At 45.7% G+C, this 576,716-nt stretch overlaps 1 protein-coding gene and 4 long non-coding RNA genes across 12 annotated transcripts; 3 read left to right on the forward strand and 2 right to left on the reverse strand.

The window, feature by feature from the left end:
• The first annotated feature begins 130,717 nt into the window (after positions 1–130,717).
• Positions 130,718–154,225, forward strand: LOC121057538. 2 transcript variants are annotated; one of them, XR_005813829.1, is made up of 3 exons: positions 130,718–130,839; positions 130,940–131,085; positions 142,557–145,549. It is a non-coding gene; the product is annotated as an uncharacterized LOC121057538 (long non-coding RNA). The 2 variants fall into 2 exon arrangements; XR_005813828.1 differs by lacking the exon at positions 142,557–145,549 and adding an exon at positions 149,820–154,225 and having other exon boundaries at positions 130,719–130,839.
• Positions 154,226–178,934: 24,709 nt separating this feature from the next.
• LOC121057509 lies at positions 178,935–191,522 on the forward strand. Its single transcript, XR_005813819.1, has 3 exons — positions 178,935–181,074; positions 182,001–182,162; positions 182,378–191,522. It is a non-coding gene; the product is annotated as an uncharacterized LOC121057509 (long non-coding RNA).
• A 30,324-nt stretch (positions 191,523–221,846) lies between these two features.
• LOC121057479 lies at positions 221,847–366,037 on the forward strand. Of its 5 annotated transcripts, XR_005813806.1 has the most exons (7): positions 245,813–246,556; positions 247,472–247,749; positions 257,563–257,663; positions 354,060–354,789; positions 356,473–356,603; positions 363,761–364,764; positions 365,140–366,037. It is a non-coding gene; the product is annotated as an uncharacterized LOC121057479 (long non-coding RNA). The 5 variants fall into 5 exon arrangements; XR_005813803.1 differs by lacking the exons at positions 245,813–246,556; positions 363,761–364,764; positions 365,140–366,037 and adding exons at positions 221,847–222,489; positions 357,600–359,577; XR_005813804.1 differs by having other exon boundaries at positions 363,761–366,037.
• Positions 366,038–392,240: 26,203 nt separating this feature from the next.
• Positions 392,241–477,936, reverse strand: BRINP1 (BMP/retinoic acid inducible neural specific 1). 2 transcript variants are annotated; one of them, XM_040531827.1, is made up of 8 exons: positions 477,472–477,936; positions 449,220–449,487; positions 418,744–418,934; positions 413,442–413,611; positions 412,040–412,145; positions 405,192–405,428; positions 399,581–399,803; positions 392,241–393,604 (listed from the first exon to the last, which is right to left on the reverse strand). In XM_040531827.1, exons 2-8 carry the CDS (start codon positions 449,435–449,437, stop codon positions 392,464–392,466), a joined length of 2,286 nt encoding a protein of 761 aa, XP_040387761.1. In that variant the 5' UTR covers positions 449,438–449,487; positions 477,472–477,936; the 3' UTR covers positions 392,241–392,463. The 2 variants fall into 2 exon arrangements, with proteins under 2 accessions (XP_040387761.1, XP_040387762.1); XM_040531828.1 differs by lacking the exons at positions 449,220–449,487; positions 477,472–477,936 and adding exons at positions 420,057–420,129; positions 426,164–426,382.
• A 60,751-nt stretch (positions 477,937–538,687) lies between these two features.
• LOC121057551 lies at positions 538,688–546,516 on the reverse strand. Of its 2 annotated transcripts, none has more exons than XR_005813838.1 (4): positions 544,841–546,516; positions 544,716–544,762; positions 540,204–542,635; positions 538,688–538,870 (listed from the first exon to the last, which is right to left on the reverse strand). It is a non-coding gene; the product is annotated as an uncharacterized LOC121057551 (long non-coding RNA). The 2 variants fall into 2 exon arrangements; XR_005813837.1 differs by having other exon boundaries at positions 538,688–539,503.
• Positions 546,517–576,716: the final 30,200 nt, after the last annotated feature.

Consider the following 576,716-nt stretch of genomic DNA (forward strand, 5'->3'; position numbering starts at 1 on the left):
TGAGCAATGCACAGCTTCTTACTCAACTATTTTAAACTCTCACACCGAGCATTAGCTCCTAACTTTTCACCAATGTCACTGGGAAATTACAACCTAAATGCAGTGACGCTGACCCCTAGAAACTGAGCGGCAGACCCCCCCATGCCCTGTGCTGATGAGCTGATCCCAGCCCTCTGGTCTGTGAAGCACTTAAATGCCATTTCTCAGCTCCCCAAGAGGCTCTGCAGAGCCGAGCCCCCCTCACTGCTCCTAGCAGGAGCACTGAGTGACGTACACCTGAACGGCAGCCCATGACCCAAATACCTGCTATAAAATTAGTCCCTCGCCTGCTGCTTATCATCCCGTGCCGCCGGCGGTGGAAGGAAGGGATTTTGTTTTAAGCAGAAGGGTATTTTCATCTCTGGCATCGTTGCGCTGACCTCACCGGAGCTGGAGCTGCTCGGAGCCCGGCGTGGCGTGTGCTGCTTTGAAGCTGACGCTGCTCCCAGCCCTCCTCCTGCCTGCGCAGCCTGCGTCCCCAGCGAGGGCTCCTCCAGCATATGCTGCTACCCAGCGTGAGGCTCGCACGCTGTAATTATTTGAAGCTGTCTCCTCCAATCCATAGTTTTACATTGTTCTGTCTTTATTTTGCTTCCAAGGGCCTACTTCCTCCCTTTTTTTTGTTTTGTTTTGTTTTCTCGAAAAATTGGGTGTGTACAACGAGTTGATCTCATCCCTAGGCTGCATTTGAAGGATATTGTCTATTTTCAGAATCCTCAGCTGTGTTTACGCTCCGGGCTCCAAACCCCTCTCTCCCTTTGAAAAGAGGGAGCGAATCCTCCCTTTGCCTCCCGCCCTGCAGAGCCACTGGCTCAGGGATGCGTGGTTCTAAATAACTGTTAACCTCCCCAAAATGTGGGTCAGGCTACTTCAGTGTCACCTCTTTCCTGCGCCCCTTTTCAGTGTTTGTGCCCGTGACAAACATGCCTGGCCACTGCTGTTGGGCACACCGGTTCACCAGAAGAAGGGAGGTGCTCTGTGGACCACAGAAAATAAAAAACAAAATAATAAATAAATAAATAAAACCCAAAAAAACGGGCTGATTGTGGCCACCCAAAAATCTTCAGGCCAACAGCCGAAGGCCTGGGCAGCCTCACTGAAACAGGAGCTCTGCGACCCTTCCTGGCAGACCACACATAGGGAAGCTGTAGGTTCCCCTGTGTGATTCAAAGTGTGAGATAAATCGTTCCAGGATACCTGATGCTGTTTTTTCAAAGATGGTGGTCTGTGGAAAAGGCCCTGGGTTTGGATAACTAGCAGCTGCCTTTCATGGATCCAATTTCTGTTTCCCAGACCTGGGTAGTTTAGTTGCTGTTCTCCTTCCCTGGTGAAAAGCATGCGCCGTCCCTGCCCATACCAAGGGGCGGCAACAAGGGTGCCCATTTGGTTCAATGTTCTGTCTCTCCAAGCACATTTAAAGGTGGGTCCCAGTGGCTCTGAGGGTGCCTGGTCCCTTGGGTGACTGGAGATTTGGGGCATTGCTACTGTTTTCCATCAGACTCTCACCTGCACCAGCCCCACGTGAAGGATCTGAATCCCTTGGGACCACATAGGAGCAACCCTGGGCCGCCTGGTTGTGTGCTGGAGGTTAAACCAACCCTCGGCCATCCACCTGGGTGGATTTCAGATCAGACAGTTAACCAGCAGCCCCAGAGGTCACCAGGAGCAAGGTGACTTCCCCTGTGCCCTCTGGGACAGCTGCAGGCCCTGCAGCACACCCTTTCCCCGCATCCCCTGGTGCCCAGGTCCCGCAGCGCCCTGCGGATGACAGGCAGCCGTCAGCGCTCACAGGGAGTCTCAGCCCCTCGCATTAATTCTCTCTCACATCTCGAGAGGAGTGTGACAGCAGCAAACCCTCTGAGTGAATCCTAGCCCTATATTAATTCGCTCCCAGGTCCAGCTCTCTGATCTGCTGTCATCTGAAAGTGATACTAATGCCAGGTTTCCATATCCAGCATCCCGCTGTGCCTCCCGCTGCAGTCAGAATCATGCTGGGAGAGATCAGCTCCGCTTGAGAAGGGTAAACCAAGTGCTTGATTTCAAACAGCATCAAATAAGTCAAGAGAGAATGTGCGGCGGGGGAGGGAGGGAGTGAAGGAACGAACGGTCAGGAACACGTTCCCTTGAAAGGGGTGAGTGGAGAAGAGCGCAGATGGGCTTATTTCTCCCTCTGATCTCTGTCCATCTTTGCTGCTCACCCCCCACCACTTTATTCCTCCAGGTTGTCCCAGTTCTCTCTTGCAAGACTGATTTTCTTGCCCACTTGAACCTAACCAGGCTCTTCGCGCTCCGAAGACAATCTGACGACCCTGACACATATTTCAGCCCTGCTCTGAGGGACGAGGATGCTGCTTGCTGCAAAGCTTCGTGAGCTATCAGCAGCTGGGCCGGCTTCGTGCTCAGCTGCCCACAAGGCTGCAAGGCTCGGAGCTTGCCAAGGAGATGTAAGGTCCTGTTGGCCATCAGCGTAACGGGCAGCGGGCAGGCTGGGGTGGGCTGCCCAGCTCTCTTCCCTGCTGACAGCCTCTGACAACCAACCCCACACCGGTCCCCCTCTTCACCATGTCCTGCCCATCCAGGCAAGGGGGAGGAAGGTGAATTCTGATTTAATTTGGCACTTCCAAGGAAAAGAATGAAGATACTTCAACACAGGCATCATCTTCCGTTCAGCGAGCTGCCTGAGCATTTTACCGGCTAGCAGTGCTGTAAAACTTCTGTGAAGGTCAGTAAAAATTACTTAAGAAATCCAAGAAAAAAAAACAATCACAACAGGAACAGTCACTTCTAAAAAGAGCAGAAAAGAGCCTTCAATGGATTCAGAATGATTTGTGATAATGCCTGCTTTGGGCTGCTTTTTTCTTCCTTTGGTTGGTTGGTTTTCTTGTTTTTCTCCCCATGTGTTTTATTTATTCTGTATCTGAGACACCTTCAGAAACCTAATTTCCAGAGATCTTGTTTTCCCAGCACTTTTGGAGAATCAAACTTTTGAAGGGGTCTCAGATTGGGAAATGTTGGAGTAATAACCTCCAAACCCTCTTGTCACCTCTGACAGTGCTAGCTGCTGGTGTCCGATGCTCTCCTCTGCGAGGGTGAAGCACTGAGACAGGAGCAGGACCCACGGTCCCAAAAAGACTCAAATAGAGCCTGAAGATCTCTGTTGGATGGACCTTGAATGCCTCCCAGCTCTTGCTCTGTCCCGATCACTGCCACCAGTGGAAGCAGAGCTGGATGTGAGCGCTCCTCACCTGCAGCGGTGCCAGCCCCAAGACCTCAGCAGAAGCCGTCGGAGGAAGGATAGGTGCAGGGAGAGGCACTGATGTTAGGTTCTGTACTGTGCTCATGGCATGTGGATGCTCTACATCCACCCATCTTTCTGGGAAAAATGGGAACCTGCAGGACAGGGGCAATAAAAAACATAGAGCAGATAATATCTCACATCTCCAGAGCCACTTCTGATGTCTACCTTGCCCGAGATCTCAATTTCTCAGGTGCTGGGGGCTTGAGTCTGCTGGCACCCACACTAAGCAGTCCCTTACTTCTGGAAGAAACCTCCCGAAAGCCTCCCCAGAGGCACGCTGCAGAGCAGGAGCCATCTGTCCCCACCCCAGCCCATGTTTATGGCAGCGTGTCTCTCTCCCTTGGCTGCTGCCTTATGCTGTGCCACTTCATTTGCCCTGATGTTCCTTTTTCTAAATGGTAGGAAATCAGTACTTACCGAGTGCTGGCCCAGAATTTATTTGACTTTAATTTCCCTTTATGACCCCGTTTGCTAATCTCTATTGCACAGATAAAGAGAGGTAACCCAGGCACCATTACCTGTGATGTGGAGAATTTTCTGCAGTTCAATTATAATCTCTTTTTTTCCCCTTGAGCAATAAAAATCTCTCTGTCTTCCTCTCTTTCTGTTCTTTTAAACTCGTTCTCATAATTCTCCCTCTCCCACTCTCAAGATGAGGTTAGGTACTTTTGTGATGTCTTTTTGGCCGCCGTGTTTGTGGAAGTCAAAGCAGTTAGTGCTGGAGCAGAAGGTTCAGTGACGTGCACGCGTTGTTTAATGCGGTGCTGGGAAATGTGCAGAGGTGCGGTGCAGGTGAGACATAAGCACCGAAAAGAATAGATTAGCACATGGAAAGGACTCAGAGTTTTTCACAGACATCTCTTTCTGGATTGTTTTCAACCTTTGTTTCTCTAGAAATGCCAGCTTGTTGAGTAGCAAAGATATTGCTGAATCGATGATTTAATTTGACTTCTTTTTCCTGTTGCCTTTAGAGGCATTTTAAGGAAGGCATCTGGTCATGCCGCCCCTTTGAAAGGCCGTACTCATTTGTCTGCAACTTTTTGGAAAGGTGAGTAATTCTCAATGCATTTTTCTTAGGCACCACTTACCCTGGCAAGGAGATCTTTCATGTATGCTTGTGACCTTTAGGACAGCAGGAGCCTCAATATATCTTCAGTGCATGTGTTGTCTTTGTCATGTGGTGATTATTTGCAAGGGTGAAACAACTTTCATTTTGAAGGAAAAATAATCTATTTCTTCTCTGATTTTTCCTTCTTTTAACTCTTTTATTGAGCAGTTTGCGTTGTTGTTGTTGTTGTTCTTCATGTAACAATTTAATCTGACAAGTTTAAACTGAAAAGGGTAGAAAATGAACAGTAAGTTGGACTTTTGTGTAATGGTGAAGCTGGCTTTAAAAAGTACATCAGAATGACAGAGTCCTGGCTGGTTGATTTTATTAATAATAACGGTCACTGTTAAAACAGATCATCATTACTTGGAGATGCTAAGTAGGCTTTGTCAGAGCCCAAACCTCCCAAGTCTGTATTTATAAAGAGAAGGCCCCTGGCCATTAGCGGAGGCTATTAAGAGTGTTTGCACCTCGACTAAATCTGGCAAGAAATAGTTGAATGGTGAAGGGGATAAAACCATGTCCCCGGACCCAAGCCAAGCCTACAAGAAGTGGATTTGAGGTGTGGTTGGTGCGTGCCTCAGTTCCATGTTGCAGGTCTGAGCCAACAGGCAGTGTTTACATGAGTCCAGCGTTATGGAAATTCGGTGTGATTCCAAAAAGTCCTGTCGGTTATGTAGGAAGACAGGCTGTGGCTGAGCTTCCTTCTTCTAGTAAGATGAAATGATTTAGCCCTAAGCCATCCCTAATGAAAAACCATCTGAGGGCAGTTTGAGACAGATGCCCTGAGACTGACCACTCATAGAGACTAGGCTGTTTTTATTTTCCCATGGATATGGCTAGAAATAAAATCCCTGTGTATTTCACTGACTTTTGTACAAGCCTACTTCATAAAGCAGCAATTTTTTAGCATAGACAACACAGAGATCCACACACTGATCCCCATCCTCAGGCATTTCATCCAACTTCATTGTAGGATTAACTTTTTTGCCATAAGATTGGCCTATAACATCTACTCTTCAGTGCGATGGTGAGATTTTCTCAGCAAAAGCAGCAAAACAATGACCTGCTGTGTATTCTCTGGGTATTTTAATGATCCCATCTCCATATCTGTTACAATTTACAATACAGCAGGGCTCTGACTGGCATATGGTTGTCAGCCGAGAGAAAACCGTGCGACTAGGAAGCAGATCAATGTTGACATTGTGGAGGAACCTCTGGAAAGAATTAATCGAGCCTAACCTTTGCATACCCTCCCAGTATGGATTTTCATTAGATGTGGTGCTGTTGCCACACAGAGAAAGTCCAAAGTGCTCTCCTCAAGGTCAGCCCACTGGGGCTGGTGAGCACTACATAGACTGTGGGCTCCTTTGGGCAGAGACCTTGGCTGTCTCAGGGCTGCAGTAGCGTGCTCTAGTGGAGCTGTGGCATCTCAGCAGGGTACTATAGCATCTAGCCTTGGCATGAAAGTTGAAAAAAGCCTTTGAATGGCTATGTGGGGAGAGAAGGGTTTGGATTTGAACTTGTGAATAAATTTCTAGGAAATTAAGCATGGTTAACATCCAATCTGATATCAAATTTAGTAGCAGTAGACGATCAGTACCTATTCTCCCTGATAAAGCACAGCAGGATGGGACTTTTTGTTCAGGAGAGTCTCTAAACGTATGCAATGGAGGTATTCTTTTGATCGGGTGATAAAGGAACCATCAAGCCCTGGTTCAACCTTAGTTCAGGTCCATTGGGTGGACTTGTACTCTAGTAGCTCACCTGAGCTGAGGTCTGGGTTGCCTTCATTTCATCAGTTGGCTAACTCAAGCTAGCCATGCTGTCTCGTGGCTTGTCACCATTTATTTTGACTGGTAGCACAGAGATATGCAAAGGCACAGTATGTCTACAGCTCCATTGCTCCTAAAGGTAAAATCAAGCCCTTCATTAGTATTTGCTATTAGTTGTTAGTTGCAATCAGACATAATTATCTGTCCACAGTGAAGCACAGAGCAGTCATATTCCTTAGACGGAACTTAAAGCACTCTAATAGGAAAATGCAAGATGCATCATATTTCACATATGTTGTATTTTAAGACAATGCCAGAATAGGCATCATGGGCTTGGGATCTAAGCAGTAATCTTATTAATTAATAAAACTGAAGCTATCTAGTAAACAGATTCTGAATTTGTAATACATAATTAGTCATCACAACAATTTCTTAATGGGCTATTAAGTGACTTAGGGTGGAATTCTCAGCAGCTGACATGTAAGTATCTAAAACAAAAAACTCTCTTTTCCAAATAAATAATGGTCTAATTAATATTGAAAAGAACAGCCTGCTTTCGCTGTTTCTTGTGTCTTTAAGAACAGAACAGGCTTATAAAGTAGAAACCTATCCAGCATATGCTGATTGCTGCCAGAAACCAATTTTTCAAGAACTGTCATTGAGAGTCATTAATTATCTGCAGGTCCCATTCGCTCTGAATCAACGACAAACTTTGTGAGATCTTGGATGGCTTTAATTAATGCCTGAATATGAGATGTAATATGCTTCTTGTTTGAACAATTATTGTCCTAGCACAACCCTTGAGTTGAAGGATTCTGGGGAAAATAAAAATAAATGGGATGCTGCAAACCTCTGAGCGGAACACACCTGGGGAGGACCATGTGAGTCAGAGCAGGCTCTCATGATGCTACCCTGATCCTACACTTGGAAATGTGTGTTTGGAAAAGCTGCTGCGACTGCACATATCTCTTCACAACATGAAGGCCTGCCGAGGAAATGTTGCAGTTGTGTAAGGACAGCAGATCATTTCTCTCTTAGATGAGTTGATACTGAGATGTAATGCATATTTTTTTAAAACTAATTAGACAAGAAGCTTACACTTCCATTTCAAATTTAATCAAGATGTTTGGAGTTTTTTCCCCCTTTTTAATTCAACACAAGCTCCTTCCTTCCTTCCTTCCTTCCTTCCTTCCTTCCTTCCTTCCTTCCTTCCTTCCTTCCTTCCTTCCAATTTTTCACTGACATAGCTGAAAACCAACTGACAACCAGAAAATCCAAGTACGACCGAGCAAAATAATTTCACCATAGAGGCTGAATAAAATGTCCTTCCAAACAGATCTCTCGGTGGCTTTTTTATGTTCACAGCTCTGTCCTAATACAGCTACCAGGCCTCCAGATGGGAGACAGATTATTTCTGGCCAGTTCAAGCGGATATAACGGAATTTGGGTCTTCCATGTCACTGGCTGTAACTGGTGGGGTTTCTTATCTCTCTTGAATGAGGCATACAATGCTGTTCCAAGCAGAATTTCTTCTGTATTTAATAGGCACAGGCTGCACAGTGGAATGGGCAGCAAACACTGAGCAGGGCTTAACATTTGGAGAGGCAGATCAGGAGGCTGTTGAGTCCTTCAGAGTCGTGCTTTGTACCAACACAGCTATTTTGGTCAGAGAAACAGTTGTTTTTTGATTCACATAGTTCCTTTGCTTTCCCAGTGATGTCAGTAAAGGTGTGTGGGTGTTTGCCTTTAATTTCACAAGGAACACTTTTACTCATGATTTCACTCAAAAGTGTAATATCATCCTGCTCCAGCAGGATCTCGGATCCTGTTTAACTTTCAGAACTTGTCTTGAGCTGCTACATTTTCATGAATATACTGGCACCATTTGAATGCTCACGAATAAGGGATAACATGACTATGCATGGCAGACGAGTCAAAAACCTAGAGTTTTTGCTTATGATAATTTTTTTAGTTACTATTTTTGCACCCAGCCAGCTGTTGATCTTGCTAATGTGCAGCTTAGCAGCCAAGCTTTGTTCCCTCTTGGTTAATGAACTATGCAAGAAATCATGGGCCAGTGGCTGGCTTTAAAGCTAATAGTGATGGTCCATAAAGAAGAAATAGCCCAGACCACTAGATCTGGAGACCTAGCAGTGCTGTTGTCAAGGATGATGGGAAGAAAAAGTGATTGAACACACTTACTCCTCCTTTAGTGTACTTATATTTCTTGGACACGTGCAGAAGTTAAATCTTAAGATATGTTGCACATGCTGTGGGATTATCAAGGCTTTGTGGCCTGGTAAAATATACCAGTCTTCACCCAGGAGACCTTGCAACCCATTAGAGGTCACTTGCCTCAAGCAACAAGGCATAGGCACAGGCACAAGGAGATGTCTAGATGTCTCCGTGCTCCCTTGGAGGTGGCCCTCAACCATGGAGTTTGGTTAACAAATCCTCAGGTCCAAGAAAGGGCTATTAGATTTGGGAACCACCTCACCTTCTAATAGCTTGGAGAACAGGCAGAGTGAGCTGCCCTCAGTCCTGCACGCAAACGTGCCCCCATGGAAGGGCCTATGAGTGTCAATGCGAGCACATCTCTCTGCTGCTTGGGGTGCTGGTGAGAGGGGGAGGCTGGACACATGTCCGACAGTGTCATTTCCACCGGCAGGGAGCTACAGCCTTCAGCAGCCGGTGGTTTGCTGCCAGCAGACTGCCTCATTCTCATTCAAGAGCTGAAACCGAGCTTGCTGCCAACTCACTCTAATTGCTGGGGCTTCAGGAAGAGCTGCCTTTTCCCCTGAAGCCCCTTCTCAAACATGTTAGCCCTCTGCTTTGTGGAGCCATCTCTCTCTATCCTCCATCTCTTGCTTCTTTTGTTGGCTTTGGGATTTCTCGCAGACCCTCCGCTCCCCCTTCCAAGCACCTCTTGGTTATTAAAATGCAGCTCAGGATAGTTCACTTTGCCTGGTACATTATCATTCCTCGTTAGAGACCCCTCCAGGGCCTGTGATATGCCTGCACCGACTTTATAATTACAAAGTCAATTTCTAAACAGACATTTGCAAATAAGTCAATTTAAATACCGAGATTTGCAAACAATAATTAAGCAGTAGCTTCTTTTTTAATATCTATATATATAATTAATGCCCATGGGCTTTTCATTTTACCTTGCGACTGTGTAGTTTGCAATTGTTTTTTGAGCTAAAGCCTTCTCAGAAAGCAAATCAAATCGCTGATGGGTTTTAAAGCTGTTTAAGGAAATGCCCTACCTCATCCCACCCCAGCCCCACAAGCCACTTCTTATGCAATTTCCCGTCCACCTAACAGATGCTGAGAAGCTATGTCAGATGCCTCACACCAGAGCAGCTGAGCTGGAAGGCTTTCCCCTCCAACATAAGGTCGGCAACCTGATCTGCCAGGAACTATCCCAAACCACAGCAAACTGAGGAATACCTCATTAAAGAAGCTGGGCCATAAAGATAGTCTGCAAGGGAAAAAGCACTCTGGAGGGGGAGGTGAACATAGTCTACCCCAGGTTTCCTCCAAGGATGTGCAGCGAGAGGGCTCATACCATGAGTAGAGTGTTAAGAGAGGCACATATGTGCCTGATCCCAGCATGGGCCCAAAATAAGGAGGATATCTCTCCTTTTCTTTGAGACAGGTCTTCATGTTATCCCATGTCCTCCCATCACAGTCTGCCAAAGCTCATTTTCTACTTCTCCCCTTCTCTCCCTGAAGCCCTGGGCAGGACGTCCATGGCCTCCAGCCTGGGGTCTCCAAAGCACTGGCAGCACCATGGAAAGGAGGCTTTGGGACTCTGGGAAGGTGAGGCACAAGGAGATGAACCTGGACATAGAAGGCTGCATTTCTTGATAGGATGCTCCTTGATCTTCACCCTGTTGGCTCTGCCCTGTTCAGATGCTCTGTGTAATGGCTGCAGAGAAAAACACTTGTTAACCCCAGGGCCATTCCCACCTCTCTAGAGAAAGCCGACCCATCCTTCTGGCTTACTCTTCCCTCCAAATCTCCAAGTGTTTTTTAATCAATACAATGACCACAATAAGATCTTAACTCCTCCTATCTGGCCCTCACTGATTTCTTTTTTGCATGATGTTGTCACATCTGTGGACAGAGCTTCCCCCAGCATGCAAAAACCATGGACTGGAGGCCCCATTACAGTCATGAGCAACTCAGATTTTTCACAGCACTGCCCATTCCTGGCCACCCTTCTAAGCCTCTTTTCTCTCATATTATCTGACCCCCATTGCCTTCAGCTTTCTTTTCCCACAGATTATTTCTCATGCCCTGGCTTTCCTGCTTTTCTTCCAGTCCTCACAACGGCAGCTTTTTGCTTGGCCATTCCTCCAGCCCGCTTGACCCTACATGGTGGCTTGCTTTCTGGCTCAGGGGTCACCTACACCCCTTGGCAGGTGGGCCCGTGATGGATGTGTGGTCGGCACGCCATGCATCCCCCAGGAGGTTTTGAGAACAAATCTCCACAGGGCCTTGCCTAGAAAGTAATAGGAAAAAGGTTAAGTGCAAAGAGTTTGGTGCCCTCATGTTGTGGTGCATTAAAGATGGGCTGTTCTTTCCTGGTTTGCACTCGTGCTTAGTAATTTCAAAGGGCTGACTCATTATTTTATGTTGGTTTCACATTTTTGAGCATGCTCATGTCTTAGCTCATCAGACTTTAGCCAGCTGGAGCCAAAAATATCCCTGGCATAATCATTTTGTTCATCCAAACCCAAAACCTCATTTCCCGATCCAAATAGACATTCACGATCAGCGCATTTGAAGGGAGCATAGCCCTCAATATCATCTTGAGTGACATTGCTGAAAGGAGACTTCCTTGAGCCCTGGCATCCTGCATCCAACTGCTATAAATATGAGCAACAATTATACAACCCTTCTTTTCCCTTTTTATGGGTGTGTGAGGACAATAACTTAAAGCGCTTGCTGCTATTCAGCACAAAAACAAATAACAGAACAACTCTGGCTGTGATGCATTTCAATGGCATAACTTAGACATGCCACTGTTATATTAAGTTATAAATATCTATCACTTGACAATGCCAATGCTTTTCGGCAGGGATAGGAGTATTAAAAAAAAAAAAAAAAAAAAAAAAAGCCCAAACCCTGAATTGTGGTTGCTATAGCAATTAACAATGGGCGTCCTTCTTCAGGAGCCAGAGATGCTGACGCAGCTAAAACAAATGTTTGTGTATGGCCGTGGCACGGACGGTGACAGATTAGGGAGTGCTGGCCTTGAGCCTCAGTGTAATCCAATTCTAAATAAATCATAAATCTAAGTGCAGACTGGCAGGCTGGAGGGAATACCAATGTGAGGAGGGTGGTGGCAAGGCAGTTTCAGTTTCTGTTGGGGGAAGAGGTGGCAGAAGCTGGATGGCTGCGAAAATCCAGATGGAGAGGTTTCTGGTCTGGATTTCTGGGCAAAACAGCCACAACTTCTTGCTGGTCCCCCATGGGATGGATTCCCATCTGTAGCAGCCCCTGTGTCCTCTAAGCATCTTTGTTTCAAGGATGAATATAAGCATTAAAGCTAAAGGAAGGAGAAAAGATGTGAAGGGAGTTCATAGCTTCTTTCCAATCACCAGATGTGGCCTGTATACACCATCACCTTCCACCTTAGCCCAATCTACTCTGTTACCAGACGCTTTGGGGGGTCATCTGGTTCCAGGCCCAAATAAAATCATGGCAAGGTCCCCATGGGAGCCTTGCTGTCATATGACATGGGCAAGCCCACATACCCTGGGATTACTGTTGGGCTAAAGACAAACCTCTGCCTTGTGTAAAATAAAACAAGCAAAAGACTAACAATGGTCTGGTTTCTTCTAGCCTCCCTGACACATGGATTCAGCCTTGATATGGAGTGAAAAATGAAAATGAGGACAGTTCAGTCAACAGCATGTCTCAGAAATTAATGAGCCCCGTTGCCTTCAACACCTGATAATTACATCTTTCAATTAAATGAACTCTCTCCCTGTCCAAGTTCTTATAAATTAACTCAAAGTGATGCATCTTTGTGGGCTGCCAAAGCTTCCTTATGCCAAAACCTGTGCAAGCTTCCAGGTCCTTGCATTGATGGAGTCCTAGACTCATACATATTTGAAGGATTTAGTTGGGATGGCGTCCCAACTCCTAGGTTACTATCAGGAGCAGAGTCCATGGCCCTGAGTTCAGCACGTTTTTCTACCTGTGAAATGAGGGAGAAAAAAAGCCTGGAAGAACCCAGGCAGTCTGCTGCCAGCATGGGAATCCCATGTAGAGATGTTTCTGAAGTCCTGGACTTTGCTTGGGCTTCTCAGTGCTAAATATAGGCTTCCCTTGACTCCAGTCATGGCTTTCATATGACGGTTTAGAGATTAGAGCCTTCAGCAAGGTGGTGGAGTGATTGGCTCTGTTTTCTGGGGGAATTCACACCATTATAGGCAATTGTTTGCAGTAAAAGGCACTTTCTAGGGAGAAGAAATACCTGTCACTGTACTAAGGCCCATTACCATATTTTGCACTAAGTGATCTTAGGGTAAAATAGGCAAAGCTGCTGGAGCAATGATTGGAAAAGAGGACTTGCACATCCTCATGGCATTGTAAACTCTCATTCTTCCTGGCTTCAGCTCCAGTGGGAGAGATTGAGTCCATTTTCACCCCAGCACTGCTCCCAGCCCTGAGCTCAAGAATGGGGGAATAGCCACTGTGTCTTGTGGTCAATCTGGTCTCACGGATAAAATTTTAAAATGCAAAAGTATTTTTTAAAAGGGCAAAAACAAGTTTTAGTATGCTAAGGGGTCCTGAGAATAGCTGAAGGTAGGTGTGCTTGTGCCCAACACAGGATGGATTCTTTTTTTCTTTTCCTTTCTTTTTTTTTTTTTTTTCAACTCTTTGATGCAGAGATGTTGGCAGATCTGATGATCCTCTGGGGCCATCCGGCAGTGACTGGAAGTGTTAGGAGCCCAACTCCTAAAAATAAATTAGGTGGAGCATGGACAACTTGGTCTTCTTGTGTCTCTAGTGAAGAAGCCTGAGGGACCAAGAGCTCAGATCTTCTGCCACTGACCTGTGGCTACACACCATGGGACTCACGGGAACTACACCAAATGCCTGCGGCTCTGTCCTTCTTGGAGAGGGGCTGAGCGCTTAGGGATGCACTGAGAAATGTGCTCAATTTCCTGACAAGATCACGTGTTCAGAGGTAGGGAAGACAGATGACTTTATGTCTCCTCCTCCTCCATTCAAATGAGCCTTGAGATATTTCTAAGGCCCTCCGAACTCTCCTGTTTCATTTCCTTCAGCCTGGAGAAAATCCATGCGTAAAATGTGGGCTTCAGTTTGCTGTACATGCAAGCCTTAGTCAGACAGAGAGGAGATGCTGAGAGTAGGAAGAAGGGGTGCAGACAGAAATGCCTCTGCACCGGGGTGAATGGTACAAAACCAGACAACTGCTTCATTTTGTTTCTATTCTCCCCTTCCTTTAAGTAACCAAGTGCAACCAATGCAGCTTAAAGCTGGGTTTTTATAAGCTTGCAATAAATCCAGCCAGCTTTTCTAAAGCACAGCAGGCAGCTGATGCAATCACATAATTCAGCCCAAACCCATCGGACAATGGCTAGAAACGCTGAGGATATATTTTCCTCTTAAACCCACACAAGCATGTATTCCCACTTGCGCAAATGTGCGCCATTTCAATTAAGGCAATTAGCAGTGACCAAGGGCAACTGCAAAGCTCCAATTAAACCAGCCCAAAGGCTAACATGATCTACGGTGTCATGGAGCAGGTTGGAACATGCATCCCCGACAGCCGCTATCTGCCAGATTAAAGGGTTTGTAAACTCTCTGTTGTCCCCTCCCAGACCTCCTACAATCTCTTCTCCTTCACTAAGCCCAAATGCTAATCTCCAGTCTTTGTATCTCCTCATTAATTTACCCCTTGTAAGGGGCCTCAGGGGAAAATTGAAGCTTTTTTTTTTCCTGTCTTTCTGTCCCTTTTAGAGTGTAGCTTGCAGCTACAGTGCCCTATTCCCCTTCATCTCTTAAGGGATAGCCTGGGAGCGTGATTTAGGCTTCAGTGACCTTTTTCTAACACTGACTGGTGCTGGACTGTGTGTTTGCTCTTTGCGTTAGTGGGCTGTGATAGAGAGGAATGGAAACACGCTGCAGAAGAGCAGCAAGGGAGGAAACTGCTTCTCTGCTCAGGCATGGTGATTTCCTGCTAGGATGATTTGGGATGGCCCTTATTTTGGGGAAGGGGCTGCCTCAAGCCCTCCCACAGAGATGCCTGGTCACTTGGGGGAAGAAAGACGTCTGTCTGAGACATCTGCTCTGATTTCTACACCCAAGCAGAGTGGGAAGCTCCTTGGCTTGGAGACAGGCCTGAGCTTGGGGTTGTTTTGCGATTGAGATAGTGGTTTAGACCCAGCTAGAAAATACTCAAGATGTATGTACAGTTGAGCTAGACCATTTGCTGTTGACATTCAGAATGGAGGAGGATTTCTAGCAATGGTGTCTGTGCTCTGCCTGTGACTAATATGCTATTCCACAGTCTCAGTCCTTGTAGGCTTTAGATTAGGCAAGGCTCTTCCAGCTCTTTCTCAGTGCCTTGACCTGTACATTTGGACACCATCTCATCCATTCTTGGTAGGTGGCAGCTCTGAACCACTCCAGAAAAGACATTGCTTGCAGTCTACAAACTACTTTTTATTGGCATGTGTTATTAACAGGACACTGCATCAAACCAGGGGCAGAGACTGGCACAGATTGACTCTTTCAGACTGAGATTGGAGTGAGATTGGGGAAGGAGGGACAGTTAATGACAGGGAAACTTTCTGAGGATGGGGAAAGACTGTCCCAGGGGCACTAATGCCTGCACCTGAATCTTGCAGTCAGTGTTTAAGCCCTGGCAGAGGCAGGTAATGGGGTGCAGTGATTAGCCTCTGGCAGCTGTTCAGTGGCCTAAGCTAAATGCTCAGGTCAGATCCTGAGACGGTCTCACTCGGTTCCTAGCAGACTCCTACTTATACAGCAAAAACCACTAGTACAGTTAGTGCTAATTGGTGCCTTCGTTAGCAGTTGTTGCTGAAAAGCCACTTGTTGAATAGGCCCAAAGGTTGAACTCTTTTCCTTAAAGGTGAGTGCTCCAATTAAGGGTTGACAGGCAGGTGGGGTAAGCTACTTGCTGCCTGCTTGGAGAACATGTAGAAATTTCAGGGTTAGAGCCCAGAAACCTTCCATGCATTCTCTTAAAAAGAACATCCTTCAGTTTGAATATGGTTGTGAAGAGAGAAAATCAGAAGATGTATTTGATATAGAAAAATGCCTTTATTATGTTTTTCTGTGGCTCTTGCACCTTTTGGCCATGTTAAGTTTTTCCTTACTGTTTTAGGTTTTCTTCCATGTTAGCACCGAAGCTAAACCCCATGAAATCCCTTGGGTTTGAAACAGCTCAATAAAAGTGGTTGTGACATGGCCACAGGCCTTGAATTAGCAGCTGATCCAACAAAGAAAAGAGGTGAAACAGAGTTTCACGTGGAAGGTGGAAGGGTTGTTCCTACAGAAATGTTTTGATTTGCAACAACATCAATAATAACAGTAATAATATCGTCGACAAATGCAGCTATCCCTGATCAAAAAAATGGGGATTGGTGCAAGAGCCACACAGGTGCAGCATAATGAGAGTAGTAAAGCCATCCCAGTCTCCAGATGGGGCTGGTCCCAACAACAAAACCACCACTGGGAAAAGCAAACGCCCACAAATACACGTGCGCTGGCTGCAGGGATCAGGAGCAGCCCATGGGTCACTTTGTTCTGCAACAAGTGGCTGCCTGCAGAGATGATGCTCTGACCTGGGGACAGTTTATCTCAGCCTGAACCAGGAGCCTCCTCTCACACGTCTGATCTAGACTGCCACTCCAGAGGAGCTCATTAAATTGAGCCTAACAGATCTTCTTCTTCCTTTACGTACTTGATTACTTTTCTCCCCCTGCACAGAACGAGTTAAAAGTCCTTCATTCCTCATCCATTCTTCCTATTAGAATCTTATCTCATTCCAGTCCTCACCCTCCTCTCACACACTCCTCCTTTCCTCACACACAACTACTTGCTCCCTCCAGGAAGCCAGCTAATTATTTCCTGAATGCCCCCAGTGTTATTTTGCCTTGAGAACCTCTCCTGCTGGGACTTCTCACTCGCTTATGATTCTCTGTGTGACAAAAGGTTTCTCAGTTTAGCTTTGAATGGGTATTTCTTTAATTTCTACATTTAGTCCTTTCGCCTCATCATCTGCACTTGGACTGAGAATAGAAACTTCACTTGACATTATCTAAACCATTATCAATTAAATCCCTTCTTAACTGCCTTTTTTTTTTCCCTAAGCTCTGTAAGTTTTTTTTCTTTTTCCTCTCTTTCCTCATTCCTGCATACCTTTCAGTAGAAGATAAAGCCCTTTGCCCTTCTGAATTAACTTTGCAAACATAAAACTTTTTTTCTTGTTGTTGTTTTTTTTGTTGTTTGTTTCTTTTAGTTTAATACCACTGCAGCGATTCAAGAAGAACACAGGATCCTGGCTTATTTCACACCTGAAAGCCAGTGCATCTTCTTGGATCCTGTGCAGACGTCGGTATGCTGGCTGTGTATAACAGGTTCTCCAGCAGGGCAGGGAGACGACTGCTGCTGAGTCAGCAGCAGAATGGCACTGGTCACAGATGAGTTTGGGACCCATGGCTTTATGTGACCTACAGAGACAAGGAGACTGTACAGTCTGCAAAGAGGCAAAAAATAACCCACAAACCAACATTGCTATGGTCCTTCGTACAGAGAAATCAAAGCAGAGACTTGTCCAGGCCACTGCTCTGGAGCAGAGTTTTAAACCCAGCTTTAGGAATGATAACACAGGAGCTTACCCAAATATTTCCATGTTATTATTTATATTATGTTATTATATTACCCAAATATTTCCATTACACTTCACATAGTCCCTGGGGTCCAGTGACTGCAACGAGAAGGTATGAGAAGGTAACAAAGAAAAGTAAAGGTATCTCCAGCATGCTTCCGTTCTTTTCCAATAACCTGCACCTCCACTGCAGTAATGACAACACTATTTTTCTCCACAGATAGAACAGAATAAGAGGTTTGCAATCTGAGCAGGACAGAATATGATCCACTGTAGTGAGCAAGCCTTTGATGGGGTAGTATGCACATGACGTTGCACTACAGCTCTGCCATAGCACATCCCAGCTCACGGTGAAGGTCTCCAGCTCACAGCAAAGAGCTGGTGTGGGTGGAGGAACTCCAGAGCTAATGGAGTGGGTGATTAATGTGGTAAATGCCTCTAGCAAGGTGACTCAAAGGGGAAATGGGGGTGAAACAGTGACACAAATACATGGAAGCTGGGATTTATTAAGTTTCAGGATTCTTTCCCCCCCACTGGAACAGAACCAATGCAGAATTATAGTCCTGTGAGTCAAAGGCATATAGGTCACCTCCTTTTGACCCACACATACTTGTCACAACTGGAAGCATGCCAAGTTAAAAGCATAAGCTGCTGGAATTTAACCTAATCACCATAATTCTGCAACAGTTCATAAACTATCAAACATACTCACACAGGGGGTTAAAAAGTATCAGGAATTTATGACTTGGCACATTTTTTAATAAGAACTTTACAGATCCAAAGGATTGGAGAAAATGCAGGTAAGGAGCTGAAATCCAAACCTGAAGCTCTCTGAAAGTTTGTCTTTTCGAGGTTGCACAAGAAGAAACATTAATTGGTTGCTGTTTCACCTCTTTTCTTTGTTGGATCAGCTGTTAATTCAAGGCCTGTGGCCATGTCATAACCACTTTTATTGAGCTGTTTCAAACCCAAGTCCCAGTGAACCTTTTTGTCATTCAAGCAATGAAGGAGACTTCCTCCCAGCTCTGCAAAGGCTGTGCAACTTAGCCTCAGAGCACCCTGAAATCTATCAGCGCTAATTAGGGCCTACTTAAAGGATCCCAGGCTGCCATTACTGGTTTGAAATGCAGAGTGGCATGTGAAAGCCCTTATGCATGGCTCCTGACAGGAGCAAAAGCAAGCAACAGGCCCTGCTGTGACCTCCATTTACAAGACTCATTTACTGCACTGAAGGCATCAACTTCTTGGAAATCAAATGGACAAATTAGTTTTGAACCCCTACCAGTTAAGATGGACTTCTCACTGGGACAGTGCTCCCTCCTGGCTGGCTAAATGTTTCCTTAATCTTTGTGTCTGTGGAGTTTCTCCAGGGAGGTTGGGTAGAGGAGCGTGCTGCTGGGAGCAGGAGGCAGCGCACGGCAGGCAGCTCTCCAGCTGCCCCTGCTCTCTGACACTAGGTGGGTACCAGCTGCCATGTAACTAAAACTGACGTCACGATTTCCAACTAATATTACCCGTTTTCCCTTAAATAAAGGCAGAATCCTGTGCTCTGCCCCATTATCGTGCTGCCTTTTTCACCGTGATAAGAGAGCTCTGTCCAGTGATACTTTAAGTGATGTGCCCCACGTCTCCTCCCATGAATCATGCTAATCTTGATAACAATTCTCTCTTTGGGGGAAAAAAGGGTCTTTAATTCATCTTTGTTCTTGGTTCTATTAGACATCAAGACCATCTGTCTATTTTCAGTTAAGTCTACCCGAATTCCCTGTGCAGTGGGCATGGAATCTCCTGAGGATCCTTCTCTCCTGAAGTTCAGCCTAGCCAAAATTGTTCCCATGTAGGCCAGCTATTGGAAAATGTGGGTTGAGAATTGGGAGCCTTAGCAAACAAAAATGACAGCATCTTGCCCAAGAATAATAACGTCTAATTTGTCACCCATGGGATCCCTCAGTCCTTATGGCAGAAATGCCAGAGAAATGCTTCCTCGTCGCAATCTGCCCCACTGCCACTGCTTTCCCTCTGCATTCCTCTCTTAATCTTCCTGAGACCCAAGTGCCTTTTTCAATATGAGATATTTCTATTTCCCATTCCGCTGGCATATGGATCTGTGAGCCTTCTCAAGCCTTTCAAGGAGAATCTGAATTTATTGAACTCTTCTGTCTCCTCACTGGGCTGTATCTGAAAGCCAGCATTAGAGGCCCATCCTCTGAGGTTTCTCTCTGTCTCCCGATGCAGTGCCAATAGGGAGAAGCACCAAATGCATTAAACCATTTAGTGCAGCTCAGCCTTTCCCTTGTTTACCAATGTCTGGCCAATTCCATGTCTGCTTGACAAATAAGTGAGCTTTTAGTTTAAGTAAAGGCAGCTTAATATAGCCATACCTGACCAGGAAGGGAATATGTGAACCAGGTGTGTCAAGAGGAGCCAAAAGCTGAAAGATAAGCAGAGATGATACTTTTCCTCATTGAAACCTTGGTGTGAATGTTTGAGATACTGTCTTTACTTTCCACAACTTCCGTAATCCAGCACGGGCCGCCAATGGTGGCAGTGGCTTCATGTGGTCATGGTCACAGCTAGGGCTCCCTGTACCAGACCAGATGCTGTGCAAGATGCCCTAAAAAGAATGGAAATAAACCTGCTCAAATATGACAAATATTCATTAAAAATTGCTCTTTATTTTGTATATTGTTTCCCCTAACTATTTGTTTTGGAGGGATTTAAAATCTTCATGTGTTGATATTGATAAGGAAGGGTTAGTTTGGTACTCATTATATTTACTCCTTGTGTTAGTATTTATTGAGTGAGTGACAAAGTACACTTGCTAATTTTCTTTTATATTTAAAAACATCTACTGCTTGGTAGAGTACTTCTGAGTCATGAAACGACAGGGAGAGCCCAGGCCCTGGAGGTATTGCTAAGGAGACAGCCGGATTCATGATGGGACCTGGTAGGGAACAAACCGAGGAGCTGAGGCATGAAACCCACCTCCTCATACACGCTCACAGTCCTCTCTAGGTCCCTGTGATGTTCTGTGGGGCCTATGTACCTAAATAAAAAGCAGATCCTTTGTGGTTCTGGATGAAGACAAGAAGGAGAAGCCACAGCAGAAGTAGGAAATGGAGGCAGATGATGACCATGATGGACAGCTGCCACAACTAGCCAACAATTCTTCCTCTGGTTCACACGGTGGGAAATGGATGTTTCCTGGCTACGAGGGTGGCACAAAGTGGGCAGCACCAGTGCAAGGTGCTTTGAAGCAATGCTTCCAGTGAAGCTCAGGGATAGGGACATTTTTCTGGTGCATGAGAAGGAATTGTCCTTCACTGCCTGCTCTGTCCATAGTTAGAGGTGGAGATAATCAATTTAGGGGATGTTTCCAAACCTTGCTAACGTCTGGGTTCAGATCTAAATCAGATCACCATTCCTGCCCTATTTAACATCCCTAGAGGGGATCTTCTCCTCCACTTAGCACGGTACTCTTCTGCTGAGCACCTGGCCAGGTGAGCAAGCAGCCCATCATGGACCTTTCCTTCTCAACTTGCTGGTTGGGGACACCCTGAGAAAGGGCAGAGCTTGTGCTGAGAGGACACTCCCGAGCCAAATCCCACCTGGGTGCCAGCAGGGTGGGCACAGGGGTCCAGATGGGTGACATGAAGCAGACAAGGTCACTGTCAGACTGAGCACAGCCTCCTCAGCAGCACTCTGATGTCTTCTTTTTGGCTGTTGGCAGGAGTGACCTGGAGGGTGGAAAAGTTGTTTCTGAGGTGGTACACAGGACAGAAAGAGCATGGGTTTTGGAGGAGAAGACCCGTGCCACTGAAATTCACTGCAAGAGAGCTGACGAGATGAATTGGTTTCATACCCATGAATAACACCTCTGTAAGGACTGCCAGATGCTTTCTGCAAACCCTGCTGACATGGCAGGGAGGTTAGGGGATGCAACTCCCCCAGCTGCTGCTGTTCCCAGCCCTGTTCCCAAAATTTGGGACCCCCATCTCTTCCAGCCCTGCCCGTGCGGCAGCAGGAGCCGCGTGGCTGCATGCACGTGGTAGGATTCATTGCACCAAACAGCTTGCTCTGTTGAGTGCACAAGATGAATTATGACACAGGCCCCAAAGAGCCTCTCACAAGCTGTCCCCTCCTATATCGAGACCTGGCCTAAGCCAGGAGGGAGCAGGAGGGAAGCAGATGGCAGCCTGGCAGAGTGATTAAAGCCCAAGATATCTGTTTTAATGAATTGCCCACCCAGCAGATTAAATATTGCAATAGTCAGTCCTATTCTACGCCATCAGTAATCTCAGCCTTATTTACGACATAGGGGAAATGCTGTGCCTTTCCCTCTGCTGTGTGTTGTCACTGCAGGCAGAAATACAAGTTGGGATGGAAAAGAGACCTGTGGGTCTTATCTGCTGCTCAGAAAAGAGTGAGTGGGTGCCACCGCTCAGGTGAACCACCTTGCAGGAGTGTTCGGTAAAGGAAACGGGCAATAGCTGATCTTCTGGCTCATGGAGATTTCCAGATATATATGTGTCCTCTGCAGATTTAAACCTGAAGACAAGTTCAATTTCTATTCACTTTTTTTCCTACTTTTACATCTCTCTTGTTCCCCTCTTCGCTCCCATCCCATTTAAATACCTCCAGCTGTCCCTTTCTGTGTGAGAGGTGATTTGGGATCTCAAAGTCAAATCTCTCTACACTGTCCTGCTTCTTCCTCTCTCCTTTGCTCCTTACGGGGACATTGACAGAGGAGCTGATTTGGATTTGCTCTGTTAACAGGACTCCTGTCAGTTTATTTTACATACCTAGACAGGCTTAACAAGCACATCGGGAGCTGGTGCCAAACCCCACAACGTTCCTCACCTGTAGAGCAGAGGCTGTGCCATGACAGCAGCGCTTTCTGTGCCTCACTTCTGTTGCTATCGGGTTCCCAGCGGTGGGGATGGCAGCCGCCTCTTCCCAGTCCCTTGCAGGATGCTGGAGAGGAGATGAATGTGCTGGTTTCATCAGCAGAGATGAACAAATCCTCCTGGTGCTTGGTTTCTTTTGGGCTTGGGTTAAGGAAAGCAGTTACCTGCGTCCATCAGCCCTGCGGAGCTCCTGCTGGGGTAGGTGCTGGTTGTGCAGAGGGGCGTGTGTCCTCAACAGGGTCTTGGGGTTTGGGGTGAGGAGTCCCAGAGACACAGGAACCACCAAGTCCTGGTTTCCTGGAGATTCCCTGGCTTGGGTGTCTCATAAAGCTCGAGCTCCAGCTGTAGCTTTCAGGAGTCTCAACAGGGTGCTGCTCACGAGGAATCCCTGAGCCAGAAATCTGGGGAAAAACCTTACTCTGGGGCACTTTGCTGGCAGAGCTCAGGGTCTAAACACAGAAGTCTCTGAGACTGGAGTGAAAAAATAGAGACAGGATTTTCATCTGGGATTTCCTAGCGAGACATACATACTAAGCTCCATGCAGCTTGTAGGGATCTGGCCCCTCTCGGTGAGCACATCGGGATTTCCAGCTGCCCACAGCTCCACTGGCATGACAGCATCTCTACCCCCATCTCTACCACCTAGCACAACAGCTACCCAGCCTCACCAACTGCTTGGTTCCTCCTAGATAAAGCTTTGAGGTGGAAAAAAGAGGACACGTCCAATGAAGCCTGGGTAAAAAGAAAGCTGTGTGTAGCTCTGAGCTGCTGAACACCCCTCTGGGTGAGACCCAGAGCAGAGTGGCCGAGAGCCTTTCTGCACATACCCATTACTGTGATGCTGTACTGAGGCTGTCTGAGTAGCGAAAGCCCCTTGACCTGTAAATAATGACAATTTGAATGCTTGGTTTTGGTTTGATGTTACAGAAACGAAAACAAAATAACTCAAAAAAATAAATAAAAATTCAAAGTTTTTCAAAATTTCTCATAAATTTTCAAACTTTCTCATTAAAATGATAATGGCAAAAGAAAATAGAGAGGAGAGGCCTCCCCTTCATTAACCACATCACCTTAGCAGTTTGGGCAGAGACAGATTTCTGTCCCTGCTCTACTGCTGGGGAGCCCAAGTTTGCGTTCCCCACCTCTGCGCCAGGGCAGGCAGGGAGAGGCGGCCACGGGGGTGGATGTGCCTGTGCCCCCGGGGTGCTGCCCCTGCTCTCTGAATCCTGTGCTGGCAAGGGAAAGAATAAATCATAGCAGGCGGGCAGAAAAATTCAAAGGAGAGGCCACACAGACACATCCTTCCCTGGGGAGGCTCATTTTTAGAATGGACCAACCCTCCCAACAAAATGTTTGTCAAACCCAATGCCTTTCTTCAAAAACTCCAGGTGCCAACAAAAGCGTTGGGAGGTTTTCTTGGCTGGGAGCAAGCACAGAGAGCTTAGTTGGTTGTTTGGAGGCCAGCTGTGCTGTTTTTCCATTCATTCATAGCTGCTGCGAACAGCGAGGCCAGTTGGTGAATACGGGAGGAACTAGTGCCTGGGTCCATTCCCTGCACCTCAGCTGCATGTCTGGGGAAAGCTTGGGAACGTTTCCATGCTGTGGTTATTTATACTTGCCACCCCTGGGTTCTGAACTTTTGTGTGCGTTGGTAATAATATCCCATTACTAAACTGTAATTTATGTGTGCATCGTTTGCATTATTGAACAGCTGTTAGCCTCTCTAAACTGCTTGCCTGCCATATTGCATAGATAATAATATCTAATCCATATTAATTATAAATACACAAATTGTCTCCTAAATAAGGCAAAGTTTTGTGAGCAATACAAACCAATGGGTGCCAAGAAATGTTAGTGTTACGCCTGACACCTCATCCTCTGGCTGTCATGTCATGAATAAAGAAGAGCCCCCAGCACAAGTTAAGGATGGCATCTGAGCTTTAATAGCCTGCAGCCACTGCCATAAACCCTCTGGCTATGATTTCCTCACATCTCACAAGCTAAACTGCACTGGGTCAATAAGAAACCTCTACAGAGGAATTGCTCCAGGAAGTGGGACTGCAATTATTTTTCACTACCTGGTGGTTGTCGGCGGCAGATCCACGCTGGACTAACCCCACCTGGTGGTGCTGATGGGGTCTGGCTGACCTGTTTGGGAAGAAAACGCTGATTTCCACCCTATTTTTGGTTTGAGGCCCCCTAAAGCTTTGCCTGCTGGAGGTGGAAGTCTGACATAAGCCCTTGCAGTTGGCTTGCTTTCTTCCGTTGGCTCGCTTTCCTCCGTCGACTTTCTCAGACCTCTCAAAAAAATAAAAAAAGGCCATGGATGCCCAAGCTAGCATGATCTAAGCTGAAAATTTCTGGTATAAAACAGAAAATCCGCTTGCAGTCATTGTGTGGCCATCCCTTCCCTCACAGCTTTTTATGGAGGAATTAGCTGTCGCTCCTCTTATTTCCCAGTTTGAGTCCTTCCTGTCTGCTCCCCGTCTGCCCCTCGTAATTTCGGGTGTGCACTGTATAACAGAGCATCAAAATTTTCCCTTGGTCCTTTCCAGAGGTGGCTGCATTTCAGTGTGATGCCTCAAAAAAAATTGCAGGGCAGCTTCTGCTCCTTTTGGGTAGTGTGTCTGGGAGAGTATCCGGAAAGCAAAAGCAACATAAATGGCAAATTTCTCAGCTTTTTCTGCAGTGTTATAGAGATAATATAAGGACTCTAAACTGCTTGTCCTCCAGGCATATCAGTATAAATGTCAGTGAGATCCTATCTGTGGTTAGACCAGTATGCTTATAAAGTATCCAGCACAAATGTGACTCCGACTGGAAAAACAACTTCATCACAATAATATTTAAGCTGGGGGTAGCAATTTTTGTTTTCATGATGGCTAAAAATGACCAGGTTTGCCCTTCCCCCTGGCAAATTATGATGTCTTTTTCTTAACAGCATTGATTTCCTTTAACATTTCAACCAAAAAAAAAAAAAAAAAAAAAAAAGTGTAATTTCTTGAGAGCCAAGGCACTGAAAGACCCTAATTGTTTGCAATACAGATGATCACAGGACTCTGGGAACATTGTTACAGATTTCATTGCATTATAGATGCCTTTCTTAAAGATTGCAAGAGGAAGATTATCTAGCAGAAAGAAGCCATCACAGATATTTAGAAAATGTTTAAGAACTACACAGTTTAGCGAGACTCATATTAAAGAACCCCAGCGCACGGCTGCTCTGTAGGTACGAATATTAGCAATATAAAGCAACCTCAGTTTCTCAAGGAAATCATAAAGATGGGGATAGTAATTTCAAATTAGCTTAGAGGCAGATGCAGGCTGTGGTAAGTCTAGAGTTTAAAAACACTCTCATGAAAATTTGTAGTTAAAAGTTCCTACTCTTCCCCCCACTTTGGACACACAGTTCAAGATACATACCAGGACTGATTTGGGAATGAGAAATTACAGAGGGAGGTGGTGTTTGTGCCTCTGAGAGCTCATTCTGAAATGGTACTTTGTCTCTCCTCTGTTCCCCTTATACCAAAAACACCCATGGAAAAGCTCAGCAGAGCTGTTCCTGGCCAGCAGAAATGCCTCTCTGGAGAGCCTGGAGCCTGAGCTGGGGCTGCAGAGGTGCACACAGCAGGGATGCTGCGTGCTGAACTGGAGTAGGAAAATTATGGGGCAAGCTAGGGATTCATTAGCTCAGATGGAAACCTACAGCTGGGACTCGGAAAATCAGAGCAGGAGGATCACTAAGAAATACGTGGCAGTGAGCATACCAACCCTGGAAAGATGAGTGAGGTACATCTGGTGCTGGTTCCTACTCTGCGTGGTGCAATAATGTCAAGAAGGAGACACATCCTCATGTTTTGTCTGAAAACATCCTGATTGTCTCTGTTTTTTTCAAAGGTGTGTGCATGACAAGACAGGAAGTGCAAAACAAGAGACGGGTGGTGACCGTGTTAGGCGTTTCTGTTGTATTTTTCACCCAAAAAAGCAGTTTGACTCCTGCCTGCCTTGTCTAAGGGCCAGTAGAGGGAGACAAGCCTCTGAGCTTAATTTGTGCGTGCTTGCTGCTCTCCAACAAGTTCTTAGGTCTTTTTTTTTTTTTTTTTTTTTTCCCTCTCTCTCTTCTGCATTACTATTATTTGGTTTGAAATATTGTTTTTATGAAAAATAGCTATAAATGACCCTCACCTTGCAGTTACAGGGAAGATTAGATTAAAAATGCTGCAGGGAGATTCAGGTGAGTGAACACATGGCAACAATCCTCTAGAGGCAATAACACAAGCAGCAAATTGGCCCAGGTAGGGGCTGCAAATGCTGCGCAGCGCCCATTTTCCTAGGTGAGGGAGTCTCTCCACCACCACTCGCATCCATTCTGGTTTGCCAGAAGTCTGGGTTTGATGGGCAAAGTGCATGCATCAGGTTTCTCAGGATTTGGTGCAAATCTGCAAATTAGATCTGTAAGATCCCATTTTTTTCCTGGCTCACAGCAGCTACAGCATAGTTGGTGCAAGAAGGGGGTGCTGTGGAGGGGCACGTCCCTGCAATAAACCTGCCAGGAGCTGGGCAGTAACTACAAGTCTGGGGAGGGCGTGGGGTGGGATGGGATGGGATGTCCTGGCCCTATTTCATTCCAAGCACAGGTACCAGTATTTTCCCCTCCTGCCTTTTTGTGCTCAGGAAGAAGTGGTGCACTGAGGGGTGTGTGTGAATATTGTGTGGGTTTTGCAGTGTGCATGGATGAAGTGCATTTCCCCGTACGGAAGTCACTTGTCTGCAAGGACGGGGACAGGGTGAGAGGCAGCAGCCTGTACAAGTTCTCATAGCAAATACCATGGTGGGGGGAGAGTTTTAGTGCAGCAATGGTGAGAAGACTGACCTTGCTTGTGGGCTGGGACGTGCCAAAGACGGTACATGAGGGCTGGCTGTGTGTATGGGGGCGCAGGGAGATGGGGATGTGTGCCTTCAGGCTGAAAGTGAGCTCTGCGGGGTCCAGGCAGTGCTAAAAGCAGCGAGTCCTATATACATGGGCTCTGGGTCCTGCAGAGGGAAGGTGCTTTGCAGCATGTCCCTGCGTGTGGACGGGCTGCAGAATGCTTGCTAATGCTCAGCATGCCCAAAGGGGCCACCTCGTAGCATTGCTGATGCTTGCAGGTGCAGGCAGCTGGAAGCCTCTGGGTGCATGCAGAGGGGCATCTGCTGAGCATCCATGCACGCCCTCCTGTTTGCTCAGGTGAAGCTGCTTCAGCGCACGTGACGGTGGCATCCACAGGCAGCCGTGTGCGTGCGTGTGTGCATGTCAAGTCCCTTTGAGCTTCTTTCTGGGCGCTCACGTGAGCTGGGAAGTAGCAGCTCCCAGTCTGGGTATCACACATGGATTTTGACTGTGCTGCCTCCAAGCCCTCAGCAGAAATTTGAGCAGATAAGGCTGGGTAGCGGTTGGGAGTCCAGCACAACCCGGGGACAACAAAGGATGAAAGGAGCCAAGCAAATGAAACAAGCTGTTTTGAAGTCCTTGCAGAAACAGCCCTTCGCTATATTTCGTGAAACTCACGACTCCATCAGAACAAAACTGCCATCACTGGAGGGAAAAGAGAAGAAGATGCCCTGAATGAGAAAAATCCAGGGAACGGCGCAGAGTGGGAAAGCAGGGTGGAGAAGATGGCATGTTGCAGGAGTTCTGTGCCTGTCACCCACCTCCCAGGAGAGGTGTGGGGTGGTGGTTGGCACCCCCTGGTCTCTGCCCCCCTGCAGGAGCTCTGGGACTCTTGCCAGAAGCAGGGCCTGCAGCAGGCAGAAGGATAAGAGCTTGGCTTGGCTGCTTTTAAGGGTGCAAATCTGGTGAGAGGAACCTGAGCAAATGCCTGCTTCGCCTTTATCACCTCTTCAGGGGTGTTTGCGTAGCAGCCTCAAGGTTTCTGCTACCTTTGAGCACTGTATTATCAATTACCCTAATTAGAGGTTTGAACCTGCCTGGCACCAAATATTTTTCACTCGTTTTTAACCCTTTCCTTGCCAGGTTCCAGACCCTTTTCTCTAAAACAAAGCAAAACACAAACACGCACACAAGGAAAAGCCAGCAGGGTGAATGCCAGTTTGATCAGTGGCTGGCTGCAGACTCTGAAGGTTTTTCTCCACCAGTGCCTGCACAGAGGGGACCTGTGTTTGCATGGGCAGCATCAAGCACGAGGGAGGTGCTCAGGCCCTCACCTTGTGGACTTAATCACTTCTGTGCCCGAGTGCCAAGCAAAGTCTTGGCAGCCTGCTCCCCTCCTCGTAGCACGCAGCGCCTCACCTGCTAGGTGTCACTCTGTGTGCGAGCCGCAGGATGAGCTAGAAGTAGCACTGATAAGCAGGTAAGCGAAAGCCTGAATTTGTTTTCCATAAGCGTTGCAGACAGCCAGCTTCAATCACGCCAGTGTTTGTGGAGAGCTAAAACAAAAGGGGCAGCACCATTGTCAAAGGAAGCTCGTTTCAAAACGGCTAATAACGACAATCAGACTTCCAATTTGCGTATCGCCTTTCCGGGAGCACTTATCATCGTAGCATCTTGCCACCTCCCACCCGTTAATGGGTTTGTCTGTGCAAGCCCACAGTGATGGAAGGATTTAGCATCCTCCCAGCAGATGGGAAGGAGGCGAGGCGGCACCACGCATCGCCACGGCACCGGGGCAGCAAGAGCAGACCCGGGAGCCCTGACCCAACAGCACGACGTAGGGCTTCTCACTGCTTTCCAGGCCAAAGGCTGCTCAGCCAAAGCACAACTGCTTTGCTGCCTCTCCTCAGCTGCAAACAGGAGCAAAAATGCACCCGTGATAAGCTTATAGAAATGCACAGCGAGTATGTGTTTGTGTGCAGGCGGATGTGTTTGTGAGCGTGTTTGCTTCTGTGTGTACGCATTTGGAGAGGCTGATGAAGATTACTCTGGAGCATTGGGTTGTTTGCTCTGCTCTAGGTTGTAATCATGTTTTCTGCACTTTCGGAGGCCCCCAGCTGTTTATCGTGACCCTCCTGGGGTTGTGACGTCCCCACAGAGAAACCTGATCCTGAGCGAGGCTGTCCTACCAACCAGGGCTGAACGAGCGACTTTCAACTCAAAATTCAGAGCTTTTTTAACACTTCCTTGAGATATTTGAGGCTTCTGATAGGTTGGCCTAAAGACGAGCCGTATATGTTGCAGAGCAAAGTCTATATTTAGGCCCCAGCATCTCGGGAAGCTGCTGGTATTTGCCGTGCTGCTGTTGTCTTGGGTATGCGTGATGCAGCCCAGGAAAGACACACAGACCTCTGAAAATATCTGTTCAGGAAGAGGTTTTCCACAGAAGCTATAAAACATTCATAACACCTCCATTGTGCTGTAAATCCTTAGCAGGAGTTGATAACATTGCATGAATTTTTAATGTAACATTTATAAATGGTTATTAAAACTATCCTTAAAGTAAAGTGTCAGTTTATTTTTAATTAACTGTTGGCTATTTAAGCTCCCGATGGCCCCGGGGCAGATCAACAGTCTAACAAGTTAATATCCCTGATTAACCCTTCAGTTGCTGCCTCCTTACTTGTGGAGGATGAGGTTGCATACACAGGATCAACAACAGGAAAAATGGTTATTTCTCACTCACAGGAGAGAAATGTCAAGATTTTGTGGGATGGGCTTCCTGGCTTCCTTAGTGTCTAGTTTAAGATGTTTTAGAAGTTGTGGAGGGAGTTATTTCCTGAATATCCACCTGCACTTAAATAGTGGAGTTTGGTGATTCTTTCTCGAAAGAAAAAAAAAAAAAAAAAAAAAAGTATGACATTGGTGAGAAGAAATTTCCATTGAAGCCAATGAGCTTGGATCAGGAGACAACACTTCAAATCACACCAAAAGAGATTTCAGGCAGCCTACGTAAGCAGGGCAGCAGCACTGTGATTTGTGAGTACAGGCTTTGCTGCAAATGCTCCAATTGACTGTGTGATTTAAAAATTGGCATTGTGAAATCTGTAACTGTTTATTTAGCAAAATATGCTCTTTCGTAGGTTTCATCCTCACCAGCCTTGAAGAAGAGTGGGATTAAAAATCAAACTGATGTTGATTTCTAATTAATACATATTATATATTTTTTTAGCTGACAATTTTTTAAGGTTTCAAATTAAATTATTTTTCAGCATGCTGCATACATTTTGCATTTGTTGTTGTCATTGAAATTAGACATGGGGGGCGAGAGATTTTACTGACATTATCTTTCCTATAATCTGTACTTGTTGATGTTATCCATCAGAAGGCTCCTGTAGCTGTTCTTTGAAAATGAAGGTCAAGCCAGCACACCCCTACAAAGCGGTTTGGTTTCAGTGAATTATTCCATCCAAAAAAGGTTCAATTCATAATATCTCAGTCTTGCTCGTGTTAGGAGGAGACTCTACAAAAAGGACTGGCCAAAGAGAAAAGTGGGAGCTGGAGCTGCACCCCAGAAGCTGAGACTGTGGAGGGGGCTCCTCAAATTGGGGGAGACTTCTCAAATTGAGGGAGACTTCTCAACTTGGAGGAGACTCATCGTGTTGCAATATTCTGGTTATTCATGCAGTGATCATTTTCAGTCCAAGTCTGCCACACGGAGACATTTGTAGTGGCAATAAATCAGATACCAGAAGATGTTAGTGTTTGGCTGGTGGAGTTCAGGTCGTGCTCCGGAATAGTGACGTTCCAGTGCATTTCCTTGTGTCTGTGTTTGTCCATCTGAGTTATACCCGGGGCTCTTTGGGGCAAAAAGCCAAAGTCCTTTTCTAGCTGGGAATTCATGAAGCTGCACTTTGCATTGCTAGTGTCCCTACAGTCAACAGCAAAAGGTCGGCTCTCCCAGACAGCAATTCAGAGCTTGTTTCTCCTGAATTTAGCAAGACCTGCACCTGGACTGCAGCAGGGTTAGGTCCCAAAAACATGCGGACATCACATGCATGGGCTCAGCCTCCACCCAGAGAGGCCGCGCTCTCCCTTCAGCCCCCGGTTTCATTGCACATCACATCCCCCTGCCCATTGCTGCTCTTTGCCATCACCACCACCAACCACCTCTGCCCTGTTGACTGAAGTCCCCTGAGCAAGTAATCCTTATTTAAAGTTATATTTTATTTTCCCCTCCAGATGCTTTTTTTTCCCCTCCTTTCCCAGATGATCAGCCCATGCATGGGGAAAGCATGAGCTTCAGCTTGTCCGAGCATGCAGAGCAACAAGGCATCCAGGCAGCAATGACAGAGGCGGCGATACCCGTCAGTAAATGCCGCGCACCGCAGCAGAGCTTCCTAGGGATTAAAGGAGTCTTGGAAATGTCATTGCCCTGACCAAATGAGATAATTTGTATCTTCTGTCACCGGAATCAAATACTATTTTTTTCTTTTTGTAATTAACTTGCGACTGTGGGAAGGTGGGAGCATGGGGGTTGGGAAGGGAATTTTATGGGTAATCCAGCTGCAGTATGGAAATGATGGTTGGGTAATTGTGCTCTCTAAATGAACTTGACTCTATGGTTGGTGTCAGGTTTTGTTAAGTGCCCTGGGCCAATGGAGACTAATTAGGAATGCATTAAATATTAAAGCTCTCTGACACTGGGGCATTGACGGTGACAGAAGAAAAGAAATCCCGTAACCTAATCTGCACCCAACAGGAGTAATTTATGTTCCCTTCTTTTAACAAAGAAAAATCCAATTATTTAGCCTGCTGGAAAAAAAAAAAAAAAAAAAGTATTTAAAGGAAAAGTTAATTTAGAGGGGGAAAAAGTATATATGGAAAAATAATACAGATGCTGTCAACAGAGGGTGTGAGTGGCAGTCCCCCTGCAGTTCTGGATTTGCTGATGGCTTTCATTTACAACCAGGGCCTGGGAGAGTATTGCCCTGAATCCCTGCTCACCATCACAGCAGCGGAGGGCAGGAGGGGAAGGTTGTGCCCTCCCTGCCCTGGGGCTCAGGCCGGCTGGGTACAAGGGGAGGGCAGCAGGGGGTGCCAGTGGCCGTGTGGAGAGGATTTGGGGTGTTTGTGCCTGGGTGAGGAGGATTTGGGGTGCTGGCATGTTGTCCCCATGCTGTAAGAAAGTGTACGTGCTGTAAGAAAGCATACATGCTGTAACGTGGGCATCTTCCAGAGGGCACTTCTATGGTGAGGCACGTACAGAGCGCACAGAAATTCCAGCAATTAAACTTTTTTCCCATCTCTCTACAAGAAAGCGTCCCTAAGAGCTCCACCTCCACACTTTGCTGTATCTACCAGTTTCCAGGGCAATTTTGTCTGACCTTTAGTTAAATGTCCTGCTCTACCAGGCAGCTCATTTCTGCTGGCCTGTCTACTTATGCAATCTAATCAAATCCAGAATGGAATATAATCAGCCTCATCTTGTAACAGCGACTTGCACAAATATCCATCTCCCTGTCTGCCGTCCTGTCTATACGTCTATCTAATCTCATCTGCCGGCCTGATCCTGTAGCTGGTATTTAGCAGTTGCCTGCCATTGCCGCAGTGACATTTGGAAGGACCGGCTGGTCGGAAACCCCAGTACCTGCATCCTGGGTTCAGCACGGGGTTGGAAAGAGAAAGGTGGCCACGGCTGTGCTGCCTGACCTGAGGCTGCAGCCCCACAGCATGCTCAAGACGTGTTACTTGTGGCACTTGGGGACATGCTTTAGTGGGTAATATTGATGGTAGGAGGATGGTTGGACCAGACAACCTTGGAGGTCTTTTCCAACCTTAATTATTCTGCACGTGCATGCCCACAGACACACCTGGTGCCACCCTCTGGTCTTGTCTTCTTCCCCATGTCCAACCAAAATAAAAATAAAAATTTCCCCCGGTTTATGAGATTACCAGAAAACCATTCTATAAGGGAACTTGGTTGCCACGGGTTACCAGATGCTCATCTGCCACCGGTGCTAACTGCAGACATTATGGGGAGAGGCGAAAGGAGAGGCTGTGGTGGCCGTGCTCACCAGAGTGTTGCCTGCCTGGGCAACCCATGCTGGTGTACACATAATAGCAAGGTGTGCTTTCCCTGGGGGGAGCCGGGAACCAACTTTTCCAGGGACCGGAGTTACTTGTGCTGAGGTGAAGGGAGCCACTGGGCTTGGGAGCCTGTTAGCAGCATCTCTCTGCACGGCCAGGGCTGGCAGCAGGCTGGCACCAAACTCAAAGCTGTGCTGAGACTTCCTTTGCTCCAGGAGATTGGGGAGAGGCAGGTGCAGTACCCGAGGTGCCCAGGGAAAGGATTTCTGGGTTTCTGTTTTGGTGGTGGAATTACTCTGAAAGGGTCAGGGCATATGGAAAGGGCAAACAGCATGGATGATGCTTCCAGGTGGCAGTGGAGAAGAGAAGGGAACCTCACAGAGAGGTTTTCTGGGAAGAGGAACAGCAGGAGCTGTAAAGAAACCCAGCCTTGTCAGCACAGGGAAGGAGAAGGGGAGGACTCAGAGAAAAAGGGATCACCTGGGGCTTTGCGATAGGCAAATACTCAATGCCTTCACACCTTTCATTTGAGCATCTTTTAATGGTTTGCTATCCAAACAGCCTCCATGTCCTCAGGGTATCCCTGATGCTGAGCTGTGTCCCTCTCCTCCGGGCTGCTCTCCTTGCCCCCGGGAGCCGGTCAGCATCGCAGAGCTATGGACTGCTCCTTGCTCCCCTCATTGCTGTTACAAATCGACTCCTCTGTCCCTGCCTTCCGTGCTGTGGGTCCCCAGGTCGCTCTTTTCTTCCTGATCTATCCCCGCCCTGGGAATCTCTGGGCCCCTTGGTCCTGCTGCAGTCTCAGTCTCTCCATCAGCACAGAGAGTACTTTGCTACTACAATAATGAGAGAAAAAGAAGCTAAAAACAATACTTTACATTTCAAATAACTCCTGACACATCCCTTGTCTTTTTCTAACAGAATGACAAGTGACTTTATCTTGAAAGGGAAGGCAGCCTCCTAGAGCTGTCTACATTGTCAAAAAAAATAATTTGTAAATTCTCTGATTACCTCTGTCACTGTTAGAGTTTTCCATCCTTTTTCATTTTCCTCTCCCGTTAAAGTCCCTTTATGTGACATTTCCCAAAGTGCTGCACTTACTTTGAATGTTTTCAGCCCAAAGAAAACTCCCTCTCATCTGAAGGTAGGAAGAAAAAAATTCATTCTGCCCAGAATGTATTAACACACTGCTTTTTCTCTCTCTCTGGTCCCTGTGTCTGAATCTTACATAGGATGTGAATTTAAAAAATAACTAGGTCTTTATGACTTTTTTTAAAAAAAAAAAAAAAAAAAAGAATGTTAATGAGAGAGAAAGACAGACAGAGGCCCTGGAAGGAGGATTTGTTCAGTACAAGAATAACTAAAATATTTACTAATGAGAGGCAGAAGAGAAAGTAATTTAAAAGATTTAAAATAGTTGTGGGGTTTTTTTTATTCATGCTGGTTTCTGTTTTCATTACATATTTCAATATTTGCCTACCTTTCCAGCAAAAGATTTACCTCAAGTGCATACAAATTATCTGGCATTTGGCTAAGGACAATATGTCTAATTATGGCTCTAAAGACCTGAAATATTTTTGACTTGAGCTAAAAGTCAAACTCAAAAAAAAAAAAAGGTGTAAAATTAATAATCCTTTTAAAATTCACTCCCATGATCATTTTTGCACAGAATAACTCAATGCAAAAGATTAAAACAATGGGAATGTGAGAGAGGGAAACAAGGGAAAGAGAGAAACACGGATTGTCCCGTGTTACACCCTGGCTCTAAGCAGAGTAACCTCCACCCCATGCCAACAATGAGCCTCAGACCCTGGCCATATGAAATAACTATTTACCTTCACAACTTTTTCTTCTTCTAAGCTTCTTCTCATCCTGAATAACTAATGAAACTAAGTTGATTTTCCCCCAGGGTGAGGAGGAGGAGGAGGATAAGCAGGGCTCATGCACTCTGACACTCGGTCCATGGTGTGCAGGGCAGCAGGATCCACCGTGGGGCAGGTGCTGAGCGCAGGTGGGCTCGTCTGGCTAAGACAGGAGGTATCACCAAATGAAAAGCAGATGGCTCCAGTCACCAGTTATTTATGTCTATAATCAGCCACAGGCTGTGATCTGAGACCTTGAAGAAATGGGTGATTGCTACGAAATCCCTTGCACCCTGGGGCTGGGCTACAGCAGCTGCCTTTGGCTCCTGAAGGACCTGCGGCGTACTCAAGAAATGTCTCAGGCACTTCTCTCCCACTCACGGAGCCAGTACGAACATCAAGGACAGTTTAGTCCTGTTATGTGGGAAAGCATTCAAGTCTGAGATAAATTCAACCCTGTTATCCTCTCGTGTGGCTTTTTCCCCATCACCTTATTTCTCCTCTGGTTATTTCCTCAGCTTGCCCTCTTCTGATCTCACTACTTCCTCTTCTTTTATTTTTTAATTTTTTTTTCCATTTCTTCTCCTTCCCTTTCCTTACATTACATCTTGTCAGAGCCACGCTCAGCCTGCTTTTAAGCTGGGTTAACATGATCAAGAGCAGCAAGGGCTCACTGCGCCGCAGCAGCTGCGGGAGCCGGACCGCGCACGTAATGCCGGGTGTGTGCAGTGCAGCAGGCTGCTGCTTTGGCAGCACGACGTGCCTAACTGCAGTGCCTCTTATCTGGCCTCCCAGAGCCCTATCGCTAAGCCTATCTGTCCTCAGAGGTAGGATCAACAGAGCAGACGGGAATATTTTATTTCCTGCTGGAAGTGTCAGGTAGGATAGATATTTGCCAGACCACCTAGGCATGTCTAGTCTATTTTTTTTATTATTTTTTAATGATAGCTGCTAAACTAATATTGTTAGTAAATGCAGGCCTGCAAGGATCTTGGTAAGTAAATGAGTTGCTAGATCTGTTAAAAAGATGCCAAAAGCACCTCGTGTCAATTCTTTTTAATGACACAGTATTACTAAAAAACAGCAAGAGTAAAGATAAAAAACTCTAGAATGGTTTCATCTACACAAAACTTGTGCTTTTCACTTTAAAAATGGTACATTATTTTTGTTTGAATAGCTCCAGACAGACAAATATAAGGATTCATGTTTCAGCTATTTAACAACAACCCCCAAAACCCATACAAACCCAGAAACGCTCAAGCCTAAACCTGAAGAAAATTATCTGCCTCGATGGGAAAGAATCTAATGAAATCCAATCAAATCTCAGCTGGAAGAACACAGAACGGTGGCTTTGGGCATAAATCAGAAATGGAATTAATTTTGTGCTTTATTACATGTCTTAAAAATAAAAAGAGGGCACCCTACGCCTGGGAGTGCTGAATGGATTGAAGTGATGTCCACAGACAGCCAGCTCCGGCATTCAGATGTACAGATGGGTTCGAAATCAGTACGTGCCCTCCTGGCGGAAGAAATGCCTGCAACAGCACTGATGATAGTGATTTTTTTTGTCTTTTCTTTTGTCTTTACCATAACACACAGCACGGGAAGGAGATGCATAAGGGACCAGGTGAGAAGGGCGATAGGGAAGGGGATGTTTTGGGTATCCCTGGGGCCACTGAGTGCTGTGAAGATGAGGAGGAGCATTTTGGTAGGCACAGCTGAGAAACAGAAGTTTCACAACTCAGAGCAATCCCAGAACGGGTCAGACTTTTTATACGTGGACTTCTGGTGGAGACACCAAAAACTCTGCAAAGTCAGGGATGGAGCCTGGGCACAGTTAAAATTTCCTGCTGGTTTTCATTAGTCAGAACTGTCTCTGTGCTTTGTTTGTTCTCAAACTAAACGGCGATGATCCCTTCTTTGTACCTGCCCAAAATTGCTCTAAACGTCACTTGTATGAGCCCACTGAGATCGATATGGGGGAAAAGAGTCCCACTCTAATTCCTGTTTTTGCTGGCTCCTCACTTTGTGTGACCATAAAAGGAAGAACAGAGTTAAAATTGGAATTTCTACCCCAGGTTTTTATCTCAGCTTGCAATGAAAATTTTAATTAGGCATTTATTATGGGCAAGAAGGTGTAAAATAAAATGTTCCAAAATGAAAGAATGCTTTATTCTGGGCATTTCCATTGCAATTATTTCCAAATAGGGAAAAAAAATCAAAATATTTTGCTTTGATATGATGAATTTCCCTGAACTTTTCCAGATCATTTTAGTATTAAACACCTGTTTGTCCTCAGTGCTACATTCCTTGCGGGAGTTGTAGCAGAGCCAGCGCATTGCAAAAATGAGGATAAAAGAATTCCAAAGAGCACATTCAAAAATATCCTGCAGCCCTGTAATGAGCCTGGTGCACCATGACTCAGAAGTGCAAGAGGAATTCCTCTCTGGAGAGCCTAGCTGATAAAGGAGGAGTGTCCAGCTCACAACTGTTATGCGTCAGTGTTTAGTGTTTCATAAGTGAACTAGGTTTAGTATTTTGCTCCATTGTTTTCAAGGAAAAGATTTAGGAAATTACAATGTTTGAGCTGTGTTCCTCTTTTAATCGGTCTTATTCTGGCAAAAGTTATGTATTTCACATTGATTTTTAGAATAAACAAACAAACCAGCAAATGCAAAATTCCTCTGTAAGAAACTGCATTTTCCATTGTGTATTGTCAAATCTTCCCAAAGGAAAGCGCCTGAGTAACTCAATAACACATAAAGAACTGAAGGTAAAGAAAAAGAAGCAAAGCCTGAACGCTATTTGGCCAGAGCCCAGAATTAGGGGAGGATTATAAAGAGGAACATGGGGTGATGCAAACCCTCTTAAGCAAGGCCTAATGACTGAGGAATGACACGAAATGCAGAGGGTGTAGAGGAAGCCCTGGGATAAGCGGCACTGAAGGTGGCTGGGCTGGGGCTGGGGATGCTCCTGCTGGGCAGCTTCCGATTGTTATATTATTATTTGAGATTATTATTATATTAAATGGGGTTTAATATCCCCATTGCAACACATTGCCACATGGGGCAGAGACTAAGGACCATGCTCAGGCACATGTGTTCTCACTTCCCTCCTGCCTTTGAATTCTCCACATTTTTTATTTTAAATTAATTTTACGAGACAACAAAAAGATGCTGCCTTAGCTTTGTCCTTGTGAATGGCAGATCTTTCCTTGATTGAAGAAATATTTTTATAGCCTAAATGTGGAGGTTAAAGTAATTTTTTGTCAGGTAAAATACGTAGCAGTGGCCCACAGTCGATCTCCCCCTGTACCCTGCCCTCTGGCGGTGCCCTGCATCTCTCCCTGCTCTCACCTGCCCAGCAGGCCACAGCTGCTCTCTGACCACCTCACCAGCTCCAAGACAACCTCTTGGGGCAATGTTCCCACGAGCAGGTCCTGCAAACCCTACTGCCATGGGGTATCTCCAGTCCCAGCCCCAAAGCACTCCAAAACAAAAAGGCAAAGCTAGGAAAGGGAACAGCTGTGGTCTCGCCATTTGTAGGCAAGGGACAGAAGCACAAAGAGATTATTGACTGCAAATAAAGCTTTGCTCCCTGACCATGCATGGACAGAAGTCCTGGGCTGCAGAAGGACTCTGCTCTTGTGGGATGAGATGTGAAGGAAGAGGCCAATGTGTCACCAATGTGATGTAACCGCCACGGAGCTGGAGCCCTCCAAATTGCTTCGGGCAAGATCCGAAGTCGTGACATCAGCCTCGTCACCTGCTTAGTCCGAGGCAGAGCAGGTGGAGGTAAGACCAAGGTCGTCACTTATCTCAGCAAGGAAGCGCTAAGCTGAGCTGCACAGACGTGTAACCCCGCTCTGCCTTTCTGCCAGCCTCTGATAGGCAAATCTTCCTGCTAAAGCTAACGTGTCAGTGGCATGGAGGAACACTGTTATCTTCTTATCAGGAGATAAGATGACAACCACAAATACATTGGCCTGAAAGACTCTGCTATCACCGGGGGTGAACACCAATGTGCTTCACAAATAATCTAATTTAGGTGAATAACAGAGGATTGAGTGTGGGAGGTAAAACTCAAAGCTCAGGTGTGAACAGGACAGAAATTTCGTACACAGATGCAGCACTGGAACAGCAAAAACATGCAAACCTTTTTCTCTATACTCACATCTGATGTGACAGAGACAGGGAGTGCCTAGGTCAGCACGCAGGTCCCTGTGCAATACATTAATCATAAATGGGGCATTAGTATTCAAAGTCCCCAGATCTCCCTGGAACACACAAACCCATCTCTCCTGCCATGGGTGGCTTGTTTCACCACATAATCCACACGTTCCCTGCTATAGTCACAGCAGGCATAACTTCCGCAGGGACTTTTCAGTGTCAACATATTTTGGACTGTGATTTCTCTGAGACAGAGAGTTTTCTTTTTTCTGTCTTTGTGTATCTCCAGGTAGGCGCTGGGGGGGGCTTTTAGAAGCACCACGTAATGAGTAACTGCAGTCAGTCACTCCTCCATCCCTCCCTCTCCCTGGAGCATTCAGTGTCCTTGTGCCTCTACCCAGACACATTGAAAAGAACAATTTTTCTTGTGACAAGTAAGGCAAGAAGTGTGAGTTTGTGTCTGACAGGTTCAGGGAGAAGCTCGCAATGAGGCAATTAGACAAGGAAAGTGCTGATTAGAAGCACTGTCACCCATAGCAAGGCAAGAAACAAATTTTAAGTAGCAGGAGGAAATGGGAGGGGGGGGATGAAAAATAGAGAAAGTGAAGCATTCAATAAAGCAGCAAGTTGCAATAAAAAGTTTTGTGACTGACAAGGTTTGATCTTAGGCTCGAGGGTTGGCCTCATCCAACCTGGTCCTGAACACCTCCAGAGATGGGGCATCCAAGGCCTCTCTGGGCAACCTGTGCCAGTGCCTCACCACCCTCTGAGGGAAGAATTTCCTCCTAACCTTTCATCTAAATCTCCCCTCTTTTATTTTAAAACCATTCCCCCTTGTCCTGTCATTATCTGATTGAGCAAAGAGTCCTTGTCCCCTTCGAGTACTGAAAGGCTGCAATGAGGTCCCCCAGAGCTCTGTAGGCCAAACAGCCCCAGCTCTCTCAGCCTGTCTTTGTAGGACAGTTGCTCCAGCCCCTTGATCATCTTCGTGGCTTCCTCTGAACCTGCTCTAACAGTCCCACACCCTTCTTGTGCTGGGGGCCCCACACCTTGACTCAGTTCTCCAAGTGAGGCCTCACGAGGGGGACAATCCCCTCCCTCCCCTGCTGCCCACCCCTCTGGTGACGCAGCCCATTTGTTTGAAAATCACAAAAAAAGGTGCTTTGTTCAAAGCCACTCCATGTCTACTGGGCTGCCCTGGGTGGGCAGAAGGAAGGCCGTGTCCCCCCTGTCCCCGAAGCCATCAGTGCACTGCAAGAAATCAGCGGAGGGCAGAGATTCGCCGCCAAGGGAGGGCAGGCTGCTGGAGCATGCAGGTGGCCCTGCTCCAGACGTGCTCATTTCCAGGAGGGCTTTTCAAAAGTGTTCCTGCACACCCTGTAATTCACCCTGAGCTGATGAACGGGGAGGGAGGGAAGGAAATAGCACAGACCGAGCCCGCACCGAATCGCTCTTTTTAAAACATGTATTCTCCACTTTAGTCTTTCCGGTGATTTTATGCAGCATCAAATGGCTATAACGTGAGCTCCAGCGAGTGTCCAAAGGACTGTGGGCCACCCAGATCAGATGTATGTATAACTGGCTCTGCCTCATAGAGTGGTGACAACAGGCAGTAAAATGTTAACAACAACACAGTAATAATAACATTATAAAATGCATTCATCTCCAGGACTATCACAGGGCTGGAGAGCCTGCCTACAGCAGATTTCAGCAGCAGCTTGCTCCAGGCGCAGGGCTCTCCAAGCTCCCTGGAAGGAGGTGCCTGGGAAAGCGGCTGCTGCATGGGGCTGGTGACCTGTGGTGGGACATAAAGCAACCCGCCAGGGAAAAGGCACTATGCAGACCAGGTAGAAGGAAATACAGCATTTAACTTGCTGTACATTGCACAGCTTTTTGTGCTTTTGTTATGAAATGTCCCCAGCTGTTGCTAACTACACACACCAAGCTGAAGGCACGCCACCCAAAACTGACCATTACGGGGGAGCCCAGGGCTTGTGGAGATGCCCAAGCAGCAAACAGCAACACGTGGCTGCTGTTTGAGGACAGGAAGGGAGAAAGTGCTCTGCCTCTTATGGAATTAAGGTGAACGGACTGTAATTACCCAAATATTTATGGGTTCTCTTTATTGTATGAGTCACTGAGGACTTCTGAGGGGGCAGACAATTTCCATTTCGTTTAGGGCAGAAATATCCCTGGAGACCAGGCTGATCTATGGAGCTGCCATATCAAACCCTCCTAGGAAAGGAAAAAAAAAGATAATGCATTTATTAGTCAGCTCACATTGGGCTGTTCTGTGTAGAAAAGGAAAGAACTCAACTGAAAAATGCTTTTGAAACCACAATTCCATAAGCATCTGTCTCATTTCAAGTACGGCTGGGGCCTTTCTGTCTCCTGAAAGGGAAGGAGAGGGTGAATTCAAATGATCTGCAGCACCGGAGTGCTGAAGGGGAGAAAAAGTCATTTCCAAGCAGCACAGCATCCCTGCAGACAGTGACCAGGCAGGAATAAGCTCCTCCAGGAGCCGCGCGTTCCCCAGCGCCCAGGTCCCTCCCCTGACGCGTTGTGCGGCCACCCCTCTACTCTCCCTGCGGCTGAGATCACAGCTGCGTGGCACAACCAGAGGAGAAACATCATCAGTCTTGGCCATTGGCAAAATGGAGAAAGACGGGGGAAGGAGGAAGTGGGTAAGCGGCGTTAGTCCCCATCAACCTCCTGCTGTGCTCCCCGTAACTGCCAGGTTTCTGCAGGACTCCCCGACCCATACGGGGCTGAGGAGCTCTGGGGGGTCCCGGTGTTGGCAGGGCAGGAGGAGGTTGGGCACAGGGGCTGGAAATGCTTCTTCCCACACTGCCATCCCTCCCCAGCCCCTGGCATGACAGGCACAAGGTGAGAGGTGCTGACCCCAGCATGCAGCAGGGCTCTGGGCATCACAGCTCCCTGGTCTGTAAGCCGATGAAGGAGGCAGTCATGAAGGATGCAGAGAGCAGGCAGGAGCAGGGGTGGAAACCACCCTGAACATTCATCTTGGCCCTTGGGGGTCACCTTGGGGTCACCGCAACAGCCTGGAGGCCTTGGCCAACACAGAGCTCTCCGACCTGCCTCTGCTGACAGTGGAGCATCCCCAGGCCAACGCAGGGACTGCTGAGGCTGGAAGAGGAGAGGATGGCACCCACAGTGCCAGCACAGCCCTGCGGGGTGGGCACCGGAGGCTGGTGGCGCTGAATCTGAGGATCAACATGAGAGGGAAATGGAGAATAAAGAGCAGTAAATGAGCTGGATTAGAGGAGCTGTTTTACATAGCCCTTCATTTAATCCTTTGCTTTCCTTTCATTGTTTAATTGGTTTAGCTCTTGTACTTTTAATGCTGCAGGCAGAGAGAGCCAACCTCCTCTTTTCCTTCCCTTTTTGTGCCTTTCCTTTCCTCTCTTTGCATCACACGATCAAATCCCATTTCTCTCTTTCTCCCTCCATTTCTGTCCCTATCCCTTGTTCTCCTTCTCTCCTCCAGCTTCTTTCTCTCTCTCTTCAGGCCCCTTATTACTCAAGCAGCTTTTGTTAACGCTGTCGACTGCATCAGCGTGTAAGTGAAATTGTACTGTAAGTGAAGTTAAAAGTATTTCTATGGTGGGATATTTAATCATTTGAATCCTTGATAGGAGCAGCTCTTTTTATTTTCACTAGCTATAAATCCAGGCTCTATCTAATCTCTGATCTCGACGAGGAGAGAATTAACCAACTGAGTGTGTGACTAGAAAGGAGAAGGCTGGAGAGAAGGGACCACTTTATCTGAGCGTGGAGTGGAGCAGCATAGGAATAAGGCAAGGAGCCATTCCCGGCTCCCTGCCATTCTTCTCTTTGCCTTTCCCCAAATCTTGCTTTGTTCCCCCTCCCCAGACACTCCAGCAGATTGAAAATGCCTTTTTCCATTTGCAGCCCTTTCTTTTCCCCCTCCTGCGATTAGCCCAGCCTGTGACGCAGGCCGGAGATTTGTTTCAGGCCACCGAGCTCAGGCTCCAGAGCCAGGAACCTCAGCTCGCCTCCAGCTGGCCCCAGGTGTGGATAGTAGCTGTGGGCTAACACTACTTCAAGGAAACCACAGCCAGTTTGGGATCTCGAGGTGGCCTTCCCTAGTCTGCTACAGGAGCAGGCTGTAAGAATGGAGCCACTTCTTCCTCTCCTTATCACCCCGGTCTGCTTAGGGCAGGTAAGAGCCTCACACACTGCCATTGCTCCAGACCACAGTGCCAAGTGCCTTTCTGCAAGCTTGCTGCCAAGATCCCTCTTCTCTGTGCTGCTACAAGTTAAGTCTTTGTCATGTGAAGCACCGGGTGAAGGTACCAGACTCAAATCGAAGCATCATTCCTCCTTCAGCCTCGTTTCACATCCAAGCACATAGGACGTAGACAGCCCTGCGGCTTATTCCCTTCTCCATGGTTCTGCTGCTTGCAGCCAGCCCCTCTCCATCAGCTCAGGAGTATAATAGAGAGCTGATCCAAAGTGTTTGGGCTGATTTGGGACTTGTGTTTTTCCTCTCAGAATAGGCTGATTTGGTGAAAGCGAATCATTCTGCTGAGATGAGTTAATTGAGATGAGGCCCCTGACAGATCGTAGTCATCTATGGAAACTTTCCTGCTAGGTTACAGGGAGAGAGGAAAATGAGAGATCTGTAAGCGAGGGAGCCTGCTTGGAAGGAGTGGAGCTCACTGCCAAGACTGTGTGGAGATCTGGTGGAAGAACAGAGAGTTTCCTTCCAGATAGTGCTGAGACAGGGCCACCAGGAGAAGGTGTCAGCCACCAGTGCAGATCAAGGCAGGGACGAGTCCGTGGGGATCAGGCTGAGAAGCCGCTATTGGTTTTCCATACGTTGCTTAACTCTTGCCAACATTTTAAGCCCTTCCTAAACCCCACAGCCCCAGAGCCCTAGGCAGGGAGCTGCAGTCTGATTACACAGAGCATATTGGTATTAATATTTACCTTGAGCATTTGTCTGAAGGATGAAAAGTGCTACAGGCACTTTACATCGGGGATGCAGCTCCTTGCAAGAAACAGCCAGGCTACTTCTTCCACTTCCCATGTATCAGCTCTTCTTCTTTATTCCTGTGGCCTGCTTGTTTGCAAAGTCACCACAGGAAATAGGACTTGCCAAAGAAACAGAGCAACTTCACTGACTGGAGGGTCAGGTCCTCCCCCCTCCTGGCTTTCAGGAGGTGCTAGGAGCTGTGCACGCTGCCGGGCAGTGCTCTGCGAAAGTGGGCGATCCATCACTGTCAGCAAGCGGCGGGGGAGGAAGCAAGGGGGATGCCGAGTTTGCACAGAGTACTCATTGCACAGTGAGATTCACACAGCTGTTCTGCTCCCAATGTAAATACGGACAGCCCCATTCATCACTGGCCTTACTTCCTCAGCACACGTCCAGGGGAGAGGGATGATTTAGTGCCTGCAGCTGGAATGAGCACTATGTTTCTCTAAAACAGCAGCATTTAAAAACCGGGAATGTTTTGCATGTGTGTTTCGTGATGCTGGGGAGAAGGGAGGAGGTGATGTCTGGAGCTGTGAGCTGCAGAAGAGGTGAGGTTTCACAGGGCATCGTTAGCCTTCTCTCCTCTCACACCCTGCGTTCAGGGGGATCTGCACGATGGTGGCACTGGGGGTCTTTGCTCACGGAGCAGGGCAGGACAGGTGAGATGAACCAGGAGAACCTAAAGGTGCAACCTCAATCATGGGAGGGTCCTTCATGCCCGAGGAGTGAGAGACAAGGTCCCACAAAGTGAGCTGGGTGAGCAATGGTGGACACACACCTTCATCACCAGCCTTGCAGACTTGCCCTCTGGTTTCTCCCTGTCAATGAAGCACCGCTGGGCTCCACCTCAGTCATGGGGTTTCATTTTCCTTTGAGAGCAGAGATGTCATCGCCCTGAGATGGGAACAGGGAACCTGGTTAAGGCGTAGACAGGGTCTGCGTGTCGGCTGCAGGGAGCAGGGAGCTCAGTGCTGGGTGGAGGTGGTGCAGGGATGGTGGACACCTTCCTTGGGTGATAGAGAAGGGCCACCCGAGAAGCTGTCACCACAGAGCTGTGTCCTCTGAGCTCCAAGAAGCTGGAAATGCTGGGGCCTGACTCCATGGGGTTCTTGGATAGGAACCTAGGAAGGCTTTTCTCCATCTCCAGGCTTCTCCTGTCCCTTGTCACCTCACCAGAGAGTCAGCCAGGTGGCTGCAGCCTCCCGACCGACCATGTCCTATAACCACGAACAGCAGATGGAGGGAAGGGGAAAGGGGCAGCCCTTATCTCCCCCTCCAGCAGCTCAGACGTACACCTGCCATACCTGGCCAGCAGTGCTGCGGCTCGCCGTCCCTGCCGACGCCTGGCTTTCACTTTTGTCCATCTTGCAGGCATGCTTCCGTGCCAGGTGTGTGGTTTGCTCAGTCTGTGCTAATTACGCCCTTGACATATGCAGCAGAACTGCTTGTGTCTATAACAGCACGGAGGTGAAGGAGGTTAATTAACTCGGAGGAAGGAAGCTGAGTGTCCCTACATAACACCCCCTTCCATATGCATTAGTTTTGAAGCCTGAAGACACTGTTTAACCAAACACAGCCCACGACTTACTAACTTTCTTGTTTCCTCCCTCTCTTCCCCGTGTTACCAATGCTGCGGAGATGGATGGGGCTGAAGCTAATGAAAAGCTCGCAGGAACAACTGCCTCTCCTGGGAAGATACAGCCTCACTAACGAGTGATCAGCCTTTTCCCACATGGTGCAGGCACCAGGCTGCAGAGATCAATGCCCTGGCACGCTCATCTGGCTGCTTCGGCTGGCGGTGACCCTGACTGCACCCCCTGTGACGGGAATTGCTGCACGAGGCCCCTGTCCCTCAACTTCAGCCTGGGTTCCTCCTCTCCACTGCTCCCAGCCTGTCTCAGCATCCTCTAGTGTCATCCTTTCGCCTGTGCCTCTCGCAGACCTCCCACATTCTCTGTGGAGCTGCTGGCATGGAGCAAGCCCGTCCCCGCAGGCGATCACAGTGCAGAGCCGCTGCCCACCCCAGCCCCAGCACACTGCGGGCAGCTTTCAACAGCGGAGTCCTTCCCAGATATACATCACTTAGGGGATTCCCACAGCCAAACGGGACCTGATGGGGTACAAAAAAACCTCAGCTGCATCTCAGAGGCATCATCTCTGCCCTGTGGTGCGCTCACAGGCATAAACATAACATGGAGCAAGCCGCGCATGAATTTCTTGGAGACTCCATCCAAGAAGTGGCATGGCCTGGCAGAGTGGCGACTGCCTGGCAGGCAGGCCCCTGACTTGTTTTCTGCTAACAAATGACCTTGAAGGACTCGCTGTCCTTCTTCCTCCTCGCCCCTCTCCACACCCCCCCCCCCCAGCACACCTTATCTATTACGGTTGTAAATCCTTTGCAGCCAGCCCGCTGTCTCTCTGTTTGCACAGCACCTTGTGCAGCGGGTCTTACAGGTGCTGCTGGAATATCAACAGCAATACAGCTTTAATTATAAACCCTGCCGGGAGATGGACAGCACAAGCATAGAGGTTTGTGTCTCAATCAAGAGACTCCACAGGGGCCACCTTCTTGGTCCAGCCCTGTTTTAGTATCTCTATCGGGCGGCTGGTAAGAGAGGCAAGTTATGCTCTTCTCCTTCCGCTGTCAGTAATTATAGGTCTCCCAGGAAAACCGGCCTTGGAGTGGAGATTTTATAAAGGTTTTAAAAGATTTTATTTGGTTCCTGTGCAATTATTAGTTTAACAAGGCACTTTGCTCACCTTCTGCACTAGAACTGTTATTGATCACACTGCAAAAGGAAAACCTAGCAAAAATTTATATAGAGAGAAGCACACTGTCTTTCCCTATATCAATAATAGATACACCAGCATAGATTTATATATAGTCACTGAAAACACCTTGAATGTGTGCACAGATATGCCTAGCTGTATATATATGTGCACGTATACACACGTCCCATGGGTGGGAGAAGCTAATAGGTATCGATAACACAGATGTGTCTGTTCTCTCGCGATGTATTCATCGTATTCACTGACGGCAATGGAGTAACATGGTCTGAGAGTCTGGGATCAAAGGTACCTGCAGCCACCAGACAGGCCCTGTCTGAATCAACAGGTATTGCTGATTTTGGTCCTGTTCGTAGTTTCAGCCACCTCTGCCCCCCTCAAAAAAAGGCTCGAGTGACACAGAATGGGGTTAGGTCTGGAGCCCTGCAGAATGGAAGACTCACCTTTGTGGCCAGAGGCTGTTGTGAGCCCAGGAGCAGGGAGCAGAAAGCAGTGCTGCAGAGATTCAAAGGGTGAGGTGTCTGAAATCTTCCAGTGACAAGTGTCACGCACAGAAATTATTAGTATTCCTTTTCATTTGCAAATTTTGCTGCAGCTCGTGATCTGGAATTTGATCAGAAAGCATTTTGGAGCAAGGGTTTGGCTCAAGCCATCGGGATCATGAAAACAACTGTAAACATCTGACCCCCTTCTAAAACCCTCCTCGCCCTAGCTGCAAGGTCCTGCTCTGATTCCCTAACCTGGGCTGTCCCTTTCGTGTGTCCCCATCCAGCAAGAGCCTGCCTGGTGCTCCCAGCGCCGTCTCTTTCCCCTCTGGATGGCAGCCTGGTACCAGCAGCCCGTCTCAAAGGCTCTGACTCATGGCTACGCCAAGCACCTGCGTGGCAAAGGCAGGAGGGGAAAAAGCAACTTCGGAAGGAAAAGATAAAACTGCCGCTTGCTGATGCTAAACTAGCTCCATTTGCAGAACAGCAGGACTGGGTCCAGGTAGGCTACATTAGACCTTTATCACATGAAAACCGGAGCAATGGAGAGATGGGAGAGATGAAATACTACCAAATGCTGTCTGCCAAAGCCGTGCTGTCCCCTGCCGACCCTGGGATGTGCTTGTGCAGAGCAGGGAAGGGAAGGGAGGGCAGTGGCCCCCTCCCCAGGCTGATCTCCCTCTCTGCGTGCCCCCAGGAGGTGCTCAGGAGGCACAGGCTGGTGCCTTCTGCACCTCCTCAGCCCCGCTGCAGTCCCAAGACCAGACAAAAGCAGGTGAAATGCCGTGCGGTCTCAGCAAATATAGACAAAAACACAGAATGGACAACAACAGGTTGGAGTCCCTGGTACCCTGATACACAGACAAACTCCTGAGATATATGAAATTAAAGTCGATGGCCTCGACCTGAATACATGCTGATATCATTGCCTGAGTCCAGAGGCTTCCCCGTGCCAGGATCACAAAGCACATACTCATCTCTCCCCTGCGGGGCTGGACCAGTCGTTCCTGCCCTAATCCAGTTAGCAGCAAGGAGCATTTGTGGTGCGCACACAGCTCACGAGGCCCTGGGGGAACCCATCACCAATCACCGATAACCCGATAACCACCAGCTCGTTCAGCAGCAGACAGGTTTGCTTTCAACCAACTGCAGATGAGCCGAGAGGAAAGCTTTTTGCCCTCACATTTACATTACTGTAAGATTTCCCCCCCAGCTCTGCCGCCCAGCTTTGCTCCACGGGATGTTGGTCAGGATGCACGGGCACACAGCATATTTTTTTTAGGAGCAGTGCAGGAGACCTTACAAATTTGTGGCACTGTTGGGCTGAAACCTGCAGCCAGACTTGTCTGCACAGACCTAGCAACGCCTCACGAGAGGTGTGGATGGAGGCAGCCCCTTGCCCAGCAAACCCATTCCCAGAGGCTGAGAATTTAGGATTTATGCTAGGATTTTTCCTTGTACCCCAGCGCCTTCCCCTCCCTGCTCTTGCACACCTCTCCTGCAGCAAATGACTCAGTCTGTTTACAGAGCAGGAAAACTAATAGAAAGCAGGCAGAATTCGAGCCTCTCTGGGACTGCTTTACACACTGACAAAATCATTCTTTCCTCCCCGCGTTAAATATTCATGGCACTCAGATTTTTAGATACAAAGGTACATTTTGTTTCTAAACGTGTTGATCCAGAATAGGCTGCTCAGCGCTGGAGTTGTCTTTCCCACCCACTTTCAGAGAGAAAGAAAAAAATAGGGTGTGTGCCCCGAAAGTAATACAGTCTGACTTCATTTCGATCATGTCTCTTTTGGGGGTTGTTTTGATGGGGGAGCAATTTTGCCGTGATATTTATGGCCTGAACTGCTATTTGTACAACATTGGGCTTTTGTGTACACGTGAGTGTGTGCCCCTTGTACAAATAACATGTCAACATCTCCATGCTTCCCAGCCTGTAGTTAAACCCATAAAACAAGATGCTTTAACAAAAGCCCCATATATTGCTGCTATTCTGAATATTTGTAAGTTTGAGACAATATTTACATAGACTGTTAAGGCTAAGCTCCTGGGCCCACTGACAGATCACAGGCAGCTGAAAGCACAATGCGTGTGCTGCAGTTTAGTACTACGCAGGGAAAGGAAAAAAAAATGCCAAAAATACAAGCCAGATAAAAACGAGCAGACTTATGTATTAACAGACACATAAAGCAAACAGCAGAGAATCAAGTGGAAAATCATTTTGTACAAAGCAGTGCTGGAAGAGAACTGGATTTGGACAGGAGCACTTTGGAGCATTTTGGAAGTGGGGCATCATCTATGCCCATATCTCTGCCTTCTTATTGCAAGCCGAAAGCTAGATTTTTCAAAGACCTAAACTCCAGCTTTGAGACATGATCAATTTTTCCTTCATGAATATGTCAATAAATATATATATATATCAGAAATTTGGTTTTCTGCTAAAATTTTGTGTTGATTTTGCTGTTGTTTAAAAGCCCACCAATGTTACAAGTTTATGCCGGTTTCATTCTCTGGAATTGATCTGTGCATACACAGTGGGCAAACTGAGATATTGCAAAAACCTGGATAAAATGTCCATCACTCCCCTCCTCCTTTTGAAGAAGAGAATACAGCTGTGTCTTGGGAAAGCTGCTGGTACCACAGTAGGGCAAGCCACATGTGAGACCACCTCTGTTCTTGTCTCCCCCATCCCTCCAATGCTTCGCATATACTGGACCAGGGTGGCATGAGGGCTAGGAGATAATTTCCTGTGCTGACAAAAACCTAGGAGAATCCTCCCCTCCTTGCTTCTTGCAGACAGCCGTGGGGCTGAGCAGAGGGGATGGTCCATGCGAGGAAGGGCGGTCACCAAAATGCCAAAATGACAATGCCAGGAGGCTGGGGTGGCATCACCAAGTCCCTCATGCAGAGATGGAGCAGGGGGCACCTCCTCAGCCACCCCCGTGCCACTCCAAAATCTCATCTCTCCTCTGTCTCCCTTACTCTTGCACGGGTTTTGGCCTTTCTGCTAACTCTTTTGAGCATCTTTCTTTCTTCTTTCTTTCTTTCTTTCTTTCTTTCTTTCTTTCTTTCTTTCTTTCTTTCTTTCTTTCTTTTTCTCTTTTTCTTTCTTTTTCTTTCTTTTTTTCTTTCTCTTTCTTTCTTTCTTTCTTTCTTTCTTTCTTTCTTTCTTTCTTTCTTTCTCTTTCTTTCTTTCTCTTCCTTCCTTCCTTCCTTCCTTCCCTCCTTCCCTCCTTCCTTTCTTTTTTTTTGTTTCAGTGGGTTTCTGAAACTCAGTTCACACTCAATGTATGAAAGTGGGAGGAAGGATGTGGCTTCGGGGTCTGGAAACAGGAATGAAGTGGGAACGGATGTCAGCCCGAACGCCTTCAGAACCAGGCTGACCAGGAGCTGGGTCCGAACAAAACATTTCAGGAGGGGTAGCTTGGTGGTGTCAGAGTCTCAAATATCTACTGTCCACTGGGGAAGATCCACTGAATTGCAGTGCTAGATCAGCGGGGTATAAAAGGTCGTCATGATCCACACCACAGAAACCACAATCAAATTAGCACTAATTGTAAATTGCAGCTGAGAGACCAAAGACTGAATGGGCCATGAAGACTGTGCTCCACGTTCTCCTCGGGGCTCTCAAATCAGTACTAAAATCACTTACATTAAAAAGAGAATAACTGTTCTCTCCAAGTTCTTACATATTTTAAAATCCGTGAGTCAGTCGTATCACACCCCCATGCAGGGAACAGTGTTTCATCAATATTATGCATTTGCAGTGTGGTGGAAAGCCCCAGTCTGAAGGCTCACTGAAGTAGATGCCGTACAAAGTCATGATTTCTTTCAAAATAAGCTCACAACCCACACGTACAACCAATTGTACCACACATCAGCAATGTTTCTTTTTTTTTTTTTTTTCCCCTCATGGTTTCCATCAAATTTGGTTTAAAGCTAAATGTCCCCAATGTGCAAGGCTACAAAAAGAGTTCCCCAGCTTCCAGTACACCTGACCTCCTTTTCATAGTCCCCAAGGTTATAAAAGGAGGGAATGACCCCTATTAAAGACAGCCCATTCCAGAGACAAAAGACTTCTGAGGACAAAGCCATTTGGTTTAAGCTGGTTTCCTGCTCAATATAGTCCACACCATTTCAGTGGGTTATTTACTGTCAGTAAACCATTACCCAGAGTTTGAGGCCTTTGTCTCCCGCTGTGATTTTCAGTTGTGCATCCCCTCAGTGAAAGACACTGTGAGCATTTCCTTTCAGTGGGTTGCCACCACTGGCAAAAAAAAAAAAAAAAAAAAAAAAAAAAGAAAAGAAGAAAAAAAAAGAAAAAAAAAGTGGATATCATTTCTGCTTTGAGTTTCTCTGGCTTTATCTCCTATCTCTTTGTCCTTTCTGCACCTTTTCCCGAGACAACAAAGGGGCTGGCCACTTACCAGTCTGGATTTGTACCCTAAGACAATGCCCACACACCAAAATCTACAATTTCATTTTCTTCATGATTCAGATTGTCTTGTAGGAGACTAAATCCCCTCTAATGTGTGCAGCTTCCATGGCCCTCAACCCAGGCTATCTTGTCTACCTTTTCTCTACCACCCACTCATCTCAAAGCTCAGGAAATGTTTCCCTTTTCCTCTCTTCCCTGCCCTGATAAGGGCAGGTCCTGCACCACCACCACACTCATGCCTCCTGTGAATACTCTGCTGGTGTCCGCATGTTCTGGAACCTCCTTTTGTATACTAATGTGAAAGCTGCTAAGCTCCAAGTTATCCTCACGAACATCATTGATGGGTCCATTTCCAGGGGGAAAGCAGTAGATCTATTCAAACTTACAGAGATAGCACTGAAACTGGCTTCTGGACGAGGCAGGTTTCACCGTAAGAGGGAGCAGAGACAAAATGAACTCATTACTGCTTTCACCCAGTGCCAGGTATTAAAAGAATTTAACTGTTTTAGTGCAATTGGCCTTCTCCGTTATGTATACAGCCTCCATGATGGACGAGTTGTTAAAAAATAAATACAGAAGTAATGATGGTAGCAATCACAGAAAGCAATTTTCAGATATAATAAAGAGTCTCCTGGATGTGTACAGCCTGTGCTACACTATTGATTTCTTCCTTTCTTTATTGCACTTCACTCCTCTCAGTTCACCGGAGCCCCAACCCTAGTGCTGCTAGCCTGCCCGCCAACAGCTCTGACGAGCAGCCATGAATTATTAACATGCGGGAGCCCTTTAATTGGATGAGCTGCAATTAATAATTCATTGGAGGTGCTTGCAGAGAGAAGGAGGGAGGGAAAGTGGGGGAGAGGCTGTGGCTGAGAATTGGGCCCACAGCATGGGAGCAAGTGGGAAACAGAGACGTTGAGGCTGGAGCCCCTGGAACAACCGCTGTGTGCCTGCTTGGAAAAAGACCGAGGTGCAGCTCAGGGAATGGCAGGAGAACACGAGAGGCCTGTGGAAATGTGACCCACATTTGCAGATGGTGTTCCCAGCTTGAGAAATGTGTGGCGTCGTGCCTACAGCTAGTGACGTGAGGACCCACAGCAGCGTGGGGCACTCCGCAACGAGCCTGCCTCCCTCCCGTGTCCCAGGGCTCTTTGAAGCAACCCTGGTGTCTCGTCCCAGTTTTGATTTCCCTCCCTGTGAAGGATCCAGGAGCAGAGAGGAGCAGGCACGTGGGAGCGAAGCTGCTGGGCTCATCACACCACCAGACTCACGGCTTTCAGGACTCCAACAACAAATTAATACTACTCTGCTGCGCACAGCTTTGCTGGCTTCCAGCTGACAGGCAAGGCTGCAGACCATTAATGTTAATTAATATTTACATTACAGTTGTGCCTGGAAGGCTCAGTCAGATTCAGGTCCCTATTGTGTAACACGTCCTATAAACATATGGAGGATCAGGTGCCCTCTCGTGTTACTCAGTACACAAGCACATACAAAGACACATTGCCCTGCCTAGAAAGAACCTTATTTTTTTTTCTTTTCATAACTTGTATTTTTATAGCTTCAGTAAAAAAGCCTGGATAGCTATTAAAAGAAAAAAAATGAAGAAAAGAAAATAGGAAAAGCAAAGCAAGATTTAGTGCTTGTAGAAGTTGCAGGAATGACAATGTCATACCAGTTTCTTTGCCATGTCCTTAATGTGTGGATAAAACAGGCATAACAGTCCTGGCACACAAAGACCCTTCCTGGATGAAGGCACGAGCACATTATTGGGTCATTTACCTCCTTCCACACTACACATTGCCAAATTTCTCATAATTGTCCCTGCTCTGACCCAAGAAACAGAAGGCGTGTGACTGAAACTTGTCTTTCAGAAAGACCTCCTACGCCTTCTTGATTTCAATATGCCAAAAGACCATAAGACCTGTCACATCGTTCATGGGGAACGAGACTCTTTGCCCTCTGCAAGTCATTAACACCCTGTGCGTGCCTGAGCAGGGAGACATGACTTTGAGGAAAGCACACACACAAATTTGTCCCACTTTTCCCATGTTGCTGAAGTGGGAACAATCAGTGTCAACAGTGGCCACTTTCACAGAATCTCAGAATCCCAGAATGGTTTGAGTTGGAAGGGACCTTCAAAGAGCATGCAGTTCCAACCGCCCTGCCATGGCCAGGGACACCTTCCACCAGATCATGTTGCTCTGCTCAACACTCTGATACTTGCCTTTCCTCACCAAAAAAAAAAGGCAAAGCTGGTTTGTGGAGTCAATTTTCTCTCCAGAAATACACTTGGGACTTCTTTCCTCAGCTTTCGCCACGCCACTATTGCTTCATCCAATCTGTGCATCTTCCACCTTCTCTCTTGTGTCTTTAATTAACCTATATTGTACTTCCAAGCACAGGCTCAAAGCCAGAGTAATAAGTAATTTGCATAGTCTTGTGAGTATAGATATGCTCTAAATCTCAAAACTCCTTCTTCTCCTGACTTCCTCTGTGAAATAAAGGTAAGCGTGGCAACATCTGCATTCTGGCTCAGCTGCTTCCATTAGCAAGTTGGGCAGGTGGGGCCAGGCTTTCACCCTCTCCAATCTGCTACGGGGATGTAACAAGGCTTTGATTCACTGAAGGGCTCGTTCTTCAATGAAAAATACCTGAAAGTTAGTGCATCTACTAGGAGCCTTAAAGATAAACAGGGCCTTAAATCCTTTGCCGAGCTAAAACATAAACAAATGCATGGCCCTGCCAGGCTCTAAGGATCAGGTCTGGCAGAGAGGTTCAAGGGAGATTAGTTCTTATCTGTCTCAAACGGGCTAAGTAATAATACAGCTCTTATATTATACGCTGCTCCCAAGGGTAGGCCAGCCAATATTACATGAATACAAGACATGAGAAATGCCTTGCTCTTTCATTGCCTCTGATTTTCATACTCCTTCAAATATCACTGCATCAAAAGATATTCTCATTTTATTTGTCCTAGAATTACTGATCATACAGATTAACAATTTGGATGGAAGGGATCCATGCTTTTTAAAGTTTCCCAATTCTGTGATTTTTTTTGAAGGTTTAATCCCACAAACTCTACCGTAAGGAAACCTGACCAAAGATTGGAACAAGAGGCTGAGAATAAGGAATCTGAGACTGATTTTTCTTATTGAAGGAGTTCAATCTCCATGTGTCTCAGTTTCCCCAGTTGTTCAAGTGCCATAAGAAAGTCAGCTCCCATCTTCACAGTGGGAGTCTGAGCCTTAATGAAGAGGATCCACGCTCTGCAAATGAGAGGCGCGATACGGCCACTTGGAGCATTAATGCTGTTATAGGAGCACTGGAGGGACCTGTTCAGAACTGAGCATCAGCTTTAAAAGAGAGAGGTGGAATCTCTTTGCAGGCTAACAGCTGACCTTTTAATGTTACATCTGCACAGTTTGATACAGAGCAAATGTGTTGATCATTTAATATGGTAAACATGGAAAGAGTTTGGTAGAAAATGATGTTCTCTTAGCTGTGACCCAGTGCTTATTTCCCCTGTTTGACTAAGTCCCTTTCTTTTTAGCAGCAAGCAGGCTCAGGCTATGCAAGGCTGGTTTAAGGATTCCCCTGAGCTAAAAGTATGGCCACACAAACACTTTCTCCAGTGTAAAAGCTAATTAAAAAATTCTTGCCCCTGGCTGCCCTTGTGTTGCAGCTCTTCACCCCCTCACCTGTACATTTATCTGGGGGTTATGCTGCAAACCACTTCACAGAAATGATCCATGCTTAAAAACCACCACACACCTGCCACTCAGATCCTGCTTGGTCATTTCAGGAAATAAACCCTTTTTAATAAGGACTCTGGCAATGCACAGCATGGGCCTAAATAGTACCATGCTCTGCGCTTGTCTAGAGTCCTGCTCACCCCTTGTTCTGCTCCTGGTTGGAAGTTTGCTCAGACAAAGGAGATCTCCTTGATATGCTCATGTACAGAAAGGGAGCGTGCCTCCAGAAGGAAATTACAGGCAGCTCATGGAAGAAGAAGATCTGCAGGCATCTGCAAATGAACAGCAGGAGATGAATGCCCCAGGAGTGCCTCTGCTCTGTGGGGTGATGTGCAATCTATTACAGAGATTTCAGTCATGGACACTTTTCCCATGCGTGTTGATGTTACTCAATAGCTTATGGCTATGAGGGATGCACTGGGCAATAAAAGATGGAGTTTTCCTCTCAGTGACAGTGTACAGGATCTATTCCTGCTATCATAAGATAGGAGCTATAATGAATGGGCCTGGCTTGGCTGATCCATCACTGGACAGAGTGTGACACTGGCTCTGGGGCAGCAGTCAGTCTAACGCAGGTGAGCTCGCATGGCTCTGGGCCCTGCTGCTGCCTCTTAGGACAGGCCTCATCAGTTACGCTCAGCTTATGAGTGGGAGATTTCCAGGACTGTTCGAAGCTGAGGCAAATTGTCCTTGAGACAAGAGCTGCAGTCCCTGAATTGCAAGTTCAAGGGGACAGACCTGAAGTGCAGGCTTGCACAAAGCTGTCATTTTTGTAAGCAGACCAAAGCCTTAGCTTGGACTGCCATGAAATCACATCAGCTCTTGCAGCAAATGAAGGGATTTCATCTCTTCTGCATTCTTGTCTCTGTGGAGCACCATCTCCTGGAGCCAGATGCTATGGAGTTGGGTGGGTGGGTGGATGGATGGAAGGATGGATGGAAGGATGGATGGACGGACGGACAGATGGATGGATGGATGGATGGATGGATGGAGCAATTCGTCCTGAAAGTAGACCTTAGAACCATTTCTGCACAAATAAACCCATAAACTCAGGGTGACCAAGTAACTCAGAACCGAAGAGGATGTTGCTTCATGCCATGAGCCTCCTTTCCATTTATAACATCCACAGTACCTCTGTGTTTCTTATAGCTAGCGTTATCTAAGCAGGGCATGAAGAAAGGTGCAGCAATTAGCAGAGAGAGAGAAAGACACAAAGAAAGAGGGTATAACCTTCCAAATAGATGCCTTTCTCTCAGAAACTATAGACATCAGTAGAGAAATGAGACCATGGGAGAGGTGTCCCACCCCCTTGTAAAGGACAGCAGGAAACAAGATTACAGCAGTCCCCAAAGCAGCTTTAACTGAGCTAAGCCAAGTGGAACAAATCCTTTAAGCAAAACCATTTGTCTCTGCTTTGATCTAGAAGTCCCCTTATCTAAGGTCCAACTAGCTTGGTTCTCATCCCAGGAGACTACTTCCGAAGGGAAGCAAAGTGTTCCCCAAACGCTTCCTCAAAATGAAGAGGGAGTTGCACACATGCATGCATATGAGGAAGAAGTTTCAGCAGCTCATCGTAATGCTGAATATGGAAGAGGAAAAAAAAAAAAAAGAAAAAAGAAAAATAATTCCATCCAGTGACGCTTCTGCATCAGGAACAGAGTTCATTTCTCTTCGGCCCTGGGGAGTGGAATGTATTCTGCTCACACAGGCCACTTCAGCATCTTTTTTTTTTTTTTTTTTTTTTTTATCTTTCCAACATAGAGAACAAATTTAACAATGAGATTCCATTTCTGTTTCCTACATGTGGAATAATTAAATTTGCATCTCACTCTATAGTTGGATCTGCTGTTTGAAGAGGAATGTATCAATTGGACATGAGCCCAATGCGTTCTGCTCTGCAAATAAGGCAGTTTGCAAAAAAACAAGGCATAATCTCTCACCCAGGCAATAATCACAGGGAAATCATCCCTCACTGACAGCTCTCTTCAGGGCTTGATTCATATTCTTGCTGGTGAAGGAGCAGGAGGGAGGGGGTGTAAAGAGAGCAGACTTTTGGCATCTCCTTGTGGCAAACTTCATCCAAAAAGATGTGGGTTCCAGATATGGGACCGAATGTTACTGCTTCAGTTATTGGTGGCAGAGCTCTCTGCTTCTCTGCAGGCAGGTTTCACAACAAGAAATTGCACACCCGCTGGCATAAGACCTTTCCAAAGCTCCTTGAAACCATGGGAAACATTTCCAATGACTTCGATCAGGTTTGCATGAGGCCATTGGAGATAGATTTTCCGTAGAACTACAGGTCTTGTTTTTAGGGGTTTGTTACCTGCGAAAAGACTCGGTGCTCAGCACTGCATGTGCTAAATCGTTCAGAAAAATCCGTCCTTGACAGCATCAATTCTCTGGACAAATATCCCTCACTTCCCATGAGCATCAAGTCTGTCTAGATAGCTTTCAAGAAACAGTCTTTGTGTCATTTCCTTCCTTCCCTGCAAGTAGTGCAATTCCTCCTTTGCCTTCTCCACACCAGGCATCTTCCCTCTGGTATTTTCCGCCTGTGACGTTTACTTCAGCCATTTTCAGAAACTGATACCCCTTTTGAGTCCATTCTTTTGTCTAGGAGGAGGGAAAGAAAATGTCAGAGAGCAGGAACAGAAGACAGAAACTGTTGAAAAAAATTTGGATCTGGCATGGCTGGAAATGAATAGAAGTTTAATTCATTCAATCAGAGAGTCAAACTGCACCTGCCCTGGTTCATCTAAAACTCTTCAGATTAAATACCTTATTCTAAGTGGAAATTAATTGAGTTTGTCGAATGGTTCCTACTGCATTAAACACACTCTAGGTCAGGAAAAGAACAGAAATAAAGACAATAACAATTTTTTATAATTGAAAGGCTTTTAGTGGAGCTGGCTAAAGCTTTTGATTTTTCTCTCTCTAATACCCTTCTGTATAAGCCTCCATTTGAAAAGCATCTCACTGGAGAAAGCTTTGATTTGATTGTCCCAGGGGGCACTGACAGGCAGCCACAGTGGTCTCCTTTGCGGCACAGCTCAGCCAGCCCAGCGTAGTGCGTTACTCGTCTGCCAAGTGGGGTTCCTCTCTGAGGGTAAAGGTCTGTGTTTCTCCAAACAGAGCCGTGCCATATAAAAGGATAATGATCTTCCATCCCACCCTCTGTTGCTGGTCATGGACCATGGGGGAGGTCCTTCAGATCAGACAGCTCAGCTGCTTACAGGAGCATGCCTATCCCTTTTGGGGTTAGCAAGAATTTCCTCTTTGGTTCTTTAATCAAATATATATATATACATATGTATATATATATATGTATATGTATATATATAAGATATATATATATCTTATTTAAAGTAACCTGGCTGTTTAGATTGGCAGAACACGGTCACAGAGGGCTCGTGAGAGCAGCTCAGCTGCTAGGTCACTGACTCCAGTAGACTCCATAGGCAGACACCGGCAGGCTGCTGGGGCAATAACCACGGCACGGCTGGGTCCCCAACAAGATTCCTGCTCAAAACCTGCTCAGTGCCACCATGGACACCTCTGGGTGTATGGGGGCAACATGAACGTTGCATTGGTTCTGCACGTACAAAGTCAGTGAAAAATAATTGCCATGAGTCTCCAGCTGGAGTCTCATCTCTCGCTTCCTCCCTCACGTGCTCTTGCACACTTCTTCTTCCCTCTCCTTCCCTCTCCCCTGCTCTCTCCCCCTCTTTCCTATGCATACCTGAGCTGAATCTAATGAAGATGCATAAAAAATGTTTCCATTCCGTGAAATGCAATCCATCAACACACAGTTCATATATATTGTGCAGAAATGAATCCATTTCAGGCAGGAAGGTTGATAAATCAATTTAAGTGGAAGATTTTTGACAGTTTAATTCAAATTAAGTCCACTTTGTTCAATTAGAGGGTAGCTGGAGGGATGGTGGCAGGAAACAAACAGGATTGCTAGAACAAAAACTGCATTTTTTTCTCAGGCTGAAGCCATCTGTGGACCATTTTTCTTAAAGCAGGGATAGAAAGATACTAATTAACACACAATCAGTGACCAGTGAATTAGTTGTTTTTAAAGTCCAATCCTTATTTTGCACAACATCCCTGCCTACCTTTGAGCTGCAACAGCACTAGAAATAGCTTAAGATGAACAGCAAGGAGGAGATAGAAGAGGTGGTCAAGGTCTTTCTGCACTTAGGGCTGATGCTTGCTGCAAGGTCCCAGCAGTTCTGCTGTGGGTGTCAAAACCCAGCATTTCCTGGACAGATTTGGCAAGGATCTCAGAATAACTGCAGAAAAATGAACTATGAAAAAGCCCCCTCCCCAGTGTTAGACCACACCACGTGTCTAAGAGACACATTCCCGTGGGTCAAACTTTGATGCAGCTTTTGTTTGGCTCACAGGCAGAGCTGGGACAGACGACCACCGGTGAGTGCCAGCTCTTTAATTGCCCACACAGATTCTCCCTGCATTGCCACAGACGAGCATGCAACCACAGTTTGTTTGGATATTCAGTCTGTTCTTTGGTATGTTCCTGAAATCACTGACTTGCACACAAAAGAGATGCTTGCTGACAGCTTGGATCTGTGAGTTAAAGCCGGTGAAACGTGGACTTTCAGCTAATGGGATTAAATTCAGCCAACTTACCTGTTCTGTTCTGGGAAACTTGGTGAGTCAATTCTGAATTCCCAGTGATCTGGGTTAAGAGAGATGTCGAATCCCAGATGTTTTAACACCTGAGAGAGCTGTGTTTTACTGATTACTGAGCAATACATTTAAAAAGTGAATTACAGAGCTGGAAAGCAGCATCTGCTTTTTCACTTTCTAACATATTTTCTCAGCCAAACGGAGGTTTTCAAGTTCATGGTGCAAAATGTAACTGAACTTCATCCAACTTTTCAGATTCACTAATGCTTTCCACATTTGGATTGGCAAAAACCTCCCAATTTTTTTATTTTATTTTATTTTTTTTTAGCAGTTTTGCAAAACTAAGTTCTTGTCACTGACAGATGGAAAAACAAAGACTTTCACAATTAGAAGGATAAAGTAATCTGTGGGATTTGGGCAAGTTTTTCTTCTACTGTCTTGCTCAGAGACGGGGAGCAGCAAAGAAATGATGTTTTTCCTTTTTCTCCTGATAGACAGATCTCTTCAAAAAACGGGAATCCTTTGTGCAGGTAGCAGAAGTTGAGTCCACAAAAAAACACACCTAGCACCAGATAAAATTTACAAATCTGTTTACTGAGGAACTGAGTAGATGCTTTAGGAGATACGAAGGAACTTCAGTTCTTTGTTACTTGCTGACTGGTGCTTGACTACTCCAGGCCTCCAAGAAGCAAAGCTTTCATTAGGCATCTACAAGAACAAGGGAAGCTAGTTGTGGAGGTGAAGATTTTAGTACAAAACTACAGCAGCAAGATGTTTTCCCTGGACAAGCTCTGCCCTGTGAAACTGGTGAGTTTAACAAAGCCCATCGGTGCCTCTGAGTGTTGGATGGCAATTCTGTGTAATCTGCCTCTACCAGCTGCCAAGGGAACAAGAGCAGGGGAAAACACGAGGATGTCCAAATTGTCTGTAGTGAAGCATTTTTCCCCACTATTTTTTTTTTTTCAAAAAAGGGATTGTTTGCAAAATAGACCCTGTTTTCACTGGAACTGTTTTTATTTTTCTTGTCTGTTTGTGTGCGGAGGGAAAATAGGTGATCAAAGCATGGCAATTTAAACCATTTCCCAGAAGGCAGAATAAACAAACAACTGCTTACGTGAATCCTTGGTAAGGAGCTGCTTTAAGAAATTAAACTATGTTGTCAGATGGGAAGCTGGCTTGGTAGATGGACAGTCAGGTGGGATGGCTGAGAGTTAGTGGATAAAAGAGAACATGAAAAGGAGCGGTGAGACTTCTGGCATGTGGGCAAAGTCATTATTTCCCCGTACACAGCCCCTGCAGAGCATGGAAGGTGAGGTGCTGAGTGCCTGCTGAAGTGGTTCCAGTGAGGGTTACAAATCACTGGCTGCCATGTACAGGTCAGAGGGCTTCCCTCCTCACCCCCTGGAGGGGAGCCAGAATTTGGAGATTCAGCTTCACTTCCAAACCTCTGCAGTCTGTCCCCAGCCTGGATTTGCTACGCCCTTTCCAAATGAATTTATGGCCCTATAAATGGTGAATCATTGTGTATAATAAAGAGCAGAACAGATTTGACTGGTATCCAATTTAATAATTACTCGGGTAACTCAATCATTTTCAGATATGTGGTTTCAGTGTCTGCAGACCCCGAAGACCTGCTCGGAGCATTCGACAGGCAGCGCTTTTCCCTGCTCTGTTGCTAAACCAGTCCTGCACAGATCTGCACACACCTCAAAACTTCGGAAAGAGTTTGTTCAGGTTTGGAGTGTTTGTGTGAGCCTGGACTTGGAGAAAGATGTACAAAGGCCTTGTACCTGTGGTTCCCTGTGTTTGAACCCTCTTCTCTGGCCAATTATAAGAAAGGCATGCTGCTGTGCTCTGATAAATGATTCATTTAAAACCTCCAATTGGTAAAGTCTGAAACCAAGCAGCCTATCTCGCAGGCTTTTTAAGGTCCGCAGTATTTCTTGATGGCACTGAAAATAGCTCTCCTCTAGTTTGTATTCTTACATGAGATTTAACAAGGCTACGTATAGCTATGGATCCACAGTGTTTGCAGAAGCAAAGCAAGATTCAATGTTTTTTCTTTACCCTGTCTCCAAGATGAACAGCATTCACATCCCACTAGAGTATCCTCCCTGGCCCACATGGGTTGTCCATTCAGTAGACAGGGAAGCTCCAACTCAGCTACAAAGCTGACTTCAGGCTGAGCAAGCAAAGTGGATGATTAGATCCAAAGCACTGTCTTTTCAGAAGTCTTCCTGCCCTAGAATAAAATAGAGCATCCTGAGGACTCTGTAAATCAAATTCAAGGGTGCAGTGCACTACGCAGGACTCTGGGCATTAGGAAACAGCCTTCACATCCTCTAACCTCAGAACAGCTCAGGCTGCTGTAAACTCATTGTAAAACTCACCTCATCTCCCAGGGCCTGGCAGAAGTGACAGCTGCCCATGAGCCAGCCCCGTCACCTGCGTGCGAGCACCCCTCGCACCTGCACGACAATTTGCAGTGCAAATTCCAGTTTCTCATCACGGGACTGCCGAAATTTGTTCTGCCTTGAAATTCATCACGCAAGCTATTAGCCTCAGGATGAGGCTGGGGACTTGGTTATTCGCAGCAGTTCACAGCCTGCCCAAGGGCATCGCCTGAGAAGGGCAATCTCCCCTTTGAAGGCTTGCTTTGCCGGTGCAGAATTCACACCTGCGCTGTGGTCTCTGCCACTGAACAATGGTTATTTAAATACTCATTTTTTTCCCAACAAGCTGACAGAGGTTAAAAAGTGAGTCACTGAAAACAAATGGGCCACCATTCTTTTGCAGCATCAAGTTTAAACTAAATACACTCTGCAGATTTGGGGTGAATATATCCTGATTCTCAGTCTAAAAGACGGTGGGTCTCTAGGCTGATTTGACACGAAGTTATTTCTGTGACTCATGGTGCCAAATAGCAGCCATCTCAAAATTTAGCCTTAGGTACCAGCCCTCCCAGCTCCCAGTGCTTCCTCTTACAGTCAGAGAATGCTGCCAGTATCCCTATAACTCACCCCTTTCCTTTTTTTAAGCACATACATTATCAGTCCTTATTATATCATGTGTGCTAATATTTTAGGTGAATAAATTTCAAGGAAGAGTTCTTTTTTTTTCTCGAAAATGTTGTTTTCTGTATTTATCTGTGTGGTCTATTGAGGACGAGTACGTGATGAATGACCAAGCGTTTCTTATCTGCGCATGGATCTTTCTGTTGGAAGAATGAACTACGTGATAGTAGTATCTACTATCTATTGTGAATACAATCCAAGAATGCTGTTTTATATCCGTGTATTAAATCTCTGATCTTTAGTATCCATAAATTTTAATAAAAATGAAATCAGAGGGAAAAGAACTATGGCCTACTAGTAGTACATGATATGTTTAACTAAGCATCGGGAAGGTTTTTTTAGTACATAGACTTAAATTCTCTGCTAGATCTGTGTAAAGCACACGCATAACTTAAAACATTTGAGTAATAGCATTGCAGCCAGCCTTCTGAGCCACTGAAAAAACATTTGAAGTCCTTCTGCCATGAACTTCTGTGAAGCCCAAGGACACTGGGAGTTGCCTGCTTATGCATGCATAATCACTCCGAATTCAGGGCAGATTTTGCATCCATAAGGACAGGTTTAGCAAACAAATTGTGTCATTAGCACCAAAGAGAACCTTGGATGGTCAGAGCTTCCAGGGGCATTACTTGATTTCTGTGGTGTTTTGGGACAGCTGAGGATGCAGCTCAAGCCTTTAGGACCAATTTGTATGGTGGTCTGCACGGTGAGAAGTATTTTTGTTAGCTTTGCATCACAGGAGAAACCCATTGGCTTTCAAAGCAACACCACATGTGTGTGCAGTATAAATCAAGGTAGGCAAGTGGGTTATCAGAACATGCACTGAGCTATTTCACCTTGTCAAAGATACATTGGACACCTGTAGGGCGAGGCTTGGTGGGAGGCAGTGATGGCAGAGGTGGGGAGAGGTGGCTTTCCATAGGGAATATTTTTCACAGTGTAAGGACTTTTGAGAAAATTAATGTGAAACATTAAAAATGTTCCTTTGTAAAAGGAAATCCATTTTTTAGGCAAAATGAGACACTTCAGGTGGTGTGGCAGTGTTGAGTAATGCACATTGGAGATATTTAACTTCATCTCATGCCTCACTATTCCCCTGGGGCACCCATTAATCAGCGTTACTAGGCAGTTTGTCATGTCCTTTTGCTTAAATAATATCCATACCAAAATACAAGTAATGTATGCACCTGGAAGACAGTGGGAGATCTGCCTGTGTCAGGACAGAAGGATCTGTACTAGAGGGCATGGGAAAGCTGAAGGACTCCAGTTGTCTTCATGGGCTTTGAACAGGTACTGCAGCAGATCGAGTTTGCATGTGTATCAAAATGGGTAAACCTACTAACCACCCATGTTGAAGTAGGATCTTTCTCAACAATAAAGCCATAAATTAACTCGATGGAAGATGTGACCACAGCCTGCACACATTGCATTGCCATGGAGTGCCAGCCTCAACTTTTTGTTGGATGAAGAGGGATTTTGGGTGCATGAAGTGGCAGCTCTGGCAGCCACGTAGAACAACAACAATACTCTCCCTGCCACCCCATTTGGCCAGAACAGCCATGAGGGGACCGCTTGTGGGCAGGTGATTATTTGGGCTTGTGGCTTTCGAGGCTGAGAGCTGCTGATGAGAGCATGGACTCGCCCTACAGTGCCCTGAGGAGTTTGAGAGATGGATGTGAGCCTGCTGAAAGCCCAAATAGTCGCATGACCCACTAGCAACCGAAAAGGCACCTTTGATTTTACTGGGCACGAACTCATATGCTACCCAAACTAATGCATTTCATCTGGGATACAGAAAGCAATACTCTGCTTGTAATGATCACCTGCAATCACCCCTTGAAGCTGGCACTGGGTAATTTCCCATAGCTGAGGACCTGCGAGGGCTCCTGTCCCATCTGCCTGGCTCCTCTGGAGATCCCAGCTAGCCAAAACAAAGACCCAGAAGATCTTTTCCCTGCTACCTTTCTTGCTTGTCAGATTTGGGTTTAAACTGGGTGCCTTAAGGTTAAATCACTGCAGGCCCTAATCAAACCAGTAAATCACCTAATTCCCTGCCTCCCCCAGCCAAAAGTTTTCTCTGACTTGTTAAGCAAAATACAGACAGCACGGCCTGCCATTCCTGCAGAACTTGCTGGCCTTCTGACGTCTGAAATAACTGGCAGACCTGTCAAAAATGACCTTCTTTCAACAACAACTCTCTCTTTTTTATTCCCCCCCCCCCCACAGGTAGGGGGTGGGGAGGTTGGAAAACTGTAAAGATCAAGTCACAGCTGCATGCGGTACCTAATTAAACAAGTGTAAGAAAGCAGAGAAAGGTCAGGTTGTCAAAAATCATTGCTGTATCTTTACTGGATTGTATTTAGAGACTGATAGCAGCAAAGAAAATAACTCAATAACGTGAATGAGACTGGAATAACAAACTGACTCCAGGCGCAGGCTAGTTTTGAAACACAAAGGACCAAGGCTTCCCAATTTATGTATATATATATATGTGGATGGATATCTATGTGTGTATCTACACACAGGAGACACAAATCCAGGGGAAACAAGCCCTGGAAATGAAAAATGTTTGCAAAGAGTAAATTAAACAGATGACATTAACATGGGGAAGGAGATAGAACAGGAGAAGTTCAAACAGGAAACGTGGCAGAAATTAGAGGCTGGAAACACACAGGCAGAAGGAGATAAAAGGAGAAGGAACTGAGAAAATAAATTAAGGACTGGATAGGAAGGGGAAATATGAAAAAAAAAAAAAGAAAAAAAACCTCCCCAGAAAATGCAATCACAAAGGAGGACGTGGCCAGTACTGAGAGGAGGGAGCGGATTCAAGCTGGGACTGAGGGTGCTGCCATCGCCGGCAGTGTCTGGGAGGTGCCCGTGCCTGGCCCAGCAGCTCCCCTCTCACAGAATCACAGAATCACTAAGGTTGGAAAAGCCCTCCAAGATCACCTGGTCCAACCATCCCCCTACCACCAATGTCACCCACTAAGCCATGTCCCTAAGCACCATGTCCAACCTTTCCTTGAACACCCCCAGGGACGGTGACTCCACCACCTCCCTGGGCAACTGTCCCAATGCCTGACCGCTCTTTCTGAGAAGAAACGTCTCCTCATTTCCAACCTGAACCTCCCCTGGCACAACCTGAGGCCATTCCCTCTGGTCCTATCACTGGTTACCTGTGAGAAGAGGCCGACCCCCCAGCTCCCCACACCTTCCTTTCAGGTAGCTGTAGAGAGCAATAAGGTCTTCCGGCTCCCGAGGCCTGTAGGACACACACCTGTTTCACCTGGGCTTTGTGGGCACTGGGGAGTGTCTGGAGACACCACCCCATGCAGAGAAGACCCATGGCATCCCCACCTTTCCTGCAGACCCTGCTGTGCAGGGTGAGGCAGGATGTGGGGAGGCCTCTGCTCACAGTGCGCTGCCCCTCATCTGGGCAGCCTCCATCTGGAGGATCATGGCTCCAGGAGGAGACTGGTAGGAAGGGAGAAGGGAACAAGAACATCTTCTGCTCACGTATGAGGAAGAAAAAGCCAAACAAGACTCTCACTACTCAATCTTTTGGTGCTGTGGTTCGATGGCGGCCTAAACAAGATAACAAAACCAGAGGGGCAGTGGGTGCTGTGTGTTGTTAAACGCATCTCTTCATTTGCTCTGTAAAGCATGGGCTCCAGCCGTCTACTCCTGCCAGCTACATCTGCCTTCCTGTGACACCATTTACATTTTCTATACAGCCTGCCATGATAGCACATGTAGGCAGGAAGAAGGTGGTGCAGGGGAGGAGAAGAAGGTTTATCTCTTTTTGATAGCTAAGAATTTTTCCTCCTCTATTCCCCCACAAGCAACCTGGAAAAAGATACATGCGGTGTCTTGCATTTAACAAATCGACAATGCATTTAAATAGCATACCACTGCAAGTATAATTGCAATTTGTTGTAATTTCTCCCCCAAGTTCCACCCCGACACAGTTGATTTATTTTGCAAATCAGTGCATCTGGAGCGTGTGCTGTGTCACATTACGGGCCTTTGATACAGAACCTTTGTTTTATAACAGGGAAAATAATTAGCTTTCGGACAAGCTTGAGCTGTGATGTCAGAAGCTATCCATGGCTGCTGAAAAAAGTTATTAGTGCTGATCTAATGAAGGCTCCCTGGCAAAGCTCTGCCTCTTTACTAATTTGTCTCTCTGGGATTTTAGCAAAAATTAAAACAATGAGGTAAGTGTAAAAAAAAAAACAAAACATTTTAATATATATTAAAAAGATTTGTATTTGTATAGCATAAACCTCAGTAACATTGCTGCTAAGATCTACAGACAGCTGAGAAATAAACAAAACAAAAGGCATTGCTTCGTTCCAGTATAAACAACACTTTCCTCTGAGCAGAGAGAAACATTTGGGCATTTTTTTTAATTAACTTTTTTTCCTCCTCCTTCTGCCCCCCTCCTTGAATTTCACAGCGCTCATTGGCAAGCCTGGCAATTATCAATTATTAGTGGTGTCAGCTTTCCTCCCAATGTCGTCAGCAGAGCCCTCCTTCAGTGTCACTTGTGCTGGGGGATGGATCCTTTCCTGCTTGTCTCTGGCTGACACCAGGGGTAACTTCACTAAGTCGAAGCTGTTGCTCCCCGACAAAGGGAGAACCAGCCCAGGGAGAATCAGACCCTGTCTCCTCCGCTGCAATGCCAAATCCCTAAAGCGATTGTACGGCACGATGGTAAACATTATGGGAAGATATGGAGTGGGATGAATTAAAAGCGCCTGCCTGGATCTACGGAGGGTTTGATTTCACCCAGGAGGAATGAATGAACGCAGATCGCTCCGAGTTTTGAATGTCCGAGGCATAATCTAATTTCTCAATGTAGTCAACCAGTTGAAATTTGCAAAATATGGACTCTACTGGGAATCTGGCGGAGCTGTGTCTGATTAGCATGTGCAACTGTTCAGTGGCAGGTTTTTGTGAGCATTTAGTCTCTGCTTTAAACAGAATCATCACCAGCTGGTTATTTTTTACTGTTATTAGGTTAGAAAATAGCACTGAGGTATACAACAGTAATCATGAAGCTGTGATGCCAGGGAAAAAATAATCACGTTAAATTGACCTTCATGAATAAAGAGTGAGGTTCCATTTCGTCTCATTTCTGTTCATTTTAAAACCAGCATTAGCTTTTCTGGCACATAATTTTTCATTGTTTGCCGAGCATGGCTCGATTAGAATGATTCACTGTCTTTAATATTAGTGATTATGGTCCATTTCAATTACACAATGTGTTATAGTTTGTTGTATTACTCTCCTGTCATCCCTCTGTTCTGACTTCCTTTGGGGGAGGCAAAAAGAGAGAAAGGCTTAGATGCTGAAAGCAGGAGCTGGGGAGATGACCCCCCTTTTGTAAACAGAATCCCAGCGGACACCAGCACCGTCTGCTGCCTGTGCATAACATTTAAATGAAGAGTTTCAAACCCAGATTAAGTTGCATTTTCCATCCCACCACTTGAGATTCTGCCTGTTGGTCGCCAATCTGTCTTTTCTGTGTATTTAAATAGAGAAAGCAAGCAAGTCAATGAATCCAGCGTGCTCTAGGCGTACAGTTTGGATTAAGGTCGGATTTAGGAGATTTATACAAGTGACAGATTAAGGGTTGTTCCGTTATGATGTGGCTGTCTGTTGAACCATGGAGTTCAGAGCAGATCGTGTTCTGCGACAGCATGTTAGGACATCACAGCTCCAGCAGAAGCAGCCAGCTCTTTGCCCAATTAAACCAGCAAGGATTTGGTTTCACTGAAGCAGAGGTCTCTGCTGCCTGCCTCACTAGGATGGTGGCTCCTCACAGGAGGTGCGTGAGGAACTGCAATGGGACAAAAAACCTAACAGGAAAGGGTTCATACAAGGACTGACTGGTGTTTCTGTGGTGCCCTACCCCATGCTGCTCCACTGTCACTGAATGTTGGGCAACCCATGGGCTGCTCCAGCTTGCCCCATCCAGCTATTCCCAGCGTCCAGATTCAGAGTGCTTCCTGAGCTTTTGCAAAATGGAGCTGGGGTGCAAAGAGAATTGGTTTGTACATAAATATAGCTTGGGCTTTCAGAAGTGCTTTTAACCTGGGCTTGACTATCAAACTTCCTGAAATATGGGGTGATGTATGAACACAGGATTTGGCAGAGCCACCATTCATGCATTTTAGCAGCAGAGCTTCAACAGTAGGCAGAACTCGACGCTGGAGTAGCTGCAAAAATGTCAGAAGAGAACAGCAGATAACTGACCTGCATTGTTAGGTGTTCCTCTGCGCTCTAGGAGTCACCAATCTCCTAAGGCCTGAAGCATGAGGTGTATCTGTAGATACAGTTCAGAACCTTCTTCATGAAAAGGTGGAATTATCCCTCTACTCTGTCATCATTCCTTAGCTATAGGCGTATTTCCAGTCAAAGCCACAACTGGGCCCTCCATGAGATTAAATCAGTGAGGCTTCACTGAAACTGGTAACTGCAGAAAAGGAATAAGACTTGGCTTCCTTTTCAGGGGGCAGAATCTGCTGCATTTAAAACATCATTACAGAGTACATCTTAGTCATTCAAGCATGAGAATTTGAATGACAGGAAAGCATGCCCTCTTCATATAACATCCCTCTTTCACCTTTGGATTTGGTTCCACTTTCTCACTTGCCAAGGAAATTGCATATGTGTGGAGGAAAGGAGGAAGGGATTTGACACATTTAATGGACATTTATAAGGGCTGCAAAGCATGTATTATAGTAGTAAACGAATTAACTAATTATAGGTGACCATTAAATTGTGGCTGCACTCAGAGGAGAAACCCTGTTAAATTAGTTCAGTTTTATTCCACTGATTTGCAATCTTGACCAAACTGTGTTCCCAGGCCTGCTGATGTAAATCCAGAGCAATTGCTCTGATGTGGTGAAGTCTACTTGTTCGTTGGGGTAACCCAATCTGGGCACCTCCATGTCCTCAGATCCCAAATGCTTCCTTCCCCAGTGACAACAAGCAGACGTTCTCCTAGCACCACGTGCCTGATGAAGTCGTGGGCAGAGCTGGAGACAGTCTGCCTTTTTAATCAACAACAAAGTTATCAGTTAGGTTCTAGCTGTAAAAGCTTAATTACTGAGGATGATGAAAGAGGCCCAGTTCGATGAGCACATTCCAGATGGAGAGTGCAGTTCTAGACCTAAGGGGAAAAACAATGATACTTTTAGCTTGGAAAATGAGTCCAAAGACTAATTAGGAGGAGCTCCTGGCATCGAGTGGCTTTGGTAGCTTTCCTTAGATATCACAGTTCTTTACTACAAGTGATTGTACCTCATCCAGAGGGGAGATCTAAAACTGCTAAAAATTAGAAAGAGAGATGAAATTGATTCTCTGTGGGTTGTTAGGAAGGTTTCAATCTGGAACTACTAGGACGAAAACAGTGAGTTTCTCTACTGCTGGAGCCATAGAAAGAATTAAACGCACTGACACATAAGTCACTAGCCTCTGAGACAGAGGAGCCGTACCAGGGAGCACCAATTCCTACTTCACTCTTATGGGTTGCAGACAACATCAAAAGCTGTGGGAAAGGAATAACATGGTCGTGTTATGGAAATGAAGTAGGGATTTGGGAAGGGAAGGGAAGGGAAGGGAAGGGAAGGGAAGGGAAGGGAAGGGAAGGGAAGGGAAGGGAAGGGAAGGGAAGGGAAGGGAAGGGAAGGGAAGGGAAGGGAAGGGAAGGGAAGGGAAGGGAAGGGAAGGGAAGGGAAGGGAAGGGAAGGGAAGGGAAGGGAAGGGAAGGGAAGGGAAGGGAAGGGAAGGGAAGGGAAGGGAAGGGAGGTATTCTATTTTAAGAACCACTTTTCCTTTGGAGCTTTGCTCATGTTTGCATCCAGTCTGGCAGAGCCTTACTCCTGCAGGTAGTCCCTTGGTGCAGCCCTCACAATGTAAGTGTCTGGGCTTAGCTACACCACTGCTTCTCCACCGAGAACAAAACAAAATGAGATGATGTAGACATTATAGAAGCACATTCTAAGAAACTAATAATAATTTTAAAAATCTGTAAAGAACAGTATGGCCTGAATGCAAACAGGAAGAACACGCTTTTATGTGAGACAGAGTTTGTGAACAGCACAGAGAAATGAAAAGAGATGGAGAGGTTATGAATGGGAATTAATAAACGTTGGTTTCAAATAAGTCCTTCAGTTCAGTAGCAGAAAAGACAAACCTATGGTTCTGACTAGAAACATCTTGCTATGGTCCTGTCTATGGCCAAATCCTGGTAGAGCATATGGAGTCATTTCAATGGGAATGACACGGGTGCTATTGATGAGAGTGTTGTGCACGATTAGGAGAAATGCCTCTGATGTCAACAGAGGGATACGTGTCTGCCGTAACGCTATGAAGTCATTTTCTTGGAGCAGGGGTGCCTCTTCAGAAGCAAAAATGAATTGGGGATCATTTAGGGGAGGGAAATGCCCACCGTCTCTGATTTAAATCTATTTTCGTCTTGTGAAAAATATCTTAATTTTCACTTATATTCCATGCCTGTAGCTAAGGGCCATTAAAACTAATAAAAGTAAATCATTTGTGACAGATCTTAGAAAACAGTTTCTGCAATGCACCGCACTCTCAAATGCTCATTAGAAATAGTGGTTTTCTTTTCGGAAGAATGCTTGCTGAATGCTTAAAACGTGTTGCTTCCAACTTTTGACAACTAGCACAGGCTACAAGAAGCTTTGAAGCAAATGTTTGACATAAAAAAGATGGTCTGATGCTATATCAAATAAGATTGGGGAGGAACCATCAAAGCAGAAAGCATTAGGATGAAATGCAGTTGGAGAAAAGAAAATCAACACACTCATTTCTGATTTTACATTTTCTGGCATCAGTATAAACAACTGATTTGCATTTGCTGAGGACACTAGATTCAATTCTTAACAAATTAGCATTAAACAGAGCCTCCTCCCCCAAATCCTTTATGACAGCATAGGTCAAGGCCAGAAAAAAATTGTTATTTACACGGCGCTGGTTCCTAGGAAGGAAAGTGAGTGTTGGGATGGCACCTGTTTTCCTCCTCCAGCCTCCGTCTTGACTGAAACACAGAAAGACGCCTTTATAACACAGTCCTGTGGTCTGTTCAGAACAAAATCCTTGCCGGAAACCAGCACAGGTTGAAAAAGCCACACAACATACTGTAAAATAACAAGTATGTCAAGTATCTTGTTTGGCTTAACTCCTTAGAGGGTTAGTGAAATAAATGTTTCATTTGTTTTACATGGTATTTTTGTTAAATATGCTTTGAAGTATCTTGTACATTGATCTAACTAGAGCATTGTGATCTTAACCTCTAGAACAGAGGTGAGTGACTGTCAATAAAAACTGGATTACCTGGAATACCCGTGTTATGTGAGCAAGATTTCACCTAGTATTTCTGCTAAAGGGACAGTCAGCTTGGTGGAATAAAGAAATGTGAAAACCAGGTCCTGTCCAAACATTTCTTCAGATAGAGAGGCATAAGCACAGGGTTCACAGCTGTAATGTTCAGGCGGGCGCTCCCTGGGGAGGTGCTCATCAGCCACTCATTTCTGGCACTAACTTGCTCAAACACTGCAACACTTGGACGTGGCTCAGGAGAAGAGCTCCAGATGGTCATTTGTGTAGCCAATGTGCTAACATTTTAAAGGAGGGTTTCGAGTTGGCTCCTAAATGTGGGATCACGCGAAATGGGCACTAGGATCATAACCAAAAAAAGTTACAAGAACATGCAAGAACAGTCTCATGTAAAGGCAGGGGAAAGGGTTCTATTTACTGACCTAGTCAGACAGAGACATAGCCTTGTACAATTGCAATTGCAAATGAATTTACCTTGTATTTTAAGCAACAGCTATTCCTCTTTGGCTATACTCTGCACAAAGCAAGCTAACACAGCCAAGCACCTTAGAAGTCTTGCATCTCATGTTTCCTATCCATATTTTATTCCTTCAGCCTCCCCTTTGGCCCGCAGTCTCTCTCCATCGCTCGATCAGTTTTCATGGTCATTCAAGTCGTAGGGGTGATTTGTTCAGGTAAAATGGAAAATTGAAATGGAACGGGTGCTGGATACAACATCATCCGCTTTTTCTATTTTGTCAAAGTGCTGTGGCTGTTCATTTTTTCATGGTCATGAGTTGAAATAAATTAAACTTCCCAGAGGCGAAACTTCTCTAAGATCAAATTGGAATATATTGATTAGGCTCTTTGAGGGCTGATGGATTGGACTCTCATGCTTTATAAACACATTTACCAACACGCTCTCAGAAACAGTTGCTTAGCACTGGGCAAACTGATCGTGTTTATTTAAAACCGTGACAGTGGCGTACACCTGTAGCCCTCATTCTGGCCAATAAAGTCTCACTTCCTGATTGATGGAGACAAGTTGAGCTGTCTGGCTGCCTGACTCCTAGGACTGGTCCCAAAGGTTGCTGGGCTGATGGAGTCCAGCATAATGCATCAATGTCAGTAAAACAACTTATCATGTCATTGAGAAGATCTGATCAGCAAGCACCCAGGAGAGAGGATGAAAGTGGTAAACTGGAAGAATTTTTGAGTGCTTATGATGGCAAAGGGGACAGGGAGTCCCAGAACAAGAGAGTTTTGAAAGAGCATATATACTAATAGCTTTAGAAGCATGACACTACAGATGAATGAATGCAGTTACTGGCCAAAAATGTCCGGCTACAAGCATCCCAGAAAGCAAAGCTTGGATGTAACTCACTCATACGAATAGCTGGGAATTGAATCATGGATTCCACATGATCAGAGAGAAATGCAGAGCTGAGGGTTACGTCTCATCAGCCAGGTCCAAGTCATGAACAATGCACAATCCAGAATGACCCCAGCCTGCCTTTCATTTTCCAGTCTCGATCTGCAGCTGTGATTTTGGAAGTGTCTTTGGAATAAGAAATCTAAGAAAAACATAAGGAGAGGTTGGCAGTGAAGGACAATGATACGGAGGTAAGAACTGTGAACTGGAACTTCACCAGATGGAGATGAGGAATTAGACAGTGGATCTGTGGAGTCAGCGTCAGAAAGTCTAATAGTGTAAGGGGAATTAGTTTTCTAGTTTCTTTTGAGAAAAAAAAAAAAAAAAAGCAGGCTTTTTAACAAAATACAATCCAATGTTATATCAAAAAGTAGTAAGAAGAATCAAAGCAGAAACCTTTAAATGAAAGGTTGCATCTTGCTCCCATCACTTTGTAAAGGTATCTGTAGCATTTCCAATCTCAGTTACTAGTCAGAATCAGAAAGTGTGGGTGGCACTTGAGCATTTTTCTTCCAGTCTCTCATTGAATCTGCATGGATTAGACCATGTGGGATGCCAACCTGCTCAGGCATATCTCGGTGACATCTAACAGGCTGTTTCATGCCATAGCCCAGAGCAGCGTGGGAGAGAGCGTTAAGGGAACATAAGTCAAAGAGCAGAATTTTGCCTTCAGGTTTCTGCCGACAAACAACTTGACAGGGTGTGTGCTTTCCAACTTGGAATAAGCAACCACTCCGGGGAGACAGTGACGTACATAATTTCCCTCAGTTCATATTGCGTAACAAGCCAGATTTGTAGTCTGCTGGGTACACGTCAGCTACCAGCCAGGGCACAGATATACTTTACAAGTGCACACAGAGCTGTTCTCTGAGTTATCAAGGCACAAGGAGTCAATGTGGAAGAGTTTCAGTAGGTCAGCATCTTCTACGCAGCCTAATAGGGTGTTCTTTACTGTATTATGGTCTGAAGTGCTTCATTTCAGTCTAGCTTAAAATGACTCAAAGCCATACATTTTTCACCAACTGTCTTCAGAGACTGTCTCCCTAAATCATACATTTTGCTCTTTAAAGTTTGCACCATCCTCCTTTGAGCCTGTTCCCCAGGCTAATAGCTTCGGAGACAACTTCTCAGCCTAACAGACTTTGCTCTTTTATTCCCATCAGTTGGCCTAAATTTTGCCTTCGCTTAATTCAACCCAATTATTTCCAGTGATACCCACTGGAGGACCCTTAACATTTTCTTTTTCCTTTATGGTGCTTTAGCTCTTAAAAGGCTTGCAGACATTTGTCCTAATGGAGAGCAGATAGAGAGTTATCTGACATGTCGGGGAGGAGAGGTTGCTCTGTTCTGATTCCGTTACAGCAGGAAACATGCTGGATATCAAAGTGAAATTTATGTAATGTATTCCTGCACTGTTCACAATACAGCATCATGTTTTATGCAAGCAAAAGGAGCGTGAGGAGAGAGTGGAAGAAAACCCCATTTAACTGGCAGTGAAATGCCAATAAAACAACAAATGGGGAAACTGGCAGGAGATAAACCTTTGTTTTTATGGGTAGATTCCTCAGCTGCTATCATGAGTGGAAGGCCACTGAGCACAATTGAGGGTGGTGAGGAAGAAGAGTGATGCTGGGAGGGAGCAAAGGCTCCAGGATGGATGTGCTTTCTGCACACAGTCCAGAGCTGCACAAGGATCTGACCCCAAGCTGTACGGCTGGTGCGGGGACAGGGGCCAGAAGGGTCCTTGGCATCACACAGCTGGCTGTCAAGCACAAAGGTACAGCTCCCACCCATGAAGAGCTCTCAGCAATGACCTGGGCGAGATTCAGAAGAGGCCATATGAGATGGAGAAATCTATATAAACGCTGTCTAAGGTTCTCTAAATTGCCTGATGTGGCATTCAGTTGTGGCACTTTGGTTCTTGCATTTCTGGTCACAGGCATAGACTGGAAGCAGGACAATGACTGTAAAAACAGAACAGAATACTCTTTAGACTCCAAGCTGTATTTCTCACCTTCCTGCAGCTCTCCTTTTATCCTGCCCAATAATTACGTGGTCATCAGAAAGAGAAAATTCACGTACTTTCAACAGAAGCCAGGGTTCATTTTCTGTGTGCCCAAATGGCCACCTCCATGTCTAAAAGAAGACAGAAGCGTTTACCCTTCTGGAAAGTGACACGGTTTGGGGGGAGCCTGGGGTTTCAGTTGCGTCATTGATTTCCGAGCAACCTATGATCAGCGGTGACAAAGTAATAGGATGAAGCAACAGATACAAAGATATCAAGCACCGGAGGACAAGAGAGATGATACTCACAGTCACAGGGAGATGTTTGATTTGTTCTTTTGGGTTGACAGATCACTTGCTGTTCCTCACATATTCAGTCTACTGGGACAACCACGTGTTGGTTCTGTCTGTTAAAAGGCTGTTAATCTGATGGTCTAAATACTAATATTCTCTTAAATCAAACCCTTGTGAAGTTTTTGCTTTGATGCAGGAGTTTAAAGAATGAGGAAAAACTTCCCAGGGTGAGAAGGTGACTCAGTTTAGGGAACCTGCCATGAGATCTAATTCCTTTTATTATTTTTTGTTGGTGAAAGAAATATACACACACATACACACATATAAATAAGTGAACAGACTTTCAGAGACAAAAGAACATTTCCATTTTGCAGCAATGATCACAATGTAAAAAGGCTCCATTGCCATGGAAACGGCCCTAAGCCTCATCATATCTAATGGTGATTTTCCAAAGAAGTCCTTGAAACATCTTTTGTTTCTTGCTTTGAAGTCAGAAGAAATGGTTGAGTGCCAAGAAGAGGGCTATCAGCTCCAGATCTCCAATCACAGGCCTGGTCTCAGCTCTGCAGGCAACTCTCCTGCTTCGCACGCTGCAGAAGACTCACTTAAAATAATTGCAATGCACAAGTTATCGGGGGAGAGGAAAGCAAGGGGAAAACAGGAAGAAATATATACATATATATCTAAAAGGCAGGTGGCTTATGGAGAAAAAAAATATCTCAACAAGTGGCAAACACTAGATTTCCATTCCCCAGACAGGAGCCTCCACGGAGGGCTGTTACATTAGCACACAGAGCAGCTGAGCAGTGAGCAGGTACCGGCTTTCCATGCTGAGCCCACTTTTCCTTCATGGCAGGGACGCTTACAATGCCGTCGCAGCAGCTTTGGTGTGCCTGATTTAGGAGTTAATGACCTAATTAGGAGCGCTGGAGAGGGGGGAAAGGGAGGAGGGAAGGAAAAGGAGCCACCACGGCGTCCGTTGAAGAGCTTTGCCACTGCTAATGGAGTTTCTTGCTGTTTACAGAGGGACTCTCCAAGGGATTTGAGCAAATGTTTCACTACTTGCATTAAAAGCTGATGGTGGTTGCAACCACTCTGTCAGGTTAAACAAGCAGCTTGCCAGGGAAGGAGGAAACTCTTTTAGTTACTTGCCCGCTCCCCGTTTCTATCTCCCAACCCCTGGTCATGTCCCAGGTAACCTGGATGACAACGCAATTAAACACAGAGCTCTCATCAATGTGATGAGATATCCCCAGGTGCTGCATGTACTGAAATAACTGAAATCTTGGGCAACAGAAACAGCTCAGTGACTGAGAATTGGGTGCCATGAGCCCAACTTTATAGGCTCTGTAGAAGTGGCAGACAACCACTGTAAAGTGACTTAAACTCTGCATCCACTTTGTGTAAAAAGCAACTTCTTAGGCTGCGGTGCCTGAGAGAGCTGGGCCAGTGCCTCTTAGCCATGACCTCCAGGTACACTGCTTCAGGGCTGGGCAAGGAATTTGTTTTCTGTGGCTTCATCACCTCTCCTCTGCTAAGCTGAGTTTGCCATCGAAGGAGTTGGCTGAGAAGTGGACGTCCTTTCCAGACAAAAGTGCCCCAAGACCATCAGCTCCCCTAATCAACACCGTCATCCTGCTTGGCTTCAGCTGGCTTTGATCCCACTGACCTGGAGGTGGAAGACTTTTTGTTTCATTACCAGCTCCACGAGACCCCCAGGTGTCTCCCCCATCTTCCAAGGCTGTGTGCTTTGCACTTTTTCATTGCTAAAATAGTGATCTGTTCCTTTTCTCACCTGTTCCCTTATCATGGTTTATTTCCTTGTGAAAATTAATCTTTCCTTAGACATTCAAGTGCAAAGGATCCTGACCTGAGACGGTTGTCACTAATAACTTCTTCTAACCAGCTCTCTGTAACGTGAGAGATATTTCTTCTTTTAATTTTATTTTCCTTCTCCTTCTCTTTTTTTTTTTTTTTTTTTCCTAAGGGAGGGAAATTCTCTGCAGCAAGACCAGCCCTTACAGACATATGAGTTTATATATTAAAATGTATATATCTATAGAAAATAGGTATACAAAGTTTTTGTTTGTTTGTTTTAAGAAGTTATAACATCCTTAAATCCAAATATTCAATGTACCTATGTTGCTTAGAAAAGTGCAAGAGAACTTTATCCATTAAATAAATTCCAGTCACCTACTCTTGGCTCAGAACCACAAAGATTTTGTCGTCCAAGAAATGAGGACTTCAAATCCAAGAGCCAGCACTTTAATTGCAAGTTTACAGGGAACAAATGATAACAATAATAGTAATACAGAAATAAAAGATGGCAAGGTGCAAAGCAATAGGGACCCTGCTGACAATTCCCAGGATGCTTTCCTTTCAAGAAATAAACAGATGCATGATACACCCATATGAAAGTGTTTGCAGAAAACACCATTTTTCATTAGCTGAACAGGAACATCCTTCACCTGGGACTTGGGAGAAGGTTTTTGCTCTGCTTCCATCCTTGAGATACAATCTCGCATGTACTGTTCTGAAGTCTTCAAACGCTTGGCAGGCAGTCCCAGCCCTTTCACTTCACAGGGAGAACAAGACTGTTTGCCAAGAAAAGGATTCAGAACTGGATAAACATTAAACAAATACTTTAGGGAGCTTTATTTTTTTTTTTTTGGTGATACATCTTTAAATTTTGCATTTGAGGTTTCTGCAGAAGATTAAGCTTTTGATGTGCTTGCCCCTTCTTTCCCCTCTCCTTCCTCCTCCTCCTCCCCGATATCTCAGGTGACAGCTGTGAGCCAGGAAGGCAGGATCACCTTGACGAGAGAGTTACAGGAGGTTTCGGCACCCCAAAGACTTCCCTTGGAGCAGAAGGTTAGTCCCCATGGGTTTTCATCAAATCATAAAGGTTGGAAAAGACCTTCAAGATCATCTAGTCCAACCATCCCCCTACCACCAATATTGCCCACTATAATATATATAATATATATACCAAATACTTCAAGTATACTTCAAATACTTCAATATATATACTAAATGCTTCAGTACCTTTGAGTGACCCCTACTCCCAGCAGGATAGAGCTACTACCCCCAGTCTTCCAGCAGCAGCTCAAATCTGCTGTTTTGCCTCAGCACGGGCAAGGATTGAGGGGACAAAAGAAAGCTGAGCCTTGCATTGACCCACGGGCAATGCTGAAGCATCCTACCAGCTCAGCCCCGCTCTTTTTCCAGAAGCATATCAAACTGTGTAATGTCAAAACACCGAAGTGCCCTAATGAAGGCATTTGCTCTGTCTCCTCTCCGACTGCTCACAGCTCCCTGTCTCTGGAAGTATGTATCCGCCTCGCCCAGGCCCATGCCTACTGCACCTCTTGTTCATCCATCCCAACTGCCAGCTCCTGAGCCTGCATGAGGCACATCAGTGGCAGGGGCTGAGTCTCTGCACGAAGCAGTTCAGGACACACACCATTGCGCAATATGACCCAGCACCACTTCCTACACACACCCTGTGCCTCCATTATGAACCTCTCGTTCCAGCTCTTGCCCTACAGTGAGAGGGAAAGAGAAGGGCAAACTTTCTTAAATAATGGGTAGGAGTACACACATAGACGACTGGTGGAGTGCTGAGGACATAGGGGCACAGCTTGGGATGGGGAGAGGAACAAATCCCATTAGTGCCTTAGGCTGGAGCAGGCTGCATGGTTCAGCAGGGAGAGGAGGCAAAGACAGACCTGCACAGTTCTTAGCCAGTACAGAAGTCATCCTCAATCAGGGGCAGAAAAAGCATGACTAGCTTTCTGTAACTAGTATAAAACAGAGATAAAATAATAATAATAATAACAGTAATAATTACAATAAAGTGCTGTTGGACAGAAGCAGATTCAGGTGTGGGGAGTATTCCTGAGGGAAGCAAGATGAAATAATCATCTGTTTCCTAATTTGCCTATTTGTTTCTTTGCCCCAGCATCAAATTTCAATTAGTTGGGTGGGAAGTTAGCTACCAAATATTTGTCCCTAGGTTTTGTGTGACAAAGTTGGACAGGGGAGGGATAGGAAAACAATTGGTTGCTGAGGGACAGGAGCAATTACTTATTAGACATCAGAGACTCCACACTGGTTCCCAAACACAAGAAACAAATCCACAGGAAGCCCAGCCTTTTAAATATTTATTATTCTAGGTCCGAAGCTTTTCCTCATTTCTAACGCTGCCCCTCATTTCCTGAGATGGAGGAGGTTGTGCTTGATTATGGGGGATAATCTGGGACCTCTTACCAGCCATGTCCAGAAAAGCACGGCTACCTGTGGGCTGTTTGCTATTCACATCACATTTGCAAAAAGCCCAGACAACAGTAGGGGGAAGATGGACATGAATAGAGAGTATGGGAAAGGGGGGAAATAGAAGTATTAATGTATTTTCAGCTGTTGGGATTTTTTGTAGATGTTCTGTTCTCTCTCACCTTGATGTCTCATTTCACCTGCTTGCTGCCACAGGCGATTGGACAGCGTGGTTGTGCTCCGCAGGAAACAACGACCAAGAAATTACAATAACAAAGTACGTCAGCAGCTTCCAGGCTCTGATCAGCTGTAGGATCTTTGGCAGCTGCTAGCACTCTCATCTACACAGGGGGAAGGAGATGGTGCACAAAGGTGGCTCCTCTTACTGCCCTTGGCCAGGGACAGAGATAGAAACCATCAATAGCTAGGCTTGTTTACCTTGAGATGTACCCAATCTGTTTCAATTTTTAAAGCTTCCTATGTTCTTTGTCTGAGAACAAAGCAGGAGGAGTGTGCTGCATGCGAGCTGCTCTGCAGGTGTTTAAGTTGGAAGGGAACTGGGGCTTCTGGAGCCCAGCTGAAGATGTGAGAGGCCTTACATGCCTGGTTCTGGAGATCAGCTGCTCGTGAAGACAGCAGCGTCTTGACATTCACACTCCTGCTTCACTCAGGAAAACAAGCTAGTGCCCTTCTGCAGACAAAGCTCTGACTCCTGCAAGGGCTGGGACACCCAAACCAGGTCCTGCTACGGTGAATCAGCGGAGCTCCAGGGGGTAATCAGGTCCTGTCTAATTACATGTTACACACCTGCCTCCTCCTTCTTTTATTTTTGAATTTTTCTGTTCTGAGAAATGGGAGCTGAATAAGCTAGGGTCTATCCCAGCCCTTCATCTTCTCCCTTGTCATTGCGGTGATAAAGGTTTTCTGCATCAGCTGTCTTAAACTTCACAAGTGATGGAGCAATGCTCCCTCCCTCCATGGGAGCCCAGCCTTTGCTCAGTCATTTTCTCTTTCCCTCCCCTCACTGTGGTGGAATAGCGTTATGACTGAAACACATCCCTTCCACCTCTGCTTTGATTTCCTGATACAATCAACCCCTTAATAACCATTATTAGGAAGGGAGACATCACATTGAAGACCGTGGATTTCTGGTGCATGAGAAGCTGGTCTTACCAGACTGGACTGCTTCTGTGATTTCTAACCGGTGTCTTTTCCACTGTCTTTAAACCCTTGGTCTTTCCTAAGGGGGGCCGACTTCCAAGCTACAGACACATCAATCTCTAGAGATAACTCCGTGCTGTTGGGCAGCAGAGCATCTTCTGGCTGGGAGCCACCACAAATGCTCAGGCCTTTAGCATCTCCTGGCACCAATTCCTCATCTGGACATGCAGAAGCTTTCTAGGTGCAGCTAGAAGACCAAGCTGACTTGCCATTTACCTGTCTTACTTGGAAAAAAAAATATATATAAAAAAGGAGAGAGAAAATAAAATCAAAGGGAGACCAAAATGAGTAGAGGTGTTAATGCTGCCACAAGCACATGCCCCCTCCCAGAGGGCTCTGGAGCCTGCCCACCCCCATGACACCAAGGGTCTGCGTTAGAAGATTGGAACCTGGGACTGAGTTTTGATTTCAGAAGTGTCTTACAGTGACAGCAGGAATGCCTCTAATCACTCATTTGAGCTCTTTAAGATACCTCTGTAGAGATGGTTTAGAAGAAGGACCCTTATAATGAACAGGAAGCTACATCCCACTGGGGCAAACTGACACAGTTAGTATCACGCGGAGGATCACATCTCAGATAGGTTGGTTTTGATCTCTGTAGGAAGTTTGTAAAATCAAACCCACAGGAACCATGATTCATCTGCAAAGGCAAAATGAACATCTCTGTTACCTAACATAAGATCTGAACTAACTCCCATTGGGAATCTTTCTGTTGCTTTTGATGGAGCTCTGTCATTCAGCATTGTATTAATTCAGAAATGGTGCTCTCTGGGACCAATCCCGCTGCGTCATTTCCAATGTCAATTCAGGTACAAGAGAACAACATCTTGACACCCTGATCTGCACAGGAAGAAAGGGACTGGGTTTGTGTATTTTCACAACATCACAAACCTTCCCAGGGCTCACTCAGGTAAACAGAAAGACTCCTCTTCATGCCAATGGGCTCCGAGTCAAGCTCTAAGGATGCATTCAATCATACTTGAGACTGGCTGTCTAGAACCTGGTCAGCTTAAAAACCAGGTGACCAGCTGAGATCCTATAAAAGCAGCTGCAAAGGAGAGGCATTTCTGGGATGATTCTGATCTTCCTTAAACACTTTCCTCCAGGTGCAACAAACTTCTTAGCTCTCTCTACTGGTGGCAAGAAGAGTTTAACTGTCTCAGACTAAGTACCTAACTTTTAGATGGGCTAAATCTGATTAGATCAATCCCACCTAAATTGTTATATGTGGCCCTTGACAGTACAGCAGAAAGCCCATCGACATCCATAGAGATCTTTGACAGGAGAACTAATAAATGCAGAACTCGATCCTTTATTATTTCTTCTCTTTAGAAAGAATACTGCTATTTCTGCAGGTCTAACCACAGCCTAATTTTAATAAGACATGCTAATGTGTTATGACTTCTGGGAGCTCTAGAGCGAACCCATGTTGATAACAGGCTTAGCCTCAGAAATGATAAATCACAAGGGGGAGAAGAGATATGAAAATTCTTTTCAGCCTTTGCAAATGAAAAGAAGATGTGATTGTAAAATATGTTTGGGATGTATGAATGGGGTTCCTATAATCAATCATTGCAAATAAACCATTTTACTTAGCAGCCGTTTGAAAGCAGACAATCAGGGTAGGTATATGCTTTCTCCTTGTAAAAGTGCTTATGGAGTCTTATATCTGAATTTATCTATCTTAGATATTTTAAACAAACCCTCATTTTTATAGCATCTGAGTCCCTGGCAGACTTTAGAGAGGCTTTAGGCGTAACACCCAAACCAAAAAGTCATGGTAGTTACAGTTCACTGATTGAGCAAACAGACCTGTTCGAAAGCAAGCAGGACATGAAGAGCAGAACAACACCAATAAACCCCAGTGCTCCTCCATCCTTGCTAGCATCCCAGCCACAGGAGCAGCTTCTGTGGCTCCCTAGATGGCTTTTCTTATCCTCATAAACTACATTTAATGTCCTACTTATGGATGGTTTTTGAGAGGAAATTCTTCAATGTGGCAAACTTCTCCTAATATTGTAGGGTGGATATTGGCATTTTACTTTGAGTTAATGTCTCCTAGTAAATAAGTAGCTAAGCAGAACAACCCCAACAACAACAAGAACAGATAACATTAATTCTATACTCCCTGAAACACAAGGAGTGCTTCTCCCTGCCCCAGTGACAAGGCAGCAGCTGTCATACCTGTGATTGATTCCTGATGTTTGACAAACCCAACCATGGCTCTTCCATAGTGGAGAACCCATGGCCTCCCCAGACAGCCCACCCTGGCCTGTCCCAATGCTTCCTATGAGAACAGCATTCCCTCATGGGAACGTTGGGATTTTAGCCACCCCTTGAGAACACAGAGAGTAGCATATACCCTGCCTTTCTGCAGCAGCCTTACATACATGCAACAGTTATGCCATGCTGCACTCCCTTCCTCTTCTGGAAGACCACGAGGCACAGCATGCTCAGTCTTTCCTTACCAGCTGGATTTCAGCAGACCTCTAACAACTCTCATTGCTCCGGTCCAGATTGTCTCCAACCAAGACACCCTTCTTGGAGGCAGACAGTGCTCAGGCTGAGGTCTCGACACAGCTAACTGCAGCAGAGGATAGTTCTACACATCTCTGCAGCCATGTGTTTCCTTATGTAGCCTGATACAACATTTGGAGGGTCTTGTTCACCTTCAGACAGACAGTGGCCCCCTCAGCCCTGCCTGGGGAACTTCCGTTTCACTAATTTTTCCCCATGTACTTGTGCACTTGACTATTGCAGCTCTGACCGCTGCACTTTTCCCTGCTGACCTGCAGTATGTCCTGCTCAGACCTATTTCTCTCTTGTCAAACTCACTTAAAATTCCCATTCTGTGCTTTGATGCATTGCAAACATTACAGATATCCGGGTACACCACGTCTTTACCCGCAAACCCTGTTGTCCCACCATAAAGGGAAATTAGATTGACTTTCAAATGATTTGCACATGCCAAGTCCATGATGGATGTTACTGATTTCCCTGTTTGCTTTTAAGTGATTTTGAAATGTTTATTTGACTCAATGTGTCCCTTGGAAAGGGAACCAGGACTGCCTGTACAAGGAGTTATCATTTCTAGGGTCCTGAGTGCATTCCCCGGGTGCTGGTCAGGGGAAGCAGTGTGCAGGACTGCTTTGGCAGGATGGGCAGAGAGGCTTGACCAGGTAAATGCACCGCAAAGTGGTGCCTAGTGCTACCTCAGGGATAAACCATGCTTGTGCTTCTACTAATTAATGCACTGTCGCTTTGTGTTGTTGTTTTTTCTCCACCTGTGGTGTGTCATCTCAGCACATTTCAGCTTTAGATTCAATACACGGGTATGAACGATAAACAGTTGAACAGAATCAGGCCCAAGATGCTCATTGATGGGAAAAGCTGCCACAGTTCCCTTGTATTTTATGAAGTGCTGACAAAAACATTCATCCCTCATTGTTCTGCACAGCTCAGTTTCCCTTTTTCTTCTTTTATTGTTCATTAACGGCTCAAGCACTTGCTTTTGGTATATATAATACAGACATATTTAAGGAAAACATGTATGTATATTCCTTACAATTCCTGCCATGCATAGTCATGTGATGAAGGCTCACCACAGTCATATTTATTTTGTGCCAAGGAGTCTTTGTTCATCTACAGGTATTTGTCTGGAAAGCTCTCACAGTCATTTTGTAGAGTGTCTGTGTTTTTCCTCTGCACTTTCTCTCCCTGAGGTATCATCAGTTTCAGGCAAGCTTCAGTCTTCTTTATTTGCTTTTAAGTCCTGGGCAGAATCTGTAAGAGCCTGGAAAATTCACTCATGCTGAGGTAGGGTCACTCTAAAGTTTGTGCTTTTTGACAGAAGCTCCCCACAACCCATGGGTGAGCGTGGATGCAGCAGCACTACCTGGGCATGATTTCAGCCACTCTGACATTAACCCACATTTTGGAGCACCTCTGTTGATTGCAAGGTGTAAAACGACGCTGTTCAAGTGCACGTGCCGCTTCACACCCGATAACCTCACACTTCACAGCCCTGCTCCCAGGCTATTACATCTGCTGTGTTTGTTCACATTTAGCATGATCCCTACACTCAGCCACACGTCAGGAACACGAAGACATTTGAAGACAGGCAGCTACTGCTGTTCACAGACACCCTAGGCCTGGCCCTGCCCTTCCCTGAGGCAGCCATGTTCATTGCACCAGCCGAAAGGAGGACCCAGGTAGCTCCACAAGGTGCTGCTGCTGAGTCCAATTTCCTCCCACAAACAATTCTGGAGATGACTTTTTCTACCCAGGTGTCACCTGGTGTATCCCCGGGCCCGGCGATGTGGGCACAAGAGGCCGGAGGGCCTGCTCCGCTACGTGCTGCAGGCCACCCGCTGCCCCACAGGGCCTGCTGCACAACAGCGAGGGCCTCAACTCCCACTTCGCAAACACAGACATTGCCACATGCCATCTAGATATTCCCTAGCTGCAAAGCATATGTAAACCCAGCCCTGTGAATTACACGAAACAGGCCAGAATTTGATCACAAAACCTGATTAAAGAGGATGCATGAAAGAAGAGCATATGTTGTACGCAAACAGGAAAAGTAGCTTCCTGTTCAGTCCTAATGCTGAAGAGAGATTGCTGTTTGACATCTCTGCAGTCTCCTCCTTTCTTTCGTGCCACAAAAAGGGAAATATAGATACATCCTGGAGATACTTATTATTTTTCAAAAGGAATCAAAGCTTTCCTAGGTTTCACGTCCCACCAGAATGGTCTCCAAATTAGCAGAGCACAACAGGAGAATCATCAATGAAACAGAAGGTTGGCAAATTTAAAACTGGTGTGATTTGCATCTATACAAAGGCACGTGGATCTTGGTGCCAAAGAAGTGAGTGAGCAAGATTCAGATAAGAAACAGAGATTAGTGGGAACAGGAAAAGCTCTTCTGCAGCCGGTCCTCCCCACAGTCTTCAAAGAGACTCATTCAGGAGCACAAACCAGCTTCTCACTAGCAGGGAGCTGTGAGAATCCCTCCCTGGGGTGGCTTCTTCCATAAACAGCTCTACGAGTTTGCCACCTGCCTCCTCCTGCTGAGGTCCCTCAGCCCCTGGTCTTGGTGTGAAGTCCAGAGGAAGGATGCTGCAACACCCTGACATGAGCAGGGCTCTGTTTTGCCATGCGTGCTCCATGTGTCTCTTCCTCCCTAGCTCTGAGAGCTCAGAATCCTCCTCCTCAGCAGAAATCTCAGCAAGCAAGCTCCAGATCAGACTGATGCTCTGATACAGACGTTAGACTTGCTTTGTTTGCAGATCCTGGCCCCTTCCTTTTTTCCTAAGAAGTGAGGCCGACTCCTTCCCTGGCGGGATCACAGAAACCCTCCCCTTTGCCAGGTCGGAGCTCACCCCTGCGGTGGGTGGCAGGGCTCACGTCTTCCCTGTGCTCCAGCTCGCCGGTGCTGCACAGACCGGAGCTGAAAAGCACCGCGGGGGGCCCGGCCACGCACTGCAGAGGCTGTGGCTGCACGCTTTATAGAGCAAAGTTACTGCGTGGAGGCAGTTCCTCCCAACAGCTTCAGATTAGGGTCAGGCTTATCTTACATCTCCTTCTCTTTCACTCCTAAGGCTGTGCTTGCTGTAGTAGAAAGCCCTTTCTCGCTGCCCTCTCGCTATGACATGGAGATGCTGATCCCCCTTGGCTGCAGCTCTTCTGCCGGCTCTCTGCACCAAGTCCTGAGCTGCCAGGGGAACTCGGCAGCTCTGGGGGGATGTCAGAAAGGTGGCGAGGTGGCAGCTGGCACCACTTGGAGACCTTCTGGTTGTTTAGCTTATGTCAGGTGTGACAAGACACGAGTGTGACATGGCACAACCAAGCCAGGAGTGGCAAAAGAGAGGAGAACACGTACTGCCTTCCTTCCCTTAGGTTGTACAGTTATGTAAAAGTTTCCTGGACTCAGTTACAAATTCAGGCACCAGTTTTAAAGGACTGCAGAGCATTCACTGACATTCTCCATGGAAAGTGTGAAGGGTAAAGCTCCAATGCCTTCCCTATCTGTGAATTTTTTCCACATTTACACTAATAACTTAATCTATCTGCTGTATTTACAAGGCATCTATCACCTCCATATCTAAGTGCTGCTACTAAATTACCCATCGTACAAGGCAAGTGCAGAGACAAATTGAGTACCGGATCCCCAGCAAACAGTCTACGGTGTGCACTGAGCTGTTTCAGGTTTTATTTCACCGTGCACGTCACTGGCAAGCATTAGGAGCAGCAATAGGAGGGGAGCTGGAGCTGGAGCCGGGAGGGAGCTGCTGCCCCGGAGCTGGCACCTAGCTCCTTCGGCCATCCCATGCCCTACTGCCAGCTGCATCTCCCATAACCTGCTGCATTTGGAGCACCTCAGGACAGGGAGAGAAACATCTCACTGCTTGAAGTCACTTATTTCTCCACAAATAATGCAAATCTCAAGGTTACATTCATCTTGTTCCCCAAGTTATATCACAGCAGGAAAGTGGTTGTTTCCATGTGAGCGCATGTGTGCTTGCATGTGAAACTTGCATCAGCTTTGCTTTGACAGCACTAGCTAGAGCTTGCCCGGCCCTTTTTCCAAATACTAAGATAACGAACAGGTGGAAAACCAGAACTCATTCCAGACCTTAACACAAAATCTAGCTCCTCAGGAGGAAAGCTGTGGGGAAAGCTGCGCCTTGGGAACAGTCTCCAGGGTTTCTTTGTCAGCTCTTGTCCCACTGCAGCATGAGTGCCATAGTCTCCAGCAGGGATGAGATTTTTTTTTTTTTTTAAATGTTCTTGGCTGCACAGTGTAAGTTTTTTCAGGAAGCCATTCCTAGGGGACGAAGCCCAGCTCTGGGTCTGCTTCTAAGCTTTGCTTCAGGACTCCTTACAGGCGAACCATAATGGAAGAAGTCTATATTGGATATCACCAACACCACTATTTTGGTCACGTTCCCAGGACTAGGTCAGATCTGCAACCTGTCAAATGGATGATGAAGAAACTGATGCACACAGGAGCTGTGCATCTGCAGCCAGGCTAGATGCAATGCCCCTTCAAGGCAATGTGCTTTGCTCATACTGACTGGCCACTTGTGTGGTATTTCTGGACACCACCTGCAGCCAAAGTATCAGAAATCTGTAATTTTGATAGCCTGTAAGATTTTCAAAGTGTGTGGGGACTTTTTGGGGAAAGGGAATACATCAGAGTTAAAGTAATACTACTAAGCTACTGAAAAGCTAGTAAAAGCTACTGCCCTGCTCAGTATACCCAGCAGAACAAAGGGGAAGGATGGCTTGATTTTTATATTTTAAATAAATAAATCTTTCCGATCCTTCAGGCAGAGTCTACAGTTCTGAAATGTATTGTGAGCTGTTGTTTTACTGTAAATATCCTTTGGTATATTAAATCATATATCACTATCCCATGTAGCTAATTTCCATTCACATTGACACTGGTGGGCAATATCCTCATGTCCTTATGTTCCATAAAGCACCCAAGCAGCATCCCTCAGTCATGCCTCATTTGCATACTTCCAGATGCTCTGGGTGAGCATCTTAGTGAAAGAGAGGAAGATGAAATATTTACTTTTTGTTTTAACATGCCAGTAGTGAAAAAGATATTGATGTGGTGAGGATAGGACATTAAAATCAAAATTATGTTGGGAATAAAAAGCAAGGCATAAATTAGCACTGTTTGCTTCATCTATGCTTTAAGAGAGTTAGCATTACTCCAGCACCATATAACATGCCAAGGATATTTGGGGGAATCTGCAGCACTGTATTTCAAGAAAGCATTTGAGCCAAGATGACATTACTAAAGGCCACAGCAGAATTAATAAATGGTCACCAAAAAGCCTTTGCCAAGGGCTGGCTATGAAGATGCCATGTAAGAAAGTGGAGAGGAAAGGAGAAAAGCAGTTCCTGACATTCTGTCAAGAAGAAAGAATAAAGACCAGGAGGAGAAGAAATGTGATTCAGGCTTCTCTTCTGGTGACATCTTTTAGCTGCTCATTTTCCCTGTAACACACTTGCTATTTGCATTGTTTCCATGGGATACATCCCACTGTCTTGCAGACCTTGAACTTGGCTTGACACAAAGATGCTTAGGGCTTTGGGTTGTCTGCATCCATCCTAAATTGTAAACTGGAGGGGATTATCCACATTCTTGGTTAATCATTCGGTCCAATTGAACAAGGTTTTAGCACATAAGGCAGCAATAATACCAGAGGAGGTAATGACACTCTCTGTCTTCCAGCTACAGTGTTTTAACCATGGTCTAAATCAGCTGCCACCAAGGGCATCATCCTTACTTAATTCTGAGAAACACCGGGACACAGAAAGAAATCTCTTGTGTCATCAAATCCAGTTCTCTGCCATCTCAGGCAATCACACATATAACCCTGATCTGCAACACATCAAACACCAACTTATAGGCAGCCTGATTTCTGTCCCCTTTCCATTATTTGAAGAGTTACTCCACTTATAATACTTCCTTAGTGTTTGGTCCACCTGTGACATTTTATATCCAAGAACTACTGTGCTAGTAATGTTGCTTAACCTAAATAGCTTTTCACTCTCCTGTATTTTTATACCTTTCCCACTTTATTCTGAGAATGCAATCGCATTTACTTTCTGGTTCACTGAATTCCCTCAATCCTCAGTCCCTAGGAGGAAACATAACAGACATAAGTGAAAAAGTAATTTTTATTTTTATTTTAAAAACATACATGTCTCCACGGGGGAGACTGAGAAGTCTCTACTTCATGGTTCTCCTTTCAAGATAATGAAGGTGATGTACTGCCAAGGAGGGATAAGGATGCGTGCTGGTTCATAGGAGGGCTTTGTACAGACCACACACGCATACAGAAAAAAAAAACTGTCCATGCCCAAACCTCAACATACAATAGTGAGAAATAGAGAATCAGTGAAAAAAAAAATCAAACAATTCATGAACCATACGATGGCATGGCAACATTCATGCTTAGTATGGCAGGCAGAGGAACAAGCCCTGATCGAAGAGCACTTATTTCTACAGATGCACTCTGAAGGTAAAGAGCGGGCTACTGAAGTTAATGGACCTACTCATACATGTAAAGACTACTGGATGAAACTATCAATTTTCTATAGGTCACTGGGACCAGACACAGATTCAGAAGGAATGAGACAGCAAAGAAGTAGAGCTATTAGCACAAAGCCTGTCACTTTTTTCATTAAAATCAGAACTCATGCCAGAGGGCTGAAAAGTGGCCAGTGCTGTATCCATCTTTAAATACAGGTGTGAAAGGAGATGAAGGAATTACAGGCTGGCAAGCCTGACTTCAATTGCAGAAAAGATAAGAGAAAAAAAGCCATTGAAGACAGAGTTACAATGCCTCCAGATGCTTGGGACAAACCAGCATGGAGGCTGTCACGGTAAATCACTGTGCTTCTCCATTTATTTTAATGCATTTCCAAATGTTAACAAAAATAATGGATACCTCTGAAGAAGCAGAGGTGATTTATTTAGGTTTTCAAAAGATTTTTTGAGAAAAGCCCTCACAAGGAGCTATTAAGGAAAGCTTAGTGGGTTACGTTGAGGTGAGAGGTAAAAGTTCTTTCATGGATTGAAAACAAGCTATGACATAAAAATCAAAGAGCTGTAATAAAAAGTCCAATTCTCAGCATGGAAAGAGGTTAATAGTGGGAGGTGCTCCAGGGACTACTCCTAGGACAAGCATTGTTAGAGATATGTATTAAGAGGGGTGATGTAGCGAAAAAGGGCAGCATTTGTTCAAAGAACAAAATTTCCTCCCTCCCCCTGCTTTTTCTTAGGTTACTTGGGTCTGGAGAAGATGACAAGAAAATTAATTTAAGACAGACCTCAGAGAAGAATGTAATGACGGCAAATAAAATCCTGCTGAGGCCATTGCAAGCGTAACACGCTTTGGGAAGAACAACTGAAACTATTCATATACAAATGAATCGTATCCTCTAGGGGACAAAAAAAGATGTAGGCTACTGTGGAGAGCTCAGTGTAAGATATGCGTTCAATGCACAGTGGTCATCAAAGACCTGAATGAAATGTAAAGCTGTTTCAAGAGATATTATATTTCCTGCCTTGTTTTCTAACATCAGCTGCATGTTTTTGCCCTGGAAAACATGACCATTTGGGAGCAGTAAGTTAAGGAAAACATTGCAGGAACAGAAAGGGAGCAAAGGATGTAAGCAGAAAGAATGAGGAACACTGCTGGTAAGGGAGGCTTGTTTGTCATACGGAGGAGAGGTGTCCGTACCAGTGTGTCACCAGCTTGTGGGGTGTCCAGGTGGTAGCAGTGCAAGAGGAGGAAAAGGAAAGCAGTGAGCAGTGGTGGTCTTTCTATTAGTTTTTATTTATTTTGTGTATGCTGAAGCAAATGGGCCAAAATCCATTGAACTGTGTGTGAGAACCTGGAGCTCAGCAGCCACGACTAAAAGATACACAGGTCAATCAGCTGTTCTGTTTGCTCTTTTCAGCCTTAAATGGAGAAAAGGTCACTTCAGCAAATTAAGAAGAAAACAGAGCAAATAAAAGGAAACAGTTTCTCTCTTTAAACATAAGTAACCTGTGCCATTTCTAGCTGCTTGTTTGCTTTGAGGCAAATAACAACACCACTCCTGAATTTCTCTGTGGAAGGCAGCATGGGCAGCAATGACAATGCTAAACCTCAGAAGAGTGCTTAAATAAAATCATTTCTCGTGTTCGTTCTGTACCCATAGCATGGAAATAGGACCATATTTTCCTTAGACAGGACACTACTAAGTCTGAAGCATTAACATTTTACGCTGTCTAGATTCGGATGAGTGGAGTCTGCTCAAGGACGCTGATAAACATCTGATCTCTCCCCAAAGGGACTCCTACTGATGAAGCTGGGGCAAGCGTGAGGAGAGGTGTAAGGGTTACCAATCCATCATACTGAGGCAGAATCAGTCCTCGGTATTTATTCCATAAGCCTCAGACAACCTCTGATTACTGAAACGTGGCTGCCCAGAGGGCAGACAAGGCCCCTCTAAGGCATGGAGACACAGGCTGTGCCTTCCAGGCCGGACCAGGCGGCTGGGACCAGGTGATGTGGGGCCTGGTCCGACAACGCCACCCATACGTGCCTGGCGTCCTGTAGGCCTCCAGACACTTCCCAACAACTTAAAGCAACCCCAGGTTATGAAATAAAAGGCTAGCAGCTAGAGACAACTCCAGGAAAAAGCCAAATAGGATTGGCACCTCCCTGGGTCCTTGCAATAGCATGGAAATTGGGAAGGAAGCTGCTCAGGTGAGCTGAAGAAATGCAGCACACTGAGCACTGCTGTACATAGCCAAAACTGGGCTGGAGCAGTGGCCTGAGACCCACATAGCCCCACCAGTTGCTAATTATGATCCGAGCTTCCCCTATACTCTTCAGAACATCACCTTACCATTAGATATTATCACGAGGGATATCCATCCACCACAGAGCTCTTTTTACGTGAGCTATTAGAATTAACTTATCAGGCAAGTGATTTAAGAACTTCTTTCTACAGCTGTAGGAGATGCTGGCACGTCAGGTGCCCAATGCAGTTAGAAATCAGGTCTAGGAGATTTTTTCCTATTTTTAAAATGTTTCTTTGCTGAAAGCTTCCAAGCTTATGCTGGAGGAAGCACAGATCAATTAACCCGATTCTGATCTCACATTGACTCATACAGGTATGAGGAGAGGATTACACGTACAAAAAGCTATCAGAATCAGGCCCAATATATGAAATATGCATCAGTTACCATGGCAAACTCGCTCGTGTTTATCACATGCTCTGTCAGGGCATAGTATATTGATTGTAGATACTAGTGCAAAATTATAACTAATATAATATATAATATATAATATAACTTGCTAAAATTATAAACACACAGGAGTGCCTATTTATTTTTTCTATTTGTGGGAGGGATGAACATCCATCTGAATTGTCACGTGCGCAGGGCTGATGGGATACAGCCCTCTGCTCGAACAAATGGGTGCTGCTTTGTGACTCATATCAAAACCTGGCCCAGGGGATTGTCACTTGATTCTGCTGTGGCAGGGATGTATCTGTGTCATCTCAAATGCTGTCAGCTGAGTTCCAGGTGACAGCCTGTTCTCTCCAGCATCAGATGCCAGAGATAATGAAAACCTTAGCCAAAATTCGGGATTGTAACAGGAGTTACAATAAAGTGAGGCACTGATCTCCACATGATGCCATTCCATGAAGTTATCTCAGTCCTAGGAGAACCCCGAACACAAACCAGGCTTGGGCTGAACACAGAAATGCATCTGCAGGCATCTACTCTTGGATGCAGCTTGCCAGAAGTCAGACACATCCCATGGGCACAGATTAAGGCACTATTGGCACCTCATTTGGTGGAGTGTCTCCCTGTGAAAAAATGTTGACTGGGATGCCCATAGGAAAGAGGTGATGCCAAATGCCTCATCAGACATAGCTGCCCAGGGGCTGGTCATGTTGCACAACCTTTCTCCATGGGCTTCTACCACCTCCTTTTGTCCCCCAGAGTCTCAGTCTGCTGTAGGAAAAGTCTAAGAGCTCTGCTTGGCAGGATGATCCGTGCCTGACAGCTGCTATCAAAGTCAGGCATTTCTTGTATTTTCTTGCGTGTAGGGGGAGAGGAAAGAATCAGCAGGGAAATGTCAGCAGCTTTGCTTATGTTAGCTGTTATCTCACCATGATAAGCAAGTGGACTGGGGGGTAAAAAACCTCTCATTTTCAAAGTTAACATCCTTGTCTCTTTCCCATAGCCCCCTCTCCTGTGAGCTCCTTGCTGTCAGAGTTTGACACAGTCCTTTCTGCAAGCAGCAGAGGCGGCTCCTCCTGAGGGCAGCATCTTCCTTGAGGGTACACACTGTGCCGTGGGCAGGGGCTCCGGAGCTCTCTGAAGGATGCTCTGAAGGGCATCTCACTGTCCACAGAAGGTAGGAGCACAGTGTGCCTCAGGATGTGTTAGCTAAATTTGAAGTGCTGTTAAATGAGGTCCCAATGTGGTTTTACCTTAAGATCCAATATTGGATATTCTTTCCCAGCCGCTGTGATGCAACCTTTGACTCTGAAGGACAGTTTCTTTAATTCCTCCTTCTCAAACTTGCTGTCTTTGTTCCCCATCTCCACCTCTGCTATAGCCTGTGATCATTCCCTGGGCACCACCAGGCTCCAATTCACGCTTTCAGCAGGAAAATTGTGCAAGAGAGTCATCAGGACACCGTTACCTGCCTTTTAGAGATGAACGGTAGATGAATTTCTGCACATTTGTAGCCTGGATCAGAAAAAATTCCTCTCTCTTCAACTACTTCTACTAAAATCCTGGAGCTTTTTACAAATATTAAAGGTTGGATTCCTAGCCCCTTAGTCATGATGAGTAATACTTTATTCAACGTGATTGCACTCAAGTCGATGGGATTACTCATGAAAGAAATGCTACTGACTGTAAGTGTAGATATCCCAATACAATTTATTAATTTTGCTTTACAGCATCTTTGTGAGGCTTAACAGATGGGAATATTGACATTAGAAGTTCATGTGATTGGCTCAAGGTCAGAAAGTGACAGCACTGGGAACTTCGCCAAAGCCTTGATTTTCTTTTCTCTCGTTTCAGTCATGAGATCAAAGATTTAAAATATAGAAACCAGCAGCACCAGCAACTCAGGAACTCTTCAGTTTGCAAAAAGGAGCTGTCAGCTTGAAGCAGCAGCTCCTCACATGGTAGCACAGACAACCGATCAGAGGATGTGGAGGAAGTGGAGAGAAGATATATATACTGAGGAATTGGGAAGAGGCAGAAAACCAAGTCAAGTGCTCATTTTTTCCTCTTTTTTCAATGCCAATGTTTGAAAAAAGACTGGTCTCATGCTTGGGACAGTGGTCAGGGTACTGCATTTTTTGTTTCCTTGCTTAAAAACTCTGTTTTAGAGCAAATGTTAATTTTTAAAAGCCTATGAAGGGACTGAGGATAGAATCCTCTTTGCTCTTATCAGGAGACATCACTCTCTTACATTCGACCCTTTTAGACTGAAAAGCAACTCCTTGAAGGGCCAAACCCTGTTTGAGTCTGTTTGGGCTATCTTCCTATTGTAGAGATCTGCGCAAGTCTGACTCCCTTACAATCATGCACAGACTCTTCCTAAGATATCTTTTGGTTCAAGAAGGCATCGCGTTCTCATGCTCACTCCTCCCTCATCTCTCACCTTTCCTTCTTCATTTCTTGCTTCTAACAGGATAAAAATCTAATCTCTCAAACAGCACATTTCATTCCGGCCCTTGAAGGCTTTCTGCACACCACTGACACTCCAGCCGTCACTCGCATTCTGCAGTGTCTACATCCTAAATGTTTTTGAAACTCTGTGGCACCTCCTCAAACGCAGACGCTTCTGGGGGAAGCAGCCAAACAATTAGCACCACTTTTCTAACGACCAATTTGTAGATGATGAGGCAAAGCAAACAGAGTAGGGATGGTATCCATGAGCCTTCGCTGGAGCCATGACTGCAGGATTTGCCCCTAGCTGAATTTCCTCTTCACTTCTGATTCACCAGTCATCTGGTAAGACCTTCATCCTCCCTGGCAAGACTGGAAGATCCTCTGCTTCCACCTTGTGCCAGGCTTTCCGCTTGCCTCCGGTCACACGAGGGCCAGGTTGTCACTTCACTAAGCGGCAGCGAACAGAAGGACCTGAATGTAGCTCAAAAAAATCCTCAATCTGGCATTAATCACCTGCTTGGAGCTGCCGGCAGGCAGTGACATTTTCCGAGTGGCACACAACCAGACATCTGCTGAATGATCCAGCAGCTCGATCCAAGGGGAGGCGGCTGCCGCCTTGTCTCCTCCCTGTAGGAAAGGAAAGGTCATGGCAGTCCCAGGGAAGTAGGGCTTGCATCGGAAAAGAAAGGTTATCCGTGGAGTCAGAGTCCCTGGGCAGCGAGGGGTCATTTGCTGGGGAGCCCGGTGCAGCTGCGTGCACCCCTTGCAGCGCGTGGATGCTGATCAATGTCACCTCTGAAGTTGTTGCAAGAATCAGATTGAAATAAAGAAATTAAGAAGGATGAATAGCCTCCCTATAGGAAGGGGATGGGGGAAATAATTGATTCTGGCGTCACTGAGACTATTGCACTTATGAGACTATTCAGGACAGCTTCAGCTGCTGCTTACCACAGGCTGGGGAGAAAAATTGCCCAGAGCAGGTAACTCCGTTCCTGTGCTGCTTGCAATGGAGTCTGGAATGACCTCCCCACTGTACTGTCAAATGCAAAATATGAATCTAATCGAACCATGGATCTGAGCCAGCACAGTAATTTACCTGTTTGTGAAGCTGCACAGCAAAATACATTTCTCTGAAATATAACACTGATCAAAAAATAAAATAAGAATAGGCAGACAGATTTTCTATTGGAAAATGCTGATTTATTGAAACCAAAATGTTTAATAGGGATATATTGATTTCTTAAAAAAAAAGTTGAGGACTTTCACTAAAAGATACAAGATGCAATGCGGGACAGAACAAGAAGCCAGATTTAACTCCTTAGTCTCATTTAAGGTGATCTTGAAGAAAAATATCTAAGTCACAGCTTTGAAGGAGGTTTGAAAATGCTAGTTTTTCATTTCCAAATTCATATTACTGCATTGCACTTGCACACTGGCAAACTCGTGATCACAGCAACATTTAGCACTTCTGTAGTGTCTTCAGCTGAAGACCTGGCAGGCTTCTTCCCCCAGGAAAAACCCACAACAATCTTCCTTGTCAATCTGCTAATTGGAAAACCTCCTCAGATTTGCTGCACCTCTGAGAAACCCCTATAACCTGACTTTTTTTTTTTTTATTTCAGCAGCTTTTCAGACATGAACTTGAGTCTTCATCATTTTAAATGAGCATCCTACTTAGCCAGATGCCCATCCCAAAATGCCGTTCTGCTTTCCTCTGTCTTTTTAGCACCTCTCACTAATTTATGAAGCTTCCTGGTGTGCCATGTGCGTGTCAGGGTGTTCACGCACTGCAGGACAACACTACAAAAGCTGTTTGCCAGACTGCCGTTCCTTTGGAGGTGTTGGTGCTGGGCAGGATCCTTAAGGCACGAAGTCCTCCCATCCTTGGGTTTTTCCCAAAGTACAGTATCTCTGCTGACCTGGAACCCCTTGCTAAAGATGACTGTTTCCTGCTGGCTCCTGTTTTCATATCATCCAGTCTTAGTTTTGATTTTTTTGGGGGACACTCTTGTTGATTATTTTTTTAATCACTTTCAGATACAGATAAAGATCACGCCAAATGTCAGCCTTAGCCAAAGAAAACCTTTTTATTGGCAGGGTTTGTGGGTTTCTATCACTCCTGCTCTGTTGAACTGATCAGATTAGATACGATAGGGCCAAGATTTCTCTTGGCTGTAGTACTTCCAAATCATTCAGTGCACCGCTGGGGAAGGACGCGTAAGGAGACAGGATACAGAGCATGCCAAATGAAAGCTGCTGCCTCTAGAATGGCCTGAGATGGCTTTAATGAAAAGCAGCAATGTCCCACGGGCTGGATGCAACCCTAACAATCTCTAGAAAAGGCTTTTGTATGTACAGCATACATACCTTCCTCAAGGGGCTTTGCAAAAAGTAGAGTATGCTATAGTACAGGTAAAGGGGGGTTCTTCATGTGTAGCCGCCTTCAAGGGGCAGAAGAGGGATGGATAGCTGATGTGACACTGCATCAGGCACTTGGGCACAAAAAGAGGAGTGACGAGTGTCTTTATCCACTGCAAATTGCATGAGGAGTTTGGGGACCCAGAAGGTTATTATGCAAGTTAAAATATGGCTGGTGCAACAGCATTACCAGTGCCTGTTCTTGGGAGCAGAGAGAGAGTATCTTTAGTAGTTGAGTTGGTCAGGACTTTGGTTTTCTCTCTCATTCCACAAAGGGCAAATGGACAGACAGGTGACATTTAAAACAAGAGGAGCCACAAACACATGACTATGCAACCTCATATTCCCATCCATAGAAGTATATGAATAAATAAGTACATATATTTATATATATATTATATATATATATATGAATCAGAGAGGTGAAAACCTTGGATAGATTTCAGACTCTTGGCTGCTTTCCAGCAACACTTTAGAAATACAGTACTAAATTTACATCGGTTTCAGTAATGCAAGTCTAGAATTTCCCCCTGGAGATCCCATCTGCTCCTCACTTACATGAATCCCCCAAACTGGGGAACAGCAGGGCAGACATCATATTAAATCACTGGTTTTATCATACCCATTCAGTTTTTCCCTGGGTCTGATGATCTGCCAGGGCAGAGTGCTGCATCATTTGCCTCATCAAAATGTACAACGTGGCCTGCAGTAATCCAGGCAGCAGTGAGGTGCTAGGCTCAGCGGCTGGCTGCTGAAGGATGCAACCCCTGTAAACACTTAAATGCTGAATTCCTGGGAGATGACATATCGGGATCTGTCTGTGATAGCTGGGGATTAGCAAATTCGCTAACTGCAGTATCTGGGAACAGGAGTGGATGTTGCTCAGAACTTTTCACTGAAGTTTTATGGAGTGAGAATGAACACATGAAAAAGAAGAAAAAGTCAGGCTTGCCCCATGGGCAGCCTGTCAGAGCAACCAGAGACACAGAGGAGGCTGAGATGAGAGGTGTTATATGAGGCTAAGTTTACTGGGCTGCCTTCATGCCCCAAATTGTTGCTTGCAGACCCTTTCTAAAGAATTATATAGTTTTTTTTTCCTGACTATTCCAAGGGATCGCAAAACACCATATGAACACAAGCTGCATTTAAGCTGCCATTAAACCGCTGCTTAGATGGCACTGAGCACAGCTGAGAGCAAAGGGGAAAGGGTCAGAAAAGGGAAAATCATTCTGGTGAACGAATCCTGGGCCTGGTGAGGAGACCGCAGAAGGGCAGGGCACAGAAACCACCAACTTTCCCCTGCACCCAAACCTGCCCACTGAAACAAGGAGGTTGGAAAGCACAGGAATATCTCCTAAAACCCTCTTCAAAAAGCCCTTTTAATTCAGCAGAAGGCTAGAGGAAGGTCAGACGACAGAGGACATTTGCATGAACAATCCCTTCCCTGGGCTCAAGGGGGCATTTGTGATCTACAGCAGCTCGGAAGGCAGCGGCTGTACCTGGACACTGCTCGCCCTGCCTCTCCCTGCCAGCCTGAAGAGAAGGAATTTATCCTCGGGGCGAGGACTCCCATGAGGACAAGAGGACACCAATCCCTCCCCGTGGGTGCCCTCAGCTCCCCAGTTTTGTAGCTCAAAAGCCCTGAAAGGCTTGCAAACAGCTGCCCTGCTATGCTGGTAGCAAGCAGTGCCACATGCTCCCAGATTTTCTCTCTTTGCTAGTTTGAGTCCTCATTTCATCCGAGAGCCCATCCCGGGGGTCAGTGTGTGGCAGGACCGTGGCTGGCAGCCTCCTTGCACAACATCTGGGGGTTTTGTTCCTAGTACAGGTTGTTGGACACTTGGCCCTGGGGTTGGGCCGGCCCCATAGGGCCAGCAGGGCCTTCTCCGTGCAGCAGCACTGAGGGACATGGGGCCAACGCTGCCCTAGAGGACTTAGAGCGTGCTCTTCAAGATGCTCTTCTTTTTTGGGTTGAACCATATCCCCAAGTGCAGCCCACCTCAGGAGCCTGACCATGGTGGCAAAGCTTTCAGGCAGCTCTTGCTCCTGTATGAATTGTATGAATCCCACATGGCCCCGCTCGGCCTTTGCAGAGGGATGGGAAGGCAGGAGAGCGGCAGCCGAGTGGCAATGGCACAGCTGAAAGAAGGGCCGGGCACAAGGTGCAGGCATCCTCCATGCTCCTGGCAGGATCTGTACGCCAGCACAGAAACGTACATCAGCTCCCTGCCCAGGCTGACACCAAATTTTGGCCCAGTAGCTTTCCTGTTCAAAGACATCCATCACATCAGTGCCACCACAGCCGTTCGTGGACCTACTCATCTCTGCAGCACAGGTAAATGTCACAAATACACCCATTTTACAGGCAGAGGGCTGAGGCATAGAGAGCAACAGCAATACACACAAGGTCTGGGGCAAAACAGGGATTTAAATCCATGTGAAAGTCATAGACATTATCCCAGCTCCTAATTTTACATCTTCCCTTTCCCACCCCAGAAGGTAATACAAATCCTGCCCCCCTGAACGGAGCAGTCACCGCACACCAGCAGTTACTACCAATGCTGTGCCACAGAAAGGGGAGCCAAGACAGGCAGCCTGCATGCCATATAAATCACAGAAATGGAGGAATTGATCACAGAAATCCTGGCAGCCAGTTCCCACCTTCAATTGTGGTAACACACTTCTGTACAATTATTTCTCTGTGTATGCAAACATATTTCCCTTGTCACATCCGTTAGTAAAATCCATAACATTGCCTGAAATAATCCAAAGACACAATAATTAGAAATATAATGTTGTAAGAGGTGATGTATAGGAAGAGCACAGAGTGCGTACACGTGAGTCCAGCTCTGCTCCCTGTCCTACCACATGTTGATGCCTGACCTTGAGCAAGTTGCTTAACTTCCCTGTGCCTTCAATAAAACCTGTCTCGTAAAACCTGGATAATGGCATTAAACTTATCTACATCAGATGAAGGTTTTGATGCTTAATCAATAAAGATTTGTAAAAAGCTTTGAGCTCCTCTAAAGAAAAGGGATGTCCACAAACTGTTTGAGCAGTGGCTGGCAGATGGCAGGAGGTGCGTGCTGCTCTGCTGAGATCTTGCTGGAGCGGGGCCAGGTGCTGAGCCATGCCAGAGGAGGGACAGCCACGCTCATGCCATGGGACAGGACAGGACAGGACAGCACGTCTAGGTTATAGAGGCCTCAGATGGAACTGGCCGTCAAGCTGCAAGCGTGAGCCTTACATCAGGCAAGGGCTTCTACTTCTGACAGTGTTTGGATCAGCGGCATCTAATTGCAGAGACTCCAAAGAGGGTTTTATTTCTGAATTCACAGTTCACCCCTTCTTTCCTTGCCTTTGCCCCCTCAAGCTGTGGCAATTTGCTGCTGTCTAGTAGGGTGGAAAGAATTATTTCTTTAGCATTATTATAAACCATCAAAGCTTGACGCAGTGCCGGGTGATCAATATAATACAATGTACATAAGAATGTGTAATATTATGTTTACCCAAGCACATTCTAAGAGCTATTCCTAACTTCTTAACTTTGAAAGTAACAAGAAACTGAAGAAATTGAAGCATTTGCAGATCTCAAATCTAAGCAGAAAAAAACTTGTGTGCAGAGGGGAAAAAAGTCTATTCTTATGGTGTTTCTTGTCTGATCAGAATTAGGAGATGTCAGGGGAGATATCAACCTGCTGAGAGCTATTTCAACTCATTCTGAGATACTCTGCTGAATTTATACACAGACAGATTCTGATAAGATAATCTGAATTAAAGTTAATCTTCCAAACCGTCCTTTGAGATGCACATCACCTGTATCTGCATGTCTTTCCTGGTGAGGCCACGGTCACCGGTCAGTTGTCTCCCTTGGGCTGATCTTCAGCCCTGTCCCCTCAGAGCTCCAGCCCTTTCAGGCCAAGAACGATTTTCTTCTGCAGTATTTAACTCCAGTATTTTCTTGGAGGTATAGGAAATAGGCAGGTGATGTCCTTTCATTCTTCAAACAAATGAGTCCTAGGTCTGCGTAACCTTCCTGACAGCAGCCAAGTAAGCTCTGCACACTTTAATTCCCAAAGATGAGCTGGGGATTCACATGTTACTTACTGAGGTATTACATGGAATTTTAATAGGCCTTTAACAGTACTCCTGTGAGTTCAACAGCTGATCCAAACAAGATCTCCGTTCCAAGGCCTAATCCCATTATAGCCTAAAAGGATCTCCTTCAGAGAAATTGTTTTGTCTTCCGGCAGTGCCGAAGAGAAAGAGGAAGAAAGAGATGGATAGAAAGAAAAGAATGAAAGACAAGCTTAAAGAAGAAGTTATCTGAAAAGAGAAAAGTGATGCTAACTCAAGTAGAGAATTCTAACAAAAAAAGTATACAGCTTTTTTTTCTGACTAGTTAGAACTTCATGTCAAAATCCCCTCAGCTTAACAATCACTAGAACTAAGTGAATAATTTAAAAGGAATAATTTATTCAGAGAACGTGGCATACTGATGCATATTCACATATTGTCTGAAGAGATCACAAAGTTCTCCAAATCTCATATGTTATTCAGATCTATTTGCCAGTTCCTTCAGCTGACAATTCTTTGCTTCCAGATACTTTAAGACTTAACCCATGAAAGGAAATAATTGATTCCAGGCACAGTCTGGTTTTCTTTTGTTTGTATACAAAACTCCAGAAATAAATCATTATTTCAATAACCACTCAAGTGATGCCACTGTACAGCTATGAGTTTCTCACAAGTACCCTTATCCAGAGGTTAAATATCTGAGGTCTGAGAGAGTACATGCATGCAGTTAACTTGCCCACATGCTTTTCAAGTCACTGGCCCCTATTTGTTGAGCCCTATAGAAATGAACAGAGCAACCCCATTTTCACCCTTAAAGCTCCCAGATCCAGCCAAGGATTTGGACAAAATCTGTAACAGGTGATTAAAGATGGCACAAGCGTAAATATGCATTAGGAGATAGCAAGGAGCAGGCAGGAGTGATCTGTGCTAATGTGCGTTGTTTCTTTGTGGTTCTTAGCCAACCTGATGAAGCCAGTGTGGCATCAGGGCAACCATTCAGAGCTGATGAACATATGCCTTTCCCACACTTCCGAGAGCTGAGGAGCCAGGAGCTTTGCTCTGATGATCAGGCCAGTTGTCCAGTAAGCAGTCCAGACAACTTAGGCGTAACAATGTCTTCTTGTAATGAAAATGAAGACATTTCATTAAAGAGAAAGGATTAGAACAGCAATAATAGGCCTGAACCCTTAGGAAAAGTCTTGGATCTGGATACAAATTCACATATGGCTCAGGTCTGGTCTGTAAGTGATGCACAGCACCTCTCGCATTTGCTGCTCTCATTGCTCCCCTCCTCGCCTGCACTACCACAAATAAGCAAATGGCATCCATGGCCGAGCCTGCCTTCCTGGGTGATGCAGCTCCAGCGCATCAGAGCTGGCGTTTCTGTGGCATTTAAGACTAGTGAAACGTACAGGTCACAGGCTGAAAACTATTAAGAAACAATTTGCTTCTACTGTTCTGTTTGGGGCCTTCCCTGTGTGGCCCTTCATCAGTGCTATTCACCGAGTGAGCACACTTCACCTCCTGTGGGGCGGAGGTAATTATCCCTGGAGAATTAGACCCTCAATCACTGCTCTGGAGACACCTGGTGGGTCTAAAATACATATATATATATCAGCCACATCAGTAATTGCAGATGTATTTCTCACAGAATCCTTCTCCCCTGCTTTTTTGCCCTCCCTGCAATATGTTTCAATTTCATAGAGTTCACTAAATTAGCACTTACGGAAGTATTTCCATTTTTTTCTGCATCATGGCCAATTGCCTTCAGAGCCCTTCTTCATGTGGGTTGCTGAGCATCAATTGCATTAGCCCTGTGGGGAAATATTCCACAAGAGTGCATATGCCCAAAGTACAGAGCAGAACAGCCCTTCCCTTTCATTTTTCTTCTCGTTGTCCGCATCCCAGGTCCGTGAAGTCTCACAGATCATCTCACATGAGTGCCACCTTCTGCTGCTTCCCTCTCCACAGACACAACCCCCCCTCCACAGGCTTCTACTTCATGCGTCTGCAAGGCAGCACCAGGACCTTGCAATTCATGGTGAGATGCTCTAAGTGTGTCTGCTTGCCTTCAGCTGGCATCTACCAAACTGGGATGCAAGAGCTGCAAGAAGCAGGAGATGCTCTGAAATGGCAGTGAAGGATGAGACTCAAACACGTCATGCTCAGGAAAGTCCTGCTGGAAAGCACATTCCCTGCCTACAGCCTCAGAGTATGGTCCCATAATCAAAACCCCTTCAGGGATCATTCCATACATCCGTATCTCATGTATATGAGATTTCTTGGCTTTCCAGGTTAAACCATTCATCAATCAGTGGCTGAAGGCTCAGCCTTAATAGGGCAATAGCCAAAGTTTGTGCATTTGTCCAGATTTCTGTCTACAGCAGGAACACTGCAAAACCATCCAAATGGACCTCGCTACGGTGATTTTGTTCCCTATATTCCTGGCCAAAAATAATCTGAGAAGTTCACTGATGTCACACGAGAGGTATGATTTTCTTTTGCGGGGAGGAGAGGAAGAGAAGGTGAGAGATTCAGGAGCCTGTCAATTGAGTAACAGATGGACTTTTCATTAAGAGGAGCTCCAAAACCTAATGAAATCAACCAGAGCCTTTTTACTGGCTTTGGTGGACTTTGGAGGAGGCCCTAATTTAGGCACCTAGCTGCGGGGATACAATTACAGCCCTTGATCTCAGTGGTGGATGTTAACAAGCACTTCTGTCACTTGCAGGCGCTGACAGAAAGTTGGGCATCATTTCTGAGTCGATTTTAGCTCTGAGATTGGCTTGAGCTTTGAACTCCAGCCTCGGGGCGATGCATACAGATAATGGATTTCCCTTCATCTGATATATAGATATTGCTGCTCATTTACTAGCTGCTGTGGTATTTGGTTGCTGCAGTGTCCAACCATAATGTTTACAGATTGCAGCTGGTGCTGAACATGACCAAAAAGACCCTGTCTAGGCTGTTGGTAGTGTTACTATGATCTGTAGGCTTTATTTTGTTTTGCTGGAGCTAAAACCAGTTGTAAAACTAGCCTGGCTTCCTAAATAACCACATTTAAATATAACTGAATTTAAGAAAGTGCAGAAAAAGCTCCATCATTGTCATACTGCTCCCACTGGCATTTCTGAACAAAAATGGATTTACACTTTAGGTTCTGAAATTGTAGCTTATAACACCAAAATATCAATAATATAAAAGACAAACAAACAAGCAAAAAAAAATAAAAAGAAAAGGGTATGAAGTTTAACACTGATGTGAAATGCAAAATATCATACATCTTGATCAACAAAAAGCTGTCTCCTCACCTGCTGCAGATTTTTTGCTCACGGTAATGGTTGAAATTTTGAATTTTCAATTTCCAATATTTTTTCTTTAAAAGAATTTCCTAGAAATAGGAATACAATTTCTGTGCTATCCTAATTCAGATATTACTTGACCTTTTCCTGCCCTCACATCCTGAAGCCTTGAAGTAAAATTCTGTTAGAACAAGAATTGCCACTCTGGAGATGAAGATGGCCATCTGAATGGCTAGAGAAGAAAAGCAACAGAAGAAGGAGGCTGAAAATAGACTGAGATGTCCCTGCTGCTGTAAGCAAACAATGTGCTTTGTTAGAAGCATGCAATTGTGTAATGTTTTCATAAAAGCCACAGCCTTCATAGGCTTGAGACTTGATTTCTTCTGACTTGCAGGAAGACTGGAAAACAAAGCAAAACCAAAAACCTGCCACACCACAGCAACACAGTAATTGGGTAGTGCAAAATACTGTTTGAAAATAAAATCAGCAATAGCGACAGAAAGGAGGAAGTCATCCTTAGTCCCTCCTGTTCAGCCATCCACTGAAAAGAGAGAGGAAAATAAAACCTAACAACAGCAACAACAACAACAAAACCACACAATAAAATATCCCCAATCTGCCAACACATTCCACTAAGCATAATTTCTTGCCTGAAGTTAACACAAGATGGATATTCAGTGTGTGTCATCACCTCCTCATCAGCCCGTCCTCTGTCTGGCATAATATCTCAGGGCCTAGGGACCAGGAGTGACACGTCCCAACAGTTGTTGTATTGATTTTAATTCTAAGTTGAGCTCTCCGTTACATACCTGTTTCTACTGTAATATTAATTACAAAGTCTCCCTCTGCTCTGGGCCCGCTATGTCGTTTGTTACAAGAATGCAGCCACGCAAGTGACTGTTGCCTCAAATCCATTTTTCATTAACACGAGTGACCAGTCCTATGTTAAGCATCTCTGGGTGCTGGATGACATTTGTTAAACACTGCCTGGTAGATCGTAAATCACTGTAGTGTTAAAAGAATTCCTCTGCTGAGCAGCAGGGAGCTAATCTGTGTCTGCAGGTTTTTAATTGAGTAAAACAAATGATGATGAAACCCTCTTTAGATGCACTTGAGCCCTTTCCATTGGATTAAAAGGAGCTGAAACCTTTCCCTTTGGGACCACGTGCTGGCTAGTGCGGGAGGGTGAGAGCAGCTACAAGGGGGCATGTTGCAATAATCCTCTCTCTTTCCATCACCTCTGCCTGTTCAAAGGAGCAGCAGATGGTTAGGGATTGAGTAGGAACAAAACCAAGGAACTTAACAGACATCTCTGAGGAGACAGTCCTCACGGGCACTGAGCTCTGGCACAACCCACCTGGTGGATCCCTTTCATGCTCTGAGAGTCCTTGTCCCCATAGCTCTGAGCTCCCTAAGGAGGTACGGTCGTTGTTCTTTCTGAAGTATTATGTGATAGCCGTGTGTAAGGGCTTTCATGTTAGTAATTAAAAAGCTGTGCCTATACCAGACTGCATCATTGCCCAGAAAATGAAGAACTAGAGGAGCACTGTAAGTGTCCAGCAGAACAAACACCCAGGAGAACAGGGACACTGAGGTCCTCCTGTGTCTTTGGATGGTCAGCCTGGATCCTTGCACAAATCCCCCACACCACACATTTCTCTGGCCCAGTTTATGCTCAGATTGAAACTTTTCGTGCCCTGCTGTAGATACAAGCAGGCATTTGCACACAGACCTGAGGTGGGGTTGGGGGCAGAGAAGGGGGGTGAAGGAAGCAAGCCTCAGTCCACATTGTGGGTGGGCAACCCTAGAGCCCTTTTCTCCTGCACGAGTTTGGTGTGTTATAGGTTCAGCTGGGATTTCTAGGCATCCTGAACTCAAACTGTCCTTACACCATGCTGATGCACCACCCTAGAAGTGGCATGTCTACAGTACAGGAGCATGCGAGCCTGAGCCCTCTCTCTTGCCTGTCTTCAGAACACCCTTGCAGATATGGCCAGAACAGGAGCAAGAAAGACTGGCAGACCAGAGATTCCTCAGATGGAGATGAGGAGCCTACGAAGTAGTTGTGCCTGTAGGTATATGCTGAAAGAGGAGAATTTAGAGAAGGGGAAATTGCTGAAGAGTTGTAAAGGCTGTAGGAGGACAAGGTTTAGGGGAGGAGACGTAGGCAGAGCTTGGCTTCAAGGGATGAAGCCCTTACTTGGGAACAACTTAACCAAGCAGATTGTTCTGTCCTAAAATTTCAAGATGATATGCAAAGCAGAAATTAAAATTACATCCCTCTCTGTCATTATGCGTTCCCAGAGTCACTGTGTTACTAGTCGTAACATGGCCTGAAAGACTCCAACTCCCTCAAAGTCAGATAAAAAATCATTGAGGCCAACAGGCAAAAATATCTTTGATGCACTGGGAGAAACAGAAGAAAATGAGTTAGATCTCTCAAACACTATCAATTATTAAGCTGACTAGACATTAAACTTGTTAGTTGGTAGGCCAGGGAGGCTATCATCACCACATCAACTTAGATGATGGTCCAGTCCCTGGGAAGAGGAATTGATGGAATAAACTCAGAACTGGGATTTTAGAAAGCAGTGTAGGTGCAATTCCCTGTTGTGTGTAACACAATATAAGCATAACCCATTGGAGGGTGTAGCCCATGATCTGAGTTCATTTAGTTCCGCACTGAGACTTAGGTCCACGTGTTAGCGCTGGATGAACTGTGACAGGGCTAGAGAAGGTGTTGGGGGAATTCAGAGTCCCTAGGATCCCATTCCTGCTTTGTCCTTCCATTTTCAGTGTTGAATTCACTCTGGTCTTGAGCCTCCACCCAAGGATCCTGGAGGTACATGTTTCTTCCCCTTCTTATTTTGTCATTTTCCATCTGATCAGTACTGATTGCTTTTCTCTCCTGTGCTTCTTGTTATGGTGCTCTCTGATTTACCTCCTTGTGTGCTAGCTCATCAGTGATGCCATCAGCAGGTCATCAGCACCAGTGGTGAGGATACAGCTGGCATTTAACTTGTGCTCAATGGGAGGAAACTCTTCCCACCTTTTCTGCACATCCAGGGCTCTCATTGCTTTTAGATCCCTCTGAGATCTCAAACATACAAGGAAAGCAGAAGGTGGTTTTCAAGAAGTTATAACCCATGTAATTGGTAAAAGCCCCATCCTCCACTCTGAAAGGAGATACTCATGGTAATGAAGTCAAATACTAGTCACATTTGCTAGATTTTTCTCTAGGGATGTTGCATCTGCATAATATACAGCAGGAGGTCCTAAAAAAACCAAACCAAAACAAAAAAAAAAACCTGTTTGGCTTTCTAAATATCTTGTTGTTATAAATGTGGACTGGAATAATCCCACATGGGGAACCCCGAGCATATTTCCCAACTGGATAAGATAAAGTTTTAAGGCAGGAAATTATGATGGTAGGTTGTTGTTTTATTTTAAGCCTCAAATTCCATGCTCAGAGATGTGTAGCACAGCTCCTTTTTATGATATAATTAATCATCATTCCATTCAATGTAGTAAGAGGATCTAATGGGATATATTGTCCCATTTTAATGATAAGCACGTCAGATAACATAAATAGGTCAATTGACGTAATTGCAGTAAATACAGAAAAAAACCCTCAATATTTCAAGATGAATTATGTAATTTACATAATTACGTCTAAAAATGGCATGTCACCATTAAGTGTGCTCATCTAGCCCTACCCTCTGCTTTCCTCCTTCCCGTTTGGCAGGAACGCGTTGCTAGACATTGTCATACGTGACTGGAAATCTCTCCAGGTTCTCTGCCTTTGTCAGAGACGTTTAATGTTGTTCAGACGAGAGCGTTCGCTTGACTCGCGGGGCGTGGGGAGGCAGCAGCCTCCCAAGCCGAGCTCTCGGTCGTCCTGCATTGCCTCTGAGGTCCATGCACAGGCAGAGGCTGTCCGAAGCACGATGGTGGCATAAGTTAGAGGATGGTAATCAGGGATGGCACCAGACCCAGCCCCTCCCAGGCAGTGTAGTGCTAATGTGCAAGAACTGGATCTCCTTAAAGTACCTGAAACAGCAAAGCGCTTGCAACATTTCATTTGTCCAAGTCGTGTCGTTTATGCTGATGGGGGATGAACGAAGGTGATGCCAGGGAGGCTCAGAGAAGCCTTTTAGCCTCTGGCTGAGCCCTGCGGTGGGACTCACTGTCTTCTCCAGCAAGTGCACTCATGGCAGCCCTGGGCATGGGAGTCCCCTTTCAGAGGGCAAAAGTTTCTGCAGGAAAAATACCGCAGTCATGTTGAAACATTAATTTGCTGTAAAGGAAAAAAAAAAAGTCAAAATGACTGATCCCAAGGTGCTCAGCAGAAAAGATTTCATCAGGTCCACTTCTTGCTGAGAGGCACGGCGTTCAGGCAGCCTCTCAAGCAACCCCACAAGCATGGGGTGCTTCCAGCCTGGTTTCCCCAGCCCCATTTGCTCCTTCCTGCTGCTGCTGTGTGATGTGCAGCTGGTTGCAGACCCCAGATTCCCCACAGGAAAGAGGCAAAACCTGCCCCAGACTTCAGTGGTTCTCATCTCCATCCAGATGAATTTGTCTCATACGGGAGAGGGAGAAAAAGGGCAGTGAGTGTCTCCAGGTCTGCTTTATTTGGACAAAAATAAGAGGCTCTTCCTCCAAGGTATCCCAGACTTCAGTTATACAAAAAGGATTGCCCCTGCAAATGTATTTTAGCTCAAGTACATCCTTGCATTCAAAAACCCAGGTTTTGTCTCATGGGAGACTCTAACAGGGAAAAGGGTAGGACTATTACATGTATAAGAATGAGGACAACAGGACCCAGATCTCAGCCTGTTTGGAGAATTAGTGGGGTGCAGGGGGAGAACACATCTGAACTGTGTTTAAAGTTTAGGCAGACAGGCTGACACAGCTTTATTCTTGCAGCATGTACAGCTGAAGTCTTGTTAGGGGGGAGAAGGGGTAAATGAACCCAGCAGCCATCCCCGCTCCTGTGCTGTTCCTTTTCACTTCCCCTTTCTCCTGACAGTCCCTGGGCTTGTCCTTGCTCAGTTAGCTGTGCAGAGAAAGCCATTTTCATTGCCCCTGTACATTTTACCAGCCACGTCTGAAAATCAGGCGAGAGAACTCCAGCTGCTGAAGTGCACAATTTGCTCTTAGCTACAGTCCAGTAATTGAAAACTGTCATTCTGCGGGAAAATGGCAATGCCGTGCAGGAGCAGGAGCAGGCTGGAGTTTGTCACACTGCATCTTGAGATTTTGTAACTAGTTTCGGCTGAACTTTTCCCCCTCTGGGCTCTGATAGCTTGCCTGCTATTTACCAGCCCCTAGGAGAATTGCTTTAGCTATTTTGCGATTGAAATACTTCAGCGGTTGTTGTGTTTGTTTACACTTCTTGTTCCAGGGCCAAAGCAGGGAGAGAGGGAGATGAAACTGGAATTGAAGTTGGTATTCGGGCCAGTTCAGGATTGCCACAGCCTTCATCCTGTGTTTCTACATACACGATAGTGGGACACTGGAGGGAGCAACCAGTTACAATAGTTATGTTACAGTCACCTTGGTTTTCTGGTTGGTGACAAAGGTTGTTTAACCACCCCAGGGATGCAGAGCACCCGGGCAGTGCAATGACACCAGGCAATGGGAGGGATGTGACATGGGTCCAGCACTTCTGTGGCCAAACAGCTCCATACTCCTTGCTTAACCACTTCCTGCACTGGAGAGTGAGGAAATGCATCTTCACCAGCAAAAAACACAACTCCCCCTTTTTCCTTGCTCTTCTGGGACCAGAAGGTCTGACGTCTGATTATTTTTTCCTGGTTTCCCTTCAACAAGACATTTTGCTAAAATTTCTTTCTCTGCTTCAAGGCAGAATCTATAGAATATGTTGTGATGATGGTGGGAACGAGAACGGTGGCTATATCTGAGTGGCAAGTCCTCATGCAGCATTTAAAGTTGTATGCTTCCTTTAGCCACCACTGCTAGCCCTGACCTGGGAGAAGAGACTTCACCAGACCTTCCCTCTAGCTGGTATGGTCATTCTTAGACTCTTACGACCTTACTCCTGTGAACTTCTAGGATCCATGAAGACCCTGTCTGACCCAGGAGGTGTCCTAATGTACTGCTTCTTTTGAGGGACCTTTAATTCTCAAAAATAATTGCTTTCTCCATGAGCTCTCTGCATTCTTAAAGATGTTGTTTTTGATAAATCTTCAAGACCATCCTACCACAACACTTGTGTCTTTTTGTGCACTTTATCTTAAGTGGGCAACCACAGTGCTCTTCACTCGGAGTCGGGTATGTCGTGAGAAGAGTTTGGGTACAGCGGCTGGATTACACCACGAATTCCAGAGCACATCGACTTAAACAAAAAGTCACATTCTTCTGCCTTATAGATACCATCTTGTAAAATACACTACACAACAGTGTCCACACATTGGAAATTACTAATTCCAGAGATGAAGCATCTTTTTTTTTTTTTACTTTTTTTTTTTACTTTTTTTTTTTTAAGGAGTTGATTTATGTTGTCTGGAATTTCCCTGTACAGCAAAGTTTGACTTTGATAACTTATTTTATTCAAAGCGGGAAAAAAAAAGATGAACAATTTTTGAGCGGAAGCATCTTTCCCACCTTCAAAGATAAGTAGCCACCTGTCTGGATAACTGCCAAGCTATGGCAGCAAATGCCAGGTGATGTCTGTTCAATTCCACGCAACGCTCACGATAATGTCATTTTTCCTGGTTGAAGTATTGATCACAATTGGCATTTCTTACAACTTTTCTTCCTTTTTGTGATTAAAAAGCAGAAATTCACCTGATCCAGATTTTTGCACACATTTTTTTAGAAGTCTAGAAAATAAGTGGATGAATAATTTTATCTCCTGTATTTTTCTGAAGCTGGCTCAGCCGTTGTTTATGATAACATCATGCTTTTTAGTCAAATACTGTGGCTGGTCACCTCTGTCATAAGAATTTGTCTCAGTCCTAAATTGCATGGCAAATATTTTAAGTGAATAATGAATAGTCAATATTGACCTTCTGGGATCTCTTCTCACATGAATACTCATTGCGTTCTCCACAGCCACAGCCTGTCCATAGTGGGGCTGCCCGTTAGGCTCAAAACCCCTTTGAGAGAGCACCATCTGCCCTGCGTCTGGCAGAAGCACCCTTGCAAAACACACAGAAGCAACCCAAAAAGCCCCCCGAAACACGAGATGAACAGGCTGCAGAACTGGTGGACCAGAAGCATTACTGTGTCACCTTGAAAATGTATATTTTTTTGTCCTAAAAAAGAGGGAAACCCTTTTTAACCTCAGATATTTATACTAACGGGAAGTGTTTAGCTAGTTGTGCAAAAGGGACTGGCTTTAGAAGGACCTTATGTCTTGCTAAATGGTAATCTGTTTATATCAGAGCTGCTCACGACAGGTTTGCAGGTCTTGTTTAAGTTTTGTTGCAGTTGGAGAATGTACCCTCCTGCATAAGCCAAGCACATACCAAAGAGGACTGAAGAAAGGGCTTCAAATCTACCAGGTCCTCCCCATAACTCACCCCAGAGCCTGGCTGAAGGCAACTGCTGGGGTATGTTAGATGACTTTGGGCTGAAACTCTCCCCTATGATCCCCTCAGCACCTTTTGTGGAGAGAGAGGAAGAAGGAAACTGGTGATGTGTCCCCATTTAAGACACCAAGGTTAGATACAAAGAAAAGGGTAAGCCAGGAACATAAGCCCCATGTACACATGCTACTCAAGCCCCTACAATTTGCCTGATAATTACCATTAGCACATCCAAGCTGAAGCTTCTGGCCTGCAGAAGGAACAGATCCCAACTATGTGGTGCCTGGGGCTGTGCAAGGCTGGGAGCCCCGACCAGTCAGTGGTGTGGCTTTGGCTTTACCAAAAACATTCCTTCCAGGCCAGCTGTATCAAACCTGGGCTGCTGCAATTCCTTGTGTTTTTTCCCTGTCCTCAGCAACTGTTTTCTCCTTGCCTTAGTCAAAATATGCATCTCAAAGCAGACTTGTGGTAGATGGGATGAGGACAAACAGGTTGTCTTCTGAAGTGTCATTCACCGTGGAGGAGAGATGTGGCTGGCTGATGTACAATGGCTCTTCTCTGGTGATAGAAGAAAAAGCCTTTGCCAGCTTGCTCTGCAAGGATCCGGGAGAAGTGGCTTTGTGTAGCACTACACTTTTAAAAACTCCCTGTTTTGAGAATTAAAGGGGTCCCTGGCTGCCTTCTACACTTCTGCCTTCTCAACCCCCCAAATCTTCCTACCACGGGTAAAGATTACTCGTGCTCCTGCAGTTGCTGTCTGCATGCAGGTGAGTGCTTTTGTTTCTCTGTACACTTCCTTTCCTGCCAGCCTGAAGCGACCCTTTTGTCCTCCGGTGGGATAGGAAGTAAATTTCATAATTAGGGGAAGGAGGCGAGACAAAGAGAAAGGCCCCTCAGAGGAACAGAAGGTGATGCATTGAGACAGATGCCTTTTTTGATGCTGTTTGTTAAACACTCTGCTGCTTCCCTTTGTTCAATTCCCCAGCCCGCCTGTGCGCTCCCAACATCTGCACAGCCCAGGAAGGCAGCCTCGTTGCAGAGATAAAGAGGAACAGACTCCATGGGCTCACCCCTCACCATCCCATCCTGAGCTGATGCAAACTCCCAGCACACCTCTCTCCTTCCTCATTATCTCATGCAACCCATAGTCAGATAGAGACTCCCAAAATTGTGCTAGACAGCTCCCTATCTTACAAGACCCTCTCCTTTCAGTCTTGGGCTTTTCAGCTGCTGCCTTCAGAAGTTATAGCTCTGTATATTTCCATCCATGCGTGTCTCTTTTCAAGCTCTACTTCCTTTAACTCTGAGCAATTCCAGTGCCTCTTGCTGTCCCTGCACAATCGGCAGCACCACAGCAGATGAAGCTGCTCGCAGCTGAAGCAGAGGTGCTGGGGAAGGTGCAAGCAGCTGCCTCTGCCCTTTCTGTCCTCCTCCTTCCAGCTTTGGGGAGCACTGAGGAAAATAGCCATTGTGGCTGGCATTGAGGCAGATGGCAGTACTAAAACTAAGAGCATTAATTACTACTATTATTTTTAGCAGGAACATATTGCTAGCAGCATGACTCAGAGCTGTCCAAGCCCCTGCAAGAGGCTGAGCGCTCAGAGCTGAGCAGGAGGTAGCTGGCAAGAGCAGGGGAGAAGGCAGCGGCTGCTCCTCCAAAACTTTGGGACACCATCATTGATTTAGGCTGCACCCCCAAAGAATTTCAGGGAATGGATACACACAAGATCTGAATTTGAAATGGGAAAGCTCTCGTATTTCCACTGTTAGAAGCCAAAGTTTGGGCGGGATCACGCTATTGCTTTCATTGGCACGTTTCCGTGGGCATCGGCAATGTTCCTTTAGATGTACAGCTTTGGTGCTGTAAGTGGGAGACAAATCAGCCCATGTATTTTAATCTCTAACATTTTATTGGCTTCATAAAGCATGGTATGAGGTGCTGTATGAACAAGAAGCGAGCAACAGCCTTGGCTTAAAGGATTTACAACCCAAAAGATAAGACAAGAGTTGGAAGGAAAGGGAATACTTTTCGTTTTATAGCTTGGGAGCTGAAATAGGCTGGGCATGGTTCAAAGACACTTGTGTGGCTCCTAATGACAGGAAACATGGAAATCAAATGCAATTGGTGTGCTCATAATATATACATGCAATTGGAAAGGTCATAAAGAGTCAACAGCAGAGCTGGTAACTGCAAGTAGACCACTACTGCATTGATTTAAGCACAAGGTTAACCTCACTGTTAAAGCCCATGATCCAGCAAAATATCTGAGGTGAGATCTAAACATGGGCTTAAAGCAAACACTTGTTCAAGTGTCTTTCTAAATAGAGATGGATTTAAACCTATTGTCAAAGATAAGTGCGTTCTTCAAGGGTCTGCTAAATTGAGACAGACTCGGAGTCAAAAAGAGGAGTTAAAGAAAATACTTGTCAAATATATTATTCTGAGAATTCTGTGTTCACACATTAATTCATTTATTAATGACTCGTGGGGAAAAAAGAAAAAAATCACCAGATAAGTTATTTAACAAAACCCCACAAATTCAGCATGTAACACATTCATCAGAATCTATTCAAGCAGCTTCAATGCTTGGACAAAACCCTGTTTTTTCATCTAATTTCCCAGGCAGGAAGACTGCCAAAAAGTGCAAATGATGCTGTAAGAATGAAGAGAAGCTTTTCAGCGGCCAAATACCTAAATGATGTTTACATGGACACTTAGCATCTCACTCCCTAAAAGACACATTCCTATGTGTCGTTTGGACACAGGATTTATTTTTTTTTAATGCTTATTTTGGTGTTGGGGGGAGATGGGGCATATTTGTTCACAGGACCGAGCATATCACACTGGATTCATTAAAAAGGGATGGATTGGAGGCAGCAGCTCCACTGTGCTGAGCTATTGAAAGTGAAATGGGATAATTGCCACAGTTACAACTAGACTGATCAAGCTGAGAGAAACAAGTTTCAAATTGTACCAATCAGCCCTAATCCGAAGGAGTTATTAACACAGCTCTACCCTGGTGAGTCCGCATCTGTTAACTTGAGATAATGATTTATATCACCCTTTATGAAAGTTCCAATTTATCCTAATTCAATAAGAGAAAGCCAGCAAGCTTGGAGGGAGCTGCAGACAAGGATTCAGTGCGAGTCCCCTCAGCTGCTCTCCTCCACTGGAGGAAGCCATGGGAACAAAGGGAGAAAGAAATACAGAGTTTGAGTAGGTTTTTAAAAAAATACTCTCAGGGGTTGTACAGATGTAGGCCAGCGTGATGATGTGGCCTTCCGAACACTTGAATAAGACCAGCAGTGAGGACGGGGTATGGGAAGGGCAGCTGATGCCTCCACCTGGACAGAAGCAGCACTTCTGAATGCCTGGACAAGGGAAGTCTTGTTGGGTCCTTTAAAATTGGACACAGAAGCATACAGCTTCAAAGGCTGGGGGCTCACCCTACATTAACAGTATAGGCATTACATATAATTACATTAAAATATGCATTAACATGCGTATTTTCGTGGACACAACATTGCTTAGACCATTGCGGAAGACCTACCTGGGATGTTCCTAGAACAGCATCAAGGCCAGAAGTTAAGCACGTTAGAAGTTATTCCCTTGTAATTGTACATGGCATTTTCCGGGTTTTCAGCATACAGGGACATGTAGCCCCAGCTATCATAAAGAGCTCTGGCTCTTTCACAAAATTCTTATTATAGAGCAATTCAGAGCTGCCACAATGAGACTGTCTGTATTATAGAAGTCAAATGTCACAACTAGCTCACGTCCCTTACTGCCTATACACTACACCTCGACTGATCCCTCGGGAGTTAAAGGGTGTATAGCTGTAGGACACAACATTTTCAGTCTCCTTGGGGTCCTGCGCTAAGTGAGCTAAAGTATCAAGATTTCTGCATATTGTTCTTCTCCTGAGGGGAAGCTTTATGTTATTTGCTGTGTTTGCACAGTTCTAGTATCTGCAATGTTTGCTTGGTTTTCTTTTTCTCAAACACATTTGTTCCAGTTGCATTTCTGACCTATTTTACCGTTTTTCTGTGAACAGTTACTGAGTGATAGTTTTTGCCTGTTTCAAGAATGTTCCGAGAAAGTGAAGATGAGGAAAGCACTTCAGTGACTAATTTGCAAGGGTTCACAGGCCAAAAAAGAAATTTCTTTGTTTCTTTTTCAGAATACCTTAGCATTTGATTACCTTTCTCCTATTCCTAAAACTTTTGGCTATCCAATCAGCAAAAAACAAGCAAACAATCCACCTGAAAACTGAAATGCCCAGTGATGCTCTGTAAGGAGTGACTGTGGCATAGCTGGGTACAGAAAATTGCTTTCAAACAGGCTGGAAAAATGACTTATGCTTCTGAAGTGTTTAATGAACAGTTTTTTGATGAGACACTCCTGATGCCCATTTACAGGCCAATCCCAAAGAGATCCTGTCACCTCCCTTCCACAAAAGATGTCTGTCATGAGTTCATGTGTATGCTCCAGATCTAGGTTTTCTTACACTGCTTCAGCAGCAATAGCATCTGCCTTGAACCACGCTGGGGTCACTGCCCTGACACCATGTGCATTCATTAGGTGCTGAATGGGGACCACGTTGCCTTTCTGGTGTAATAAGTCTGCAGTACTAACATGTCTTAGCAGCCAGCTGAAATAATGCCCGAAGACTATTTCCCACCACAGTCAAAACCAAGTCTTTCTTTTTTGTTAGGGACTTTAAACAGTATTTAAGTGAGTCTTCAACTGCCATTGCTGCTTACCCTATTTGTGTCAGGCTATTTGCGAGCACGATATGCTACCCAATGCTGACACCTCTTAAACACATATGTGGAGTCATTTCTGGATTCTATCTGAACCTGAATTTCTGCCAAATTCCACATTGTATAGCCTGTAAAATAGGATGGCAAAGCTTCAACAAAAGAAAAAAAAATGAATGCAGCAAGGAAAAGGGAAAGGGAAAGGAGTCACTGTCAAATGTTAATGACACGTTTCTTGCAATGTGAATGAGATGAAGATTGGGTTGGGTCAGGCAGGGAGGAGGGAGGCGTGCACAGCTCCGAGCGTAGCTGAATTTGTAGAGGTACAAGTTGAAAGGAAAAGAGTGAAAAAAAATCTCATGTTCCAGCTGAAAGAATACAGGAAAGTTATTTGCTCCAACACCAGTTTCTACTCAGGACAAAAATAGCATCCTGAAGGGTCTTTAGGCTGCTGGAACAGGGATCTAAATCCCTGGGCTGTCCTGTCCAAACCAGGACGGATTGCTCCCAAGCAGAAGGGGTTGTGATGCATAGCCAGGACACTCCGCTGGCATTTCTCATCTGCTGTACAAATACTCAGGTCATGCAAATCAGGGAATTGTGGAGTTGGATTCCCTTCCTTTTGTCACATTGATTCATTTGTTACCTGGGGTCATTAGTTCTTCCATATGGAGATACGTTACTACCAGGAATTTCCAAAGCCCAGTCAAATGCTTCATACGAGATGTCCATATAGCAAAACTGGTATTGAGACCTCGTGCTGCACAGTCTTACAGAGTTCACAGTGGGTAAAATGTATTCCTCTTTCTCAATACACAATTTGCAGGGCACACTGAGTTTTCTATTGATCACAATGAATTAATCCATGGACAAACTAAAAAACTCCCACAGTATATTAAGTACTCATCTGCTGTGCAAAGGCAGACGATTTCTTACCCGCTACCATGAGTAAGTGTACAGTTTGCTTAATTGCCAAGCAATTCCTTAAAAGCACAGCTTGCATTTGCTCTGCCATAACTACTTGGCTGGTTGATAGGACTCTGAAATCAACAATGTTATCCCCACAAGTCTCATTTAATTACCCAAAGACCTGTTTTATCTGGAAAAAGTCCAGCAAGGTCCCACTGGGACAGAAATCTGACCTAAGTCCTGCGACAAACCCACTGAACCAAAGAGCTCCTGCACCTTTAGGGAGTGAGGACCCACAGTGACCCCAAAGCTGCTAACCACGGCCAGGGCACACCTGATTTACCTGTGCGTAGACAGTCCTTAATGAGAGCTAACTCTGGAAGAGATGAGGGAACCCAGAGTTCTGACGCTGCAATTTACCAAACCTCACACGAAGCCTCGTTGAATAAGAAAGATGAGTCTGTGCTGCTTGTGGAAGCAGCTGTTCCCAAGCAAACGGCAGGCAGGATCTGCGGGGCTGCTGGAGGTGGCCACGCCGGTGGCATGGAGCCTATCCCCCTGCGCAGGTGGGGCTGAACGTGCTTCTTCCCAGCTCAGTGTGTGCCAGATGTCACAAGTGTTAGACATTCAATCTGTAACAATAAGGGAGATGTAAAAACAGTAACTATTAAATATTTATCAAGATTATCTGTTTGACCTTTATTTTTACAACTATTTGCATGCTAGCAAGGAGCTGCAGAGGCTGGCTGCGAAGGGGAAGCTGGGGAAGCAGCTGTGCCTGGCACCACATTTTAGCTCTCACTTCCTATCTTTCTATCCTCCTCCTCCTCTCACCTTCCCTCCTTCCTCTGGAGGTGTTGGGAATAAGCCCATGAGCCGGATAAAAGCCTGAAATGGCTACTGTGGTTGGCACAAAGCAGATGGCAGCAGGAAGCCTAAGGGAGATTTCATTATTACTACTGGATTTAGCCAAAGCACGTCTCAAGTTTTCCAACAAGGAGCCACTTTCCAAACTCTCTGCATCTTAAGGAGGCAGCACAAAAGCTGAGCAGGACTGAGGAAAGATTCACCCCCTCCCAGTTTCACATTTCCTTTTTATTCTTTCTTCCTCAGGAGGCACTGGAGTGAGCTTTTGCCATGTAGATAGCATCCTTCTTGCATTCTTACCCCTCAAACCCTTCCCAAGTCAGAAGTGAACTTCTCTCTCCAGGGTGCGAGATAAAAATAAGAGAGAGCAAGAAGGAGGGGGAAAAAAAAAGATTTCAATTGACCCTCAGTTTCTGTTTGACCGTCACAGCTAATTGAATTGCCTTCAGTCAGTGCCAGACTTTGATGGCTGCCTTAAGAATAGGGCTGGCAGAGTAACAGAGGATGACAGCTGCTTTCTGCAGCTGGTTCCAAACCAAGGAGCAGGTCAACGAGCATGGATGAACTGGGGCTTGCAAGCAAACACGGACATGCGTACTCCTCTCCACAACATGGGCTGAGCAATGGGATAAATTGTCATCTCTCTCTCTCTTTTTCCAGTTCAACATAAAATATCTGGACAAATGTCACTGCTTTATAGTGGGTGATGAGGTTTTGTGTACTTTTTTTTCTTTCTTCCCTTCCTATTATTTCCCTAAGCCCATTTTTCTGCCCAGTGGTTGGGATGGAATCAGTAATCGAAAAGCAGCACTGCTGAAATCAATTGAAAAAGTCATTAAGCAGCTGTGGTGTAAAAAAGCCTTCCCTGCACTGAACTCTGGAGCTGGCCCCATTCATTCACGTCTCCTCCCCAGCTTACTCTGCTGGTGCTGGCTGCCCAGTTGGGATGCTGTATCCTGAAGATCCATTGGCTGCAGCCAGGCATGGAGGAACCAGTCACCTGTTAAATTTAGATTTCTTGAATCTGCCAGCAGCCTGACACATTGATAAACAGCCGCGATTTTTAGCAAAGGTTGGGAACGCTCACTCACTCGCTGTTAATTGCCTTGTGGTACTGAACCATAAAACCTGCAGTGACTCAAGCCCGAGCAAGCTCCCAGCAATGCAGGCAGAGGGGACCAACCATACCGAGATCAAGGTCCCTCCATCACTCTCTGGACCACGGGCCAGTTGATCGCTCTCAGAATAAAACCTCCTGGATTTACGACCGGCCCAGCCGCTGTGTCAGTAAGAACTAGAAGCTACGGCCACCAGGCTGTCACCGGCAGAGATGGACCTCCCAGCAAGCAGCCACCCCGTGCCGTGATTCATTGTGGCAGGGGGCAAAGGCGCCTCACGCACAGGGTGCACTTGCAGTTCTACGTGATTAAAAAGGAGAGCACAGAGATATGCTCAGTGAGCTGAGCAGGGTCGGATGCTTCAAGAACTCCTTGCTCAGGCATCTTAAAAGTGACAGCGTTTGTACCAGCTCAGGGGGGTAACAAATTAAGTAAAGTAGCACTGGTGGCTGGATTTCTTAGAAGAAAATGTCCAGCCCTGGAAAAACCTGATCTGAACTCTGGCCCTGAATACTGAGAAATCAGACTGGTATTTTTGGAAATCTGGCCATAGATATTTTAATAGGTTATGTGAAGACTATAAAGCAGAATAAAGTGGCCTGTAATACGATGATCAAATACTTTTTGAGAAACAAAAGCATAAAATACGGCCAATAGTGATATCCAAAGGTGGAGGGCGACTTACTGTGCCAGAGAAATATATCATTGTTTTTTCGTCCAATAAGTATTTGTTCCTAGCTTACATGAGAAAAAGCAAAACCAAAAACAATATTTACTCTTAAAGGAGACAGCTTCCTTTTTGTTTTATTTATTTATTTATTTATTTATTTATGGTATGTACCACAGATTATTTCTGATGGAGCTAGTCTAATCCTCAGATGGAAGAAATTAGCATGACAATCAAGTGACTTCTCTAAAAATAGAGCAATTATCAGGAGAAAAATAAGGTCAAAATGTATTTACCACTAATTCAAAATTGTAGTGAGCCACTGAACAAGTGATTTGCTATAACATGGAAATGTCCTGGGGGTATGAGTTGAGAAGCAGAGCTATACATGTCGCTGCTTGCAATTTTATAAAGTGGAAGTAGTTGGAAATGTTGTCTTTTGTGGCTGCAGGAAGAAGGCCAGCTATTTTTCTGGCATGCAGATGATACATCTTTTTAAACTTTACAACTCAAAAGGTACCCTGCTCATCAGGTGATAATTAATTAATGAGAGGATAGAGACTGGACAACACAGAAGATAAGAATATAAAGTGAAGGGTCTTACTTTCCTATTCCTGCCTAAGCACTTGTTACTTTTATTGTCACAAGTATAATGTGCTGGATGGACTTCGGTCTCATCTGATGACAACACTAATACCCCTCACTAACATGTCCACCAGTGTAAAAGTGCAAGTGACAAGAGCCATGTTTCACTTACTCCCCATAACACTATCATTTTTCACCATTCAGGAACTAACTACACAGTTGTTCATTCCATTGGGACTTCCTGCTAATTGGAATAGGTCTGTGTTCAGAGCACATTTCTTTCCTGACAGGCATTTAAAAAGTTTAAGCAGAACCCATGTTTATGCCCATGCATACAGACATTAACATTTAAGCTGATAAGCAAGAAGAATCCAGGGTCAGGCAGAAAACTTGCTGCTTCCCCAGAGAGTGAGAAGTGGTCTTGTGCAAGAGACAGTGACTTTCTGGAGATGCCCTGAAAGCTTCTATGAAGTTTCAGCAGTGGATGGTATCTGGGAAAGACTTACGGTTATGACTGGGGTGTGTGTGGGGCCAGGCAGAACCTTTTCCTGAAGAAACAGATTAATCGTCCCTGCTACACCTCATCTTGACACTGGGTTACTTATGGTACAAGACACCCAATCCAGTGCTGTAAATGCACGCCTTTGTCCATCCCATGTGCCTGCGTGGCTTTTGTGAGCCTCCAGGTGGTGCACAGGTCCTCACGGCCACCATTGGTGTCTGGCTGGGCTCTGCCTTCACGCTCAGGACAGGCAGTCTGTGGTTCCACCACGGTGCTCACGCAGGGGATGGCACTTCATCTCCTCTCTGCCCTCCCTGTCACCGTGCCAGGTCAGAGACTGTGCAGAGCCCCTGTAATTAAACCGGATAAATAAAGTCACATTGCTCATAATTACTGTGGACAATTTTGTGTAATTAGATGTTAAGTGTGGTATCCACTCTCCTTTATGGCCCTAGATAAATACCTGCACCTTGACTTAGAAGTCTGATAGGAAATATAACTGCTTTGTTGCTCTCTGTGTAATTAACTACCATTAAAGCCACTAATTAGATCGTAAGTTTTAAATAAGATGCCCTAATTATCTTTGGTACACAGTGAATTGATTTGCTGGGGCAAAGCCTTCCAAAACGAAAAAATACCTTTTGGCAGTTCTGAGGGTTATTTCTGTTGGATTACGTCTCTGTGTCGCAGTCTGCAGGAGCACATGTTAAAGGTGCACCACGCACTTGCCAGAGGAGATGTCACTTTGGTGCCTATGACGCCGAAGGACGCAGAAGAGGAGCAGATGTCCCCAGAACATGGTCCCTACAAATAGCTCTGAGTGCGTGCACACTTCAAGGAAGTTGTTACTTCCTGAAAGAAACCTGATTTTGTTGTGATGAAGGACATGCTCTAAGCATCTAAACATTGTCATTGTTCCCATTTTACAGAAATAAGGGAAAGGTTTCAAGCAGTGGCCTCAAGGACGTAGAAGTTATGGTACCACATCAACTGTCATTTTCCAAACACACAATGAGGCTGGGAAAGGAGCAAGCTGAATACTGTACAGGCAATCTGCAGCTACACCTTGATATTAGCAAAGCGATTTGTTTCTACTTCATTGTCATTTGTTTCGGGCAGTTTTCTGTGACTTTCCCAGCCAGCAAGCACTTTAATCTCCTGGGCTGTGGAAGCAGAGAATACGGTGTGCACAAAGAGAATATAATCTAGCGAACACCCACATCTGAAACCCGATTATAAAAAACTGGTGGCCAATTGCAGAACAAATATGCCATATGGTTTGGCATTCAAAGCTATCTGACTTTGCATTTCATGAGCTTCTGATGTTTGAGCAAAGGTGAGCCAAAGCCAAGGCAATTCTCAGGGCAAAGACCTGCACAGAGATTTCATGGTGTAAATATAAGATATGGAATCAAAGAATATTCTCAGAGCTTTTCATCCATTTTAATTGGAAGAAAAATGTATGCTAGGCTGGCACTTCAGTGTTAGCTCAAGGTTATAGGTTCAGGACTATACTGGATTTTGATGAATTCCAACTGCAAAAAAAAAATCAGAGAAAGCTGAAGAATAAGGCTAAAAAGGCATGGAAGGGCAGAACCAAGCAGGAGGGATCAGCAAAGACCCAGACAGAAAAAAAAAACATCTTTCCTGTAGCCCATTTTCTCTTTTCCCCAGGGTCAGGTGAAGCTGGAAGCTCCTCGGGGTTGGCCTGAGTCTGGGCGGAATGGAGCTGCTCTGCGAACAACCATGTGGCAGTAGAGTCTTTACTAGAAACTAAGATATAGAGACAACTGCAAATTGTTTCATTATTTTGTGGTTGTAATACTAACTCTCTGCTTGGACACAGGTGATAAGAGAAGAAATACACTTTGATACAAGCAGTTTCTCTATGGCAGAAAAGCAGCGTGCTGTTAAGCCCTTGTCCTACACGCTCAACAGGGCAGCTGAGGGGCTGGATTTTTCTGAAATCCCTGAAGTGAGCCCAGCCTTTCTCGACCTCTGTCCTCTGACCCCTTCCCAAAAGTTCTTACCCTCCCTCAGTGAGTCTTGGATGAGAAATGATCCTTTGTTCTCCGAAAACCCTGGAAGCCACTTTCCCTTCTCATCACATTTCAGAAGAACTAAACTCCATTATTTACAGGGCTTGTGTAACACGAGATTTTGTTCCTGTCAAAGCTCAAAGTTTCCTTGACTAAGTGAAATACTAGTTTATTTTCCCCTCATCTGACATACCATTTGATGCCTTCGCAGGTTTGATGCACTGTTGATATATCTGAAACTTAAGGCTTTGAAAGATGATTGAGGAAAGTGGAAGTATTTTAATAGAAATCAGTCCTTCACTCCTAGCTTTCACAGATTTGCACATGCTGGTGTTGGACTTCTTTGGATCTTATACGCTTATATCAAATTAAAAGGAGATTTTTTGTTTGTTTGTTTTTGTTTTTGTTCTGTTTTCTTCTCTTTCTGAGAGGCCAGGGTATTAATTGCCAAGCACAGCACCTAGGTTGTAATTCAGTGTTTTACTCCTGCAAATACCTTAGGCTCCCAGGAACATTTTGAAAGGTCAAAGGGAATTTTAAGCAGTCCCCTTCCTCTGTTGCTGCATCCAAATACACAAAAAATGAGAAACAATCACTAGATAAAGATACTTAGCCATGTCCCAAAGACAAGACACACAGCACATTGTGCTATTTTCGGGGTGGTGGGCAAGCCATAGTTTTCCTTGCTGCCACTGACATGGAGATAATTCTGCTGAGTACAGATGTCTAGGACAGTGCTGATCTTGTACCCTTAGGGCAGCTCCAATAAAAGCCAAAAAAAACCCAACAGTCTAGCCCATTCCACTGCAGAACAGCCTTCCTCACCATTCCTTGTTTTACTTAACGTTCAAGTCTTTAAAATAAAAAATAACCCTTGTTCCCTGGCCATTCTTTCCTCTCAGCTGCCCTGCTCCTTTTTTTCCTTTCCCTCCTGCTCTCCTCCTTCTGCAGGCTTCGGCTGCAAACCAAGTGGGACTTTGGCAGGCAACCTGCTGTGTGTGATGCACGGCTCCAGGTGCTTCTGGACCTGCTGCACTTCAGGTGAGTGAGAGGAGGTAAGGAGGTATGGAGACATCACCATGACTGCTGCAGCAAGGCTGCAGCTCCAGCTACAAGCACCGCGAAGTTAAGTGCGATTGCAGACTAGATAGACTTGTCTGTTCTGCAATAGCACTGACATGGTTGTATGCACTAATGTCTTTCTGATCTCCGCTGAATTTAAGGGAAGACTGCCTTCCTCTTGCTTCCTGTCCCCAGTAACAAAGCAGTGGCCTTGGCTCACTTTGAGGAGAGCAAGCATCCGTGCCTCTCCTCGTACCTGTTGGCTGAGCACAGAACAAAGTACAAGCAAGAGAAACACAGAGTGGAAAGTTGTGTGCAGGCTGCAAGACTGCTCTCCTTTGTGGTAGGATCTGAAGTTATTTGTTACACCTTTAATTCCTAGATGAATCGAGAGAAAAAATAGTCCTATGTTCTTATCCTCTGGTGCCACGGTATTGTGCAACCCCAGCAGCTTAATCTCTTTCATACGGAACCAAAATAATGTGAGTGATAATGTTGTGTTCATGAATAACCAACAGGTAGCTGTACCAAAGCACACAAGACAATGGGAACAATTATGGCCCCTTCTTCATGACTCACTGCAGGAACCTACTGCCGCTAAAGAAAAACCTTTTGACACCCTCTCCCAGTCTGTTCCCACACATGTTCCTCTTAGAATTTCAATATAAGATTAAATTTGAAATGTGTAATTAATTGGCTAAAAAAATCCCTTCGTCTACAATAAACACCTGCAAGCCCTCACTGGGTGCACCTTTTCTGCAAAGGTTCCAATAGCTCCTCTGCCTTTGACTTTGGGACAGGTTTTTAAGGCCCAATTAAGTAGATATTTTTCCAATATCCCTACGTGTTAATAAAAGGCACCACATTATCAGTGCACTGTTTGGATGGGATATTCAGTGAGACTGACTCCTACAGGGAGAGAAATCAGGAAGCAGCCTCAGAAATCCATTTGAACTTTCGGGAAACTATTTAATAAAGCATATTCTTAAAATAGCCAGGGCACATCTTCACTGGAAACAACTTGCAACACAAAGTTAAGCCTCCATCTCTTAAATAAAGCTTAATCTTTCACAATTTGAAATGTACCACTTTGCAAGATTTCTATACAAAACCAATCGCTTAATTTTCATTGCAAATAAGATGAAAATCAGAACAAAGGAGTCGGTTCCTTGGGAAACCACATAGAGCAAAACTCTGAGTTTGATGCAGACTTACCCCTGGCCCCAGGAGTCACAACGCTGTACATCCATAAGCCATCTGCAGCTGCGGGGCCAGGCTTCAGTCACTAGCTCCCACCTTCCGTTCCTAACCTGTCCTAGCCACATCCGTGCTGGCTGCACCTTCTGGGGTCTAAACTAATCCCTTCCAAGTTTAGTTAAAAGACTCCCATCGAGCTCAGATAGGTATCAGACCAAGCTTCATTGACTCCTGCTGGCGGAGAGGCAATCACTCAGCAGGAAAGAAGGGAGGTGATCCTTGCATGTGCAGTTTATAACTCTCTAAGGGATACGGACAGCAATTACACATGGTCCAGCCTGGTGCAAGCCTGGGCAGTGAACCCACCACCAATTGCTCGTGTCTGAATATCCTTGAGCAATTTCTCCTGTGCTATTAAACATACAGCTTCCCTACTGCCCAAGGTAGATAAGGATGTAGATTTTGCCTCCAGCATGCCCTGTTGTTAGACGGTCTGTCAGCTCCAGAGCACTCCCGCTCACTGGAGCGGCCCATGTAATTATAAAGGAAGGGTAATTGAAATAAGGAGAAAGCAACACTTGAAAAGGAAGCAAATGATTCAGAACATGCAGAGCCATCCACCCACATCAGCAGGGTCAGGAGGTCTATCAAGCTTGGAAGCAGAAATGCTTTTGTCTGGAAGGGAAGAAAAAGAAACCCTAATAGGATATATTTATAATCTTAAGTACTGGAACTTCTTGTTTTCTTTTTTCTTAAAGCAATCCCTCTCACACTGCAAGACAAGAAGCAACAAATATATTCAAAAGAGGGACAACCTTTGCTAGCAGTTGACAGCCACTGTTGGCCAAAATGTGAGACGAAGACAGGGGGTCTCAAGAGGTCTGCCTCTGCCCAGCACTCCTGCTTTTTAAATAGAAACTGAATCCCACTCTTGCTCCCTCTCTAAAAGCCTGGCCAAGAAGATACCATTCCTTCTGTCTCAGCCTTAACAAGCAAGAACTTACGACCAAACCTATTCCTTCGGGATTTGCAAGCCAGGTGTTTCAACTCCAGTGCCTTGATTTCTGGGCCAGGCCTGCAGACTAAGCAAGAGCCTCAGAAGCTGTAAATTGACATTGCTCCATCGACTTCAGCAGCATTAAAACCATTTGCACTAGCAGATGATCTGGTCCGCTGTTTTATATACCCATTTTTTCCCCTCAGTTGCTTTTTTAGTCTCACCCATGCCAAAAATATTGAAATTTCCTAGTCTCTCTCTGAAAGATTTGAGAACACCAACCCTCGACACTACAACCAGGGACACGAAGTGGAGAGATGCAGGTTACAGAAAAGATTCATGGCAATTCAGGACGCAGCAACCTTCCAGGTCCCCGTGACACATACTTCCTAAACACCAGCACAGTCTTACACTAACCAGTTTCATTGAGAAAGTGGCTGAATATTGTATTTGCATTTTCTGAACCTTTTAGTGTTGGCCTGTTATTAGTGGGAAGGAGTAAGAAGCTGTAGATTTACCAGAACCAGCTCTGAGCCTCCTTCCCTTCACGTTCATGGGTAGGAGCGACGCCAGGCTTCCATCCATCCCCTCAGAGCTCAGGAGACAAAGTCCAAAGGCACCAGCAAACTCCTCGAAGACCAAGCCATAGACTATGACTTGTGGAGGAAAAATAAACTTCTGTGTAGCTTTTAATGGCTCAATTCAGACACTTTGTTCCTGTCAGAGGCTTCTTGGGTGTCCCTGAGCATGCCTGCCTGTCCATGCTTTGGAGAGCGTTCCTCTGGGGCAGCTTCCCAAACCCACAGGTAAATATTTTTCTCAGATAATGCTGCCAGTAAGCACTAGCTTACAGACACGTTAGTAAGCATTTTCCATGCTTTGTGAAGCACTTTGTGCATTCCAGAAGACTCCCAGCAGCCCAATCGCACCTTTTACATAGTCAAATGCTTTCCACTTTTAAGAAGATCTGAAGCAACGCTTTATTTTCTAACTCACTTCAGCAGTTTTAAACACAACTTGTCACAGCCCGAATTATTTTCTAATTTTTTTTTTTTTTTTAAGCAGCTTGACAGACCTCTGGGGAATTTTACCCTCAAGTTAAGGTTATTTATCCTTACGAGGAAGAGAGAAAACCAGGGAAAACGTTTAAGCCCACTATTTTCTGAAGGCCCCGGCCTGGCCCCGCCCGGCCGCGGCTCCTCCGCCCCTCAACGCGGCCGGGCCGGGCCGAGGCCATGGGGCCGCGCAGGTAGGGAGCGGTTGGGTTCGGGCTTTGTCGGTCTGTTTTTGTTACTTTATGTGTGAATTTTAAGTATTTAGGGTGTTCTTCTCTCTGAAGGGTGAATTTTAAGGTTTTCTTGAAGTTCTTCATCGGGGGTTGGACCCGATGATCTCTTGGGGTCCCTTCCAACCCCTACAATTCTGTGATTCTCTCTGTGCCTTGTGTGTATCTTTTTAAAGAGAGTTAAGCAGGGTGTTTTTACGCTTGTTTCGTTTCCACTACAGGCTTTTTTTAATAAGGTTTTAGTCTGGAGCTGAGAGGAATTTCATACAGCTCTTGCTTCTCAAGCCTGAAAAAATCCGGGATTCCCTAGAAGCAGACAGGAAGGAGCAGGCTACCTGGAAAAAACAGTTTGTGGTGGAAAAAAATCATTAATAGCTTAGATCTGGGAGGGCTGATTAAGAAGCTCACCCTGACAAAAGCAGCACCCCTTTATGACCAAGAGCCAGCAGCCGGGCCGAGGCAGCGCAGGTGTTGGGTGCCTGAGCAGTCCTGGCCTTAGTTAGCACAGGAGGCTTGGCCCGGAGTGAGTTTGTCCCAAGAGCACACGCCTGGCTTTGTTGAGGAGTGATTTTCCTTGTCTCTTCCCAAAACAGTTTGTAAGGGGGGTCTGCAACCCCTGGGTGAAGGGGTTGGTGCCTTGGTGTGCTCTCACTATGGTCACTAAAGCTTCGTTCTGACCAATCTTAAATTGTACCTGTGTTGTTACAGCTTGGAGTCCTGGTACTCCGTGACACATTCACATATCTAGATACATGCCTTGCTCTTTATGGAGCTCTAATGGATATGTGGAGATGAGCAGGGATTGGGGAGACGTCTGCAACAGTTCAGCTACATCAGGGACTTTCCATCTCAGTACAAAGCCCAGGTCTAGCAGAGGCTGCTGCCCTTCCTAGCACTTGGGATACTTTTACTATTGTCTGTGCTTCCTATGGGTTATTGACTTGTGGACCCCAAACACTTCCTTGGGGTGGTGATAACTTCAAAGAGTAGGGCCTCCTCCCTTGGAGGCATCTGGCAGTCTGCTTCCAGCAGAAGTGCAGTTGGGTGTGTGACTCCAGCGATGTACTTCAGTGCTGTGGCTTATTAATTATTTCTTGGGGCTCTTCAAGAAAGGTCAAGATTGTTTTGAGATGGATGGCATGCAAAGTCCCTGCCCCAAAGAGCTGATGTTTGAGAAAACTCTCTCAAAACTGTAATGAAGAGAGGAGGCGGCTGAGGCACAATCTAGCCAAATTATATTGATAATATGTAGTAATTATATAGCACTTCACATGATCAGAGCACTTTACAAACATTAACTAATTTACAGCATTTACTGAAAACAGATGTGCTTTTTTTTTTTTTTTTTCCTGTGGAAAAAGAGAAACACTGAGCTGCTTGGCAGTAGAGAGCAGTGGTCAGGTTGCAGTCCCGAATTTGTGAGGAAGCTGGGAAGTGGTGCAGGGCTGCATGGATCTTCCAGAGGTTTTGCAACCGTTTGCACCTCTTGTAGTAGTCAAGCCATGTCAAAACCAAGAAGTGCCTTGGTAGTTTCTAAATCTGATGGGTAATTTTATTCTGCCAGGTGAATTTTTAATGTCCAACAAGGGCATGGACTGCATGTGAAGGCCTGGAACCTGCTCTGTTGTTTCCATCACTGACCTCTGATACCACCTGGAGCAAGACAGCTGATGGTAGCAGCGACCTGTCTCCTGCACAGTGACCAAAAAGGTATGCTTGCCTTGGTAGGCCTAAGGCTATGTTCAGACTTTTCAATCTTGCTTTGCATTCCTTCTTGTCTTTCTGTTTAATGTCCTCTGAATATCTGTCTAGCCTTACATGCTTGTAACACCACCAGTTCATCTCACATGGTGCCTTCTTTTAAGCACCATGCAGCTATAAATTGTTGCATTATGCTACGTGTTCTTTAGAGGCACACTTATTGTACTTATATAACTTATGTAACTTATATAACTTTGACCTTTCTGTAGCTGTGTCTTGTTTGGCCACCAAAACAAGTAGTTTCCATCGTGAATTGTGTACAGCTGCTTAGAAAGTACTAGAATAGTGCCTGCGGGACAGGGGTGCACAAATGTCTGAAATTCCTGTGATAATTTCCTTTTCCCCTTCCCGTGACCAGCCACTGGTTTCCCTTGCCTCCTAGTTGTTTTGTGGCAGGGTAATTAAAAAAAGATGTTTACTTGTCTGAGTATTTTGCTATCAACAGCATATATATTAACCTTATAAATTAGCCTTTCATGTGGTACTGTATCAAAAGGCTCTTGAAGTCCAACTAAATTATGCTTTACTTCTCGACCCTGTCCCTTGTCATTGTCACCACCTCAAAGAAATTAATCAAGTTTGTTAGGCATGACCTCCTTTTAGTAAATCCAGGATGACTCTTAAACAATCTGTACTTGCCAGGTGTACTCCAACATTGTCCCTGGGCAGTGACTGCTGACTTCTGCACAAGCAGAGAGAATATAAAACTGTGCTTGGGAAGTGGAGGTGGAGGGAGGGGTGAATCTTGTGGGACTGCAAAGCGGGATCTGACTGAGGCTGAGGGGTGTATTGGGGCGCGAGGGGAATCCTTGCAATACCACAGGTAGGAACGGAGGAGTGTAAAAGTCACAAAAGCCTGTGGATGCTTCATCAACATTGCAGCCTGGCATTGAATGGAAAGAGCAGAGCAGGGAAGAAAGCAGCAGGGCGGGTTTGATGCTCCAGGGCTGGGCTGTGCCACAGAGCACTGGAGGGAGGTGGCGGAGCCTAAGGCTTTCTGCAATGCTGCAGTGCCAAACCAGAACCCATGAGCAGGGATCTGAGAGACCAGGGAAGGCAGTGAGCTGCTGCAGTGCAGGGCTGGGTGGCAGAGCAGTGCAGGCTGCAGTGCTGCAGCGTGGGAGAGAATGGGGAAAACGAGCTGGAAAAAATGGGTTTCTGGTACTGCTGCAGTGCAGAGGAGTTGTGCAGAGACGGGGGAGGGAATGCAGGGAGCTTCGTGTAATGATGCAGTGCAGAGCAAGGAAGAGGGAAAGCTGGGCTGCAGATCCTAGAGCTCAGGTAGGATTTGGGGAAGGAGCACGGACTGTCTGGATGCTATCGTGCAGTGGCACAGCAGCTCTGGACATTCACTCACCTCTACCATTCAGAGCAGGAGGGAGGCAATATTTATTTAGGGCAGGCTCAAAAAATCTTAAAGGATTGAAAAAAATTAAGTTTATAACATTAATGACTGCTTTCTTTGAGCTTTTTTTTCCTCACTGAGATTATGAAGTTCGATTCGAGGTGGCTCTCATGTCATCATATGGCTCCAGGAGCTGGGGCTTAAGGGAAAGGAAAAGATGGGAACTGCAGATCCGAGCTTAGGGGGCAGAGTCGCTGCCATCTTTCATGCTTTTCACTTGTATTGCAGGTTTTGCTCAAGGAGCGTTTTTTTGCTTACATTTGCTTTCACCCACTCTTGCATGAGTTTCTTCTGTGTGGTGATATAATGGATTTCCTGTGCAAAGAAATGCCTGCAGTGTTGTTACAGAAACACATGAGGCCCGTCTTTCCAAGGAGATTCTTTCTCCAATTAAATGCATATTTCTGTTGTGCTTGTTATGTGCACGTTGGTGCTCATCGTGCTTGTGAGGAATTGCAGCAGATCCTGCAGTAAGCCTCGATGAAGTCAGGAGAGAGTAATTATTCTTTTTCATTTGGTTTCTGTTTCTCTTCAAGTCTCCACAGTTTTTCCTGCTTTAAAGACTAATGGGTTAGAAATTTCAGGTTTGGAGAGGAGGGCTGTACTTGAGGGACGTGAACAGATGAAGCACAAAATACTTGCATCTTCGTATAGCACTTGTCACAAATCAAGAAATTCACTGTAAAAATGCTGAGGTTTGGAAGTTACTTTTCATTTTAAATTTAGAAGAAAAATGAGAACTGTCTTCAAAATATTGCATGAGAGATGAGCGTGAGGATATCTGGATGTGCAGGGGACAGCAGCTCCGCTGAGGATGCGGAAAGATGAGAACTGCTGATGGAGCTGGGACTGTGGGCACCATTTCTGGACTAGCATATGAATACGTAGCACTGAAAGGGCATCCCAATAGCTGGCAGCCCATCCTAGAAATCCCAGCCTGCACTTGAATCGCTCCACAAAATTTTCAGTGGAAGTGCCTAGCCTTCCTCAGTATATTTCTGGAAATGCAAAGGATTTTTTTCCTTAATTCCGTTGCTTTAAGTTCTAGATTACAGTATGCTAATGGCTGAGCTGCTTTCATTAACACAGATGGAGCTTGAGTAACATCCTCAGAAGCAAGCCCACAAAGCTGCCTGAGAGCAGGGCTGCGTAGCCAGCTGGGAAAAGTGCTGCTGTTTGCTGTCATCTCCTTGATATCACCCCGGCACTGTTATTAGGCCCCGGTACGGTGTCCTAGACTGTAGGAGGGGGGGATACTCCTTCACAGCTACCAGGCTGTGCCTCAACTAATTACAAAGGACATTTTTACAACAGGTTGTAGTTTGAAATCACTGTCATCTTGCTCATCCCCTCCCAGAAGGGAGACAAAATGCAAGAGGAAACGCTTAGCTGATTATCTGGTTGGGTCTGGAAAAAGCAAGAAGGTTGATCTTTTGGTTGGTTGTTCACTGGTTTAAACATTACCTAGCTCTTTGAGCTGCTCAGCTGCCTGCCTTCCTCATTCTTTCCTCACCAGGATTAACAGATAAGAAGATGGAGTATTCAGTGAAAAGTGAGAGGTTTTGTTAGTATATCTGTTCATCTATCAAAGTCCAGACTGCAGCCTTTTGTAAATCGACTCTGCTACTCTTCTTCTTTCATAAATTACTCTAAAAAATACAGACAAAAGGCTGCCAACTGTGTTAGTTCCTGGAAAAATCCTTCTTCTGTTTAATATACAACTCTTGATAGACATTTAAAAGTGAGATGCAGCCATGCCTGAATGTCTGCATGTGTACCAAAGTGCCACATCACACTGCAGAATTTCAACACCCCAAGCGATGACTTTGCTGCGGAGTGCTTCGTTCCAGTTCCACTTTTTTCCAAAGGGAGCCTGTTTCAGGTTTTGGGCTCGAGCTGTGGTCAGCCCTTCGGGGACAGGGCTCGTCCCTCACCCACGCTGGTTGTATCATCTGGGCTGGCCTTGGTACCCAGAGCAGCTCTCCCCCAAGTCTCTTCAACTTGGGCACAGGAGATGTGCAAGCCTGCTGCCATGTCCGCAGCCCTTTCTTTATATCCATAGTGTACGAATTTTACTATAAAGACCAAGATCCTCTATTCCTTTTCATAATTATCTATTGCCATTTCCTATGTCTTAGGAGTTCTACAGAAGAGGATAAAGCACCCATCTCCTATTCCTAATGCCATTCAAGCTGCTGCAAAGTCGTGTTGCATGAAACCAGGTTGTGGCCACTGCACTGGAGCTGTGGCTTTGCTGGCCCGCTTAAGGCTGTTTGAAGTGTGGTGACGGGCAGCTCAGCCGGTGGTTTGTATGGCAAACCCAGGAGCAGCTGTTGGTCGGAGTCTGGAGGTTCAGTGGTGAAAGTCACTCAGCCTGCATGTGAACCATTTTAACCTCTAAAATATGAGTCAGCCTTGCGATATCATTTCATGGGAGTGCTTTCCTGATATTTCCTCTCCACTTCTTCCCACATACTAAGCCACCACTGCTGTCAAGCCATCCACAGGGAGATCAGAGTACTGAGCAGCACTTTTCTGAAAGAGGTGGTGACTCACACCTTGAAAACTGACGTTTTTGTTGGAATTTGAGGTTTTAACTTCAAGCCACTATTTCTGTTTTGCCTTTCTCTGCCAAATATGTTCTTTCATACCTAGTATTTTTCTATTGTGCTTCTGCGTCACCTCTTAGTCTTTCAGTTTAACATATTAAGTGTCTTTAATTGCTCTGAAAATAGTCCTTTAGCTGAGTGCTATGATCCCTTTGACTTCTTCAGTTGCTACTGGGCATTTTAACAGGATGCCAGCGTCTGTCTGTGGCAAAGCACCAGGCGTCTGTGATACAAGGCTGAAAACCTCTGAGGGCAGGAGTGAACAGACACAAAAGGCCAAGCAAAACATTTTAAATTCTTCATTTCTAAGGACACATGGAGTACAGGAGACAACTAGAGGGAGGCAGAAATAAACATTCTTGGTGCAAACACTTCATACTTCTGTAGTACCTGGTAGGGCTGGTCCTAGGACACCAGTTTGAGCAAGTCTTACTGTGCTGTATGTGAAAGCAGTGCCGTCAGTTGACACTGATAGAGATTAATTTAGGGCATTTTGAAAACGAGGGGTGGTAGCAGAACCTGAGCCATACCTGTGCCATCTGGAACAGCAACTTCCAGGCTCCCAGGCACCTGCTTCCCAAGCACGGGCTCTTGAGCTGTGGGGGGACCTTGCCATGTTTGCTTGTCTTGCCTCACCCACGGGGTACAACCCTGCACAGATCCCCTCCTGAGCCTCTGGAAAGGAGGCAGCAGGGCTCACAGCCCTGATTTGTTCTGATTTGGAACAGCAGAGAAAGGGGAGAAAAACAAAAACAGGTAAAAGGGTAATATCAAGGTGGCCAAGGGAGTAGAAAGTAGGTAGTAAAAGGCAACAGATAGGAAGAGAAAATTCAAAGCAGCATCTTTTGCCTATAGGATGATAGCTTGAGGGAGCTGAGTGTTTGTTCCCTTGATTTTACTTTTCTTAGAAACCACTGTTTTGGAGAAAAAATATATCTAATTTGCAGTAGATGGCCAAGAAGCAAGATTGGTGTTAGCACTGACTGAAGAGCTGGCGACTGCCTGACACCAAACTCTTGCAGCTCTACTCGCGAACAGCTCATGAACAGACTGAGATTTTCCTCCTCACCAAGTAGTTTTCTCCTTCAGGGCCTGTCCCTGCACTTGAAGCCAGGGAACTGCAGCCACGGCTGCCCAGGCTGCTTGCTGCGAGCCTCCCCCGCCGTCACTTTGCGAGCTCGGTGCCCTCAATCACACTGTGCCACTTCGCCCCGCCGCCGCTGAGGAATGACGTCTGCCCGGGCTGGATTTTGTCACGAATCTTGATTGTATTTTATGCTCCAGCGCATTCTGTTTACAAGGGCAAAACCCTCTTCTCTTGGCACTTCACACCAGGCAGCCTTCCCTTACACAAATGGGTTTTCCAACAGGAATAAACAGGGATGCAAAGTCAAAGTTGTTTTTCTGTGCAAGGGTCCCTGGAATGAAAGTAAAGGTTTTTTTCCTTATTCAGTTGGAGCAGGGTGACAGACTGGGGGAACTGAAAATGTTTGTCACAGGTTTGCAGCACCTTTCCTTTCACTTAGCGCAGAAGAAACTGTGAAGGTGAGCATCGGAGTGGGGAATTCATCTGTGTTAGCAGTGAGGGAGATTCATGCCTTTTTTTGACTTGTCATGAAGTTTGCAAAGTTGCTTATGTCGGCTTTGGTTTCATTGTCAGATGACTTAGTTCCAGTTGAGCTCTTCCATTTAAGCTGTTAAACAAATGAAAAGCAAAATTGTCACTTTTAAATAGAGTCCGCACATAATCACATTTTGAAATGGTCCTCTGTGGTACGAGCAGAAGTTGTGTGCATTATAATATTGAATTTTAAATAATATATTACACAAAATAGCTTCCAATTTGATTTGGGGGGATATATTTTCATGAATTATTGAGTGTTTGATTATTGTAGAAAGCCTGTGCTGTTATGCACTGAAACTGTCACTCTCCCAGGCCTATGATATATGAGTTTGGTTATCAATATTTAAAGTTACGGTCAGCCTGTGTGCGTGGCTGCTGATACTGGAGACACGGACTAATCAGTAGTAATGTATATGTGCCTCCTGTCTCTTGTTTGCCCGGCAGAGCTGGAGCAAATTGAGTGTAGAAGATTCCCAGGTGATTTGTGGACGGCTTTTGTCATTCTGAGCAGAAGCCCCCGTGCCACCTCTGCATAGAAATAAGGGGAAGAAAAGTTTGTTGCGCTTCCAGGAGCGGCGGCGTGCGGAGCCTGGCAGGCAGCAGATCTGAGGCTCCCTTCTGCCGTGATAAGGGCCAGGCGGTTTGCAGATAGGAGTATTTAATGTAATAAAGATAAATTGGTGAGTGAGGGAGGAGAGCCTGAGCACTGCGAGTAAGCATCTGCTGGCTACCAAAGCTCTCTGAGTAGCTGCACATGAGCTCAAGCCTTCTGCATGTCTGAATCTCAGACCTTGGAGACTTCTGCTCAAGGAGGATGTGGACTAGGAATTATAATTCCTTTTTTTAAGAAAAAACAGCCCCCCCCACACCCCCAGCCACAGGGGGAAGCAGCCTGTGTGCACAGGTTTCGGTGTGCCCCCGGTCAGTGGGTTGGGTGCAGAATACTCTCCGTGCACTTCTCTTTGCACAGTGCTTTAAAGCAGCAGTGAACAAGTTAATCCTCTTGCTTAAAATGCAGGGAAGCAATGCCCAGTGCAGAGTGACCTCTGCCTCTTCTTCTAGATGGTGTGGAAATGATGATTGCACACGGGTTAATTAGAGCAGGCCCAAATTGCCTGGATCTGGCAGGGCTGCTGCAGGATAAATTTGCCCCCAGAAGTTTGCGGCGTTGCGCTGTGAGTGCAGGCATGAGCACCGCCATAAAAGAAGCACTGTTGCAGCTAATGTGCTGACTTGTGCTTGGCTAATTGAGGCTGAATGTGCCAGTGGGTAACAACAAAGCGGGCTACACAAATGTGCTAGCTGTCACTCCGTGCAGTCCCTTTACAAATTGCAGGGCACCGTGGGTTTGGCTACCTGCTTCCCAGATGGGATGCTTAACGTGAATTCGGTGACTGGGCTGAGATCTGAGGTCAGCAGAGAGCCACAATAATGCCATTGCTGTAGTGCTGCATAAAACTGGTTCACGTATTTCCAAAAGGAAGGGTGGAGATAGGAAGAGGCTGCAAGGACTTCCAAACAGAAGTGTTTACTAGGATAAGAAGGGAGCTGTTTCCTAAAACAGGAGACAACTCCCGTGCTATGGAGCAGAGGAAGCCAAAACCGATCCCTTTCTTGCCCTTGTATTGTTCATGTGTTCAGGAGCTGTGCATTAATCATCATCAGCTGTATACTGCAGCACACAAATCCCCATCCCAAGACCTGCATGTCCTTGATGAACTGTTAAATATAGCCTAATCAAAAAGGCAGGCTCCAGTAATTACTGACGACGTTGCACCTTGGCAGCCACTGGAAGTTACCAAAGACGTCATAAACCCCATGGAAATCACAACTGCAGTTTTCCCCCCCTGCGCCCCCGGAGCCTTTTTCTGCCCTGGAGGGACAGAAGCTGCCTTTCGTGAGTACTTCATGGTGCTGACTTTCTCATTCGTGCTGTGCTGCCATGAAATAACTTCACCAGGGCCTTGGACAGTGCCTGAGCTGGCAGCTGGTCCTAAAGCTGAGCCCCGTCCTGCATCCTTGCAGTGCTGAGGACTTTGCAAGCAGTTAGGGGCTTGTGAGTGTTTACCAGTAACTTGAATTCGAGCTGTGCAAATAAGAAATTGCAATTCTTATTTACTGCTTCCTTTCTGCAAGTCTCATCTCTCCTGGCCCCGCTCCCTTGGAGAGGGAAGTATCAGCTGGTGGAGCTGTAAAAGCTTTCTCCTTTCTGCTGACTCGGCGCCGCTCCCCAGAGATGTCTTCCCTCCACTCCTGCCTGCAGAGGAGTTCACAGGAGTTAAACATGTTGCAGATTGGGAGCTTTAATGAATCAGAAAAGCTCGGCGTGGAGGGAAGAAGGATTCTCAGAGTATGCTATGCTTTTTCTTCTCCATAAATTGCACACCTTCCTAGGCCAGATCCCTCCCTCACCTTCCCCCTCCTCCCGTACAGGATGGATTTATTCTGCGGCTGGGGTCAATGCTGCTGGCATTTATTTGGGCGATTTGCATAAGCCTGCAGTAAGTGGGGAAGCTGACAGGGAGCTGTTCCTTTCTCTTGCTCTTCCTCTAACAATTCGGCTCGGAGTCGTGCTTGGCCTTTGTGGCTGGCAGCTTTCCCGCTGACGGGCCGTAATAACACGCGCACAGGTTCCATACTTAAATATTCACAGAAGGTGAATAACTGTAACAGCCTGCCTTGCACTGTGTTTGGTGACTTGTCACGAAGAGCCTTGCTGACCTGGGATGTTTCAGAGACCCAGGAGGGGTGAGGATGCTCTGAGACTTTGGTTCCTATTAACTGGGGGCTCAGCAGAGGCCAGGTTGTGTCCCTGGGTGACTAGCAGAGACGCAGTAAAACCTGGCAATTCTTGGTTCCCTTCCTCATTCCTTATCTTCACGAAGGTTTAAAACAAGCCCACCTGCGTGTACTGACTTTGCTCTCGATCGAGCCCTGCAGAAACTACAAGACATTGCTACCTATTATCCTGACTGTAGGGAAATGTAGGATTTACCTCTTGAATGCCTGTGAGATCGGACCTGTCTCTGGTTCCTACATGAGTTTTGGAACAGTTTTTTTTCTCTGCTTCGTTACAAGGGTTGTCACTCATGCCTGAACACAGTGTCAAATTCATCCCTGTCACTTCAGCTGTGCCTGGCCTCTGCTGCTGGACAGTTTGCCTTGAGCAAATCAGCAGCATATGTTAGGGGATGTTTTTCTCCCGCATTGCTCTAAATATTTTAAAGAAATGTCTCTCCCTGCTGTAGCTCCCTAGGCAGCGATGGAACTACTGGGGCTGGTAAAGTTTCTTTCAAGGATGTTGGAGCAGAATCTTGCGTCGTGGAGTCCTGTGCAAGGCCAGCTGGGGCCTCCTGGAGCATCAGACTCCTTTGGCTCTCTTCATCAGAAACAACTAGGTTAAAAGGGCATCCAGTAATGTCTCGTGGAAGAAGACTTCGTAGTCATATCAGAAGGATAAACCCACTAGGGATTCGAATGCATCCACACGCTGCCCGGTAATGTGCTGATGCTGCTGGATGTTCTGCTTTGTCTTGGAGGATGGAGGGACTCGGGCAGTGACTTTCTGCAAATAATGTCTTCTAGTATTGTTCTCATTGCTCATGTGCATTCAGCTTACTCAGACCTGTATCTATAAATATTTTAGCCCTGTTACTCTTGCCTGGGTTCATTAAGCACTTAAAGGCTTGTAACTGAAGCAGCAGAGATGGAAACAGAGGCCCCCATGCTCTACAAAGCACCAGAACTTACTTCTGCACTGCACCGCAGCACTGATAAAGTGTTTGTCTGGGTGTGGAAATGGCAGTGGTTGAGGACTGTTTAGGACATCTTAACTCTCTTTCTGTGTTTTAATAGATCTTGCTTTAGTGAACAATTTCGTGCTGCCCTAAGAGGATTTTCTGCTGTTTCTCTTGACTTATCTGACATATGCGCAACCTTAACTACAGCTTAACAAAGGCTTTTGGGCTGTCTGGCTGGGTACCCAGCTCTGTTCTCTTTCTGCACATGATAGCTCTACAGAGATTTAAACATAGACGTATCGGACATGTAGTAATGATCAGGGACCATTTCCTAGCAATTAAAGGGGAGAGCTGAAAGCATGCGACTTTTCCTCCAGGCTGTTAACCACAGCTGCCCTTCAGCTCTTTGGGAAGCAGCTGGGGTTGGTGCTGGTGCTATTTTAACACAGCTGCAAAGGACAGACCTGTTAAAACTATTGCAATAAATACCTTTATCTCCCCAAATGTTTTTTCTTTGTGTGTGGGAGTATGGAATGATGTTCTCTTATGTAGGCTAAGGCACAGGTATTATTATGGACCCACCCTGGTGGAGATGGTCTGGAGGATGAGACTTGCTGGATAAGTCATTCTGGTCACTTTGTGTAAGGTTATCTCACAACAGGAAGAGAGTAATTCCTTTTCTATGCTCACTGCTGTACTGATTCACAAAGAGAAAATGACAATCCTCCCCCAAAGATCTTGGCTTCCATATTAGAAGAAAAGGATATCGAGGAGGCAGAACACAATGCTCAGCATAAACACTTCAGCAGCTCACATTTAGTTCTATTTAAGAACTGAGTATTTTTTTCTTGACCTGTTTTCTGGTATTTCCAGTGTGTTGTCATTCTGGATGTCTGTGGTTGCGGGGCTGGATATCACTGTAGGTGTATGATATGGGTAAGTATTTAAGAGCCAGAACTTTCCAAGGAGATCATACACCATCAGTGAGGGCACTTGCTGCAGGTTACACGGTCTCCTAAGGTGACAGGGATTTTGGAGGACTTAATAATTTTACCTGCAGTAGATTCAGATCTTTTGAAAATGACATATGAAAACTAAAAGGTGAGTGTTCTCTTTGCTGCACAGGCGCAAGGATCTTGACAGCCTGTAAAATTAAGCAGCAAAATAAGTTAATTATTCTAGGAGAGCCTGCGTTTTGTGGACCTTTGGAAGGTAATGTGGTGCTGAGGTGTGGTGGGGTGAGAAAAGGAAGAACAGGTGAAACTAGTGAGCACAGCTTCCACGTGCAGAAGCCCCAGAGATGGAACATTGCCTCTGCTTTCTGGGACCCGAGGAATCTGTCCCTGGTGGTCTGTTTAGTGGCTCACTGGTGGTGCTTCTAACGGATGGAAAACTCTAGGGATAAAGCTCAGCTGTACGCCCCAGCTGTTGCACAGATCACATGGGATCTTCTCCAGTGAAGAATCTCCTGGGGAGCTTCCTCTTGGCACTGGATCCATCCTCCAACTCTGAGAGATCAGGAGCCTGCCTGAGCAGAGACGGTACTGATGGCACGAAGTGAGGAGAGCTTATTCACTGGGAAAGTGCTGACTGTGCTATCAATCAACTCTCATACAAGCCTTGAGTTATTAATAAAAAGCCTGGTAATCTAACACCTGCTCTCAATCTTCCTTTCTGAGGGCATAAAAAGCCACAAGATCAGCCTCAGCAGTTTTGTGCATCTTCAGGACTTGTTAAATCTCTCTCACTTCCTTTAACCCACTTCCTGAAATCTTAAGCATCGATGCTTTATGCTCTGGCTTGTAAATGAAGCCTGTTATTATCATTGAGATAGTGTTTTTATGGCATAAATAATGAGCTGAAACAGGGGAAGAGGCGTCGTGTGGAATTACTGCCTGAACTGAGATGGAAATAATCAATATGTCCTCACTTACAAATCTCATCTGCATGTTGACTCCATCTCCCTGGCTGTCTCACTACCAATTCATTGCGCAGGAGGCCCAATAAAACATGCCTGTGTCATTGATCTGTTTTATTCATAGCTGGAGATAGAAATGCATCATTCAAAATTAATGGAAGGGCTTCTACTTACTGCCCGACCCAGACTGAAGTAGCCTGCGACGCGGCACGGTTGGGAGATGGAGGTGAGATTGCAGCAAGCAGCAGCATGTTCAGATCCGTCATGAGATGGGTGGGCTTCGGGGTTAACCTCTGGTGTCTGGGACCTGTGCTGTGTTGGGCCATGTCATATATGTGGTAGGGCAGAAGAGAAAAGAGTGCGTTACTTCATCGCGGCTGGAGACGTCTGAGAAATTAATGGAGCTGGTGGCTTGTTTAAGGCGTTCATGGGGAAAAATGGATTTGTGGCGTTTGGTCACACAAATGAGCATGGGTATGGAATGTGGTAGTGTTCATCACGTTGCACAAGCTGCTTCAGGTTATCTGCTTTATGAACAAACGGAAAAAGCAGTGTTGAATGCCCTAATCTAGGGAGAGAAACCGCATTATCCTTCCACATGTGCAGCTCCTCAGCCTGATGGAAGGTTCTTGCCCTGTTTCTGTATGAACACCTGGAGCAAGTCCAGTCGTCTGTCTGTTGTGGGTAATAAAAGCTGAAGAGGAGTGTGAAAAAGATCATGTGCTCGGGACAGCCGACTGATCCTGGCAACAAACCTTGTCTGGAGACTTCAGAGGAACTCTTCTGTTGTTGTCGCAAGTCTGTGGAAGAGGAAGTGTCTGATACGAAGTTCATCGGGATGAAAAGAATTATTTGAGATTTGTCTCCAATTGTCACTTAAATGGAATAAAGAGAAAAAACGAAGCCAGTTTTCCATCCCTTACCCAGTCAAAGTGACAGATCAACCTGCAGCACTGCTGCTTGTTCTCTTCAGGTTCTCTGGCAAAGAAATTGCTAATTATTTGCTGAGGAGAAAATATTCCTTAGAAAGCACTTTTCTTTTCCAGATATCTCATTTGTGACCTAGTTAATGCTTGCCTATTGATCTTGGAGGTGAAAAGCAAAGCAAAGAATCTATTGGAGCAGCTGCCTCTGAGGGGAAGGAAGTTTGGCTGGTAAAGCATGGCTCTAGAAGAGTTTCAGTCCTGTTGGCTTTGCCATCCCTTTTTCTGCTTTCGGCTCTAGCCAACGTGCTGGATCCCAGAGAATGTTTTTACCATGAAAATCCAGTATTTATACAGAGAAATAGTCCTGCCGTGTGCGATCTTCATCCTTTGCAGCTACTTTTGAGGCATTGCAAACCTGAGTCTGCCCAGAGAAAATATTTTTACAAATGGAGTAAAGGAAAAAAAAAAAAGATCAAGAAAATGACCAAGGAAAAGCCAGTTATCTCTTAATGAGTTGGGTGCTGGAAAGCGTTCAAATTACTCTTCCATCTCAGAGAACGAGACCTGAAAATGGTACTTGGCGCTAGAGGCTTAGGGCAGATTTATGGGGCTTAGCTGGCTGCCAGCAAGCTGTCATGGAGTAAAGTCTAATTGCATCTGCAAATGATGTAGCCCATGGATGAGCACCAGGAGGACCCAGGTTCTTCGCTCCCAGCCTGATGCCCAGCCTGACCTGCCACCACGGAGCTGCTCCAGGGCTCAGATTTACTGTGGCTCGCTGTAGAGAGCTAAGCCAAACCCGCTGTTTTATTGGAAAATCTCCATTCAGACACAAATTGAGTTCAATAATTGCTCAGCCAACAGTGTTTTTCTTGAACTTGGTACATCTCGTACATGTGCAGAGTATTTTAAGAGTTTCTTTCCAGCATTTGTCTTACCGGGAGTCAAAGCACCGGACTACATAGCAGTACATCTTAAGCTAGACTAAAACAGGTGCTGCAGTTCAGCTGGTTTCACGGAGGGCTTTGGATCCTGAGCTGATAAAACATGTTGGTACCCAGACAAGTTCTCGTTTCGTAGTTTTAAAAACTTTCTGGCTTAAAGTCATGCTCAAGCCTTGCCTACTTTGATCTCTGCCTCACTTTCAAATAAAATTAAAGCCAGGAAATGAGCACCAGCGCTGAAGACAGATTTTCCCAGTCTTTTCTCCATGAGATCTCAAACGCAGCAACGTAAGAGAAAGTTACAGTGGAAAGGACAATAACTGTTAATCACAAAGGTGTGTTTTTCTGTCTTTAGTTTAGTGCTTTTTGGAGCAAATCAGTGCCTGGGGTAGCCCCTCACTGCCCCTGCTCCCTGCAGAGGGCATGGTGTCCAGTAAGGCGGTGAGGATGCGTGTCGAGGGAAGGTTCCTCCTCTCACATGTTTGATATTGGTGCAAGTCTGAGAGGAAGGACAGACAAATTGGAAGTCTTGCCTCTTGGGCTTTTTTCAGCAATTTTCACTGCCGTTCCCTTATTGTGATTAAATTAATCTGTCCCCCAGAATGTGGCTCACTACCACCGGTGCCTGTATCAAACACCAAGCGTGCATTGGGGTTTCAGAGGAGGTGGCAGCAGAGGTGAGTTGGGGGGTTGAGGCCTGAGCCTGCCTCCCAAGGCTGGCTGTGGTTCCCGTTTGGCACACAGCCTGCTCCCTACCACAGCCCCGCCGGATCTGCTTTAGTCCCAGACTATTTTGTAGCAGCCGCAGCTCTTGAAGCAGTAAATTCTACCTCTTTTGTTGAGGTTACAATTAGTCAAGTGTAGAGTCTGAATTTCAGCCGATCCCGTATTGAGTTTTACAACTTCCAAGCTTTGCATATTTGGAAAAATGAAGGTTGGCAGGCAATAATGTAAGATACTTGTTTGGACAGAGTAATTAATCCTGTGTATTTAAGCATTCCTATTATGAACCAGCGTGAAGAAATAACTTTGAAAGCCAATCCTTTTGAATCGCTTCCTACTTTCCCTTGAGTTCATTTTTAGTATTAAGAAAACTGCCTTTTATAACCATTCTCACACTGGAAAACATCAGGTGGGGTTGTATAGATATTTTAAGTATAATCCTTTGGGTTGTATTTTGCTTCCATGAAGCTATCACAACCCCTGTAAATGTCAGTGGAAATTAGGCATTTATATTAATGGAGGCTCCCCCCTCCCCTCTTGATTCTTAAAGGTGGTATTTTTGCATTGCATCAGTGAGTCAAGGCTGAATTTCATCAGCATTTCCTCTGAAGGAGGTTTTGCTTGTTTGAGAGATCTGCTGGCAAGCAGCAATTGTTTACAGGGGCTCTTTAGAATCTAATTTACAATGAAACAAATTCAAATAATATGCAAAAGTAAAATTAAAAAGTGTATCAATTAACATACAAAAGTAGAACTACAACACACGTTCAGCTTAACAACTCCTTGGAGGGTACAGCAGCCCATGGAAGGGAAACAATGCTAAGCATGCAAAGCGAACAGCTCCTTGGGGGGTAAGGAATGGGAAAATAAACTCAGGGTTCCTATTAGAGAACCAAAGCAAACAAGATTGGAGAGAACTTTGTGGGTGAGGGGCAGAGCCAGCCTCGCAGTCTTTTGAAAGCATCCTGTGCCTTGCCTGAACAAGGGCTTGCTTTTGAATTGCTCCATCAGGGTCGGATGGGCAGAATGCGGCGTCTGGGGTTTTTATGGGGATTAGCGTCGGGTTAGCAGCTGCAAACCACAGCTGAGTGCAGGTCCCATTGTGCTTGGTGCCATACGTCCCCAAAGGAATGATGAGTGCCGTGATCTGCAGATTTTATACACTTTTTCCCAGCATGGGTAAGGAGATGTTGCCCCACTGGACAGCGTAAGGAAGATGCAGCGACTCGCCCTGGCACAGACTCACCTCCCCAGGTCTTGCACTAGCAGCTGTCACTCACCTAAACCATGCCTTGCCGTGGTGCACACAACACAAATACCGCGTTCTTTTGCAACCCCGTAACAGTAGGAGGAGTCTCCTGGTCCAGGTGTGTTCCCTGAGGAAGCACGGAGGTGTCAGCTGTGACCATTGCTGCACGGAGGTGATGTGAGGGGCTGGAGGGGGCACCCTGGAAGGGGTGAGGACTGCAGTCGGTGCCTGACTGCAGGCTGTGAAGTGTCATCGTGGCGTGAATCCAGCTGCCTGCACCGTCCTATTCCAGGATGGACTGAATCCCCCGCCGAGGTGCTTCAGCCAATGAATGGAAAGGCAGCCGCTGAACTCGGGGATTACAAGCATGGGAGCACAGGGGTTGGCTCTGCAAATTTGTGGGGGGGAAAGAAAAGGGGAAGAAGTTCTCTGCTGTGCAGCCGAGCCCCAGAGGAAGTGCACCAGGGCCTCTCTGAATGCTAAGCGGGAGATTAAGCACTTCCCTGAAGCAGAGCCGAAGTCATTTCTGTAGGCAAGGATTGTGGCCGTATTTGTAGCTCTATGCAATAGATAAATGCAGTCATGTTTTCTCTCAAATCCAGTTCAACAGATTTTAAAATTGTTGTTTTCTTGGTATTGTACTAGAAATGTTGCTATCTTGAAAGGTCTCCTATGCCAGATGCCAGCAGTGGTGTCACTATAGAATGTATGTATTATACGCAACTCGAGTCACGTCACTATAGGATGTACCTATTATACACGCAACTTTAATCGCCACTGCCTGAGGTTAAGATTTAAACTGCACTCGGGTTCTCTGCAGCTCTGTCATGGTCTCAGAGCCGGGGTGGGCCAGGTCAGCACTGAGGAGTGGGACCCGGAGGGGGCTGCAGGCAGGTGGAAGGGGAAGCTGCTGCTTTTTCCCCTCGGGTGGTGCTTGCTGACTGCAAGGAGCCGGGACAGCAAGGACCGGCCGTGTCCAGCAACCTCAGCAGGGAATTCCCTTTGTGCTAACCGCTGCCCAGCCCTCCTTCTTCTCTGCCTTGGCAGCCCCTCCACGGACCACTTTGGGTGATTGATGATCCAATATGCTTTTTTTTAAGGCTGCAGGAGTGCCATACTCCATGTCAGATTTCAGCTTGGGCTATTGGTTTTATTCATTCTCCCACTTCGACGAGTATTTCACCTCAAATCACACTTCCCTTCCCTGTTTTGCTGTGCGATGTGGCTGGAACAGGAACGGGCTCCTTGTTTTACTCACAGGTGCCTGCAATTCTCTGAATGCCTGAAGTGGCCTTTTATATCTAAAAGGTTTGCAGTGGGCTTTAGGATCTGTCTGGTGGAGAGGCACTGCGTATAATGCCTTGTTATTAATATTGCTCATCATGCTGAAATAGTTACCTTTTCCAGATGAATCATCCCTGCTAGAGCATTATTCAGTGTATTGAAACTACCAGAAAGTAGTGTTTTTCTAGGAGTAATATTCCCTCAGCACATTAGTTAGTAAATGTCACACACAAATTGCTCATGATTTCCCTTAGATCAAAGGCATGTTTCAAAATAGGTACAATATGATTTTTGCCTTCAAAAGAGAATGTGAGAGTCATCGTGAGATATGTCCTATGGAAGAAGCTGTCTGGGATAAATCAGATTATTATGAGGGATGTGTAAAAGGAAGGACAGTTTCTGTTTGAGATCCCGCGTGTAGTCCCTGCTCTTGAAAGATGAAATATTTCGCTCCGGTGTCTGGTACTTGAAGGGCAGAGCGAGTGCTGCGATTGCAGCCATTCCTGATAGCGACACAGGGAAGGTGCTCTGCCCTCCATACCCAGCCACGCATGCCAACGCAGAACCGATTACACTGCCGTCTTTATCTTTGGTTCCTTCCTCCTACCCCATCAACAAGCAGCACTAATTACGTGCCCCACTATGTTGTGGTGTGCAACTGGAATGGGCGAGGGGAGAACTGGGGCTTTAATAGTGGGAGTGGAGCTGGGTGCTGCTGTGTCGGTGCTACAGCTGAGGATTTTCTGCAAATATTAGAGATGGTTCCAGCTATGTAAAATCCTGGGACACTTCAACACGTGGGTAGGAAAGGAAAAAATAAAAGCCCACCTGGGATCTTGAGCCGAGCTCCCAGAACTCTGCACTTATGGCAACGTTAGCTAGTCAGAAAGGGTTTGGTGCATTTCACAGGTTGAAAACTGGCGTATAAAATTTCCGTGGGTGATGGGACCTGGCACGGGATGCAGGGTAGCACCTGGAAGCAGGAAGACCGGTCCACCACCAGTTCCTCTGATGCTTGCCATGGACGTGAAGCTTGGCATTTCCAAAGTTTGGGGTCATCGCTGCCGTAGCTGGGTCTACAGAGCACGGCTCTGCTCCAGCGTGGCAGTGTATGTCCTTCTGTACAACAGCACTGCAAAGAGGTAATTCAGTCATCACTGGGGCTTCACAGGTGGAGCAGTGTGTGGGTTCAAATGAAGACTTGTTCAAGGTTGCAGAGTGAAGGCGAGGCAGAGTGAAATGGAGCCAGCAGTCTGAGACCCCGCTCAGCTCCCTGCTCCCGCAGCAGAAATCGTCTTCCCACACAGGTCCTCAAGTTATTAGCAGCTGTTTCCAAACTGAAAGCTGCTTTCAGAAATTGGAGCATAAAAATAAGCTTTCTTCCTCTCCTACAGCCTAACAAAAACCTTCTCAGATAGAGGGGAATGGAGGATTAGGGAAAGCAAAATATTCCTTTTTATTTAATCCTGTAGCAAAAATGCATCCCTCTTAAAACCACCCAACAAACGGAAAACCTGTGCTGCTATAGATCTTGTTACTGAAAAGGAGTCTATCCAAGCAATCTGTCCGCCTGCCTTTCTTGCTGTGTTGGTACTTTTCTGAAACTGTTGAGTCTGCATTTTTAGTCCTCCACGCACTCTATATCCAGAGTAAATGATGCCAGACTCCATCAGCTATCTGGACATCTTTCCCACACCATTTTCAGTCTTGGCTGGGGGGGAGAAGAAGGGGAAGCTGTCTGCTTCGTTCTAAACACTGAAACAATGCCTTACAGGAAAGCCGTGGACATCATCCCAATTTCATGTATGTGGGATGGGGGAGGCACAGCTTTGTCGCTGAGATTGCCTGCAGGATTCTTCCCTCGTGCTTACGTTTATGCTGCCAGGATTATTTACCAGCCCAAAATGAGCACAGAGACTTCATCTGAAAGCCTGGCAGGCAGGAAGCAAGCTTGGTTGCTTTGCCCTCGTCTTTGGGTCCTTCCACACTCCTCTTCCCCTTCCTGATGGCTTTGCTTTAATTGTGAAGTCCTGATCATGGAAGCTATTTGTAGCATCTCTTTTTATTTAATAGAAGAGAAAGTAACTCAAGTCCGATCAGGGCCTTGGAGGTGTGACTGTGTTAAAAATGGTAACCAGGTGCCGATTAGGCAGGTCGTATAAACCAGGATGTCTTCTCTCTCTGGAGGGTGTTCTCTAACCATGACAGCAAATTAGAGGCCCTAAAAACAACTGTCTTTATAAAGTCACTTGATTTCTCAGCAGGTAGAAGGAGAGGGTGAAGTGCTGTGCGCTACGTGAAGTGTTATTGAAGTGCTGGGTGTCAATAATCAAGCCATGTTCCCCTACCACCATCCCATCCCTACAGCTCCTCACCGTCTGATCGGCTCTGACTGCCCGAGACCCTGGGCTACCAGAAACCCTGCGATACGTCGTTGCAGCTTCCAGAGAGAAGACCCTGATCTTTTACTGAAAAGAGAGAAGATACTGGGCTTTCCTTTATCTTAAACAACTTCAGAAAAAGTTGATTTCCTTGGAGGATTCCCTTGTGCCATTCTCCGAGCACAGCGTGCTTTTATCAGAAGCAGAGCCTGTTTGTCCGTGTCACCTTAACATTTAGTTCGTACTCTGCTGATATCAATTAAGGAGGGAATTCATAAAGGTCAGTTAGTGGCCTATTATTCACACAGCCCCAGAAGTTATGGAATCACGGGTAACTCCCAGGTAGAGCAGCTTGTTTCCTAGCTCACATTGTAGCTGTTTGGGCTTTGAACTCGACTGCTTTCAGTGCAGTCCCTGGGACTTCAGCCAGGGTGGGTTCAGTTTCAGCTTCCAGTGCAAGATCCCCTGATGGCATCCTCGTGGAAATGAAGACCATGTTCCCGTTCCCTTTCACTCTGGCAAATGTTACCTGTGCTGTCTCAGGTCTCTTATGTATAAATCTAAATAAAATAGAAATAGTCAAATAATACTTTTCTGCCTGCTAGTGGGCAGGTGGCCCAATCTTAAGGAGATTAAAGGCTTTCAGCCCTCTTTAGGAACAGCTTTTTCGTTCTATTTTTAGAGATGGAGACTGTCTCTGTCTATACCCACCTGGAGAATTGTCCTTTACCCGACGTATGTAAATAACAGCCAGCCTTACTGTGAAAACAGAACAAAGCTTCCCAAGTCCTGCATGACTGGGACGTGCCCGCGGCGCTGGCAGAGCCCTGTGGCAGGGTGTTTGTGGTGGCAGGGGGTGGCAGGGTGCTGGACGCGGTGCTCAGCGCATCCGTCAGCTGCACGTCCCAGCAGGTGGGCAGCCCTCGGAGCCGTTCCTCCTGCATTCGGCTCACGCCACATCGCTGTCTGGGAGTCCCTCATTTAGCGATTTATGGGCCGTGTCAGCGTAATTTAGTGTCTTAATACTGCTGGTCAAGGACCATCAACGTCTTCTAAACCTCCGTCGTCCTTGGTAGGGAAGGGAAGCAGAACCCGCTCGGAGGCAGCTCTCTGGGCAGCTGAGGGACAGCTGCGTTGGAGGCAGAGGCAGTGTACATCCTTGGAGATGGAATTATTTCTCTGCTGAAAAAAAAAAAATTGACTTAAACAGCATTAAAACAAGCAGGGGGGGAGGATGTTCATTGAAACAGCCACCTCGTGGGGCTCTGCTGTTCCCCGAAGGCTGCAGCAGCTGTGCCCAGGTAGTGCAGGGTAAGCGGGTGAGCAGGTGGCAGATCTTGAGCAAGGCTGGCCTCGAGCTTGCTCGCTGGCCTCAGAGCTTGCTCACTGTCTTCAGAGTCTGCTCGCTGTCCTTAGAGTTTGCTTTCCGTCCAGCCACCCCGGCTGGACAATCATTTCCATACTCAAGGGCGGACAGAAATGAAAGCCGAAGTGCTTTCAGCAGCGTCTGCACTTTGGGGGGTAAATCTGCACGTTTTTACACCTTCATGGTTTTTAAACCCTGCTTTCAAGGCGAAAAAGTCATGAGCAATGCCAGCTTTTTCAATCATCCGTGAAGAAGTCTTTCACAACTCGCCCTAGCCTAGCCTGGTTCACAAGGTATAGCAATGAAAAAATGTTTTGCAATGATTCAAAGGTCTGCTTACCGGGAATGGTGTCAGAGGTGTCCTACTGCTGGTACCAATGGAGAAAATAAGGAATAGTGCAAAAATCTCCATGTAAAATAGTAGCTTAAAAAATAGTAGCTTAAGTGGTAGGGGATAGGTGATTATTGTAAGAAAAAGGTAAGGGTGAACATAATGGATTGGGGTTTACTGGTGTGTGCCTTCTCTGGAGTATCTCAGGGAGAAATGGCGCTATATTCTTCCTGAAAGATTTGTGAGGAGCCTTATGCCTGTTTTTGTTCCCAGAAGGAGGCGTGCGGGTCCCTGGAGGCGGAGGTTGGTGCTGCTGCACTTGGCTCTCGAGCCCTCCAGCCCGTGCTGTTGAGGAATCGCAGCTGCCCGTGGGGCTGTCGCCCCTCTCGGCGTGTTATGCCGTGTTTGTCTAAATGTTTGTTCTCTGCTGAGATGCTAGGAGGGTTTTGCACAGGGTGCAGCACAGGGAACGTTCACGTGCGATTGCTCTTAGTCACTTCCAATAACAAACACGATTAGGAGTGTCATTATTTCCAGCAGCAGCGTTCTCCTGAGGAACCTTTTCCTGCCTGCTCGTCCCGCCCGGTCCCCCCCGGCTCGTAGAAGAGTCCTGTGCACACTTTCAGGGAAGTTTCCTCCTGTTGAGCCTCGCTCCTCTTCTGCTGTTTTCTTGCAGCGAGTGCAGGCCAAGGACACCTCGGGAGGCCATTTGTTTTGCAACTGGTCTTTTCACATTGGGGGGACAAGGAGAAAAAATACAGCTCTGGCTTTGAAATTCCCCGTGCAGTAAGAGCAAGGCTTTGCTGTCCTTTTTTTTTTTTTTTTTTTTTCAATAAGAAAATCTCAAGGAAAGGGGTGAGGAGTGTTTTATCTTGCTGATAGGAGAATATTAAAAACACAGGAGGATGCTGTGAGGACGTGTAACCTTCACTGCTCCGAACCAAAGAGAGGCAGTAGATAAAGTGCCAGTGCCTTTGTCCTAGCACTGCTCCTGTTTACTCTGCCGTGCAAGTCTGGGGAGGTGTTTAATGACTTTTCACATCACCATGGGGACACTGAGACAAGAGAAACATTCATTTCCAGGTTTCTCTTCCTCCCCTTTTTTCCCCACTCCTCTGCCTCGCTCGGATACTCCTCTGTGGAGCCCAGCTGCCCTCGTTCACGTGTGACACTTCTGTTGTAATCGCTGTGGGTTTGCGGGAGGCAGCATCCGTGGGGCAGCGTGCAGGTAGCTGTGGGAGGCTTGGCTCCTCTGGGAGGGAAGGAAAGGCTTCAGCTGGTGACACCACAGCACAGGTGGGCACGAGACATAGAGCAGCACATCCCCAGTTCCCCAGGACTTCTCCAGCCTCGCTCTCCTCGCCAGCACGAGCAGCTCGGCGTTGAGCAGTTCTCCAGGATTTATAACGCGGGAGCGCTGCGTGAGTCACCAGCGCTGGGGGCCGCACTTGCAGACCTCTCGGTCTAAATCCAAGAGCTGCTACAGCCGGAGGTAAAAGGCCACTTCTGTGCGACGAAGGGAGCAGGAGAGCCATAAACCACCCCACGGCGTCCGTGCCCCCTGGAGCAGTGCGGAGGTGGCTCTGCCCCATGGCCGTGGGCGCTGCCCACCCAAGCCGTGCTGGGGCGTGGAGACAAATCCTGCTTGCAAAGGTGGCCAGCAGCAATCTGTAGCCTGTAAGGTGCACGGATGCTACGTAATTCTGGCTTCTGGCTTCTGCCAGCGTCCCTGTGTTTAAAGGTGATGTTGAGGGGTGGGAAGCGAGCAGCCCCTCTGCTCTTGTCGCAGAGGTTTCCCTCGGTACGGCTCATGGCTGCTCCTGCACGCCAAGGCCAGCAACGCTTCCTTCTCTAGGCACTGCCTCCTGAGTCCTGGCTTCAAACCGCTGCCCACAGAGTGGGTCCAGCAGGCACCTGCCTGCAGCCTGCTTCTGTGCAACAGGGCTTTCTGGGGGTGTAAAAACAGTGAATGTGTCTGTTGGAGCGAAGTGTGTATACCCGTCTGCACCCACGTGCAAGGCTCAGTCTGGATGTCTGCACGATAAGCAGAGCACAAGACATTGCAGACGCCTGTGCAGAGCAAGCAGGGCTTTGGTTCGAAACAAGGCTGGGGGAAAACAAGAAACGAGCTTTCTGTCGTCCTCACCCCCAAAATGTTGAGGTTTGGAGCTTTCCTTTCCTTCTAATGCAGTGATGGTGATCAGCTTTGTGGGGCAATGTGAACTCCACCTGCTAACTGCCCAGCGGTGAACCATCCCCACAGCAAGTATTAAGTTACGGGGAAGTTCCTCGAGGATCCACATCCCATGGGGCATCTGCTCATGGAAGTATCAGTATCGCCAGCCTGCATTATAGCAGTTGCGTTGTAAAGCTGAAGCTAATGAAGCTAGACCTGACCGTATCAACTTTTAATTAGAGTTCAGGCCGTGGCCAGTATTAGAGATAGTGGAAGACACCAAAAACATCTTGAGAAAATGCTATGTGTTCCAAAAAGTATGATTTTGTCAAAACCAAAATATTTTGCTGGAAGGAGTCAGTTTCAATGATAGTTCCAGCTGGGAATAGCTGAAACAAATCATTTAGATTTTGTTTTGATACCACTTTGCTATTTTGATAAAATAAAAAGTGCCAACTGTATTTATTATGACAGTTCACACTGTAATAGATACAAATGTCTGTGGCCAGTGTTTCATAATATATTCTGCTTTGATGTAACCAAAATGGGCCATTTCCCCATTAAAATGTAGTGTTGCAACACAATTGAAATAAAATATTTTAAGCAACAAATCATCTCTAAAAATTTAATTCAATGAGAAATGTAAAAATCTCAACTTTTTTTTCCAGAGTTACAGGAAGACAGTTTTCTATATAATTCATTCTCCCACCCAAGTAATTTTGATTCAGAGAAAGAGGTGAGAAATAACCTACTTGACAATTCTGAAATAACTTATTCAACAGATTAGAAACTGTTGGAACTTGTCCTTCTGCAAAATTAAGTGATAGGATCAGGCCACGTCTGTGCATGTGAACACGGCAATGAATGCCTGTGTTATCACTTATGGTATTTGACACTGGGATCAGCCCCCTCCCGTGCTAAATATTGCACATTCCCCCAACTCCGGATCTCAGTAGACAAGGAGGATGAAACATACAGCTGCGCAGCCAGCCGTGGTCGTGTTTGTGACGTGCTCTGAGATGCCTTCGCCAACGTGGGCTTGCAGTCGCAGGTAGCACCAGCAGGGAGGGGAAAGCTGGCGTCGAAAACCAGTGCTGACGTCGAAAAAACGAGCTTCGTGGGGGTGCTGGCAGTGAATCCTTAGCCCTTCCAGCAGGTAGCAGCTGTGTGCAGGGTGCTGTGGTGCCCCGCGGTCTCGTTAGCTTTGTGGCAGAACACAAATTGTCCTCGCCTCACCCCCATCCTCCTTCGGCGTCGCAGCCGCCCCCTTGCACCCGCAGTCAGAGGCTGCAGCTCCCTGAGACAGAGCCGGGTTTGTGAGCTGATTTCCGAAACTATTGAGGGCTGTGCTTATTTTAAATGTTCTGATTATTATTTATGGCAGGATGGCGACAAAGAAAGTTTCAAACCCTTTTCAAAGAGTCACCTCGATGCACGGCAGACTACAAAGGTTTCCTAGGCAAGGAGAGGACGGCAGCACTCCCTGCCTTTGTGTGAGCACAAATTCCCCATGTGTGTCCGCTCTCTGAGCTGCTGTTATTCCAACACAAGTCTCTTCTGTCAAGTACTTCACTTGAAAGACCCCGAGTCAAAACATGAGTTATTTATGCGTACACAAAAATTAATCCTCGAATGATTAGCTGAAGGATGCATCTGTCCCGCAAGTAATTGTCAGGAGTAGTTTAATAACGAGAAGCAAAGTCAGGAGAAAATTCGGCTCTTATATATTCTGTTAGAGAATGTAGCTGCTAGTAATGAAATAATAATTAATTCACTGAGTTATACATTTGCTTTATTTATGGATGTACTCTTTACTTATACATATTTTTATTACTTAATATTTAAAATGCACTAAGGGCATGTAAGACGCAGTAGCAGCGCCCTGTGCTGCTCGAATCCTGCGCCGCGACGCCGTGGAAAAACACCAGCAGCTCGCTTTGCAGCAGGGGTCGGGTCCCTGAGCCCTAGTGCCTGCTCCTCAGCAGCCTGGGAGCTCTCTGGGTGGGGATGGTGGGGAAGTTTTGGATCCTCTGGGCATCAGGGGAGGGCCAGAATAGGGCCCAACGCGAGGCTGCGAGGCTGGGCTGAGGATGCCGCATCCTTCCTGTACCGCTGCCAGTCCTGAGCGTGTGAAAATCGTGGTGTAAGGCATCAAAATCGCCGGCTGTACTAAAGCAAATAGCAGCATATGGAGGAGTCCTTTTATTTGGCACCCTTGTTTCTGACAGTTTTGGAGCCACATTTTTAAGCTTTCTTTTCCCCTCTCATTGAAGCACGGAGGATTAGAAACTTGCTGTTAGTATTTTTACAATAGAGATAGGCAGACAATCCTTGATTTCCAAGCACTTTGGCTTAAAAATCCCAGGTTATCACAAATGGTGCGGCACAATGAGATCTTTCAGCCTTGTCCTTCGCTCACATTTGCTTGTAGACGTACCCAAGTGTGTTTGTACAAGTAAGGGATTTGCTTAAGCAGACGTTGAGGTGAAAAAAGGAGGTACAAATCTATCTGCAAAAACGGCTGGGAAAACAGATTCCTGTTTTTTTTTTTGTTTGTTTTTTGTTTTATTCCCCCCAGAGGTTTACAGCCTCATCACTGCATGAAAATGGAAGCGTGAGGCCAGCGCCTGGAAGCACTGCTGGGTGAGGCAGAGATGTGCGCTGAGCAGCGGTGCCTCCTGGCACATCACCTCGCTCTGCAGATGAGACAAGGAGGTGCCGTGTTCCTCCTCACCGCATCCCTTCTCTCCTTCTCTTTCCTTCCACTTTTGGAGACCTGGTTCACATCCATTTAGTCTTGGATGTAGTCTTGGCAGGGTAAGCCGGTGAGTTACAATTTACTTGCTGCTAGGCAGAAAGTCACTTAGGGCGGAGAAGAGCAGGAGCCTGGGGTTTGGAGCCCCAGGTCACCTTGAGATCCAGCGGTGTATGAAAAGCCATGCAGCTGGCACGTGGACCAAAGACAATCCAGTGCTGGCAAGCTCAGAATTTCTCGAGAACAGCTCAGTTTGGGATAGGGAAGGGAACCACAAGCGGGATGATCAATTTTCTTCCCTTTTCTTTAGCATCCCATTCAGTCTTTCTTTTTCCTTTTAATAACAAAAATGCTGTTTCAGCTGCTTCTTCTAAAAACACCTGCAGGCTTTTTTTGTTTTTTTGTCAGACTTCCTTTCAAAAATCTGTTTAATTTTGAAATAATTTCCTTTGGAAAATCATCCAGCTAACAGGATTGTAGGGGGAAAAAATAAAGCAATAGCAATGACGTTTTCTTTGCAAACTCTTTTTAAGCACAGATACACCAAGAAATGTCAGAAAAAATTTCTGGAAAAAATGGCTTAAGCAACTTTTAGTCCATGGGGTAGGGAAAAACTGTCGTTCTCTGCAGCTTCTGCCAGCGGGCTTCCCGGTGCGGGTGGCTGAGGCACTGCGGCGCCTCAGGTCTGCTTTCCTATGGCTGTGATTCTTGCAGGGATGTTACCAGAGAGAAACCTTCCCAACCCAAGCAGAGCATCACGCCGCTGCCTTGAGTGCATTACGGGTTTATTTTCACTTCCCTCTGAAGTGTCGGATAGAGGCCGTTGCCCGAGGCAGGAAGCAGCGTGCCACCGACCTCACCCAGCGCTGCAAATCCTGCGAGCCGGCCGCACAGCTGTTCTCTGGCTGGGGAATCGCATCGAATTGCTCCTAACCTTCTCCTTTATTTTTATTGGGTTTAGATGAACACGAGGTAGGTGTGTTAGGAGATGGCTGCCGGCAGTGGCTGTGGCCATGGATGGAGAAGGGATCCTTTGCCCGTCCTGCCCGCGCTGAGCATCGCACCCGTCGCCTCCGCTGCGTGCTATTTATCATCGGCTTCAGGAGGGAAAGAAACAACCCCCCACCCCTGTGCCATGCTAACGTCGTGAGCTGTGTTGTCTCCCATTCCCATCTCATGCTATTTATTAGCCTGAATATTTGCAGAGCGTTTGGTAACCTGGGCAGAACGCATTGATCTTGGTGCTTGCTGCCAAGAGGAGGTGGGAAGAGGGAGAAGCAGCGGGGGAGAGGCATCGACTGGCCGGTGCTGGTGACTCAGCTGGAACTGCTTGGCAAGGCTGTTTACGTGCTCGGGAGAGGCAATTGCAAAGCACGTTTGAAAATGAAATTTGCAGGAGGGCTTCCTTTCAGCCTGGCAGAACTGTCGCTGTGTTGATTGTCGTGGGTTTTGTGTTGTAGCTTTTGCAAATCTGTCTCGTCTCGAAATAGTCCAAAAGGTTTATTTCACCTCCCGCTCCAGCCAGAAGGGGTCTGAATATTTGTGCGTGTGTGTATGTTTTTATCTCCAGCCCTGCAGCGGTCTCAAAAGCTAAGCGACTACTAAACACAAATGCTTAAAAGGTGGTTGTATTTTTATTTTTTTTTTAATGCTCCTCTGGTTGAAAAAATGAAAAAGGAAAAGGTAAGTGGGAACAAAACAGAATAGAAGAAAACTGTTCCATTTAGAAAGCAAAGAGAAAATGTAACAAAATAGGATGTTTAAAATGAAATGCCCCAAAACAGCTCCCCCGCAGACAGAAGTGTCTAAACTGTAAGTCCCTTTTCTTGTCCTTCTCTTTGTTTCTTTTCTTTCCCTTTTGAAGATGCGCAGTTTGTAGCTGACAGATTGATGCTCCATTGTGCTATTTCCATGGTGGCAGAAGCACGTAAGGGTCGCTTTCCATACCCCCGTAAAGGCTCTTTCTGCAGCCAGAGCTCTATCCAGAGGGTGATCTGCAAACAGGCTGGCTGCAGCCCTGCGAGAAGAGGCGTCGCCACTGCAGTGCTCCCCTAAAACGTCTGGCAGGCCTCCTCAGTGCCTTGTGCACATTGGGGTTTGTGCTGCTGCTTCGAAAAAGCCTCTGCAGTTCTTGAGCTTAGTTTTTATCAGCTCGGGTAAGCCTTGTGTGCTGGGGAAGGGACAGCATCGAACACCTCCGGGGGATTTTGTCGCCCTGGTGCTCTGTCGCAGGGCGGCAGGGCTGAGCCCCGTCTGGTGGCTGTCTGCAGGCAGGCGGGCTGGTAGCTGGGGCCTGTGCAGAGCAGGGTGCCTCCAGCAGCGTGGGCTTTTCTCTCTGGGTTAGGGCATCCTACAAACGCCGCAGAAACCCTTTGCCATCAGAGTGTTTTCCACCCACTGTAGGGAAATCCCTCTGAGACCGCTTTGGATGGTCTCGGAGCGCTACGGCTCTTCTGCATTGCCAAGTGACCAGATGGCACTGGAGAATCAGGCCTTAAAATATTAGTCAGAAAGCCCGTCTCCTCCTCCCCTTCAATTCCGTATTCGGCTGCTGGCGCGGGGACGAGTCCACGTTCCCAGAGCTGGGTGTTTGTCAGCGTCCTCGCCGCTCGCCCATCCACCCGCAGCCACCCCCACCTCCGAGCAAGCTGCTCAGACTGCAGATGTGATGTCTTTAGCCAGCCAGTCCCCATTACTAAGGGATTTGTATTCAAGAGGGGTTAGATTATGTATTTGTATTGCTTTTCTTTTTTTTTTTTTCTTTAGCGTACCTTGTATTTAATTTGGCAGAAAGCTCTGTTGTAGCTGCTTTACCTTTACTACATTATTATTCAATTGTATTTCCCTTGATGAAAAACCTGGCAGTCTGTTGCTCGGTGACAGATGTGCTAGCTTTGGTTGAATCACCACCACTAGGCTTATTATCAGTTTTACTAATGTTTGCTGTTTTACACTGTAACAGGTAGGGCGATTCATTCAGTCAAGACAAACACACAGACACACATATGCAGACACCGATTTAGATACCCAGTCACACGCGCGCACACACAGAGGTGAATCAGCCTAAACCAATCCTTACTTCATGCGTTTCTTAGCCGGAATATTTCTGGATCCTCTGCCTCTGTGTCCCTTCCTTGCTGAGCAGACACCCATGAGTAAGAATCCCTCGGTAGTGGGGCAGGGCTGCGGGATGTCTGCTGTAATTTTGGTCACCAGGACAAAAATCCTCACTAACCACCAACAGCCCTGACTTAGTGGTTAGGTCACGTACGGGTGAGATTAATGAGATGCTTCTTCAGTTAGTTCAGGTTGCAGGAATTCATATTGTTCGATCCACAAGCCCTGAATTTGCTTTTTACCGGTGACTCGGCGCACCTGCTGCACCCAGGGAGCTCTCCGGTTCTCCCACGTGCAGCAGGGATTTGTGCCTGCTTAAGTTAACTGCGTGGGCTAAGCTCAGAGTGAACCCGAGCCTGTCTCAGCAGCTCACGCTCCCCGTGCCCCCGCAAGGAGGATGCTGTGTGCCACGGTCTCTGGGGAGAGCGATCCACGTGCTGCCTCTGTGTGGAGCCCGACCAAAGGTCCAGGCGTTGTCATCACCGGTGAGACAGGAGCGTGGGCTGCAGGTTTTCCTTCCCCAGGGACAAACCCCATTCTTCCATCCCATAATGAGAACTCCACGTAACATCATCTGCTGTCCTACACCTTTACAATGCCCCCAGTGCCTCACAGATTCAAGGCTTCTGGCTGCTGGGGAGCTCACCGCCAGGCAGTGGGCTTCTCCCTGCAGGAGCGGAACGCGGTGGCTCTGGGACAAGGATCACTCCAGACGCTTCAGGAATTGCCATCTGTGTCGCAAGGCAATGCGGTGCTCCGGGGAGCTGCTTTATTCATCGCGATTTTCTCAGCTCCCAGTGTCAGGGAGCCTGAAGTGTTTGCCGATTTAATTCTCTGCATCCACGCGCTGAAAACTCCGGGGGTTGCTCTGAATTATGTAAATCCCTGGAGGCTGCGAAAGTGGGCCAGGAGCCTCCCGGCAGCGGGTTTGCCCGTGGCCCGATGCCCTCCCAACCCCGCTGTCCCCCAGTGTTCGAGGAGCAATTGGCCATGTGGTGGAGCATAGCAGTGGGGAGAAAGGGTTTAAAGTGAGAAAACTTTGGGTTCATATTTAGTGTGATTTTAAGGCGTGAGATGAAGCAGTTTATATACAAACTGCTCGGTCTCTTTAATTAAAACTCACAGGGACTAGTTGTAAAATAATGAATGTCTCACTCTCCAGTATTGAAACTTTGTCTAATGAATTCTTTGCCTTGTCTGCCTGTGTTTCCATCAGACATCCTGTATTCATTCACAAGGTGTTCCTCTTAATGAAAACAAGGTCATTCTTTCAGCATTTGATGGCCAAGAAAGGAGGAGATGATAGAACTGCAGCCTTACAGAGTGTGTTATTTTTTCCTCCTTCCCTAATTGCAAAGAACTTCCATTGATGTCGACAGCACTTCTGCCTGAATAGTAGAGGAGAATAGGTGCCAGATAGGACCACAGGACAAATTGGAGTTCAGTCCAGATATTCAGTTCCTTATATCGATTTTCCACTTTTGTGTGTCACTGCCTTATGGGACAATAATACCGGTTCATAAGGAGGAAGCATTTGTTCTTTTCTGCTTACAGGCTGATGTCTAATTCTTATTAGTAAGTAATATTGATGTTGCATACAGAGACTAAATTTGAGATCTGAACCTTGCAGCGCTGCACTCTCTGCAGAAACATAATAGGAGAAGGCGCTTGCCCTGACAAATGCACCAGCCACGGAGAGGACAAAGAGTGCAAGAAGGAAAGTTTGACAGAATTCCCTTACAGACAGCAAGCTGAGGAAGAAAGACAACGTTTTTTTCCATGCCCAGGCAGGGGCCGTGGCAGGAGCAGACCTTACCGCCGGTGCCCTGTGCCCCACTTCCCACTGTGGCATTGCCCGGTCTCTCGCCATCTATTTGGCCTCCTGTGAAGCTCTGGGGGATTCTGCTCTGCTGAGCGCCCTGCCAGTGGCCACAGCACCGCCTGGAGCCCTCCCGTCAAGTGCTGGGTGACCGTTCCCTCTCCGAGCTGCTCCCGGGTTGCTGCAGAGTGCTGCTCTCGCTTTCCCTCCGCCAGGCACTGCCCCAGAGCAGCTTCCCACCAAGGGAGCTGAGCTCGTGCGATGCTGGCCAGCGTGGCAGAGGTGGGTTAGGGACAGGCTGCACGTGCGGGCGTGCTGAGGTCACTCCATGTAATTTAGCAAAGAGCCACTCATTAAGAGCAGTCCAGAAAGTCGTAGCTGTGCTCTCTGATCATCTGGAGCTGAGCTACCAGAGCGCGATCCCGCAGCGGCAGCCTCAGATCCGTGAGTTCTCCTGCTGCCTTTTCCTAAATAGGCAGGTCTGCCTCTCTCTTTTGGCCTGCTGGTGGGTGCCCATGGCTTCATTCCTATTTCACAGGGATCCTGTGGTTGGAAAAGATTGTTATTTGACATAAATTGGTGTAGTTCCCTGATCTGGTCCTAGGAGAGCTGACCTGCACTGCAAGGTTTTTCCCAAAAACAACCTGGCAAGTAACTTTGAACAACACATGATAGGAGGGGGAGAAACATCACAGCGCTCACAGAAAGCCGGCAAATAATACCAATGGAATGGCAAAGTCACAAAATCATTGCTTTTGAATTATTTTATTATGGTAAAAATACACTTTTTGTATTGCTGCAGCACCTGTGGTAAGCCCCAACGTGTCGCCCCGCCGGCTGCGATGAGCCTGGGAGCCAGCGTGCCTGGATGGTGGTGTCAATGCCACGAGGGATGCATTAGGCTTCGGCTCCTAGTGACATCCACCTTCTGGGACACTAAGCCAATTTACCAAACTCCAAAGAAATTTCAGTCATAAAAGTAGAGATGGCTTGCTGAGCAGAGACTGGGGAAGGATTAAAGACATTTGCATTAATAAATAGAGATGTTATCATGGAGAATTAATGTTCTTTGACACACATCTTGGCAGCATTAGGAGATGCTAGGTACTGTGCCTCGTTATCTCTCAGAGGTTAAGGGGTCAGCCTGGGACAAGGGGAAGTGATTTATGTGGTACCTTTGTCAGAGATATGAAAATATGTATGAAATAAGACTCGCGGAGCCCAGTAGTAAAAACCTCCCGGGGTCCCGAGGCCTCACATTGCGCTGGGTTCCCTGTCCCTGCTGCATGTCATTCAAGCACTTGCTTCCTCCACTACGTCCTCTCTCTCTCTCTGTGTCTCACCCTTTTTATATCTCGTGTTATGGTTGTTCCTTCCCCTTCTAATGTCTGATAGGCAAATGTTATTCGAAGGGATGGTTAATCCAGGAGGCCAGGGAGGATTCCTCCGTTGGAAAATGCCCCCCCCCCCCCCCCCCCCTTCTCTCACTCCTTAGGAGATACTGGCTGGGGAGGTGACATTTAGCTGGAAAGGACAAGTGAAGAGATCAGGGGAAATTTGATGAACATTGAATGGCTCAGGTATTAATTAAACCATCAAGGACAAATGAATGGATACGCAGTTCTCTTCTGCACGGGCACGAATTGAGAGTCGTGCAGGTGCACATCGCGGGGAGAGCTCAGCCCAGACGCTCTGCTACCTCTGGGCATCACTAGCACAGGAACCTGCCGTCACCAGTGGCCAGCCCGGGCACGGTGGGGAACTCCCCGCCCTCTGTGTGAGCACGGTGATGTGGTGATGTCTGCACTTCTGCGATGAAACGGGGTGTCGCCTGGTGGACCTGCTGGCAGAGCGGAGGAAGGACTCCAAGCATCGTTCAGAATCTCTCAGGGACCGTGGTAGCAGCCAGGTCCCTAACGCCGTGTGCACAATAGTACCGTGCAAGATGCCTAATGCACTCTGATCCCGTATTCTCTCTGATTCCTAGAAAGGGAGCCCTTCCAGGCAGCAGCGAGGAGCCAGGCGCACACAGGTGACTCCCGCCGCCGCCTGCAGCTGAGCATCGCCGGCTGCCAAGCAGAACAGCTTTGCCAGATGCCGCTTTCCTGAGCACACTGACAATGCCTTCGAGCACTTGTTAGAAGGGGTTTTCTGATTGCTTTTGGTTGCCGTGCCTCTCCTCTGATCTCATTCAGGAGCGTTTCAGAGACACAGGAGCGTTTCAGAGACACACAGGAGCATGGCTCCTGTGAAGCAGGCACTATTCGTCGCTGGCTGGCTGTGACGCAGCAAAGTCATGGGACAAGGAGGAAAGTTAGCAGTGAGTGGCAGGTGCACAATGGATCAAAGAGGAATGATGAGGGTGGCACTGAAGGCTCCAGTTAAGAAAAGGTTGCAGATCAACATTTCTGACAGTAAATTCATCTTGGAGTCGTCGATAAGGGACGTGAAACTGCCTTCCTCGTTGAGAATGGCTTCTGGCCAGGAGGAGCAAAATATGATTTTAATTCCTGTTTTAATATCGCAGGAAAAAAATAAAAAGGACTTTATAAAACTTGTATCTCTAAGAAAATGAAGCTTACTTGAGAGCACTGCCTGGCTTTATGCTTCTCCTGATTATCATTTGAAAGTGTCCCATTTAAAAACAAAATCACAGGAAGACGGAGCCTTAAAAGCTATTGATTTTTACATATTTTCTATAAAGAATCAAGTGGATAGCAGCAAGAGGTCTAAACGAGAGAGAATCTCTCGATGGAGGGGCTAAGTCTTAGCTCAGATCCAGAGAAGCCGTAGGAAGGAGAGGAAAAAGAAACGGTTCTCATCACCTCCCTGGCGGTGGGACTGCTGGTGCCACGGAGCTTTCCCTGCAGCGCGTGCGGCTGCGGGTGGCCCTTGGGGGAACGTCCCCATAATCTCCACCTCTCTGCTCAGGAGACCCCAGCACAGCACGGGCCCATCGCAATCTCTTCCTTCTCTGCATCACAGCAGGAAGCCGCGATGAACCTCAAGCACCACCAACAGGAATGAAGCATTTAATTCTTTTACGTTCTGTGGGAATTGGGCCTGGACTGCGTCATCTGCTTTGAAACCTTCCCGTCTTTTCCCACCTCCACAGTCCTAACCTGTCAATATCTTCTGTTGTTTAGAATCAGGATGACAGGGAGAGTTAAAAATAAATTAATTGGAGTGAAAGGAAAACGGGCAGAAAGATCTTTGCACCTTTTTATATTATTTTCTATTTTCTTTCGCTACTTTTCCCCTACACTTGAAGGGAAGTAAAATGATTTTGACTAAAAACACGTGAACTTTTCGTTTTTAAAAACATCATTGCCTGTGATCACATCCCATTCAGTGGTATTCGCCTGTCAAAAGGTGGTTTTGAGAAGTTGCTGCCCAGCCTTGTAAAAGTTATCATTTGTTTAGAGCCTGGTCTGGGTCTGTCTTGAGCCTTATTTATGGTCATCTTGATTTTCTAAACTGAACGCTGTCAAGTTCAGTGTTTGTTGCAGACAGGGAAGAAAAAAGATCATAAAGGACAATAAGAATGGAGACTATTATAAAATAAGAAAAGCAGAAGCAATACACGGGATTGTATAGGAGGCAGGAGACAAAAGAATATAGCAGAAGGTTTTGTTGTAATATAAAGGATGTTTTCAAGTCATTTGGGCCAGCCCCTTCCATATACCTGTGTGTGTGTGGAGGTTGGGATCTTTTTGGTTAGGGTACCTGTGCAATGCAGTTCATAGGAGGCAGAAAATTTGGTGCTGGAGTGAAGGAAGCTACACACCATATACCTGCTGCTTTCAGCACAACCGGGCAGGAATGAGCCCCAGATAGTACAGACGTGCGTAATAAGCACCCTGCAGCACCTGAGCTGGCAGAAAAGCATGTGACCCCAAAAGAGGGGGCGTTTGAGGACTTCAGTTTTGTGTACCTGGTGAAGGGGAGGCAGTTTGACCAGCTGGAGCACTCTGAGCTCTTTTTCTCCAGTTTGGGCTCCCCTACCTGGTGTGCTGTGTGGTGGGAGCAGTCTGGGGGGCACAGGGTAACCCCACCGTGGCGATCCGGTATGGGAGTGCGGGGTTTGGGAAGGCAAAAATGGGCCTGACAAGAAACTGCAAGGCTGTTTGCAGAGCTGCTGGGAATATTTAGCACCTTCAGGAGTTCAGAACTTCTTTTAACATTGTTTTTTGTCTGCTAGTTTATATATGATGAGCTTGTGCCAAGGACCCAATTACGAGCTTTTTCTCTTCCCTCTTTCTTCTCCACCTCTTCCTCCAACCATAATCAGGGACACCTGGAAACAATAAAGAGTTGTTTGTTTGCTTCGTCCTTCTCCCCCTTATTTTCTTGTATATTTGATGTTGTGAAAGCAAGGCTGTTAGAGATCCATTAAGCGGTGTTTGTAACGGAAGGGAGGTATTCTGTCTGGTTTGAGGAAGATAAGGCACATAAATCGAACTCGCCCTACATCTAAACATTTCTGCAAATAGCTGAGAAGGAGGCAGACGTGTAGTCTCTTTTCGTACGTGCTGCATGCTCCATCTTGCCACCTCTGGAAGCCAGAAGAAGTTGAGAATTGGGGCTCAGTGCCTCCTCCTGATGTCTGGAGACCTGGAGACCATGGTGCTGCAAGGACTTAGCACCAGGTCAGCACAAAGGGAGCAACAGCAGGCTTCTGCTCTCAGCACTTTTACTTTGCCTATACCTGTCTTGGAAGCATGCAAGAAACCAGCTTGATCACAGACATCTCTCTAGGATGTCCATGCTATTTTCTCTCTTTCACATATTCAGGATATTTTCCCCCAAGGTGTATTGCAGAGGTTCTGCTAACAATGCATTTCACAGTTCACAGGGGAAGGTGCGTGGAGGCTCTTTCCTAGAAAGCAGTCTGTTTTATCCTGGCTCCCTTGGCTCTTTCCTCCCAGTGAACTTGATGTGGATTAGGAAGACTCTCAGCTGTGTCCACTGCAAGGAGAATGTGTAAACTAAAACTCCTGGAATGAACAGCAGTGAGAATATTTATTCTCGCTCTTGTTCCAATATCCAGGAACAAAACCCAGGTCAAAAATTGCCCCCTGCTTTTGAAGGAGTGGCTGAAATGTGTGCAACAGCCCTTGACAGGCAGCATCTTCAGGATCTGAGCTCAGAGCTGAGCCCCCAGGTAGATGAATCAGTCCCCTGGTAAATGATGAATAGTCCTGGATTTCATCTGTACTGGAAGGAGCTTGTAGGTAGCTAACAGGGCACAGCCTCACAGAGTAATCGAAAAGTATTTCTCTTTGGGCTGCTGGTAAAATTGTGTGAGGAATCCGTTACTATTGGGTGGGCGGTCAGGTTTAACCCTAAATTATTTGGGGACTCCATGACCAGCCTTCATGGGAAGCAGGGCTGCAGCTGGGGCAATGCATTCAGCTTTGCCCAGGGTTTTTCTCCGGCTCCCACTCCCTGCTGCTGCGAGGGTCGTGCTGCTGAGCATCTCCCTGAAGGTTATTCTCTGTTCCTCTCATAAAATACCTTCCCTCGTGGACTTTTATGGCCCTGATCTGGTCCCCCTGAGTGACAGGCTGAAGCCGCAGCGTCGTGGGGACCCCACCTTGCCAAGCGATCTGCTTTATTATTGGGTGGTAAAAGATGTGTGTGTGTGTGGGGGGGGTCAGGATTTTAAAGAAATATCTTAACAGAAGCATAGAGAGTTTGGAAAGCCAAAACAGCCCATTAATTCTTTCCCAAAGACAGTTTAATACCAATTAGGAGATAAACATGAGGTGTATTTCCTGGCATGGACACGCAGGCTTGGCTGGGGAGACAGGGAGTGACATGAGACTCAGGAGTCCATTCTCCTTCGGGGTGTAATTTCTTAATATATTAAAAACAAAAGACAGAGAATGTTAACGATGATTTAAAAAACGCTGCTAATAACTCCCTGGGGTCAAAGGATCTGGAAGCACGCAGCTATTGCTGCCTGAGCCAGACCTTAAAGCCCTGGTCTCTGCGGCTGGGCTGTGCTGCCCATATTTTAACAACAGATTCTGGCAGTTTCACCCCCCGAGCCTTACAGAAACCTGCTGTCCCGGGGGAGCGTGTCCCTGCAGAAGGTTTATATTTAATTTGTTCCTCTGCTTAAACAGAAACTCTTTTTCATAGACATTTGCTAGGCAACAACACCGCACTTTTCTCCAGAACATTTGTGCTAGGCCTGGTTGAAAAACTTTAAAATCCTGTGAAGTGTCACATTATGCTGCTGTTCCACGGCGCAGGGATGTGAAAAATCAAAATTAAATGTTACATAACATTTTGAAAATGTGGAGCAAAACCGAGGAAAGTTCCAAACATTGTGTTCGCAGGAAATTTTCGCTGGGTTTGTGATCGTGGAATTGGTCTTGTGCTTTTATTTCTGATACCGCATGACAATTTTTTGAAGAAGTTTCTCCCAAACTGGGGGATGCGGTCTGTGTGTTTACTTCACACTGCCCTCCAGCTTTCAATACCAGCTCTAAATTCTCACCCTGCTGCTTCCAAATCCATATCATATGGATATGAGCAATTTTCATTTCACAAGAATTTTGCCTGCTGTTTTAGGATCCGTCTCTCTTAACATCATCTCTGCTAGCGTGATGCTGCTGAGCTGAGGACTGGGTGAAGTGGCACAGTTTTAAACCAGATCTGTCATTCTGATGCAGCGTGGTCCATTTTAACGCTCACATGAAACTTTTTTTTTATTTTATTTATAGATTAGTCATATCCGCCAGAGAAAAGATACTCTCCAAGAACCTATGAGCTGGAGAGAAATATTATAATACAAAATTGGGGTTTTATACTTGGTGGATAACATAAGTCGAGGAAGGAGGTAACTGTTAGACACCCCCTGTGGAATATGTCCTATTAAAAAGTTGTTCTGGACGAGACCTGCCTTCTGGAAATACAGCCACGTGCACTTAGAGGGTGCTGGAGAGATGGAGGTGCTCAGAGTGCCTCGGGCCTGAGCCTTTGGCTCAGATGCTGCCCTTCTCGGGGTGGTGGTCCCGCTCTGCTGGCTCCCACGGGAATCCTAGGTCAGCCTGAGCAGGGGGGCTTTGTCCTGAAGTTGTTCCCTCTAAGAGGAACTGAGCAGGGTAGGCACACGTCAGCAGGTGCCCTGCTTCGTGTCTCCTCTTCTCTGAGCGCCTTGCTGGAAGGGGCAGGGTTACGTAGCCCAACAAGGTGCGACGAACGCCCAGCAGCTGCTCTTCTCCAACATGAAGGTTATTAATGGGCGTAATCCATCAAGGCAGGGACTTGAGGAAATGAGACTGCAGAAATGCACCGTTAGGACTTGTGAACAGCTCAGTTGGCTGTTGACAGGGCTGAGGAGTCTTAATAAGAGGGTTTGGGAAAAAAAAAAAAAAAGCCTTTATGAGGAATTAATTTCCTGTCTCCATTATAAAGTACTGGGATGTTCATTTAGCATGCAGTAGGTGGGTGTTGAGATTAGAGCTGAGGAGGAAATGGATGTCGGAATGTGCTAAATCTTCCTCAGCACCAGGGCGAGAAGCCCTGGGAACATGCTGATGATTCTTCATTTGGACCAACCCTAACGAGGTGGGGGTTGGGACCCGATGAGCTTAAGGTCCCTTCCAACCCAGACCGTTCTGTGATTCTGTCTTCCCCGAAGCAGGAGGCCAGCGGTTCCCATTAAAACCCTTTCTTCCTGTGTTCCAAGCCTTAAAAAATAGATGTAAAGGACATCAAGGCCCAGAACGAGAGACGCACTGATGAAAAAAACTTTAAAGAAGTCTTTACAAAGCCCTCCTTAGTACTTTGCTATTCACTGCTATGTATTTATAGCCTCATTTACGCTCTTTTTTGCATCAGATCCATTTAGTGTTCAGTGGGAAAACGGAGGGGATGTGTGGACGTTGGAGGACTTCACATCTGCAGCCCCTGGAGCACTGAAACGCAGCTCTGCAAATCTGAGACCGTGGGTCGATCTGATCTAGCGACCTTAGTGCAAAAACCTTACTCTAGGTCTAATCTTAAATAGAAGCGTCATTGTTTTCCTCAGTCAAAAAGAAAACAAGTCTCGGGGCAGCTGATAGGCAAGCTTAGTATTTTCGTTACTTTCTGGGTGCTGGAAGAAGCCCAAGCCCACCCAAGTGGGGTGTGAAAACCAGGAAAAAGACAACCCAGAGCTGCACTTGATCTTTCTGTGGCTTGCCATCACACAGCCTTTCACACCCCCTGAGTCACACTCCCTTTTTTGAATAAAACAGTATGCCGGGCTCACGCTCTGCGTGAAGACAAGTGTCACCTTCCACGAGTACGGGGATGGTGCTTTCAGAGCTCTCGCAGTTCGAGCTGACTGGATGCTTAGCACTTGGCAAAACACTCCCCTCCCTGCGTTTTCTGACAGCGCTCCTTTCTGCTTTGCCTTTCTGGGGGAAGAATCGCATTCCCAACAACTTGAATGTCATGCTGCTGCCTCGGACTGTCTTGTCTGTTGCTAGTATTCACCCAGTGGGAGACATCAGATATTCAGGGTGAAAGCCCTTTGGAGCAGAGCGCGTTTGTTGCAGGGTGCCTTCAGCCAGCAGCGGGAGCAGTCCCAGGTCAGAGCTGCCAGCCCAGCAGAAGAGAATCAAGGACCGGCACCCTCACTGCTGCGTAACATCTTGTCGCCATCAAAGCCCCGTCGCTCACATCTCATGCAGTACATGCGCTCTCTCTTGTTCTCTCCTCACAAAGAAAGCATTGTGTTTGGTGTGATAATGTAACTTAAGGTCATATTTTGCCTTCAGCCATCAGCGTGTGCAAATGCTGTATGACTAATGAGGCAGCCTCAAATGACTATCCTGCGCTGTTTTCCTACAAGCTACTTTGTTGTGTTTGCAATCCCTCCTGACAGGTGGTGAAGAGCTGTCTTTCCCCTGGGCTTCTGACTTGAGCTGAAATCCAACAGCAGTGCAGGTTCCTGGCCATGAGGGACTTCTCTCCCCTCCTCTTCCGAAGATGTGCTAAAAGGAAAATCTGCCTTTCGATTTGCCTTTCTTGCTTTCCATTTGTTTTCGGTCTCTTTTCGTTTCCTTAAGGGACTCTTTGGCCAGCTCAGGGAAGCTGTGTTCTTTTGGGGATGTCAGATGGTGGCTCGGCCAATTCCCATGCCAGGAAAGAGAGGGACAAAGAGATGTGGTGCAAACGGCACAGCAGCAGGATTAGTGCTCGGCCACAGCACCGAGAGATGCGAGAAGGTCCCCCTCCCTCGCCCTTTCTTTCATGGGCAGAAATGACTCAGCTTGACACCACCGAAAGCTTTCAGACAGGCTAGGTTTAAAAATGATAGATGATAGCATGCAACTCATCAATGACTCAGCTTGTCAGCGTTCATCACTCGGACTCTGACCCTTCCTCCTCACCTCCCAGGCCTGCCCTGTTTTCTAGCTATCAACAGGGTGCCCTGGATCTTTGCCAAGGACTAAAGGGGCAATGTTTTCAGACATTGTGCGTGCCTTTGGAGGCCCAGCTCTAACAAAGATGCTTTTAAAAAGGACCTGCTTTTCAGGAAGCATTGAGTGTCTTCTGATCTGAAAAAAAGCAGGTTTCATTAAGGATGTCCAGACTGGGCATCTTCAAAAAATGAAAGCTAAGTAAAAAAAACCCTGACTCCTGACTCAGCTTCCTTTGGTGGTGTTATGAATTAATTCTGTCTTTCTCACTCAATTTTGTCATCTGTTTGTTTATACTATTCCAGGAAAAGTACCCAAAGGAGCTGCATGGGACATTTCAAACAGACTTCTTAAGGGAGAAGTCCCTCCTGGGTTACACTACTGCTTCTGGTTTGTGGCAGGTAGACTTTTGCTTTCTCCTGTTACAGCAGTTTGCAAACTTTCTTTCTCAGCCAGGCTTGTATTTCCACAGCTCTCCCTCCCTGACATCCAGATCCATGTTTCTGCTTTGCTGTGAACTAGAAAAAGAAAATAGAGTTGATATGATTTTGTTTTGATCGGACGCCTGCCCCTTTCTCCTCATCTCTTTATTTTTTTTACATGTTGAAGGGGATCCATCAAGATAATTTCCTGTTATTAGGTTTGAAGTGTTTTGAATTTGAAATGCGTTTTCACTTAGAAAGAATTGATGCCTAGAACTTGTAATGTGTTAGCAGTTCCGTGTAGTGCCTGACAGCCCAAACTGCATTACAGGTAGCTAATCCCAGTTGCTGAGCTCCATTAAAGACGAGATCATATCTGGTAATACAGCCATCCCGTTTGGGTCATTGTGCTGATGTGAGGAGCAGAGCTGCCTGGAGAAAGATTAGTATGTGAGGGGACATCTTTATTCTATTTTAAACTGGAAAAATGTATGGGAGATACACTAGTCATGATTGATTAGAGATATGAAAGGGATTTTATGAGCCTTCTTGCGTACTCTGTGTTTCTCATTCTGTTTGTCAGAGCTCAGCGTTTGATAAATAAATAAATACATAAATCCAAACCTTGAGGATAATAGCAAAGGCAGACTCATCGCTGTTCCTCTTAGTGCAGTATTTTTTGTTATAATGGGCTAAGGACTGGGTGTCTTGGGAATCAGTTCGCAGCTCTGATCTGCTACACGGTTCAGGGCCACCTTTCCCCTCATCTCTTCAGGATCATAAGCACAACGTGGCAGTGGCTTCCTTGTCCTCGTACAGGCAGCCCAGTCCCGCCTGGCTTCTCTACGTGCAGCCCAAGCAATCTCCCCATCCCCACCTACGGGACTTCAGAGCCACGTGCCGCTTTGCCAAGTAGAGGTTGGTACCTCGGTTCCCACTGCCAGCTACTCTGGGGCCATCGTAAGCCTCCAGTCTCCTTATCTTCCTTCTCCTTACGCTATCAGTAATACCCAGGGCTGGAGCCCCTCTGCACCTACAATACCACTTCCCTTCTTCGTTTTTCTGCATGTCGAGTGGTTTCTGTGTGCTCTGCTGAGTTCATAGGACTCCCTTATCTAGGCAGAAGCACAAACGGTGCCATCCCTGGCTCTGCAGCCACATCACCCCCACTGCCATGGCTGCTCATGGCTGGGGCTGTGCTCTGACAGCACAATGTATTCCTTGGCAAGCTCGGAAAGGAAACGGTCTTAAAAAAAAAAAATCACATTAAGCATGGCATGTGTTTCATGCTCCTTTAGCATCTTATCCTGCTACAGAGTGTTGTAATTCCCCTGGCTGCTTTTGAATTTCGTGTCACACTTTTAAATGGGGTTTGATACATTCTCTACATGCTCTGTCAGTAGAGTTCTGCCAATAACTGGGGAAGCAACTGCCGGCTGCGCTGCCTCGTGTGCTCGAGCGCACGGATGTCACAGCTGTAGGGACCTGCAGCCTGGGAAGAAGCCGTCTTCCTACCGCTGGAGCCGTGGAGGCACTTCTCAGCAAGGCAGGGGTTTTGTTATCTGAGTGTATTATTCTGTTTTAAAGTTTTAAAGCAAATAAATCAGAGCTACTTGTAGTGGTGTTAAAGATTCCCACCGTTAATTAGGTAGAATTATCCTGAACTTGGAGGAGGTTTGACTTTGAAAGTTCACTCAAAGGAACGTTGAGGAGTGCCTTCCACGGAGACTCAGAAACCTGTGCCGTCCTTAAACCAAGACTAATTTTAGCTGTTGTAGCTGTGCTAGGAAACAAGAGATAATAATGGCATAATGGCAGACACCAACCTTTGAAAAACCTGAATTAATGAGTGGTAGCTGACAGCTGGGACCAATAGCAGGGATCTCGAGGAAAAGGTGGGAGGGAGAGGACTGAAAAGTGCTTAACCACGGAGAAAGTTGAGGGTAATACAGACCTGGTGGAAAAGTAATTATGTTTATTGACCTTCTCTTCCTCCTGAAAACAGAGCTATTTCTGACTGCTGTCTAACAGCACTCTCATTCACTCTCTTTGTGTTCCCAAGGATATTCCCCGTTTATAAATGTGCCCGACGTGCCCGTGCCTTGTCTCTGATTGTCCGTGGTCGTGTTGAACAGGTGTGAGGGAGGCCGAATGCAGCTCCTCCTGGTGCTGAAGCGTGTGTTGGATTTGAAGACGAGGTGTAAGGGCTGGATTTCAGAGCAGGCTTTCAGGCGTGCCGTGGTTCTTTAAGCCAAGAAACCACCACCAGAAACGGCTTGCCAGAAAGCCAGCAGATGCGATTCCAAAGAGAAAGGAAAAGGAATTTTTGAATTGTGAAGTTTTTGTTTAGTCATACCCGTTCTTCAGGGCAGCGTTACAGCTGCAGATGCAGTTTAGATACTTCGAGGTGTTTGCAAAGATTAATTAGCTGCCTAAATGGGAACTGAACTCTGATGAAAGTCTGGCCCTTGCGGGCACTGAGCCTCGGGCTTGGTATGCTTTTGAAAAATCTCACCCCGGAGGACTCAGCGGATGCACTTTCCTGACCTGAGCTCATGCATTAGAGAAGAAGCGTAGAGTTATTTCAGTACTTCCAGGAGTTCAGGCACATTCCTCAAAGCGAACAACCTCACACTTTCCTCGTTGTCTACGAAGTGGCTAAAATCCCCCGAGAGTGCCTTTTTGGAGAAAGTTCATACGAGGTAGCAAGTCTGGATAGCAGCAGGCTGCCTGGACAGGGACATGTACTAGTAAGTACAGCTACGCAGTGGGAGCCCAGGCTGCGACATCTTTGTTTTACTGATGCCCCCCGTGTGCTCCTGCCCAGTTTCCCTCCCCGCCTTGCTCCCCTGCTTCTCCTTTGCCAGAGCCCTGCTTTTAGGCTGCCTGCTGACTTGGTGCATTTTGCAAACTTGCAATTTCACGCCGCATTTGTTGCCTTGGCAACATAAAAGGGAAGTTCAAAGTAGGGGGGGGGGGGGAAGTTAAAAATAAAAAACAACCCCAAACCCTCTTAAATCAGCCCCTTGTTTTGTGTTGCCCACGCACCACTGGACGTGCGGGTACGTTGGCAGCCGAGTTGTAAGGAGCCTTTAAACGCTCCCAGGTGCTGCGGAGACATCACTGGGGATCCAAACCTCTTTCCCTCCTCTCTTCAAGCTGCTTTCACCCATCCCTCTCTTAGAGGGTGGCCAAGAGCCCGGTGCCTGCGGAGGCGTCCCCAGCCGTACCCTCATGTCTCACGGCAGCTTTTGCAGCGAGCCCTGCTCTCCTTGCAACGTGCTCTCGGTGGCAGCGCTCCTTTACCTTCACCTCTCTTGCCAGCAGCAGCCCCGTTGGCGAGGATGATGGAGCACGGGCTGAAGCTTGCTCACGTCCCTCCACCCTTCCTCTTCCCAGGCGCTGTGGCTAAAGGAGCAGCAGCCCTTAAATGAAAACTTTACGGCGAGGCGCTGCTGACACTTTTTCATTATGAAGATACATGGGGTGGCTGGTAGCTAATGAATGTCAGTGCTCAAAAGGATAATCTCTGCTTCTCTCTGATACAGTTTAACATCGTATTTCCCTAATTTGAGGCTGATTTAGTCACTGGGGTATTTGGATGCCTCTTCTATGGTGCCGATAGTTAATTAAACAGATGTTGCAGAGGGAATCATTAATTTTAGTGCTGCAGATGGGAGCGGAATGACTTTGCGAAGTTAATGTTTCAGCAAAACAATAGGCTTCTGTCATCAGTTGGTATAAACCAAGTAAATTAAGAGAACAAGTAGAGTAAAGGAGATAGCTTTGAAAGAATATCAATTATTCATTTCAGAATTATACTTTTTCCCCCCATAAATCATCATGGGAGGAGAGGAGGAGAAAATCTGTAAAATCCGGGAAGAGGGCAAGAGAGGAGTCCCTGAGACAGCAGCTTGGAGGAGAGTTCGACGCTGCTCCCACCCTCGCTCAAGCGCAGCAGGGCTCCGGTAGGACTGCAGGGAGCCAGCATTGCCTTGGAACCACAGTGCCACTTCGGGCAAGTCCAGGAAAAATTTCCCAGAGCACCTAAGTCATGTCTGTAGAGACAGGTGTGGTTTTCCATGCTTTAAAAGCAGGTGGGCACAAACAGATTGATTTTTTTTTTTTTGGAGGCTGATGATTTTTTCATTCCAGGCTGGGTGTCCTATGCCTGTCGCCAAGTTTTCCTAGATTTTTGTATTTATAAAAGCACCTGCATGCGGTGACAGTTTTCTAAGGGGAAGCTGGTGTGTTTGAGACCTTCAGAAACTTCAAGACTTATCAGTGTAATAAGCTTGTAAACACTCATGGAAAAAAAATGCTGTAGGGTTGCATCTATGCATCAGATGTGGCCACTGAGTCTATGGCTAGAGGAGGAAGAACTTCAAAAATTAAAGTTTTTTTTTCAAGTTTGCTGGCATTAAATGTCACTAATTTCTATGGAATAAAGGCTCTCGTATATTAAACTTCAAACAACAAAGGGAAGAGCCAACTGCTTCTGAACCATAAACCTGTGCAGTGACAGAAGAGGATCGGGGAAACAAATGAAGTCCATCTATCTGTTAGAGTGAAAGCACTTGGTGTCTTGGTTCAGTGCCTCGTAATATGGAAATTGTGTTTCTTTTTAGGACAGATGAGTCATTTGACCACTCAGACAGCTATGTGAACACATCTATGTCCATTTATATTATCTTTCTCTTTCTCATATGCGCATGTTTCTTCCCTATTACCAGCTACTACTTTCTCCAAAAACAATAATCAGTGGTTATTCTCATTTATTTGATAAGGCCAAACAATTTCAGTGCCCAGAAAGTAATTATGAATTTGGCAGTTCCGATTAATAAATCTTTTATGAAGCATGCTCCATTTTGTCCATAAACAGCATCTTCCAGAGATTCATTGAAAATGTGAAGTAGGATAGACAGAGAGAAAAAGAAAGGCAAAGTGGAAAAATGCATTCTTCCAGGCAATAAAGCCCTGCTCTCAGTCGTACACGCGTACGGTGAATTTCACCACTGGATTTATTTCTGTAGCACTCATTCTGTGCACACCATTTCATTTTAATGGCTACTGTTTGCGTTTCACTCTTCCTGGCTTCACGATGCCTCACGCTAAGTTAGCTCCAGCCTCACAATCAAAACATTCTGCATTATTTTTAGGAGCTAATTTGTATCCTCAGGCTTGCTGAAGCATGGCGTTGTACGGCTTGGAGGCCTTGTCTTATGTTACAGCTGAGCTAGGACTTGCATCAAACACATGCTAAGCTTGTCAAACACCGACTGCTTTCAGTTGTCTGGAAAGAGGTACCGCTATGCTTTGAGAAAGCATCGAGTATCCCAGCTAGCTGCCGGGCCGCCAGCCTCCTCTTGGTCCTCTGCTCTTTCTGCCAGCCCCATGCAGAGGTTTCAGATGCTATAGGGTTTCTCAGGTGGGGCTGTTGATCTTTTTAGCGGCCTTGCAGAGAAATCTCCGTGCTATAGACTTCTGCAATAGCCCTGAAGTCATTCATAATCAAAGGGAATAAATTCAGTGTATCCCAACGTGTCCTGTTGTAACACATGAAAAAGACTGTGTTGTTTTTTCTTTTTGCCTGACAAACCTTGAAAGTGAGCATACCGAGAATGCAGAATCCCAAGACCTGTCTGCTGTTGCAGTGCATTACACTGGATTGAAGGAGTTTGGCTTCTTCCTTTAGGAAACACAATTCTCATTAAAAGCATGAAATTGAGCTCCTTGGAGACCTGAGCTTCAGTCTGCAGAACGGTCTGAACACAAGTCTGTAGCAATGCCAGCTTCTTGCTGTGTGGGGTTGTGTTTCAGCAGTACGCGATGGGGATTTGCTGCTTCCATCGGGTTGCTGGGCTTGCTGGGTTGCTCTCTGGTGTCCCTCCAGTGCCAGCTCCCTGGTTTGGCGTTCCCAGCACCGAAGTCTCCAGAGGTCAGGATCCAAGCTGTGAGGGTGCCCTTCTTCCCCTCTCCCCCAGAACAGGGCACCAGCACCCGTCAAGCAATAGATTTTGGACCTTAATTAAGGAACGAGGTGTCTCAAAGGGGCCAGATCTCACCGGAGCTGTGGGTAAGGATGCTCCTAGTGTGTTCTGTCAGGGGCCTCTCTCCCTGCCTCCAGTCCTGGAGAGCAGAAACTCCTGGGGGTTATAAAGATGCTCAGGCACATGGATGCCTCCAAAGTGGGGGAGCATCTTCTCCTGACCCGGCCCTCTGGGATGATGTCCCCGTGCCTCTTTGGGGCAAGCTCCCTTGGGGCCACCAGGAGTGTCTGGGGCACGGGCCCTGTCCTCGTCAGGGAGCGCCAGCATCCCGTGCGATTCCTCTTCTCCGCACGGCATCACCTGCCACCGGCGTCTGCCTCTGCAAGAGGTAATTGATTCCCTTCCCTTTCCGAGCCCTAATTAAAAATGCACCGTATTAAACTTGAATGCATTGGAAACAATTAGCTTCCTCTTTTGTCTCCTCATTTGAGTCGGCAACGCGAGGCAGCCAGGTGTCACGTTCAACAAATCTCCATCAAGTGATTGCTGTGGAAGGAAATGAAGTTTGAAGAACTCCTCTGCTGCTCCTGCCGCTCCGGTCTGACCTCGGCGCGCTCTCAGCTTATCTCCATGGAGATGCTCATTTCGCAGATCGGCTCCATCTTCTGCCAGCCGCCGCGTCACGTGGAGCCGGGGCCTAGGCGGGGAAGTGAGGCTGTTTCAAGGGTTTGATGCTGTTCTTTTCAGCACGACAACACTTTAAAATGGACAGCGGGATCGGGTGCTCCTTCAGGAAGCACGTGTTTCAGCCGCTCTGGCCTCCCGTGGTTAGCTGAGGGCCCAAAATGGGAGAGCTGGAGCTCGAAGCTTCTCTGGCTTATCTGTGCCGTGTTGCTGTGTGGCTGCCAAGTGCTGGAGTGGCCCTCGTGTCTCCGAGGTCAGGTTTCGAGAAGCCTAATCATGTCCGTGCTCATGCCAGAACTGGAAGAGAGGGGTGTGGATGCTGTCCTACCCCAGAGGAATGAGGCCGGGCTGTGGGCAGAAGGGAGCACCAGAGGCTCTGCCCTGCTGCTGCTGGGCCTTGGGGTACAGTTCCCCCTCCCTGAGTAGAGCTGGTGGTGATGTGTAGAGTAAAACTGATGTGTGGGGCAGGGGAGAAGTGGAAATGGTAATACAGCATAGTACTCTGGCAGTACCCTTCTCTCTGGATTGTTTAGGCCTCATCGCAATGGCACGTGGATGACTTCCCATCTTTGATTTGGGGTAGGAGATCCTTCAGGTTCTTTGGGCCTTGTTCATTGTGATGATCTATGATTCTAACATCTATGATTCTATGATGTGAGGGGAGAATAGATCCAGGCTGATGCCCCAGTCAGTGTTTCGGGGCAAAAGAGGCTTGCGCCCTCACCGAGGAGGAGAAGCATCGGTAGGATGGTGCTCAGTAATCGTGCTGGTCGGGAAATTTTCAACAAACCATTTTTCATCAGAAAATGCTGATTCTTTGAAACAGGCTTTCTGTGAAGAAAAAAAAAAAAAAGGGCAATTTTTCCTCATTTTAGCAACTCTAAATATTGCGGCAGCTTTGAGTGAAAAAAAAGAAACCGAGAAAAGCCCCGCTTGAAAGTTGTTTGGTTTGTTTTCCTTGTTTCAAATTGCAACTTCATCATGATGAAAAACGACAGGAAATCAAAATGAACGTTGGAAAGCTGAAAGGGAACTTTAAAGACGGACCTGAAAACAAAATCCACCTGTATGGATAGAGGCATTTTTCCCCCTGTTTGTTCCTCCCATATTAATCCCTTTATGCCTAGAGAGAGGAGACGGACCCCGCAAGAGGCAGAGAAGGTCCTCAGCCCCGATGAGCCACGGGGGCCTGCAGCAGGCAGTGGTGGCCAGTGACAAGTCACAGCCTCTCCTGACCTGGGAGCTCAGGGACAGAAGCCAGCTGAGGACCAAACCCTTCCCAGGGGCTGATGGAGGAGCTGGGGGAGGCAGCAGCATCTCGCTCGGCTGCAGCGCGCAGGTAGGAGCAGGGAGGAGGCGACGCCTGAGCCTTTGCCCATGTTTCTGCTGAGTTGAAATGCCGGCTCGAGCAGGAGCCGAGGCTCTGCCCGGTGCCAGATCGCTCACCAGCCAGATGGCGCCTTCTGAAGCTCTTCCACCTTCATCCAGGCTTCAAGGGATGCGGGGAAGGTGTTTGCAGGCAAGTGTCTCTCCCTTTTTTCTTCAGTGAGTTCACAGCCTTGTGGGCAGGTTTGTGCTGGTGTAAGTTCAGAGCAGAGCATGATCCGAGCTCAGTTTCTCCTTTCTGTTGGAGAGCAAGTCTGAGTATTGACGTGAGACCGCCTGCTTCGTGCAGGAACCTCTGTCCTTTTCCCAGCACCTCTTCCGCTGCCTTCCGCCTCGCATCGGGCATCCTGCAGGGAGCCAAAGCACTGCCTCACCTCTCCATCAGTCCTGCGCAGTTGTTGGGGGAAGAAACGAGGAACTGCTTTTGTTTCTGCAAATTACTTTGGAGAGGGATTTGTTGGTATTATTATTACTCTTTTTTATTATTATTATTTTGAGACTTATGGAAAGTGAGACTTTTATTTGAGACTCGTGGTAGGCTGGTGTTGGAAACGTGCACAGCAAGGGTGAAAACTGCATTTGCCATGCAATATGCCTGCGTCGGCCTTTGGTGGAACTAGGACAACACAGAGTAGTAAAACAAAAAGCAGAACGTGTCCAAAGCTTCAGGTTATGTAAGGAATTAACTGGTGAGGGAGGGATGGAGCAAAATGCCCATGCCACAAACCTCGAGCTCGGAGAGCAGACGGGGTTTGTGCCCGGGCGTTGCTGTTCCCCCTTCCCAGCCAGGTGAGCACAGAGCTCGGAGGGGGACGGGGTGCGTGCATGGATGGCTGGGTTGTGCCACGCGTGCTTGTGTGTCCGTAGGGCTGCCACACCTGGCTGAGCTGGAGACATCGGCTTCTTTGAGCAGTACCCAGGCTGTGAGCCGGAGCGGAGCCAGCTCTCAGTCCATCGCCAGGAACAGCTCTTCCCGCTCAGTGTGATGGGTGCCCGCAGGGATCGCCGAGAAGGGTGAAAACGTGTTGGGGAGGGAATAGAGAGAGGAGAGAGGTGGGGGAGAGGCAGTTAAGGAGAGGGAGAGGACTGAGTGAGAAGCAGAAGGAGAATGCTCGAGGAGGCAGAGAGATGCGGAAAGGCAGCTCCGGCACGGAAGGAGAAGCACTGGCTGGAGAACCAGCGGAGGGGACAAGCCAGCGCTTGTTAAAGGTCTTTTTGCCTCTTTGTAGGGGTGATAATTTGGAAGATAAGAGCCTGGCAGCAAAGCCTGTCTGGATGAGAGTGGGAACGTGTCTTCCTTCCCCTTTAAAGAGCAGAGGGAGCCACAAAGCAACCATATGGATTTGCAGCAGGGTTTGCCAACAGCTTCTGCTTTTTTGAGGGCCAGATCCAATAAAGGACGTAGTTAGGCACAGTTTTGCCTTCCTTTCAAGCACCTGAAGTAAAGTACATGCATTAGGAGGTGGATCTAAAATCTCAGTGCTAAAACAGGAAACCTGGGATGAATGCTAAAACCCATGCATTTCTGATCAAGTTTGTAGAAAGTCCCAAGACCGCTCCCGAGGGGCTTTTCTTCCAAGAACTGCACAAGGTTCCTTCCTTTCGTCTGAAGGTGTTATCGCCGTGGTGTGCGTGAGGCCACCTCCCCAGTGGAAATGTGCTCCAAGGTAATGTGCTCTCCTTGCTCCCTGCTGCAGGTGTGCAGGGGGCTGGGGCTCCAGTGAGCCTCGCAAGGACTGGATTTCTCGGAGTCATGCAGGGAAAGTAGGTTGTGGATTCAGGTCCGTGCCCCATGTGCCACTTACTCGCTTTATGTTAGGTGGGTGTTGAGGTGAAGACCACATTGTTCCACTGGCGGAGGGGAAGGGAGTCCCACTTTCCAGCTCCCCACTACCTGGTGCAGTGCTGTTGCCAGAGCCGTGAGGAATTCGCAATTATTTCACAGAAGCTGCACCGAAACGAAGAGGACCGTGTGATCCATTTATCAGAACTGCTCCCAGTTCCTACCTTAAGTGAGAGGGGAGTCAATTAACAAACGAAAACAGAGTAGTACCAAAGCACACTCTCCATTTAGAGTGTCACAGGACGTCAGTAAGGCTCGTAGTGGCACCAGGAGCCTTGTTTTCCCAGATGCGGCTTCGGAGATTGTAGGAGAAAGTAACACCAGCCAGAATTCCAGCTCAGAAAATGGTCCCTCATCTTCCTGGGGAGATCTGTCTGCTTTTATAGCTCCATCACCAACATTTTCTAGTTCCGTGGATTTGTCTACCCAACATATGTGATGGAAAGAAATATTAGCTTTACAAATCGGGATAAAAATGACACATGCTGAAAGCCAAAGCTGGTTAATGAGAGAGGATTTTCAAAATGTCACTCATCCCATTTCCCACGTTTAGGTTGTTTCCAAGAGCTGCTGTCTCTTTCTTTCCCTGAAAAGTCCATTTTCAACTAAACTTTCTCCAATCTACTTCTAACCGAATAATAATTAGTTTGTGAATTAAATTAATTTAATTTGTTAGTCAAATTACAACTCAGCAAAAAGGAAACCACAAACGTATTTATAACTTATTTTGTCTTTATTATTGCTAACAAGGTTTGAGGAGGAATGATCTCCTGACAAAGCCGTTCAGAAGGCAGACACGATCGCAGGCTGTAACGCCATGGAAAGGGCACAGCAGAAAAGTCAAACGTGTCTTCGGGGAGACAGAGCAAAATCCTACTGGAATTAAAGAGAAATATAGCCAGCCTTGCAATGGTATTGATGATTATTCATCACATTTGCTTTAAAGCAGTAGATCTGAAAGTTAGTGGTTTTTTTTAAGATGCTGGTGTTCAGAGAAACTGTGCAAATATGGGGGGAAAAAAAAGCTTTTTCGGGGGAAGAGCTGCCAGCTGGGGTCCCAGAATAGTGAAGTTTTATTTGCAGTGCAGGGATTTCTCAGCCACGTGCTCTCCCCTGTCCTTCCGTAGAGAGGCGGCGTGGGTGATGGCACCTGCTGAATGGCACAGAGTCACAAACCTGCTGGCCTGAGCACATCAGGCTCTGAGATGCCTCCTACACCGACCTGGCTGCAGGGAGGAATAGGAACAGCCTGAGGGCTTCCCCGCCACCCCTCCGAGAAGCACCAACACCCCTCAGGGCATCCGTCTGCTGCCTCAGTGCGAAGCAGAGCCAAGAAACGGAACAAAATCGGAACGGAAATCAAGGAAATCAGGCCGCCAGCCTCCCCTTCGAGGGAATCTGAACCTCTGCAGAGCTGCGAGCCGCGGGCCGTTTGCCTGATGAAATGACCAGTGGTTATTGCTGCCTTCGTGGCCATGGGAGCTTGGCCCCTGCCAGCTTTGGGGGCAGGGACGGGAAGGTTTTGGGAGCGTGGAAGGGCTCAGTGGGTCTGTAGGAGGGCTGGGGTCAGAGGGGGACAGGCGTTAGCTCCCCCAGAGCAGCCCCTTCTCGGGCACCCGTCTCCTTTTTCTCCTTGTTCCCTCTGACTCACGCTCTGCCATCCCGGCTCTGCCAGCTCTTCAGCAGCCTCATCTTTTTCCAGTCTCAGCTCTTGCCTACTAATGTGTTCCAGGCACAGAAATTTCATTAAGGCTGCGCTGATGTCCATGGGCTTCAGCCCCAGACTTCGTCATTACGTGGCTTTTATTTCAGCCCGCACACAGATCACCCTCTGGTCCGAGGTGGCGGGAGGAGGTAGGCAAAGCAGAAAAAGAAGCAAACAGCCCACCCCTTCCATCCGTCCCGGGCTGCCATCAAGCAGCCATCCCTGTCCTAATGAAAACAGATGCACAGAGATAAAAACGAAGCAATAAAGACCACGTTTCACTGGTGCTGTGACAGTGCTTAACCCTGCCAGAGACGAGAGGGATGGGCTCAGGACTGCTGCCCTGGAAATGCTGCTCCTCCTCGGGGCTCCCAGCTGGCTTCCCTCGCTGCCTTCACCCCGGGCGCTGACCCCAATGGTTCATTTAATTGGAGGCATTTGGAAACCGAGTTCTCTCGTTTAGCTCTGTGGAAGGTTTTAATGTGGGGATTATTTAGCCATTAGCTCAGGCTCTCGGTTTTTCCGGATTAGGATTCCAACAAGCTACTTGCCTGATTATCCTCAGTGACATGGACGGGCCTGAGCGGCAGAGCTCGGAGCTGGAGCCAGATGTATTTCTCATTTGGGGATGTGGCTGAAGGTTTTTTTTTCCCATCCTGGCCTTTGTTCAGACCCCTGGCACCGAAAAGCAATCTGTAATACCCATCAGCATCCTCATCCTCCTAGAAAAGAGAGCTCAGAAAGCGAGTCTGCACTGCCTGGATACAGCGAGGAGAGGGTTTTATGTTCCCTCAGTGACAGAAAAATCCTTGCAGACATCTGGTAAGAATCCTAAAGTTTCAGGTGAATCTGCAGTTCATGTCCTGTAGTGACATCAAATGTGTCTGCAAACTTCTTCCTAGCTGTAGTCTGAGAACAAACTTTCCTCCCTTTCCCAGCGAGCCTGCCCTGCATCATTAATTCAGGCGAGGACGCTGCTGGCTTGCAGGGGTTGTGGCTCTGCTGGGCACAGCTCTGCTACTTGGGGCTGGAGCGGAAAGAGAAGCCTCCGAGACAAGGGCAGGTCAGTCCCTACCCCAGAGAGTCCAGGGAACGTGGATGCTGGGAAAGCAGAAACTCCATGTATCGTTCCTTCTTGGGTGGAAGCTCCTATCTGCTCCCAGGAAAGCTGCCGTTGATATCCACAGACTCACTTGGAAGACTTCGGGAAAGACTCTTTATATTTTCTCTCTGTTTTGTTACTGCTGTTCTGAATTTAAATCCAATTACGCTTATGGAAGCAGTCCAGGGCAAAAAGCTCTTTTCCTTCTAGCAGAAGGAGATCTGCTCCGGCATCAGGTGTCTTCAGCTGAGCCCGCAGAGCTCTGAGGATCACTGCGTGGAGGGCCACGGGTGGCAGGGGGCATCTGATTCAGAGCTAATCGGGGCAGCTTGCAGCAGAAGGAGCATCCGTCATCCTTTCCTTACCCTGGGCCACTGCTTGATGGGTCAGTCAGATCCAAACACTTTCAGAGGACTTTTTTTTGTAGGATTTCTTTTGATGCAATTTCTTTTCCTCTAAACGACTTCCATTTAGAAAGGAAATTTGTAAAACTGAAGCAAGTCCTGTAGGTTAGTAACAGAAACAAAACTCATTTTTCCTCCGAGAAGACATACATTTGGCAATCCATGCAGCTCATCTGCGAGAGACAGAAGCTTCCTAAACATCCAGCCCCAAATTCCTCCAAAGCTCAGGCAGCCTTCAACCAGAGAGCTCATTTTGTTCCTCGTTAGTACAATCCGAGCTGCATTTGCTCTGATGTTCGACCCCTTGGTGCTGGTGGGTGTCAGCTGCATGCGGTCCGCGGGGAGCTGCGGTCCTGCTGCGGGCGGGTGGCCCTGAGGTCCTCGTCCCGTTGTGTCACCAGAGGGTGGCCGTGAGGATGAGGGCATTTGCTGGCTGCTGCTGGCTCTGGCTTTGCTCTGGGTGAGCCCTTTAAATGCAGTAGCAATGAGCCTCTGCTGTCAGGCTGGAGGGACGCACCGGGACTGCACCGCCTGCAGCCACCGTGTCTTGCAGGGGGCAGAGGACGGCTCTCTCCTATCGGAGAACCCAGCGAAGAGCAAAACAAATAATCTCCTCTTGCCTTTTTCCAGCCAAAAGGCTTTTGCCAATTACAACTTGATATCCAGGCCAGTTTAATATCTGATATTTAGAGTGTATTATCTGATCATGTGAGCTGAGCTCGTGGTTTTCTGTCCCATCGGCTGGGGCCACACCCGGAGGACGGACGGAGCATCGCAGGTGGTGGGGAGGCGATGCCAGAGCTGGGCATGCACAGCAGAGGTCCCTTCTCTGTCCAGCAGGTCTGGGGAACAGCAACTACAGCCCTCAGGCCGTTCCAGTGCCTGGTGCCTGTCACTTAAATGATGCTTGACCTTTTACTGTAGTCCTTATTTTATGGTCCTGCTCCCTGCAGGGCCCGCGGGGCTCCATCCCCACACAGGACGGCTTTCCTCTGTCCAACCCCATCACGGTTTTGCCCATCTGATGCTTCTTTGCCGGCGTCAGCTGTTGTCTGCACGCATAGGCCGTGTTAGCATTGATTCTTCCAGCTGCCAAAGCAGAACAAGGCTTCTGCTTGAGATGTTTCCCCTTCGTGGAGCTCCCTTTTCACGGACCTTTAGCAGAGGAGGAGGAGAGGGGATGGGGGAGAGAGGGAGGAAGAGAAGAGGAGGAGGCCGAGTGGTGCGTGCAGCTGATGGGGAGGTGTCAGACAGGCGCTCCTGAGCACTGCCTGATGTGACCTACTTCAGTCGTCCTGGGAGAGGTATTTGTCTTGCAACAGCTCTTTTTGGAGCAAAACAGACTATGATCTCAAGGAGCCGCGGGGTATGAGCCAGGTTTCCAGCGGTGGCTCTGTCCCTACTCCATGCTCCGCAGGGAGGGGAGCGCCTGAAGGCCTGTCCTGGTCTGGTGTCCCTGCGGCACCGCTCAGTGCCAGGTGGGGACCCGTGGGGACACGGGAAGCAAAGCGAGGGAAAGGTACTGCAGGGTGCTGGTGTTCTCCTGAGCTGCACGTCCTGCCTGGGCTGGCTTTCTGCTGGGACTCTGCATGGTGGCCAGCTGGGAGGTAAGCTGGCTGGGGGCAGAGGCAGCACAGGACCAGGAGGGCCCGGCCTTTACGGGTACAGGTACTGCTCCGTGAGGGTCATTAAAGCCTCAGTCATTAGGCTGTGTGTGCATAAAGGGCTCATCTGCATAGGTCTGCCTAGTGGCCTCGAATCTTTTCGCAGGCTGAGAACCAGCTCAGACCCCCGGGTTCTCTGGATCTTTTTGTGCTTCAAGCTGAGGAGCCCGAGCGCTCTCCAGACCTGGGCTCAACGACATTTTAGTAAGGTTTTCTCCCCTTCCCTCCAAACACAAGGAGGGGAAAGCGTTTTTCCCTTACCCACAGTTTTGGGGAGACGTGAAGACCAGCCAGGGTCACAGGGTTTGTATTTTAGAGGGGAACCCTGCAGGACTGCACAACCCAAGCAAGCACCTGGCTGCTCCTCGCTCAGACGAAGCCTTGGGACCTGCACCCAGCAGGACACACACCCCTCCGGCTGCCGAGTCATTTTGTAGTGCCCTTGGCCAGAGATTTGTCTTCGCCTGTTAGTATTTTACCTAATGGTTTGTTACCCTTCTTCCTTCCTCTCTCTCTTTCCCTTTTTTTTCCTCCTTTCCCGGAGCATTTCGATGTGCTTTCTGAATATAGCTACATGAAGCAAATGGCGATACCAGACTGATAAATTAGTGCTGCGTTAGACCCTTGTATTAGCTCAGGCTAGTGATTTAGCCCGGTGCAGGAGCTGCTTGCGTTCGCTGTGTTCATGCACCAAGAGCCAGCAGCTCTCGCAGCGAGCTGACACGTGTGGGCAGTGCCCTTCGCGCCCGGCCCCCGGCGGCACACCGCCGTCGCTTCCTATTTGTCTAACCCCAGGGCACGCCGGGTGAGCTGGTGCAGGCGAAACCTTTTAAGAGGGGAAAGAATGGGAAATGAAATATTTACTTTTTGTTTTTACTTGCTTGCGGTGGAAGGATATTGATGCGGCGTAGATGGAGCATTAAAATCAGAATTATGCCGGGGAAGAAAAAAAAAAGCCAGGCATAAATTAGCGGCGTTTGCTTCCTCTGTGGTTTAAGAGTTAGCATTACGCCAGCACCATATAACATGCCGGAGATGTGTTTGGGGAGCTGCCGGGCCATAAATCACGGGGAGCATTTAAAACGACAAGAAGAAAGGCCACCTCGAGATGGATGGGTGTCCGGAGCGGGGATGTCCGAGGGTGACCATAAACAAGGCAGGAGACGAGGCGGCCGGAGCGGGAGGGGAGTGGGAGCCGGGGGCTGAGGTCAGAGCCGACCGCTCGTGGGACGTGTTGGGGGGAAGCTGGCCTGCAGACGGAGGGGTTGAGAGAAGTACGGGCTGGGGGATGACAACCCTGCTTCCCACACCTCTGGATTTCTAAATTACTTTTGTGTTTTTCCCCCTGTGAAACAGCAAAATGTTGTAGTATTCATTTTCCGCTAAAAAGGTCAAGTTTTCGATTCTGCTTTCTCCTCCTGATAAGAACTAGTCAGAAAACCCCAGACCTTGTGTACTTCCTGCAGGATATCTTCATCACGTCTGAGGTGCCCGTACAAAATCGTTGCCTAACATGCACGTTGCCAAAAACGCTCAGTGCTGAAGTTCCTTGCCTCCTGTTTCCTCCTGTTGAAGCATAATGACAATCTGTGATCCTAACCACGGCTGAATTCACCCCGAGGAGGAGAGGTGCCTTTTCCTCACCCTGACCTGCCCCCGTCCTCCGCCTGAAGATGCTGCCACGACTCTGAGCACTGCAGGACCCCGAGGGCTTGGTTCAAGGAGCCCTGTTGACTTTACAGGGATTATTTTAGGGAACAATGGTGTGAAACCACTCTCGGCTCTCCGTCCCCTGGAAATCACAGTTCAAATGTGCCTGCAGTCAGGGGAGAAAGTTGTCGTGCGGCGGCGGCTCTCACCGGTGCTGCAGCTGCCACGCAAGGTTAGTGATTTTTTTGGCACGGTCACCAAGCGTGTTCTCACACTTCCAGTAACAAGGAAACAACAAGGGCATTCGCTCTTTGGAGAAGTGCTTCAGTGGTGCTCTTCACAAAGAGGACCTGAAAAAGAGTGCGATTCGAGTCAGGTTTGGGATCGATACCCAGCCCTGGGGTCAGGCTGGAGTAATGCTGGGGATGGATGGAGAAGGCAGGAGAAGCAGCGAGGGGAAGGACTGGGAGGGCAGCCGTGGATGGCTCTTCGGAGGAAAAGCAGGGCTCCTTGGCAGGGCTGTGAGGGCTCGTTGGGGGGTGCATGATGCAGGCTCGGGATGGAGACAGCCCGCGTTACTACAGACTGCAAGGAAGCGTGATCCTGGTGGCCTGGAGTCTCTCAAACCCCAGCCCTTGGCTTTGAGGGTCTGCCTCCCTCAGAAACGCCAGCCCCCTGCGGAAGAGGCAGGCTGTAAGCAGCTCCAAAACCGGGGCTGTCAGCACAGGGAAGCCACTTTAGCAAGGGATCTGTGAGATCTCCAGAGGGCCCTGCCTCTCTGCGGAGAGGAAGGCAGAAACTGCTTGCGAGGGTGATTAATTCATCAGCAAAACATTAATTATCCCAGTGACTCCATTCATTAACCTCTGAAGTGAGAGGAACTGGCCCCTCTCCATCTCCAGAGAAATTTAGCCCCTTCCTGCTTCAGTGCTGGAGTTTCAGGTGCAGAAAATTAGGTCGGGTACAGGAACCTGTTAAAAATGGGGCCATGTGGGGAGCCACCATCCTGCAAGCAGAATCAAACACAAGGCCGAAATCTTGCAGACACCAGTGCACCATTGTGTCAGCAGGACTTCTGACTTACCCAGACAGGTAGGTCTGAACAGCACGCTTACAGCACAGTTGTTCCCTTAGAAAAACTGTGCTTGAGATTCCCCAGCTCTGTGCAACCCAGAAAATATCCTGCCAGTTGGCCAACAGAATCCATGGCTACGTCCCACTGGGATTGCAGATAATCTGCTCTGTAAGAGTTGGTCTGAAGAGAGATAGGCTTAGGCATGTATGTAAATATTTCTTTGGCAAAGAACTTCAGTACAAAAACAGTTCATGTGTGTGGCGTGATCCTGAAGCTGCCCCTGTGTTTGTAAAAGCCTGCATCTGTTAGATAAAAATAGCGATGAAGCTTGGAAAAGGATGGAAGCTGCTCTTCTTCAAAGAGGCGGTGGTTCTGTGCCTGCTCCTGACGCTGGCTGGCTTTCAGCTCGCCCTGCTCCCTCCCTGGGCCTCGGTTTTCTTCCATGCAAGCTGCTCTACCATCTATTAATTAGAAGTGCTGCATGAGAGCTGAAAAATAACATTATTTCTGGGATGCAGCACACCTCTGCCCCAGGGAGACATAATGACTGCATCTGAAGAGCCATGTGCTGGTGAAATTAAACTTCGTGATCTGCTCGAGTCAGGAACGAATGCAGTTTACAGCTTGCAGCTCAGCAGTGCATTTTCAGTTGGAGTTAACGCTTCAGACCTCAGTTTCCTCTTAGCTGTGTGTACCTATATGTAGGTATATGAGCCTTTCTCTTCATGTGTTGGGTGCCAGCATCCCCCCTAACTCCATCCTACCCTGTGTGCTGGATCGCTGTCGAGTTCCCGGAGTATGACTGATCTCTCCTAAGTGCTGGATCCTGAACTGGATCCGTCCTGGTTTCAAGATCCTTTCCAGAAGCCCTAGCGAAGCCATTCCAGACTTCGATAATTTCATTTTTAAAAAGCTTTCAATTTCTTTTGACAGGCCTGGAGTGTTTAAAGATGGCAAAGTGAAGGAGATAAATAGATTATTGATCGGACAGGCTTGTAATTCCTTAGTGAATTGGATTTAGCTCCTTCACTGAGATCGGGTCTCTGCCATAAATCTCCCAAGGAATCAATAAGATGGAGAGCGCCTGGTGAGGAGCCCTGCTGCTTGTTTCCATGGCCACAGGTAGGGGCTGGGAGCAAGCCTCCCACCAGCGGGGGGGGGCAGGAACCTGGAGCCACGCGTCTCCGCCGAGCTGACCTTGGCAAATGGTTGTTCCGATGGCACCGAAGTGCTGATGGCATCAGGAACTGCGGTGCGGGGCTGCAGAGGCATCGCCCACAGGGCCTGTGTTTGTCACACCGCGGTAACGCCGCCTGCCATCGGCGCTGTAACGAGTTACCCTGGCGTCAAGCAGCAGCTGTGCTGCAGAGGCTGCAGGTACACGACCTGGCTTCCAGGTGCCTCTGCGCCAGGATGGATTGCTGCCAGCAGGTGCAGGTGCTGCCGTCCGTGCCATGTCCCCTCCAGGCTCCGAGGCACGGCGGCCGGGTGCTCGAGTCCCACCCGCCTCCAACCTGGGGGCAGCTCCAGAGCCTTCCCTGCTGGGCTGGGCAAGGGCTCGGACCGTGGTTGGAAAGGCAGAGGGAGCTGCCAGCAGCGAGGATGCCAAAAAGCCCAAACTTCTGTGAACTCCCTCATGTAGCTCACAGTGCCAGGGCATAAAACGAGCTGCAGCCTTTTCGGTTTGCCTCAAGGGTCTGCGCGCCTGGCACCGGCACGGGGTCTGCGGCTGCTGAGAGCTGTGTGCCAGCCAGTGCTTCACCCTCGGGGACAGCAAGAGGGTTAGGGCTCAGAGCCCATTGTCCGCAAAAGGCTTCGTGGTCTGTTGGCTTGAAATGATTGTAGGTTTGGGGCTGGAAGTTTGTGGATATCTGGGTTGAGAACACATGAAGTCCTATATGGTGTGCTCCTGCGATGGTGTGCAGGTCAGTGTCATTCCCCATCCTCCCCCAAATCGGTACATTCAGAGCAGAGAGACAACAACGACTTCCCCAAAATTATTCATGAGCAAACCTGTCGTCACATTTAATAGATGAATGAAATCAATGCTCATTTATATAAATGCCATCAGAACACGCAAAATATCCACCTTCCAGACAGCATTTTGTCCCAGGCAGGTGTCCCTTCTCCCTCGAGTCCTCATCAGCCCCTCTGTCCTTGCACAGCTGAGCTCTTTGGGCTGTCTGTGGCTTTTCCCAGAAGTTCAGCCACTTTGCAGAGCCCCCCGGAGCCTCGGGCCTCAGCAGAGCGGGCTGGAGGTCTTCCAAAGCCGGGCTGAGTTGGGAGAGCTCCAGTACTCCGTGTTTCCAACCGAGCTGGCAAGAGACAAAATAGCTTTTTTCACTCTATTTCATTCTCCTTCTGGTTCTGGCTGTACCCCAAAAGGCAGAGAGGCAATGAAAGGGATAGGAGGAGGAAATCAGCCGGGTCTTTCCGCTCTTGAAGGAAGAACCTGTGGTCCTCGAGTTTGGATCTGGTATGGGGAGCGTGTAAGGGATGTCTGCCCACCTTGCTCACGTGTTGTAACTAAGAGGCATTTTATTTAGAGCCAGTAAAAAAATAAATGTTGGTTTCCTATCTGCCATAGGAAACAAATATAGAATCTGTCTTTTTTTCTGGTTTCAAGGAAAAAAATCCAAAAATCTGTCATCGGGAGCATTTAGGGGGTTGAGTGGCGGGGTCCTGCTGGGACAAAAGCGTGCTGCAGCTTAGGCTGGGCCTTGAATCGGTTGGGATTTCAGAAGGAGAGCAGTCTGGGAAGAGATTTCTAGGAGAACAGCTCTGTTTGCAAACTTCTTATCTAGTCAGAAAAGCCACAACTGATGAATCACATTTCCTATCAAGAAGACTTTCCAAAAACATAAGCTACTCAAGCAAACCTCATCTCGTCTGACCGTTCCCAGAAGCAAGCGATGCAGAAGAGCCCGAGCTACCTATAGCTGCAGATCCAAGCCCTGTCCAAATTTCTCCTTGTGTACAAATCACAGAGCTGTTGCGTGGCGTGATCCAGGCAGTCGTTGCTTCCAGCTCTTTTAGCTCACCCGGCGGAAAGCCGTGTTTGCATCTCTGGCGTTGCAGCCCCGTGGCGGGGCACAGCCAGGCTCAGCCGGATTACAAACGCCCTCTGCTCTGGGTGGAGCAGCTGAGCTGACCTCCGGATCTGAGGGGCTCCCGCTTGGAGCTAGTCAGGGGTTAGACTGTTATCAGGGGCTTGAGAAAGCCCTTTCCCAGCCCAGATTCCCCTATCAGCAGTACCAGGATGCAGAGGGAGCGCAGCGGAGGCTGCTTGAGGAGGCTGGAGCCCACCAGAAGCCAAGGGGGGGAGTTTGAGGGGAGCCAGCTGGGACCTTCTGCTTGCTCCCAGCAAGTGACTGAGATGCTGTGAAGCAGGGATGAAGGTCCCTCTGGGGCTGCCTATGGTGGCACAAAGTGGGCACTGAGCGGTGTAAATGGGACCCACTCTGCCCAGCCCTTTTGGAAAGGGGTAACCAAAGGGGCCAGGTGGCACCGAACCGTGGCCACCAGGGGCTCTGTGCGGCCTCCTCGGCTCCAATGTCAGCCTGACGTTAGCTCCAGGACCTTGTGCTCGGACGTGGCTGTGGTGGGTGTCCCTCCTGGCTGATCAAAGAGGTGGGAACACGGAGCGTGCTGCCTTGCTTGGCAGGGGGTGGCAGGAAGCGATGCAAGACCCTCTGTGCTCCCAGCAGTGCTTTGTGTGCTGAGCCGCTCTCCAGTGAGCGGGATTGCTGCCAGCTTGGCTTCCTCTCCCCAGAATAATGGGATAAACCATCCCCAGCGCCCCATCTGAACCTGTGCTCCACCAGATCCCACCTATAAGCCCCCCGATGCCGTTCCTCGATGCAGAAGCCAACACAAACGCATCCCTCGCTGACGGGGCCGGCTTCCAGCCCGGCTCCCCCTCTGTCCCTCGCCTCGTTTACATATCTTCATTTGTCAAGCATCGGCTGAACATTTCGTAGGCTGCCTTCTCCCTTGCCCTCCAGAGCTACGAAAAGGTCACCCGTCTAACAGGGAGAGGCGCTGGAAATAAACTCGTGTGTTTTCTCCCTACTCAAACATCAGATGTGACACGGGGAGATGAACCAGCTGCCAGGAACCCGCCTGGCGTGCACGGTGCTGCGCCGCGGTCTGTCCGGGCTCTGTCTGTCTGCCACAGATCATTAGCTCCTCCTGTTTCAAGGCTGCTCCTCTTGGTGCTGCCTTGATGCCGTGGGTGCATTATTTCTCCTCGGAAGCATCGATGTGTGCGTGCGTATGGAAAATCTCAAAGACGATGCAAGCAGATGTCCGGCTCCCAGACTTACCTTGGCCATCCATTCCCACAGGTGTGTAAGGACAAGAGGGCTCACAAGGTCTGCTCCTTCCCTTGGAAGCTCGGGACGTGCTGAGCTGTGACAATGCCTGGGGAGACACCCCCGTGACACGGAGTAGCAGCTCCCCGCCTGCGGCGAGGGAAGCGCGCCCAGCCTGAGCCGTTATCTTGGTGCGCGCTGTCGCAGCTCCGGGGACTCTGACCTTGCTTTGAAAGGTATTTAATGTCTACAAGGAAGATACAGTCAAAACAATTCTCTTTCACCAAAGTGAAGCACGGCAGAGAAAGGAATGAGGGGAAGGAGTGGGAGCGGGCTGGCAGTGTTTCGGCTGCGCTGAGGAGCAGCTCAGTCCCGCGGTGCGGTGGCCCCGGGAGCCCTGTTCTGGATGCTGGACTCGAACCACGTCTGAGGATGGCGTGGCCTTCACAAGGACATCCCGTTTACTGTTTTCGTAGCTCCGATTTGGCGTTGGAACAAAGCCTTTGCAGCAGCTACAGCAGCGCCCCTTCCAGCGCAGCCCACCCAGGTAGCTTAGAGAAGAAACAGAACAAGGGAAAGATGGGAGAGAGGAAGCCCCAGGCTTGAGACACAGCGAGCAGCTGTCCAAAGATACCTGAAGCTTCCTTACAATGGTCTCCCTAAGACTGATCCATCCCTGTCTTTGCAATGGAGCCCTGATGTCTTGAGCTTGATTCCTCTTCTGTGCCCGAACACGGCTGCACGTGGAACAGCTTCTTCCATCTGAGCCCCCTTCTCTTTGTCTTGTCCCAGTGAGCAACACAGTGAAATCTCATCCATGCCCATGGTTCTCGGATGGTGCCACAATACCTGGTCACGATACAGCCACGTGCTTTAAATACCGTGTCCTGAGGCAGGTGGCATGTGCTAATAAGTGGATTTAATTCTTTGTTACTGGCTCAGCCAGAAATCCTAGGTTGTAGGACTGCAACCTACCCCTAGGGTGTAGCATTGCCAAAGAGGGATTCGGGATCATGTGCAACTGCACGTAACCCTTCCATGCTGCTGCTGGTGGCAGTTGTGGCTACTCAGAAATGCAGATCGCAGATGTCCCCAAGGCACACTTCACCCAAGAGGAAAATTTCAGTTTTTTTAACATGTTTTTATCCCCAAATTGAGTTGAAATATATGAACTTACACAAAATGTGAAACTCTGCAAAATGTCCACTTCCACTAATCAAAAGGAAGGATCTCAAGCCCCTCAGTAGGGTGGAACAACTGCGTTATGGATGTTCAGAACTTGCCCTTGAAAAAATAATGTAAAATATTCTGTTCTTTTTTTTTCTTTTTTCTTTTTTTCTTTTTTTTATTTAAAATAAAGATACATTAAATGCAACGTTTTCTGGAAGAGGAGGAGCATTTGAAGATACATATCTTGTGGTAGACAGTGAATCTGATTGGAACTGGAGAACTCGAAGGGGAAACTGAGGCATGGCTGAAGCCACACGGTGTGCTCACGGGCACAGGAGAGTCCCTTCAGAGCCACGGCCGAAATTCCTGAGGACGTAACTCCTGGAGCTGCTCTCTGTTGCCTGGAACACGCCACGTAGAAGCTTTCGTATCTGATGCCTTACATAAGACCTTTATCCGAGCGGGATTTGCTTTCCAGGCTGTGAGAAGAATTCCAGATTTTTAACGGCTCCGCAGTGACCTGAGTCCTGTCGGCTTTTCCTGGAGCTCTCTGATTGCTTGGCCCACCCTGAGCAGCCTGCACGAAGCACCCTGCGGGGACGCCCTCAGGCACTGACTCGAGGGGGAGCTGTTTGCCTGTAAACGGGGAGAAGACCCATCCTGTAAACGGGGAGAGGACCCGTCCTTTTCAGGCCCTGGGGAATCACCGCACCGGGGTTATGCTCAGTCCTGCGCACAGGTTACACACAGATGTCTGCCCCATCTGTGTGGTTCCTGGGCTTGCCCTGCTGGTCACAGAGGTTCACAGAGCCACCTGAAGATGGAAGGAGTTTGGCAGTGAGCCCCGCATCGCTTTCCCAAAGATAATTCAGATTAAGGAGCAAGGGGAGAATCGGGGCTACCTGGAGACCCCGTGATGGCCACGTGAGCTCCTCAAACAGCGATGCAGACCTAGGCAGATGCACCAGGAGGACATCGGCCTTCCCAGACCCACTTTTCATCTGTTAACAGAGGCCCTGGAGATGGCTGGAAGGTGCGATCCCTCCTCCCTCCGTCCTGGTGCAGCCATGACCCATCTGACTGCAATCCAGGGCCGAGGTGTGGGGATTCCCACCCTCGCTCAGCCCCGGAGCAGTTTCATCTGCCCGAAATAGAGCAGGGCTGAGAGGGAAAAGGGAACAGGAACAAAGCTCCTCCCGCGCTGCGGGGCCAGCGGGGTCGATGGAGAAGAAGCTGAGGGTGAAATCAATTAATTCATTCATTACGGAGCTGCTGCGGTCGCAGAGATATTTCAATTGTGCTTGCTGGGAGGTCCTCATGAGAGAGATGTCTCATTTCCATCGCGGTCCCCAAGGGTAGGTCACAGTCATTCCTGCCGAGGGCGGGGTAGGACAGATATGCTGGGGAGAACGTACCTTCCTGTACCTGGACTGGCAGCAGGTGGAATGAAATCGGAGCCCGCTTCCACCAAGAGAGATGAGGGGCAGAAAAACCCAAAGAGCTGGGGAGGGGGAGGCGACTGCTATTTTCAAGGCTTGCAGAATGAGCAAGTGAGGCTGGAAGTGGGCTTCCTGTGGGCAGAAACGTTTGTCATCGTGCACCTCTCTCTGGGAATGGCTCTGAGATGGCTCGGTACCCGCAGTGTAGCCTTTCAAGCCCCTTCATTAGGACTCCAGCAGAACCCCTGTGCCCTTCTGCCCAGCCTCATCCCGGGGGGCTGCCCGGCATGGAGCTGCTCTCATGTCCGTGCCCACCCCGTGGGCTCCCTGTGCCTCCCACCCGTTCTCTGCCTGGTCTTGTGAGTGAAGTTCAATGCGTCTGCATAGAAATCCAGGGCATTTTAAAAGGACTGCAGAGGTCTGCTCACTTAACAGCTCTTGTTGCAGGATGCAGGACTGTTTTCTTGTACCTTTGTGCCTCAAACTGGAGAGCGGGATGCTGGTTGCTTAATCGTGGTGGTGATTTCAAACCTTTTGCTCCTTACAGGGAGATTTTCAAGAGTCCTACAATCAGGATCTCCAAATCTTCTGAAGATACAGCCATTTATTGCAGGACTCGGCTGGGTAATGTTTCAGGGAAAAAATGTCATCCTGTCTGAATACACCATGTTAGCAAGAGAGGAAATGTGCCTATCGACAGATGAATGGACAAAGAGAAAATGTGCCTATCGACAGATGAATGGACAAAGAGAGCCTGCAATTCTTGAGAAATAACTGGGACTTTTCAATCATTTCTATCTACCTGACAGCAAAGTTCACCTGTGAAGCAAGGGCAGAGTCAAAACAGCTACAGCATAATTTGAAAAACACTGAATTGAACGGGGCTGTGGAATAAAAGCGCCGAAGTGCTGATGCATCTGGTACATCCCTTCTCTGTATCGATGACACAGATTGCACCAACAGTCCTGGGCTGGGCTGAGACCCCAGGAGGAGCACCGTGTCGCAGGAGGAACAGACTGAAATTTGTCGAAGTTTCAGGGACAGCAAAGGGGCAGAGCTGTAAATGCATTTCCCTTCTCGTCTCTGCAAGCAGAGATCATTCTTAAAATGGAACAGACTTCCTTGATTTTGAGAAAAGAACAATGTACGGAAACCTTTTTTTATAGTTCTGTGTGAAAAATACGAGATGCCAGCATGATGTGAAACTTTGTTAGGAGCTTATTTAGGGAGGAGTAGTCAGAACTACAAAGATATTGGTCCACTGAGGGTGGATGCCTGTAGATGTCGGTGACTGACTGTTCCCTAAGAGCATCGTGGTCCCATTTCATACGGGCATGTGCTGGGGGTGGTGCATGAGCCATGCCCGGAAAATTCCTTGGGCTTCCCAATTGTGAGAAGAAGAAAGGGGATAAAGATGTAGCAGGGCCTGTCAAAAACTGAAAGTTTTGTGTTTCCATGTCCCATATTCCATGCTTTTTTTTTTCTTTGCTTTTTTTTTCGAAGCTCTGATACATATATAGATATATAAAGATTTTTTTTTCTTCCATCCCCATTTTCAGTACGCAGCCAGGAACCACAAGTGCCAGAAATACTTCTGAGGGATGTCTGCATAACAATTGTCCAGTTCCCCAGCCCTTAATGGCTTCTGGTGGGACTTGTGCGTCCCTCTCTGTCTGCCATGCTCCAAACCAGACACAGCAAATGACAGTGACAGAAAGCTGAGATTTCGTGCCCCAAACAAACCCTTTGTTATGGAAGAGACCGAAGGGGGGGATTTTTTACTGTTTTAAAATCTTCTTCAGTTTCAAGATCTTTTATTCTTAATGTAACTACTTCTATCCTTAAAATAACTACTTCTCAGTGACAGAAGAAAGGACATCAAAAGTACGACACGCAGCTGACTTTAGGACTGAACTGAATAACTCTTTAATGACATGTGTCTTTACATAAAGATCCCAGATGGCCGCTTGTGGAGTCCACCAAATCAACAGTGTTCAGCAAGACAACTACAAGTGAGGAAAAAAAAAATCAAAAATGGAAGAAAAAAAACATCATTTGAAGTTCTCTCTGGCTCGTTTGCCTCAGCTCTTCAGACATGGGTGTCCCCACAGGCAAAAGCAGAGCACGTTTGCCCCTTCGGACATCTGCCTGCTCAAGAAAATGCTTCTAAGCGTGGTCTGCTGCCTCAACCCAGGTCATCACTGGTCCTGAGCATGGTTAGCCTCTTGATTTTCCATACACAGAAGAAAGCAACAACAGCAAACAGTTAACAAGTGGACCCAAGGAGCAGAGGGCTGCTCCTCTGTTACCCCATTCCCAGCCCTCTGGGTGCTCCCCATGTCCTGCTGCCGGGTCTGCGCCAGGAACAAGAGGGGGCTGCCTCTGAAAGCCTCCAGCCCACACGGATTTAAGCAAAGCTTTGGATTGCTGGTGGGGATCAGTGTAAACGGGGTGATTCCATGGGGCAGCACAGTCAGATCCCACCTCCTTCCTTGTAGTTTTTATTTTCTGCAAGAAAAACGAAATCCCCAAAGCTTGCCTGCTCCTTTCAGGAGGGGCGTTCTTGCTCTGCTTAAGTGAACTCCGATGTTGCCGGACTCAGGAGGGAAAAAAACTAAATTAACCCAGAAAGGCCTTCTGCTGCCAGTGTGCTGATACATTTCTTAAGGGAGGGAGGCACAAAAGGACTTATTTTCTTTGTTCCTGCTGCAAGGTTTAATCCCTCTTTCCTGGTGGGATTCTGCTGTGCCCTGAAACCCAGACCGAGGTTTGTGACACCCCAGTGCCGTGCTGTCCCTGCTTTGTGTGGCTGCGGGATGTAAGCTACAGGAATGTGCAACCTTCCTCGTGCTCTTTACTCCCACTTTTAGCTTCGCTGATCCTTTATCTGCTCCTCTCTTCACTTCTTTGTATCTTTTCATGGATTTGATTGCAAAGTGGAGCTGAACCACTGCCCTGGCTGTGGGCACAGCCCCTTCCCCACATGGGAGCGTGGCTGGAGTCTACCAAGGCAGCTCCGTACCCTCTGGCTGCCAACCGGGACCCAGCAGTGCCGGCCAGTCCCTGCAGCAAATGGCCAAACTGGGGGGCAGGAAGCCTGTCAGCGCCGAGGTGGGACTGCAGGGAAACGAGTGGGTCACGGGAGAAAATCCAGGCAAGCGAAGGAGGGCAGGAGGAAAGAAAGGAAGACTTTTCCTAAGCATTTAAGACAGTTTCTCGTACCCATTTAGGAGTAGGAGCAATGGCAAGGCAGGGCGTTGGCAATGCAACTGCTTGCCATGGGTGATGCTTGCGGCATGTCCCATGGAAATCCTGCATTTCTACCTGCTTTTATTATCTGGGCTCTGGTTTGTCCTGCTGAATGTCTGCTGCGGGTTAGGTGTTGCCAGAGCGGTGTAGGATGAAGCGAAGTAGAGCGTGCACCCCCTGCACCTTGGAGATCGCTCTCATGTTCTATGCATTATGAAAAAAAAATCACCTGTGACAAAAATAGCATGAGGTGATGTCACTTACAATTATCATAATGCATCTGGAAAGAAAAACCATTGGGGATACGAGGTGATCTTCAATCTGACACTTCTTTTCTGAATCCCAGATTTAGTAATTGTAACCGGCTTCTACCAGAGTAAGGAGGACAGGGTTGGGGTTTGCAGAGGTCTTCTGCTCCGCAGAGTGCGTGCATATTCAGGAGGGGAATGCGGGGAACAGTGCACAGTTAGGTGCCCATTCCTTGTCCCCCATCCCGTACAGGTTTCTGCACAGGTTCGTGCAGTGTCGGGGCTGCAGCCTGCCCTCCTCAAGCTGGAAAGAGGAAGCAGCCACAGAAAAGATGCAGCCTCGGTGCCACCCCCCTTAATGCTACCCAAATTGAACGGAAGGACTCGCAGAAATGAGGACAGGAGATCCAGGCAATTTGTATCCATCCTTGTGCTGATAACATCGCCGCTTCCGTAAGATGGTAGCATTTCGGTGCTAAGAAATGACCTGCGCTGGGAGCTGTGCAGCATCTTTCCGTACAGACTGGCTGGGGCCATTCCAATTGAGGATAATAAACGATAGAGGGAACAATATAAGCGGTGCTATAAATAATAATGCTGCAATTCCACTGATGGCTTATGGTGGCATTATAAATGATCGGAGCAAAGTCAGGAGGTCTCTTCACACCACCAGAGCCTCATGCTGGAATTATAGATCTAATTTAAGTGCATTTTGGGGGTAAATTATTTATTAAAGTGTAAAGCTTATGGAGATAAATGTTCAAGTAGTCAGGCTCCTGGACTAGGTGAGCGTTCCTGGTCCTAATAATTACAGGTAGAATTTGCCCCTGGGCAAAAGGGCTAGATCAAGTTTTTAGCAACATTTTAGATATCCAGGAGCCCTGGAGGACACTTCTCGGCACGGGGGTGCAATCTCTAGCCTTGCAATGAAATGGCTTCCTCGTACAGGCGATCAATTCTGAACACCAATTGCTCATACATCCCTTTTATTCATTAGGCTGGAGTTAGGAGACCGGAGCAGGGAGAAGCATTTCTCAGGCTGGTGAAAAACCATAGATATACTGGGTGTGTTGTCTTACAAATGTGGTTTTAAGTCTTTCTGCATTATAGCCCCAAAATGGAGTCCTGGGGCTGGTGTTTTCATCTCTTGCTGTGTTTCATTCTAATTTTAGTCAGAACTTAGCACTTTCACCAAACTAGGTAAGCAACCACAGGACCATGGTGAAATTCTCTCTGCCACTGCCTTCTTCAGTGACCTCAGGCAAGTCACTTAGGTCTAAATCTCAAAAAAAAATAGAGAGAGACAGAATATATCAGGATATTTCAGGCTCTATCTAACCAGCAAGCTGTAGATGGCCACAGGGACCTCTCTACGCCTGGCTGGCTAGTTTGGGAGCCTGTACATGGCCAGAGCATAGAGCCCAAAGGACCAAGGTGGGGGAGGCATTACCAGCTGCAGCCTGGAGCCTGCCTTTAGGATGGGAAGCGGAGAAGGACCGAGCTCATGTTCTCTCTTAGTCTTCTGTAACATAAAAATTGTCCATGGAGCAGGAGTCTCAAGACTGCCTTGCTCCACTGGGCTGCAGTAAGGATAAATACATTAAGATGAGGTATTAAGATACAGTGGTAATTAGGAGCCATATAAGTAACTTAGATATAGAATGAAGCTACTAATAATGCATGAATGCAAAGCCTTAAGAGGTTTGCTTCATATAAAGCACCCAGCCATTCGGTGGCTTAGCTCAATTCTCCGAAGCTGCAAATTCAGGCTGAAAATCTTATGAGGATATGCTCTTTCAGGGAGATTTTTTTTTTCCTTGTCATACTTAAAATATTGCTGAGGCCAACTTTTTGTCTATAGGCAGTGTTTTTTCCATAGCTTCCAGCCAGACTAGAAAATGTTGAAAGGCAGGGGAAATGTATTTAGGGAAAAAAAAAAAAAAAGTAAAACCTGAACTTAGAGGGGGGAAGATGCTGATTAAGAGAGGGTAGCTAATGGTCAAAGCAGGGAGATGAAGATGGAATCAGTATTCCTGCCACTAATTCACTGTGTAACCTTGTGTCTGTCACTGAGCTTTTTTTTTTTGTACTCTGTTTTCCTCGTCAGTAAAATGAGTATTATAATAGTTACCTTCCTGATAAGGGTTTCAGTTAATCAATTTCTAAAGCCCTTAAGTACAGAGAGACACAAGATATCTTATCAACAAAGTTCAGCATTTATCTGTGCCTGGATATTCTCTGAACTGCGCTGTCTGTAACTGAATAGGAGCTGATCTATATAAACCACAGAAATTCCTATCGACTTTGATGAATAAACACTATTTCTTGCAAATAATACCCATGTGTTTTTTGTCACAGGCAGAATTTGCTTCTTAAAAATGTGTTTGAAAAGCAAATTTAAAGGGTTTCAGGTGAGTTGGTAGAATTAAACTCCCCTGATGACTGAATTGCTTGCATAGTTTGCCTGTGCTGTTCTTTGTAGCAACTCGAGTCAGTCTTTCTGCCGCTGGTGGTAGCAGCAGACAGCAAAAGCACTACATTTATTTTTGCTCAAAATTCTGAATTTTAGCCAAGGAAAAAAGGAGAAGGAAATAATGAACTTTTGACAGGCATTTTTCAAACAATAGAATAATAAATCATGGTCTGGGAATGAAGATCCTTTCTTACAAGAGACGACTAAGGAGCTTAGGTTTTTTAGCCAAGCAAAACTGAAGACTGAAAAAGAGGAGGGGATTGTTGCATATAAGCAGATTGGGGCATAACAGCGGGGAAGGAAAGGAGCTATTAAATCTAAAGGACAATGCTGAAACAAGAATAGATGGGTATAAACAGACCATTAATAAATGCAGCCTGGTAATTAGAAGAGTGTGTCTAAATATCCTAAGAGCTGGATTACAAATAGCCTTTCCTGGGGAGCAGGCAGTTGAAGGAGCCCACCCAGATGGAAGGTAGAGCCCCACGTGGCAGCCGGTTGCCTTGGGGAGAGGCATGGACCCAAATCCAGCTCCCTTCCTGTTTCTTGCTTGGGCAAGTCAACTGACTTCAGCATTTCATCCTGTGTACCCCATCTCCAGGAGAAGGGAGAAGATAATCTCCTTTCTCTAAAGTGCCTTTCTACATTTATCATGGCTGGATTTTACATTGAGGAGCTAGCTATCACATCACCATTACATCACATACATCTTTCTTCTATTCCACCCTTTGCTCCACAGCCAAGTGCTTTTATTGTCTTCCATCACTTCTCTGCAGTTACTGCCCCATCCTTATTCCTTCCCCTGCCTTGTACCCCCAAACCATTTCAGACCTGCCATTTGTTAAGTAACGCAGCTGCAGCTGGTGGTTACAAGCCACAGCTTGTGATGCAGTTTGTATTTAAAATGTGCTTCTTTCCTTTCTTACCCTGCACACTTTGGGCTGCGGTGGTTTGCACTGCAACAGCTCTCAGCCTGCTGGAGTCCCAACAGCTCGACACTTGAATAATTGAAGTGATTTGCATTCCCCAAAGTGCATCTGAACAGATTTATTACAAGTGTTTGTGACCTGTTCTTCTAAAGCACTTCTCTGACGTCTGTTCTTCATTGGGGTTCGCCACCTAAGTTGGTTCAGCGTGGTGATAGGAAGGTAAGTGCTATTTCTTGAAGCCCATCTTGGGAGCCAAGCCACTTAGGGTAGGCTGGTATCAGGGTCTCGGTGTTCATTTGGGCAGATGAATATGCAGGGACAACTGAAAAAAAAATCACCACCATCAACAACAACAAAAAACAACACTAAACAAATCAAAACACTTGAGAAAACAAATTCTAATTCTTCCTCCAGGGTTCCTGGTCCCTCTAAGAAGTCTGCTGTGCTACTTCATGAACTGTTGCCCACTGGTACGTTAACACCTTGCATTTATTTAGCTCTTTTTCCTCTGCCTGCTCTATTTTGGCTCATCCCTTTGGACACACAAACCATCCTCTTCCTCCTTGGACCACTCTGGTCTCCCAGAAGAGGGTGTCCCTTTCTCCTGCTCTGTGCCAGGTTGCTTTATTTCATGTAGCTGTCCTCTGCTCTCCTTCGCACCCAAGCTGAGTCCTCCTGTGGATGTCTGACCAGCCTCACCTGGCCTTGAGCATGCAAGGTTTGCTCTGTTGCTGGAGAATCCTAAATCTTGTGTTTATGGCTTACTTTAAGAAAGCATCAAGCACTGCATCTAGACATATGCCTCAGAGACTGTATCATCTAAGTAGACAAGAAAAACATTTTTATAGCTGTTGGGAACTGCAGCACTTAAAGTGACTTTATCCAAGGCTATGTGAGCAGTTCGTGGAGGAGATTGGTACTGCAGGCTCTCTGCCCTGTGTATTAGTCCTAATGCCGTCCTTCTTTCTGAATTTGTGCAGCTACGAAGTACCTGGTCTGCGCTGCCCCAGTTTGCTGTGTCTGTTTTGGTACTTTGCAGTCCAAATTTCCTTTCTGTGCTTTGTCCCGCCCTATTCTTCAGCATTTAGCTGCCTGCCTTGAAAATTCCCTGCCTGAGTGCATTGCTGGGCACACATCCCTCTGCTCTGCTCTGCTCTGCCCATCGCTCTGAAACTCCTCTCCCGTCTGGGGACTCTGCCTGATCTGTCCTTTTGTATTTGGAGGCACACCATTCACGTTAAGCAGCGAATCAATCCTCTGTTCCCCATCCCGATATGTCATATGGGAATCTCTCTGCAGCCCACGGCAAGGGCTGTAACTTCACCCCTGACCTGTGAATTCTGTCGTGCTGTGGGGACTGAGCGTTGGTCCCTCAGCTGCTACAAGAAGATGATTTCGGCCTCATTTTTCACCGGCAGTGACTGGAATGACCAATCTGCTGCCAGCTGAGGAGCGAAAGGTCAGGCCAGGTCCACTCTGTGGCTACTTGTTTTTCTCCACAGTGACCAATTTCAGACGGTAATAGAAGCATCAATAATGTCTCTGTCTTCCCTGACTGTTCTGTTTCTTTTTTTTTTTCCCTATTGATTGAAATATTGCAGCTCTGTTTGTTAGCTTGGTCCCTGTGAGGCTGGCTGAGGTGCTCGCTCGCAGCACGTGTCCTCCCCACGAGCCAGTGGTGAGGAGCGGCACTAATTTGGGATCATGGAGGTGCTGACCACAGATTGCAGCTTGTAATCTCCTTGGCTCCCATTCTCTTGTGGCTGAGGCCTGAGTTTTCAGGGCTCTGGGGACTGATTTACCTGGCAGCCAAATCTCTGCACGCCTGTGTGCCCGCTTGGAAGCAGCAGATGGAGGTGGCTCCCTGAGGACGGCTTGCTGTCCATCCAGTCCCCATCCAGGCTCACAGCCCCAGCTCCGGCTGCCACAGCTGCAGATGAAGCTAGAGAAGAGGAGCTTAAGGACGGGGGCTGCGTGGCACACGTGTCCTTGGGGCTGCCCTGACTGTCCCTGGAATGGGCAGAGTGCCTTGGGGCTAGCAGGAATGCAGTGGGAGCGCAGTCTGCTCACTTTCCTTCCTACCCACCCTGGTGGGAAATACAGTCCTGCTCCACCAGCAGGGAGCTCCTGCTGGAGGCAGACCCACAGGCATCCATTTCTTTCCATCAGCTTTTTGTTAATGCTGTTTCAACCTTGTATAGCTATTTAGCCCTTGGGAAAGAAACAAAACCCCACCCGTCAGAGGGCTCAACTCACACTTCTTCCGTGTGGCTGGGCCAGGCCTAGCAATGCATCCCCAGCTGTGGATCCGATCCGTGGGACTTCAGGGCTCACTTTTCTTGGGGTAAATGACAGTTCGTAGCTGCACATCTGGCTTAGCTGCCTCTCCAGTCTGGGGCTTGTGTATCCTGAGCTCTCACCCCTGAGCCATCACTGCTCCTCACACAGGGACCAAGTACAAGGACATCGAGGCCCTGATGTCCCAGAGAAGGGCTATGAGGCTGGTGAAGGGCCTGGGACACAAGTCCTGTGAGGAGCAGCTGAGGGAACTGGGGGGGTTTGGGCTGGAGAAGAGGAGACTCAGGGAGACCTTATTGCTCTCTGCAACTGCCTGAAAGGAAGGGGTGGGGAGCTGGGGGTCGGCCTCTTCTCACAGGTAACCAGTGATAGGACCAGAGGGAATGGCCTCAGGTTGTGCCAGGGGAGGTTGGAAATGAGGAGACATTTCTTCTCAGAGCAGTCAGGCGTTGGGACGGGTTGCCCAGGGAGGTGGTGGAGTCACCGTCCCTGGGGGTGTTCAAGGAAAGGTTGGACGTGGTGCTTGGGGATGGGGTTTAGTGGGTGACATTGGTGGTAGGGGGATGGTTGGACCAGGTGATCTTGGAGGGCTTTTCCAGCCCTAATGATTATATGACTCTATGACATGGAAGACAATGTGCTCCGTTGCCTCGGGTTTCCTCAGACGTGTACAGCAGTAAGCAGGAGGCAGCCCCAATTCCTCTCACTTTTCCCGAACTGCTGACTAACTGCCAGCTCTGCAGCACCTCAGCCTCCAGCACAGTGCACCACACCGTACGGCAGCCCCTGCAGGCAGCCCTGCCTCGTCGGAGACTTCTGGGGTGTTTAATTGGCTTCTTGGTCCCATTTGGAGTGGGTGTAAGACGTGGTGCTGGCTGAACTACTGCTCTGCAGCCCGTATATACAGCCCGTCAGAGTCCTTCTTTCCAGAATACAGCTAGTGCTCCCTGCAACTGCTGATTTCTTTTGACAGCTAAGAACTTGATGAAATTTGGTTGTTTTAAACAAATCTGTTGCTGTGAGCACATGCTGCTGACTAAAAGGGCTTTGTAGTTTGGAGTTAACTTTAGTTAATTGATATTCAGGAGAGATTATTCAGTGGTAATGCATTCATAAGCAATGTCACTGTTTGTTTGAAAAATTAAAACATTAATTTAAATTACACTGTAAACAAGGGGAAGACATGTTGTATGGGTAAGGGATTGAGGAGGCCCTGTAGAGTATCTTCTGTCTGGAGTAATGTTAGACCTCTATCCGTATGGGACTTGCATATTTTAAGATGAGGAGGGTTAAGAATATTCGGGGCCATGTTTCCTAGCTCTTCGCAGTGTCTTGTCCCTTCAGTTTAGGAGGAGATGGTGGTTCACTGATCACCAGAGTCTTCAGAAACGTGTCAATTCATTTCTCCACCAGCCGTCCCTTAGGGCTGCAGACAGACCTCACTGCGGCATCTCACCGTGGTGGTGGCGTTCCTATCCCAAGCACTGTTTGCTGGGATTTAAATCTATCCTTTTTGGCTGGAAAAAAAATGCAATGGCCCATTTTCACAACACTGCCTATATCACTTCTAGCAGAAGACATTTCTTGGGTAGAGATTGGCGTTTTCTGAGATGTTTCCCTTTACTAAAAATCCCTCCTTTAGAGACAAAATGACTTGTAAGCCTGGGTCACTGTGGCGGGCTACAGCAGCAGCTAGAGCAATAACCTGAAACTTGGGTGACCTGGCTTCAAGTTTCTGTACTGCTACAGACATCTCTAATCTTGAATGTCGCCTGTTCTCTTCATGGCAGTTCTCTCCTGTAGCATGGGGCTGTCAACACTTTCTTGCTTCATGAGATTTTCTGAGTATAAGTACACCAAATATGTGGAGCACTCAAATACAGCGGTAGCGAGGGTCATCTAAATACCATACTTAGATAAGTAAGCATTATTATTTTCCATCTCCTTTATCACTGCATGACAAAAATGTTTCCAGGAGCCATTATATACATCATATTAGCCAGAAGCAGCATGAAGGTAATGCCATGTCCTCAGCTAGTTTCTGCAGGTGGAGGAGGTGTATTTGGGGTGGGGGCGGGTGTTTTATCATCGAGCCTTTCTTTACATATTGGTAAGTAGGGTATCTTTTGCATGACTTTGTTCATCACACTGCTCCTGATAATATTAGCAAGTGAAGTGTATAAAGTTATTTACAGTGAGGGAAAATCAAATTTCCTCTCAGAGATTATTGGCAATAGAAAAGTCAGAATGATTTTAATCCTGTCCAGTACAGAGAATTCCCAGTAGCTTCAACGTGTTAGTCTTTTGTTTTTCAGAAGTTTATCTTTGGTTCCCAGTGGGTCACAGTAAACTTGATTTGGCAGAATGTGATCCCTGACATTTCTTCTAACACAGTCTCTACATCAGAAGAGAATGCCATGGGTTTTTTTCTGCCTTACAAGAGTGAGACAATGAGATTGTTCCTTAAAATGAACATGAAAACCTGAGGTGTCTACATAAGCTTTCAGTGTATAGGAAAAAATAATCTCTTTTTTTTCTATTCTAGAAAGGACCTAAGGAGTAGGACTGCTGGGCTCTATCTTTATATCTAGCAGTGAACGACCAATACTAAGTTGCATCCTTTCATGCCTCAGTTTCCCAGCATTCAAACAAAAGAAATCTAAAATTTTAAGGCAAGATGTTCTTTATCTCGGAAAAGTTATATTCTGTTATGGTTTGTTTAACCATTAAAATAATTTTAAAAGCAAATGATTTAAAGCTGATAGAAATACTTTCCTTCCACAGCATATAATTAGCATGTGGCACTCAATGCCACAGATATTATTGAAGCCAAGAGCTTTGGAGGATTCACAAAAGGATTAGACATTCATATGAATAATGAGAAATTCTATTAGAGAAAATAAAAAATGTATGAGGGATGGAGAAATTCATGCTTCAGGGTATAAAGCAACCACTAATTGATGAGGGCTAGGAAAGAATCGTTCCCCTGTGGGCAGGACATCCTGCGATGCTTCGCTACGGGCTCCTTGAGCCGTACAGGGAGCCTGGGCTGCTGGTGGGAGAATCGCCTGCCCTCTCCCAGCAAGGCAGCTCCCACCTGCACGTGGAAACTGGAGGAACCATCGAAGGGCCAAGCCAAGCAGGATAAACCCCCTGGAACAGCCTGGCTGACCACAGTGGTCTGGTGGCCCCGCAGCATGGTGAGTGACTCTCTGGCTGCACGGGGAGCAGGATGCCCCGGGCTCCGCGACTGTGTGTGCTTAAACCCGCCCCATCTCCCCTCTGTGCAATCCCAGGGAAAACCAAACAGAACAAAAGCCCCGAGGCGGATTGCACCTGACTGCTCGGTCAATTTGAAGTCACCCCTGTCCAGTCTCCACCGGTCTCTTTATCCGGAGCTTTCCGCAGCCAAGTTTGCATAAGACACCCAGCCATTTAGCAAACACATCAGGTAGCCAACCATGTTTGCAGATATCGAACAAGCAATTATAGTTCATTCAGTCAAAGGCTTTCATTTGATCCAGCCTCCGTTACGAGGGAAGGCATTGCCACATCTCTCTGCAAGTTCAGAAGTGTCCACAATTCAGGTTAGATTATTGCTGTATTTCTGCAGCCTTTGATAGAATAAGATTGATTACAAGAAATAAGAAAAAAGAGTGACCTTCCCCGGACTTTTCCAATGGTATTTCAGTTAGTATTTTATAATCACCGTTTAACAGAGAAATTGCTCTCTGGTTATTAATATAAAAATTATCACCTTCTTTGACTAATAAAATCAATAAAGGCTCCTATCCTTTGAAAAGGCCAAGAATCTTCTCTCTGTTCATAATTAAACATTTCTATCTAATCTGGAGCAATAATAACCTTCAAAGTTTCTTAAAATTACTAATAATAATATCTTACAGAACACCTTTCTGCTCAGCTGGCTTCACAAACTGTGGCCCACATTTGGAAAACATCTTTCTGCGTGGCTGGCCCTGGATGGATGTGCCCCTTTTTATGGAGGCTTTTGTGGTGTCTCTTCATCAGTGATAAGCAAATGCATGTTGGAAGCCTATATGTTGCACTAGAAACACAAATAAAGCATGCTTGCTTCTGGGGTTGCCATATAGCAGCCCGGTGTACTTAATTGTGGGTGCCTGCAGGGACATCTGATGAAAAGATTGGGATGTTGTGGGTGCTGAGTGTTTATAGCTAACTTTTAATAAATAACGGGCCTTTCTAACTTATGTTTCTTCTATTTGTGTTGGAACGTAGTGAACAAAGGTACTTCTTGGTATCCTTTTGCTGCAGCAGGGTTAGCTGGGGATATCTACTCAGTTGGTTCATGTAGGTGGTGACGATGTAAGCGCCAAACATCCCTTATCCAGCTTCTCTTCAGCCAGGGTGTCAGTGTTAAGTTACATCCTGGTGGAAGTGGGATCAAAATTCATCATCTTGCATGGAGAGATACTGCTTCTGCCTCTCTAATTTCTCCTGTCCTTTCCGGGAGTTACATTTATCAGGATTACTCGCTTCTCAGGCAAGTTATCTCTGTCAAGCTTGAATGGCTATTCTCACGGGGTACCAAGAGACATGCGAGCTAATTAACTATCATCCTGCATTTGATGATGATGAGCATCCATTGAGAACCTTCCATCCCGCTGGATCTCATGGAGCTTCACGTATTAAACAAACCTGCATATGCCAAGCCCAGGGATTACCTCTTCATAAGTGAATGGCAACCGGTTTGGAGTCGAATCCGTCGGCAGCTTAACCGCGGACCGTGGAGCTGCGCGACATTTCGTGGTGGGGAGGAAGGAGTGCCTTTATGGAGTGATTAACTTGTCTAAGAAAATGAGGTCTCTGCGGGGCTTCCGTTTCCCGTGTAGCTACCACCGGGAGCCCTGTAACAGTGCAGGCATGAAATAGGAGGTAGGGATCCCCCTTCACCGTTGCCCATGTACAGAGTTCCTGCAGGCATTGTGGGAAGAGATGTCGACTTCGATTTAGGTAGCGATAATGCAAAATTGGCCCTTTGGATCTAATCCAACTCTCTCTGAGGCATAAACATTTCTGAACACGGGTGTTTTCTTATGAAAGAATGTCCTTTCGTCGACTGTCCTTGAAGCCTGTGAAGCAGTCCCAATGGAAGACTGAGCTAATGCTGATTTTTTTTCCTCTGTATTCAAGCCATCCCAGCAGAGGATCTTAATGGGGGTTGCTTAGTCCTGTGTGGTGTTGTATGGGCAAGCTCTTTGACTCCCAGAGGCTCTTTGGAAGTGTCTGTTTTGGGCTGATTCATCTAATCTTATCTTCAGTAGCTTCAGATGTGCACTTTTTTTTCTGGAGATGCCTTGGCTCTGTCTTTCAATGAGGCTCCTGAATCCTGTAACAACCAAAACACACAGCTGTGGTTAGGAGAAAAAAAAATGAAAAGCCACGAGGTCTTGTACAACCCCCCCCCCTTCCTCCATCTGCGCGTGAAGATAATAGTCTGTGCACAACATCAATAGATGAAAGAGCTACCTAAATACCGAGTGTTATTACAGGACAGCAATTGGTGGGTGTGAGACTGCAGCCGTAGTGCCGGTGATGAAACTGGGCTGGTTTTTCCTTGCTGTGGATCAGGCCCTTTACTATTTCTTACTGTTATCGTCTGAACCTGAGCAGCAGCTCCCCCCATGTTTACTCATCGCTGACTTTATCACATCCCCTTTCATTTGCTTCCTTTCGGAACAATTTACATTTCACCCCCTTGGTGGTGCTTTTTCGGATGAGACTCCTTTCATCTCTCATCATAATGCTCAATAATGACATTTCCATTTGCTTTCCTTTTCATGAGGCTCCTTTTTGAAAACAGGATCTGACCTCTCTCTTTGTATTCTCCCATCAGCCAAGAATCACATTGTGCATGAATTTAATTGACTTATTACATCTTTACAGAATGTGGTTCCTTTAGTTTTGTGTGTGTGTTGTTTGTTTGTTTGTTAATTTCTGGATCTTTGAGAACTAGATCATGCAATTTCCAGAGCCTATTTCCAATTACTATTGAATCTTTCAATTGAACTGAATTTCATTGTGAGATGGAAAATAGAATGAACTGAAAATTCAACTGAAAACATGTCAGTATTGTTGATACATGTGTTAGTGCTAATATAGAATTTATCAACTTATTTTCTTATGTGGGGGGAATGTAGGAAGGGGAAACATCAAATAAACAAAAGCAAGCTCTGTTTTTCTTTTTCTTTCGCTGAAAGAAACATCCATATTGCACTGAACAAAGCCTTATTTGTCCTGTTCTGGTGAGCGTGAAACCCACCTGATCCTGCTCTTCAGTCCTCGGGCACGATGAGAAACTCCTGCTCCTTTCAAGAAATCTCCAGCGTTACTGGTGTTTAACTAGCTCCTGATCTGGTACAAACTGGCTGTCACTATTGATCTAGAGGCAGTGAGACTGATTCTGGTCCGATGCTATGAAAAGTGACATTGGTGCTGGTGGCACTTGGTGGAGTGACAGCTGGTTTCTCCCGCGACAGATGTGCCGTAGGCAGAAGGGACCCGTCGGTGCAAAAACTCCTCAAAGCGTTCAGGTTGCCTGAAGGGCTGTTGTTGGATTGCCTGGATCATGGCAAGGTGCTGTGTGGCCTGGGAAACGCGCTGTGGTCGCCCTCTCCTGTGGATGTGACCGGTCTGGCATGTGCTGTGCCTCATGGCCGGGACAGGGACAGGGAGCCTCCAGTCCCCACCACTGCCTTGGCCGTCTGTCCGTGGCTTCCTGCGTCTGGCCTGGCTGGTCGCCCTCCTTCAAGGGCGTTAAATACCTGTTGGTGCATGCGGGAGAGATGCTGGGGCTTGGGGCTTCGCCTTGCACAAGGATGTGGTGTTGCTCTTTCCCTCTTCAACTGCTTTGAGGGAGCGGTGGCCCCACATGCACCCGATGGAAGGAGTGTCCGGCATGGGCAGCTCAAACCTCCACCAGGAGAGGGGCAGAAGTGGATCAGCTTGTGCAAATCTGCCTGTCCTGTGGTGTCTTGTCCCATGTTCTGGCAGCAGGTGCTCAGAGGGCTTCCTGAGCACTTTGTAGTTTAAACAGACAAAACCCCACTGCCGCAGCTGTGCACACCCTCGGTGGTTTTGCTTGCTCCTGATTTGAAGCTACACGAGCTCCCACAGCATCCTGAGACAAATCTGTTATTTGAAGAGGGGTTGTTTCTATTATTGAAACGGCTCGCACAATGAGTATATTGGGAGCCCAGTGGTTATTGTGGTATGGGATGCCCTGGGGCCTTATTCTGCATCCTCTTTTTCCATCCTGACCTTTATAGACCTCTCTTCTAACTCCTCAAATTTTCTTTCCTGAGCCCTTGGTTATTGAAACTTTCCCTGACCACCATCACGTATCTTTGGCTCTTGTTTCTTTCCTCTGCACCTTTTCCATTTTTAGTTAACTATTTTTTCTGAAGATGGAAGAAACTAGAATTACATGTACTGCTGGAGATTTGGGGGACTGGAGATTTATACAGCGGCACAACGTTGCTTCATGTTTTCTTCTCTGAACTTCTTGCTATTCTATTTGTCTTTTTGAGTGTTTCTGAGCACTAAGCTAACATTTTTATAGAACTGTCTACAATGGCTCCATGATCCCTTTCCTGACTGGTAATAGCCCATTTAAACCCCATCGTCCTGTGTGTATATATAGCTAGGCTTATTTTCCCCACGTACATTACTCAGCACGTATCAGTGTTGAATTTCATCTGTCATTTTATCACTCAGTCGTACTGCATCACACGAGTCTTCTGCGATTCTCCACAGTCAGCTTTAGATCAGACTATGCTCAGTGATTTTGTCTACCGCTAATTTCCTCGTCTTGCTATGAATCCCAATTTCCAGCCCATTTATGAATATGTTGAATGTGTTTGCTTCCCGTCCTTTTGAGCAGTGAACAAGAAAACTTTTCGTCTTATTAGGTCATAGCTTCTTTCAGAGCTGTCAGCGTTGGATGGTACCATGAGAGGTGTTTTTCCTTTTATTTATCTGTTTTTGTTTTTAAATTCATGAGCACCATAATTGACCGCATAATCCTTATTGATATATTTCTTAATTACTTAGAAGACCCCTGAATGATTTGTGAGGCATGACTTCCCTCTACATCAGCTGTATTGACTCTTCTCAATGAACTCTGTGTCCATGTGCTCACTAATTCTGTTTGTGTTAGTTTCTACTAATTTGACTAATTTGCCTGGTGCAGCAATCAGACCTGTTGATCCGGAGTGTGGCATCAGCTCCTCAGAACTCTGGCTAATGCTGGAGTTATATTTTCCCCCCGTCCCTCCTGCACACAGACTGCTTCTCACCGAGCTCATCACCAACCGGCATGCTCCTTGCCCCCGTGTCACTGCTGCCCAAGGAAGGATCAACCTGCCTGTGTGCTCTTTGAGATCCTGAAACCTCACGTTTGTCATGATCTACTTGCTCTTCAACCTCGTCTTTAGATTATGGAGAGGGCAGTGAATACCTTCATGATCCATATGCGGGGCTTTGTCACTGCATCAGGCAGAAGAAATTGCATTTGCAGAGATACGAGCAAATGGAGAGATTGTGTGTTTTTTAAGGATAAGGTTTTGCCTGCCCTGTGTTTTGCCTGACAACTTAAGAGTCTGAACAAGTAATATTTGTACTTGAGTCTTCCTTCTGATGGAAAGGGAAACAGAGCTGTGAGCAGCAGCAGGTGTAAGGGTCCTTCAAATCACAGGACCACTTCACTCCCTCTTCTCCCTGAGTCGTTTGTCCAGCAAAATCAAGAACCAAGCCAGTTTGGATTATCCCTCAGTTGAGTGGGATCTTACCTCGAGCTGGTATAAATCAGAACGGCTCTACAGCAGATTTTTTGAGCTACGGATCTGGCCACTTTCACGGAATCCACTTATATCTCGGGGTTGACACAATTTCAAAATGAGTTTTGTTTTGTTTAAGTGACACATCCCACAGCTCTGTCAAAAAGCCTTGAGCTCATGCTGCCTGGCTGGGTTTTGGAAAGCATTTATTTATTTATTTATTTACCAGGCAAAGAAAGAGAGGAAAGCTTACTCACGTACACTGGTTTATAAAGGCTGGAGCACCTCATCTCTAGTTCAAAACCTGCTGAAGGCAATGCTATTTCTTTCAGTGCAATAGTGAGAAGGGCTCCAGTGCCCTGCTGGAAGCTCCCTGACGTAACTTGCCTGCCCGCCTGACATCAAACGTCCCGCTGAATGCGAGACTCCTCTCACCCCCCTGGCCTAAATCCACAGCTCACACAAAGGCTGTGCCTGGCAGCAGGTCAATAGTCCTGCAGTGGCTACTGATAAGTGTGAGCATCCAGCAGCTTGGGGAACTGTAGGAAATTGTAATCTGTCAGCATCCTGCGCTGCATCCTGTCTGCAGGTACGTGCAGAAATACTGGTGGGTGTCCTGGCGAGGTAAGTCAGCGCATGTTGGTCACCCAGGGAAGAGGAGACATGAAGAGCAGAGTTCAGTTGTGTGTCCCTGCGTGTCCGGAGGTCTCACTGCCTTCATTGAGGCCAGGCAGCATTTATCTTCGGGCTGCTACACTGTGCACCTCCTCACCAGCAGGGTGACTTTGGTCAAGGTACTGAAGAGAGGTGCACGTCACAGATACTGGTTTCAGATTATTATTATTATTTTTTACCGAGGCTGGTTGTCTCAGTAAAATGCCCAGGTGGATCAAGGCCAGACCAAAACCCGAGCAGAAATAATGGCCAGTGCAAATGGACATGATTAAGTTAATTCAGCAAAATTCTCACTTCTGACACCGGCTGAGGACCTGGTGTCTTGGCAGAGCAGGAAACTGTCCCCACTGTCGCCTACTCGTTGGATAAACTGGGGACTACACTCTGCAGAGCTGTCCTGCTCCTTTTCAGCAGCATTAGTTTTGCTTCCAGGATTGGACATACTTTTATTTTGTTAGTATATCACACATTTTTTAGAAGAGAAACCAAACCCTGCAGACTGGCTTTTCCATCAGGACTGGGATCAGTCCCACCAGTCCATTCTGATTCTTTCCCAGCTGCTTGAAAGTCTCAGCATTTTCAGGTGGGGAGCCTTAAATATTTCCACTGACATTTCCTTGGCCTCTGGTGATTTAATATTATTAACCTGGTATGTTATTAAAGTGACAGAAGATGTCTCCCCTTCACAGGTATATTTTTTTCCGAAAACTCATTTGAATTTTTATTACTTTATTTTGAGGGGCAGCTGGTAGAGCACAGAACAGGCAGAGAGGGCACAGGAGAGAATTATGCCTGCTTTTGGGAATGAACATCTTCTCTGTATGGAGATTATAGGTTCTGCCACACTTCCTTTCACCATAGTTTCCTGCAGAGTTAAGAGTATTGCTTAGCCTGAGCAGTTGAACTAGAGTATTTCCACAAAATCTATAGGGCTCGTGTTTACCCAAGTAAAAGAGAAAACTCATTTCTACCACTCGGAAAAACAGCTCCAGAATGAGATCTGTTACTGGAGGTCCATAAATTCTCAAGACTGTGTTGAAGGTTTTGTTCACTTTTTGTGAGGAGACCGATTCATTACACATTTGGGGAGAAAACTGTCAATTATGGTGTGGTGTTCTTGGTTCTAGAAGTGAGGGGAAAGATGAGATCTTCCCCTTTCTGCCACTCCTTCAGGAAAGCCTGGTTATTAGATCTCAGTCAGCTACTGACACTCTTGGAATTGGTTTTTGTCATGCTTTTTTCCTGTCTTTCTGCTCTGTACAGTTGTCATGTATTGTTTTTTAGGAAATTCAGACAAAATGCCAACATCTTCATCAAACTGTTTGTGAAAACCACCTTTTGTATTTGCCAGTGGATATTTGGTTCAGTTCTTTGATCCAAGCCCATCTCTATGCTTCATCCATTAAAATGATACCTCTTTGAAAGGATACTTAAAGATATTTCCTTTGTCTATGGCTTATCGGCTGCTTTCCATCTGCCTGTCTCTATATCGGTGCATTGGTATTTTTAGACAGTTCACTGAAAACTTCGCAGTGTGCTTTCAAGCTAAGAAATGATATCCTGTACTGCCAGGGCTTCGTTCTTAAACAAGACATTCATGACTTTTCCGTCAAGCTTTGACTGGTATTGCAACAAAACCCTCCCATTCAGGTTTATTTTTACTGTTTCCCTCCATGTAATCTCCAAAATCACTTTAGAAAAATACTGGATCAAAAGCTGGTATTAAATTCTCAAGTGCTTGGCAAATGATTTAAAGCAATGGCTCACACTGGGGTAAACCCCAGAGATTTCTTTTGTAAAGTTCCACCTACATAATCTCCGAGGTAGATTTTTAGAGCTTACCATTTACTTTAGTCTGGAGACGTTGCTCTGCTTTTATGGCTCATCTGCTTCCCATCCACCACTTCTCTGAGGTCGAAACATGACTGTTCCCCTACTGTTTAATCTCGTGCTGTCATCCCATACACATGGAAGGCACGATCAGCCCGGCTGCTCGCTGGAGGAAGGGCTGTGGTGGTCACCCGAGAGCGAAGGAAAGCGATGCAGGGAAGGCAACTGGCGCAGGCCTTGGCGCCATTCTCAGCCGGTGCGAAGGCCTGAAGCGTCGGTGTGTTTATGTGCTGACATCTCTCAGATCTCCCTTACTGAGGATTGTACCATTCTGGGTTGGAAAAGGTGTCCTGCAGATGTTGCCTTCTGACACGTGTCATTGCTTTTTCCGCTTCCCTGCTGTATGGGGATGAGCGCTGCTGCTCCCTGGCCTCCAGCGCACGGTTCGGAGCGTGTGAGGCGAGCCAGGGGAACGAAACTGCAATGTGTAGCCCTGTGCAGGAGTGGCAGATTGGCATCTGGATGCTTACACGTGTGAGAACGAGTGCAAGCCCTGCCAGTCTCGCAGGCAGGAATGGCTACCACTGCGTTTCGACCAAAGGCGAGGCCTGTTGGGGAGTGAGAAGGGAGTTACATTGGTGTGTGACAGAAATGCGGCACAGCATTTTCTACAGCATCTATGCAGTAGGCATTGCTAATGTCTGTCAACACAGGAAAATTTTACCAGTTGTCTCCAAAGAATTATACTCTGCTGTAATGTAAGAGCCTGTGTAGCTTCGTCTCAGATAGGATCTCATGGGGGAATAAAACCCTTACGGTGGTCTCTGGCCCTTGGCGACTGACAAGCCCACCTGCCCGTCCCTGCACTGCAGCCGCTTGGAGTCTTCCACTTGAGCCTTGTCAGTCCTCATCACCTCAGAACATCACTTGGATCATAGCTCTTCGGGAAAGGTAGAGCAGCAGGAGTGTCTGCTAAATGTGTTCTGTTGTGGTTTTGTTTAAGGATAGGCTGTAGAGGTGTCTCCCCCCCCTCCAGTTTGCCTTCATCTCCTTTTGTAGTGAGAAAACTTGTGCCAGAAGTCCACTTCTATCAAGTGTATAACTTCCTTTAGGTGTTTACATCACTAAAAATATTCTACATTTGAATGCATGCCTTGTGATATGTAAAAAAAAAAAATCATTCCTTAGCAAGAAATTCTCATTTATTTTTAATGTCCCTAAAAAGACAGGTTTTGAAAGGAATGTATAACTGAAAGGAATTAAAGTGATGTGTGTTCTTTTTGAATCATTCCGACCCAAAAATCAAGAATTCCCATGGACAATTTCAAACAAAACCTTTCCATTTCACACCACGCACTCCGCGTTGTTTTGCCTTGCTCTGCAGAATGCGTGCGGGCAGGGGCAGACATCCCCCCCGGAGGTGTCCCACTGCCACCTGATGTTTGTTCCTCCCCCAAATCTCACATCCTCTTTCTGTCAAACAGTCATTTCCCAGCACACCTCTACCCTTCCACCATGTCTCAGTTTGTTTTTTTCCCTTAGAAGTTTTTTTGTCTGAAGAATAGCTAAATATCTGTGTGTATTTATCTTTTGCTGTGCTCACAGGCACCAGGTATGGGCAGTTTCTCCCTCCTCTTCCTCAGATACACAGATAACTTCCATGCAGTTGAGTCGTGAGCATGCATCACACCCTTCCTGCTGGTTTTGCACGCCATCTCCCTCCTCAGCCATGCACCATGTGCCATCTTTCCATCGTGTTCTAGCTCCTTCTCTGCCCTTACTCCAGCCCGGACCTGGGCACGCCGCTCGCTCCCGTCACCGCGCTGTCCTGCACATGCTCCTTGGCTGGTTCCCACCCAGAGCTGCCACCTTCTCCACCCATGACAGTCACCCACCTCCACCTTTCCCCAGAACCAACAGGAGGTGCAATTTCCCCATCGCCTGCTTGCACAGCTTCTGGCAATACACCTGCATTTTTCCCCACCGCACACACACACACTGGGCTTTCCCTTCTCCCCTGCTTCTCTCCCTGGACTGTTTGGGACTCCTGGACACCCCGTGGCCCGTTGCAGTAACGCTGGCACCCAGCTACGGCTCCGTTCCCTCCTCAGACCCATTGCTGTTACGTAAAGCTGGGTGCTGAGTGCGAGGCAGTGCTGAGCACCTAATGGATGCTGCGTGTGCCCGCGCTTACTGTACTTCAGTGTCTGCATCGGGGCTTTGTAAAGCCCTTGGGATACTGTGCACATGAAAGACTCTGTATAAAATCCAAACCCTATTCTATTCTAGAACAGCGCTTTTAAGTCCTTTTATCACAGAATGAGGCAAGGCTTGAATTGAGCCCAGAAATAGCAATTTAAAGTTTTCATGAAAGAGGAGAGCAGTATATGTTTGGTATATTTTAACATAATCCGCGAACGCTAAGTGCACTAAAAGCATAGCGCTTATTTGTGGGCGGGGAAGTGGCGAGGAGGGGGAGAAATGTAAGTGCTTGTTTTTCTTTGGGATTTCATTTATTACACGATCTGACAGAGATCTATCAGGATGACAAAGGGGGGGAGGAAAAAACCACCCTCGCAAAGGTCCCTGATTGTTTGAGTTCAGGAAAACAACAGCCTGATTCAGTTGTTTGAGTGGGGGGAGTTGTTTGGGATCTGAGCTGAAAGTGGCAGTGCAGCTGGGGGCACGAGGGGAGCCCTGCGCTGGAGGGGTGTGAGGTGTGGATGTGGCTGGCACATGGGACATTTCATGGGATCCGAGGAAAAGAAGAAAAGGCGATCTCCTGCGTCTGGGACTGGGCATTTCCACTTTGGCAGCTCCTCATGGGCTGGCCAAGGTGAGCTGAGCCCCACATGTGGGCACCATGCCGACATCGTGCTAGATGCTTTGTGCGCAGCCCCTGCGTGTCTGGCGGCTTTCTTACTCAGACCGGGTTGTCAGGGGTTGCTGAGGAGTACCCAGAAGTACTTTCATTTACCAATTCATCAAGCTTTGTTGTGTTGATGCGTTTTAGCAATAGCAATTGCGTGTCATGAAATAATTTGGGGTTCTTTGCCAGAAGTGTTGCATAGTACTGACTGTGGAAACATTCATCTGTTGGGATTCCCCAAAGTAAAAATGCTCATGATAAAACCCCATTAATTACTACTTGCTGAACTCACCAAGTTAGCCAATTTTTAATCTGTTTAGTGTGTTTTGTATCAGTGTAGCTGTAACTTTTAAAATCAAAACATTGTGTGATACTATGTCAAAGGCTTTACTAAAGCCAAGTCCATCATTGTGATTATCAGTCCAACTTGGAATCTACCCAAATAATTAAATCAGGTTTATTTGATAAAACCTATTTTCCATAAAATCATGTTGACAGTCATTAATTCTATTCCTATCCCTTAATGCTTTATTAATTGGTTCTTGTATTAGCTTTTCCATTATTTTCACTGTATTTAAGTCAGTATAAATTATCAATCCAGGGTAACCAGTCACCCCATATTGTATTTTTGAATGTGACATTGCTATCAAGAGCATCCTGTTACCTGGAACTCTTCTTATTTACAACTAATGCTAGTATTTGTGGGACAGGAGAGGTTGGATGTGGTGCTTAGGGACATGGTTTAGTAGATGATATTGGTGGTAGGGTGATGGTTGGACCAGAAGATCTTGGAGGTCTTTTCCAACCTTAATGACTGTGATTCTGAAGCGTTTCTTGAAGTAGAGTATCCAGATTGGTCAACACCACTTGTTCAACAAATTTGGTAGTGATCAGTAAGTTTAAATGACCTCTTCGTCTTCCTTGCCATCAACAGTCTTCAGTTCAAAGGTTGGGCTCACAACAAAATGAACGTCTTCCTCTGTTATGCTAGTTTTGTAGCCCATTTATTCTCTCTCTGTTCACATCTCCATGCCTTGTAACCATGGTCTTTTCACCCTTCCCCTCCTTTTTCATTCCACTCTTCCCTATAAGATTGTCTTCTTCAGTTATGATGCATTTTCTTCAGACCTTCTTTGTCTCAGTCCTCTTCATCAGCCCCTTGCCAGGGCAAGGCCTCCCTGTAGCCCCTCATTTCCCTCTTTTACAGCCTGGAGAATTTGGAGGGGCAGCAGAGAAGCCCAGCTGTGTACATTTACGGGACTGCATTGAGTTCTTCAGGCTTCTCTCTCCAGAAGAGGTCTTGTCCTTGCAGTCAGATGCGATACTCAGCTACAGAGCTGCTTTAAAGCCCTGTGCTTTTCTCTTACATTTTGACCCCAGGTCTTTCAGACCTGTGCTGTGATGGACATGGCTGTTTTCCTTGTGCCCGACTTCCTCCACACACTTTGTTCAGCAATAACTGTCTTGATTTATTTCTAAGCCTAGACATAAACATCTCTGAAACCTGTTCAGGTCCTCTCCCTTCTGCCAAAATCACCGTCTTTTTCTGTCACGGACATTATTTTTGTCTTGGAGATAAAAGTGAAGGGGCAATAGTTCTTCTCTACTACAGCACACGACCTCTTGGTAAAATTCTGTGATTCCAGGAGTGAGAACTATATCATCCTCACACTTCAAATTACAAATCAACCCGAAGCTTACTTCAGTCATCCTCTAAAATCTGTCCTCAGAGCCATCTCTTTACACTGCAGTATATAAACTGTTATTGAATAGAATTGCCTTTTTTCCATCATTATGAACAGTTTGTCATCTCTGCTTTATCATCACCAGCCGTAGCATGTTATAATAGGCTGATACTATTGTTAAGTTTTCCTTTATCCCTAACATACCTTAAAAACTCTCTTTATTTTCTTCGGCTCTGCTGAAGATGGATTTTTCCCTGATGTTTTTTTGGCTGTATTAAAACGTATTCTGTTTAAATTGGCCTATAGGAAGTTAATTTTGGATATGGATTCCTCCTTTCATAAAACAGTAATCATAATAATAATAAAAATACGGGGAAATCCCACTTATGTATTTTTCTTTCCCTTGTCACTGCAGAAGTGTTCTCTGTATAATATTATTCAGTGCTTTTATCTCGACTAATTTTAAATGTCATAAGCACTGGAGTTTCAACCAATTCTCCTCAGAGATATGTCCCGAGTCCAATAGATATTCCTTTTTGATTCATTCTTTTTCCTAATGACGACCTTATATTTTTACTCCAGTGAAGTTTCACCACATGTACACTGTTGTAATTGAGGGCAAAATTTAGCCCTTTGACATCAATGGAATTATAGTAGAAATGAATCTGTCCCACTTAGATCATAAAACCTTTCCTTGTAAATCAATCCTTCCAGTCCCTCTATCATCACTGAAGATGTTCTTTGAATTCTCTCCAAGTTGTCAATATGTTGTTGATGCTGAGATACTCAGAACTGACTGAATGTTTGTCTCATTGAGTCCAGAGGGAGAAAAAAATGACCTCTCTTGACAAGAATTTATATATATACTAAATAACCCTGTTCTCCTGTTATTGCTGCCATATTAACCTGATGGGCTAATATGTGATTTATTCTTATCCTTCGGTCTTTCTGAAGAATTCACTTTCCAAATAGGGAGCTAAGGAATGGACTTTAGGTGGGTTTTGTTCATTCATTTTGTTGGGCACCTGAGCTGCTTACTGCCTGTTTATTCCAGGTTAACCAGCTGCTTACTATTTTCGCACGAGGGCAGCTGGCTGATTTTTCACCTTAGACAAATTGCTTTCCCTTTTTGGTTTAACCTCTAAAACGAAGCTAACAATGTGGCGAGCCAGCACTTTCCAGTTACGGCTACAAGTTTTATAATCTGTTTGCATTTTTAAAGGACACTGTGGCCTTCCCCGGAGAAGCGTTACACCGCTAGGTTCTTCCAGGGCTCTCGGGGGCAAATCCGAAGTATTATGTAAATACAGAAGTATATGTAAATGTATAACAACATTTCCACTGATCCAGCCTTTCGGTGCCTTTGGCACAACGCGCCTGTCCTCATGGCTCGTCTTTTCACACTTGCTGAGAATCTGTCTGGCACCAGAACTCCTGAGCTGCTCTAGTTTGAAGGGAGAGATTGTTTTGTCCCTTTTTCTTTTAATGTTTTACCATTCCCATGTTGGTTTTTTTCATGTCTTCCGTCCTACTGAGAGCCTCGCTTGGCCAAGTCCAGGCCCAGACTGTTCCTCCTTGGCTGGCTGAGTCAGACAGCTTCACTTCTGCTGCTCGGGGTCTTTTTGGAGCACCAGAAAGCACTGAGGTGAGCAGGGCAGGCAGGCTGGAAAGGGGGAAAGCATCTCAGCAGAGGGAGCAGCGAAAGAGAGGAAATTCTGGGACTTCTCTGCGGAGGAGCGGTGATGAAGGTTACGATCGAGCCAGCTGGCCCCCGCGGCTGGCACCGCTGATGGACAGAACCTTTATCAAGTGTCAGCAAAGGCATGTGACATTTATCACCGCGGAGAGCCAGGTGCTGCCGCGCTGACAGTCTGTTCAATACACGCCATCTCCGCCGTACGGAGATCCCTGAATGGCATCGTTGCTTGCTGAGGCCAGGACAGCTCCTCTCCAGCCTCATCTCCGCGCCTCCCTCCAGCTTCCTTTTGTTTCTTTTTGCTTTCCCTCAGTAAGTTTTCTTGCTTTCCCTCCATAAGTTTTCTTCCCTTTTTTCATCTCCATATTTTTGGGTTCTCTATGATTCTTTTCCTTTTCCTGTATTTCCTCCTCCTTTCATTCACGTACCCCTTTTCTTCTGCCATTTGCCGCACGACCTTTCTGCCTGCAGCCTGAGCCCTGCTCCTTTGGGCACACATGGCATCACTGCAGAAATTCAGCTTCCAGACCTGGGCCATAACAGATTTCAGATCGCTTTGGGTCACAGGAAGGTAAACAGTGGTAAATTCATGAAATTCAGGCTAAAAGACTGGAATTCCTTCATCAATGGAGCTAAACCCTTTCCAGGTATATTAGGGCTGTGAGCTGAGCTTATGGGCGCACCGCTTGCCGCACAGAGCTGCTCAACGGGAGGAAAAGAGATGTGAGGCACTGCAATTAAGTAATTATGCAAATCCAAACAGGGATTTTGTTTTAAAGTATTTTCCAGCACGAACATGATGTGATTGCAGGAGACATGTGAGCCACTCTCTGAGCCAAGAACAGGGCCGGCCGGCCCTGCAGAACGCACACCTGGGAATAACCGAGCCAGTCACTGGATGTCACCATTGAGCTGCAGAAATGTGCCTGGAAGTTCATTATTTATCTGCTTTTAAAAGAACTGGTTTTTAAGGAAAGCATGTGTCACTGGAAAGCCTTGGGCGAGTGGGCACCTTGTGATGGACTGGACCTCGCTGGGACACTGGGTTGGTGGCCTGCCCCTGTGTGGATGAAGGCAACGTGCTCATCTCACAGGGAACACAGTGACTGCTTTAAGTGGGGGAATGATTTGGTGGTCCTTCAATGAACACCCTGAGAAGGCAGAGGCCCAGTGCCTGGCAAACATCAGGAATGGTTTCCTTTCTCTGCAGCACGTGTGCAGAGCTTGGGGTGGTGTGGGGAGGCAGGTGCTCTGCTGTGAAACACCAATGTGAGCGGTAATATTCCATGAGCTCCCTTGGGCTTAGCAGAAGAGCTGAGATCAGTAGTACCCCATCAGACCTTCTGTAAGCACCAGCACAAAAGGGACTTGGTGACCTCCTACTTGACCAGAGTCATATGAGAATGAGAGCCCCGAACAGGAGAAAAACAGAATAATTTTCATTTATCTGGAAATGTTCGGTTGTTTCTAGTCTCTTAGGCTGTTATAGAGAAAATTATCTCTGATGATCCAATTAGCGGAAGGGAGTAGAGATCTACGTGGGACTGAGAATGTCCCGATAGCATAGATTAAAAGAAAATTGTGTGTGTCTATTAAAAAAGGAAAAGCCAACAGCCAAAGAGAATATTCTCATATTCTCATGTTCTCTCTCAAGAATTGAGAGGGATACTTTCCAAGGGCTGACGAGGTGATTTGGTCATTCTTAAACAACAAAAATAAAAGGAGACAAGATTGCTTAAGATTCTTGAACATGGTAGGCAAGTATTTGGTAAAACCAATATGTATTATTATTTGTAACTCAGCTTTATGTAAAACCTGACTTGCTTCACCCAAGTCTGGACACACTTAGGTCTCAAGAGGCAGCCGAAGAACAGGGATGCCCACGTAACCTTCTCAGACACCCTTCTGAACTTTAAAGAGAAGAAGGCAGAAATCAGTTCTGGAAGTGAAATTATCGTGGATTTGTGTAAGCTAGAATATGTTATTTTTGTGGAGTAGTGGTTGTCCTGTGTGAACACGAGGCTGTGCCATTTGGAGAAAATCTATTTCGGTAGCAGAGAAGCCAGTGTAGCAGGAGGGGCTGTGCAGAGCAGGCAGGGTGCGTTACGGAAGTAGCAAAGGGGTGGATGAAAAGAAGGGACAGGGAGCACTAATTTAGCACAAAATCAAGATGTTGAGAACCAGATTAATTGAGGTACCGAGAGACTTGAAGGAATAGAAAATCTTTAATTGCCTATACGCCGATGTGGAGATTCTGGGTAGTGAAGGAGGAATAGGAATTGCTCGCATACGAGCATAAATTCGACCTACTTTGGTGTTACTGAAACCTGATGGGAAGATTTGCATGACTGGAATGTTAAAAGCACTGGTTACAATCTATTTAGGAAGCAAAACTGGGCAAAAATGAGCAGGAGTGCTATATTCTTATGTCAAAAATGGCATTGCATGTTTCTGAATCTGACAGCTTTGAAGTAAAAGATCTGAACGAATGTTCTCGTAAATAAAGACCAAATCAGGTCCTGGCTGCTATCCGTTGCAGGCCAGAGAATTACTTGATTTCTCGTCTGGCTCTTTAAACACCTTTCTACTATTGGTAGGAAGGAAAAGACTTTAATCTGAATGACATACAAAGGAGATCTCATGCTGTCAAAACTAAAACAACCTTGATTTATTTTTTTTTTAAGTTGAAGATGACAATTTCCGAACTTTAAAAGTGTTTTATCCAACAGAAGGGAAGATGGTGCTAGACCTCGTCATCTTGACAGATAAAGAGAATTCAGTCTCAAAATTAAAAGTCAAAGAATTGTTTAGATGCAAGTGACACAGACTTGATTACACTTGCTACATGCAAATGGAATAACATCCAAGCCACACAGATACACGGGTACACAGGGCTGGTTTCATGGAGATGAAAGCTGTTATGAACTCAATCATTTGGGTAAACGGATTTAAAGGAAATAAAGTAAATAACTAGGAACTCTATGAGAACATGTTCTGTGCCCCAATAATACTATTAGCACTAGGAAGGGAAAAAAATATTATTTTTTTAAGGACATTTTAAAAGAAAGCCTGGCCTGATGCTTAGAGGATAACTGGTAGCCAGCTACACCAAACATGACCTAGCAAACATGCAGTTAGTGTGAGTGCTAAATGTGTGGCTGCCTTGCAGCCACTGTTGCAGTGCTGCACTGCTTGTGATGCTTTAGTTTAGATGTCTTCAGACCAGTGAACAAACCGTGTGTGCAGATGAGCCCTCAATCGTTCAGCTGCTCACTGACTTTGAAGTTCAGCTTCGCATGCTGTACCAGCCCAAGAGCAGTGCACCATCTGGTTCCCACATCCACTCTGCTGAGGGGACACCAGCAGTTCCTCGGCTTAGGAGTGAACCTCTGAATGAAAGGGAGGTGAAAGGGTGAGCAAACGCAGCCATTGCCTACATCCCGGAGGGAGATCCTGGGAGGTGGAGACAGGCCTGGGTCTGAAACCTTCGTCTGGGGTCATGAATGACATTTCTGGAGCTTCTGATTTCCTCCGTCCTGGAGCCTTCCTGAAATCATTTCACTGGAGACTTAAGAGCCTAAATACATTTAATGTTTGGGCCCAAAACTCTGTGTTTTGGCCACTTCTTTCTCCTAGGACTGGGAAGTATTTCATGGAGACTTTATAGTGGAGACTTTATAGTGGAGATTAGAAGCATCATACAATGTACCATTTTCTTCCTGTGCATTAAAACATGCTAGGCTTTAATTAGGATAGCAGCTGTGTTGGAAATGTTAGCTACAATTTGTGGTAGGGAAAATTGGAGGGGTACTTTTGTCCCTTACAATTCCTGTCTTTTTTTTTGAATGGGTTGATCTGAAATACAGTTCTCAGAGTACTTGTGTAACTAACATGTCTTTAAAAAGAATCTGCCATCCATCTTCTCTATGCCAGGTTGATGGATTGTGAGCCTCTGAGTAATATCTCTTGACTGAATGAGCCATCTTAGCACCTCCATGGAGAAAAGAGACGTCACTGGGTGAAACACGATGGATTGATACGGGATTTTTTTTGCTAGTAACAGAAGAGAGTTGTTTTTCACAATTTTCAGATAGGGTATAACTGCAGAATTTGGATGACATTCAGTGAAAAGACGGACAATTTCAAAAAGATTTCTGATTATATTCCCTGACAAAATATGTCTCCTTACATTTCCATGAGAGCCTTGTTATGAGCAAGACAGAACTATTTGTCTTCGTCATGTGTTGCCTTTTTGTTCAGACCTGTCCTGTATGAAGCTTCAGGTGGGGAAGGGCACCACCAAGTACTGATGAAACTCACGAAATGAAAACCCCTTTCCCAAGCACTGCTTAAATGTTCTGCCTGAGCTGTGCAAGCAGAGTTTTCACAGCGGTAACTTGGCCCGAGCCCAACTTTGGCTGTGGATTATTCAGCTCTGCTGCTCCTATCTGCGGGCCCATGCTCCAGCAGGCACAAGGGCTATTTAAAATAAGGACACAGATGCCTAAACCCTCTTTCAAACTCCAAGATGCAGAACTGTGAGTCTGTGTTTGCAAAAATGGCTTCTTTGTAGGATGGTGGGGGGGGGGAGATTTACAACCCTGATCTGTAGATAGCTTATCTTTGAGCTACTCCTTGAGAGGTCCAAAGGGAGGCTTGTGCAGGGGGGCTTCACGTCTCCTCTTGGAGCTGCCTCCTGGGGAGGCTCTTTCCTCGCTGACCCCACCGCCTATACAGGCTGAGCACCCCCCAGCCACTCCAGGTTAGAGAGCTAAGGATCGGCACTCCTGCCCACATCTTAAATCTTCACCTATAGCGTGATACAGGACCCTAAGGGCATGTCATTGTCCAAGTACTACTCACCCCATGGGCAGACATGCATCACACCACAGCTAGCACGCTGCCAGCACATCGGTGGCACACTCCGATCCCATGTCACCACACAGCTGCCTGCAGCCCCCAGCACTGCTTCGCCCAGGACCCTTTCCAGAGCAGCATCTGGCCCTCGAATCAGAGCCTGAGGTTGGCCCCCAGTCCATGTGGAAAATCAGTTTGGTTTCTGGCAGCCCAAGAGTTAAACTCTTTCCACTTTTTTCCATGTCAGAAAAGAGAGATGCAAAATAACATGGAAATTAAAAGAAAAAAAATAAGAAAAAAACTAAGCAGAGCTAGAGAGAGGAGAAAAAAAAATCAAGCTTAAACCTCTGGAAACAGAGAAATAAATATGGTTTAATAACTGGGACACAATCTACAGTCTGTGGAATTAAAGCCCTGTTTTCTACTGGCCAGCTGCCAAAGTGAGGCACAAACAAGTCCAGAGAAAAGCAGGTTAATGAGACACTTACACAAAAAAATAATAGTAGAAAAAGTGAAAGCAGCAAACTCACAGAGCTGCTAAAGATTTGAACTGACATTATCTGATCAGCTTGTTGTGCATATTTTTTTGCTGCAGCCAGCTTTTCAGTCTCCTAGGCACAGGTTTCAGCCTCATCCTCTCAGCAGCCATCACTGCATCCATCGTATCCATCCCTTAACTTGTCCATCCCTGATCACAGTGGGATTTGACTGCATCCTGAGCCTGTTGCTAGGACAGAGGCAGATGCATTGAGCAGGCATTTGGTGCACGCTGCATCTGTCAGGAGGCTGAAGAGCCACAAGAATTCCTGACATGATGGACCAGGTGTCAAAAGCAATAAATAAAAATGATGGTGTGAATCCCTTATGAGGAATTCAGCTTTCCAGAACTACTGGCCTGTACTTGTCTTTGCAGAGGATATTTTTAACTTACTTTGATTTTTTTTTCCTTCTTCTTCCAATGCCCCAGCCTGGGAGTTCTCCTGCAATTATTTCTCCCCCTGGTGCACGCCTTCGTGAACTTTCAAGACTAAAGGGATGGCATAAGGGACCAAACCACAAGGTCTGCAGTTCCTACCAGCTTCTCTGAAACTGCAGATTTGAATCCCAGCAGACCTGACTCAGCAGTTAAATTAAGCTCTCTGGGGTTACAGCTAGGCTGCTGCAAACATCCTTCTTTTTTGGAGTTATTGGGCTCTGAAGGGGTGGAACAGGAAACAAAAATCCAGACAAAATCCAAAATCCAATCTGAAGTTCCTCCGCCTCATGCACACGCAAGAAAGGAGTATGTCGGGGTGCTTTAGTAATGAGGTAAAGCTGATTAGAAGGAAATGGAGGGGCTCCTATAAAAGTCTTTAACAATATGTTTTCTTCTCCTTTTGGGAGGTTGAAAGACCCATCCTCATCAGAAAGTGACGCTGAGACAGACGGAGCCATAACAAAGATAGGCTTGGTCTGTTTCCTAGCTTCTAGAAGAATGTCTGGAGAAAGCTCTATGACCCCTCACAATAAAATCCCAAAGCCCATACAAATCTTTGACTTCACAGAGAAAACCTTAGGATTTTGGTTTGCACATTCACAAGTTCCCCTCTTGTGTTTCCTGGTGAATTGTACCTTTTCATATGTCCACTGTACCTTTTTCATATGTCCACTGGGCTGGTGTATGGAGGCATGGAATAAAACACGAACATTCCCCAGGACTGCAAATGGGAGCTAAAGCACAAAGATCAAAGTCATGGTTAAAAGAGTCTTCCCAGAAAACAACCTGGAGCTTTCCTTCTCCTGCACACATTTAATGGTATTTCTCTATTAGTCAAGCTTAATTCCAGAAGCATATACATCTTTGTCTTTGGTCTCGGATGTGGAAACAGCTTCAGCAACACATTCATGTGCTTAAAAGGCACTGACTTCATCTGGCCTTAAGGCCCTGATAAATTAAAGCCTAGCCAAAGAATTTTCCTGGAGAAGGGATTTTATTTCTCTGAATCAGGACTGTGTTTCTCTTTCTCTCCAGCTATTACCTCTATACATAAAGGTTGTCCTGACAAAATACAATTCCTCTGTTTTCTGATGTCTAGTCTGTGCTCACTTTTTTATATATATACAACATACAGAAGCATCCCAAGATGACATTTTATCCTATCTATTCTGATAACTATTTAGGCTGGGATGACTGAATTTAGTTTGGTAGGCTAGACTGAATGCCTGACCTTTTGGCTGCTGAAGTTAGGGGAAGTAAGTCCCATTTTCTTGGACAAAGCCCTCTGAGAACTCTATGTATTTCAGAAAATCCAGCTTTCAACCCCACAGAACAGACTTCAATGAAGCATTGCTGCCTTACACAATCAGAAGATCCAGCCCTAACAATTCACTTATTTTACAATTGTCTCATTGGATATAACCCCAAAGTGCTTATCCACCTTCTGTGCTAATGAATCATAACAATTCCATATGGAAAAATAAATAAAAGCATATTTTTTCCCTTTCATTTTCTTCAAATTGCATGCACTGGGGAAGAAAAGGTTTCTCCAAAAGGTTTCTCCAAGCTATATAATTCCATTTTGATTAAAATAAATATGCAAGAAAATATGCCACTGAAGAGCTAGAGGGGTTTTTTAACATCTTCATGCTGACAGGACAGATAGATAGCCACTGATGTGCTATTAATTAGCAGAAAGAGTAATCATAGATTGAAAAATCCTTGGGACCACAAATATCTTTTTCTTTGATGTCTTTGAGGCCTTAGTCTAGGCTCAGAGCCCTATTTAACTTTATTAACAGTAATCATCAATAACATCAACAAGAGTAACTTTTATGATGATGCCAAAGCCTGAATTACATGTAAAGCTGAATAGTTTTGGACACTCCAAAAATATGCAAACAAGACAATTCCCACCCTCAAAATGACAATGTAAAATCCAAGAAGGGCGAGGAGAAAGAACAAGCAAATGAACCAAAACTGGGGAAAAGAGAAAAGCCTAATGCCAAGCATAAAGTCATTCACCAGTCACATGAAGTCATTGCAAATCTCCCCATGTCTGACTGCAGCTTAGTGAGAGCTCTGTGGAAGAGACGAAGAAAGCATGGTGGAAAGGAAGGCAAACATAGGGGTAGGCAGTAAGAAATCACCCTAAAAAAGAATAGAAAATAAATCATTAAAAAGCTGACATTAAGGTTTTTGGTTTGAGGGAAAAGATGTCTTTAATGTGAGGAAAAAAAATCCTGTGCTGGATGCTGGACTCTGATATTTTCCGCTCTGTGTACTTTGTTTACCTTGAACCATGAGACACAGAGATGCAGTGATTAGCTGAGAACTCCTGTACGTAGATTTGTACATAATTCATAGTTTGACTTCTCTAAGTTTGCATAATAAATAGTTTAAACACAGCAGAAAATGTCTGAGAGAGGAAATTAGGATTCTGAATGAAAAAGTTAATTATACCTTGAAGGATATTTTTTCCAGATATATACGAGGTGGAAAAAAGCCTAGAAGTTTTAAAGGAGATGGAAATGCAGAAAATTATGGGAGTGGTAGCACCAGGAGAGTTATTTCCTTAAAGAGGATAATTAGTCTAATTTAATTTTTTTAAGTGTGGCATTGCATTATAGATAAACAATTCAATAAATAGTGGCCTGGACGCTAATTCTGCAGCTGTGGATGCTTCTTGGGTCTGCGTAGAATTTTATTTTTCATTTCAGCATGGTTATCTGCTGTAGGAATACTGAATTATCATAATGGGTTGCTTCCTATAGTAAGTCATAAAGGGCAGGGACAGGAAATTATGGAGGAATGGGAAGGAATATTGACATCATTAAATCAATCACTGGTGATTGGATCCAGAGATTGATGAACCAATGATTGGATCCTGGAGCTGGAAGACACTGGGGACCGGCTCTTCAAAGCTATTTAAGTATCTAGCTTTTACTGATTAAAATGGGAGTTAGTCATCTAAATAGGAGTTCAATGATATCGTGAGGAAACCAAAATATGTAAGGCCTAAATATTTGTCCTGAAGGAAAGTGTACTTCTGCTGATTTCCAGAATTTTTTTCAGAGACATTATGCCAAGCTGTGGGGTTTTTTGAACATACGTAATGGTGTACCTACATCCTACATGGGTGAGAGGGAAAAATAAGAAAAAAAAAGAAATAAAAGATGAGCACGTGGCTAAAGGAGACATTAGATCAGCAGAGGGAGATGAGAGTGAACAATCACAAGCTACCACAAAAATTCCTTATGTTTTTCTCATCTATGTGTAGGAAACCCCATGCCCACCCGCTTCCTTCCAGCTGCTGACAGTGACGTGAGGACAGCCAGTGGCAGGGAGCTCTGCTGTCAGCTCACCATCTGCTGCACGTCTCGGGTGCCGTTCAACTCCGGCTGCCTCAGCTGTCATCCAGACACTGCTCTGGAGGCAGATAAACTTCTGCACTCCCGTGTTTCCCTTTCCCCTTTGCCGCCGTAAGTCACACTTCAGGCTTCATACCACAGATGTGAGATGCCCTCAGGTGTGTGGCGGTGAGCTGACGCTGGCCAGGCCCCTCACAGCACCTGGGCACCCACAAAGGAGCGATGTGTGCTGTGCTGGGGACATCCTGCCTGCCTCATGGCCTGGTTGTCCGGTCATCAGTTCTCATTGATGCCCAGGCAGCAACGAGAAACCGGCCTTGCTTGGCAAACTGAGTTCTTTGGAAGCAAACTGTGCCGGTTAGTGTCAAACATGTGGTAGAGGAGCTTCAAAAATGTTTTACTTGTGTATAATTTAACTTCTGGGTGAAACAGTGGGTCAGCACTGAGAATATTTGAGGGATATAGAGCTACTGAAGTGTTCAGAGGAGGGCTACGAAGATGAACAGGGGACTGCAGCACCTGTCGTACGAGGACAGGTGAGAGAACTAGGCCTGTTTAAGCCTGTAAAAGAGAGGTCTGAGGGGAGGGAGACCTCACCAATGTGTATAGATACCTGAGGGGAGGGTGTCAGGAGGATGGAGCCGGTCTCTTCTCAGTTGTGCCCAGCAACAGGACGAGAGGCAACGGGCACAAACTGAAGCACAGGAAGTTCTGGCTGAATATTGAAGGGGCACTTCTTTACTGTGAGGGTGACAGAACACTGGGACAGGTTGCCCAGAGAGGTTGTGGAGTCTCCTCTGGAGATATCCAAATCCCGCCTGGATCCCATCCTGCACAATGTGCTCTAGATGATCCTGCTCGGCAGGGGGTTGGACCAGATGATTTCCAGAGGTCCCTTCCAACCTCAGCCATTCTGTGATCTGTGCTTCTGTGGACATGTGCTGGCAGAACAGGGAAAGCTCCCCTATAGCCGTGTGTGGCAGTCTTGGTGCTCCCAAACCTGCTGCTCAAGTTCCTGGTGGGCTCCTGCAGCCTCTTTTTATTGAACTGGTTGTATTTTTCTTTTTTTTTTTTTCTTTTTTTTTTTAATAATTATTTTCCTGAGTGTGTTAATTGAGGAATAGTAGGGAGGGGCTTTAAGAGTCCCTAAAATGGCTACCTATGTGAGTGTGGGTTGTTTTTGCAAAGTTTTTTTGTTGTTGTTGTTTTGTTTTTTGTTTGTTTGTTTTGTTTTTTGTCCTTAATGTGATTTATGTGATTCTTAAATCTCCATAAAGTAATGGCCCTGCATGGGGAATGGCAACTGGTAGTCCATACTGCTGCACACATAGATGGATTGAACCATAACAGATTAATTCAGCTTTCCTATGCATTTGTTTTTCATGTGCCAGACTTGAAGGACCTAATCCTCCAAGTCCCAGTTTTTATGGCACATCTAGCTAAAGTCAGGTCTTCAAGCTCTGACAGAACATAATGGTTGGTAGGACTCATTTGGGCAGAGAGAGTTACAGTGCTGGTGTCTTCCCTTGGGGTTGTTTTTGTGGTTTACAAATTACTATTTAATAGAGTCCTAACCTGAAGTACTTGGTCAGAATTAGATGGTGGAAATAAACCTCTATGAAAATGGTGACCACAAACTTAATGGATTCGGAATTCAAAGGGAGAAGCAGCAAAACAGGGAGAGCAGACAGAGCAAGTGCAGGAAGCTGGTGGATGAACTTCACAAGGGTCTCTGTGGGGAACAGACACCAGGCACTTGCTAAAATGACAAGTTAAAGGCACAGCAGTAAAGTTGCTCTGCCCAGAAAGAAAAGCAAGAGAGCAATATAGCTACATAGAAATATCTTTAAAGAATTGACAAGTTAAAATGAAGTATTAATCAAATGTGAATGCCACGGTGTAAGATTGGGATGGATAGAATGGAACAGTGCAAACAGGGAAGGAGAGACTCAAAGTTCAGCCTCCAGATGAAAGACTTTCAAAGGAATGTAAAGGGAGCAATGCAGGCATGTAAGGAAGGAGCAACAAGAAAAAAAAGTGTTATGGTAAAGCACAACAATCTTCCACAGTAGGAGACAAATGGTTTAAAGAGCATGCAGATAACTATTGCATGTGAGTCAGTCTCACCTGACAAAAAGTTCTCAAGGAACCTGCCACTGCAGTCCCTGCATGATTAGCAGTTGTCTTCAGCTACCTGCTGACACTGGAGAGGGCCCAGAGGACCAAAGAAGGACAAACATAACTCCTACACTTGAAGAGGGGGTAAGGTGGACCCAGGGAATTACAGACTAGTCATCTTAACCCAGAAAAATAATAGAATAAATCATTAAACAATAAATTTATGAGCATCTGGAGGATAATAAAGTGATGAAAGGTGCAGTCAGCATGGGATTGCAAAGAACAAATCTTGTCAAATCAATCTAATTTTCTTAACAGAGCCACCTGCCACAGTGGTTTAGGAGGATGCAGCAGTTATGATCTATCTAGCTTTTAATATGATCCCACTTTGCTTTTTTATAAGCAAATGAGGAAAACGTGATCTAGAGGAAGTCCTCACAAGACGGGTCCACAATTGGCAGAGAAGTCACACATGAATAGTTCTCCTTTAAATGGGAAGGACACTCGAATTGGAGTCCCACACCTCTTCAATATTTTCATTATCCATGTGGATGATGTACTAAGGTGCTCATCTATAAAACTTACAAATGACAGTATGCTGGAAGGGACTGCGAGCAGTTTGGGAGACAGGATTAGAATTTAAAATGATTCTGATACTTTGGCGGAGCAGTAGGAAATCAACAAGATGAAATTCAATAGGACAATGGTGCAAATGACTCCTTAGGAAGGAGAAATCATGGCTATGTCCATGAAAGGGAGAATAACTGCCTTAATGGGAGTACAGTGGAAAAGGATCAAGGGGTTATAATACTGCACAAGATGAATATGAATTAACACTGAGAAGAAACAAATCTTGCTCTGGAAAGTAACACTGGGTAGATCGTATATTCTGCTTAGCTGGGCACTAAGGAGACCTCAGCTGGAGTATGAGGTCTTTGGGTATTATGTGTGATAATGGGGACAAATTGGGGAGCTTCAAAGAGATACCAGCAAGGAGGACAAAAGTTTCAGAAAACAAGACCTGTGAGAAAAGTTGAGTTGAGACTTAATAGGAAAAGACTGAAAGAGGACACAGTGCAGCCTCCTAATATGCTGAAGGACATCTTAGCAGAGGATCAGTTGCTCTCTGAGGACATGAGATGGCGAGTACTAGGTTTAATTTCCAGCTGAAGGAAGATCTGTGCTCCAGATGAAGAAATGTTAGCTCTTGAATCAGCTAGCAAGGACAGCCATGAACTTTATCAGGTGCTTTTAAAAATGCTTTAACAAATTTTCCGTTGTTGGACATCTAGGTCAGGGATATTACATTTCCTTAAGCTCAGGAGCCGTTGCCATTTCAATTGGGATCACAAACTCTGGCTTTAGAAGTGATCAGAAATCCATCCTGGAGATAAATATCTCTGTCAGGAACTCCATCAAAATCAATGCAACTCCAGATAATACTGAAATAGATAATATATATATATATATAATATTTAGTGCTCAGGTGAGTTGTGAGCACATACAAGGATGTTGATGCTAACCCATTCCATTCAATCCAATGATAAAATAATAGCATCCAAAAGCAAATGTTGCTGCTCCTGTTTCAACTTTGAAGAGGAATTCACTGTCTGAAGGCTTTTCTGACTTTTTTATCCTCTTCAATTATATCATTTGGGATAATAAGAAGTAATAGTTCTCACGAGCCTTCCCTCACTTAACCATAGTTACTACGATATTCTTCCTGCTCTTCATATCCACAGCACACTTCTTCCTTATAAATAGTTTGTGGGCATCCAGTATTTCAGATGTGAAAGGCCTTCTGAAATACCATGTCCTTCCCTCAGCTGTTCACAACAGCAGCCCCTATTATATTTATTATTTATCCAGAAGGTCAGGAGTAACAATAACAAATAATATCGCTGATTGCTGAGCTGTGATTGATGAATAGTGATGACTAATGGCAGGGCTGGGTGGGCAGCACCACTGCTTGTCATAGGTCATGTCTTTGTGATGGAATCTGAGGCAGGGAATGGGGAGAGACTAGGGGGTGATGAGGGAGCGCCATTCTGTCACTGCTTTCAGAAAGGTTCAGGGCTCACAGCAGGAGCCAACTTTTCTCCAAAATGCTCCATTTACTGTGTATTGATTTCTTCTGATGGTATGCACCATTGAAAAACTGCTAGAGGCAGGGAATGACCAAAGATTTACCCCTTCTTTTAGGTGGTTAAATAAGAGCCACGCTGTTCTGAGAACCGTGTTTGCATATCGGGTGCTGAGCTCTTGGGAATTTGGTTCTGAGGCTTTGCTTTTAAAGACTGGCCCCATGTGGCCATCTGCATAACCCCCCCCCCCCCCCCAGTTCGCTGTAGAAAGATCAGGATCTGGAAGAGAAAGAAGAATAAAAAATGAGGAAGTAAATCCTGATTCTGATCTTAGTGGTAATTAGCAAAAATTGTGACTAATTATGCTGGGTTAATCGGCGTTTGCACAGGTGCAGATGTGACATGTGAATGTACCCTCTGTTTGCTACAGATGTTAAAACCTAATTTTAATTTCATAAAGAACTATTTTATCTTATCAAATGCAGAGGTTTGATTTAACAAAACACTGGCACCTGAGCTGGGTGTGAAATGACACGGTGACTTCGAGCAGCCAAGAATCTGTCCACTGCATTCAGGTCTCGCACTGAAACCTGAAATCACTTCATTTATGAAGAAAATTAGCTTGTTTCTTTATTACTCGGGAAAATCTGGAATGAGAGTGTGGAAAGAAATGGGGTTTCTCAGGCTTCGTAGCTGGTCTAAACAGAGGCAGAGTTTGAGCTGGTTCTTGCCGGTTCTTCAAGTGCCATTTTCAGATAGTGGCAGCTGACACAAGCTGGGGTCTGACGATACACATGATGCTAATAAAGAGCACCTATAATTTTACTGAGGCGAGAACAGGACTGAAAGATGGAAACTTGTTGGGGGGGAAGTGCTCATGCCTCGAAGAAGGCTGCGTGCCCGAGCAGGGTCACAGCTCTTGTGGCTTTCTGCACAGGTGCTACCGCTGGTGGAAGCATCTGAAATGTGATGACGGTCCAGGAGTGCAGTTTAGCTCTGGGGTACGTGCTCGTGGTGAGGTGTAGATGCTATTGAGAGGTGGTATGGATGTCTGCAAGCCGCTGTGCAGTCGAGGAGGCTGCCTGCATCACTCTGTGCTCCCTGGTGGAAGAGCAGCGCCCTTTGCATTGTGCTGGCTGGAACTGGAGGAAGGACTGGTTGGGCTGGGTCCTTCATGTCCAACCCTGGCTGATATAGCAAAGGGAAAGCTGGTACTGCAAAGCCGGTGGCAGAAAAAAGGTCACCATATGGGTGAGGTTCTCCTGTCTGCATCCTTGATATGTTTCACCCACTGAGTCGACTCCTAGGAAGCTGCAGGTGGAAATCCTTCGCTGTCCCACCCCTGGTGTCCTGGTATTGCTGGATTAGCGTGCCTGCCAGTCTCTGCAGGGTTTAACTCTTACCTTGGTTTCAGTCCCATCTCCCTCACAACTTTTACCTCTTTTGTGGTGTAATTCCACAGCTCACCGCCCCCGTGGCCAGGGCAGGCAGGTGTGGAGCCTTGCAGGAGTCCTTTCAAGGATCCTTGGATCCCAGATCAGCTTCTGGCACTTACCTTTTTTGCTCTCACCCAGGCTGGACAAAGTGCATAGCTTGAGGAAGAAAGTCGTAGGAAGGAAAACCCACAAACATGTTTCTTTTTGCTAAATTCAGATTGAAAGGTGTGGTCAATTACCCATTGGAGTAGGAGGAAGCCTTTTACGGCTTTCATGAGCATCCCTCTCAGGTGGTGTGTCCTAACCTGACACATTTTCCCTGATGCATGCAGCTGGCTGGCTGACTTCTCCCACTCTTTTCTTCAAGCTACCCTTCACAGCAACACAATAATAATAATAAAATCCAGCCACACACACACAAAGTAAGAGATGCAATTGGAGTCACTGCTGATCCAACTATTTAGAAGTTAGCTCCACTGGGGTGAAGTTATACTTCTTATGTTACTTTTCTTCTGCAGCTCTTTAGTGACCTCTTTGCAAATTTTAGCTAACTCCGTGCCTCAGGACAGGTAGCAGTGCAAAACCATCCAGGGAAATCAAGAGACGTGTATTGTTCCTAGCAACAGGAAACATTTTCCCAGCTTTACAACAACTGCCTTTCAGCTAACAACCCTGTGGCTGCCAGAACGTCGCTCCCTTCAGCAAGTGCCTTTGAAAACCCCAGCCTCTGACTTTGAAATGCACTTGGAAGGAAACGCTGAGCCAGCAGAGAGCGGAGCACACAGGTGTGCGGGGCTCCCTCCGGTCCCTTCCAGGGCGGAATCAGGCAGGCAGCACCACTCAGTTCCTCTGCACCGCAACGATAAACATTATCTGGTTATTTACCGGCTTCCAGATTGTACTGAGGGGAACGTCGAACAGCTGGATCAGCAATTACGGCTCCTTTCTTAAGGGGTGCAGCAGGAATCTTTGGAGTGCAAACAATCTAGAGAGAAGGCGGTGAGAGAATGGTCCAGGAAGACTGTGATGAGTTAAGGCGACACCAGCAAACCTGCTGCGATCCATCCTGCTCTGGTGGGGTCCTTACATGCATTGCCCTGTGGTCTGCAGCAGGAAGACTTCCTGAGGAAAAGCATGGAAAGAAGAGGCCGGGGGATGCTGTGGTGCTCAGCCCATGTTGGTGACCAACATCAGGGAGTTCGCTGAGCTTGCTGTGGGGCTGGCTGCCTCTCGGGCTGCTGGGGTAAATCCAGCTGGCTGCCCTCTACAACGTTTCTCTATTTTTCCATGGAGAATGGGCACTTCTTTGGAAAGCAAAACAAAAATAGGAAAATTCCATCACTATTGTCACACAAAAACGAGGCTAAACTTCTGAGTATTCATTCATTAGTTGTTTTCCTCTCATTTTGCTTGTTTATAGCATGTGGAAGTAACCTTTAATTCCTTAGTTCAATTTCATGAAACGACTGCAAAAAGCAATGTATTCAGATGGTTTGCAAATCACAGACTGGGAAATCGTTCTTTAGAGATCCTACTGTTTGAGAATATGTATGGTAAACAGAAGTGGAGGAATTATTGACTGACCTCCAGTCAACCCTTTTGCTTTCCAGTGGGGTCAAGAAGATCAATGCTTTTCAAGACACAAGTTTGTCTAATGTGTTTTTAAAAACCTCCAGTGATGAGGATTTCATGTTCTCCCTAGACGCAGTAAAAAGAGCTCCGTGAGCGCAGCTTCCTTGAAATTTGAGGCAGAGCGATGCAAAGTTTTCCTTCCAGCCATGAAGATCCTGGAAGAGCAGAAAAGCCCGGTGAGAGCTATTAATGACCCCTCCGGGAAGCCCGCTGCTGGCAGTCACCTCCAGCTCGGTATGGGCTGTGTGGATGAATTGCAGGTGCTTCCGTCCCATTAGCCTGTGAAGTTTCCTCATGCTTTAATATTTATAGGAAGCCACTCTAACATATCAAACGTGTACTCATCTTCACTCCATTACTCACCAGAGAGATAACTCAATGTGTCAAGTATGCCCTGATCAAGGGGCAATTTCTCTTCTCCCCATGCCAAATGCAGACCAGGTGTAAATGGATGTATCTCCATGAAAATTGTGTCTTTTTATGCGGGCACAGAGCACAGCCCTCTTCCTCAGTCTACTGGAACGTTTCCCAGATACCAATGTCAGCTCCTCAGTTCAATGCAAAGCACATCATATGGCCCTTTTCTTTAACCAGCCCTACGCAGCCCTACAGAAGGAACAGACTTGGATTGTACTTCCATGCCTTAGTACTTTGTTTAAGAGCATGAAATTGTCTCTCAGTGAGAGCGATGGAGTCTTTCAAGCTAGCAAAGAAGAGACATTTTTAAGCACCCTAACCCACAGCAATATAACAGCTGCTGAGACCGGGATTCATCTCCCTCCTCTTTAGATGTCTAACAGCGAGAGGTCCGAGATAATCACCCCGATCTCTCTCCAGTCTGGGGCTGCGGGTACCTCCAGAGGCAATTCGTCTGACCCAGATTAGAGGCTGTTCTTGAGAATGAAATGAGACGTCTTCAGTGGGAGCCTGCTTCTCCCTGCTGTCTGTAAAGGAAGCCTGGCGTGACTGGCTTGGAATTAGATGTTGAACACCTAGATGCTTAAATTAAGGAAATGAGTCTTACCCTGCCTAGCATACAAAATTTCCGCAGTTTAGCCAAGCTGATGAAATCCCTGTGCATTAAGAACAGCTTATAAAACTTTATTTCAACCTTGTGTCGCACCGATTGTGTTCAAGCTTTGAGAAATAAAGGGGGGAAAAGCACATTTTTGGAGCCATTTGACTTCAGCATTTAAAAGTATCAGAACTGAAATGCAATTGTGAAATTCTGGGGTAATCCCAGCTCCTACAGGCTCCTCTGGAAGTCCCAGGAAATTTCCATCCTCAAGCTAGATTTGGACAAGGCACCCAGAAAAAAAATCTTTCTGAAATAGTTCTTCATAGGTTGGAAGATCAGCAATGCAGCTTTGGAGTCTTGTCCCCACCCCCCACCCCCTTCTGAATCTCAGGTCTCTCATTCACATAGAAAATTCCTCTGGCTTCATCATTATCTATTATGCTTAGGTAGGCTTCGGATGAGTTCTCATTGAGTTCTTTTTCTTCTTTTTTTATTTATTTTTTATTTATTTCCTCTCCTTATTACACTTCCCATTTCTGCGCTCCTACATCTCCAAGTAAATCCAAGACAGCTTATTATTTATAGAAAAGCATAAATATCTCTAGTGCTCTGTACACCAGTACAAACGCATTACCTGACCTCAAAGTGTTCTTGTCACAAAAGCATCCAGAAGACACCAACACCCCTAGTGCAGGGATGAGGACAAGTCACCATGGCATTCAAGCGATGAGGTTACCTCTATAAACAGGTTGTGCTTAATGGGAGATGGCTTCTGTGTTCATGCGATGTTTTCCATAAAGGGGGAAATATATATTTTGTAGCCTTACAGAAAAGGTGTTTACCATAAAGGTGAAAAACAAGCAAACAGAATAACTCCCCAGAAAGTACAGATGGTGATTTTACTTGCGTTTCATGGCATGTTACAAGCTCTGGGCTTGCCCTCTGGAATGAGTGGCGATTGGTACCTTCATTAATGTAACCCAGAATAAGTGCAGTTCCCTCTCCATCCACAATGAGAACCCATCTTTACAGGCAATTGCCATGTTCAACGGGGACAAGAGGAGGTTTGTTCACCTCAGGTGGGTTACAGAGCTTGTTTGGACCCCGTGCATGTCTGTGCAATTCTCGTGTAGCATTACCAGCAGAAATTTTGTCCCACTTCTGCGGAGGGAACGATCTGAGTATTGCCTGCATGGGAAGGCAGAGAGGTCCAGGCAGCCAATGCCTTCAGGTACCCCTCTTGGAGTTGGATGAGTGAATGTAGTCACTGAAGAATACAAAAGTATCATTAGGCACTTATGGACTACATCCTGTGCTATGCATTCTTGGATTAATTTTAGCTAAAATTCTTATGGGATTTTTTCAAAATGAGAAAAAAATGCTGGAATTATTGCATTTAAAACAGAGATAGAGAAAAAGGAAAATGTTGGCTGTACACAAATGAGATTGTGTCTACACGTACACCATTTCAGATAGATATATGCGGACTCTGTGTTAGCAGAATAAGCGTTAAGATATCTACAGACACAAAATGTAAGAACCTATTGTACATGCACCTGCATACGTCTGTTGCTCCCCCAGCTCTCTTCCTGTAGAGCTCCTGTTGTATTAACAGTTTTCCAGCCCAAAAGCTACGAGCAGTCTCCCCTGACTATGCACAGACAAAAATATACCCGAGCACAAACTGTGCATTCTGCTCAGTAGGCTGAAGATACAACATTTTGCTATTCGAAATCTTGATCGTCTTCATTATCAGAATCTGTACTGTGACATGCTCATTTCTGGGACAGAATAGCTAATCAAACTACAGTCGTAGCAGGAGTGAGAAAGAAAAAAACAGATGCAATAAGGTCTGCATGGGTAATGTTAGGGATGTTCTCAGGCCTCCTAGATGTACATCCATCATCCTAAACTCCCATAGATACCTATTCTGAACTCATATACCCTCCTTCCCCCAGCTGTATGCAGGAACCACCCTTACAGAGCTTCCCTAGCAAAGCCCTACCAATTCCTCAGCTACCATATATTTACTCCCACACGCTCTCTTCTGTAGATACAGTTTTTAAAAAATTCACATCACCGCATTCAGTATTTCCCTGAAGTCAGAAGTAAGTCCCAGGAAGCTGCCAGAGGTTTAGAAGCTAAGCCAGCCATGCACAGCTCCGGTGCTGCTGACATTACCAGACGGCATTAATTTAATTCCACTCAGTTATGCTTTTAAATTTGATTTGAAAAATGTGTCATAAAATACCATTGAGAAGTGCAGTGCAGCATTTTGAAGCAGGCTGTGATGTTCCCTGCACTGACAAAGTCATGGGGAAGGGAATGTAATTTTCACAGCTAAGTACTGGGGGGCATGTTGGGAGAGATTCCCTTAGAGAATGGGTTGAGTGAATCAAGAATCACAAATAAACATTATATCCACTAAATATTTTCATGGTGTAGCAGATCCAGAGAACTCTGATTTAATGCTTTAAGGCCAAGGGTTGATGGAGAAAAAAAAAAAAAAAAAAAAGATACATGCTAAGCCTTCCAAATCAGTGGGCATACCCAGAAAAAAGGGAAGAAGACTCAGAAGCCTTTCCATAAATACACACATTTCCAGAAGACAGGTTTGGAGAATTTTTAATGTTCATTGTATAAAAATGCAAAACTCAATACTAACAACGAGGAAATATGTTTTTGTCCCTGAGCCACTGTTATCCACCCCAGAAAGATCAATACCTTAGGAAGTTGGGGTGAGCTTGCACTGGTGCCCACGCTAGCCACTGGCCACCTCCACTGTCATTGCAATATAACATCCCCTAAAGCACATGTTAGATTCCTTTTGCATTTTTGGTTTTGCAAAACAGAACCATTTCTTGTACTTCCATGGACAGCCTATTCCGTCAGACCTGTGCTAGGCATCCTCAAAACCACCTGTACACAGTGCTGGCTTGTCATGTGTAGTAACTGGCATCCAGCTCTACAAACTCATACCTGGTAGCACAAGAGCAGATGGTCTTATAAAAAGGACTGTGCTGGAAACAATTCCTCTTATCCAAAAACTCAGTTTCTTTTTTTTTCCATTCCAAATTTGACTGTTGTTGTAAGAAGCCAAAATTGGTAGTGGACAATTTGTAAGGAAAAAAAAAAAAAGATTCAGTCAGTCAAGAAGTTTTATGCTAATCATTTTTATTATGTTTCAATACCATTATGGAATTGTCATAATTGCAGACAAAAGAATAGTGAGGGGGTTGTGCTTTTCTCAAATGACATGGCAAAATTTCTGAAAGACGTTATTTAAGAAAATTTTAGAAACAGACTTGTACAAAGCTTTGTCTGATCTCCAAAGGCTCTTCCCTGTGTCTCACAGCGAGTGCCATGCCCTGCAGTGACCCATCCCTGTGCGAAAGGTGCTCTGAAGAGTCTCTCCCGTTGACTGATCATGATGGGTTTCATCTGCAGGGGATGGGGTGACGGCCTCCTGGGACAGCCCTGCGAGGAGCCCGGTCAGGTCCCGTGTTCCTGATTCACTCCTTGCAGTTCCTCTGCCTCCTGTTGTGCTCCTTTGTGTTGTGGGGATGAGCCTTTTATCACATAACACTGACCGGTAGCAAAAAGCGTGAGAATGAATGGATCTGATCAGCTCTGCCTCGGGTGCTGGTGTCAGTCTCACAAAGATGGGATGCATTGCCTTCACCCTTTTAATCTGAACCTAAACCAGGGCTATTGGAAAGCACCTGTGTGAGGGGCTCAAAGGTCTCATTTTCTAAAGAACTGTCCTTTCATATCTCTCCCTTCTTTCACCACTTCTCTTTTGCTCTCCTCTCCATTGTCATTTTCTCTTTGACCATCATGTTCGCTTCTATTCTCAAAAGCCAGCAGAGCGGCGAACCGAGTGGCTGGCCACGTGCCTCACCCCTCGCAGGGGAGGCACATGTGAATGCTGAAGGCTCTCGTCCTGGCAAGCACCCAAGCGCTCCGTGACAGCCTTTAAGCACCTGAAGCACACCGCAGGAATACCGAGAGATCCTCAGCAGTACAGGCTGGGGTACTGGCAGACACCGAGCGATGGCACATCCTTGGAATACCGAGCAATTCACAACTCGCCCTGGAATATTGAGTGACCCGGAGCCACCGATGCTCCCTGAATACCAAGCAGCTCTGCACCTTCGCAACTGCATCTGGAGGGAAGTGGTGTGACGTGGCTCGAAACCAATCCTTCTGCAGAAAAGAAAAAAGGGGTTGAAAAGATGCAGAGAGTCAGTCTGAAGCTGTGGAGTTGGATCCTGAGCTGGGATTTTCCAAAGAATGTGTAGAATACAAGGTGCCCAGGCATTACTGAAGGATGTGATGGGAGCTGAGCACCTAATTCAGTCCTTCAGGAGCTTTTTAAAAACCCAGTCTAAGACTGAACTGGTGTGCAGAAAAACGCACTGCTGTTCCACAAGGGTCCTGGTGTCAGCAGCACGGCAAGGGCCACCTCAGCACTGGAGGCACTGGGTCAGGAAGGCTGCAGACATGGCTGTGAACTAGAAGTGACCCGCTCTTGAAGCCAAAACACTTCCTAATTTTTCCATTGCTAGGGTACCTTAGACAGGAGATACACAAAAACGGTTATTTGGAAACTCATTTTTTTCCCCTCCAGGGTATTAACACAAGCTTTACAAAGGCTTATAATCCCTTTAGACAACAGCAGCAAGAGCAGCAGCAACTACAAAGCCCTAAGCTTGGAACTCAATCCCCTGGTGACGGGCTGAACCCTCTGCTGAGGTTGCAAAGGAAGAGAAGGGTGTGAAGATATTTACATCAAACACATGGAACAAGAGGGGATTTTAATCAAACTTTTCTTTTTCATCTGTTCTTTCTTCTCTTGGAATCTGCTTTTTCTTTATCCTGATGAAATTCAGTGCTTGCTTTTTTCCTTTTTTTTTTTTCCTGTGAAAAGGAGGATTTAAAAAAAAGTCACAATCCCCCCTGAAAACTCAGAGTATTAAAACTCCAGGGCAATGCATCTCCAAAATCTATAAGACTGTAAGAAGATAAGAGACAAAAACCCACAGAAATGTTTCCTCTCTGTGTCTTTGGAAGTTGCAGACGCGTGTATAATACCCCTAAGCCGGGGTAATCTGCTTGCCTCCTCCTGCCTTTCCTGATGCACGCGGATGTACTTAGCATTAATATTCCTCACACTACAGCAAATGAACACCCAGGAGGCAGCTGACTCAATCAGTGCTTGTTTTACTTACTGTGTATCACTGAGAAAAGACCATAAACTAGAGCACGACAGATCTGTAATGCTCATTTCAATATGCTTCCCCTGTTTGTTCCAGCCCTGATGAACTTTCATATTCAGCCAAAATAAAAGGAAAAAGAATTAAGAAATATATTATAACAAACACATTAGCAACGTGTGGTAAATTACCACTGGAGATTCCAGTTCCTCATGGTAGGAGCATTTGTGGATAAACACATTTGTTTACTTCATTTTTCCTGCTGCTTTCTCCAGCGTCTGATTATTCACTCAACGATGTCACGACTCCCGAGTCTGATGTCATGGCTGTTTCCGCAGCAACCCAACTGAATCAAAGGCAGTTCTGAAACTAGGTATGCTGGAGTAAAAATAATTTGGGAAAAAGCATTTTTCCATTCCCCCCCATAAAATTGATGGGCTCCTATCAAAGCTGTTCGGAGACTGGTATTTATTTTAATTATGATGGCACAATCACAAAATGCAAAGGAGCTAGCTGTTATTTTTGGAACAGATACAGCTGCAGGGTAACTGAGAGAGAAGACTGTACAGACCGTACAGATGAGCTTATTTCGTATGGCCAGAATCACACACCCGACCGGATGGGCTATGAGATGTTGCCCCCCGATTTCCCTGATCGGGTCCCACTGTTGCTGGTGAAGATCTGTCCGTACAGTCAGCGGATCTGAGGATGAGAGAGGTTTGGATCTGTAATGACTGCAGTGGGAGCACCGATACCTGCTTAAAGTAGCCCCAGTCTGTGCCTACCTAAGTGAGGAGTGATGAATCCTCCTCTCCAGTTCCTTAATAACAAAGTCTGCCTTCCTTTCAGCTCCTCGCATACCTACTCACTTGAAACCTTGGTTTAACCCGTCCTACCATTGGTCACTGTATTGACTTGATCGTGAGGCTCCCAGAGAGGCTTTAATTGAATTTGCAGCTGAAGAAATAGATCTGGAGGGACAGAAAGAGAGATGATGCTGGGGCAGTGGAAAAAGCTTTGAGGAGACGAGTTGCCTCCGGGGAATATGAAGGCACGAAAGTTGCTTTGATTCACGGAAACCAGAGAGAGGCTGAGAGCGGTGAAATGAGCTGTAGACCAGAACAAGTCTCTAAGGCGGTTCAGAAAACTTGGGTTTAATTTAGAGAGGAGTTTTGAACAACAGCTTAAATCAGAGGCACCAGGCAATGTTGTTTTAGGGGACGTTTCCAGTGAGCGGCTTAGCAGAGCCGTGGAAGGGTTTTGGAGGGAAGCTGGGTGAAAAGCAACGCTTAACGAACCAGAAACCGGGTATGGGAGCTGGTGGCTGTGACGGTACGGCTGCTCCATGCTGATGCACATACGAGTTTGGGGGATGAGGGGAGTTTTGTTGGCAGCGAGGTTCATCTGGGCCCCCAGCTCTGAGGGACGGATGCATTTTTGTGGTCAGTGAGAGGTTCTGCAGATGGTCAGCCAACTCAGGTGCCATCAGGCAGGCTTTGCTTGACTCACGGGCAGTAGGAGGAAAGTTAATTCAGCAGCAGCTAGAAGGCGTGCTTTTCACGCTCTAGTGACTCTCTATTTACTGCATTCATTAGCTTCAAAGCCAAGATTAGCCTGTGGGATCCCTGCCTCCTGCCTTGTGACCTGGATGCGTCTTTGCCTGTCCTCTCTGCTGCATTGTTTCCTAACAGGCTGTTATTAGGACAGGCTGCTATTACAGTGGGGCCCGGGCGGTGGGAGCCCTCGCAGCGCCGCTCTGTGATCTGAAGTCTGTACGTGTCCTTTACGTCTGATAAACAAACAATGGGTTTGCCTCCCGCGTTCACCTGCTTTGTGTTTTAATTGGTTCAGGCTCAAAAACACGCAGAAGGGCTGAGCTGTCTCAGCAATGTGTAATATACCCGATTCACAGGAATTTGTGTCTCAGTATGGGGCATGTCATTCAAATGTTTTCTGCCTCAGAGTTGGTGACATTCGGTTCGCTTTCAGTCTCCTGTATGTAAGAAAAGCAATCACACGTTCTGGGGGCCTCAAAGCAAACTCTGTTGTTATAATTCTGGTTTCCTTCCATTTTTTTTAATGTTCCTTGCCCAGAGCGTGTGTGTAATTACAATGCCAATGATAACCCAGGTTGCCACCTCTTCCATCCTTCCTTCCTATGATTCTATGATTCCTTCAAGAACATCTCTTTTTTTTTTTTTTTTTTTTTTTTTTTTCCCCTAGGAATTAGAATTGGTTCCTCAAAACCAGGAGGGACCAATACAAGATGGGTGATGCAACACAGGAGCACCATGAAGCAAGCCATTTGCCCTGCTTCTTGAGCCAGAGTTGTAGCACTCAGCCTGGGCACAGACCTGACTTACCTCCGCTATGAAGAGTCACTTGAGCACAATGTCTGCAAACTCAACCACCTTCTCATTGCTACGCTTCCTGAATCCTGAATAAAGGAGAAAAAAAAGTGGTGACACAATCCTACAGGATTGCTCGCTGTGAAAGCTAAGGTAAGGACAGCATGCATCGCCAGGCCACAGGGAGCTTTTCCTCCAGTTCCAGCTCCTGTTTTCATGCCATCTCTGGGCTCCTGGCATGGTGTGATCTCTGCCCACCTACAAATGCCCAGCTCCAGCTCTCTTTGGTCTGTGCAGTGGTTCTTTCTCAGAGGTGTCCTTCTTCACTGGAGAAGGCCCAAATTACTGGTGGGAAAGGACAGGAGGATGCCAGTTTAGCCACAAAGAAAGGCCTGTGCCAGCAGCGCATCAGTCCTTCCTCTCCTCAAAGGTTTCCATGGTCCCACCTCTACCCCTCTTCCCTCACACCCCTGCTGCTCTAGGAAGAGCTCTTAGCCAGGTACTGCCACTTCATTGACATCTTCAAGAGATGCACATGTTGCCCTCCACTTGCCTGATACATCCCATAATCTGTGCCACAGCTCCCAGTGATACTGAGTCCTCTCGCTGCTCCAGCCCTGAGCTATCAAACAGACCTGGCTGTCCTAACCCTACTCAGTGCCCCCTTTTCAGCACATCATTGCAAAGGTTGGGGAAGAAATCCCGCTTCCCCAGACAGATAGGGATGATTCATAGCACACGGAGCAGGCAGCCCTCCTAATTCGAAGGCCTGGAGTAGGTGTGTGCTTGGCCTTCTTAAAATAGATTATCATTTTTGTGTCAGCATCTCTTGCTCCTCCACCCCCCACAATGTTTGCTGATTACATCCTTGAAGTGTCACCTGCACATCAAGTTTTTGAGCGTGGCAGCTGAGTCCTGAGCTTGGAGGGAGATCAGGTATACTGGGGAAGAAAAGAAAAGCTTCCTCAGTACAGTCCTGAGAGGGGAAGAAATGAGAGAGAGTATAGAAAATATCTGTCCCTTTGTCTTCCCTTCTCCTTCCATTCAACAGCAAGGCTCTTACCCGATTACCTAACGGTGTGCAATTGCTAATGTTGTGAGAAGTGCTTGGGAGCCACCAGATCAGAATAAAGAGCAGGAAGCGTTATCACTACCTGTTCTGAGTTGAAGTGAGGTGGAGAAACCACGACATAACCCTCAGGACCTGGTAGTACACCAGCAGCAGTGCAGTGATCACTTCTTGGACTAATGCTGGAGGTGATGCTCACTGGGTACCATTCCCCACATCACTCCTGCTCACAGAAGGGCTGTGAGGTATGTCTCCCTGGTGGTGTATATGCAGCACTCATACGTGAAACCACCTTGGCCCCCAAAAGTGGTACTAAATAGTGCTAAAACAGGTCCCCTACCTCCATTTGAATGACATAAACTGAAAATGTGGCTGCTTTGGGAGTAGATAGCACTTTTCTGCCTGAATGCAAGTTGTTTACCTCACAATCCATAATGGATCCTAAAAAAATACAGTTTTATTTTTCTTACAGGCATCTAGCTAATGGATGAAGTAATGTAGTGAGGCTATTGTATTTCATTCAATAGCCTATATGTAGATTTGTTGTGAAGGATAAAATGTTCCCTCTTCAAACACTAACCATGGGAGTGCAGTCTACCGCTGACCTTGTGCGTTGTGCTGTGTGCAGCTAACAATACAAGCACAGACTATAGGCAATGCGAACACAGAAATGTTTGTTTGAATAGCAGAGACTTCCTCCATAGCACATGTGCCAATATTTGCCTGCGTATAAGGTACAATTATTCACAGTTTTTAAGGTTTGAATGAATACCTCTGATTTCTGACTGTCCTGAAAAAAAATGGTTGTTTGTAACTTGCCATGTATGAATATTTGGGCTTAAAATATTTCAGAACCACAAGCTCCCACTCCTCTTTGTGTATGGGTATATGTGCTTCCACTAACAACAGTCTGTGGTCTTCCTTCTCTCCCCCCAGAAACAGTTTTATTTCTGAAGGGTAACAATCAGCATCCATGCAGGCTTTTAAAGCTAATGTTTCTAATTATGGGTGAAGTGAGTTCTGTTGATAACCTGTAAAACATTTTCATAACTTATGAGGTGCAAAAAGATTAGCTGAACTTATGATGGTATTATTCTGTGCTGTCAGTGTATTAATAGAGCGCGCTAATGGAGCTGTTCTCCTATCTCAGTGGGATGGGATCCACCTCATTTCATTAACCACCTGAGAGTTAGATATCTTGTCTAGGCTGGTTGTTCAGGATCTTTCTGAAGTCTCTGCACAGTGTTAGACATCTCAGGGAATGACTAGTCTCATACTAATGCTGATATCCAGATAGATGGAAGGAATAATCTGTCTCCTGCAGATGTCAGTCACCCTCGGGGTGCACCTTCAGGGGACGGCGAGACTAAGCCCCTAACTTGTAGCTGGCTAAATGTAGCTCAGAAGCTGTACTCCGATTAATTAACAAATTAATGAGTGTGTCAGTGGACTGGGGCTACACGAGGCAAGTCCTGAGTACTCAGTAGAACAGGAATGTTTCCTGAACAGACATCAGTTCCTGTCCTTGTACATTCCCCTAAAAGCCAGGCTCCTCAGAAGGGAACTGCCTGACAATTTCACTCTGCTCTGGCTTCAGTGCAGACCACAGGGGGTTCCACCTGATATAAACGTGGAAGGAAAGTACCAGAGATGATACCATGGCTGATTTCAGCACAATTAGAACCACCTTTTCATTCTTACCCAGAGGAAAGATAGTCACAGATACTGTGCCCTAAGATGTATGATGTAAGCATAAGACATTTCAGGTCTTACTTATCAGGTAACTAAGTGTAAGGTATGAAGAGAATAGGCCTGAATTTCTTACAGTTCTAACACCACAAAGTTCTTACAGTTTTAACACCACAAAGAATTGAAGTATGTTCCAGTAAGGGAATAAAGGACCTGCCACTGCCCAACCAAGGACCGTTACATGATATCGTGGAAGAACTTAGTCCTTACTCCTTTATTTCCTATTTTTAGAACGTCTCTGATGTTTCCTTCAGTGCTCCTTCCGTGAGATTCCCATCAGGCCAGTGGAGGGCACCAGCTCAGATGAAATTGTACAGATTCAGCACTAACTCTGTGCCCTCTGGCTCTTCTCAGCCCCTAGGCAATGTCTCACCACAAGCCATTAATGGCAGCAGTGCAGCCCTGCTGCTTTGCACATACATAGGCTTGCAGAGATGAATAAGATCCTATAAAGATACTCAGTGTCTAATTTCAGACATCTGACTTGGGTGTTAGAGATAAATGGCTAGAACCCCTAAAGCTCCTTGTAAAATCAGTGGAGAAGGATTTGAAAAGATGGTAATTCGTGCCAGGCAGGATCCTAACTTAGCTCTTCTGAATCTGGAAGAGCTAATCACTGCAGAAGGAGCCTAGGAACATGACCCACTAAACTTGGATGCCCAAGATGTCTCACATGAGTCAGTGTGAATAAGAAATGATGCATTAAGACTTTATTAGTATCTGACAGCCTTTTGATCATGGCATGGAGTGGAGATGTGAAGGTGGGATCGGTGCCAGCCTGTCTGACTCTGGGTTTGTTCCAGAACATGTCAGCTCATGGTGTCCTGCAGCCACCTCTCCACAGGCCTCTTCCTCCTTTAATTGATAGGCACAACCCTAGAAGTATTAAAACTATGCATCCTTCTGTTGAAGTTTAATTTATCTAATTTTCTAAAAATAAAGATTTCCTATTTCGTCTTTGCCAAGATAAAACTCTTTCTTCCACAAACCCCATCCTACTGCCCTTCTCTCTGAGCAGAAGTCTCTCAGGCCTCACAGGAGAAATCTTCCTCCAAATTGGTTTGTATCTACAATCTCCACACTCAAAATCTTCCTCTCTGGGAACAGCATCTTCTCGAGCCCATGCTGGAAGCCTTCAAGCTTCTGTAGGCCATGTCCACCTGAGGCCATCCAACAGAATTTGCACAGCTCAAATGCAATTTGTGGTGCAGTTTTTGCTACCTGCTTTCTGCCTGCAGCTCTGTTGTCTGTGGCTTTCGCTTCAGGCCCCATAGGTCTAAAATCTTCCAGAATAATCCTCTCACAAGAGGTTGCCTGCTCCTCGGGTAAGCACCAATGGCTGCTGCTGTCCTGCATCGCCCTGGTGAGGCACTACTCTCCTTTATAACTGGTATGATCAGAACCTTGCAATGATTTTTCTTCGTTATCTAATGCAGAATTTATTTTGTGTGGAGCAGGGGGAGCCTGGGGAGGGGTGTAGAAGGGAAGGCACCCAGGAAAACCTCAGTAAGTGTGTTTAGAGGGATGGTATTCCTGCAACGAGCTCTGTTTGACTGGTGGTAAATGTCTTCTTCATTGATAGTAGCTAATGCAAAACACACCGCCTGCAGCTTTTTATTTTAATGTAGACATCTGAAAGTGACTGTATGATGGAGGGAGAAAGAGAAAGGTTATGTGTCTTCGCAGGCCCAAAATGGCAGTATAATGAATATAAAAGCTATCCTCTCCTCCTCTAATATATTCACTCACCATTCCACCCTCTTTTCTAGTGACTGTAAACAACATTTGTCATCAGCAATGGGCTACTTTTCATTATAAAACTGATCTGGAAACTACATTTTTATTTCATGTACATCAGCGGCGACGGGGGAAGAAACAGGCAAGGGGAAAATATATGTCGCTTGCAGGAGAGGGACCTGGGACAAGTGTTGCCTGTGCAATTCTGGGGATCATTCATAAGTCTGGCCTCCAAGACAGAAGATGGTCTAATGCCTCATTAAATCCTGCTGAGCCAACGATGATGTATCATACCCTTTCAATCTTCAACTAAGTAATGCAGTTTAAAAAAACTAATTTGCACATGTTTAATGCATTCATTAAGCTATTAGTCTTTCAACAAGAGATTTAATAGCAAATTAACAGTTTTTATGAAAGAAAAAACAACAACAAAACTCCCCACTTAGTAGAATTACTTTTGTGTCAGAGCACAATACAGGGTAATGGGCAATTAGGGGTTTCAGAGAGGAGGATGGGAAGATGGGTTTAATTTGTGTTTGGTTTATAATTAGCTGGTGCATGGTGCTTAGAATGAAATGAAGTGGATCCCCTTGGTGGGTAAGACACTGATTTGGCCAGAAAGCACAGGGGCTAATAAAAATGAGGAAGATGATGGTTGGAGCTAAAAGAAATCAGAGGTCCATACCTGAGAAAACGTTTTCATGTTGTATGTCTTTCCATGCTCAAGTCAGACTTCCTTGTGGTCAGACGCTGGGGGCTGAGCTTGTGGTGACTTGGCATCAATGCAGGTCTTGCTGGAGCCTCTAGGGGTTTTGACACTAGCTGATAGGCCAAGCTTCTTCAAAGCACAAGCGGTTGCTTTGTGCATTGTCTCATCGTAACATGTAAAACTCAGCAGAGTCTTTATTTTAGGCCTGGGCTTAAAGATGAGCAAACTCTTAAGTATTTTGCTTAGTGAAGGTGAGTTTGTTTAGGTCCAAAGCCTGAATTTCAGTCTGAATCCTCTTTAGCAGATACATGCCAGTGCAGATGGCTGGCACAGGGGCTGTTTTGTGACTTTAGGTTTCTGTAAGTCCCTTAAAAAATATGTAGATCAGTCAATCAATCAATCAATCAATCAAATCCTTAATGAGAGTACTGAAATCCAGGGGAAAAAAATTCCGAGAGAGAATGAAGAATTGCAAACTCAAGTTGTTATCTGAACTTACTGAAAATAAGTATAATCCATTCCTTGAAAAGGAGACAAAGAAGTGGAGCTGTGCTTGTTTGCTTGTTTATTTTTAAATGCTATTTCTAAGTTTTCTGTTTCTTTGAAAAGACAGTTGACAGAATATTGAACACCAAATCCACAGGATTCTTGGGCTTTCCTTTTTTTTTTTTTCCAGATAAACTTTAGAATTTTTTTTCCTATCAGAAAAATTCTTTAAGGGATCCTACACTGAGCTTTGATTTTCAGCTGGAAAGAGACAGAAAGAGAGAATAGTATAAAATCAATTTCTTAGAGGTCTGAAGAATCATAAATACAGTTTGAATCAATAGCCTGTGTGTGAGAGTTTGTGTGTGTCTTCCCTCGCACACATCTATTCAAATAACTGCTTTCCCGTATTCAAATCCTTGCTTTCCAGCGTGGAATATTAGCGTAAAGCAATGGATCTTGGATATAAATCTGCTTTTCCAAGACTTCTCTCTGCATAGAGGATTCCCTCCTCTCACTGATACTGATTTTATGTAGCTACAAGTGCATTGGCATTCAGGACAGGAAAAGAGCCCTTATAAAAAAGCACTTTTGTGCAAACTTTCTGGGCTTTAAGCACCAACCTAAAATTAAGCAGACGCTTAAGCCCAATCACGTGTAGGCAATGCATCCACATCTCAGTGTCCTTCAATCTCTGCAGGCAAGGCCATGTTAATTCCTTGCATCACCATGGACTCAAAGAGGAGTTTGGCAGCCTAACGATTCGGTAGGATCCTTAGGGCTCGAGGCTGAATGTATTTGCATCCAGATGCATTGTGTTCTGAATGCCGTTGTTCCAATATTTACCCAAGGTAATGGATAGTAGTAATAAGACTTTGCACTTCAGGAAGGGACGCTCAGAATTAACAAACTGGAAGTGTGCCTTGGCTGCGGGAGCTCCAGGTAAACATGGGTTACTCACAGATTTTTTTAAGTGGGAGGTTCTTGGCTGTGTTTAGCGATAAAGCAGAGGTAAGGGGTGCATGGCCCAGCAGAGGAGGTTCCTGGGTCCTGGAACCTGGGCTGTTATGGATGTGTATTAGTGCCAGAGGGTTTCCTGCTTTTTGCTACAGCATTTTAGATGTGCTGCTGAAACATCACAGGAACTTGGGCTTATATATCTCTAGGCTAGAGGCTGCTGACTGCTTGGTCCCACGGCAGCAGACGTAATCCATGCTCTCAATGTTATCCTGAACACACGCTTGTGCAGCGACTGCTGCCAGCTCCTTCTCTCCACCTCCTTCAAGCTAAATGCTATTTTCCCACTGGCTCCCTTTCCCCGTATTCACTGCTCGAGTTCAGGGGCTCGGGGTGGGCTTCGCCCCACTGCTGCCCAGGCCCAGGCCCAGGCCCAGGCCACGCTCCTCTGCCAGGCTGCTGCCTCTGAATTCTGTCGTGTCAGGTTTTATCCCGTTGAGCAGCTTGGTGTGTGGGCTGCTGCCTGCTCTCTAAAAGCTTCTGAGATATTTGTGGCTGCTCTGCTTGTTCTGATTCGGTTGGAACAAAAATAATTACTCAAGGGACGGAAAAAAATGCATGCATGTGTGTGTGCACATGTATGTGTATGTTGATAAAATGTTTCTGAAGTGCACCACAGGACTGCACTGTGTTTTAGAGGGAGATGTTAATATGGTAACTGTTCTATTCTCGAGGCACAGTGAGGGTCCTGTATGAGGAAAGTACCATGAGAGAGTCTTTGAATTTTGGAAATTATACCAGAATCACAGCTCTGCCCTAGAATTTCTTTAAACTGTCTTACATATACTGGGATGCAATGGTGATGGAGCAAGCCTCCTGCAGGCTTGTGAGGGAACAGTATATGGTCAGAGGGCTGATCAGATCCTGTAAATGAATGTTGCACATGTAATATTGAATAGTTCTTCTATCTGGTCTTCAACTTGCTGGGATTAATTTCACCTATGCAGAGAACTATGCACAGGGAATCTGTGACTTCTGCTATACCTGGGTGTAATGGCTGATAAGGCAGATGTGCAAATTTCCCTAGTTGCCCTGGTGCTATGGCTGAAGATATTTTAAATCATTCCACCCTCAAATCAAAGAAATGTTTCAAACTTAATCTGTGAACACTTTGAGCTGGATTTAGGGGTGAAATTTGCTTAATGTACATCCTCAAAACCCAGTTTAGGTGGTTTCAATGAAGTTTCAGCTTCAGCAGTGGGTCACATTACACAAATTAAATTCTCCCAGTCTTGAGTGAACCTGCCTATCACTTTGCCTCTGAGAGATCAGCAGCAAGAGCGATTGCACACACATGTCTAGGAAATCTGTCTACCTGTTATCCCTCCCCTTTGAAGCACAGCAAAAAGCTGGGGCTAGCACAGCCAGTCTGTTGTAATTGAATTTCCTTGCCTTGTGTGTTATATTTTATCAGTCTGGGCTCTTTTGGCTTGCAGTGATGACTTGGAGGTATTTGCATTGCACAGGGCTGCTGAGGAGAGTGGTTGAAAAATGGTGTGAAAATGCTGATAAATAGTTCTAAATGAAAGCAATTTTAGCAAGAGAGCCCGTAGGCGGCCTTAGTCTCCTTTTTGGTGATTGTAACACTCCAAAGATAGAGCTTCCAGCAGCAATGGGCACACAGAGACAGAGCTGTGGCACAGAACACCTAGGGCTGCAAGAGCCAAATATTGGCTTTGCTTTGCCTCGCTATTGTTTGAGTCCAGCTGGATCAATTTATTGGCCAGATTAAAGCCCCTAAATCTGCTGCACACCCATTCATGGCTTTCTTCTGCCCTACTAATGGCAAGTACGTGAAAGAATTTGGAGCTGTCAGCCATGGAGGACACAGCTTTTGGTCTTCATACTCATCCACCACTTGCACCAAAGGTAAAGGCAATAGCAGCCTCTCACAGGTGCACCTTATTCCTGGAGCTAACATTTTAGGGGACAGCTGACATCCTGCCTTGCTCAGGCCCTGGACTGCTTACCTGTGCCTGCAGCCTGGCTGCCTCTGAGCTTGGAGCAAGGGATGTGGGAGGCTGCAGAGCTGATATTTCAGGGGGTCACCACCGATGGAAACTAAGCTCATCCCTACGTTGTAATTATTTGATATCAACATTCAGACCCATTTTTAAGTTATTTCAAGATGTTTTTAATATGAAAATAAAAAGCTAAGTGATTCCTAGGCTTGCATTAATGGAAGGAAGAGATAGAAACCTAAAGCTAAAAGTACTCTTTTTTTTTTTTTCATCTCCAAGTACATATGGAAATAGCTCACTCCAGCCCCTTGTACTTAAGGATCCATTTGTGCTGCTGCCTCAGCTCCTCCTGTGGAAGGCAGCAAGTTGAAAGAGTGATTTAGACACTGTTAACGCAAACGAGAGGAGACAGGCCAGTACTTAGCACGACAGGCTCCTCAGAAAGTTTAGACAGGGAGAAGCTGTTTCTTTTCTCTCTGTCGTTTCCCCTTTGCAGCCTGCAGATGAGAATTTCATAGTAGAATAATTCAAGGAGAAGGAACCCCTAGGTAATTCGGCTCCAGTCATCCGGCAGTCCTTAAACTCCCCAGTCTTTGTGGATCAGCTATGTGTATGCTAGCAGATGCTGTGCATTAGTACATTTAATAGAAAGGAAATTGTCCAGAATGAGTGACAATGCATATTCTAAATATCCAATAAAAGTATTCAACAGAGGAATTCAGGAAACACAAAAATGAAAGGGGCTGAAGGGTGATGTCTCTGCTCAATTGTATTGTGTATTCTAAAATGCTCCATGCTAAATTAGTGGGTTTGATGGAGGTACTGGAGAGTAAAGTGAAATGGCTTATCCATGCAGCCAGCTGGCTGACCGCTGCATGGTCTGACATTAAAAGGTACTCACCTTCAACGTATAAAAGCAAATGGGAATTCAGATCCATAAGGCCTGAATTAAAATTGAATGTAGATCACAGATTTTTCCCCACTGATAACACCAGTTAAATCTAGATTTTTGTATGTGCATTTCAGTTTAAGATCATGAGACAAGAAATGGCTTTATATACTAAAGTAAAAGCTATCTTTGTGCAGAACACTAGGGGAAAAAAAAAAAAGCCATTCTCTGCTTTACATGCTCAAAATGTATTTTGGGTAAACTTATATAACTCGTGGATGAATTCTTTCTGCTGGCTTCCCTTTACAGGAATGAATCTGACCTCAATATTCAACAATATGTTTTCCAGATAAACTTGGCCCACGTTACATCATCCATCCTTTGGGTATACTGCAGAAATCACTCCAGCTCTCTTCAGCACCCTGGGCAGCACGTGGACTTCTAATTGTAGTGAGTAACCTTTTTTATTTTTATTTTTTCCTTTTCTGGAAGTTCCGAAGCATAAGATCATTCTCCTAATCCTAGAAATAACTCATTTTTTTCTGTTTTTATTGTGACTGACTACATTAACACAAGGGAATTGGCTTGAGGTTCTAGGATAAAGGCTATCTATTGTGTAATTCTCTGTATTAAAGCCATCAGACAACTATGTGGATTCAGAAAGTCAAAAGAATAAATGTCTTGTGACAAAGGTTTCCAGATACCCACTTAGGTTATGAGTAGACCTATAAAGAAAGGGACTGATCAGCAATGAGAACAACATCTCAGATGAGCTGTGGGGATAAAGTGAGAATTGCAAAATGTCAAGGTTTTAATTTCCTTGCAAAGGAAATTCTTTGCAGAGGAAATTAAAACAAACAGTAGAAATTCCTTGCCCATAGAAATAAGGAGAATCTAATGAGAGAAGAAATACTGACACCATGCAGGAAGAATGGCCCCAAGTTTAAAAGTAATCTTTGTTTGTCCTCAAAACAAAATGAATAATTTTCTTTCAATTTCAATAAGGATGTTGATAATAACCATGGCATAAAGGTGGGACACAAATGGAAAGAAGTGTATGGACATTTAAATTATTATAGCTAAGGTAGAAGTAAAATTCAAACTGCTTGATATAATGATAATGAGAGGAACAAATTGCTTTAATTTCTGATATCTGAAAGGCCTGTTTTACAGAATGTTGGTTCAGTAGCAGGTTGATACTATATAATGGAAAAATTATAAGCATGGCGTGCGTATTTTAGAGGAAAAAAAATGATCAAGGCATTTGTAAGTCTATTAGTGTGACCTCTGTAGTATGCAAAAACACCTTGGAAAGACAAAATTAATTGGAACAGCTTAAGGTGGATCACAACTCTTTCTCTAAGAAAAGGCTGCAAAAGAATGATGTGGTATCTGGCTTTGAGAAGGTAACTATTTTCCAGCTGGTTGTTGTACTTTAGATATGAATCCAAATAAGCTAGAAACACTTGATACATGCAACATGAAAAATACTCATTGAGACATTAGTAGGTGAAATGAAGTCAGATGAGAAGAGTGCTACCAAAAGAGATGAGTTCTCCAAGAAAGGAAGTATTTCAGTGGGGGTGGTTGGTAATAAAAGTGTTCAGAAGTGTTCAAGGGCCAGTCCTGTCAGATGCAATTTCATATTTTCATTAATAATGGAATTTGTCACAAAATACCAGTGACAAATGATGTTGGATAGAGCTGGTGTAAACTCAGTGGAATTTGCTTGTGCTAGGGTACTGGTAAGCATTGGACAAGTGAACTGAGAAATCTGTGTAGGAGACCAATGTTTATGAGACGGAGAAATATCTGGATAAGTTAGATGACCTTAGAAAAGACCACTGAGGCATCAGTATGTGATGGAACTGCTGAAAAGGCAAATTCTAAGATACCTCATGCCTTGTATGTCTAATAAAGCAAGAAAAAGCAAATATTTCTGTATAAGTACCTGGTATACCTTCAGCTGTAATGCTAAGTGCAGTTCTAGACACCCTTGTCCGATGCAGAGTATTTCAGAGAAGAGCAGGTTATGGGAAGGAGTGGTAGGATAATCAAGTGGACGGGGAGTCAAAGACTTGGATTTTTAAGAGAAATAAATAATTGCTGTTGCTAAATGAGTGAGGGGTTTGTGGAGGATAAGAGGAATAGAAGGATTCATAGTGCCGGGGAAGGAGACAATTTGTTAAGCTCAAGGGTAGCACTGACACAAGAACAAAGGAATGTCAACTAGCCATGACTAAATTTAAGCTGAAAAATGCAGACATTCTGACTTCTCCAAGTCAGAAGGGAGAGCTCTTCTGCAAAGCCTCTCAAGGGTGGAGGAAACTTGAGATTCATCCCACCTAACTTTAGACACTTGATGAAGGTACTTACCTTAGGGATTTAGTCATACTAGACTCCCCTATAATTAATGTAAAGAGCCTCCTCCAGACTGTGACTCAGATTTAGGTGCATTGAATCACCTCGGAGATGTTTCCCTTGCATTGACCCGAGGTCCAAGGTAACTAGTACCTACTGCTGAAACCTGGGTTAAGTCCCTAAAATATGATGGGTGGATCTCCAAGTGGAAAGGACCAATTAGTTGTTAGATGAAGAATGATTAAGAGATCATATGGAATGAAACCTGCCAGAGCAAAGACAAAGCTTGGAAAACCCAGTTCTAATTTAGACCACTCTGATATTTCAAAGTTCCTACATACAGATATCATTTTGGATACCCTTACAGCCTACTTTTACTTGCATTTAAGGCCCCAAAATAATTCAAAAGGTGGGTTATTCTTTACTGTTTCTTTATTATTCATGCTGTACTTGGTTTTCTTCAGAACCACGTACAGCCTCTGGATTCTGCGTCAAATTATAACATGGTCTCAGGTGGGAAGTTGAATTCTGGGAAGAAAGATGAGTTGCGCCTACTGCCTGTGGGCAGTAGGTTTTGTCTCTGCTGGAGAAGAGGCAGGATTACCAACTTCCAGCCCTTTGAAATCAAGTTGAGATTTAGTGCCACAAATGTACTTAATTTTGGGTAAATTGATGCGTTCTTTACTAGCATGGGTGAAGCTGCCAGGATCTTTGGGGATTGTTATGCCATCTCCTCACTATTTTACAATGTATTGTGGCTTTCTCTATGAGATATAGTAGGGTGAATACATTAGCAGGTCTTCTGTTGTACGCTAGTTGTTATATCTGGATTGTAAAGAAATTACTCTTTATTCTCACTAGCATATGAAGATCAAACCTCTGCGACTATGTTTTTCAAAGTGCAACATTTAAATGCCTCTTTCCAGGCCTCTCGCTAATCTTTTTCTCCATTTCATGAAGTGGTGGTAATTTGAAGACATTTTAAAGTACTCAAGAAAGAAAGCTGGAAGTGGAGGTTTGAAGGTGACAAGGCCTCCAGTGAGGGAGAGGAGGAGGAGAGGGAAGCTCGATAACGCTGCCCTTCCAGGGATTCTGCCATTAACTGCATTATTTTTCTAAGCTCATTAAATAACCCTTAGAACTGTGAAAAGGTCAAGAGAGAGGGGAAGGAGCTGAAGCTGCCTGTGGATTTTGGTGGTGCTGCAATTTCCTAAGCAAGCAAAAGAAGGAATGAGCGCGGGGGGAATGTTGAAGAGGCAATGAAGGAGGGAAGTGGAGAGAAGTGTTTTTTCCGTTGATCCTTTTTCTTGGAGCATTTCCACCCCCCTCCCTCTGAAGGCAGTAATAGGATTTGCTGGAGATGCTGAAAGCTCCAGATGAGGCTTTTGGCAAATTTTGTCTTTTCTCTCTCCCCCGTTTGCTTCCTCTTTCTCCCCACAGGTGCATTTCACGGGCTTGCCTCTGTGCTGGGGAGAAAGCAGGTCATGTGGAAAGAAGGCAGCCAAGTGCAGAGACCCAAAGAGAGAAATGATCAGGGGGAAAATTACGGGTTGTTTCCTCACTGTTCACCTGCCTTGAGTGGTTCACTTAATTAACAATGCAAGTGTGAGCTGACAGATTTGGCAGGGAACAATAATGCAGTGGGAGGTGATGGAAAGTAGTCTTGCTGGGAAAGTTGTTCCTGATTTATAAATACACCTGATTATTACAGAGTTGCCCATTAATGACTCTGTAGTTTATAGCAACATTCCCTGTTCCCAACCCTTGTTTTCATGGTGTTATGCAAAGGTGGCAGAATTTGTCTCTGGGAGCTGAAATTCATCTTGCAGAACAGCTTTGTTTTCATCCACTGAGCATTTAAAAAACAAAACAGAAAAAAAACCTGCCTGGTTTCCTGTGGGCATGGGAGTCAGCTAAAGGTAGATTTGGCCTGCAAACATAGGAAATGTCTCAGTTTTATTCTTGGAACAGAAGATGGGTCCCGGGAGGCACCAGGCTCAGTTTTGTTGTGTCCTTGGCTCTTAAAGCCAGCACAGCGTCCAGCTGAAAAGAGGCCTGGTTCTGGTCTCCTTAGTCTGATGAAGATCAGGTGCTGCTCCACCAAGTCAGGAAATTACACTGGTGGAATAAAACCAGCAGGAAATCAGATGAGAAACCAGCCAAGCAGTTGAAAACTAGGACATTTAAACTCGAATGTATGTTATTTTCCCATAAAAATTAAAGGCATTATAGATGGAAACATAACCCACCATCTAAATATTAATGCTTTGTAAAGTTTGGATGTAAACTCTGTAATTTGGGCCAGTGTCTAACAGGGAAAGGAATTGATCTGGCTTTGCTGAGCCAAGGGAGAAACTCCATGCAATCAGGCAAAGCAGACTAATGATCTGCAGCTTTCTCTGCCCAAGCTGTTTCTCCAGTTTCATGGCTGATAGGGATTGCTGGCAGTCCTTGTCACAGGCTGCAGGAGACCTGGCCCCCGGAAAGTCCTCGTATTTGGATCAGACTCAGTGCTGGGTCCCTCGTTCGTGTCTGCTCCTGGATTTGCTTTGGCCAGAGCTCTTGGGAGACCGTGCAGAAGCAGCTTATCCTGTGAGCTCTCCCCACGCCAGTCTCCCATCCAAATCCCAGTGTAGCTCTGTGGTAGCTGCTCTCTGGAGGAGCCACCTGCTGCTGCTCACAGCAGCCAACAAGCTGTGGTCGTCCACGGGCCAGCTCAGAGATGCGGTCCGTGCCATGGCACAGGTACAGTCGTGTCTCGCCTTCCGCTGGCCGCTCTCCGTGGGCTGAGAATTGGTTTCTGGTTGCTCTAAAAGCCGGACCCTCATTAGGAACACCACATGCGGAAAGGCCTGAGGTAGAAAGGCAGTTTGTTACTTTTTAATGGGTGTGACTTCTAAGCCACATTACAGGACATACAGAGTTGTCTCTGCAAGTCAGAAATCTTCCAAAGGGATTATTGCAAGGAAGAATTTCAGGCAGGTGCAGAGGTGAAGGTCTCCAAACCCACCGATGCTGTGCGAGCCTGGGACATGAGAAGCAGGCTGATCTATTTGCAAATCTCTCCCTTAGCTGCTGCAGTCAAATTCCCTTGAGCAAAGAAAATGGCTCCTTTTAATTGGCTGCTGTTTCTTAACTTCTGAACGGTAACATCCAAAGCAAAACAAACAAACAAAACCTAAACAACAACAAAAGGCAAGGTTTCAAACTGAGCTGCTGGAAAAATCAAGGGCAATGCTTCCAGAGAAGTGGATGGTATTTTAGATACTGTTCGTGATCTTAATATAAGTTGGAGATAAAATGTGAAACTTGCATGTGGTGTAGTCAGGTGGTAGCAGGACTGCAGGACTGTGATGCATCAATGAGCAAGAACATTGTTGGGGTCTCAGCTCAAAGACATTCCCCAACAAAGCCCATCTTTGTGCGATCCAGACACTGTTTCTCAAGTACACCCCGGCTCCAAATGCAGCATGTGCCACAGGATTTGACACAATGTTGGCCTTCTTCTTCGAAAAGAAGTTACTCAGAAATTCTGCACAAATAAGAATCCAATTCCTTGGATTCTATATGAATAAATACACAGTATTGTGACATTTAAAAATCTTTTTTTTTTTTTCCCCTGGCTTTCCAGAGCCAATGAATATAAAGCTTAAATTTCTGCCCTTTGCCTTTGGAAAACCGGGGGAGGTTGTGTATATTTATCTCAGTGTAGAAACTGTGTGAAAGCTTCATTTGCATCGGTCAGAAACCGAGCAAGATTGTTTTCTAAGGTCAAAGCTATACCTACCTGGGACTGGGCTTTTGTAACTGGTGTTTCAGTGCAATAAGGTGAATTCACAATATTGCTGGTGGGGTCTCAACAGGCTGAGGCTACTCAATTCTTATGAAGAGATTGAGATTAAGGTCAATCAGATTAGGGTGTTCAGCTTTACTTGGCGCGGCTGAAAATCCCTTTTTGCACTGCTGGCTGCTGAGTTCACAAAGAGGAGAAGAGTGATGTCTCAATGTTAGGACATGCATTTCCCCACCTACAAGCATGTGAGGACACACATAGTCAAGCAGCACATCTGTAAAGCAGGGGAAGTATTTGGCGTGCACTCCCCTTGGGATTAGCACTTCAGTAAAGCAGCGTGTTGAGCCAGAGTAACACGTCTTTATTTACTGAACAGATTTTGCATGTTCGGTTGTGTGAGTGAGTAAGTACAAGACAGAGATGAGCTTCTCTGCAATTGGAACAGTTTCTTTGTCAGCACTACGGCTCCTCCATTTAATTCCACAAATCTGCTGTAATCAGAGTGGCTTCACCCATCAGCTCAGCTGAGAGCGAGCAAGCACGGGAGGAGGAAGCGGCTCTTACTTTCCAGCTCTCTGCGTTCTCAGGCATTGCATCAAAGTGGCATGGAGCCTCCTGGGAAAGGGATTTGCTATAACTCATGTCAGTCCCAGCCACATTATGTTTATGGATATGATAGACTGAACACTGAAATTACCATTTGCACAAATGATCACACAATTCCTTCAGGCCTACTGTGTCCCTTTAATAGTCCAATCTTTCAATAATGAAGTGGAGATCAGTCAGGACTCTCTGGAAATCCCATATTTTTCTTTCATTTCTCTTTTTTTCTCCTCCTTTTTTTGGGCCTTTTTATTGCACACATTATTTTTGCCCTTTCTCGGAGCCAGATCCATTTACCGAGAGGTTTTAAGGGAGATCAGAAATGAGATTCTCAATATTCTGTTAATACTCCAGAACTAGCAACCTGGCAGAGACAATTCATTGCTGCTTGGGGCAATGAGTCATGGAAAACTCTGAAGTTAGAGAACTGCGTACAGAGAAAAGGGATGCTATTCATGAGGCCTCAAAAACCAACACAGTGCAGGAAAGATACTTTAGAGAGCAGGCTTTCCTTACTGACTTAATACTGGTTCTTACACTCCCTGCTCCATCTCCTTCAAGATTTTACTCCGTTTTAGGGTACTTCTTGAGATCAATACACAGTTAACTGATGGTGTTAAAGACATGAAGTATATTTGTTGCATGGATCAAATGATGAGCTGTACTAATCAAAAAAGAGGGTTTGACCCTCTCAATTTTATTTTCATAAGTGGCTCTACTACAGTTCTATTCACCCGTTTCGCAATGAAAATGTGTCTCTGTGAGAAGCAACAGGACTTTTCCTGAATTTATTTTTTAAGGACTCAGACAGATCCGAGAGGTGTAAGGCAGAGCTAGTAGAAGTGGGCTCTGCAGAATAGGTTAGAATATGACTTAGATTGCTCTAAAACAGAATAAGTAGAGGTGAGGCAATCTGCCCTTTGAGGACACACTTTGAAGCACTGGGTATGGTGCTTGACCCGGGGCATGGTCTGGAGAGGTGATGGGAGAACTGCTGACAGTGATAAGTGTCTCTGCCAGTTATATTTAGCTAATAATCCAGGGAATTGGGAGCAATAAAGAGTTTGGGCCCTAGCAAGGAGCTGTGCTATGTATCCTGATCTGGACTACAGCCTGCAGCACGCGAACCTGATGCAGAGGTGGTGTCAAACCACAAAGCTCTGTGGGAGCTGGTGGACGGGACTCTCAGGTGACATAAATTGGGAGGTTTTGATGGAGCTGTACAATGAGAAACTTGGGTCTTGCTGTCTGTATTCAACCCTTTGTTGATTTTTTTTTCCATCTTTCCCCTTAACATCTCTTTCTGTCCCCCCACAGTGCTTTACCCTCTTTTCTTCGTCTTCCTTTCTTTTTTTTTCTGTACCATATATTTCTTTTCTCTTCTGCTTAGCTCTCTTCTCATTGCTGTGCACGTAGTAGTTTCTTCAACCAAAGCATGTATATGGTCATTTTGAGAGCAGATCATGACCTGAAAATCAAACCTGCCAAAGACAATGGTCAAAGCCATTAGAAAGATTGCAGCTTGAGTGCAGCCCCTCTCCAACCCCTAAATGAGAGCACTGAAGTTCCTGTAACTGTGTTGTGTTCGGGAGCAAATTGTGCCTGGAAATTTGTTTGCGAGGCCTTCTCCACAAGGCTCTGCCACGTGCACAAAGCAGCTGCAGGAGCCGGGAAGGTGCACTCAGAACTTCAGCAGTCTCTTGGTGGGGGATTCCGCTCCTAAGCTGGAAGCCTCCATCTCCCCACTGCCTCTCCAGTGGTGGGAAGCTGCCGATGTATTTGTTTTTAATTATTTCCCCTGTTGCATTCGCTCTGTTTTCTTGCTTACGTTAACACAGCTCTTCTTAGTGCCTGAGCTCAGCTGCCTATTTGTCATTTCTGCTGTTTGACGTGTCGTGGTAATCTATGTGCACCCAGCCTGCTGTGCATCGATATTTACTAATGGAGCTTCTTGTATGCAGAGGCTGTTTGCAATAAAAAGATAATGAAGAAAACTCCTTGACCCTGGCCAAGCAGTTAGCAGAAATCACAGCTATTGACAGGGGTATATCCGTCGTCCGTCCCTGGGTGGGGAGGAAAGGTCCGATAGGGGAAGGAGAGGAGGGGAGTTGAAAGAGAGGGAATTGGGACCTGGGAAAGATGTAAAGGAAAGGAGGAAATGAAATGGAGAAACGGGAGGCACCAAGGGAGGTGTGTGCGCGAGAGAAATCATTGCAGGGAAGAGGAGATGAGCAAATGGAGAACAAAGTATTGGGGGGATTGAAGCTGGAAAGGCAGGAGAGAGAGAGAGAGAGAGTGGGAAACAGCAAGCAGAATGGTGAGCGTGGGGAGGAATGGGAGAAAAGGCAGAGACAAAGAAAGAAGCAGAACTGCAGTAGGTGATGGGGAGCAAGAGCCTGATTGTGGGGTAAGTGGGTGTTGGTCTGTTAATAACCAGTGGCGGATTGGCACCGAGGACCCAGTTTGCTGACATGAGTGGAGCCAGGCTGCTTTACACCACCTGTGTGTGCGGTCTGTTAACTTCCAGCGAGCGCTGTCCATTTCCAGTGGTTGAGGATTTGGCTCCATAACCACGAGTTTCTGTACCGTGGCAGTGATGCTGTGGAGTCTAGGCAGAGCACAGCTCCTTGATACATCCAGATCCTAAAGCTGCCAAAACCTGCAGCTGCTGTACAGGTTCGTATTAACCTCTGCCCCTTCATTGTCACACTGAGCTGGATTGAGTCACCTGAGGCTTCCCAGCTAAGAGCTCATGAAGTGACCTCTGGGGACAAAATTGTGTGAGAGCCCAGACCTCCATGCGTACTGGGCCTCCCCAGCCCTCGTGGGAGCTTTTATCATCGTGGGGTCACTTCCCCAGCCTTGTGCTCTCAGGGGTGCAATGAGGAAGCCTGCCTCTGTCCTTAGTGAATCCACCTAATCGGGGGAAATCAGAGGTGTACCAAGTTTCTGTGTCACAAAACCGAGCACTTGACAGGCTTGTCCAGTCAAGGGGGAGCTGTTTTCTGTCCAGAAGACCAAACTCACTGTGTGTAACGCATTTTGCAATAAAATCCTTATGGATTTTCCCAGGCTTCTGCAGTAAGAAACAACAGTGAGATCAATAAACATCTTCACACTTGCAAAGTGACCAAAAGAAGACATGACGAGAGATTTTTTAAATTCTGGGCTAGTCTGGGTCTTGGGAAAGAAGTGAGGAGCTTCTCTCAGAAGTGAGTACATGAAGCAGGTGTGAGCACCGAACATGATGGGATCTGAGGGGTTAGTGCTGCATCCAGGGAGCTTTGATGCTCCGGCAAGCCTCATGGATTGCAACCAAAAACCTATTACAAAGCTGGGCTGTGATTCCCCGAGGCAGAGGCAAACAGAGCATCTGTAGAGAGAACTGCTGCCCGCAGCAGCGTGGATGGGGGGAGCAGGGAGGTTTTGTCCAGCGGTGCAGCATTGCCGCTGCTCAGCACACAGCTCCTGCCCTGCCCTGCTGCTCCTTGCAGCCCCCGGGGAGGGAAAAGCAAATTATCCCGGGAACGCACCAGTGCCCAGGGTCAGCTGCATCCTGCCTCCCAGCACTGCCAGGCAATGTTTGAAGGAGAGCACGTCTTCTTTCTCTGTCATCCATTCCTGCCAGCAGAAGATGCCCTGCAACGGATTAAAATGTGAGCTGTGTGGCGCAGGAAACGCAGTGAAACAGGTTGAATTTGGTGCATAACATCTTTATTAAACCCAGGAACGGCCTTCTTGGCTGGCAGTGGCCCTGGCTGCCCAGCCATGAGGCTGGGGGTTCCGGGGGTGCAGGGAGCAGCCAAGGCACCTCTCATCTCTGGTGAAACCTCGTCGCCCGTGGCCGTGGTGTCCACAAAAATGAGAGTGGAGCTGCTGCAAAAGAGTTGGCTGTGAGGAGCGCGGAGGCTGGGACGCACAGCCTTCTCCTGGGCAGTGGCCTGAACATAGGGAGTGCCACGGTAAATTGCACAACAAAAACAAATTAAAGCTGAGTGCCTACAGCAAAGCACGTAAATCCGTACTTAATGGTCTGATTCCCAGGGGAGCATAGCCCTTGGACCCAAAAGACTTGCTGTAGCGCACGATTGTGGCCTTTAGTTCGTTTTTGCACATTTTAATACGAAGTATTGTAAGATAAGTTTCCCGGTGGCTTTGCTAATTTAATTTAGACAGGAGGCGGACACGTGGGTGGGTGAACTCGTTGGCTCTTACCCTTTGCAGTCAGGGCTCCTGGCTGTTAATTACCCCGTGGTGAAGCAGCAGCCAGCTCCTGGCATGTGGACGGTGGGGTCCCACGCGGAGGCGGCCACGTGAGAGGCCAGGGATGAGGCTCAGTCCTCACCACGTGTCCGTGGGCAGCACCAAGTAGCAGTAATCCCAATGCAGGCTTTCACAAAAGCAGGAGGAATGGGGCTGAGCTGAAGAGGATCAGCAGGAGTAGTTTACGGGCTGGGATGTTACTCAGAGGTATCCCTGACACAGGTGAGGCCACGTCGATCTGTGGATTTCAGAGTCTCCAATACAAAAGCAATTATCAAGGACCTAGTCCGGCCCAAGGGAATTGCAATCCCTATTCCCCTGGATTTGGATAACCAAGTTTTTTTTAATTATTTTTTTCTCCCATTTTTTTAGCCGTTTTTAACCTGAGCAGTTTGCTACTGGAAGCTAAAGGTTTTGTTGCGAGGTTTCACAGCAACCGGTCAACTACAATAAAACATTTGATGGAGAATAGTTAAAATGAATTGTTTTGACTTCCTATTTCATTTTGGTAATGACAAAATGTTTTGTTTTGAGCACTGAAAAACTCTTGGTTTCCACATTTTTTCCCCAGCCTAATTTGGATGGATTTTATATTACATTAAAGCATTAATTTTAAATAGTTTGTAATAGCCGAGTGATTCATATTATATCATTTTGATGTCTCCATATGATTTTTTTTACACATTTTCTCATCTGTAACAAGGTTTGAGAACCTAGGCTGTTGCTTCCAATTCGGAAGAGGAATTTCCTGTAAAAATTGAAGTTTACTTTTCCAACCTCAGCTACTAGTTACTCCCAGCAACTAATCCTTCACCTTCTCCAATTATTAACCACCCTTCTTCCCTCTGTCTTTACCACTTCTTCCTCATTTTTCTTTTCACCTCCTGTTCTCAGTATACTAAGTGAAAATCTCCTGTACCCAAGGGAAGAACAAAGGTGCAGAAATAAACCATGGTGCAGCCAGAGGGAAGGGAACAGGTCTGCAGGCACACCAGGGCTAGATTTCCTTCCAGTGGAATAAGCTCCTCCTATCCCCTTGGTCCCTAAATGTATATACACACACGTATATATGTATGTTTGTGTATTTATATATAAAACATCCATTTCTGTCCAGGATATCCTTGTTCTGTTCCCACTACTTATCCCCATGATCATGTCTCCCAAACCAGGGAATGAGCTGAAGTGGGACATGAGAGCACCAGAAGGGAAGGAGAGCAGGTGGAGTGAAAAAGGAAGCTGTAAGGTGGCGAGGTCAGCTGACTTTTGCACGTCAAAAGAAGGGGCAAAAAAATCTTAAAAAGCTGCAATCTGTCCATCACTCAGGATTGTTAAATGTCAGTGGAAAGAACACCTGGAAAACTTCTCCAGGCTTGTTTAGGTTTTGTCTTCACAAATACTTTAGATGGTTATTTGAGAACAGTAGAATTGGAATATAAACAAACATACCCATACACAGTGTACATTTATATTAATATATATATTTATTTAAGCTGTAGCTTCTGTGTTTGTTAGCTCCCAGTGAATTCCCTGCATGCACAGATGCAGCTGGGAGCCCTATAGCCTGGCACTGCTCATAGTCCTCTAGGACAACCTACCCTGGCTGGTACCTGGGAGCTGGTGAGACTTGGCACAGCTCGCACAGCTCAAGCCCGTTTTGTTCCCTGCCTCCAGACCTTCCAGGGCCGGTGGAAGGGCCAAATACCTCTGCTTGTGCAATCCCGCCCCAAAGACCTTGCGAGTGTCTCCTATCCTTCACTAGCAACCGTGGCAGTCGGGCGGCCGCGCTTCATTTCCTGCAGAATTTCAGCTGCTTCGGTATTTATCAAGAGCATCTGTTAAACAATCTGGAGGGGAGCGGTAATGGTGCCATTAGTGCGCGCGTGAGGAGGGAGGTGCTCAGCAGCACCGAGACCAGACAAGATGAGGCTGTGCGCTGTGCGTTTGGGGGTGTCATGACCTTGACTTCTTGTCGATGAGCGATGTTATGTGTCTTGGAGCAGAAATGACGGTGGTAATGGTGCTCTGAATAGATGTGTTCTGGTCACCAGGGCTGGGTAGCGATGCAGGGGATGGATCATTAGAGAGACAGAAACAAGCAGCATCTCCGCACCGGGTTCTTGCAGAGGTGCTGTCCCCAAGTACAGGGAGAAGACGCACAGAAAACGATGCAGGAGTGTGTACCCCCTTCCCCTAAAGATCATCCTTCATCTGGGGCCTTCTTTGCCCTCACTGACTAGCTGTTGACACTTGTGGGCTCCGTAGAAGTGAGCAATAGTGTGCGTAAGATATGAACTCTACTGAGATGATCAGTAGCATGCACAACACGTACAGCCTTGTGCAAAACCCTTCTGCAAAGAAGACAGCTCAGGAGCACCCGCAACGCCCCCAGCATTCATCTGCAGGGCCCTAGCCCTAATTGCCAGGTTGCTTCCACAGCCTCCCTGACCTTCCCAAATTTCCAGGCGTTCCCTGCAGCAACAACAGAAGCAGCCCAACGCCTCTTGCTCTGGGTTTGGCCTCGTACTCTGCAGGGCAGCTTTATCGCGGCACAGCAGTGGCTGTGCAGGAATCCTCTTTGCCCAGCAGCTGCTACGCAGAAATACTGAACAGACCAAATCCCCTGTCTTTGCCCATAAAAGCAGCCCTGATGCAAGCATACGGTGCCCACTGATTGTTGAACGGCGTCTGCAGCGTGCCGGCAGCCATCCCACTCCCCGTCTGAAACGGAACTTGGTTCTACCAGTCGGCAAAGTTTTGTTGATGTCAGATTTTCTTTTGATTTACGCATCTACACGCTTATGTAGTCCTAATTCATTTCTTCAATGGCCCTTCAGCTGTTATATTTTTGCTTTTCAGGGTGCTTTTTAATTTTTTTCCCCTTATAAAAATATAAAAACATTTAATGAGGAAATAATGATATTTTCTCATGTCACTGACTATTCTTCCTGTCATCTTTGATGTGCTTGTAACGTGGGCGGACAGATTATTTATGACCAGGGAAATTAAATATTATTTCACTTTTTTTTTTTTTTTTCCTAATGCAATCTGTGTCATCTTCCAGTTCCCAATTTCTTTCCATTAAAGTTATTGTCTTTGCTGTTCCACTTGACCGTTTGCTGTGGGTTTTGTAACAGCGCTGCCAGAAGATGCAGAAAAACATAATGGAGAAAAGAAATGGCATAATTTGCAGGAGATACTTTTCTCATCTCATTTAAATGAAGACAGTTTGTTCCTGAGTGTCAAAAACATCAAGAGCAACAAAAATATGGAAATTGGTAATTTCTTGCACTAGGAATACTTCCAAAAGGTTTGGAGATTCTGTTTGACTCTAGCAACTACTAAAGATGTGGCCAAGCCAAACTTCCAGCATAAAATATTTTAAAGCCTCAAATGATTGAAAATCTGGGCCTGAATTTCTTTTTTTTTAAAGTCTTTGGCCCCAAATGCTTCCCTCATCTGCTACCAGAACGTCTGCAAAACTGGGGCAGGGATCACAATCCCCAACATACTCCTTTGTCATCTGGGTGTTGGGGAACCAAAATAGAGGTGGGCAGGGTGCGTGTGACAGCCCTGCACCTTGGATCTCTGCTGTTAACACTTTCTGGTCCCCCTGTGCCCTGCTGGCATGAGATGAGACCGTGGGGCAGGAGCCTTTGTGCTTCCAGCATCTTCCCCAGCTAGAAAGGCTCCTCAGAGGCTCTGGGATGGGATTTTTCTCTCTCAGGTGAGGAGGGATTAACCTGCTGGTCTGAACGCATCACCTGGGTTTCTTCAGGGTGGACAGGTGAGCACCTCCGGAGTTGATTCATCTCTTCCCTCTGCATTAGTCACTTGTTTTATGAAGGGTGGAATCGCCTTTCATGGGTGCTGATTTCTCTGTGGACCACAGAGGAAGCCCGTACAACCAGCCAAGTGTTGTCAATCAGCTTTAAGGTGTCTGAACTAATGGGAGCGAAATTCTAGCCATTCTTTCCATCTGCCCTATTCGTATTTTCAGCCATGACAGCTGCAATACCAGTCTCTCAAAGGAATCAGAGGTGAACCTGAGGCTAGCAACCTTAAATGTTGGAGAAATAAAGAGGACCCTGACTGGTTTTATCCCAGAATATTCTTGCCCCATAGCTAGTGTCTTCTCATTTATCTTCCCAGTCATTCCTCTTGCTGCTGGTGTATTCAGTAGTGTATTTTGCAGAGGAATATTTTTCTTGCTTTCTTTTCAGTGTCGTGGCTTTGTTTCATGGCTCCTAGCTCCATGTATCAAAGCCAAATCTAAATAGCCTTATATCACCTTTCTTCTTTTTCCCTTTTTTTTTTTTCTTTTTTTCCCTCCACATCTCTGCAGGGCTGCCTGCTAATCTCTTCTTTTGCAAAGATTAGAAAACTAGTTTTTCTTTGACCTTTCTGAACAATCAGGATGTTGGAGTCCCCAAGATGGGTCTCCATTATCTCATCTTTTGGGTTGCTGACAATGATTAGGCAGGACAAAGGATGTGCTCAGAGCATTGGAGTTTCAATCCATCCTTAGGGAGTACCTGGAAATAAAAGCAAGTGGAGGGGGGACAGCTCCAGCAAAAAGAAAGGTTCGACCTTTAGAAATCATCCTTGGCTGGTGCTTTCTCACCTTTCCAAATATACATAACTAAGATCTGCAAAAATAGGTCTCCAAGTGCAGACACCTGCATCTAGATCAGTTCCCCAAAAGACTGCTCCCCACTGAAATGAACACTCAGGACTTTTGAAAATGAGGCCACAAGCAGAAATGTAATTTTAAACTATTATTTTTGTTTATGATGTATCTAGCCGTCTAGCAATCTATCTGTGTGCTATGATCTTTACAAGTTTTTATTCAGGAGTAGGTTACCCTTGTACAACAGCTCAGAGCAAGGGATGACTGATACTTCTGCTGCACACGATCAATCTACGAACAGAACTGTGGCTCTACAAGGCATGATTTCTTCTCCTGCTCTTCTTTTTAGTAGTTGATCATCTGCTGCTTGCCTTCTCCAGGGATACAGAACAACGGTTGCCCATGTAGGGCTGGGTGAATTAGCAGCAGGTAAATTTCGAGGAGCTGCAAAGCTTTCTGCCTCCCGCCCGAGCATGCACGGCACAGCAGTTTGTTTCTGTGGATTCAACAGAGCAGTGCATAGGCAAGATCCTCATGTTTCTCACTTACACTGGTCATTTAACATAGACCAAAGAACTGACCAAACAAGCCAAGAGTGGATTTGTAAAATACTACACTTCTGCCTTACTACTACTCCTCTTGTACACTGAACAGAGGAGAAACTAAAGTGCAGATAAGCACCATGAGAAGACCATGACCGTATGGTATCTTGCACAGCTCAGAAAGCAGAGGAATATGTATGCACAGTTACATTCACAGTGGGACATCCATGTGGGCAGAGAGAGAGATTTAGGCTTCTCACGCAGCTGTTTTCTGCTCCTTTAGAGCACCTTGCCAAACTGCTTCAAGGGAAGCTAGGGCAATGAGAAGATTCATTAAGAGAAAGTGAGAAAGTTTAAAAAAAAAAGAGAGATTTTTAAAAACGGGCTAACATATGAAGAATGGCCTTTGTGAACAATTCAGTCGTTTATCATTATTTCATTGGCATTGTATGAATTATAAATTCCAGATTATAATGGAGTAATATCTCATCTCCTTTCCCCCTCAATGGGCACTGGATGGATGGCCAGGTGAGCTGCACTTGGACCAGCAATGCTCTCCAGAAGTCGCTGTTCACCTCAAACTGCTTTCCTGAGTTTCTTTTCAGTAGGTGTATGTTGATCTTTCAGTGGTCTTTTCCGGAGGTGGAAATTAATGAGAACTTAGGAAACAGCTTTTATCTTTTTGGAGACAATTTACTTTAAAAAATTTTGTTCTAAGTTTTCTTCTCCTACTGAAAAATAGAAGGGTGATGGACAGAGAAGCATAGAAAATGAGAGCTGAAGCCAGTGTTGCTTTGCAATTTATCCAGGGACTAAGGGCTAAGTGTGGACGCAAAGTGCTATAGCAGCTCAGATGAGGGGTAGCAGCGTGCTAACGGGACATAACTTGCCAACATTCACTTGGGTGTTTCTGTACTTAAACAGACACCAAGTTGTCTGTAAAAGAAGAATGGATGTACAGCCGTGATGAAAATGGGATTTGTCCCCGTCAGATCTGATACTTCAGTTCAGAAGGCTCTGACTGCTGCAGTGTTCTTGTTGTGCTCACAGAAGAAGAGTCAACTCAAGTGCATTAGCAGGGTTAAAAAAGAAAAGGATTGTGGCTGCAAGAGATTCAAGTAGCTGTGAAATCTGCTTTGAGAGGTAGAACTGTGGTGTTTACTTAGCAGACTATCAGGATCTATGAGAAACTAACAGTAGCTATAAACATCAATGGACCAGCTTCCATGCATTTTGATTTCCAGTTATGTTACACTTTGGCTGTGTCACAGCTAAAATAAGAGGTACTAAATAGAATGGCTATTATTGACATATTATTAATTTGGTGGGAACTTTTTTCCAACTTTCTGTTATGTGTTTATTTCCATACCTCTTCACTACTCACAGAGAGGTTCCCTTCCCTCTTCCATAGCGGTTTAACACCTGCTCCCAGCTTACCTGCCAGGGGGATGGAGGCCTGAAGCATTTGAATTTTCAGAAACAGAGATCTCTGAGGTATGTGAATGTGAGTGTATGTGAAAAGGAACATCCCGTCTTAAGGAGAAGGTTCCACGGTGTACCATTAGGAATTGCTGTAGAATTATATTTTCCTTTGAGACATGATTCTCAGTTATACCATCCTTTCACTCATAGCAAAAGAAAGGTGTACAGAGGAGGAGGAAAGGAGGCTAGGAGGCTTAAGCCAGATTTGTGATCCTTGTACCCCAAGGCTTTAAAGAAGCCTAACATCTGCATTTGAAGAGGTCATTTTACCACACCTTTGTTTCCCAAGTACAGTGTATTTACCCGGAGCTCCACAGAGATCCAGGGCACATCCACACAGACGCTGATAAAAGGCTAGCAGCAACAGAGAGATTATTTTGTTTGGATCTGAGGTTTTCAAATAAATACACCTGAATCTAAATCCTGTCCTTTCGTAAGTCAAAGGGTTAAAGCTTTTCATCAAGGCAAGGTGCTCCCCAAGCAATCTGCATCGAAAGCTCTCTGAAGCAAGAGGACGTTGTTGACCCAGACGTCACTAACTTCTTTGCTCCTGAGAAGTTCTGGCTGCCGATAAACCTTTGTCCTTTTCCTTTGATTAGCTTTACTCTGGCTATAAATCCCATTTTGTTCTGTGCTGTGATCTGGCCAAGGAAGTATTTCTATTAACCTGGAGCAGCTGGGGAGTAGCTTGCTCTTGGTGTCTGGAGCTTGCAGGCCTGAGCGTCCTGAAACACTAATGCTTTTTTTCTCTCAAAGACCCAAAATAGCTGAAGGAAATCCATGTTCTTTCTGCGGTTATTTTGCTAGCTTGGAAGCTGGCAGAGACGTGTGGGCAGACTGTCATTAACCTAAAGATGGCAGTCATTAGAATTTTAGTCTAAAATCTGCTCTCTGCACAGCCGCCGTGCCCGGCGTCTTTGCTGTGAGCCTTCATTTATCCATTCAGAGAGTGGGAACATACTCCCGCTACTTTCATTACCCAATTGGCTTTAATTAAAAAATCTGCAACACCTCCTGTCTTTGAGAGCTCTGAGTTTGGTATCCGAGTGTCAGGGGCCCTTGTAACTGAGGGCGATGGCATTCAGCCGTAAGAGCAGCAATTTCCGCGCGCTGAGGCTTGATGGGCTATGCCGCATTAGCGCGCTGCTCTCATTCACATTCATTTGCAGCCAGGTGTGAGTCCCTGAATCTTCAGCATGTGGAGGAAATAGTTCACTTTTACCCCCATCTCTTTGTGCTCGGTTACGGCATTTATTAGGGCATTCACCCCGAGCTGTCCCACCCCGAGGCGGTGTGGCCTTGCCAAGTGCACCAGCCCTGTCAGCAGGGCACCGCAGCAGAAAGCTCTCCCCATCTTTGCCTCTTGCCCAGGGTCTGTGATGCTCCTCTGTATCGCACAGGTGTACAATGAGTACCAAACATGCACAGCAAATGTTAAAAACCCTCATTGCCAAAGGCAAACTCTGTAGTGACTAATCTCTGGGGGGCTTGTGGGTTTTGAGGTCGGTATAGTTGTTGCCTTCTGTTATCTCTGCTCTCTCCGAGCCTTTTGCCACGTATTTTCTGTCCTTTCACCCTCTTCCCTATGCTAGCTCCCCAGTCTGCAAAGCCAGTGCCCTCAGCCAGCAGCACTTTTATCTGCTACCAGTGTAGTGTGTCCTAGAAAGAATTATAGCATTGCCTTTCTCTCGACAGCTAGGTCATCTCTCAGTAACATGCAATAAGCTGTACTTGGGCCAAAGGAAATGGGTTTAGCCTGGCGGGTAATTAATTTTCTCAGGGTTCAGTTTCCCACACTGAAATTGGTCTCAGTCTGATCAATTAGAAGAACATTTCGCAAACGAAACTGATTATGAATCATGGGTTTCAGTTCAGTTGTGGAAAACCTGATACATGGCTGTTGGAGCAAATCGTAGAGAGAAGCCTCAGCCCATTTATCCCAGCTGGTGCTGAGAAGTGAAAACAACATACACGCACACACGCCCTCCCTCAAGGAGAAAAAGGTGTAGAGACTCGACCAGACCTCCCCATCCTTCCGAACACAGCCCTCAGACCTGCCCAGGAGCTGCCCCCGGGCTGATGCACTTCTGGGGCCACCCCTCTGAGTGCAGAGGAGCCTTAGCTCTGGCTCCCTTTTGCCTCCAGACATGCAAATCAAAAATGGAAGAGAGTTTTAAGATTAGGAGCATCCCCCAGATGCCTTTAATTCAGACATAATGGTTTCAGACAACCAAAGGAATGATCTCAGAAAGCTGAGGTCTCTGTATCACAGTCATCTTCCCCTTCCCATTTTCCTTTGCAGGTAATAGTCAGAGAAATGATAGCAGCCTTTTCAATTGCAATTTAGTTTTTAAGAAAACGACATTTCCATTTCAGCCAGGAGCAAGCATACAGGATCTGTCTCGCACAGTGGGAAGAGCTACCCCCTGCTGCACTGCGGAGAGCACTCCATCCATCCTGCCTGCTCTTCTCTCTGCCCCAGGTACCCCCTAACACTGAGCAGGACTCCTCACTGCTGCTGGTTGTTTCAGACAGAGTCCAATTTAAAAAGAAATCTAGCTACTGTTTCTTTAAAATGTGTCCAACACTTTACTTTAAAGGAAATAAATAACTTCTAGAGTTCAAATGAAATTTTGCTGAGAGCCATTTTTTTCTCCGGAAAAAGCCATGACACTAAACTTTGTAGTCATCTCAAGCCTTGAACAGTTTTTCATTTGTGTCAGATTAACAAAGTTAAAATTCCGTCTCACGGACTCGGCATTTAGAGGTATTATACTAGAAGTAGCTTAATAACTTTCACTTAAAAAAAAAAAAGGCAAAGGCATTTTTAGCACAATTCGATGTAAACAAAGAAAAGGAATTTCACAGAGCAGGACCTGCTGAAGGGGATGAGCTGCAGCTAGAGATGGGGACCAAGGCTGGGCCTTCCAGTGAAACGAGTCTGAATATCAAAAATCCATCAGCTGAGGTCGCAGGCAGTGGTCTCCTCTGGTTTTATACATTTTAACTGGGGCAAGCCCAGGCAGTGCCTGAGCAGGACACAGTGCAGTAAAAGTAAATTAATAGAAAGAGGTGCTGCAGAAAATGGTTCTCAGAGGGTAGGTGTGTAGGATTTTATATAGTTCCTGTAGGTTTTCATATAGTTCCTTTTTCCTCTGTCTTACTAACCTAGACCCTTCATAAGGAAAGAACTGTATTTGAACAGAAACGTCTTATTTTGTGGTTGAAATATATCTCTACAGATATATAATATATCTATGTGGTTGAAATAATCTGTTTGTTATCTCGTGTACTGACTTCTATTCATGCTGGAGAATTGCATTTGGCACTTGGAGGCCTGCGATGCTCACCAGTTGCTGTAGGAGTCACTACGTTGGCTCACGCTTGGGACAGCTCTGTCACCAGCATGGTTATTCTTAATGAATGGAGTCTCATTGTGCCAGGGAAGTGGAAGTGTTGATTGTGGCTTTTAGTAAAAAATACAATACTGGTGTATACCTTGAAACTGAGGTGCCAGACCTGGAACGTGACAGAGGACAAACCTGACAGATGTATATTAGCAAGTGCAGAGGACTGTCACTCCGGCAGTAACCCCTGTCACGGAGGAAACATGTACAGAAGCTGTTAAGGAATGTGTAAAGATGAAGTTGCCTAACTGAGGAATCAAACCTAAAATAGTATTCTGGCTCCAGGCTCGCAGAGATGCTGCTTTTAAGATGCAATGGAAAACTGATGTCCTGACCTCTTGTGGTCACTAAATATATAGTGCCAGATTTTCCAAGCATATGATTGTTTTCAACACACTGTCTCCTTCCTAAATGTTGATTTGCTTTACTGAATAATGTTATCTCCAGAGCCCTCTTCACAATTTCATCAGAGCAGAAACTTACTCAGTGTTCTCAGTTCTTTTGTGGAAGGTACAATGTGACACAGTTGGAGTTCTCCACCCCCTGACAAATGCCAGAGCACCCTGCAATACAGCCATCGACAACGAAATAATATTACTGTATGATCTGTTGCTCTGCATAGCTTTTTTCAAGCATTCATTGGAAGCAGGACTGCCTTTTAGGGCATGTGAAATGATCCTTGAATGCAGTTTGACAATCAAAGTTCAGAAGCAACAACAATATCTTTTAGAATGAGAAGGTACAGGCTAACTGTAAGCATTTATTTTTATCATTGCCTTGAAATGTTTCAGGACATGTTCAGCAAAGAAACTATCCTTGAAGAGCTGGCATAAGTTGTAGGGCGAAGTATCTTTTGCATGGGTGTTGGCAGTCTAAATTATACAGGATTCAAGCTTCCAATATATCTTATGGTTATTGTCTGTGTCTAGTGAGTTTTGCTGTAAAGAAATGATGGGGCTGGAGCCAACCATCTGGCATGACCACATGGGAAACCAGACTTTGATTCACACCTCTGCAGGCTGGAGTCAGATGCTGGGAACGTTGAGGACCTGACTGTAGGACTTAAAAAACGTCGTTCTTTTCACTCTGTCTTTTCCTTGTGCTATTGGGGAGCTACAGGTATGAATATGGCCAAGTAGGATAGCCACTGAAATTTCAGAAGAGGCTGAAAGCTTTGAGGAGGAATAGCTGGAGTGGATTTAAAGACAGGGAGAGGAAAAAAAAAAAAAAAAAGCTAGATATTAATGTGGTTGATTTACTGTATTTTGGACGGGCTTCTGTTTTTTTTTCTAAAGAAGTAGTCCCTGTCAACAGCTGTAGCAACAATGTTAGATGTGGTTTTCTTGTTTCTATCAGGCTGTAGGATTTGTTTCTTCATATGGAGATGTGAGCTAGGGGAGACTGAATACTATTCATGTGGGTGGATTACTTGGTGATGTTTTTCTTGTAAAAATGGAAAGCTTGGTGTTTGCTCTGACCATGATAAAGTGGAGATGCAACCCAAGCTTCCTTCCTCCTGCTCTGATAATACCCCGATCGGCATAACCTGTGATTCCCATCCTGTGCTCCGTGTGCCTCCAAATTCATAGTGAACGGGATGCTTCACAAGGTGTCCGAGTAAGTCACTTGCCTTAACGAGACCACTGAGCGACTTAGATAATGCTGCTTGGGTTGGGAGGTTATTGATAACTCGAAATCCAGTCCAGCAGCGGAACGGCAGCAAATAGGGGAAATGTGAGACGGAGTGAAACAATCACCGTGGTTCCAACCAGCGAGCACGTTTCCTGCTGTGTACCAAACAAACCAAAGTCAATGGCATTGCACTTCAGGAAGGCCAGCTAAGGGAGAGAATGATAGGAATGGAGCTCCGTGGTCAGAGAGGTCTGGGTTGCTGCTGTGAGGCCATCACGGGATGAGGCACAAGTGCTGTAAATTAAGGAAGAAAAGGCAATTTCATACCATAATGCACTATGCACAAACAGTGAACAGATACTTACCCTTTTAATGTTTTTGTCTGAGATGGGGAATAAAGCAAAAACAAAGCAAGTCAGGAGCAGAAGCTGGCCTCTCCTGTAGCAATCTGCACTGATCCGTGTTCAAAATGGCCACCCGGCCATCATGTTCTCAGAGGAGAAATGGTGCAGAGCACAGAAAAAAGGGAGCAGAGCTGTATCAGAGGTAAGCCAGGCTCTTGGTTTAATTCGGTTCTGTTCCTGAGCCAGCCCAGACTGGTTTTGCCACAAGCCAATAAAGTTTTGATAGTTTATTCGAGACCCAAACGTTTGAAAAATGTCCAAGAGTTGCGTGGTGACCTCCCTGCGGTGCCCAGCAGCACTCAGGGGACGTTAGCACCTGTCTCCTTCCCTGCCAGAGTCCGGACACTGCTCCTGTTCCTGGGAGGAACCACAGCCAGGAGGCAAGGTCAGCCCCGTGCCCTGTGTGTTGGGGGCTGCTGACACGTCCATGCTGAGGAAGTGGGGATGAGTCCAATCATTTCGTCCTTCCCCAAACAAGAAATGAAAAGGAAATGAAGTGACCACAACACAAGGCAATGTTCTACAAGTTCTGTTTCCATCTGATATTTCAAGATAGCCATGTCATATTTGGCTTCTAATATCAGTGAATTATTTATTCAGGTTAAGGGACTGAAATAAGCTGTAGTGACTGCTCGGTGCTTATTAGAAACTATCAGGAAGCAACTGAGGCAGGGTCTTACCGTATGATTTTATTACCGCAGCTTCAGTGGTGAGGGTGATGGAGGGCAGAGAGGAAAGAAAGAAAGAAAACCACTCTGGTTACCTGGACATTGTGGTTATTTGGCACCTTCAGCATCGTACGACACAATGCAGGAGCAAATAGGACGAGGTTGGGTTTATAGTTCATTAATTCCCTCACGTGCGCGGTAAATCCCCACCAGCTCCTGTAGTTCCTCCCCCAGAGCACGGTGACTCCTGACCAGGGTGTCTGGGTCGTATTTCAAAGCAAGAACGGTATAATTCCGAGGATGGTTATCTCCTTTCCAATCTGTGGTCAGATAACATCCCTGTGGCAACCACTGCAATTGCCTGTGTGGAAAAGGAACGTTTAGAAAGTAATTTAATGTAATGGATTGTTTAGCTTCCTTTTAATTAAATGTAGCAGCTGGAAACAAGAAGAAGACAGTTTTGTATCACCAACCAGTTCTGTAATTGCAGGCGTCCTCCATAGACCCTACTCGGTGTACTGCACTTTCAGTCCAAGTTTAAAACCCATCAGTATTGCTTAAACACCCCAAAACATGATGATTTTTTCCACCTTTTCATGAAATATTGCGCTGGTTTGTTTTGTTTTGCAGTGTCTCTTTCTCCCCAAAAGTCAAGCTGCTGGTGAGAGATTTGTGTCCCAGCAGCTCCAGAAATCCTCTCAGAGGATCCAGCAGGCACACCAGGGAGGAGAGTGCTCGGGTTCCTTGGGAATCTGTCCTTTTCAGGGGACTAAACGAGGAGCTCCGACTGTTTATTCCCTCCAAATGACTCTGGGTTTTGAAGATGACTGAGCGCATTGATGTGCCTTTCAGCTGAGCCCCTTTCATGTGAGCACAGAAGGCTCCTTGCAGATTGGATCGGGGCAGTAGTGGCTCAGATGGCCGCTGCAGATGTAAGGGGTTCAGGCACGGAGCTGGGAGGAGCAGGGCCTTCAGAGCAAGACCATTTATTGCCACCCTCTGCTCCTTAATTTTGAAATGGAGGCTTCTGGCAAATGTTACCAGCTGGAAGAACTGGCTCGGGGTAAAAGGGTCAAAGCTGCTGGGTTACAGCAGCAGGAAGAGCAGGGTGCTTACTGTCCCCACTGCATATTCAGTGAGCAGCCCGGGGTGACAAGCTCAATGGGATCATCGGCCGGGTGGGTGTCTGCAGGTGACATAAACCCACCCTGAGTGAGCCACCGTCCTCCACAGGTGCCTGGCTTTTGGATTTCCCCTCTGCCACCCTCGCTCCCTTCCTTCCTTTCCATTTCAGACAGGTTTTGCGTGTACATGTAGAAGGAATGGTTTTTGTGAGATTTCCCTCAAAAAGCTTGCTACGAGGACAGCCGTACCCTCTTGGCTTGTCCCTAAACTTCGCTCATTACCCAGCACCCAAGGCAGGAGGCCCGGTGGGTCCTCCTAGCACCACTGTGCCTGTGGCCACGGGGAGTAGCTCACGCTCCTCTCCTTGGTGGATCTCCATGGATTTCCTGCTGGCCCTGCACAAGGCTAGGGACAGGACTGGAAGCAACATCTGCATTAGTGGGAAGCTGGGCCAAGGTGCTGCGAGTTTGCCAAGCAGTCCTTTGGCTGGGGTGTGAATCTGCACCTATTGCAAAGCATTAAGAGCTATAAGGAGAAGACGTTGCTAACTTGCAGGTTTATAAAAAAGGCTTTTTAAGATCTCTAGTGGGGTAACTTGCAACTGCTAAATATACTCAAGGAGAAATACAGCCTGATCATTTCTCTCCTCGGTCTCACTGTGGTGCTTTACATTTTTCCTCTTGAGAGGAGAAGGCAATGCTGGCTTTGGCAGGGGGAAGGCTGGGGAAGCAGCGGGTTTGGTCTGCTGGCTGATAACGTCACCAGGTGCCTCATCAAGGCTCTTTCCCATTCTCCTGTCTTGATCCTCAGGGAAAAAAAGAATTGAGAGGGGGCAGGAGAAGATGAAGGAAAGGACAAGCGAGGGCTTTCTGCGTGTGGAGAGGAGGAGATTTTGACAAACTGGGTGATGGTGGCTAGGGAAAGGGGGGAACAGGCAAGTAGTAAATGAGTTTGTGTTCCTGGCTGCTGAATAGCCCCAGGAGGTTCCCAGCAAGTCTGCCGCTTTTTTATTGGAGTTTTGTGCCGGAGTTATAAACCCTTTAAATGAGTCTAGATCATTAGGGAAGCTTGGCTGATCACTGATGAAAAAATATAACAATTAAAACAAAGGGCTGGAAGAGGGAAGCAGGGGGAGAGGGAGCTGGGGGTGAGCGATTTTAATACTTAATAACAAATACTAATAATGGTGCTGTGTTGGGGACTAATTAAAAGTTTCTAAAAAGAGAGAGAGGAAGAGAGTGGAATTAATCTGGAGTGTTTTGTCTGGCAGCTTCCATGAGCGCCTGAACAAACCGCCCTGGCTTGGAGCATGGGCCAAAACGTTGGAGTTGAGCAAAGCTCTGGAGGTAGATGGATCCGATCCGTGGTGAGCAGGGCTCAGACATCTGACTGCTCTCCACTGCTTTGTGTTTTGGTGTCTGACCCCCTCTGGAGCCACAAACATCCATTCTGCCACGTGGAGCAAAGGGGCTTGGAGGGGGAGCTGCTGGCTGATGTCAGGGCTGGGTTGCAGGTGAGATGTGTGACCACTCTCCTTCTGCCTGTGCTGTCTTCAGGGACACTTCTACCCCTACAGAGAGAAATGTTCCCAAAGGCAACAGCCTCACATCTGCTTCCAGCTGTGTCCAGGAGGCCAGGGCTAAGGCAGAAACCAGCACACCTGCAGCTACAGCTGCCCCTAACCAGTGCACAGGGGGCTGGTCAGGCTGGGGCCAGTACTGGGGCCGGTATGGGATCGGGCCATTTGCCTGCAATTTCAATTCAGCTGTTATCAAGACCCACCACTACCATCCTGTGTGCTACATCCTTCTGGATAAAAACCTTGTCTGTGGGTGAAGGCCAGCTCCAGACACGGCACCCCTTCCAGCACCTTGCTCCTTCGCTTTGTCATCCGTGCAGGCAACTCTGCGTTTTAATTATGGTTGCTTTTTGCTGTTCTTTATCTTAATTCAGTCTGACTTGCTGGCTGTTTCAAGGGAGATTATGTCTGGGAGAGGCCTTCCTGACCCGAGCTGTGAATTGTGCAGGGAGATACGGAAGCCATCACCACTGGATGTGCCAGGCAGCTCGGGCCTTGGGGCCACACAGATTGCAGCAGGGACGGGGTATGCAGCGGGGCTGGGGAGGGCTGCAGTGCGACCAGACCCCTGGAAGGAGCACACAGCAAGAAAGCCAAGGGGCTGGGTGCCTGGCAACTAGAGCAGATGTCCAAGAAAACTGCCCCATCCTGTCCCATCCCATCCTGCCCGTCTTGTCCTGTCCTGTCCTGTCCTATCCGGGATCTGATTTTTTTCCCCGGTAGAGCCACACCAGACAAATTCAGACTTGTGATGCAAACACCAGCAGAGCCCCCCAGGTCCCTGGAGGTGCTCTTGGAGAAGCCCCTGGTGGTCACAGACAGCTTTGCCCCACCATCACCCACTGGGCTCTCGGCATTATTCTCCTTTGCACGGGTGTCCAGGTCCTCAGACAGCCCTCGTGGCTGAGCAGCATCTCAGCTTGTCTTCTCATCCTCTGCACAAGGCAGCTCTGCCACAGCTCTCTGCTTTATATCATTTTAGCCCCACAAAAGAAGAGCTAAGGTGGCTTACGGTGGGCCTGTGTGCTGTTTTGCTTGAGAACTCAATCTTGGCTCTCGATACAGCCCTGAAGCGGCCAGCAGCAAGCTTTGCTATTCAGCGCCAGGGCTGGATCTGTCTGTAAATACTTCCATTTCAGCAGCCTTTCTCGAACATGACAGATTTGCTATGAGGAACCTGGCAGCAAAGAATTTTTTCCCCTCTCTCTCTCTCTGACAAATGTATAAAATGTATTAGCTTTTCATGTTCTAATTTACGATATAATAAACTCCTCCGTGCCCTGGCCTCTTTCAGGGATGGGAAGTGAAGCACTCCCCTTGCTGCTCTGGGGAAGCCCTGCCGGGCGCTGCGGGAAGGAGGGGATGGAGGGAGGGATGGGATCGGAGGGAAGGATGGTGTGCAGGAGGAAGGGGAAGGGGGTGCAGGGGCAGAAAGGGGAACAGGGGAGTTTGAAGACCTTTCCATCAGCTGGTTTCTCAGTTTGCTGGGCATCATTTGCTTCCCTGGGGGATTTACACGGCTCTGCTGTTGCTTTATTGCTCCTGGTGCGTTGTACATTGTGGAGGAGCTTCTCCAAGTGGCCGAACACTGTCCACACCCAGACCTTCGAGGAAAAGGTTGATAAACTGCAAGAAGGGAGCAGGTCTGGGCATCCTCATTCAGGTCAAAAGGAGGGGAACACAGGGGTAGGATGCAGAAAGAAAAAAGATTGATTCACTTGCAGTGAAGGATTTGTTTCACAAGATCGCTTAAAAAAAGAAAAAAAAAAAGAAATTCAATCAAGTCCAGAGGACCGGCCTCCGTGGGTGTTTGTGTACACTCTTGGCATCATTACATGCTCTGTGTGTAACAAAAACTGGAGCTCCCACTCAGACCTGCTTATTCTGTAACAACCCTGCTTTTCTTCCCCAGCTTTTCCTTCTGTTTGCAACTCCATCTGAAGGGACCTTTGACAGGGCAGGGACCTTATCTTTATTCATCAGGCTGCCAAGAACTCAAAAAAAAACCCACCTTTTGTTCATTTAATGAAATGGGTATTACTAGGGTTGTGTGCTTCTTTTTCTTCCTTCTGGATAAATGATTGTCCAATAGGTAATTTTTTTCTCAAGTAAACAGATTTGGTTCTGGTGTCTTGTTACTACGACCAGGGAGAAAGGGTTGGATTTTCTTAGATGATGTATATACATCCATGATGAGCTGGTAACTTTACACCACAGAAGGCTGCTGTAGAGTGGACATCTGATGACTTCATAAGGCTGAGAATTACATAAAAAATTGAGAGAAGATAGTTTTCCCAGGAGAAAAACAGCAAACAAAAATGGGAGAAAAAAATCCTGGAAGTGGGCCGGCAGTCAAAGTGAAGAGAGGTGGTCCTCAGGAGCCTGGTCCTCAGCTTGGTGCACCGCCCATTTCAAGAGGTGTCCAAATTTAAGGGGTTTGAATAACCCAACTCCCAGATCAGACACTTGGAGTCTTCAAGCCAAGTCTCAGGCTTTTCTGAGAGGTTTGAAACTTCTGGTTGACCTTTGTTTATGTCAGTTCCCCATTCACCAAAATATTTTTGTATCCTCAGCACAGAGCTGTGGGTTCAAAGCTGAGCGCATCTTTCCACCAACTGGCTTTTCTCCTCCAGGCCAACCAAGAGGGGTTTAAGCCAGTGCCTGGCAATACAGGAGCAGTCTCTATTAGTGTTGCAAATTATATGGATGCAAAGGCTGCAGCTTCTTGCAAGCTTAAAAAGAGCTCCCACTCTGCCGTAAAGCCAGAGAGCCTCTTTAAATTGCAAGGTCCTTGCTTAGATATCTCACTGTGGGCAGCGCATGTCCCAGTCCCCCTTCACACCATCACCACCTGCCAACCCCTGCCTGTAATCAGTCCCTCTTCTCGGCTCTGACCAAGCTCACAAGCAGCAATTTCATTCTCGAGTCCACTGCAGGAATCCACCAGGACCTTTCTGGTCTGTAACAGCAACACTGATGAAGCAGCTTTTTGAAATCCCAGCTCGTGCTAGGAGCCTGTCCGTGCAAAGCCCAAGCACAGTGACTGCAGTGCCAAAACAGGGTGAAAATATCAGGACTGTCAAAGCCACGAGCCTCATCTGCAAGGATCACCACAACCCTACGTGCTCCCTTCCCCAGAGGACACGGTATTTTCTAATGCTGCACGGGTACTTCAGATAATGCTCTGCCCTTTCTCTGTCGTATCAACACCAGCACGGCCGAGTTATCACTGCTAGGCCTCCTGCACAGCGGGGCCCATCCGTCAGTCCCCTGGGACAGGTTTGCTGGAGGATTACCTGAGGTGAAGGACGCAGGGAACGTGCTTGTAATGCTCTGGGATGGATTGGCTGCAGGATCTGCTTGGGCAAGTGATAACGGTTCATGTGTGTAGGGTACTAGTGATGGATTTGGAGTAGGATTGGCCTGATGATGAAGTGAAGTGGAGCCTGTCAGAGTATTTTTTATGAGAAGTGACTCTTCCCAAAGCTTCAGGTACAACAGGAGTTGCTTAGGTGGGACAAGGGTGCATCCAAAGACATATAAACCCAAAGATAAAAACCTGGGGGTAATTAATGCCATAGGATTTCTCCAGGAGAGAAGCAACATTTCCCAGTCAGCCCCAGCAATGGCACTACTCCTTACCCCAGCCCATGTCTTCAAACCAACAAGACTTGTTGCTTACAGAGTTTCTTGTGATCCTCAAACCAGCTGAAAGGCTGGCTTGAGTAATTAAAATGCTAATTGGAAATTCATCATTCATCAGAGGAAATAGCAATGTGTTTCCTTCTTTCTCTCTTTTTTCTTTCTTTTTTTTCTTTCCTCCAGCATCTTCTCTCTCATGGTGGCAGATGTTGGGGTTGTGAATCCATTGTCTGCCAGAGACACAGCAAAATCCTCTTTCCAAACTAGTTTCCCATATTTTTGTTGATTGTCTGCTTAAATTAACCTTCTCTAATGAGATGAAGATATGCAGGGTATGTCTGTAATTTGCTGGCTAAGAAATTAGTTAGTATGAATATAACACATCCTGGTGGGTGACGGGGATTAGAGAGCTCTGTGTGTACCCAGGTGGAGGAGAAGGTGGCGTGTATTTTTAATGCAGGTTTGCTGATGATGTGAGGGCTGTCCTGCCTGTACACACACATTTACAGGCTTTGCTCAGGACTGCCAGAAACAACAGCTTGCTCTGCCCTCTGTGAAGGCATTTACACGGGTGCAAAGTGAGCATTATGGGGGTGCAAAGTGCAGCCACGCCACCCGATTTCTGCACCGCTGTGCAGAAGCATCCCAAGTTTGCACAGGGGCACCTCCAGCTTGCTGCCAAGCCTCCCTCCAACTAAAAACAAAACATCGTCAGGATGAAGGATTCAAGGAGACATACCGGCCCTTCAAAGAGCCACCCTTTACACGAAGCATTACGGGGATGAGCCTGCGTTTCCCTGCCCAGAAGCGGCTTTGCAGTCGGGTTCTCCTTTGGCTCGCTGGGTTTGGCTGCGTGCGTGCCTGTGGCTGTCCTCTGCTGGAGAAAACGGGACACAGACGGGTTTCACGGATTGCCTGAAAGCCCTGCAGGCTTCTAAAAGAAGGTGTCTGCTCAAAAGGATCTGTCTGAAATTTCTCAGTTGTCACACAGCATGTGGCTGAAATCCACAGAGAAAGGCGGATGCCTTCGAATGAAAGGGTTCAGGTTTCAGATGGGGATTTTTCCTCCCCTCCGCTTCCCTGCTCCCCCATGTCTCCATGCCTCGCACTTCAAATATTTGGATCCAAACGTCAGGTTTCAATTCTGCTTCCCCGACAGCACAAAATGACCCACTGGGGAGCATGACGCATCCATGCCAGGGCACATCCTCACCTGGTTTGTAACCTGGGGACAGGAGATCAGATAATTGCACGGCTGGCAGCTTCCAATATTTTAGGGGTAATTTTTGGTAATAGGTGTTTGAAACACTCTCAGCCCTCAAGACATTAGCGCACACCTCCGCTTTCATAAAAAAGAAGAAAAAAAAAACCTTCCTTTGTTTTCATGCTGAGCAGATAATCTGGATATTGTGTGTCAGATTCAATTTGAAGGCCATAACAGAAAGACAAATAAAAACCTCCCTCCCTGCTACCCCCATCAATTTTTTTTTCCTGTGTTTGGATATTGTGATAATGGATTTGTGTCTGCAGGACCCACCGGGGGCTGAGAGCCCCTGAGTTTGTGTATATGCCAAACATGTTGCAGTTATAATGATGTGAGGACCAAAGAAAATGAGTTTTGCTAAAGTTCTTTCTAACAATATCCGTTGCTTTAATAGAAGATATTATCACTGTTTGTGAATCTCGTCACATGTTAGGCCTCAAATCAGATGTGTTTACAACCCCGTACTTTAAAAAGGTAGAAGGGGAGCACTATTAGTTTGACTTTTTTTTTTACATAGTTATTACAAGGAGAAAATCCATTTACTTGGGTTCGAGTTCAGACGGGCCCTGGATCAAAAGGCTAAAGTTATATCCTGAAATTTGGGAAGATTCATATCACTCATATCTGGGTCTGTGTTTATTAGCTTAAGCGAAACAAAACACAGAAAAAGGTGAGCAAACAAACGCACAAACAAAACCGCAGCTAGAGCCCGGAGTCCAGCCCTGCATCTGGAATGAGTTCATACCTGGGTACAAACTTGTAATCCACTTTCTCATTCTCTCTAATTGTCATTTTTGTTGGATGTGTGTCTAACATATGCCAATTACTTGCTTTTTCATAAACACAGTCCTTGCCCAAAGGTAAACAAGACAGACGAAATGCGAGGCAAAGGATGGCCCTGCATTACAATTTCCCCGGCAGCGAAGGCGGCTTAGGAGGATCCTGCCCTTCTCCAGCCAATTCTTCCCTTCCCGTGCTGCAAGCTGCCTTCCCTCAGATACATCTGTGCAACTCTGTGTAGGGGCTCAAGTGGATCAATTCTAAAAGATTTATTCTTAAATGTGGCCTGGTGTCAGTACCGCCCTCAGGCAGTTGCCTCCATGTATCTGGAGCGGTAAATTGAGTTGCAGTGTGGGAAAGCACAGCCGGGGTGGGAAACTCGGCTAAATTGGCTTTCCCCTGAGAAATTACGATGTGGTCGGATGTGCTGAGCTGGAGCTGTGCTCGTCCGCACCAGGCAGCCCTGGCCACGGCTGGGGATGGCTGGGAGATGAGTGCTGGAGATGGGTGGGAACGTGGGGAGAATGAAAAGGTTGCTGGCAGGAGGTAGGAAAACCTCGGGGCAGCGTTCTGGGAAGGGAAGAGGGGGCTCTAGGTGGCACCCAGAGCAGCCAGGTGAGCTCAGAGCTGGACTAAGGGTGCGGGTTCTCCATGGGTGGCCCTTGGAGATGGGGCCACGCTGCAGCTTCGCTGTCAGGGGCTGGAGATGGGAAAAGCGAGGGGAAACCCAGGAGCAGACACGTAACACAGGGGCTGGTGCCTGGGCCAGTGCCTCCCCACCCTCATTATGAAAAATTTATTCCTTATATCTAATCTAAATGTACCCTTTTTTAGTTTAAAGCGATTACCCCTTGTCCTATCCCTGCACTCCCCGATACAGCTTCTCTCTCTATATGACCCACCCCTGTGGACCTGGGTGCCCCATGGTGCTCTGAGCTCCCCACTTCTGCTTTTTCCTCTTCCTCTTGCTCTGCCCTGATCCCTGCTAGTCGTAAGCAGGTTTGAGAGAGGTTGCCACCGATGTAGTCAATTAATTCTGTTTGCCACTGTGACTTTTGGGACCTGGCCTATGAAGAATGGGGTTTGCCAAGCTGTACATCATCCTCTCTGTTCTGCATTTCTAATATAAAGGAGAATGTAGCCTGGGAGGGATACAGGTTCGCTTCTTCAGCATCATGAGTAACATAAAGGAATCCACTTTTTCCAGCTATGTTCTCATCTCTTTTTTATTATTTTTTTTAACAAATACTGGAGTTAATCCCCCCTCTTTTTGGGGAGTGGGAGGGAAGGAGTTAGGTTTCATTCAAAGCCTTCACCCAGGCCACAAATCTCAAGTGGGGAGGCAGAGGGCTGATATTACTGCAAAGTAATCATATTCCTCAGCTAGTGTAAACTAGCTTCGTTCTGACAATGTCACGGTAATTGGCATGAGATGTGAATCAGGTCGTATTCAGCCTGAGAATGATATCAGTGAAAATGTTCTAGTAGGAGGTGAACATCAAAGAGGAAAAAAAGAAATGAGAGGAAGGTGCAAAATAGAGTTACTTTACCTGTAACATCAGCATTCATGTCCTGCAAAATTACTACAAGAAAAGTGAGATACAGAGCTGCATTAAACGGGGCTTCTTGTCCCAGGGAAAATATCAAGCTTTGCCTTCTTTTTTTTTTTTTTTTTTTTTTTCCCATATCAAATCTAAGTGAAAATTTTGAAGTCTGAAGTTTATTTTTGCAGAAGAAGCATAAAGAAGCATTTCTTTTCAATTTTCTTATTTTGTGGTCTTTCTGGTCATGTTGGTGTTTTGGTTTAGTTTTTCCTTAGTTGAAATGTTGTAAGAAAACGCATTTCAATCAGGGGGAAAAAATAAACAAAAAACACTCCCCCCCCCCAAAAATAAATAAATAAAAATGACAACACGTTCTCTTTAAAAAAAGAAAAAAGGAAAGGGGAGGAGGAAAAAAAAAAAGGTTTATTTAAACTGACCCTTTCCTGCAAACAGTTGTGATTTCAAAGAACTGGACTTTTGCAAAGAAAAACAGGCGTATTGAGAAGTACCCAGGCAGCTCTTCTGCCGCCATGGAGCCGCGTTGTCAGCGCACCTCTGTTCTCCAGGCAGCAGCACAGCGTCTGTGAAGAGCTCTGCTGCCGGCAAAGACAAGGACCCTCCCTGGGCTCAGTCCAGCACCAACCTTGAGAGTCAATGCCCGCATTGTGCGGAGCCCCGTTCACAAAGAGCTGCCTCTCTTCTCGCCTTGTTCTTTCATTCTCCCGGTGCACTGTAAAGGTCACTCTTCATGAAAGTAGGTATTTGCTCTTTGCGTTCGGGGGGGGGGAAAAAGTACAACCCTTGCATATTACTGAGGGTTTAGGAGGCATTAATGGACTCTCTCTATAAAGTTTCTTGGGCATGAATTCCTCTCTTACTGCTGTCACAAAGTGGTCAGAAATGTTCTCTCCTCCCTGCAGGTGGCGATGGCATGGAGGGGTTATTTTCTGGCACTGTTGCTGTTGCTCTTACATCGTCCCCATGCTGGAGGCTGGGGTTTGTGCTGTAAAGCTTCAGCATCTATTAATGCACTTTATGTTTTCACTGAAGAGTTTATAGAAGGTGCTTTCCTTGGTCTCACTCTGAATTCCCTCCTGAACCCACTGAGTTCAGGTTGTATTACATGGCTATTGTAAATTGGATAACAGCTGATCAATAAACACTTGTCCTGAAGATGAATGACCCTGTATCGGATGCAGGGCCGCCTTGGAGAGGAAGTTTAATAAGCTGAATTTGGGGCATAAAATGAAGTGGCATAAATAAGGATGGCCAGTTGGGGTTGGCAGTTTATGGTGCTGCCAGATCCTCTCAAGTCCCGCTTTGCCGGCAGCTCACCATGCTGCCAACTGGCAGCAGGCTTTGGTGGAAAAGTGGCTCAAATGGTTGTTTGGATGGAAAAATGGAAAACCACAGGGCTGGGGCTCGGGACTTGGGTCTAGGCCACCTTGCTGTAAGCACATGGGGTGAGGAGCTCGGTGCACGAGCTGAGCTGGGAGCTGCGGTGCCATCGCCTTTGGTAGCGGGGCTAAATCTGCGAGTCCCGCCGGATGAGCACAGAGCTCTGCCATCTAAACGGCAGGACTTACTCGGTTAGTTGGCAATTACAGCAGGATCTCAATTTCTATGAGGGTCAGCCACTTCAGAGGAGTGTTTTCAAGAACTTGCTTGTCAGTGCAGGAAATTATGAATACAGTAGACTAAGTTTCCACCCAGTCTGATCAGTCTTGAGTTTAAATAATAATATTTCATCTTATTTAATGAGCTGTCAGCCATCTCCTGAGGAAGACACTTTAATGAGTGGAGAATCATGTCCAATGCTTATTTATCTAAGTCAGGAGCATAGATCTGATAACGATCTTTTCATCCGTGTGTCTGATTTGCGTATGTCAGGCCACTTCCTGAGCCCTGCAAGGTGATTTGCATGAGAAGGGAGGAACACGCATGGTCACTGAGTCTCATTCTTCACTGCTGAGGGAACTTCGTACCGAAGTAGACTGAGTGTAAACTCAAAGGGTGCTTAAAGGAAGACGAAAGTGGAGGAGCAGAAAGGGGAGGAAAGGGAGAGAGACGAGAGCTGGTGCTCCAGCTCAAATTGGTGGGGAAGCACTCAGATGGGCTTCACTGTGCCAGTGTTTCAGTCTGGAGTAATGAGCAAAAGTTAAGGAATTAAGTCCCCATGCTGGCTAATAACCATTCTCTTTTCTCACAGAATTTGTATTACCTGTTTTTAACGGGCGTGCCTGAAATCCAGGGGCTGTATCTCATGGTGTAGAGGAAAAAACATAGGTAAAAGTTGGGGAGGTGGAAATGGAAAGATGGAGGCTTTGGTGTAATTGATAACACAGAAACCAGGCTTCTGGCATGCACATAGATCAAGGGAGAGGCATTCAAGCTGCCTAACTTCAGATACTAATAAAAAGTCTAATTAAAGCAATTAGTCTCCCCTGAAACTACACATAGGCAAGTCAACGTCTCTCCATTGCCTACAAGGGGAGCCAGGACAGACGAGCTTTTAACTAAGGGAGCAAAATGAGCACATACATTTTGGTGGAGATGTCACTGCCCCTCAGGTAGTCACTGCGTCCAGATGAAGCATGGGAGGGATCCTCAGCAAGCCTCAGTCACAGAAGCAGGAAGGTTTTCTCCGTAAGCACTGCTCACATGCAGCCTGAACTGCCTTGGTATGGGGGGGAGACATGAGAGGTCTTCCTGTATGAAGCCTGTCTCCTGAAAATCCTGTGTAAATGGTAGAATAACTATAAAAAAACGCAGTTTTCCACTGGTTTCAGTCACACATGGCACTTCTTGTAACTCTATTGCAAAAGGAACCGTTATGTGGGATAAAGATAAATTGCTTGCTAGCATGGAAGCTGGTTGTTGCTTAAGCAGCATTCATTGAGTCATAAGAAAAAGGATCGCCAAGGACCTCGAGAGCCTAGCTACGTCTGTGCCCCAAGGCTGGACCTCCTTTCTATGTCATTCCCAAGGCAGTGACATCGTCCCTCTGCAGGTGGTGGAAACCAACTCACTTCTCTCAGCCTCACCACACTTCTATACTCCTGCACTACTGTCAGACTCTGCCAGCCCTTTGGGAGTCTTTGAGGTTTGGACTTTGGAGGTTTCTGAGACCTGACTGGGTAGGGTCCTGAGCAGCCTTGTCTGAGTTCAGTGTTCACTTTGCTTGGAGCAGGAGGGTGGATTAAATGAGCTTGTGAGGTCCCTTCTGACCTAGGTGTTTCTACAACCCTACGGTTTTGTAAGGTGATAGCCAAAGCCGTGCACAGCATTGAAGCCAAAGCACTAGAATGAGTTGAGTAGAGGAACCATGGTATGTGTCATGGAAGTGAACTGTTCCAGTTCTGCTTTCTTCCAAAAGTACAAAATCATTGACTCAATTTCAAATCCTCTACCATTATAATTTCAAATCCCTTTACTAAGGAACTGCTTCTTTACCTCTTACTGTTTTTTGTTTGTTTGTTAACATGTTCTAAGAACTTTCTGGACAATTTTCTCTATTCTTTATTTCCCAGCTGTTTGCATAGTTGAGAAAGATTTAATATGGGCAAACAGAGGATAGTCATAACCAGTAATAAGTACATTTGCTGTCTCAAAAGCATTAATTTTCAAAAGTTGAGAAAAATTACAAATGAAATTGATTAGCAGAGAAACTGCAGTCAGAGAAAATGCTAATTGCAAATTGGGGATTCTGGAAGAGGAGTTTATTAGATAGCCAAAACACAATAATTTCATATGAAGTAAGAAGACAACTTTGGCTGGAGTCCAAGCCTTGCTCTGTTACAAAGGAAGGCAGCAAGAGAAATCTATATCCATACATTAAAAAAATTCCAGTGAGGATTCAAGATGGGAAGTGGGAAAGGATTACTGCAAGTGAGAAATTAGGAAGTGCAGAATGTTGATAAGGAAGGCAAAAAACTTCAGAGGAAAAGAAAATCGTGATTGGAAGGGCAAAGGAAATTAGCGAGGGATGAGAGAAACATAAGAAATCCCAGCCAAGCACTCCTGGATGGAAACAGCAAAATTATCAATAATGAAATGAAAAAACAGATACATTCACATGCGAAGAAGCAATTCAAGTGCTGAGAAAGAAGCAGCTGGACATTTGTATTATATGATGATGAAGTGCTTTACAGTGCTTCGGAAAACAAGGCAGGTACCCAGACGGCAGTAACAGCTTAAACTCAGCAGACACAGAAACCTTGCACAAGGGCTCGCTGAAGAATTAGCTGAACTTTCCTTTGGTCTGCTGACTTGAGCTTCTAATAAACTTGGCACCATGGAAAGTTCCTCTGTAATGCTCAGACAGTCGTGTTACTCTAAAAAAGTCTGGGAGGTTGTTGCTCTGTGATGGGGAGCACGGTATCGGTCTTAGGCAAAATATTGGGACTGCATAAGCTGATGCCAATCAATGACAAATCAAAAGGGAGAAAGAAAGTCAAGGTTTTTCAACATGATTTTGTAGAAAAAAGGATATTTTCAATCAGAATTGGTTTTATTCTCTGAGACTGCAGTGTTGGTTCATAGAAGTGTGTATACACATAATGGATTGACTTTTAAGTAATTCCCAGCCCTCCGCTACTTTATTGTGCTAATTTCATTATAGATGAAGAGCCCTCACACATCTGAAACTGGATAGCTGCTGGTGTCCAAGGGCATTGGATAACCTGCGGAAAAAAACAAACAAGCAAAACCTAAGACATAAAACAAACAAGAAAAAAAGCACAAGACTATGTCTAAGATGTTACACAGAGATCAGTGTCAGGGCTGCTGTTTTTCAATGCTTTTTCTTGAATGATTTGTAAAGTTTTCTAACAGCACAAACTGGGGATGGTGACTTGGAAGTGATTGGAGCTCTTTATGGGGACATGCACGAAGAGGTACAAGGTGCTAAAAGACTCCTCAGTCTGGAAAAGGCATGCAGAGAACCAGTGTCTGCAAGCTGAAGGCAACAAATTCAATTTAAAAACGGAGATCTCGTTGGGTTCTTCCAGTCACTCATTCCTTGATTTGCTTATTTAAGTAGTGAGGGTGATTAGCCATTAGACCAAGCAATTATGGGGAAGATGTGGGATCCTGATCACGTTGCGGTGATGCTGGGAAGTTTGCAGAGGCCAGAAGTTAATCACCATCGCCTCCTCCGCTCGTCGGTGGGAGGAACCAGCCTCCTCCGGCTTGTGTAAGCCAACCTGCTGCCTTTAATGATGTTGCAGAGGGGTCTTGGTTCCCTGTCCCCTGAGTGTAAGGGGGCTTCACTCAGCTGAGTGTTAGTGGACAGCAGCCCTCGTCCCCTGGCAGCTGCTCTCTGGTCGAGCTCAGCGCCTGTGCCGCTGCCAGAGTGCGCTGCCCACAGCCCCGCTCCGGGCATTTTGCCTTCTCTCCAGGGAAATGCAGGCAGATGGCTGGCTGTATCTGCAGGCTTTCTGTCCGTGTCCTTTTCCTTCTTTTTCCTGGGCTGGAGCTCCTGAGCCTGCCAGGTGATGGTAGTGCAGTGTTGGGAGAAGGCAACCTGCCCCATCTAAGGCTCAGTTTGGGCACAGATCCGATTAAAGAATAAAAGGGGGAAAAGACAGAGCAGCTTCCCCTGCCTCTTGGGCCTCTAAAGTTTGCACCCAGCAGCAGGCAGAGCGGGGAGAATTGTGTCCATCGGGTGCCTGCTGCCTCTCCGGGCAGACACTAATGAGCAGCTGATGGGGACGTACCCGTCTCCTCGCTCCCCGGCTGTGCTCGCGCCTTCCCCACTGAACGGCATTAATCATGTCAGCTCCCCTTTCTACAAGAGTGGCTGCTTTAATGGGAAACTCCAGCCTGCATCAATATCCCGAGGGGAGGAGGAAATGAAGAGGAGAGGAAAGCGTGGAGCAAAGAGGTAGCTAAGGGTGAAAGCAGTCGCCGTCTTTTCCAGAGCGGGGATTTGCGAGGGACAATTCAGGGCGTGGAGACTGCATTTACCTGGAAGGGCCAGGGGCAGGAGGGATGGAGGCTGGAGCTGTGCTGCTGGAGCTGGGAGAGGTTTCGGGAAGCAGAGCTGGAGTGGCACAGCTGAGCTCCAGAGCCACCTGCCCAGGGGCAGAGGGCAAGCACGGGCACAGATGAAGCACTTGAACCTGGAGCGCAGGATGGAGAGAGGCTGAGATTTCTTCTCACGCCTCCTTCCCTTCTCCTCCTCCTCTGTCTGCCTCCTGTCTGTTTCCCTGTCTGTTCCCGTGCTCTTTTGACAGCTTGTTATTAGAAACATTTCTGCATATTAGCTGAAATTAAGTTAAACACTGCCTTGTAAACCACTATGTGACTGACAAGTTTTTCAGCGTACCTGAGCAGATGAGATCCATCCTTCTGCCCTGGCTTGCGGAGTGCCATCATATTCTACCTTGGATTTGAGCTTCTCCACCCCTGTTTTTCCCACCTCTTTCCCAGGTGAGATGAACAACACGTTTCCTACCTGGTGCATACAGAGAAAGAACTCCCTGGAGTCTTCTCCCTGGGATGTTTGCTCTGCATTTTTCAACAGTAATCCTCAGGAGAAAGATGGAAGTCATCAAAGGGCTGGATGATGCTTTGTGCAGCTCAGCACCTGAGCTGAAAACCCACGGAAATTGGTATAAAGGAAGAGTAACAGTCCCTGTTTCCCTTGCTCAAGGAGTGAAATACTCTCTGTATGAAACACGGCGGCATTGGCTGTGCGATGGTATTGCTTCCATTTCTCCTGAAAGGGAAGCTTGGAAGAGGAAAAAAAAAAGTGTGGATGTACACACGTTGCTGGAAGAAAACCTGCCTTGATACTGTACGACTTACCCCAGGAAGGATGTGCCCAGACACAGCCTAGGCTGTACAGGCAGAACAGGGTAAGGCTTTGCAAAGAACTTATCCCAAAATAGTCTCCAAAGCACCCAAACCTGTACTGTTGCTCCTGCATCGGCATCTGCCCATGGTTCCAGCTGCCTGACACTGCAGGACACATTTCTGTCTCCAAGGATGAAGAACCTCGTCCCGTAAATGCTGAAGCCTGAGCATGTTCTACAGCCCTGGTAGTACTGGTTCATGTGAAGCCTGCAGTGACGGGAGGTGCTACAGACAAGGTGATGAGCTCAGCCCATAAAAACACCCTCCTTCGGAGTGCCAGCCCTGGAGAGCTGGCAGCCTAACACACGGGAGAAAGAAATGAGGGTGACATGACACAAATAACACAGACAGGGTGGGAAAGCCCTCCGCGTAAATGATAAACCGAATCTGTGGAGATTGTTGTCACAGGATATTAATGAAACGAATAATTCAGGAGGAATCAAAGAGTTTGCAACCTCAGCACGAGCTATGTCCAAAAAAACATGATACAGGTTGAAATTTATAATGACTAAATCTCTGCAACATAATCTAATTATCAGACAAGGTTAGGCAAAAATGACCTCCCATGGGAAGAAATGCACAATTAAATGTGTTAGATCTGATCTGATGAGCAGGTATGTTAAACCTTCTTCTGAATCACCCGGTAGTGAATTTTTTATCAGAATTGCAGTAGCAGATCAGACAACCTTTTTACTTCTCTTCTTGCCATTACCCTGTGATCTTTCCAGATAAAATATTTTATTCCCTTTCACATGGAAATGTTTGCAAACAATATTTCAGAGGTCTTAGAAATTTGATTTCACACTCGCTCATCAAAATGTAGCCTCAAACAGACTCTGTGTCTGCCGGTTTCTGGGTAGCTGTCAGCCTGGTACATCATGGCTTGGGTGACTCTTGGGTACCAAGAAGTTGGTTTCCCCGGTACAAATTTCATCCAGACAATTTGTTGCATTTTGGCATATACAGACCCCCACTGGAGTTGGAGAAGAAAAAAAGGGGAAAAAAAAAAAAAAAAAAATCCTATTGGCTTTTTCTTCTGAAGTTGTAACCCAAACTGTTCTGGAAACATGAAGTCTCTCAAACCCTCCTGAGACAGGGTGATGTTCCGTGGGTGGTTCAAGGAGGGAGAGCTTGGCACCAGCACCATCCCATCACCTTCCTCCCACCCGTCGGTACCCGACTGTGGCACAGGTCTGGCAACCAGTGAGCAATGGGGCAAGCTACTGTTCATGATTAGTTGAATTTAGCTGAATGTTTGCATCTTTTCTTTCATTTGAGAACATTATGCTCACCCCAGCTGCAATGGAGTTGTTTAGTTGTAAAGAACAAGCCTCTGTGATCTCTCTTTCTGTCTCTCATCCCCACAAATATTTAATCCTTGCTAATTCTGATGGTTTTACTCAAAGTGGTTTTCAGTCTGCTTCTTGCCTCTGAGCTGTGGTATGTACCAAATGGAGCATGGCACAGAAAGTCCTCCCGTCACCCAGTCTCCCTTAGAGCAACCATGAGCATTGTGACCCCAAGTGTAGGAGTCACTGGAGCAAGGTACCGAACCCATAACACATTTACCCGGCACCCCCTCTCCCTGGGGATCAGAGATGTATCCCATCCTGTCTGCATACCCGTGTAGTGTCTGCCACTGTTATGCTGTGTGTTGTGACACTTTCAGAGAAGCCACATCCCAAAGACACCAAAAATGCCACCCTCTTTAAGAGAAGATCTCATTTTCCCAGGCAAGTTTTCTGTGCTGGTGGGCTCAGTGCATTACCGGCACACTGCTCTTGTGTGGCTGTGTGTGATTACAATCGAAGCAAAGATCTGCACCGGAATGACAATGTGTCGAGTAGAGCAGCAGGGAGACGTGCTCCGTAGGAGATATTGCCCATGTTTGCAATCAGCATCACAACCGGAGGGCCTCGGGCTGACCCTCCGCCCGCCCCCTGGTGCTTGAAGCGTTTTCTCCACCGCCGCTGATTGCAAACTGGCTGTTCTCTCCAGCAGCGGAGGGCCCAGGTGTTGTTTTATTTTTAGGTGTATTCTGGAGTCCGCTGCAAGCAGCGAACTGGCGTCAGCAGAAGGATTGAGAAGCAATGAAGTGCTGCTCTTCACTTAGAGATGTCATTTTCCTCCACATAACCTCCCTTTCAAGGTTGCTGGCCCACGAGATCCTGACTGGGCGGTATGTGCAGGGCAGGATGCAGCTGCAGGTGCACGAGGGAGCGGGGAGCGTTCAGCCAGCGTCCAGCCTGCCTGCTTCACACCACGGCCACACGGCCCTGGTGGGTGCCCGTAGGACAACGGGGACATCCACAGTCCCTATCTGCATTTTCCTCCCCAGTTATTCCTCCCCAGGTGGGATGCACTGCAAACCGCGGTGCAGCACCAGCTCCGAGCCTCAGCCCTCCTGCGCACGAGGCTTGACCACCTGCCCCTGAACTGGAGAGGTCAGCGAGGCAAAGCCAAAGCTGTCAGAATTGCTAGAAGTCAGGGGCGGCTCTGGGAGTCATGGCGAGGTCGTGGCTCCGTTCAGCTGTAATTTCCCAGCAGAGCTGGCCCTAGGTGCGAGCAAAGCAGGCAGTGCCTGTGACAGCAGGCTGCTCGCAGCGACAGCATGCCGACGGCTCTGAGTACCTGGCCCAGGCCAGGGCCAGGCCAGCCGGGCTGCTGCTGCTGCTGCTTCTGCTGCTGCAGGGCATTTGGGCACGAGGGAGCACATCTGCTTCATACGGGAAAAGGCTCGGTCCATGCATCCAGCTCTCCTCTCTCTCACCTTTCCCCGTTCAACTTCTGTGCTGCAAAAATCCTGTCTGGCTTTTTCTAATTCTGATCTCAGATATATTTGCTAGATCCCAAAACAACCACTCTGGCACTGGCTTCACTCCGAATGTATTCTGCAAAAGCTGCGTCTGTGCTGGTAGCATTTTTTTGTCTGATTATCACAGAGGTGCATGTGGACACAGTGCATGTGTCAATAACAGCACTGAGCAATGCGAATCAGCACAAACCATTGCTGGAAACTGGAAGAAACAGCAGGGGGAAGACCCAAACCCACGTTGTGCACAACCTCAGGCAATGCCACGTGAGGGTCCTGGGAAATGGCCCCAGCTGCTGGGGTCACTGTGGGATCAGGCACTGGGCACAGGAGCGGGGCCAGGGGCAAGGCAGAAATAAGCAGGGGGGTTACTGAATGCATAGCCACTTGTTTTCGGAAAGCTGGGATATTTCTGGTCCATCATACAGAGCATCGGGATGAATGGTCCTGATCGTCTCCTTTCAGTCATTTTTGGTTGCTTTCCACAAAAAGAGCTTTTCCCACATCTGCTACGTGAAATACATGCTTGATATATGTGTGATATGCTTTCCCAGTTCTACAGCTCTTCAGGTCTGTTTGTTTGTTTTCCCCAGTAAAGGTGCCCTGTATCTTATCTGATCTATTCAAGGAGATTTCCTTTCAGCAGTTACAGAGGTAACGATGCAGGACCCCTAATGAATGCCATGGCACACTGGACTTTCAGAGAGAGGTACCCTTGTTTTCACCAGGCTATCCTGCCCCCTGGGTAGAAACAAGTTTCGGTCTCATTTACAGAGGATTTCCTTCCACTGCTCCCTAGTGCATGATCACTTGGAACCAGGAGAGGTTCAGAGGGAGCATTTGTAAGAAAAGTGGGGACACCTGAGCAGACATTTTCAGAGAGAGGGGATGGCACAGCTGTCAGCAGTGCTGCAGCTGTGAGACCCTTACAGGAGCTAACACCGTGCCAAGGACAGAATAAAGCAGTGGGTAAAGATGCTGGGGAGCAAGGCAGAGAAAAAGATCCACATCTTCCTGCTGTCATGTCTTGTTGCATCCTGTCACATTCACCTCCGGCCTTCTTTCTTAACAGCATTATTTTAAACTTCAGAGCAGTATGCTTATTTTTGGTGACCAAGAGGATCAGCTTTAATGTTAGTGACAATCTTTATTTCTATCCACCTCCAAGGTCAATTTACTTTAAATATTTTCCCAAAAAAAACACTATAATTTGTTTAAAAACATGCTTTAGTGAAGTCATTTTGTGAAGAGTTTCAAAAATTTGGCATTTCTTCAGAAATCATATTTTCTTTAAAACAAAATTTTAAGAGCTCTCTTAGAGAAATTCTGACTCTTATCCAAATCTGATTCTACCTGTGCCTGGATAATAAACAAAAATAAATAAATAAAACAAAAAAGCCCACAATTTTCTTCGTGAAGGTTAATGCAACATCTTTACCAAGTGAGATAGAGGAGGAATGGAAAGAAAGCTTGGAAGAAATGCTGTAAATATTTGAAGATAAATAGCAACAACCCCAACAACAGTAGCAGCATGTTGCCTGTGAAAGTCTTATCTATTGAACACCATCCAACAAGAAAGGGTAAGGGAGTGTGGGAATAAACGTCGAATTAAAAGTTGAAGCCTGGAAGTTTTGCAGGTTAGACAATGGTACTAATTACCAAAAAAAAAAAAAGTGGAGTGTATTAAAATCAAATATTAGAAAGGAAAGTCCAAAAAAAGAAAAAAACATACAGGGACCTGGTGCTGGCTGGGAAAAAGCTTAAAGTGATGCCAGAAGCACAGAGCAAATGGAAACAGAGGCTACAGGCATTAGAGGGATAGGACACATGGCTAATGCCTGTAAGCCCTGTAGTTAAACAAGAAAGGCAACAGCTTACTGAAGATAAAACTACAAAGCAGAAAGTCTGTGTCAAACAAAGAACAAGGTGGCAATTGGTGTGAGAGGAGAGAATATCTAAACACAGGACCTCAAGTACTCAGAGAAATGAGCAGAGAAATTCCTCCGTGAAAACCCAAACCACTCAATAAAAAGGCTGCAGACTGTGGTGGTAGCCTGGGAGGGGAACTTAGGGGAGCCTGCAAGGATGAAACCAAATCAGACAGACCTCTGAGGAAAGCTGAAACTTTTAGAACAAAGATGGGGCCGAAATCCCAGATAAAGATGATGAAGCTGTTTTGGGCTATGAGAAATGTCTCCAGCAGCCATGGGGAGCACAGCGAGGTAATTTACTTGAGGGAGGCCGTTTTGTATCGAGGACCCTGGAAGCCGCGTTCAGTCCTGAGGAGCAGCAGGGCTGGAAAGCAGAAATCACTCAATTCCCCTCTGCCCCCCCAAACCAGGCAGCCTGCTGCAGCCCTAAAGAGAATAGAAGAGAGCTCAAGGACTTGGAAACCCTGACATGAGGAGAAATCCCACCAAAAGTGATGGCTCACTGCACAGTCATTCCAAAAGGGGGGCAGAAGCTGCCTTGACCCTCCAAACCAAACCTGAACAGCTGGTTTTGGGGCAGACACCCCAGATTGGGGTTCAGATGCTTCAGTTTAATAGCTTCAGCAAAGAGCTGCCATGGCTACACCATGGATGCGGGTCGGGGTAAGGGGAATCAGCTGCTGATGAGTCTGTCAGGAAGGAATAAGGAATGGGAACATTATTTGCCCCAGGCGGCAGAATGAGTTAATATCAGACAGAAAGGGAGCCAGTCCCAGATCCTGGCCTTCTCTAAGCACCAGCTTGGAGTTTTCTGTCTTGAACTTCTTAATGGTCCTGAAGCTTCTCAATAGCTGTCAGCTGGGAGGTGGCAGGAGGGGGCTGGGTAGGAGAAGGTTATAAATGAGCTGTCCACCACCTTGCAGGGGGCTAGGCAGGATGGTGCTGTGCTGGGGGAGAAGCAAGGAGCCTGCTTGTTGCTGTTTGAGGAGGAGGGCTGGGACCCTTATGGTTTGAAGACACAGCAGGTGAGTTAGCTATTAAATATGGCAGTATTTATGAGCATAAATGTGACAGGAGTAGAGCAGTGCTAGTTCTGATGTTGTTGTCCAGGATGCCAGAGGAAGCTTTAAAATGGAGCACAGTGAAATAAAAAAGGTGGGGTAGAGAGGCTCCTTTTCCTTCTCTTTTTGTCTTCCTTTCCTGAGGCTCCCCACTAAGTGATGACTTTGTGTAATTAAAATGAACAAAGTAAATGGCAGCAATCCATCTTCACAATCACAGCATTTTTTCCTTCTCTTTGTTGAAGTGCTTTGTTCATCTCAAATTGGTTTAAAAAAAAAAAAAAGTAAAAGTAAAAAAATAAATAATAAAAAAATACAGAAATAGAAGTTGAATGGGTGCCTGCAGGGGCTGTATTTTTAGCAGCTCATCAGTTTGCAGAGAAGCTCAGAGGTTGCAAATTCTAATTGCCAACCTGGAACGTGGAAAGCGGGACAAGTAAAAGAGTGTATGTGTTGTGGGGAGAGCAAGGACTTCAAAACAGGGAAGGAAGAGATAATTGGCACCTTTGCTGCTTACAAAACGTGGTGGGACACTGTGTGGCGAGGCAATCTGGCTGGTGTTCGTGGCACAAGGGCCCGGTGGAAGGCTCTCGTGGAATCCGCCTGCAGGAGGGATTTTACCTCCTCCGTGGGTGAAGCTGTGTGTGTTTACATGTCCGCTTGGGAGAGGCTGCATCGGGATATTTGCAGGTGGGGCACGGCAGAGCCAACTGAGATGCTAGCTGGGAGAAGGAAGTGAGCAAATGGAAAAGGACGAAAAGGATCTAACAAGGGGAGGGCAGAGGGCGGTCTGTGGGCACTGCTCTGGGGGCCAGGCCTCAAGATTCAAGTGGGTGCAAGCTCTGTATGGCCTTGAAACATTAAATGGGTTCAGCTTGGCCCTGGGTCAATGTCCCACAAAGTCCATAAGCAGATGGTTGATGTGAGAAGTGGGACTCCAACACAGGACAGCCTCTTGGGCAGGACAGAGGTGGAGGTGCTAGGACTGCCCTGGCACCATCTGACATGGACATGGTCTCCCTGTCCCCTTCCACACTCCCAGGTTTGGTTCTTGTGCTTTGCAGCTCTGGGGCTTGAGTTGGGTGTCCTGGAGCTGCTGACTGTGCTGACAGCTCAGCTGATGGCTGGTGGGATGCTGGAGCCCGTGGGGTTGGAGTAAGGGAGAAGGCTGTCTTACATTTTGCTGGGTGTTCTGGCAGGTTTTTGGCTTGCTTTCCTGATAGACTATTTTCATCTCTCCTGTCCTACTTCCTTCCACACAGGCCTAGTTTTCCCCCAGGGACTGTAACTAAACTCGCTCCTGTCTATAATCCCAATTGGTTCATCAGTTCTTTGGAGCCTTTCCAGGCATATACAAAAAGATGATCACGTGCGTAGGCCATCTGATGTATGTACATAAAAAGCTATGTGCAGGCTGGGCTGTGCTAAACAGTCCTTGCTATGGGTGCAGTTATTGGTGTCTGGACTTTGCTAGGAACCTCATTACAGGCAGATAAATAGCTCCACAAACCCCATCTTTCCCTGCATGAAAGGCCCAACCCTAAAACAAACAAAGCGAGAGATGTCTGGCAGAGCGGTCATTGTGAGTAACTGCTAATTTGCTGAGGTAATGGGTTATAAGGATAGAAGTAGGACAGATAAACCAAAAAAACATGGGCAAAACCATATGTAAGTAATGCTGTAAGGGCAGGACTTGAGGGTGAAATGGAGAAAAGTGTGGCCATGGCTGATTGCAAATCGGATCTGATTTGCAGAGTGAACACTGAGCGGAGCTGGTAAGGTCATCCTTCCATATGTATGAGCTTATATCCCTACTGTCGAACTACCCCCCGACTGTACGCTTCATTGCTGACTCGCCCCAAACCCTAGACCCCGGTACAATAGAAAGAACTTAAGAGGCATCCTCACAGCTCAGCAGTGGGGGGAGATGTACCCGATGCAGCCCCCTGCTTGCGCCCAGCATCCCCTTTTCTCCTGGCAGAGCTGGCTGTGTGAGCACAACCTCGGTCCTGGCCTTTGGGATGCTGCTGCCTGACGGATTAGTCACGCTGCCGCGCTTCGGCCGCTCTCAGCTGCCTGCAGGGCTGTCACTTTCTTCTTCTTCAAGGAAGAGCCAGTGGGCTGAGGAGGCTCCAGTCCCATCTGCCAGCAAAACCCATAGCAGGGAAAGAGCAGCAGCTAGCGGGGAGGTGCTGGGAGGGGGAGCAGTGGATTCCCATGATAATTAGGATGGCTGCATCATCACTTATGCAAATAGGAGAAAAAAGGAGGCTTTTTGCAGCGGGCTGCCTGAATAGAGGAGAGAAGGGAAAAATGGAGCTGTTCTTCACCAAAGGAAAGAAACCTGGCAAGCACAGAGGGGAACTGATCATTTAGGGTGGGTTCTTTCTGTCCAGAAGCTGCAGGAGCCCTTCAGGACGAGTGATTCCTGATTAGTTGGGCTATCATCTTGTGTTACACACCCATGGAACCAACACAAGGAAGTTCAGGCAAATGAAAGCAAACTCTGGTTGTTCCTCAGCCCCCTCTGTCCTTTACACTTCCCAGGTCTGTCTTGCTGCCCCTGTGCAACACCAGCGTTGCAACATACTCAAGGACATCCCTCAACTTCCCTGTTTGCCTAGAGGGGTCCTAACTTGGTGGTAGGGCATGTAGGTGCAGTATGAAGTCCGCCGTGTACAGCTGAGCCCTCCTGGTACCCACCAGCCTGAGCCATCCCCACGCTGCGTGGCAATCCTTCTCTTTCCCACTGCTGATTCCTGGAGAACGTAGCTCCATTGCTTTCAGTAGGAAGAGGGTTGAGCAATGTTGTCATCTTACAATGCCAACCTTTTCTGTGTCTGACACCACCACAGATGTGTTTGTGTTCACTGTTTTCCACTTGCTCTCAATCAGCTTGGCAAGACATCTGTCTGCCTGGTGCAGAGCAGGATTTCAAAGGAAAGCTGCTCAGCAACCAGCTGTGGCTACCCTCTCCCTCTGTTCTGCTGGACTGCCACGCAAGCCTGCAGCAGGCTCCTTCAAATTCAAAATGTGTGATCCTTGGCCTCCTTGCCTGGGAGGGAGAACTGATCAGACCTTGAAGTCAGTGATGTGAAAGCAGCAGAAGAGTTCTTGTCATCTTCTCTCCATCTCCCCACTGCTTAGCTGGTGGAGTTGTGTGCAGAAGGGCCCAGTCAGACAGCTTTGATGCTGGGAAGAGTAAGGAGAGAAAACGTTACGAGGTTCTGGTCATGCGGCAGCTCTGTCTTATCCTAATACATGCCTGGCTTCATAGCAGAAGCATACCTTGCCTGCTAATGTAAACTCTGCAGTTTGTGTGTGGTGGACTACTTGTTTTGTGTTTGGAATAGACAAAGCCACTCTATTCCCAAAATGCTGATAAACAAACAGCAAAAGAATAACACGAAGTCCTTGCTGCCTTGGGACTTTTCTGTGCATGCCAGTTTGTGTGGTGGGAAGTTAGGGCTGGATCTAAGCATGAGATCCATGGCTTGTGTACTCTCCATTTAACAAGGAGGCAGCTACGTCTTCTGCAGAGCTCTTCCTAGCTCAGCCTGTGTCAACAACTGTTGGGATGGTGGGAGAGTGTGGCCTGGAGAAGAAGCTCAAGGCAGTGTTGACCTTCAAGCAATCCAGAAAGTTCCTCTCCTAGCCACCTTAGCTGTATCCTAATAGGATCACACCCCTTCTTTCTGCTTTGCTGGGGGTGGGGAATTCTCCTGTCAGATGAGCAGCCTAATCAAAAAAAACATTGTGTTGTTTGCAGGCTTGACAGGTTTTAATGCAAGGCAAAGACAAACAAGTGAGATAAAGGCACAGCCAAATCAGTGCTGTCGATTAACTAACGGGGGATCTCTTCAGAACTCGTACATCTCCAGCAATTTCTCAGTCTCGGTGGAGCTCTGCCTGCTGAATGAGGAGTCTTTCCTCAGCCCAGCTCAATTAAGCCACACCAAATCACAGAACGTATTTACTTATTCATTTACAGTTTATTCCCCCCGCCCCGTGACACAGGTAGGTAGATGCGGTTGCAGTCTCTTGTCCCCCTTCCTTCTCTTGCTGATGAAGAAGGAATCAGCTCTCCCCTTGCTGCTTCCAGAAGTGGAATCTGATTTGACAGATATAAGGGCAAGGAAGCCCTAAATAATGTCACACCTGTGCTGAGATCCAGCCTTCAGATGCCACCGAATGGCATAGCTGAACCAAGAAGTCTGGCAATGGTGCAGCTTGGGCAACTTTCCTCTTCTGAGGTTGTTGGGCATAAATAGACTTCATGCAAAAACCAGCTTCTCTTTCCAGGCTGCATTGATTCAGTTGTACTTGGTCTGTGTCAGCCAGTGCCTGATCTGGGCTTATCCCAGGCACAGACAAATTAAGGCATGTATCTGTGCAGAGCAGGGAGTCACGTCTGAGCAACAAAACTGTTCCTTTGGCAACAGGCTCTTAAACATCACAGCTTAATGTCTCTCCTTTTGTCTTTAGTGCGCTGTAACAAAGGCATATTAAGGCTGGATGGGTTCTGTTGACATCCAAAACTTTTTCCTCTGAACGAAGTGTTCGCAGGAGGGCTCTGGATGTGACAAATGAGTCTTTGCGTGCTGCTCCATGCCTCCCGTTGCCGTCAGAGGAGAGAAGGAGCTGGGGAACAGCAGAAGGGTCCCAGCAGAGCTCTGCTGCCTGCTGAGAGCCACAGCAGGGGAAGGGAGGCTGATGGCTGCCTCCTCTACCATGACTTGGGAAGGCCCGTTATCTGCAAACACCCTGGAAAAGGTGCATTTACGTAAACATTAAAAAGTGAAGTCTGCGGAGTCCAGGGCAATCCATCTTTTAAATCTCGCTTTTATAGCATTATTATGTGAGACAGTCTCATAAAAAGCTCTCTGTAGATGTTATTACATTGCATTGTGGCTTTGGAGAGTGAGCTGAAGAAGCTGTGAGTTTGTGCAACAGCACATGTTAGCATGAGTTATAGTATGTCAGGGGCCCCGTGTTAACGATCAGAGAACCTATTCAGCTCCTTTAAGGTTAATCAACTCGGCATTTGTGTCAGGTGTAATGTCTAATTAAAATGATGGAAGGGGTGTGAATGCCTCCTGGCAGAGGAGGGAAATGGCACAAAGAGGCAGCGTCAGTGCCATATTGGTTTGGAAAATCAATAAGAAGAGCTCGTTTTCTCCCAGTGTATCTGCGCGTTTGCCATTCAGTGGGCTCATTTGAAAAGGTGCCAACTGGCTGCCGGGGAGCCCGGGAACGCTTCGAGATGATGCTGTGGGGAAGGGAGGGGACGCTGCTGAAGGCCACCTCTGGGGGAAAGACTCCGTCCTTGTGCCTGCAAGGTGAGGGCTGCCTGGGCCATGGGAAGCTCCATGCGTGGAGGTGCTGGTGGAGAAGGGGTGGGGAAGGATGAAGGACTGTGGAAAGGGGAGGGATGGAAATCCAGGGCTGGCAAACCAAGGTCACCTGGGCTGCACAAAACTGGCTTTGTGAAGAAGTGGCATGTGGAGTGCCAGTGTGAAAGTGTAGAGGGAAAAAGTCATCTTGGGCGTTTCTGTGTTCCCACAACCTCCTGCTAGGAAATGGGTGATGGTGCAAAGAAGTAAGTTGCCTGGTCTAGGCTGAGAGTGGACAAAACTGGATACACTCAAATTAAAAAGCTATTTTTAATTGGCTAATGGTTTTGCTGATGAAAAGTAAATTTTAAACTAAAGCATTAGGAAAAAGAGCTTGTGTGTTGGTGTTTGGGTTTTTTCTTTTTTGGGAACTTGGGAATAGGAGAAAATAACATAGATGTTATCTTCAGTTTTGCCTCTCTTAAAAACTCTCTCTCTATAAATTATATAAGATACTGTAAAAATAGTTTGTTTCCTCATTTCTAATGAGGTGTACCCATTTTTCAGGACAACACTTCCTTTGCTGGTTGTGCAGCCAGTTGGACAGACATCCATCCAAGTAACTGCACAAATGTGTTAAGGCTTTGGATAAATCAATAATTTTCCATCTATGCAGTTACACTTCTCTGCAAATATAAACATTTGCTCATTATCACCACACACAGTTTCATCTCCACTGAATTTTTAATGAGCAGGAATGATAATTTATTGAGTAGCTTTTTTTTTTTTTAGATAAAACGATGTCTTTTCTTAATGATTTTACTCCTAGTTTAGTTAGCTTTCTGCTTTCCCCTAGCCTATATTTTCAGTGCAATATGCAGGAGTTCAGACACACTGTGCCTATGTTTAAACACTTCTAAATCACCTTATTTGTGAAGCACGATCAGCATCAGAGAGGCAATGAAGAAAGGCATGGTCCTCTAGGTGGCAATTTGGATCTTCAAGGGCTGAGCTGTCCTGACAGCCTGCTGGCTCCATTTTGATGGACACAGATGCAATATTGTACTCATAGATCTGTTTGATAGAGGTGGGAGAAATGCAGGTCGGGGGTGGGGGGTGGGGAGTTGTTAAGAAGCAGCACTCAAGTGACCCTGTAGCATAGTTTTCACCTTGCCTTTGAAAGTCCCACGCTGAGTTCAACTTTTTTCTTCTCTCCCCTGCCCCCAAATAAAATACCTGTGAGGTTGCTTGGGTGGCTCATATTTATGTGCAATAAATACATGCGATACCTGCTTTCTGTAGGCCAGAGGAGGACAAGGGAGGACTAACAGTATATCTGTTGGGTATCCAGGTTGGCAATATGGTCAATAATTAGCCTCCAGAGTGCTGCTGGTCTGCTTTTGAGCCATTAGGCATTAACAACACTTCAGTTTCACCAGGAGCATCAGTCCAGGGCATGAGAGTGCTCCTCCTTTAGCAGAGGATTGGATTTGCCTGATCTCATGCTGCTCTGCGCTTATTTGTGTGTCCCTAGTACTCAGGCCAATTTGCATTAGTGTCTGAGGGGGCAGCCAATTAGCTACTTCTCACGTAGTGTAAAATATGTCATACCTGCATCCCGGTGTAAAGTAGCAATCAGTACAGTAGGACACTGTCCCCAGGTGGCTTGGTGCAAAAATGTAGAGATAACAAAATTAAATGACATTTGTAGCTCTGAAACCTCAGATTGGGTGGGAAATGTACTGGGATTATCCTGACTTACGACCTTTAAGTGCTCTACGCAATGACAGAATCTCTCCCTGAAAGCTCTTTAAACAGAAATTAATTTATGCCTGACAGTGATTAAAGGAGAAAGTGAGAGGAGATGGAAATTAGCAAATCCATCTCTATTGCTGAGATCCCATTATGATTATAAGAAGAGGGGAAAATCAGCATTACGGGTGTCAGCTGCAATCTGTTGCATTCATTTAGCAGCCCATCCTACCTGGGAGATGTCCTTGTCTGGATGGATATACCTGTCACGCTGGCTTGGCCTGAGATGAATCAATTGTTGAGGTGGCGGAGTAGAGATGGAAGCCATTTGGCATGGTATTAACTCCCATTTTGAGTTTAATGCAAGAACCTAAAGCGGAGTCCATCAAATAGAGTCAGATGAGAAAACTGATTTTGGAGACGTCTCGCAAAGAGATGTTGGAAGCAACGTGATAACAGAAATGGAGTTGCGTTATTGTGGCCTGGCAAAAGGATGCACATCGGACAATCTTGTTTTTGAGATATGGATCAGACCTTGAAGGTAGAGCCTGCTCTTCCTTTGACCATCATGGTAAGATATTTTGCTTGATATTTTGAGAGTGATTATAGCAGTTAGGATGTGAGCAAGTGGAAAGTGAATTTGCTTACAAAGAAAAGTTGGGCAAAATTTCAAGTGCTTGAAACTCTCAACCCAATTTGTAGTGCATGTCTCATCAGAGAAATCTCTAGGCCACTAGAAGAGAGAAAATCGTACTGACCTCAAAGATATGAAATGTCCACTACAGGAGACACTTTGGTACTGACACAAAATTGATCTTGGTTCTTTTTTCTGGTGGTAAATGGAACCATCTTGGAAAAGGTTTTAGTAATTCCCTCTGAAAAATGCAAGAAAACATCATTGTGAGAAAAGTATTTATAAATGCATAGCTTCTGTCCGTAGGCATGATTATTACATGCATCAAGTGCAACTGAGAAGTGAAAAGAAGACCTTTGATTTCTTAAGAACAAATACCTGAATTGCACCACTGGTGCGTAGGGAGACTCCCATGCCTTAATATCACAACTGACCTGCTAATTTTGAACAAGGAACAGTATCCCAAAACTGTGGGCACAAGATATGTGATGGTACATGATGGAAGTGGGTTTTGCCTTCAGCTGAAGGCTTGTTTGCCTGGTACCATAGAACCCTGTAGGTTGGAAAAGCCCTCTAAGATCATCTGGTCCAACTGGACCCTAGCTCTGCCAAGTCCACCATGAGGCCATGTCACTAAGTACTGTATCTGCGTGTTTTTTGAAGACCTCTAGGGAGGGTGACTCAACCACTTCCCTGGGCAGCCTGTTCCAATTCTTCACAACCCTTTTAGTGAAGAAGTTTCTCCAAGTATCTAACCTAAACTTCCCTGCTGCAACTTAAGGTCATTTCTTCTTGTCTTATCACTTGGTGCTTGGGAGAAGAGCCCGATCCCTACTTCAATATCGCCTCCAATAAGGTAATTGGAGAGCGCGATGAGTTCTTCCCTGAACATCCTCTTCTCCAGACCAAACACCCCCAGTGCCCTCAGCTGCTTCTTGTAAGACTTGTGTTCCAGACCCTTCACCAGCTTCGTAGCCCTTCTCTGGACACGCTCCAGGGCCTCGATGTCCTTCTTGTAGTGAGGGGCCCAAAGCTGAACACAGCACCTGAGGTGCGGCCTCACCAGAGCAGAGTACAGGGGGACGATCACCTCCCTGCTCATGCTGGCTGCACTATTCCTGATATGAGCCAGATTGCCGTTGGCCTCCTTGACCACCTGGGCACACCGGCGGTTCGTGTTCAGGCGAACATCGACAAACACCCCCAGGTCCCTTTCCAACAGGCACCTTTCCAGCCTGTAGTGCTGCATGGGGTTGTTGTGCCCCGAGTTCAGGACCTGGCATAATGTTGAATAAAGGAGGAAAAAAAAAAAGGATGAGGGAACATATTTTTTCTTTTTTCTCCTGCTGTTCTTCCACAGCACACCAACTATTTTAGGTTGTTTTTTTGTTGTTTTTTTTTCCTCGAAAAATGTTACTGAGGTTGTGCAAGATGTGGAAAGTGCAATGAAATACCGTTTGGGAAGGAGTCACACAGCCCATGCTTCAGCATCTGCTTGCCACTGGCTTGTGGTCTCTGCTGTTGTTGGTTTTGTACTTCGCTGTGGACTTTGATTCCCAGTTGTGAACCAGAGTCTCTTTAGAAAAGAACCAGTTAACAAAATAATAAAGGTCTCTTACCTCTTCAGCAGCTTCATACACTTGTAAATACTTCTCCCATCTCCAGAAGGAACAGCAAAAACAACACTTGTTAAAGCAGTGTAATATACTTCAATGGATATAATACGCCAAACATTCAAAGGCCAATTCCTCGTTCAGGCTCAGGTGCCAAAATGTCTGATTAAAGCACTTTCTTCCATCCCTTCTTAAGATCCACGGTTTGGAAAGATGCCTCAGCACTTCTCTAGCAAAGATTTATCCTCCTGCTCTATTCAAGGAAACAAAGTGACTTCAGCTTCTTTGTTTAACAAAATAAAATCAGACGCAAACCCAACCTGGCAGGATAAAAATATATGTACATATCAAGAGAGAGGTTCTTCTGCTTTAGAGCGGGAATATGAAATTATGTTGTAAATTAAATTATAGAAAGGGAGAATAATATGAACTGAAAAAAAGATTAGTTCCAAGGCTGAGTTTCAATCATTGGCTTTCCTGGATTGTGCTGGGCCTGCGAGTCGGGCTGAGCTGCCCTCAGACAGACATGGGGCCTGGCTAATTAATCTCTCCCTTCTTCTATAATGAATAGGGCCAACAAAGAGGAGCAGAAAAGCAGTGAGAGCAAGGGGGGAATGAAATCTGCTGCAGGCTGAGGCCGGAGAGAGCAAGGGAGCAATTTCAGCAGGCACGGGCTGTAGGGGTCTGCAAGGAGCCTGCCCGGAGAACCCCAGGAAGGCTAGGCTGGGGGGGAGGCTGCAGGCTTCATCCTGGGCTAGGTGGGAGGAAAGGGAGAAAGTTTGCCATCTAGACAAGGTGATTAGCATGGAATTGATAGGGAAGGGGCTGATGTGAAGGAAGATTCCCCAAATGTGTTTATAGAGGAGGAGGCAGATGGTGGAAGCCCTGTATGGAGAGGTCAGGGTCAGCCTTCGGTAGCCCCTCATGGTATCCACTGCTGCACAGGGAGGGGAAAGGGGGCCTGGCAACCCCCTGTGTAGACATCGAAGCATAATTTGATGGATTCCTTGAAGCTCTACCTTATTTCTTTTAAATGTATGTTAGATTCAGTTGGATTTGAATTTCTCTGCAGAACAAAGGGACTCCTATGAATGCTACTGGCAGAGGGATTTGGGATGTCTAATAGAAATACCTGATTTTCACGGAAGCTGAGAACCTCAGCTGAGATCTGCAGAGCTTTTAGCACCTAGTATGCTCTAGAAATCAGGCCAAACTCTTTCCTAGTGGGGCTGCCAGAATGGAAAGAGGAAGCAACAAATGGATGACATTGGACTGAATTCACTGGGACATGTCCAGCTCGTGGACAGAGCTTCCAGCACTGAGCTCAGCCCCTTGGGCTGCTCGTGAAGTTTCTCTGAAGGTACCGGTGAGCTGAGGTACTAGTCTGAGTCACAACAAGGACCAGGGCTGTGAAAAGCTGAGGCCTCTGGCTAGGTTTGTTGTTATCCTAGGGACGAAGAAAAAATACTTATTTTTTTTTCCAATGGTTTCTATGCTGGAGGGCATCCTGTGTTTGCTCCAGGCAGCAGGAATTCCTGATCATCCCCTCTGTATGGGGTGCACCTGGGGCTCCAGTCATGGCAGAGGGTGAGTCTGGGTAGAGATTTCTGCTTGGAAACCCGTCTTGGTCCCCCTCCAGCCCTCTGCTAGCAGAGCAGGCAGGGAATCCTTTCCATGGCCTTGAGTCAAAGGAAAGCTTCATCTCAGCTAGTCCCGAGCCTGTACCCCTCATTCTTTTTTTCCAGTCCTCAGTGAAAGCTGATACCTGCCCAGAAACTGAAGCATCCCTTTCTTGCTGGTACCTTGGTGCTCCCTGGCTAGAGGCAGCAGCAGGACAGGCGGAGAGCAGCACACAGCAGCCCAAGGGAGAGCGATGAGATGGCAACTTCTTCCCCAGGGATGTGTCGGGGAAAGGGGCTGACACCATAGCTACATCCAGAAGAATAAAATGAAGGAAATAAATAAAGGAGGCACAGCGCGTCCTACAAACAAGAACATGTGTCTGCATTTATTAACATTTCCAGCGCGGATTTAATTCTCAGCAAAGTGCTGCTGCCTACACGAAGCCCAGGCGTGTTGCAGGAAACCTCTCGTTAAGTTCCATACAAGCCATCTTTTTAGTGCATCCTCCAGGGGAATCTTCAAACAGATTCTATAATTTCACTGATAAATGGCTCTTTTGCAAAACACTATTTACATTCCAGCGTCAGAAAGGCTGGCGACTTTTCTTCCCCCCACCCCTTTCAACTGTCTCCTCCCCGTGCCTTCAGGGAGGGCTCTCTCGCCCACTCTGGGGAGGAAATAAAGCATTGGTAGGTTCCTTGGCGAAGGAGAAAGCTGATGTGATGGATTTCTCCAGGAAGAAATACAACTGTAGAGCAGCAGCAGTGTCTTTTTAGCTGGGATCTCTCTGGGTGCTTCTGGAGATAGGGAAACGTTTCAGTCCTGGAGACAAATCTGGGCATTAGGATTCAGAGGACGTGTTTGTTTTTTCCTTGGCATTGCCACAAGTTTTCTGGGTGGCCTCAGGCAGGCCACTTAATCTCTTTGGGGTCTTGTTTCCATAGGTACACACGGGATGAACACAGCGACTTTATTCCATTTGTTTGTCCTGCCTATTTTGATTACAGATCCCTGGGGGCAAGGATTGTCTCTCATTAAACAAAGCAGCCTGTACATGGGGATCCCAGCTTTGGTATGGCCTCTAGGCATGCAGAGCAACAAAACAACATCTGACAGGCAGTCTAGACAGTAAAATAATGTGCCAGAGAAACACAGTTTGGTCACTGCTTCCCTGTTTCTTTATTGCTGAACTGGGGCTTTTTCGTTTTTGCTGGTCGCTCGCCCCCTCTGCTGAGCAGCGTTTAGGAGGGGCAGAGCCCAGGATTGTTTGCCTTTAGCCACCTGGCTGGAAAAAGGAATGAAAAATAGATCCTGGCAGTTCCCAACATGCTTCTTGTGCAAGACTGAGGGACGCTCCAGGCCCCCCTGGGTGCGTTAGGTGGGCCCTCAACAAAAAGAGACCGTGGCAGTGACCACAGGCCTACACACGTGTAGGCCTCAGTATGCTGTGCGTTCATGAGGTACCTCCAAGTTTCTTTGCCAGCATCACTTAAGTCTCTTTGTGCTCCTGTAACGCCCTATGATCAGCGTGGCACCAATACACACACTGTACAGGTATACTCATTAGGCAGTCTGAGGACGTCTCGAGCCCCCAGTTGCTGGTGTGGAGAGCTGGCTGTGCGCCCGTGTCGCCGCCGCCCTGGCTGGCCCTCAGCACGGGCATGCTTCAGGGACTCGCAGTAACCGGCAGCTTCCCACACAGCCTTTTGGTTTCAGTTTCAAATTTGCATTTACAGCCATCTGAAACGAGTTCCACTTACCAGCTAATGCTCTGAAGGTGAATCAGTGCACCAGAAGAAATTTGTTTGCTGCCTGCTCTTGCTCCAGAAGCAAGGCAGGCCACGTCTTCAGCCGGTCTCAGTCGGGCACTGCAAGTTTCACCACCAAGTTTTATTAGTTGATCTACTCTGAGAGCATCACAACTGTTTCATATTAGCAACTCCTCTCCTTTGGATTATTACTGTTTTTAAACCATGTGGGGACAACACATCTTCCCCACATCAAGGGAAAGGCTGCAATTACAGAAGTAGAAAGCACCGAACTCTTCAGGATGGCATCACGTCCCTGGCAAAAAGTTGGTTTATTTTTAAACCGGTTCCTAAGGAAACCAAGTTTCCACAGTCATGTTCTCTGTCTCTTCGTCTGTCAGTCCTTCCCAAGTAACTTTTATATAAATTAGGCAGTTTCAACCACGTTTTACATGGTAGGAGAGGAAAGAGTTATAAAACTCCAGCCTGTCTTGTGAAGCTGGCAGTGGGAAGAGCCTGACACTAGTGCTGCTGTGGGCTGACGTGTCACTTCAGCAGTTACCAGCTCAGTCTGGCTGCCATTTAGTAATGAACTTTCAGCCCTGTCAGTGCCAAAAAGTCACCGGGACCTGGGGTAATTTGGAGTCGGTGGTGGGGAGCCTGGGTTACTGGGCTCCGGGAAGAAAAGGAGAGTTGGCTTTCTTCCCAGTGCTGCTAAAAAAATGGATTTACTGGGTAGATCACAAAGGCACTTAAAATCCTGACCAAGATTTGTGCTCAGATACGAAAGCTTCTGCCTTTTTCCCAAGTGCTCAGTACCCAAATGAGAGCTCTGCGTGTGGGTGAAATCTTTCTCATGAGAAGATCCCATAACACCGAGGCATCACAGCGTGTGTCGTTCTGAGAAAGTTTCCAGCCGAGGGGCAGCTCAGGGTTTTTGTAAGGGTAGCAAATCACTCCTAGATGGAGAAAAAACAACTTAAGAGGGAATTCAACCCTTTTCTTCCAAAACAAGGGCTTTCAGCCTTGTTCCATGTCATGAAATATGATGGAAGCGTTTAGCTATAGTTCCAGTGCAAAGAAACACCAGGTGTTTGGCATCCTGAACAAAGCTGTGAAATTGTGTCCGTATTCTCTGGACTTCTTTGCAGAGCAGAGGGGAAAGCGAGCAGGACCCCGGGCTGGCACTGGGGAGAGATGTGAGCTGGTGGGAGAAGGAAGGGGCAGAGGAGCTGCATTGCTTGCTGCACATTTTGCTGTGCCAGCCCTGTTGCAGGGGCTTCCCTGTATGGAAGAATCCGTGAGCCTCATCCTACTGCAAAAGCAGAGCTTGCTCTGGATGGGCTCTCCCTCCACCCTCACAGCCAGCTTGAGAAACCTTCTCTTTCCTGTCCATTAGTCTCAGTTTGTTGCTCCCCTGACCAGAGTGGAAGGATACGTTCGCCATGAGCGAGCTCAGGACAGCTGTGCTGTTTGCCTTTCAGGTCAACTGCTTGTTCCCGGGGGGAAGAGAAGCAGGGGGTCATCCTGGCAGAAGCCAGAGCCTGATCATTATCTGTTAATGGGGAAGTCAATTAAAAGGCTGCCATTGCAGAACGTTTTCTGATGACTCTAATTATCCAATAATTGTATTATCTTATTCAGTGGTGCGACACGGCACCAGGCCCACAAAATGATGTGGGTGCTTTGAGTCTGCAGCGAGCACCCTGCTGCCTACGCCTGCCAGTGGGTTTCCATGTGGCCCACCAGGGCTGAGCGGGCATGGGGATCCCTTTGTGTCACAGGAACAAGGCAGCGAGCAGTGTACATTCCTCCCAAAATTCATTCTTCCATCCCAAAGCCATCAGCTTTTATGTGGACCATAAAGCTGCCTGTAACCTGCCCTTGCTATGAATGTTTTATTTGGTGTCTTGAGGGTCATTCCTCCACGTTGATAGCGACAGGAGCAGGAGACGATTCAAGAGCCGCTGTGTCGCCCCACCTTGTGTATCCGTAGAAAAATAATGACCTTCAGAACCTCGCTGCTGCTGCTGCTCACACTCTGCTATATCCTGAGCTTGCCCAGCCCTGGCCATGCTGGGACCCAGCTCCTGCCTGGCACCAAGCTCTTCCGGTGCTGGTGAAGTGGGCAGATCTCTTCTGAGGTTGATTAAAAAAAAAAAAAAGAAAAAAAGCATCAGGCCTGCTCCAGATATATTTTATGCTATTACTAAAATTGTGGCCAAGGAAGAAAACAGCTTCACCCCGACCCTTTTAGCCAATAGTTCAATAGTTGCAGCATCTTCTGATACACAGAAGACCGGGTTCAGTTTTCCTGTGGCAAGTCAGATGAGTCTCCTTCACTTCCCAGGATAACGTCCTACCAAGGAATAGCAGCAAGGAGAAGGTTTTTTTTGCATCTGCAGGGAAAGAAAGAGGGGAGCAGTTCACTGGCTGCCTTCAGGGCCCCATGGCACCAGTTTCTGCAGGTCTTGCTGAGACTGGGTTCAGCAGCAGCACGGCAGTAGGAGAAGAGGGACACAGAGTGCGAGGCTGTGGTGTGGTTGAACCTGTGGGAAGCGAGATGCAGCTGGCTACAGGGTTCATTTTTCCTTTTAATATAAAACACTTGTGAACAAAATACATGCGCCTCTTTGAGGCAGGATGCACCACCTAGGCCTCCACTTGCAATGCTCTGAACAAAAGGAAGGACCCTCCCCGGGCTGTTCTCGGAGGAAGGAAAGCCCCTGAAGCCTCCAAACCATGAAGGGAGGAAGGTGTTTCCTTGCAGCTCAGGCTAAAGCTCTGGAGAGGCTTGGGATTTCAAATCCACCTCCATGCTGGTTACTACTTCCCAGCTAGCAGGGCTCCTCCCACCATGTACTGACACAGCGAAATGGGTGTAGGGCAGGAGTTAGGAGGCAGGACGCCTGGTGGTTTCCTTGGCACTTGCCCTTTCCATTGTCTATCTTCCATCCGTTGCTAGCACCACATTTGCCAGCGTAGTGGCTTTGCCTGGCTTTTTGTTATAGGAATGTGTATTCCAATATGGTAAAAGCTTGTGGATTCCAAAGGAATCTTGCTCCATGCGGACACGGGGCCAGGGTTAGGCAGGTGCTCATAGAGAGGCTGTAGGAGCTGAGCTGCTCTGCAGTGTCAGGGTGCCGAGATGAGTGAGCTGAAGCAGCCTGGACGTTGTGCCGTGCCATGCTGTGCCTTTCTGTGCCATGCCATGACGTGCCATGCCATGCCAGGCCATGCTGTGCCACCTCCCAGCAGCCCACCCCTTCCCAGCCAACAATTCCCTTCCAGTGGCCGCCTCAACCCTAACTTTGTATCTGTTAAACCTCAGGTAATTGCTTTTAGATGGGTGTAATTAAGAAGCCATTAGTGTAAAGTTTCATTTCAGTTTATGCTTTGGTCTCCATTTGAGCAGAGAAATATGAAATTAAGGTATTAGCTCCTTTCAGAGAGATGAGTCATGAGCTAATAAGTTTCAAGAGCTGTTTCTCAGCCGTAATGATTCTGCTTTTCTCTTTCCAAATCTTCTCCTCCTAAATTCTTGTTTCTGGAGAATTCCTTAAAAAAAAAAATAAAAGGGAGAGGGAAGACTTGGAGTGAGGGATCAGTACCAAGCTGACAGCTGGAGAGACACCAGCATTTCCCTGTGGAATCTCCCCGCCGCAGCCGGGTATGCACGTGGGGGCAGCATCTAGGCAGGGGTGTGACATAGCAGGCATGCAGGGGGCACAGGGCACGCACCACGCAGGGTCAACCTCTGCTTTTGGCTGGGAAGGAGGGAAGCAATGAATGCCTGAAACGTCCAAGGAGAGAACAGGGAAGGTGTCTGGGCTTTCCAAAGTAGAATATAGAAATAGAGAAGAGGAACGTGAGTTTGCCCAGGAAAACTGAAGGTCCTTGGGGGATGAGGCCAGCCAAGTGCTGGCATGCACAGCTCCCAGGAAGTGTGATGTGCCCCTAGGGCTGCAAGCGGGAAAGTTCGTGATGGGGTCAGCACTGACCCAAACCGATGGGCTGAGCTGGGGAACATTTTTCCCATCAACAGCTAAGCCAGCAGCTGGTGGCCCTGCTCACCTCCTCTCCCTGCAGCCTCAAGCTCTTTGAAGCTGAAGAAATGCCTCCCTTTCTCTGCTCTCCGCTTGCCGCCTTTCTCATCCCTGCTCTCTCCTGTGGAGCACCAGCTGGGCACGTCCATCCAGCTGTGCAGTGGCACCCGAGCTGCCCAGACGTGTCCCAGCAAGAACCAGCCAGACAGATGTGCAGTGGCCAGACAGATGCGCCCCAGCAAACACCACGAGTTCGCAGCCACGGTGTTTGCACAACCAAATCAGTGCCAGTCAGAATTGCATATACAGCTAATCACGGCTTAATTAGACTGTTCAGACTGCGCGAAGGGTGCTGCATACAAGGAAGGGAGGAAGGGGAGAGGTGTCCTTAGTTTGAGACTGTGAAATGCTACTGAGCATCAATAATGCATTGCAGTAATGTTCCTGTATGAATTGGAAATGCCAAGCAATCAAAGGCCATATGTATTTAGCTTAGATCCACATGATGTCCATGTATTTTTAATAGTGTGGCATCTTTGAAGTGTGTTTATGAAGCACAGCGTTCCTCTCTGTAGCCGTGGAGGAAAGAAATGGCCCCTGGCTGGCTGGCACACACTTCCTCCCCTCTGCAAGCTGCCCTGACTCCCAGGCAGGGATGTTCCTTCTTCCTGACAATATTCTGGCTTGATAGGAGCAGGTGTAAAATTAGCAGGCAAGGGGGAAAAGATGGATGATTTCTATTAATCTAATCTAATCTAATCTAACCTAATCCAACCTGTCTTCTGTTGGCTTCATCATTTCCAATGTGTCTTCAGAGTGTGTTTTTTACCCTTGTTTTGTAGCTGGCAGGGAAACGGGTGGCTGGGGATCGGAATCTGAGTCCAGGAGCATTCATCTGCAGGTGGGCGTCCTGGGCTGGCAGCTGCATTTACCCACACTGAAACTGGGAAGGAGAGGGGAAAAAAAAGGAAAAGAAATGAAAAGAAAAAGCAAGTCACATGCTTGGTTAGCGGGGCTCTTAAAACATTAGGCCGGCTAAGAAGGGAAGTGGTGGGATGCTGAAGCTTTTAAATGAAGTCTAGAGGCCTTTTTAAAAAGATGTATTCTCATTCATCTGGGAATTTTTGCAGTATTGCCAGCTCGCGTCTTTAAAATGAAGAACTAAATGCTTTAAGTTTCTGTGAGAGCTGATAAGTTTGGGATGAAACCGAAATCCACATGGTTCCCGCAGCTGGCTTGTTTTTTACTTTGCTTGTTTGTTTTGTGCTGCTAATGTTGCGTTGTTGTCAGCTTGTTGCAGGCATTGCTTGGGAAAGCCATAACCTTTGCTGAGAGGCATATTTGATTATTCTGCGATCTTTTAAAATTCCTCCATGTTTCTGGGAGTGTTTCTGCCTGGCTTTGGGATGCAGAAAGGGTGCAGACGCTGGGAGGTCCCAGTTCTCCCCACTCCGTGGTCCTGCACCCAGCTCTGCTGCTCTGGGGGGGCACCCGGTGGCTCCAGCAGAAATCAGGGCTATGCCAGAGGCAGAGAAACTCCCAAAGACTGCAGATCCCTAATTCTAGCAGAGGCTTTTGAGAACACTGATAAAAGTGATGCTGTCTTTGTAAAGCAGGAAGCATTCTCTCACCTTGATTAAGGCCCCGTGCCCTGCCCAGCCCTGCAAGGCACAAAGAGGCAGGATGCTCCGGTGGCCCAGCAAAACATAAAGGGGATGGCAGAGAGGAGGTGGAAAGAGGGTGCGCTGACACAAAACTAATTCTCCTTCCATTTTAGTTTGTGAACCCGCTGAATTGCTTGTTGTGTTACATAAGGGAAATCATCATGCCGGTGCCAAAAGGGCAGGCTTGCCTGGCGTGCTGGGGATGCAGCGTGAATGCTGAGTGGCCGGTGAGAGGCAGGAGGGGGCACCCAGCCGAGCCCCCACATACTGCTCTGCACATGGGTGCAGTGTGGGGGGGCCCGGGTCTCCAGCCAGGGCTGTGCCGATGCCCACATGCCCCCCTCTCATCCTCCCTTCCCATCCCTTGCTTCCGAATCGCGCACACCCGTGCTGCCGGCGCTAGGGGAAAATTAGCAAACAGCCTATAAATTTTACATGAGTTCCTGAGACCAGAGAGAAATTAATTTGATGTTGTCTTTTGATAAAGATGTAACCCCCTTTCTCTGACTTCAATTTGTTGTCTTCCCCCCCGCCCCCAGCTTCGCAAACGCTTTTTCTTGAAGGTTGCCATTTGGTTCTTGTGATAATAGAAGTGCATAAATAAATGAATAACCCACTTCAAATAACCCCCAGCTTGTAAGTAGGAGCAGATAGAACACCACCCACGGAAAAACAAAACAAAAAAAATAATAGTAATCAAACCAAGTCAAATCACAGGCCGGTTGCCTCCGGTTCAGATTAGCTGGTTTTATTCCGTGCACAAGCCTCGGTCGGTCCCATGCGAGTGCCCCAAGCCCTTGGTTTGCTTGGTGCAGCGCAGGGGCACGAAGGATGGAGCAAACATGGGGACCTCCGAGAGCATCACAGCTGCCTTCGGAAGGGGGAGGCCAAGCTGTTGAGGGGAGAGCTTGAGGCCATCACCTGGTATTTCGTGCACAGAAGTGCTACCTGAGGCTTCATTTCTTTCCTAAAGTGGCAGGGGGTGGTATTTAAATCTGCATTTAAATCTGCGTTGGTGTTTGGGGGATCGGGAGGCGGGATGTGCAGACAAGGTCAAGAATTGAGGTCTGCTGCAGACCGGTTGCAATGCTCTGGTGGAAGCTCACGTAAGAGTTCGTCCCTCAGCCTTACCCAGGCCCTTTGGCCATTTTGTTAATGGCGTCTCAGCTTTTTCAAGTCTTGTACAAACAATGGTTAGCACCGTATATTTTTCCAGGAGCTATCAGTGGTTAGTGCTGAGTTAAGAATGTTTCTTTTTAGATTGAAAAAAAAGCTAAAAAAAGTGTTACAGGTCAAAACCCATTTCAAATCAAATAATTTAGAGTTTGAAAATCTATTTGAAAGGAGAATGAAAAGAAAAGAAACAATTGAAAGAAAACTCCAAGCCCATGTTTAATCTGGAGCATTACATTTGCTTAAGAAATGAAGGTCTCTTCTCAAAAGTATTTAACCTCTTCACCTATTTTTCCCTTAAGCTGATTTTTAAAATTAAAATGCTCAATATGAAACAAAGAAAAGCTTAGTATAAAAAAACTTCTGAAAAAGCTTTTAACAAAAGTTCTGAAATGCTTAAAGACTTTCAAAATCCCTTCAGCTTCCCTTTTTTGGTCCAAAACTCCTCACCAAATTTGATCCCAATTCACACGGAATTTTAGTTCATTGAAACAAAATGTTTCCATTAATGTTTTCGTCATTTTTCAAAGTGTGCCCAGCTCATGTCAAGGCTTTCTATGGCAGTGATGGGCTATGCTCTGCCTCTGCCCTTTTAGCACGCATGCACCTTCCACCAACGGCTTTTCTTCTTCGCTTACCCCTTCTTTCTATATATCATGTGTTCACATATTTTGCCAAATGGAGGTTCCTCTGTCTTCTCTCCTTACATGCCCCGTTCTGTTTTTTTTTTGTTGTTTTTTTTGTTCCCCCCCCTCCCCCCCCATGGTGCCTGATCACCTACTTTTGGCACCAGAACTAAGTCCTTGGATCCAGCTTTAAGGGACTTGGTCATGGATGTTGGATGTGGTGGTGGACTTTGCTGTTCTCAGGATTTCCTCTGGCAAAGAGGTCCCCAGTCCAGAAGCTGCCCCTCCAAATATTATGCTTCATATAAATCTTTCTTCTTGAGACAGCAACGTAACCACTGTAAATCAGGTTTTGTATATATTTTTAGGAGCAGAGTTTAGAGGCCACTTTGCAAGGTGAGAAAAGATAAGAGCATGTAACAGAATCGTGTGACATCTGCTTCTCTCTTGGAGACTTTGCTTTGATTTTTCTTGAATTGTTTTTTGTCTGAATTTTTAATGGAAGGAGTTAGGCAGCTTGTCACTCTTCATGTATGGAAAACATAATGCTCTTTGATGTTCTCAGTTACAGTGTCATGTTTATGTGCTCTGACAGTCTTTGAACCGCAGCTCACTGCAGACAATGGGAAGGGAGCCTCGGAGGTGAGGAAAGGACTTTGAAAGAGCCCCATTTTCTACTCCAGAAATGGCAGCATTTCACTACCATCCACACTGGTGTCCAGTGCCTTTAAAACATGAAAATTTTAGACTGGAAAAGCTGCATGACTGAGCCAACGGTGTGCGATATCTCTCTGGGCTATGTCAACACTTGGAGGTTTTAGAAAGCATTAGAGCTTTTCAGAAACTTCCAATAATTTGACATAAAGACAAACTTCTGGAGCTTTGTAGAATTATTTTTAGTTTTATAGAAATAAAATTCAATGAAACTAAAAATTCATATTTCACCCAAGCACTGATCACACTGACAGGAACTGCTAGTAAAATAAATACATCCTTTCTGTAAGTTTTTCGTAGCTATCCAAGAACATAAAAGTGACAGGCAGTTGTTGCGAGGAAATTAGGTGCGAACAAGCCCAGATCTATTCCAGCTGCATACTAAATAAACACCTGAGATCCCTGATGATGCTGCCCAGAAGCTGCCCTCTTTACTTCTGATCAGCACAATGACACTTAAAAAGAAAAATCACAGTGCAGTGTTCTGTAGATCACTTTGCATGGCTTAGCGCGTTATTTAATGAGCTTCAGGGCACAATGCAAAGTGTGGTAGTTCACACAGGTCTTTCATTAAAAACTACAGCCAGACCTTTTATTTAGTCATTTAAATGGGCTGCTTCTCTTCAGAGATTCTTTTAAGGTTTGTTTTAAAAACTGCCCAGATTCAGCTGCAAAGCAAATGGATCAAAACACACATTATGTTGTTATTTCAGGAACAGCAGCAGGTAGAAGACACCGCCGCAGTCATGGCACTGTCGTGTTGGATGCCAGGAACAGGGAGCAGCAATAGGCAAGAAAATCTTGCTGCTTTGCATGCACCAGCATCCTGACACACAGGAACACACAAAATTTGTCTTTTTCTTCCCCTTACCATCTTATTGGGACTCAGTGATCGCCTGGGGTCGCTACCCCCTAAGTATCCCTGGCCCTGTTGGTTTGGGAGAGAAGTGGAGGTGAATTGGGTTCTGATCCCCTGGGGTGGCCAGCAGCGATGCCTTCCTCTCTGTCCCCATCCTTGCCATCTCCCTTGCTCTACACTGCGTGGCAGAGACCCTCCAGGTCCTCCTCAAAAGCCAATTTGGAAACCTGGCAGGGAGACCAAGCAGTCAATTCCATTTTCTTCTCCTTCTTCTTCCGAGCACAAAACCTAGCAGACCCCTTCAGAAAAGACTCCCTGTCACAGGAAAGGGCTCCTTTGTATGCAAGTTGCAGCGTCTATTTTTCAAGATAACCTTTATTTCATGTAGTGAGTGTTAGCTTTGCTGAAAAAGAGAAAAGCCAAGATAACTCCTTCACCTGTGGAACATTATTACGCTTTCTGGAAAAAAGAAGAATGAGTCGTTCTAGTGCATGATAATGGAGGTGGAACAAATCAGGCAGAAACAGGTGCCGAATGGCACCTCTCTCTATTTCTCCCCACCCGTCTATCTTTGCAATCTCACTCTCTTTTCTCTGTCTTCCCGTCTCCAACACAGGCTGACTTTTCTCTCTCCCTTCTCTCATTACCTACAAATTCTCCATTTTTCTTATGCACAATATAAGAGCCTCCGGGACTCATCAGCAAAAGCTGCGACCGACAGCTCTATTATTTGGGCTGTCTGTTGAGGTGGCGGCTGGGCTCCTGCCCTGCTGTGCTCGGTGCTGTACAACCGAAGCACAAAGTACTGGCTTCTGCAGCAAAAGGTTTCCAGCCTAAAAATTTTGCGGTTTGCATTTGGCTGCAAATTGGTCTGTGGGAACATTTTCCCCCCGGGAAAAGGCTGTTCTTTGGGTAATAGGTAAAACGTGAACGCTTCATTGGAGTACTCTAATTCCAATGACATTTCAAAGGCAAAATATTGAATCAATTTGAAATCAAAATGGATTTTAAATTTTTTAGTATTTTGGCTGCTTCCTGCTCCATTTCCCACTTGTTTTCACTTCTATATTAGAATCTTAATTCTATTCTGTTGCATATCTATATACCATCCAGTATTGCAGTACTAAACTGAGCCTCAATAATATCAAAATGAAGCATTTCAGTAGGTGGTGGCATAACTTCTGAAGAGACATACTTCAAAACCACATTTTCTGACTTGGTCCTATCTGAGACATAAAGAAATGTTTAGTTGCTAGATTTCTCTGGAGACAGAATGCCTGTTTTCTCATCAACTTTAATGATGAGCCCTAAGAAAACCTGGGTTTGATCAGACAGAACAGGGCACATTCGAACGCGTCTTTGGAATTGGATGCTGATATTGCAGTGTGACAGTGATGTATGGAAGAGGTTTCCCTGTCCCTCAGCATACCCCATCCTCCCTGTGAAAACGTGAATCATGCCTTCTGCTCCCAGCCGTCCGCTTAACTCTTCATTTCAGAAATGATTGCAGTAGAGGAAGGAGGCTGGTTGTGCCATGGCTCCAAACCAGACAGCAGCCGATGTATGTCCCCCAGTACCAGCATCCCCATGGAAAGCCATCGCCACGGGGTGCAGGAGGTGGCAGGGACTGCTGCATGCACCTTGAAGGGAAGGAGGACATCCCATCTGGAATTAGGACTTTAAATGAAAACCAGAAATAAAATTAATGATGTAGGAAGAGCATCTTAGTCATTTATCCTATTGCTGTGGAGCAGGGCCAGGGGGAAGCCCGGCTGGCTTTATGCTCTAATCAGGGCAATGTGTTTGCAGAGCTGGCGATTTCGTATCGGCTGGATCCTACTGGCAGGGGAAAAGTTCTGCAGCACACGCCTGGGTGAGCTCCATGCACATATAACAGCTCTAAAAGTTGCTACACAGAGTCCGTGCTGCACCATAAATTACAGGGTAGTTATTTCTTAGTTATTTAGCAGTTACAGTGTAATTAGTTCCACTTAATGTCAACTTTTGTCAATACGTCTTCCATTAGCCAGAAAATTATAGCTGGGTTTGAAAGCAATGGCGATACACGAATTTCTCTGAGAATGGAGTCAGAGAGGGGAGGAGGAAATGTGCTGCGGGGAGGGATGGGGCTGCTGGGTGAAGGCCATGCAGGTCTCATCTCCTCTGCATTCCTACAGGCTCTTGCGTCCTCGCATCCCCACGCACACAAAGCACGCATCTCCTCTCCAGGATCGATATTCCAGCCCAGGCTGCAGAGAGGAATCAAACAGGTCCCTGGAGAAGTTTGCTTTGGCTGCTCAGAAACAAACAGACAAGCAAGCAAGCAAGCAAATAAAACCCAAGATCTGCCTTAAGATAACATTTGTTGCCTGTATTTCATGGAAGAGCCTAATTAAGAAGTATGCCTTAGATTTTGGGGATCCCAAAATCTTTTGTTCAAAGAGGGCTTGATTTCCAGCTGCTTTATTTTTGGTCATTGCAGGAAGTCTGGCTGTTCCCACACCCAGAAATTTAAGAAAAAGAAGTGTTGACTCCTTTTTATTTGTTTGTTTTGCTTTTGAAACTGTAGATATCATGAAAGGATTGAGATATCAGAGTTTTGCCATTGCTTTGAATGGGGCCAGTATTTTGGTCCTTAGTCCAGAAAGGGTGAAAACTGGGGAAAAAAAACTGGGGAAAAACTGGGGAAAACTGGGGAACTCGGCTTTAGGAAAAGCAGGGAGAAATATTTTTGTATGTCGCAATACGCTGCATGGTGAGGGATGAGACAAGCTATCTGTCCTCCTACAAGAGCTTCCACTTTAGGGCATCATCAGTATTTGGGAGCAGTTTTATTATGAAAGAGTCTTTTACCTGTTTCACATTTCAAAACCACGTGGAAGCAGGTTGCACAATGTGACTATTGACTGAAGTGCTAACGATGGAATGATTGGAAAATATCAAAACAAAATCTATAAAGATTACTTATAATGAAGCAGATCCATATAATTCTCTCTTTGTTTGTGCGACCAAACCAGGTCTCCTGTTATATGCCTAGAAGCAGAAAAGAGTCAGCATGGGTCCTTTTTTTTTTTTTTTTTCTAATAGCTTTCATAATTCCAGCCTCCAATAGTCCCCTCCATATAATTTTCCTCTATGAGTATGCTGTGTTGATTTCACACAGGGCCCTGCATATGCTAAATCTGGTCCTTGAAGAAGAATTAAGTATTCAGTTCAGGAAAAAAATATCAGTCAGAATGAATGTAACGGTACTGTTGGTATTAATACATCCTCCAAACATATAATGAAGTTCCTTCAGTTGTCTTGCACCCCTCTGTGTCCACCAGGAGGCCAGGGACAATGGGGCTCCTCCTGCTATTATAAAATAAACAATAATAACAACAACAGCAATAAACATTTGCACCACAGATTTTTTTTTCCTGACAAATATGAATTTCAAAATTAATGTACACAGCTATGCAGTGGTGATTGCAACTTTCTACTATTATCAATAATAAGACCAGGGGCATGTAAGTCAACGAGCCCGTTGCAGCTGAAGCACTGAGACCAACTAAAAGCTCTTCTGAGAAATCCTTGGAGATTTTATGTATACATATATATACACAAAAATCCCCAACTATGCTTGCATAATGAAGTACTGTAAGAAAGAATCATGATCTGAGGAATTCCATAAGCAAAAATAGAAGACGAATTCCTCTGATAAATAATGCACTGTAGAATACTCACTGAGCTGAGTCCATTCCACCTTGCACAGGTTCCCATCCATACGGAGTTTCCTTCTCTCTGTGGGCAGCCTCATCCCAAATACACTAAATGCAATATATGCAGACATTTATGTCTATTTCTCTTGAATATTTCAGGCCACGTTAGATAATTCTGCCCCACAAAACTCCCTTGCTTTAGCAATGCAGGAGAAAAATAATGGGCTGTGTTAATGCTTGAATGCACCATATCCTAAAGTACTGTAGAAGCAGCAGGGTTTGGAAGCTGTGGAATTTTGACTTATGGGTCAGGTGTTGGTTGGAAAACAGCACAGAGGTTAGCTGAGCCTCAGTCCTTATGGGAATAAAAGGATTTCAAGCACAGAAACCAGGCAAAAGGACTGGTGCTTCTGTCCGGCCCTAGGGTCACGGCTGTCGCTTTAGCAGAAGTCAAAGACTGAGGAAGGAAGCAGAGTGGAGGAGGGCCTGGTCAGCACCAGCTGTGGGGGCTCTGATGTTTGACATAGCCTGGGAGAAGAGGTCCCCCAAAACCTGCTCCCAGGCTGACTGGAGGTGGCCATGTCCCACCCAGCCTTCCTCACAAGGACGAGGGTGCCTGGCTGCGTCCCCGCTGGGGTCGGGAGCTGTGAGACATGACAGTGGCACCCAGGCCCAGCCTCGCCTCCCACCATCCCAGGGCACTCATTCAGTGCCTTGAACCCCCTGGGTTAGCACACTTAATGCCTGTATGGGAGGTGATTATTATGGGATGCCACCACTTCTGCAGAGAGCCCTGCTGCCCACGCTGCCTCCTCTCACTGACTGCTGAGGTATTTTTGCCTGGGGCGAAGCCTCAGGGCCTGCCAGCCCTGCCCCAGCCCGCTGCCACCCCGATCCCCACCGGCCAAGCAGCAGGAGGGAGGATGAAGGGTGTGACGAAGTTATGACAAGTATTTTGACAAGTGTTGACATGGGAAGGAGAAACCATCACAAGCAACTGTGGGCCTGAGATAATTTCAGCCTCAGGGCAGAATCTGGAAGGTCCTCAGTGACGTCAGGAGAGTTTCTAATGGCATCAAGTATTTGTCATCTCTTTTTGCCTCTCTCCTACACATGCCCATGTCTACCAACATTGAACCTACATCCAAGCTTTGCTGTTCCAAATCTGGAAGGTGTTGGCTGATCAAGGGGAGGATGTACTGAGTCAGGTGCCCTATGCTGCATCCGTAACTTCTGGAGCTCCGTGATGGAGACAAAAAACAGCTACCACCCACAAAAGCCATGTGGCGGATGCTATGGAGTCACAGCCCAGGCCTGTCTGTGAGGCTGGTGGGCTGTGAAACACTCCACAGCCTCCTCATTCCTTGGAAATGCAGTTTGGCCATGAGGGGTTGGAAGTCAGTCCGGTGGGAGTGGGGACATCTTGGCTGGTTGGCAGGGAGCTCACTGGGGGCGGTCTTCCAGGATTACTCAGAAATACATTTTGCTGTGTCCACATACATGGCCCAACAAATTCAGTGTCTGCTCTTTTTCCAAACATGTGGATGAGTAAGTTTTGCAGGCTGGCCAAATAGGAAGTTTCTGGTAACTGCAGGTCTCTACTGTGGCAATAATTTGGGACTCTAGGAAGGATAGGGAAGATCTGCCACCTCTGATTGTATAAGAAAGAGAGAAAGAGGGAAGAGGTAGGAGAGAGCAAGATGCAATAGAGAAGATCAGCAAAAATGGGGAGCGGAGACTGTGTGCTCTTAAAGAATCAACGATACGCATAAGAAAAGGGAATTACCCAGGGGAGTGAAGTGTGTGTGCGGAGCTGTGAGAAATGTTATGGAAGAAAGATATTAAGGCGAAGCAACTGATATTTGAAATGTTATTTGAAGAGAAGTTTTAATCTGATAGGGCGCAGACAGAGAATTAATGGATTTTCAATGAGTTGCATAGCGCTTTGGGACAGTGTAGGGAACAAAGCGAAGTTCCACTGCTGGAGGTCAATGCCACATCCCTGGCACAGAGCAAGCCGTCAGAGAAGAAATCAAAAAAGCAATTGAGAAATAAAGTCTGCTGAATTCCTCAGAGATGAGCAGGAGTTTAAAAAAACAAAACTGAAGCCCATAACTCCCATATCTGCTTTCCTTTTAATTACCCAAGAGTTCAGGTTGGATGGCTAGAATCAGCGAAAGGTATGTAAGCGGAGGAAAACAGGTAACTGTGAGGCTTCTTACAAGTCCTTCAGAATAAGAATGGCTCACAGAGCGGATTTGTGCATCAGCAGGCGTGTGGGAGGGCCACAGAGGGACTGGCTAGGGTGCCAGCAGGAACAGCACGTTCTGGGGAAAACTCATCACAGTCCACAGCTGATTGGCAATGTTGGTCTTGAACCACTGGATCTCCCTTTCACCCCCAGTGGCCTGCATGACTCAGTAGCCCTTCTGGAGGGCAGGAGACCTCATTTTGAAGGCATTGCTTCAAAATGTCTTTTGGAAGGGAAGAGAGAAAGAGGAAATGGAGCCAAGAAATGGAAGGGAGGAAAAACGGTGCTCTTGGATGACAGAGCAGGAAGATCATTATTCAGATAAACACCAGTGTCTTGGGTCTGAATGGAACTCCCTGGGCAATCCAGGAATCTCATCAGCTCTGCAGCTCTTCTTTTTTTTGCTCATCTGTTTTAGTCTATCTTGATTTCTCCTTATTTCTTCATCTCTATTTCTTATTCCATTCTTTTAATATGATCAGAGGACATAGATATCTTGTGTTTCCCAGAATCCCAGTTAAGGTCTTGTTGGTATCTGGAGGGCAGAAAGTGGTGGGGGTCATGAAGGCAATGAAGCAGCAAGTTGAATCATTGCTATTATTCAAGTATTTCTAGGAAATGAAGACCATTTGCGTTTGTCCTTTCTGTTCTTTAGCCCCCAAATTTCTTTTCACCTAGGGAAATAGAGCTTAGGTCAAGTCTCTGAAAAGAAAATGATCAGTTTGCTTAGTTTTTCTGGAGTCAGGCAGCTGGATAGAATCAAGAGACTGTGAAGATCCTTCTGAAAAGGGAAGCTTCAGAGTGAGGTCCAGGACTTTCAGAGAAGTAAAACTCTACAGGGAAAGAGCTATTTTAGAAAAGCCCCATCAGCCAGCCATTCAACTGGTATTTGCAATCAGCCATGAGACACAAATGCATCAAAAAACAGGCGTCCTTATTTCTTAATTCTTGTTTCATATATTGATGCCATCAGTAATATTATGTATAACCAATTAACAAGAATAATGGCTCTCAGCAGCAGGCTGAATTCTTCACTGCATCTGATTCAGTACTAAACCATCCCAAGAATTCTTCTGAGGCTGCATTTCCCTCAGTGTGTTATGGAAATGCAGTGCACCTTTTAATCAGGAGGGACATCTCTACTTAGGCGGCAGACTGGAAAATTTCTTCTGTGCAAAATGCTGTGTTCTTACCTGACTGAAACCTGAGATTAAACTCCAGCTGATGTCATGGTTTCGGGAATAGGCAGATAATGCACTTCTAAAACTTGGAACTGAGTAATGCATTTTCTTTGCATTTAGATTTTTTTACCCATTTTCTTATAAACGGGACTATACCCTTCCTCCCCCCAGTTAACAAGTGGAAATTGGTTACGTCTGGAGGATGGCATTAGGACTAAAGTACTCTGCTGGGACACTCCACTGGGGATTTCCTGGCTCCTCTGCAGTCTCCAGCTGTGATCAGTTTTGTAGAGCTGCAAGTCAGTGTCCTTGGGAGCTGAGCTAGGGTCAAGAGGAGGACCACGGCCTCTCGGTACTGATGTGCCCAAAGGAGACTATACATTTTTTCAGGATTGCCATTCATGCCTCTAAACTAGGTACCTAAAAATGGGAAATGGACAGGGACAGGTTATCCAATGGCTCAACCACCCGCACTCAAAGTAGTCATCTAAAATAGCCCCATCCCTTGCAGTCGGTTAAAAGACTGGCCCCTCCAGTGTACAATTTGGAAGCCGAAGAAATAATACCTTTATTGAAATTGTCACAATATGAGCACTAATTCTAATGTGTCCCTGATTCGTGGTTCCTCATATGCAGAAAGCAATCTTCCTTTTTTACTATCTTTTCTAATCAGAGTATATGCTCTTTCAAGGCAAAAATATCATCTTTCATTTTGCCAATATGCAGCATCTTAACACATTTTCATCATAGCTGGGCCCAAAAGACTCTCTCTCAGTATAAATGACCGATACCAATGAGCTCTTATCATATTACAGTAATACCAAAGAAAAGATGGAGCTTCAGCTTAGATGCAAATTTCAGTCCTGCTCAAACAAACCACCTTGATTTAATGATGCAGAGCATGGAAGAATTACATATACATCATCCCATCAGGATGAGCTTCACCTTCCTCCTCTGCTGCTTATTCCTGTTTCAGGAAGGAGATTGAATTAAGTCATGGAGAAAGGTGGATCTGTTCTGCAGCGCAAAGAATATGTAAAGCCCCCAAATCAGGAAATAATAGCAATTCCCATTTCTGAATCTTTTCAGAAAAAAGACATTTACAAGTAGCTTTCTTGGAACAGTAAAGATTTTTCTCTTTTTCTTTTTCTTCTTTTTTTATTTTACTATAGTGAAATCTTTAACCAATAATCATTTCACACTGTACAGTTCATCAATAGAAGCAATAACACCAGGTTATGTAATAATTAAATATGATTTGCAGTTGAAAGTAATCGTGCTTTCAGGCATCAGCTTCTTGTCACATTAAGGGCTCTGGCAAACAGGTTTAATATTCGAGGAATGAACAGAATTATTGACAAGCAGAGGAGGAACTAGACAGCAAGTGAGCATCGTATTAATTTTCAGAGACCGATATTGCTTTTCGTGCTGACATTGCAACAAACTTCAGGGCTGGCTTTTGCTGTGGAGGGTTTTGGTAGCAGTAGTGGTGGCTTGTTTTTTCCTGAACCTTTTATCTGTCATTCTGTTCGTGCCTGTTTGGGCGGCAGAAGGGAAGAGGGGGAAAAATAATGGTGGCTCACAGACAGCAAGGACAGTGTTACTTCTGGGTTTATTCTCCTAGAAAACTCAATTCAAGGTTAACTGAGATTAGCTCCAGTTCTACCTTTCATTATACCAATGGGAATCTTTCTTGCTTTTGAACAATGGCATACAATTCCCATCATGTTTCTAGAACATACAAAGATCTAGGGACTTCCCCACTGTTTTTTGGCTTAGAGGGAGATTCTGATGTTGAAATATTGGAGCTCATCTAGGACAGTTTCTCAGTATGAACAGTGAAATTAAAGTCAGAGTTACAAAGCCTGGCTGGAGTATCTGGGCTTCCTGATATTCGTAACTTCTGGGTGTCACATAGGAATGGTAATTGAAAAGCAAACTTCCACATGTCCAACTGGTCCTGTTTCCCAGAGATGAGTGTTGAAAGTGATGACAATTCACCTTTTTACCTATGTTTCCAAAGTGCTACAAACACAGCTGAAGGGGAAAAAAAAAAAGTAAGAAAAAGTGTGAATGGCCACTCTGAGGCATGTGTTTTGTCTAAGGCAGAGGTAAAAATAGCCACTGACATTTCTCTTGTCTCAGATTTGAACTCTAAGCACCACACCCTTCCTCTGTATGTCTCATGCAATTTGTCACTCCAGAAGGATGGAAAAAAGGTGTTAAATAAAAATAACTGAAGTGCCTTTCAGTTGATGCAATATGGAGAGGCAGAAGAGAAGATTTGTGTGGTGTCGTGGTCAGTGGCTGCTCAGATCAGAGGTATCTGATAGAAATTGTCATTGGAGGTCCTCACAGAGAGCAAGTGTCTAGAGATTTTTGCATCCCTGGGAGAAAAGCTGCCCAAAGCAGCTCCCTGCACGGCAATTACATTGTAGAAGGGATGGATTAGTGCTTGTCTTCAGCATTTGTGAGGCAATGGGTGGGATATCCAATCCCTTAGGCGTTTAAACACAAGAATCCTCACAGGAGGTAGTTTGGGAATACTCTCCATTGTCTACCCCAGGGTGGTCAACCCAGTGCTTTTGAGCCTTTTTCACATTCCTTGGAACCTGGGGAGGAGAGGATGAGGGCAGGAGACAGCTCTAGGCTGGTCGGTGATGCTTTCATGGGCTCTGTTCAACCCTTTCTCTCCACTCTCTCATCACTGTCCAAAGCTCTGAGGGCATTAATACGGCTGGCAAGGCAGGCAGTGCTGCAATGAGCCAGGCAGGCTTTGCAGGTTGGCAGCACCATCACTTGGTGGGCCAGAAAACAGCTATTTTAGAAGGGGGACTGTTTTGCTGGCCCCATCAAATAACACTCAGGTCTGGTTTGTTCGTCACAGTAAGCTTTCATAGGCTGACCTTGGCATATGTGGCCAAATTTTCAGTAATGACCTTGGGTCTCTGTGAAAATCCATATAACTGGAGATGGCCCTGGCCACGGTCTCCATTCAGCCATGAAATGTGCCAGCTACCTTATTCCAAAATACCCCAGAATGACCTAATTTCTCCAAATAAATGTCAGAGTGCAAGAGAGCCAAGAGAGGAGAGAGAGGAGCTGTTTGTCTTAATCAGGATCAGACCCAGCCTCCCCACCCAGTCCAACAAATGAAATCAAATCAAGACTCTGATAAGAGCAGGATTTTCTTTTTCAATGAAAGTTGATGGAAAATGTGGTGTTCAGTTCTCATCTCTCTTACTGGAAAGCTGGTAAACTGATGAATGTCATCAGCTTTCAGATTTGCCTTTGTTATTTTCCTTACTGCTGTCCTGGGGCTTGTTTTAAGGACTTTTGTATTTGATTGTGTGCAAGACTGGATAGATCATTGGGCTGAGCAAGTCCATCTAAAAATTAGGGTGGGATGGTCTCAAGAATAATAAACACAAGACCCCTTTCAGGTTATGAGCAAATTCAACTGTTTTATCCTCTCCATGTTGAAAAAGAACCAGAAGTGAGAGATATTAAAGCACCAAAAAGGTGTTGAGATGCATCTGGAGGTCTGGGACAAAAGTGTAAGAAAGAGGCAAAGTTACAAGAGAAATGCCAGCATATGAGCACCCTTGTTGTAATGAGCTGTTTCACAAAATGTGGAAAATGTTAGAATTTTGAGCATCAGCTGCATGTCCTAATGGTGTATTAACAACCTAATATACCTTGGAAAATGTTGTTAGAAGCAAGTAGCAGAATAAATACAGGAGAAGCATGAAGCCATTTGTACCTGAGGCAGAACCTGTCTGCAAAGAGCTAGAGGGTTGGAAAAGGGATCTGGATAAGGATTGCAGCATCCAAAATGGGAACTTGTGCTCACATCCAGGCCACTTCTTAAGAGAAGGTGGGAAGGAAATTTCCTGTCCTTACGGTGATAGAAAGCAGACTGTTGAACGTGATGACCTGTGGGACTGTCACAGCACAGCAAAAGCTAGTTCATTCAAAAGAGCTCTGCATTCTTCAGAATAGGGCCGAAAGAGTCAAAATAGTAGCTACAAGGGGAGTCTTCAAAATCCAGTCTCAAATACTAATCATGAGGATTGCAAATAAGGTCTCTGAATTACTGTGGATGGCCACCCTGCCCCAAGATGCACCCATCTCCCTCCCTGCAATGAGTGTCAGGGAGACAAAGTCAAAAGCCTGGACTGTTGTGGGTGAAAAGTGGAGAGAAGACTTGGCTGCAGGGTTGGTTGGTTGTTTTGGATTTTTTTGTTTCTGTTCCCAAGCTTCTTCAAAGCTGGTGCACCAGCTTTAAAGCTTCTCTGATTTCCGTCAGTTCCCTGTCTAAGCATTTCACTGGCCCTTTTTCCATGGGAGCTGTGGAAATCGTGCCATCCCCGTTGTACAGATAAGGACCAGTGGTGCAGAGGGAGAAATACATGCAAAGAAGTGTGAGTGTGGCTGTCAGGCTCTGAAGTACATCTGAGAGTCCCGCTAGGTGCCTAACTACCCATAAAGAGCTGAGACTATTTGATTGCCCCAGAAGTCAAAGGAAGATAAGAACGGGAACTGGGTTCCTGATGTCACTGGGCATCCTCTTTAAGATCCATTTTCTCTGACTGGTGAATGGAAAGGAGCTGGGGTCTTTCTCTTACAGAGATTAGAATTAGAAATGGATTTGTTAAAGCGAAACAAAACAAAGTGCAATCCTTTGTGTTAAATCTTGCACAAGAAGTACTTCTGGGTTTCTTCCAGATTTAGATATATTATTGTTAAAATAAAGTAATATTTATTCTTATCCTCACACTTTGCCTTTCCTATGTAACCAAGTTGCTATTTTTGAGTTGAAAGCATACACACAAATAAATGCAAATCCCAAATTTCAAAGGCACCTTCCACTTGGAATTGGATCTATTTTCGTTCCTGTGACTGTCTTGAACAGCTCTAATTGTCATGCCCCACTCTGAAATCCACAGTGCACTCCTCTTGCCAGCATATTTTTGGATTATTGTTCATTGTGATCAGCCTTTTGTGCTCCTTTTGATATGGGCCAAATTTCGACATGAGGTACTGAGTCATGCATAATGTGGATCTTATTTGTGTCTCAAAGAAACCTTCCTTTTTCTATTCCCATGTACCTGGGCCAACGCCTGGCAGAGTTTCCTGCATTTCCCAGACAGACAAGGAAAAAAGCACCTAAAACCCAGCAAAGTGCAGAGCATTCAAAACAATTCATTTAATTATTACAAAATGTAGGGAGTGCAAACTTTGTACCGTAGTTTCTGCGCTCCTGTGTTTTGTCCAAAAACTGAACAGTGAGAAAATGTCCCAAAGAGAAAAGAAAGAAAAAAAGTTCTTTTGCAACCAAGGACTTGGTGGTGACATGTTTAATTTCTGCACACCAGAACTACAGTCAGAAAGGAGTGGAGATTCAATGAACAAAATGACTAGGAGATTATGATTGATTTTCTAAAGGCAAATTATGTATTTTAAGCATTTCTAGGGAGTGATGAAGAAGTGGAAGGGCACTTGGTGTAATGGTGTGGAAAATCCAAATATTCCCATTTGTGCTGTGTTTTGTGCAGTGCTTTCCCCACATCCATACTGCACTGTGGCACTTCTACTACAGGCTGCTCGCATGCTTATGTAGCATCACCGCTATGGACTGGGCTTCCCTGGATCCTTTTAAGTCCCCTGCAGCTTTTTCCATCTCTTTCAGTTTCTTACCTGATGCATAGTCAACATACATAAGCACCATTTGATATGTTATCAAAAGGAGGGATGTGTTTTCACTGGGTAATGCAGAAAAAAAAGATTGCAGGCAGAATCTGCAACAGTCTCTGCAATAAACAGCATCCTAAATGTCGTGTGCCCTCCCTTTCTCTGCACAGGCCTCTGTGAGTGGCTTCTCTCATCCTGGATCTTGGGGTGCTGAGCACAGTGTGCCTGATATCGGTGCTGCTGCTTTGTGCCCCAGCTCTCTGCCCAGAAAATTCCTCTGACCTTCATGCCTAGATTTGTTGAGGCAGGTGAACCAAGCAGGGGCTCCTCCTCACCTGCCCTGTAACCCACAAGCCAGGCTGCCCAGGGAACCCATGCAGAACAAGCTCCAGCAGATTTCTGTTTACTGCTTGTGCTGACCAGCTGCTTCACAAATGGTTGGGCTATTTTAGTTTTGTTGCCATAATCATTTGGCTCCCTTGGTGCTATCTGTCACTTGCAGATGAAAATGAAAAGCCTTGAAAGTCAGGTGACAATAACCCAGTGTGTCCAGGAATCGGGGGGTGGAAGGTGGGAGCACAGAGCAACGCAGGCTGCTGTAAGTAAATTGTTAAGCACCCTAGAAATGGAGTGCTTGACACTGGAGAGAGGGAGAGTGTTTGTGAGGGAAGTGGAGAAACACAGGAAAATGTATTTTTTTTATAACTGGAGACCACATCCCCTTGAAGGTTGAAATTTGATTGTTCAGCGGCCGGGGCTCAAGACACACTGATTCTGTCTCAGCTGCATGCCCTGTGCCATCACATGCGATGCTCAAGGAGGAATTATTGGGCTAAAATAGGCAATTTGACTGCAGGTCTCAGCCTTGTCCGTGCAAGATGAAAATTGTTATTCTGGATATAAGAATTCATAATTGCAGGGCAAATCCTTAAAGCTATGGTAAGGGAGGCGATACCCCAAAGGTGATTTCTGCTATCTTTCCCCAACTCCGTGTTTCCTCCACGTGCAGATGGAAAAGGCATGAGCAGTCTGTGCAGAAGCTGGAAGTGCAGACCTTGGGCTCAACACAGGTGTCAGACAGATTTTGTGTGCTGCTGGTGGAGGTTTCCATCCGCACACACAGGATTGTGACAGGAGACCTTGTGGGGGCACGCAGGTAGGGGCAATGCCCATATTTCCATCCTGCGGAGGATCTGTGTGTTGGCTGCCACACTGACTGACCTGCATGGCGCTAACCTTGATTTATCCTGGTGGAGGAGAGGGGAGAAGTGAGCACAACAAGCTGAATCCTAGAATAGAAAAAGGCCACTGGAGAGGGAGACAGAGTGCAAGGAGGAAAAGTTAACGCCATGGCCTCTGTGATTCCATCTTTGCAGGTCCCTCAGGCAACATAACCGTAAACAGTCTCTTCAAAAAATGTGAATATTATGCTCCTTTCTGACAGGTTTTTTCCCAATTTCCTTCTGTCTTTACAAGTAGCTGAAGAAAATAAATATTTAATGACCTATTTCAATATTTTAATGTAGGTTTCTTGGTTAAAGCATCACAAATCTCTCCATGAAAGGGAGACAATAGAATTACTAAAGTAATGAGCACTGCAGCAACTGGGAAGCGGGCTGGAAGGGAGAGGGCCAGAAATGAGGCAAGGCTGCAGAACCCAGGGGCACATTTGCTGTCGGATCCCTGACTCGCTTCAAATACTGCTTTCCAGAGCTTCCTGGGGAAGAAAGCCCCAGCCAGTCTGCTGCTCTGCCCTTCACCAGTCCTGTGGGTAAAAGCACAGCTGAGTTTTCCTCCTCGGAGCCCCAGCCGGGCCATGTTGCTTTGTGTAGGCCACATCAGGGCCCTGGCTGTTGGTCAGAGGCTCAGTGGTGCAGCCGCAGCTCATGGTTCAGCTTGCCAGCTCCCCAGGGACAAGGATCCCCACGCTGCCACGGGCACGTGGTGACAGCCCTACAGGACCTGCTGTGCAGCCCGTGGTGGTGACTCTGTGCTCTCGATATATGGTGGGGTGCTGGTAGGCCTGCGCAGCTCCACCGCCTCTTCAGGTCACTGCTCCTGCTGCTTCTCTCTGTGCAGTTGTTAGTACCGATGGATTATTCGTGTTCACTCACACATTAAGTCCTTCATGTGGCACGTTCATGAGGGCCATGCTCTCACTCATCTTGATCTACATTTGGGGTTGTTCTCTTGCACAGGAGAGTGGTACAGCGCACCCAGTGTAGGATCTTGGTGACACCCATTGGAAGAGAAGCCAGAAAACATTGCTACGGACCTCAGACCACCCTGTGTGTCCTCACACGGCCGTTGCAACAACTAACACACACTCCTGGTGCTGAGCCAAGGCTGCGTCATTAAACGGTGTTCATCATGTAGACAGGGTGCGTGCACAGAGTGGCAGCCTTGTTCTCCTGAGACAGAGGTGGGCTGCAGCCCAGGAACGCAGCCGTGAGAAGGCTCTGTGAAGAGACAACCTGGGAGCGAAATCTTGGTAGCTGCGGTGAATATTTTATACCTCTCTCTCTCTCCTTACTCTCTCTGATCTCGGCAGCAGTCTCTAGTCAACATAATTCTTTGTGAGTTACTTTCGTTAGCAAAACCTTTCACCCTATGAAGATGTTCTACTTAATTAGTAAAAGTTCAATTTTTTTTGTCACTGACAGAGCCCCATACATCACCATGTCTGGAGAGTCATTAGCTGTAAAATTAATCAGGGTGGATAACGGCTGAATAGAGTCAGAGTCCTTTGTGTTCCCTCCCACATCTCTGCCTTCAACGTGAGAACCTTTTCAAGGAGGGGAATCCTAAAAGCATCTCCAGATATCCAGGAGACCAGTTTCTAGGGTAGCACTGAAGTGGGGGGTATCCCTGAGCCTGAAGCAGAGGGGGAACAAAGCAGGGGATAGCATGCCAGGATACTGTCACCCATGTCTGACCCCTGAAGCACTGCAGCTGAGGAACTCTGCCGGGATGCTGGGTGGCTGGGATTTTCCTTTCACCCACCACTGGGCACACATTGACGGCACCCTCTTGTTCACTTCTTCATGGGGAAGTTTGGTGCAAGTTTGGGATGCGAAGGAAGCAGGGCCAGGTTATATAGGAGGCTTAGCACATGCCACAGCTTGAGGACTGTGCGCTACAAGAGGGCATCCAGAGGATATCCAGGAGCATGGGAGAAATTTACACAAGTAGAGGACAGAGAATATAAACCAGGCTGTTTCTGCACTGCACCGAAGGAGCCGTGGCACAGCACTCTGCCTCCTGGCAGATGATCTGCCTGGGTGTTTCTGGCAGCGCACCAACCCCTTGGCCATCTTCTGGGCTTGGTGCCTGCAGAGCCAGAGTGCCTTGAGAGCAGCCTGAGGACTGCCTCCAGCAGAGGTGGTGGACATGAAACCAAGGTGCCTTTGCTCCCCTGAACTGCACTGGTATGCCCATTGCTCAGCAGTGATGCTGTCAGAGTTTTCTGCAGCCCATCATGGCTTAGTGTTGGACTCCATCCCAGCTGTGTACTTATTGCTGCTCGGGAGGTCTCCGCTTCAAGGCAGCTACTGCAATTTCCCACAGGCTCACCTATTTCCAAGTGGGTCAATAGACACAAGAAGACCAAATGACATGCTTGGGTTCACAGCATGGCTCAGCATGGATTTGCAGGTCAGCTTCTTCCTGGCTGTTCTTTATCTTTTCACCAATTTGCTCCCTGGGTATGGAGTCTCAGATTTTCTGCTGGCAGATGGAGCCCATCTGTGTCTACGAGCAGGTGGGGAATGTTGCAGGAAGTTGTGCTGAGGATGTTGGAGGGTTTGCAGGAATTTTGGACAGGTACATTAGCTTAAGAAGCTTTTTATAAGAAGAAAAATGTCTTGTGTTGTTCCTAAGTCCTCAGCCCAGGACAGTGCATATAAGTCAGTGTTACATTTTCTCTTCCTGCTCTGGCACTTCTTAAAATTAGCAGGGAGGTGCTGGTGGCAGGTTGTGATGAAGAGCACTCATATCATTGTTTATTATTATTATTGTTGTTGTTAAGAGAGGCCTTACTGTTTGATTTGTAGCAAAGGGAAATTGTTAGAGATAATGCAAACAAATGCAAGCAAGTTGATATCGCTTTTAATTTTGCATAACTGATCACAGGACCTCCTTAAAAGCAAACTCCTATTTCTCACGGTACACTTCATTTTGATACGGAACAAGACCAGACAGGGGGAGGAAGCAAATATTTCACCTGCATAGAATCTGTCTTCCCACTTGGCAATCTTCCTCCTCGGAAAGCATCTGAAGAGCAGACCTCCTGAGGGGGCCTTGCCTGGGCTGCTGCGCTCCCCTCCAGGACTTGCCACTTCTCTGCTGCCGCGGCTGATGCTCATAACACTGAAACATTTTGGAGTCTTCTTTGACTAACAAGTGGCTCAAGGCCTCCAGCTCTGTCCTCACACTCCTGTCGACTGGAGTTAAGTAAGTGTCTTAACAAATGGAAAGTGATTTCTCTGCCACGTCCCTTCTGGTACGAGTCCCACCCAACCAGAATCACGAACACTGAGGCCTTGTCCCTAAGGATTGAAGCATGTGTATCTCGGTAAACAATTTTGTCCTTGGCATCTGATTGATTTATAAAGCTTGTTTTCAGTGTGCTTGTGCAGGGATAAAGAAGAAAAAAATTGGAGCTTCCTGCCTCAAAACTCAATATCATTCCTTGCAGTAGGAGATCCTTGTCTTTGCAAGGCTACAGATCTTTTCTGGTTGCTTCCCTGGGCAGACCAATGGGGTAAAGCAAATGTCAGAATTACCCCAACCCAGTATGGATTATGCATTTTTCCCCCTTTGCCTTTCCTTGTGAAATAAAAGAAAAGGAGAATTTCTCTTAGGCTGAACTGAAAAGTTTTGTTTTCCAGTAAACATAAAAATTCTTTCCATCTTTGGGAATCTTTATGCTTAAGACAAATATAATTTGGTTGACAGAAAACCCTGTTTTCTTTTGAAAAGAGTCTTCATTTCGAAAATGCCAAAGTGGGATATTATCTTTCTTATTTGCTCTTGTTTCAGATTAGTTATTTGAGGGAGCCAAAACAAATTTGTGAAAAGCTTTATGTGCTCTGAAATTACTTTTCAGTGAACAACAAAAAAAAATTGACCTGTAACTTTATACCCAGCTGTAGTTATCAAGCTCTGTTCCAGGCTTTTCTTAAGCATCTTTCCCTCTTAAGCTTTTATTAGCAAGGACTGAAAACCTCAACGTGCAGACTAAGTGGACTTTCAGGCCACAGGATGGCTTCACAATGTCTGTAACATACTGGACCCTACTGGGTGGGCTGCTGCTAGGTGGATAATATCACACATACAGGCAGAAAGGTGCCCAAATCCCACATCAAGATCCCATCTTTAATGTACATGACAGGAGGACCATTAGCACGTTAAACGGTAGCACAGATCATCGCTGCTGATTTAGACATAAGAACGAAACGATATTGATTCAGGATTATGGCCAGGTAAAGACGCAATCATGCTATTTGCTTTGTGCTTGATGTTCTGTAAATGAACTAATTTATAGATGGGATTAGTGTGATCTATAGAATAGAGGATGAGGATAGAAAGCAGTGCCCTGCACTTCATGAACCGAAGACTGGATTAGGATTTAGGGAAAGAAGAACAAACAAACAAACAAAAACAACAAAAAAACAGAACTATAGGTAACCTAGGTGAAAGGAAAGACATAAATTGGTCTGAATTCTACTGCAGTCAGAAAAAGAAGAGTTTTCTCAGAGCTGCTGTAGCTGGGCTTATGCTGCTTTGCACTTCATTCTCATGAGCTTAAATACACAACCTCATGCTGCCAAGTTGAGACTGGATAGATGGAGAGAAGGCTCAGGTACAGAGCTATAACCTGCTTCCCCTCTGCTTTTATAAATTAGCCCCAAATGGCCTCAGGGTGCCTGTTTCACTGATCTGGAACACAACCCATAGCAGCTTTCTCCCAGAGGTGCCCTGCGAGGGTGGAGAGAGCGCATCTGGCTAGTCACGAATTTTATCCCCTAAGAACCAAAATTTAGCAAGTTTGTTTGATATTACTTGGGGAGCTGATGAGAACATTTTGCAAAGTGTCTGTATCTCAGTGGAAAAAGGGAGCATTCATATATATGATACATAAAACACTGTAAAATGATGTGCAGATGCTCTTCCTTTCTCCACCCTTTTGCAGCCAGTACCCCTTTCTGGCAGGGGAAGCCCATGGTGCATTGATAGGAACAGACCTTGACAGCCCCAAAACCAGTGCAGAGACCACTGGGGATTAAAAACCAGCGTGTGCCTTGGGAGACTTATTTTCAGCCCCCTTGTGATGGCAGCCTCGATGACTTTAGGTAAACCGTTCCTCTGTTGCTTTTCCCCTGCTGAGACGTCAGCATTTTAGGACAGGGACCATTTCTTAGGTCACAGGTTCACTGTGCTAAGCACAAAGATGCCTTGATCTCGAGAGGCATAAGGGTGCTAATATAATACCAGTAAGGAAAGCAAAGGTGCTCCCTCTCTCTCCTCATCTCAAGCTGGGCAAGGAGTGAGTTGTGTTCCTAAGAGGCTTGGAAGCCTTAGTGTTTGCTAAGTGCTGAACTTCATGCTATGAAATAGGCAGGCAAATACAACAGCCTGCTTGCCTAGTTAACATCCAAGGTAAGAAGCAAAATGGGTGCTAGCAAAACTTCACTAGGAAAAGTAGAATAACCTAGTTATTCATTAAGAAACGTCAGCAAAGGATGATACCTAGAGAAAAAGGCTCCCTTCACTCCATCTCACAGCCCGGCATCATGCAGATCTCAGAGAGGGAAGCAGTTTTTCCCAGTGTTTTCCAGCTTCATTGCAGCACTTGCCCCAGGCGCAGAGTAACCCAGACGATTTGGTCCAATTTGTAATCAAGATGCATCAGACTTCCCCGTGGTCTCTTCAGTCTCCCAGGTTCCAGGCTGAAAAAACCTCTAAGTGCAATACTAGAACGAAATGCTCCAAGGCACCTAGGGTTAGGATGAATGTGCTTTAAAAGCATCTGTTACTCTGTATTCTTTCGCAGCAATAAAAATTATTTCATGCACTGTCTGCAATCACCAGTTTTAGGGGCTTCAGTACCTTGGTGGATGGACAGCAAGGAAGCCTGGAACAGGCAGAAGGGAAGACAGCGCATAGCACTACACGTACCTAAGACATTTTGCAGTAATCAATTAATCTGATAGTCTTCTCACACTTCTCCCTAGAGTGATGTCTAATGTAATCTTCCTTTCCAGCTCCAAGTATTTTCATTGACTTCCTCAATTGTTTGTTCCCCCCGGTGCCCCCCGCCACCCCAAACCAACCAACCAACGAAGCAAACCCACCCAAAACAGCTCCAACCATCTCATAATCTGTTTTTCCTATTGCTGTCAATTCCCCCCCGTTCTCCCTTGTAACGTAAAAACAAAAACAATAAATAAATCCCTCTAATTATACACCAGCACGCGAGCAGCACAAAGGAGCCGTTAGCATAAGCAGCAAAAAGCCTATTCCAACAAGTTTTCCCAGGGCCCTCCGTGGCGTGATGCTGCCTCAACGAGCTGCCTCTCCCGCGTCCTCCCTCCGTCCCCTGCATCCCCTGGCTTGTCCCCAGCACCCAAGGGTGGCCTCGGCTCTCCAGGCCACCCTGTGCCCCGCAGCCATGGGGTGCTTGGGGTGGAGCAGGCATCACTGGCTGGAGGCGGTGGGGGCTGAACTGTTGCCATGGAGATGGCGACAGATGCTTCCTGGTGGAGGCTGTGGCGGCTAATTCAGGGCTTTGTGGTTTGAGACAATCCCAATTATTTCCAATTAGGAGATCGCAGTGACAGCTGCTCCGACAGAGCCCTCTCTCATGGCAGAGAAACCTACCTCCGCTTTCAGCTGGGTCTGGGTACCTGCATTTCGAGGACGAGGACTCCTCGTGTTTGTTTTTAATAACCTCTTTTTCCTCCACCCCTCGCTAAGCAATTCTTCCTCTCTCCCACACAACGCACCTCTCATGAGAAATCTGGCAGCGGAATCATCCTTATCTCTCCCCTACCAAAACCCATTCGTTTCCTCTTTTCTATATGCAGGGCTTCATTTTCCTGCTTGTGCTGTCCAGCTCCTCCATCACCTCTCCCTGCCCTGTGATGTATGGGCTTTCGCAGGCAGTTTTGGCCTGACCCAGCCAGCCAAAATCAGAGGAAAATCTGGTTTTATATTGCCTGGGGAGCATTCATCACAGAAAGTGTCTCAGTTAGGGAAATTAAGGATGAAGGAAAGGTAGAACTAGAAATTTATTCTGGTTTAGTGTTAACAATATATCTATCTACTGCTGTGTTAAGGGCTGATATTTTCTCTCCACTTTTCTCTTCATTCTCTCTTGTCCAACCATATCACATAGTCTGGCTTGAAAACTGCTGGCTGTGGTAGGGGAGTGCATAGGACAGGAAGGAGATGCTGACGAACGAGACCACATCGCTCTCCATTTTATTCCATAGCTACTCAACGGAGGCAGATCTAATCCTGAAAAATACAAACCAGGCAAATCCTTTGGAAGGAGAAAGGGGAGTTTGCGGGTGCTGGCTTTGTTTATTGATTTAGCTAAATCCTTGTTTGTTTGGATATTGAGTCTGTTGAATTCCAGCAGGGCTAAGCAAAGCAGAGGCAAACCCTGAAGTGCTCCATGCAGAGCCCTGGAGAACCTCTTCAAGAGGCAGCGGCTCAGAGCCTGCTGCTTGTGCACTCCCTGAGCAGAGGGATGGGGATCTGTTGCCCTCTTCCTCATCTCCCTTTTCTGTCGCCCGGCCCAAGATGCAACGAAAAGTCATGCCTTCCTCGAGGAATATTTCTTCATGACCTGGCAGCTGAGAAAGCCCTTTCTCTTTCAGGGGAGTTTCATTCGATCCTGGTTTGCACCATGAGCACTACGCAGCTGCAGGGAGCTGTAGGCAGCTGTAGGGCAAATAGGCAGCTGGGATTTCTTTCCCCACTGGAGCAAACCCCTGCTGGAGGAGCCCAGGACCTCTCTCAAGAAACGTCTGTCCTGTAAGTGTGCATGCACCCAGAGGGGACAGCACGGGGACACTACCTGTGCTGAGAAGGTGACAGCAAGGGGAGGCCAGGCCATATTCATACAGGTGTTGTAAACGGTGGTACTGAGCACAGACCTCTGCTGTACCAGCCCAACTCGTTACCCAGCTTAAAATCTGCTGGCTTCCTATCCACTGACATCAACAAGACCTTTGCCAGCAGATTTTGGCCCATAGTGTTTTTGCCAGTCCCTGCCTGACCATGGTCATCATCATGTGTGCCATTCTCCCTGGGATCCAAGAGGCAAGATTTTAGCCCACGAGATTTTTCAGAGGGATGCAAAGTACTGAAACAATGCTGTATTTGGATGACAGTGTTGTCTGTTTATCTATGTGGAGCACTTAGATACTACAGTAGATAAGTGCCTTGTAAATACAGATAAATAGATTAGATTAGACCTTGACAGTGGTTCATGCAAAAGGCATTTTTATGTGCAAAAATAGTAACATTGTAGAAAAATAGCTATTATTTGGAACCTTGGCTACAGCTTCCTAATTGATATTGTTGAAGGAAAGAGGAAGCTAATGGAGAAGAGCTGCTGTGACTGCTCTTTTGTCATTGACTAATTCTTCCAGCAACCGAAAGCAACATTACCCAGCTCCCATTTAGGCCCAATGTGAGTGGCCACATTTTTCAAGAGAGCACAGCTCGATGAGCCCCGAGTCCTTTAGAAACTCTCCATGCGTGTACCGCAGGGCACGGACAAGGGATGGAGAGTGCTTTGGAAAAACACCCTATCTTCTACATGCTGGCTTCTTTGTAATATGGGCTACTGCATAGCTCAGAGAGCAGCCCCCGATCTGTCACCACCGAGGGTCTGGACTTGGGACGTGTCCCCAGTGGAGATATCCCAGTACCTGGCAGGTGCCTCCAGTGATGTAGATTCACATCTTTCTTTGCTACATAGCCCTGGTGTACTGCAAGTGAAGGAAGCCCTGCACCCCAATTTATCCACACTAAATTAAAGATTAAAAACGCAGAAAATAAACATCCGAGTGATCTAGGAAAACCTGAAACGAGCAGCGTTTTGTTTCTCAAACAAATCACAATTAAGTAACAGCACTACTCCCTCGCACCACTTGCCCCGTTGCATTAGGTACCAAGCCCAAGTGCTTAAAAGCCAGGAGATTAATAATTAAAAGCATCATACATCTTTTATTGCCTATAGAAAACATATAAAAGGTGAAAACCTGGCCTATCTGAAGACATGTCAAAATTCTCCTTGACTTTAGATAATTTGGATTTTACCTAAATTGTTTTGATAAATACAGTGAAATGTGTCGTAAGACACCTCAGTAATCTTAACAGTGACCCAAGAGAGATGAGTATTCTAGAATTTAACAGAAACCAAAGCTTTTCTAAAAATAATTAAAAAAAAGGAATACACATATGAAAGTAATGTTGATTAGCAAAAGATAGTATTATGGAAATTTATTATTTTCTGTAAAAATTTACACGTATTTGCCTATCACAAATGCAGTATTACCCCATAGTAATGGTACTTGGAATTACTTAAACTAACTAATCATATTTGCTACTATGAATATTCTTTAAATGAAAATGTTTGTACATCAATTTTAACACAATAAAAATATCAAATAAAAAGAGGAGGAAATAAAAGGAAATATTCACAGGTTAAGCATACATGTTTTGCCAAAATAAAAAGTGCACTTCTTTGTACTCAACTTAAAAAATAATTTTATTATGTGGGCAGTATAGGGTTTCAGGAGTCCTTAATCATTCATTTCCTTGCTTTTAAGTGTGAGGGTTTTGCAAATGATGTGATACGTAAGTACATTGTTGTCACTTAGCAACCTTAACTCGTTTCTGAAGTGAGTTGTTTGTTTCTATAATAATGAGACTCTCAGAATACCATGGTGATGAGCATAGGAGACCTTGTATGCTTAGACAGAGTGCTAACTCCATAAATATTGCACGGCTTGGAGGTAGAAGGCCCTCACAGCAGAGGAGTAGCTCTTCACTCTGGTCCACAGCATGAAAACCCCATCACTGGCTCTTTGGGCTCTTTATGAGGAGCACCTGAAAGTTGTCCTGAAGACAAGAGTCATGGTCCTTTCAGGCAGAAGACCTGCGATTTGGGCTTTGGGTGCAGCTGGAGGTCACCTCTACAACACGCATGATCTTGGATGTCCAAGCATGCCTTGATGAGTTTGCAGCCAGCTCTGAGATGTGTTCATCGCTGTCACCAGACCTCATCGTACAACCTTGTGCTTTGCATTCAGCTCCATGCTCTGAAAACAGTTTTCTTCTCTCCAGGCAGTCCTGCTAGACCTGCACTGGGCCTTCTCTTGGCCCCTAATTACTCCTTTACACACTTCTTCCAATGTAACACAGCTATAAAGCCGGCTTAACCAGCTGGGGGAAGATTGCTGGCCTCTGGGAAGCCTGCTGTGATAAAGAACCTCCAGAAGGGTTCCTGCAGCTGGGAACCAATGCCAAACCTTGAGGGCTGTGTCTGGGGAAAACAGGAAAAGACAAATAGTATGGCTGGGATAGAGCGAAATCCCCGACATTCTTAGCTTTCGGGATCTCTCTCTGGAGCACCAGGTTTCTGGGAGTGACTTGAAGCAGAAGGCTTAATAACAGAAGTCATAATATATTCTAGACAACTCTTTTGCATCCTAAACCTGCATTTACTATGCAAGGCTACAATAAATACCTGGACATACTCTATCCTACTTGAGTTTGAGAAAAATCCTCCCGATTTTTCCTGTTTTTCTCTTCCCTCGCTCTCAGTTCCCTCCTTTTTGTATTTCCCGATCTTACACACGATATATTTGTGTTGTTGCTAATGCTCCTTGAGTTTAAATTAATCTTTTAAGGAAGGATGAACCGCATGAACTTTCTTTTGTTTTAGAAATCACATCCATATTCATAATCCACTAATCATGTTTGATAAATCAGAATTCGTTGTGAACATACTAACCCTTCATGTATGCTGCAGTTTTTAATCTTGTAGGAAAAGTGATCATCTGTGCAGTGCATTTGAAGGGGCTGGGCTGGGCTGTCTGGGGTGTCTCATTGAGTCAGCTTCCCTGTTTGTACAATTACGGCTTGCGCTCCCGAATCTAAGCTATCATCTAAAAACATAATAAAGTCTTCAGTAAAAAGAGGAATCTTCACAGTGCGACCAAACACCATCTCAGTGATGCTGGCCTGTGTCTGCAGCTGGTCTGGAATAGCAGCTCTGGGCCCTGCCCTCATTTCGGTGGTGGAGCCATGCTGCAGCCTTGGGCTCGTACTCTTGCAGGTCAGCAATGGTACGTATTCCACTTGCAGTCAAAGAATCCACAGAGGGGTGACTGTAGGGATCTGTGGGGGTCCATCATAAGCAGTGACTTGTTTAACCTGGGTGCAAGTTGTGGGTAAGAGTGGGAAGATGACTTTTGCCCCTCCACCACTTGCACAAGAGTGTGCATGTTTGGTTGTTTTCTAAGTATTTACAAACCAGGACTTTTTGGCAACACCTAGGTAAGTGTGAGATTACCTACATCGCTTTTTTCTTTTTTTTTTTTTGCGTCCGTGCATTTATCTGATCTTCGCTTTAGAGAAGGGAGGGGTCCAGACCCTCTCATCCCTTCTGCGTGCTGCAAGAGCACAGCATTTTCCCCACTGCTGCGGGGAAAGCCCTCCGTAGGGAAGGACAGGGACAAAGTGCAGAACTCGGGACCACAGACCACCTCCCGTGATGGTGTAAAGGTGGCTGGCCCCAGTCCTTGTTTGTGGAGTTGCTCCGCTTTCCACCCAGCCCAGAGGTTTGGGCTCCCGTGCTCTCCCAAAGAAATATAGCTGTTATTTGCTGAAGCAGATTCTAAGCCTGCCACGCTTAATAATTCAGTGGTGAACTTTAGAGCTGAGCGCAAGCTGAAAAATAACTTGCTTTAGTAAGTACAAAATCTCCATTTCTGCTGCCTTTGCTTCTCCCTCCCTCTCCCACCCCTGGCCCAGGCAGCCCCTGCAATCCAAACCCTCGCCATGAGCATGCGACGGAGCCAAAAGGAAAGGCTCCAAAAATCCCCTCCGAAAGGGAGGGAGATTCATTTCCTCTCTGTGGGATGTTTATTGTTTTTTTCCTGCTCTCAGCGGCCCAAGGTCTCTGTCGTTTTACATGATGTTTATAAGGGAAACGGTTCTCGTAGGCACCGATGAGTTCATCCACAGAGACCGCGCGGAGCCTGGAGATTTAAATTTATACCTCCCCGACGCCGCGGTAATTGGGGCTCCCAGGAGAGGAAACCCTGACAAGTGACACAAATAAACCCTGCCAGACCCCTCTGCAGACCTGTAGCAGCAGTAACCTCAGGAGGGTTCCCATGATCGAATTACCCTTAAACAAATGCTTCTGCAGTAACTGAGGAGGCAACTGCTGAAGGTCAGCCAGGTGTTTATAGACCGTGTTTACCAGGTTTATTTCCCAGCCCATGAGTTGCAACACTGGCAAAATGGAGCTGGAAGAAGGTAAAAACCTAATTAAAACTTGTTACTCCAATTGTCTACAAATGCATTTATTTAGGCCTTCCCTACCCCTGTAGCTATTCAGGCATAATTACACAAGTGCCGTTTCCCAGAATATAAATGAATAGTATAAAGTACACACATTTTCTCCCCTGTGAATTGAAATTTGGCAATCTCTGTGGCACTTGTTTGGGGAGCTGATGAAAACATCCCGAAGATGTCTACATCTCAGTGGAGAAGAGGAAGGTATGCTATTGATAGGCAGATAGGTATGGACGTATGGATATATCAACAGATAGAGCTATAGAAAAATGAGGTATAGATTTGCTTCCTTTCTCCTAACCCTTTGCAGTCAGTACCTTTTTGTTTGGAGGGGGAAATGCGGTGCGTTGATGCAACCAGATCTTGACAGCCAAAGGAACAGTTATCCTGAAGTTCAGGAAGACCTGAAATTCAGAAAGAAATTCAGAAATCCTCAGCAGACCCATTTGCAACCCCCCTCGTGATGACAGCCTGTGTGATGCTGGGGCAGCCCCTTGGCCGCTTGCTCCTGGCTTTTTATTTCTTTTTTCACCTTTTGTCTGATGAGATTGCAAGCTTCTTAGGGAAATGACCTATTGTATAAATATGTTATCTCCACGTAGAAGGGAAAATAATTAATACTGATGTGTCATTTAAACAGCTGGGAGGGAATGCGTTTCAGGTGCCGCACTGCTTCAACTGTTGATTAAAAGACAAGAAGTCCCCACAGCTGACTCACAGACTGCTGGTGTACCAGTTCTGGGTTGACCGTGCACAGAAGACAGACAGCTCCTTCTGGTAAAAATGGTGAGGAAGCCAGAAGTTATGGATGTAATACAAAAATCATGGGATGAAATTCTCAGATTGGATAATGCAGGAGGTTCAAACCTGAAGAGCAAGGGGCTCTTTGATATCTTTCATTCTGGATTTCCTCCTGGAGGCTGCTGGTTTTGAGCTGAACAGCAGCTAAACAGAAGTGTTGGCTTGCACAGAGCTCTGCTGTAAGCCCAGTGCCTGATAGGATCTATAAGCTTGATGGGACACTGGAAATTCAGAGAGGTTTTTATTAGAGAGAATTAGTCATGGTGTCAAGGGACTCTTTCATTTCTTGCTTGTTTAACCGTACGTAAATTGTTTATCACTTAGTCATTACCAGCTCACATCCCTGGATCTAGCCCTGTTGACAACTTGTCCCTTGGGGTTTTGTTGCAGTGCAGACCTTATCCTGGCCCTGGATCTCCCTGCCATATTCTTTTCATGTTGCTATTTGTGAGCTGAACTCTCCCACAAAGCTGGAGGAAGAGCTTGGTCAGAGGGTGGCTTTCCCAGGACCAGGAGACATCCCGTTGACCACTCAGCCCCAGCGGCTGTTTGCATCCTCCCCTTGAATGCTGGCTCTGCACACCAGCAGATGGGAGGAAGATCTCCTGCTCCAAGCCCTGTGTGCTTGGACCCAGTCTCCCAAAGACACCCATCGAGTTTTGGGGCAGTCTAAGCTGCCCCAGCAGAGGTACCTGCGGTACCACGCAGCACGTGGGCAGCCCAGCAGCTCGCCAGCTCCAGCGTTTCCCAACATACCGAAGTTTTCCTAATGCGCCAATTACTCGGTGCCCCGGGTCATCACCGCGCTGGTGGTAAAATCTGCTGTCACAGAGCTGGACTTTTCTATGTTTCCCTCGGCTCACAATCACCAGAAGATGATTTAATTGCATGAGAAAATGTTCTCTTTAATCTCTTAGAATTAGTCATCTCTTCCTCACTCATCTCTCTATATTTTTGGTTAGAGAGACTGAAAATCTTAATATATCAGTGACATTTATAACACATGTTAATATTATAAAACGTCAGCGCTCTATTTGCAGAAATGAATACTGATGTGATGGGAGTGTTTTATTATGTCAATGACTTTTATTATAAATATGATAAAACTGTGTCATCTTTTTTTTTTTTTCCAAATAAAAAATAAAGCCACCTAATCATTTATCTCAAGGTTACTGCTCCGCTACCTGTTTAATTTATTCAATGGCACTGTTAAAAAAACACACACCCTGCAATGGATTTTCACATTGTGTGGTCATTTGATGGATGTTAGCATTTACCTGCATGTTTATTTAGGATTAGAGAGTGATTATGAGCACAGAAATGGGGCTAACATAGAGGCTTCCTATGGACAAAAAGCCAAGAGATGAAACCTAGTTTTGAGTGACTAATTAATTATTACCAGAGGGTAAAAGGTGGCTCGATATCGTGATGTCCACCTTGCTTTCTCCAGGGTTGCTGGCTCCTGACACTGCCATGCCTTAATTCCGCCAGCCCCATGAGAAGATTATGCTCGTGAGATGCTGACCCCTTCCTGCTGGTGCCCTGCCTGAAGATCTCCTGGCCCTCGTGTTCACTGCTAGGCCCACGGAGATCGAGAGGCTCTGGGAGGTGTCTTGGACAAGCCCATTGTTTGGGCTGTGACACCATGCTGCCAATTAATCTTAATTAATTAGTAAATCACAGCTAGCATTTACTGTTGTGAGTAAGCTCAACTGTTCACAATAGGTAGTTGCACTGCCAGCCCCAATAATCAGGTGGCAGATTCACCAAAATCAAGAGCTCATTGTAAGGATGATGATATTTTATGGAAAAGATTAGTAATGAATGGGTGTTCGTGTGCATTTCTGCTTTGTCTCCTTGACTGTTTAAATTTCCTTACTAATTTTTTTTTTCAAATTGCAGGCCCCCAAGAATCATGTTTACAAGAAATGAAATATTAATATACTTAGAAGAGAAAAATCGATTTGATCTGTACAAACTATTGTGACTGCAAGGGCTGGGATTTTTCAGAATACCAAGCAATGCCATGGAAGTCCCTCCAAAGTTGGAAGCAGCCATGGTGAGCTGGCACACGAGTGGTCCTGAGCTTGCACACGGCACCGCGAGGGATCTGTTCCCCTGGGGAAGAAGCGAAGGGAGGAGGACAAAGATTACAGTGTTAAGATCATGCTGTTGCTATGGTTAGTAGAGTGAAAGTCTTGAGGATTTTTTTTTTTATGTATATATACTTTTTTCTTCCCCCCATTCTATGTGCTAATGTTCCTGCAAAGGGAAGCCCGGGACTGCAGTCCCCGTAAGAAGGCCATCTGTTTTGGTTAGCGACTTGAAGGAGGTCAGAAATGGGCTGTGGAAGCCGACTGTCACAAAACGTCACGCAGCAGATAATAAACCCACAGCGAAATTTAATGTGTGGGTGTTTTTCATGGAAAGCATCTCAGATCTCTAGAGAGACACCCGGTCTGATGCACTGCTGCTGCTGAGACCTGGCAGAGTCGTCGCGCGCGGTGCAGGATCTGGCCAGGGGGCTGCGGGGAATCAATGACAAGCCAAGGAGCTTCCCCAGGTGCCACCAAACCTAACGGCAGCACGAGGCAGGGAAGCTCCCTTGCCTGCTGCTTGAATGCAAAATATCTGCAAGGTGGCTCTGCTCAAGGGCTCACTAATTCGTGCCAGGGGGCAGGAGAAATAACTTTCTGCTGGTGTCCAGTTCGGAGATTTCCCGGAGGGGAGGACAAGAAGTGACCACCCCAGGGCAGCGGCAGTGGGACACGGTGTGTTTCATCCCGGCAGTGCCTGTCCCATCCCCTTGCCAGGCAGCACGAGGGCTGCTGAGAGACTGCCTGGGTTATTAGGCTGTCTCAACAGCGTGTTTGTGATGGTTCCCCAAGGACTCCAGTCTGAAGTAGCGGAGTCGCGCAGCCAGAGAAGGCTTCTGCCTCCCAGAAGTGAGCTACAACAGCACTTTAGCTGGAGACAGAACAGCTCTTTAAAAAGAAAATGCCGCGACTCCTCTTTTAAATGTTCCACTGGGCTCTCGAGGAGCTTTGCAGCCATCCACAAGGCTCTGAATGTTAAGGATGCAGAAACGAGCCCTGCTAAATCACAGCGGTGCCTGGCTGGTCTCCTACCAGCAGCAAGAGAGCGCAAGGTGTCCTGTAGTTGCAGGCAGGACATAGGAATCAGCTCATTTCACAGATTTCTTCACTATGTCTTTATTTTCTTCACTGTTTACTCTCTTTTCCCATTCTCAATCCTTAAGGGTGAAAGTGGACACCTCCTTCCCTTCCCCTCCCAGTACCAGGGGTTATGAGGAAACACAAAGGAAGGAAATCATGGCGGGTTATTTACCCCTTGAGGAAATGCCCCGTTGGAGAAATATAAATGAGATTTTAATCAGGAGAATTCCTAATTAAATATACAGGAAACCCTGATCCTCTTCCATGTACTCTGCTCTCAAGCAAGCTGCTACTGATTTTATATTGGTGTGAATTAATTGCTCTCACTATAGACTTTCATAGAGGTCTTATTAGTGGCATTCAATATATTCCTAATGAGCAAGGTCTATCGAAACACCCTTCTGTATAGCAGCCTATTGCACTCGGGGGGTTAGAGATCCGTAGGAAAGGAGAGTGGAGATGAAGGTCCTGAAGCACAGGTGGGCTTGTGAGCCTTCGGAGAGCTCTGGCACAGGCTGCTGAGATGTTGCTGCAGCTCTGGCTGCAGATGCACAGCCCTTCCCACCCCCCAGCCACACACACACACAAAAAAAATGTATTGACGCAAAATGTGGGAGAAAGGAAGAGAATCTGCAAATCATTTTTATTTATCTGAATCTATTGATGTGTCTGTGTATCCATATCTAGCTGCCTACCCGCCCATCAGTGCATTTCTTCGCCATCCTCCCACAGACACTCGTCTGACTCCTGCCCCTGCAGCTGGTGCATGCCTGGCGTCTCCTGACCTGGGCTGGCTCTCGCCTGCAGTTCTCCTGCAGGTGAGTTTTTAGAGCTTTCACCTCCTCTAATCTTGTGCTTCAGGAGCTGGCTGAAGGAAGAAATTCCCTTCTTCATGTGCCGGGGCTGCAGGGCACAGCCTGGGTGGTGCCTGGGAGAGCAAAGCTGGCTACAGGTCGCCCAGGAGGTGCCTTCACTGAGATCTGGAGGGAGAAGCTGGGTGTGATGGTGCATGTAATGCCAGCAAACCCCAGGGAACCTGAAGCGGGAGAGTGTCTCCGAGCTGGTGTTACTCTTGAGTATAGCAAAGTCTGCAGTTGAATGGCTAAAAGGGGAAAGCTCCAGCAAAGGGAGGAGATGGGCTGAAGGTGAAGGGCTGCTGTGTGAGACATCAGTAGGGATGAAACCGTTACAAGGAGAGAAAAGAGAGTTTGGGCGTTAAAGGAGGATTCAGAGGGAATGTCCGAGGGGCCTGGCTGCACAGGCAAAACTGCCTAACCCGTGGCTGGTAAACAGAAAAGGGGTGGGTAGGGAATAGGGCACCACAGGGGCTCAGAGAAGGGTTGGCACCGGGGGTTCGGAAGGAGGAAAAGCTGCACAGAGATGCCAGAGAGAGGCAGAAGCAGTGGCCTGAGGCAGAGAAGAAGGGTAAGGGATGTAGGACTGCAGCTCTGGGATGCGGGATTGATTTACAGAGCGAGGAGCGGCCAGCCAAGGGGAAATACTGGCATAAGAATTCCCATGAGGGGGGAGCAATGCCATGGGCAGGGACAGCAGCCAGGCCTTGGTGCTCTCTTCCTGTCACTTTGGCACTTTGCTCTACTTTCACCTCCATCCATTCCTTCCACAGCCACGTTTCTGAGTTCCTTAAGGATGACTCATTAAAATAACAACAAGGAAAAAAAAAAAAAAGGCCAAAGAAAAGCAACAGCCACCTATTTCTGATCTAAAATGAAAGGGCAAGCTGTGTTTTCTATTTGGTCTAGAAAATGCCTTTCAGAGCTCAGCTGGCATTTAATTTGTTTATTCTTTCTCAGGACTCTCGCTCGCCTCTCCCTGCTCCTGTTTTTCACAGTTGCTCCTAAGTGGAAGGCAAAGCCAATAATGGCCAGGCTGGAGGTGAGCTTTCAAACCCACAACATTGGAGCAGGTTCAGAAGGAAACAAATGCAGGCTGCTCGGGCATCATTTAGGAAATGGCTGGAGACAGATGGGCATTTGGAGCTGAAACAAGAGCAGAAAAACCACGGACTTTGGGGCAGCAGGAGGGTTTTGTGCTGCTGCAGGGCAGCTGACAGTGCTGGCTGGGGGTGGAAGGGGTGCTAGCAGCAGACCCAGCTGCCCAGGGGAAAGCTGCCCTCCTCCTCCTCATCATCATAACCTGGGCATTGTGATGGCAGGAGGTGGCAATTCACGGTGACAGCTTTATGAGCAGATCTGTGCGCTGCGGTGATGAGGCTTAGCTCCTGAAGAGCTCCAAATGGGACTTTTAGAGGCTCTTAAACCAGCTGTGCAGTGTTTTCTGTTTCACAAGACCAGGTCCACGCCAATTTCCAGTGTGAGGACCTGCATGTGAGTACGCCTGTGTGTGTGCCAGTACTGGAAGGGCTGCAGTGCACGAATGATGAGGTTATTAAGTGGAGACTGCTAGGGCTGAGGTGGCAGTGGAAGGTCGGGGCTGTGTCCTAACAGTTATCTCACCATGGGGGGTGCTCAGCTTCCTGTATCCCAGGGCAAGTCAGCAGAAAGGCAAGCATGTGTATTTAGCTACAATTTCCAGGTGGATGCTGAAGAATACAGACAATAAATAAGATGCTGGAGACCTCCATCCTCTTGCATATATATATGTAGTATGTGATCTGAGCCTCCGTGTCCAGTGTTTTCAGTCACACTGGGGAGTTTACCTGCTGAAGCAGAGCAAAAAGACATCAACCTTCAGAGCTAGAGCAGATCACTTAGAGATGGCAAATAAATGCAAAATATCTTCCTGCTTCACCTGGACAAAACTTATTCAAGAAAGGACGTATCTGGAGAAGCCAAAGGAATGCAGTCAGTGTTTGACTCCTGGGGGCACTTCGCAAGCCAGCCATCTCTGATATCCCATCCGTCTGCATCCCAGTGTTAATTCTGGGAGTCACCCGTCACTTAGCCAAGCTAAGCCACGCTGCAGCTCCAGCCTGTCCCCGCTGGCAGGGGGCTCGGCTCTCTGTCTTGTCCTTGTCTTGCCTCTGCCTGCCTCATGGCACGGATCTCTGCAGAGCGGCCAGGCCGCCAGCAGCTCTTCCTCTTTGGGTTTGCACAGCCTTTTCCTTGGGATCCAGGGGACTTGTTTGTATTAACGTAATTGGCAAACACATTGTTCAAATATTAGCAGTGGCAGCAAAACCATTGTGCGGGAGTAGTCGAGGCAAGCAGCCCCTCCACTCGCAACAGTTAAAACCTGGATGCTGTTGCCAGGCATGTTAGGCGCTGAACGCGATCCAGAAAAGCCGTCCAGCTCTGGAGCTGGCTGAGCAGCTCCAGTCTTAGTCATTATTAATGTGACTGGGGATAAAACTACACAGAAAGCCACTTTCTGCAGCCGAACGCATGTGATGAAGCACTTGGTGTTACGTTCAGCCACCCCTGGTGCGTGGAGCGAGTGAGCAGGATGACAGGGGCTGTGCTGAGCATCTTCAAAACAAGAGGAAAATGATAAAGAAGAATGTCCTAATGGCTTTGCCCTACCCCACAGTTGTGTAAGATGTGAGGAAGGAGGTTTTCCAGGCACTTGTTGAACAGGACTTCGTGGGAAATGTTTATAGTGGTGAGCTAAATTCCACAACACGTCTGAATCAATGCCATTTTATGCCAGGTACAAATTGGGTCAATATTTTTATGATGATGGCCTTCATTGATACACTGCTTGACTGAAAAAAAAAATAGGATATAAAGTGATCGTAAAGTTCAGTTTATGCTTAAACATACGGACATGTGAATAATGCAGTTCCTATATGACAATAAAAAGGATGGGAGGAAGGTCTTTTGAATTCTTTATTGATGAATTTAATGTGGTGGGACAATACCAAATCAATGGCATGATGGAGGGGCTGGGGTTGCCAGGCCCACGTCCCTGATTTGGGCTGGACCTACGGCTGATGAAAGTGAGAATTTCAGTCATTAAATATCCATCTCCCTCCTGAGACTGTGAGAAAGAAAAGTGCCAATAGGATCACAGAGATCTCCAACTCGCATTCGTTTACAATGGAGTGCCAGTGAGAGGCAGCTGAGGAAAGCTGATGGATGAGGATGCTGAGGATTAATAGGAATGTACTTGCATATCACTGCCCCTATGAAAAATCCCAACTATCTCTTCCTTCTCCCCACTATCCAACAGTACCAGCTTTCTTTGGTCTTTCAGGTAAATCCCTATTTCTTAGAAATGTGAGTTAAGGGAGAGTCATTTTTGTGTAAGAAAACATGCAGTGGTTTTTTTTCTGTAGGTGAAGCTGAAAAAAATACCCCAGCATAGCCTGAAAATGTAAAAGAGAGAAGACACATAAACAAGAATTCAGAATTGTATTTATAAAAACCTCATGCATTTTTTTCAGCTATTCTCATGCTGTTTGAACATGTAAAGCTGGGCGCGCTCTGGCTGCAGTCAGAGTATCTCCTACGATAACTCTGTTGGAGTTGAGACGAGCTACATAAGCAAACAATTTGGTCCATAATTTTTCCTCATGATCGGCGATTTAAAAAATAATCTCTGAAGGCAGTGGGTGTTTGAACGCTGTTGTCTCTGCTCATGCTGATGCTTTCCCTTACTGCTCCTGAACCCAGCCTGGTGCTGCTCAAAGCCCCAGCAATATTGCAGCCTGGAGCCTTGTCAAAGCACCCTGACCGCACTTGTGCTTGACTTGGCCGAAACTGGACTACAACACGAATAAACCCCTGTCCTCTCACTTTTCCAAACCCACAAGGAATAAAATCTGCCCAAAGTTGCCTCTGCTTCAGGTGTGTAACAGCAGTGCCATGTCCTCCCTTCTGCTATGGGGAAACTGAGGCTCAAAGGTGACATCTGTTTTGGCAAACAAACTAAAAACTGATCTATAATAGGGTTAGAGATGTGAGCCCCAAACCATATATCTTGTCAATTCAAGTAATTGTCTTCTAAACACCAGTCTTAGGCTTTAACCAAAAGTCTGTCCTTATATGAGAAGCGAGCAAACTCTGTGGTTTCAGCAAAGTGTTTCTGTTAGAACCAAAAAGCCCAGAGCTTTTGGTACATTATTGCATTCGTTTAAAAACTGTTAAAATTAATGGGAAAGTATAAGAAAACAAAAATCATTACAGGAAGCTTTTTCTTTTAATATGTATAAACTCAAAGAGATTGATGTACTGATATTTTTTCTACACAACCGTTTTGTTAATGAAATATTTTGTTGCTCATTTACCTTTACAAATATCCAAGGACAGCTTCACCACAGGCTTTATGTTATTCCCCAGCAAGCAGGAAGTTTGTGGTTTTAGGGAAATGCTTTTATTTAACATTTAAAACAGAATGCAGATCTGATTCTCTTGCAGCATTTTGTTCCAGTATGATATTTCAATAGATCAATAGGATTGATAGCATGAAAAGTTAAATATAAACTCAATTTTGTTGCAAAATAGTTGAAGGATAGTGTGAAAATGCTCCAAATTTTATTTTAACTCAAGATCCTCCAGATATGGCAATTCATTTCATGATAATGATATTTTGGGGCACATTATTCTCTCCCACGGGCTTCAGAGTAGGGCTTATACCTGTCTGCACCAAAGGAAAATTGGAAGCAATTTCTGCAACATTGATATTTTTCGGCTGATTTTTTTTTTTTTGATTTTGATAGAAACTGAATACTTCTTTGCAAATATTTTGATGGAAAATCCCTAACAGTCTCCCATGATTCAATGAACTCAGTTGGATTCCTTAAGTCACAAAATCAGAGAATCACAGAACCACAGAACGGCTGGGGTTGGAAGGGACCCTAAAGGCCACCCAGTCCCAGCCCCCTGCCATGGCAGAGATGCCATCCACTAGGTGAGCTTGCCCAGGGCCTCATCCAGCATGGCCTTGAACACCTTCAGGGATGGGGCATCCACAGTTTCTCTGGGCAGCGTGCTTGCACCTGTGCCCAAGGGAAATCTTTGCATTTCGTAGCATTCTTATTCTGTTTGTATCGTCCTCGGTTGTGGCCCTGCGTTGCCTCCCATTTGTGTGGTTCCCACAGGTGACTGATTGAACACAAGTGTCATTTTGGCTGCTCCCCATTCGTATCTCGGCTGCTTAATTTTGTCCTGTGGATGGTGTCCTGGAGGGATGCAGGGAGAGGAGACAGGAGGGAACCTTCCGAGGAGCATCAGTTCAGGTTGGGTGTCCATCCAGCCTAAGAATGGCACTTGTCACCTCCTTCCCCACCGTTAGACAGGTGAGAGCTGTCACATTCCCTGCCAGCACGCTGCCACATATCCTTTCAGCCTGTTAAGTACTGATAAAACTGTGACAAACACATGGTCACAGGAACAGGAGATGTGAAGATGCAGCTGCAGATCCTGGACCATTACAGATGTTTCCAACAAGCTGCTTCTATTATCCCTACAACCTTTCTTCTTTGCTCCCAACCAACCATGACACGGCTGATTCAGCCACATGGAATTAAACACACCTCGCTCCCCCTTTTTTTTCCCCATTACTTGTATTTCATACTGAGTTTTGATGAGCTTCAGGTATCTGTCCTTATATGAGGCAAAGGTTATAAAATAACAATGAGATCCCCAAAGTACTAATAGGATAATATGTGGTGAGAGGAAGGTACCAAGGGGAAAAAGAAGCAAGGGAAAATGTAAAGAAAAGGTAGAAAGAAAAAGGAATAATGAGAAGAAAAGAGTGACAAGAGCAGAAGGAAAAAAAACAAAAGCAATGTAAAATCAAAAATAGGGGAAAGGCTAAAAGGCAAAAGGGCAGATGGAAGAGAGAAAGGAGAAGATGAATGGGTGGGCTGGAGGAAGGCAAAGGAAGGGAAAAGCTGAGTAAGGAGGGATGAAAGAACTCCAGAGTGATCGGTTCTGCAGGTGCATCTCAGCAGGTTGCCTCTGATCGGCTCTCTCAGGGACACAGCATGTTACCTGGACTAATTTATAAAGGAAATGAAAAGGAAATGGACTTGTTATAATGAACGCCATTAATTCACCTCTTCAGACTTCACTGTTTGAACAGAGAGTATCAAACTACTCAATTGTCATTTGTCTATTCCATTCGTCTCTGTTGCCTGTTGGAAATGACTGGTGAGCACATACGCCCCCGAATGGCTGCACAGCCACTAATTAGCATATATATTGTTTGTCCTGGTACAAATTTATAGCAAACAGCAATATTTTACACTCCAGTAAAGTTAATAAATGAGGCTTTAGGCTATAAAAATTTCATGTTCTTTTGTGCAAAGGTCAATTATAAATAGTTAAGCACATATACATCCAAAAGCTCTGGGCTCCAGCACTGGAAGAATAAAATATATTTTGATCAGTCCACTTGCCAGCTGGACCCATGCCTCTCGTGCAGCCTCTGAGACACCTTTCTCCAAATGGCCATTCAGCTGTAGAGTGCTTTTGGCCATGAGATGACTGAGGTCACGCTTTAGCTTACAGGAGGAAGATGCTCTGAAATGTTAGAGGTACGCTAGGATCACACTGAGCCAGGCTAGCGGAGATTTTAATGGTTAGAGTTGTCTTCTCTGAGAAGTTCTGGGGCTGCAAAATCAGATGCATACACTCAACAGTGCCGCTGATGCTGTTAAGGACAAAAAGTCCTTAGGGAGAAGCTAAAACTAAGGAATATGAAAGCCCTTCCTCATTTTCCATATGCAATAAATGTGGGTTTAAAGATATCTTTTATTTGTATTACGGGAACATGTAGGAGCTGCATTGTGCTCGATGCTATAAATATATAGAAGAGAGGTGGCCTGTGTTTTAAAGGGCATCATCTGCATATGAGTGATGGAAGGAGAGGTTCTGCAGTCACATGCGTTATTACTAATATAATTCCTTTATATTACAGCTTCAACAATAAGACTCTATCCTGTTATATGGGGTCATATGTGAACACAGATAAAGACAGACATGTCTCCTCGGGACTGAGAGCTTATAAGGCAGGGATCAATGACATGGATATCTTATTTCCATTCCAGGTGGAGAGGAAATGCATTGGCATTTCCTGCAACAGCCTTCTTGAGGTTGGAGGTATTAAATCACAGAAACTTTTTGAGGGATCGTGGCAAAGCTGGTCTGTGACAATGTGACAAGGAAATTCGATCAGAGGACATGGAGATTATAGGATAGACTAGACTGAGCAGAGGATGCAAGCAGCTGCTTACTGGAAAGAGACACCGTGAACAAGGGCATCTGAAGACGACACCGCAGGTGGTAAGGAATAGAGAAGTCTGGAGCCCAGATCACGGAGGAAGCAGTGTTAAACAAACTGTCACCCAGCATTTGTCATCAATGTTAACCTGGTAACCAGGCAACTGAGAGATATGTAAGAAGCTCACTGCTTCATCCAGAGTGAAGGGATGTGTTTGGAGGAGATGAGAAAGGGCTTAAGAGCTCTCTGATTCACGGGATCAGCAACCCATCATCAGGGGCTGTCGGGCTGGCAAGCAGGACACACTCACACACGTGCTGACTTTATAGGATAGATTAAGGGTGAGGCAGGAAAGCATGGAAATGAAGGGAAGAAATCAGCACAAATGGGAACTGTACCAAAGAGCTGAAGCTTCAATTATTGCTGTCATTAGTTACCTCTCAACAATTCCTGTAGTTGTCCCAACTGCAGTATTTCACATTGGTTTACTGCATTCCCTCTACCTCTCCAGGGATGTGCATCCAGTGTGTCTCTGTGAAGCTTTGTTCTCAGCTACAGGACATATTCAGCCCCACGTATCATCCCTCCACTGCCCAGAGACCACATCGGACATCATCAGCTTCAACAGAGGGAAGGAGAGCCACCAGACACCAAACAGCAGCAGGTGGGGATGGAGGAATAAAGATGTTGAAAAGAACTGTTGACATCCAGAGACCGGTTTGTCTTTGCAGACAGGAGACCTTTTAGTTGGACTGGTTTCATACAGAGAATGGTTTGAAGGTCCTGTACAAGAGAAGAGAAGTTTGGCAGGAAACAGAAAGCTGCGTACAGGTGAGATGAAATCAGGAATGCGTGGCACATGAAGAGACATGGAAGGGTCTGGGGACAGAGGAAGGGGTTTGGAGAAGGGGTAGGGTGAAGGGGGAGATGAAAGGGTTGTTAACACCCTGCGTGCATCCTGAAAGGAGAACGCAGCACTCAAAATTTGGCTTTCCCACTCACCCGGCCGTGTGAGCAGAGGGTGTGCAGAGTTCCTCGCTGCCATCTCTCTGTGCAGAGCAGGAAGGAGGCACTCTACACACCATGGCCTTCTGTTACGGGCTTAATGATAAAGTTGGCTGAAGCTGAACTATTTTCATTATAACAGCCTGTGAATTCATTTCCCTGCGTTTCAGCCCAATCCATTTTTTTCTGCTTGACATTAAGGAAGCTCTGCTGCAGCAGGCAATCCAGTAGAGAGCGATAACAGGATTGGAAAGGAGAGGCGGTCACCCAAGGTCAGCAGAAGCCTTTGGCTGCCAGTGCCAGGGTGGCTCAGCAAAGGTCACCGCAAATGGGCAGAGACGTCTGTTTTGCAAAAGGCTGCTCAGCATACACAGTGGGCCGGGCCCAAGTCATCAGGGGGGATTCAGTTATGCGTCTGGCACCCAGAGAAGCAAGGGATGCTGATGTCTGCACTTGGTCAGGAGGAGACAAAGCTCAGCAAAGAAGACAATGCAGCTGTGACTGTCATGTTGGCTTTGCTTCATTTACGGTGCCTGTTAATTATACGAGGCTTGTGTTGGGAACAGCTGGCAAGTTCCCTCCTTCTGTCCCGCTTCTGCATGCACTGGGTCGGTTGTGTTCTTCTCGGGATTTAAAAGTGCCAGGACTGGGAGGGATTTGTTAACTGACTCTTTGCCACAAAGGTGACTCAAGTCAGACCCAGGAGGTCCATGGAGCTGGATGCCAGTCAGCTGGTCCTGACCTCTCTTCTTCGTTCCTCTCGTTGTGTGTCCGGGCACCAGTTCTCATTCTGCTTCTGGTTGTGCCACTCCCCAGTTTTAAACTGAGCTGTGAAACAATTTCATTTCAAACCATACAAGCTGACCAAAGGAAAAGAAGGAAAAAAATAATTTCAGATATGGCTGCTACAAACCTAGATCCTCCACATTGTATATAGTTTAGTGGTTTTGCCTTTTAAAGGTTTGGAATTGCTAGAGCCATGGGGGGAAACAATTCAGAAGTTTAAGGCACAGAACTTTTGTTACTCCCTCTAACTCAGGAGAGGTTATATTTGTTAGGCAGTGGTGCATTAGTTACAGGAGGGCTCACTTTCAGAAAATGTCTACACAGCTGTTTTCAGACATAACTCTTGGGATTTAAAAAAAATTAAATAAAGTTTGCTGAAGACTTTGAATACAGCCTGGATCTTATTGTATAAGAGGAAAGGATTGCATTTCCCCACCTGAGAACAAAATCTAGTCTGGAAGTGCTGTTCTCGAACAAAAATGACAAGCCTTGTGACAGCACATCTCTTTCACAAGGGAAGTTAGCAGAAGTCCTGCCAGTTTGCTATTCTAGCAAAATGAGCGGAAATCTGCCTGAAGAAATCCAGGAAAAATGGGTATAGTAATACCTTGCATTAAGAAGAGTTTTGGATGAGCGTGGCCACTGATTGAGAAGAAAACAGCCATAGGACTGTCCTCTACTGAGACAAATTCACGTCCAATGGTTCTTGGTGTCAGCCAAGGTGTCTTTAAACTTGCCAGTGATGCTATGGGTCAAAGCCCTCTCCTAATGTTGCAGAAAGCAGTTGGACACCAAAATGCTGAGGGCTGGACACTGCTGTAGCAAGGACACAATGAGAGAAGCACCAGCCCCAGCACCCTGGAGGCAGGAGGAGATGTCAGAGGAGGGCAGCCCTGCCAGAGCACCCCCAGCTCTGCTGCTGCCATTTTACCCTGCAAGTGGGGCTGCAGGCCCGCAGAGGGGGCTGGAAGGAGCCTGAGGAGTGTGAGAGGGGTGTCCTGTGACCCACAACATCTCCTGTAGCTCCGACTATGCCCGTCTGGCCAGTTGATACAGGTTAGCTGTCCACTCTCTCACCTGGCTATATTAACCCCTCAGGAGTTCAAAATCTCATATAGATTCAGAAATTTGGAAGCTCAGGCTGTTCTCATCGAAGCTTTCAATGTTATTATCTCTGCTACTCAGAGGTAGATTCCAAACACCCTCAGGAATTCACTTTTAATAAATGGTTGTGGGGCGAAGAGGTGGAGAGCATCCAGCACAGCCCCTGTTATTATACTTTCCCCTTGCTCAGTGCAGCTCTTGCTCAAATATTGGAGCCATAGGGGGCTGCTGGTGGTGATGGGGAGCTTATTACAGTTCATTTCTCATCCAAATTAAAATCAGCACATTTGGTTCAACTTGCTGGTGCTGACTGAGCGCTTTTGCTGGAGCAGAGTAAGACTAGTGGTCCTTGGAAGGGACAAATATGGGAGGTGGACACTAGAGACTCGCTACCTGAGAAGATAGAGGATCACTGATTGCAGAATTAAAGCACAAATTACCCCCCTCCTGTTCCCACCAAAGTCAATAGTCAAGCTTGGGAAGCAATGGGACTGCCTTCAGACTGCAGGCTTGTGAGGATGTGATGTAGCGAGTGCCATCTACATCTGGAGAAGGCTAAAGCAGAAAAAAAACTGCTAGTCCTAAGTCAGTTGGCAATAGGCACGGCCACCTGAGTGCCACAGCTTGGCTGGATAACTGAAATGTTGGTCAAACCGTGTCTCTCCTGGCAGCATACCTCCCCTGAGGCCTGGGCTGCTCCCAGGCTCCGCTGGGCCCCCTCGGGTGTGCTGTACGAGAAGCAGCGATGGCACCCAGCTGTCTGCCCCAGGCACAGGTCCCTTTCGGTGGACAACAGCAGCAGCTGAAGGCAGTTTCCTCACTGCGGCAGGATCCGGCCTCTCCAGGCAATGCGAGAAGAAGGTGGGAGGAAGCGGTAAAGCCCTTATCTGAGTCATTTGAGTGACTTGCAGAATTCATTTGACTAAGCAGCTGAAGGCACTCGGAGGGTTGTTTTCTTCTTGTTGGTTTTTCTCCCAGCTCTGCTATCTGTGACAGAGATTTCCCATGTTTCACTTGCCCAGCCTTTCAAATCATACACACGATGTACATGCACACACACAGGCTGATGTTTTCAACATCTTTACCCTTTCTCCCATGAGCATCCTCAGCTGTCAGTACCCAGGTAAATTTAACTTGCCTGTGTCCTTGACCACACCAAGGAGTGAGATGCAAATGGCCCATGTGGCTTATTCCCAAGTCAGAATACGGCCTCAGCCTCTTCAGTGGGAACGAGTCAGTAGTAGTGGGGCTTCTCTTCACTGCTGTTCAGAAATCTGAATTACAGATGCTTCCCTTTGAAATCTCCTTTCACCTGGGAGTAGAGCCGTGGGCTCCAAGGTTTATTTTATATTTTATATTTTACTATTTTATTCCAATTCTTTCTTTCTTGTCTTCAAAAGGTGCTTCTCACAATGCAGGGGGAGGATCTATTTCTTAGTTTAAGAGGGAAAAAAGTAAATGTGGAACAATACTTGACAAAATAAGCCTATAAGGGAAACTCTTCCTGCAGTTTTACTTTTTATTGCAAGTTATTATGTACACCTCCAGCTCTGACATTATTTTATAATCCAAAATACTGCCACTCAGTAAAAAAAAAAAAAAAAATTAAATACAAATATGTTATTACCTCTTTGCCTTGCTTAATAATGGACACCTTAGGTAGGGTTCTCCATAAGGTCTAAGCAGCTGGTGTCTCTGCTGAGTTCTACAGCTGCTCTTGTCCCCTGTTCCGCTCAGATCTATATGCTGTAGCACCTATTTACTCGGCCAAGAGCCAGAGATCCCAGCTGAGGGGGAATTTTAAGCCTATGAAGCTATTTATTGTCATCTATATAAAGCTTCTGACATCAATTTAATTTCCTGTTTTTATTGACCCATTTTGCACTTCTGAAGTAGATTTGCAAAGCCTGTTAGGGACAGGTGTGCTCCTGTGTCCTGCCAAAATGTCCATGCTAAATGTCCACAGTGCTCCCAAAGAGCACAACCGAGAGGCATCACCTTGGCTCCAGCTTATGGCACCAGCTGCAGCACACCTTGTCCCCAGAGCCCAGTGGTGGGCAGCCTTGGGGACAGGCAGTGGCAGGGATGAGGGGGAAGGACCGGGATAGACCGAGAAAAAGGAAGGAAAATAAGATCACAGAATCACAGAATCATCTAGGTTGGAAGAAACCTCCAAGATCACCTAGTCCAACCTGTGACCTAACACTAACAAGTCCTCCACTAAACCATATCACTGAGCTCTACATCTGAACATCTTTTAAAGACCTCCAGAGATGGTTACTCAACCACTTCCCTGGGCAGCCCATTCCAATGCCTAACAACCCTTTCGGTAATGAAGTTCATCCTAATATCCAACCTAGGATATAAGATAAGAGGTGATCTGCTCTGATGGATCAGGACGGAAAAACAGGATGGAAGAACAGGAGACTAAGATGGGGCTAACATAAAGAGAGAGTGATGGAGCCAGAAAGCGTAAAGATTTGTGAGAGGAAAAGAAAATCAAAAAAGAAAGAAAAAATGAGTCTGAGGAAGACAAAGGAAGAAGGAAATGTGTAACAGAAATAGCTTGTACTGGAGCTTCAGGGTTTGGTTTGCAGGTAAGGGTTCTAGAACTGCCTCTGGAGGCTTTTCTCACTCCATACACAGACTTTAGGGCTCTCCCTGCTGCTGATGGTCTGGTTGGAGGACACTACATCAGCTGCAGTGTTCCTCACTGGAGAAGAGCATTTACTCTGAGAGAGGGCTCCTCATTTTCAGGGCAAGTCAGGAGGTGGCTCTGAGTTCAAGAAAGCCATCTTAGGCTTTTCTACACTGACAGCAACTCTCCGGCCTCGGTGTGAACACCCAGCTTCAGCTCCAGGCCTTGCTGGCTGTTCATCCTGCCCAGGCCCAGCCTTGCCCACCACAGGCCCACATGGCACCGTTCAAGGCAAGGCCCCTGACAGGGCGCTCGCAGCTAAGCAGGCCCTGAACAGGCTACCACACGCCATCCAGCCCTACCAACAGCTTATGTTTTCAGGTTCTAGCTTACAGCTGGGGTTTGTATGTTACAGATGTTGTGGATGTCACACACGCAACAAAAATGCAGTCAATGAGGCAGCAGGGATGGAGGGAGAGTCTGTACAAATATTTAGTGAAATTCTGCCATTATTACTCTGTGACTGAAACACAGATCTCCAAGGAGGCTTCCAAGGAAAGTACATCAATCTATTTAACTGTCTTTTAACAGACTTGGGTCTGTGAATACACCCATTCCTGGGCCTGGAGAGCTCTAAGCCACATGAATCTGGGCAGAGAGAACAACCTTTTGCTGCTTTGCTTGGAGTTGCAGCCACCCACGGTACCTGCTGAAATAAGCTCTCCCCCACTCCTCCAAGCTCCCCACTGTCACAAACCTCCTTGGATTTCCAATTTAACTCCTCCAGGGAGAGTGCACTGGGAAGGAAGGACCATAAGCTCATAAGCTCACTGAATGAATCTCTTAATCACTGTCATTTTGGTCCTGAAAAAAAAAGAAAGAAAAAAAGAGCCAAAACAGCGGTATGCTTTTTTTTCAGACAAATGGAAGTTCAGAAGTGAACTCCTTCTCCCTTCATTGCATCACATTCCTCTTGAGAAATCTTGTTTGCTGAGATGATTATGTACATATATATATATACGTGTGTTTTGTTTTTTTTTATAAAGCATTTTTCCTTCCTCTGATATTTTTTTTCATATTCAGCAAGGTGAAAATGTTTTAGAGGAGAGGGAGAAAAATATTGTGTGTGCCAGGCTTTGAAACCTTCTTGGCTAAATATACCTGCAGCATGCTCACAGAGACCCAAGCCCAGGACATGGTTTGATAGCCCGGGATGTCACCCTCTATCAGCTTGGGCTAAGACGAAGAGGGCTTTTGTCTGTCACCAGTGCTGCGTCCAGAATAAGGCCAGACTCAGGTTTCCATGTCTCTACTGATTCAGCCATACTCACATTGGCATCAGTCAGATGCCCCCGTTCCAAGCTGGTCAAAATGTAAGGAAAACTGGGTGTCATCAGCAGACCTCACCCACTATGAAGTATCTTAGTTAGATGAATGGATAAATGGATACAGTCTAAATTATTCTCCATGTTAAACTGTCATAACACATTCAGGGTCCAGAGGGCAGAATTAACCCATCTTGCTGCTTGCTGTGATGTTCTCAGCATTTAATGATGTTCAAGCTTGGCCTGGTGATCCTGTGCACTCCTTCTGAGTGAATTGCCTGTAGATTTCTTATGGTTCCTCTGAGATTTTGGACACACAATTTATAAAGATTCTTTCTTCTTGCTGTTAATTGTCCTTGGGTATTTCACCATGAGGTAAAAGCTCTGCCTGGGAGAAAACAATCTTTGAAGAAAATACTAAAGTAAAATGGCAGAAAGCTCAGCAGCTGCAGTGACATTACCTGCACGCCATGCCCAAAGAGAAGGAAAGGTGTGGGTGAAAAGCTGATCCCTAACTTTCATCCTTGCAGTGGGCTTCCTACATCTGAGGAAGGTTTTCCCAGATTTGTGAAATAAAAGAAATGCACAGAACTCCCTCCATCCTGTGCTTCCTCCCCCATCTGGATTAAAATTGTGCATTCAGAAAGCAAGCTGAAATGGATTCTGTTTAATAAATTCTCTTTGAAAGCTGGAAAGAGTTTTGCAGCCAGCAGAGGAGGGAAGCTCTTGAACAGCCTTCCAGCAGGAGGAGTGGGTGGCAAGCAGCAGCCTGACTGGTTTTATGATGAAGCTTGATCAGTTTATGAGTGGGATTGTGTGGTGCAGTTGCCTGAGATAGGGGACTGGATGTAATGACCTTCGAGATCTCTTTCCGTCATGTGTTCTTCGACTGCAATGAAGTCACAGAATATAATAGACACAGCTCTTTTTTGTTGTTGTTGTTCAAGCTACTTCAGCTTACACCAGCTGAGAATCTGCCCTAGCGTGGCCAAAGTCAAGGCTGGCAACCTTTAATCCTTGTAATGTGTGATAACACCTCAGCCCTCTTTGCCCACACCTGGTTTCCTGATAATACCAATGATGTCTTTATTCCACAATGTCTTTTTCTATTGTAGAGATGTTAGCAATGGCCTATCTGGTGGTCACATTCAAATATGTATTTTTTCCCTTTGTCTGGGCAATAACAGATACCTTGAAAGAGCAAGGATGGTGGTGAGAGTGTCAGGTGGGGTCACGAGGCACAGGCGTTCCACAAAAGGAAGCAAAATAACGATGAGAAAATACCTCAAAACACTTTCCAGAAATAACAGCCTAATTAATACAGCTGTTGTTTGCTCTGTGGCTGAACCTCCTTTTCCAATGCTTGGGAATGACTACGGGGGAATATGAGAGGGGACTCAGCTTTGTTTCTGAGCTTCAGTCCTAACAACCTGCTTTGATAGAGAAATGTATATGAAATCAGGGAGACAGATACACAGCGTGTGAACTCTGGGTTGTGTCAGAACTAACCAGCGCAACATGAACATGGGATTCAGAGTACTAACAATGCACTGCCTATTATATACATATATATCTCACAGAGGGACAGTGTGCCCCCAGTCAAAGTGCTAGATGGACTACAAACAGAACAAAAAAAAAAAAAAAAAAAAAAAAAAAAAAGGACAACCTGTAGAAGCTTACAATTCAAGTAAGTTAAGACACAGAAAAATAATTCCAGGAAAAAAAATATTTGGCAAAGAAATCCAACGAATTAATGACCTCAGTTGTGGGAAGATAATTCACAGGAAAGCAAAATGAGTCTAATAAATTAGAAAGCAGCAAAATTAGCCTAATAAACCTTTGGCTAGAAGTTAATCACTGCAGCGCACAGGTGCGATGTAACTTCCCTGTGGGTGACCCTGAGCATGGAGCATGATGCAGCGTGGATGTACCAGTCTGAATGTGGCAGAGCTGGGAGGAAAGTGGGAATTAAGGGTTTATTTCACTCCGTTGTGAAACTCTTGCAACCCATTGCTCATCAGCTAACAGATGTCTCTGTGTGTGCCCAGCCCGTTCCTGGTAGGAGACGGACACCACGTTTGTAGATCTAGCTGTTAAACTTTGTACGACTTCCAGCTTAGTAGGGCTTTTTTCCCAGTTTCTGTGGTCAGCCAAAATGGCATCTGTTCTGCTCTTGTTTCTCTAGAGGTCTTTAGGGATCTGCTGTGCATGCACTGCTGGTCTACACTGGCAGTGCTGGACCCATCCCTATGCACTTGAGGATACCAAAAGCAGGATCTCATTTTATCACCCCATAAAATAAACTTGTCCAAGCTGCACAGAAAAGCAAACCCAGTTGCACTTTTTTTTTTTTTTTGGCTCAATTGTTGCTATGTGCAGCAACTCAAGGGTACTAAAGGTTGTTGTTTCTCCTATTGCCCTGCATTGCTGAGGAGCACCTCTATGTTTGGCATGGGAATGGCAGCAAGGTGTCCCTCCATCTGCCCCTGTGAAGGGACAGGTTAGGACAGGGAGCTATAACAGGTCAGCAGCAGGACTCTGCAGCTGCAAAGTGTGGCATTGGAGGAGGGAGTGGAGTCCCCAGGCAGGCATCCTCCTCTTGCCAGCACTCACAGTAGCGTGTTCTCTGTGCATCCCCACTGCTAGTGAAGAAAAACTTGAAGTGCTGTCTAAAACTCCACTTTTCCTAAACCTCAGCAGCTGCCCAAGGACACTGGTTCACTTAATTGCTGTATCAGTGCATTCAAAGATACTCGCTATCTCGCTGTCGGCCCCAGCGAAACATGTATTATCTATTTGTCCTTGAAACCAGCCCGCCCCTTGCAAAGTGATTAAAGTAGTCGTGTGCCAGATGAACCATGCGCATCTTTTTTTCTTTTTTCTTTTTTTTCCTGCCCTCCCCAGTAGAAATCATCCCCCCCACCTTCACACCAGTCACGACAGAGCTTCTTCCTTGCAACTTATTATGTTTGCACTCGTTTGTTTTCCTTCAGACAGTCTTTGAGACATTGGATCCACTGACCTCTGGCAAAGGAACAGGAACAACACACACTTTTATACTGGCACTAGGCAGTAGCAGTGACAAATTGGCTTAGTTTTCTGCCTGACACTGGGGGGTGTGAGTAGGGAGAGGGGGTTTTATCAGCCCAGAGTTACTTATGCATCTAAAATGGGCTTTGTAATCTCCCTTCTCTGCTGTTATTTAAAGGATATATTTGGGTTTCTCTGTTACGGTCTGGGAATGAAGAAAGTTTTGCCCAAATGGATGGAACCTTCTGGTGGGAAATAAACTTGCTATCATGATATGCTGAGATTTTTTATTTTTTTTTAACGTCTAAATATACATGTTCAGTTGTGTATGGATGTACTCAGCTATGCTAGAAACAGGAACAGCAGACACATCCACAACCACACTTTCCAGCACAAAAATATCGAGCCATCTACCAGTGAAAAGAGATTAGGCGGTGTGGTGTGTTCAGCCACAAACACTTCCCAAACCTACGGGAACATTTTGGAAAGAAAGTACTTTCCTCGCTTCACTCCTAAACTGAGTGCAAACAGCCCAGTTGATGGAGGGCTCTGGTTGATGCTTGAAAGTGCAGAGAGATAATAGAGATGATTTTGGCTTCGCTACAGCCTGTTTGGGTAGCACCCCTCCTGTCCCTGCCATGGGCCATCCATATCTGTGGGGGATTCCTGGCAGAACGGCACAGGAACTACACCAAGAGAGTCAATGCGTGTGGAACTCAGTCCTGACCTCTGCAAAGCCACACACAAAGATCTACTGAGGAAGAGCACTCTCTGACAGCTAGCTGTTGTTGCCTTTACTATATTCCTCATTGATTTAAAAACGCTAGGGAAAGGTTATAACATTTGAGGTCTTCTCTGTAAGAGTCTGTATAGCCATTTCTGAAGGGACACCTTTGTACTTGACCATCCATCTTCTGTTCTGGCTGGGCTAGCTGCTGTTGTTCTGAGGATGATCCATGCCAAAAACTGTTCATCTCAGTTTAGTGCGCCCTCAGAATAACATTTTCACTGTTCCCATGTTGCAGCTATGTCCCAACCTCAAAGGGGTGATCTCAATGCATCCTCCTCATAAATCTGCTGTTGTGTTCCCTCCTCCGCTTTCTTTTTTGTGGCTGATGTTATCTTCTGTTATCTTAATTACATGCTTTAAGGATGCCTGCTGCACAGATCATTGATGGAGTTTGATGTTTGTTAATATCACGTTGCGTTATGGAAATCTGGTACATTAAGACCTTGGTGTCTTTCCAAATTATTCTGAAGATATAAAAAACTTAATAAGCAACCCACTTAAACTAATACAGACTAATAGGCTGAGAAGGGAGGAGGTGAGCTTGGGAACCTGATTGTTTGGGGGGTTGTAAGTAAAATGATTTGAAGAGCCCTTGATTGAGACTTGCTGTTTAAGGTCACGATTTGGCATCAGAATTAAGGTTAGTACTGGTGGGGATAGTAGATACCAGTTTGTGGTCAAATCAAGTCAACCTTCATGCTTGTATTTAATTTTTCCCCAACCAGCAATTTGTCTTTAAATGCAAACACTTAGCTAAATCAGGTGCAGATGGTTGTTTTTATCAAATGAATGCTGTTTTATCACTTTAAAAGCTTTTGTTTTTAGTCAAGTGAAGGAAGTGGGCAGCACTCCCTTGTTTTTGAAAGAAGAAGAGCATATGCTTTTTAATTTGAAATGTAGCACTAATAGCATTATCCACAGGGGGATAGGCTGTGCTATTGTGGATTGTGGATAATGCATTTACGCTCAAATATCCTTTATTCCCTCCTGAGTGAAAGAATTTAACAGCATATTGTATTACCATGCCACGGAGAATATAGTTTACTCTTAGAATGAATTTTTTGACAATCTCAACTCTGTTTTTGTTTTGGTTTTGTTAATTTTTTAAGGAAAATTCTTGATGAATGTTCTTATAACACCGTGCTGAAAAATACCCTCAGCCTACCATGAACAATGAAAAAAATACTGTTGGGGTGAGATGTGGAGATAATGCAGTCAAGAGCCAGAGACAGTTTCAAAAATAGCTTTTCCGACACATCCCTTTTTTGCATTTGTCGGTCTCTGCTCTCTTCTCACCAGACGTTGGTGCTCATGCTACAATGGTGCCAAGCTGGGGATGCTGTGAAGCGGAGAGAAGGAAGCTTGAGACGAGGAAACTCAGTCCATTTGTGACTTTCTGTAGCAAACTCCTTTTCCCCAGGGCTGTAAGACAAATGGTTTAATAACCCAGAATGCTGTGCTCTTTGCTTCGGCAAAGTTGACTCTCTGCATTCAGCCTTACCCACAGGTATCTCCAGCAACCTCCTGGGAAAATGCTGAACAAACGGAGATCGCGGCTTGGAGGCCCGGGGCTGGCCTTGCATTGTTTGCTTTTTATTGTAAGGCTTATCTCACTGTGTCATATGGTTAAAAACTGGAGCCTTGCCTCCAAGATAGCAGTGGGAAGGCAAGAAAGCTTGTGCGCATTTGTCTTCAGGTCAGTTTTATAAATGAATGTACTGACGCAGCCCTCAACAAAATGCGAGGGAGAAACTATGAGCAAGAGAGAGCGAGAACAAGTCCCAACTTCTTTTCTGTCATGTGGCTTTCTGGAAATGAAAAATGTGAACGCTGCTCTCAGGCTCTCTCACCAGAGAATTGGCCGTGCTCCAGAAATGCTGTGGAGTGCTGGGCTAGGTACGTCCAGCCCGACAAGGCGAGGGCAGCCCCAGCTAGCTGAGCTGCAGCTGCAGTTGGGGAATGAAACAGGGTTCTGTGCTCAGCTCTCATCAGCCCACAGGGTCTCGGGATGTCCTGGTGGTGTCAGAGACACCGAGCCAAGCCTTCCAGAGACATTGGACTAAGGATGGGGAGCTCGGTGGGAAGAACGCATCGTGATGGCCAAGTGGCATGGGGGTTTTGAAGACAACCTGGGCTCTGAGTGCTCACCTTCTACACAATAGCAGGAAGCACAGAAAGAATTGCTGCTGTCTCCCAAGAGAGTTCAGATGAGACTGCAGCCTAAGGCTGGGACAACTGATCGATGTGCAGCAAGTACTAAATTCAGTCCTGTTTAGGGCCAGTGGTCCATCATGCAGCTCCACTTGCCGGATCGTACAGCAGTGGCTTGATGTCCATCATCAAACTTTGCAGTACTGTGAGGCACGGTAATATTTGTGTCTTCTTCAGCAAAGCAAAAATTACTTTTAACTAGTTTTAGCCGAGTAAAATTTACATGTCTAAGCCAGTGATGTAGGCTTCATCTACAGGCTGCGAAGAGAAAGGGAGGCATTTCCAGAGAATGAGTCACCTCTTCTAATGTGCGGTGTCTGAAGTGGGTGGGATGACTCATCCTCCGAAGGTAACAGCCTCCCTTTCTATGGCTTAAATGACTAGTTCCAACCAGAAGCCTGACTTTTTGGCAGAAATTAGCCAACTTCACTCTTACCTACATTTGTCTCAAGTTACTTTGAAAATTCAGAGCTAGGTGAGAAAGTTTACTCCTCAGTAGAAAACCCCTTCAAAGGACCATTTTGTGCTTTCTCCTGGGATCTGCAGATCTTTGTCCTTCAGAATGGTGCTCAAATGTTTTCCTTAAGTTTCATAGAGTCAGAGAAACTAAAGCCTATTGGGAGCACAAAGAGAAGTCATTTAACCCATCCCCAAACCCCAGGCAGAAAGCTTCAGGTAAGTTTTGTTATCCTTAATGTTTCCTCCTTTCAATAATGTCTTCCAGCAGTCAGTAAGAAAATTCCAGTTGTCTTCAATGGGCTTTCATCCAAGCCTGCGGAGAGAGCAATACAGAAAATTCTGTTGCAGAGGCAAATCAACGGAGGGGAAAGGTAATGGCACAAGAGAGCTAAAAGATGTAATCATGAGGGGGGGGAGAGGGAAACATCATGGCTCATCTTTAAAGATTGAGCAGCAGAAGAACACAGAGGCAATGCAAAGCTCAGTGGAGAGGAGATCCGGGCGGGGGAGAGGGACAAGCTCATACCCTTGAAATACGCCTCTCTCCACTGCTGCAGCGTCACTTCCATTTGAAAATGCCTAACTGCTCTTCAGTTTAATCATAGCTGCACTTTTGGGTATAAGATGAATAATTAAGCCTGGGAGTAGAATACAGCAAGTGTTAATAGGGCTAAAGGTACTGCAAAGTCCTTATAAAAAGCTGTGCTTGCAGCACAGAGTGGCTGCTGTTCTCTGCGTCCCCAATCATGAAGTGAGGAGCATGAAAGTACTAAATTAAATGAAGTGCATCTGTATCTGTTCTGCTGGACTTTTTTTTCCCCTGCATTTGATACCATTGCTTGCTAAATAATACCCTATCTCCAGCAAAGGTTGAATGGTATAATTCTAAATCTTCCCTCTAAATCAAAAGAGGACAGGCATCCTGCCCATCCCTCCATGCCTACACCTGCGGGCTCCCACAAACACAGCCTTCTCCCTTACATAAGCTAATGTTTAAAAAATAAGAAATAAAAATCTGTTGGCTTAAAGAAACAATTCAGTATGAAGTGGCAGTGTTATGGAGTTTGTTCTCCTTGCTGAGGTTCAAGGTTCCTTCCTGTTGCTGTCAGAAGACCAGCAGTGAAGAAATACATTCCCACTTGAGTCTGCGAGAGGCAACAATTAAACAATGTCCTTGAAGCACTGGCCCAGCCACACTGGCCAGGCACTGGCTGGTCCTTGCCTGTAACTGTACGAGAGAAGGCACAGCAAGGAAAAGCTGCAACTGGAAAAAGATGCAGCCGTTAATCTATGCACAGTGCAAGTCATTGCAGTTTACTCTCTGCCTCTATTTTCCCCTCTCTTGCTCTGTCCGTACTTCTTCCTGGGACTGTGGACCTCCAGGGCAACAAAGCAGGAGCTCAGAAGAGCTTGCAGTTCATGTTTGCACCACCCAAAATGTATTTGGGGACAGCGTGCGAGGAGTTTGGTTCGCTCCTGTGAGGAGAAATCAGTCTGAGTGTCATGGCAAATAGCGAATGAAAAGCTCCTCTGTTAGGTCCTCGTTTTCTGCTTGCACCCAATTAAACAGAGCTGCATGAACTAATCAAATTAGGTTGGCAAGGAAGAAAAGACAGATTGTTATTTTTAAATCCTTGAGAGATGTTTGGGAATGGGAGGTCATACAGGTAAAGAAGGAGGTCAATAAATAGAAAGAAGGAAATTATTTTTAACCATTGCAGATAAGGTATTTTTAGAGCAATCACCTGAAAGCTCCCTGAACTACACAGGATGATAAGCACCACTCAACACAGCAGCAGTAATGGGAGCTGCAGCCTGGCGCAGACCCATGTTCCCCTGCTTATTTCAAGTGAGTTTTCAGCGTAATGATTTCTGTCCCCTTGTCTCCTATCTCCTGTCCTTACGGCTGTCACTGAGGGAACCTCACAGAGCCTGCCTAACACGTGGTCATCGAGGGGGATTTCAGTTGCTGCTAAGTGGGCATTTTTCCCCTTCCCTGGTTTGTTTTTCATCCTTTTCTTTAGACTGCCCTCCTCTCACCTCTGTGTTAAGTGGAAGAGATGAAAAGCCAAGCCTCCACAGACAGGCAGGTGGGAAAAGGAGCCAGAAGTTGCCTTCCAAAGGGACCGGGGGACCTGGGGACTGGCGCGTGCTTTTCTGCCAGAGGAGCAGCCCTCCGGCTGAGCCAGCGGTGGGGAAGGGTGCTGTGCACAGGACAAGCGTGCTGCCAGAGCAGCACTGCCCCATCAGAGTCCTATCCTACAGGTTCCTGTGCTGGAGGCAGCAGACACAGGTAGAGCTGGATGGGGATTGTGTGTGTTTGTGATGGATTTTTATTTGCACTTTTGGCCTTTTTGCATACTATCCCACACCGTTTCACCAATTATCTACTTCATCAGCAAATAGACAGGACCATCACCTTTATTTTTCATAGTCAAATTTAGGCAAAGGCAAATGGCTTTAGATGTATCTAACCTTAGAAGTTGGCTCCCGCAGCCATTCCCCACTGATGTAGCAGACAAGACCATGGGATGCACTGACCTTGCTGTGTAGAGAAAAGTTTTTGATCTCTAGTCTTCTTAGAAAGGGCCAAATCCTCAAGGTGATTCAGCCTGAATCATGCTGTGCCGTAATGGTAAGCTGGGAATTTGGCATAGATGCTTTCATAGGTAAGGGAAGACGTCTGAATGTCTCCTTCAACCTGAATTTGAGGTTGCCAGGCTTCTGAGCAATTCAGGATGTTGACATATTGCCAGTTTGGGGAAAAGAGCTGTTTTAGAGCCATTTTCCTATCCTGCATTATCTGCAATCTTCAGCTGAACATTTTGCTGCATCTTCCCCAGCCACTCCACTTGAAGGTGGTGCTGCCTTTGCCTTTGTGGTTTTCCAAAGTGAGGGCAATGAGAAGGGATTTTTCTTTCAAGGATCACAGCAAAACATAGAAGATGCCAATTGATAAATATATGACTTCTGAAGATGAAAAAGAAGAGCAAGAGGAGCATCAAGGGAATAAATCGCTTGGGATGTCCTGAGGTCTGAATGTACTTTTCATGCTAAGACAGGAATTGTGGATGCAGTGTGTAAAGATGCAGGTTTTACAAGAAAATAGAATCAGCCAGAAGACCTCTGGGAAATCACAGAATGTGTGTACACTTTATGGTTTGTATAAAATTAAATGTTCAGTGGTGTTTTTTTTTTTTGGTTGGTTGTTCTTTTTTAGAGATATTGATCCTTGTTCTTTTATTATTATTATTATTACAATTATTTTTTGCTCGTTTCATTCTCCATATCCCTGACTTTCAGATCCCTTGTTTGAATTGGTCCTATTTATCTGAAACAGGTTGATAACTCTCATCTCTTTTCTCTTTTGCTCTCAATAATTATAGGTCTCCTAGGAAAGCTGGGCTTCAGTAGAAACTTTGTAAAGGTTTTGAAAGATTTTATTAGAAAAGATTTGGATCCTGCACAATTATCAGTTCTGAAAGGTGGTTTGCCCACCTCCTCCAGTGGAAGTGCTATTGATCATCTCACAAAAGGAAGGCATGTACTTACAGAGAGAAAAGTTGAGGTCTGGTTGCCTTTTCAACATCAACGATAAAATTGCATCTAATGTTCACCTCATTCACCTTAACTCCACTGGTCTGCACTAATTAAGGTGGAGCAAGCCGTGCCAGTTAATAAAGAACACTGTAATTCAGCTTGTGCTGGTGCATGATTGCAACAAGAGGAAAAACCCAATAACTGATTTAAAAGACAGGCTTTGATTAATAGAAATATCTGGGGCTTTTGTTCGCTGATTGTACAGCACACGCTGCAAAACCCTGCCACTATCAATGGCTTAGATGTAAGACTTAAAATACCATCTCTCCCTTTAAAGTTGGGCTCTAACTTGCAAAGTCCTGCTGTAAAATATTGCAGATAATTTTCATAAATCTGCCTTCTTTTTCACAACAACACTGTTCTTGGCTGTATGTGCCAGGGTTCTGCTCCGAGGTCTTGTACCCAGGGCAATCCCATCCCATGCGATAGCTGACTCCTTTTGGAGCCATCACCTTGTTCCCTGCAAGTTGAATACCAGAGGAGCTTACAGACTATTCTGCTCATGGGTCTGTATTAGATGTCCACACATGTATCAGCCTCGGTTCTGTCTGTCCAGGGCAGCTTTTTACCACCATCAGACCAGGCTTTGCTTCCTCGCATCACCAGCACGCACCCCCTTACACGTCCCCTGTGCAGAGCATCACTCCTGTGGGCTGTGGCACAGCTCCCTGCCACCTCCGGCACTTTTTGCTGAAAATATATCCATGAAAAAGAATTTCCTGGTGTAGTAGGAGGCCAAGCTGGGTGCCATGTGATGCCTCGCAGGCTCGGCCATGGGAGGTGTGAGGGACACAGCGTTTGCAGAGGGGGCTGAAGGCCAGGGTGTGGGTTGCAAGCACATGGAGCAAACCCCCGAGCTTCACACCCCCTAGCCCTCTCTGGATCAGCACATCATAGCTGTGCAGACAGGAGAGATCGCTGCTTCCTCCTGGCAGCTCCTCAGGCCTCTCAGGAGCAGTAAGAGGCCTATGTGTGCTCAGCAAGGCCAACTTTTCACACCCCATTAGCCCAGATGTGATGAACCTCGCTTCCCACAGCCAGCTCTGCTGATAGAGCTGACCAATTTTTTTCCCCAGCTGAACAGTTTTCACTTAAAGAAATGCAAATTCAGCAAAATGTATTTTTTTGTTGACATTTTTTTATGGGAAATTATTGAAACACTTCACTTCCATTCTAGCATTTGGCCAGTTCTGTCTCATCTGGCATGAAGTAATCAAGATCCAGCAGAGAAGCCCTCTCTGGAATAGCCTCTTTCAATCATTTACCACAGTTTCCCATCAAGAAGGCTGTCCTGAGATTCCTGGGCTGAAATATGATGGGATGATGCCTTTCACCCTAAACTTTGAGAACAATGCTTTTCATTTAGCTTTCGAACTTTCCCCCAGAAAATGAAAACATTGCTGTAGACAGCTGCATTACTAGGGAGGACAGGTGCCTTGTTCCAGCTGAATCATAGGAAGGAGGGTTGGACTAGAGGCTTTTAAAAAATTAACAGTTGCCACAGCAGGGCTCCCTCTTATGCAGTCAAGGCAATGAGGAGAGGAGCCGGCGCAGGGAGCCCCGTGTGATTTTTATAGTGACAGATTTCTTTGCATAATGCATTTTGGGTGAAGTTTCAGGTTTATTTTGTACTTATCTGATGTCAGAAAAGAACATATTAAGTCTTAAAAAAAAAAAAAAAAAGGAAGGTTTTTTAATCAGCTTATTGCAGCCTTCCATGTATAATAAAGCAGTTATATGGCAGTAAACCTGGAATCCTTCAGGAGTTTGTTGTAAAGTGACAGATTCAGGTCAAAGCTGTTAATGAGCAGCCAGATTGATGTGTGATGCATAATGATGGGAGAAATGGCATTCCTGTTTTACAGGAGAGCGCAGAAAGGTAGGATATGCCAGGTCCATCAGAACAACTGGCTACCCTGGAGTTTAATACTTTGCCTCTGGCCAGTACCTGATATTTCAGAGCAATTTGAGTTATTTTACAGCTGATGACTGGAGTAGCCATGCGGTAGACATGTTTTTGGCTCCTTAGCTCCCTCCACACTGGCAACAAACCCTGAACATCCCAGTTGAGTCTTCTGTAGGTACAGACTTTGGAGTGGGCTGACATAGGGCGGTGGATATGAGCAAAGCAGTGCCACAGGAGACCAATTCTTTTCTTCTTTGGCTCTGCCACTGACTGTGTGACCACAGCCAACTCTTTCAATATCTGCTTCTGCCTTCCTTCTTGTCTGAAATGAACACTTTTTGGAGCATGAGTTTCTCATGTCCATGTCATCCAGTTGGCTTTTTTTTATTGATTTTTTTCTAAATTTTCTGGTCTTGATTTTCATTAACTGGAGCCTATAATACATGCATAAGTTATACTGGCCTGAAAGAACCACTGCTCACCCCATTAGGAAAAAAAGGCAAATGGGAAGAATGCAAAAGCAATCACTTCTGTTTGACATTTCCTGGGAAGAGAGGGCAGCAAACAGATACCCTTAAAAACCGATGACGGACTGGTCCGCCTTTATGGGACTGACCCTTGAAAGATGGTTGGGAACTTCAGATGGTGTCACATGCGTTTGCTTCTTAATTAGTGGCCCTCCTAAGAAGTTTCTTGAAATCAGGTCTCCTCTTTGTTATGTCTCAGTAAAATGCCAGCCACTCTGGTGTCTTGGTGCACGACCGAGGTCCCCCAGTGCCACATCAGAGATATTAATTCTCATTAAGAAGTGATGCAATTTGTGTTCATTTGGACACAAGCTGTGCACTTCACTGGCTGCTCCAGGGTGCAATGTAAGCGTTCATCTCAGTCTAAAAGGCACTGTGCATGCTCCATGACTGCTGCCTAGGCTCACTGAACCCAACCCAACCACTGAAATTAAAGAAGTAATTCAGGCTAGCAGCTTGCTTTTTGATCTCATAGCTCCTGGGCCTTTACATCCGTGAGATCTGGGATTCCCCTAGCGCTCAGCACATTCTACCAGTTATTGAGAGCTCTGAATTTGAGCCAGAAAAATATATGATCATGATCTTAACCCACATGGTTTTGAACAATCCCTTTGACTTTCATGCATCTGCCAACACACATGCACGCAGTATTGCAATCCACAGTGCTCAGCACCTTGCAGGACTGAGCCCCTCACTAATCCTTCTAAACCCAAGTCTATTGACTTTCAAAGCAAATCACGAGGGTTTCTTATCTGCATTTTCTGAGCAAGCTGCTTGCTTAGGCTGAGCCTTTTGCATTAGTCTTCATCAGAGTTGATTTTGGGCAATGAACATGATTAGATTTTTATATCAGGAGAGACTGAAAGCATGGAGATAGTTCCCAAGTATCCAGGAGTAAGTCAGGAGTAAACTCCCTTCATTGAGTAGCATATAAAAACAGAAACATCAGCATTAGTGCCTAATTCCAGACCAGCCTAATTCCAACCCAGTTTTTGCTTTCTCATCCTGGAATGAATCTTCACAGAACCCTGAGTTTAAATGTCTTAGGGAAGTTTGAAAAACATATCTCAGTAGTTAGATGGGTGACATTTGTATAACATAATCCTGTCATCACGTTGTAGAACAAGATTCAGTCCTAAATTACACCACAACCCAACTCAGAGAGAGATGCAGCATGCTGTCGAGAAGCTGCCCCAGAAAACAGGCTGAAAGAAGGATTGTTTCACCTCTAGAATATTTCTATTATTGGCTTCTCTTTCCACCAAACTCAGGCAAAGGCAATTCTTTCAGGCTTGACCTGAGCATTTGGGATGTCACAAGACTGAAACAAGGTCTGCATCATGGTAGCACATCACTGTGCATCTTTCTCAAGGTCCCTGGCAGTGCATGTGAGAGTGGGACACTCAGACACCAGAACCGTCAAGGAAAATAAACGCATACCTGGAATAACAGTTCCTGCCCTGTTGTCTCTCCTCTTGTTAATACAGTGGTCAAGCTTATAGCTGAGGCTTCAGACAGACACGGGTCCCAGTTCTGTGCAGATTTTGCAATAGCAGGCAAGTCTCTGTCTGTCTTGGGCTTCCCTTTCACACCTATAAAATAAGGGTAGCCCTGGACTGTTCATTTCTATATAAATGACAGTCTCGTGCTAACTGTGTGCATGCCCAGCACCAAACACACTCAGACATGGACTGTAATCAAGACCTCAAGATACAGATTAATAGATAAATTAACATATAGCTTATATATAATATACTAAAAACTAACTAAAAATATACGTGTGTCTAGAAATGACATGTTGTGTTTCTGTCTTCAAGGTATCATAGAAGTCTCCTGCCTTCCTCCCTTGAATTGAGCAGCACCAGAATCCAGGGGCTCTTTCCTCTTCTCCTAGCAGCATCTTTGAGAACTCTTGACCTTCGGCTCTCCATGGCACACCCTGTTGCAAATTTGTGAGCACTTTGCCAAATCCTCACGCATGAGCTCTGTTTTCCTATTCAGGCAAACCTATGTTCTAGACAAGCTGAATGACAGATGGAGGTATTAAAAAACAGGGTAGCTCAGATACTTGAAAACTAGCACGTACCCCACCTGTTTCAATCAGAACATCTTGAATTTAAATTGCTTATGTTTTTAGACGTCCTTTAAAATCCCAGTCAAAATAACTCAGTTGGCCATTGCCAACTGGATTGTGCCGTTAAAGCCCAACGTATCTCACAGCAAAGCATCACTGGCAAAGAAATCCCTAATAGGCAGAACAAGTGTTTGTGATTTTCCCTATTTCATTTTGCTTCTTTGTTCAATTAATTTTATTTTTTCATGTCATTAAAGTATTATTTTAAGCTGTACTTACATGACGTGTGTTACATATAATAGCTATTGGACTGTTTTTGTTCATTATTGAGCCAAAGCTGATAAGAGGGAAGGGTGAGAGACAGGATGGGTTTGGGGAGTAGAAGGAGTCCTCCCTGAGCAGTGAGATCAGTAATCCAATTTCTTTTGTGCCTACCTCTATCTCTTCAGGGTCACCTAACCAGATCTTTTTCCTCTGCAGGCTCTACTGCAGTGATTATTTTTTCTAGCAATACCTTTCGTAGTTCTCCTGGGGAGGGACCCATGGCCTGTTTTTTCCAGGTCTCTCCACAAGGTCAGATTTCCTTCCCGTCTGCATGCGGAGAAAAGCAAGCACTGGAGGCCAACGGGAACCACCCAGAGATTGCACGGCTCTGCAGCTAAACACGAATAATGAGGGCACAAAATGGTGTGGCTGGGGTCATTCCTGCGCAGCAGCACTTGAGTCTTGGCTCCGCTGCAGTGGTGTCACTAGGACAGCCCTCTGCTGCCCGCCTCAGTCACGTTGCACATTCCCAGGCACTTTCTGCTGTACCAATTAAGAGGTGTAAGGAGGAGGCTGTTGAGTACTAAAGTGAGTGTCTGAAAATGCTGAAGAAGAGCTAAGAGGCCATCTGCTTTCCCATTTCCATTTCGCAGGTACCATGGGAAGGATTCATTTGGCTAAAAGAGGGCATCCCATGGTGTGCAAGGTGCCTGAGCCTGTCCCAGCTGCACTCCAGCTGCTGCGCCAGCAGGGCAGCTTTGTTACGGGTCCCATCCCACCCCTGCCAGCCCCAGGGAGATGTCTTTAATGGCACTAGGCACCACTAGGATGTTCAGCTAGCTACATCCCACCTTGTGTGTCCTGCTAAACTTCATCCAGCCCAGGCTAGAAAGATACCTGTATTGTGAGACCCTTTCATGCAGTGCCTGGTGCTACAGCTGTTAGTGTAGCCACAGAAGGATGAGAGGCTGCAGACTGGGCAGACTGGGGAAGACCATCGCTCCCCTCTTTCTGGTGGTCTGGATTAATACTGGCAGTCCTGCACGTGAGAAGGTTTGTTTTGCATAGCCAAGGAGCACAGATTACACTCGAGTTTTTTTCTTTCTTGTTACAGAAAAAGAAAGTCATCTTTGCTTGACCAATGGACTTGTACCAAGCATCTTCCACCAGGAAAAGCCACAAATTGAAAATTCAAGAGGAGGGGCTGATTATTATTTTTTGTTTTGATTTTTTTTTTTTAGAGAGCTTATAGTCCACATTGTTTTTCATATTTATTTAATTTACAGAAGAATAATAATCCTGATGACATTAAGATAAGGCAGTCTTAGACTATGGAAAGAAAGATTTCTTGGAGAAGTTGCAGAGAAAACATGAGGGGCTGTTAATTCATATATGGAATTGAAAAGGGATCTGGGACAAGGACCATAATCTGACTGGGCCCAGCAGGTCTCATGTGCCATTGCAAACTCTCCAGGTTAGAAGGAAGGTGGAAATGTCTCCCTCCTAACCTCCTTATGCCCTCATCTGTCTCCCTTGTGCATCTCCCATAACACACAGCACCATCTCCACCCTCCTCTGCCTCTGCTCTCAGACAAGAAACGGCAACACCTAATCCTTGTGCCATTTGTTTTTTCCTTTCAGCACGTACCAGAGTAGACTCATCAAGGAAAGCACTTTAGCCGGCAACAGGAGCCCACTGTTTGGGTTGCCACTCAGCACTTCTCCTCCAGCACAGGGAGCTGAGCAGCCGGGCTGGGGATCCTGCTACCCCCGGTGCAGGAGATGCCATCTGCCAAATGTCCCCGAGTGGTGTTTTAGCAAGTGGGCTAAAAAGAACATCCTGTGCATGGTAGCTGAAGTCCATCACAGCTGTCACAGGAACATACGCACGCAGCCTGGGCTGGAGGTGGATGCTGGCTCGGGAGGGAAGCTGGGCAGGTGGCCAATAAACCTCCCTTACTTGCTGATGCTTCCTTTTGGGGAAAGGAGATCCTGGCTTAGCATGGCCTGAGATGGCCATGGGGAACAGGATGGCACCAGGGAATGCTGGCATTGACAGGCACAGCTCACCCTGGCAGACACCAGCGCTACTGACTGAGCTCCCCAGGGCCTTGTGGCCAGTCTTGACTTCTTCAAGGTCACAGGCCTGAGCCCCATTGGCCCCAAAATCAGGAGATCTCATGTTCGTTTACAGAACAGGCTTTGTGCAAAGGGGAAAATCAGAGGGGGAACAACATCCTTTGTTTACTTCCCTACCTTGTGCCCCCTCACTCATTCGTGCCCACCCACCTCCTGCACGAAATCGCCACTCTGGGACGCGGCGGTGGCTGGAGCTGCGGAGGGGAGGCCGCGGGGTCGCAAGGGCTGCGCCCTTGGCCTCCTCCTCCGAGGGCAAGGCTGCCGTGGCCCAGATTCCTCCCGATCATTTCATGTGATGGCTAATTAATGGCCTCCCCACGTTTCCATGGCGACGCCACGCTGTGCTCTTAGCTCTGATCCAAATGGACATTCTGCACACTTGTGAAGCCGAAGCATCAGCATATTAATAAGACTTGCTGACGTCCTTTGCTTTCTGCCACATCGGCTGGTAGCTCTAAATAAGTGTAGAAAAGCGCATTTCTTAACAAGCTCCTAGTGCATTCTCTCATGTGGCTTGAAGCAACCGATCCCAGAAGTCTTCTGCATTTGGAGGCAGGGAACAGGGTGTCTGCTCTACCTGCTGGTCTTTGCCTTGCTTAGCCGTTGGGACACCTGGCATCTGGCTTTTCTTTCTTTCTCTGATTTACTCAGAAGCTTCAGCTTTCATAGAGTGTCCCTAACTTAACTGCAGCAAGGGATGAGCATCTGTCACGTCTCAGTAGGACCATCTCCATGTTAGGTGGGCTGGATGCTCTTAGAGATCGCTCCCCAGCTCCCTGTCACACAGGTGAAGGAAGCTGAGGTTCGTTCTTGTACAGTCAGACAATGGCTGCTCACACCTCAAAGTCTGAAGATCCCTTTTAACACTGAACTACATAGCACTACCTACCGACCATACAGCTTAGTGATTCTAGTTTTATGTGTGAAAGTGCTCTCTGGGCTCCAGCTAATTCTCCCCTATTAATTACCCTCCATTCTTGCATTGTCTTTTAAAACCTTTTTCTGGACAAGTGAAGGACTTGGACATAATTCCCTCAGAAACCCATTAACACCGCTGCAGCACTTGGTGGTCTCTCTCTAGGGTGACGTGAGCTACTTTGTCTTATCACAGCCAAAAATATTTGAGGTCTTCTTCTACCTCCAGCAGAACAAATAACATAAAACAAACCCGTCTGACCTCATTCTGGACCTGGCTGTCAGTGGTAAGAAACCAGGAGAAGTGCTTATGGGACTGAGCAGAGACTGGGCGCCCTGTTTGTGGTATTGTGAACATTTCACATCTGAAAGGTAGGGCACGAAAATTTTCTCACTGTGTAATTTTCTCACAAAGTGATTTTCTCACTCTGTGTCTGGACCCTGACATCTCTTTTCCAGCCTCAAAAGCAGAGTGTAGTGCGGTCCAAGACACAGTTGATTGGGTTGTTTGGTTTTATTTTTCCTTTTTCTCTTTGACATAAATTTTGAGCCCAAAAAGCTGTCTGGACTGCCAGATAGCTACACTTTGCTGTACCCTGAAGGACAAGAGAATTGATCCATGACATTTTGTCTTCATTCCATCCCCAAAATGTCATTCAGCCACACTGCAACAACTTCGCTGTATGGAAGCAACACATCACTGTTGTGATGTGCCATCGTACCCTAGTGGCATGTCGTGACATCAGGACAATGCATCTCTCACTGCTCTGCTCTCTACCACTGCTTTGGTCTGGACTGGACAGTGGTGGTTTAAAGTTCTGCTGGCTCCCAATGTCTTGTGTAAACTCCCTGGTGTTGCACTCCTTGCTGAAGCCCAGTATAGCTTGGGGCTGATCATCCCAAGGCATCATTAAAAATACATGAGAGTGATTGTTTTGATCTCTGCTAGTCCCACAAACACAGGACAAGATTTAGCTAATGTGTTGTTAGTTACCCACAAGATTTGAGATTTAATGGCAACTTCTCTGGCTGCTACTCACTAGAGTTGGTTGCTTATCTTGTAGGAAAGTGATTTATCAAATTCATTTCACTTTGTGTTAGCACATTCACTATTTCCAGCCACGAACAGATCCCATCATCGAATACAGACTGCATCTCAGGCTATAGGTTGTTCATAAGCAGTATTCAGTATTTTTAGAGCAATAACTGTAGTTCTTTTCAGTGTCAGCTCTTTGGGTCATACATATAAATTAAACAGTATATTTCTATTCCATTCTTGGATGGATGAAACTGTCAGGAACATTATTTTCACTCATAATTACAAATCTGACATTCATTTCCCATGAATACTCTCAACTATTTGCTTAAAACTAGCTTCCATGCATACCATTGCCAGTAAATTTTCTCTTATTGGAAAGCTGACACAGAAATGTCACAACTAGAAAGTAACTTGTTTGAATGGTGGGGTCTATAAGCACGAACCTCTATGCAGACAACGAGCCAATCAAACAATGACAAAAAGAAAAAAACAAATGAACAAACTAAGTAGGCAACCTTGCAACCTCTTGCAGGGAGTGACCAGTAAAGATAGAAAGAGATCTCAGTGCAAGTTAGGGAAAACACAAAGTTACTACCAACTGAAATGGATGAATGTCCCTAGAAACATCTTTGTTTAATTTACCCAGATCTTCTTCAGGCTCGTGCACATGCCCTCCTCTGGGGGGACAGACAAGGACTGACGTGTGCTTTGTGACGAGGACTCCTTTTTGTTTTCTCACTAACTAGGCAGATAGTTTCTCTTATGCTCTCAATTATTAGTTCAGCAGGAGAGTTCAGTGAATGTTTATTTTCCTCAAGCTATCTAACTCATTCTCAGCTTTGATTTGCATCAACCAAAACCTCTCAAATTAAACAAAACCTGAAGCCAGACTTAATTGTCTAAGTCCCTGGAGTCACATGAATAACACCACAGTGCGTTTAGCTCTTTCCAGAAGAACTGATGTTATTCTAAGAATCTACAAAGAAGGTCAAAACACATACAAGACTATTTTGAACTTGCTTGAACCAACATGTTAAGTCTTGAGCCAGATCTGAATCTTGGGTTTTGGATCAAGACTGTTCCTCCTGCTCAGCCCTGCTTTTCCACAGGACACTCCTCCAGCTCTAGAAGTGGGTAGGATAAGAGACTTGTTGCTCCCTTCTAAGAGTGCAGAACTTCTGGTCTCTCACTGGCAGTTTTCACAAAATAAAATAAAATAAAATAAAAAATTCTACTAACAGTGAAATCAAGAGAAACACCCCACTATTCTCCTCCCACTGTGATCGGGCTTAGTCACTAGCTCATCTCATCTTACATTCATACACTACATCCTGCATTAAACGAAAAATAAAATCCAAACACACACACACAGACACTGTTAAATTTTACCCAGCTTTTAGGTATTTCTTTTTTTTTTTTTTTTTGATAACCCATTTTAATTTGGCTTTGTCCTTGCAAATTCAGAATAGATTTGGTTATTGTGTCCCACCCTCTTTTTGTGAGTTTTCGAGGTATTGAAATAAAATTTTCTCATCTACTTTCTGTTTGTTTGCTTGTTTTTGTGGATAAATAAACTGTATTGAAACAAGGATATTCTTCATAGCCACAGAAACAAAGGAGAATTAAAAGGATTTTTCTATCCCCAAAGAACTAAAATAACTGGTGTACTCTTCAGCATCTCCAGGTTTCCTTGGCAATGTGTTTTCTTACATTGTGCTTTGGTTTTTGTGGTGATGAAGGTTTCTCAGTGTTGTTAGAAATCCCAGGACATGGGTTAAAAGCCGAACTCAGGTTTGCCTTTAACGCTAGATTTTCCGAAACAGAACATAATTTTAACTTTCTCAGTTTGAGGGACTCTGTAGAGACACTGTGAAGAGGAATGACTCAGGAAGGTTTATGGGGTTGTGCACAGGCTGGACTGAAGGCAGCAGCAGCCTGGTGCCAGGCATGGGCTGGAGCCAAAGGCTCTGCAGAGCCCTGCCCTGCCCCTCTCTTTGTCAAGAGCTGACACTACCTCCGGTGAAAAGTCTTCTGAGGTGGAAATGCCAAAGCGAAGACACCTCAGATCTGCATCCACCCGCCACCTCGTGCGTCTTCTCACCGATGAGGCACTTGTTTTACTCTCAAAGGACTGCCATCACCTTCTGTCCTCCAGCAAAGCTCAGCACAGGCTGGGTGAATAAATCTCAACAGAAGAAATATCTTTTATCTTTAACCATTTACTCCCACTAGGAATAATGGCAGTTCTTTTACATTTACATATAACTCTTATTTGTTTGTTTACGTTGATTTTTTTTTGTCTCTTTGTCGTGGCACCTGCATAGCAGAAATCTTTACAGTTCATTACAGAAATTTGCCCCTCTCTCTGCTCCTCCCTTTATTTACTCCACTGCCTCTGAGGACTAGCAAGCAACACCCCCAAGGTCAAGAGAGAGTAAGGTGTTACCCTTTTATGACGGATTATAGAAATAACAAACATGCCTGACAGTTTTATACAGCTGCTAGAACGGGTTTAGTTTTCAACAAATGAAGAATTTCCTCTTTTTTTTCTCTTTCGTATATTAATTACATTTTACAAATTTTGTTCTTCTCCCTTCTTTACTTCCCCCCCCCCCCTTTTCTTTCTTTCTTTTTTACTTTTTTCTCTTTTTTTTTTTCCTCTTTTATTTTTTTACAGCAAAAGGATCAGTCACCAACATGTCCACTGAAAAGTCCGGGTTAGCAGAGTTTGGCTGTCATCTGGTCCGACTGTTTGAGGATCTCGGTGTTGTACAGGTCTAGAGCGTGGTTCACGCGGATGATCTCGCTGTTGGTGAGCTTCAGGCGGTGCTTGAGCATACAAGAGAACAGATCCAGCTGGGGCTTCCCTGGGGCCACGGGAGGCGCCAGTCTATTGATTCGGTCCCGAATATCCAGCAGCAAGAGCATGACAGAGGAGGACGAGTAGAACTGCCCACCTTGCGTGTACGACTGGTTGACCTGCTGCACGGCACTGCGCAGGAGGTCGGCATTAAAGCGCAGGCTGTAGCCGTACACCTGCACATCCGAGATCTTGATGTAGAACTGGCGCTTGGTGGGGTCGGAAAGGTCCACGGGCCCTTGGCCAGTCTCATTACGCAGCAGGGAGGGCAGCCGAGTCCGGCTGCGTAGGTAGATGTGGACGGTCTCGAAAAAGGTTTTCCACCGGTTGCCCAGTAGCAGGGTCCAGTTGTAGCACTGGCTGTTTTGGAGGCGGATTTTCTCCCAGCGTGGGTAGCCGTACTCCCCAAAGGGCATGTTCCAGCCCTCGGAGTGACTCCCGCTGAACGGGTTGACGTAGACAAAGAACATAGGGTCCAGGCTGCTGTTGCGCATCTGGCAGATTCTCATGGAGATCCCAATCACCATGTGGATGAAGTCCATCCGGTTCTTGTTGCTCTTCAAGGTGAGGGACATGCGCTTGCGCCACCTGGGGTCAAAGAAGGTGTCCAGGCGGATCTCGTTGCTGATGAAGGTGGTGTGCACGTACAGGCGAGAGTCCATTTTCTGCAGCAGGTACTTCAGCTCCAGGTCCTGGAAGTCCAAGTCCGTCTCAAAGCTGATGAACTGCTCGCTCCGCTCCGAGTCTACGTTCTGAGGCTCGCAGCGACCCCGGTAAAGCTTATAGCCCTTGTTGCATGAGCCACACAGAGAGATGTTGGCAAGGCTGCACATGGCACAGCTGTTGTTGCCCCCGATGATGCAGGGGATGGGGCGCTGGCACAGGCTGGTGCCACCGTGGCAAACGCAGCTCCGTTGGCTTTCCAGAAAGGTCCCCCAGAACCCATTCTCATTGCAGTACAGCAGGGACTGGACCCGGGTAAGCCATTCCTGTATTGTCCTGCAGGTGGGAAGAAGAATGGATTAGCACCATAGAGCCTCACAGAGCCTATGGTGTTGGCATCTTTCTAAATCCACAATGCCTTTAGGGATATATCTGAGTTGGAGCTCCCAGAACCCTGAAGCCCTGCTGTGGCATTTGGGAGTCATCCCAGGCTCAGTCTTACATCTGCCGCTTACTCCTTCCATGGAGAAGAGAAGCCCTCTAAGAAATAGCCATAAGTTAGGACTGATCATTTCTCTCTCTCCACGCTGCTCTAAGAGCTGAGACTGGCTCAGCCTCCTGACGAGGCTCTCATCAGCATGGTGGTGAGAAAGTTCAGCCATGGGAGGGGAGCTGATCAAGCTGTGTCAGAGGCTGAGGTGTGTTCAGGTATTGCAGGTCAGCATAACTCCTAGGCTGGTGGTAGGCAACAACCCCTCTCCATACCCCAGATAATTTCCCCCACTTCCCAAAACAGACTGTAATGGGATAAGGCAACCTCTGCTCATGGTTCAGAGTGCAAAAACATCAGCAAAGAGCATGGAAGTCAGGATGCACAGTGACAAAGCTGCTCAAACAGCTTCTCCTTTAAAAAACCTGCTGCTAATTAACCTCCTCTTACAGCCTCTCCCCTTAACAAGCAGCCACACTTGCTCATTCCCAGGCTCCACCGCTCCCATAACTGCTCTACCAGCACCCTCACCTCTACGTCCTGTGGCCCTGGAATGGCGCCGAAGGAATGACACCATAACCCACGCTCTCTTTTCGTACAACCGCCTTGCAAGGTTGCCTTGCTGCCCCCTCTCCCCCCCTCCCCGGGGGATCTCAGCACAGCGACTCCTTTCTCTGCAGCCTCCAGCAGAACCCCTCGTTCAGTTGCCCGCTCCCTCCCCTCTGCCTCCCCCCAGCTAATGAATACTTCATTGTCTCCTCTGGGCAAAAAGTTCTTGGTAGTGCTGCAGTGAGAGGACAGGCTAATGACAAATTAGGATTCAGTCCCTGTAGAACGGGAGGAGTGATTATGGACAGAGGCTCTCAGAGCTGGATTAGTGAAATTCATGGCACCTGCATCGCCTGACCTCCGAATAATCATTAAGCTGTAGGCTGTATCAAAGAAGGCATTAAATGATACAGCAGCAACGAACAGCAAGATGATTAGGGGGAGGGAGGGAGTGGAGGGATGAAAGTATAAAACAGAGGAAAGCACTGGAAGGAAAAAAATAATCAAGGAGCAGAAGCAAAAAGGGTAGGGGAAGAAAGAGGGAAAAATGTGCAGGTAAAAGGAAAAATGAGTGAAAAATGCAGTAGGCAGGAGGCTTAGGGATGAAAAAAGGTGAAAACTGGAACAATAGCAATAAGGGAAAGACAGAGAAATGGCAAAAAAAATGAAAAAAAAAGCAGAAAGAAAACTGGGAAAACCATAGAGAGGGAAAAAAAAAAAAAAAGAAGTGAATTTATCACAAAAACACTGAAGCCTTGGGTATGGGAAGGGGCAATTTTCATGTTCCTCCTGCAGTACAGGGCTGCCAGGGTTGCTATCCTATATTCACAACTAGCAGGAGCTCTGCCCGCAGTGGAAAAGAAAAGGCAGGCAGAGGGCTTGCGAGCAAGGCAGCAACCTCCACAAGTGTCTGCTGTAGTGGGAGGTGGTGACAGCCCCGCCTGGTCGTCAGCAATGGGCAGGGGACAGACTTGGTTTTTAGGACAGCTCTGCTTTGGAGGGAGGGGCAGGGGACAGCACAGAGTGACTGCAACATGTGCTGCTGACAGCAACGAGCACTCTCAAGACTGTCTCCTGGGGACTGAGTTTGCTTTCTGCTCATAGGTGAATTTTTCATCACTTTTTCTGCAATATATATATATGTATATATTATTTTATCCTATCTGAAGCCTCACAGCTCTTGTTTGGAAACCCAGCCAAATGTTCTTGAATTTAGCAAGACGTGCAGATCCCAGGCTTTGTTCTCCCTGAGTTCTCTCCTGTGACCCCACCTTGGTTCCCCTGTGCATGTGAATGCTTCGCTCTTTGCTTCTAACCACTAATCTAAGCACGAAGCTGAGGGATGATGTGCAAGTGGAGGATGAACTAAAACCAAAGCAGGTCCCCAGTGTATGCACGCTGGCTGCCTGGGCTTGCTGTGGTTGTGGGAACTGCTCAAGGGAAGCACAAGGTGCCTGCCTGCTGCTCTTCCCATGGTTAGGCTTGGTGACAACAACTGAACACATCACAATTCCAGCTCTGTGCAAGTGAATGCAACTCTCCTGATTTCCTTACACCGCTGCTCATGCTCAGGATTCCCAACATATTTCAACAGTGCTGGTTTGAAGCTTTCTGACACAGGTTTTATATCTTGATAATGCCATTGAGTTCATGGGACAAGGACTGCCAGGCTGTACAGCATGGGACACTATAAAAATTGGAGTAAGATGACCACATCCTAGTTCAGCTGGTGTGTTCTGTCTCAGGAAAGGAAAGAATCCTTGTCTTATATTAACTGCTAGTAGAGCAAAACAAGAAAGGATTCTCAGCATATATCTGGCAATTGAAACTAGTCATTTTTTCTGTTCCTTAGATCAACTTACTGGAGGAAGGATGGAAGATCTGGAGAAGGAAGTGTTTTGTGTGTGTGTGTGCATGTCTTAGCATTCAGCAAAGACACAAGTAGGACAAAAACGAAAAGAAGAACTACCCACCATCTGCTGATGGCAGCAATAAAGGATGTAATTAAATGAAAATGCAGAATCCAGGGCAGAGCTGGGCATTGGCTACAAACATGACAAAGGGAAGTGTGATAGACTGAGAGGAAAAGCGGTAAAAATTACCCCGTTTTATCTTGCAACTGGGACAGGATAAGAATATACACAGGACCAGTCACAGCCCTTTGGCTGACAGGAGGAAACTTCTTAAAACACATGCCCTTGGTGGCTCAGGCTCATGTGAATATAACCAAGAGAAGTCAGGGCAGAGGGACGCTGAAAAGAGCCCCTGTTTAAAAGCTGAATACCAGTAGCAGAATAGCCATTGATCTTTATTTTTATTGTTCTCTCTTTCATTAAGGAGTCATTAGTTTCTCTTTCTCCTCCTTAACACCATTGCAAGAGATATTTTGCTTAATGTTTGCTTCCTCTGCTAGTTCAAAGTGTAAAGTAATAGAGCATGTGCAATTAAAAAAGGAAAACTGTGTCTTCAGAGGTCACTGGTAAGCAATTTCACATTCAACTTTAATATCTGATATTCCAAACTAAAATGAAATAAAATGACATCCAGGCAGAGCTGTGAGTGAGTGTTATATTGCAATGGTTTCCTGCTGTTGCTTGCTGGAGTCACTCAATGCTGGGAACTGGGAGCCAGGTAATCCTGCAGAGATGTTTCACCATTTAAAACCTATCTCCTGTGACCCAAAAAAAAAAGTATTTGCAGGCCAGTTTGGGGCTTTCTGATCAGAAGTGGAGGTCAGGTTATACAGAAGATGATGAATATTTTTATTTCTTTCTGACTTGTCATTCTTCAGGATTAATCAGGTCTGAGGAGGGAAAGAGGTTGATGGGTGTCCCTTTAGACAAAGATGCAGTTTTGCTGTAGAGAGGTCTGAGCTGATTAGAAAAGCAAACCAACCAAATCAACCAACCAACTAAAAAAAAAAAAAAAACACCTTTTTTTTTCCCTTTTTCCTTTTCTTTTTTAATTGAAAGAACAAAGGTAGGAATTTAATAGGTTTTCCTTTGCAAACTCACCTTTCCTTTTCCAGCCAGCACTAGCTCCTGTGGAGATACTTTTGGGCTTTCTGTGTGGAGCAGTGAAGTAAACATTGCTATTTTCATTCTCAGCAGCTGGGAGATGTATTGTTAACTAATGACAATATGGCTGGAGCCCAGAACATGTATCAGTCCCCCTCCTTTGGGTGTTATTTATATTTTATATCCCAAATTTCAAAATACAACTATAGGTGCTCATTCAGCGCTGAAGCTTTAACAACTGAGGAGTGGTTTCTTTTTTAAACCAACAAACTTGGCTGCAAAGAGGTGCTTTTAAGCAAAAGCAGTGCAGAGTAAATATATATATATATATATTTGTATTTCCTTTTTAGCTGTTACAAAAGGTCATGGAAAATCATTCTAATTGCAAAAATCCCTACTCTCTCTTTCTTTTGGAAACACCACCTCTTCCTTTCCCTGAGGGCAATCAACAGCAGCCCTATTTCTTTTTTTTTTTTACGGTGCTTTTGAATATATAATACAGGCTTACTATTATGTGTATTAGAGAGAGAGGCTTGCTCTTAATAGAAGCTTTCCATCCTTTCAAAGCCACTGGCATGCTTGATAAGTGTCTGTCGTTCTGTACGGTAACAATTAGAAAATTAGAGTATTTCCAAGCCCAGTGAAACGAAGGATGAAATGCATACCTCTTCCACTACCTATCTGTCTGCTGAGCCCCTCCCCTGACTAGCTACAAATGCAGAATGACAAATAAGAAAAGAAATTATACTATGCCTGGTGGTATTGACTTAAACAAATCAAGCACATCAGTCAGTTAAAAACCCAGCTGCCATCATCCATTTTGTCCTCCTTTCTCCAGATTTTATAGTATTAGTTGGAGGCTCCCTTTCTGCCTGGCTGACTTTTTAAAATAGAAGAGAAATGCTAAAGACACATTTATCCGAATGCTTCATTGGATCTCTGCTTGCTGCTGCTTCACGTTGCTGCTGTTGTGGCACAGCTCAAAATAACGCCTGGTTGTGCTTGTGACTCCTCCACCCGTGTGCTTGTTTGAAGAAACTTCGCCAATTGGCAGGAATGGGACAATTTTAGGAAGTGCTCCAAAGACTTTTTTTCATAATCTCTTAAACTTAATAGATATTTCTCCTCATCCCTAGTAACACCATCGAGTCTTTGTCCAGAGACATGAGAATTCTTGGTAATTAGAGAGACCTTAAGCTTTGGAAGAGTTTCCTGAGCTGCACAGTGGTGAAATGAAGCCTCAGCATGCTTAGCAGCCAGTGGGCAGGATGATAATAGGACACAACAATCAGCTAATTTTCTCTTAAGAGTGAACATTTATGTAATAAAGGAGCTAAAAAAGATTTCTTCTCAAATACTAAGCTGGCATGACCTTTTCCAGAGAAGTGTGGAAGAAAAGGCACTTGAACTCTTTTTTTTTTTTTTTCCCCCCAAGATTTTAAGCGTTACCTCAATCCAGAAAATGTAGAAAAAAAGAAAAAAAAAAAAAAAAAACCTGCAAGCAATGTTTATTAAAATCCACAGATGCAGGTCTGGAAAAATGTTCAGAAGCAAATATAAACTCAGTCCTAGTGCAGGGCTGAGAGGAGCCAGCAGGAGATGACTATTGGATATCAATAGCTGCTGTAGCTGTAATGGAAAATCTGTTCCCTCCATGTGCAATAACATCGCTAGGCTTCTGGTCAATGCAGGTTTGCAGGTTCACCCTGCATTTTGTAGAAGCTATGTGATTTGTTCCAAGTGAAACTAAGGTTTTTCCTTCACTCCAGTTATATTCACTAAGGAGCACAACCCAAAAATGATCTGAAGCATCTTGTGCTCCATATGTCCACTTAAACAACAAATAGAGGCTTAAAATTTGTCTGTGGTATGTGATGCCAAACTGCCTAAAAAGGAGCTTGGCCTTTTAAAAAAGGTCTAGTTGGCTATTTGATGTCATTTTATCATAGAATTATAGACTCATATAATCATATTCTAGCTGAACACTACAGAACAAGTGGGTGCCTGTCAACTGGGTAGGTAAGACCACACAGAAGGGATGTGGATATGCTTAGGGATGTGATAAAGGTTACTTACACCTTCAGAAATTTCAACCCACTCCCAGAGTTTAGCATTTTCCACCCCTCCACCTTATATCAAATCTCTTATAGCACACCTTATAACACACCCTGTATCAAATCCCTTCAGCTGTAGGGTTTAGGTTCATGCCCAGGCTCAGCCCACCACACCGCACCCATCCCAAAGGAGGAGGGTTACCTTTCTCGAGGCAGCTGGTGGTTAGGGTTGTGCCGACACCGGACACTGAGGCCAAAGAGTTTGCGGGCAGTGCGCTGGATCTTCTGGCGCTGGGCTTCCAGGGAGCTCTGCAGCAGCTTGTAGCGGTTCTGCAGGTCCCAGTCGTTCCCCCAGTGCTGGTGGATGCTCCCAATGGTCAGGAAGTGGTTGCTAGGTAGCCTTTTCATGAAGGATTTAAACTCATCTGGAAGACACGAGAACGTGGAGAACTACAGAGGGATCTGAACCGTGATGAAGTTACAAGGATTTGCATTAGCAGGATGGAGATGCAGCAGTGAGGTGTGAGGTTTGAGGTGCTCTGCAGGAGGAATCTGATGTCCATCAGCTCCCTGCTCTGTCGTTCTGCCCCAGGAAACCCACTGTCTCCATGGCTGTTACTGCGAGGAGATGAAACCCGGGGAGCATCAGGGTGAAACCAAACAGTTAATGTGTACAGGGTGGAGAATAAAAGAGAGCAAGCTCCCTGGAGCATGGGATTACAGTCTAGGGGTTACGAACAAAAAGCAGGGAGCTGTAATCATTGTCAGCTAAAGAGTTCTCATTTAAATTGTTTTTCAGCTGCTTCTAAAATGCCATTTGTTGTTGAAGTCAAATCACTTTGGCTGTGTCATTAATAAAAAAGAGGGGAAGAAAGCTTAAGAAAATCCCCACAGGAAGGGTTTGGATTGTGTGAAAATGTCCCGCTTTGTCATTTTTTAAAAAGAGCCTTCTGATTTTTCATTTGAAGTTAAATGAGTTGCTTTATGTAACAATGAAAACAAAATAAAATAGTTTGCGGGGCTAGTCAGAAAAAAAATGTGACAATTTTAGCCAAGGGAAAAAATCTAATGGATCCAAAAAATGTTGTTAAATGTTGTTTTGTGATCACTTTATTTCTGTTTGATTTTGCTTGAAAATAATAATAATAACAATAAAGCCTTTATGTAGGGTTTGGGTTTTTTCTTCCCATCACAGAACAGAAAATCTGATACTGTTTCTGTTTATGACCATCCCTTTCTTTCTAACTGAGAAGAATAGTTTGCTTAGGCTCTGATTACCAGGCTGGGACATCCTCATGTAGAACAGACAGATGGTTCCAACTTTCTCAATAGAAACTAACCCAATTTTCGATACCAGAGAACTGTGTTTGACACACTGGGACCTTGAGAAACTCGAGGAGTGGGCCAACACAAATCTCATAAACTGCAATAAAGAAAACCAGAGAGCTCTGCACCAGGGCAGAACAATCCCACGCATCAGCACAAGCTTGGAAGCAGCCAGCGGAGCTTGAAGGGCCTCAGGGTTATGGGGGACACCATGCTGAAGGTGGGTCAACGCTATGTTCTCACCGCCAAAACAGAAAACTGCATCCTGGGCTAACTCCAGATCGAAGGACGTTAATATTCCCTATTTCTTGGCACTACTGAGGCTGCACCTGCGTTTCTCTGCCCAGCTTTAGGGACACCCAATTAAAGAGGTCTGCTGAGAAACTGGGAAGGGCACAGCTGAGGGCTACAGAGATGGTCAGGGGTCTGGGGAACAAGTCCCCTGAGGTCAGGTGGAGGGATCTGCACTTGTTTAATCTGGTGAAGGAGAAGCCAAGGGGCAATCTAATTACAGCCTAAAACTGCTCAGAAGGTAGTTACAAACATGAAAGAGAGAGTCTTCTTATTAGAGACAGATGATATAACAAGGAGTAATAGACATGGGCTGCAGCTTGAGAGGTTCAGATTATTTGCTGGAAAACTTCTTCACTTGGAGGTAATGCAGCACTGGGACAGGCTGCCCAAGTGTTGTTGAAGAATCCATCATTTTAGACTGCTAGACAAAACCACAGCTGACCTGACCTGGTGCTGGTGATGATCCTGCTTCTAGCAGGAAGCTGGACCAGAGCCCCCCCCCAAACCCACAATGTACTCAAAGAGAAATGCAGCCTTCTTTTCCTGCAAGTTCTAAATATTATTTTTCTTCCTTTCCTCATTTAAATTTGTTTTCCCTTCATCTCATTTTCAGAAGAAAAAGAGAAAAAATAAAAAAGGCAAAAAAGAAAGCTTGAAAAGGCAGTCATCTTCTAAAAAGGAGAAATATTCCATAGAATTATTGGAGAAAATCAAAGCAGATAATTTAGAACCTATCGTACAAACCTCATATACCTGAATTCATGACTATATATATTTGCATAACAGATTTCTTATTATTCAACAATCTGCAGTTCATACTTAACAGCTTAACAAAGAATATCTATGCATTAGTTGGTAGGATCGTTATATAGATGGTAAATGGATGTTCATATCTTACTCATCACACAGTGAAGCTGAGCACCTAATAAAAATAATAATCATCATTGCACTATCAAGATCCACAGGATGTCTGCTTGTCTCCTTTCTTCCCCAAAGATAACTGGGAGATGTTTTTTTTAATCATCTCAGGTTTTCACTCTATCAGTAATGCTGCTTTCAGTGCCCTTCTCCTCCCCAAAAATGATTCTCTCCTGTGCAGTGGTCCTCTGAAACTATCATCATGTATAATTGCTTCTGTTGACCATGCTGATTACTCCTGGTACCTTTCAGCAGTAAAAGCCTTGCATTTGCTTCCCGCCCCTTATAAATCAATTTCCTCAAAAGCCTGTTTGTGCAAAAGACCAAGCTTTTTTTTCCCTCTGATGATGAATGTGCTACATTTTTCATAGAGACGGGTAAGGGAGAAATTTCAGTGCAGTGTGCACATTTTGATACTGCAGTGCAACGTTGGGGGAAAAACAAATGAGCAAAGAAATCTGGCAAAATAACAGCTGAATGGTGTTGTTTTTAAAAAAGGGAAGGAAAAAAAAAAAGAAAGAAAAGACTTTCCAAAAAAGTATTTCTTCATATTTAATTTATATTATAACTATCCCTGGAGGCCCTAACCAAGACTGCATTGTGCTAAGCCTTGTACTTTTCTGGGAATAGTTCATTCTTAACCCATAGCATTTCCAATTAACTAATAAGGCTGTTTGCATTTGTTGTTATTTTATTTTCTCTGCACAGAAAATGTGGCTGATGGCTAGGACTACATCTCCCAGAATGCACCATGGCCCTTCTTTTTGCTGAGTCACTCCAGGCAGTCCCAGGGCAATGACTCATCATCGCAGGTGCTGCGGGGCAGAGGTCCTGCTTCTGGAGAAGACTGGTGGCATCACCGCAAAACATCTGTTTTGGAGATGAAACTTGCTTTTTTTCAGTGCTTTTCAGTTAAAAAAATGACATTTTCATCAGACAAAAATAGTACTGCAAATACAAACAAACAACAAAAAGCCCCAAACAAATGACTCTTAATCAAAAAGCTGTTTAAAAATCCAGAGTCATGGTTCTGATGTAGATTTTTTTGGCCAGCCATACTAAAATGCCAAGACAGAAAAAGACAGTATTATTGTTCTCAATTTATACATGAGCAATGAAGCACAGGGCTGGGAGAAGCTCCAGAGCTGATTTAAAGCAGCATCAGTTCACTGCAGCCTCCTTGACTTTGAAGATGCTATCCCAAATAATGCCAACCCTTTATTGGTCCCTGCAAGATTTTTTCAAATTGACGTAGGAACCCCACACAGATCAGAAAGAGAATATAGATCTTTTAGGCTATCAGCCGCTTCCTGCACAAATGATATTTGCTTTCAGAGCACTCATGTGCCTTTCATCCCTCTTTACTGGAAAAGCCTTCAGATGTCACTAGAGATTTTTCTTCTGTTGTTCATTATGAAGAAAATCCTCCAGTTATTGGGAAATCTTATTAAAACAAAGAAGCAAAACACTAATACTACAGTCTTTTGTGATAGCAACTTTCATCTCAAAGGATAAGTTCGCACATGATGCAACAAAGTGATGAATGAGATGCAGCAGCTTTAAACATAAAGATAATCACTCCATCTAGCTCTGAAAAGCCTCCAGCCCTGGGTGGAATATGGCCACAGCGCAGCAGAGAACTGCACTGCAATGTGTCACTTCAACACAGCAAATGAAAAACACCCTCCCCTGTTGAAATCTCAAGGCAAGGGGGACTGAATATAATTATCTACCGCGGACTTTGCTTAGATCAAGTGCAACAAGTGCCCGGTGTAACAATAAAACAATCACTGTGGGACCATAATTTTTCTCCCTCCATAGGGCTCTCACCTTCGAAGTGTCTGGGTTACATCCCCTGGAAATGTAAAGGGGTTTGATGAGTGGTGGCCAACATGTGGCTCTTGAGCAGCTTGTGTGAAACTCCCACACCAGAGCCAGCAACAAGTAACCAGTGGCAGAGCCATGCTGACAGGCGCTGCCGGTAATTCTGATTTGTGCAGCGCTGCACTAGCAGATGCTCAGTTTCTGGTTTGGCCTGGTGTTCCCACCCTGCCCATAAATTTATAGAACCCCTCAGAAAACCACTGACTTCTTCAGCTAGTGGGCTGCTTCTGGAACTGCCCCAGCTCCGTGACTCCCCACAGTTTGTGACTTGCAGCTCTCATCAAGGTCTGACCGTGCTCATCCAAGCACCAGGCTAACAGTGTGGGTTGGATGTGAGAGCCTGCGCAATGGCAGACATGCCAGCAGGGCCCACACCTTGAAATACAGAGCAGCCCTCAGCAGACCACTGAGGAAATAGCACAGGCCGCCTTAGTTCTACCAACTACAGAGCTTAAGGTGACCTTCAACATGAAGAAAGAAATTGCTGCTGGGAAGAGTTCTGAAGAAACGTTCCTCAGTACCTTGGAGTGAGATGGTCCCTTCCTCACAGACGTCTTTCCTAACACGAAGACCTGGACAGTTATGGCAATAAACATTAAAGAATAGGTGCTGGGGATTAACTGGCTAACACCAGAGGTGAGAGTCAGTGTGAGGATCAGTTCTTGATCAAGTTTTGCTCAGCGTCACTGTGGCTTCTGGGTAGGCAGACCACTGACTACCATAACGGAAATGATACGGCTGCACTGATGCTGATGCTTTCTTGTCTCAGACCCTTCCGAGTTTGCTGCATGGGCAAAGTAGCACACCTACAATGAGTGTTACCAGCATCAAAGTGGAACAAACTCCACTAACACCCCCAGTGTTACACTGGGAGAAAGCGGAGGAAGAAGAGAAACGTTCACACCAACGGCCATCGGCACTGTAGAAGAGAGAAGTCATTTTCCCTTCTCGCTATCTCAGATGAGGTGTCATCTGGCCTGTGCTCTCTCTGTGAATTGCCTTTCACCAAAGCAGAATAAATCATTCATGCAAATCTGAAAAGCAATTTCTGCATCATTCATATTGTGGAAGTTTCTCTGTAGGACTATTAAAGAGAGATTCTGAGCTGGTTTGGTCTGAAAAATCAGATTTTTAATTAAAAAAAAAAAAAAGAAAAAAAAAAAATCCATGGAAAATATCCCCTTATGCATATGTATGATGTGTGTGATTTTATCTGTACGTGTATGTGTATAACAATCCCTCAAGATCAAGATCATACTTTTGGGCTCAATATCATCCATTTTTTATCCAAACTGTAACATTATACTAGGGAAGGAAAGGATTCTCAACTGGTATAGACCAACAGTTGTGTTTGAAAGAAATCGATTGGAGAGTGAGTTTTGCTTGGTTACCTGAATTCTCCAGATCTTTATAGGCTTCTGTCCAGGACTTGGCCATGTTCACTAGTGTGTACTCCATGATCTGGATGTCGGTGATGGGGCAGTTGCACTGCGGGAATTCCTCCGCACACTGACAGCCGCACTGGCTGTTCCGGCAGATGTACTCCCCCTCGCCATTGCACATGATGTAACTCAAGGCAGACTGGACAAACTTCTCCTGTAGGTACTGGGGGAAGATGATCTGGAGACCTGGTAGAGAAGCGAGAGGCAGGGATGTAGAAAGAAAAAGTAAAGAGGTCATTTCAGGTATCCGTTCTTCTGTTCAGAACCTGTTTCATTAACAGCTTAGGAAAGTGATGCTAAGGAATTAAAAGCTGTTGGGAGACTTCTCTCAGAGCTGTCACGGGTAAGGAAAATGGTGTAGAAAATATATGCCTCAGGTGCAAGCAGGGATTAGCTGGGATCAGATACCCAGTTTTACCCCTTCTTCCCAGTCCTGGATCCCAGTACAGTACAAAGCATCTGAGTGCAAAGCCTCCCTTACTGCCAGGTGTTGTTTTTTTTCATACAACCGAGTGTTAGCTCATAAATGATGAGCAGTACACTGTTCTGAGCTGTTTTAGGAGAGACTAAATAGGTTTGGTAGCACAGAAACAAGAAAACTATGCACTGAAAAAGAAAAGAACAGAATACAGAAGAAAGGAGAATAATATGGGGAGGGATTTCTAAAAGACCCTTGCAGAGTTAAGTGCTCAGCTCCCACAGCATAAATACAGGAGCTGGGTACCTGAGTCTTTCCAGCTCACTCCCTGCTAGGAGGGCTACTTGCCAAATCCTATAAAAGTGCAAATGGATTTAGTGCCAACGATTTCAGTGGTGCTCTGAAGGTTTACATTAGCTGAGAGATCAATCCCCAGGTCTCTTTCTCCATAGCGAGTGTTTGTGTATCCATCCATCTGTGCAGGCACAAGTGTAGGTGGATGCTTGCTCAGGTACCCGAGGACATAACCGTTTCCCTGTTTGCCCTGTGCATAATGTACATGTTTTCCCATCCTCTCCTCCTCCAGCCTCTGTCTCTGGCCCCCCTACAGACAGCCGTGGGCCCTTGGGGATGTGCAGCTGTTTCCTTGCAGCGGGGCGCTCCGCTTGTCAGCCTCGGTCAGCGTCTGCAGTGCACGAGGCAGAGACAACGACCACGACGAGCCAACCCGCCACAGCAAGCCTGGCCCGTTCACCTCCCTCCTAAACGGCCCGGGGATTTTGGAGAGGCAGAGAGAGGAGTTTATGGCTTGAACAGCAGCGCTGAACTCCAGTGCAATGAAGGCGCGCGGGTCAATTACCCATCTGTTTGTGTTTCTGCGGCACTGAATTACAGGATCTGTTGCTGACAGCTCATTGGAGTGGAATGAAAATAAGACAATAATTCAGAGGACAAGAGCATGCAGAAAGGGCAGGAGGTGCCGTGGTGCCTTTCAGGAGTTCAGGCCCATTTCCCTGATGGGGCACGTTCACCTCAGGCAAGAGCGGTGCCCCAGGGGACCCGGCTTCCCCTTCGCTTTTTTTTTCGGAGAAACACCTTGTCCTTGATGAGGTCCCTCCGGAAGGCCAGGCCTGAGGGGATCAGAGGGTGGTGAAGGCTCAGGGGCTTCCCTCTCCTCTCCCCTCCTGCTCCGGGAGCACCGTGCCTGGTGGCAGCGAGCAGCCCCCTTCTCTGACCTAATTTGCAGCCAAGAACAGAGCAGTGTCTGCCACCAAACAGGATGAGTGCAGGGTTCAGCTGGAGAAGGCACTTGGGACACTTGCACAAGGAGGGATTTTCAGGCCTGGTGGCTGGAGGCACTGAGGCTGTGTAGTTCCTGATTTTTGTGGTGCTGTTGTGGGAAAAGGAGGGCTGGGCATCCCTGCATAAATGGCAGAACTAGTCTGAGAAGGATCAGGGCAACAGCAGCATTCTGAGGTCCCTTTGGCCTTTCCTGAGATGTTTCTCTGTAAGCACCATACCTTTCTTCTTTCCTTCTCTTGCCTTCAGGATGGAGTGAAACTCAGAGTTTTCTAGGGCTTTATCTGAAGCTAAAAGCACAGATGGATGTGGTTCCTTTTCAAACCTTCACTCTGACATTGAGGATAAGCCTACCTCCAGGGCCCAGGCCTGGAGGATGTGAAGAAAGTGCCGAGCTGATGGGGAAACCGACACCTACAGACAGAGCCTGGGATGCCTGAAGGCTGCGGTATTCCCTGAGTTCAACACACTGGAGACAGGGCTGGCCTCCTTGCTGTGCACTGACCCTGTTTATTCATGGGCCGAGTCCCATGAATAAATCTTTCTGCTCTCTGCTTCATGGAGGAGCAACCTGCCCTGGCCCCAGCCTTTGAATATGAAGCCCAAATGCCCAGAGGCTCTTCAGCTCACCGTGTTTTCTTCTTTGAATTTTAACTTGGATGACAGCACCTACATGCTGCCTGGTCCCAGCCACAAATGGCACTGGCTTTGGATTTATTTTGTTTCATTTTATTTGAGTGGAAAGGGGTGAAAAAGCAACTAAAGACACAGGAAAAGCACTTCCATTGGAAAGGGTGCATGCTGTGTGCTCCAGCACATGCAGAAATATGAATACCCTGTAGTCTCCAAAACAAAACATGGTCCTATTGTACACTGCGGAGTGTCTCAATTGGATGCTTGTTTTGTGTTTTTGTTTTTGTCCATGAAAGTCATGGTTTCTAAAATACTTTTCCAAGATAACCGTCTGTAATAAGAAATAATTTCACGTTCACATGACAGCATAAATGACCCTTCATTTAAGAGACAATCAGACCCCCTGTACACTTAGTACCAATTCAACAGCACTTATATAAATACTTAACTTTAATCAGGTAAGCAGTTCTACTGAAATCTGTGCAGTTAATTTTAGCATTTAACAAGCAGCACATATTCAAATATGTGCTGAGACCAGGAACACAAGTGACATGCAAATCCAGCTACTTGTCAAAATATGCATGTGCCTACACCCAACACAGAACCCTAATTTTAAATCTGAAAATGTGCTGTAGGTATTGCACGTTATTCAGAGATCCTCCAGCCAAAAATTTCCTTGCAGAAGAAATCAGTGTTAGGTTACTGAAATACAGCCGTGCATTTTCACATTTGTACATTGACACATACATAAATACCCACACATCTATCACCATCTCCAGACACAGGCAGACTTATATCAATGTTTTTGTATTGAGCACCCTTGCGACCAAATCCTAGCAAGATACTTCACAAGTACTGGGACAGTAGCATCTCACCCAGTCCTTGTACTCTCCTCGATCATTTTCATGTCATTCTGCACCATGCACAGAAATATTGCTGACATTGAGTTGATTTCAGCTGTCAGCAAAGTACCCGTGTGTCAGGTACAGCCATTTTTAACGTAAGCTTTAGAAACATGAAGTAGTAAGAAGGCTGTATTGTTGGAAACCACAGTTCTGGGTGCTTCTGTTGCCACCTGTGAAGCAGGAAAGCTGCTGTCCAAAGGACTATCACAGCCTGCAGAGCAGCTTGTAGGCAGCCATGCTAGCCAGGAAGCCTTGCTGCCCTAATAAAACACCCCGTGGAGCTGTTTCATTCTCTAAGAATTTTCTTTCACTATTACAAACATAAAAAGAAGTTCCTATTTAATCCTTCAACATTGTCTTCGGACAGACCTCATCCTAGCAGCCAAGCAGGGAGTTGACATGGCCTTAAAGTCTGTGACAGTGGTTCAAAATCATGGGGTGAACACCACAGTCCCAGCCAGGGTGCAAAAGGACTTGGCTCCTTCCTCCACAGTAGCCTCCAGAGCTGACAGTACACGAGAAAGACGTGTGCTGGTGACCAGTGTTAGGGAGAATATCTTAGTTTTGAAGGTAACTTACTGATCGAAGGGAGAATTCGGCCACTCTGAAGTGTAAAGGTCCTCTTTAAAAATTAAGAAGTGCCAGGTTTGGCTTAGCAACCTGCAAGCAGAATATCTAACAAGGGTACATGTCCTTAACTCAACTAGAAAAACTATTAGAGAGAGATGTTTGGCTTTGGACTGTATATAAAAGGCTTCCTGCATTAAAAGTGGTAAATTTTCCCAGCTCTAAATTAGAGCTATTTAAAACATTTTCCATAGAAGAGTTATCTGTTGAAAATGCAGTTTCATTGAAGCATTTTGTGAGAACATGTTGACTTCTAAAGCACTTTTGACAGGGAAAGGTCTAAATGTATTTTTCATACTTCCTCATTTTGTTTCACTGAAAAGCTGAAATGTTTTGTGTTGTCATTACTGCTCTGCCCATCTTGGTGAAGACTTCAATATTAATTGTGATGTGAATTTTAATATTCTATTACCATACTTGATGTAACAAACTACCGATACGCAACATTTCTTGATTAATGTTGCGATGTTTAGAATAGCACAGAAGGATGTTACCTTATTGAAATAGTGCCATGTTGCAATATAGATGTAAATGGTCAGACTGCCCAAGAGGATGCGTCTCTGGAATTTTAATTCCCCGGAACTTTTCAGAAGGTTGTAGGTTGTTTTTGTTTTGTTTTGTTTTGTTTTTTCACTCATATTTTCTAATTTCAGCCCAGGAGTGTTTGCCAGGAACCAGAAATCCCTGTTTCCCACAGGCTACTGTAGAGTTGTTAGCATCCCCCCCCTCCCCAGGCTCTGATTTACTCCCTGCCCAGGCAGCCCCAGCCAAGGGGGATACAGATGAAGGGACAACTTTGTGCTGGTGTCAGGGATAGGAGGATATGGAGGTGTCAGCGTGTGCAGTCACCACTGAGACCCTGGCCCACAGCAGGATGCATCACTGCACAGCCCACCCCATGCACAAGGCAGGGGAGCTGCCTCCAGGCAGTGCTAGGAAGATGGGAAACCTGAGCTCTGTGACAAATAGACATGTATGTAGACCACAATGCAGAGGTCTGATAGAGATGTACATGCATGCTGGACCCACAAGGATGCTGGTTTATGAATTAGTGATGCTGCTTTGTCCATGTAACCACAGGCGTTGAACCTTGCACTTCCAGGTCCACCCCTACATCTCCAGGCTGGCTGACCTTTCTGAACACTGCTTGCAAGCCTGGCTTGGCTTTGGGTCCAGCCACCACATCTCCTAAAGGGCAGGTCTTTGAAAACATGACTCTCAGGACTGGGCTGCAACAAGCAAGTTCAGAAATAGAAATTCTCCCTGTCACGAAGATGCTGCTCTTTTATTGAGCTGGCCTCGGAGCCAGAGTGACACGAAGGTAGTAACATGGATTTCTGTCAGCAGCTCATGCTTGGCTGCTAATCAGATCAGAGGAGACTCGGTCACAATCCATTACCCACAGCCCTGTGACTAATTCCTAATGAGGCCTCTCAGAGCAGAAGAAGGATCCCGGGTAATTATCCCAAGAACCGCACTCGGGATTTGAAAGAAAACACCCAGGTGTAGCTTTAAAGGTCACTTTGTTCTATTAGGAAGAGCTCTTACCTTCCTTCCTTACATCACCGTCTGCCTTGGATTGGATCTAGCCCCTTTCTGCTCTGGGTTATGCTATGGAAGTCCATGAAACCCTGGTCTGGTTGACCCATGAGGTCCTGCAGCAGCAGCCCTCTGTCTGCTGCTATCAGAAATCACAGCCTCATCCATCTTCCATGCCCCCTCTCTTCTAAAATCCCCCACTTCCTCCCTCTCCTTCCCCCTCCCAGCTATCTTGCTTTTTCTCTTCCCTTTTAGGACCAGATACCCAATAGAGATCTACTGATTTACTTGCTTACCAGTTTGTCTGCCTATAAGTCAAGCAGTCTGTCTATTTAGCTCTTTACCTACTTATCTGATGTGTCATCCTTAGGATTTCATTACCAGCAGCCATCATCACAGTATATAAAAAGTCTCAAAATGCTTATTGTTAATTAGGTAAGTACCAGAATTCAGTGATTTAGACAATCACCGGAATAGTGAAAGCAACCTGCCTATTATTTTTAAAGGCAAATAACAAAAACAATAATAATATATCCGCAACATGACTCAGTAAATGAAACCCAGTTTCTGTGAAACCAAGATTAAAATGGCACTTGCCAAATTATACTCAAAGCGGAAGATGTAATGTAGCCTATTCATCTGAAAAATTAAAATTTGTGCAAGTACAAGGATTCCAGAAATAAAACCATCTGGGCAAATTAGCAATTAAATTCCACATTTCCTTATTTTTTCAAAAACTTGGGAATAACCTTAGTAAATTACATGCCCAGTGAATTTTCTCCTTCTGCTGAAGTTGACTTCTTGCTAACCAGCATGTATTTACTTATTAATTCAGTCATGACCTCTATCTGTTGACTTCTGGACTAGCTCCCCAGCTGGGACCGAAGCCATGGCTTCTAGCCTCCAAATAAAACCTCTGTGACTTTTCTCGAAGATTATGTTCATTAGAGAGTCCCAAAAGCTGATCTGCAAACTTCTTACGTAAATCAGCAATTTGGGAGGGACAAAGAGAGATGTGGGCAGTATGTCCCTTCAATATTAATGGAAAAGGTCACATTTATTTATATTGGTGAATGTATAATACACAGAAATCCACCACAATTCAGTGCAGGGGTGGGAGGGAACCCAGATTCTTCACTCAAGTCCAGTCTGCAGCTCCTTGTGCCTCTAGCTCAGCCCTGCCGAGCCCTAACCCTGCTGTGCCGAGCATCCTGTGAAGCCACCAGAAGCCACTGGTCCTCCTTCAGGGAACTTACAATGCAGATGACAATCCAAGCAAATGAGAGGGGAAAAGGTTAGAAAAAGGGCCACCCATCTCTCATCTCATCCCCCTGCTCCATGCCCTCTGTTACCATCTGCCTCCTCCCGGGCCCTACCTTGCAGGTGGAGTTTGCTCTCAGTGCTTTGCAGAAGGACAGAACTCACAGAGTCCAGATTGTCGTAGCTGTTACAGCCCAGGGGGCCAGTCCGAGTTTCTGTTACCTGTAGAAGACGTAGAAAAGAGAGAGGGGAGTGTTCCCATTGGTTAAAGCATCGCATCTTCCCCAGCCAAGTTCAGACCCATCTGATGCAACCCAAAATACATCTTATGTAATTGGGAAAAAAATGCCCCTCACTGGACAGACATGGCTAATGCTTGGTGCACTCACAAGCTGGGAAAAATACAGTGAATTTTGCCTGCTTTTGTTATGGTTCAACATGTTATTCTGGGCTTGGAAACGGGGTCCTACAGATTGATGTTTTTCATAGAGGATCTCCAATGGAGAGCACCAGAAGCCAGTGGAAGAATTATTCTCTGGCTTCTCTTACTGGGCAGCAAGCTGCAGAGATAGATTGCCAGCCCGCAATGGCACCTAGTGCTCCCACAGCATATGTGCACACCATCCTCCTGCTAAGGATAGATGGAGGCACAGATGACCTGCAGCACTGCTGCTGTGGTTGTTGCTGTTGGTTTCCAACCATGGAGGAGAGCTGCCCTTCCTGAATTCACAAAGGGCGATTATCTGCTGTCACTGTTTCAATATCTCAATCTGATTTCCCATCCAGGAGGGAACAGACTCAGCCATGAGACACCACAGAACAATAACAAGAGCTGAAACCTTTCAGAAATGGCTAACAATGACGACTCCATCCACATTGCCTTCCCTGGAGTGAACTCTGCAACAATAAAATCCCTCCCCAGTATAAGATGATTGCTTTCAGAGAAGGCAGCCTTTGTCTGCAGAGCCATTTTCCCTATTTCGTATGCTCTGAGCAGCTCCCCCTCCTTCCTGCTCCAACCCCCAAGCTGTCTCTCAGTCCATTTCATTCCAGATGCCTCAGTAATGCCACACTCATTTTTTCACCTTTTCTTGTAGTGAATTCACCTGAGAGATGTTTAGCTGACTTAGAGCTACAAGATGAAAATACTTCTGGGGTGCATGGGGTTGCCAAGTTCACAGACCTGCCTTTCCCCTCCAATTTCCATTGCTGATCTGGGTCATTTGTTCCTTCTCTCCCTTCCAGAGGTCACTACCACACACAATGGTATTCTGTCACCTACCCTACAAAACTATCACAATGAATTCCCACATCTTTCCAGACATTACTGGCCCTGGGGAGATCAGTTCTTCTGTAAGGTCCCTACCAGAACAACTCACCCTAGGGAAATCAGTGTGGGAACAGAACAACTTGTCATCAAGAAAGATATTACACTGGACTGGCGAAGCCCTGCCCGAAGTCCCCACATTATTGGCATGGGAATATGATCCTCTTGCTTCCTGGAGCAAGACACGGTACCTTGATTGCTCCGGTAGAGATCTGGATCTCGTGGAGTCTCCTCATGGTGCCATCACGGTCTACGAAGTAGGAGGAAGCAAGCTGGTGCAAGGCTTCCACGCTCTGGGTGGCGTTTCCTGACTTCCTGTCGAGGCGGCTTTTGTCCATGTACATGGTCAAGGCCTCCTCTCCTGCAGCAAAAAGAAAAGGAGCTGTCAGTGGGGCCCAGGAGTTTGCCGTGTAGGGTCACCTCAACAGGAACACATGATATTTTATTTTGCACTGAAAGAAAGAAAAATTCAACACTCTCAGATGAATCTACCCTTCCTCATCAGTGCTAAGGAGCTAGAATATATGAGCCTCCTTCTCTTTTCAACCATTAAGGCTAGATCCACCACACTTATAGAGCAGCTCCACTCAAGTCAGTAGATGACGTTTTGGACATTATTAGCTAGTACAGCTTCACCCCAGCTGCTGGAAAGGATTCAGACGATTCAGCCCACTTGAGGAATGCTCTTCTCCGTGAGCAGTACATTTAGAACAATGCACACCTGGCAGGAGCAGATGTCACTCTTATGCAAGTCTCCACCCTGATTTCTAGAAGGAATAAATGATGATTTAAGTTGCAATCAGGACATAGGTACATAGGTGGGTACAGAAGACAAACAAATGCTACTTGTACCTCTTTAGCTTCAGCAGCCATGCAAAAGGGTGAAGGGTGAGTGAAGGGGAGCAAATAAGAAAAGTTAAACCAAGCCCCTTCTCTGCTTGGTTTCCCTTCCTAGAGTCTCATTTAGTGAATCTAAGTGGGGAGTGAAAAACATTGTTCAAGATAAGGAACGATAAGTGAATTTGAGCCAGTAAGCACAGAGTCTGAGAGTGAAGCAGTTGGGATCTGTTAGCAGCAGACATCCTGAATATTAGCAGAAACCTGAGTCTAACAAGAGATATATGAAAAGGACACAAAGCTTAGAAGTAATATTTACTTATAAGTTCAATTTGTGCTATGTGATCTAGATTAAAATCTGGTTCATTCTTAACGTGAGGCTGGCATTAAAAGAGTAAAAATGGAGAACACCCTCCTGCATCCTTAACATGTGAAGCTCTGATTTTAATAAATGAAGATAATAGACACCGAAGGTAGGAATATGCCATTTCTACATAGCCTTCTTAATGAGAAGAATGATTCGTTCTGGTTTGATAGATGTACCACTGATGAATACATTGCCTCTGACAGTGATATTGTGGTCAAAAAAATGCATCACCACTTTTTAGGCCAAGAAATATTTTGCTCCTCAGCATTTTTGTATTTTTTTTTTAGTGAACAAGCACTTACTTTTCTTAGAAATTCTAATTAGCTGAAGTAATTTGATTTGCCCAGTTTTTTTATTGCCTACGTGAAAACAAAACAAGAAAAACAAAACAAAACAATAAAGCAAAACAACTCAACAAAATCCCCACACAAGCCTGTAATCCCTCCCCCTTCCTTTCCCTGGAAATGTTTCAGCTTTTATCTAGAAGCCAAATGTCTGAAAACAAATCAAAAATATTCTGATTAAAAATCAAAATATTTGTATTGTATTTCAGTTTATTCAAGCAATTGGTACGTTGAGGATTGTGCCTTTGGCTTTGAGATGAAAAATGGAAATTTTGGGTGCAAAGAAGATACCTTTCATCAAAGGAATTGATCAGTTGAAATCTTTTAATTGGCTTCATAGGAGCTAAGTGGAGAAGCCTGGCATGGAAAACTTTCTATCTTTAATCTTTTGTAAGAAACAACGTATTATCCTCTGACCACAACCAAAGTTGTAGCAGAAACAGCGTCATCACTATTACTTTCCACAAAAAAAGTTTTCCTTGGAAAATGCCCAGCTCTGATTTCCTTTCTTACTTTTAACATTATTATGCACTGAGCGGCAGCGTACAGAGTCCTTGGCAAGGATCAAAGCTCTGTCACATCCACACACACAGCAGGAAGATGGTTCCTCTCCCGGAGGATTTAAAATCCAAGTATCTGACGAGACACTACGGGTGTATACAACAAACACCAGGAAAGCACGAGGTAATAAGACGGCAGTGATTAGCGTGAGAAGCAGCAGCTACAGCACACCAGATGCCTGGCCGCTGTCAATGCATTTTCAGGTTTCATCGCTGAGGTGAGCTTTCCAGGGGGGTTTGAAGGAAGGTCAGACTTTGTGAATTTTCATGAGGCGACTTGTTTGCCACTGAAAGGACAGCCTCGTGGGAGAGGTTTGGGGGAGCGGAGGTTGGATCGGCGTGAAAGTGGTGTACTTTGAGCCCAAAGTGTTGTGTTGCTCAGGGAACATAAGTATTTAGCTGCGTGGAGATGCAGCTGATGTAAATGGGGCCAGAATGCCTCTATTTCATGAGGCTGTGAATGAAGAGGGAAGGCCTGGAGTAATTTGCCTGAGCTGCACCTTAGAGGAACCTGTGGGATTCAGGTATCATCAGTTCTGCGATTATACCAGAAGTGGAAAAAACAGCTTTTTGGGGGGAAAAAAAATATCGTGTCTCCTTCTAATAGCCAAGGCACAAAACTCAAGACCCTTTCAGTGCAGACTGTAGTGAGAGGAACGCTGGGGTCAGAGGTGCCTTGGACAGACAGCAACTGGGAAGCCTGGCTTGAATTGCATCTGGTAGTGACACCAGTTTCAGATCAGCAGGAGATCCACCATTAGCTCTGGGTCCCCAGACAACATGAGGCAGGCAATGAGCCACTGAGACAGCTCCCAGACATCAGACGAGAGAACCCTGTGCTCTGGGGCAGTGGAGATCAAAGATTTCCCAACAAAAGCCATCACTTTTCCTCCCTGAGGCATCTGGACCCCTCCACTGGGAGGAAGAAAGGAGAGGAAGGTAAAGCCCATGAGATCTGATGCTTTTCCTGAAGGACAAAAGCTGTCCCTAGGAGGGAAGGGTGCTGAGCAGAGATAACATTGCTGGAAACCTGTGCAGTGCACACGTGCACAGACCAGGAAAAGCACTGCATCCCCATGGAGAGTGTATGTGAGCAAGCAACCCTTAGATCAAGAGAGGTTAATAGACTTTTGCTGCATTATTAAGTCTTAATTTCTCATTTATTAAGCGGATGCTATGTTCAAAGTTGTCTTTCCTTCAGGGCTTTCCCTGCAAATTGGCTCTCAGCTCTGTGCGCTCCATCCCAGGGCATGGATGCCCTCAAAATGACCCCTCACCAGTCCCTTTGTCAGAATTAAACTGGAGCAGAGCTGGGTTTTTATTAGGCTCCGGGGGGACCCAGCTGCTCTGCAGGTTGAAAGACATCAGAAGTGTTCCTCATGTGGCCAGGTGTGAAAATAGCTGCTGTATTCAGCCTGGGCTGGCCTCAGCCATCACCCAGCCTCCTGGGGTGCCTGCAACAGATGGCATTTAAGAGCAAAAAATGTCCTCTGCATTTGTCACTCATTTGCAACCTAATAAGGCATCAGGCTAAATTACAAAGCACTGTAATCCAAAACAGGATGGCTGTAACTTTTTTTGAGGAGACCAGGGTTCTTGGGATTGCCAGGACATGTCTGGTTTTATGTCCCAGCGGTCTTGTTTAGCCCACAGATTGTGCTTTAGAGTGTGTCCTCCTTGCATAATGCATGCTCAGCCTCATCTGCATCTTCTGTAGGACTGCCATTGCCAAGATAAGTCCTTCTTTTTTCCCCCCACCGTTGCTCACCATGTTCTGGGCTGATCGAGCATTTAGCACTCTTCTCCAACACCGGTTCTCGTTACAAGCCTCTGCATATTTAAAATTGTTGTGTTGTAAAATCAGGAGAAGAAACAAACCACTGTGAATAATTCAAAACCTCACCCAGGCAAAATTAAAAATATATTTCAACATCAAAGGTCTTTCTTATTTCAAATTTCCAGGGTTGTGAACAGGGAGGAGGAAAAAAAGGCATGTCAATGGAAAGAGAAGTGAACCCAAACAGAAATCTCATTTTTTCCTTAATGGTTTCTTACTTGTCTGTTTTGGGCTCTGTAATACGGTCCTGAAAACTGTTTCCTCAATAAAGAAGAGTTTATCTTTACAGCGATTTCAGTAAGGCCTGATGCAGGCAGTTACTCGCACACTTCAGTGCACGGAGACCTTCCTTTTCTCACACGTCTTGCTGGTGGAGTGGCTGGTTCGAGTCGCTGGGCTGGAAGAGCAGCTCGAGGTTTTTTGAAGGACAGTTGCTGCATGAGAGGTCGTTCGATTTCAGTGGAACTGCATCAATTTACCTACCACCTCATTTGTGCATGAATCATGTGCACACATCTGATCTCATCTGCATCTCATCTGAGTGTCTGCAGAATGCTTTGGGAGCAGACAGATGGCCAGAAATTCCTCAAAGTTCACTACAAACTTCGCAACGTGGCAAGGCTGGAGGTCAGATACACTGTAAGAAGTGACAGCAACAAACTCTGTACTAAAACTAAGAGCCTTTACCAGTGCAGCATCCTTCTTATGGATACCTGTTCTCAAAGCAAAGGCATTTAAATGCACATCCCAAAGGGATAATGAATGGTAAAAATAATACAAGTGAAAAAAATCAACAGGAAAGTTGCTGATTTTCAACCCTCCTGTTTCCAATACTCAGTACTTGAAATGTTTATGCAGGACCGATGGCAGTGCTTGCATATGGGTTAATGGCCCTACAGTTCTCTGTCTTCTGGCACCACTGACATATTTTGCCTGCATGGGCAAACTTCTCTACAGTCCTTCTCTATACACTTGGAATTTTACTCAGCTGTTATTTCAGTGGTTGGGCCCCTGTTACTGCTTTCACTCCCGCATTCAGCACAGACCTCCCTGTGCTGCACACACACCCTGCCCAGCTCCTTTTGCTCCCCTTTTCCTGGAGCTCTTTAAAATTCCTCCACTTCCATCCAGAAAGGATGCTTTTCCCCTGCATTTGGTTTCATACTGGAGAAAACAGATCAACACACTCTATTGCCGAATTAAGGCCGGGGCAGGGGAACAGCAGACAGGCTCCCCAGCTAAATGAAGCACTTTTATTTTGATGCACACCAGTACATACATGCCGGTGTCAGAGGAGTGCAGGTGCACACGTATCGCAGATGCTGAACATGTACCCGTCGCACTGTGAATTCATTTGCTAAGGCTGTTTGTACTCTGGAGGCTTTCAAACCTAACGATGAGATGGGATGAGGCTGGGGGAGCTGGAACCTGGCTCTGTGCTACCAGCCAGACCCTATGTGGCACGGCCAAAGGTCTGCAGATGCTGCCCGGTGCCTTCTCCACCCCACCACTGACACTGGTGTGAAAGGGTCCAGGTTGTCCACCTACCTCCCAGGGTGGCAGAGATGAGGATGTGGGTGCCGTACTTTTTGATGATGGTATCAATGAACTGCTGCGTGGTGGGTCTCCTGCCCAGGAGGCGGATGCTTCTCTGGAACTCAGGCATCAGGGGCAGTGGATTGTGGAGCAGGTCCCTCCGCTCGATGGCTGTGTTCCTCACCTTCCAACGGGCAAACTCCCTACATGACAAGACAGGAACACAAGAGGGGTGAGGCTCTCAGTCTGGAGGGGCAGGGAGAGCCTCTGAGGGCAGGGAAGGAGGATGGTGAAGGGGACGATCCTGCTGGACACCCCTGCATGGATACACACATGAGGCTGCAAGGCTGGACAGAAAGGGAGGGGAAGGAGAAGAGAAGCAAGACATTACTGCACAGCCACAATGCACTTTGAGCATCAGGGTCTGGGACGCCGAGGAGGCAGCCTCAGAGTCTCCAGAGATGTCTGGCAGAGGACTGCATTTCTCTACGAAGAAAGCAGGCTGGTTCTTTCACCCTCACACACTTTGGGGTTTTACACCTCTCCCTGAAGCAGCAAATTCTGGCTTCCATCACCAAACAACCAGTCAATTAGGCATACTTGAGATGCAGACTGGTCTGATCATTGCTACATCTTTCTGCCCCCGTGTGCGCAAGCCCCCTTGGTATTCAAAGCTACTGCTTTTGTAAAACAGGTTGAAGGAATAACACTTTGTGCCAACATCTTAATCTTTCAGCTCTAGGAAGTCCAGCAAAAAATCAGCTTGAAAAACAATTTACTTGATAAACTATCCAAAAGGATCGATTCAAATATAAACAGAGAATAGGATGAAAATGGAGGTTTCGTCTCTATTCCTTTCATTATTCTTTCTTTCTTTCTTTTTTTCTTTCTTTCTTTCTTTCTTCCTTTCTTAAGCCTATAAAGTGATTTTCAAATCCCTTCTTTAAAACTGATAACAACTGGAAAAAAATAATGTTTGCAAAAGCAGCTCTTTATTAAAAGTATCCATTCTGAAACAACACAAAGGGAAATGTCTGGAGAAAAACTTGCCCACCTGCAAACTAAAAACCAGGCCTCTGAAATACATCACCAGCTGAGCACCTAAAAGATGAGAAACTCTTAATGTCCTTTGAAAACTATTGAGCACGGCCTTCTTGAAAGGAAAGGATATTATTTATAACCACTCTCCTATGACACTTCTGCACTATCTTAACCCATCTCCCAGATAATCAAGTCACAGACTTCTCTGTCCCTTTTCATTCACTTATTCCTTTTAAATAAGATTTAAGACAGAAATTTCATTTAAATAATAGGAATGACAATACCTGGCACTGACATGGCACTTTCTCTCAATGTGTGTCAACCAGCACCAGCAATCCCACATTGCTGGTGAAGAACCTGACAAGCAAGCAGATATGAGATGCCATAAGTCAGCTGCAGAGCCAGGATCACAAGGCAGAGTTTTTTGTTCCCAGGCTGACTCTACACCCGGTCCATTTTATGTGTGTTAGGTTATTTTATTTAATGCAATTATGCATGTATTTATTTTGATTGCATACCATCACAACACCCCAGGCTGCCTAACAGCAGTGCATTCATTAAAACAACAAAGTGACAGCTTTTTCTTTCAAAATGTCTCCTTACATCTGAGACAATGCCCCTTCTGTAGCTCCTAGGCTTTCCCAAGCCAAGGAAAAATCCCAAAGCAGAACACCCTGCAGATTGCATCCTAGAAGTCACCAATGTCAAAGCATAAAATCTGCAGAGCATAGGTCTTTTCCAGAAAAATCCCGAAAGAAAGAAAGAAAGAAAGAAAGAAAGAAAGAAATAAAGAAAGAAAAAGAAAGAAAGGAAGGAAGGAAGGAAGGAAGGAAAGAAAACGGACGGAAGGAACACCAGGATCTTAACTTCATGAGTGGAAAAAACATGTACTTGTTATCCACAGACAGATTTGGAGCCAACAGTCTGTTAGCAACATCCATGAATTTACTGTATGAAGCTGTTGCCTCTGCAGTCCCAAAATACTGTAAAAATCCATTACTTAGTATCTCTGGGAGAGATATGTTTGGGGGACCCACAATAGCTTTTGATGATAGGTAGAACCTTAAAAGTGAAGAAAAATAGCTAATCTCTGACACTCCAGAGACAGGTTGCTGTCATCATTCATGATTCCAAACCTGGCTCTAGAAGAAAATCCCCTTTGCATGAAGAAGGAATGGTCCTTTCATGACAGAGCAGTTACACTGCACGGGAAGATGCAAATTTGGATGCTAAAAGACAGGCAAGGTCTTATAATAAATTGAAATTCCTACCATAAAGATCATAAGTGTAGGAAAAATGCTGCCTGTGCTTCCTCTCCAAAGGGACAATTTTTAGTTCCCATAAAATCAAGCACACTTCTGCTTTCAGATTGCTCCTTCCTGGAAGTGCTATCAATAAAGTTAGGGGAGATAAACCCTCTAGAGCCAGCATGTTTTCAGAAAAAGCCATGGGAATGCTTCATGTTACCAGACAGAGCATAGAAAAGTTTGCTTTTGTCACTGTCAAAATATCTATTCCAAAGCAAAAACAGTGGAGTTGAAACATGCAGCTGTTCTAGTAGGGCTTTATTGATATATCAACACCCAAACCCAAGGAATGTCTCCAGAGGGTGGAGGCAGGCAGGGCAAAAAGTTACAGTCAGGGCCCTGTAATGGAAAGCAGTGGCAGAACAGATGGGAGAAGACTGAAGGAGAAAATGACAACTTGGTAAATATTTTTTTTCAAGGGAAAAATAGGTTGTGGAATTATTTATTTTACTTTAATTAATTAATTAATTTATTTATTTATTTTTACATCAGGTCCAAAATAATCTCTTGCCACCACTACCAAGAGGCAAAAGGAGGAGTTTAAAAGAAGTCACTATATCTTCAACCTCGCCTGCTACCAAGGAAAAATTTCAGTCCCCGTTCATGTAGTAGAAAACTCCTTAGCAGCATCCACATCTAACACATCATACTGAAGGAGAGTTTTTTCCACTGGGTTCTTTTGCATGCAGTCCCTCCCCGGAGCTTCCTGCTCCTAGGGCATTTCATCGAGGTGAAAGCCCAGTTCTATTATCCTCTCCAAATGTCTAGATGTGTGGTTTTCAGAGCTGATGAGAAAAGCTGGGCAAATATGTTATGATGAATAATTTATGCAACTAACTTAGATGTTTATCTTCTGCTCATAGAATATCTATGAGCCAGTTGCAATTCCCTCTAATTTATGCATTATTTGAATTTACTTAGTGACATTCTTCAAGTTGTTTTTTTTTTTTTTAGGTTATAGCATAGTATTTGGAGTATTTGGCTGTTTTCCCTGCCTGTGTATTGTTGCTTGGTTGGGACTGGTCAAGCAGATGATATAGTATTGTTTAGCTTCCTCATTAATGACCACAAGTACCTGACCACATTTTAAACTTGACTGGTTCAGTACCAGCATATTTTATATTCAAAGCAACCCTCCGAATACCAGCAATCTTCAGTGCACGCTATAGAGCTCTGTGCTGTAGGATGCACCCGAGGACAAGATTATGGTACAATTTTGGAAAACAGACTTGACATTAATGAATATGACCAGTGAAATAGCTTAGAATTATTGAAGTGGCTAAAAAATAAAATATAAAAGGAGTTTTGCAGGAAACTGTACACCTCTTGCCTTAGGGGATGAACCAACCAGTAACTCCTGAAATCTGTGAAGAAAACACCTTCAAGAACAGGTTTTCTATTAACTTTCAATGTCAGACTTAATTGCATTTTCTGCAGAAGCAGCTGTTATTGGCCAAAACAGAATCCATGGCACCAGGCTAGGTAAGCACACTCTTGCCTTCTTGTCACCACTAGATCCTTGAATCTAGGAATCCTTGGAGGATCCATCCAGGCCTCGGATTTATGGATGATGTGTACAAAGGGGCACTGAAATTTTTCCTCCCAGAAACCCTTCTCAGATGCCATTTCACTGATCATTGCTTCTCAGAAACCTCAGCGTCACCACCGTCTTAATGCCACTGCCTGGTAAGCACAGGTGAGCCCTCCCCAGGTCTCAAGGCACTTTATAAAAAAGAATATAAATAAATAAATAAATAAACCCTCTTGTTTGCTGGTTTTCCAGGTGAAGGAGTCGCAAAGAGCTGACCAGGATTATGATGGTACCTCCCGATACAGTTGGGATTAATACAGAGCCTTGTGACCCTCGGGGGAAATCCCTGGCATGCACCCGAACTTCTGCCAGGGGGGGAAGCTTTTACGGGCTTCATAGAGGAGATAAACCTCCTAACAAGGAGGAGGAAGAATCTGTATCCCTGATGCAGAGACGGGATAAGGAGAAACTATGACCTAACGTCTGAGTAGTGGAGGAGAGGCACTTGTTTATGCTCTAATGTCTCGCCAGCGTAGACAGACCATGCTAATGGGCAGAGTACACAGGAAAATGCCTGCCAGGTCAGCAAGGGGAGTCTGCTCTCTAATATCTGGTGAAAGCACTGAATAGAGTCTGCTCTTTTAATGGCTGCAAGGGGTAGGAAGTGTCTTGCTGCTAATGCCTAAAGGAGAGGAGAGAAAATAGAGGGATGAAGTACATGCAGTAGCCTCAGGGAGACAAATATGCATATTTCAGTCCTTCCTCCTTGTCACACGTTTTCCTTGTATATGGCTATGTCTGAGAAAATATTTGCCCCTTCAGAGTGTGCGTTAATGAGCTAGCCATCAAGGCCATACATGTCAGACAGAGGGAGTCACTAAGGATGCCTCCGCACTCATTAGCACTATGAACCCTCCAGGGAAACAACACAAAAAAGGGGAAAAATGTTGAAGAGAGAAGAAAAGTCAAAAGCCTGGAATGGGTACATCATCCAGACCCATGCAGCAGCAGCAAGGCTAGGAGAATCCAAGGGCATGAGCATCTTTACCCTGGGAGAGAAGTCTGAAAGAGAGAGGCCGTCGGAGCAAATTAAATTCCCCATCTTCAAACAGCGAAGGCGACCGAAGGATGTAAGTGAAGAAACAAGTTCAGTACAGACCTCAGGGATTGTAGCTTCAAACCAAAAAGAAATTAAATGTATTAAACAATGAGCAAGACAGAGTCTGTTTGGGAAAAGAAAAGAAAAAAAGAAAGGAAAAAGGAAAAAGAAAGAAAAAAACAGAGCAGAAAGACACTGAACTAAGTCCATAACAATTGCACTAAGCAGAACGTCCCAACACCTCCCACTCCTGGGATGCTGCCTGTGTTAACTGCAGGGTTTGCAGGGCAGTTAGTGCATCCCACTCAGTGCACACTCAGCAGACTGGCCCAGCCCCACCACTCCGTAGGCAGTGGGCAAGGGGAGGGCCCCAGCTCCTTTCTGCTCCTCAGTTCTCCATCCTTTTTTATAGATCACAGCTCAAAAGCCATCGGCTGCCCATGTAGGTGATGAGCACACAGAGCCTTTCCAAACAGGGCAGCATTCCTGTCAGTAATAGCAAGGTTAAAACACTACTTCATGTCCTCTGCCTGCCCTATTGCACACGTTATTGACTTGGTGATGTCTGTAGGATGCCAGGCCAGAGACAGAGAGCTCCTAGAGACTTCTTGTTCTCTTGGGCTTTGGTGTAAGTCTGCCTAGACATGTGTCTGTCCCTTGTTTTAGTCCAAGCACCTCCAGTCCTTAAGACTAACGTTTTGGGGCGCCCCTACGTTGAAGAGAAGTATTATTAGTTGTTAGCATGAGTGTGATCTAGAATACAGACAGTTTTTAGACCTTGCCAAGGTAATGCATAAACTTTATGTTAGCATCAGGAACTGAGCCCAAAGTCCTCTGGAATCCTCCTGGATGCTCCAACAACAAAGCTGGGAATTTTGTTTGTTTGCTTTGATTTGTATTTCCTTTTCTCAATCTAATTGTCCCAGTCAGGGGCTGCACAAAGTAGTAGTTATCTTCAGTGCTCAGGGTGACAGCTCTTCCAGGTTGCTGTGAGCCCTTGACTCTGCAAACAATGCCATGGGGACAGGATGTGAGCACAACCACAGCACTATAATGCTTATCTTTTACTGCCAGATCTGGCTTAATGTGAGTCTGTACTGGCTATCTGTGGTCATGGTGGGCTTGGTGATGTTTAATGAGGTCTGTGCCCTCAAAATGCCAGACAGCCCCAGGCTGAGCACTGCAATATTCTTTGAGCAGTTTTCTCTGCAGCCTGGCCCCTTCTCTATCTAGGCCAGCATGAAGAAGTCAGCCTTCAAAGCTGAGCTTTTCAAAGGACCACACGAATTAGTTTCCTGTGAGGGTTTGGCACTCATACCCCCTAATCTATTTAAGAAAAGTCCAATCCATAGATTCAAACTAGTTCCAAATTAGACAGAGGATGAAGCTCTGCCATAAAAAGAGAGAGAGAGAGAGAGAAATAAAAATCTAATTCTAGAGAAGAATGAAAAAGAAATCACTTAAGCTGAAAATCTGACAGCATTTTGCATAACAACCAGACAAACAGGCAGGCTAAGATATGACAGCTGGCAGGTAAATAAGATAAATAAATTGACTATTGATTTTTCGATTAATGCTGTGCTTTCCATACCAGTTTTATTCCTTTAGGAACATTCACCTGGATAGAACTGAACCCAAGGGAAAGACTGTCACTGTCTGGGTCACTCAAGATAATCATGTAGCAAAAATATAATAATGCTTTTCAACTACTAACACCGTCACTGATCTCCTCAGGACAGAGGAAGAATCTTCTGCTGCTTTTTCCTTGGTGTATACTTTGACGATATGTTTGGTCTTGGATAGGGTGTCTGAAACCTCAACAACTCCCCCTATTTTAGGCGATAATTTCAGCCTGTTAGATTCTCCTGTTAGAGAGATTTGCCTTTTGTCTCTCTGATATTAAAAAAAATAAAAAAAATAAAAACATTCCAGGGCTGAAAATTTTGAGGGTTTTTTTTGTATAAGAAAAGGGAAATGAATAATAAGTCCAGAATGACACGAAGTTTGCAAGAAACAATAAGAAAGAAAATGACTTCAAAGTTAAGTGGATTTCATGCGACCTTGAAAGTATCTGGGTAAACAGATTGTTCCAGCACTGAATTAAAAACCAATCAGACAAACATGACTCTGAGTCCTGTGTTCTCTGTTAGGATGTGACTACACTTGGGTCTCTTAGGAGGCAGCAAGTAATTGTTGGGTGCTGGCAAGATCAATTTGCTTAAAAGAGGATGAAACTGGAATAAATGTATTACTAGAAAGTCAAAGCAGAGTGTTTCAGCATAGGTAAATACAAGTTAAAAGATAGGACATTAAATTTGGTCATAATTAATGACCAGTATTAAATTTTGTCATATCCAATATGTGGCTGTGATTCCTAGCTCTGACTTAATATCCAAACATAGCTACCATTGCAATCAGACAATCACAAGCAAGCACAGTAGAGTAGGTCACTACCCCCTCTGCTGAATGAGGTTGCTTCTAAGTTAGATGTTTCTGCACCCTCAGCTAACATATAGTAACCCCTAAACACTTCAGCATGGAGTAAGCTCACCAGTTACCTTCATCTGTCATCTACTGATCCACTCCCATATTTCACCTAAGTCAGCTGGTCCAATTCCCTCCCATCACGCCCACCAGGTTACAGCACAAACTGCCTGTGGGGTGTTTATCCCAGTCAGCTTTCCCCACGATATCCTTTGTGCAGGTTTCATTGCAAGCAGCACACACCTCGGGCGTTAGAGATGCCCTTTCCAACACCAGCCTGCTTAAGCCTTCTCCACCCTGGAGACTCACTTGTAAGTAATTCCCATTACTGTTAACACCATTTCAGCTGTTTTCAGTATTGGGCTGACGGCGCTTCTTTTGAGCCACTACAATTTACGTAGTGGTTGATACTGGCTGCTAGAAGCCAGAGTGACATCTTCACAAGAGCTTCCAGCATTGTTAGCATGGCTGCAGCTTAACAAACATTAGCAACAATAGGAAGTGTTCTGTTCTGTTGCTGTTTTCCTCCTAAAAACTTGCCTAAACCAGACATGGTTTATTAAGCTACCGAGGAAGCTACTGTAATAGGCTGCCAGGTCCTGTGCTCCAAGCACTGAAACGGACAGTGTAGAGACACCCATTCCTTCACTGTGAATTATGATAAAAATCACAAGAAACATAGCCAGAGCAATTCTCCAGTAAAATATCTGAGGTAGCCTAGAGAAACTTGTCTATGAAACAGGCATTTTGACTTCTACAGTTATGACTACAATGACACTGATAATATTTTTTCATAGCATATTCTCCTGTATTTATGTTTCTCTAGTATGACCCAGAATTCAGGAGAAAGCAGATCCTGGGAAGTCACGGGGCTGTCACAAGCATGCTGTCAAAGACCAGCAGTTTGAAGCAACAGATGGAAACATCTGAGTCATTGATAGCATTTTGTATGGTCTTGAGGAAAGCTGGGATAATAAGTACAATTTTAGCTTTTCCACACTTCTTCCAATTCCCTTCTTATTTTTGTGTGTTCTTACGCTCAACACATCAGTCAGTCAGACACAACAGGTTGGAAGGAAACTAAGACATAGGATGGTGAGAGACTTAACTAAGTCTGTACAGGAGCATGGGACAGAAACAGGAATAGACCCCAAATTGTTCTTTCAGGTAAGAAAATAATAATAACAATTAATAGATAATTCTTCATGTTGAAGGACTCTAGTAGGTCAGAGGACTGAACTCTTCATGAAGTCCTGGCTAATACTTGAAAGTATTTAGATCTATTATTTCTGGAAAGCAAGTTTCAAATGGAAGACAGGCAGACACATTCTAATTTATAGAGCAGATAGTTTATCCTCCAGGGGAATATTGGTCTACATCATGCCATGGAGAGCACTCTCTACCCCTTTTAGCCTCTTATCAAGCCAGGGATGCCCTGCCCCAAAATTCACCATCTAGACTAGGTCACCATTGTCTACCAATGTTCTCAGGAATGTAGCAGTATGAACCAAAGGCTGTAGCAAGAACATAGTCTGGAACAACTCATTTCATTAAATTGCACTTGCTTCGTTTCCTGAAGATATAGGTGTCTGGACTACTGGAGCTTTTTCCCCTAATTTTAGCTATAGCAAGCTGGTAATCTTGACACCACAGCTCCAAGCTTTGTTCTTTACTTGTCCTGGTTCATAGTAAACTCAGATGAAAAAAGTGTAATATATATGTGTGCTTGAACTTTAATTTCTCACGTAACAGGCTTAGGTACCTGACTACTGCACTACTGGCTACTTAAGTACAACATTTGTCAGCACTGGGAAAGCAAGTATCAGAAATTTAGCCTTGATTGCCCTTTTTCTCAAAAAGCACAAAATTTTCCCCAACGCAGCATGCAACCATGTTTCAAAATTTGAGGTGTTGTTAGAAAATGGAGCCATCACCCCCCTCCGGTCAGTTGTGCTACTCTCTTGGCAAAGGTTCAAATTCAGGAGGAAAAAAATTGCTGTTTAAATACCAAGCCCCTCCTGCCTCCTACACCCAGCTGTGCCCCCACGGCCATCCTGGCAGAGCCATCTGGGCACCATGACCATGCCCGTGGGCTCAGCGAGAGCAGTACCCGTGCAGGCAGCGATGGCAAAGCCATCCCCTCTCGCCCACCCCCTCAGCCCTGAGTCATCCTCAGCTGATGGAGGCACTGCCAGCCATGTGCCGTGGGTGCTGGTGGGTGACTTGGATGGCTAAAGACAGCCAGTTGGCAAAGCCACCTGCTTACATCAGGGACCTTGTGTCGCAGGCTGGTTGAGGGGTTTTGTCCAGGTTGAGTGAAGTGAAGAAGCTCCATATACCCTTCTCTGTTGGGGAATATCCTTCAGGTGGAAGAGAGGGCTCCTGGGGGTTCCTCTCAGGGGGATTTCCTTGGGTTGTGTGTAGAGAGCTTGTAGGGAAATCATGACTTGCAGAGATGCAATAGGGTAGAGGGACTGGTCACTGCCTGCACCCAAAGGCATACACAGATCCAGCACATGGTCACCAGTCCAAATAACTCAGAAGATGTGAGCACTCAATGGCTGGCATAGAATCATAGACTCGTAGAATCATTAAGGTTGGAAAAGACCTCCAAGATCATCTTGTCCAACCGTCTCCAAACACCACTATCACCCACTAAACCATGCTCCTAAGCACCACATCCAACCTTTCCTTGAACACCCCCAGGGACGGTGACTCCACCACCTCCCTGGGCAACCCGTCCCAATGCCCGATCACTCTTTCTGAGCATCCCTCAATACCCCTGCCATTGCAAGGCATCTTGCAGAAAGCACTCATGAGCATGTGGGGTATAAGAACACAAGTGAATAAAATCTGTTCTGTCATTGTAAAATAAAACCACCTTCCTCTCCCTCATCGATCCTTAATGCTTTATTCCGATAGTGCCATAATAGTATTTCCTCTTACTTGGCTTAGGAGAAAATAGTGAATCCTCCTCACAGTTCCTCAGGACGCCCATTTCTGGTCTTTCACCCCAAGCTCTGCAGCTCAATATCCCTTTGGTTTCCAAGCTGTGCTGTTACACACAGGCTGATTGCCAAGGCTTCCAGTTTTAACAGCGACATCCAGCAAGGCAGGATATATACAGTGGCTATATGCAGAGACTGTCCCCTCTCAGCATAGAATTCAGGTGGTAACTGGGCCTGAAATTACTAGCAAAGGGCATAAGGTGAGAGGTGAAGGGCTGAAAAATTAGGCTGCAGAGAACAGCTGCAGTGAAATTCAAACCATCCATAGTCAAAGATGTTTGTGTTTTGTACAAGACTACAAAAAGAAAAGAAACAAAAAAGCCAACAAAAAAAAACAGCTTGTCCCAAAAAGCCTGTGACATTTCAGAATTACAGTAAAATTGAAGAAATTTTCTCTAGGAAAAAGGTGACCCATTTCCTCAGACTACATCCCTCTTTAGCAAAAATACTGAACACAAGCAGTGAGAAAGCCTTGAACATTCCCTGATCGCTCCAAAATCTCATTTCAACAAAAATCGGTTTTGATGTATTTAATTTTCATTCCTAGTCATGCCATTTCAAACTCAGACATGTTTTGATGGAGGAAATAAAAAGACTACAATAAAATAAAAATTCACAAACTCTTGAAGAAAGGCAATCTTTTTGCATGCTGCAAAGTGGCCTGCAATAAAAAGACAACTATGCCTTTTGTGCAACATTTCATAAAGGAAAAGCTTTATTTTTTGTCATGTTCTATCCAGGGAACAGGAATGAGTGAATGCAAATACCTTTGTTTTCTGGGATCTCTTTGTGATGCTCCGAAGAACTTGGTTATTCAGGCATGTGCTTAGCAATTTCCCAATCTTGATTCATGTTTCCTTTAACTGTTACCTATGACTTTGATACATGGATCTTAAAGCATTTTAAACAAATGTGTCACCGTAGACAGAGAAACCAAGAGAGGGACAGCTTTTTCAAGGAAGAGATCTAACAGGCAACCAACACTGCCATGAACAGAATTACCCCAGATCTGGAGCCAGACGAAGCATTTCCCCAGCAAGGACTAAAGTAGATGGGGGGGTCATGGTCAAACTTGTGTCCCAGGCACCCGTCCATTTTGCTGGTGCCATGCAACAGTCCCCCCCCAGGGTCCTTGCTACCTGCTCATCTCACTTCAGTAGTTTGTTTCGTGCATCGGATTCCACAGGGCTGAGGGTAGCAACACGCAAATGGAGAACAGAAGCAAGGCAGGGAGTAAATGTCTTTAGAAAACACCACTGCACATAGATTCCTAAATCCCAGCCCTTTGGGGAGGACTCAAGAGCTATGTATAAGCAGCGGAAATGTATGATGTCCTGCTAAGAGGAAGGTGTTGGACTTATTTATAGTAACGGTGAGGGATCAAATGCACACCCGTGACATTCATCTTCCGCGTGGTAACAGGACTCCAACAGTTACGAAATCAATCTAATGAAATGCAAACCACTTCCTTTGGGAAGGTTATGTTGATTGCCAGCTCTGTTGTGTTCAAATCAGCAAAGAAGAACGTGCAGGACGGTCTGGGAGAGGAGGCTGTAGATCTCTAAGGCCTCTAGCTAATCCATACCACTTCAAGTTGAGGCTGTCTCAATTCCTCTCTTTTTATGACTCTATCATAGCCATAAGATACAGGAGGCTGGTTTAGTGTAAAAAAGAGCACCAGAGTGTTTCCTTAGCCAACTGAACCTCAAGCACCCCCAAAATAGCTAAAAGGGCTTGTTCTACCCATTCTGTAGGCATAAAAACTGTGGGGATGGAGGGAGTTCATTGGAAGGGCAGGAATGCAAACTGCTGGCTGCCCTGCAACACGCACCAAGCTGTGTAAGTGCCTACCTGCATGAATCACTTAATTCATCTGCAAAGTTGTGTGCATGCAAAGGTCCAGATGTGAAATTCAGGTCCTGGGGAACATAAGAACAAAATTTCCTTGACTTCAGCGCAGCCAGCAGCCAGCCCTGCATGCAAAAGCAGCCTGAAGGTCCAGCAGGGCTCTGCACTGCAAGCAGAGTGGCTCTGCAGCATCTGAATTTGGGGTTTGGGGTTTGGGGCAGAAGGCTGGAGCTGAGCCATGTTGCTAAGGAAAGTCCCTGAATAAGGGGCTGTCCCCTGTAAGGCAGCCATTTGAGGTATATAAGGAGGAAATAGAAGTCAGCTGTGTGGGGAGTTTTCTGTTTTTTTTTTGTTTTGTTTTGTTTTGTTCAGGTTAGTAGGGAGTGAAATAGAGGGTAAAGGGGTTGTTCTTCAGTAAAGGCTCTTATGCTTCAGATTTTCATTTTGGCTTGGCAGGTTTTTGCTTCGTGCCTTCATTGTGGCTCAGGGATCCTTTGCTGAGTCTGTGTGGGAGTTTCCATGAGGTCAGTTTTTTACTTCTTTCCCACACCTTTCACTTTCATGGCAGGTTTTCTCGGCAAAGTTAACATCAGGATCTCCTTGAGACAAGGCACTGGAAACCTTGTCTGGGGAGATCAGATGCTGCAGGAAAGCTAAGGAGAAAACCTCCCCTCACAGCTACTTCAGGGGGTGAGGACTGGGTGAAGAAAAAGCAGCAGCTCCTAGCCTGCCTGTCAGCTAAAGCCATACCCATGGCTGAATAAGGGATTCTGTGCTATTGCACCCCTGAGCCTCTGCTCGGAAGTAACAAACCAGACCCCAGGATTCTGAGGCATATGTATATATTTACCTACTGAACAAAACAATATCTGCAATGCTTTTTAGTTGGCTTCTGGGTTTTGAGACTTAAAGACTCATCTTTTCTGGTTTTTGTTTGCAATCCTAAAAGACAGCCTATTCTTATTTTTTTTAAATTGAAGCAATGGAAGCTGTGAGTTACACAATTATGTGACTCAAACCTGGAGTGCTTAAAGAAGAGGGGGGGAAAGCTGATAGGAATCCCCTCCTCCCCCCTCCAGTATTACAAATAATGGAAAAAAAAGAAAAGAAAATCTGTGAGATCTGGCAGGGAACAGGTCCCATTGTTTCCTGCTGTCAGCTGGAAATGTCCCAATGCCTGAGCAAGTGCCAGGAATAAGGGGGATAGGTCAAACACCATCTCCTTGCAGTGGGCTTGGGTTAAACTTCAACTTGCTCAGGGGAGCAGCTGTCACAAGCCTTTTGGGGGGAGAGAGGCATCCTAAATCTGCCTGCAGTGGGAGGAAGCAGATAAAGGGCCCTGAGCAAGAGCATCACCCAGAGGCCTCCACGCTAAGTGCGTGTTTATCTCACCCAAACATTGCCTCTGCAGCAGACCTATTTGTGCTGTTACTCACCAAGCCCAGCTGCTGGCGCATTTGCTGATCTCCAGATAGAAGGATCAGAGGTATCTTTTTCCAACCCTGATACCAGGCTGGAAACATCCACTGAGTCCCAGCAGGAGATGCACTGGGTACCCCACCTCTTGGACCTCATCCCTGCTTGCCCAGCTCCTTGCCCCTCTTGTCCCCGTGCCTGGCAGTGCAGGTGGAGGCTGTATTTAGAGCCCCAATCTTCCTGGGCAATGAACCATTATAAACCGTGAGTTCATCAGCGGCGCCAAGTTTCTCTGACTGATTGTTTTCTGATGATGTTCGGCATTTTATCCCAGCTGCATAGAAAACTTATTACAAAACCATGTTTGTGTTACTTAGCTGATATCTGTGGCTCGCTGCAGTGGCATGCTGAAGCGCAATGGAGGGGCACGGCTGATGAAGACCCACCAAGGTGACAGGGGCCAAGCTGCAGGCCAGGCACGGTGTTTGTGGAGATGAAAGCAGGAGCCCCTTGAGCAGCCCCAGGTTATCCTAGGGGTAGTTTAGCTGTTGCACATCTGACTAGATCCACAGGCCACAAATAAATGTTCTAAATGCAGATCGGTTTTACATTAGATGACTGCAAGAGTCCCTGCTGCCATTAAAAATCAGTTAGTTTTTCCCCTGCACAGCCCCAGGCTAGAGTCTGCCATCCGCTCACACCTGTATCAAGTCCAATAGTCTGTGGTAGAACTAAAGAGAATTATTATTTAGGTTTTTCTACATTACTCGGGTTCTGGGAGCAGCCAAAGGCTGGGAGATGCAGTCTGCAAAGAGACTGTCCATACAGTCCTAGAGATTTAGGATGGGAATTCTTCAAACTGCAAAACGTTGTGCCCGGCAGAGCAAGAGGTGGGATGCTGGGACCTTGGAGGGTCCCTTTTGTCCTGTGTTTCTTGGGTCCTGACAGCAGGATGCTAAAGTGCCCCTGTCCTTCCACATGAGGCAGAAAAATGATATTCTGTGAGATGGCAGCAGAGGAGACACTGAGTTGGTACGCCACAGAAACAGAGACAACCATTTTCCAACCAGGCTTCTTCTGTCTTCCTCCTGCCTTCATCTCCTGAAGGCCCCTGGCAATGCACAGAGTGGTGTGCCCGGGGTCTGGCTGGTGGCACTCATTCTCCCCTGGGGACTGGTGTTTTGCCAGCTGCTTGGCACAAACACTCCCGAAACAGCAAAGGTTCCCATGTGAAAAGCTCAAGTAGGAAAAGAGAGAAAGCACCAGCCCTACAGAAACCACTAGACGTGGCCCATTGGAAAGGGCGACGTGTTACAGCCTCCTCCTCTCCAGAATTGTTTCTGGTCCCTAAATCCTGCATTTCAGGAGGGGGCTCCTCCACTTCCTCCGTCCCTGGGCACAGGCAGAGCTGCCGGCTTCTCCCACCTCCTCTCAGTCTCCACCTCAGCGCAGGCGATCCCCCCTCGCGCACACCTCGCCGATGTGCTGGTGCAAGAGGCCTGACGTCAGTGGGGCTGGCCATCTGGAGCAGCCTCCATGCATCTCCCTGCCTCATTTACTCTTTGTTCCCTTTCAGTCCCAGCTGAGATCATTTCTCTTTTCTCTCCTCCCTTGCCTGTGACTCTCTTATTTTCTTCCTCATTTTCTCTCTGCTGCTATTTATGATTTATTCTCTGTAACTGTCCTATTTAATGCTGCAGAAGGGTTGGGGACATGGTTTCCGTGGAAGACAGTGTAGAAAACAGTGGGGTCCTGTCATTTACTGATCACAGTGGGGCTGACAAAACACTATCTGGCGTCATGAGAGATGGAAATCACACAACGGTGTCCTGGATTCTTACTTTGCTGCCCCAAAGCCAGGAACACAGTCAGAAGCACAGTGTGAGAAGGCCACAATTCCTTGGAGAAACTGTCAGGGGGATGCTTAGGAGGACTTGTGGATAAAGCGAGCAGCCTTCAGGTTCGGACTGGGGACTCCTCTCCTTGCAGTGAGCTTTGGGCATCATCTTACTCCAAAAAGACTAAGTGTCCTCTCCAGAAGGAGAAGCCTGGGACATTGCACATGCCATTTCTGTCTGCCCAGATGGTCTTCATCCAGGGTGGAATGTGTTTTGAAACACTCGTGGGCCCCACCACCTCATCCTTTCTGGAAACCCCAGGATCTGCAGGAGTCAGACGGCTCCCAGCAAAACACAATGAGTCTGTGAGGCTTCTTCCTACACCGGGACTTTTTATCATGCGAACGCCACGCTGCAGCTGGTTCTAGGAAGGCCTCTGCCCACACACTAAATAAATTCTGGTGCGGTGCACTGCTTCTCTATGGAAACCGTACCCTGCATTTCTCTATAGGATTTTTCTCATTTCAGGCTCCATAATAAATTAACGAGAAGATGTTTTCTTCACACCAACTATAGGAGAGACTCTTTTCTGTACTCGATTAATCTTTAGTGATCTATATTAAATATTTATCTGAAGAAACGAGGCCTGTATTGCTGCAACATTTTCTATTATGAGACTTTTTCATATCAAACGATATTTTCCTGGTGCTGACTTGTATATACACAGTCAGAATTTCCAATGGAAGGGCACCCTTTTTTTTTTCTTTCTCTCCCAGTGACCTTTTCCCTTCATAACAAGCTGCTGATATGTTAGAATTTACTGGGTTATAAACATTTTTTATCGAGTAGGAGGAAGCTGGGTCATTTGGCATCAGCTTCCCTAATAAAACCCAAGGGAGAGGCTGTGATGTTTGACACCAATAAAGGCATGGAAGACGCTGCAGCCCTCTGGGATGCCAGTCACGAATGCCAACAGGAGCCAGCAAGTGTCGGTCACGTAGCTCCACTCTGCTGAGGCACTGCTGGAAGGGGGCCAGCTCACTGGCATGGGTGAGGGAGCTGGGAGGGACCTGGTAAAGGGCTTCTCTGTTCCTTCCCAGCAGCACAAAAATTGTGTGATCTGGCACAGGGAGCAGAGCACAGGGATTCCTAAACCCTCTTTTCCTGCAGCTGGGTGGAGAGTGGAGATATCTAAGAAGGGATAAGGACCTTGGTGTTGATTTCAAGCAGTGATCCTACAAGAACATGGTGAACCCAGAGCAAGTTTTGATCTTGAATTAGTGGCTGAATTTTTCCTCCCCAAGACAGATCTGGCCTTGGCTACAGATAAACAGAATTATAGTTATTCATATTGATGTAGTGTCAAAAGGAAACCCAGCCACGGGACTCTGCTTGTGGTGCCAGGTGCTCAACAATAATGCAACAAAAAGATGCTCCGGGTTCTCCAAGAGCTCACAACCTAATTTGTCTCTGCCTCCCAAGGGAGCCGTGATTTAAGCTGGTCAATAACTAACTCATTCCACAAAAGCCTGAATAAATCATCTGATGACTAGATATACACACATTATAAATGTTTAGCTCTGATAATATATGACTGAGCTGCTATTTTGACAAATAGCTAGCGAATAATATATTTGATGAACTGCATAATATTTTACTAATGATTAATTTATTCATTTGAAACAAACAAACAAAACCCAGTCTTTTCCTCTGCTATCAAAGAGAACCCTAAGTAATGGCTGCAAAGAGCTTTGAGATCCCTGGATGATCTGTGTCTGCTATTACACCCTTTATCATTGTGTATTTCTAGTGATTTATTACCAGGGATAATAAATCCATGGCTTATGTTATGGATGGCCTCATTTAAGGTAGTGACATCCTGGTCAGAAGCTCCTGATTTTATAATTCCCAATAAAATCTACAGGAATTTGGCACTTAGACAGTTAAGTACCATTAAAAAGTGTTTAAATGCCTTTCAAAGTCTGGGCCAAGCTTCTCTGGGACTTCATCTGATTCTTCTGTCTGAAGACAGAAGTGCTGTGGTGCGGCATAGCTTCAGGAGGGCTAGTTACTGCACGACAGCGGTCTGTAAGGTTTATTGAGCATTGCCCTGGCTGTAGTTCTTCCTCTCCCTCACTCTTAATCCCATTCAGAAATATAATTTCTGTGAGTTCACAGAGAAGATAAAGGACCAAAGAGCAAGAGCACTTCCTCAGAGCTGCTCTGCAAAAGCGGACTGATTGATTACAGATTGGACGCTGCTCCAACTTCCCTTCCTAAATGAAAAATTGAGAGCTCTTTAAAATTGAATAAAATATGCTGTTCTAAGAAGGATTTCACTGGCACGAGCACAATAGGAGATAGTAGTGAGTTGTTCGATATTTCTGTGTGCACTGGCTAATCCTTTACTGCTCGGTCCCTGTGCGCTTTCCCCGTGGCACCTGATGGTAACTCATTTGTAATCGGTATGGACTCCAGCTCTGCGTCTCCAGACAAAGCTGAAATAGCTCTCATTTGGGAGAGCTCTGACTGCAGTTGTGGGTGAAGCCATCCAGGAGATTATGCCTTTTTGCAGCTACTGCCGGGGCTGCGAGATCTGGCGTTGTTCCATGCTGGAAGGATCTGGAACAGCTTGCAATGTTTTCACTAGACAAAATTTTGTCAAAATAGCTCATTTCTTAGATCTCTCTCTTTTGCCGTAGTCACTAGTGACCTGAGAGTTTGGGACTTCAAAAATGTGTTGAAGCCAATTCATCAGCCTTAAGCACTTCATTGCCAACAAAAGAAAACACGTTGGCAAAACCTTTCTTTGAGGAAAATATTTTCTACTCCCCAGAGACAATGTTATTATCCCTAAATCGCAAAGGCTGTGCCATCCTGCCCTTTGCCTTCCCCCATCCTTCTGGAAGCACCCAGGTCTCCTCCCTTTCAGTGTGCAATCCCTATCACTATGAGAAATAATCCCACCCCAGTGGCACAGACACTTGCAAGACTCTGACAGAGAGCCGAGCAGCTTCCACACCCGACAGCAGGCAGCAGCTGTGCTTACAGCAGCTCTGCCTTTGATGCTGACCCACAGCCGTGCAGGAGACAATCACCAATGGAGCTGATACACTCAAGTGGGGAGATAAAGCACGGTGTTTTTTTTTAAAAAGCATGGTGAAAATATCTCAGACCCCAGGAGTGAAAACAATAAACTTGCTTTTATGCCTTTTCTGCGGAAGAAAAATCAGCCCAAATACAGTTGGCAATTATTCTGTAAGCTTATTATATATAGTAGCTTTCAGCCCCTTCCACACTCTTGATTACTCCTTGTTATGTGCCAGAAGAGCGGGTAGGACTTCTCCTGTCCCGTACTATTTCACACAGGGCCATACAATGCTCCCATCACCCCAGTAGCTGAGTGCACCTCAAGCATCAATGTTCACATCTGCACAGAGATGTGTGAGGCTCTGGGAACATCCACAAGCATGGGGTGTGCTCTGCTACTTCCCTACCTCTTCAGTGGGCATGGGTAAATTTGTCTGGGGAAGGCAAGCCCACCACTTAATGGTGACGGTGGCAATCCTTTCATCTTGTCATAGAAGCATCCCTGTCTTGGTATGTCTGTGTGCAAATACTCCAGGAGTTAAGTGCCCCCGAGTGATGCATGTGCTTCACAGAAACAATAGGGCAAGTTGTTGCAACACCCAATTAATTAGGTTCATCTGAGATTATCACACGATTAACAAAACATCAGTTCTGGTATTGCCAGTGTTCACAAATGTCTGTTCAGTGTGCAATCTTGTGGTAGGATGGAAGACTCCGAAATATATTTGCAATGCTATTGCTCTGTGACTTGTTTTCCCTGCTTATGCAGCCTGACGAGATTTACCATTATGAATCACCCCACAAAACTACCTTCAAACTCAAATTTAATAACCTAAGTATTATGAAGATCAATATTATGGCTACTCTCATTCATATGATTAGCGCTAATATCATTCTGGGAAATATTCATGCTGCAGTAGTGACTAGAGACCGGGATTAAGAGGAGATCCTCAGCATCCGTACAGAAGACAAGGCACTGTTCTCTCCAGCTGTGTCCTGAAGTGCAGTACTCAATCTCTGAGTCTCCATGGGTTTGGATATTTTATGTGTTATCTAATAAGATAACAAACCAGCCTTACAATCCCTACAGCCATATTGCTAACTGTTTGAAAATCATGAGTCAGGCTCCAAAAAAGAATTAAGAGATTGGTTTTAAAATTCATGAGACTTTAAAATCTGATAAACTTCAGGGTTCTTTCTTTTTTTTTTTTTTTTTTTGGCTTCTGCTTTCTGAGTATGTAGGAGTCATATTATCAAGTTTTCCTCAGCAATTATGAGGGCCGTAAACTTACTTTAAAAATTGAGTTGAGACTCTTACATAATCACAGGACTCTAAAAGTGTGGGCTTTGAAGAGACGCTAAATAATTTGAGAGATGGCTTCACCATGTGACTCAGCACCACTCAGCTGCTGAATTGGAATGGCACAGATTTCAAATATCAAATACTCCCCTGAAACAGTTGGGAGTCTTTTTGGGCAGGAGGGGGAAAGTCTGAGACTTTCACAGTCTGCTTGTGTATTGCAGGTAGGAGGAAGTCAGGGAAGAAAGGAGGTGAAGTGCAAGGAGAAAAACTTAGTCTGGTAGGGATTAATCATTGAGCTCTAACCAGAGGTGAAGGTAGCAACCTTCTTTTCTTCTTATTTTCTTATTTTCTTATTCTCTGAATCATGCAACAGACAATTTGCCCTGTGTACCAAGCTCTCTCATTAGTGTTAGCCGGGCTGCACAGCTGCACTCCCAAGGGAAAGCCCCAGATATTTGGAGGGGAGTAAAAAGTACTGTTCTTTCTGTTTTCCTGCTCAAGAGCTGGAAGCTAACACTAAAATATTTAATGCTGAATATGCCATAGACAGCTTTTCCTTCGCTGAGAGGGAAAGAACCGGTGTGGAAGAAAGGAGAGCAAAAGCAAAATGAGGTCGGGCAGGGACGCGCACAACAAAAACACCTTTGCTCTCCTGACACATAATGCTGGGTTTCACCTCGTCCTTCTTCCACCTCTGAGTAGCTGTGGGGAGGCAGTATCCACCCCGGTCTGTGTTTGTGTTCTCATCTAGGCTGAATGGGAGGGAGCTGCCAGAAGCTACCAGCCCATGAATCCCGTTTTCAGCTTACAAAGCGACACTTTTATTACAGAAATGACAAGATCTCTAGCCACGTCAGCATGGCGGTCAGTGTCAGGATGCTTGTCAGAGCTATGACTAAGTCAAACAGGCCCCAGCTATAAGATATAGGGGAGCAGCTTTTCTCTGCCTTTTCATGGTGCTCATTCCTGGGAATGAAAGGTTGTTGCAGTACCGAGCACATTGGAGTCCCCAGTCCCTGGTGTGCTGGCTGAGAGCGTAGCCATCAAATAAAGTTTTTCTTCAACGAACCTCGCCAAAGGTGCATCCCTGGGAGACGGAGAGAATCCCGAGGCTGCTCCTTAACTTGTCTCTAAAATGTCTGTTTGCTCCCTGCTGAAACTGATGGCAGGAGAGAGCACAGCAAAGGCAGCATGGGCTTTTGGGCCAGCAAGTGTAGAAAGGTGGCATGCCATAGGCATAACAAACAATTCATCCCTAATAGCTGGGCTAAAGAGCTCTGAGAGGCAAAACTTCACCTGCTGTAACCCTGGAACAGAGAATTTCCATCTTGCTGCTTAAAAAGTGCTGCTCCCCATCAGCACGGCAGAGCCTGCTGGAGCCCAGAGCAGTCAGCTGGTTCATGCCACCTCTGGACTAGGGCTGTGCACGAGCAGAGGCCATGTTAGTGGGGAATTTGGCCCAGCCAGGCTGCGTGAGAGCCATGTACAGCAAGTGAGGGCACCCCGCTGAAACTGTGACATAGCCCAGCTCTTATGGAAACTCTCCTCTCTCGTTGCAAGCAGAAGCACAAGCAGGCCTGGCCTGGATGGGAGTTTGATGCAGTGGCTTCCCCTCCCAGCTGCTTTCCCTTCTGCTGAGAGCTGGCTGTGCATTAAAGCAGATGTTGCTTGCACTCAGGTCATGTTTCCAAGCTTCCCTTCGCAGTCATAAGGGCTGGAGATGCTTCCCTCCCTCCCCACACTCGTTCCTTAATTAAAGCTTAAATTCTGATGTCATCAGAGGACTGCAGGAGCAGGGCCCCAGGCAGGCACTTAGCACTTGGTGCTGTCAGCAGGACTTCGATTTAGAAGCAGAGAAAATACTTGGGAGAATCCCATCCCCTCGCTGCACCCCAGACAGAGTCAGAGCTGAGGCCTGGCCTCTGGGGCAGGCTGGAGGCTTTGCCTCCGGCACAATGTGGGGATCATCGGGGTGGAAGCCTGTGAGGTGCCATGGGTGGGAAATCGGGTCTGATCGCCCCAGGCATGGAGCTTTGGCCCTGCATGGGTTTGATTTCATGCTGATGATAGGAGGAAAACCTTACTCAACGGGCTGGCCCGAGCCCTTCTTCCCCCCTGCTCCAGGTAAAGCTGATTCCTGGATTTCTGTTTGGAGGTGTCCTTGGTTCTGTACCTGCATTTAATAGTTCAGCATGGGATGCCAGCCTGGATGGCTCTGACTGCCCCAGTGGGACGTGTCTTGTTCCATTTACAGAGGCTGGTGGGTGGCAATCAGCAAAAAAGAAAGGAAAAAGGACAAAAAAAAATACATACTTTCTGGAACCCAAGGGAAACATTAGAGGGATCCAGAAATAGAAAAACCCCTATAATAGGTACAGTCATGCCATCTCCCAGTGCTACTGGTGCCAGAACAAAATTATTCCGGGCTGACTTTTTTTTTTTTTTTTTTTTTTTTAATGTAACAGCTTCTCTGCTGATATAAGCATCTGCTTGACTTAAAAGCGGAATTGATAATCTGCTCACAAAAAAAAAAAAAAAAAAAAAAAAAAAGTGAAGGCTTCTCCTTGGCTTATTAGCCTTTAAAATATGCTCCCAAGCCACTGGACCGTGGTCTGCTGGTCTGAAGAAATCAGAGAGGAACACGCAGAGTCATTGCTGTGGCAGCAAGCTCGGAGCAGCCTTGAGAGGTGAGCTGGGGAAAGCTCTCTTCTTCCTGCAGAGGGGAGCAGAACCCCCACCAAGGTCTCCAAGGGGCTCCCTCCCAGCCCAGCAGGGTGCAGAGCTCTTGGGAAAGGGGCAGTGACTCAAAACATTTGTCTGTGCTTCTTCTGGGCTTTGTTGGGAGGATGGTTGGAATATTTCACTCTGGGCTGAGAAAGGGGATTTTTGTGCTTGGGCCTGCAGCTCTGTAGAGCTGTGCTAAGCTCAGCTGATCCAGTGACTGGTTTACCTGGGTCAGCAAGCAGGGCAACCAGTTAGTGCTGTGCCTTGCTAGGCCTGCAGCTCCTGTGCATGCTTTTCTGCAGAGGAGCTGGCCTGTCCTAGCCACAAGTACCCTGCCAGGACACAAACTTACCAACTAACATCGCTTCAGCAGCATTCCCCATGGCGTGGGCATGCGCTGCCAAGTGGAGATGAGGGGCTGCCCTTCCCCAAAGCTTGCCCAGCTGTTAGCAGCTCTGAGCCTATCAAAGCCTGGTGCCACTTATCCTTCCGCTTGCCCTCTATTCTCAAGAATAGCAAAGAGAAGGAGAGGTGTGTCCTTCTGTCGACTCCTGCAGCTGCCAGGGCTGCTCACAAGCCCTCGCCATCTGAATCCAAACACAGCCAGCGCAGCTGCTCCTCCAGCCCCGACGAGGGCCAAGTTCCTCGTCTGCTCAGCCCAGCAGCTCCCAGAGCTCAGCGCTGCACAGCTCAGCTCCAGCCATTCCCTGCCATCCCTCGTGCCTCTCCTCCTCTCATACAAAAAGCTTTCCATAGGCAGGGCAGCATTACATGCAAGGAACGTAATGAGGCCGGGCCCTGAACTGCATGAAGAATGAAGGCAGTGGCTGAAAGAAAGGCTGCGTGATGGGGTGGGCTGCTTTCCACCCATATCTGAAGGGCTCGAGCTTGCCAAGCGGCTCTGTTAGGGCTGGTGAGGCAGGAATGCAAATCGTGGCTCCCTTGTAAAGTTGCATAAACTTGTAGTAATGTCATTTTTAGATTAACATTTACATTGAGGACAACACTGGAAGGCTTCATTGTTTGCAAGCACTATGGAAATAGATTTAAATTTTTTTGGTTTACACACATTTATTTACAAGGCATTTACTGATTACAAACCAATGTACATCACTCGTTTACATGCATAATGTAAACTATGGAGATTTTGTATTTTTTTGTCATGCAGTGCCGTACAGATTCCCATTGCTCATTCCACTCAGAGGCAAGAGCCTCCTTTCATCTTGGCTCCCTCTGTCCTTCAATTGCTGCCTTGCCTCCCCGAAAAGAGCCTTGCTTCTGACTGGAACACATAAAAGTTGATGTCCCCTTTAAACAGATAGCATAAAAACCTAATAGGAAAACCTTGTCAGCAGAACTTCAGCATGACTAGAAAAGCCAAAGCAAAAATTAAAAAGCCTAACGGTGCCTATCAGATTGTACCAGCGCAGAGCATCGCATTGCTGCTGTTTGAGAAGAACCTTCACAGAGCTTTTTGGGATGCTTCAGGCATCCAAAAGCAACCGGAACAGGACTGAAAGCTTGCCAGGATATCTGTGCGAGAGAGGAACAAGTACTACAGGCATGTTGGATGGTTTATCTCAGCCAGTAGCACCTGAGTCTCAGCAACCAACTGAGTTTTGGATAAGCTTGAGCCTTCCCACAGCAAAGCTGCCACCCCACTGCCTGTCCTGGCTGTGCCTCCCTTGCCCAGCAGTGCTGGTGGGACACATGCACACACATATATATATCCTAGCATCCTATATATAACATATTTTATCCTAGGGTGCTAAAATCTGAACCCAAGGGATGGCAAATCTTAACCCTGGGAAACTGTTAGATTTCAAAGTCTAAGGAGAGCCAGGCTTTTTTTTTTTTTTTTTTTGACTCCTTGATAGTTTCAAGGACATAAAAACTATTTGCAAATTCAACACAAATGGAATGAGCAAGTTGAAAAGCAAACAGCTGAACCAAATACACTCCAAATCAAAGTGTTTCCCTTTTGACACTTTTAAGTGGCATTAGTTGGCTTTGTGTTTTGAGGTGAAATTTTATGCTTTAAAAATTGGAAAAAAAAATATTGGTTTTCACTGGATTAAAAAAAATGAAAACAAACAGCCAAGCTTAAACATACCACTGAGCCTAAAATGAAATGTTTTGATTTTTTCATTTTACTGAAAAGTTGAACAAACATCAGTTTCAGATCAACCCATTTTTAATGTTATTTTTCTTCTGTACAGCCAGTGAACCACAAAATCAATTATTTGTGCAGCTCTAGTGACCAGTAGATTAAATTCAATGCAATAGCGAAACAGCAAAAGGAGTCAATGAGGAGTGGAGAGATGGGAGAAAAAAAAATTGAACTGAAAAAAATGGTGAAAGCAGCCATAATAGAGCTTGTCTGTGCCCAAACTTAGCATGGAGCTTCACAAATGCTTTAATACAACTCTAACCCACGTTGCTTCTGAAAACAGCAGTCTCATCTGTCTCCTTGCTGCCTCCAACCATGCAGCCCTGTCCATTCACTAGCAGCCAAGTAAACAATCAACGAGACAGGAAAAGTGATCTGGTGAAAATTAATTTTTTTTTTTTTTCTCCTGCCAGCTTAGTTTTCTGTTGGATCAGTTCCTCAGTTGTGAAAATCACAGGTTTGAAAGAAACCTGCCTGGTCTGGTCAAGAAAGGCAAAACTTCTGTACCAGAAACAGGCATCAAAAGCTCATGTTCATTAGCCAGATTGTGCAAGTCCAGTGCCTGAAATAAGAAATGAATTCTCCCCTCACTTAGAAATAACAAAATCTTGTAACGCATGCAGCTGGACACCCAGACACGCAGCCTCACCAACCCTGCTGCTGTGCAGGGCCGGGGCAGTGTTGCAATCACTACAACAGACTCCCCAGCAGGTAAATTGGTGACTTCTCCTTGAAGTCAACAGCTTCATGTATTTATGTCACAGAGAATCTGGCTCATTGTTTTAATTCGTGGTGCCGTAAAACTTTGAAAGTTTTGTGAGAATTTTGTGATACCAAATGTCTTTTTTTTTTTCTCTCTCTCTTTTTTTCTTTCTTCCAAAGGAAAATCTAAGCAGCAGAAAAGCATCTCACGTCATGGTAATTCTATTCCTCTTTGCTGAGGGAATGACACGTTTAGAGAGCACGTAGCTGCTCAGATTTGTGGGTTTTCTAGGTCTAAATAAAAATCTCTAGTGTGGCCAGGCTGCCTTTAGTAGTGCAAATCTCTTTATGAGCTCCCAGTTTAGTGTCCACTCTGAATCAGAGAACCAGGGAAACCACAGATCTGTTGGTGAGACGGGACCCTGGGGGTCCCTCATCCAACCTCCCACTTGAAGCAGAGCTATCGCCAGCTCATGAGCACCACCAAGGGTGGAGACCCCCCCACCTCTCCTGTCCTAGCTCTGCACCACCGGTAAAACAATGTCCTGGGGATAAAAAATAAGTTTTCTTCTCCCTGGGCACCATCCCAAGCAATTTATGGCTCACTTGTGCAGCCAGTCACTCACAATCTGTCCTGTCTCGGGAGCTGTATTTTCTTTTTATATATCCAGGGACCTTACTGTAACTGGCGTATATAAGTACTTGGTTTTGTCCCGTTTCTCTGTGGGTGGGGGGACAGGACAGGACTGGCTGGTCCATGGGCGCATACATCTTGCAGCATTTAATTATCTCCCCAGCAACGTGGAGGAAACTTAATTGTCTTCCCAGCTATGTGCTGTCATCTCCCCTTCTAAGTTGAGAAAACTGAGGCACGAAGAAATGAGTTCATTTCATGGCACCATGGCAAGAAAAAAGGGGTGACACAACAGTATAGCTCCAAGAAGTTGGCTGAAGCTATTAAATACCGTGTGGTGGTAACAGGAAAGGTCTGAGCAGTGCCCTAGTCCCAAAGTCAAGCCAAGCTGAGCTTCATCCATTTTCCAGCCCTTGTGCAGCATCTCGCACCCCAGGCTCTCATGACTAGGAACAACAACAGGGACGGTGATAATGAATATTCAGACATCCCACAAACCACTCACAGCATCTGCCATCCTATCTGCATTAGCATCTGAGTGCACAGATAATGATCAAAGCAACATTTTCCTGCCAGAGGCCCCCCTAAACCAGCCTTATTAGTGTGAATCGATGCTGATTAATGTGCCTCCTTAATGCAGTTGTACCTACCCCTACTGCCCATGATTCAGTATAAAACAGCCCCCACTTTGCTTGCCTTCCTCCTGATATCGCATGCACGGTGCAAACCTTGACTGAGAGCGCCAGTAAAGTCAGTTTGGAACAAATCTTGCAAGAAAGAGTCCTAAAGTCTGCTAAAATGCAAAACACAGAAGAAAGGAATGAGTCTTTGGAGACTGTGACACGAGCTGCCTTTTTGTGCCAGGATGTTTCCAGGCATCCTATGAAAAGATATCAGCAGCTACACTGCTGTACAGCAGCTCTGCCCGTGCAGTGTATTAATAGCCATGCTACCCAAAACAGGCTCTTGCTTGCTGCTGACAGATATTTGGACTTCACCTGTAATGGAAGAAGGTTTGCATTTTTTAATCTGATGCTGCTTCTTTTTTAAAGTTGCCTGTGAAAATTAGAAAGTGCTGAGTGTTGCCTTACGCTGCTGCGTAACATTGAGAGCGGCTTCCTCTCAGTGGGTTTTCAGTGTAAATGACACGCTCCTAATGTGCTGTGTCCACACTCCTGCACTGCAAGACACTGGGGAAATCACCACTAAACTGGCGACAGTGCTTCGATTAGGGACGGGTGAGGTCCTCTCACCTGTTTTCACATCCACTCCAAAACCTCGGGCACTGTGTGGCTGGGTTGAGATCTGCTGCTGTTGGCCTTAGGAGAGGAGCAGCAGTCGGCGCAAACCTCGTCCAGAAAAATTTCAGGTGCCAAAAGGAACTGACTGAGGGACAAACCAGCCAACTAAAAAAAAAGAAATCTGGGAGAAAAGGAGCACTGAAAGAGAAAAGAGTGCAGAAATTCCCATGCTCTAAGTGGGCTGCTTTCCGGAGGAAAGGAGAGTCACCCTTACTGCAGGATACGTGCTGCCCTTGGGCCAGTCTAGTGCAAAGAGCAATTGAAAGACATCATTTGGGAGGAAAGAGGCTTCTATGCCGGAATTAAGCAGTTGACAAAATCCCAACAGCTTTACAGATTTTGAAGTCAATTTAAGGAGCCCGCAAAATGAGATTTTCCCCTCGTGGCTTTTGGTAAAATGACAGGTTCTGGAGGCGGGTGGGGGGTGGCTCCAAGTCCAGCCTTAGCCACTGGGAGCTCCGCTAATTCGCCACAGCGAGGCTGATTTGGGCACTGCTTAAAAAATGCATGGGCCCAATTTTCAAGTGACCAGTCCTGCAAACGGGTCCAAATATTAGAAGGAAATAACCCTCCGAGTCTGGCCAGCCCCATACCTAATGGCCCCATATGCTCTGCTGAAGGAGTCGAGGGCTCCCCCTCTCCTCTGCTGGCTGCAGTGGGACCTAAAGCCAGTCCCGGAGCATTTCCACTCACCTCCCAGATACCGGAACGTGATGTACGGCCAAGAGATGCCTCCCTACATGCCCTTTGCAGTCTTTCCACTTCCCTCTGGACCCTGTGCCTAACCACTTCCACTGGGCTGTCTCACCTCCGGATATTTCCGTGAATAATGACTTCTCCAGCACTACCTCTGCTTGTGACTGTTTGCAAGACCCTTGTCAGACCCTTCCCCATGCCCCCAGCCTCCCACGCGTGCAGATGCTCTTGTCCATGCCTCCCATGTGCACAGAGGTCGCACACTGTGTTCTCCCTATGCTAGAAGTCTCTCTGGTAAATACTTTGGCAATATCCAGCAGACATGGAGAAATACAGATCCTTTTCCACTTCCCATGTATAAAGTTCACCCTGAACTAAGATAAACTTTCAAATTCTTAGCAGTCTACTACAGACCAAAGGGGAATTTGCTCCTCACCCCATAGCAGATAAAACTAAAAATCACAGGCTTCACATTAGAGCAAAATTTTAGCTCCTTTACTAGGATGGGGAGAGCAAAGCCATGGTGCAGCCTGTCTGCTCCAGGTGTGAATTCTCCGTTGCAGGAAACCTTTCACGAGAGGTTGCTCACAAATCTGTCAGATGCACCACAGGTACAGGCTGAGCCCGCCTAGGGGAAGCGGCATGGATTAAATGACCTCCCAAGGTCCTTCCAGCCCCTTTTCTCCGTGATTCTCAGAGACAGGATCCCTGGCTTGATAGATCTCTGCCCTGACCTACCCTGACAGCTCTTGGAGGTGTCTGAATACATCCATTGCATGCATTTCCCTCCCACTGCAGCTCCTAGAGCCTGCCAGGGCAGCGTTTGGGGCTGAAGAGTTCTTTAGCAAAGGGCAGAGCCACTGCCAGGGCACTGTGTAGGGCAGAGGAGCGCAGCCCCAGTCCAGCAGGGCAGGGGGGAGCCAGGCTTATCCACAACCAGCAGGGAAGTCTTTATTAAAAAGACATCTTTTCTCTGCTCCTCTGTGTGAGCAAAGCCTGTGAGATATCCCCAGAGGAAGTGTGGCAGCACTATTTCTGCTTTTTGCGGCTGTTGTCCCCCAGGCTGTTTGGAATGAGGAGGACAAGCCAGGACAACGTCTTCAACCCATGCTAACCTGCCCCTGCTCCGCGGGCTGGTGTGAGGGGAGGGGATACTGCACTCCCCGCAGGCCATGATGGGACAGGCAAAACTCATTTTTCTTCCCCACACGTCAATGATATTTCACATGTTGCTGCTACCCCGCAAGTGCTTTTGGCTTTCTGCCCATGGGAGAAGGCTGCCTGCACACAAGTGGTTTTCAGCCCCCCCTGACCCCCAGCAAACACATGTGTGTCTCTGCATGCGTGTTGCCGGTAGGCAATTCACTAGCACTTTCCTACCCACTAGTTTGCGTAGCTACGTTTGCAAGTGTCTTTCCGAAGCACGACGGGGATATATAATTATGGAAATGTGCACATGTCTATATGAGAGTTTGGTCTTTGGGTTTTAGCCCAAATCTCATGATTCTTGATGGCTTATTCCCCTTCCTTCCAAAGTGCCTGCTGCTCTAATAGGAGCCTCACATGAGCACCCCAGCTTTTCATATTCAAATAACAAAAAGATAAGTATGTTTCTGGATATCACAGCTGCCAAGAAGCACTTGAAACAGGCAACAACAAAGGCTTGAAAAACCTAGAAGGCAAAGGAAAATCCAAATTCTGCCTATTTTCTGTAGTTTTTTAATTGAATGACTTTCAAACCAAGCTCACAGTTCTGGATGCAAGTCTGACTCATGCTCGGAGATCATCTGCAGAGGCCTGCAGTAAGCGGCACACAGCTAGGGCGCATGCACGGCAGCGTGAGAACTGCCGTCCCGACATGTGCCTTGTATTTATGTCTGTTCTTGCCATGTGAACCTTAAACTGTTGGCAGAGCACTTATGTGAATTTGATACAGATGCTTGGTCTGCCCATTGGGACAGATTTGAGAAACTTGCTCGTGAAACTGACTTTGAATTTTTGGTCTGTCCCACAAAGTGCACCCACACCCTTAGTCCTTTTTCTTCTCAATCTACATTGTGCACACTGCCAGGGCACTGTGGTGCCTTCATCTCATGATCAGAGCACTACATCTGAGCCTGTGAAGCAATCTGCATTGCCAGCTGAGGGCTGTGGGGAACCAGAGAAACATCTCCATGTGGAACGGGTGCAGTGGCACATCCCCCCCATCGACTAGGCCACGAGCTCAAGGGAGCTGGCCAAGTTCCCACCACCTCACAGCTTACCCAAGCTACGGGAGCCACAGGAACCAACGTACCTGTATATTTTATATCTGGTTGTAAATCCTTGACGATGTCTTTCCACAAAGGATAAGTAGCTCCGCGAGTGGTGGAAGGGCCCCCTGTCTGAAATAAGCCAATCAAACTCCTTGGAGACATGTTGGTTGGTGGCAGCGGGGTCCTGGTGGGAGGGCTGTACTAGTATATGGTCCCATATAAACAGGAGGTAGAGGAACTCAACAAGCCTCCAGTTCATGCTTTTCTGTCTGCCTTTTTCCTCTCATTCTTGCTCCATTCTGTGGAGTCCTGTTGAAAAAGAGAGGGAAGAGGGGGAAGGAAACAGAGAGAAAGAAATGGAGGGAGGGGAGGGAGAAGGGAGAGAAAGAGAGAGTTTAGAAATGGGAATTGCTTTGATCCTTTGACAACTGTCTCTCAGGGTAAAAGAGACATGAAAAAAAACACATTTTAAAAGCCTTCAGTCTGCCTGCATTACTGCTTGGAGTATCTGGCAGTGTTTTATTCACACCTAAGTGGTGCCTTTAACCTCCTGAGCACATACCACCTTTGAAATAACCAGGTCCCGACCTGAGCCATCCTCACCCCAGCTTTTCCATCATTTCCCTCATGAAGTTCTCCGCAGTGCCGCAAAGACGAGTGAGGGCTGGGTGCAGAAGGTGGCCGCACCCTAGGCTACAATTACCCATTTATCGTCCCTTTAATGCTGTGCCAGAGAAACGTGTCTTCTCCTTTCATGTCTCACTGACGATCTGTAATCCATACTCCATGCAACCTGAGCAATCTATAAAGACCCAGCTCTTGCTTTAAAGTGTTGCCAAAAAAGAAATAAAACAAAATAATTACCCAGGTTTCAGCGACGAGCGCATGCGGACGCAGAGACACACACACACAGCCACACGTGACTCTGAAATCCTGCCAAATGCTGAAGGATAAAAATCACCCTAACCTGCTTCCCTGCCGGGGTGCTTGGGAGTCATGTGTTTGGAGGGGGGGACGAGGTCTGTTGCTATTGGGATCACAGTAGGACCTCGGGGCTCTTCCCAAGATTGAAGTTCATGCTGAGCATGCATATTGAGCAGTGGGAGATTTACTAGGAGGCTTACGGGGGTGCTCCCCAGCACCTGGTGCAGGGCATGCCGTCCGTCACATGCAAAGCATGGCTGCGGGCAGCCCTGCTATGAGCCAGCTCCTCTCCCCGATGTGTTCGGTGTCTGAACAGACAAGACATATGATGAGTGGGAAGGGAAACAGAGGGGTGAAACGCCTTGCCAAAGGTTACGCAGCAAGCCATGGATACAGCTGGAAGAGAGCCCTCATCTTCTGACTCCCATTTCCAGTGTTTCAGCCGTTAGATCATCCGCCCCCGCAGTCATGCTGCTGGCACAGTGCCCCTCTCCGAATGGAGCCGTGTGCTCCACCGGTGGAAGGGGAGCAGCTCGGTTTGTCAGCACCCGTGCCCAACACCAATCCCATTCCCTTCGGCTTGCTAACTGGGACACTGAGGGGAACACAGCAGCAGCAGCAGCCCAGCGTGCTGGGTTGTGCTCCCCAGTCATCAGAACTGAACATCCTCATTGCTGGGAGCTGCTGACGCGGCTTTGAAAAAGCCCTCTCCCCACACAAGACATGTTCCTCCTCCTGCCCACCTCCTGTCCATCTGGCTGCCTTGCTGAGTTTTGTGGGGATGTGCCAGCATGGTGGGGATGCCCAGGCAGAGCAGCCTTGAGGCCATGGCCCACACTCTGGGAGTACAAACCTAGCCAAAAGTTGTCCTCAGGACAGCCGATACCCACACATTTCTGCATTAATATAGCTCAAAGAGCCTGGAGCTACTCTTTAAAAGCAGGAAAAATCAGGCTACGCAGAGCTTACAACTGAGAGTTTTGGTGTCAGGCGTATTTGTACATCTCCAACAACCCTGCTTGTTGGGAGTCTGAGTCCACCACAAGCACTCTGAAAGTCTGCAGTTCCTAGAGGGAAAAGGTCTTGCTAAGAAAAGGTTGCACTGGTGTGCTAGAGGCCCCACGTACATTTGCAGCATTGCATGTGGAGGTGAGAGTCTGCCTACTGCAAGCACCGTGGTACGGTGCAGAGGGCATCAGCATCATGGCTGGCGTGGCCATCTCCTCGACTCCAGGAGCTTTCTCTGGGAACAAAGCAAAGATGCAGCCTGTGGCAGCGAGTGCACATCTTCTGCACGGGTGTATTGGATCTGGGGGTGCAACGGGGAGCACAAGAGCCGAGTGTGCGCGCGGCGGGGCATGTGGGAGGCTGCACGTGTGCACAGCATGTGCCTGTGGAGCTGCGGCGAGCTCAGCAGCGCTTGACAAAACAGAATTGTGTAAAGTCTAGTTAAAAACGACAGTCAGCTGTTGCATTGCATGAAGAAATGAAAAAAAAAATTAAGTATGGGAAAGCCAACGAATGTTCACTTTTTTCTGTTGGGCACATATAAACTTCTTTCTAATTCCAGATAGAATATTACTGCTATTAAACCTAATGGCACCTGTAGCTCCTGACTGAGGAGGTTGTTCCTATTCTGGGGACATTTTTAATATTAGCCTTCACCACTGACTCCCATTTCTGCCATAAACAGGACAGATCTCAGTGTTTTAGTCCCTCACCTCTAAGAAAAGAGCAGTACTACTTTACCTTAAAAAAAACAGGGTTTGGGGATTCTTGCCCCACATCGAGGGGCACACAGCATATTCCCAGTGGGGTATGGTACAGGTCTGCTTCCACTCACAGTGATCATGAACCTGAGGTGTTACTTGGAAATGCTCTCAGCTACATCCCACCGTGGGCATTTCCATATTCCAGTTCAGGAGATTTTTTTCTCCTGCTTCTCTGTTCAGGCTGCTTCTCTGCCCCACTGCTCACTGCATGCCCACAGCACTCTGCCATCACAGGCACACGGCTGCAAGCTCAGCATATTCACTGCTAGACAGGTATGTAGGTTTGCTGCTGATAATGATCTGTGCACATCCTCCTCACCCTCTTGGTTGCCTGTTCATTAAACTCTTCCATAACTACTTCCTTCATCAGCCAGCCTGGATCAGTTTTCCTTTAAACATTTCACTTCCTATTGAATTTCTATTGCAGAGAGGAAGGGAGCTCTTACATACCAAAGTGGAGCGATAGCTCACCTCCTGCTCCCAGCTCAGTGCAAGCATAAACAGAAATATGAGAACAACTAAATGAAGTGGGCTTCAGAGAAATCCCACTGTGTCCTTCCATATCTGAGGAGCGTACACTGGGGAGATTTCAGTTTATAACAGAGAGGAGATATTCACTAATTCCCCCCACACACATCTTCATCCTCCCTTCCTTTCCTTTTAGGTTGAAGTTAGAATCAGGATGAATAGAAATGCAACGACTCTTAACCAGGGGTTAAGACATGTCAAGAACATGCCTTGAGACCACAAGAAGTGGCCACATCTCCCACCTGGAAGCTGGATACTGGAGGTATCAGTGCTGAGAGCAAGGATTGGTGCCTGAGGCAGTGAGGGTAGTAGAGCACAACTGGGTCTAGATGACTAGCACACAACCACCTTTAATTTTTTAGTAGTATCTTTTTCCCCCCTGTAGCTTCTGTAGAGATGTTGTTTAGCGTTAAATATTAATACACACCATGGGGCTGGTCCCCATGGAAGCTATAAAGCTTACTAAAGTGGGACTATTTTGTGTCTAAGGCAATAATGTGAGGTCTATTCAATCTAACTCCTAACAAGTTTGAATCTGAAATTAATTTGTTATGTGGCATTATGGGGCTTCACTGATGTAAGTTATGTTCTGTGGATTCAAGGTGGATGGGGGAAGAAGAGGAAGGGGGGATGTCTGCATGTATATAGCCTTTGGGTAGGAGATCCAAGACAAACTAAAAGCTAAATCTGTCACAGAAGCAATCTCTGCATTAAAGGACAGCCTTGGTAGAGGAAGACACTGGCTTTTGATCCAGGAAGCCAACATTCTGCTCAATTCTGCACAAGATGCACCCAGTGATCATGGGCAATGCCCTTAAACGTATTATTTTTCCCCCTCACTTTCCTATTATCAGCTTGGGCATACAATAGTATTTGTCAGACTGATTTGCAATCTTGTTGGAGAAGCCACTACCTGAGGATAGCACTTAGCAAAATGCAGCCCTGCTGGCCACATGGCTCGTTAGGTGTTCGTGTCCTAAAAGCGATGAAAGACAACCACCTCAAGGTGTCAGAAAGCTTTGCAATGCAGCAGTTAGGAAAAAAAAAAAAAAAAAAAGAAGAAGAAAAAACAAGCTACAAAGCTTATGCCCACTCTGGAGCATTACACAGTGCTGTAGTAATCTGGGTCCTTCTGGTTCATCTCAAAAAGCAAGATGATGCAATTATCGTATCTGTTAATAAACATGATCAGCTGGTGAGCCAGGACATAGGTTCAAGTTCACAGTAAATAAATGCTGGGATAAGAAGATGTGAGAAGTACTGATTCTGAGGCACATAACAATCAGTTTCCAGCATTGTCCATCACGAAGGCACATCTGTCAGGGTAAATGGAGATTTCTGTCGCAACCCCTTTTAGGGAGGCAGTTTAAAAAGGCCTTATTCTAATCAGAATTCAGCCTGGAACATTAAATGTTCCTTGTCTTATAAGTCTTCAGGATTCTTGGAGGAAAAATAGGCAGGTGCTTTCTGTAAAGAGCAAGTTGTATTTGAATGTACACTTAATTTCTTTGTGATTGATATCTGTGTGTTAATTATATTCTATTTTGGGCAATACCTTTGCTGTCACAAGGCAGTGCCTTTTATCCAAGGAGTTCAAATTGAATTAGAGACATTAATTAAAGCTCTCAGCACTCTAGTAAGGCAGGCAAGTGCTGTTACTCCCATTGTTTCTTGAAATAAGAAGAAAGGAATAAAGCTGGGTGTCTACTTAGCCACTTAAAAGGTAATTTTTATACAGCTGGGTAGCTCAGAATGGTAGATTTTACAGAAAACGATACTGTGAGATCAGATTCTTGTTGGGGAGGCTGCGTAGCCCCAGATCACCGCTGTAAATGGGAAGGCAGAGTGCAGGAGTTGGCTGTCTGTTGCTTGCTCTGAACACTACACTTTGCCTCTGCCTCCTGGGATTTTCCACCTTTCTTCTAACCTCTGTACCTTTCATTTATCCCTTCTATTAGAGTCAAATTGATCTTGCACACATCCCTTCTGTTTTCTCACGCTCATTGTTGTAAACTATTTCCATCAGAAATGTAGACTTGGGAAAGAGAAATTACTGAACACATTATTTTTAGTAAAGAAATAAGTCCCCTATCTCTTCAAGCTTCATGCACCAATAATTCTTTCTTGTGTCCCACATTTGGTTCTTGGCAGGTTGAGAGAGGTTTCTGCCTGCTGCCGTTTAACAGAGGGAAGAGGCTAACAATTGCTATTTGTATCTGAAATGCTTCTGTTCTGCAGCAACTTCACATGTTGCTTTAGGATGCTGATAAATTAGTAAAAGACTGAAGTGTCAAGGGAGAGATGAAACAGCTCAAGTTAGTTTAGAGCTCGACCCTGCAAAGTGACAAACGTCTGACCTCATTTCAGCAAACAGCTTAAGTGCATGCTTAATTTTAAGTGTTTTTACCTTCTCCTAGATTTTATTCAACATCCCCTGCTTTAAGTACACTCACATTTCTGCTAGACAGGTAACTACTGCCCTACACCTTTAGGGTTTCACTCTTGGTAGGTCACTGGTTGCAGCTGGAGCAACAATATTTATGTCTTGCACCTGATTCGGAGGGGGAATTGCTGGAAGGTAGCTCCTGCCCATGGAGCAGGTTTAGCTGTTCTCTTGAAATGCTGGCCAGCAATCCAGCCAAGCTGAGAACATCTCTTGTGTGTCAGGGAAACAGGGAATGTGGATGGAAAGGGACGGGGAAGCCAACCTGTCAGGGTTTGTTAAGTCATACAAAGTTCTGTGGATAAACCTGAGCCCTGGGAAGACAGAAATTGGCCACTTCTGCCCTGGGGGTCTTTGTGGCTTAAGCTGCAGTGGAGTCAGCGATGGAACTACAGTTCAGCAATTGCTGTAACTTTCTGATCAGTGTCTAAATTTGCACTTATTCTTTGCCCACTTTACTTTGAAATGTGTGTGAGCACTTAGACATGAGGGATATTCATCAGCTGAGACACTTTTTGGTGAGAAAAGGCAAGGAAGGGGGATGAGAAATTCCTCTCCTAAAATACTGGTACAGTTTAAAAATGTACTTCAACTTTTCCAAATTGTTCATGCTGAAAGAAATAAAAGAAATAATGATTGGGTGATGTGAATGTTTTAGTTTTAAGAGTACCAAGGGGACACATTTCCAAATTTCCATTTGAAACTGCTAGGGGTATTTTTCCCCCTTTTCGTTCGTCCTTCTAGCCTCTTAAGACAGCACAGTGATAAAAATATTTCTTTTGACCCTAAATGACTCGGAGGAAATAAGGCCTTTTTCTTTGCAGTTTGTCAACACTTTGCTTACAACTTGTCAGAATATTCAGTGAACCAAAAACACCCTATGTATCCTTTGTTATTAATGCAGTTCAACCAGCAGCCTAAAGGAAGCCATTTTTGTGCAAAAACTCTTAATTGCTCCCTGCCTATAGTGAGGTGAGAATCACACTGGTAACAACTAGGTGCCTTATTTCAGCTCATTTGTCCCCACACTCCAGCTAATTATAAACTACTGATGTTCTTGTGATGAGGATCAGAGGCAGCTTGAAAATGAAGAAGTGTGGCAGGGATGCAATCTCCACCAAGTCATAACATCAGGTGGTGCTGGACAGTGTTAACAGAGGGAATTAAACTTCATTAGACCTCACTGTGAATCGACTAACCAAGATGCCAAAGACACTGCTCTGAAATCCAGGACCCATAGAGGCTTGGTTCAGGACTCTACTTAGAAAGAGGATCCATTTAACAGTGCTTGGTAGATCAGGAACTGAATTAAAAGTATCTTCTGCATTGTGTGCTGATATGGGGTGAAGAATGATATTTTGAAGACAGTCCTGCTGAATCCGGGACTGCAACGGTATCGTGCTAGGTGCTGTACAACCAGGAAGGCAGTCCATGCCCCAAAAAGCTTACAATCTAATTAGAAGACCAAGGACACCAGATGGTCAGGGACAGATGGGGGAACACGAGGGAACAGTGAGATAATACCGCTCAGCGTGCTGCGGAGCAGTGGTGTCAGCACACCAGCAGCCCTACCGTTGGCAAGATTTTGATAGCTATTGTCATAAATGAGAGTTATAAATAGGGAGGCTGGATAATGAGCTAGCTTTGTAGATGTTTGTGAGGAACTCCTCTCATTTGTGAAGTGGCAAAGATAGAATGCATATATAGATGGTAATAATAATGATAAATTGCACATTTCTGAGCTGCTTATTAAGAAAAAATATGGTGGGTGGTGAGCAGTGATTTCTATTAAACACTGCCCCTGAACTTGAAATTATTCCTACTATTATTAAATTATTGTCCAAGCCGGTCCACTTCCCCATAATTTCAGTCTAAGTTACACAAAAATGCAGCTCTGCTTTCTGTCTTCCTCAGTATTTAAACACCTTATATCAAAGTCCAGTAATCTCATAAGTGTTAATAGGTTTTTATCCTTGCAGTAGCTTTAGGAGATCGGGAAATGCTGTTTTTCCCGTTCTGCAGAATGGGAATTGAGACACGGGGTAGATTAATGGCTTGCCCCAGATCATTTCTTAAGTGCTTCAGGAATTCAACCCAAATCTCTTAAGTCTCAGCTCAATGTTACATCTTCTTGCAGTACCCTTCCTACGCACCTTCATGCTACTGTTCCAGAATTAGCTAAGACTTGCCACAGAGCTGCTTAGAATTTTTTTTTTGGATTGCTCATTTTCATGTCAGAAAAATGCCAATTCATCAAAGGCAAAACACTTTGTAGAAATTTGTTGATTTAAGGGAAAAAAAGCATTTTGATAAAGTCAGCTTTTCTTTGGAACAGAATGTGTTGAGTTTTCTATTTGGAAAGGATTGGTTCAAGATTGTGTTTTGTTTTTCATTACATGTTGAGTAATATACGTTAAAAATCAAAATGAAGTGTTTTCTTAAACAGTATGTTTTGACTGAACCAAAATAAATTTTGTAATTTATGCACAAAGAAAATGTCCAAATTCATTTAATGCTTCTGTTGCATGTTGGAATACGGATTTGTAGAAACACCTGCAAACTCTGCACAATAAACTGAACAACTGAATAAAAATCTTACTATTCCCTGCCATTTCTACTGGAAAACTGAGACAGGCAATAATCTGAAAACTGAATTCAAAGAGGTCTGGGTCAGAGTCCAGAAACCCTGGTTCTTGCTTTCATGCCTACTCCACTCTGTGTGCCAGCCTTGCCTTTCTAATATATTCCATTGCAACAATTTGGACCTGTAAGCAGAGAGCTAGAAGGAAAAATACCAGTGCCAAATCTGCCCTGAACAGCAATAATTTAATGTTAAATCCAAAAGATCAACTGTTATCCCACACCTGACGTTCTTCGCATTATTTTTATTCTTCTGAAGTTCACTCCTAGGCAGGCACTATGCCACCACAGCCACATGGAGTGATCCCTGGGAAATGCAAGCAGATACTGCTTATTTTGTTATGCCAGCAACCTGAGGGTACCTAATGATCCTTGCAACTTATGTGTCTTCCTGTTTTTCTTCCCCTCAGAAAGGAGCTTAGTTCTTGACTGAGGTCTTTTGCATTTCTCAGCTCTGGCTGGAGGAGCACAAGGGGTTAAAATCCTCAAGCCACTGCTTCTCCTGGTACAGCTCCTGCTGCTTGGATAATGACAGCCCTGCCTGCCAGGATGAAAAGCCCCATTTAACTCGGAGCTTCCTATGGGCACCAGGTTCTGCCACCGTTCTTGCTGGATGATGCCAGCGGAACCAGGGGCAGCTGAAAATGGGAGGGAAAAAGGACCCCGAGTTGTCGGCTGCAAATTCTGGCCTTGAGCAGATCCACCTCTCATATCACACAGGGTGAATGAAGAATTTGCTGTGGCTGTAAAATCTCCATGAATTTAGCCACACCAGCTCCTGCAGCCACTGCCTGAGCCCGTTGTGCAGCAGTCCTGCCAGGCTGAGACCTCACGAGGCTGGCACGGCTTGGGCTTTGTGGAGGAACAGAGCTGGAACTGGAACCAGCGTTAGGCTAACTGGCTACTGCAGTGATGTGATGGATGCTGTCCAGTGACTGAGAGGTGTGCTGCATGAATCTCACATTGATTTAAGGATTTAGGAAGAATTCTTTAGTCCATAGAGCCCTGGTCTGAGGCTGGTTCAGCTCCTTCTACTGTCCTGCCTCCCCATATAGGGGAAGATGTATGCACATTTGTGCACAGGAGCTTAAATTCAGACTCTAAATGTGAGCTAAAATGTGTAATAGCCCCAAATAACAATAAATAAATAAATAAATAAATAAAAATTGGCAGCTTCTGAAATAGAAGCCAGAAATCTTGAATGCTGGTCTCCTGCACCAGGCGTGCATCCATGCAGCGCCCAGCAGTAGCAGGTTCTGCTGGAAGTTCTATTGAAGTCAATGAGCCTTGGGTTGAATCTCATTGCAAAAAGATAATCAAATATCATATTAACTCTTAATTTGGAACAGTGTATTAAATTAGAAGCTCAAATTAACCTGAAACTGCATTTATATAATGAGAAGATTTAAAATCTGTGCATCATGAAGGTGGGAGAATTCCTAGCCAAAGCTGTTTTCAGCAGCTTTGAAACCCAGTGCCAACCTACCTGCAGTGCTGCGTTTAGCCTATTCCACAAGCCCCAGTTCTGGGATTTTCAATGAGAAGGAAGGATGCATGGAAAATCAAGCCATCTCATACTTACTAGTATTAATCTTTCAAGCACAGAAGGGTTGTTACTAGCTGGACCCCAACCAATGCCAAGAACTGAAAAATCCCAGAGGATACTGAGAATCTGCACTGGCATCTGACCATCACAAATAATAACCTCTTCCATCAGTGCATCGACACAGATTCTCCGAAAACTGAAGGAACTCACTCCTCTCTAGGTTTAGATTCCAAAACCACTCAGGGCTGAGCATCTCTAATATTAAAGCAGTTTGGTACCCGAGTTTCAGGCCACCCGTATCTGTGAGTTTATTTATTTCCTTCTTTGAGATTGTTCTGCTCTGTGCTAAATCCATCTTGTGACCACCTGGAGCGTTTGAGAGTCTTGGCTGTGATGCTTGTCTGTTTAGATAGACTGTAAGTAGAGCTGGTCAAAAAATTTTGACAGAACAGTTTTTTGCAGAAAAATGCAGTTCTCTTGAAATCGAAACGTTGCATGGGAACATGTCAATTTTGACAAACTTTTTTATGTTTAAAGTGTCAAAACAAATCATTCTGATTTTCTCTCCTCATTTCAGTTATACCAAAATGTTTCATTTTGAGGAGATAAACATGTTATTTTTATGTTGTTTCAATTAATTTGCTTTGACATTTTTATTTATTCCGCATTGTGTTGATATATGTTTAATATGTTTAAAGTATATACCGCAGAAAGCATTTTGTGGTGTTTTAGTTATTATATGTATTATCCTTACACTGTGCTGAATATTTCCCATAGCACTTTAGCGCTATAGAAGCAGAGGATCTTGATGACCTCCAATAATTACTTTTGAAATTTTTTGGCCATAAGAGATTTGTGGGAGCAGGATTCTGATTCAAAATGGAGTTTTAAAAACAAAACACAAACACAAATAGCACAAATCAAAAGGCGAGAATCTCCCAAGGAAATAGCATGTCCGTTTTCCAAGCAGCTCTGTCAGCTCAGTGACTGCATAGCACAGCTTGGGTCCCCTCTGCACTTGACAAAACCAACTTCTCTGCTTGCTTTAAAAAAGCAAAGAAAATTAAAAATAAAATAGGAAAGGAAAGGAAAGGAAAGGAAAGGAAAGGAAAGGAAAGGAAAGGAAAGGAAAGGAAAGGAAAGGAAAGGAAAGGAAAGGAAAGGAAAGGAAAGGAAAGGAAAGGAAAGGAAAGGAAAGGAAAGGAAAGGAAAAAGAAAATAAAAAAGAGAAGAAAAAAGAGAAGAAAGAAAAGAAAAGAAAAGAAAAAAGAAAGAAAAGAAAAGAAAAGAAAAGAAAAGAAAAGAAAAGAAAAGAAAAGAAAAGAAAAGAAAAGAAAAGAAAAGAAAAGAAAAGAGAAAAGCATTTTCCCAGGGTAGAGTCTGCATGTAATGTTTTCATGAGCATCAGGAACTTAAACATCTGAATACCACTGACCTCCTGGCGCCTTTGGCTTCCAAGCCACTTACATGCTTTTAAAAGATATATTCCACCTCCTTCTTGGAAGTCTACCTGTTCTTTTTTTTTTCCCCTCTCTCTTTTAGAGCACAATTTTGCTCCTTCATGCATAGCAGAGGGGTTTGCTACCCATGAATTTCCACCACCAGGTGTGTGCAGTGGCAGAAGCAGGTTGGCAAGAGGGGCAAGGCGAGCAGCAAAAGAAAAGCGAGAGCGGCCGCACAGAGCAGAGCCTGTAATGAGGCAGCGCTATCGATTCTTCATTTCATGGATGAAAATGTCCCCAGCGGCTCCTGTGCACTCTGTGCAGTTCGATAAGAGACGGAGGGCAGCGGGTCTCGGTGCCAAGGTCTCTGCTCGTGGGGCTGAAGACGAGGGGATGGGGAGCCTGTCCCAACCATCGGTGCATAGCACATGGAGCACAAAGGCCGGGCGTGGAGGTGGACGGAGCAGGGGCCAGAGCAGGGCTATGCATCAGCAGCCTCTGTTCCCCTCTCCTTCCCTTTCATCCCACCAAAAGAAAGTCTGAAGAGGCAGGAAGGGCTGCTCCCTCCCCCAGCCAGCCCCCCTTGCAGAGCACTTAGTCCCAGCCTCCCACGTGGGCTTCGTGGGCGGGATGTTTTGTGCAATGTGAATAAGCACCCCCAGCCTTTGGGGGTTTATTTAAAGTAGCAGAGGCCTTCCTGTCTGCGTGCCCTCTTGGAGGGCCGTGCCTCTCCTGCCAGGCACCGCAGTCTGAAACCCAAGTCCCCTCACGCAGCTGCTCTGAGTGCACCTTTGCATGCAGATTCACCCGGGTGTCTACGGCTGCTCCAGCTGGTCTGTCACTACAGATTACAGCTTCTGTGCTAATGGCGAGCACGGCTGTAGTCTGAGACGTCCATCAAGGGATGATGTTTCCCCTCCCTGCCCCACAACCGGCTCCATCCCAGCCGGCATTTCTGTGCGCTTGGCCTCGCCGCTGGGATGGGAGGGGAGAAAAGTGCCCCCGTTTGCTTCCCTTTTAGGCAGCAATGGAGCAAGTTGGAGGCAGAAAAAGATGGCTGAGGATGAAGAATTTTGAAAATCAGAGTTTAGTAACTTGAATGTTGATCTTGTCCCTTGTCACCTACACATCCAAAATGTCACAGCCCCATGCCTTTGAAAACAGCATGCAACTGAGCACTGAACTGCCCCCCGCAGGAGTCCTCAAGGGAAATGTTTTGTGATTCCAAGGCACACAGTGGAGTCTCCTTGGAGAGGAAGAATGCTCCTGCAGGGAGAGATTGCCCATCCATGCCAGACACTGGAAATCATTAGCCTTTCATTGCCAGAGGATTTGAAGGCTGCTGACAGATCGAAAAGAATTGGCATGGACACTTGACCTTACTCCATTGCCAGGGGGAAATCATTGACCAGGAAGAATAGCACATGCTCTGCTCGGCTCTGCAAGGGGAGGGAAGAGGGTCTGGAAGAGTTTGGAGCTATTTGTAAAACAAACACTACAGCTTCAGCACAACCTGTGCAGTTGGCCAGTGCTGTCACCACTTGTGGGCATGCTGGAGAAGCGACTTCCAGTTTGGCACATGTCAGGTGCCATCACAACTCCTCCTGCTCCAAGGGGATATTCAGAATGAGGGTCTGCCCAAAAGGCTTTCTGGTGAATGCTGACAGATTCACACCTTTGCGGGCTGGGAACACAACAGGACATGTTAAAGTGCAGTTTACAGTTTCATTGGCACAGTGTCCTGCCAAAAGGAGAGCCTGGTCCCCTCCACCAGCAAGCACACAGCTGAGTTCCCCACTGCTTGATAGATCCCACATGCCTCTGCAGCCTCCCCAAGTGACTGTCTGACAGCGATCCAGAGCAGGCATCACATGCATTTCTCCAACAACTTGACTCGCAGGAAGATACTTGTGCAGTCAGCTGGCCAAATCCAAATCTGAAAAACACCTCCATCACTGGTCATGATTAATTAATTCTGCTTCGACATTCCCCAGGGCACCTTCCAGCTACTCAGAGCTGCTGGAGAAAGAGACACTGCTGTGGAAAAGGAATGAAGAGATTTTCCTCGACTGCAGCCATGGAATTAGATAATAAATAACTAGATAGATAAATAATTTTCTATGAGCAGTAAATCAAATGCAGAACAGGAATGTGGCTAGCTGGCTTATTCCTGTGAAATCAAAGGTGTTTCGAAGGAATTTCCAAAGAAGGGTATTTAAACTCTACTGTGCTCGTGAAGACATAGCCTGAAGTTATCTATCACATCTAATGCCACTGTTTATAAAGACAGCCAACTATTCTTGGACATTTTATTCTTGCTGTAATATTCTTGGCCCAAAGCAGCCCAAGGAAGCTTCCTCCTAATTTACATCTCTGTTTTCTCCCTCCTCCTGCCTGGATTGCAGGTTAGACAACATCTTTTGTTCCCACAGCATCATCACAGTTCCCCCCACCAGCTGCTATGTGCTTGGCCTCTATTCCTTGGGGACCTAGAGGTACTTATAGGCCTAGAGTGCAGATTCTTCAGTCTCCTCTCCTATCTAACCCTTAAATGCTTCTCCTCCCTAAATCCACACCCTCTGTCCACATCGCTCCATTAACCACACAACAGAGGCTCCAGAGACAAAAATGTTGTTCTGCAGGACTTGAGGACATCGGCAGGGGTTCCAGCAGCATCCCGGCTTCAGGTACCGACCCTGTGATGTGCGTTGTACCAAGCAGATGGTGGCCTAATCCCTGCCAGCGTGCAATGCCCAGTGCGCAGAGAGCACCCGTAACCCCTGTCTGATCAAATATGCGTGCTTGTCTCTGATTTTACTCGAGTGCTAGAAGTCCCTGTGCACAAGCTCATCCAGACAAATTGAGTGTGAGACGGCCAGGCTTGAGTCCTGTCACAGCAGGAGGAGGAAGCTGCTGGTTCCTCCTTGCCTGCACATCTCCTGGTCCTGTAAGTCTTTGCTGTCCTTTTGGCCCTTGAGAAGACAACTCGCAGCTTTCGGACCTGTTACATCCTCATCCCTAGATGTTTGCCTGGGACTCTGTGCTCCTGTTGCAGCCAGGGTTTCCATATCCCTGCCCACGTTCCTGTATGCCTTCAGCTGGCTCTAAAATCTGCTCAGATCGGCCTCTTCCCCCCCTCTTCACTACTCTCCTCCTTCACCCACCTCGCTCCTTCTCTAGTCCCCGCAGCAGGCACAGGCAGGACACTTCATTAACACTTGCCACTTCGTTAGCCGTCTTCTGCGGGAGAGGCAGAGAGGAGAAGAGAGGAAAGTGTGCAAAAAGGGAGAGGAAGGAAAGTTGAATTAGAGGAAAAGTAACAAGGAATTGAAGGTGTGAATGAGAAAGTGCAGACGAAGAAGAAGTATGAGACAAATCTAATGGGTGAGAAAGGGACTTATAATTAATCTGCAGCCTAGTGAGAGAGCAGGGAAATGGAAGTCAAGACCATAGGCTTCTCCAAAGGCTTCTACTACTGATTTACTCTGTGGCTCCAGACTAATATTCCAGACTAATATTTTTATTTTCTCTTTTATGTCCCCCTGCTCTATACCCTTTGAGTATATGTTATTTGAGGTACGAATTGTTTTTAACTATGGAGCACAAAGGAAACTGCTAACATAGGCATTGAAGATGCGAGACATTATTTTTGACACATACTAAAATCAGGCACAAAAAAGTGCTTGGGGATCGACTGACAATGCTTATTAATTCAGGTTGAATTCATTAGACAGTTACTGTCAAAAAAACAGGATGGGAAAAAATCTAAAAGACTGAATTATTTCTAAACTCATGTTTCATATTGAAATATTTATAAAGTGGACCTAGAAGGAAACGTTAAAAAAAAAAAAAAAAGTGAAACAATCCAGTTCTGAAAAAATATATATTTTTGTAAAATTTAAAGCTTAAGGTTATTGTTTTTATTCTCCTTTCCTTTAAATGTCACACATAAAATTTTCATTCTTCCACCCCAGCTATGTTGGCATGATTAAAATTATTTTTTCCTTTAATTTTTTTGATTCAAAACCAAACTTTAAGAAAAAAATATATATATTAATCTCTCATCTCTACCAGGAATTATGATAACTGTCTGTCAAATCTTTGTAACAACATGAGACAGCTCAGCAAGACTGAATTTCTGTGAGTTTCTTGAGCTGCTGAATTTCATAGTACCTTGTTCGTTTCTAGTATAAACTTACATTTAACAGAATTTAAAGTAAGATTTACAGAAAAATAAATGAGCAAATCCTTGTTTCCAAAATGTGAGAAATGTTCCCAGGAAAAAATCTTGGAAAGACTGGGTTTACTTTTTCCGTTAGAAATTGCCAAGAGAGTTACAGTACCCCTTCTTACCTTTTATTTCTCTGAATTCTTGTTTTCCTATTCTCTTGGCTCTCCTCTTTTTTTTTAAAGCACATCTCTCTCTAACACGTAACCAAACATGCATGAGGTCCCTATAGAAAATCAAAACATTTACCATGCAGATGCGCCTGTCACTACCCAAAAAAAAAAAAAAAAAAAAAACAAACAAACCATAGCTCCCTGCAACCAACCATCCCCGAGCCAAACCACAGAAGAGCACCCTAAATGAGACATAGATGCACAGGGACAGGAGCAGCATGTGCTGTGATTCTGCTCCTCAGGCATCCTCTACCATCCCCATTCCCGTGTCTGAGCTCAGGCATGGGACCCTGCTCCCAGCCACCTGCTGGCAATCTCAGTCCCAGAGGTATTTAGGGAAGCATCCCTGCTTAGCTTCCTGCATCCAGCAGATTTAAAGAAAATGAGGTGTTTATATAGGACCTGGGCATCCAAATATCTCTGGGTGTTTCTACAGTGTCCATGAATTTGGCTCCCAGGTTTCTTTACCAAACACACTGTCTTTGTACTAGTTTTCTTTTGGGTTTTCTTTGGGGGGAAGAAAGCTTCCCCAAAGAAAAAAAAACAGTTGTGGGTATAGTTTGCTTTATTAACAGCAGTTGTGGGCAATATAAGCAAGCACAAACACAAACCTTTCAAAGACTTATTGTCATCTTCCACAGCTGTTCAGCACTGTCCCAGCAGCCATTGCACTCTCAAACACTCTGCACAGGATGCATGCAGTATGCATCCTCAGCATTGTATTCCCAAAATACTGCATTATTGAGCTAGAAATCAGCCCTTACATCCTTTCAGGAGCCTGGAATTTTAAAATCACAGACAAAAATAAAATCTAGAGTATATCTAATCTCTCCTATTATTATTATTATTATTATTATTATTATTATTGCTATTATTGTTGTTGTTGTTATTATTATTATTATTATACTCTCTAATTCCAAATCTTGCTTACAGAGATCTACTGTAATGCTCTGCAAGCTCAGCAGAGCATGTGTTTGTCCCCAGCCGTTCCGTTCATGTTCATTATGGCACCTGAGGTGGGATCACGCCCCCAGCATCAGAGAAGTGTCCCTGGTCTCTGAGACAGGATGGGTTTGGGGACTGCCCTGTGCTGGTCTCAGGGCTCCATGGAAGAGCTGCCTCCCTTCCCCTGGAGCTTGTTGCATTAATGGGAGAGAAGATGTTGTTTTGTGTTACCCTGCCATGAGCTCCAAAGGCAGAGACACAAACCCAGAGCTGTGTCCTTTGTAACACGGTGATTCCCCCCTGTGAGCAGCTTGGAGGAGCAGCAGTGAGAAAACAAAACACTATGGGAAAACACACTGGCTGCCTTCAAACTTCAAAACAAACAAAGTAATGAGAAGCACTGCAGGAGAATCCACTGGCAGGAAGGAGTTGTCAGCCTCCTTTGCTCTTCTTTTTAATGTAAGCAGCTTTATCATTAATTGCTATTTACTGCAAATGCTGAAATTGGTTAAAAGACTAATATGCTGCACTGAAACAATCTTCATTCAGCTATCTCAAAGCACAGTGTGCATGGGTGTGCATGCAAGCATGTGTGCACACACTTCCTTGGGCATGTTGTGTAAGCAAAAGCCCCATATCTGTGTGTAGGAGAGGGGAAGAGACAAAATTAATGTATTCTTCCCTTACGTGTTCCAGCAAAAGGCTAATTTCAGCAAGGAGAGGAGAAGTTAATCTAGGTCAGACTTATAAACACAGAGCCATTTTGCTGGGGTGGTGGGGAATTAAATGCAAATGGGGGCTGCTTTTGCCTAGCACTGGAAATGTAAAAGACTCAGCACTGCTGAACACCAGCCTTTGGGGACCGTATTTCCTGAGGACACGGGTTGCTGAACTCTTCCAAAAATCCAGATTTTTCCTTGTGCCAAACTTGGAGCCAAGTTCCCTGAGTGGTTTACATCCCCTGTGCAAGCCGGAGGGCTTGGAACCGCAGCTTTGACAGAAGAAATTCAGCTCCTCTGCCCATGCATTTAAAAAGCTCTTCTGGAAGATATCAGCCTAAGTGACCTGCCCAAGGTCATATATAACACGGTGGTGACAGCATCGGGATTGAACTATCTTGCGACGGCGCTGCTTTATTCACACAGTGCTGCTGCATCCCAAAACAGCCACTGCTCCCTGTCCGCTGCTGCCTTCCACTCCTTATCGCAGTCTCCTTAGAGACACATCTGTCCTGTGCTCCGTAAACCATAATATACCCATAGTCTTTTATTCACTATCCATCACTGTGCCGTTTTATTACAGATCCCTGAGTTACCCAGCCTAGCCTACAATCTGCTTATTCCTGCCTGCCATTCTCCCTTTTCAACCCTCACCTCACCTCTCAGCCTTGGCAGTGTTTTAAGTCTTCCAGGTACTTGAAATGCAGGGACAATTCTCATTCCCTGGGGCAAACCCAGCAGAATTTCACCAAGGCCAGTCTGCTAGTCTCTCTCTCTCCCTTTTCTCTATTTTTAATGCAGATGGTTGGAAATCAGAACCTAGCACTGGTCTCTGCAGTCACATTTGAACCAGCCCTTCAAGAATACTAACTCACAACTGCCATTTTAAAGCTCTGATTCCCATTCTTGCTGTCTATAAATTTTCCTTCCCCTCCCTTCTCGGCTCCCTTCATTAGAAATCAATCTTCCAATAATGCAGGTAAACTGCAATCCTACCCAACAGCTACTTTTCTGCATACATCTTTCTCATGGATTTTGCAGAATGAAAACTCCCTTGTCCATCCTTCCCCTTTCCAGCCAAGCCCGTAAGCACAGTAATCATCACACCTACAGAACACCTCGTCGGCAGATTTGCACCTGCCTGCCACATCTCTCTGCTGTTTGCAAGCCAGAAAGCAGAGGAATCATTTTTCTCGATGTGGCAATTTGTATCAGCATTCACACTTGCCTTGCCAGTGAACTTTGTGTTCCTACCTGCCAGCTCTGCCTCCCTCCCGGCCCCAGCCACACATCTCCCGGAGCTTTATTCCTTCTACATTACATGCTCTCGTCACAGCCATCAGCGTTTCTTCCTCCCCACCTTCCTGAAGGAAACACATTTTTACTACTACCTATCTCAGCCTTAGGGCAGCTGGCTGGGTTAGAGAGGTCTCTGCACACCTTGCGATGCTTGTGGCCACCAGACACTTCAGGAAGTGTCCCCTGCCAAGGCTGAGCACCCGTCTTTATATGACAGCCCATGTACCCTTTGCACAAATGTCTGACTTCGGCAACAGGGAAATATGGCTGATGTGAGAGGAAGGGTGTGGAGAAAGGCAGGTTCCTCCTTCGTCCCACCAGTGTGGGCCTGCTGGGGGTAGAAGACAGTGGGCAGGAGGCAGGATTGTGCCTGGCACATGACACAAGGATGGGTCTCCATCTGGGGGGCATCTTGACCCTCTGGTGCACAGGGGAGAGGAGATGGGACACAAAAGGGCTCCTTCACTGTTACCTCTCCCCTGTGTTGTTCCTACCAGGGCAATTTGGTTGAACTTTCAGGTGCACTGGGTCTTTTATCCCTGCCCCAGCCATCCTCTGTCAGCTTTGGCAAATTCTTTAAGAAGACATTTCACAAATGCCCTAGAGGTTGATTATCCAAGTGTTCAGCATACCCCATTGCAATATTTAAGGCCCTGTTTTCTCAGATGTCCCGTTCCCTTGCCATCAACTACTTTAAAATCAGCTAAGGCCAAGACCGAGCTCCTATTCCTGCAAACTGAAATGCTTCCACTAACTCTAATAGGATTTGAATTGATCCCTGAGCCTTGTGCTGCACTTCCCCTGGTAGAGAGTAGAGGTGATGGCATTCCCTGACTCTTTTCCATCTCCTCTGTCTGCACTGGAGGCCCCTGAAGGCAGGAAGCTTGCAGCTGTACAGCACCCAGCACGGGGAGACTCCAGGCTCATCGGGGCTGCGCACCATCCTGCAGATAACGGCAGCGATGGAGGAAGCTGAAATGTGCAGCTCAGGGTCACTGCAGCTGCTTATAACCACCCGTTTTATGTCCTGCTTCAATATCTACTGTAATCAGTGAAATTAATTTTGTGGGAGTTGACACAGAAGAAGAGATTGTTGGATTGATATGCTGTTTGGCATTGGCAAAAACCCTTTTATAATACCTTAATCCAGCACCCAGAGAAGCAATTTGCTAATCTCTTGCTGACTTAGCTTCTAGCAGGATTGGCCATATCCAGTCATATTACCTGGCCAACCATATTATGTTCTTACTATGCAGAGAGAAAATGTCCTTCCTGACCCCAGAAGATGGTCAGCTTTTGCTTTGAAGCATGAGATCTGATTACCATTGTCCTAGATTGCAGAGCTGCAAATGCTATTAATTGCTACAAAGTTATGTAGCCCTTTACACTTCAAATCCGTCCAGACTTTCATCTCAGCGACTTTCTGCAGCAGGGAATTGTGTAGCTTCACTATAGGCTGAAGAAAGGAGTATTTCCTTTTAATTTACTCTAAAAGTTGTGCCCTTTAATTTTGATGTGTCCCCTTGTTCTTGTATCATCAAAGCATTAAAACGTTTCTGATCACTTTTCATTCTAACCTTCATATACTTTTGTGCTGGAACCCAAATGTCCCTTCTCACTCCAGCTTTCCCATACTAAATAAACTATTCTTTCCTTATTTAACTTGGTAATATTTGTAAGGCAATTTAAAATATATTAATACGGTTCAGTTATAATATCACTTCTATTTTCAGTCCTTCCTTTTAATGTCTCAAGTATCCATCTAATTTGCCATCAATCTCCATTGATTCTCCTTCTGATGATATGTTAGTCTTTGTAATATCCCAGGGAATGTTTCTTCTGCCTTCCTGACCAGCATTTTGGAACAAAGAAACTGAACTCCAGCAGATCACAAACATGATTCACTCTGCATTCAGTGTGTGTATGGATTTGCAGTTGCTTAGACTTTGATCTTGCAGTCAGGTTTCATTACATCCATTGGACTGTAATAAGGAATTTATCTATGAAATTCAGACCACAGGATTGGGCCCTTTGCAGATATGATTACACTGGCTCTGTGACACTTGATGTCTAAAAGCTAGCCTACATTCAGTATTCCTTGAGCAATATTTAAGCACTCAGTTACGTACTCTGCAGAAATGGGGCCTGCAAGCCATGGAGACATGGGTATGATGTGATGTCTGTCCAGTCACAAATAGGGCAGGAACGGAGAATGAGAGATAGTTATCTACTCTTTCTTGTCCAACCAAAAGTTGGAGGCACCCAGGGAAATTATGTGGTAGCTCTAAAAAAACCCAAATGAAGTACCTCTGCACATGACCCATACCTAATTTCTTTGCTGCAGGATGTTGTGAAAGCTAAAAACAGGAGTGCTCCAGAAGGAATTAGCCATGCTCACATGAGCTAGGCCTCCTGGTGACACTGCACACAGCTGCCATGAGACATCAGTCAGCTCCGCATGTCCCCAGCCAGCTGGCAGGTTGTCCCAGGGGTGGCAGCACTCATCCAGGCTTTTCTGATCCCTTCAGTGTCCACCACTGACCGTGGTGGGACACAGAGTCAGGCTAAATGGACCTTTCACTTCATCCAGGATGGCAGTTCTGGTATAGCTCTTACCCTGTCATCCTGTCTCGGTGTCTTAATCAAGGGACTTTCCTCGGCTTTTGATGGTTTGTTACTTCTTTGAGCATCCTGTATTTATTTTTGCCATTCTGCAGAGATATTCTGTTCCTCCACTTTCAACAAACGTTGCTTTTTCCTGGTGTTTTGGTCAGAGCACTTCTTAGTTGTTCCCAGTTTTAACAAGGCCTGACCCAGTTCCATCATCAAATTGTACCACTCCCTCCTCCATTTCACTATCAAACACCCAGAGCAACACACCCAGATCTGATCACTGCCTTTTGCCATTAACTTTCCTCTCCTAAGAAGCAAATACGAGGATTGATATGTATATCTATAAATGCACACAAAAAAATAATTTTATACAAATATTTACAAGAACTCAAATTACAGCTAATAGTCTACTTTAAGCCAACATGACATAAATATTCTTGCAGAATGTTAATGGGTGGCAATCTAACCTGCCTGGTTAGATTTATCTACTAGCTAGCTTAAAATACGGTACAGCAACACACCCTCATTTTCAAATCCTTTCTAGTTCTCTCTAGGAGAATGGTCATGGCAGATAAAAACATTACCAGCATTCTCGGGCATAAAAGAGTGAAGCCTGGAATTGTTTTGCAGAAACAACTCGGAATTTGGACGACATGACAAAAGCAATTCTAGAAATAGCTGCTGGTCTTAAGGCTACGTTACATGTCCCCATTGCTGCTTTAGGTCCGTTCACAATTTTAGCACAAATGTGCTGTCTTTGTTAGCTCTCTCCTTTCTACTTTCTCAGTATTTCTCAAGCATTCTTCAGGCTCACCTTGTCTCTCCTACGCTCTCCCTGCTCCCTCAAAACACACCTTTGATTTTTACTGAAAATCTCCTGCAGCACAGAGCAGCACAAGAAATGCCTGGAATAACACTAGAATCCTCGTATTCTAGCAAGGAGGTGGGCAGAGCCAGGAGGGACCTATAGCCACATATGTACCCCAGCATATGTCTGCGGGTTTCGCTATGTGCTCACCATCTGTACCTGCTTGAAGAGCAGCCACACGCCAAAAGCAGCCAGGCTGCTCCGACACTCATAGCCTCACTGCTGCTTATTCCACCGGTCCCAGAAGCCCAGCTAGAGTTTCTCCCCTCCTCATCGTGGTTCTCCTGCCTGTCCTGAATTTAGCCTCCTCCCCAGGGTCACAGTTCAGTTCCTTTTGTCCTTCCTTAGTTAGTTTTAGCTTCTTTGCACTTTCCTAACGATTGCTGTGAACTGCTGAACAAACATCTTTTATTTATTCTCCTGGTTCTGGCAGCCCCACCTGGAATGTATTGCCTGCACAAGGCAATGGTTTTAAAGCTCATCCTCCCTGTCTTCCACCCTGCTTAGCAAGTCAGCATCCACAACTGCAAGGATAAATTATCACAAAGGTCTCCAGTGTTTGCAATGTATCTGACAATCTCATGCACTGCTCCAGCGGGGTAAAGAGATGGCTAAATGGGAGCAGTTTTGCCGACTCAGGACTTCTAGCCAAAACTGCATCCAAAATCGTGATGGACACAGTAGAATCTAGAGCACAGGCCAGGTTCTAAATCATGTTCTAAATCAAACCCTAAGATAGAGATCCTCGCTCACCATGAAGCCATTTAACTCCCCTGGCTTCTGCGGGCTGTGATGATTTACAGCAAGTAGTTCTTGGCTTTTCACAGGTACTCGCTGTACGACACACATTCAGCTCTAATATGCATAGACGCAGAAGTCTATGCTGTAAGAAGTCCTGCCATAAGGCTCCAGGCTTTAACTTCTACAAACACCGGGTGAAAAAGCACACTTTCTCCCAGGAGAGCCATGAGCCAGGTTCCAACCATGAAGGGACTACAAGAACCCAGCTACTCTGTGGTCTCAGACCCCCTTACTCTGCTGGAAACCTGTTAGTACAGAGGAATGGATGGGAGTGTGAGAGATCCCTCTGCTCCTGTGTTTTTTTTTTTTTTTTTTGTTGTTTTTTTCTTTTTTTTTGTTTTTGTTTTTTTTGTTCTTTCATTTACAACAAAAAACCCTGGAGCAAATTTTCTGGAGCTACTCCTGTGTGTGAGAGTGTCTTGTATAGCTTGGTTTGTGTCATTGCCTGGTATGTATCAGTGCGGAGCTCGTTTTGTTGCAATTGCAATTTGTTAACGTTGGGAAGGAAAGATATCACTGCGATGGCATTACTCTGTTAAACAGAGCCCACTGCTAATGCATACAGAATATTCTTTCGAGGCCTTGAAAGCTGTACTAGTGCTCCTGGCACCTGAACTTCTACCTCTACCCAGCCTTTCTGTCACCAACACAAACAGTAATAACAACAATGCATACAACATTAACAATACAAACACAACGCCAGCATGCATCTGGCAAAAGCAATTCACTCCGTCCTCCCCTGGAGGCCATCTGGAGCTGGGTTAGATTCTCTGCTCTGATCAGCTTCTGCGGCTCTGCCTTACTCGTAGCCCTGCTGCCAGGGTAAGGGCGCTCCATCAGCAATGAAACAGGTTGTCTTTATGAAGTAGGCAAGAGGAATTATTTGTGTGAGAGTCGAAGCATTGTAGCTCCTGTGTCAACACCTCAAGACATGCCATCAGCTGAGCTGCGGGGACCTCGATGCCACCACAGTCCCTGCTTGTAGCCAGCGCTGAGCGGGCCTGTCAGGGGACATAGCAGCAGCGCTGCGGTTGGTATGTACGCTCTGCCAACTGTACCTTGTGGGCCTCTATGAAATGGGTTACAGCACATGATGTCGTGAGAACAAATAGCAAAAATAAATAAGAATCTTTCTCTCTCTCCTGTGATGCTGCTTACAGGCCTTCCTGCCTCCCGGCTGCAAGAAAGCAGCGCTGAACAGAGGGCTGCAAAGGTGCGGGCGAGTTGTAAGGCTCCCTGGCCAAGCACCAAATGGATCCAGGGCCTGACCCTCAGCCACTTTTCCAAATGACATGCTTGTGACAGTTTATGCCACCTTCGTTTAGGATCTGATCCAGCATCCCTGAAGTAAACTTGAGTCTTTCACTAGTCTTCAGCTCAGTCTAAATCAGCTGCTCCTCTGATTTCTGCTCTTTCTCCTGTCCCTCCCACTAGTCCCTCCTAGAATTTTTTCTTCCACTAAATGGTGCTGTTCAGCCCCTCGTGTCAGCAACAGCTGTCCTGCGCCTACTCCCAAACCCCACTGAACATCACCCGATCCATCTAGTCCAACTCTGCCCATGCTCGGCTCTCTCTGGACAGAGGAACCCAGGAGATACATCCAGTTTCCTTCCCCAGGCCTCCCTGCTTGATAACGTTTCCCCTTCCCACACCGATTACAAGCCACATCCCTGTCCGACCGAGCTCCGCTCCCAGCACCTCTCCTGGACGTGGCACAGAGAGCGCGGCAAAACCTCCCAGGGCACCCAAAACACCCCGGGGCTGCCCCCCGTAGCCGGGAGGAGATGCTCTGCCCCGACTCCGCTCAGCACCAACGGTAAGCCAGCCTCCTATCCTGCCCCAGGCGGTAGCCATCTTCCAGGCAAGAGGAAGAAGCACAGGATCAGACCGTGGGTTTTAGAAGCTGGGTCTCTCCGTGCGTGGACGTTCTCCCTTTTTGGGAAGCTGCTCTTGTGTGGCCTGGAAGGAAATGGGCCAAGGTCCTTACGGTTGTTAAAATCTCGTGATACTTTTTGTGAGAGGGATGGTGTAAATCAAAGCGCAGGGCACCAGCTACCTAACTCTGGGTAATTTATATTCTGCCTCGCTAAGTTCATCTCTGCACTTTCAATGCATGAAGCGATTTTTCACTTCCCCTGTAGTATTTGCTGGCACGGAAAAGCTGCTGGGCTCTGTCCCAGAAGTAGCTGCATTTCATCACCGGGCCAAAGCCTCCTGCGCGCATTGGGCCAGATCCTGGGCAGGATTCCCGCACCCACCAGCGGGGCTCTGCCGCCTTGCAGCGGGAAGGATCCGGCCCCAACCCATTCAGCTGCACCTGGCCTCGTCGGAGAAGAGAGCCCTGTTGTTATTTACCCCTCTCCCCCCCGGTCCCCGGAGCGTTATCAGCGCTTGGCTCCCTCTCCGCGGGGCCGGGGCAGGCAGGGGGGAGGTGGGAGCTTTCCCCCCCGGCTCGGCTCGGCTCGGGTGAACTGCGTGGAGCCACAGCGCCCCCTCCCGGGACAAGGCGCCGCCGCCCGCCCGGCGGCTCCGCGGAGCTGCGCGGCTGCGGAGCGGGTCCCGATCACAGGGGCACGGGGACCGGGGGAGGGGGTCCCCGCTTAGTTCTCCGCACGAAGCAGCATGATGCTCGGTGCCTAGGTGATTTTCATCCTCGTTTCCAAGCTTAGGGGATTTTCATCCTCGTTTTCGAGCTTTGGAGATAAATATATATATATATATGTATTTTTTTTTCCCTTTTTTCTGAACCTTCCTGTGTCAGCTGCTCGCACGGTGCTGACACCAAGCCCTGGGCAGACTCTAGAAATCTACATCCATCCATTTCTGGGGGTGGGCAGGGAGCCAGCGCGAACGCACCGGTTCCCAACCGGAGCCAGTTTCTGCAGCGCTTTCCTGAGCAATGCACTCAGCGCAGGCACCGGGACTTCTGCCTGAGCAAAGACAGAGGGATTTGGCTTTGAAGTATTTCTGTTACACAGACAACAGCGATTATGGTCTGCCGGCAGACCCGCTACCTTGTAGAGGTTAGCATCAGCCTTACGCATACTTCCAATGTAGTAAACAGTGAAGGTGAGGAGGGAACAGAGCTATGCTCTCCATCACCTCTTTTGGGATACCTTTTTACCCATAGCAAGCCAATTCACCATATGTTCCTCCCCTCCAAAGTTTTAACGTGGACTTTAGTCGGCCCCATTCCATTCCTGCTCTCGGAGAATAGCACAGCCTCCTTCCTAGGCCCGATGGAAAGAGGGGAAGGGGAAGAAGGTCAGAGGGGGGTGCTGGTTAAATACCTCTAATGCCAGTGACATCATCTCCCCCGTGTGTACTACGCCAGTTCTGACCGGAGGAGCTTGCAAAGGCAGATTTGTATTTGTACTCTAAGGATGGGAAGGTTTTGCTCTGAACCTAGGTATGGCTGAAGTGGAGCCTGCGCTGTATATATTTAGCTATGGATGCATATGCGGTTTTGTTCACACTCACGCTCAGACATGGAAAAAGCAAATGTGACTCCAGCACAGCACTTCACGTTCTTACAGACTGTTCCTTGATCAGAGAGGGTATGACGGGTATAGGAGTGCCACTGCTCCCCTAGCAATCCCCTGGTCCCCTGGCTGCTGCCTTTCCAGTAGCAAAATCATTACTGAGTTCGAGGGAACATGCAAAGAGCAGTAAAACAAACGCAGACTCACAAAATGCCTTTTCTGCTGTGTGGCAAAGGGCTTTGGAGCCAGACAAACCCCAAATCGATGCCTGGAACCAACTATCAGGGAGAAGCCTACGATGAAGGTGCAAACCACCTACCAAGAGACTTGCAAACAAGACAGCGTGTGCACGCTCGTGTGAATGTCTGAATCCTTGATTCACATGATGAGAATATCAATGCAGTCCTGCACATTACAGTGCCTGTTCGCGTGGAGATCAGGACTGTGTGTCTGCGCGCAGGGGAGCTGCGCGGCTGTGTAGCTTCCATGGGGGAGCAAGACTGAGCTGCGAGGCTTAAGCACGGGGTTTAAGCATGTGTTTAAGCGTGCCGGCTGTACGAGTTCGGCAACATGTGCTTTATGTGCTTAGTGTGTACATGCGTGCAAGGAAAACACGACTGCTTCTCTATGTGCTGTGTGGGAGGGAGAGAGCCTGGGTTAGTCTGTCACTCACAAGCAGATCTGATCAATCTTTTTCCCTTTTAAGGAACAGAAAAATTATATTCTTTTATATTTCTTGCGCCAAAGCATCGTCTCCTCGTTACTTGCTGCCTCCTCCTCTTGCTAACCCTCAAATACTTCTCCACAACTCTCAGAAAAGCAGCTTAACTGCCATTAACAAATGATTATTATGCACCCAGATGAACAGCCAGAGTAAAGCAGGAAGGATCCTTCTGTCCTACCTAGTGCAGATGTCACTCACAAGGCTAAAGCCACACGTTGAGACTGCCAGCGTTTCATCCGCTGCTTGTTTCTCTCCATGAAAAGAAGACTGCATCTAAGAAGTGACTCCCTCCTCCTTTCCCCACTCCCAAGCAGAAGCACAGAGGGACTCTCCGAAGCCAAAACATGCACTCACACCTACACCCACCTCTCTTTGGGTCATTGCTGGGTCTTTAGCCCTGGGCTGTGCTGGACCTCGGGGTTGATGCATTGGCGTGGAGATGCCCTACGTCCCCCTATTCCCCATGGGCTGCAAAAGGCAAAGTTACGCTCGGCAGCAGCCTCGCAGTCAGCGCTGAGAGCCGAGCTGGGGGAAACCAGGCTCCTGCGCTGTGGGATGCGGCCCCCCCCTCCCTCCCTCCCGCCATCGCTGCCCTCCCCCGGCTCTGCCGCTGTCTCCCCGTGCCCACCAGAAGTCGAGGCAATCAGCCCAGTGTGGGATTCAAGGCGACAGACTTTCCTTTTCCTCTGCGATTTGCTTGTCACTTGCTAAAGCGGAGCGGCGGATTAAGTGGAGATGACACCATCTCCTTGGGGACGGTCCCCCCCCCACCTCCGGGCTGTCTCGATACTCCGGAATACAGATGGAGCCTGGCTGCATCCCACCCCCAGCTCACCGCCAGCCCAGCCAGCCGGGGCTGAGCCCCCACCGCCAGCATCCTCCAGGGGCCTCATCCTTCTCCAGCCCTCCCAGTCCTGGCCAAGCTCATCCACACGCACACCCCATCTCTAACCGGGCTGCAGGACTTCTCCCAGCCGGTGTCGTCCCCCACCCCCACCCCCCGGGAACTCCGTGTTCCCCGAGCCGGGAGGGAGGGGACACAAAAGGGTGCAGGGCTGGGGGAGAGGTGCCGCGGGCGTTACACAACGGGGGGAGCCCGCTGGGCGCCGGGGCATCCCTGCAGCCGCAGCGCAGCGCTCGCCTTACCTGCTGCTAATGTCCCTCTCTGGAGGAGATCCGGGCGACCGTGGGTTTTATTCGGCTCGGTAGGAACTTGTGGGAGAGCTTCTCTGGCCAGCTTGCATACTGGGTGCTGGTTTGGCAATGCAGGCGTGAAAATCCTGGGTGTCTAGCAGTCCTTTTCATGCTCAGACAGAAAATCCCCCTCCTTGATCCAGATCGCGGGCATTAAGGGCAGAGGCAAAAAAAAAAAAAAAATTAAAAATCCTTTTTTTTTTCTTCCCTCTTTTCGCTTTCTCTTTTTTATTTTATTTTTTTTTTCTTGCCTTTTCAGTCCCCTTCCCTTATTCCTGTGCCCCCCCCTCCTCTGCTGCTCAGTTCGTAGCCATCGGGGGAAGGAGCAGAGGCAGCAGGGAGAATGGAGAGGGGGTTAGAAATAAAAATGAAAAGGGCTCCAGGAGGGAAGCGAGAGGCTGGGCTTGTCACCGGAGGAGGGGCTTGGAGCGGTCTGGAGAGGATGAATGGGGAAGAGGAGAGCAGGGAGGAGCCCCAGCCTGGCCATTTTATTCTAAGAAGTGTTTTGTACATAATTAGGGCCGGGGGAGGGGCAGGCGGGGGCAGAAAGGAGGGACTCCAGCTCCGGCCAGACGGAGGCTGGGCCGTGGGAAGGGAGGCTGAGACGGGGAAGGGCCGCTGGAAGGGGCTGTGGGGGGACCGAAACTTGTCTGCCCCCCGGATGTGGCGAGGAGGATGCAGAGCAGCGGGTTGAGATTCCGAGTGGCCCCCACCCGTTAAATCTTTTATTTTTTTCCCCCTTTTTCTTCCCCTCCCTTCCCTCCCCTATTTTCTCCTTACCGGAGCCAGGCAGCGCCGGGCCCCATCCTTTGACCAAGCGGCTGCGGGAGGCAGGGAGGGCTGGGGGGAGGTTTGGGGGGGCTGCCCGCAGCCCGGACCGCGCCCTGAGGTGCCCACCTCCTCTCGGGGAGGGGGCTCAGGGGCCGACCCCCCCCCTCCCCCGCCCCAAACCCCACTGCGGTTCAGCACCGCGGAGAGCGGCGGGGCTGGGGGGCGCCAAGGGGCCGGCTCGCCCCCCGGGCTGGCCTGGGGTGGTGAGCCGAGCCATGCTGAGCCATGCTGAGCCGTGCCGAGCAACCCCGGGAGCCTCCTGGTTCGGCTCCGCATCTGGGTCCGCCTGGCACAGCCGGCTGCAATCCCACCGTGGGGTCGGGGAAGGGCTGGGAATGGGGTCTCCTCCTCCTCCTCCTCTGCTCTTCTCTGGTTCAGGTGAACAGGATGGAGCTCTGGGATTACCTGAGTGCTTTAAAAATATATAAGAAAGGCGAGGGAGGAATGAGTTGGAGACAGGTGTGCCTCAAGGGCATCGCCCACCCAGAAGGATCTCAGCAGCTCAGCAAAGGCAGCCCAGCGCAGGAAGAGCATCCAACACTCCCTGCCGTTGTGTGAGGCTCCTAGACCCCTCAGACAAATCACCGGCTGTGCTGTGCTGTCAGAAGGGAAAATATTCAGCCACCTTGAGCAAGTTATATGGAACAAGGAGGACAATGGGGCATGCCCTCTTTGTGCCCCCCCTTCTCTGGCCTGCAAGGACAGTCTGTTCTGTCCTTCTCTCACACATCCACTGTGACTACAAGAACACTGTCTTAAGCTAAATCTTCAGCAAATCTTTCCTGAGCAGAATTAGAAGCTGTTTGGTTAAATTCCAGGCTGCTCTGATAGGGCTGAAGCTTAGTTTATCTGTTACAGAGTACCCACAGCTTTTGAGTTTTCCTTTTTTCCAGGCAACTGTTCAGCTGTAAAACACACTTCATGGTAAACCACCCCTGATTCTGTCACATTGGCTCATATAAAAGGCTGAAACAATTCTCACAGATCTCCCTGGTACAAGGCCACAGAGGAATGGCGTACACCACAGCAGAGAGGTTTGAGGGATTGGTTCTTATATAGACCATATATCTGCAAAGCACTTGTTTAAACAAATAAATAGTGTCTGGGGTTATCACTAGTGTGTTCTTTCATTGTTGCTCTTGGCATTTACCAGAAATGAAAGGGGGATCCTTCTGTCTTACATGAGGATGTTTGAAATCAAAGCAAAAGCTCCAGGGACAACAGCTGCAGTCACGTGGGATTTACTGATTCAACGAACAGAGCAATACTGGGTGTCATTCCTCGCTGCACCTGGGAAGGCTAGCGTATGATTAGGTCTAGCAAGACCTGGAATGATATTTCGTATTCCTGTGAAAGGGCACAGAAGAGAAATCAAGTGAGCCTATACTCTTCAGTCACCCAAAGTTCTCCTGAACCTAAAGAACAACCCAAATATTCTCTACAAAGTAACACCTTCTTCCAGAAAGTCAGAGCCAGGGATGGGTGTCCTGCCCAGAAACAAGAATTACTGTCAATATCATAAAAATATAATGAGAAAAGTATAAAATGAAATGAAAATAGAAGTTTTGCTCATCATTTTCTCGTCCCAGACTGTTGTCTCTCTTTCCCCCCCGTTCATACACGCACTATTGCTGCCTCTTTCCCAAAAGCTTTTACTGTCTCTGTATCAAAAGAGGATTATTTGGTGCATTGAGTATTCAACATGTTCTCTTACAGTATTGTTGTGTTCAATGAGCTTTGCTCATCTGAATGGACACTCGCTGCATAGTCCACTGGTTTAATTTGCTGCTTTGGAAACCTAAGCAGGTTACAGCATATTTAGCTATGTGTCTGTTCTTATGTGTCAAAGATAAGGTTTCTGGATGGCATTTTTAAAAACAAAATTATTTCACTCCAGTAGCTTTCTCTTTTGAGTCATCTCCTCTTTTTAGTCTTGGATATTTCATCTCACCTTCCCCCTGCAATGAACAAAGCCTGGATCTTCACCCCAGATCAGCAAGGCTCCATTGAACAAGATTTTCTATTTTTTTTTCTGCCACTGAAGAGTTTTTCTGAGTTGTTAACAATTTTAGCGTGCCCAGTTCTCACTTTCTTTCTCTTCGAACAAAACAATGTTTAGATATTTTTTTAATTATAGTATTCCTCCCATGAAGAAAATTGAAACTAGTCAATCAAGAAAGAACATGAAGGAGAACAGAAATTCGTAACACACAGTGTGTAAAAAGAGAGCCTCCCATTTGCAAGTACTAGGCCAAAAACAACAACAAAAAGATGGTGGTGAGGATGGAGAAACAATAATTCGGATTGTCAGAAGTTTAGCAAAATGTCACATGAAACAGAGATCTGGAAAGTAGAAATAAATGTCCATGTCCAAGTGGGTTCCCTCTGTGTGTTCTGAGTGTTATTTCCTAGTGCAAAGAACCTTTATGTGCCACCTATACATGGTGACTACTTCATTTCTATTTGTGATTCTACAGCAGAAACTCACTTCAGAGTCCCAAGGGTTGGTGAAAATAATCAGACCCTACTCTGAGTTCTTCTTGTGCTACCAGCAAACTTTTTCTTTCCTCATATCCTCTTGTGTTTCCCTCCTTGAGGATGCAGAATGTATTCTTGTCAAGGTTTTGCAGACTTCATTGTTTATTACAGGCTAAAAATGGATTAAACTTGCTTTGTGAGCATTGTATTGATATTCTGGTGCTCTCCCAGTCTCTTATGAAACGTATTTCCTCTTTCTCCCCTGCAAACAATACCACAATAAGTACTGATCTTATTTAGGCTGTGTTTTGTGTTGGTTGTGTAGCTATCCACCTCCTGAGCACCAGCCATATTAATTTGCTGTTGGTATCCCCTAACAGGTGGGTGGGTGTCTCACTGTTAACAGACTAAGATGGGTGATGTGCAGGGTTGTGTGGCCAGATAAATACCAGACTGTTTTGATGGATGGTGGAAAAAGTCTGGGAGTAGGCTCAAGGGTCAGGAGGCAAGGAGCTGGCAGAGATTTCTTTCCACCATGTCCAATGCAGAATTGAAGGTTTATAGTCAAGGCTTGAACAGAAAATGGGAGAAAGGCTGAAAGTCCATACAAATCTAGCCAAAAATGTTGACAGGTCCCATTAGAGGGAGAAGAAATCATTAGGAGCTGTTTTTTTTCTGAAAGGGGTTTCTGATAGCTGGCTCCTCTGCATTAAGCTGAATCATCCCCATCGCAGCTCTAGAAGCCTGAAAGACTCTGAACTCACTGAAATTTCCAAGTAGGTGTTGTTCCATCATTGCACTGCACCTAAATTAACATAACCCAAACTTATCTACTGAGATAAATTCCTTTCCAGCTTTAAATTGGCAAAAGAAGAAATACCACGGCTTCAAAATCGAACTTCAGTTGTCCTAGGTACTCACCTTTCAGGATACTTGTTCTGAGCACTGTGAGCCTCTGGGAGCTGCAGAATGAGGTTTTCAGTCTCCTGAGATTCAGCTTTCTGATGAGCTTTCTTGGTATTTTTACTACTGGTCTTGGGTAGGAAGCAGATGGCTTGTGAAGAAAGATATGATAGTGGTTTGTCTGTCATTGAAACTTAAAATAAGACAGATACCACTATAAGGTCAGCTCTAGGAAAACACAGTGGGCAGAAAGAAGAGTAGGAACTGATTGTTTTCCAGCTCAGAAGCCACATTAATACGAAAGTTATTGGTCAGAGCTAAGTGATGCAAAATTAATGATTTCTTCCACTGGGTTCTTGTGTAATTTGAACAGGACAGGTGTTTGGTTTCAGATGTTTGTCTAAATATCCTCTTCAGACAACAGAAAGATAGTTTTAACTCCAGAGGTGCAACCCTCTTGTTATCATAGACACTATCTTAGATATAAGATAGATATAAGATGGATTTTCTTCTGAAATTAACTCTCTAAAAGGAACCAAATCAGCAGCTTAGACTGAATTCCTAAATTTTAGTGGGATGAAGTCAGAAAAGTTGAGTCCTTTCCTATGGAGCTTGCAAACGTGCATGGGAGAGCAAGCAAATGAACCCATATCTGCTGATTTTCCTATTGTAGCCACAAATCCATCCTCTTTATTAGCAGTCTTTCATATTCACTGTTGTTACTATTGTGTGGTACCAAGTGCAAGTCATCAGTATTCATCACCTGCAGCTTAGTTTCTTCAGAACTTGGACTAAGGCTTTTAAAAGGGAACTACTTGTAACTCCCAACCCATCATGAGCTGTACACTGCACAGAAGGCTTCAAGCCTCGCTCTGCCTCTATCTGCAATCACTCAGCACTTCATACCACTCAAAAAAAAAAAAAATGTTGGTAGATGAAACCCACATGCAGTCAAATGCAGGGACTAGAATGTTCAATTGAGCTTTTTTTCTTATTCCTCGCTCCAATGTATCTATGTTCTTGCATCTGTTTCGTATCTCCCTTAGCCCCAAAAATGTTCATTCCAAAGAGATAGCAAAGCAAGAGGCACTGATATCTCCTGAAGTTTTTGAAAGAGGCATGAGAAAGAAATCCTTAGCCTGATTTACAGGGGTTGCTGGAGGCATTGGACAGCCACTGGCATCTGTAGTCTTTCTAAGCTAATTCTGAAGCAGGTCAGTGAGAGTTAGAGGGTCAGTACTTCTTTTCTGACTTACACAAGAGAAGAAGCCAGCGCACAGCTAGCAGGGCTGAGATAAGGTCATACAATCAGATGTTAGTATAGAATAACAGTACCACCCACAGGATAAAACCAAGTCATAACATACATATGCATCTGACTGCATGACTTACATTGATGCTGATGTATTGTAACTCTGTGGACATTTTTTTTTCCTGGTCTTGTTGAAGGCATGTTACAAGACTGTTTCATCTTTATACCTTTATCTGGATTATAAATAATGACCAAGGAACACAGCAAAGGGAGGAAATTTAGTTTTCTGGAGTCTGAGGATCCAACTCAGTCAGGTAGGCTGTCCAGCACCTTACAACAGCCTCCCTCCCAACACACACCCTTGGTGTCATTTATTATTTATTTGGGAGAAAATCTGAATTTGAATCACTAAGAAGTGACACATTTCAGAGCATGCTGCTGCTCTAAGATAACTGCACTTTGCCTCAGGTATGCGGTGAGTCAGGAGGTTGATAGCTGATGCGTGCCAGCACCCTGAGAAATGGGGTTATTGTTACCATACAGTAACCACATGCCCTGAGCACTGTTATTCCTCGCTTACAACAGTGTCTTTTCATCTCATTAAGAAAAAGTTGATGTGATCGATTTTCAGGAACTATGTGGAAAGATGTATACTAACATGTTTTACAAAAATTTTCTGCATAAACACAGCCTCTTAGGCTACTCTGGTTGGTGGTCAGAGCAGGAGAATACAAATCAAAACGTTTGGGAGTCTGTTTCAAGAAACACAGCCAAGTTCTCCAAGAACAAGCCCTGGTGTACCGTATCCAGGTGTCTAGGACCAAGGTCCTGGTGCGTAGTGAGAAACACAGCTGCCAGACTGTTTAGATGTAGCTTTTATGCCACAGTTTCCCAAGCAGAATGTTAAAGTGTGTATAAAAACTGCACCTTGTTTATTTTATTTGGAAGCTTCCCAAAGCAAAGACTGCTACTTACTCTGTGTGCACACCTCTCCCTGAGCAGTCCTGAATTCAGCTGCTATCTTTCTCTGCTAGTGGTAATATTGCTAACAATTAACATTGCCTACATGATTCTCTACCTCCTGCTGTCCAGACGTGCCTGGTACCAACAGGGTACAGCTTTCCACACCAAGCACTGCACTTTCGCTGCATTTCTTCAGTACTAGGTTGCCCATTAAACTCAATCTAGGTGATTCTGCAGGTTATTTCCCATCTTTTGCCCTCTTGGTGTCCAGTTTGCCCATGGCAGCTTCTGAGCCAGCCCAGACCTCGTCCCTAGACCGCTGTCATCCCCAGCATCGCAGTGCTATTACAGTAGATTCACACCTTCGGTTCAGTCTTTAGAACCAACACTGCTTTTCAGTTGCTGGCAATGAAACACTCAAGGCAACTTAAAGGGTTGTGGTTGTCAAGTGTTTCTTTATGTACTGTTCAATTCTTGTTTTCAAGCTTTTCTTTTGCTCGTGACACCTTCTCCAGAAATAAACATTTCTTTCCCTGCTAGTTTTAGATCACTTCCCTCAGAGCCTTGCAGCATTTAACTCTTCCCACCTTTCTTAAGGAAAATCACTCAATTCACCTCTGGAGGGAGCGATCTATTGCATAGGAATGCAGGACTGGCTTGGACACCTGGCATCTATTTTTGGCTCTGCTGCTGGATGGCCATATAATCCCAGGGGATCACTTCACTCTTCTTTGCTTTCATCTATGCAATACAAGCAGTAATACATCAATCTAATGCTCTCATCTTGTCAGGATTACTGTTGTTTCTACAACTGTCACCTAGAAGCCAGAACTGAGCAAACTGCAGTTACCCACCCAGCTTTTTGTCTACGTACAGAGTGCAGGCACGGTGGCAGCACGTTAATATATTTGTGCTAGCTTTACCTAGCTAGCGTGGGAAATGACAGTGCTGAAAGCATCATGGTTTGCATTTATGTCTCCTTTCCAGCAGTTACCCACACCAGCAAGACTAAGTCAACACAGGAATCCTGACACACTCTGCCAAAACCTCATTTGAGAGGAGATGTAGGGCTTGCCTCACAGACTTCCATCTCACAACAGGTGAAATCAAAAGGAGATATTAGTCACCCTATAGTTCCCCCTGCTGTTTATGAGAAAGAACATGTTTTGCACAAATCCTGAAGCAGAATTAGGAACAAACTCAGATATTCCAAGCCTCTGTTAAATGTCACTAATCTCCAAATCATCCATCCTTACACACGTGGTGACAAAAGCCACCATATAGGGGCAAAGTAATTATTTTTATTCTCTTTCTCTCCTTGCTGCTTCACCAATAGTCGATCAATATTGTCATTAAAGCTCTGAAAATAGGTTCTGTTGGTTAATCTGCACCTTGAGTACAACATGGAGAGAAAGGAAAACAAAAACCCCTCAATCATGTAGTCCTTCCACAGCCATCATCAGCCCCTTTGTTCAGAAAAAGGGGCGCATCCATGGATATCTCTTTCACAAATGACGCAGCACACAAGCCTAGGTTTTCAATAGGCCTTTGGAACCTAGGTGATATTTCTCACTAGTGACAATTTGTAGGTAGGTCAGATTTAGAGGATGAACTGACTGAGGTATCCTTTAAATAGCTGGCTTATTGTATACTTAGTGTATTCCTTTAACAGGCTTATGCTATCATTAAGTCTTCCATGGAGGAAGGGAGCCCTTGTACCAGTGTAACACTGACCTAATTAGCTTTGCTGAGGATTTATTTAACAGGTTTATTCTAACAAGTTTATTCTTTAAATGTCTGATAACTGATTTGTTATAACTCTTTTTAATGAGTCTCTGTCTTCCTCTGTTGGGTTTAATTCTTTTGGCTGCTGCTCAGTAAGGTTTTGCATCTACATAGAAGGCTGATTGTACTGTGTTTAGGCTTTGATAAGCTTTATTCTTATAGTGGATATTCATTTCAGTGTACTGAAGTAGGGGGCTGTACCTATATTCATGTGAATAGGGATGTGTGGAAGAGGGAACTTTTTTGTATTACATTTCAGTATAATGCCTTTCATCCCAGTGAGGGCCAAGCAGTCCTACAAACTACCACATTCAAACCCCGCTTGCCAAAATTTAAGAATCCTATTGATTGCAGGTAGGTTTCTGATCAGACCCACAGACAAAACTCCCAACTGGTGCACTCACCAACAAATTGGTAAGAGGTGGATGGTAGCACTATGGCCAAGCTAACCCCAAGCACAGTGTATCCTGCTGATGTATCCACAGCACCCTGACATTCCCTTCAGTGACAAGGCGAGATGCTCACAAGACCTTTACAAGATCAATGCAAGGTTATCCTGCCCCTGATGCTGAAGGTGAAGTAGATTCAATTCCTCCAACAGGGTAAAATTTTTTATTGCTGCCTCTTTTCCTGAGGTAGGGTAACATGTGCACAACAGAACGTGCACAGATGTACACCTAGCTGCATTGTACAGCTCCAAATACATTTATTTTGAAGGTATTTCAATAACATGAATTTAAGCTTCACTCTAACAAGACACTGTTTTTATATTTCTTCTGCATGTAGGGAAATTCAAACAAGTATGTCAGAGCATTAATCAGAGATGCCCTGCAGGTCAGTGGAATAGAACTGAGCTCTCCCATCCCAGCTCTGTAATCCTAGGCTGTGTTCTACACACAGAAAGAACAAGAGCATGCTGATGGTGAAACGAAAAGAAGAATAAAAGCCCCCTATGCTTAGCCCAAAATGTATTATAGTTCTTCAGACTAATAAAAATGATAGTTAATAATACATAATTTGATTAATATTTGAGTGTTCTTTATATGTGATACGTTGGTATTACTAGGAAAAGCGGTTAATGGGTTTTGACCCACATTTTTATGCTAGGTACTACTTGATTCAGATCTCAGTAGACAAATTCCTCTTCTGATGAACTTATTCACAATAACATTCAGCCAGGAAGTGCCTCAGCTACAGAGAGCACCCTGAAATTGATGTTTGGTGGCAGAATTGTGTGTCATCTTTAAAATGTAAGTTTATACAGCAAAGAAAGAAGGTTCAGGGACAAGCCAACACTTTTGCCTTCCAGAGGCTGTGAACCTGCTGTAAGAATGAAGTAATGTCTCTGCAGAAAGGGAGGAGGGGGTGTAGGTATGTCTATGTGCACACAGGGAGACAGAAAGCCTCAATCTTCTGGATTTATTTAATAACACATTTAGGATAATGTGGAAATACTCTTATCATTTATATAGATGAGAATCTGACAGACTGAGGGGTCTTATCCCTAAAGTAACAGAAAAGATACACCCAGGCAGCAAATTTAACAATTTCTTCCAAAATAACAGGTCTGTTTCCTAACCCTTGGACCAACCTTCTTCGGATGGAAGCTTTCATTCCATAGTACCTTAAAATCCATGAGGGTAAAGGAAGACTAGAGGCCCTGGGGATAACTGGTTGGTCTCATTTTCACCACCTCAGCTCTGCCAGTGTTTCTTTTGAGGGTCTGCTGGCAAAAGTTTTGTAATTTAAATGAAAAGCAAAAAAAAAAAAAAAAGAAAAATTGAAGATTGATTTCCACAGAAATATCACTAAAGAGATCTCAGTATGGAGGGACACATCTACGCCACATGTTGATACATCTGCTTCCTGCTACTAACAGAAACCTTTCCCAACCCTTAGAATCCAAATGGGGAAACATCTCTAATAACAGAAGGCTCTGAGAGCAATCCATCAAACACATTATTTCTCCAAACAGGCCGTATTCACAGGGGTTGAAATGTTCCTTCTCTGCACATGTTACAAACACACAAATTGACCAGTACCTGCAGATCAGAGCTGGATATATGTTTTTTTTTTTTTCATTCAAAAATGTCAAGCTTTTGGACACTGAACTTTTCAGAGGAAAGTTTTTTTGCTTCAGCAAAACTTCTCAGTCACTGGATAGTATTTCCAGTAAAAACAGAAAGAAACTTTCAGTCTGGCAACGTGGGATGTGCAGATAGGTCCAGGAGGTCAGATGCTGGACTCTGACTTGGTTTTCACCTAGTTCTTACATGACCTCTCCAGGAAAGGAAAGGGCATCCTGGATCAGGGCTATGGTTTTCCTTCCCATCTGCTGGGCTCAACCTCCTGTTCTGTGTTATGGTAACCAAGTGAGGCATAGAGAGGGAAGCAGAAATAGTAGTCCTTGTGCTCTCTGACACGGAGTGCAATGCAGATAGTGGGACTTTGTGTGACTTCTCTCCATCTCCTCTTTGTAAACCCCAGGCAGGTGCTGAGGAAAGCACCGCATTTTGCTTCTGGAATACATCTATATATACATATCTATAGCACCTTCCTTTGCTGACAGCATATTACAGAAGTAATTTGGGACAGGACAACCCCATCATCACCAGCTCACTCAGTGCTCACCAGTTCTGTGATGATAAAATCCATTCAGTTTTAGCCAAAGACTGACCGTAGCAACAATACAGGGTGTGCAGAGGGTGTGGGCTGGGGATCTGTTTTAGCATTTCCTATGGCATAAAAGGGAAAACTCATCCCCTCAGTTCTCCAGCTTGACGTGCTGCCTGTGAGCATAAACCTCTTCCATAAAAGAAAGCCCCTTCTGCCAGTGCAGCTCCCTGAATGTCTCCACTGATTCCCATCCCTCCACCTGCAGTTGTGTGACCACAGCACAGTACCTTTGAGCAGTAAGTGATGACTGTCCGAGCTGACCTCCACGGGCTTAGATCTTCTCTATCCACAGCAGCAAGGTCAGCTTCTACCAATCAGCTTCTGTTCTATTTGCAGAGATAATAAAAGATATACCTTGGCTTCCCACCAGTTTAACACAGTTGTTTAATACAGTAATTCTGTGAGAATGTGCATGTTGTGAATGACTTACTGTTATTACATGCATTTAGGGCAGCCTGAAAACTCAAAAACAGAGATAAAAGTGCTATTATCTGAAGGACCCCTTTGCCCACAACAGTGTTTATGAAAATCATTTTGTTCTCTTGCAATTTGATTTTCCATTTTATTAAACTGTAAAGCATGTTAAAAGGAGAGTGGAAATACATTTGCTTGCCAGAACCACCTCAGTCAGATCAGGAGAGGGCATGGGATAACCCCTCCAATTTCTCTTCTACCTTGTGAGAACAACCATGGTGCTGGAAATAAAGCAGTAGGACTCAACTGATACAGATGTTTTCTGCCAACTGGTGGTAGGGTACCAGAGAGGTTTAGAAGCTCAGCTGTGAAGATAGAAAACAGCAGTGGCAGATGTTTGATCACAGATACGAATTTCAATTATCACAGTTGTACCACTTGAACAGTCCCCAGCGTGCCTCTGAGCAGTCACCTTCCCTTTTGCAAAGCAGGGGATGAGAAACTTTTTTCCTCCAGTTGTTTCAGAGAAGAGATTTTATTACAGCCCAAGTTATCATTATGACTCGTGCTTTTACTGGAGCTCCAGAATGTCAAGGTTTTATTATACATTTGCTTCTTCTAGATGAGAATTGCTTCCTTCATTTCACAAGAAATAGCCCATTCATATTTCGTTACACCAGTAGAAAAAATAAATACAAGTCTTACTTAGTCAGCAAAAGAGGGCACATCCCACCTCTCCAAATCCTTTTGTTATTTTTGATTTAAAGTCATGTATTCTTCAGTCAATATCGTTACCTTGGAGAACAGACTCTACATTTTGGAATACTCTAGATTCCAAAAATTATTCTGTCTACCCAAACATGAATGTCCTCAGACCAGGTATGTCTCTACTCATGTGTCTGAACATCCCCTGGTACAACAGAGATCTTTGTGAGAACTCCGGATTGTTCCCATACTGCAGCTGATGGTAATTTTTCCCCGATTTTTCATTGGAGAAATTTCACCAGTTACTACCTGAAACAAGAATGTTGCTAAGGCTCCTTAATGGCTGTTATTTCTGCCTCCTGGAGCTTTGCCAGAGCAGGCAAAAACCATCAATATCACCCCACCTGGGGTGCTGATCTTGTCAACCTTACCAGTGTTGGAAGGCTAATATGTGCAGGAATGCATACAGATGTGAAGTTACATTTTTGCCTTTACTCTTGTAATTAATGGTTAAAGCTGGATTTCAAATTCTAGATAACTTCTCTGACCATGGCACTTTCAGTGACAGAACAAAGGAGTTGAAAGGGCAACATTTTTTCTATACTATTTCTACTATAAGTAAACATAGTAGAGATAACTAGAAAATACTAGAAGCAGAATGGTGATATAGCAGATCTGTTTAGCCCTCAGACTGGAAAGCTCCGGGAAAAAAATCCATGCATTGATACCAGTTCCATGTTACTCAATACTGACAAGCTCAAGCATTTAAAAAAAAATCACAACATTTTTCTCTAAAATCTGTAAGACATTTCCTGTAAAATACAAAACAGGAAATGGAAAAAGATATTTTATTTGGCTTCTATTTTCTGACCCTTCAGAATGGTCAGAAAATACATTTTTCTAGCTTTTATTTTCTGTTGTGAAGATTGGAAACTTGATTTTTTAAATCAATTTGCTAAAAGATGAACTATCCAAATAATAATATGACACCAGGATCTGTATCTTTCAGAGAAGAACTGCAATTACGATATTCACAATAATCCAATTAAAATCATACCACTGAATGTTACAGATGAAGTCCTTTTTATTTTCATCTTTTGTCAGGATGCTTTTTGATAAATCTTGTACCTTGCATCCTGTTGCAAGTAATACAAACTCTTAGGTTTTCCCTTGCGGATGTTCTCTTCCTTTCTGACACCATTCTCAGGCTCCAGCAAATACTGCTGAGCTCTGTCCCAGGGGTTGCTTTACTTCAGAGGTGGCGACTTCTTTTCCTGAAAAAGTTTGTTGAAGTTCCTCTAGGAATTACTGTCATGAGATAAGTGTTACATTGCTTTCTTGGTAATACGGAATTGCCAACATCCAGGGATTTTTAATAGCTTGAAAGTATTGCCAAATACAGCTTTTTTTTGATATGCAAACCTCTCACTCAGGGCCAAATCCAAGTAAATATCTTCATAATATTAATATTTCCACAACTCTATATTATTTCAGTAGTGGGTAAGTGAATCTGTGCTCCTTACCTCGGAGTTAAAGCATCAGCTAAGAAAGAAGGCTGACAGCAAAGGCTGTGCTCCCACCAAGCTGCAAAGGGGGAAGTGACATTAATCCCTGTCCCAGGAATTTGTGCCATTCCTGGCGAGACCCCTCCCGCAGAGCCAGGTGTGGAAGGACAATCTAGTCCAAGTGGCTTTTCCACCCACACCATTTTCTAAGCATTGATCAGCTTCTGCAATCACAGATCAATTGATATTTTCATAAAACTAAGTGAATGATTGTCAACACTAATCAGCCTGGTGTGGTGCGTATGCATTGACCTTCAGTCCCAGGAGCATGTGCCAAAGACAAAAAGCCTCTTTGCAATGCCTCTCCTTCCCACAATCCCCAGGCTATTGCTGTTGATGGACAAAGCTTTTGTTTAATTGGTTACAGCAAACAGGGAAATAAATAATACCAATACTCAGTCTGTCTCTATTGAAGTATTATCCAAGATTACAGAAATGAGAAGTGAGGAAGAGAAGTAAATTACCAGCGGGCACACAGGAAAAAACAACTGAAGTCCTTCAAGAGCATCTATGTATTTTTGGTTTCCATTTGCTCATCATTTCACACCAAGTAAACGTAGTGATTCCTTTTACTTGCATCGCCATGTGTGCATCTTCATTTTGCTTTTCCTGCAAGCAGTTTGTTATTCCTAGAGCCTGAAGAATTTACAAGCCATACAAACTCCTTCCTGCTGCCAGAATATTCCATGAACAGATTTCAATCTTCTGAAGCATCTTTGCTGTGCAGAAAAATTAGTACTCAGAACCCAGGCTCCTCCTCCTCTTCTCCTCTTCTAACAGCCACTCAGAAACGTTCACAAGCTGATAAGTTAATATGCAGCTATTGGTCAGTTAAATCCCAAAGCCCTAGCGAACCTATTTTCATGTTAGAAGGTGGCTTCCAAACACTTCTAACAAGAGGCTCACACAGTTCCTGCAAGTCCTCGCACAACACTGCAGTAGCAAAGCACAACTGTTCAGGTTCACATAGGCTGGAAGCGAGCTCAAAGAGAGCTGTCTGACTTAGAAATCCCAGCTGGGGTTCCCAGAAACCTTGCTTGTGCTGCACAACAGTTTCACAGTCACCTCTACATTGCTCTCCAATTGGGAAGAAAATAAAAGCCCCTTTTGACTTTGGCATAAGCATAGCATGAAGTGTGAAATTAACCCATGTTGTACATCATTTGGAGTGACCAGTCGTGTGCAGTTTCTAGTCTAAGTAATTAGCAAAATAATTAATAACCTGCTAAATAATTAGCACACATAATTAGATATGGACAAAAATGAGAGCCCATGTACGTGTGCTCCTTGAGTTTGAGTTCTAGTGAAAAAGATCAAAATGCAAACTATGTTTTAAGCCCATAACCTGGCTGGCATGGCTTTGGGATAGCTTTTCTGATGAAGTAATCTGGATCTCAATGCTAGTTAGATAAAAAGACATCTCTCTGGATTAATAACAGGGCTATCTCCTCTAACTTTTCATAGCATCTGTTCTCAAGACCTTCACAGGAGGTAGGATTTGAGATAGAATTTACTGTTCTTCAAATCCACCTCCCGAACCCTAGCATGGGTAGCCAGAACCATAAGCACAGAGCACATGCCCCATTGCATTTATTGTGATTCTAGGGAGAAAAAATGTGTACGCAGTCCTGGATTCCCTCCACTAAGTTATCTTTCTCTGGATTTATCAATCTCTTTCAAGTAACACTTTTTAGCTTAAGTTTGCTAGGGGAGAGGACAGAGGAGGAGTTGTTGTCACGGGACAGCCTGGGACTTTGTATGGCAGGCAGAAACATACTACATGAAGAATTTTTTTTTTCCCCAAGGGACTTCTTTCCTCTTCTCAGAGTGGCACAAGAAAATGCTCATTTACCAAACACAAAGGAAGCTGTTCATGATGAAGACCAGCAGTACTAGCTCTGCAAGGCAAACCCATGAGAATCCAAAGACCTTCCTCAAGACATCAGCAGATGACCACCTGGCAAAAGGACATTTTTAGTATTATGTCTCACCTCCAAAACCACAGACAACTCAATGCCTTACACTAATCTTTCTATCCTTCCAACGAACCATTCATCACTGGAAGCAGGACAGCAGGCTGGCTAAGTGGTGTGATAAGCAAATCCTGTCTCCGGAGAGGTGTGCGCTCTGTGCAGTTCCCAGCACACACGCAGGTCTCCATCTGCACTCCTGCTGAGCCAGCCCTCCCCGGGTGGGTGCAGGGAAGGAAGCTTTGGCTGCATTTTCCCCCCCGGAGGCTGATGTGATATATTAGGTGGAGGTGACATTTGGGTCAAGTGAGCACCTGTTCTCCTGAGGCCTCGGGGAGCCTAACTAACATGGGAAGAATTTATTTTAACAGCTAGGAACTGGGGAAGATTATCACTGTACGTTCTCTCCCTGGGAGCTGTAAACTGCTGGAATTCATTTCTCTTTGGGATGCTGCACAGAAGAGAGGAAGGGTCTCTCTACAAGGGCAAGAGGAAGGGCTTTGTACTATAAAGCCAGGCTATTAGCTTTTAGTGGGGATTAAAAATAATTGATGGATATCCTTCATCTGCTAAGGATGACAACCAAACCTCTCCAGCATGGAAGCAAGATTACAAGGTTGAATTCATTTTATTTAATCCAGAGGATTTGCTATGAAGACAATGGATAACCTCCATACGAAGATCACTTGGAAAGCAACATCTAATACCCCATGCATGTAAGAGTTCAGGATGTGATAATACCATTAATATGCTTTAACTTTTGGTTGGCCCTGAAGCAGTCAGGTAGTTGGACTAGATGATCCCTGAAGGTCCCTTCCAACCGAAGGATTCTACATATAGATTGAACATCCCACCTACTTTTGCAGCAGATAAAGGTACTGAGAAGTAGGTTGTTACTTTTGGCAGATATTTGAAAAAGGTATGTTCCCTGGGCCTGCTAAGTCAGGGTCCCTACACCATTGCCTATCTCATCAGTTCAGAAAAATATCCCACATTAAGTGGAAAGGTCTAGGAAAATGTCTTACAGAACACCCTTCTGGCTTCCAGGGAAATCTGTAGCTTGTACCTGTAGGCAGCTGATGGCATTTCATAGGTTCAGTTGCTGGCCTTGCCCAGCTTCCAGTGACCAGACATGCAGTGCACAGACCCTGCCTGGGGTGAGCATGCTTACAAGGGCCAGGTCCAGCCACAGGGAGTCCTGGAGTCTAGAGAAGAAACAAGAGTTTTGGGCAGGAAGATAAAAGTATTTGGTCACACCAAAACACTTTGCAGAAATTCTGATCTGCTCTAGAGGAAAAGGGAATAGGAGAAAAAGCATCAGAAGTGTGTGTGTGTGTGGGGGTGGAAATGAACTTTTTCCACTTCTCTAAAATGTTGATTTTTAACTCTGTTTTGAAATGACTTTTGATGTTTCCTTTTATGTCATTGTCTTACTCAGACTAGTTGCAACAGTGAAAAAAGTTATTCTCTGGCCCCAAATGAACATCATTTTGTTGTTCTGCTTTTTTTTTTTTAAAAAAAAAACTTCTCTATTTTACAACAACAAAAAGGTTATTCACCAGCCCTGCTGGAATCGCTGCTCTTCTCTCATCCTTCGTGCTGGTGCTATTGGCATCAATTCAGCAGATGAACAGAGGATTTCAGTCCTCTGAAGCTGCCAATCCTGCACCTTTCAAAAACGCCAACTGCACTTTCCATGATAGCGACAAATTACTGTGCTAGAGCTGACAGAGCCTGCAAGCCTGTGGACAGAGCCAGAAGCAGAACCCAGGGTGAGAAGCCCGAGTGGCTCCATGGAAATCACTCATGTACATCTTGCTTTCTGCAGGGGTCAGCTGAATGCATTCCAGTCTCTCCTGATCCCTAGATGCAAGCAAAAGCCACAAAACCAGATTTCTCCCTCAAGCCAAGAATTCATGATTTGGCCCAAGGACTTGCTAATCAGGAGATTGGTTCATCCAGCTGTTAGAGAAAGCTTGCAGCAGCACATCACTCCTCTGTGTGCTGAGACAAAGGCAGGGAGAGTGGGAGCAACATTTCTCAATGTGACTACTGCCAAATGATCCTCTGCCTTTCCTGCCAAGTGTGCCCAGCTCAAAAGAATAACCCTTATACCACCTGTGGCTGCTGTTTCTTCAGCAGAGTGCCACTTTCTTGAAAATGGCTGGCTTCCACAGGGGAAAATAAAGTCACTCCCAGTGGCAGACTCCTCCAGGGATAGGCACTGTACACAGGCAAGAAGACTGGATTACTGGGATTCCCTCACCAGCCAGAGGCTATCTCATATGGTCCTGATGGATCAGGAAAAAACCCAGCACACCATAAAGCATCTCCTCAAGGCCCTATAAACTCCTCCACTCCTGTGCAACCATCCCACTGATGCCAAGAAGGGATAGCTGTGGTAATTAAAAGGTAGCAAAGCTCCTCGTCTGCATGAATAGGGGACAAGTCAATACAGTTCAATCTGCTGCTGAATTGACTGCAATCAATTTCTCTTTCTGCCCGTCCAAGGCTGCAGCTGTAAAGCACTCGCAGTCTGATCAATGATGACCTTGAGAGCAATGAAGAGAGACAAAGCCTCACTGCAAACTGAGGGAGGGATGAGAGGAGCCTTGGGAGCACACAGAAGTGAGAGGGAAGGCAAAGCTTGGTCCTCTTCTAGAGCAAAGCAGAGGCACAATGTGGTCACATGGTGTCAGCCAAGGAAGTATGCTGCACATGGGCACACGTCCTGCTTCAGCAGCCCTCCAGAAAGAGCAGCAGTGTGATCATCCCACTGATGGGCTGCCTCATGAGAAAGGAGTTAACCAAGAAGTGGGATTGTTCTTGCCCAAGAGACCTTAGAAATAATACTGAAACATTGCTACAGTCTCCCATCTCCATCCTACGCGAAGGAAGCATTCAGAAGCAGGCAGAGCCAGGCATCCAAGGCACCTGGCATCTGTGCCTGGCTTTAGGATGAGCCTGCCCATCTCAGGCAGCTCCTGCAGAGTTGTCCAAAGAAGTAAAACATGATTGTGTCTTAGCACTTTCTCTCACGCTCCTGACCAGCTCCAACCCAACCCAATCACTGTAATGAATTAATAATTAATCAATCACTACCTGATTTCATTTTCGGCTTGCAAGATGAGAAAGAAATGAGATCTTAAAATAATACTCCGCAATGGGTTGTGTCTGTCTCTAGCAAATGCAATTTAACTGACTTAATGAAATGCTAATTGGTAGAAAATATATATAAAAAAACATCCTGAATACTACTCTAATTAAATTTCCTTTTTCCAGATCTGCAAGGCAAAATGCTCAGTGCAGAAAGAACAGTAAACAGACGCAAAAGCTGTCCTTTTCAAGAGGGGGGTAAAATTACAAAGACCTGCACAAGGGTTCTTCGGGAATAACACCATTGTTGTTCCTAATTGTGTGCACGCTGTATGTGCATGTGGCATAGCTAAATAAAAACGATGTTTATAAAGAACTGCTTGCTCCTTTGCTGATGGACTGGAGGCGCTGATCCGACAATTAAAGCATCGTCTCGGTAATAGCCATAAATAAACAGGCAGCATTAGAACAGCCTTGCAATAAAGATGATATTAAAAGCAGAACAAAATGAGAGGCAGCACTGAATGGGAAAGGGTGAAGTGTAAGTCACGTTGATCTGCTCTTTCTTGCAGATAAGAAAACAATGAGATGTCCTTCCCGTGGACCCCCAGCACTCAGCAGAGCTGTTACAAAGGAAGTGAAGGACAGGTTTCTAACAAGGGGTGATGTGTTTGTGAATAGCTTTTAGTCAGAAAAGGGGAGGGAGGGAGGATTATAGTGGACACAACAGGAGCTGATTAGAAGTTTTCCATGGAAGCTTGCACAGGGAAATATTGATTTGTCAAAAGCTCAGGTTCTTGTAGGCCAGGGTCAATTCTGACCCATCTTGTGCAATTCACAGAAGTTCTGAGTTATCAGAAAGCCAAGTTCCCAATTTCAAACTGAAATAGCTTTTCATATAGAAACTATAGATCACTACCCTAAAATGAAAAAAAGTTTTAAGGAGAAAAAAAAAAGATTCAGCTACAAACACAAAATGCCAGGTGACCTAATATAGATATTGCCCCCTCCCTGCAAATTACTGACCTGGGAATGCTTCAAAGTCCTTTTCCTCTTTTGGAGGAAAGAAGTGGTGATGCTCTGAAAACTCCCCTGAGCTAGGCGAGCAGTGCTCTCTCCAGCACTGAGCACGCTTCAGCACAACTCATCCTCTACAACTCTATTTGCAAGACATTGTCTACTCCTCTTGCATAGATAGCATTAGTTTTCTCAAACAAACACCAGCACTGCCAGTAGCTTGAGTCTAGTAGCCCACAGGGACATAGGTTCCCTTTGCCTCAGGCTCTATCTGCAGCACTACCTTTAAACCCAGACTACCAGTATAGCACCTTCCTAGAGGCTTTAAATGCCTTTGTAAATAGCCTTTCAAACTGAGTATCATTACCTTAATTAAAACCCCACCTCATCCTTCTGACTGGAAAGGTTCACGTAATCGTTTTGTTTATCTTAATGATCTCATTAGCAGCAAGATTAGAAAGTCCTTCAGCACCTCTACCAGGGTGCTGAGCCCTGAATGCTCATCATGTGGGGTGTCACACAGGTGCCTCCGTTCTGGTAGTGTGGGTACGTGGGCTAAAGTCTTGTGGGGAGGGATGACAGAGGTCTTTTCAACTGCTGTTCTATGTAAGCTGTGCTAATTTCTGGCTACTCCTTTCTTCAAGGGATAGGAACCTCTCAAACCTCCAAAGACTGGGCTTAGATGTGTGCTGATGTCACATAAAGTGTAGGGAATGTCTAGGCTGTTTGTGCCTAGCTGAGGAATAGGTAGCAGGGTAGCAATGGCTATATGCTAGGAGAAAATATTTTGCTCCGTGTTTAGAGCAGGCATGGCTGTTCGTTGACCACTAGTCTAAATAGAATAACTTATTTTTTCTCTTTGATCCCCCCAGAGTTCCTTATGGTTCATAGAACACAAAGAATAACCACTTTGAATATGCATCCTATTTACCTTTTCATCATTTTTTTATGACTACATCTTGCAAAGCTAACCACTCCCTTCCTTTAACCGTTGTCATCAGGCTCGTGAAGTCCAGAAGTAGGTTTGTGCAATTACACTTGCTGTGTGTTAGATAATGTGACTCCTGGGGCAACAGGTTGTTCTAAAAAGGCCACTTCTGCTCCCAACTCCAAAATTCTCCTTCCACTGCTGGAGATAGGGAAACAGACAAATAAAAAGGGTACCTTAGCTTTTGGGCCATATGCTGGTAAGAGCTGAAAAGAGGCAGTGGCAAAGTCTAGCATGAGAGGGTTTGGGAGATGTGATCCTGGCTGCTTCTTCCTCCTTACTGAGTGTGCAGACACCAGCACTTCTTTTTCCTTACTGCCATGAAAATTGCCTTATTGAATTTTTAAATAAACTGTGCTGGTTGGAATATCTAAAGAGCCCTTGCACAGACCCTGAGAGGTTGTTCTTTTTTTTTTTTTTTTCCTAAATTAAAAATCTTGGCCTCAGGCAAAATGGAAATGTCTTCAGATTTGCAATCAGTGCTCATGTAACATATCTGAAATGCAGTTTATAAACTGGTGATTTGATGGGATTTGCTCCTGGGGGCCATAATGAATGGATTTGCAGAATCTCTGAGCCCAGGATGACGTGACACAAATTGCTACCAATGACCATTACAAGGGACAAGGGAAGAATGGGGAAGAAAAGAGCAGCCCAGTTCTAATTGCTGAGTTACACACGGGAGTCACGATATCTTTTTCTTACAACCTCTTCCTTGTCTTTGTTTGACCCATCAAGATGTCCAGTCTGTGCCAGCGGAAACTCATTTAAGAAAAAAAAAAAAAAGAAAAAAAATGTGTTCCACAAAACATTCCAGATTCCCAAGTGGAAAACTTCAATGAGCTGCAAAACCAATGACCCACAGGCCCCATCCACCTGATGGAGGTGGGAAATTAATAACAAAGTACCTGCTGTTAAAGGTTCAATGGCAATGGCCACAAAGAAGCTGCTGAGGAGATAAAGGCTTGAACTTTGCCATGAGACAGCTGTCCCTGCTCTCTGAGCTGGATCTTCTGATTAGCTAAGGCCAAAGGGAAATCTGGCTAGGGGATGGCCTGGGGAAGGAGGGAAAATAGAGTAAAATACCTCGCGTGCTCTTTCCTCTCTCAAGGCTACAACTCCACTGGCCTTATCTAAGGAGGATATAGATGACCAAATCACTGATGTGTTTGGGTTAAATAGGCAGAGAACACAAGAGGAGGGAGCCAGAGAGGAAAGAGTAGGGGCGAATGTTGCAGAGAACAGGGGAAAAGTGGACTACAGAGACACAGCCGGGCAGAGCTGTGTGGAGAAGCTGATGACTGAGGTAATTTGCTGAGGCCTCATCCAGAGCATGCAAAGACAAGTGATGCAGAGATTCATCAGTCATTGCTAATGCAAGCTGGGAAAGTCATACATCATTGTGCAGAGCTGGGTCATAGTCAGGAGCTTCAGGGACATCCGTTTGGGGACGGAGCCCCTTCAGTGCAGATCCCCCTCCTCTGAACCCACCCACCAGACTCTGTTGTCTCCTCATCCTGTGGCATCCTCTCACCTGGAACAGGCACGGAGAGAGCACTGATTGTCCGAAAGGGCCTCATACGTCCCACATCCTGAGCACCTGGGGACTGCACCATGCTACAGTGTGTTGCCCCCCCAGCCCTGAAATTCACACACAGATGTGTACCCCAAATACATCACTTATTTTTTTTCTCCACATAGCTAATACAAAGGTATCTCTCCTGATCTCTCCCAGCCCAGACCAGTTCAGTGCCAACCTTCATTCCTCATCCCACCATATTATGGTTAATTTTTTGATCACCTTTTGGCACAGAGCAGCATCTAGCAGATTATGTGCAGGAGGAAAGCATCACATTAGGAACTGGGAAGGGGAAAAGGACTAAGGAGGAGGTGATGGAACCTACAAGTGTATCTCGGAGGGTTTCCAGCCTGTGGACATGGTTGTTTCTACACAGTTTACTTCTGGGCTGATGCTGCATATCTGTAGCAAAAGGAAGAACAGGCTTATGGGCAGATTGCACAATGCTCATGAGGTCAAAAGTATACGAGCTGTGGGGGTATCAGCACTAAGCTGTAGGGCAGGGAGAGGAATGTGCTGAGAGGCTGCACGCTGCTCTGGGAAAGGGGGCAGGTCGGTGCAGAGCTGGGCTCCACGGTTTGGGGCAGGCCTGGGAAACGTTGTTTTTGCTCTGCCTCTCCCCAAAAGCTGTAAATGATTCTTATCCATCATTATTATGTCACTGTGCATAGGGATGGCCTAAGGGCCCTGCAGAAGCCAGCGAGCTGATCCACAAAAAGGCGCCTGAAGATCAGCTGTTTTTTTCTGCACCAAAAAGGAGTGGGTGAGATCTGTAAATCGCCGGAGTCAGAAGCAGTTTGGAGTCCTGGTAGCCTGAAACTGCAGTTTTCAGCATCCATCATTTTTCTAACTGCTTCTCAGGATCTGTTTGATATGACTCTCTCAGGACTCTGTCAACCATAACTGAAAATTCATTGAAAACCCTTTTTTTTAAATGAAGATATGGCCAGTTTCAATATCTTCTTCACTCAAAAATTGGGGGTAAGGGGTGAGGGGGTTGGAAACACTCCAAAACCTATCTCCTGTGCAAAATAGAAAATGATAGTTTCTTAGTTTGCAATGTCTTTTCTCATTTTGTAGCTTAGCAAATTATGGGCTCGAAAGGCTTTTTGTTTTGTCAATACATGACAAAATGAAAGAGAAAGGTTGGTACCCTGTTAAAAGAGCATGTTTCACTTGACTAAAGGCGATGGGGTTTATATGTTTATTTTACTTATTTTGACTTTGCAGAGGACCTGAAGTTTTGGCTTTGCAGCTTGCTTCAGGATATGACCATTTTTCAAACTTACAAAAATATTTGCAGACAGGTAACCCGGCACAGCTGTGCAACCCTTGACAACGCGAGGCTCTCTCTGGTGTCTGCAATCTCCCCAGTGCATTGTGACGAACTGGTGAAAGGTCCTTACAGGCTCTTTCCAGCTGCCTCTGAAACCCTCTTTTGCTCTGGTGAAGGTGTTTATGTGGTGACCACCGCAGGAGCAAGCAAAGAGCTTCATTTCACACTGCCACGCTGTATTTCAGGGTACTTCAGCGTCTGCCTATGACATATCCTCAGGAAATGCTTTGTCTCTCGGTTGAATCCTGAAACAGGTTGTGTCTGATTGGCAGCCCAGCAGCAAAATTTCTTGTGACTCATTTAAGGATCACATAAACAGAAGAATCCCTTTGCCTCAGAGTAAAAGTACCTCAGAGCCCCATCTGGAGAACGCCTGTCCCTGTCCCTGCAGGACCATCCTGAAGTTCAACCCCATGAGATGCTTTATGGCAGACACCTCTCTGACCTCCAGAGGGTAGCCAGCACCAGCCTGGATAGGAGTTTTTGGGAGAGAGGAGAGGTAAATACATGTGGGAGAGAAAGTGTGCAACCGAAGGGGAGAGAGGCTGTTGGAGAGTTTCGTCATTCCCCTGTCTAGAAGATATTTCTCCATTGACTCTATTTAAAGTCAGCCCCAGGCTTGTGGGCTTACAGAGCTTTTAGCAGATGAAAGAACTCACTCATCAGGCAGAGTTTTCTTACTTACCTTTTTTTTTTTTTCCTCCCCAGCTCTCACTGGTCTGTTTTAAAGCCATTTCAGTAATTGTTGAAAACTGTCAGATGCCTTTGACAGATCAATACCTTAGCAGGGAATTTACATGACCTGTTCGCCAATCAAAATGCAAATTGGGGATACGTTTAAAGCACGAGCCCCCAATTTGTCTTCCAAATGCTGCTGGAACGTCATGAAAGCAATTTAGCTGTGCCTGGGACTGCACCTTGTCTTGAGGCTCACTTCTGGCAATGCCGCTGTGCTTTTTTTTTTTTTTTTTTTTTTTTTCCAGGCGGGAATGTGCTTGTGTGCATGTGTGTGTATGCATGCTACGGGCGTCGTTTCCAAGTCAGGAATATAAATCTTCCTCTCAGACTGAGTGAGATTTATAGCTCTGCCACGGGGCTCCCGGCACCTTCCAGCCCCACACCTCTGCATGGGATCGGGGCAGGCGCGGGGATGGGACATTGGAACGGGGAAGGCTCTGGCTTCCCTGCTCCCGCCTCGCTTCTCCTCTTTTTTCCAGATGGCATTAGGGTTTGGAGACAGAGCGGAGGCTTGTGCCAACAGCTCACACTGCGGCAATAATGAGAGCCATTTAACGAAGGTTGAGTCAACAAAAACATGCTTCCCTCTCAACAAATAAATGCTTTTATTCCTCCTTCTTGTTTTTCGCGCTAGGAGGTTTGTTCTAAGTGAAATTGCCGGATCAACATTGCAAGAGATGAGAACATTTGATTTAGCTCTGAAATAGGTACAGGCGGTGTCCTGGTGGCACAGGCTGTTGTGTTGGTCCCTGTTCCTGTCCCTCAAGCTGGGCAAGCAAACCTGCCTTGGAGCACTCACACCTGATTGGCGTTATCCGTCCATCCCAGTCTGAGAACCCGGTCTAAGCCTGCTTATCTGGTTTTCTTTCTTTTTTTTTTTTTTTTCTGGTAAAAAACAGGTTTTATTTTTCCCACTCCTTTAAAACTTTCTGAAAGAGGAGGCCTACTTTGTCTGAAAATAATTGATTTCCCCTGAAAATATCCCTCCCCTCCCCCATAATAACCTCACAGTTTTGATTTAAAGCCACCTGCAAAGGTGGTGTGAGGGGTTTTGTCTTTAATGAGAACTCGAGATGCTCTGTGCAGGACAAAAAGCCTGACCAGCCCATTCTTCAGAGGGAAATGACATGATTTCATGCAGACTCATGCATGAAAATTTACACATATTCCTTTAAAACTCGTTTGGAAACAAAAGGTTCTGTCAGCTCTATCTACCCATGGAGCTATATGTTGCTGACAGTTGTACTGAACCCACTGGCATCTCATTATGAATCACTTCTTACCGCACAGGCCCAGACCTGGGAACTGCAGATTCTGCTGTATGGGACATTTCCTGGCATTACTCAAAACAGGATGGTTATTTTGGAAATGATCTTGCAGTGGACTAAGTTCATTCCAAAGGGAATCCTTTCACACCTACCAGATCTGGTTAAGGAAATGAAAGAGGTAAACCTTTACTGCAGGATTATCTGGGGAAATTTTTAGATGTCCCTCCTCTGCAAATGATTATTTTTATGCTCCTCTCTCTCCTTGAAGGTCTGGATTCTCCCTCTCCCTGCTGTCTGCCTCTCATCTGGCTCACCGAGGCAGCCAGATGGTGTAATTTGCAGGTACCTCCACAGCACTTACTTGTCTGACATGCCCGAACTGATTGAAACATGCACAGAAACATTTGAAACCTCATTGAAAGGGTCTGGATAAAGTCCTGGAATGTGATAGATCTGGGAGACAGACCAGGCACATTCAGCCACCCCGGAGACTGCAAGGCACAAAAATCCAGGGGAAAGAGTTTGTGCATGCACATCTGTGTACGGTGACATTGCATGGTGAGGATTACTGTAGACGTTTAGGTGACTATTTTCCAGTAAATACAGTATGGTTGCTCTGAGAGTCTCTCTGCATCTGTACTAGTGTGTATATAGGACTCTCCCCATTTTTGTGTGCCTCCATGCTATGTGTGCGTGTTCGATGTGTGCACACTTCTTGGAGAACTGTGTGGTTGGTGCAGCAGGTACAGCAGGACATGTCTGGCATGCACAGACCATGCCAGTTTTTGAAGGCAATGTGCCTGCAGAGAGCATGAGTGGCAAAAAGCAGATGACTGCCTGCTCAGGGGAGGTTTTCTGGGTGCACGCACACCATCGCTCACCGCACACAACCTGCGGGTCGCCGTCAGGAGCTGAGCTGTATGGCTGCTGACAAAAATACCTGGTGTTGGCCAATTCCTCCTGGCACCTGCGAGAAAAGATGTGCTTCACCCCTCTCAGTGAGTGCACACAGGAGCCCGTGGGAGGAAGGTGACTCGAACATTTTCATTACCTTCAGGTCAGCAGCATTCAAACACTGTGATTCCACAATTTCACATTTTCTTTTATACCTTTGTGCCCTTGGTGAGCACACCTCTCTGCATAGAAAGTGCACCACTACCAAAGAAGGTTTGAAAAGGTCTTTTCTCTTCCTGGGCTTCTCCTGCTTCTTCCTGCCAGGGGATGGTGCCAGATGTCAGACAAGGGATAAAGGGGGCAGCGTGGGTGATGCTGGGCAGCGGGGAAGAAAGGGAAAGATCCTGGGAAGAGCTGCAGCAGACACAGGGAGTGGAGCTAGCTGGAGACCCTTCAGAGCAGTAGGTTGTAGAGAACTGGCCTGAAATACTCCCAAATGCAGGACAGTCGTCATACCGTGTCTGGATCAGCACACACCAGGGGAAGATGTCTGCTGTCATACGAATAAAATCTCCCCTGGAAATATTTGTGAGCAACAGTAGCTTTGTAAACAAACACCTGGCAAGAACAGAACTGAATCAAACACTGATTTAAATATGGTAAGAAACCTGTCAGGGAAGAAAAATAATAATTGTATTTTATTGTATGAATGAAAAACAAAAGAGCAAAAGGCCTTTCTCGTGCTTCAGCTGGGGACTGGAGGAGCTGAGCGAGGGGATGAGAGACGTGGGCTGCTCGTGCACGGTGCCCTGGTGTGCCAGTGTGATGGCAGCACCCTGTCAGCACATTGCGAGAAGGAGCTCCATCTTTCTTCCTTAAATGGCCTGACAGCTTTTCAGAAGAGATTTATACAGGGACAGATCAGAATATGTGTCATAGCAAACCACTGTGATCAAGAGAAATGAGGCGCTGAGCCTCTGATCTGGGACCTCACACTTTTTTGGGGGGTAGAGGAACTCTTCTTCCAGGAGAGGGCACAGCCAGGGGAGTTCCTTGGCACCCCACAGCGGAGGGTCCCTGGGCTACATCGATGTGAGTCGTTGATGCTGGGATTTATCTGGCTGAGTACAGACATCTGGAGCCTACAGGTCTGCATCCCTGCGGGCTGGTGAGCCCCCCTTTACGATCAAGGCAGAGAAGCTGTCACTTCTAGGGCCCAATTCATCTCCTTCTAAGGCAGGCGTCTGAAACAAGTCAGATGAATTGTGCTGTGGAATTGCTTATTTCTCTTTCCCAACTACAAGGGGAGTCCAGACAGCTCACTTGGCTGAGGATGGTTGTACTGGAGCTGCTGAAAGCGAGAAGAGGTGAACCCCAGCCCTAGCATGCAGATGGGCCATTCCACAGCATCTGCCCACAGCCCCCTGAGACCATTGCTGGCTCCACAACCTCAGCACCCCTCGGCTAAGGCACGAGGGGCAGCGATGCCTCCGGAGCAGCAGCAGGGCGCACATCTCATGGGAAGCAGGTGATAGAAAGGGCTGCAAGGGGCTGGGAAGCAGCCAGCTTATGAGGAATTTTAAACGAGTCCAGTGCGACAAAATTTAGAATTTGCCCTGATGGATTTAAAAGAAAAAGTCAGGGAAAATCTCACCATTAGCATTAGGCAGCAAGGCTGCTTGGCTCGCCCCCTGAGCCACTCTGCTGTGACAAAGCCATGGGAGCATTTTACAAGGACAAAGGTTGCCGGCTGGTGAACAGCAGCATATTAACATGGAAATGACAGCAATCCATGTCAGAGCACGGTGCCCAGGCAAATCTTTCTTAGGCTATTAGCAGTATGTGGAATGCGTCCTCGGATGTGGGACACTTCTTCGCAGGCATCAGGTGACTGGTTCACAGCCTCGTAGTGCTGTCTTGCCGGTCTCACTGAAGCAAACCCACAATGCCGTATAACTGGGGAAAAAACAGAGAGAGAGAAAAAAAAAAAACAGATTGCAATTCAGACCCCTGCCTTCACAGTGAAGCTCCTCCGGACCCCAGCTGTGGTGTAAATTGAGATTCCACATGAATGCGGTTGCCTGCTTTCACTGCTTGTTGGGTGCAATTTACTTGTCTTATCCGATTTACACTATGCGCTCAGGTTTGGAGCATAAATATACAAGCTCATATAACTATGCAAGCATCTTTTTTTCTGTTTCCCATCTCTCGCACCGGTCCAGATGCATCAAATTCTGAGGAAATGATTTTAATTTCAGCAACCTTTCTTTTCTCACCCCAAGCCCCACTGATTTCTGTGCTGAGGTTTCCTAACCACATCAGTAGAGTTTTCCATTGGTTTTCATTTTATTCTCTGATTTGAAGGGTTTAAGTGAGAATTAAGTGATGCCTAGGCTTGGAGCACATCCCCCCCTCCTAGGGGTGAATTTCAGCCTAAATGAAAAGTGCATGTATTAGGAACGTGCTCCCCAAGCATGAATAAATGTTCTCAGGGTGCTCCTTAACAACATACAATCTTCCAAGCTACAGGTTGCTTTACTAGGATTAACAACCTGGAGGAGAAGGATTAATATAATTGCTACTCCTAACCACAACTGCAGAAAATAATCACAATGAAGTTAAATAAAACCTTTGAAACCTGTCAGGGATTTTTTGCACTTTTTTTAAGTCTGTGCATATATTGCAGGAAGTCCTCTGATGTCAAACAGGATGTGCAAACATTCCCCTTCTCCTCCCTAATTTTTAGAGTTTTTTATGATCAAGTCAAAAAATAAATAAATAATAAAAGTTCATTGGAAAGCCCTAACTGACCTTTCCCCAGCTCTGTTTCACAGTTCATTCCATAAGAATAAATGAAGAATTTTGTCAAATCTAAGAAAAAATCCATCTATCCAAAAATCTTATATTTAACAGTGGCCAAAAATTGTCACTAGTAGAGTAAGCACATGGTAAGTATGTAGCCGTATTTCCCTCATGCTCTTTCTCAGCCTCCAGCGATCAGAAGATTAGGAACACCCTGAGCCAGAGGTGTTATCTTTGGGTTTAATGCCTGTAATGGATTTTCACTTCTGTGAAGGATCTAATAGCTTCACGAAAGGCATAGATGAGCTGTAGAACTCTGTTTTCTGTGAATGCCGGAAGTTTACGTAGGTTCTGAAAGCAAAGTGTGAAACCACACCATGTTTCCCTCTCTCGATGTGCTAGCAAACAAACACACCTTGACAAGGAAATCTCTTCTCAGGAGACCTCATGAAATTGATATGCAGTTTTTGTTTTCTTTGTTTGTTTGTTTAGTTTGTTTGCTTCATTTCTGGAATAAACATGTTCCACAACAAGTTTTGCAAGAAAAGTGTTTCCCTGCAATCAGCAGCCCCACTGAAAATAGCTCGCAGTGCTCCTCCAGCCCATCCCCAGAGGACTGTTGTCAGTGCTGGTACCTGATTAGAGATAGATCAGATGTACTACGAGGTATTTGTCCTGCTGCCCAGAAGCGGAACATCAGGAGCTGCTGGACTGTGACCAGTTGAGTAATGCTCAACAAATGCATGGAAATAAACATAATCATCTTTATCACGTTAATCGCAGTCCCACAGGAAGCCCTCACCTGGGCTTCAATGAATTCAGAGCCAATTTGTTCATGTTCTCTGATTCTCTGTTGGCCCTGGGCAGACAGAGCAAAATTCTCCCTCATGTAAAAGCCAGCACGAGGCCAGTGCCTTTTACATGGTTCTGCAGATTGTACTCCTGTCCTTTGTGAGGTGTTGTGATGGTGAGGTCGTGTAGGATCTGAGGATCAGCAAAGGCCGCAGAGCACCAAATCTTTGTTTCTTAACCCTTTTCCATCCTACAGGGATTTTTCTTCCCTCTCTGGCTGTCAAGACCCTCTGCTTGTTACACAGGCACTGAGAAAAAACCCATTCACTTACGTATGGGGGTTTTCAACTCCTACCAAACCTTTCTGCTCCACAAAACTTATCTTAGCACCTACATCCACAGAAACAGCTGTGGAAAGTCAAGCCTGCTGGCTTCAAGAGGAAGAATAAATCCCCGTTTATGCATCAAGCAGTATGGGCTCTTTGAAACCTCCCCAGTGCCAGAGCCAGTCTCTCTCTTTCCTTGCTCACATTTGTGTATGTTTTCCAAGACTCTGAGCTTCTAGCCTGAATTGTTTTTGAAGCTGAACCTGTTATACCTCTCCAGGTCAGATCCTGGTCCATTTCTTGCTCTTGTTTTGAGCTCGCCCTGCTGACAGTGGGGACTGTCTCTCTGCAGCAAACGCACTGTCAGTCCCGTTCCAGCCCCGCCACATATTTCAGATAACTTCAGATACACATAAACAGCCCTTCTGTGCAAGTGGATGAAATCTCTCCTGCCTTGGCTTTGCCTAGAAGAGACAGAGAGATGCCCCTCAGGCAGAATGAAAAGGGCCCAACTAACGCTGTGATGACAGCACAGTAAAATTTCCTGGGCCTTAAATATTTTATCATCATAAAATAAACATAGATCTTCTCGTCATGAAATATACATTAAAAAATGTTTAAACATGTTAATTATTAAACCAATATTGATTCATATTGGATGAAGCATTAACGGGTGGAGTTTGCAGGAGGAAAATTGGCAAATGTATTTAATGTCGAAAGAGCGCTTGCCACATATCAATATTCATCAGGTCTAACCACTAATAATCATAAAAGTGACAGGCCAGATTTATGGCTCCTCTGCGTGAAGACAAGTCTGTGCAAAGGGACAAACTGAAATATTAAGATGGGAGGCACAAAAATTCTTTCTCTCCTTTTATTTATTTATTTTTTTTTCAGCAGCTCATCATTGTGATTTTATGGATAAACTGGGGATTTGTGTATGAGAGTCTGGGCAAATAGGGGAAGGCTTTTTGGAGTTTATTTCAGAGCAGTTTATCAGGAGAATATAATCAGATGCTCATGATCATGACTGGGGTAAGGCTGTTTTGTGATGCAGGTGGCATCACAGTCCACAAGGAGTTAAGTGGAGCTCACACGTCCTCTCTTTGGACTTTTATTCAAAGAATCTTAAATGGATTATCTGAAATTGGTAGAGCAGGAAATGCATGCGTGTGCCACCTCTAACATTTGCAGGGTTGAAGGTGAAGCTGGGGCTTGGGGAGTTCTATGGTGCAAGCCAGTTGTTTTGATTTGGGGTTGTAAACATACCCCCAAGGAAAACACCTTGCTTACTGCATCTGCAGGAATATATATATATATATATATTTGCAACATTTATTCCACTGGGAGCTCTAGTTATGATAATACCTTGGGATCACAGAACAGACATGGAAGGTATTGGGGACTGCAATTGCCATTAATATAGGAGACCTGAAGGTCCTTAGTTTGGTTTAGTTTTAAATGCAAATGCCCATCCAAACCACTGAAGGGGAAAGAACCCTGATGTGCATATGGGGTGTCTCAGGGCATTCCTGGCACCATCATCTGTGTCTGCTTTTCATTCCCCTCCCCATCATTTTTTTCTTTGGCTTACCTTGAAGTGAACAAGTATACCAAGACCTGACTCCTCAATCTGCAATACAGCGGGACTATGTGAATTTAACAGTATTTTTGAGATATGCTTGTGTCTGATGGAACTGTACAACTGCAGAGTTCACTGTATTTAAAACATTTTCTTGAGAAGAGAGCTTTCTTTTTTGGTCTTTAAAAAAAAAGCACAATGAGGTTCACTGACTGTGTTCAAGGACTCCAGTTTAAATTTGTTCAGTCTACAAATCAAAAAAGAAATTTGTTTTCTTAACAGCCACCTCTGCAAACACAGTATGGTACCAGGGAGTTAACAGGTGCTCTCCATCTTGCATGCCAAATTCATTTAATACTTTTTATTGCTGTGTTGCTTTGCATCACTAATACAAGTTGGAACCAGCAAACTGATAGAAACTTTTTTTTTTTTTCTGAGATGGAGAGGGGTTTCATATGACTGCTGATGGGCAGAATCATGCCAAGGAAGTTAAATAAATTGTTCTTCTCCTTACTGCAACTTGGTCTGGGGGTCAAGGCTTTTACATCAGATGGATAGGAGCCCAAGCTGTTGCACAGAAGACAAGGGTGGTGAAAAAAGGAGATCAGATGAACAGGACATAGCCACTAAATTGACCAACTGCCACCCTGGAAACAGGGATCTTTCGGTTCTTTTAGGACGCCTCCTTTTCTCACCAGCCCTTTTCGCAGGCAGAAGAGAACTGCTATTTCTTTTTTTCTCAGTACAAAATATATGCCAGTGTGACAGCAAATGTCAACCTTTTTCTGTGGGACAACACTTTCAAAGGCCAAAACCTTTAACATCTGGCAGCTGTAGTATTCTGTTGAACAACAGCTTTATTGTCAATGCTTATCCACTGGAGAAATGCTTCTGAGCCAATGCATAGAGATGATACACTAAATTGTCCATTTAATTTCCACTTACTGTGAGATTCGGCATACATTAAATAATATTTGATCATTAAAAGCATGTTTATGGACTCTAATATTGCTATCAGTGATACGTGACTAATACATAGTAAAGTGCATCTTGTCACGATCAGTTGATTCCAGAGCAATATGTCATTGGCAATTGCTAATCTGGGGGTTCTCTTCCCCTCTCTCCTAATGCAGCGCCATAAGACGTGTCTGGAGGGAGCCTTGCTATGGTGGTGTCCTTGTATAATGTCCTTGTATAAAGCAAGGAGTGGAGCATTCCCCTCATGGAGAGACCCACAGTATGGGGTTGGTACTGGTTTCCAAAGTGACACCAGCCTCACTGGAAGCATCTGGGGACTAAGGGGGATTTCTAGAGTGAAGAGCAGTGCCATTCATATCTCTAGTGTCCAGCTAGATAACATGACACACCTCAGTCAAAGCACAGATAAATTAATCTTTCAAAGCTGCACTATTGGACTGGTTTCCCATCAAAATCATGCCCCATGTTCAGATATGAGAACATCTGTATCTCCTTATTTCACTACAACATCCCATCTAATAACATTTGATCTAATTGACCAGTCATAGTCAAATGTGATTTAGAGCTAGCAACCTCAAATACATTAAGTTCTCACAAGTTTCATGAAAAAGTTAATTTCATCTGAGTTCCTAATTAACTACACACCCAGGAATTCAACCACAGGATACATATTCATGGAAAACGAGCTTCATTTCCACCGATCACAGAAGTAGCTGGCATCTTGATGGGATGTTCTCCCACTGGAAAACATCAATTTGTCAAAATCAAAACATGCTACAGGAACAAACACTAGTTTCAGTAAAATTTCATTTGAAGACAGCTGTTAAGTCTGTGGTAACAGATTTTTATTTTTTTTTCAATCTTAAAGAACAATCCTTCCCCTAAAGATATGTTATCATTTTTGTGTACAGAAAGAAAAAAAAAAAGTGTGTGTTTGGGGGGAGAGGAGGGGTAGGCAGGGAATCGTTGGTGATTTGTAAAAAATTATTTTCTTCTGAATGTCTGAATGTGCATTAAAATAGAAATTCCAAGGTTTTGACCAGAGTATTAAAAAAATTCTTCAGAGTAAAAGGACCAGGTAATCAGTAGCCATATCCAGAAAAAAACTCCCTGTCAGAAGAACTCTCCTGTACTCAACTGCTCTACCTGGGGCAATGAGCTACTAAGCCGTCATTGATTATTTACCCACGGTACCCGGATATCACCAGCAGTACTCATCTACCACAAGCAATCAGAACATCTGGCACTCAGGCCGAAAGCAGAGCAGTACTACAGCTCTCCTTGCCTGTGTTTTTGGCAACCTAATGCTCACGTCCCAGTGCCAATCTGTGGGCTCGTTGGCATCCAGCAGAAGCAATGTCCCTCTAGCTCATGTGGGTGCTGGCAGGGGAACGCAGATCTCTCTTGCTTTATGGTGGTCTTCCTCAAATCCCTCCTACTTGTCATTGCAATTATTTCAGCATTTCCTTCCTCTTGGATCAGGATCTTCTCTTGTCCAAGGAAATCAAACCAGCTCTGTCCGTGACTTGAACATCAGCAAAGAGTCACCCAGCACCCCTCTGGACGCATGGGAAGCATTCAGAGAGGGGGGTTCAGTACCAAGGAAGCCTGAGCCATCCTCCTTGGTCTGTTGTTTAGGCAATCTGCAGTGAAACGGGTCAATGGTGTATATAAACACAAGGAAGAGTCCGGTTTGTTCAGAGCAGGGCTGTCCAATGGATTGGATTGCCTCAGCTTCCTCCACCTGTTCTTTTTTTGGTGATAATACCTTTTTTTGGTCCCCGTTGAGACTGTGCTTTCTTAGCTGCAGGCTGTGACACAGCCTGGGCAGCAGTCAGTCCACTGACAGCTTGATCTCAGTTTGAATCACTAGATATTGCAAAAATAAACCCTAACAGTCACCATTCGGCATGGCAAGCTCTCTCATGAGCTGGGATGTAATGACATGGGACACACTTTGCAAATGCATCTGTCTTCTGGCCTAACAGCATCCACATTGTGTGGGGTGCAATTAGGAGGTCACAGAAATGCTGTCACTGATGGCTTTCTGACTGCCTTTGGAAAATGTTCTCAACACATAGCTAATAAGTAGGTTTCTTTTATACCACTTTGATAGTTACGGACAGCAGGAGGAAACAAGCAGAAGACCCAGTTTGGCACTATTATTCCTTTTAACTTTGCTTAGCAAATGATTCTGAAGTGCTCAACACAATAACTCCCCCTTTTAAGCATAGGTTTTCCACTCCTCTTCCTCTGCTAGTATCTAATTTTAAGGGAGCACTTTGGGATTTTAATAACAGAATTATACACTTTACCTACAGGTCTTTAATCTCTCGATGTTTATCCCATCAGTTGCGTCTCTGGCGAGCCTTTATCCTAGGATGTTTGTCTATTAAATTAACAGTATTTCAGAAGAAGAGAAGCCATTTGCAAGCAGTAAATCACAAGGCAGTGGCATTCACTTAGCTCTCTCGCTGTTGCATCGCTCAGTATGTTATACACTGTTCTATATACTCAGTATATCACGAAGTTCTTTATCTTCCCTGCCTCCCCCGCCCTCCGCCTCCATGCTGTCTGCAAAATGCACAAACCTTTCGGAGGCAGCCGAATCAAAAGGGAAGGAGACGGATGAGATTTGTGCAAGCAGAGAACTGGGCAAGTTTTGAATGCTTGTATGGCACTGCTTGATTTTGGCTGGGGTTACCTATAGAGAAGAGAGCAGAGCAAAGCCCTACACATCTGGGTGTTTCAAAGTGGGTCAAAAACACCAACTGAAGATGCCCAGTAAAACTTCAGTGTCAGGGAGAATGCAACAAACATGGTGCTTCCTACCTACAGCTAGAGGGCAACTATCCTGGGATGGAGGCAACCCACACTTAACAATGTACAGCAAAGCACCACGGCACTGAAGGATAAGAAAGACATTCATACGTTGTATGGTGAAGGAATGGAATTAGATGGGTTCACAAAAATGTGAATAATAATTCTCTTTATGCACAGAAACCAAATGAGTGTGTGGGATCTCAATAGTTTTGGATTACTTGATTCTTGGTCTTGATTGAAGGGACCTTTCCATAAGAAAGTCACCTGCCGTGGAAGTTTCAGAATATTTTCAGAGCTTGGCACTTCATAACAGAACCACCAGCACCGAGAAATATTCACTTTTCCTCCTTGGATCCTGCCCATTCTGCCAAAGGAGTGGGTTCAGTTTCATTTAAGCATTGAGAAGTGCAGGGTCCAGAGCAGAAAGCAGGCTTGGTGCATTTGTAAGCAGATGGGAAACGTTTCTATGTAAGCATTTATAAGATGTCTAATGTTGTTTTCCTCTCATTGTTTTCCTAGATGAAAATCTGAATGTTAAGGGCAGTGTGAACCAATAATTTTGGGGAAAAAGTCAGAACTGGTTGTACAAAGCAGTCTGTTGCCATGATTTCTCTTTTCTTTCCCTTATTGACTTCTTGCTTCCTACCACCCTTGTATAAGCTTTTACAATATATTCATGCAGAAATTCAATTTTTTAGAGATCAAAACTCTCTTTGAACCAAAAAATTTAGAAACAGTAATTTCTGGGCACAGATTGCACAACCTAAAACTCTGGAAATTTTGTGTTCCCTCCTTTTTTGAATTACCATCTAAACAAAACCAAAAACAGAAAATAAATCAAAAAAAAAAATTGTTCTTATTTGAAGCAAAACTGACACCTTTCAGCATTACCCAGAGCTGTTTTGGAGAAGGGATCCCCAGCTTCAGGCTCCTTCTCTGGGGCTGGATCTTTAGCTTTGATCTCTGTGCCCCAGGTCTATTTGCTGACCATCTGTTTCTAAAATTGTCCTCTGTTTGTTTGTTTATTTATTTGTTTGTATGTCTCTCTTTCTCTCCCGCTTTTTGAAATTCCTCTTTGGATCTCATAAATCTTCCTTATGGAAATATTTTTGCAATTGGCTTACTTCCAAGAAAAGTTCAGACTCAATAAGGCAGCTTTTTTTTCCGTGGGGAGAAGTTTGTCACAATTTTTCTGGATGGATTTCCTCTATGAATCTTGGCAGCGCTGGAGTCCCCTCCAGTAGGATATAAATGGAAGCAGCGGCTCTGTCTGATAGCCCAGCTTTCAGAGTGTGGCCTCCAGTTTTGTAGCTGCAAATAACTGCGGGCAATTTTGCCTACACTTAATTGCAACAAGGTTTGTTTCCTCCAATTTTTAAGTCCTTCATTTTCAGGCAAGCACAGAGCTGAATGCTCATGTGTTTTCCAGTAAAAACACTTTATAGCAAGTCTTATGAAATGATTCTTTGCTACTGCTAAAAAACACAATATTTTTTTGCTCGCAGACTGGAGATCCAGGTGATGCTGGGATCATCAGGTGATATGATCACCAGAAAAAAAAAGACTAGTTCTTGGTTAGGCTGCCTGATAAAGCTCTGGTTCTGCCAAAGAGTGAATGTATAGCTCGTTTCTTATTCACTCTTTATCTTGGTAAATTTAGCAGTCCTTTAAGCAGGGTTAAATTTAGTGTTAGAAAATGTATGACTGCAAAAGAATACAGTTAACATTTTGAGTCAATCCTACCTGTCCATGGGAGGATCATCCCTGCTGGTGTTTTTCCCAGACAGCGTTCTCTGCATTTCACTAGTGTTAGAAAGCTAATCTAAATATCCTCTATAATTTAAGACCATCTTTGAGCCACTCCAAAATTAAATTGCCTCATGTTTAGGAGAGCATAGATAAACCTCAGATACTAGATCTTATGGTTGCACCAGCTGTTTGCCCATAGAAACCTTTGCAGGGGCCTCACTGCTATTCCTAAATTTTTAGAAAAAGATTTTCCCAGGAAACTGAGCTAGTGCTTTTCCATGCTCTACCATCTGCGCTTGCTGGAGACCAGCTCGGTTACTGGCATCCCGCAAATTCATCAATAGGCGACAAAACCATTAAGAAACCAGCAGAGATCACTTTAAAATGCAAACAAAGCAGAATAGTGAGACATTTCAGGCCACATCCTGAACTACTGTAAATCAGTGAAATTCATGTGTTTCAAGCAAGCTATGCCAGTTTGTGCCAGCTGAGGGTTTGGTTCTTCATCATTAACTCCTCCAGCATTACACAGCCAGGTTTCGGAGGCTTTGAATGACTTCCTGCTTTGAGTTTACAGCTGTTCCAGCAAGGCCTTTGGTTTATCCCATTAATTTATCATTAGCCTGTGTAAACAAAAAGAACAAAACAAAAATGGCTGGGAAAAAAAAGAAACCGAAGCATATGCACTCACTTTTCCTCCACTTCAGGCAGGCTTTAGGTAAGAAACATAGCTAAAGTAGAGATCTACTGGGACATGTTTCCTAGTTAAGATAAAGATGTTGGCTGAGATCTAAGGCATGAAATATCTTGGTTCAGATTAACGAATAAATAAATAAATAAATAAAATAAGTCTCTGACTCCTACCCAGGAGTCTTCCATTTCATTAAAAGAATATTTCACTCTTCCATTTCAGTGTTTTCCAGTCATTCTGATTCCACCTGGAATCAGATGCAAATGTCCTGAAACACCAGCAAAGATACTTCTGACAGTATTTCTGAAGCTTAAGCAAGCAGAAAATGACAAAAGTGCCAGGAATAAAAGCTGCTCTCCTGATATTGTCCATCCATTTTGGCAGATAAATAGGGGCTGGGGCTAGTAGTTTGAAAAAGTTTCAGGTACAAACAGACAGCTGAGTCCTGACCACAGCCTTTGTGTCAGTTTGATCCCAGTTTGCAAACATCACCTTGCAGTAGATCCTGAACTGTGTTTTGCCTTCATACTTGGGGATATCTGTGCAACAAAAAGCTAACATCCACATTGAGAGACCACTCTAGAAGTTTGGAGGAGAAGATCCAAAACTCCAATATTATTATTGGATCCAATACTCCAATATTATATCAAATCATCCAATACTATTTGTTCAAAGAAAAAAATGTAAAGATAACATTTCCCTTTTGCCCCGTTTAAGCTGCCTAAACCTGTCTAATTGATAGTTCTGTTGTTTTGAGCTTTTGCCACCTAATATATCTCTGGGTGTTGCTGTTCAGACTGATTTCCCTCAGGAAGGAGATGGATGAAGTCCCAGATATGGTTGGCAGGGTTTTCACAAGTACATACCCGTTAGATGGACAAGGAAACAAATGGGCCCAAAGTGTTGCATTTCTCTAAGCACCCTTGTGAATCCTCCTAGGCTTTATTTGTTTTGCCACAATATTTTTGTAGAACTGACTCACTGTGCCATGACCTGGGTAACATCTGTAGCACACAGCAGTTCAGAATTAAACCCCAAGATACTCAGATCATCAAAAATATATCTTAAAATGCTTTCTACTGATCTTTTTCCTGGTAACAGCAAAGATACCAGACAAGGTTTTCACTGGATGGAAACTAGCTAGGATCAATCTTTCTGCTAGCAGTAGCAGACTCAGAAATCTCCCCCAAAAGCTAATGACAGGGGCAGCTTTCCTGTCTTGTTGGCAGGATTATTTTATGCTCTTCCACAACCTCGACTGGTGGCATGTGTCCCCAGCATGGGAGTTAATTCTGACATTTCTGATTCTTGTCATGCTGTCTCCCATACATAGTTTATCAGACAGATAAAGCGATATTCCTTTCCAGTCATAAAGGCAGCCTGGGGAATCTTCATGTATTTCTCTCGATAAAGATCCCTGATATTTATATTTTTGTAGACTTTTGATAGATAGATATATGACCATGTACATGTCTATATTAGCATGCACGCAGAAATACGTATACACTGTTGCTGGTCTGTGTACATACTTCTTTGCAGAGGTGTGCTTTCCCATGTATGATGTCAGGGAATCTGCCCTGCTCCTTGATGAGGAATGCTCTGTGTGCTGCTGCAGCCTTATTGCACTCACAGACGCTCTGCAACATGGACATGGCAGCACCTGGCTGTGGTGCTCGTGAGGAGAGCTGCTGAACTGGGTTTACAGCATTACCAGATGAAATAAAATGGCCCTTCTTAAGGCTTCTTCCCCTCACGGGTTCCAGTTACAGAATGAGTGTGGAGACCTGGCAACTGTTTCCACAACAGAAAAGGAAGAAGGAGAAAGAAGGAACCCGATGACACTAAAATTTCCTCCAAGGCCATCATAAACTGCTCAGCTGATTTGATGAATGGGATAAGCCATGTTCCAGATGGGCGAGACTGGTGCTGAGCAGGGTGTTTGGGCTGCAGAACTTTGGATAGCAGAACATTTGGTGGTATTGAGACGGAACCTCTTCCACTCCTGAGCTACCAGTCACAGTGACCATAAGTCACTTAGAAATCATCAGGGATGAGTTCTCTTTTCTTCTTTTGATTTATTATTATTTCTTTTTAAGACAACATAGCATTTGAAGTCATGCTTAGGTTTTGTTGCTCATACGTAGTGTTGAATATTGTTCTTCTATCTTGCAACACAGACCTGAAAAAACACTCAGGAAGCCGCCATTGCCTGTCTGATTTGGAAAATTCAGAGCCTGAATGCAGCACTGTTTCTTATGTCCTGTAAGATTTCTGCTTTGTGCTATCATTGTATGGGATTAACATAATGATAAAAAATGTTTTCCATTTCTGGAGTTTTGCAGTGATCTTACATTAAACATGTAGGTAGTAGAGAGACTTGGTATTTGAGATGAGACAAGACCAAAACTCAGGATGTTCTTGGTGGAAAAACAGCCCAAATCAGAGCTTAACTTTCACCAGTCTATCCAGATGAGGAAAAAATTACCCTGGAAATCTCACTCTATCCAGGCAAAATTTCTTTATGGGTTTCCCATATTTCTAGCTGTCAAATATATTTAAAACATGACATCAGACAGCCTCATCTCATAATATTCTGCCTCTTCTTTCTCTCAGTGGTGAAAGAATGAAAGAAGTTAGGGACAAGCATTAATTGTAAATCAAAAATTACTAGTAGTAGTAATAATATTCCTGTTAATTATTGTAATATAACTCCATTTAGGAACCCTGCCAGGGACTTTGGTTTAGGTCCTGTTCAAGGTGAGGCAGCAGGTGGCAAAATCATTTTCTGTCTCAACAAATTTCCCCATTCCCTGCTTGTAGCACACATCAACCTGGCCCTTTGATCTGTTACATGATGCTCTTCTTCCCAGGAGAATTTGGGGCCAGATGCTCTAACACAAAGTAGCTCCATTAAATCTCTATTGCTTTCCACAGGGTATCACAAATTTAAATTGGCCAAAGACTTTGCTCCTGAGAGCCATTGGAGTGGACCGGGGAAAAGATACAAGTTTTATCAGCTTTTACAACAAACTGTCAAAAGAGGAGTGGAAATAGCAATGGGTTTTCCCAGGAATGGAGACAGCCCTTCAGACAGCCAGAAAAAAAAATGCTGAAGTTTGTGAGCAAACTCACAAAAGTTTAAATGTTTGGGAAAATAATTTCTATCAACAGGGTAATTAAAATGTCTGTTCTTGTCCTAAAGTGTCTTAAACTGAAAGACAGGGAGCAAGGCTTTCTACCTCACACTTAATGCTGCAGGACTGAAGATCCACTGTACCAGCATCTCCCCGAGATGCCACAGAGACTCCAAGGGAGAAAGGACAAAAGATTTCCCCTTTTGGGGTGTGAGGGACACTCCCCAGTGCCTACCATCCCCATACCCACTGGACCAGACAGGTGCACAATGGCAGCTGTGACTTGCTGCTGAGCATCTCAAGGAAGGGCATGGTTTCTCAGACCGCTCCTCTTCTGTGATCTGCCACCCTCTCTTCTCCAGCCATATTCTGTATTCATTTTTTCCTTAGTCCTGAGCTCCCTAGATAGTGTTTGCAAAGGTCCATTTGACTTGGTTTGCCTGTGGCCCTGTGTACGATGTGTCCACACATGGAGCACATTTCTGTTAATGGAGACAGATTCTGCACTCAGGCATGCAAAAGTCTTTCTGTACATCCTCACTGGGGCATCCACAAAGGACTGAGGATCTCTGCATGCTTCTGTGCATAGGTACATGCCAGTATTCTGGGTTTTATACAGGTATTTGGGTAGCCTATGTCCATGAGTTTGTGTGGCTCACTTCAATCTACATATCATAAATACATGCTCACCTTGGTTCTGTGTTCATGGGGATAGGTCTTCTCTTACATTGCATCAGCATACATTTGCATAGGAGCTTTGTTTCATAAGCCATTCTACTGAGGAGGAGATAATCTAACCTGGCTGGCTGGACAGACAGGCAGCACAGAATGTATTTGGGCACATATATATAATTTCATACAGCCTGTGTTTGACTGCTTACATATACATACTGTTACTGAGTGCGCCTGACTGCATTGCCATGGCTGCTCATGTTTAAAACCCATCTGTATGGATTACATCTGTGCATATAGCAGTTTGCGAAGTGCAGACAGCGCTGAAATGGCTCGGGGCCAGACGCTCCATATTCCTCCACCAATTCAAGCACAGCTCCACAGTGAGTGTGTGGCTGAATCCTTTCCCTGCAGAGCTCCAGTTTCACCCCTGTATTTTTATCCACCGAGGAGCAATTTGCATACAGTGCCCATGCAAGCCTGTTGGTAGCGGCAAGGGATGGGCAGCCCATTGCCCTGCCCAGCTACCAGCAGCATTTTGGCAAAGACATCATGATGGGTGGCCAGAGGCACCAGCAGCCTCCCTGTTGGGTCCAGCGCGGTCCTGGTGTGGGCAGGGAGCGGAGAGAGGCACTGCATGTGCACGGCTGTACGCTCACCCGTGTGCGTGTGAATGCACTTCCCTCTAGTGGGCAAAAGCACGGCAGAGCTTGGGATTTTCTTGCAGCTGCAGAATATTTTCTCTAGCTCGGGCAACAGAGCCTGGCGTTCCTAGTGCTGAAGGTCGCAGGCTAGATCCCGGCTGAGGACAGCAGAGACTTTGTGGTGGATGTCTGACAGCTGACTCGGCTTCATCAGCGTAAAGGCACGTGTGAGGCTTCAGCACAAGCACTCAGTCGTGTCCCTGCGTGCAAGCCCGTGGTGCTACATCAGAGACAGCACTGGGGATGGTGTTGGGGTGAGCTCTACCTCCCCATTGCAACCCGCTGGGCTGGCAGCATCTGCATGGCTCGCTGCTGGAGCCTTGACAAAGCAGAAGTCTCCTTCCCTCCAATCAGCCCAGGAAGTGAATTCTCAGAGAAGGGTTTGGAGGGAGAATTCCAAGGTTTTTTTTTTTGATCGAGGAAGATCAAAACAAGCTTGTTGAAAAATTCCGTTTGATGATGTCAAAATGTTTCATTTTGAGAATGTCAAAACACTGCAAACTAAATGTTTAATCAAGTGACACATATGTGGGGATATATTGCTATTATTTCAATTAAATTTTTTTCTAATATTTCCCTGAAACTGAAGTAAAATCAAATAAGAGGGCAAAAAAAGTCAAATCAAAAGATTTTCTTTTGACTGTTAATTGTTTCAGTATTTTTCTACTGTAAGTGGCTCTATGCTTGAAAATATTTTCAAACGCTATTTAATCAAACTATCCTTTCAAAAGAAATTTTTATATTGTGTTACTGTACAGCTGTGCTCCTCTGTTCTTCTCAGCTGGTTCTTTGGGTTGTGCCTTTTTATCCGCGTTGAATTAAAATCTCATGTTTCGCGGCTCACAAATTACTGGGCTTGATAGGCCATCATGTTTGGAAGATTTAATCAGAAGGCTGAGAGTCCTCCTTCACCCAGTTCCTCTGCCGCTTCTGATGGAGGAAGGTGGGAATAATGAATGCTGATTGAACCTCGCGCTAGGAATGAGTGAAGAAAAAAAAAAAAAAAGACCCATCACTCTTGTGTGATTCAATTACCTCCGAGAACTTTTATTCTCTTGGGGATTTATTCATACGTTCATGATGAATTCAATTTGTGAGGGATGTAAGGGACAGTGACGGTGCCTGTGCGATGCTGCCATGACGTGAGGACACAGCAGTGGAAGGAAGCCAGGCAGCTGGAGGGAGTGGGAGAAAGTCCTTCTTGTCAAGGTGACACGAGGGACGCGAGCGGAGGGAAGGGACCGAAGATGCTCCTGGGCACAAGGAGGGAGAAGGCGGTGGAGAGCAGGGAGGTGCTGGGCTGTGGGAGGAGCAGGGAAGGAGAGAAGCTGGGGACTGCACCGCAACAGGCACTGCCATTCTCAGGTGCTCACTCTAATCTCCAGCACGCAAAGCCTGGTCAAAATATTGTCAGATTTGTGTCAAATTTTATTACAAATCAAAACATAATCCTGGCCTAGGGAAGAAGAGATGAACAGAGAGACAGTTTCTAATACGTTAATTTAACAAACAACATGGAGTTATTTAAAGGGAAAAATAGTGATTTTAAGAACGCTGAGTTATGGATGTTATGGATGTGAAGCTCTGCGCCTGCTATTCATTCAAATTTAAACAAAGAGAAATGGCTGAAAAAAATTTGTTGTTTCCTTTTTTCCTCTCAAAAGAGTTTTTTTTTTTTTTCCTAAATAAAATTATTTAGGATTTCTAAAGCATTTTTGTTTGTGTTAATATTTAATTATATAATATCACAAATGAAAACTGCCAACCTTCTTTAGTTATGGTAAAATTTTTCCTCTTTTGCTAGATGAGTTGCAGAAGTGCTTCTCATCACAACTGCTGTCCAAACACAATCACTGAGTAATCCTTCATTCCCCTTGGTCAGAACAGATATAGCTAATTCCATGAAATTTTAACATTTGTTTTTGTTATACATCAAAATGCAAATGCAAAATTACCCTCAGCTCAAAAATGTCAAAATATTATTGGGAAGCATCATGATGCTTGATTTTTATGAACATCTTCTACTCCAACAATTTCAAGCTATTATAATGAAAAGCGAACATAACAGGAAACATCAAATAATATTTGTTCATTGTTTCAATATAAGCCATGTGTTTAAAGAGCATTGCTTCAACAGTGTCATCAGAATGAACATTTTAACTACAGCCAAAAGAAAAAGTCCCACTTCAACAAAATGAAAAAGAAACTGTGCTTATGTTTTCTTCTGCTGAAAATGTGATAGAAATTGAAATTACTGCAACATGCTTTTGTTTCAATACAGTTAGGCTTTTGTTACAGCAGAACAATGAAAAAGAAAATAATTCTTTTTAATTACAGATCTATTCTCCTAAACCTCAAATAATTGTGCTGGAGATTATGCACAGGGGAAAGGGGAGGTGCGGGGGACCAGCAGCAGACAGCAGAGATCAGGTTGAACTCTGTGCTCAGCTTGTTCTTTATTCTCTGGCAACTTGAATGACTCCAATAGATGTTTAAAGACAGAAATGATAATATGGTGTCTAATCAGTTTTGCAGATCCTGCTCTTTTGAGTAATGGGACTCCAAAGGGGTCTACAAATGGGATGGAGAGGCTCCAGCAGCTGGCAATGGCAGCTCCAGTGACGGCATTTGCTTGTTGTTCCCTAACTTGTCATCAAATTCAATCAACACAAAGGCTGACTTACAAAGATGGACAATAAAATATTTATAGGTTCCTCCTGTGGGAAACTGTTTGTCCCTGGGAAGAGAGACCAAGGTGAGGAGCAGAACAGAAAAGAGAGTGAGGTGAGGAACACAATGAAACTGGCTTAATTTTCACATGAAAAATGAAAGAGAACAAAATTGACCTTAAAATGACTCCTTTAAAAACATGATGCTTAGGCAGAGAAAAAGCAGGGCTTTGAGGATGGGGCAGGTATCAAAATGAAGGAACCACATTTGAGGGAGCAGAAGTTTTGTCCTCTCAAGGTGGCATGGAGAGATCTCAAGAGGCTGGTGGGGGATTTCTCGGTGATTGTGTTTGGACAGCGGTTGTGATGAGAAGTACTTGCACAGCCCATCTAGTAAAGGAGGACATTTTTTACTATAATTAAAGAGGGTTGGCGGTTTCCATTTGAGATATTAAAAAATTAATTATTAACCAAAATAAGCAGGTAGATTAGTTCTGCAAAGTCCATCTAGATTTTTTAACTTGACGTAGGGCCAAATGGCATGAAAATAACAAGTGTTTGCAAATTTGCCACAGAGGAAAAATATTAAAAATAATAATAATAGCACACCCAAGCAAATAACATATTTGAAGTTGGACGGACATCTTATTTCTACAAAATATTTTAATTCAATTTGTCAGTAAGAAAAAAAAAACATGCATTAATACTACAATTCAAAGTGGAAAGGTTTTAAAAAACTCTGACAAAAATTGCTACAGTGAAAATGTTGAAAGAGACTTTTTGACACTGTTTAGTTTTTCTCATGCGAAGCTCTCTTTCCAAACTGAAATGTTAGCAGAGAAACATGACTACGCAAAAGGTTTCAACTCAACCAAAGATCCAGGAAAAAATAAATAAATAAATAAATCAAGTTTTGAAAGGCGGATTGAAATGGGTGTGAAAGGTGGACAAGGCAGCAGCCCGCCCCAGCTGGCCTAGGGATGCTGCATGTGCCGGGGGACTGCTCCTGCAGCACCCAGAGCCCATCCTCGTGTCCCTCATGCTGCTACACAATGCTTGCACCCAGGTCTCTGAAAAGACAAACTTTGCCCTTCATCAGCCTTTTTAATTCAGACAGAGGTGTTTGATACCAGTAAGGTCTTTCCATTTTCTTTTTTTCCTTTCAAATAGGGGGAATGTCTTTGAAAGGCAAAACTTAAAAAAGGGACTCTTGCAGTCTTTATTTTGTTACTGCTCTTACTATTATTATTTTTCCAGAGGTTTTCTTAATTATTATGCACAAACAAAACTGCCAAGGGAGAATCTGAGCAATTCTCTCAGAACTGCAGATGAAAGTAATGGGCTTCTTAAAGACTTTATTTATATTATTGAACACAGGGAGAACAGAGAGAGCCAGACAGACATGATCACATATTAAAAGGACAGCTTGCCTGCCCCTTCAATATTAGCCAGCAGACTGCCAGATCACTGTGGGTTTGTTCCTCACAGGTTTATTCCCCTGGAAGCTTTGGTTATGGAGCACTGGTGGGCCCCACCTGGGTCCCCAGGGCAGAAGCAGCTTCATCTGTTGTGCCCAGGGAGACCTTGTCTCTGAAAGTTTTGAGGGCTGAGTTTCCAACCTGCATTGTTTTTGCTGGAGATCAGGAGAGGGAGAGAGGTTGGACATTGCTAGCTCTATTTTTCCTCCACCTTTCCAGCTCTTCCTCTGTCCTTTCCCAGCTATGCATCAGGGAGCTGGAAGTTGAAATTCCAAAAATGTGGTGGAATTTTCAGGCTCCAAATGACTGTCCAAAATATTGTTTTTTATATCACCCTGTACTGCTGCAGCCCCCACAAATAAGACTTCATAAACTTCTCATCAAAACTTTTTGGAGTGTGATTTATCATAATCTGGAATTATGGCATTTTAATTTCATTTAAAGTGTTTTTAGCTAGCTCTGTGAACTCTATTTTGAATACCTGTGTAGTGCCTGAAATGGGAGATTTAAAAGCACTTCAGGAAAGTTAATGAATTATGCTTGCTGAGAACTACGTCAGGAAGCAAAGTGTTATAATTTATAGTCTTCAGATAAGGAAACCAAGACATGGTTTGGTTATAATTCTTCTTTAAAGCTATGCCTTGAAACTGTGTCAGAAGAAAGAATAGATCCATTTGGTCTGTTTTTTTTTTTTTTTTTTTTTTTTTTTTCCTGATCCAGAATCAAAAGCTCTACTGGATATAGAAGATATTTTTTGTTGTAGCATTGTCAGCCCTTAAATTCTCCTGGATTATCCTCTAATTTTCACCTTGCTGCAAGCTGCTCTTCCTGCAGACATTACCATGAACACAACACTTGCAGCCATCACAGGATGTAAAAAAATATAAACAAAATCAAAGACATCTGATGTGCACTGAAACTCTCAGGTGACGTCCTGGCTTTTCACGATGCGGCTCACTGCCCTGAAAAGTCGCAAACTGGCTGAAGATTTAAGAAGAGCCAATATCCAGTGGAGACCCACCCGCCGACACCTGCCTTATGCTGCCACAAAAGCTGAATTTGGCTTCCTCCCATGCTGCTGCTGTTGCCAGCACCAGGGACAGTGGTGGGCAGATGGCTTGTCTCTGCCAGGGACCCGACGCCGGCACCACCGATGCAGCACCGCACTCATGGCTGGCACGGGGACGGGGAGCCAGGAAGGAGACGCATGCAAAGGGGGTGAGTGGTTGGATTGATGTGACGGGCTTGAATCTCAGCCTTGGATTTATCTGCAGGATGGAAAAGGGGTGGAGGGCCTGTATGGTCTGTACAGTTAGATATTGACCCCTGTGCACATTATGTATTACCATGTGTGATATATTTGCTGAATTTTGGTAGCACCAAAACGCTCCAAGCAGTAGTATGGCCTGGCTTCCTGACATGGTAAATAAATAAATACATAAATAAATGTAAAAAGCAATAAAACGTGCTTTTTGTGCTCATGATTTAGTCTAAGAGCTGTGCTCGGCAGACATCAAGGAATTCATTTTATTTCGTGGAAATGTACCTGTCTTTTCTATCATGGAGAAGTTTTTTTCTTTCTGTGTTTGTTTTCAGATGTTTCTAATAACACTTTCTGGTTGAAAAATAGCAAACTGACAAAAATGAAAATATTTTCAGTAAAAAGACAGTTTTCATGACTTTTTTTACACGTTGCAAAAACATTATTCCTTTTAAGATTGCCAAAATTTCCATTTTCTTGCTTTGAAACAAAACCTTCCAGATTTCCCCTTTAAAATGACTTGTCTGTTACAAACTGAAGTATTTTTTTAGAAAATGCCCAAATCAAAGCAAAATATTTCACAATTATTTAAATGATATTTTCCAGAGCTCGGTTTTGTGAACATTTTCAGCAGTTTGGCTTCCCATGCTGCCTGAGGATGAGACGGGGCTTTCATAAAGAAAAATAAAATGAAAAGGTTTACACGGCAAGGAAACCATTTTCTTCCTATTCCACTGAAATGTTTTACTTTCTCTAACAGTAAATGACTGGTTTTTACTTCACGTGCAGGTCAGGAACAGCCTCCATGAGCTCCCAGGCTTTTAAGGTCAAATCCTACAGGCTTGGAGGCTGCAATGTGCAGCTGATATCGCAGGGAGCTGGGCTGTCGCTCTCCATCTGCTCCCATGTGAAAACAGTAATAGGAACCAGCTCTTGCTGTAATTGTATTCCTTCAGTTAATTCTGTCCCATTAAGCTCAAAAAGCGCAATCACACCAAATCGTGGCTCTTCCTTCAGTGGCAGTGCTTAAGGATGCTGAAAGCTACGTCCGAGGAGGAGCACGCACAATGGACACGGGTCCCTCTGGATGACAACGCCAAGGCTCTCCTGCCCTCCAGGACCAACCCTGTCAGCTGTTGGCTCCTTTTTTTTTCCCCCAGTGAAGATCTTCCTTCATTAACACTTGCCCTCGTTGTAGTTCTTTTGCCTTTTCAGCTTCTTCCTCAACCACGGGGTATTTAACCCCTGTCTGCTGGAGGATATTGCCTTTTCAGCAAGAAGAGGTTATTGCAATCGAAACATGGGGTTTGTTAAACAGTGGAGATAACCCTGTAATTCATCCTTTGTCATTTCCCTGCGCTGGACACTAGGCAGATATCTGTGTGCTGCTTGCTCAACCCTTTCAAATGAACTGGCCATTTATTCCCAAAGTTTAACAGAAAACAATTTACAGAGCCTGCAACCCGCTACGCAGCTGAAATGTTCCAGACGGAGAATGTGTTAGTCACATCTCCGGCTGAGTTAATTTACAATTTAGGATCCTGGGAAGGACAGAGTGTTGAGCAGAGCTGTACCCTGTCAATCAGCCTCACAGAGCAAGCTCCCTCATAAGAGTGCCCTCAAGAGATGTTTTAAGTGCTTTCAATACCAATAGGTCATGTTCACCTCTCACTTAAGTCGGCCACTCCACTGGCATCAAAGGAATTGCTCTTGATTTACACCCGTGTAAGTAAAATCAAGCTCTTCAAGCACACCACCATGTCCTGATAAAGGCACTGTACACCTCCTAATGAGAGCTTTTCCTCCCCGGTCCTGCTCAGAAACCCGGGAGAGGTAATGCCCAATATTTCCGCACCAGTTCAAGTGAGACTTGGCATTCTCCTCCCTGTGCTTGGCCGTGTTATCTCTTTACAAAATGGTGTCTAATTATCCACACACAAACCTGTTTAATACTAGCAGAAGCAGCTACAAATTCCATCCACGGGATGGGACAGGGGATAAATGTTCTGCTGCTAAATTTCACACATCCACCCCTTCTCATACACAGGGCAGAGCCAGGCTTAGAGAACAGATCCGGAGCCCCCACTCCAGTGAATTGTGCTGCCTCTATGTCTGCTGCGAACTGCCAGATATTCTGCAGGCTCTCGCTCTGCTTTTGACTTGCTCTAAACCCAGGGAGAGAGGAAAGCAAAGCTTTCTAAAGATTTGCAAAAGCCTTTGCCCTGCTCCCACCTCCACCTCCAGCCCCACCAGAGAAAGAAGCATTGAGAGCCAGGAGCCACAACCTTGCACTCTGAGATTGTTAATGAACACGTTTTCTGTAGATAATTATAGGGACTGGGATATTGAAAGCACTTAAAACATCTCATTCTTTTAATTCATTAATTATATTGCAATTACGCAATTCTCAGGCACTCGCTGGCACTTTGGAAATCAGCCATTCTTGGGAGATAGGGCAGGGATGGGAACTGGGGAGGGGGAGAGCAGAAAAGTGAGAAAAGGGATGATGGGCAAAGTCAGAGGGTCTGGCAAGGTAAAATGGGTCTGAAGAGCAGGTAACTAGAAACCAGTTCAGCTCGAACCCCTCATGAATTTTAGTGATGTCTGGTAGCCTTGCATCAAAGTGCTATTCCTGCAGTTATTGTTATTCTAGGCATGCTGCTGCAGATATCTGCTTAGGATGGATTTATTTCCCCTTCTTACACCAAAGTTCCAGCAGCTCCACACCCCTGAGAAGCTGCTTTTTTTTTTTCTTTTCTTTTCTTTTTTTTTTTTTTTGGGGGGGGTCTAGTCAATAAGTCGATAATGTTATTGACTTGGCCTTACAGCGTACCCTATGGACTGGATGTCCTGGCATCTATGGGGGTCCTCAAAGGTCATTGCAAAAGGTCTGTGAAGATGGTCTCCTTAAGATTTCCCTTCTATTTAAAGTTTTCTGCTCCCCCTACTCAAGGGATGCAGCACAAGAAAAGGGTACTCCAGAGCAGAGCTGATGTTTCCCAGCTGACCGATAGCTTTCTAGGGGCCATTATTTACAGCAGTCATTGCCAGTTCCCCTGCAAAACTGGGAAAGGGCATGCAAAATGTTGAAAATCATCTCTGCCACCGCACGGACTGTCAGCATTGTTTACGTCCTCATAGGATGTAGCAAATATTAATATGCTAAGGAGAGCAGAGCACTCCCTGGCCCGTCAGAGAAGCAGGGTCCCACTCACTCTGCCTGCACAAGCACTCCTCCTCCATCACATAGATGGGTTTCACTGTGCACATCACACCCACAATCCCCAAGATGTGTCCCAGCTCTGGATCAGGATTAAAAATTGGATCCAAAGCCCCTGATTTCTGTTAATGCTCTCCAGCAGTGGGGAACAGCGTGAGCAGCGAGGAGAGCAGGGAGCCTCAAAAAGCACAGCACAGACCCAGCCTGGCTGTCCCCAGTGCCAAAACCCCAAAAGGGCCCTTTGGCCTGCAGGTGTTCCAGGGAAGGCAGCAGGAGCCCAACAGGGAATTTGCTTTCCCTGCAATTCTCATTTGTTTCAGGTGATTTTCAGAGAAAGGGAGAAATGCACTGTGGAGGCAAGAGAACGCAGTTGGCAAGGGCTGATCGCACCTCTCTTTTTCTCTCCTGCCCTCTTGGGATGTTCGGCCTCTGTCTGAATTGGCTAATTTTGTATTCACCAGCCTCTCTGTTGGCTGTAGGGAAAGAAAAATAAAATGGAAAGAAGGGAAAAAAGAAAACCCAGATAGGGAAACCTGGGTGCAGCAAGCAAAGAAATTGGGAGGAAAATCTGTGCTTTTACATCATCATCCAGACAACAAGAGAGGAAAAAGTGCTGGGATTTACCAGCAATGAGGACTTGGATCTGCTGTGATTCAAAGCCAATATTTTTCCCCTGCACATCTCAACCCAGCCATGCCTAAGTACACAACAGAAAGGAGCAGATACAGGTGTGATGTGTGACACAGGAGTTCAGACTAGATGGCTCCTGCAGTTGAAGACAGATGAGAATAAATCTTAAGGACAAAAATATAGAAGTGCATATTTCCCAGGAATTACAACATTAGGACTCCTGTTAATTGCTATTTTGGTCTCATTAGAGAAAGAAACATTCACTAAGCGTATTCACGCTACAAATGGGATTCATAACAATTTGTTTGAGTCTGAAACCACTTGTACCTCCTCCTGGAGCAGAGCCAATGCCTATATTTAAACCGAATGGCTGAGGGGAGCTGACACGGAGGCTGGTGCCATGTTGGTGTGTTTATTTATAGGCAGCTGCATGTAGTTTGTGTGCAAGAGGAACACGAAGGCAGCGGGGAGTGCATGCGGGTGGCTGCGGGTTTGCTACCCACTTGTGCCCAGAATTGATCCTTACCCGTGGAGCTGCAGACACGAGAGATGTGTAAAGCCATCCTGGGGAGAAACAGTCAGCTTTGGGGCTCTGCCTTCAGGAGCCAAAGCTGCCCCAGTGCAGCAAAATACCTGCAGTAGCAAAATACCTGTAGAACATCACTGCTTGATTTGAGTTGTATTTGACCCTTGTAGCCTGCATGCCTAATTCCAGCAACAATTCTCTATGGACTAGCCTGCTTTGCTATTTTCTTTTGTTATTCCTATTTTTTTTGCTTAAATTTCTTTTTCTCCAAGTCCTATCTGGGAGCTGGGGAGAGCCCGCAGGACAGCAGGGCAGGCACAAGGCTAAAGCCCTGACCGCTCACAAGCCGCTTCACTGCCAACACACAGCAAGCCCAAAGGCTTCTCCTCTGCTCCTGCCTCTGATCGCTCCTGCAGGGGGACGCCTTCCCTCCAGCCCTTCCGGGGGTGGGTGAGCTCTGCTGGGGAACTCAGATGAAGGCATCAAAACAAGAAAGCTGCTCGAGGAAGTGGCAAGGCGAAGGAAGGGCATCAATCTGATAAAGCGCATCTGAACCCACGGGCGACCCAGGGTGACTTTCCAACGATTGCGGCTCGTAACATCCGTTACAAAGGATTGTCAAAGCTCGGCCAAGAAAGAGCATGAACTGAGATGGATTTGATCATATCAAACTGTCGGTCTCATATAATGCACTGCTCTTCCTGAGCGGAGGGTGAGGCATGAAGCAGGAGCTCCCAAATAATTGCAGTGGTGCAAGATGCCGCTGTGAAAGAGTCCGGACAGTGGCCTGCCTGCAGGAGCCTGTCAGCTGATCGCTGCTTGAAGGCCTTTAAAAACCAAGATGGTTTTCAGCTGAGAAGATTGGCTCTCTTTTTCAGAGACTGTTTTGCTCACTTAATGTTTTTAATTATTTCTTTTCCTCAGGCAACCAGAAAGCCCGAGGATCAACAAGTCTCTGTTCTCAGCAGTGCTCAGGCGAGCACTGGGAGAGTTTCCATTTGTCTTTTTCTTTTTTTCTTTTTTTTTTTTTTTCTTCTGTAGTCTCAAAACAGATGTATCTCTATCAAATTTGGTTAGGTTTTTCTAACAAAAAAAATGTTGCTTTTATTCTTTTTTCCCTCTGGAAAGCGCGTAAGATTATTTTTCAATTTTGTTGAAATATTTCAGAAGAGAGAAAGAAAGAGAGAAAAGGAGTGGGGGGAAAAAAGCCACGTTGTTTTCCTATCGTATCAGTTAGTTGAAATCTTAACTGAAATCTGTCCTGAACAGAGTCTGGAGATTGTTAAATCTATGGCTACATCTGCCTCAATCAATCCTGCACTGTAGGTGGGATATAACCAGTTTTAGAAGGGAAGAGGTAGAAATGTCTGAAAAACTGAAAATTTAAAGAGATTTGCATTAAAAATTCAAATTTGGATGAATATATCCACTCCTATGAAAGATGTGAGAATCTTACCACTTCTTTGCCTCCAGCTCTACTTTTATTGCAATGGGTTTTACTCTTGCACTGCGCCACCGGGGCAGGGGCTGTCCCCAGGGTGGGACGTAGGACATCAGTGCAAACTGAGGAGTTCATCCAGCAGCAAGGGGGGATACATGGGGGACTTCTGGTGCTTCATCAGAGCTGCTGCTGGAAGGGGAAGCTAGTGCCTGCAGAGGGTTCTCCATCCTTATATCAGCTGCTGGGCCAGAAGTGTGTAAATGGAGCATAAAAGCCCTGCTGGATGTATGGAGACAGACCGGACACCAAGGATGAGTTTGGAGATTCATGGCCATTTCCCCCTCAGGAGGGGAAAATCACTCCCCTGCAGCTGGGGAATGCTCCTAGGGAATAACAACACGTGTCTGGGGACAGCAGACACTGCAGAAAACTCATGGCCACCCGGCTCCTCTGATGCTGGCTGCCATGGCCCTGCCACAGGGTGCAGGTGGCTACATCTAAAGGTGCTTACGTTTGTCCAAGGCCTGAGGCTTTTAGGGAGATCTTATTCCTGCTGGAATCAGCTGGAGAATTACTATGGAAGGATCTCAGTACCAACCTGAACAACACAAACTGTTTATATAATTTCTATCAGAAAGCCATTTTGCTTCCAGAAAGTCCTGACCAAGTCATGCTCCGTCCTGCACAGATCTGCCTTATGATAGCACGACTCAAAAAATTGAAAACAGTGGAGCGCAGAGAAATTCCACCTGTGAATGTGCATTTAACGCTGTTAAGCTGTTTCAAAGAGCCTAGTCTCATGGACTGGTAACTCAGTTTCCCCATGCAGATGTGTGAAGGGAGCAAAAAGCTTTCAAGCACAGACAGCCTGGGGTGAAAAATAAACGCATGTAATACAGACATGGCCTGGGACGTGAGTGATTGTTATCATTGCAGATGCAGAGACGTGCCATTTCTTTAAATCATTTTTTTTTTACATGCAACTAGCCTGTGGAAATGTACTACACTCACTAAAAAGAGGCAACGCTTCCAAAGGGGGTAATTCAACACCTCAAATTATAATTGTTTCCTAATGCAACATCTTTATCCTATAACACAAATAAACACTTGCTGGTAATGGTGTGCTTTGTTAATTACAATGATTCTTAAAATCTGCCCTAAATATGCATTATATTACAGCGACAATATTATAAATGAGCATCGAGTGACATTCATATCACCTATTAATAGCTGGAGGGTTTTGGCAGGTAGGATTCTGGGATTTATGCAAATGAAGAATGTGTTCTTCTATTCTAATTTCAGTGGATCTCCTCTGTAAACTTCTGCTGTGCTGAATTAATGTCTACAGTGCATTTTGCTTTTTAAAAAAAAATAAAAAAAGAAGCCACTTACATATATTATAGAGGGATAATGAATTATTATTCAAAATGTAGTTTTGTTGCACTCATTTGCATATAATGTTTATTTTTTACAGAATATTTCATTCTAATGCATGCAAAAATGATCAAAAAACTCTCGAAATATGCTAATGTAAATTCTATTGCAACTACACTTCAGCCTTTATTTCTGGGACTTTATTATAAAACATTAAAAAAAGAAAGCTCAACATTAGGATAATCTTTTAAAAATATGGCAATTTTTATGATTTAAGTGCAGGGTGAAACTCCCCACATGCCTCCAATTACTGAAAAGCCTTGGACAAAAACACCTTTGTTGGGGTATGATAGAAATCGATCTCAACTCAAGGAAAAAAGCATCCAGGGATGTAGTTTTCTGGTAGTTTTGTTGCTTGTTTTGTTGTTTTTCTTAATTTTGCATTGGGTGGTGTGTTTAAAGGCACTGATGAACATCTCAGCTGGGTTCTGCTGGAGGTATGGGAGTGCTCCAGCAAGGACCAGGAGCTGCCGTGCCGAGGACCTCGAGGCACAACACCAACCTGCCTCTGTGACAATCAGTTTTTCCAATCCGTGGCATGGAGATTTTATTATATATCTCAAGACAAGCAATTAGGATACATTCATTAGCTAAAGACACTTCTATCTGTTCTCGCCTCATCATCAAAAAGTCCTCACTGGTTCCCTGCTAGTCACTGCTTTACGTCCCTGATAACAGACCTACTGTAGCTGATGCCTTAAGGTCCCTGTCCACTATTGCTACTTCTGCCCTGCTAAGGACAAATATTATTAAAAGACCCCAGACAAGTGGTGGAACAGCCCTTGCCTGCTCTGCTCAGGGCCATATTCAGATGATGCAGAATTGGCATTGGTCTTCTCTGGGCTCTGAGGGATTCCCATGCCAATTGCAGCTCAAAGGTGAGAGCAATGAGTTCCAGATCTCAAGAGTGCATCATCTGTAGCCCCTTCTGCTCGTATTATACCAAACTTTTTTTTTTTTAAATCTTCCTATCAATTACAATGATTCAATTAAGCACCACGTTCTGGATTTACACACACATGTGTACACACATTCTTCTAAGGAAAACCAAAATGATCCCTGTCAATTCATATCTAAATGTGTCTCTCTCTCTCTCTTTTTTTTTTTTTTTTTCCATAGAGTTCACTGACTGGTCTGTGGTTTGAGTGCCTATCTTTAGACATCTGCTGCTGAAAACCTCCTTCCTATGTATATAATTAAGGACATTATTTTACAGCACTCACATTTTTACAGTCTGGCATCATTTCTGTACATAAAAGCTTTGGTACTTCCATCTCTCCCTTATTGCATTACACTTGTTTAAGTTCAGTAGTTCTTATTCTGGGAGTAATACCGATGGCCATTCTGCAGCCACAATTATTAAGCCAGGGCCTATAAAAGGAGATGAGTTTTGGATTGCACCTATAAATGATGATATGTGGGTTTCTAATGCTTTTCTGTGACTAGAAGTCCTACATCAGATGGACTCCATGGAAAACTACCTGCATCCGTACTCTGGGTTGCTTGTGAAGTCAGAAAAGTTTTCTCCTGGGCACTCCTGTAACAGAAAAGAGATGACAGACTCCACAAGGAAGCAGCCCTACCTATTCCAGGTGTGAAGACTGGTGAATAGCACGTGGAAATTAAACGTGCCAGGTAGGTCTATCCAGGGAACAACACCCACACTGGACTTGTAAGCAAAGGCGTTGGAGATGCTGTCATGCTATGCACGCATGTGGTGCCAGAATGATCATAAATGTTAAACAAATACTGAATTATAATAATATAAGAGTTCACAATATGGACTCCATTCATATCACAGCTGTCATGAACTTACATCTTCATTTATTTGGAAAGGGCATCTGCCTAAAGTATGCTAAATGTACATGGGAAAGGTAAATACATTGGCTAAATTATAAAGTGATGTTTTTTTTCTGATGTTTTTACTATTCAACTTAGCAGAATATTTTACTGTAGATCATTTGTTCTAGAGTTAAGCATGCAGACCAACAGGTTTATTTGAAAGACACTAAAAAGGGAAAAAAAGAGCTGAAGCTGAACCGATTTCCAACTTCTTTTTAAGGGAGAGTTTCTCCTGCCGCCCCCTGAGCTCAGCCCTGCTGACCCAGCACTGGGGGAGGACGAAGCACCTGGAGAGCTGGGATGCTCACCGTCTGCAGGATTCCTCCACCCCAGCACTATTCCCTTCATAAATCATTCCTGGAGCTGAGCTCGGGATCAGGTTTCTCCCCAGCTGAAGTTGGGGGACAGCTGAACACAGCTCGCTGCCTGTCCCCATCCTTTGGTTTGAGAGCATCAGCACTCTCTGCTGCTTTGAACGGATAATCCTGTTTGCTTTAACCTTGCAGTTAGTACTCAGGAGCTGCCTTGTTTTTTTGTCCACGCTGACAGCTCCTGGTCTGGTATTCCAGCACTGTTATTATCTCTGCGAACTCTGTTAGGGGGTAAACAGGCGCAGAAATCAGGGGAGAATCGGGGGTGCCTGGCTGACAGGTTGGGGGGATGGCTACCAGCCTTGCCATGCCAGGGAGCATCAGTGTTAAAGTGATTAATTTCTCTTCTCCATTACTCTAAATTAGCTAAACAAATCCCTCGCTAGGGCTGTCATGCTGATGTTTAGCACGGAAATCGTTTCTAATGAGCAGGGCACTGTGGCTGGTGGCGAGCTCGTAGATCTGTTAGTTCTGATGCTCGGTTCCTGCACCCAGAAGATGATATCAGTGATGAGGCATCAGCATGTAGTGAATGCTTGGAGGGGGAGACCTCGATTGGGAAAAGGAGGAAAAGTTCTGGAACAAAAGCATGAGAAGGGGGCAGAGCAGCCCCTATGCAACCCCTGGCCAAGCTCTGCTCAAAAACCTCACCTGCAAGGGAGAGAAAACGTCCCACGGTGAGTGCGATGGAGGAAACTTTCTGCAGAGAGAAGGATGGGGGTTGTTTTCTTCCAAATGGCAATGACTCAGCTGTGCTTTGCAAGCTAAACCCTAAGCACAGTGCCCTCACTTTCACCGTGAGTGCAAAATCCTAGCAACAAAACCTCACCAACCTTCTCCAGAAGTTTCAGTGGAAAGGGGTTTTCAGTGAATACAAATCACTTTTTCAGTTGAAGGTGTTTGCCTGTTTTCTACAGAAAAATATTGATTTCAATAGTAATCATTAATTTGCTCAAACCAAAAGGTTTTCAGCTAAAATGTGAAAAAAACCTGTTCCCAACTTTTTTGTTGTTCTCTGTTTTTGTAACAAAATGTCATTACTTCCAATTGAAAAACAAGCAAATAAAACCTTTGCCTCCACCAGCTCTATTCCTCCCCTGATGTCCTGGAGGAGTCAATTCCTTAGCCCTCAGCCCACTGAGAAACCCTGGAGGGATCACAGCAGCTTCTCTGCTTCTTTGCTCTTTTCTCCCCACACTGGGATCACAAACATGTCCTCAGCAGAACTCCCACCTCCAGCGGGATTTGAGCGTGTGCCTCAGGGTCAGGCATGTGCCTAAGCTTTTTGTTTCATAAGTAATGATTTCAGGAGATGCTTTCATGGCCTCATGCTGAGATCATTGGGTGAGGTTAAGGTTTTCAAAGGATGCAGATAAGTAGCATGCAGGAATTTCTGATGCACGAGAGCATCTGCCTGCACTGCACCCTAGGCATTCTGCTGGCTTAAGCGCCATTGAGTCCTAGTGGGTGTCCATTGGCATTTTTTGGCACTTACTGCTTTTGAACATCTACCTGAGAAAACTAAAATCCTCTATTGGATGAACAGTGATTATTAAAGTCATATTATTATTTTTTTAATGAGTATCCAGGCAGCAACAGAGAATTTATGAAAATGTTTGCAAATTTTTCATGTTTCACCCACTTCAGTGCAAAGACTCAAACCAGGAAGTATGTTATTCATTATTCATTAATCCTTTTCCTCCCCCACCTCCCTTTCCTGTTCACAAGCATCATGTGTTGCACTTGACCAGTCATAATGAATAATGAATTACTGGCAAACAGTCTAAAGCAAACAGTAAAAGCCGATAGGTTGAAAAATTATTTGTTCATCCTATTTGGTGAATACTTACAAATAATAAACCCATTCATATAAATCAGGATCAGTTCATGACAAGTTTGCTAACTGGACTAAGGCTCTGGTTCAACAATACATTAAGCACATGCTGAAGTCAACAGGATTTTTTCATTTGTGCATATGATTAAGTAGTTGAAAAGGTAAGCAACTTGTTGATTCAGAGCTTGGCTTCTTAACACACTTCTCACAACAAACAGCTCCATACATCTTAATGAGCCCAATCCCCAGTGTTCAATCTCTGGGAGAATGGTAAGAAAAAAAATGCATCCCCCCCCCCCCCCCCCCGCCCCGAGTCCCTCCTCCAAAAATCTGCTGAAACATTTCTGTATTTGTTTCTCATATAACTCAAAGGCTTGCCCACTTCAGTGCAGCACTCAGGCTCTGTGCTGACAACAGGGGCAGCCAAGATCACGTTTCCTTCTCAGCATGTTTGTGATGCTGGCTGAAACTCATGAAATGTCTCTTTGGTCTGGTAAAACACAAATTTGAGCTTGTTTAGCCCTGGGGCGCTGAAGCCAAGTTTCTGGTAACAATAATTCCTGGTTCTTCAGCTACACAGGCAACTTGTCCTGGAAAAAGAGGCTGGAAGGCTCTGTTATGAGAAGTCAACACACGAATCCAGCAGCCCTGGGGGAGTTGGTGCTTCTGAGGAAATGCCCCAGGTGCTTTGTCCAGCATGTCCAGTTTAGGATTTGATCTGAGGCCCCCAGAGTTTTCTGGCCCTTGAGAATGTCTTTAAGCCAGAGCCTTGTAATGAACTTCTATTTTGCAGTCTTTCCTAAGACAGATTTTTGGCTATTTTGAAATTCTGACAATGTAGTTTTAAAGGAGAGAGAGAGAGAAAAAGAGAGAGAAGGAGAGAGAGACGGAGAGAAAGAAAGAAAGAAAGCAAGAAAGAAAGAGGGAAAGGAAGGAGGGAGGGAGGGAAGGAAGGAAAGAAGGAAGGAAGGAAGGAAGGAAGGAAGGAAGGAAGAAAGGAAGGAAGGAAGGAAGGAAGAAGGAGAAAAGAAAGAAAGAAAGAAAGAAAGAAAGAAAGAAAGAAAGAAAGAAAGAAAGAAAGAAAGAAAGAAAAAGAAAGAAAGAAAGAAGGAAAGAAAGAAAGAAAAGAAAGAAAAAAACTACTTTGGTTAAGATACTTTTAAGACATTTCAAGCAGTCAGCAACTTTTTTGTTTGTTTGTTTTGTTTTGTTTTTAAATAATCTTTCCCAAATAAATTGCTTTTTTAAAAAAGATGAATACCAACTTTTTTTTTGAGACAAGTTATGATCAGCATAATTTATGAACTGATGTACCTGTTCCAGTATGATCTTTTTACCATGCATACAGGTGTTGTATTTAGTAATCCATCTGTCAGAAATGGTTATGTCAGCAAAGACAATGCAGACTCCATTGGAGATAGCCATCATATAAAGGTTTGAATTGTTCTATCCATATTTTAGAGGAAATAAGCAATCTTCTGAAGCAAATATCATAATCATAAGCTTTTCATCTGTTAGAGGCACTTCACAGAAAGACCTGACTGCCTTCTGTGGATGTTTGGACATGACGTTCTTTTGCACCCAGGGAATCCATACAGCTTTCCCTGAAGTTCAGAAGAAAATTCATATTTTATTAATCTTTTGATCCAATAAGAAATATTCATTACAAAACATTATTATAAAGCCTCTGGGAATATAAATCAATATATATATTGCCCTCCCCCCCCCCCCCCCCCCCCCCCCCGACACACACACACACATCCACAGTTTTTATTTTGTGTACCTGAAGACCCTTCTGGAAGTTAGTAAGAGCTGCAAAGACCAGATAAAGCAAGAGTCCAAATCAAGAGACATGCCCGAAGTCTGTTCCTGAGCCAGGATTTGCCACTGTAGCCCAGGGAGGAATTCAAAGAGAAATTCATGTCCTTGTGAAGCTGTGATTAAATATTCGACATCACCAATGAGGGGAGGGAGAGCAAAAAACTTCATTTCTTTTCTGTTTCTGTTCAAATACAGAAACCTTTGGTGTCCAGGTAGAACTTTTCTTGGGGATTTTTTAGAAATGTTCTTCTTATATGAGACCCAAGAAGAAAGATTATGTCTGCTGTAAAGTAACGGCTTTACAATTGGTTATCACCCACCAGGTTCCTGAGGATCCCACCAAAGCAAGAAGGTGGAGGACAACGGATGGCATTTGTAAAGCTCCTCTGCAAAAGTGACAGTGCAAATGCCATTGCCTCTGCCAGCTGGTAGCCAGGCATTAGAGACAGACAATTAGCAGACAATTAGCAGAGATCCCTACTCCTGAGCCACTGTCTGAGTCTGCAAGGTATGAGATATGTACATGATGATGAAGGAACTTTTGTCCAAAGTCCTTCATGGGCCACCTGCAATTCTCTTTACAAAAGGAACTTCAAGATGCTTGAAGAGGTCGGTGCAACTGGGCAAAAACTGCTAGTCATTCAAAGCAGGCAGATGGCTTAATCCCTGGCTTTTCAATGAAATATGTAATTTAGCTGAAGTTTTTGTGCAAGGTGGAATTTCTTATCACAAACTGTTGCTGATTCCTAGAAATGGTGATGATAGAAAGGTAGGAGACACAGTTTCAAATCCCCACTCCAAAACAGAGCTTTAATTTGGTTGTTCATCCCAATAGCCTCAACAGTCTGTTGAGTATTAATGGCTATTTCTGCAGACTGTTAGTCCTTTCACCAGAAAGAAATCTGTTTACAGTGGCAACACAGCAGAAAGACCTGCATCTTTGGAGGGCTCAGCACAATACCAGCACTTCCATCACTTTGGGCACTTATGTTCCTTTAGAGATCTCTTTCTACTGCAACAACACAGAACAAATGTTCCCCAAATTAACTCTTGAAAGACCTTTTTCCTGGCAACAACTCTGAGGCAAAGCCCCTGGAAAGGCATGGATATGAACTGGTCAATGGAGTGAATACCTAAGCAGCCATGATTTCTCTGGTATTAGAGATGACGTGACACCAATTTCTGGACTGTCTTCAGAAAGAAAGAGTAGGTCATTGAGCCTCACAACACGATGTGAACAATTGTGGCTGGGAACTGCCAGCTCTCGGGCATAAGAGAAGCCCTTACTATCTTTGTGCATCATGAAGCACAAAATGGAGCCTGCTCTCAGTTGGGTCCTTTAGCTGCCACAATAAATTAATATTATTCAGACAGAGAGCTCAGAGCAAAACTGAGCTCAGTTTCTCTCATATGCACTGATGGGAAAGAAAAAAAAAAAAAAAACACCTGAAAAGAGGCAGTTTGGGACTTGGCTATGGGTCTTAGCAGGTGTCACAGCTTCAAGTCTTCCACGTGGTGCCCATGGGGAGGGAACTTGCTGTGGTGGACACTTTGCGGAAGGACTTCACTTAAGGACTGATCACATGAAAAAAGATACATATGCATACAGTCTATAAATACATTGCTGTCCAAACTGCAAAGAAAACATAGTTTGAATTAGGTTTATTATGGAAATTGAGAGGGGAAAATTCCTTGTAGTGACTGCAGTAAATTTGGCATACAAGGAGTTAATGGAGTCAAGAAAGATCTGATGAGTTTGAGATCTCTGATAATGAGCTGCTAAAACAGGCTGGGGTAAGAACTGGGAGAACTGAGAGGCGAGTGGTCACCGTATAATGGACTTTCTTTGGGGTGGGAGGAAAGCAAGGCAGGCTTTTGTCTCAGGAACCTTATCAGACTATGAATCAGTAGTATCTAAACAGGGCAATCATCTAAAGAAAAAGAAAGCTTTTCTAAATGCTGCTAGTCATTGAGTTAAGAGATCTGCAGGAAGGATTAGAAAAGATGAGGGATTATCCATGAAGGCAACTGAGCTTGTTTCTCCCAATCAGGGACTGAAAGGCTGTGTTTTGGGGGTGTAAAATAGCTCTCTGATTCATTTGGGAGTGAAAACTGTTCCCTCATTGGGGTGCTTTGCCTATAAATCGTGAAGTTTGCTCTGTCAGTATGTGTAGAGCATCTGGCTGAGTAAGCTCTGTAGTGTGCTTGGGAAGGTTACAGTAGTGAAAATGTATTTTCCATTATCTTTTATTTAGAAGTTTTTTGTGTTTTCTTTCCTTTTTTTTTTTTTTTTAACTAATACAAAGATCAATTATATTCAATATAAGTGGAAGAGATCTAGATCCGACCCCTCTCTACTGCAGTAGAGAAGTGGTTAATCCATTGGAGTCAAAGGAAACAACCTTGTGAAGTAAATGGGCTCAGAATATGACCTGCTGTTAGCGTGCCGGGGGTTGGGATTGTTCTGGAATGACATCAGCGTACTAAAGAAAACAGTGCCAATTAAGTGCTCTGAATCAATTTACATGCCCATAGTGTTACCTTTGACACATGCTTTCAGCAGTACCCTTGAGATGACTGTTTTCCCTTGTGATGGACATTTTCCAAGCATATTTATTTAGATATGACAAACTTGAATATCATGAGGAGGTGGAGCAGCTGTCTGCACTTCTACTCTTTCCAGCCAACAAGTTTCAAGTTTTTCTCTCCCTCTGGCTTTCTTTCTTCCAGCCACAGCAAATGCAATTTCTTGTATGGCCATTACAATGCAAATTTAAGACATGAGCCATTCAATGTGATAACGATTTTAAAGTGTGGCTTTTCTGCAAAATGGGAGCCCCCAGAAGTGCACAACAACCCACCCGGATTTACACTTGAGCACACTGCCATCAGGAGCACAACACTCCAGCAGCACTAAGTCATTTCAGCACGAATGCAGTCTGGTAGATACCTTCAGAAATTGTCATTTGTTCTTGTATGGCAGTGTACCACTTGTGATAGAAGATTCAGCTTTAAGGAGACCTGAAGATGACTTGAAGACCAAGCTGCTGCAGCAGGAGTGACATCGTGCTCTTAATAAGATAAGTGACATATCACTGTTTTGTTGTCCCTTTGGTGAATACCTAACTTGGGGCCCTTGCTTCTGTGTAAGAGGGAAAGTTGCAAGTTCTTGAAGATCAGGTGAGCAGAATGTGAAAGGGAGCTAGAGCTGTAGCATAGGAAGAAAAGGAAACCCAAAGATGGGGTGAAGTCAAACCCAGGTGATGTTGTGGGGTCTTCACTCCTACCCCATTCGGTGCCCAGGTTTGTATGGGTGGTCAGCACTGATGTGGGGGGATAGATATGGACCTGAAATGGGGAAAGAGAGCAGGGAAGGCAGAACTTCAGCACTTTGGTGTGCTCTCCTGGGAAATGCTTGTGTCCTCATTGGGAAGAGTGCAGAAAAGAAAGGATGTCCCAGGTGAGGTGCAAAGTTATGAGGCTCCCTCTCGCCATCCCTATTCCAAGCCCCCCAGGAGAGTCATTACCTCCAATTTAGTTCCCTGAATGTCAGCGGAAAGGCTGTAATCATTTGTTTGGCAGAGGCAGGGCAGGCCCGGACGTCGGCGGGACCTGTCAGGGTGTCACTTCATCTCTCGCACACTTTGTTAGAGGCTGACAGCCAGCTTGGCATTACCACTGCAGGGCCAATTATCTCTGCACTGCAGGAACATGCCCCACTTGTCACCCCCCCTTCCTCTCCCACTTGCCCTTCCGCTGTGAATCATTAAAATGATTTTGCACACACAAAACACGCACACACGTGCAGCTGCTCAGCTCAGTGGATTAAACCAGTCCCAGCCGTGGGTTCCTCAAACCTGTCACCACGGGCAGGAGTGCTGTGGAGTGGAGGGGAAAGATGTATTTAGTTTTTTTTTTTAATATTTCAGAAATCATGAAACATTAAAGGTTTGTGTTTCCCCCTGGGTTTAATTACGCTGAATGTATTTAAACCGCTCTAATAAGTAGTAAATCTCTGAAAAGCTGCAGAATACAAGAGGGTTTGTCACCTTCACACAAGGCAGGGGGAAAGTAGTTCTTCATCCTACAGGGATTTCTCTGGTATATAGAGAGGGAGATTCTGCCAACCTCTGGGGCTTGGTCTTCTTCATCCTATACCAGAATGCTGGAAGAGGTTTGAAGTTACCTGTCACTGACCACACACAGCTTCACCTCTTTGGACACTTGCAGAGGTATTCAGGAAGCCAGGGCTCTCCTGTTCACACCCAAAGCACAGTGCCTTCCCATGGGCAGCTGTATCAGGGGCCCCCCACCCCTTATATCAGCCCATCAGCACTAGGGATGGGCTGTGCTCCTGGGCCTCCAGTTGCTTTCCTTCCTCCAAGCCTCATTTCCACTGTCCTGAGTATGCACAGCTGACATCAGCCTGCGCGGAGCTGAGATTGCTATTCAGGACAAACCTTTCTCCACTTATTCGTAAACTCCCTGGCCTCTGGAGATCTTAGCCAGACTATCTTCTCCTTCACCCTATCCAACCATGCCATCTTTCCATTTTTTTTTCCTTCTCGATCTTTTTTTTTTTTTTCATTGCCACTTTTGTAAAACAACTTAAATGTCATCTTCCTGCAATTACCCACAGAAGAGAGAAATGAATAGGAACATTCCCACAGGGGTCCCTGTCTTAAATGAGGCTTTTGTTGTTATAAATTGTTACTCAAAGCAGTACAAGCCTTTGGAACCACTCACGTGTTCCTGGTAACTTGATGCATGGGGCTTTGAATTCAGAGAGCTTGTTTGGAATCTGCCAGCCTTTCTGGAGGTATGAAATCTGAATGCGTAAGTCATAGCAATAGCAGCAAGTCCTTTTGCTTGAGGCTGGCTGCCACTTCACCAGGCAGAGGTGACTTTGAGTGGCCCCTACCACAGGATCCTTGTTCCCAGGCACCTGCTGGCCCTCGGTGCCTTCCTTGCATCTGCCTTGGAGGGACCGAACAGGGAGAACACAAGGTAGTGCGGCTTCAAAATTTTCCTTACCACCCTGAACCCCAACCACCCTGCTTCAGAATAGATGTCTGATGCCCTGTCTCAACCCCAAAAGAAGCAATATTACCTAGTGGTTATAACGTCTAAGTTTGAAGAAGGCCCAAGAGTCCCTTTGCTTCTCTGCTGCTACCTGGGGCTCCTTTGGCTGAAGAATTGCACCACCCCTTCCCACATCGCTGCTTCCCCATCCGTGAAGTATGAAGGCAGTGGACAGCCTTCCCAGAGCATGTGGGGAATTGCTGGGAGGTTTAACATGAAATGATTTAAATCCCTCTCCTGAAGGCTGGGAGAAACCTAAGCATTGGCTGAGCTCCACAGTGAGCTGCCATCCTTGCCTGCAGCACCTGAACAGAAAATGTCATGGGAGTGCTAAGCCTTGTGATTACATGGTAGAGAAAAGGAGCTTCTTGTTTTAGTTTTCCCCCTTTCTGCAGGATTTAGGTCTGGGAACATAAACTCCAAGCTTTGAGCAGGGTTATGGAAAGAAACATCAACAGCTGTACAAAGCTGAGCTGCTGCACTCCTGCATGAGCTCAGGATGCTCAAGATGGAAAGCCAAGACCCACCAACCATGTAACCCCACAGCAGGGCTCAGAGGGTCCTCTGGGAACTCAGGTAGCAATGTCAGACTACTGCTACCAGGCCAGGCCATATATATTTTTTCTACTCCGTGAGAAGGAACTGGATGGGGCATGGATGCAGAGCACTGATATGGCCAGAGCTGCAATGCCAAGTTAAGCTGCCAGCCTGAAATTAAACTGTGTAATGAGGGTGTCACTCAATTCTGTAAGGCTTAGGGAGGTGAGAGGGACGGGACACAGCCTGGCTCTGCCATGCAACACATACAGGCACACACTTTTCTCCATCCCCTGCCTGTACCTCTCCCCACCGGAGAAAGAACGAAACAAAACCTACCGCATCTTCCCAAACAGATCACAAAATCAGCGTCCTTTGAAAAGAGGCTAAAAAAAGATATTAAACTTTAAATACCATTTCTTTCCATGCTGCTAAGCAGCTTATTTATCACAGCGTGAGCCCACCTTAAGAGCTGTGACGACAGAAAGCTCCGCTGGTAATTACTGCAGAGAGCCAGCAGGCATGAATGAGTCACCACAATGCCAGTGTGCAGCAGACAAGGTAAGGGGAGACAGACAGACAGGAAACAAGGGCCAGCCAAGCATGGGGCCTTGAAACCCTCTTGGGAAGGTATGCCGGTACATCTTCTTTGCCCCTTGCCAGGTACCAGCTCTCCAAGCAGAGGGGTGCTGCTGGAGCTTGCTCAGAGGAACATCCTCAGGTCTGTGTCCCCTCTTTGTGTATGTGGTCCTGATGTGCCAGAGGAAAATGAAGTTTTCTTGTGCAAAAGATCCTCAGCTGGCTTGGTCTGTGCATGCATCCAAGCTGTGCCCTTCAGAAATGGTGCTGAGCAAAGATACCCTTGGTTTATTGCTGGCTGTCCTTCCTGCTACCAGACATGCTGGCTTCATCAGCAAGCTCTGTCCTCCCAGCCCCGCGAACTGGGGGGGAATTGAGCCACTTCAGTTACATGAGTGACATCACAGTGAATCTAAGGCGACAAGCCGAGCCTGCTGGGAAGGGCAGGCAGCTCAGCACCAAGAAACCTTGGCAACTCCCGCCTAGCCATTAGAATATGTCCCTTCCTCCTGTGCAGTGCTGGAGCTGACAGCAGGGTCAGCCCATGCCTTGCAGCAGAAACAGCAGCTCTGGGAGAAAGGGAGATCATCTCCCCTCGCATCCTGGGAGATGACAGTAGGTGCCATCCTCCTGCCATCCTCCTCTGAGAGAATCGATGGCAGATGTCATCCCTCTTTTTCCTGTAATTGGATGCTGCTCTCAGAGCAACTTACTTCCAAGGTGTTTTAGGAGGACTTTACCATTGCAGAAAAAGCAGTTCAAACATTATCAGAGCCTGGTGATGGATGCTGAACAAACACACGCAGCACTAAAATTTCCTGTGCCAAAGAGCTGACCGAAATAACCAAGTCCCTTTGCAGAGGGGAGAAGGGCTGCCCACATTCACCTCCTAGTCCAGTGGCTGAGCTGGGAGCAGGACCCAGATCTCCCGTTTCCTGTCCACCAGGTTTCTTGGAAAAGGGCCCAACCTGTTCTTCAAGATGGTAATTAAATGGGACACCAGCCCTGAGCAGTGTCTGATTTAGCCTCACACCTGGTGGGCTTAGTCACCAGCACACAGCCTCATCTCCATAAGAACAGTGCCTGTTACCTGGGCTCTGACACATCAAATGTGGTCTTAAAATAGTACTGGGTTTCTGACTGAGCTCCTCTGGGATTTCTCCAGATCTGCCTTTCTCACCAATCACACTTAACTGGTGGTGTGGTGTTCTCTAAGGGATGAAAACTTTGTGGTCTTTCATTCCCCTTTGCAAGGGAGCTCGTTGCTCCTCTCCTCCCCACCAGTTCAGGTTCCTCTTACAGCCTTCTGCAGGGCCTGGTGGCATCCGTCTGCTGTGGCTACTCCCAGGAGCAGGTCTTTTGGCTGTAGAGATGCAGAAGTAGTCTTTGGCAGCCAACCCAGCAGTAGCAGATGGAAGTGCAAAGTGCAGGAAGAAAGCTACAAATAGCCGAACAAGAAAAACCTGACACGTCGTGGGCTTGCACATCATGAACCCTTTCAAGCTGTGGGATAGCACTGACTTCTGAAAAGGGCTATTTTAGGCAACATCTCATGGAGTTTGGCTCTCTTCACACACTGGCCTTCATCTGCACGTGGAGAAGACAGTTCCTACCACAGCAGCTTCTTCACTACTCATTTGGTTCCCTCCAGTGACGAGCTAACACAGCACCATGCGAAGCATCACCCTGAGCAGCAGGGAGAGCCCCAGTGGTCTTCTGCCTGCATCCCTTCCAGGTAACGATCCAAAGTAGCATTCTAGTGCATAAAAAGTCTGAGGTTTACAGGTTTCTCCCTGTCCTTCTGCAGAGCCGTGACCTTCAGGAGGGTCAGAGAAGTGCAGAGCCATGTGGCTGCTCAGCTGACTTGTTAATGGCCGCCCTGCTTCCAACAGAGAGGCCTGAGGGGAAGATGGCTTTGACTCCAGAAGGGAAACGGCTATTTCCATGGACACTTATCAAGATGGTGGCTCCGTGCCATCATTTCAATCTGAAGTCCTGACTGGAAACTTCCAGCAGCCCCAGCAGGAACAACTTGGGTCTGGCCGTGCCAGTAATGAGGCCCAGCTGGCACCTTGGCCAGCAGCTCTCTGATGCTATGAGCAATAACCATGCCAAGAGCTGGCTGGGGTTGTATGGCAGCAAGGATGAGGAGGACAGGAGTTGGGGAGGCACGAGTGTAGCACCCACCAGCCTTGGAACTGCTCTGTTGCTGCTGTGAGACAGCCCTGTGTCATGGGGATGAGGAAAACTTCCCCCCAGAAGGTCTGGGAAGCAAATTTAACTTCCCCCCATGGCCTTCAGAGCTCCCCCGGGCTGATCTCTGTGATCATGATTTAGTCCTTTCCCAGCTAAGCATCCTTGGAAGCTGCCACGTCCTGATCCTGAGGGGCATCTCCATAATTTCTGCTGCCTTTCCGATCCCGCAAGAGCATCTCATATTGTCCATCTCCCTTCCCCTCTACTGGCCATGATAGGCCGGAGCAGATGGGTGAGACAGAGGTACGTTGTGTGTTTACAGTGCTTGTACCTAACCAGCACATACCAGCAGCCAAAGACTGCACAGAACAGAGGAACATTTACTTTTCAGAGGGAAGAGACAACTACGGAAGCTGCATGGGCTGGAGGAAAGGGGGATTTTCCCCTCTGATGTCCGTGTAACACTGCAGCAAGAGCTGAGGCTGCATTTTTCCCATGCGGCCACCGGAGGGCAGCCCGAGGGAGGGAGCCGACCCCAAACCTCCCCCAAAAACCGGGGTTGGAGGAGGCAGGGGGAGGCAGCTACAGGGGTGCTGGGGCCCAGCAGTGGGGCAGGCTGTGGGGTGCAGCCCCAGAGGGGAGCAGGCAGTGGGGAGCTGCTGTAACTGCTAGTGGAAGTTTAACAGTGCAGGCTGAATTAGTTCAGCTCTCTGTTAGGGAGAGGAATTTTATGCCTGTGTGATGAGGAAACCAATTAAAGGCGTAATTCAATCAGTGTGGTTTAGTGGCAGCATTAAGGGACCTGGATGGGGCATCAGCGAGGAGCTGCCAACACACGGTGGTGGTGTCCAAAGAGGTAAAGCCCCTTCCTAAATGGAGCCTTGCCGAGGGATATTTGTAGCCTCCAGCCAGGTCAGGGCTGAAGTTGTGACAGGTCAAGTTGTAGCTACTGCTGACACGAGCTGGGTTTAGAAATAAATCAGGTGGATCTGACAGATCCCTCTGGACACCATGGTAAATCCTTCCCCATTGAAGGTGGCAGGGCCAAGGGATGTCATGTTAGTGACTGCAGAGCCTGCCTTTCTGTGCTTGAAAGCTGCTTTGATAAAAGCATCTAGGCCAAAATATTCATCTGTGGTTCATGATCATAACCGCCTTTGCCCTTAGCATCACTGCAGCACCCGGCAGGAATAGGCCAAGCTGCTGTGCAAGCACAGGGCAGTCACCAGGAGGGTTTGACCTCAAAAAATTCATAATTGAATGCTTTGGATTGACCTCTTGGGTTGTGCTCACCCACGGTGGAGCCATAGGCATGTCTGTCCTCTTCTGAAATACAGAGGATGGTGTGGCAGGACAGTGTGGCAGGAACGATGTCTTGGAGACATTAGAGACATGGATTTTGAGCAAGGTATAATATAGTCCCAAGCTGCTTGCTTGAAATGCAGATTTCTGTGCGGTATTATTCCCAGGGGAAAAGCAGTGAGGGTCTCTGATGAACTGATTTTCCCTGCTTTGATTCTGCAATTTCACTCGTTCCTCCTATTGCATCTCAAAAGTCCCAGTGGTTTAGGTGCAAATGTCTTGCTTTTCCATGCAGCGGAGACTGCATTTCAGTGGTAGGTGAAATAATGCCTTATACAGATATCTGCAAAGTGCTTAAGGACCCAGCAGCAGGAGAGGTGCTGCACGGAAGTAAAATATTATGGCACCATTAAAAAAAAAATAAGGACTTTGCCATTTGGACAGAAGTCAGAGTGACCTTTCTTTTCCCTAGGAGACACCAAGTCCCAGCTTCGTGTCAGGAAAGTGAGTGTTGTGTCTCTGACAGCATTCAGAACCAAAGAACATTTACTGTCTGTGAACTCACTTTAGCCTAAAAATATAAGGGTACCTAGGGAAAGAAGACTAAAAGGGAGATAAATGATGAGGCAAATGATTTAAAACTATTTGGCTGAGGTCACAGTCTGTAGAAAATGCTACTTCGGTGAGCAAAGACTCAGATTTTGTTCTGTCACCAGTACGTACATCATACACAGACATGAGTATCTTACCATCACTAAAATGGGCATCATCTCACTTTTTTCAGGAGTCTGTAGGAAATAAATACTTTGCAAGCCATGATGGACTCACATGCTACAACAATATGAACTACGTAAATACCTAAAATAGATCCATTCCTGTCAGCAAATATCCAGACATTCTGAAATCATTCTCATCAGCTCAATTTCCAAAGATAGATGGTTCCAGACTAGCCTCATTTCTCCAAGGTTTTTTTTTTTCTTTTTTGATTCAGAGAGGGAAAGAGAGAGAGAGAAAGGAACACTAATGTATTTAACCAATCTTCATTTCAGTGTAGTATTTCAACTAAACCATATTAGTTTCATTAGTTTTGCTGAGAATTAACATCAGACTTGTAAACTAGTCTCTGCTAATGGTTGAAAGCCAGATGAGAACAAATTAAGCTGAAAGGGGAGTGGGTTTTACAAGTCAATGAAGGTTTATTCATAAATGACCTTGGGCTTTAATTTTTCAGCTGTGGTCAAGTATTTGCTTATTGGGATTTGGGAGGCAAGGTTTCACAGAAGCAGGCAGGTATTGCACAGAGGAGGATTTGGATGATCTCAAAAGCTGGGGTAAGGGCCTGGCATGCGACGCTATAATTCACAGTTACATGTGTTGGGACTGGGAACACATCCTCTGCAAATGTCACGAGAGCAGAAACATCAGGGTGTACAAGCTGATCAAAGGAGGACTGTGAATCACCAATGAGTTTTGTCCATGGAAATGTCAAACGATATCCTAGGATGTACGAGGCAAAGAATTCCCCAAAGAGATAGGGAGATATTAATGCCATTATGCAAAGTCCTAATGCTCTTTTATCAGGAATATGGCATGACAGCTTTGGTCACCCAGGGTCAGAAAAGATAAATTCAATGTGGATGGATGCAGGGAGACCATTTGAAAGGCTCTCCTTCCCTTCACTCAGTTTCAGAAATGTGACTAGAAGAGTTTCGTTTGGGATATAGTGGCTGAGAGGTGATCCCTCTCTGTAGGGCAAGGGAGGTAAAGACCCAAAAAACAGTGCGGTGTTGAAACTAGAGAAAACTCTCAGTGTGAAATCTAGTGGGCATGCACAGACCTGGTAAAGTAAGGCAACTAGAGGAAGGTGCCTGATATCTAGATCAGTGGGATTAAAAGCAGCAAGCAACCTTGAACCACCTTCATCAGCCTGTTCATGAAGTGCTGCTAAGGGGCAGTGAGAAGAAGGGAGCTGGTAGTTTTGGAGGCCTTGACAGTGTCTTTTCCACCAACTTTGTGGTGAGAGTCATAGCTGTGTTGTGCCCATGGTAATATGAGGATGCAAAACAGAGGGTGTCAGGGTGCCCATCTCTAGGCCAGGCAATAGGTCTGAGAAACACCAAGCAGGCTTCTGGACACATAAAACATAAAGAAGCCATCATCCAAAATATACTGTGCTAAGTATGGAGGTATTGCCTTCTCCTCACTAGAGAAATCTGTCTTTTGGCCTAATGGTTGTATCTCTGCTTTTCTACTTACTCTAAACAAAGGCTTCTTTTCCAGCCTATCTTCTTAGACAACTGAGGTTTCCCCTTCACCTACACATTCTTCCATGCTCTCTCCAAAGAGGAAAGGAAAACTGGGCTGCTGGCAGCCTGTGCCAGTACTCCCTAGGAACTGAAGCAATTCTGAATGTACTTGAACAACTCTTTTTCCTTTATTTTTCAACAAGCAGGGCAAGACTGGTCTCCTCTGGTTTCCGTGTGTCCAAATAAGCAACCTCTCTATAAATCCATCCATAAACATGTAATCTGTACTGCATCAAAGTCTCCTTTGGTATAATCCCTAAAAGAGGCTTTCACATGAGAAAAATATGGTCCATTCTCTTGACATTCGGTGCTGCATGGTTAGTCATCTCAATCTCACTAATGCCCAATAAGTAAAGGATATTTTTGACAAGTCCTGACTAGTATGAGATACACAGAAAAGTAATAAAACATATTTCAAAAAGAGATCTGTTATATTTTCAGATCACAGTAAATCTGAACATAAGCCATGTACAATACCGAGCAGCTCTTTCCTCTATGCCATACAAATGCAGGCAAGCTTCATCTCCTTCCCAGCAAGCCCCAGACAAGCTGCACCCGAGAAGTGCTGGAAGAAATCTCTTTCTGTTCAGCCTTTTGGAAAGGAACAGAAAAAAGGGCCGTGGAGTTGCAGTCTGTGGCTCGGGAAAATGAAAGCTCTGCAAAGCAGAGTTTTAACTCCCAGAAAGAGTCCAGACCCATAGCAGTGTCCTGGAGGAAGACATCGATAACAAGGCAGCCCATGGTTCCCAAGCCAAAGGAAACCTCTAATTAACATGGGCTAATTATTTGTCTGCTGCTTGGAAGAAGATGACTTGGGCAGTGGGTGAGCACAAGTTCCCTGGAGGCTGGTGTTACCCCAGGAGAGGATTTCACCTGTGTCTTCCATGAAGTTGGAGCAGGATGGGTGCCTATTGCTTTTTCACTGCTGATTCAGCATCCCCAGCTTTGCCAAGCATTCAGGCTTTCAAGCCATTTACATCCAAAAGCAATTGGAGAAATCGTTTGACAAGCTCCATCCCAAAATGTTGGCAGATAACCAAGACCAACTTTGTTACTCAAAGATTATCTTTGCAGTGAAATGATTTAGGGATTGAGGGATTATCCAACATGGGCCCACAGCCCAACACCACCATAAGTACCAAACACCTCATGATTCCTGACAGTGGGAAACAATCTCCAGGAGCTGAGATTATTTTTATTTATTTATTTATATTATTTTTTTTCCTGGGATAAACAAAACCATTCTGTTCAAACAGTGCTGTCTACAAATCATTAATAAAGGCAACTGGCTGATTTACATCTGGCATTACAGAGGTCAGAACAATAAAACATGGCTTTATTTTTCAGCAAACACACACTCTCTGCTATCCTTTATGAAGGCTGTCAGAAGCCAGTGCACAAGGGGGAAGTGAGGTGGGATGGTGCATGGAGCTAGATGGGGAGGACTGGGAATTATTTGTGTCAGGGGGATATTGCAGAAGTGCATTTCTAACAGGGTGGAAGGGGGTTTTGTTTGTTTGAAAATTTTATGACAAAAATTACTTTTAAAATTTTTATTTTATTTTATTTTATTTATTTATTTATTTTTAATTTTTTGAGATGACCACTGTGTTACTCCCATCAGGGAGCAGGTTTTTGCTTGGCTTTTTGAAGATGGATATGTTGTGGCCCCATGGCTACTTCCCACTGGAAACCCCAGCCCAATCAGGGAAATCTGCTATAAAACGTTTTTAGATCAACGTTTACAGTAACTGGAGATTTTTTTTTAATTAAAAGTATTTAGCAGCTCATTTTGAAACAGTACAGGGCCTTATGGCTTTGGCATCCTTGGCTCCCCTGTGCTCAGAATCCAGGAAGACAGTGGGTTTTTATGCATCTCTCCCAAGATATTTTTATAATTTTTATTGGGGTTTTTAAAAATCCGACCTTAAATAAATTTACTGGGGCCAAGAGATGCCGGGGACAGAGCCTGACAGTTAACTACGGTCCAGGTCCTACAAGCTGCTGCTCACAGCTGCACTCAGCTGGCTGCGAGAAGCAGCAGACAGCCCCATACAGTTTGTTTGTTCGGATTATTAGACAGCATAATTAGTGGCTAGTGCTGATCTTGAGCTGCTTCCTCATTTTAGGAAATCACAGTTAACAAATTGCTGTATCACTCATGCCTCTTATATTTTTCAGAAATACCACACTGAATATTGTCTTTTCTACATACAAAGACCTCCCCCCTCCACAAAAGTAGAAAAATATCTGGAAACTAAGCTCACAAAAAATAAAAAATAAAAAATAAAAAATAAGCATTTTCTCTGGAAAAAAAAATAAAAAAAATCAAAACCTTGGTTAAATGCCAGACAGCAGGTCACAGCCATTTTCTTAAACTCTAGGGGCATCAAATTTTCCTGTCCATCCCTCAGCCTTTCAGGCTTCTTCCCTTAATGATGATATTGATTTTGATTTTAGTTTCATCTAGTTTTAGTCTATTCCAGTGATGGACTCCCACTGCTCCCAACAGGAGATTATTCTATGCTCTGCCAGACCTCACTGATAGGAATCTTTCCCTGACATCCAACTTAAATTTTCTTTTTTTGTTTTGTTTAAACTTTTTATGCTTTGATTGGGTGAAGTACTTAAAGCCAGGAGTTAGGGGTTAGAGAGAGAGGATAGGGAAGGGGAGGGGAGGCCAGATGAGATAAATTGGCAACCAACTACAAAAATGTGCAGAAGTTTCCTCCCGAGGCCTGACTTTCTGTTGCAGCTATAGGTTCTATAGAAAATGTATTTGCCCAGAATCCTTTGTAAGGGAAAGAAAGGAAAAGAATCATTATTTAGAGGAACCTGAGCCCTACAGGAAACACATCAAATACTTTCTGGATTAGAAAAAGGACTGTCATTAAGACGTGAGTTTCAGGTTAGATTTATATATATGTTTTATAGAGACTTTTAAAATCATCTAGAATTGACTCTGATTTTCTATGTGGATCATTTTGCTACTGCACCCTCAAATATTCCTATACTGCTGTAAATGCCACATCAGTCAGATGAGAAGACCATCTAGGCCACTATCCTGTCTCTAAAAGTTATTAATAATAGATGCCAGGGAAGAGCATAGGAACCATCACTGCTCCCCACGGACCATCCTAAGCAATTCTTCTTTCTTCTTTTTGTACATGCATTTCCCAGACTGGGAGTCCTTGTAATCCCCTTTCATTGCTCTGATTAGAGTGGGGTAGGATCAGTCATAGGCACGTTGGAAGATCAGGAGATGAACAGCTCAGAAATCTCCTGCATTCCTCTATCTGCTGCCTGGAGTTGCAGCGTTTGAGCCCAAAGGGATATAATGGGAGTTATTTTGTGAACCCAGACAGTTACAAACTCTCATCAAAAGAAGTCAGACATAAAGATCTCCATGCAGTAATCTACTGAACTTTGAACTACTGAAAAATCTACAAAGAAAATTGCTTGGGAGGAGCAAAGGAAACATAAGACATAGAAGGAGCAGACGAGGAAAAGTAAGATAAAGTTGGGCAGGAGGAAGTCTGTGAAAATCCTTGAAATTGAACTTGAATTCCACTTAGGACAGAAGTCATGTACCTTTTTAAGGCCAAAGGAGGCCATTAGGATGATTGCAGCCTGACACTGCAAAACACAAACGGCAGGAGCTCACCCAGTAATTCTCTCATCAAGCCCAAGAACTTGTGATTTTAATTCAAAAGTACAGCCTTTGGAAAAGTTAGTCAGCTTCACAAAAGAGGCTGACTCACTATACCTCTTAGGAACCTGCTCTGATGACTAATTGCTCTTATTGTTAAAAATGAGCCTCTAATTTGCGACATCAACACTGACAACCTCAAATTCCAGCCGCCTGATCTTGGTCTTTTATCTGCTAGAAGTAACTGAAGAAGTGGGTGTGTGCTAAAGAAAGAGATGCCAAGTCTTGACATAAAATGTTTTCCCTGTAAACTGCAGGCTGAGGGACAGGCAAGCCAGTGAGCCGGGAAAGAAATGCAATAATGCAACATGATGACCAGGGCAGGCATGTTATTAGGGCACTGCTGACAGAGAAGGGCAGAGATTTAGATTAGGAACTTTTGGATTTCGTGAACCTTTTGATCTTTTGGGGGGATGGGAAATCAAAACCAATCTCTTCCTTGCTTACTTCAGGGAACTGGGATTGGAAGTAACAGAGTGATGATGAGAAAGAGACACTGAGGTGCAGAAATAGCATAAACAAGAAAGTGAGTTTTTGCAAGAGCAGCAGAAAAATCAAGGGAAAATGCACCACAAAATGGGCTCAGGTGCAAAACTGGGTGCATAGAGAGGTTCAGAATGAAGAGGTAGATCAAACATGGGAGCAAATCAGAAGGAGTGGACTGGGGAAGGAGAAGCAAGAGCAGACAAGGAGCCAGAAAAGACTAGATACATCACATCGTGTCTTCTGTTTCTAATTCTATGCTAACAGGTCTAAGCCCTGATTGTTCAACTTGAAAGCCACCAACTTCAGTGATGTTTTGCATGACAACAGAGAAATATGTATCAGGTGTACATGGCTGTTGCAAAAATTAACAAGTAATTCCCAATTTAAAATGCAGAACTTAACCAAGATACTGTAAAGCAAGATTTTTTCCCCCTTCTGAGCAGTTTATTACTCAGCTGTATAAAAATACTGCTACTAGTGAAAGACAAATTGCCCATATATTCTGATTTTTGCATGATGAATTCTAAGGTCACAAAGAGTCTGTTAAACACAAAACGAAGGAACAGAAATTGTAACGGGAGTTCTGGCAAGACAGATGTTAAATCTGCACAATTTGACAAACTTGCTTCCCTTGCCAAGCATTTTCTGTAGCCAGCCATGACCGTGACCCTTCTAAAAGCCCGTTAATAAGACCAGCATATAATTGTGGTGTCCTGTATGTATCAACAGCCAGTAAGATCAGAACTCCTTGTTGACTGGTGGGAGTCAAAGTTTGTGCCCCGTGTCACTGAAAGGTGATTTCCTTTAGCTCTGCAATAAACTCTCTGCATTGACCTAAGACCTCCAACATTACGAGTGGTTAACAGCATCCATAAAAATAAAATGTGGATACAAAATATCTGAATTTAAGTAGATTTGCTGGAATTTTATTAATTTATAGAAGTTGAAGGTTATGCCATATGTCACTAGAAAGTAATTTTCTCTGGATGTGCAATAAGGGCTTAGATTTGATTTATGACCTAAATATTGCAAGATATTAATACATCTCCATGCCAGATGGTAATGTACATGTGAGGAAATGTACCTTTTCTATTCTAAAATTACAAGAATTTTCTTTAATTTACTAGGATAAACTCTATCAATGGCATTCATTAATTTTTGAACGCTCAGTACTTACGGCGAATGTCCCCATCTCTCAAACAGATAGCAGCGTTATTCCGCTATGAAATATATTCAAAATGTTTCCAAAAACTGCTTCAGAAACTATATATGTGGTACCCACATGTATATCTGCTAGAGTTGTCCGGACTTGACATGCTTCTTGAAACAGACAATGTTTTGGACTCCTGGGATCCAATTTAGATACTGTTGGGGATTACAGCTGCAAACAAATAAGTGGGAAATATGTATTCAGAATCTAGTTACAGAAGCTAACAAAAACATCAGGCGGGTTGGAAGGCAGGGCTCCTTTACAACTCCAGGGCAAAAATTCATGAGAAAGCTGAACAGCTATTTTAAAATTTACCGTGTGTGTTCTTGTGAAATGCAAAGATATCCCAAACTTTGTTTTCTAGGGACAAGAGCTGGCTCACTATTTTCCGCTGTTTGCTTACAACTGCATTACATCCAGTGATTTCCTGGAGAGATGTTAATATCTTATTTATATACTAAGTAAACAAGATGCACTATTCTACCACCACAATAAAAGCTATGCACCAGGACTTCTCATATTCCCTGGCTATCAGTGCATAAAATCAACCGTTATGCCAGTTCCTTTTGGAACTACAAGTCTAGACTAAATAATAAGGCTTTGCTTCAAAGAAGGATTTTCATCTCTTAGGAAACCCCAGTCTCTCAAAAAGTAGTTTCCTCGTGAATGAGGAGATATTGTTATGACAGTCATCTGCCCCATGGGAGGACCACAGTGTGTGATGGGAACTGAAGTCCAGCTGAGGAATCCAAAGCACAGGCAAGAAGAGAGTCAAAGCACACATGAACTGTTCCCAAATCCTCTTGCAAAGTCCGTTTTAATGTTGTTCCAGTACAAAACACAGCAATTTTGATTTTGCAGGTGGACGCTTTCATTTCAGATTCACTTCACCTCTGCTCACTGCCATGAACTCACCTTAAAAATGACTTTAGCTCAAATGGAAAATGTGGTGGAGGTGTGATTTTGATGAGGGAAATGATATCATTTCCAAGGCTAAGTAGGCATTATTCAAATGCATAGTGCTGTGTGTTTAGAGTTTTGCTTCATACTTTATTCATGCCCTTAGGTCACTTTTCTGCTCTTAGCGTGGAGCCAGAGTCAGATCCACGCTCGCATTTCCTTGGCAGCCACTCTTGTTCCCAGTCTGGGCATTCAGCAGGTCTGATGTTTGCCTCGGCTCTGCCTGTTGCATTTTTTCCTGCATCCTCGCAGGGAGCCATCTAAAGGGCCTCCAGGCTCTGGGAGTTCAGGGAATGGTTTACACAGGTTCCGTTTACAGTGAAAGACTGGACCAAAGGCTTTAAGTGCCTTGTGATTGCCTGCTGGGAAGCTGATGGACATGCGAACGGCAGGGGTCCTGTCAAATGACAGAGGAGAAGGGTTATTATTTCCCCTACCCTTCCCTGACATCCCAGACCTGTTATTTCAGGGCAGAGCAGCGAGCAGAGGAAACAGAGCCTGACTCCCTGGCTGGGTTAGTATTTCAGATGCAAGACACCAGGTGGCTGGAGTGACAAGAGGCTGTCACAAGCTGAAACGTTTGCTGCCTTGAATGAGAAATAGCACTCCGGGAAAAGTCTCCCCCTTGCAAAGGTCCAACACAAACAGGTCAGGGGTGGAGGGGAGCTTTGCAGATCCGCAGCTGAATTCACAACGATAACCCGTTTTCTGGTTTTGCTACAGACAAAGGCATATGAGGCTGGGAAGCGCAGGACGAGGTGTTGTAGTTACTGCGGCATCCAGAAAAAGCATTAGCAGGAAAAGTGAGTGACTGATGGCTGATTTGTCCTGAGCGCATGTCGAAAGAACAAGCTTCCTCCTGCAAATTGTTTTCTCCCTGCCTCAACCAAGAGACGGCTGCTATTCTGGTGAAGTGACAGATGCTGCTACCAGTCATATGACTAGGCAAAAATGCTCTCATTGTTAGGAATATGGGATGATGTGTTCTAGTATCCAAGGGTAATTTCTTACTATTTATTCTTGCTTGCCCCTGACACATCCCCTGCCATCTATTTCTAGATTTTTCCTCTCGTGTAGCAGACTTAAGTCTGTACTTTTTCTTACAAGCCATAAACAGGAAAGAACAGTGTTTCTGCAAAAATTCACACAGATACAGAGATACTTTTGCAATACTGCATGTCCCAGTACCATCCCGGAGCCATTAGTGAGGACTGGAGGATCTCTGTCTTGGATGTTATATAGGTGCAATTGTGACCATGAAGTGAAGGAAATGAGAATCCAATTTCACAGAAATTTAAAGTACTATTTTTCCACTTAGGAAAAGTGACACACAATTACCTTGTGTCATTTCTGTGTCACTACTCATCTTAAGCTGGGACTGAGTTGTGTATATGTTAGTTGTTGTACACAAAGAATGAAAATCAGACACGGTTTCAAAGAGCTTTCTGTCTAGGTATAAAGCACGAAATGCATGACAGATGGGAATGTAGGGAAGTAATGAGATGAAGTGGGTCAGAGTGAGAGACCAGAGCCAGCACGGTAACTGCCAGGTTTTTTGCAGACATCATGATGATGAGTTTGATTTAGGACGGGATTTGGGGAGGTGTGACAAGATAGCCTCGGAGATGTTAAAGAGAGCATGAGGAGCAGTATGGGATAAACACAAGGATAAGGCGTTTGAAGGTGGAAGCAGTGGGCGAGGGAAGGCTGGCACTGGGGGCCAGTTGGAGGTGAGAAGCACCCGTTCCAAGCTGAGTGACAGATGAGGCAGAGGGTGGGTGAAGATGGACTGAGATAGCAAGTGTGTGCAACATATGTTTGAAGTGATAGGGAAGAGGTGCCACCGGAGGAGAGGATGCGGAACGATGACACACTGACAGCAGTGGGCTGGGGAAGGGATCTCTGCACCCGTATCCTGCAAAGATGTGGGAGCGGAGCCAGGCTGTATTTATTAATACCAGGGCAGTCCCTGCAGTCATTACAAGACGTGAAGTGAGAGGCTGGACGAAAGCTTTGGCTGCAAGACAGGAGAGGAAAGGTCACATCTATTTAGAGATGTTACAAGGGAAAAGGCTTCTAGAGGCATAGCCTGGGTGTGAGGCTTTGGGCGGTGACCTAGGCTGATGCCCAGGCTGCGGGGCTGAGTGACAGCCAGCACAGGGGTACACATGCTGCTGGAGCTAAGTGGCAGCAGGAAAACACTGGGGTGAAAAGTAAGGTCTTTGCGCTAGCCATTATGACCCCAAACTGATGGTTAGACAGCCCCAAGGAGGTGTCAAAGATTTCCTAGTAAAGTGGTAGAAATAGAGAAGCCATTGTTATCCCGAAGTAATAATACAGGTGGTGTTTATCCAGTGCAGAAATGACAGCCTGACGTCTTAGTAGAAATTGCATGGCACTGATTTGTCTTTGGATAATTGTTCATCTTATGTGTTGCAAGCTACTTGTTGGCTAACACCCAGAACTCCTCAGACTAGCTTTGGCATCCTTCATCTAAGCTGTGATCATTTTCATATTTCACATGTCTTGGCTTTCACGTAGGCACATGGCAAGTATAGGGATTTCTTCTGTGAGTGGCAGGTACATCTAAAGCAGGGATGCCTCAACAATATTACTAAGAGGTGGGGTTCTGCCCCAGGTCCCCACGAGCCAACCTAGACCTGGCTGGGGCCACGGGGATGGGTTTCGCTCTCTGCAGATGCTCATAGCTGTCACCATAATGCTCGATAAACTGTGCTTTTAATTCCTCTGTTTTTCATTATTCGGTATTTGTCTATAATAGGAACACATTTATTTACATATTTTCCTGCAGGCAGAGGAAGGGATTTCCGTAGTGTGGAGTACAACATCTCTGTAAAAGCAGGGGAAGGACAGCCAGTTTGATTCTCTTCTAGCCCTGGGTACAAACCCTACCACCACACTTTTCCCAAGGGACCAAGCCTTCCGTGTGGCGAGGGCCCCACAGTCTGCCCTATTGACAGCTGATCTCTCGGTGCCCCCCGATCAGATCTGTCCCAGCCATGTTCCCTGAGCACATCAAGAGGTGGGTGGGAGCCACAGCCTCCACCCTGCCACGCCGCCTTCCAGAGCCTCCAGCAAGTAACAGTGAGCAGGAATTTAGAAGCAGCTTTTCCTGACAACAAAAGTCATATTTTGTTTTGAAAACATCCCCGTGCTTGGGGAAAAAGCTAAAATAAAAACTCTATGCCCACAATGTCTATCTATCTTTTGCATTTGCTTTGTCTCGGTGTCACCTGCCCTCCTGGTGGCCCACCATTGGCCCATAATGGCCCACCATTATGGCATGCTTGTTGCAGCCCCCGGCTTTATGTCAGCCTCCTGACGGCTTTGTCCTCTCCTTCTTTGTGCGTCCAGTCCTTTAGCAGATCAGTGTCTTTTGATCTCACTTCTCTCAGCATTGTCAAAACAGCCCTGTCAAAACAAACCTGTCACTGGGATTGGGAATGAGGAGTCCTTCGCAGCTATAAACCTCCCTGTTATATCTGGGAGCATGCAACTTATCCAGGCCACTCTTTTTTAGCTGCTGTCTTTTTCTCTCAGCTCCTCCTGCTGGAGTGATGAATTCCAGCAGGGTGACTTTACACAGGTGCGCTGAGGGGTATGTGGTATTAATGAGTCATATGGCAAATATTTCCTTGCTTTCTCTAAATCTTATCACTGCGGTGCCTGGCCACCTCATGACACCAAAGCGTGACAGGGAAGTGGGAAATTTAAGGCATGTGGAAACTGCATTTTTTATTAAAAGTCAGAGGGGATGTCTGTGAAACTTGAACGGTAGGTTTTGTTGGTCCTGGGCTAGTGTTCCAGCAATCTCAAAGGGGGTTAATTAAAGCTCATGCTAAAAGCACCCTGTTTTCATGTAGCTAAAATAATTGGGATAAGGTACCACTACCCATGGGTATATAATGACTCCCTCTTAGGCAAGGGGCATGTAGAGAAAGTGTAAAGGGAGGAAGATGATTAAAGAATTCAACCTCAGTGGGCAGGGTTTTGGAGGAAAGGCTTTGGGATTTAGCCTCTTATCTCCAGTTTTCCACTTTCACCAAGACTCAAGAGAGATAGGAGAACTAATTTCTTCTCTCTTTCCATTATAAGGAGCACATTTTTCCAATGTAACCCCTGGAAAAGGTATCATCAATCACTGTTCTTTTAATCTGGGAGTTGTGACTTCCAAGAGTTTGATGAATAGGTCCAGAAGTTCCTGTAGTTTGTGACCTTCCTTTCTGGAGAGATGGAAGGAGAAATTCTGAATTTCTTATACTTAATACTTCTTTGACTTTGATTAGGAGTCACAATGTAGAGAAGATTTAGTAAAAACCTGGCTGGATATTGGCATAGAGGGGAAGAATGCTTGGCTGAAAATTGTAGCATTTGTCACACACAAAAAAATAGTAATAATAACAACTCCATGGGAGGAAAAGCAATTTTTTGGTGTTATTTGTCAAAAAACAAATACAAACAAACAAAAAACTCTATGATGCTTTATTTGTGACTTACAGGTAACTGGTAGGAAAGATCTTAAAAAAAAGAATTTGAACCACTGTATATGGAATTTTATATAAAATTATGTTTGATGTCTGGAAACAGAGATGTTCAGTATTTTAATAGCTGATGATAACAAACGGTAAGGTAGTTAGACTCCCTGATTGCACAAGTCCTGTGAGATCCCTTAGTCCATCAGCACAGGGTACCTGGCATATCTGCAGCTCTGCAGAGCTGCTCTTTCTGGTGTGTGAACAGTGGAGACCCAGGAGATGCAACCAGCAAAAGCAAGGTGTATGTTATAGTTTTAACATCAATGGATTTCAAAGTCCTCAGACATGGCTGAACAGCTGCTTTATTTTGGGGATAATAGGAGGTATTAGTAAGGGTAAAATCTTTCAGCATCCCGGGCTTCAGACTTGATGTTTCTGATGGGAGAAGATGCCTCTGACCTGCGATTACTGTATTGTGCAAGTGTGATCCTGCTGTAATTCTGGCTTGAATCAATCATGCCAGCAAAATCAGTGCCTCTTTGATCAGAACAGCTCCCTGTCCCGCATGGCTGAAGGTATAAAAACACCAGTCCTCCTGTTTGAAATAGAACAGGCATTCATAAATCAGGTTGGCAGACCATAAATTCATTTACCCAACAGTGACATGGTCAAAAGCAATTTGGTGGGCTATTAAAAGCCTATGGGCAATGCTGGAACAAACAATGGATGGAAGAGGTGTGAGAAGAAGAAAGAGGCATCATTATCCTCTGCTGGGTTAGGTACCACTGACCTGAGGCAGCTACATGGATCTGAGGGCTGGGGCAGCTGTCCTGGAGCTGTGGCACATCCATCCCCCTTGCTGCCAAAGCAAAGGTGGGAGGAAGAGGTTGGCTCAAGTCTCAGCCCAGTCCATAAAAACAGAGGCTCATAAGAAGCCTGCACGCAGTCATGCAAAACTCATCAAATGAAACCCTCCAAGTACATCGGGACAGACCTGAGACATGGTGTTTCCATGGCTGCCTCCCCTTTCCTGGTATCCGATTTCATCTTGTTTGAGATATATATGTATTATATATTATACATATATATATATATTTAAAGAAAATTATAGCAACTCTGCCAGTTGCTTCAAATAAAATAGCTCTGTTGAAATAGTGCCATGTCTGAGAGATTGGGTGTAATATGGTTAAATGCTTTTACAATCCCCATTAAAGTAAGTGGATAGAAATTCATAAAATATTTATAGCATTTGAAAAGTGTTCATTCACAGATCCATCCAGAATGTGAAACAGGCCCAGAGCAGTGCTCGCTGAAGACAGATGTTGATACCATGATGTTCCTCCTGCACGGGGACAGAAAATGGACTCAGGTTAAATCACACAGCTGAAAAGTAAGGAGCCTGAGTTCAAATCCTGTGCTGCAGTTTGTTTTAATCCAGTTACTAAACCAAGCAGTGCTCCATTTTCCTGCTGAGTATAACGGAAATAACAATCCCAAGCTGGCAAGGATACTGCATTACCACTATTCCTACCAAGTGGCCGGGGGCATTAATGAGACCTCGGAGTGGGAGAGGAGCTGTGATTTAAATCGAAGTGATGAGAGAGGGGTCGGTTGCTTTTGAGTCAGCGCGGAGATGACCTGATCTCTCTCAAAAGGCAGCCGGCTGCATGGCTTCCTGCCTGTGGTGAAGGTAATAGCAAAGCTGGCTGCATCCCCCTCTTTGGCAATTATACGTGAGTCCCCTGGGTGTTAAAATCAGCTGACCCTCCTCTGAAGGAGGAAGGTTTTTAAAAGAGGAAGAAAAAGTTTTGTCTCTGGAGTTGGCCAGTGTGTAAAGTGCGTGTCTGTCTTCTTGCCTCGAGTCCTGTGTCCGCAGCTATGAACTGCTCAGTGCAACCTCTGGGGAAAGAGAAAAAAGGCCTGGCAAGCTGAAGGGCTGGAAAAATGACAGCAGGATTAGGAGAAGTTGCTATGGAGAGAGGGACCAGGAGGAAGTGCCTGGGCAGGATTAAGTCAAGATCTGGTGTTAATCCAGCAGCTTCATGTTGGGAGCAGCTTTGAACTCTCTGGCCAAGATGCGGACAAGGTTTTGACCAAAGGAATCGACAGCAGCTGAGGAACAGCAAGGGGAAGGAGGAAGCCTGCTGCTGGTGGGGAAGGAGTGGGAAATGACCAATGCAGAACTATCTGCCCATGTCTGAGGGTGTCACACCAGAGGGGACTTGTGCACGTCACACAGGGAATGGTCCCAGACTTATCTCTGTCATCAAGTTTTAGAGAAATCCTTCTGAACAGAAGCGCATAGGAGAAATCAGGACACCTGTGTGTCCCAAGGGACATTATCCTAGGGCTGAATTCTTGCAGTAAATATCACCTTCTGTTGTTTCCAGAACAAATCTGTGAAAAAAACTCAGGACACAATGCTCTCCATCCTCTTGTGTCAGTCTCTTTTGAGCGGTCATCACCTTGTCATCTCCTGTGAGGATCAGAAAGCTCCTAGTGGTTCCTCTTCATTAGAGATCTCAGTTTTCATTCACGCCAGCTTTACCTTCATGTCACTCAGTCGACTCGATAACAAAGGAGTGGAGGACCTGGGTTCCTATTTCTTCATTTTGCAAAACAGCTAAATTAGCCCTGAGGTCAAAGCCAAACGCCAGTCCCTCCGAATTCCTCTAACATTCAGTGGCTACAAGGCAGTTTTGCTGTAAGCATACCCAAGCTCACTTTAAACTAGCAGAACACTGCTCAGAGTGGGCAAATTTATTCTACTTTTTTTTTTTTTTTTTAAGGGCTTTGTAGTCATCATCGACCTCCAACCTGCTGTTATGTAACTCAGAAAGCTTATGTATCCCCCGTATACAGACCTTTAATACAGACATCCTCTCAGCTGGATACTGCAGGTAGGACTTTACTCACAATAAATTAAGAATATTTTTTGCCCAAGCTGAGGGCTTTGTCCAAGTTTCACTGGAAATAAAAATAAAAAAGTATTTTACTTCCTGCACTCAGCTGCGGTGCTGCCATTCCAGTTACACAATTACTGTATCTCATCTCAGAGGCTGCTGCATATCAGAACCAAATCTCTCACCAGTGTGAAAATTAGAGTAAAACAGAGCTTTGGGATCCATTAGGAAGAAAGTGTCAATCTAAGGTTATTTTTTACTGAGGTTAACTTCTAATTCTCTTCGCCTTGTTTTATCCTCCAGCATGGCAGCAAGTTGTGTATGTTTATTAAATGCATTAAATATTCCCCTATAAATATGTATTTATTTCATTTAATAAATATATATTTACAAAGATGTATTTATATATATGTTTATAAATATTAGTATAAATATGTATCTATTTATACATTAGCATACTACAGAAATACAGTTAGCGAATGCATTAAATATAATGAAGAGCTTGCTATTTTCCATCACACTGGAAGCTGATCTGTCTTTCTTCTGCTTGTTCTGAACCGCTATCCAGACTTGCCTGTGTGTTAAACCTTCATATCCTCCATACTTTGGGGGCTTTCTCTCATGTTGTACAACGGTGTATCTGTCTGAGAAGGAGCAGGAAATTTGGTCTCCTGATTTATTGCTGATGGGGAGCCATAAATTTTCCTTAGGGGAAACACAAGGATGTAGATCATAGATGTGGGAACTCTGGATCAATATAATTTTTTTCTTATATAGGGTGTAAGTAGCTGATGATCCGCTCTCACCGGAGCAAGCAAAGTGATTCACTTCTCAGTGTTATCTTCCTCGTGTCTGTACTACTACACGAGACAAGTCCAAAAAGCCTGAAGATTTTTTTTCCTAACCTTTGCAGTGATTTTTTTATCCCATACTTCTCAGGCCCACTAAATGCTTAGTAAATATGACCTCTTCTTTGTACAGCAAACCATCCCCATGGCTTCTATAGCTGCTTCTCCCACCTAATGTGAAGGACAACATTATAATCACTCTATATTCTTCTCTTCAAAGACAGAGATGAAACAGTATATTCCCGGCAGTGGAAAGAGATGCTCTAGTTAAAACCTGAGCATATGAACTTGGGAGGAGTGGGAATCCCCTGCAGGCTTCCCCAATGAGATACACTCCCCAAAAGTCCTTGCTGTGGAATAGTAAGTACTCGGAACCCTAGGCCAAGTGATGGACTCTTTTCAATAATACATTATAGTGATAAGATACAATTTCATTTAATTCATACATTTTTATTCAAGACTACTGTTTACCGTAGTCTTCAGCATTAGTAGACCTCTGAAGGATTAGATGAGTGATAACAGAGATAACTTACCAGGAACCTTTCATTTAGATCAGCTGTGATCATGCTTTTTAGATCCTGGACATCTCCTGTCCAAGGATTTAAGTCCTCTTACCAATGTTTATTATCTAGTAAAGAACATGTGCTTGTGTTATAACCATCACAATCCTCTTGCTTGGCTAAAATCACATATTAAACCCGTGTCTGAGCCTAGAATTAGAACCTGCAACAAAGATACCTCCTGCTTCCTGTATCTTAAATCTCCTTATCTTTAACTCATGTTCTCCACTTGTCTGCCCTATAATGCAAGAAAACGTTGCTCATGGAAGGCATTCTCTTGGAAATTTGCCCTAGCACTGCAGTAAAACCACACAGGGGCACGTGGTCTCCTGCTACCTGCCCTCAAGGGCAGATTTGCCAGGCCAAGACGAGTAGTTCTGCTTTCTTGTATTAATGGATGGGATAGATTTGAAAGCCCATGCACACTTTTCCTACAGCGCAAATGCTGAATAACCTCCTTTTCTTCCTCCTTCTCTTCCTTTTCTCACTTACAGTTGCTGGCTGCACAGCTGGTAAAATAGATAGGTCTTTCTAACCCTTTCATGCATGCTCTGTGAGTCCAGGTAGCTTTATGAATATGGTAATGGTTTCCAAAGCATGTCTGGACTGGAAATAAGACAGAAAGCCACAGAGGCTGGACTTGGAGAGATAACTGCAGAAACAGCTCCGCTGCAGGAGAGACTAAATCCTCACTCCAGGTCAAATTAACTGCCTCCCCCCATTAGTACAAGGAAAGCTCCTGTGCTCACCTGTTTGCTGATTACATCCATGAAGAAAGCGACCGCTCTTGTTTAGTTTATTACCAGAAGGCCCAAGCTTGTGGTAAAACACATTGATTTATACAATGGGCGATCCTGCCTGGCACTTCAATGCAGTTGTCCTGCCGAGAAAATTACAGATAAACTCTTAATTTATTCTCCCTTTAAGGTAGAGAGGAAAAAAGGAGAGAGAGAGAGAGAGAGAGGGAGAGAGAGGGAGAGAGAAAAAAAGAAAGAAAGAAAGAAAGAAAGAAAGAAAGAAAGAAAGAAAGAGAGAGAGAGAGAGAGAGAGAGAGAAAGAAAGAAAGAAAGAAAGAAAGAAAGAAAGAAAGAAAGAAAGAAAGAAAGAAAGAAAGAAAGAAAGAAAAGAAAGAAAGAAAGAAAACAGAAACAAAACAAACAAAAAGTCATCAACAACCTTTTGGTAGTGCTCATGAAAATTATTTTTTACCAGTCTGCTTCTGAAGGTTGATCCCCCAGAGATACCACCCTGGGTTCTCTCCCAGCAGGGACCATGCATTATGGTCCCTCCAGCTCTGCTTCTTCCCCCGGAGGCTGACTCCAGGTGGTATCTCACACATGGTGTGAGATGCTGACACCAGCTCCTGTGCTTCTGGTGGTGAGGAGGTAGCTGCCCCTGCAATAGTCAGCACCCAAGCATTTCCAGGACTCTGAAAAAGTCATCTCCTACTCTATGGCAGAGGATGATCAATAGTGACTGATGGTTTAGCCAAGGGGGGAGGCAAACAGGAGAGCTCTGATTTCTGGGGCAGGCTAGAGGCATTTTAGACAAGGGAAGCAGGAGAAAAAAAAAAAAAAAGGTAGAAAAAGGGAGTGGCAAGAGGAAGGAGATGGATCTCAGCTTCACAAGTGATGCCTTTGACAAATGTTTGAGATCTAACCTTGCTTTAAAAAATTAATATTGCCCAGAGCCCAGAAGTAAAATGAAGCAGTACATCTAACCTGCCAAGAGCGCAGCGTTGGCATCGTGCATGCTTCTGCCCCTGTAGGTGCTTGTTTTTGCTGGGATTTAGGGGATGACTGATAACATAAATGATTGCTAAGGAAAGAAGCTACTGCTCCACATCTTTGGCTTCCCTTGGAGATTCTCAAAGCACTGAAGCCTTATAATAGGTGATGGGTTTAGAGGGGGGAGGGATGCTATCCTGGGAGGGAAGAGATGTTCAAAAGCATCTAGTGGAACAATAATCTAAAACCCAGGTCCCATGGGTCCCAAGCATTTGGGAAGTCCAGTGTCCTGGAAGGAACTCCATAACTGAAATGAAATCATGGATTAGCAAGCAAGCTCAAGGTGAAGCCACCTCTCCCACACGAACACTTAAAGATACTTATAGTGTGTCTATTCTGCCTCTTTCTTTCATTGCCTGATCTGGCCACGTCCTCCTTTCTTCCAGGTAGACCTCATTTCTTTCACATTTTGAGAAAGCTGAGCTCTTCAATTGCTGATGTCATGCTCTTCACACTTTGTTGCGCAGTCTTGCTCTTTCTAATATTCTTTATAAAATAAGGTGATCAAAATATGTACATTGTCCCTACTCTGGCAACCGAGCAAAAGCTTTCTGTGTTTGGGCACCTGCCTGAAAACACTGAGCAGCCCTCCTGGCCAGCTCACAGGGGCCTGGAGTTTGCAGCTGTTAAGAAAATTCCTTTAAGAACCTTTTCAAATTTTAATGGCCTGGTATGATATCTTTCAGGAATTTCGGTTCTGTTTGTACAGCAAATACATAGAAAAAATGTTCCCTAGATCCTCACCATACATGCAAGTATCTAGGGGTGGGAAAGAAAAAGAAGAAAGAGAGAAAGAGAGGAAGAGAGAGAGAGAGAGAGAGAGAGAGAGAGAGAGAAAGAAAGAGAAAGAAAGAAAGAAAAAGAAAGAAAGACAAAATTATAGCAAAGAAAGAACTCATCCTTTCCTGGGATTTTCCTGGGTAATATATGTGTATAGTACATAACTTCTTCAGCTTTTAGATTTATTTCCTAAGGTTGGAAGAAATAGCTTGAAGCCCTACTCCACGGAGCATTACTCTGACCTCTCCTTTGTTTCTGACATTGATGGATTTTACCTTCTGCACTTAAAAAATCTTGCCCTCAGACGTGCCTTCCCTGGACAGCAAGGGAAAAAACAACCAGATGTCATCTTTCCATCCCCAGCCCACAGTGGGCCCATGCTCACTGTATCTCTGAGCTTGATGGCTGCAGAACTGCTCCAGTGCCAACAGCCCTGCTCCCATATAGGTGCTGTCAGGAGGAAACTAGCGCTGGGCTCTGGTTAAACTTTTCCATTTTCTCTCTGCATGGGGAGCTGACATGGGTTCCCTGCCCACCTTGTGTCTGCCAGCGCTTGCCCAGACTTTGCATTCACACGTAAGCTGGTGTCTCATTCCAGTTGTGTTCCCTGCACAGATATGCCACCATTTTCCATCCCAAGGGTTGGGAGAACACACACAGCAGAGGGATCTTGATACCTATTCACAGCTTTCCTCCTGCCAAAGTTAACAGCATTCTCCTCTTTGGTCTTGGCATCTTTTCTTTTCGTGTGCTCCTTCAAATGGTTTGTTAGGCTTGTTTTTTTTTTTTTTTTTTTTTCCTTTCTGAATCCCCGGCAGCTATCTTTAATTAAATCGCAATTCCCTAGGTGGCTTCCCTCTTCTGTTGCTGATTAGCGGAGCCAGCATCTATAACCCCCCGCTGCTGGAACCACGACTTACAGGTCTCACGCTTCCCAAATCTCCTCTCCATCTCCCTCTAAATACAAGTGTTCCCATTAACAATGATAAAAACATCTCACGGAGCTTCTCATTCCTTCGGGGCCCAAAGGTGCTTTACAGGCCCTGGAGGGAGATAGATAGGCTGGGGAAGATGCCCAGCACCTTCCAAAAAGCTGCTGTATGTGCAGAGAAGTGCAGCACGTGTCCCATGGTGGGAGCACTGCACGGCGGAGATGGCTCCTGGCCCAGGAGCTGAGGGATGCTCACGCTCTGGCCCCCTGGCAAGCACTCCAAGTCAGCTTGTGCTGACTTGGGCTGAGGCTCGTGGCAGGTGTCTGAACCAAAATACAAAAAGCAGGGATGTCGTGCGTGCTCACACAAGCTGCTTTTGTACCAAGGAAGAGGGGATTACCCCAAAGGTTCAGCAGAGCAGCCCTGGCTAATAAACACCACCCCTCTCCAGGTGAACCAGGTGCCCTGTCTCGACTGAATGTAGCTTTTTGCCATACTTTTTCTTCTGAAAAGCAGATCCTTCCCCTGTTCAGCCCGTCTCTGCCTCGTACCCTGCTGCAACTGTTTGCTTAATGCTGCATCTGAAGGAAAAGCATCAATTACTGAATCACTCGCCTCGCCTCCCACAGCACCGCGGCTTTGTGCCGGCCCCCAGCCCTCCATCAGCTGTGCCTGATGCTAATTAGGTTATAACAGGACTGTGGCTTGGGGCATTATGAAGGACATTATCACTGTATTTTAACCCCATTGGTATTTCTCCTGATATTTTTCTTTCCCTCTTCCACTCCTTTCCTTGTGTTTTTTTCCTTTGACATCTTAATTCTAGGGCTCCACAGGACTGGTTTTTAGAAGGTTTTTCTTTGCCTCTGCAGATACATATTGCTTTGTCACAGTCTGTTTTACTTTAGAATTTTTTTCCCTCTTATATTATTTTTTTTTCCCTTTCAAAAGATATAACTGCCAAAACAGAATCAAATTTGATGCAATTTCTATTTAAAAGACTTTGATTGCAGGGGGAGGAGGAGGTTAAATGTCAATGAATATATTGCTCAAGCTTTTCTCTGAAGAATTTCAATTAATTGTTGCATATATGCATATTTTTAATAAAAAAAAAAATTATCAGCCCCCAGCGTGCTCACAAATTTCTATGAGAAACCTGACAAGGAGTGAGAGGCAGAAAAGACTACTTTTCATTTCTAGATGGGATCTGAGGACTGCATGTGCAATTCCGTGCCTGTTCTCTATTTGTACAGCCATACAGAGTCAGGGAAAGGACAAAATCTGCCCCGGGCAGGGGCCGGAGCTGGCATGGAGCAAGGCAGGAGGCAGCAGCCCTGCCTGCATCCCCTGCCAGCAGCTGAGGAGCAGCACTGCAGCTTGTACCCTGTGCTGTGAAGCAAAGGGGAAGGTGCAGACTCAGCCTGGTTCCCCGGAGTCATTGCCTTGCCTTCAGCCACACACTCCTTTACCCTCTTGATACGTCTCAGGGGCATTTCTCGCTGTAATTTTGCTGGCTGTGAGGTGTTTCTGGAGGAAACACAGCCCAGAGCAGGCAGGTAGTTCGGTGTCTGTGTTTGCAGCCTCTCCCACAGCAGCCTCATCCTTGCTGTTTCCCGGGGACCTGGCTAACACCTTTGCAGGACTCTTGATCCCAGTGTGTCTGAAACACTTCTTGCCATCTAGCTTATCCCTCACCACCACCACCTGCCCTGGCTCTGCATCTGCTTTTTCCCCTTACACCGGTTCATGCTGTTTATTGCAGAAGTCTCATCTGCTCAGTTGGGGATATCAATTCTTGCCTCTTTGGTTTGTTCATCCATAGGAAAAAAAAAAAGAAAAAAAAAAAAAGAGAAAAGTAGAAATCATAACCCATAGAAATCACAAAGTTTGGTTATGGCTGGAGCAGGGTTAGTTTTCTTTAAGAGTGAAGCCCCACCTTGAAATTAAGGGTGAACCAGCCATCAGATGGCTCTGAGCTTCAGGCTCATTAATTCAAAATGTCCTGGATGCTAAAACGACAAGAAACAAGCCTACCCAGGATGCTGCCAGCACTTTCTCCCTCTGCAGTTTCATCTGGAGTAAAATCTCTTTCAGCTCCTCAAAAACAACAACAGAAGTATGAGCCTAAAGATGCACAAAGGTCTGGCATTTAAATATCACATCTGTAGCCTTCTTAGAAATACCAGAGATACATAATGAATTATAGATTGGCCTGAGCTGCAAAATTCACAGCACCACCCCTCCCCACACACTTGTCCTTTAGTGAAGTCCTGCTCTGACCCAGGGGGTTGGGTCAGGTCCATCTCCGGTTCTGAGTTTGCCTCCTCTCTGATCCCCGACTTTTCCCGAACTCCCCCAGGTTTATCTCTGAATGTTAACGAACTGGGAGGCAGCGTCAGGGGAAGCAAGGTAAAGCCATGGCTAAAACATTGGGCACTTGAGCTGAGGGTAAAGTTAGAGTTCCTGGGGCTTGGTATCAGCTTCTTCACTTTTTCTGTTTCTCTCCCACTCCAGTAATAGCATTGCCAACACTCCTTAACATGAGAGGTTAAATCTTTAAAGGCTGCCTTGCAGTGTCACTGCTCAGCATTCATCCATCCTGATGCTAACGGTGCAGAGAGAAACAGGGAGGATGCCTGGGTCCAGCACTTTCAATACCAAGCCCTCCTTTTTGTCTGTGTCACCATGGCCCACCTTTTCTATTTAATCATTTTGCACAAGCACCATGACCTGGTGATGTCTCCTCCATCTCAGTATCTCCTCCAGGCTTTCCTTCCTCAGAAGCAGCCCCGTGGGAAGGGACCTCTGGTGACTCCAGTGCAACCCAGCCCTGCTCAGATGGACATGTTAACTAAATGTGAAAGCATCAGTTCTGCTTCAGATGATGCTGGCTGTTTCACTCCTGTCTCACACCACCTTGAGGTGTTCCCCAGCATGGGACCATGCTGTCACCATTCCCACCCTGTACGGCCTCACTGGCATTGGGGTGAGAGCAGGAGGGTGAGTGGCAGCTGCTGGGTATGGGATTTGCAGCACTGAAAGGATGCTTGTCAGCACAAGGAGAAGGTGATCAGTCCCAAGAAGTCCTGTCTAAGCGAAAATTGAAACTGTCAGACTGCCTGCACTCCCTGCTCTGTCTCTGCTCTGGGACTTTTTAATTATTATTTCTCACTGGATTTTTTTTCCCTTCCTGTCTTAGTTTCATTTAAAAAATATTGTCTGCAGATATAAAAGCAGAATAAATCCCTTGTGACCTTAAAATGTGACACCTACAAAGTCTTCCTCCTCCCAGTGCTCTTGGGCCTGCCTTGGGTAGAGCCATGTGTACTTTGGGACCCCTCAGGACCCTGTGCTCACTGATTTCTGAAACTCATTTTCCTGCTGGGGAAAGGTTTGCATCCCCTTCCACTAGCATTCCCTTGTAACATTTGCACAGCCCAAGAGGAGACTTAATTTGGGGTAAAAATATTTTTAGCTCACCTTTCCCCCTCACCTCTCTCTCTCCATGGGCAGGGGAGCTCAGGGCTTCCCACAGCCATGGCACAGCCTCTTTCTGGCCCCTCCAGCCTAGAGACATTTAGTCAGTCTGGCAGCTGACTGGACATGGTAGGAAGTTACCATTCAGGGGAGGAGCTGCAGAGCCCTACAGCATCCAGAGTATTTGCATCTTTTACTTTGAGCAGTTTCCAGCCTCAAACCATGGAGCCTTTCTTCCTCCCCATCTTGGTGCCAGGGCTGTGTCTCTTGTTCCTGGGTCCCACACTTTAAGCATAACTGCTGTATGAGCAAGAGCCGCAGGATGCAGGAGGGCTGTGCTCTGATTCAGGTCACGAGCATCTCCAGCCTATACACGCTACCTACTGAGGCCCCTCTAAAACCCATTCTGCAACACATAAATTGTGGTGCTGCTTCTCAGAGCCTGGGGCTGCTCGTTGCCTGGACAGGGGAGGTGGCAGCAGAAAGCCAAGGACCCGAGCTGGGACATGGGCCAGCCAGGGTCTGCTCTGTGTTGGCAGCACCGCCTACAGAAACTGCATCCTGGAGCCCTCATTTGTCAGGCAAATGGAAAATGCGAGTGGCCTGACCCTCCAGGACCCCTGACAACAGCCCCAGTCCCAGGCCAGCAGGCAGAGTTAATCTTCCTTTGATAGGGCACCGCAGGAGGACGGCGTGCTCTCCAGCACTGCAGTGCTGCTCGTATCAGACATCCACAGCCCCTCCAGGAGGACTTCCACCCTCTGGCTGATTAGCTCTGCTCAGCACTCCTCGGGACAGATGTATACATAAATACAGGGGGAAGTGTGTTATGGCTAGGAAGATGCACTGGTTTAGTATTCCCTTTGTTTTAAAGATAATTCTGCTATAGAGACCTCCTGCGGTGTTAGAGTTCGGGGTTGTTGGGTGGTGGAGCTGTTTTTCCTTTCATAGCCAGCCATTTTGTTCAAGGCTTTGACAAAACATATTAAATAAATCTGGCCAAATATAAGAAAATGGAGAGTGAGATGGAAGCGAGAACATGAAGGGCAGCAAAGCTGTCTCATAAACCACTCCAGATTTTTGAGATAGACATCCCCATGAGAAGATCATGGTAAAGTGAAGACAGCATGATGGGCTAACTATACAGTGTCTGAAATTGCAGAACAAGAGATGGAAACCCCTACTAAGGTTTTCAAAGTGTTCAAACAGGTTTTGTAGGATGATTTCTGAGCCTGAATTAACTTGTAAGCATCCTCACATCAAACATGAGATGCTTATTATTTGCAGGCTGAGGTTTGTGCACTGAAGACATAGGACACCACCGCAGGGCCTGACGTGCCCATCTTTTGCATAACATCTTTCCATAGTCATTAAAATCATACTCATGGAAGTGGAGCTGTGGAACAAGGGGCAGGAAAAAAAATAGTTAATGGTCTTTAGCAAAACCAGCGCCAATGCTGGTAATGGGGAATGAGCCACTTTGTCTTCATGGCTGCCCTTTGCGGGCACTCTCATCCTGCTCAGTGTTCAGCGGGTACCAAACGCTTCCAAATTCTCCCAGGGCAGGCAGATAACCTGCCATAGCCCCCGCCTGGGGTCTGAGCTCCTGCAATGGAAAGACAGCCACAGTGGAAGCCAATGCACAGACATCCCATTGTGTCCCCTCATCTCTGCGGAGACTCATCCTGATGGAGATTTTTTTTCTTTTTCTTTTTGCATTTCCACTTCCCATTAAGCCTCCTCAGCCCTTTTATTAAGGTTTATTTTTACCTCAGTGCAAGAGGTTAGGAGCACGCGGCTCCGGCTTTGACTGCTTGGCATTTTGTGCAGATTGTGTCACGTGGCGCTTCATACCCAGCCAAAAATAACTCCCTGCACACCGAGCTGCTTACCTACCTGCAGAGACCACTTATTCCCAGCTCCTTTGGTTTTGTTTTACGGGGATTTCTGGGGATGGCAGGGGGGTGAACAGCCACTGGGTTTGAAGCTTGAGGGACAGGAGAAGCCAGCATGACATGTTTCTGCTTTTTTAATTAGATGACCCTTGTGTGTTCCTCCTTCCCCCTTTGTTGTGGGGGAGGAGAAGCAGGGAAAAGACAACATTTCTCAGCACCAAGTTGGCCTGTGTTAGAAAAGAAAAAGCAAGGGAAGTGTTGGAGGAAAGGAAAGACTTGCTTTAGTGATGCCCTAGGGAAAAGCAAACTGATTTACACCAACGTGAGGTCCTCCTGCCCTCAGCTGGAGGATTGGTACCCAGTAGCTCTCAGTGATGGGCTTTGCCACAGCCCCTCTTCTTCTAGAAATGGTGTGAGAGGAGGAAGCACAGAGCCCTGTGTGATGATGGTGGCCACGCCACTGCCCCAGCAGGACAGCTGCAGGATGACCCTTCCCTGCTTTCTTCCCTCTATCCTCCATGTAGATGTCCAGGGAACCAAACCCAAAGCACAGATAAAATCGATCTGTTGTAGTATGTTATTTTCAAACTCTTTTCTTTTGAATCTTGAGTTTGCATTTAGTAAGAATGTACAATGTCTCAAAACTGTTTTTTTTCTCCTGTGAATGTCTAAATAAATACAGAAAGCCTTATTTTCTGAAAGCCATCTCTTTCCTTTTTTGTTTTGTTTGTTTGTTTGTTTGTTTCGAAATTTGGAAAAAAAAAAAAAAAAAAAAAAAAAAGTAGTTCTCCCCTTTATCTTAACAGTTCTTTGCCTCCCAGTCAGATAAAGGAAGGAAAAATTATTAAATCAGAAAATTCCCAGTTACCCACACAGCACTAAGTAGCAGTTGGTGTCTGTGCAAATTCCACCCTTTTTATTATTCAAAATCCATGTCACAGAAGCTCAGAGGAGGGAACAAGCTCCTTGCTGAAGGTGACACGGCGCCTTTCCATGCACGTCCTATGCCCGATGCTGCCAGAGCAAGGGGATCCCATCCTGCTGGGTTAACACATGTGCCAGTGTCTTGGAGCGCAGTGAGCAGAATAGCAGGAGCGACAGAGCTGGAGGTAACGCTGCCCTAAATAGCGAGCTGGGGGATTCGTTTTCTATATTAAAGTATTGATTTTTCATAAACTAAGAGCACAAAAGGCCATGGAAAACAATCAAGTCCCAGTGCAGGAAGCTGAAAAATTAGACAGCGCTCTAAGCCCTCGTGGCTGTGATTTGTGATGAGACTTTCAGTTAAAGAAGCCTTATTTATAGGCAGTGAACTTCAAAAATATCAAAGGTGTGGTTCCAGTACACTGAAAGTTTGTTTCCTCTCCAGTGGGATGCTGCAGAGCTCTGATGCAGACAGGCACTGTCAGCAGAATCAGACTCATGAAATTCCTTGTAAGTTCTGCTTTTGGCTATGCTAAATAGATCCTCCAAACAGCCTTTCATTTCAGCATTTCAGCCGTTGCATTATCATCCTCTGATGGGAAATGAGATATGCAAAAAGACAGAGAGACAACACACTATTTCCTTTTCTTCACTTTCTGTCTGCCTCTCTGTAGAGATCTGAACTTCAATCAAAAGTGGAGTTAGAGAAGTTCAAAGCTGAATTAAGGTGTCAACTGGTTCCCAGTGAAAGTGATGAATCACTGGAAAACCCTTTTCAGGAAATGTGGTTAGATTGCTTGTCCTGAGACTGGTGTTAAAGACTGCATGTCCCTGCTTAAACCATAACTCAATTGAGGTTCATGCAGAAACCAGTAAGTGGAAGAAATCTATGGCTCTGGTTATACAACGAGGCAGAGCAGTAAATCATGGTTGTCTTATGTTTGAAATTTATGAATCCATTACATTCAGAATTTGCTACATTTCAGTTTG

The sequence above is a fragment of the Cygnus olor genome, chromosome 19 (genome assembly GCF_009769625.2).
Source record: "Cygnus olor isolate bCygOlo1 chromosome 19, bCygOlo1.pri.v2, whole genome shotgun sequence".
NCBI classification, from domain to species: domain Eukaryota; kingdom Metazoa; phylum Chordata; class Aves; order Anseriformes; family Anatidae; genus Cygnus; species Cygnus olor.

Excerpts from the sequence above, each read along its gene's own strand:
- BRINP1 (XM_040531827.1), bottom strand. The coding sequence starts at position 449,437 with ATGAACTGGAGGCTTGTTGAGTTCCTCTACCTCCTGTTTATATGGGAC. Across the intron at positions 418,935-449,219 it reads ACCAGATATAAAATATACAG|GGAGTTTGCCCGTTGGAAGG; the intron begins GTACGTTGGTTC and ends CTTGTCATGTAG. Across the intron at positions 393,605-399,580 it reads CACCAGCTGCCTCGAGAAAG|GACAATACAGGAATGGCTTA; the intron begins GTAACCCTCCTC and ends TCCCACCTGCAG.